This window comes from Camelus bactrianus, chromosome 9 (genome assembly GCF_048773025.1).
Source record: "Camelus bactrianus isolate YW-2024 breed Bactrian camel chromosome 9, ASM4877302v1, whole genome shotgun sequence".
NCBI lineage: Eukaryota > Metazoa > Chordata > Mammalia > Artiodactyla > Camelidae > Camelus > Camelus bactrianus.
The window spans coordinates 9321079-9762198 of NC_133547.1; the positions used below are offsets into that span (position 1 = coordinate 9321079).

The 441120-nt window shown below is 47.6% G+C and overlaps 17 protein-coding genes and 1 long non-coding RNA gene across 56 annotated transcripts; 5 read left to right on the plus strand and 13 right to left on the minus strand.

The window, feature by feature from the left end:
- Nucleotides 1–1673: 1673 nt before the first annotated feature.
- Nucleotides 1674–29151, minus strand: CLPTM1 (CLPTM1 regulator of GABA type A receptor forward trafficking). Its single transcript, XM_074369443.1, has 14 exons — nucleotides 29001–29151; nucleotides 23480–23592; nucleotides 16657–16780; nucleotides 15455–15613; nucleotides 13079–13196; nucleotides 8598–8683; nucleotides 7706–7826; nucleotides 6893–7137; nucleotides 6055–6148; nucleotides 3822–4012; nucleotides 3495–3590; nucleotides 3068–3203; nucleotides 2307–2474; nucleotides 1674–2098 (listed from the first exon to the last, which is right to left on the minus strand). The coding sequence occupies exons 1-14, from the start codon at nucleotides 29070–29072 to the stop codon at nucleotides 1815–1817; spliced, it is 2007 nt and encodes a 668-aa protein (XP_074225544.1). The 5' UTR covers nucleotides 29073–29151; the 3' UTR covers nucleotides 1674–1814.
- Nucleotides 29152–32963: 3812 nt separating this feature from the next.
- APOC2 (apolipoprotein C2) lies at nucleotides 32964–34891 on the minus strand. The gene is made up of 4 exons (XM_010946792.3): nucleotides 34820–34891; nucleotides 33845–33912; nucleotides 33516–33675; nucleotides 32964–33206 (listed from the first exon to the last, which is right to left on the minus strand). The coding sequence occupies exons 2-4, from the start codon at nucleotides 33897–33899 to the stop codon at nucleotides 33116–33118; spliced, it is 306 nt and encodes a 101-aa protein (XP_010945094.1). The 5' UTR covers nucleotides 33900–33912; nucleotides 34820–34891; the 3' UTR covers nucleotides 32964–33115.
- Nucleotides 34892–34992: 101 nt separating this feature from the next.
- On the minus strand, nucleotides 34993–37606 carry APOC4 (apolipoprotein C4). Its single transcript, XM_074369454.1, has 4 exons — nucleotides 37181–37606; nucleotides 35890–36031; nucleotides 35325–35605; nucleotides 34993–35128 (listed from the first exon to the last, which is right to left on the minus strand). The coding sequence occupies exons 1-3, from the start codon at nucleotides 37254–37256 to the stop codon at nucleotides 35440–35442; spliced, it is 384 nt and encodes a 127-aa protein (XP_074225555.1). The 5' UTR covers nucleotides 37257–37606; the 3' UTR covers nucleotides 34993–35128; nucleotides 35325–35439.
- A 7986-nt stretch (nucleotides 37607–45592) lies between these two features.
- On the minus strand, nucleotides 45593–48367 carry APOE (apolipoprotein E). Its single transcript, XM_074369455.1, has 4 exons — nucleotides 48275–48367; nucleotides 47423–47488; nucleotides 46747–46936; nucleotides 45593–46455 (listed from the first exon to the last, which is right to left on the minus strand). Exons 1-4 carry the CDS (start codon nucleotides 48339–48341, stop codon nucleotides 45735–45737), a joined length of 1044 nt encoding a protein of 347 aa, XP_074225556.1. The 5' UTR covers nucleotides 48342–48367; the 3' UTR covers nucleotides 45593–45734.
- A 1986-nt stretch (nucleotides 48368–50353) lies between these two features.
- TOMM40 (translocase of outer mitochondrial membrane 40) lies at nucleotides 50354–61543 on the minus strand. Its single transcript, XM_010946789.3, has 10 exons — nucleotides 61390–61543; nucleotides 61011–61293; nucleotides 60201–60268; nucleotides 59641–59733; nucleotides 58654–58755; nucleotides 57878–57983; nucleotides 52487–52609; nucleotides 52257–52333; nucleotides 52033–52135; nucleotides 50354–51015 (listed from the first exon to the last, which is right to left on the minus strand). The coding sequence occupies exons 2-10, from the start codon at nucleotides 61285–61287 to the stop codon at nucleotides 50876–50878; spliced, it is 1089 nt and encodes a 362-aa protein (XP_010945091.2). The 5' UTR covers nucleotides 61288–61293; nucleotides 61390–61543; the 3' UTR covers nucleotides 50354–50875.
- Nucleotides 61544–62902: 1359 nt separating this feature from the next.
- On the minus strand, nucleotides 62903–88657 carry NECTIN2 (nectin cell adhesion molecule 2). 3 transcript variants are annotated; one of them, XM_074369456.1, is made up of 9 exons: nucleotides 88354–88657; nucleotides 78708–79103; nucleotides 75270–75566; nucleotides 74018–74135; nucleotides 73636–73784; nucleotides 66857–67010; nucleotides 64894–64957; nucleotides 64645–64755; nucleotides 62903–64015 (listed from the first exon to the last, which is right to left on the minus strand). In XM_074369456.1, the coding sequence occupies exons 1-9, from the start codon at nucleotides 88442–88444 to the stop codon at nucleotides 63752–63754; spliced, it is 1644 nt and encodes a 547-aa protein (XP_074225557.1). In that variant the 5' UTR covers nucleotides 88445–88657; the 3' UTR covers nucleotides 62903–63751. The 3 variants fall into 3 exon arrangements, with proteins under 3 accessions (XP_074225557.1, XP_074225558.1, XP_074225559.1); XM_074369457.1 differs by having other exon boundaries at nucleotides 64669–64755; nucleotides 88354–88656; XM_074369458.1 differs by lacking the exons at nucleotides 62903–64015; nucleotides 64645–64755; nucleotides 64894–64957; nucleotides 66857–67010 and adding an exon at nucleotides 69234–69940 and having other exon boundaries at nucleotides 88354–88649.
- Nucleotides 88658–94390: 5733 nt separating this feature from the next.
- BCAM (basal cell adhesion molecule (Lutheran blood group)) lies at nucleotides 94391–104361 on the minus strand. Its single transcript, XM_074369459.1, has 15 exons — nucleotides 104195–104361; nucleotides 102238–102359; nucleotides 101461–101689; nucleotides 101302–101372; nucleotides 100938–101034; nucleotides 100639–100821; nucleotides 100059–100195; nucleotides 99641–99797; nucleotides 97561–97676; nucleotides 97319–97460; nucleotides 97020–97156; nucleotides 96693–96837; nucleotides 96458–96602; nucleotides 95647–95764; nucleotides 94391–95565 (listed from the first exon to the last, which is right to left on the minus strand). Exons 1-15 carry the CDS (start codon nucleotides 104274–104276, stop codon nucleotides 95560–95562), a joined length of 1887 nt encoding a protein of 628 aa, XP_074225560.1. The 5' UTR covers nucleotides 104277–104361; the 3' UTR covers nucleotides 94391–95559.
- A 4304-nt stretch (nucleotides 104362–108665) lies between these two features.
- CBLC (Cbl proto-oncogene C) lies at nucleotides 108666–121588 on the minus strand. 3 transcript variants are annotated; one of them, XM_074369460.1, is made up of 13 exons: nucleotides 121100–121588; nucleotides 118835–118981; nucleotides 118479–118635; nucleotides 118100–118221; nucleotides 117023–117160; nucleotides 114288–114375; nucleotides 113465–113596; nucleotides 112038–112199; nucleotides 111621–111701; nucleotides 110354–110399; nucleotides 109052–109167; nucleotides 108863–108927; nucleotides 108666–108748 (listed from the first exon to the last, which is right to left on the minus strand). In XM_074369460.1, the coding sequence occupies exons 1-11, from the start codon at nucleotides 121447–121449 to the stop codon at nucleotides 109055–109057; spliced, it is 1536 nt and encodes a 511-aa protein (XP_074225561.1). In that variant the 5' UTR covers nucleotides 121450–121588; the 3' UTR covers nucleotides 108666–108748; nucleotides 108863–108927; nucleotides 109052–109054. The 3 variants fall into 3 exon arrangements, with proteins under 3 accessions (XP_074225561.1, XP_074225562.1, XP_074225563.1); XM_074369461.1 differs by lacking the exon at nucleotides 110354–110399 and having other exon boundaries at nucleotides 121100–121576; XM_074369462.1 differs by lacking the exons at nucleotides 108863–108927; nucleotides 109052–109167; nucleotides 110354–110399 and having other exon boundaries at nucleotides 121100–121583.
- A 9695-nt stretch (nucleotides 121589–131283) lies between these two features.
- Nucleotides 131284–140869, minus strand: BCL3 (BCL3 transcription coactivator). Of its 2 annotated transcripts, XM_074369463.1 has the most exons (9): nucleotides 140367–140863; nucleotides 138548–138701; nucleotides 134230–134338; nucleotides 133795–133999; nucleotides 133599–133687; nucleotides 133310–133387; nucleotides 132485–132652; nucleotides 132013–132130; nucleotides 131284–131899 (listed from the first exon to the last, which is right to left on the minus strand). In XM_074369463.1, exons 1-9 carry the CDS (start codon nucleotides 140620–140622, stop codon nucleotides 131712–131714), a joined length of 1365 nt encoding a protein of 454 aa, XP_074225564.1. In that variant the 5' UTR covers nucleotides 140623–140863; the 3' UTR covers nucleotides 131284–131711. The 2 variants fall into 2 exon arrangements, with proteins under 2 accessions (XP_074225564.1, XP_074225565.1); XM_074369464.1 differs by lacking the exon at nucleotides 132485–132652 and having other exon boundaries at nucleotides 140367–140869.
- Nucleotides 140870–164320: 23451 nt separating this feature from the next.
- On the minus strand, nucleotides 164321–173946 carry CEACAM16 (CEA cell adhesion molecule 16, tectorial membrane component). Its single transcript, XM_074370850.1, has 9 exons — nucleotides 173939–173946; nucleotides 173646–173697; nucleotides 172661–172666; nucleotides 172063–172238; nucleotides 170466–170956; nucleotides 169879–170154; nucleotides 168646–168927; nucleotides 166201–166527; nucleotides 164321–164536 (listed from the first exon to the last, which is right to left on the minus strand). Exons 1-9 carry the CDS (start codon nucleotides 173944–173946, stop codon nucleotides 164526–164528), a joined length of 1629 nt encoding a protein of 542 aa, XP_074226951.1. The 3' UTR covers nucleotides 164321–164525.
- Nucleotides 173947–182035: 8089 nt separating this feature from the next.
- Nucleotides 182036–202920, minus strand: CEACAM19 (CEA cell adhesion molecule 19). 4 transcript variants are annotated; one of them, XM_074369495.1, is made up of 7 exons: nucleotides 201248–202920; nucleotides 200277–200645; nucleotides 189059–189209; nucleotides 188261–188304; nucleotides 187187–187275; nucleotides 186495–186548; nucleotides 182036–185777 (listed from the first exon to the last, which is right to left on the minus strand). In XM_074369495.1, exons 1-7 carry the CDS (start codon nucleotides 201300–201302, stop codon nucleotides 185709–185711), a joined length of 831 nt encoding a protein of 276 aa, XP_074225596.1. In that variant the 5' UTR covers nucleotides 201303–202920; the 3' UTR covers nucleotides 182036–185708. The 4 variants fall into 4 exon arrangements, with proteins under 4 accessions (XP_074225596.1, XP_074225595.1, XP_045366534.2 ...); XM_074369494.1 differs by lacking the exon at nucleotides 187187–187275 and having other exon boundaries at nucleotides 188258–188304; nucleotides 201248–202919; XM_045510578.2 differs by lacking the exons at nucleotides 182036–185777; nucleotides 186495–186548; nucleotides 187187–187275 and adding an exon at nucleotides 187348–187572 and having other exon boundaries at nucleotides 188258–188304.
- Nucleotides 193981–294118, plus strand: CEACAM20 (CEA cell adhesion molecule 20). 18 transcript variants are annotated; one of them, XM_074369472.1, is made up of 20 exons: nucleotides 193981–194242; nucleotides 247976–248165; nucleotides 248396–248515; nucleotides 249852–249951; nucleotides 262532–262614; nucleotides 262736–262953; nucleotides 264000–264187; nucleotides 264321–264493; nucleotides 275696–277123; nucleotides 279404–279481; nucleotides 280086–280364; nucleotides 280811–281104; nucleotides 282337–282615; nucleotides 283919–284197; nucleotides 286245–286359; nucleotides 286550–286635; nucleotides 287411–287466; nucleotides 287821–287856; nucleotides 288336–288458; nucleotides 291002–294118. In XM_074369472.1, the coding sequence occupies exons 9-20, from the start codon at nucleotides 277072–277074 to the stop codon at nucleotides 291053–291055; spliced, it is 1731 nt and encodes a 576-aa protein (XP_074225573.1). In that variant the 5' UTR covers nucleotides 193981–194242; nucleotides 247976–248165; nucleotides 248396–248515; nucleotides 249852–249951; nucleotides 262532–262614; nucleotides 262736–262953; nucleotides 264000–264187; nucleotides 264321–264493; nucleotides 275696–277071; the 3' UTR covers nucleotides 291056–294118. The 18 variants fall into 18 exon arrangements, with proteins under 18 accessions (XP_074225573.1, XP_074225575.1, XP_074225571.1 ...); XM_074369474.1 differs by lacking the exon at nucleotides 248396–248515 and having other exon boundaries at nucleotides 275696–276237; nucleotides 276371–277123; XM_074369470.1 differs by lacking the exon at nucleotides 248396–248515 and having other exon boundaries at nucleotides 264321–264497.
- PVR (PVR cell adhesion molecule) lies at nucleotides 207864–224206 on the minus strand. 7 transcript variants are annotated; one of them, XR_012508999.1, is made up of 9 exons: nucleotides 223899–224204; nucleotides 221075–221434; nucleotides 218933–219238; nucleotides 217517–217634; nucleotides 214713–214861; nucleotides 213530–213652; nucleotides 211735–211766; nucleotides 209704–209832; nucleotides 207864–209306 (listed from the first exon to the last, which is right to left on the minus strand). XR_012508999.1 is itself a non-coding variant. In XM_074369486.1 (8 exons), exons 1-8 carry the CDS (start codon nucleotides 223975–223977, stop codon nucleotides 209238–209240), a joined length of 1236 nt encoding a protein of 411 aa, XP_074225587.1. In that variant the 5' UTR covers nucleotides 223978–224204; the 3' UTR covers nucleotides 207864–209237. The 7 variants fall into 7 exon arrangements, 5 of the variants coding, with proteins under 5 accessions (XP_074225587.1, XP_074225588.1, XP_074225586.1 ...); XR_012508998.1 differs by having other exon boundaries at nucleotides 207864–209309; XM_074369486.1 differs by lacking the exon at nucleotides 209704–209832.
- On the minus strand, nucleotides 228071–249867 carry IGSF23 (immunoglobulin superfamily member 23). 5 transcript variants are annotated; one of them, XM_074369492.1, is made up of 5 exons: nucleotides 249487–249866; nucleotides 242835–243158; nucleotides 239939–240116; nucleotides 237464–237617; nucleotides 228071–228672 (listed from the first exon to the last, which is right to left on the minus strand). In XM_074369492.1, exons 1-5 carry the CDS (start codon nucleotides 249548–249550, stop codon nucleotides 228610–228612), a joined length of 783 nt encoding a protein of 260 aa, XP_074225593.1. In that variant the 5' UTR covers nucleotides 249551–249866; the 3' UTR covers nucleotides 228071–228609. The 5 variants fall into 5 exon arrangements, with proteins under 5 accessions (XP_074225593.1, XP_074225591.1, XP_074225594.1 ...); XM_074369490.1 differs by having other exon boundaries at nucleotides 228530–228672; nucleotides 239847–240116; nucleotides 249487–249864; XM_074369493.1 differs by lacking the exon at nucleotides 228071–228672 and adding an exon at nucleotides 234890–235008.
- Nucleotides 294119–294263: 145 nt separating the features above from the next.
- Nucleotides 294264–340056, plus strand: ZNF180 (zinc finger protein 180). 4 transcript variants are annotated; one of them, XM_074369468.1, is made up of 6 exons: nucleotides 294264–296185; nucleotides 298889–298978; nucleotides 311378–311434; nucleotides 315369–315495; nucleotides 316627–318293; nucleotides 338658–340056. In XM_074369468.1, the coding sequence occupies exons 2-6, from the start codon at nucleotides 298928–298930 to the stop codon at nucleotides 339987–339989; spliced, it is 3234 nt and encodes a 1077-aa protein (XP_074225569.1). In that variant the 5' UTR covers nucleotides 294264–296185; nucleotides 298889–298927; the 3' UTR covers nucleotides 339990–340056. The 4 variants fall into 4 exon arrangements, with proteins under 4 accessions (XP_074225569.1, XP_074225567.1, XP_074225566.1 ...); XM_074369465.1 differs by lacking the exon at nucleotides 338658–340056 and having other exon boundaries at nucleotides 294999–296185; nucleotides 315411–315495; nucleotides 316627–318802; XM_074369466.1 differs by lacking the exons at nucleotides 311378–311434; nucleotides 338658–340056 and having other exon boundaries at nucleotides 316627–318802.
- A 1673-nt stretch (nucleotides 340057–341729) lies between these two features.
- Nucleotides 341730–355163, plus strand: ZNF285 (zinc finger protein 285). The gene is made up of 3 exons (XM_074369469.1): nucleotides 341730–347927; nucleotides 350273–350398; nucleotides 352454–355163. The coding sequence occupies exons 2-3, from the start codon at nucleotides 350365–350367 to the stop codon at nucleotides 354151–354153; spliced, it is 1734 nt and encodes a 577-aa protein (XP_074225570.1). The 5' UTR covers nucleotides 341730–347927; nucleotides 350273–350364; the 3' UTR covers nucleotides 354154–355163.
- A 4339-nt stretch (nucleotides 355164–359502) lies between these two features.
- LOC105062707 (uncharacterized) lies at nucleotides 359503–426651 on the plus strand. The gene is given in 11 exon segments (XM_074370851.1): nucleotides 359503–359612; nucleotides 370961–371008; nucleotides 373638–373764; nucleotides 377558–377650; nucleotides 385882–388378; nucleotides 409516–409610; nucleotides 413095–413285; nucleotides 413719–413845; nucleotides 414444–414527; nucleotides 423763–425740; nucleotides 425742–426651. Coding segments are annotated over 10 exon segments (5301 nt in total). The 5' UTR covers nucleotides 359503–359612; nucleotides 370961–370993; the 3' UTR covers nucleotides 425836–426651.
- On the plus strand, nucleotides 397423–408021 carry LOC105062494 (uncharacterized). Its single transcript, XR_834698.3, has 3 exons — nucleotides 397423–399073; nucleotides 399379–399451; nucleotides 407364–408021. It is a non-coding gene; the product is annotated as an uncharacterized LOC105062494 (long non-coding RNA).
- Nucleotides 426652–441120: the final 14469 nt, after the last annotated feature.

Consider the following 441120-nt stretch of genomic DNA (forward strand, 5'->3'; position numbering starts at 1 on the left):
ATCCAAGTTGGGGAGACAGATGGAAAATTGATACATGTCTGTCTGGTGGTGATGGCAGTATTACAGAAGACTAAAGCAGAATATATGGCTTGAATTTGGAGGATACTATTTGGGTTAGGAAGTTCAGGGAGGGTTGAAGGTGACACATGAGCAGACAGCTGAAACAGTGAAGGATCCATGTGGACTTCTAGGAAAGAATGTTCAAGGCACAGGGAAGAGCACGTGCAAAGGCCCCAAGGTGGGAACACGCACAGCATGTTCAGGGAACAGCAAGGAGGCTGGAGTGGTGACTGATGGGAAGAAGTGGAGATAAGGCTAAAACGATGGTCTGTAGGGGGATGGTGCCACTAGGCAGTATTCAATTTAATGAAGCAAACCACATACGGCACTTAGACTACAGCTTGGCTCACAATAAGAAGTGTTGAATAGTGGCTCCTATGTATAGGACCAGGAGCCCAACTGATTCCCCTCTGCCCCTTGAAAGGTCAGGCTTCACAACTGTCTGTTGGGTGAATGACTGAAAGGACCTGTCAGAAACCCTCAGCGCTCAGGATTTCTGCAAGGCTCTGAGCCCCATGAGGGCAGGCCTGGGGCTATCTTGATCCCTGCTGTGGACACAGAGCCCCCCAGCTTGGAGTAATGTCCAAGGGAAAGGCTGAGGGAACATTTGTCGACTGTATGTCAGTCTCTCTGCCAGTGTCTTAACGCAGCCCCATCAAGGTGCATACTTCAGATGTGTGCACGTGTCTGTGTAAGTCAGGACCGTGCAAATGTCCACTCGGCAAACATTTCCAGAGCGACTCCTCTGCCCAGGACACTGCAAAGGCTGAGACAGCTCTGGCTCTGTCCTCACAGGGCTCAGTCCAGTGGAGAATGACCTGTCCCCAGACAGTAATGACCCACAGTGGGCAGTTCTGGAATGTGGGAGCCCAGGGAGCTGGGGGTGGGGGGGAGGTCCCAGAGGAGGTGGTCAGGAAGGGCTTCCTGGAGGAGGAGCCACAGAGCTACATCCTGGAGGACACAGATGGTGAAGTGAAGAGTTGTGTGCCTGGAGGCGTGTCTCAAGTGATGGAAGAGTGCCGGGAGGTAAGAGCGCATTGGCGGGCCAGATGCAGCCTTGTGGGTGAGCACAGGTACAGTGATGTCGTGGCAAGCAGTTTCCCCATCTGTGAAGTGGGGACAGTTAAGGAAGCCCCCTCAGAAGGCTCCTGGGAGGGGAAGAAGGGTGAGAAAGGCCTGGCCCAGAGGGTCACTGTCCCCACTTGCCCGTGTCCTGCATCCTGCAGGTCACCCTGCCAGACTCAAGAAAGCCACCCACACCTGCTCTCCAAGGGGACAGAGGAAGGCACGAGGTGGGGGATTGTTGACTTTAAGTTAAACACCCATATGAATTTATTAAATCCAGACTGTGTTAAAGGGCGGCGGTCTGGGAGGAGGGGGTGGTGGGGGATCGAGGGACAAGATAATGGATGGCCGTGGCTGTCCCGCAGGGGGGCCCTGGCCCCTCCCCCGCCTGGCCCACCCCCTCAACAGCTCCACGTCGGCTTCACCATGATTCCCAACGGTGCGGGGCTGGCGAGGCAAGATGGCTAGAAACACACAGGGACAGACAGACAGACAGTGCCTCCGCAAATGAGGTGCCCTGGCCTGCCCCAGCCCCCACAGCACACGCTGGGCCCTGGCTCGACGGGGGCCTCCCACAGCCCTGGCCCAATCTGTCCAGGGAAGGGCAACAGGGAGGGGAGGCGAGGGGGCCGGGGTGGCAGGGGCGGTGGTCACCAGGAGCTGGAGCTGACAAGGAGGACCAGGAGCGGCTAATCCCTTTTTTTGTCCTCTGCTGGCTTTGGAGGGGCTTCCTGGGGCTCGTTGGCAGAGCTGGCCCCCTGGGTGGGCTTGGCAGGCAGGGGCGTGGAGGCCTCATCGCTGGCGGCAGCAGTGGTGGTGGTGGGGGCAGGTGGGAGGGCCCCTGCTGCTGTCGGGACCTCGGCCACAGAGGCAGCTGCCGTCGAGGCCTCGCCACTCATGCCGAACTCATTCACCCGCGTGGGGTCGACGCGGTAGATCCACCGTTGGTAGAGGTAGATGAAGAAGACCACATCTGGGGGTGGGAGGGGCAGTGTGAGGGGGAGGGGCCCGCCTGGCTCACTGTCAGCAGGGGTGGGTGGAGTGGTCCTGTAAAGAGTGGGTTGAGCCCCCTGGGACTGAACCCCCAAGCCAGGGCCTCCCACTCAGACCAGGGCTCTGCCTGTGTCCAGCTCTGGTGCGAGCCTGCTGGCCAGCCCACCCACCTGCCCACCCGGCCTCACCGTCCCGCAGGCAGCCGATCCGGTACATAACAGGCATCTTGATGACAAAGGCAAACAGGTCATCGATGAAGGTGTTGAGGGCCTTGTAGGTGAGCATGCGCCAGGGCAGGTGGGCCACAGACTTGAGCTTGTAGTTAATGAAGAGCTGGGGTGTCATGGTGATGAAGCCTGTGGTAGTGGTGAAGAGACACTCGTGAGCAGAGGAAGGGGCATGCGTCCTGAACCTTGGCTTCTTTGACTGCATTTCTGGCCTCTCTCCCCTCATTCACTTGGCTCCAGTCTCACTGGCCTCCTTGCTGCTTTCCAACCATCCAGGCACATCCTACCTCAGGGCCTTGGCACTTGCTCTGCCCTCTGTCACCAGCTCTTTGCGCAGCCTTCTCCTTGGCATCTTTCAGGCCTCAGTTTATATATCATCTCCTCAGAGACATCTTCTGACCACCCTCTACACACCCCTCACAGCACTTGTTACATGCTGTAACTCATTCATCTGCTTGTTTACTCCGTGGGTTCGCCTGAGGATGAGGACTGAAATGTACAGTTTGGGGCTTCCCAGGAGCCCTCCCTGACCCCTAGGCTGGACCAGGCACCCCTGGGAGGCTCCCCACGTGCCATCCTGACCACTGGACCTTGAGCGCCAGGAGGGTGGGGGCCGGCTGACTTAATGACTGCTGAGGCCCCAGCACGGCCCACCATGGGGCTGAGGGCTGCTGGACAACTGCCCTAACTGGGGTAGCTGAGGGTGGTGAGAGCCTGCTCACCAAAGGTCAGCAGGAAGCCGTAGAGCATGCTGAGCACCCAGGAGTACCAGCCCTTGTGCTCCAGGTACAGGAGGCTGTAGACAGCGTAGCAGCCCAGGAGCGGGAAGAGGATCCAAGACAGGTACCGGAACGCCATCTGTGGGGCACAGGGCGGGGCTGGGACCGGCTCTTGGGCCTCGCCTGGCACCCCTGCTCCCCACCCTCACCCATGCACACCTGGTCTGGCAGGCCAGCCAGGGGATTTCCAGGTGGCCCTGGGAACTCTGGACTTGGCCAAGAAGTATATATGGCAGGCGGGGGACACTGGAGGGTAGGGCACAAGCCATGAAGCATGGGCTTGTCAGCACTCACGGCCCATCCCCTGGTCCCTCAGGAGTGTGCAGGTACTTGGAGACCCTCTCTGGGACCCACTGTTGGGGACACTCACATCATCATACACTTTGGTCGAGGACTCCACGTATGTGGACTTGTCTTTGAAGGTTGGGCGGGGGAAGAGTCCTGCCACCTTGTGCTCCCGGTCCAGCTGCAGATAGGGAGGGAGGCCGTGGTCAGCTGCTGCACTGGCTCCCACCCCCCACACCAGTTCCAGCCCCTGCCCTTCCCCACTGTTCCCAGTTCCCCTGCCCCACGTGTGACCCAAAAAATCCCCTGGTGCAAAAATCCCCTTGGTCTTGGGAATCCCCCAGGGGCCAGCTCCAGGGTCTGGTTCCCAACCCCTGGTGGCTCCCTAAGCAGCCCGGCAGCTTGGCCTTACCCGGACATCCATGACCTTGGTGATCTTCCAGAGGTCGATAAGGACCCCGATGAAGACGCTGACCTGGACCACGAAGTTGGTCTCATTGTCCAGGATATAGAGGAGGACCACGAAAGACTGGAAGACGCCAAAGAAGACGGAGCGCACAGACAGGCCCTCCAGGGACTGCCGACTGTTCCAGAACTGGATATCTGTGCGTGGGAGATGGGGGAAAGCCAGGAGTCTGAGAAGCCTCCGATTCCCTCCTGCAGCTCCCTCAAGCCCCATACCCTTCAGACCCCCGGGGCTGCACGGGGTCTGCCAAGGCGGAGGGTGCACACAACCTCCCTGCCCGTGAAGGGGTAGTCTCTGCTTTACGGGCGCCGTGCCGAGCACCAGGCAGGCAGGATATCTGCAGTCTTCACATCGGGACATCCCGGCCCCCAGGGCGCAGTCCCTAGGGTGGCAGTGATGGTGACAGTGACCTCTTACATGTTCTGGGTGCTCACCACTCGCTAAGTGCTAAGGGCTACTCAGAGAAGCCACACTCCTAAGGCCACACAGCCAGACCTAGAAGAATCTGCATAGAAGCCGGGTCTGCTTGACACTAGACCTGAGCTGTTCACCCTGATGCTATGGGGCCTGCCCTGGGTGAGAAGATCTGGGTCACAGGCTTCAGGAGCCCCTCTCCCAGCCCACAACCCTGAAACCATGAAAGAACTGGCCCACAGACATTCAGGGCACACACAGGTCTGTGTGTTCTGCTCTCCAACTGAAGCTCCTTCCAGTACTACTGTCCTGGGACACCATCCCCCACCCCCGACCCTCCAGGGCCCAGGTCAGCCCCTCTCTGAGCCCTGGTCTCCCCATCAGCCAAATGAGGGTCACAGCACTGTTTGACCCTGCCTAGGCGGAGCATCTGACACCTACTGCCACAGGACGCCAACCCAGTACATGCTTGTGTTACAGAGAAGCCAAGCCCGTGGTCACATGGGGCCATGTCCCGGGTGCTGGCCGCCCACCTGGCTCTGATTCTGATTCCAGTGCTCCAGCACACTCAGCAGACCCTCAGACCCTGAGGAGATCTGAAGGGGACACTCACAGGACTCCCCCCAATCCTAACTGGGAAGAAGGGTCTGAAGACATGGTTCTGGTGGGGGAGGGTGAATCCTAGTTCTGCCTCAGACCAGAGGCCACAAAGCTGGGCTCGCCTAGGGCCCACACCCCTGCTGCATGACGTTGAGCAAGGAACCACCTCTTCTGTGCCTTCATTTCTCATTAGGAAAAGATGGACCCCAGGGGACCCAGCTCACGGTCAGCAAGAGCGTCTGCAAGCCGGCGCATGCCCAGGCACAGCACGCACCACTGCTAACAGACTCCACCCTGACGGGCTGACACCACCTACTGTTCGATTTTTAATTTTCCAGAAGGTAACTCAGTCATGGCAATGTCCTCTTACTGGTGATGAGGAGGAGGACAGTAATAATAATAATACTAGTCATCACTACTGTCACTCCCAGAAGCTGCAGAGCAGCAGTCCTCCTTCAGACTGGGGTTCTCCAGGGAAGGAACGAGGGCCTGGAGCCAGAGCAGGCTGCCTAGATCTAAATCCACACTCTTGGGAGCTGTGTAACTGTAGGCTAAGTAACTAATCTCCCTGAGCCTCTGTGTCCTCACCATAAACACGGGGGTGACGATGCTGCCTCACGGAGCTGTGGCTGCAGGGACTCCATGAGCTCCCTGGTGAGGGTGCTTGGAACAGTGCCTTGCATGCGTCCAGTCCCCCTCAAATGCTGGCTATCACCGGTGTTGGCCTTTGGAATCTAGGGGCCTTCTGGGGACACGGCTGTCACCTTCCCATACAGGTGGGCCCCAAACACTCAACCCTGAGGGGTCTTCCCCAACAGGCAGCCTGCCAAGCAGGGTGGCAGGAGCAGCCCTGGGGCTTCCCTGCTCCCAGCCTTGGAGTTCCCCGGCCCGGCTTCCTGGCGGTGCCGTCCTGGCCTTTGCCAAAAGAGCAGGCTCAGCCCCTCCCCCAGCACCACACCCGGCGGATGGGAGTTTCTGGACTGGGAGTTTGCGGCCACTGCCCTCGACTGCTCACTAGGCCTCTAGAGAGGGGCTAATGGAGCCCAGGTAGGGGGAAGGCCTGAGAGGAAGAGGGAGGGGGCAGGCCCTATCCTCCCACCATGTACCCCCTTGTCCCCAGTCCCCCATGACCTCTCATAGAACCCAGGGTCCCACCCCTACCTACCGTTCTTGAAGGCCAGGAACTCAAAGACACTGTGGACGATGGACACGATGATGGTGAGCGCCAGCAGGTAGGGGTTGGTCTCTAGGAGGGCAACCTGGGGCGGGGGTGGGGGAGATGGCTGTGAGCACTGTGCTGGGGCCCGACCAATGCAGCACCTCCATTAGCCAGCCCGTCTCTTCCTTCTGGACCCGAAGAACCTGCTGACCTTCCCCACAGACCTAACCCCTGGGGCTTCCCAGAGGGGAGAGAGAGTGCTGGCTGGGAGGAGAGCAGGTCAGAGATGGGCAGATGGGCACAGAGAAGTGGGTGAGGGATGCAGAGAGGGTAGAGGAAAGATGGAGAGAGACAGAGAAGAGGTGGGGAGACAGCAATGGGGGGAGGCAGAGTAACAAAGAAGGGACAGTTGGAGTGAGGAACAGAAACCCAACACCAAAGACAATCCCAAGCAAGCACAGCCAAGTCTCAACATCACAGACGCAGGCAGAGAGAAGGATGATACTCCAAGACACTGTGAGAGGGGGCAGAGACATTGAGTCCAAGCCCAAAGTCGGGGAGGCAGCTTTGGATGGAAGCAGGCAGAGCAGGTCCAGACCCTTAGGGCCTGGCCAAGCAGACAGAAAAGCCATGACCAGCAGCACCATGGAAGCTGCAGAGACAGGACTCCCAGAGTCAGCCAGGCCCTGTTTCCTGCCCACTGCAGGGACGGGGCCTGGGAGGTTGTAAAACTGTGGGCAGGGGAGCATCGGCCAGAGGTCCCCAGGCCGCCAGCCTGACCCACTTCCCCTTCCCCTCCTGCAGCCCAGGAAGGTGCTGGGAAGCCCCCACGTCCCTGCCTCACCTTCACTGAGTCCTGCTCCTCATCTGACTGCTCGTACAGCTCATCACCGAGGAAGTTCCAGGGCGACTTGGTGCTCTGGGCGGCGTAGAGCTGCCAGCGCCAGAGAGAGAGCGGGCAGAAGGAGACGCGGAGCGGCAGGCTGGCCAGGCTCTCGTTGATGGGGTAGTAGTCCTTCTGCAGGTTCCAGTAGTCGTTGAAATAGATGATGGGGTAGTAGTCACCGCTCACGGCGTCGAACTTCACATCTGCAGGCGTGCGGAGCAGGGGCACCATCAGCCCAGGCCGGAGGCCACAGGTACCCATGGGGGCCAGGGCAGCGGCGATCACTCAGCCTCTGGGGACAAAGGTGCAGGGACCTGATGGGGCCCCTCTGACAGAGACTGGAGGACAGGGAACATTTCTTGGCCAAGGAGCTAAAGGGCTGCTTGACCTTAGCAGAGAGGACAGGGTAGGAAGGGCTGGGCAGGCCCCAGCTGGAGGGGACAGCTGCAGCTCAGCTCCAGACTACAGCTGCCCCCAGGGCCACCACGGATCAAGGTTTTATAAAAACAAAAAGTCAGAAATCTGGGTTTTAAAGTGATGCTTTGAATTTCCAAGGTTGGCAACTAAGGCACATTTTCTGAAAAAAGCTCACGGGCTGGATGAGGCTGGACATGGCACACGGTGGTCAGTGCTGGGCTCACCCGCGGTGTGGGAGGAAGGGGAGTGTCTAGAGGGGCAGAGCAGTGCGGGGAGCTTGGGAGTGGGGAGACCTAGGGATCTCAGGGGCAAGGGTTGGGTCAGGACCTGGGGGTGGGGGTGGCAGGGACTCACACTGGTCCAGGGGAGGAGGCACGCTGCCCTTCACCCACGGCGTGTGGTCGTCCACGATGTTGATGGTGATGTTGGGGTGCCAGTGGGAGATCACTTCCACGGGCCCATAGTCCTCGGCCCTCTGAGGGGTGAGGGGGTTGATAAGCCTCAGAGGTACCCACTCGCTTCCTCCCAAGGACTCCCGTGATAATCGCGAAAGCAAAAGAGCAACTGCCACTGCGACCGCTGGCCAAGGGCTCACCCTGGTAAGTCTGCACACAGCCTTTACAGAGCCCGCTGCCTTGGATCCCCTGGCCACCTGACAGCACAGAAAACCCAGACCCATGGATTTGGGTGGGATGTTCACCAGGAGGCAAAGTGCAGCCTCGAGACAGAACAGGTGAAGGACCCATGTGCAGTCTCCAACTCAGGGACCACCCACCTGCCCGGAACCACCTCGGGGAGACAGGGGATTCTTGGTGCCCACCACAGGTCAATACCCCAGTGCCCCAGCTGCCCCAGAGTATTCCTTCAAGAGTCACATTATCGGGTACCTACTCTGTGCCGGGCCAAGCCTGGGCCCTGGCTGCTTGGGTGCGAATCCCAGCCCTGCCACTTCCCACCATGACACCTTGGGGAAGTCTCCTGTGAGGGGATCCATGCAACAGGGCTGGCGAGAGGCTGCCGAGTGTGTGTACAGCGCGCAGAGCACCTGCTCTGTTAGTGCCTAGTGTCAGTGAGAAGCCTCCCCACTCCCTGAGAGGCAGCGCTGCCTCCTACCCCGTTCCAGGGAGGGAAACTGAGGCTCAGCTAAAAGCCCCCATGACGGCTCAGTGGTGGTCCCTGAGGTCAACCCAGATGGGCTGCTGCTGGGCTGGGAACAGGCCCTGGACTTGGCTCTGCTTGTGTTTACCTTGATCATTTCTGGGTCAGCTTCTGTCTCCCCTGTCAGCAGGTTCTTGGTTTTCTGAAACCGCCGGCGCTTGTATTTGTTGATCACTGTGGGAGGGGAGGCAGGGAAAGATGTGCACGTGAGACCGACTGGCACTTGCAGGCCCCCGGCCCCAGGCCCCAGACCTCTGACCACCAACAGCTGCTCCCTGGGTTCCTGGCTGCCACTCTTCCACCTGCCAGCCGACAGTAACAGTCACCAGAAAGCCTGAACTGCCTTCTCAAATCTCAGCCAGCCCCCAGTTCCCCGTCTTTACAGTGACACTAACAGCCATCAAATTGCCCCAGGCAGAAAACTGGAGTCTTCCTTTTCCAGAATTTGCTGCATCCATTCCATCAGCCCGTCCTGGGGGTGTCCCCTTTGGCACACACCTCAAATCTGACCACCCCTCCCACCTCTAGGGACCCAACCTGGGCCAGCCACAGTGTCCCCTCCTGGATGACCATCATCACCTCCTCACTGGTCTCCTGGAGGACACTCCTGCCCCACTAAGATCCCCTCTGCCCACGGCAGCCAGTGAGTCTTTTAAACCAAGTATCTGATCATCCCGCTGCCTCAGAACCCCAGGTGGCTCCCGCAGCCCCAAGCAGGGCGCCTGAGAGGCTCACCACAGCCATACTGAACTCTCAGCACTCGCCACCTCCCACCCCCCGCCCACCCCTTCTCCTTTCTCTTCAAATACGCCAAACTTGGGCCTTCGGATGTGCTGCTGTATCTCCCTGGCACAGACCCAGCATGGCTGGGATCTTCCTGTTTGGCTCCTCTCACTCTTCCAGCCCCTGGTTAAAGGCCCCTCCTTCCACAGGGCTTCCCTGCCCATTCCCCGGAAGGAGGATCCCCACGCCTGTTCCTCGCCATCCCTGTTTCCTTCACAACAGTCCACTACTGCAAATTCACCTGCCCATTGGTTTACTTGTTTGCTATCTGTCCCCTCAACCAGTCTGTGAATCCCAGGTGGGGCTGGGCCCATTTTGGACACTGGTGTAGCCCCGGCCCCGGGCTAAGCCCACAGGGACGAACAGTAGAAGAGACGAATAAAAACAGGAGGGCAGCAACAGTTCAAAAGCAGGCCTAGAGCCGCCGACATGAGAACACTTTGGGGCTGTGAATCCCTGGCCAGAGTGGACCTCACTTCCTCTTGCAGAGGCCAGGTCAGCCATGGGATCCCTGCCACCCTGCCCAGAACTTGCCAAGACACACCAGCAGGAGGGGCTGGTGCTTGTTTATGCTCGGTCTCCCCACCTCCACCCTGGGACAACATACGGCCTGCCCCTCCTATGACTTCTCCATCCTGCCCCCAGGGGCTAGGGAGAGACGGGGAAATGGGAGAGGGAGCTGGCCATGAGTGGGGACCCTGGGGTCACATCCTGGCTCTGTCTCCCAAGAGCTGAAGGACACTGGTGAGCTAGCCACTTCCCTGGGTCTCACTCCTCCACTGGAAAATGAGGATCAAAGTCCCACCTCTTCCTGGCAGGATCACTGGGAAGTGGCTCTCTGCTCTACAGAGCCCAGCCGGACAGAGCATCCCTGCCTATCACGTTTACACAAACCACAGGGCCCAGATCCCTCCCACACCCCCTCAGAACCAGGGGCTTCTAGATTCCAGGGATGAGCTCCCGTTCCCTACGTTCCATGCTTCTGGGAACTGACTGCGGGTTTCAGCCCGGGCCCTGCTGCTGTCACTGTGAGTATTGTCCCATCACTTCTATCATTAATGCACCTGAGACCTGGCCCCACGTCCGGGAAGAGCAGTAAACACCCAATGGTGGGCATCCTGAAGGATAAATTCCAGGGGGAAAGGCTCTGCTGTTTTCCACATCTGGGAAAGGCTGTCCAGGGAAGGGAGGAGCCATGCCTGGCTGGCCCCAGAGGGCCTGGAGTGGGAGGCGCAGGAGAGAAGCTCTGGCTCAGGTGGAGAACATTCTGCTACTTGGCAGCATACAGATGGAATTGTAATGTGAGATGGACCTGGCTTCCGTAGGGAGGAAAAAAGCTCCCTTTTCTTGAAGTTCAGAGTTTCTAGAACTGCACCAGCCAGGATTGTGGCCATGTGAGGCCACATGAGGTCACTAAGCACCAGCAATACAGCCAGTTGAAACTGAGATATGCTACAAGCGCAAAACACATGCTGGATTTTGAAACTTAGTGCAGGAAAAAAAAGAGTGTCAGATATTTCATTAATTTTTAATACTGATCATATCTGGAAATGACAACATGTTGACCTTCATAAAATTATAACTAACATAAATTTTATGGTCTTTTTTCTACTGTGGCCACTAGAAAACTTAAAATGACTTCTAAGGCAGGCACTATATCTCTATGGGACAGCTGCTCCAGAGTACTGATCACTGGCCCTTTGGGGAGGGAGGGATCTTTTCTGATCCCACAGTCACATTCTATGCCCTGGAGTTGGCCGGTGGCCAGCTCCACATCCCTCCAAGTCCCTGCTCCAAGCTGGCCCAGCTGTGAGGCAAACCTGGGTGACCCTGGTGGTCCATAAGGCTGCAGATTCTATTTTGCAGACCATGCCAGTATCTGTCACATCGACCATGAACACGACCTCAGCACAGTGACATGGATCTTGTTCACCAAAGACAAAACCACAGAAGATGCTGGCATCGATCCAGGTTGATCAGGGTAACTGGGATGCAGGTGAGCAGCCACCCACCTGGGTCGCATTCAAGGCAACCTCTGAGGAGTCAGGCACACCTAACCCAGACCCCTGATGAATTGCACTTGCAGGGACACTTCTGTGGGGACTGCAGGCCACACCCCCTCAGCTCACCTCTGCCCACATCTACACAGACTCGCTCCACCAGCCAGCCAGCCGGGCGGAACATCCCACAGAGCAGAGGCCCCAGACACACTCACTGAGAACAGCACTCAGCATACCTGGGTGACTTTTCCAAATCAGTTTTGGGGACTGACATGGGGTCACCAACTTTTTGTTTCATCGAGTGTAGATGATAACAAAAACATTCTCATCCTTTGGGATATTTTTACATGAAAAGAAGTAAGAAAAAATCTAACCACCGCAAATTAAAATACCTGTGTCACTGGGCCATACGAAACAGTCAGAGAGATCTTAACCAAGTCCACAGGCGCAGCAAAATCAGAGCGAGGTGGGGCACACAAAATTCACACAAAGGGAACGGGGTCTTTGGGGCGGGGGCGGGGGGAGGTCCTGTTCTCCAGATCTGCTGAAACTCAAGTATGGTGAGAGATTCTCATGACTGCCAATCAGGAGACAGTGGACTCAAGGACAAAAGACACAAAGCAAGCGAAAAAATGCTAACAATTATTAACCTCATGGAAAAGAAGCTGGACAGGAAATTAAAAATAAACTCTGTGCCCTGTGCGTCGTTCAGATGTGAATAAGAGTCACATACTCAAAAGCATTTGAATACTGAATATTAATCTAACCAAAATTCTGTTCCTGAATTGAGATTTCCCCTTCTAGAGTAGGAAGTCAAGAGATAATGTCTGAAACTGAAAAACCAAAAAATCAAAGTATCAACTTGCTATTGGAAGCCTTGGAGATTAGGTAGCAGAAACAGCTAAAGCAGTTGCCTGTGGGGAGTGGAAACTGGGGAGGGCGGGAGCGGGTGAGCAGGGGACTGATGAGTTTCACTGTCTGGTTGAATTACTTGAATTTTAAACCATATACTTGTAACAAGAGATTTAAAACAAAAAAAAAATTTTTTTAAGAAGACGGACCAGGCAGAAAGAATCTTAGTTTCAACAAGAGGGCGTGTCAGAGTTGCCGATGGCCAGCTCTGACTCGAGGCTTCTAGGGGTCACTGGCAGTCCTGGGGTTTGCTCATCGGATCGGGATTCTCAGGGGGGCCCCCAGAACCAGGTGGGTGGCCAGCGGGGACAAGAATGGGGCCTGTCCAGTGACATGGCCCTCACCAGCTTGCTTCATCAACAGAGGCTCTGCTCAGAGGTGTGTGTACGGGGACGGAGAGTCACACACAACATATTCAGCCTGTGCGTGGCAGCTGCACACTGCGCCTAGGGCCCCCCTAGGGCAGCACTGTGCACATGCATTCCAGGAGCGGCCGATGCACGTGCAGTCACGGAGATCACAAGTGGACGCAACATGTCACCAAGGTCCTCCCGGTTCCCTCTGCTCACTCCATACCCCCTCATTCACAGACTATTCTCGAGCGTCCGCTCTACCAGGCCAGGTACCGTGCACAAGCCGGCCCTGCCTTTCCCCTCCTGTGAACACTGTCTCCTCCCTCATAAGTCCCTTTCTCCACCTGCTCTTTCTAAGCCGACTCCTCTCCCACCTGCCCACAGAGGCACACAGCATATGCGCAGTTTGAACTCGGCCACCAACATCGGCCTCCCTGAGCACAAGGTCCGCGCCTACCCTCGTGGACTGGGAGTTGAGGCCCAAAGCACCAGCCGGGCCCCCAGGACAGGGAGGAACTTACTCCGAGACATGTGGACTGTGGCGAGCCGGCGGTACAGCGCCTTCTGCCGGGGGTCTGGGTGGAAGCCACTCTTGGTGAAGTAGACGTGGATGTAGATGGAGCCGTTCTGCTGGACGCTCTGCAAGGTGGGTGGACGGGAGAAGGAAACAGTGAAGGCCCTCAAGACGCCTGCCCCCCGTGGCTTCCCCACCCCATTCACTGAGTGCTCAGTGGGGCATCAGTGTAGCTGAGCGGTTAAGAGCAGGACACTAGAGTCAGATGGACTCTGATTCGAACCCGGCTCTAGCTCACAAGGGCTGTGCGGCCTCAGTGCCCACCTGCAGGGTGCAGGTAATCAGTGCTGTGGGCCAGCAGGGCTGCAGGATTATGTGAGATCGCTGAAAACAGGGAAAGCGCAATAAACATTAGCGACCTCAATTCATTCAACAGTAAAACCGTGAAGGCTAGATCCCGCTTCTGGCACCTCACATGGTAACTGCCCCATCCAGTGAGTTCACATCTGCATAACGCACATAAACCTTAAGCAGTGGGCCGTGTTATCCTGTGTTCCAGCTGCAGTGACGGGGCTCACGCGGAGAGGCTAAGTAGTGTGCAGTAAGGGGAGAGAGATGAGGAGACTGAAGCGGCGATGGCCAAGGCCAAACTGGAGCCTCTCTGTCTGACCTTCAAGGTGAGCTTGGATTCACTTGGCCGTGCTGTGTCCTCACTTCCCTGCCTTTTAAGTCCACCTCTGTGTTAATAAACCATGTTTGTTATACTTTATGCTGTTTCAACATGTGGCCAGGGAGAGACTGCCCCTCCCAGGGCTAGATGATTCCTAGAGATAACAAACTCACCTGCCTTCGAACACATCTTTCATATACAAAACAACCAACTCCAAGTCCACACTCCCAACCACTCCCTTTATCTGATTCACACACCAGGCTGCACTGGAGCTCCCAGGGCAGGTACCAGACAACTAGAGACCAACCCTCTAGCCCAGAGCCCACCACAACACCCGAGCTGGTCAGTCCAAAGCCGTTCCCCCACCTCCCTGGCCTTTCCTGTGGAAACCCCAAAAAAGGCTTTAGCTTAGGCCCTCCCTGCTCCTTCTGCTCCTGACCAAACCTGGTGCTTCCCTTATGGCCCTGCGTGGCATGGTGGGGGGCCCCCTCCTCCTGGGAAATGTAAGTATTAAATTCTTCTTTCAATGGCATTGGCCTCTCTGTGTCGCTGCTCACTCACCTCTGTAAATTAAGGTCAGGTACAGCTGAGACACCCTTGCACCGCCAATATGGGGAGGAAGGTTACATCCAAGTCCTTGGGAGCAGCTCTCCCTGCCTGGCTTCCTGCCACTCAGCCTTACTGGGATCTTGGGGAGGGGTCTGAGGGCTGGACATGAGGTCTCAGTGGGAGCCACCCCTCAGCATGGGTTATCCTATCTGCCTCAGAAAGACAGCATCACTGCCCTGAGTCCAGCTACCCAAATAGACCAAGACAGAGACAGACACAGCACACATGCCCCCTCCTCCCTAGGAGGCCAAGGAGAAGACTTGATGGGGAAAAATGAATGAGAGTGTAGCTCCAAAGAGATATCAACATTCACAGATTCATAAAATTCACTGATTATTCAACATTCTGTACCCAGCCCCCTGCTGGGCAGAGCTGGGGATACAGTGGTGACCAAGAAGGTCCTAGCCTTATCCTGACAGGGTTCACAGTCCCGTGGGGAAGACAGGCCCATATCCAGGTAGTGACAATCCCCCAGAGTTGGCAGAGCTTGGGTAGGGGAGCCCAGAGAGGGCACTGCCTGAGCCTGAGTGTCAGGGAGAGCTTCCTGGAGGAGGTAGGATTGGAACTTGGGGCTACCAGAGTCCAGAGCCAGACAGCCTGAGTTCAGATCTCTCACTAGTAGCATGACCTTGGGTGTGACCTCTCTGTATCTCAGTCTCCTCATCAGTCAAATGGAAATAATAGTTCCCACTTCATAGGATTGCTGGGTGCTTTCCACCAGTCAGCCTAGCCTGGTGCCCTGTACACAGTAAGTACTCAATCAACATTAACCATTATTTTCAAACCAGGCTACCTGACAAATTAGTGAAGACTCGACACTTTCACGGACGATTGCTCATCTTTCACTGGTTTAAACCACAGAGTTACATAACCCTGAAAGTAGCTGGGAGGATCCTAGGCCAATTCCAACTCCATCCACATGGAGATGTGGGGAGGACAAGGCCCAGGGGCCTCAGGGACTTGCCTCCAGTCACACAGCATGTGAACTGAGAGTAGAGCCAGGCTTGGAACCTGGACTCCCGAAAGGACTGGGAGTTGGCTCAAGGAAAGGCCCTGAGTGCTGGCCGAGCAGCCTTGAGGCCAGAAACCAGGCACTGTCCCCACCTGCGGAATGTCCAGCTCGGCGAAGTGCTCATAGCAGCCGTCTGAGTTCTCGCCGCTAGTCCAGTCGCCGTACACGAGGTCATGCTGCTCCCAGAAGAGTGCTGAAGTGGCATTGAAGTCTGTAAAGTGCTCGTGCTCTGAGATGTACACGTGCAGGTTCTGTTGGGAAGGGAAAGGGGGAGCTTAGGGCTGCTCATAAAAGCCTCGGAAGGTTAACAGTTGAAGAGCTGTGGCGGTGGTCAGCGCACTGATATGAACAACTCGGGGGCGGGGGCTAGTGGGGAGAAGAGTAGCAGCTGGCAGAATACATTTTTTCTTTCCTCGCACCCACCGCGTCTGTCCTGGTCTGAGTCTGTGACTGACGTCAAAGAGCAAAAAACAATTAAAGAATGGCCAAACTGCCAATTAGAATTTGGGGTCAGAAAGGATCCAGACTGCCCTGAATTATTTTCTCCCCTCTCAGCCTCTCGTGGGCTCCTTGGTCAGAGCTCTGCAGACCTATGGACAAAGCACAGTCAAGATGTGCAGGCATGGCGGCCGGCTACTGAGAACCTGGCGGTTGGGGGAGCTGGTCTCAGAGCTCCCTCCTCTCTCAAGTCCCTGAGGCTGTCTCTGTCCAGAGCCCTGGAAGCCCACTGATAACAACAGCTGAGCAGTGGTCACCCTGCTGGCCAGAATTCTGTGAAATCAGGAATCTCAGAGCTGCAAAGAACTGCAAGGTGGGAGAAGCCGAGATTACTGGGGTCTGAGCCTCGCTGCTGATGCTCCTGAAGCCCGGCCGCTGCCCACGTGCGGCAATAGTGCACTTCTCCCCGTGCCCACTCTGCCCTCCGGCCTCTTGCTCTCTCCCTCCAACCCCTTTCCTCCTCCTTGCACACCTCCCTTTGCAACATTTAAAGCCTGAACATACTTTTGAACTAAAATATGTAAGGACTCTGTTAAGACAGCTTTTATCTGAGTGACACCTCTACTGTCTCTCTTTCCCAGAGAGAGCACCACCACAAAACCAAAAAGATTTACTTGTTCTTTAGAAGTGTCCCTTGAGTGACACAGGTTTCAGGGGCTGAGGATGGACTCAGAGTTTCTCAACCCTGGACCCATTCACAGACCTGACAGTGACCAGGGCCCGAGTCTGTCCCGACTGCCCATGTCCCTCCCCCACACTCTCATCTCCCGTGTCTGGCCTCCCAGCCCACGGTTACCATTAAAGTGTCTTTGGGGAACAGGTTGCGGCTGGCGACGCGTGGGGCTCCTCCGGGGCCCGCCTGGTCCTGAGGGGCCGGCCCTCGGCGGAACCAGCTGCTGATGGCCCAGATGATGAAGATCCTGAGGAGGGAAGCAGGGCAGACAGTGAGTCTCCACACCTTTTCTAACATGGCTCGGCCTGACCTCCTTCTGACTTTGGCACATGCTGGGTCCTGACCCAGGGGTTGCTGGCCAAGTAGGGAGGGCCCCTGAGAAGGCAGTTGCAGGGCTGCTGAGAAGACAAGATGCCCCGAAAGGCCATGTCTGGGGAGAGACCCCAGATGTCCCTGTTCACCCGTGTGGGGGACCTGGCGCTGCCCTGGTCTCCACACAGACTCCTCCCCTGGGATCTGGTGGCCACAGGGGCTTGGACCCTCAAAACCTCAGAACTAGGAAACCTAATGCCCAACTCCCCTGGAATCCCAAAGTGTGAGAACCCTAGAGTCTGGAATCCCAGCATTTTAGAGGCTCAGACCTTAGAGCAACATTTTAGAACTTCAAGTCAACCAAAAACTGGAGAAGCAGACAGTAAGTAATGGATTAGTCCTTATTTTTGGTAACACTGGGCTAGGTAATTCAGACCAATACCCCTGTTGGAAACAATTTGGAAAAGCTTGGTAAAATTAATATGATTAAGAGCACACCAACACTAGTTTTATATGTATAATTATATATCTTGATAGAGCAATAATATATTCTATATGTTCTTCATATATTTTCTCATATATATTTTTTATCAAGTTTACATACAAAATGTATGTAAACACACATTCTTAAATGAACAGCACTGAAGAACAGACAAGACTGTACATTCAGCAGGCAAAAACTGAAGGGAAGGTGGGAACCAAAGAAGCAAAGGAGCGCTGGGAGCTTCTTTTTTTTTTAATATCTGAGGACATTAGCTAGGTGTTTTGATGAGTGACAGAAATGCTAGCCAAGGCCCACAGGAGGCAACCAGAGAACTACCTTAGAAGAAGCTAAGACCCCACAGGGCTCCATGCCCAGGATGACGGAAAGCAGGTGTGGCCCAGCCCTCCCTGGAGTCACACCAGGTGGACACAGACAGATCCTTGAACCTGGCGCAAGGAACCTCCCCCCGCCCCACATCCTCCACCACTGATAATGCAACAGGCTGCCACCAGAAGCAAAGCAAGTCCTCTCCGGAGGAAAGCATGTTTACCCTAGGCCTGAAATGATTCCTGTAAATAATTTTCCAAGTATGATGATCAACACACAGCCAAAGACAAGCCAAACACAAGGAGACAAGACATTATAAGTGAGAACTAGCAGAAACCAAACCAAAATTTGAGAAGCTCAGAGCCACTGAACTCTGAAACTCTCAAAATGTATAGTGAGAGAGAGCTTCAGAAGTATCCACACTCTGAATACCACCATAGGAAAAACTGAAAGAGAAACAAAATGACACTATCTTAGTTCAAACAAATATTTGAGGGGGGACGGTACAGCTCAGTGTTAAGAGTACCTGCTTAGCACGCACAAAGCCCTGGGTTCAATCCCCAGTACCTCCATTTAAAAATAAATAAACTTAATTACCTTCCTCCCCCCAAAAATATTTGAGTCATTTTCTGAATTCACAAAATTGAATAAACATAATATTTCAGTCTTAGAGTTGTAACTGACATAGAGGTATTTCCAGGATACACTGTTAAAAGACAAAGGCAAGATGAAGGAAAGTGTGTTGAGTGTCATTCCATTTTTGTTTAAAAAACAAACAAACAAACAAGCAAACAAACCTGGCCTGGAGGAAGGAGAAATGGGAACTAAGTGTTTAATCGGGTCAGTTTCCGTTGGGGAAGATGAAAAAGTGTTGGAGATGGATGGCAGTGATGGCTGCATAATAATGTGAATGTACTTAATGCCACAGAACTGTATACTCCAAAGTGGTTAAAATAGTACATTTTATGTTATGCATATTTTGCCACAATAAAAAGAAAAAAAACCCCAATGATCTGTAATGCACCTTTATACCGACATAAAAGCAGAGAAAGGTATAAATTGATACCCATCAGACTTTAAAATGGATTCCTTTGGTTTGGGGGGATAGGGAAGGCGTGAGGGTAAACAAAAACAAAACAAAATGCCTCAAAACACAATACTGCCTTAAAGAACTCTGCACAATAAAATCGGGATGTGTATGAATTAACATGTAAAAGGATCACTGCCAAAACAGTAATGATGAATGACGTATCTGTAGGTGATTTTTACTTTCTTGTTTAGGTTTTTCTTTTTGAGTGTTTTTTAATGAACAAAATAAAAGCCCCACAACAGAATTGTAGCAGACTGCTAGTTATTTCCCAATATTCATCTTCCCCTTCTTCAGAAAAAAAATTCCTAAATTTTAAGTGGACTCCTTGGCTACTCAGAATAAAGACTATAATTCCAGCTTTGCTTACAGCTAGGTATGGACACATGGTAAAGTCCTGGCCAGTAAAACATAAAAATAGTGTGTTATGTTGGACTTCTAGGAAGTGTCCTAAAGAGAAAGAGCAATCCTCCTTGATTTCTTCTTCCCTCCTGGAATGTGAATGTGATGGCTGGATCCTCAGTAGACATCTTAGGCCATGAGAAGGGGGCAAAACCTAGCAGTGGGGAACAAAAAGTAGAAGGGAATCTGGGTTGCAGAAGACCACATGATCCTGGTCTAAGTTCAGAATGGTACATGAGAGAGAGAGAGAGAAATAAACTCCTACTCTGTTAATTCAGGCCTCACAGATTCATGTAGCTCTGTAATTATTAAATTAGACACAAACTTATTGATTACAAGTATGAAAAGCAACACAGTTGACCCTGAACAACAAAGTTTTGAACTATGAGGGTCCAGTTATACACAAATTTTTTTCAATAGTCAATACCACAGTTCTACAAGATCTGTGGCTGGCTGAATCCAGGGATGCAGAACCGCAGACAGAAAGGAATCACCAGGCCAACATTAAGTTACGTGTGGGTACGGAGGGTCAGCACCCCTGATCCCCACGTTGTTCAAGGGTCAACCGTATAGCAGAGAGGTTAAGCACTCAGCCTCTGAGCTATAACATCTGGGTTTGAAGCCCAGCTCTGCTACTTCCTGACTGTGTGACCTCAGGCAAGACTTACCCTCTCTAGGCGTCCGTTTCCTTGACAGTTAAAATGGGGACAACAACACTACCTACCTTGCAGGGCTGTTTACAAGAATTAAATGGACACACACACACTCACGCTGTATACATCATCCAGAATGGAGCCTGCTACGTACTCAGTAAGTGCCTTAGATATGTTAGCTATTACTGCTATTTTCATCACAGGAAAAAGGCACATAAGAACGTTTGGAATGGAAAAACACTACAAGGGAATTCTAGTGTGTGGATGCCTCCCTGCTGAGCCCCAAACCACGTCAAAGGGCAGGATTAAGCACAGGGGCTTGCCTCTGCCTGCAGAAGCCATGGAGCCCTGGGGTCCAGGGTCTCAGGGGCCCTGGCCCAGCTGAGCCACCTACTGTTTCCCCAAGAATCCCCAACACACATGGCTGGGGAAGGTCTGGAACCATCTCTGGGGACCCCTCCACTTCCAAGGGAGGCTCCTATTTTAGTCATTGGAGTGAACATGCCAAGGGAGAGTGTGGGAGCAAGGACACCCACAGGCAGCTCTGCCCTGGCTCGGTGTGTGGCCTACATGAGTCCCACCCGCTCTGGGCTTCTGGGTCCCCATGTGTAAAACGAGGCAGGCTGAGTCAGACTTGTTTGGGATTCCAGATCCCCAGTCCCCCGAAGAATACCTGTGTGCAGCCGTATACTCACAGTTTCATGGACCCTCTCACAGTGCTCACGGGCGCTGCCCTCCATCCCCACATCCCAGACCAGGAAGCCCTTGCCGAGGACGCCAGGCCTCCAGGGGACTGGCCCTTACCTAATGCTTTTCAACTTACTGCAATAAGTAAATGAAAGAGACTTTAAATCCTCCCTCCTATCCCAAATAAGCATTCTACATTCACAGAAAAATTTTCCATTTTAGGGGGGTGGAGGGTGGGAAGGGATAGACTGGGATTTCAAAATTGTAGAATAGATAGACAAGATTACACTGTATAGCACAGGGAAATATACACAAAATGTTATGATAACTCACAGAGAAAAAAATGTGACAATGAGTGTGTGTATGTCCATGAATGACTGAAAAATTGTGCTGAACACTGGAATTTGACACAACATTGTAAAATGATTATAAATCAATAAAAAATGTTAAAAAAATAAAATAAAATAAAAAGACTTTATCAAAAAAAAAATTTTACATTTTTAAATGAAAAGACTTAACAATGAAAACTCCCTCCCAGCCCATCCATTTATCTACCTAGTTCCCAGCCCACCCCCTACTTGAGGTAACCACTGGTACAGTCTCAGGATGTGCTGAAAACTATGGACTCCACCCTCTACCCCCCTAAAAAGGCCATTCTCAAGCAATCTGCTTGACACTTCTGAGATTTCATAGGCCCCTGAAAACACACCCTGAACTCCCTTTAAGAACTCCAGATGAGATGGGTCTCTGGGAACCCACCCGGACTGATATTTGGTGCTGCCTGGTTCTAAGGAAGGAAATGAGCCTACGCTGTGGCTGTATGGAAAGCATCCATCTGAAGGAAGCTCCCTTACATACTGCTGTGGAAAGATTTCTAAGATATGTTGTTAATGAAAAAAATCAAAGTGCAGAACAGTGTAAAATAGGCTACCTCTTATGTAAAAATGAGGGGGAAAGATAAAAATAATCTTTATTCATAGCTGCCTGCATGAAAAAAAGAAACTGATATATAAGAAGATTCTAAGTCCTTACTGGACACGGGAGCGATGGGAGGGGAGAAGCTGGCAAAGAGAAGAGGAGGGACAGGGCTCCACGGATGAACAAACTTGGGGGTGCATGTCAGGAACAACACCCAAGTGTCCAGGCTCAATGGTGGTGACTTCCTCCATGTCCCATGTGCCACTCCCGGAGGACTCCAGGCAAGTGGGTCTATCCCCACCAGAACGTGATCGGTGACTGCAGCGGGGATGGTGGGCTATTTATCGGCTGTTTCTCTTTCAACTCTGAGCACATGCCAGCCCCTGTGTCCCCCAGTTGACATAGATTCTACTGGAATTCTTTGATGACCTGTGAGCTAACTGTCAGCACTCTGCTCTGGGGTGGAAACTTAGGCACGAGAGGGGTGATCACCTGACAGGGTCACACAACTCAGAGGTCGGGGAGCTGAGGTGTCAAGGCAGGCCTGTGCTTTTACACACTGGTATTGCAGACTCTGACACCTGCCATGCGACCCAAATCTTAGTAGCTGATCTCCTATGTTGGACAAGCAGGCTGTTTCCAGCTTTTCTCCATTTTGCACAACTTTGTCTGCGAGAACCCTTATTTAATCCCATGTAAGGGCAGTTACAGGTGTATGTTTACAGAATGGCCAATACGTTACACTTTTTTGTTACTTTCTTCTTTATACTCCTCTGTATTGTGTGAAGTGTTTTATTTTGTACAATAAGCCCCTATTATTTATAAATTGAGGGGAAAAAAACTAATAAAATAGGATGGAGGAGACACGAAGTTGCTTCCCCCAAATCACTCTCCCCTTCTCCCGTAGCAATAGACGCCCTGCTTCTCAGCAGGGTGCTCTGTTTTCCAGAATAAAGACAATCCCCAGGCCCCCTTGCATATGGCCATGGCCGTGTGGGAACGTCCTAGCCAAGGCGATCACTGTCTGAAACAACTCTGCTGTGTAATCCCCTATAGCTGACAAGGGGAGAAGTGACTGCCCAGTGCATGGCCTAGTCTCTTGACCATTTAGCTAAAACACCTCTCCAGAGAGAAAAAGAAATGTCCATTTTGTAGATGGGTAAACAAAGTCCCAGAGCAGGGAGGGGACCAGCACCAAGTCTAGGCAGGCAGAGACTGAACCCAGTCCCAAGTGTCCCCCCTGTCCCCACCCAACAGGTCCCCAGGGCCTCTCAGTCAGAGGCCAGGCTTCCAGAAGGCCAGCCCTGTGCTCCCACTGCCCAGGAATGGTCACATGAATCCACAGGTAAAGGGATCATCCCCAGTCAGTCTTAAAAGGACAGACTATATGACTCCACTTACACAAGGTACTGAGAGCAGCCAAGTTCAGAGAAACAGAGGTATAATGGTGGCTGCCAGGGCTGAGGGAGGGCGAAATGGGGAGTTAGTGTTGAACAGGGACAGAGTTTCAGTTTGGGGAAGATGAAAAAGTTCTGGTGACGGATGGTGTGACGTTGCACAATAATGTCAATATATTTAATGCCACCGAATAGTACACTTAAGAATAGTTAAAATGGTAAATTTTATGTAAAGTATGTATTATGGCTAGCTTGTTTCCCCCACCTCCCCCAAATTCATGTGAGGAAGCCCCAACCCTCAGTATCTCAGTGACTCTTTGCAGACAGGACAGGGCCTTTAAGGAGGTAATTAAGACTAAGTGAGGTCATTACTTAGGGTGGGCCCTCATCCAATATGACTGCTCATACAGGGAGAGATTAGAACACAGACACACACAGAGGAAAGACCACGTGAAGACTCAGGAAGACGGTTATCTACAAGCCAAGGAGAGAAGCCTCAGAGGAAACCAGACACGCTGACACCTCCAAATCAGACTTCTAGCCTCCAGAACTGTGAGAAGATAAAAAGGATTTGCATCAATATAGTAATGATGGTCATCCTTAGTGATTCTGTTTTCCTCTTTATGCTTTTCTTTTTGAACTTTTTTCAACGAACAAAACCAAAGCCGCATCTGCTTACCTGAACAGCACGCCTTTGATGACCTGCCAGGCGTTGGGTGCCGGCTGGGGTGGTGGGTTCTGGGGCTGGGTCTCCGCCGGCGTGTCCCTCCCGATGCTGCCATTGCTGGTCACCTGCAGGGACAGAGGTCAGGTGAGGAGGCAACCTGAGGTACCAGGGCCCCCACACGGGGCAGAGCACAGAGGGGATGCCTGGCCCTGCCTGGGGGTCAGGCAGGGATCCTGGAGGAGGAGAGCTGAGGCCTAAATCATAACAAGCTGGCCAGTGCAGAGAGACACAGCCTGACTCTGAGAACCGTCCAGTGCTCCTTGGGGCTGGAGCCCAGGATACAAGGAGGTGGCTACTGGGGTAATGCAGAAGCGGTCGCGTGGCGGGTGTTAGAGTCTTCAAGGCTTGGGTTTATCTGAAAGGTCCTTCCCCGGGCAAACAGTTGTTGAGGCCTCCTCTGTGGCCGGTTCTGTGTGGGGCCCATCCCTCCAGAGGCTCTGGATCCAGCAGGTGAGACAGACACAGAAAAACACAACCAGACAGTGAGCCACGCCACCGTGAGCCATGCCGGAGGAGAGAGACATGCACACGGCACACACCACCCGGTGAGGTCAGAACCATGCTCAGCTCCATTTGGCAGCCGGGCAAAGGGAGGCTCAGGGAGCCTCAGGCACTTGTCTGGGTCACTCAGGAAGGATGACAGCAGCTAGATAAGGGGTGAGCGGCCAGGGAGTCAGGCAGGGACTCCAAGGGAAAGAACCTTCAGTCAGAAACAGAAGCTCAGAGGCAGAGAATTTCATGAGGTCAGGCTGAAAGGGCCCAAGATGGGGCCCCTCTCTCTGCACCTGCTGGCTTGCCAGTCCTGTCCTGCCCTCTTCCCTCCTACCGGCTGGCCCATCACCCCTCAGCTTTTAAGAGGCAGGACCAGAACTGTCATGATCGCTGTTAGGTGGGAGCACTGCCCAGCACAGGGCTGGCAGAGGGTAGGGGCTCGATAAATCAACAAATGTTTCCTGAATGGCCTGCCCTGAACACCCAGGCCACCCAAATCTACCCACTCCTGGGCCTCCCAAGTCCCCCCAGTCCCACTCCAGGCCCACTCCTCTGCAGCATCTTCCTCTCAGCTTCGAATGCCCCCAAGAGCAGGGACAGAGGCACCCCTGGCCAGATGAGGCTGCCACAAAGCTGAGGCCAGCATTTGTTAAACGTCATTTGTCACTTCCTATCCCCTTCACTAGCAAGAGCTCTTTTGTCTCCCAAAGTGCAGGACAGCCCTGTGGTGCAAGGCAGGGGCTCTGGGGCTTGACAGACCTAGGCTGCGGGCTGGTCCCATAGGTTCTGGCTGTGAGGTCTCGGGCGTGTCCCTTCCCCTCACTGATCCTTCACCTCTTTGACCCAAGGGCCAGGCTGTGATAATATTGGTACGTTTAGGGCAGAAAAGATTTCCTTCCTTCGTGTGTCAAAAAAAAGTATTCCTGAGCACCCACTGTGGGCCAGGCCCAGTGCTGGGCAGTAAGATCGGTGGTGGCCACACAGCTCAGGGCCCTCTCCCATCAGAGCTCCGGGTCTAGAGGGAAACACACCGGCAGAACAGTGAACAGGACAGTGAATAATGGTAAACGGGAAAGCACTCCGGAGGAAACAGGTAGGAGTGGTGATGGCAAGGGACCCGCCTCGGGTCACGTGGTTACGGGGGCCTCCCGAGGAGCTGCCTCTGGCGTCCGGGTGAAGGGTGTCTGAGGGAGAGAAAAGGTGTAGGCAAGGGGTTGGCTCAGCGGGGGTGAGGTCAAATAGGCACCGGGTCCTCTAGCTCAGCTGACCTTGCTCCTGGGAGCACCGAGGGGCCAAGTGAGGGTTTCTAGCAAATCTGAGTTGATTCTGGGTCAAAAAAAAAGGAAGCTTGAGGCCAGGCCAGCATTTGAACCCATGTCTGGTTGGCTCCCAGGTCTGTTTTCTTACCCACAATGGTGGACAAGCTGGCTGGAAACCCTCCCAGGGAAATGCAAAGGAAAACCACAATGAGGTGCCACTTCACAGGGATGGCCATAATCAAAAAGAGGGACGGTCACAAGTGCCGCCGAGGAAGTGCAAAGTTAGCATGGCAGTACACTGCTGGTGGGAAAAAGGGAGCTGCTGCTTTGAAAAATATGGCAGCTGCGTAAAAAGCTAAATGCACCTGCCATTCAAACTAGCAACCGCACTCCTAGGTCTCTACCAGAGAGAAATGAGAACACGCGTCGACACAGAAGCTTATACGCAACTGTTCACAGCAGTGTTATTCCTAAACCCAGAAACAACGCAAAGGTCTTCTGATGAATGACCTGTGATGTATCTGTGCAATGGAATACCAGTTAGCAATAAAAAGGAACACTGCTGGGGGAAGAGTAACTGCAAAAGGGGACAAGGGAAAGTTTTAAGGGGATGGAAATGTTCTCAGACCAGACTGTGCTGCTGGTTCCACTGAACAACTGCACACATGTACTGAAAGCCACTGAACTAACTCTACACTGACCACAGGTGAATGTGACAGCATCTAAACTAGACCTCAATAAAATGGCAACTCTCCCGTGGTTCCCAGTTTCCTCAGAGTAATGGCAAAGTTGTCACCATGACCCCCAGGGCCTGGCACTTTCAAGCCCCTTCTGTGGCTGTTTGTTCTCACCCCTCTCCCTGCAGACACCAGCTCCAGCCGCACCAGCCTCCTCACTGTTTCCGCATCACACCAGGCACCTCCCACCTCAGGGCCTCTGCACTGGTTGTTCTCTTTTCCTGAAAGGCGTTCTCCCAATGTATCTGTGTGCTACCCTCCTCATCTCCTTCAGGTCTTTGTTCAAATGTCATCTCTTCAAAGAGCCCTTCCCAGACTACCCAATTTAAACTGCAACCCTACGACCCAGACCTCACTTCCTATGCTCCTCCCCAGCTTTAGTCCTGTCCAGGGCACTTATCACCACCTGACCCAGTATGTTTTCTTTATTTACTGTGTTCACTGTCCCTGTCCCAGGCACCCCTGCCCAACACCCAGCGCTCAACAAATACAGGAGATCCAAGAGGGCAGGGCCTCTGTCTGGGTCGCAGCTGCATCCCCAACATCTGCACAGGGCCTAGCATGGAGTGGGGACTTAACGTTAGCTGAAGGAACAATGAGTAGAGCTGCGGGCTCTGTGTTTGAGCCTCTGGCCAAGGGAGGGGCTGGCTGGCCGGAGCAGGAGACTGCTGAGAGTCCACTTGCTCTTGGCCAGGCCCCACGGGCCAGGGAAGGGTGGTGGTGGCTGTGGACACAGCAGTGACTAAGACATAGTACCTGCTCTTGGACCCGCATGCCCAGTCTCACACACAATCCCCAGGAACACCCACTAAGGGGCCCAGGAAACAGCTGAGATCATGAGGCTGGGCGGGAGCTGGGAGAAAGTCGGGGCATCCTCACTGCCTGCCTGGATCCACCACGGGCATCCACCTCAGTGCAGCCTCTGCCTCAAGAGCTGCTCATTCCACAAATGCTGAGCGTCTGTTCTGGGTCTGGTCCTGAGCTGGGCAGTGCTGGGGACAGAGTGGTGACCAAGCCAGTTCTGGCTCTGTCCTCCAGAGACTCACAGTCCACTGGAGGAGACAGAGTGAAAACCCAGGGGGGCAGGGCTGGCACAGGGGTGCCCAGGGACTGCTGGGGCTCTGACCGCATCTGAGAGGCTTCCCAGGGGAGAGAGCATCTGAGACGTACAGGATTGACCAGGTAAAGAGGGGAGAAACATGTGCAGAGGCTACGAGGAGAGAGACTGAGGGACACTCCTGGAAATAACAGCTTCACAGTGGCTGATGCTCCTCTTGTCTAGTGGTTCTCAAACAGGGACAATTTTGCCTTCCCCAGGGGGACCTCAGCAATGTCTGGAGCCATTTTTAGGTGTCACAACTGGGAAGGGGCTACTGCTATGCTATCTAGTGTGTAAAGGTCAAGAATGCTGCTAAACATCCCGCAACACACAGGTCAGCCCCCTGCAATGAAGCATTATCCAACCCCAAATGTCAACGGTGCTGAGGTTGAAAAATCCTAGTCAAGTCTGAAGAAAAAAGGCAGGTCATGCAAAGCCTTGATCTGCCGAAGAATTTGTACTTAATCCTGAAAGCAAAGGAGTAAGTCTTGAAAGGTTTTAAGCAGGAGTGGGACCAGAGGGGATCTAGAGGGGTGGGTCTCTGTAAACTCAGAGCAGTCAGGGCAGTGGGAGCCTTAGTCTCTCTAATCACCCCCTACCCAGTAGTCAAGAGAAATTCAGAGGGGGAAAGAACTTTCAGCAAGACTGGGAAGCCCCTGGAGACAGGGACTGGGTCTTCATTCTGGCCCTAACTCAACAAACATTTCCTCAGGTTGCCCCCGGGCCAGGCCCTGCTTGAAGATGCTGAAAAGATCAAGACCAGGAATGTTGGCTCTGTGACACAAATCTCATACTGGTGTCCTCCCCGGGTGCTATAATTCGCCTCTCCTCTGGTCTCCCCCAGTCCCTGACAGATTTTTTGTCACCACCATTGTCATCCAGGATTATAATTCTCTGTTTACACACCAGTCTTCTCTTCCACTCCACTGATGAAGGGACAGGGCTGGAGCCATCTCTGTGGTCCAACCTCTTCATTCACCACCGGAAAAATGAAGGCCCAAAGTGGGACAGGAACTTGCCCAAGGTCACAGAGAGAGTCAGTTTCGCTCTCCCCACAAACCTACACTTCTTTTCCCTGTGCTGCCTCCTACATGTCAGTGACATCCCAGTGGGTGGGTCGGCAAACCCTCGCTGTCTGTCACTCCATCGATTCCCTAAACGTCTGAAGGGTGGCTGCCTGAACTAATATGTTCTACAGCCTCAGTTTAGCTGAGGAGGCAATGGGTCAGAAGTCTTCAGAACCAGGATTAATTCCCCTGTGGAACTAATTTATGCTGAAAGCACACCCATCTCAGCTCCAGCCACCCTGCTTTAGCTATGTCTGGTAAGTTCTACAGGAACTGGATCCCAAACTTAACCTGGGTGACCTTCTACAAGCGCCTCAGTCTGTTCTTTGGACTCTTATCCGTAAAATGGGTCTGTCAGCCTCTACAGCGCGTGCCCTTACCCACAATGATTACCTGACTTCACAGAGTTAGGAAACTCCCCATTAATCAATCATTACCCATACGTTGGGCACTGAGAAAAAGACGCCGTGAACGCCAGTCCACTCTAGGAACAGTCTTGGAGCCTGGAATCGAGGAGTCGAGAACCCAGGGTGCCTAGGTACCAGTCTGCGCCCCTCCGCACCACTGTCTCCTCGGATCGAGCAACAAGCCTGGTGGCCGCCCGGCGCGAGCGTGCAGGGGACCCAGCGCGCAACAGGGCCCCGTTCCCCGAACTGTCCGGCTTCCCGGGCCGCCCGGCCCCGCCTGGGCCCGGTATTCAAGGTCCCTCTGGGCAAGGAGCCCCCAGTGCACTAGATTCCCTAAGAAAAAGCAGGACACGCCCCGTGGGAGGCCCCCCGGGTGGGGAAGAACCCCTCAGGCCCCTCTCGGCCTCCGTACCTGACCGGAGCCGCCTCCCCCGGCCGCCACTACGGCGCTGCCGGCCCCGTCCGCCTCCTGCGCCGCCGCCATCTTCCCGCTCCGGGTCCCCGCCCCCGCCGCCAACCCCGCCCCGTCCCCGACGGCACCAGCGCGATCGCGCGAGATTTCACAATAGGCCCGACCAGCCGGCTACCATATCCGGCAAGAACGCCTTAGCCACGCCTCTCGGGAGCCGCTTCCGGCCAAGAAAGGGCCAACCAGGCCACCGTACTCCTCCTCTCTTCGCAGGCGCTTGTTTTCACCTAGTAGACACGCTGCGTGCCCCGGACTCCCGGGGCTTTCTTGGCCAACGCGCTTCCCACAGTCTCTATTCTTTCTGCCCTCTCAATAAACCCGCTGCTTCCAGTTATATGAGCCTTCTGGGTCATCCTGTCCTCTTCGCCCCGCCGATTCTGAGTCCTTTCTGTTCCAAGTTGCTTGAGTCTTCCCGGTCACTGTAGCGCTTCAAGATGCTCCGCTGGAACCACGCCCCACCTGCGTTAAAGGAACCTTCCTGGCTTCCGTACGCAAGCTCGGAGAGCAGGGCCCTCGGTCAAGGGCCTCGTTTTCTGACCCCTCTTCTTACCTCAGCCGTTTCCTCCGACAGGTGTCCCTAGGTTATAATCCTGTGCGTTTAGTTACTCTTTCAGCGTCCTCACGCCACCACACTTCCAAATTGGACCCTGTCAGCCCCTCCCTAAGCCTTCAGGGCTCTTAGTTTAATGCGCATGCGCGTTGCCTTAGTGGTCTTTTGCTTTCTAGATAGCTTCGCAGCTGTGGGCTCAGCTTCAAGGGCTCTAGAAAGAAGCTCCAGTCTTTTTCATTAGCTGTTTTCCTACAGCTCCAGCCTGGACACGTGTTGAGGGATCCTTGGCCCGGGGAGGAAGTGAAAGAGGCCCAGAGAGAAGACTCAGCGGCTGTTAAACCTTCACCAATGAATTGAGTGAAAGTCTGACCTGGGTTTAAATCCTGGTTGTGCTACTCATCGGCGAAATGATCGCGGACAAAGGATCTTCATTTCTTTGGCCCTCATTTTCTTCCTCTTGTATAAACTAGACATTACAGTGGTACCCGCTGTCCTCCCTCTGCCCTGCCGTGTTCTTGAGAAGACCCAGTGAGATAGGAATGTAAAGCACCTGGCCCTGGGCCTCCTGCTTAGTAAGTGATCAACATCATGTGCTGTTTTCATGAGCTTTACATATTACCTGGAAAGGAGAGCAGGCTTTGCATTGGGATAGTCTCATTATTTATTTATCATTTGCTATCTACATCCTTTACTTTCCTCGAGGTCTCAGCTCAATAGTATTATCGCCTTTTCCAGGAAGCCCTCCCGGGTCTCCAGGCTGGGCGGGGCACCATATCTCAGTCCTTCTGGATCCTTGAACTTCCCCACCCCATCCCTGCCCACTTTGTGTCATTACTGACCCAGATGGGTGTGTCTTGGTTATGGGCAATGCTTTGTCTCAGGGCGTGATTGCTGAGTGAAAGGATGAAACTCTGAGTGCAGAAGATGAATGACTTTCCCCTGAGGACCAACACAAGGACAAGAAGGAACCTTAGAGAACTTCTTGCCAGATCCCCTTCACTTACAGATAACAATGATAGTAATAACAATTCTGTGAAGTTGTAGGCCCAGTCTTCAAGTCTAGAGATGAAATGAACATACTGATTAAATCTCCAAGAAGACGGGCAGATTGAGATTTTGTGGGCCTCTTTTTAAAAAGTACAAAATTACATGTACAGATTTAAATAGAGAACCACAGAAAGCCCAGGCAAGTGAGAGGCTTTGAAACTTAATCTCCAGTTTAACTGTTACCCCATCTCTGCTCTCAGCTCTAGGTACAAAATGCCCCAGTGTCCTCCCTCATATACTTCAGAGTCCTGATCTGTTGGAGCATGAGAGGCTCTTAGACTGTGACCTCAGACTAGGCCCTTATAAAGCCCTCCCCCAAGTCTGTTGAATGACCAAATAAATTCTTCCATTCCTATTGATTGTTAAGCGAATCACAGGCCAGACCCAGTTTGCGCTCCACTAGGGGACGCCCAATACTAACCAGAGGCTGCGATTTCAGGTTCTAAGGGAGTAGGAGGCTGGGGACCTGAACTTTCGGGTCCTGAGGAGAATGGGTTGGGGGTCCTGAGTTCTGGGATTGGAGGAGTCTGGGGGCCTGGACTCCTGGAGTCCTGAAGGGAGTGGGACTGGGGTGGGGGCCTGAGACGGGAAGGAGGAGTCAGGGAAGGACACCAGGATTGGTTGGAAGCAGAACTGGCCTGGGCAGTGGTTTGGTTTGGCTAGAGTCTGTGGGAAACAAGTGGACAGAGCAGGGATTGTTCCTCCAGGATCCCCCCCTCGCTGTCCCCCCACTGGGCTTGGCAGCCTCAGCTCTTCCCAGGCCCTGGGGACTTGGGGGCATTTCCCACAGCCCCTCCCCAAGGCCCCTGTTTTCTATTAGACTCACAGCTGCCCAGTCTCAGGACCTGGAAAAACTGCCCCAAGAGTGCTGACAGGCTGGCCGGAATTTAATGCCAAGCTGATTAGGAGAAATACAGGCCCTGCATCCTCAGAGGCCAATAGCCCCACCCATAAGACTTGGGGGCCCAGGACCACCCTCTACTCCCTTCAGATCTAGGAGTCCAGGTCCTCAGCCTCTCTACCCATGGGCCACAGCACTATCCTCTCTCAAACTGGAGATCCTCTGCTTACCTTTGTACATCCTATGCTTTTAGCCTGCTGTTTTCCGCTGCCCAGATAGCCTCTTCCAACCACTCAGACCAGGGAAGGGGGAGCCAAGTGAGTGCTCCCCACCCCTCCCCTTACTCTCCATCCACAACTGCATGGTGATGCATCCCCTGTGATCAGCCCAGCCCGGTCCCCTAGAGGGCCCTCCCTGTGCCTGAATCCACTACCTATCTGAGGTAGCCTCACCCAGGTCTTGAACGCCTCACTTCCTCTCCTTTTCTTCCCTGCCTGCCTTGTTGTCGAAAGTTATCTTCTCCAGGGGTCGTCTTGGTCATCCTCCACCTCCCTTCCACCACAGCCCCTCTGTTTGTGGCCTCAGGATGGACCAGAGCTCCTGGCCCTGAATAGGAGCTCAGGAAATGCTATTTTTATTGCTAATAAGAAGAGAACGCTATTGAGATTTGCAGATACTAACTACTACATTTAAAATAGATAAACAACAAGGTTCTACTGTATAGCACGGGGATTATTCAATATCTTGTAATAATCTATAATGATAAAGGATATGAAAAAGAATGTATCTGTACAACTGAATCACTATGCTGTACACCAGAAACTAACACAACATTGTAAGTCAACTATACTTTAATAGAAAATAAATTGTTTAAATATTAAAAAAAATAAGAGAACAGCTAAAAAAAAATGTCATAAAGCTGTAATCAATAAAACAGTATGTAATTGGGGTTAGGACCAAAATACTTTCTTTTTGAGGGGCCACCTGAAGGCAGGACTGTCTGTCTTTTCCCTGTAAATCCATGTGGGACAAATGTATGGGAATTGTCACAGAGCACACCTTTTATAGGTCTGTCCTCTTGGGTCCCAGCCAAACTGGGCACTGCATTCCTATCCTCAGCAATGACTCGTGGGCACCAGTCTCCCCTCAGCCACAGGACCATTGGAGACCTCTCTGCGATGGCATATTTAAAATGTCAGCCCAGGACCCAGACACTGCCAGAGGCCACTGCAGATTATCTGTGTCTATTTGTCATTTTACAAATGAGAAAGCTAGACCTTAGTGAAGCAAAGTCTCTAATTATTGTTGTTATGATTATTCATTATTTTTAGTCACCTCTTTATTCCCACTGACCATATACATATATATACACAGAATAGGGATTCAATAAATGTTGGCTGAATGGAATCAGTCCCTCCATCTTAGCCCCTGAGGTCTCAGAAAAGCAAGCACATGGAAAAGAATAAACTTAGCTTTTTTTTTTCTTTTTATTGATAAGAAGTCAAGCTAGAGTTGGGAGCAGGATGCTCAGAGCTGCTAGGAAGTATGGGGGTAGATCAGGGGAGCCCAGGGGTGGCAGGGGTCTGGATTTGCCCTGCCCCACTATTGGGGGCCCTGCTGTTACTGGTCTCCCTTCAGCAGAGAAAGGAGCTGGTCAGTAAAAATCCCTGCGTAGGTGGTCACAGCTGCCGTGCTTTTGTTGTATATGTCCCTGAGGAGAAAGGACAGAGATGCTGAGGGAGGAGGGGCTGGGGGTGTGGACTCCTAGGCCTGAGGGAGGAGGAGGGGCCTGGGAACCAGAATCATGTGTCCTGTGGGGGAAAGCAGCTGGAACCCAAATTCCTGTATCCCTAGGCTGGGATCTCAGAACCCCATGTTCTAATGGGGCCGGGGGCTAGGAGCTGAGATACCTGGGCCTTGAGAGAGTATAGATGTGAACCTGAACTTCTGAGTCTGAGGGAGAAGGGGCCGGGGGCTGGGACTCCGGGTTCCTGGGGTGAGAGTGGGAGGCAGGTGATACCTGATTTTCTCATCCATGGTGGGCAGGTATGTCTTCTGGTACAGGTCCTGGGCAGCTGCCTTGGCCGTATCCCAGTAACTGAAGAGTGATTCCTGCATCCGGGTGAGCAGGCCAGGGCTGTCAGCCTCATCTTCCTGGGCCATAGCGACCCCCTGGACCTCTGCAAGAGGAAAGTGTGTTAAGGGTGCTGACGGGTCTCCAGCAATGGGAGAACGAGGTGGAGAAGAAGAGGAATGGGCAGGCACAGGGCCAGACAAGACTGGGCTGGGAAGATGATTGGGGCTCATCCCCCTCCTCACATCCCCTCCTCCCCTGCTGACCATACTCACTGAATCCCAACACCAGGAGGATGAGAAACAGAGCTAGGAAGTATCGGGTACCCATGGCGTCAGGAGACCTGGAACATTAAGGCGGGCATGGGGCAGGGCCACTGGAACATGTATTCCGGGGAACATGCACTCAGGGATCCAGGCCTGGGACCCCCCTCTCCCCACCTGAATCAAGTTCCTTATGACTTAACTTGGGCCTCACTTCCTAACATTCTATGATGCTACTCCTGATTTTAACATCTTAATTCTAACACTCATTCATTCAAGAAGAATTTCTTCAGCACCTACTATGCGCCAAGCACAGTTCTGGGCCCAGCCATGAACATAGCATTGGCCCTCCCCTTAAGAAGCCGACATGAGAAGGGAAGGGTATAGCTCAGTGGTAGAGCGTGTGCTTAGCATGCCTGAAGTCCTGGGTTCAATCTACATCATCTACATTAGAAAAAAAAAAGAAGAAGACGCCGACATAAGAGAGAAATGCAATTAACAAATATTAAGTGAGTGAAGTAAAGAGCCTGTCACACCGCTCTGGAGGGAGGAGGGTGTGTTTTGTATCTTGAAAAAGCCTCAGCAGAGGGTGACAGTGATGCTAAGACCCAATCCAATCGGTACAGGGGCACATGCCACGGACTTGATTAAGAGCTGCCACTTGGATGACAGTATTTCCTCTGTGCTGGGCCCTGTTCTAATGCATTCGATCATTTTGTCGTGATCCCAACCGTATGAGGGAGGCGCTGTCAGTGACAACAGTGCTCAGGTCACCATATTACCATCCACATTTTGGAGATAAGGAGACTGTAGCAAGGAGGTTGAGATCTGACCCAGGAGGGGGATTGGCACAGGTAAACATTCTACGATTCTACATTCCATGATTCCAATACTGGAATCTAACATCTTGACTCTCATGGTTTCTGATTTAACAGTCTTGGCCCCCTCCCTGCTGCCCCCCGCCCCACATTTCCATCCCTCTCTTACCGGACTCTGGCAGGCTGTCCGCACCAGCTCCACACGGACAGAGAAAGCCTTTATAGCTCTTGAGCTCTTTATAGCTCTGTCCTCCAGAGTCATCCCCCCCCAACCTCGAGGCCTTGGCCAAAGTCCTGGCCAACAGAACGGCTGGGGGGGGGATGGCATGGGGGCAGAGGACAGTGACATTCCTGAGGTCAAGCCACAGGGAGCCCCCACTCGGAAAATTCACCGCTGAGGGAGACAGGCTGAGTAGGGAGCTGTGGCGAGATTGGGGTACTGGGTGCCCACCAGGAATGAGGTCTGGGGGTCTTCATCCTGTGGGAAATGAAGGCAGAGCTCTGAAGGAGGAGCTGCTGTGGGGAGCTGCCTGCTCTCCAGTTCTTCACCCTCCATCCCAAACTGAGAAGCCTGAAGTCCCTGCCCCCAAACAAGCCTGAGGGGTCATCCCCCGCAACCCCGACTCCTCCCACCAATCCCCCAACCCCTACTGTGGTTCCCTGCCACATATTACTTCCTCTATTCCTTAATCTTTGAGGGTGGATGGGGAGAAGTTATCTCTGGCCGAGTTGGGGAGGGTCTGGGACAGGGACACAGAGAATTTCTTTATTGCTGAGGCTGTGAACACTTTAATCTTGGTCGCCTTTCTCGCAGAGCAGCTGGGGACACAGGTTATGAGCCTTGCTCAGGAGGCTGTCCTTGGAGCTGTGGAGCCAGGCCTGGGTGCGGGAAACCAAGTCTTTCAGGTGGTCTTCAAAGTAAGTCTGCACAAAGCCCTGGAAGGCCCCGAGGCCCCTGTCAGGGAGGGGACATCACAGTTGAGACCTCCAGCCACCTCCCGAAGACTTCTGCCCCATTCACGTCTTCCTCCCTCTGATCCAGGAGTCCCTGCTCTCAGCCCTTATCCTCCAGCCCTCCCCAACCCCACCCCCTCCTGCTCCCTGGAGTTCGCCTGCTTCTCCTCCCTCAGACCCTGGAGCCCAGGCCCCCAGCCCCTCCTCCCTCAGACCCAGATCCCCGGCCCCTCCTCTGTCAGACCCAGGAGTCCAGCCCCCAAGCCTCCTTCTGCACACACTCACCAGAACCACGGCCACCTCTCTCTGGGTCTGGTCACCAGCGGCTCCATCCACTCCTTCACCTTGCCGGGAACCAGGCTCCAGGAACTACTCGAGGTCTCTGGTGGGGGGCTCGGGGATGCCCCGGTCGCTTCTTGCTGGCCTACTGGATGGGACAAGAGGGCAGTGTGGGACAGCTGGGCCCCAGCACCCTCCCACCTCCCTTTCCCTCTATGCTCACTGTCACTGACACTCCTGTGGTCCCTTGCCAGTCCTCTCACCGCTTTATATGTCCCTCTGACCACTAGCCCTGCTTCTGCCATCGGTCATCACCTTTCAGCCTCTGTGCCCGAGACCCTGGCCCCGTCCCCTCCTTGTCTGCCTGTGATGTTCTGAGTCTGTACCATCTCCTCTCTGCCCCCTCGCCCCCTCCTGATGCCTCCCTCACTGCCTGATCTTGCTGCCCGCTCAGCTCTCCTGTGACCCCCACACGGTCTGAGCTACCGCTGCAGGCAGTGAGGGAGAGCACAGGAGGACTTCCTGCCCGCAGGGATGGAGGTGAGCAAGGCCATGTGTCGGGCTGCTGGGCCAGGGGTTCTGCCAGGAATCGCACACACCTGTCTGTCCAGCACTCACGCACCCGGGCAAAGCCTCACCCACAGAGACCAGCCATCACAGGGGTGCATGTGTACACACATGTACAGAGGCATCTATGTGATCTCTGGTGTACCCTCAGCTAATGACTTAACCTCTTCAAGACTCAGTTTCCCCTTCTATAGGATGGGTTGATAGGACCTACCTCATAGAGTTATTGTGAGTGTTCAGAGTTACCAATTATAAGGCACTTGGGCTGGTTTCATGCATGTCGTAGGCACTATATAAGTGTTAACATTTTATTTTTATTTTATTTTTTTAAGTGGAGGTACTGGGGATTGAACCCAGGACCTCGTGCCTCCTAAGCATGTGCTCTACCCCTGAGCTGTACCCTACATTTTAAACGTATTTGCAGAACCCAGACATGCTCACATCCCAATACACACAGACACCCTTCCATGTGTCCAGACCCTAAAATCTTTTGCATAAATACCCCATAAAGACTCACATGTGTACACACGGATACACATGCATGTTCATGGACACACGTTTCCCACAACTGCATTCTCTTCCGCTCACACACACAAGTGCATGTTCATGACCCCCAGCATCTGAACTGACACTGCAAGTGTACCCTTTGCACACACTGTCTCCCATGACACCCATTCCCAGACGCATCTGTTGCTATGGGGTCCCCACAACCCGCCAACTGGCTCCTCACCCACAACACAGGCCAGGACCAGAATGCAGAAGCAGAGGGGGTGCTGGGCCCAGGACCTGTGTCCAGAGAACGACATTTCTGGGGGCTCTGTCCCTCTGTCCCTCTGTGCTCAGCACTCCAGGTTGGGGGAGGGGGCAGCTGCACTGAGCAGAGCCCTCCCCTGGCCACCTCCGCCCGCCCCTTGGCAGGGACATCAGAGAGAGGGGGGCCCAGGTGACAGTGACAGTCAGAGGCCATGCTCTCCCCTGCTGGTCTCCTTCCTTCCTCCTTCCTACTCTCCCAGCACCCTAACCTGACTGGGGAAGGCAGAAGGCTCTTTGGCCTTCTGGGCTGAGCTGGATTCAAATCCTGATCCCACTTCATGTGACAGCCTTGCTTTTAGGCCTCAGCTTCCTCCTCTGTAAAATGGGCCCACAATCCATATTTTTTTTTTTTTTTTAGGACGTTAATTGAATGATGTGATTACAAAAGAAGTTCTCAACATGGACCCTGGTAATTTAGGTGCTCAAAGATCGCAGCTTTTTGTTATTGTTTCTTCTGTCTCTACGATCCCTTGGCCACTGGGCTACAGGTCCAGACACGTCTTCACCACGTGACCTGGGCAAAAAGACTCTTTCATCTGGGCTCAATGTTTTCATTTGTAAAATGGGGCTGGTAACAAGCGTAACAGAGTTCAAGTGAAGGCTGGGTGACACCCTGTGAAGGAAAGCTCCAGGCCCACATAGTAGGAGGTTGCCAACATCAGGGTCAGGCCAACTACCAGACAGAATAAAAATGAGTCTTTTTCTCCTAGAGGACCCAGCCATAAGCCAGGGTGCATAGTTTAGCCAGGGGACCATGGGCCAGATTCCTTGGTCTCAGGTTACAAGATAAAACACACCCAATGACATTTGAATTTCTGATAAGTAATGAGTATTTTTTAGTATAAATATGTCCCATGCAATATTTAGGAATTACACTAAAAATTATTTCTTGTGTATCTGAAATCCCGCCAGGCATCCTGTCTTTTCAGGTGGTGAATCTGACAACCCCTCCTTGGCCACAACCTGGGCGACCGTACAGAATGGATCCAGCAGAATGCTGTCCATTCCAGTGGCCCCAGCGTGGGCTCTGGCATACAGTAGGTGCTCAATGAATGTTTCCTGGAGTTCCTCACCGACAATAATCAGCAAAATAAAACCTCCAGGAGTTTCTGTTTGGAATGATGAAAACGTTCCAGAAATGGGTAGTGATGATGGTTGCACGAGATTGTGAATGTACTTAATGCCAGTGAACCTTACACCTAAAAATGGTTAAAATGAGGGGGGAGGGTATAGCTCATTGGTAGAGTGCGTGCTTAGCATATACAGGGTCCTAGATTCCATCCCCAGTACCTCCTCCAAATTTAAATAAATAAATAAACCTAATTACCTCCCTCCCCACCAAAAAATAAATAAATAAATAAATAAAAATTTTTTAAAAATTAAAAAATGGTAAAATTTATGTTATGTATTTTACCATAATAAAAAAGGAAAAAGAAAAACCCCACCTTGCATGGTGTTATGAGAAGCAGCGTGGTGTTGGGTTCAGAGTCTGGATCTACCTCCTTCCTACTGTGTGACCTGGTATCCCTTGCTTAATGTCTCTGGGCCTGTTTCTCCATCCAGGAACCAGAGTCATGGACTAGGTACCTACCCAGGAGAGTAAAGCAGATCGTATGTAAAGCACGCAGTGAGCCACACCAGACACGGTGCGAAGTGCCTCTGTCAACCCCAGCTGCTGTTTATAAAGCCTGTGTTCCCTGAGCTCTCACCACGCATCAGGCGCCCCGGCAGGGCCTTAGTGCATTAACTCATTGAATTAACTTGCTCCAGCCCTATGAAGTGGGCATCTTTTTCATTCCCATTTTACAGATGAAGAAACTGAGGCTGTAGGCGGTGGGGCTTCCCAGCCAGCAAGTGGTGAATTTGAATCCAGCTTTTTCACACTACAGCCAAGCCAGGACAACCGCCCTCACCTCCCGACTGGATCCTACAGGGCAAGAGAGAGGCTGAAGCAGGGCCAGGGTTGGGGGAGGTGGGGGGAAGAGGAGGGAAGGTCACTGACCCTGCCCCAGCTCCAAGGTCAGCATGAGCTGTTTGCTGTTTGCAATGTTTGCTCATCTCTGTTATCCAGGGCAGGAACAGGCTGAAGGTCATTCAGGATGGACCTCAGAGGCAGCTCAAAAACAACTCCAGGTGGTGGGTGGGGGCAGAGAGGTCACAAGGAGGGGGTTGGGGGTGGGAGCAGTGGGGTCTGAGACCCCAGCGTGTGTGTCTGGAGCCAGAGAGCATCTCTGAGCCCACACCTCTGTGTCTGCAAGATCATCAGACTCCCAAATCAATCTTGCTTTTCACACCAGGGTCCCTGTCCCAGTCCAGACCCCATCCCCTCTCCCCTGAGTCCCTGTACCCACCTCCCTTCTGGCATCCCTCGACACTCCCCTCCCTTGCTGCTCTGGGTTGTCAGGGAAGTCTGGGGTGGAAGAGAGGTTGGAATGTCCCCTTCTTCATCTCTTCTTTCTGCCTTTGTCTGGAAGATTTCCATTCATTCATTTTTTTTTTTAAATTGAGATTTGCACATACCATAATAGTCACCCTTTTAAGATGCACAATTCAATGATTTTTGATCTATTTGCTAAGTTTTTAGCCATCACCACTATCTAATTCCAGAACATTTCATCATCCCAAAAGGAAACCCCACACCCCCTGGCACTTACTCCCAGCCCCTTCTCCACAGCAAGGCAACCACTAATCTGCTTTCTGTCTCCCAGTTCTGGACATTGCTTGTGAATAGAATCGTATAATATACGGTCTTTTGTGACTGGCTTCTTTCACTTCATTTTTATGGTTCATCTATGTTGTAGCATGTGTCCGTGCTCTGTTCCTTTTTATGGCTGAAAAATATTCCACTGTGTGTGTGTATATATATATATACACACACACACACACACAATGGTCACACATACACTATGGATTTATCTATCCATTCATCAATTGATGGGTATTTTGAGGGGGCTATCTTCTACTTTTTTTTTAGTTTTTTTGGTGGGGGTAATTAGGCTTATTTATTTATTTATTTAATGGAGGCACTGGGGATTGAACCCAGGACCTCATGCACGCTGAGCATGCACTCTACCGCTGAGCTATGTCCTCCCTCAAGTTTCTTAGGAGGATTCTTTTAAGATGATGAAGTTCAAAGTCCTCAACACAGAGCAAGTAGACAATACTCAATCCATTTGTGTCCTTGCTGCCCTTCCCCAAAGGCACAGCCCCCACCCTGTCAAATAGCCCTGGCCACGCAGCAAAGAAGCACTCAGAATTCTCTCTATAATTTTAATTGTTTGGTGGGCGGGGGTGATATGGCACTTCATGGAGTCATCCATCCAGAGTCCACGGTGTGCGAAACTTTAGAGAGCCCTCCCAGAGCACAGACCCAGAGGAGAGAGGTGGCCCTCCTGGTGCTCAGGAGGTTCTTTTTTTCTGAAATACCTGCTTGACTTGGAGGATGATTTTCGAAAACCAGTTTCTATAGAGAGAAGTGGAGCAGGGATGATGGTGTTTTGCCTCTTTGCGGGATGCCCAAATCCTCCCCCATACCTGACTGCCTGATTATCCCCTTCCCCCAAGAAAACCGCAGGGTGGACCCTGTCTGTGGGATTAGGAGGAGCCCTAGGCTGGGTGCCCCAACTTCTGTGCCTGTTTCCCAGATGAGCACCTTGAAGTCACAACTCCTCACCCTGGCCTGGCTTTCAAGGCTTGCCATCTCTTGCTACCAAGCCTGCTCTCACCCTAGCTGTCCCCTACTTCCTCAAGGGCAATTTCCAGTCTCCCAGTCCTTGATTGGGTTGTTTCCTTGCCTGGAATGCGTCCCTCTCCTTTAGGTACTTTATGTACTCCTGTCTCAGGGCCTTTGCACTCACCCTCCCAGGGCAACAAGCTGCCCTTGGCCTGGCTGGATTTTCCTAATCATTAAGATCTGAATTGAAAGTGTCATCTTTTCCAAGATCCAGTCACCAAGTCTGCAAAAGCCCCTAGTCCATCCTGCCTTGTTTACACCTGCCCTGTTTATTGTCCTCTCAGTATATGGATCTAGCTGGACTAATTTCTTGAAAATATACGGGTTTATAGTGTGTTCTCTCCTCCTTCCTCTCTCCCCTGCAGAATGTCAGCTCCCCATGAGCTGGGACTTTATCCTGTTCATTTCTGTCATTCCCCACCTTGGAACAGTTCCTGGCAGTTAGCGGATGCTCCATAATATTCAGTCATGAATGATCCTCTAACTCAACAGCTAACTTCCAGTTGAATGTATTGAGTATTTACCAGATGTCAGGCACTACGAAGTTCCTCTAGTTTATTTCCCCTCAGAGCACCTATTTTACAGATGAGAAAACTGAGGCACATGATCACACAGGTAGCCGTGGGTCTTTGCCAGCCTGAGGACACAGGTCTGCCTGTGGACCGTGACTCCCATGCTTGGGTTTTTCACCACCACCCAGGACCATCTCTACACTGTGTCTGAATGGGAGTCAGGGAACCTGTCCCCCATGTCTGAGCACCCTGAGATCTAAGGACCAGCCGTGTGACCACAGGGACTTTGTCAGCCTCTCCTGACTTTAGTTATCCCAATGTGTAAGTCCACACACCTCAGCCTTTCCTTACCCTGGAGAGGGTCCTTATGCAGCCTTCAGAGGAACTTTGCTGTTTTTGATGGTGCCAACGACACCCTAAGTCATCTCGTGGGGTTTTCCAAACTTTGCCAGCTTTCTGAGGATCGGGATGTGGTCCAAAAAGCTGATGAGGCCTGGGCAGGGGCTGGGCCTGCCCAGAAAAGGGACACGGGTACAAAACCTTCAGTATTGGGAGCCCTTGGGATGAGATTCTGGGGATGGGAAAGGAGACCTTTGAATGTGATTCTTTGGGGTCATGGTGTTAGAATGCAGGAGACGGTACTGGAGGCACCAGATAGGGCTTGAAAGATGCTGAGAATTAACTTACTCAGCACTGGACCAGTTCCCCAGCCCTTTCCAGGAGGTAAAAGCAAGACAGCCAATCCCAGAGGGCTAGAATGAACACGTCATCGGTTACTAGGGCTCCCCTGGGCAGACTGACACACACTGGACCTGGCTTTAGAGAACTCTGAGACATTACTGGGAGGGTGGAAGTGAGGGCGACTGGTGGACTATGTGGGAACCAGGGTACAGAAGGGACCCCAGAGTTCTCAAGGGTCCTCTAAGCCCGCATCCCAGGCCCAAGGTAGCCTCACCTTCCCAAATCTCAAACTCTCAGTCTCCCTTCCCATTTTCACCTTCCAAAACCATGCAGAGAGCCACCAGCAGGACCGGGAGTGACAGAATTAGCCTTAGGTTGGGGTGGGGCCAGAGCAGCACTCTCAAATTTCCTTCTGGGCTCTGAGGACAGCACAGGTGACAGGACCTAGCCTGGCCCGGGGCCTTTTTGATGGCGGGGGAGTCAGGTAAGGTCAGTCTTCCTCCCCTTAAGCCTCACCTGCCTCCCTGTACCCACCTACCTCCTCCTCCCCACCCCTCCCTGGTGGCGGTGGGGATCAGGTGGGACATAGGCCTGAACACTTAGGCCAAAAGCATCTTGCTGTACAGTACCTGCACCTCCAAAGTTCCCTGAATGTTGGGGACCTCAGGCTGCCATGGTGTCTTCCCCATTCAGGGGACAGCCTTCTCCCTCTCCCTGTGGCCATGATCCCTTAGAGAGCTCTCCTGCTTAAGACCCTTCTCCCAGCCTCAGGGGGTCTCTCAGTAAGTCTCTCAATAACTGAGTAACTAATTCACACTGTGTCCCCAGGCCACCTCTATCATCCCCTCCCCCTTCTTAACAGGCCCCTTCAGCTCAAATAACTTTTTTTTTAATGGAGCTACTGAGGATAAAACCCAGGACCTTGTGCATGCTAAGCATGTACTCTACCACTGAGCTATTACCTGCCTGCCTCAAATAACTCATACTCAGGACTCAGGGGTCATACAGTCTGCCTCCACACATTTACCTATCTCACGCCACCTCCAGTCACTTTCAGACTAGCCCTTCTATTCCCCCATCTTTCTGCATCTGGAAGACTCCTAGGCCTCCCTGGATACTCTCTGGGGTCTTAATTTCACAGCCCCCGATCTCCATTTTGGAGAGGGTCTCTTCAACTTGTCAAAAAGTGCATGGAGGGAGGGTAGAGCTCAGTGACAGAGCGCATGCTTAGCATGCATGAGGTCCTGGGTTCAATCCCCAGTACCTCCATTAAAATAATCAATCAATCAATCAATCTAATTACCACCCCCTCCCCCGCCCAAAAGTACAAAACCTCAGGTGCAAGGTTCACAAGTGCACCCTTCTGTCCATTCCACCAGCAGCCCCTTTCTCTCTGCTCCCCAACTCTCCAAGCCTCCAGTTTCCCTGGAAACACTCCATCTGCTTTTATTCACCCTCTGGGCCCCTCCTAACACCATGCACCCGCCCCTCTTCCCTTCCACCAGATCAAGCCCCCAGGGCTGCCATCCAATGCCTGCTCCCATCCTCTCAGCTGCCTTTGACTGCTAGTGATCCCTGGCAGCTGGGAGAGGGTGGCCCTGGCCCCAGACTCTATGTTGGCTGGCCTTGTGCCCCAACAACCACGTGTCCGTCTTGGGCTGAGGGGGGTGGTTGTGAGAAGGAAGCACAGACACTACCCTGGCAGGATTGCAACAGCCTTTCGGCCAGCTCAGTGCTTCCAGCCCGTCAGCCCCCAGCAGCCTTCCCAGACACCGGCTTCCTCCTCCGTGAGCCCAGTGCTTCCCACGCAACCCCTCAGATGTCTGCTTTCCCCCTCTCCACCCTCAGAACAGAATGACAACTTTGCTTTGCTGATCTGGTCCTCCACTCAGCTACAGGAGTTTCTGTTTACAGATGGGCCAACAGAGGTGCAGACCAGAACATTCGATGGCTCAGTGAGAGGTTAAGTGTCCTCTCCTTCCTTCTCCCTCATCTTCTCCCTCCCTTTGTTAGACTTTAGGCTGTCTCTCTGAGTCCCTTTGGAGTCAGCCTTCACCCCACAGCACCCTCTGCCAGCCTCTGTTCATATAGAATTCAAGATTCAGCTCTTCCAGTGGGAGAGATGGTGGACGTCTCTGCCCCCATGGACACCTGGGGAAGCAGGCTCAGAGGGCTCGGCCCTCGCTCCTGGGCACACAGTGAGTCAGCAGAAGCCCAGGTGGGACTAGGCCCCTGCCTCTGAGCCCACAGATACTTCCCCTCCTCACTCAGCCCCAAGGGTGACTCATCTGGTGGTGGAGCGGGGGGAGGGAGTCTGATTCCACAAGGGCAAGCAAAGCAGTGCCAGGGAAAGCTGGAAGGGCAGAGTGCTGGAACCAAAGCAGGCAGAGGCGGCCCTGCAGACACAAGTTCCGTCCGGCCTGTCCCTGGTGGAGGGAACCCCGCTCCCCTCCTCTGAGAACCAAGGGGGAGGGCATGGGAGGGGAGAGCACAGGTATCTCCAGGCTCCAGCCAGGCTTCTCTGAATGTCAACTCCCTACCAGATGGCCCCGCCCTGAACACCAACGGCCCAGCTGCAGACCCTCACAGGGCATGCCTCCCTCCCTGGCCTGCTCCCAGCACCCAGCAGGCTTGTCAGTGTCGACCAGAGGCCAATGACCCAGCTCGAGGAGCAGAGGAATGAGAATGAGGGTGGGGGACAAGAAAGCAGAGCTCAGAGTGAAGGGACTCACTAATCCAGAGGGAGGGAGACAGGCCCAGGGCCCACATGCCACAAGATGGTGGCTGAGGGCAAACCCAGACAAAGAAGGGAAAAAGAAACAAACAAAACCACCAAGCATGGCCAGGGGCAAGAGAAACCAGTGGAGGGAGAGATAAAAGACAGAGATGGAAGAAAAGAGGAAGCCAGAAAATGAAGCCTCTCCGGGAGAGCAGGACTGAGACTGAGGCCAGGAGAGGGAAGGAGGCCAAGAATCAGATAAGAGAGGGAGAAAGGGGGTGGGGAAGCGGCAATAAAAACAGTTTAATGATAATGGTGGTGGTCTCAGGTCTTCTGAGTCATAAGGCAATGAAACCGGTATGGTGAAGCTGGGCAAACCGAGGCTCACAGAGCTTGCTTTTTTGGCCCACAGTAGTCAGGGGCAACTGCGGGATTTAACCCACGGGTGGATTTCTTCCAGAGTCCTGTTTTGGAGGCAGAATGGCCAGAGAGGCCGGGAGGAGAACGAGTAGAGATGGAAAAAAAAAGGGAAAGACTCAGAAAGGGACAGAAGGAAGTCAAGAGTTAGAAAGAGACAAACAGACACACACAGGCCGAGGGAACAGGATAGCCGTGTGGCCAGAGTAGGGAAGGAAAGAGAAACAGGCGTGAGCTGTGAGAAATCACACAGGAACACCCAGCAGCTGCGGTGAAGCTTGATGAACTCTTTATTAAGCTAGGGCCCACCAGGAGGACAGCTGGGTCAGGGACAGGGCCTCCCACAGGCTGGAGGGAGGCAGGGGGCACCTGGGCAGGAGTGGGGCGCCCCAGGCGGATGCCCGGGCACTCATTGATTCTTGCTGGCTGCAGGTGTGGGGGTGGTGCCCACGGCCAACTGTTGCACCTTCTCCACCAGCCCGGCCCACTGGCGCTGCAGGTCTTCCACCAGGGGCTGGAACCAGCCCTTGAGGCGGGCCTGGAAGGTCTCGGCCTGCAGGCGCATCTGGCTGGCCTGCTCCTCCACCTTGGCGCGCACCTCCTCCAACTGCTCGCGCATCTTGTCCAGGCGGTCCTGGGCCCTGGCGCCCACCGCCTCCAGCCGCCCGCGCAGCTTCTGGCCCCAGGCCTCAGCGCGCTCCCGCAGTGGCTGGCTGCCCAGGGTGCTCGTGGTGGCGGTCCCCAGTCGGCCCTGCTCCACCAGGGGCCCGAGGCGCTCGCGGAGGGCACTCACGCTGCGCTCGGCGCCCTCGACGGCCCCGGCCCGATACACGGCCAGGCGTTTCTGCAGGTCCTCGGCGTCGCGGAGCAGCCGCTTCCGCAGCTTCCGCAGGTGGGAGGCCAGGCGGTTCCGCAGCTCGTCGGTGGTCTGGCCCAGCATGGCCTGCACCTCGTTGCGGTAATGCGCCAGGCGGCTGCGCAAGTCCTCCATGTCCGTGCCCAGCCGGGCCTGCGCCGCCTGCAGCTCCTTGGACAGGCGGGCCCGGGTTTCCTGGGCCACAGGGCTCAGCTGCTCCTCCAGCTCCGCCTTGTAGGCTTTCACCTCCTTCATGGTCTCCTCCATCAGCGCCCTGGGGGCCGAGAGGGTGGGAGCGTGGGCATGGAGAGAGAGAAATAGGGATCCTGAGCTAGGATGGAGGACCAGAAGGAGAGTAATATTCCAGAGGCAGGACGCGCCGAGAAACAGAATCAGAGAGAGGTGAAGCCAGGAGCTCAAAATGGAAAGAAAGCAAGAAATGAACAGAGACCCAGACCCCCAGGAATCGGCACCGGGGGACAAAAAGAAACCCAGACAGTAGAGGCTGAAGATCCAGAAGGCACTGCCTGCCAGGAGGATCAGGGGCCAGGACAGGGACACTCACGTCAGTTCCTGGGTGACCTGGGTGCTGAGCAGCTCCTCCTGCACCTGGTCAGACAGCGTCTGCACCCAGCGCAGGTAATCCCAGAGACGACCCAGAGCCAGCTCCCAGGGCTGGCTGCCCTGCCATTCGGGCTGCTCCTGCCCCAGCTGCACCTCTGGCTCTGGCTCTGGCTCCACCTCCGCCCGGCATCCTGCACGGGAGCAAGTTCACGGCTGTCAGGGTCCTCTGCCCACTGCAGGCACACAGTACCTGGTACAGAGTAGGTGCTCAACCAGTGCTGGTGGGCTTCTTTAGAGAGCTGGTGAGCAGAGACGGGGGTGGAGGGACATCCAGCACGTTTAATCACTTGACCAGCATTGATTGTCCTGTGCTCCATGCAGGGCCATGCTGGGGTGACGGAGCATAAAACTAATCACAGCTGACACTTATCTAGTGCTCACTACCTGACTGACAACGATGCATTAGAAACTGTTATAACTCCCATTTTAAGGATTGGGAAACTGTGGCTTAGAGTTAGTAAAACAGCTGCTCAGAGCCAGTGAATGTCAGAGAGGCCTCAGACCTGGGGAGATAGACCAGCAGAAGAAGGGACCCAGGGATGTTAGGAAGGCAAGGGGTGCAGCGGAGGATGGAAGGGGGCGGGGGCAGGGAACCAGAGCAAGTTCCGCCCTCATACCGGCCAGGAGCGTGACCACCAACGCAACCCACAGAGCTTTCATCTTCTGGCTTGAGATTGGCCAACCTAGGGGAGGGAGAAATTGTCACTCAACGGCAGTGGGGGCTCCTCCCACCTAGAGCCCCGCCCCATCCGGTCACGGCCTTCAAAGCCTTGGACCCCAGCATCTGCATCAGCCTAATCCTATCACAAATGTTTACCAAGCGGCGCCTTCATTGTCTATTTAATTCCCTAATTGTCTTCTCCTATCTCCCCATCCCCAGGTCTGCCGCCGCCAAAATTCCAGGCCCTCTCCCAAAGTTCAAATTCCACTCACCCCGCCCTCCCCTCCATCCCGGAGTTCCATGGGAGCTCCAACTGGGCGTTCCAACCTCGCATTCCTCGTTGTGCCTTCACATTCTAACCTCCAACCTCACATCTATACACTGCCTTACACATATTCGCTAATTTAACCCTCATTTAAAAGCCCTTCAACCGATGCTCTAGTAACCCGGCCACCATCCTGGTGGCCATCCTGTTACTCCCTATCCTCACCCCGTGCCTCCCATTAACAGAGATATTAGGACGATGGGGGCACCCAGGAGGTGCTCAATAAATGACAATGACAATTCGTGGGCTCTTGCAACGGCTCATTTAGTTTTTCCTATAGGTCCAGCTGCTCCCCCAACCACACCTTCCAGGCAATTCAGGATGCCCCTGCTGCCCACCCTTCTAGGTCCAGTCCCGTCTCTGGCCTCATCCTGCTTCTGTCCTGGCCCAGGCGTAGGACGTTGGACGGTCACCTCCTCCCCCGCAGCCCAACTCTCACAGAAGCCCTGAACTGGGCTCTGTGTCCCCAACTCTGCTTCTCACCAGCTCCCGGGGAACAGTGTCCTTCGCGCCTCCTGGGCTGAGCAGGACTCAGGGATCCCAGATTCATCCAATTATAAGGCTCCCCCTGCCCCGCCCAGTCCTCCAGAGCTAGAGTGAGCTGGACCAGCCCCCTTCAGGTCACGAGGTGGGCTGTCCTCCCCCTTCAAACAAGGCAGGGAGGAGGAGAGAGGTGGGGCTTGGAAGCCCTATCATCCCCCCCACTCCCAGCCCCATGAATGGAGGTGACCTCTCACCCACTAACTCAGGCGCCTTCCTCCATTCTGGTGGGTGGGTTGAGGGGGATGTTAGGGGGGCATGTGGAAGGGGAAGGCGTAGGCAGCTGCCCGGAACACCCATTCCCCGCCCCTCTCTTTTCCAGCAGTTGGTTGAATAGAATTTGGGGGAAGGGCTGGGGGAGTGATATCCTGGGTCATTGGAAGCAGGGGGCTGGGGTCTTGGATTTCTGGGTTGAGGGAGAAGGGAGATGGAGGCCCAGACAAAAATGGGATGGGAGGTCGAGGTGGGGGGTGTTTATAGCGCAAGTGGTAGAGCGCATGCGTAGCATGCACAGGGTCCTGGGTTCAATCCCCAGTACCGCCTCCAAAAAAAAAAAAAAAAAAAACAAAAAAAACCAGATAAGCCTAATTACCTCCTCCAAAAAAAAAAGAAAAAAGAGAAATGGGATGGGACGTGTGGGGACAGTGTAGCATCTGCTAAAAGCCTAGGCTTTGAGTGAAACCCGGTTTTTAACCCTCACTCTCTGTGACTTTGGGCACACGTAAGTACCTCTCTGAGCCCTTTTCCCCATTTGTGAAATGAAAATCCAGCATTTTAACAGAGGCTTTGTGGATTCCAGGAGCCACCTGCATATTGTGCCTTCCCCCAGGGCTTGGAGCAATCATGTTGACTCTGGAACCAAAATGTCCTGGCCTGAATCCAGGCTCTGCTGGTCGCCAGCTGTGTGACCATGAGCAAATGACAGCCTCTCTGAACGTCCAGTTTCTTGGTCCAGAAAACTAGGATAGTTGCCTTATTGTTTGGTGAATTGTTTGGTATATGTCAAGTACTGAGAACCGTCACTGCTGTGGTGGGCCACAGTGTCACTGTCCCCTCCCCAGCAGCCGTTACATGCACCCCAGCTGTTTCACATATGAGTAACCCCTGATTTGGAATTGAGGTGGATAGTGAAGCCAGTAAGAAATAGAAGAGCTTCAACTCTTTGAATAGAATGGAGGAGCTTGCTTCTGAGGGTGTGGGGACATTGGATACTGTGGCATCTGAGGCTGGTCTCAGGAAGGGAGCCCCCATGCCAGACAGGCCAGGGCCTGTTTGCTTTGGCCTCAGAAGGCCCTGGCAGGGAATGGGTTGGGTGGCTTCTCTGAGCCGTGAGGGGTCATCACTGGTCAGTGGCCTCCCTCCGCAGACAGTGTGTGCCAGGGTTTCAGTTCCTCTGTCTGGAGTGGGGTCAGGGGTGTCAGCTTGCCTCCCCTGCTTCCAGCCCTCCCTGTCCCCACCAGTGAATCAGACTCCAGCCCCCTCCCTCCCCACCAGGGGCCAGAAGCCCACGGCCTTTTCCCAAGGGTAGTAACTGATTCTGAAGCCCTTCCAGGTGCTTGAATACTTCGTGAAGCTTTTCAAAAGCTCTGATCTTCCTGTTAGTCTTCACACACCTTCATCCTCTGCCCTCTTTGGAACCTGGAAAAATCTTGGGAGTCCCAGCCCTCTGCCCCCACCCCTGCACCCAGAGACAGCCTCATCCCTGTTGCTTTAGTTCTTAGGGACAAAGTCCTCTGCAGCCACGCTGGCCAGGCCAAGCTGAGGTGAGTGACCACAGGACCACGCCCTCCTGGGGAGGGAAGCCTGTGATGTCCCCGGCGGCTGGGAAAGTCACAAGGAGGCTGTGTGACCCTGGGCCAGGCCCGTCCCCGTGCTGGGCTGGGCTCTGGCCAATGACCAGACTTGACTCCCTTGCGGTTTGTGCCCCCCTGCCGGCCACTGTGGGGAGGTCGGGTGGATGGAATAGGCCAAACGGGGCCACAGACACATCACACGTAGGAAAACAGAGGCCTCCCATTTCACTTGGGTTTTTTTCATGTATATTTTTTGTTGTTTTTTTTTTTTCTGTAAAATGTCCCAGTTCTTCCATAACTTATAAACATGATTTATATGCAGGGTGGGCGGGCAAGTGGGCAGGGCGGGCTGACTGGGGGTGGGAAGCTCCTCTGCTTACTGCCCCCTTGGGGCTGGGCCCAGGGCCCTTTGGGGGATGGGAACACCCCAACACCTCCCTGAGGTTGTCTGGCTGCCTCTGCCCCATGGTGCTCAGAATCCCGTGTGCCCCTCGATTCCAGAATCCCTTCCTGGACCTCCAGGCCTGCGGGGCACGCTGCCCCTGGTACTCTGAACCCTGAAGCGCCCGTGGTTCCAGAATCCCCCCTCAGCTGCTGGGGTGATGGGTCCCCTCCTTTCCGCTGTCCCCCTGACCCCCGAGGAGGGAGGGAAGGGAGGGGGAGGGGGACTCAGGTCTCCCCTCCATGGCAGGGGGAGGGGGAGGTGGGATCTGAAGGAGAAAGGGCGTGGAAGGCAGGGGCCAGGAGGGGCTCAGCCAATAGTGAGGCCGAAGCCGCACTGGAACTTGTTCTTTCGGTGATTCAGGAAGGCCCCGAGGGCCAATGTCAGGGGCAGGGGTGGGAGCTTCTTCTCCAGCGTGGCACCCACGATCCAGTTGCTGTCCACGGAGCCTGCCGGCAGATAGCTGTGTATGAGCCACGTGCTGGCTTCTTGCTCTGTCCCCAGGAGCTGCCCCAGACTGCTGTCCATGCGGTCCCCATCATCCCGAAGCCCCTCAACGCACCCCAAGAATTTCAGCTCTGAGCTTAGTGCACCCCACCTCCGGAGAGCCCCCCCAGCATCCACTCTGGTCCTGTTTGCAGCAGGTTGCTGCGGCTCTCTGGGGATGGGTCTGTCCCTCCCACTGTTAGCTCTTGGGGATGGGGACAGGGCCTGGTGACTGCTGTGTCCCCAGCCCCCTCGACACAAAGCTGGGCACAGAGCGGTGCTGAGTATCTGCTGAATGAAAGACTGAACTCTCCTCTAGGGCTTGTGTGCCAGAACCTGACAGGTGTGCAAGTACCTGGTGCCATTCCCGCACAGTGCGGAGGGAGGACTCACTGACCAGGAGTTGAGGAGAGCAGAGCCGTAACCCAAACCCAGCCTCTGACAGCAGGCTACTGCCCGCAGAGCGAGGGCTCGAGCAGCAAGCAGGGGAGGCAGGCTTCAGAGGCAAAAACAAAAAAACCCCAAACCCTTCACTGGGCCTCCTTGCTGCCTTGAGAAGCCCTGGCCCAGGCCGACTGAAGCTGCCTTACTGGGGCAATCTCCACACACCCCAAGCCTGAGAAGCACTGAGGTCCAAGAAAAAACTTGAGACTAGAGTCGGTGAGCCTGGGGGAAGGTTCTGGATCTGGCTGAGGCTGTGCAACGTCCCAAATGGGAGATATGGGGTGGGCTGGCTGTGCTCCAAGTTGCCTTCCACTCATGATAAAAAGAGAGAAGGGGCCAGGTGTGCAGACTGGGAGAGGGCCACTGGTGGGGTGAGGAGGGAGGGTGGTAGATACAAAGCTTGGGGCCCAGGCACCTACCCTCCCTGGGTAATTTGGGGGGCCGGCATGATGCCCTCTACCATCGCCCCTGGTCTAGACACCCCCTCAGAGCTGAGTCACCTGTCGTTTCCCAAGTAAGGAAATGGGGGCCTGTACCTTTGAAGAGGAGGTTGGCCTTGGGCAGGTCCAACTGGTACCCAAAGGAGACACTTGTGTCCTGCATCCTTGTGCTGGCCTCGAACTCCACACCCACCTGCAGCTGGAGGGGCCAGGACAACACAGGCGAGTCAGCCTCCTGGGTGCGAATCTCAGGCACAGCAGCCCCCAGCACCCCGTGCCCGGCAAGCATACCCTGACAGCCAGTCCCCGGACTAGCTCACCTGGTCGCTGGCTTTGTGGTAGTACGTGGCGTGCATGCCCGCCTGACCCAACGTTACTGTTGCCACCCAGTTGTTCACTGTAAGAGAGCAAGGCGGTGGGTGGGGCAGGTTACCAAGAGGGCTTGGGCATCTGGGAATCTAGGTTCTCCTCCACCTCCCTCAGACCCAGGAGTCCAGGCCCCTAGCCCCCTCCTCCTTCAGACCCAGGTGACCAGGGCCCCCAGGCTCACATGTATATTTCCCAGCTAGTGACATAACAGTGCCCTCCTCCCCGGGCCGCCGGTGATAGACCAGCTCTCCGCCCAGGGCCAGACACGGCGTGATGCTCTGGAGGTAGTGGGCCACGAGGATTCCTGCAGGGGAGACGGTAAGTTAACACTTGGTTTGTTGGTTAGTTTCCGCCTTGTCACAGTGCCAGGCTAGACTCCTGCTCCAGGCAGCCTTCTAGACTTGCCCCTGCGAGAGGCTCAGGGCTGCCTCAGGCCTCCCAAGCAGGCTCCTTGCTCAAGTGGTTCACAGGACCCTGAGGTCAGCCTCCCAGGCCCCGTGGGACCTCAGCTACTCTGCATTCATGTGCCTCCGTTTACGGAGGAGCCTACAGAGGCTGAAGGATTAAGTCACTCCACAAGGTCACAAAATGGGTCAGGGGCAGACTCCAGGCCTCTCCACCTCCCAAGCCCAGGCTCTGAACTGCTCTCCCGCCAGGAGAGGTAAGAGGGTACGGTTGGTAAGAGCACACCTCGGGGGGCCAGAAAGCCTGCGTTCAGATCCCAGCCCCACCACTTGCTGGTGGAGGAACCTCAGGCCTCTGGCATCACTCCTGGCAAGGACCACCTGGCAAGGTTGTGAGGAAGAGCTCAGGGCTGGAAGCAGGAGCAGTATCTACACAGCCAGCACCCAGCAATCACGAGGATGGGCCCTGCTGAGGTCTACTTCCTCTGTTCCTCGGCAGCAGGGATGGCTCTGAGGCTCCCTGAGTGTATGTTAACAAATGACTTCACCACTGCGCTGATTCCTTGAGCCCGAGGACAGAGACTCACTCGTGTCTGTCTCTGAAGCCCCAGAGACTAGACACCAGAGTGACCTCTGCAGAGGGGAAGAACCAGGGAGGAAGACAGAGGGGGTACGCGGAGGGAGAGAGAGAGAAGCGGAAAACAAAAGACAACTCTGTAGTGACAGGAAAATGATCAGAAAGGGAGAGGGATGGAGGAATGAAGATTCCTAACCTGACGAGATGGAGCAGTTGAGCTCAGTGAAGATAAGCTTGGAGATAAGCTTAGAGATAGACGCTCAGTGAGAAGAAGGAATACAGGACAGAAAGGAAGGTGGGGACAGGCAGGGACAGGACAGGCCCAGAGTTGGGGGTGGGTGGTACAAAGCCTAGGGGACAGGAGCACAAGGTGTCAAGCTAGAGACAGGAAGCAGGAGATGTAACTATGCTTCCCAGAGATTAGAGGCACCAGCCTGGGGACAGGCTGGAGGCAGCAGGACAGGGACGGGTGGACAGGATCTGGGGCCGCTCACATGTGCAGGCACACCTGGGAAGGGGCGGCCACCAGCGGAACTGAGGGAGGCTGAGGGTTCCTGGCCAGGGACCTGGTGGTGTCTTCTGGGGCAGCTGGGGTCAGGGTGGGCTGGAGCGGATCCCTAAGGGCTCGAGTGAGTGAGTTTGTCCATTTCTTCACCCCACAAGTAGATGATACAGATCTACCTCCTGACTCCTACCCCTGGAGCTGCCTGTTAAATCATCACCAGCACACCTCTGGCCCGGATTGCCCTCTCCTTCGATAAAAGGGAACCCGAGACCCAGAGAGAGAAAACTGACTATCTCGAGTTCACACAGGGACTTCAACTCAAGAGTCTCTGGTCACTACTGGGACTGAGAGACCCCCAAACTTCTCTCCCACTCCCCCTCCATCTCCTGGGACTGCCTCGTCCTCTGCTCCCTGGATCCCACTCTCACCCTCTCCAAACAACCCTGCACGCAGCAGACAGAGGGATCTTGCTCAAGCACAGACCTGACCCCGCTCTCCCCCTGCTCAGGCTCCCCAATGCCAAGGAGACCCTGGCTCCTCACGGAACAGGTGCAAGGCCCCATATGGCTGGTCCCCAGCTTTGAGAGAGCCATCGTCTCATCCCATAACACAGCTGGCCATGCTGCAGGAACACGTGGAGCTCTCTTCTGCCTTCAAGCCCATGCACACACCATCCCTTCGGCTGGGTGTACCAGTCCCTCTGCTTCGTCTGGGAAAGTAAATGTTTGCACTGAAGCCATTTCCTGGATTTGCCTGCTTTCTCTCCGTGGGATTGAAGCTGCCATCACCACAGGACCACTGCGGCCGCATAGCCCTGGCCTCCTGCAGTCGGCCCGAGCCTCTCCTGGTTGCCCCGTGCCCTATGGAGTCGCTCTCTCTGCGCCCCAAGCACGTTCCCTGGGCCTCTGGCTCGTGGTTGCCCTGCGCCGGGATGTTTTTCCTCCGAGGGCTTTACAGCTCATTGTCCAGCACTTAGCTCCTCACAGGCCTGAGCATTCCAGCCCTTCCTGCATCTCTGTCTCCTCAAGCTGCTCTGGTTTTCCCTCCTGCTTGCGTCCAGACCCAGCTCCCCCATGACCTGGGAGCTCCCCGAGGAAGGAGCTTTGTCAAGACCAGTGGTTCTCAACCGGGGCCATTCTGCGACGTCTGGAGCAGCGAGGGAGAAACCACGGAGCTCAAGACCCCACAAGAAGGACAGGAAGTGAGTCAGCGATCTGTGGGCAAAGAGGAGGCCGTGGGCAAGGGGCAGAGTGCAGCTGGCCTGGAAAAGGAGCCTGGTCTCCGGAAACCTACAGGGCAGGCAGGGGCTCTCTGGCTTTGGGTCCCAGCACCACCCGGCCCAGAACAGGCACAGGTGCGCGAGGTGCTCAGAATGAAGCAGAGGCTCCAGGGGAGGAACTGAGGCCATGGGAGGGAACTGAAGTGAAACGATGGGCTCCTCAGTGAGGCAGAGGCTGCAATTCAAATCTCAGCTCCTCTGCTTCCTAGCTGTGTCCGTTTCACCCCTGAGCCCTGCTCTCCTCATCTGTGGGAACACTGAGCCCCGACCCGTGGTGGGAGTGCACCCTAACTAGGCGTAGCTCGCCCCGTACTCAGGGCCGAAGCTGGGCTCTCCCACTGCTCCCTTAGGAAGATGTGCTCACTGCTACTGTGCCCCAGAGACAGACAAGGAAACTGAGGCTCAGAGGGGGCAGAGCCACCAACTATAGGTGGTCAGCACTGACCCGGGCCCAGTAGTTTTGATCAGTGTCTCGGGGGGAGGAAGGGACACCTGTAAGAACTGAGAGATGAGAGTGTCACCAGTGGCCTTGGGCTCCAGGGAAGAGGGAAGGAGAGGCCAGCGCTGGGTAGATGGAAGGACGACGCTGGTGAGTGTTTGCACAGCGCGGGCCAGTGCTAGAGGAGCCGGAACTCTGGAGGTGGACTCGCTGATGTCCTTGGGGAAGCACCTGTCCCTGTGTGCCTCGATGACTTGGGGGTGACAGCAGCACCGACCCCACAGGGCTGCTGAGGATTCTGTGAGCTTCTACAGGACCACTTGTTTCCTCAACGCTCTACCCCTAGTGCCTCGAATGAGGGACAAAGTGCGCACGATAAGCTTTGGGCCTGATAAAGGGCAGGAGGTGGAAACCAGCTTGCGCTGTAACCATCACTCAGCATTTTCTGAGCACCTACTCTGTTCCCAGCATGGTTCCAGGTGCTGCGCAGACAGTAGTGAGTAAGCAGATGACTCCCTGCCTGGAGAGAGCTGACGTCCTAGCATGGGAGGCAGGTGAGGAAGAGCGAGACCACTTCAGAGGGAAGGGCTACCACGGAGACGCGAACATCACTTTAGCCAAGGAAGGTCTCTCAGCGAGGGTGGTGTGTGTCCTGAGAGGCGTTCATTCAGCCATGTCAAGATCAGAAAGAATTCCAAGCAGTGGGGATGGCAGATGAAAGAGAGGGGACCGGGGAAGAAACAACACAGTGATTCCAGAAGAGCTCTTGTGGTCCAGCTGCAGTGAGCGTGTGAGCAGGTGGAAGAGGAGGGTGGAGGGGACAGGACCCCCGCTCTGGGGCCCCTGGATGCAGCCCACCTAGGAGGCCTCTCATGCCCAGCCTCCCATCTCCCAGCCCGTCCCTCTCTCCTCACCTTCACGGCTCCTCTCCTCCCCTTCTTCTGGAAGCTCAAAGGTGACACCTCTGCAAAGGCTCCTGAGCCTCCAGAAGGCAGAAGTGAGGGCTCTCCCTGGGGACTCCCAGATATCCTGGTTTCCCACCTCACACATGCATTCACTCAGCGCTCACTGCCCAAGAGCCTAGGGCCCAGCCACAAGGTGGGAACCAACGCCACCCTTCCAGTGGTCCAAGCCAAAAAGAAGGGGACTGATCTCTTATTTCTGACCTCTCTCTTATCCCCAACACCCAATCCATCAGCAATCCCCACTGCTCCAGCTTCAAAGTACATCACTTCTCCCCCCCTCCACTGTCCCCAGGCTGGAACCTCTTGTGGTCCAGTCTCCATGTGTTGGCACAAGGGGTCCCGTTAGAAGCTAAGTCAGAGCCTGCTCCTCTCAAAATCCTCTGGTGACCTCAGACTCACTCAGAGTAAAGACCAAAGTTTTACAAAGCCTTATATGATTTGGCTTCATTGCCCTCCTTCCTTTTTCATTACAGCCCGGATCTTCCTTGACGTTCCAGTAAAGGGTTCTACTTCAGAGCCTTTGCACTTGCTGTTCCTTCCAGCTGAAAAGCTCTTTTCCCATGTATTTGCTTGACACCTTCCCTCACACCCCTCAGTCTTCGTGCAAACATTAGTTATGTAATGAAGCCTTTTCTGCAGACTCCACCCACTGCTCCTGAGGCTGTAATCTTTTCACATCACTCCATCACTACGTCTTTTCTTTATATGCTGCTTTACTTGTGTCAGGAGAATGGAGGCTCCCAGAGGACGAACTTAATTTTCCTTTGTTCACCACCTTACCCTTGGGGTCTAGAATATACACAGTACGTGATCGCTAAACACTCACTAAATGAATGTAGAGAAATCAAAGGCAGACACCTAGAGATGAGAAAAAAAAAAGGGAACCAAAGCGGAGAAGTACAGACAGAAGAAGTCAGCCGGTCCCTGCCCCCAGCTAACCCCGTCAGCTTCCACCTCAGACTCACTTGCTTCCCCACAACTGCACGTAGACCCCGCCCGCCTTGGGATCTGCTCTCTGCCCCCAGGCAACCCCAGAGCCCCACAAGTAGTAACAAGAGCAGCTCATCTTGGGACCTGTCACATGCTTAACCCTATTTGAAGCTCTCCAGACATATGAACTTCCATGACCTACTCAACAAGCCTGTGAGGCAATCTGATTTTACAGATGAGGAAACAGGCCCACAGAACTGATGAAAGTGCATATAATCGCAGTTGAGACAGCGGCACAGCTGGGGCTTCAATCACTTTCTCACCCACAATGCTATGGGGCCCAATGTTCTCAAGACATTTCCTGCCCAGGACCAGTTCTTGGATAGTAGAAAAGGAGGGAGGGAGAAAGAAATGGATTTGCTGGTTGAGCTGGGGCGGGGGTTGAACCACCCTTCAAGCCCCGGGCCTCTTACCTGAACCCACCAGGACGTCTGGGTTCCCCAGGGTGACGGCTGCCGTGAAGTCGGAACCCCGGTATTCCCCGTCTACCTGCCAGTTCACAAACTTCGACTGCTGGGTCTGTGAGGGAGAAGGGGATGCGTGAGGGTCCCTTCCAGATACAAAAGCCTTTCCTTATCCCCTTATTTTCTTTTTTTCTTTTTTTTTCTAATTGAAGTATAGTTGATTTACAATGTTGTGTTAACTCCTGGTATACAGCAGTGATTCAGTTATACAAATATATGTCATGTCCAGTTTTCTTGTTTATAGGAGAGAGGCTTCAGCCTCCTAGACCCTCCCTAAGAGCAGGTTCAAATATTTACTAGTCAAGTAAGGGAGGGAAGGCAGAAGCAAAGGAAAAGCAGTCAAACAACAGAGCTGGCGATAAGGCAGGATCCTAGTTCCTCCTCAGGTGATCTACAGAACAATGCGTCTTTGAGTTAAGGCCCTACCCAGATGGATGTAACTTCAGGCTGGGCACCAGATTCCTGGCATAACACCCTGTGACCCCCCTCCAAACAACCAGAAGAAAGTCACACATCCTGCAGCCCTCCTCACCAAATCTGCCTTTAAAAACTCTTCCCTGAAAACTGTCTTTAAAGTCTGAGCCACCCGTACTCTGCTTCAAACTCAGATGTTTTGGTTTGTTTGGCCTCACTGTGCATTGGGCATATGAACTTAGGTTCCTGGGTTCGACAAGGGCTTGGTGCTCAAGGTGACTGGGGGAGCAGCTGACACAACTCCCACTCACCTGAATGGCCATCTTTGATCTGAGGCCAGGGCCCAGCTGGTGAATGACCTGAGCGTTGAGGCTGCCACTATTGTCCATGTCACCCACCAGCACGGGGAATGCCTGTGGGGCAGAGAGCAGGATTAGAGATCAGAGACAGAGCACTAATGGAAGTACAAGCATGATGGGCCTCGGTGAGAATCCTAGATTTAGAAAGCCCCAGACTGAGCTCATCTCCTCCAGGAAGGCCTCCAAGACCACCTAGGCTGAGTTAGGCTCCTCTCTGGGCCCCCACAGCCTTTGGTTCCCCCATTTCAGTCCTGCCCACCCTGCACTGTTACTATCTGGCGACAGGTCTGTTCCCTTTCTCTGCTAGGCTATGAGCCTCATGGCTGTTTCAGTCACTGCTAGGTCCCCAGCACCGCTCAGCACAGGGCTGGGCACAGAATGGGGTAAAAGGAAAGTTTGTTGAATAAACTAATGTATTGAATGGAAATAGTTAATATAAGCAGAGATCTAATTTAGCCCAACTCCTCCTTGTCCTGCCTCAGCCTCCTTACAAGCCCCCAGGTTTGCCTTCTTCACTCCCCTAACCTAACATTTCTCAGGCTGTCTGCTGAGGCTATTTCCAAAGCATTCATCCCACCATGTCTTTCCCTCTTCAGATCTTCCTATGGCTCTCTCGCGCCCCCTAGTGAAAGTTCAAATGTCTAACTTGGCCTTCAAAGCCCAGCATGATTTACAACCCAGCTCTGCCCCCTCTAGGTCATTACTGTCTGGTGACCCGGGTGTCCCCGGACTCGCCCAGCCCAAGGCTGGGCAGAGAGGTGGGGGTCAGGATGAAGAAATGACCCAGATTCCAATGCACCTTGGAGAGACACAGTCCCCACCTCCCAACACCCTCAGCAGCTCTGGCCTCCTACTGACAAAGTGTTCTTAGCTTGCCTGTTTGGCTACATTATTTGTTAGAAGAAAGATACAATGAATGAATGGCAAAAGGAACCTCACCTCTGTGGGACTCAGCTGCTTTGTCCCCACATACGTGACCCCGAAGTGGTAGTTGGACTCCCCGATTGTGCTGAGGGCTACTGTGTGGTTCACCTGGGAGAAAAGGGAGGGCTGTGGTGATGAGACTGTGCCCCCTCCCCCAGGAGCCCAGCTGAGCCCACTCCCAGGACAGCTCCCCTCCCACCTGGGATAGGGGATACTTGCCAATCTGGCTTCCCCATCAGGGCATCTCTGGGCTGGGCAGGGGATGAAGACTGGGAGGTGTGGACTGACTAGATTAGAGACTCAGAGAAGAGATGTGCCAGGGCTGGGACTGCATACCTGGTACTTCATTCCTGCCTGGATGCTGGTTGTAGGGGAAGGGAGGATCTCTGGCTTCTGGATCTCTAAACACTACCACTGGCCCCCATTGAGTAGTCAGCCTGGCACTGTGTCTCTGAGTCTTTTCAAGTACCAAGGAGCCCAGACCTTTAGGGAGGAGGAGTAAGGGGGCTGTATATGCAGATACAGGGGAATGGCTGGGATGACCTCTGGAGAATAATGGCCTCAGGAAGGCTCACCTGGAAATGATTACTCAACCCTTTGTTGACTGTGAGCTTGACACCTTCCATCTGAATAGGAAACAGCTCTAAAGAAGAGAGAAATGCTATCACACTCCAACACACACACACACACACACTATCTCTCATCCCTTCCTTCCCTATCATGCCGGCTCTCCCTTCTCCAGGGACGAACAAGCAGCACATTGCACAAAGTACCCCAACCAGCAAAGAGGCAGAATAGCCTAGTGGATGGGCCCAGGACCAAGGCCTTTGCCTGCATCCAAATCACAGAATTACCTTTGTGACCTTAGGCAAGTCACTTTATATCTCTGTCAAACGTTATCATCTGTAAGATGAAAATACTCACTACATGGAAATATTGCAAGAATTTAATGAGTTAACACATACTGAATTCCAGAACAGTGCTCAGTAAGTCTCCACCACTTTTGCTACCATAATTATTCCAAGCCAGGATCCTAAGCCTTGGGTTCCACCGCCACTAGCCCCTTGCTGACACTTTGCTGACACTGTGACCTTGGGCCTCAGTTTCCCTCTCAACCACATGAAGCTGGCTTGGCTGATTCCTGGGGATCCTGAGGTTCCTAAGGCTTTTCTCTAAGGCTTTGGCATTCCATCCCGAGGTTCCACCATTTGATCCCATCGCTCTAAGCCCCAAGTCCGACGTTCCACCACGCGATCCCAACGTCAACTCCTAATGCTCTGTTAAGTTATTCCAATGGTCTATGCCAATTCTTAAGGTCCTCAATGTGCTCCCGCTTCCCCCGAGATCCGGGCCATCGCACCCCTACCAGGCCCCTAGCCCCTCACCCTTGCACTTCCGGTGGCACTCCTCGAACGTGCCCGGATTGGGCAGGCAGCCGCAGGCCCCATCATCCGCGGTCCCTCCAGAGCTGGCGGCCGCAGTCCCGGGGGTCCGTTCGGAACCTCGACCTGCGCCAGCCCCAGTGCCCAGGCCGCCCCCGAGCGGCGGCAGCGTGAAGCCCGGAGGAGAGGGCGGAGGCGGCGGCAGTCCCACGAGGGGAGGCGCAGGCGGCGGCGGCGGCGGCCCTGCGGGCGGCGAGCTAGCGGCCAACACGTTCCCCATGGTCGCCTGTAAGGGGAAAGGTCAAAGGGCAGAGGTCAAGGCCCGCAGTCTCCAGGCCTAGTCCCCAGCCAACACCCCCCTGCTCGGAGCCTCGGTTCTCACCGCGGCAGCGCCTCCTCCGGGTCTGGGCTTCGCTCCCACCCCGTGCGCCACGCGCAACCGAACCCGCTGCCGCCGCCGCCGCCACCGTCGCCCCGCCCCGCCTAGCCCATTGGTTTAGCGTGCCTTGGGGTCCGCCCACCAGCTTCAGAGCCTGGCCTTACTATTGGAGTCATGGATGAGAGTCCCACCCATCTCTTTGGAACGTCCTTTTCTGTTGGTTTCCACTCTCAGACAGGTCAAAGCACACCTCCCCGCCCTTCCCATTGGCTCGTGGCACCCACCCCGATTGGCTCGCGATGCCGCGGGTTCCTGTGCTCACTCGCCATTGGTCTGTGCTGCGCACTTTGCAACGCCCAGTGACTTATCGCCTCTGCCCCATTCCAGAAGGCGTTCCCCTTTTGGACTCCGCCCCGCGGCGAAACTGCCATGATAATTGGTCGGCCTTGGCCCTTGCAGCATCCTAATTGGCTCCAACAGGTACAGGGGCCCGACCCTGGTGGCGTAATCAACCTCGTGTGTTCATTGGCTAATGTGCCAGGGTCAAGGGACACAGGTAAAGGTGGGTTGAGCGGCAGAGGCTGCTAGGCAGCAAGGTCAGGCCTCGCATCCCACCAGGCACCGCGGTAAAGGGGCGGCCCTGTAGTCCGCAGTCGCGGACCGAAATCGGAAGTACTAGCTTCTCCCACAGTGCCCCGGGAGAATTCTAACCCATTAGGTGAACCCTGTCCGGCTTCTTGTTACCCACAATGCCCCTTACCTACTTAACGGGACAGTTGCCGTAGACCCACCCCTTTCATTACCCATCATGCCCTCTGGGTCTCTCCCTCCGCCCCCACCCTAGTCATGGCGGCTTCTATCTTTGGCCCATTCATTCCTGTCCCATTACCCAGCATGCCTTCCGTCCCATTCATTTCAGTTTGGTTGCTTGTAACCCCGTTAGCTCATTTCTGTCAGTTCACTTCCATCGTTCTTCCAGCCCTTCCTTAACTAACCATCAAGTTTTGGGTCCACTACCCATTATACCTGGGACCCCTATTTCTCCATTATTCATCCCCCCGGCTCATTCATTCAGATCTATTACCCATCATACCCTGAGCCCCTATTACAACATTATACATAATTTTGCCTTTGGCCTATTCTCAATTGCCAGTTATTCATTAAACCTGGGCCCTTCATAATTAATTACTGTTATTTCTATCTCTGTTCTGTTTATTTCTGTCCATGACCCATTAGACTGCTGTTGCACGGATTCCCTTTCATTAACCACCATGCCCTGGACTCCTCCCCCTCTCCTTCCTTTACCCATCGCTGTTTTTGGCTTATGCATTTTTGCTCATTATCCCCTGAATTATTTTTTTTTCATATCTTTGGCCCTTTTCTTTTTGTCTGTAACCCATCTTGATTTCTAGTCCACTGATTCTCTTAAGCCCTGGACCCCCCCCCAATTCATTACACATCATATCTCACCCCTATCCCCTTGACAGCCCACATAAAACACGAGTTGAGACCTGACAAAAGTACAAACATATTTTTAAGGAAACGCTGTATTACAGAAACAATACCACATTCCCTACCCGCATCCCAGATGATCCACTTTCCCCCCACTCCCCAAGGGAGATGTTTGGGTCCAATCCCACTGGGGCAGGAGTAAAAGGACTCAGTAGTCTTCAAAGTAACAGCAGATTCTTCTCCCAAGACTGGGGTCAACAAGGCACACTCTGCATGAGGCTCACCCCATCTAGCCCTGAGCTGGGGCTTAATTCCCTGTAGACAGGAATTAGGGTAGTTGGGGCTCAGGGATGGGTCTGTACCCTGAGTCTCCTGCCGGCAGGAGGGAGGAAATGGGGAAGTTCCGTCTTGGGCTGGGGAATCCTCTCCCTCCCACTTTTGGGGGACAGGGTTGGGACTGGGCAAGTGAGGCTCTGCTGCCTGGAGGGCTCAGGTCTGGGCAGCAGTATGCCCCCAATGCCCACCCCACAGCAGAGCTATTGGGAGTTACTGCCTGAGGACAAATCAGAGGTCTGGGGTCTTCTTTGGGATTTGGGGGTAGTCTGGAGATGGTGGGGCATGAGAGGTATGATCTACGGTCAATCTGAGGAGTCCTTGGGTGAGAGGCTGTGCAGAAACATACCTCCCCTAGCCCCTCATGGGATAAGGTTATCAGGTTTCCATTGTCATGGCCCATTTCTCTGAATCAGAGATCAGGAATTAGAGGTCATAGTGGATCCACCAAGGTAGAAATCACAGATGAGATGCATGTGTGTTAACTGACTGGCCTGGCCAGAGGTCAGGGGGCCCTAGATCCCTGGCAGAAAGCTGAGGGATCAAAAAATGAGAAGTAAGAGGACAGAGTCTTGGCAGCTTACACATACATGGCCCGGGACATGACAAAGCCTTTGCCCTGGTAGGAGTCAGAGGGGCTGGAGTAGGACAGGGCGTCGTAGATGGGGTTGATATTGTCCAGATAGTCTTCTTCCTCCTCCTCCTCCTCTAGATCCAGGGAAACCCTCTCAACAGCAGGTGGCCCTGGAGGTACCAGGATGGGGGATCCCAGGCTTGTGGCCCCCAGGAGCAGGGGCCCTGACCGTTCTTCCAAGGTGGGCAGCTCATGGTATCGAGGCATTTCCTGGGGGTGAAGAAGGAATGAGCCCAAGGTCACCTCTTGAGTATAACACAGAATCTAAATCTGCTCCTTGACCCCCAAATCCTGACCACCCTCTCCCCATGCCAACCAGACCTGACCACACCCCATATCACCCCTTGTCACCTGGATAGATATTGCACTGGGACAATCATATAGCTCATCCCTGACTCAAAGCCCAGAGCATGGACTGTCAATCCTAAGCCTCTCCTTTTCTTTTGATCACTGACCCCAAGTCTTTCCCCATGAACCTTTGACTTTAATCTTGACCTAAGCTTAGCTCTAAATAGCCCCTTGAAACTTGACCTATCTCAAACTCAACATCTGACCTCTGACCTTCAGGAGACCGCTGAGGAAAGAGACTACTTGTGTTGTTCCAGTTCCAGGCACAATGTCCAGCAAATGGAGATACTCAACCAATTTTCTTTGATGGAGTGACTTCAAATGCTAACCTCATGTCCTTGAACTTTTACAGCTATGACCTCAAGAATGAATCCTAAATGCATCTCAGTGCTCTAAGCTCTAATCAGAGATACAGCCCTGAACTTGAGTTGGACATTTACTCCTTGACCTCTTATGTCAAGAGTCCCTTAAACCTAGACCCCGAATCTTACCCTTGTTGTCTCCCGGGCTCCTACCTGCTCGGTACATGATACGCCAGCATCAAAGTAGGGGGTCTTGAGTGGGCTGTGCTCCGAGGCCCCCAAGGTAAAGAGCTGGGAGGGCTGTGGTGGGAAAGATGGGGTAGGTCAGGACCCCACCCCCAGACAGCCTCTCCCCATCAGCCCCCCTCCCAGGTCTGGCCTCAGTGGGGAAAGGTAATGAGGGGGTGGGGGCAGCCTGAGCTCCAGGGAAGTGCTCACCATCTCTGGCTCCTCCAGCTTTGCCTTTGGAGTCGGTGGCTTGTATGAGGGAGGCCCCTCCAGGCTGTGGGGTAGAAGGTAAGTCAGGTAGAGGCTAAGCCCTGAGCAACCTACCCCAGGGCCACTACCCATGTTCCTCCTTCTGCCTGATCTCCCTTTCCACCACCCACCTCCCCTTGCCCAGCTAACTACTGCACATCCCATGGCTTGCTTTTCTTCCAGGAAGCCTTCCTGACTCTCTAAGAGAATCAGGAACTCCTCTTACATGATAATATCCATCTATACGTCCCTCATGGGGCACTAACTGAGTTTGTATTTGAAATGTTGTTTCTGATATCATTCAATGACTGTGAGCCATGTGAGGGGGGAAAAATGAGATCTGTGTTATCAACACGGTGTTCCCAGAATCCACTATGAGGAATTCAGGGAATATTTGTTAAAAGAGAGAATGGATAAATGAATGAAATGCTTTCCTGTCCCCTAAACCAGGTTAAATTCACTCATTCTACATACCCACAGACCAGAGCATCCTCTCTCTGTGTGTGTATGTGTGTGTGTATCTATCTATATATATATATATAGATAGATACACAAATGATGATGCTTAATATGTCTTCTATCCTCAGCTCAGATGTCCCTACGTCCAGGAAGCCCTCCCTGATCTTCCAGGCTGAGGCAGTTGCCCCTCCTGGCCTCCTACAGCTCCCTCAGCTTCCTGAGCCCATCCCTGGCCATGCTGTCACTGTCTGGGGACAAGTCAGTCTCCTCCAGACTGTGTGAACCCCAGCAGGGCAGGGCCAGGGCCATCTCAGGCACCACTGGGTCTCAGCACCGGGCTGGGCTTAGGAGGAGAGATCAATAGCAAGTTGTTGGTTTGCACTGATAAGATGATTAAGACAGTGGTTCACAAACTTTCCTGTGCATCTTAGGGAGCTTGTTATAAACACAGATGCTGAGCCCTTCTTTTAAAAGCTCTGATTCAGTAGGTTTGGTGTAAGCCCAGGATTATGCATTTTTAACAAGTGTTCCCCCTCACACACACTGGATAGTATTATTTCAGAACCATTTTGCCTGCCAAGTACTTTCTTGCTGGATGAATTTCAGCAAGTGATTTCAGCTCTCTGAACCTGTTAGCTCTTTGAGAAAATGGGTATCTTAGCTCCCTCTGAGAATTTAAGTTTCCATGACATGACACCTTTATGTGTGTGAACATACTTTAAATGTTTGTCTCATCATTATGTCCCTAACTTTCAGGACCTCATCCCAAGTAGGCATGTTGATACATGTCTGAATACATGTTGAATGAGTGAATGGATATGAGGCTTCACTGAGATCACACATGTAAAATGCATCTCGCCAAGCCTGGCACATAACAGATGTTCTACACAGAGAAGTGGGGCTAGTTTCCCTCAATATCCAGGCTCCTCTTTCCTCACAGTAATAGAGATTTTGGCTGGGCATATGGCCACCCAGAATAAAGACTACATTTCTCAGTTTCCTCTGCAGCTGGGGCATCCACGTAACTAGATTCTGGCCGGTGAGAAATGAGAAGTGATGGGTTTCCTTACAGGGCTACCGCCCACCCTCTACTTCCCTTTCCCTTTCCCATTGGTAAGGGTGGAGTCATAGAGGCCAGGATGGCTGTGTCTCGTTGTTACGTACGCGGACAACGATAAAAGAGAGGGGAGCCATCTTGGAATGTGAATGAAGGCCACACTTGGTGGAGCAACAAGCTAGCAGGAGCCTGGGCTCTGATGACCTCACAGAGCAGAACTGTCATATCCATGATTTCTAGAAGGCAGAAATAAACTCTCCTCTCCGGCCAATGCAAGTCATAGTTATTTTGGGTCCCTCTGTTTCATACAGCCCATTATGGATTATTTTCTCCCAGCCTAATTCCCCACCCTATGATCCTCAGTTATGGGACCCCTCCCCCATCTGCTTCTCAGGGCCCCTCACTCACTCCTCCTCCTCCTCTGCCCCCTGCAGCCTCTGCTCCTTCTTCTGCTGCCGGCAGATGAGGATGCCTGTGGCGGCCACAGCAGTAGCAATGATGGCAGCGATGATCCCCCCAATGATGCCACCTGTGGCCCCTGCGCCTGCTGTGTTGGGTGTCTCTGCAAGAAGAGGGACAGTGTAAGGGAGTCTCCAGGAGGAAGCCATAACTCTTTATTCCCAGCCCCCCCAAGTCTCCACCCACCTGCCTACCTCCTCTCCCAAGGGCAGGGAACATTCTTTTTATTCACCTAACCCTTCCTGAGCATTTGTTGCATGAGAGAGTGGTGAACAAAGCATACAAAATTCCCAGTCTCATGGGACTTATATTTTGTTGGGCAGGGAGGCCAACAGTGGAGAAGTATACACAATAGCTATCATCCAGGTGACAGTAAGTGATAGAGGATAACAATATATAGTGGAGGGGGGAGGGTGTAGCTCAGTGGTAGAGCACATGCTTAGCATACACGAGGTCCTGGGTTCAATCCCCAGTACCGCCACTAAAAAAATAAATAAATAAATAAATGAACCTAATTACCACCCACCCCCTGCCCCAGAAAAAAAACAATATATAGAAGGTGATAAGTGACAGAGCAGGGGCCCTCAAGGGTAGTCAGAGAGAGCCTTACTATGAGGTGACATTTGAGCAAAGACCTGAAGGAACTGTAGAGGGCAAGCCATGAGAATATGAGAGCATTCCAGGCAGAGCAAACAGCTAGTGCAAAGGCCCTGCGGAGGAAGCCTCAGGTTGTTTTTAAGGACAGCAAGGAGGCCACGTGGCCAGAGCAGTGATGACTGGGAGAGTGGGGAGCTAAGGGACCGGAGGTTATGGGGAAGGGGTGGAGCGAAAAGGCAGAAAATTGGAGGGGAGTGGGTGATTCTGAGATTGAGATCAGAACCCTGAATTCATTACACAGAATGGATTCATCCTGGGCAGAAGTCCATAGCTCCTCCAACCTAACAGGAAAAGGGGGTGAGAGAAGCCCATGACCCCGTGGACCTCTCCTTTTGTAACATTTCCTACTTCCTGAGTCTTATTGGAGCAGTTACCTGTTTACTTGCCAGTTTCCACACTGTGCGCTCCAAGGGGCAGTTGGCGCTTGCTAGCGGTGTAGGGAAGGGCCCAGCAGGGGCACTCAGGGACCTACTGTGAGCCAGATAGACCAAATTTCCCCCCCTGCCATCCTGTCACTACCTTCCCATTTGGGAGGAGGCGATGGTGGTGGTGGGGGCACTGGATGGAGCGGGACAGACAATAAACAACCAGAGGAAATAACACGTGCGCAAAGGCGTCCCCATTCCATCAACCCCACTACACAGACGAGGACAGAAAGCTGCCCCGGGGATGCCGGCTGCATCCCTGGACTCTCAGATTTGTGATTTCCAGAACTTCCTGTTCCACAGCCTGGCATCCTCCGGAGGGCTTCAGAGCGGGGGATGTGGGGATGTCAGAGTAATTGCTGCTCGGTCCATCCACATGCGGTCATCCTAAGATGGCTGCGATTCTCTTCGTTGCCCGGGAGGGCCAGGTGAGCTCGGCCGAGTCACCGCTGTGTCCCCGGCAGAGTAGGTGGGGGTCAATGCTGGTGGAAGGAACAAGCTGACCAAGCCCCTGCTGGGCGCTCAGCAACGCTCTGGGCCTTACTGAGTCCCAGGACACCCCTGGGAGCAGAGGTGATGGGTATTTAACGCTGCCCGCCCCCCCCGCCCCCACCGCAGCCCCCAGTTTGGTTTGAGAGATTTTCTAGGATACAAAGCTATAGCCCCTCCCTCTGAATCACTGAAAATCCCCTTGGGCCCAGCCTGGGGACAAGGGAACAGGAAGGAGGTAGGAAAGGCCACTGCGGTGTTCTCAAGAGGTGGGACTTTCCCAGTTCCTCAGCATCCCCACCTGCCCCGCCCCTCAGAGCCCTCAGAATGCAGGGGGGCAGCCCTCCCTTCCAATACCCTCAGCAACCTTGTAGAGGTCAGGTCTGAGCTGCCCCCAGAGGATCAGATCACAGCACCTCCCCACCTGCAAGTGCCCAGGAGTCCAGGATCCCAGCCCTGCTCTCCTGGAGATCTCAGGCCTCCCACCAGTCTGGCCTTTCCACCCAGGAAGGCAGCTTCCATCCTGGAACCCCCGAGTCCAAGCACCCCAGCCTCTAGGCCCAGTTTCCAGTCCCACTGGCCTCAGGGGTCTTGGGCATCCAATGTGTCCTTCAAGGACCCAAGTGACCAGAGCCCCACCCACCCCAGGCTCCCACTTTCCAGGGCCCAGTTGAGTTTTCCCCACCTCCTGGGACCTAGCAGTCCCTGTCCCACCCCCCAAGGAGGGGGTCTGATGTATTACAAGACACCCCCAATGTTTTCCTCCAAGGCATTTATTAACTCCTGAGTGTCATGGGGGCTGGGGCAGGCTGGAGCCCAAATCGAGTCCCTGGGGGGCCCTCTGTGGGTCCCCATTACCGAGCTCCCCCCGGGGGGGCCTCCCCATCCCCATGCAGCCCTGGAGACAGAAGTCCAGTGTGTGATAGTCCACCTCCCTGCAAACCCCAGGAAAGTAAGTGGGAGGTAGCATTTGAATTCCAGTGTCCGGACAAACGAGTTCAACCAGTCTTGGAACCCTTGGCCTTGGTGGCAGGCTGTGTCTCTGTCTCTGTCTGCCTGTCTTGGGATCACACATAAACTGCCCACCGGGAGATGAGGGAGCCGTCCAGCTGGGACTCCATGTCGTCCTCCAGTGCCGGGGGTGGAGGCAACATGAGGCCTTTCTCTGCCTTCTCCTCCTCGTCCTCCTCGTCCTCCTCGTCCTTGCCCTCTGGCCTCAGGGGACCAGGGGCCGTTGGTGTCCAGAAGACGGGGCCCCCATTCCCAAACACCTGAGTTTTCGGATCGTAGGATCCTCCTCTGCCGTCGTCGCCGCCTCCGCCAGGGCTCTTCCTCCTCCTCCTTAACCTCAGCAGGATGAATGCTAAGGACCCCCCAGCCAGAAGCAGCAGCACCAGCAGTGTCCCCCCCACAGCCCCCCACACCGCTGGACCCACGTCTCGGGGCGAGGCCCGGGGGGTGTCTGAGGAGAGAGAAGAAGGGGGTGAGAGGGAGAGAGAGAGAAGGAGACACAAGGTCAAGAGGATACATCTGGTGGGGGGGGGACACAGGGCACAGCAGGGCGTGACGGGAACTAGGGAGGGTGACTCTGGGCAGAAGAACAGAGGAGGTTGGGGTGGGGGGTGGGAGGATGTATTGTAGGGGAACAGAGCCAATATTTTGTAGTAACTGTAAATGGAGTGTAACCGTTAAAAATGGCATAAAAATAGAAAAGTTTGAAAACTTAAGTAAAAGAGAAAAAACAGGATGGAGGAGGAGGTGGAGGAGAGAAGGGGGACCCATTCGCTCTTCGCTACAGGCTGGGTGCTTTGTACGTGGAGGGGCGGCCAACAGGTGGCCCCCAGATGGGTTTCCTTACACTCACGCAGTGTTTTTCAAAAATTAAACATGCTAGCCAACATTTAAAGCACCAGGCCATTTCACCGCGATTTCCAGATTTCTTTTAGAGGGAAGAAATCAGAATTGGCAACACTAAACTCTCACCTCTGCCTGGTGATGGGCTGTGGCTGAGTGAGGTTGGTGACTTAGAAGGGAACAGAGTTCCCTACGTGCCCCTCACCTCATCATTCGCCAGGACCCCATAGGCATCCCATAGGCATCTGAGTTTGCAACCCTCTCCCAGAAGCTGAGGTCAGGGTCACGGAATCTTGGGGCCCCGATCTAGTCAGGAGAGGCAGAGCTGGATGTAAGCTTGAGGCTGTTTCCAAAGCTCTTTGCATCTGAAGCGGGTAAGGGGCTTCCTGATAATTTCTTCCTTGGGACCGGCTGAGGGCATGCATCCCCAGTGTGGAAAATGAGGCTCCCAGCGCCCACAGTCCTGGTTTCCTCTCCCTGCAGGGGCTGAGCTGGCGGGAGTGGAGGGCTCTGGGGAACGTTGGGGGAGGTGGAAAAAGAAGCCAGGGAACACTAAGGAGGGAGGAGTGAGAATTGGGGGGAGGTCTGGACCCCAAGGCAGGGACAGATGATGCACCCTGCACCTTTTATCTTTTATAACACCCCCGCCCCACCCCCCTGCACGCGGAGCCTGATTGGGAGAGGCCAGGGAGGATCTGCTTTGTGCCCTCCCACCCCTCCCCACGCCTCTGCACACAGCAGGGGCTAGGACCCGGGCTCCCTAGGGTATCTGTTTCCAGGGGTTTTCAAAAAGGGGGTCACGACCTAGGGGACTGTCCGATCAGTTGGGTGACTCACAAGCAGCAGTAAAACAAAGAACAGAGAAAGTTTACCTAAGGTATGAATGGTATGTACTATTTTGTGAAACTTTTAGGGGGGTAATATATTTCTATACTTGTCCCTGGGGCGGGAGGCGTGAAGGGCTTCTTTCTGTGAGTGCTCGTCAGGAACGTCTGGAGACCAGTCTTTGCGCATGTTGGAACGTGTGTCTGCGTTTCTGGAGGTGGTATTTTGGAGATGGTGGATGTCTGTGTTCCTGTCTGTGGGCAGAACTTCTCCGAAGCCTCCCTGAATCAATGTCCAGCCTGGTGTGCGCCCTGTGTACTTAGCCTGGGATGTGCACTGTGTCCACAGGTATGAACCCCAAACCGCGAGTGACTGCATGTGCGGGTCTGCGCGCGCGTGGGGACATGAGGTGTCTCCAAGACCCTCTGCGGGGACTCAGCCAAGAGCTGGGAGTGAGTGTCCTCTCTGGGCAAAGCCCTCTGTTGACCCATTCACCACCACCTGTGACTGCATTTCTAGGGTGTTCAGAGTGCGTCCCCATGTCTGTTGGTGTTCATCTGTAGGTGTGCGTCTTTGTGATGATATTTTTGACCATATGCGGGTCTGCAGTTACCTTTGGGGGAGTCGGGGGGGGTCTTTCCAGTGCGCTGAGTCTTTCTCTGGGGGTGTGATTCTGTGTGTGCAGCCCCCCACGCCCCAGACTCCTGACAGGACTCTTGAGAACGTGTGTTTCACTGGGTGAATGTTGCCGAAGGGCTAAACTCTGAAGCTGGTGTTTTCTCTTTGGGGGTTTCCAGCAGTGGACATCTCTGGGGTTTCTGGGTCTTTTGGGGGAGTGTCTGTGTTTCCGTGGTTGTATATTCCTCTGATGGCCCTTAAGTGTGACCGTGCATGTGCTCTGCAGGCTCCACCCCATGGAGGTGCCGACTGAACGAGTGTGGGCGGGAAGACCAGTTTCTTAGGTGCATATTTGGGGTCCAGGGGTGTATTTCCGGTTGGGCACCTTGTTGGGTCGATGGGGTGACCCTTCTCTGGATGTGCCTTTGAGGTGGGGACGGCAACTCCGTCAGCATTATATCCCCAACATCAAGGAGAATGCCTGGCAAAGAGGAAACCTCAACACATATTTGTCAGATGATGATTTGTTGAAAGAGTATCATTATAATGGGGTTTTTGGAGTTTCTGACGGTGGGCCCCTGACAATGTCTTTGAGTCGCTTTCTCAGCACCTGTGCGTGAGCGATGACGTTGTGGCATGTGGAACAGCTGCTCCGCGGTTCTTTTTGCTTCTGGCGTGTCTGTCTGTCTCCCTCCAGGTGTGCGTGTTTGCGCACCCGAGTGTCAAATGTGCTGAGGGTGTGCCACAGTCTCTCTGGGTGTGTGGTTTGTGGGTTTCTGGGTAGCTACGTTGTATCTCCCTGGCGAGAGTCTCAATTCCTGAAAAGGAATCGTTTTCCTTTGGGTCTTTCGAGGTGTGTGTGTGTGTCTGTGTGTGTGTGTGTGACGGTCATCTCAGTAAGGTGGTCTCCCTCCCTCTGTCTCTAGATGTGGGTGTGTCTGTCTTCACACCTATGCCTGTGAGTTTGCCTTTGATTGGGTTTCTTTTCTATTTTTTTGAGGGGGAAGGTTGGGAGGAAGACCATTTGGCTTATTTATTTACCTTGTCTTAAATGGAGGTACCAGGGGATTGAAACCTGCTGAGCTTACCCTCTGCCACTGAGCTATCCCTGCCCCCCGCCCCAGTCGGGTTTCTCAGGGTGGGCTCTCCTCCCACCCACTGAGGCCCCGTGACAGTCCCTGCGTCCCTCCGAGCTTCTGGGTCTACAGTGATGATTCCAGCCCCATTTCCATCAGCCTGAGCCTGGGCTTAGTTTGGCTTCATGCTTTTCCTCTCCAGCTACGTGTCTTGGATCCCATCTGTGTTTCTGAGTTCACAGCAGGGAGATTCTGAGAACTTCTGTCCCATGGACACATCAGCCACCATTTCCGAAATCCCACCTCCAGAAACACAAACATCCCAACACACACGCTCAAACTAGTCTCCAGGTGGTCCTGACCAGCACTGGCGGTAAGAAGCCCATTGTTTCTGAGTGTTTGTTTCTGTCTAGCTCCCCTCACGAGCCTCTGTGACGTTAGTTGTGTGATCTTTGGGTGTGTCTCACTGGCCACAGGCCAGGCCAATGTCCCTGGGTCTCTCTTCCTGAAGACCTTTCCCAGGCCTTGACTTTTAGGAAGCCCCCAGCCCAGGCCTCCACCTCCTACTTCCTCTGTCAACACCTACCCTGTCACCCCAATCCAGACCCCACCTGGGGGTAAGAAATGAAAGCCACTTTGCCCTCCTCTCCCATCAGCGAGGCGGGTCTGAATTCTCTCGAGGTCGGCGGTGCAGTCTCCCACAGTGCAGCCCCAGAACCCAGAAAGGAGGAACACTTGGGGAACAGACCCAGGCCCACACACACCACCCCCAAGACCTGCTTACCTCGAACGAGAACCACCTGCTCAGCATGGCCTGTGCCCACGGCGTTGGTGACCGTGCAGATGAACGTGGTATTGAACAGCCTGTCCACCGAGTGGACGATCAGCTTAGGGCCCTGGGCTACTGCTGAGGCTGGGAAGACGCCTGAAGTCCTGGAGGGTGTGGGGCTCATGTGAGAGGGGAGCACAGGTCTGGTCCCTGATGCCCTCAGAAACCAAGCTCTGCGGACCTGAAACTTACTCCTTGACACCCCAAACTGCCAGCTCCTTCCTTCTGGAGGACTCACAGTTTCCGGCCTCTGATGTTCCTCTTTCATGACACAGGAGTCCAGGTCCCCAGCCCCTCCTCCCTCAGACCCAAGAGTCTGGGTCCACACAGGACTCACGTGCTCCAGTCGTAGCCTGTGGGCTCCGGTTTGCTGCGGACGTCACAGTTCAGGGTGGCCTCACTGCGGCCGATGTACCAGTTGTCATCATAGCCGGAGATGGAGACTTCGGGGGGGTCTGGAAGAAATGCGGGGACTGGTTCAGAGACAGAGAGAATCCCAAGGGGGGTGACAGGTGAGCAGGTCGATGGGAATCCCAAAGAAATAGGGGTGGGGTTGGCAGGAGGCGGACCCAAGGAAAGTGCCTGGGGCACATCAATCTGGGCTGCCCAGATGTTGTTCTGGGGTCATTTTGGGGAAGTTGTTGTTCAGTGCAGGCAGCGCCCCAGGGAGCCACTATAGATAATGTGTGTCATTCCTGACATGCCCAGAGTAGATAAGGGAATTAGCTTCACTGAAGGCATTGTCTGGGGAGCTAGTATAGAAAATGCTGAGTTGGGGTATGGGGTGTGTTTGGACAGTGGCTGGAAAAGCTGCTAAAGTTACTGTTTGGCAGGGTTTGTGGGAAGAATGCCAGGGGAGCCTCTCTAATATTAGGGGGTGCTGGTGTAGGCAGTTTGGGGAAGAGCTAGCATGGAACTTATTGGAAGGGGTCAGTATGGACTAGGTCCAGAGGGGCTAATGTGATCATACTGGGGGGCAGAAGTTGGTGTAGAAACCTTAGGAGAGTCAGTATAGACAGTGCCCAGGCAGCCAATTTAGATAGTATGAGTTGGGGTGGAAACGGTGTGGGTGACAATATTGCGGTGGGCAGTGTAGTCGATATAGACAGTAAGGGAGCAATGTCACCTGGGGTTCACGGGAGCCAGAAAAGATATTGTTGGGGGCAGTTGTGTGTTGGTAAACTGGTCCTCTGAAAAGGAAAAAAAAAGGAAAGAATAGCCTTGATTTGCAATGTTTGCCAATTACCTTGGTATAAACACGCCCCGTGGTTGATGTGGTTGATTCAAAATATCAGTAAGACTTCTCTGGATGCAGAATTGGGATGAGAGGTATAAAACCAGCCCCTGCAAACCCATTCTGATTTACCATTGTGGCAGCAAGGCGAGAGCCTAGTGAAGCCGGTGTAGACAATGAGGGGACAGTGTGTAGATGTTGTCCAGGGGAGCCGGTATAGACAATGGGCAGGAAAGCAGTGCAGAATTTGACCCAGAGGACCAATGTAGACAACACTTAGCAATAGTGTAGACAGTGCCCTAGAGAAGCCAGTGTAGACAGTATTGGGGGTGTGGTCACATCCTAATGCACTCACAGCGCACAGAGAGGATCACAGGCTTCAGGTCTGGCTCCTCAAAGCTCTCGTGTTCCACTTTGCAAGTTATCTCGACCCCATCTGCTCGGCCCAAGGGTACCAAGATAAAGCGGCTGGTGACGGTGACTGTGCCAGGCAGGGGCCCTGATGTCTGGGTCTCTTTGGTCTCCCCATCCAAGGATGACAGCCAGGAGACTCGAGCGGGTGGCCGGCCACCCGAGGAGACACAGCGGGCCACAGGTACAGGCTCCAGGCTCAGTGTGACCTCCTGTGCTTTGGCATCATTCTGGGGCTTGGCTGGGGAGAGGAATAGAGGGTGAGTCACTGCTCACCTAGAGTAATTCAACAAACACCTCTGCAGTAGAGCTGAGCAGTTAAGCCCCAACTGCCTGGGTTCAAATCCCAGCTTTGCTGCTTTGCAGCTGGATGGCTTTGGGTAAGTCATTTCCCACCTCTGTACCAGTTTCCTCTTTTGTGAAGTGGAGATAATAAAAGTACCCACCACATAGAATTGTTGTGTCGATTGAATAAATTGATACATCAGACACTTTGGACAGTGCCTGACACGCACTGTGCTATCTAAATGTTAGCCATTATGTTATATTTTCTGTTCTGCTTTGCTAGAAAAGCAGAGACACTGTCCACAAGTCTGGAAGAGGCCAATATTTAAAAAGAAAAGCTGGGGTAGAGGACATAGCTCAGTGGTAGAACACATGGTTAGCATTCACAGGGTCCTGGGTTTAATCCCCAGACCTTCCATTATAAAAAATAAAATAAAAAACAAAAAGAAAAGCTAAAGTAGAATAATCTGGTTCAAAGGTCCAGCTGCAAAGGCCTCCTATTTCTTTTCCTGTAATCACCACTAGATTGTGGTGCCAGAAGTGGGATCAAGGCAATGGAGATTCCCAAAGCTGTACATTCTTTGCCCTTTCCACCCATCATCCTGGAAAATATGGAAGAAAATTAGGCGGGGTGAACCCCCATGAGGAATAATAATGGCAACCCACAGTTACTGCTGTGGGCTCAGACAGTTCCCTGAGTTCTAGTCACCTTCTGGATCTCACCACCTAGGTACCTCCTGGGTTTCTCAATTCAGTATGGCCCTCCTCTCCTTTCCCCCTTCTCTCCCAACCACCAGAGTCTCTGATGGACCTCCCCACATCCTTCCCGGTCACCCTCCTATCTGTCCTCTGACAGCTCCAAGCACGCCCACCCCACCCCTGCTCCTGCCCACTGCAGGGTCTTAGCGACTTGCACTGTCCCACTGCCGGAGTGCTCTGGCCTCCCTTCTCCTTGTCTTGTTCCTCCTTCTCCAGATCCAGCTTCACTTCGTCAAGGGAACTTCCCTCATGGCTGTCTCTCCAAGAAAGCAGAGGCTTCACTGTTCTGTTCTGTATTTTCGTAGGTGCCTGGTGCAGGGTAGGTGCTCTATGTATGTCTTTGAACAGAACAAATGATTGCAGAAGAAGAGAGACCTTGGCAAGGGGTGGATGGGAGAAGAGCTGTGCTTTATGCGAAACAGTTAGTTTCAGGGCTCCCAGGCAAGGGAAGTATGGACCCAGGGACAGTACAGGGGACACTTCTCAAACTTTCTGGAGGGAAAGAAAGTGTCCAGAGTGGTGTGGCTTCTGTGGAGTTGCCAAGGGGGAAGGCGGGATCCCAGGGGAATGCCAAGATTTGGCAAGAAATAGTGATCTTCAAAAAGATGCCTTCCTTCCTTCCTTAAGTCTTCCCCATTTTGCTAAATGGTTGTGTGGGTCACCTTTCTGCTGCTGCCAGGAGGCTGGGAGTCCTCCCTGATCCTCCTCCTCCCTTAATTCATGGACAAGTGCCTACCATCTCCTGAAAGTGTGATCATTCCACTTCACTCCCCTTCCCTCCCTCCTTCCCTGCTTCTTCCCTCTTCCAGCCAATGCCTTCTCTCACCTGGCCTCCCTGCTTCTGTCTACCTTTGTCTACCCCTCGCATGGCACCCCGCACAGCAGCCAGTCTTTTTTTTTTTTTTTTAAACAATTTCAACAGTCTGATAAGGGTGTTCTTAGGGTTTGAAACCCTCTGATGGCTCCGAATAGTATTTCAGTTGAAGTCCAGCCATTGGGCCTCCACCTCTGAGGCCCAAGCAGTCTGGCCCTGTTGGTTTTTCTGCCTCACTGAGGGTCACTCAAGCCCCTGCCACCAACCTCACCAGCCTTCTTTCTGTTCTGGGAACATGCCAAGCTCGCTCTCACGTCCCAGCTTTGCATAGGCTGTTCCCTCTGCTTGTGCATTCACTCCTCTGCTCCTGGACGTGTCCCCGAGTTGGCTCCTTCTTACACTCTGGGACTCGACTAAGAGGCTTTTGCTGACCGTTCTATCTGAATGAGTCCACTGGGTCTCTTAGTCTGAGTGGTACAACATCCTTGTGTTCCTTTCATCTGACAATTTGACTATTCTTTGGCTTCACCTCTAAAATATTTCCAAAATCCGACCTCTTCTCACCACCTCACTGCCTCTGCCTTGGTCTTTGCTATCACCTCCTGCCTGGACTTACGCAGTCACCTCCTTTGTGACTCTACCTTCACCCTTGACACAGATAGAAGGAGCCTGTGAAAACCCAAGCCAGATCACATCTTTCCCTTGCTCAGAACTTCCCGTAGCTCTTCTTCGCTCAGGGCAAAAGCCAAAATCTTCACATGGTCCATGAGGCTGTCTGTGATCTATGCTCCCCCATCACTCATTGGCCTTGTCTCCTCTTACTTTCCCTGACTTTACCCCCACTCACGTGTCTCCGGCCACACTGATTTCCTTGCTCTTCCTCAGACATTCCAGGTATGCCCTGCCTCAGGGCTTTTGCACTTGCCATTCCCTCTGGCTGGAACTCTCTTCTGTTAGATAGCCTGCAAGGCTCCCTTACCTCCGAGTTTTGGTTCAAATATCACCAGACCACCCTCGCTAAAACTGTAACCTGCTCCCCTCCAACTTCCGAAGCCCCTATAACCACCTGAGTCACACTTATTTTTTTTTAATTATTATTTTTAATGGAGGTACTGGGGATTGAACCCAGGACCTCCTGTCTGCTAAGCATGCACTCTACTAGTGAACCATACCCACCCCCCTTATTTTTCTTAGTTGTTATTCATTCTCTAGCACCCCTTAATCAGAGCATAAGCTGCAGGAGGACAGGGAGTTCTGTCTTCCTCGCTGCTTTACCCCTAGAATAGTGCCTGGCATCGAGTAGGTCCTCAATACATATTTGTTGAATGCCTTGCTGCCTGCTATATCTCCAACTTGCAGGACAGTGTGGAGCAAACAGCAGGTGCTTAATGAATATATGCCAGTTGACTGGAGACCACAGATAAAGTTAAGATCACAGCTAAGGCAGAGAGACAGACCGGAGCGGGGGCGCCCCGCGTCACGCCCCTCCCACTTTGCTGCGCCCCCGCCCCGCACCCTGCTCACCTATGACTCTGAGCCAGGTCACCCCCCCACTGGTACCCCGGGGGTAGGTGGCAAACTCGCAGGTGTAGTTGCCCTCGTCCTCCACTGTCAGCCCCCGGAGGGCCAGCGTGGCGTCGCGCAGCTCCATCTCCGTGCCCTGCCCGGCCCCGGTGCTCTGCCCGGCACTGACGAAGGACAGCCGCTCCTTGCCCGGCTGCGGGCTGGGGAAGCTGGGACCATACGTAGGGTGGAAGGCGGCCACGCTCTGGCTGCCCTCGGGCGCATCCGGGCGCAGCCACGTCACCTGGGACACTCGGACTTCAGGCGCTGGGGGCAGCAGGTGGCACGGTAGCTCTACGGTGTCCCCCAGGCGGCCCCGCACCTCGGCTGCCACGCGAACTCGCACATCCTGGGCTCCTGGGGGGGGGGGGGGGGAGAGGAGAGAGGTTGGGAGGGGGAAGGACCCAGATACCTCCGGGCCAGGCAGGGACATCCGTGAGGGAGCCCCACCGGGAAATGCAGCCTCCAAATGCGACGCAGGAACCTTCATGAGGTCCCAATCCCAAAAGGCCAGCCAGATAAAATGGTTTGGGGGAAAACTAGGGACATTTGTGGTCCGGGATAGATTTCATATTATTATGGGATGACTATAACCTTCACGTAACCTTAGGTGTGAAGATTAAATTGTGGATTTGCAGTATTCCTTTTTCTGAGAAGGTAAAGGGTGGAAATGCCATGTCTGCAACGTATTCTCAAATGGTTCATCCAAAAAAACAAAAAAAAAGATAGAGAAACTGATGAAACAAACGTAGCAAAACAGGACCTGCTGTGAAGTCTAGGGACAGAGGATGAGGGAGGCTGCTGGGACATTCTTCCAACTTACACGTGTATGGCTGAGATGTTTCATTCTAAAATGTTTGGAGGAAAAAAGAATCCTCCAAAAATAAACCCCAAATCTATCACAAAATCAATTTTAAAACATTTAAATGAGGCTAGTTTTCATTTTTTTCCCGCGTGGTAATACTACTTTCTCTCATCTTTCTAGAAATAGAACTACAGCCCTCTGAGCCTATTTTTTTAAAACAGTTTTCTTAAGATGTAATTCCCACTCACCCATTAAAAGTGTACAATTCAGGGGTGGGCATCGCTCAGTGGTGGAGCATATGCTTAGCCTGCATGAGGTCCTGGGTACAATCCCCAGTACCTCCATTAAACGACAAAAGGAAAATTCAAAAAAAAAAAAAAAAGAAAAAAAAAGGATTCCCTCAAATAAATAAATAAAAGTGTATAATTAAATGGCTTTTTGTATATTCATGAGAATGGTGCACCCATCACTATAATCAAGTTTAGGACATTTTTATAATCCCCCAAAGAAATCCCTGTACCCATTAAACAGTCACTCCCATTCCCCCTCCTCCCAGCCCCTAGGAATCACTAAACTATTTTCTGTCTCCATAGATTTGCCTCTTCTCTTTTCGGAGGCGAAGGGGTAAGGTAATTAGGTTTGTTTATTTATTTATTTATTTATTTATATTACTATTATTATTTTTAATGGAGGTACTAGGGATTGAATCTAGGATGTCATGCATGCTAAGCCCGTGCTCTACCACTGACCTATACTCTCCGCCCAGATTTGCCTCTTCTGCATACTTCACATAAATAGAATCCTACAATGTATGGTCTTTTGTGTCCAGCTTCTTTCACTCGGCATAATGTTTTCAAGGTGCATCCAAGTTATAACATAGATCAGTGCTTTGTTCCTTTTTACTGCTGAGTAGTATTTCATCATATGGAGAGACCACTTTTGTGTATCCAGTCATCAGATGATGGACACTTCTACCTTTCGGCATCTACGAATAAAGCTATTGTGAACACTTGAGTTACCAGTTTTTGTCAGAATGTGTGTTTTTCATTTCTTAGCTTACCTTTTGTTTTCTGACTTTTAAGAAACACTGGAATAAAGATGAATGTTTCTTTGTGGTGTGAGGCAGTACAGCATGGTGACTGAGGGCACAGACTGCCTGGGTTTGAATCCTGGCTCTGCCGCTTCCTGGCTGTGTGACGTTAGGCAAGCCATTTAACCTCTCTGTGCCTCAGTTGCCTCAGCTGTCAAATGAGGGTAATAATAGCACCCACTTCTTCGGGGCTGTTGTAAGGATGACAGAATATTTGTAGAGCACTTAGCATGGGGCCACAGGAAGCAGATGAGTGCTTGGTAAACAAGCACAGCCAGGTAAGTATAATCACAAGTAGCGCTTGACGCCCAGCCTCGAGGCAAGGCCCACGTCCTGCCACAAGGGGCACCTGCGGCCCAAGATGTCAGGTGAGGAGCGTGCGCAGACCCTGGCCTCGCACAGGAATCCGGGGAACATGAACAGAGGGTCCCTGGCAGAAGGCAGCCCCTCTGGCAGGACTCATCTCAGGTGCGCCTGGGAAGATGCCATCAGTGAAGGTCTTCATGTGACACTGACATCATCTCATGGAATCCCCACACGTCCTGCAACTTGAACCCAAGGGTGGCCCCCTGGGAGATGGGTTTCCTCCCCTGGCAGAGGACTGCACTGCAGAGTGTCATGTGAGGGACCCTGGAGCAGATGCTGGGGGCTTCTGGCTGGCTCTGTCCCTTTCCAGGTGGGTGACCCTGTTTTGAGACTCAATTCCTCCTTCTGTAAAATGGGGATGCTTAAGCAGCCTTCCAGGGTCCCTGGCTACAAGTCCCCTAAATGATGTTCTCCTGTAACGCTTCACAGGGCTGGACGGGGGAGCCACGCCGAGGCAGTCATCTGCCTGCTGCAGGCCAAATCCGGCTCTCCGTGCTCTCGGTCATGTTTACTTTTGGCCCACATAGCACTGTTTCAGATGTGAACTAGCAGTCCCGAAGAGCCTGGAGATTGAAGGTCAAAATCCAGACAAAAGTCAGGATGGGCTCTGGGGGCCAGAGGTGAGTGGAGCTGAGGAAGGGCTGCCCCCTTCCCTCAAGGCACTCCTTCAGGTGCCAGGACCCCTAACCGCAGGGCCCCCAAAGGCACTGAGTCTGGGGCAAGGGTCCCCAAAGGCTCTACTCCTTTCTAGCTGGATGAGGAAGGAATGGCATGCAGTCGGGGGAGGGTGAAAACATCCGGGCCAGTGTAAACTGCAGAGAGCGGGGGGGTGGGGATGGGGGGGCAGGGGGCTGGGGGGTGGGTCAAGGACTTGAGTTTTGTTCTTGAGGCAAGTGGGAGCCATTGAGGGTTCTTCAACTGGAGAAGAACTTGGCTAAAGCCAAGGAGATCTAGGTTGTGGGGAGGAGCTGGGCAGAAATGGATTATCAGACAGGCCTGAAAAGGCAACTTGATAAAAAGACCCAGAGTTTAAGATTGAGCCTGGGGGTGGGGAAGGAGATGGACTCCTCCAGGAGGCTTTAGAACTTCAAGGGATTTAGGTGGGGCAGAGGGAGGAGCCTGCGAGATGTGTCCACCAGCCAATCTTTCCCAGCCTATGCAAATCCATGCAAATAGACAGCGACTCAACACAGGCCCTGGGGGGTGGAGGGTCAGCCCCTGAGGACTGGGACTTGTCTAGTTTCCTGTTGTATCCTCAGAGCCTACACCAGGGCCTGGCACATAGTAGGTGCTCAAGAAACACTGTTAAAAAAACTGTTGAATGACTATCAAGCTCTGTTCTGGATGCTGGTGTCACAGATGAGTCAGGGCAAATCAGGGGCTTGTCCTCCAGGAATTGACGTTCTAGGGGAGAAAGCTATTACATAGATAGTCATCACCAAAAAGTGCCAGGAAGACTGAAGGGGTGGGGCTAGGGGTGGGGGAAGTAACTAGAGCAGGGGCCTGACCCATCTGAGGGGAAGGGCAAGAGGGCTTCCTGGAGGGGGAGACCTTTCCTTTCCTTTTCAAGGGAAGCCAAGCTCTGGGCCCACAGAGCCCCACACTTCTCTCTGGGTCACTGGGTCCCTTCTGGGACTCCACTTTCCTGCCCTAAGGAAGTCCTTGTGATTGCAAGATGCCTCTCTTCTGAAGGAGGCTGCCCACCTGGATTTAGAGTGGCGTCTCAGCCCTGGCAGCTCCAGAGAAGTAAAAAAAATCCACTTCTAGCTTCTTGTGGGGCAAGCTCCTCTGGAAGTTCTTCCATCACAAAACTCTGCCCCACCTCTCCCCTCACCGACTAGCTGGCCCCATCTCACACAGCAGATTTTCACGGCCCTTGTGAGCTCCCTGAGGGCAGGAATTCTTTGCCTTGTCTTGCTCACAGCTGTCCCCTCAGTATCTGCAACAGAGACTGGCTCCTAGGAGATGCTCAGTATTTGCTGAATGAACGAGTTCTAAAATTCCACAGCTCTAGGAGTTTCTAATTCTGAATGAATGAATTTAATGGTCCAGCCCCTGGGCGGGGGTGGGGGCGTTAGTGGCCCATTTTTAGGCATTTCCACCTCAGTGAAAAGTTCAAGATAGAAACTCTGGAGTCATCCCTGACTCCCTTTCCTCTCACCCACACGCAAGCCATCAGGAAATCCTATCAGCACCATCTTCAAAATGTATCGGCAAGCAGACCAGGTCTGACTCCTGCATGGCCTGTGTCCTGGTCTAACGCAGTAGCATCTCTCCCCTGGGTCATTCCCCCCATGGAGCATTGCCCTTGTCTCCCTGTACCTCCCAGTCTGTTCCCACACGCCACAGGGAAACTACGAATCAGGTCCCTTGTCTCTCTGCTTAGAGCCCTCCGGTGGTTCACTCCTCACCGAAACAAAAAGCTCAAGTCTTTACAGTGGTCCACAAACCCTTGTGTGATCCTATGCCTGTCCTTTTTCTCACCTCATCTCTCACCCTCTCCCCTTGGCAGACCCTGCTCCAGCCACAGTGCCCTCCTCACTGTTCCTCAGACATGCCAGGCAAGTCCTACCTCAGGGCATTTGCACTTGTCCTCCCATCCTGGAACTCTCTTCCCCAGCAGGTCCCCACAGCTCCCTCCCTTTGGGTTTTTGCTCAGCTAAAGTCCCTTACCTGCCTAAGGATGAGAGCAGAAACTCCCTTGACCCTGTTTCATTTTCTTCACAGCACCTGATGTATCTCTCCCGCTAGAACATCAGTGCAGTGGGCAGGGAGCTTTCTGTCTTGTTCACTGCTGTATCCCTAGAGCCTAGAACTGTGCCTGGCACACTGTAGGTGCTCCATAAATGTGTTGAATGAATGAATGAGGTAAGGATGGGGAATTCACAGTGCACTAGGTCACAAAGGTTGAGGCCGAGTTAGAGTTTGAGCTTTTTCTTGGGGGCACTGGGGAGCCATGGAGAGTTATAAGCAGAGAGAGGAACAGGGTTAGGTTTGTGCTTTAGAAAGAGCCCTCAGAATGGCATGGGGCAGGGCTTTGCAGGTCAGGGCTGTTGGGATGGAGGATGAACCAGACATTCAGAAGTTGGAATGGTTGGGACACAGAGGCCAACAGGCTGGGTAGAGGGGTGTTGTGGGGACAGGGTGTGGGCTGATGCCCAGATGCGTTTCAGGCAGAGGCAGGGGAAGTGACACCAGGGGGATGGCTGGCCTGGAGTTCAGGCCCTAGTGTCCGGCAGGCTTCTGGGCGGGGACTTGTGCCCTGACCTTGGCCAGGATAGGGCCAGCACCACAGCAGGGGAGAGGACGGTCGTGGGAACACTGGCCTCCCTCAGCTTCCCTTGGCAAGCCAAGCTGGTGACATCTTCACGAGGTGTCAGCTAGGTCCCCAAACATGCTTCCGCTCCCTGTGGCCTGGGATGTAGACTTCCTGTGGGGGCAGAGTGGGGGCTACCCAGGGTACTGTGTGAGCCCAGGGGAAAACTTTGGTGGGTGGTACAGAGACAGAGCCTGAGGTCCTGAGATCTGGACAGGGGAAATCAAGGCTGAGAGGAAGGGGCTGGGGGTGCCGACTCCTGGGTCCTTGCCTGGCTGGCTCCTCGCCTGGCTGGCTCCTCATGGTGGCTTGGTTCACCCACCTCCCAACTTGTAATACATCGTGACTCACCCTCTCACCGCAGGGTGTGGCGGACTCCAGCAGGCCCTTGAAGGCCAATGTGCTTGGAATGCTGGCCTCAGCTACCTTGTTAATTAATTAATGGCATTAATCACAGTGCCTACCCCCACCCAGCAGACATCTGGGAGCCTGTTTTGGGGGGTGAGCAGCAGCAGTGTCAGGATATGGGGCTGTCTGCCTGCATCTCTGCACCTGCCTCCTGCAGCACGCCTCTCTGATGGAGGTCATCCCTCAGCTCAGGGGATCCCCCTACCTTGGTCTGAGCTTTCCCTGCCTTTCTGCAGGGGCTCCACCATCCGGGAAGGCCTCCTCTGTGGGGTGTTATACTTCTGGGGGTCAATCTCTAGGACTGTTCTTCCTGGCTGAGCCCCTCAGACAGAATCCCACTCTACCATTCTAGCCAGTCCAGAGTTTATATCTGAACACTTCTGTCTCTGAGACTCCTCCTCCTCCTCCTGCTGGTCCTGTCTCTTTGATCTCCTGTGTCTCCCTCTGTTCTGGTTGTTAGGGTCCCAAGTCTGTCCCTCTGTGTCCCCAACTCCTAGGGTCTCTGGTCTCTGCCTCTGTCTCTCTCGGAGTCTCTGTTCTTCTTACCTGTGTCTCCCAAGAGTCCCCCGTCTCTGCTTTCTGTGTCTCTCTGTCTATCTCTCTAACAGCTTTACTGAGATATAATTCCTATACAATTCGCCTGAAGTGTCCAGTTCAATGGTTTTTAGTAAATTCATAGATTTGTGCATCCATCACCACAATCAATTTCAAATCATTTTCACCAGCCCCCAAAGATCCTAGCTGTTCTCATATTCTCCTTCTTCCGTACCTCTGCCATCTAAGGTCTGGGTCTTTCCAGGTCTGGGTTTCCCAGTCTCTGGAATCTGGTTCCTTGCATCAATTCCTGGAGTCTCTAATCTCTTAAGGTTTCTGGTCTGCAACTCTCACAGTCTCTGTTTCTCCATGTCTCTGACCCTGGACTCTCTCTGCCCCCTGGGTCTCCTCATCCCTGCCTGTCTCTCCACAATTCTGACACACTTTCTCTGTGCTGGGCCATCTCCCTGGGTCCCCTCTTCTCCTCCCCCTCCTGCTCCGTTTCTCAGCAGTGCTGGGGCATTAAAAATGTAACAGCGTCCCAGGCAGGGGCAGAGGAGCTGGCCAGCATGTCCAACTCCCTGTCCCTCCTACGTTCAGCACTCCCCATGGCCCCCACACACTGCTGGCCTTGAGGCTTGCCTGTGCCCTGATATCTCTGGGTCATGGCATCACCGTCATTGATGGCTGGGGTCTTTTGGCCTCCCTGCCTGTCACCAAACCTCTAAGTCTGTCTCTTTACCCTGTTTCTGCCTTTATCCAGATGTCTGTCCAGCTCCCACCCCCCTGCCTTTCTCTGTCCCATCCCAGTGTCTCTCTGCCCCACCCCTATAACTCCAGGCTGTATTTCATTCCTCCCATCTCTGGATTCCATCTCTGTGTGTGTCTCTGACCTCATCCCTAAATTTGTTTCTGATGTCCTCCCTCTATTCGCTTCTGTCCCCATCCCTGTATCTCTGGCCTCTCCATTGCATCCCCCCTTCCCTCCCCCCAGGATGTGAGCAGACCCACCCCCACCTCTCCTGTGTCCAGTCCTGCTTCCCTAATGAGAAGAGACAGCAGGCCAGCAGTCCCCTCTCCTCCCATCCCCCTCCGCTACTGTGGGGCTGCCTGGCTGACATGGATGAGCAGTGAAAGCTGGGGAGGACTGGGGAGGGGAGCTGGCCCAGCAGGAAACCCAGGTGGTGCACCCACATTCCGTGGAGACGGAGGGGGGGGGAAGGCAGAGGAGCTAGGGATAGGGAAACAGAGATAGATGGAAAGGAGGGAGAGATGGCAAGAAAGGAAGAGAGAAAGAGCTCGGAGAGAGATTAGCTAGCCAGAGAAGCAGAGAGGGAGAGGGTGAGCATGGAGAGAGGAAGAGGGGGAGAGAAAGTGAGGGAAGGAGGGGAGGGAGAGACCTAGAAAGAGAAAGGGAGCGGGGGAGGGAGGGAGAGAGGCAGAGAGGAGAGACAGCAGAGAGCAAAGGCAAAAGGATGGAGGATCAGGAAAGGGGAAGACCTCATCCCTACATGCGAAGAGCTTTACCCTGGGATCTATGGGACCTCTAAATCCTCCCAATGGCCCTGCAGGGAAAGAACTGTTAACTCAGTTTTACAAAGGAGGAAATGGAGGCTCAAAGGCACTTTCTGGAGCTCACCTGGTGGGGCAGAGCCAAGAAAAGCTCTGAAATCTGCAGTCTGGCTTCCCCAGGGACTGGCTGTGGACCCTGGAAAAGTGGCTTGCCCTTTCTAAGCTTCTGTTTCCTCGTTTGCAAAATGGCAACAGGAACTAAGCCTGTCTCCCAGAGTCCACCATAAGATCATGCACCAAGTCATCATTTGACACAAGGTAGGGTGGATTCTGAGCCCTCTCCCAGAGGTGGCAGGTTCTGACTTTATCTCCCTATCTCTGACAGAGGGAGAGGCAGGTGAGGCAAGAGTCAGTACCCAGCCCTGGGTCAAAGCTGGGAGACAATTCAGAGACACGCTGGGAGAAAAGACAGGGTGACCAGGGCTCCCCCCAGCTCCCTTCACTTTCTAGCAAACCTTGGGAAACTCCAATACCTTGACTTTCCAGCTGGGAATAAACAGCCGGGTCACCTGCAAGGGGCGGGACCAGAGCCTCCTTCACCTGTTTCCTCCCAGCACCTCCCTCTCCTGGGGCTGCGCCCCTCCCCTATGGGAGGTGGGGGGAACAGGAGTGGGTAGTGGGCAGAGCAGAGGGATTAGGGCGGCGTCTCCCCGCGTCCATCTCCCGCAGCGGCTCCGAGGACAAAGGCGCTACTAGAGGAAAGATAAGGTCCCGAAACCGGGAGTCCGGAACCGGGAGCCAGGAGAGCGCCCGACCTGCCCTGCCCTGCCCTGGCTCGGCCCGACGAAAAGTGAAACCGGGAAAACTTCCCCAGGGACGTCCCCGCTGACGGCTCTCAGGGAACGCGAAGGGTCCCAGCCGGCGGGACTTGGCTTTCTTAATCTACGTGGGACACAGCCGACCGAGCCTCCAGCGTCCAGAGCCTCCGGCCTTCCATTATATCTAGAACCCAAGAGACAGAGTTTCTGCCCACATTTATACCTGAATCTCAGGAGACATTCCAATGCCCACAATTAAATCTGGAGCCCAGGAGACAGGGCCTCTTGCCCTCCCCTCCCTCTAGTTCTACCTGGGACCCAGGAGACAGAGCCGCCTGCTCACGGTCTGGAACCCACAAATTAGAGCGTTTTCTGCCCCCAATTCTACCAGGACCCCGGTAGACATAGCCCCTAGCCTTCATTCTCCCTGGGACCTAAGAGATAGAGCCCCCAGCCCCTATTTTTTCTGAGGCTCAGGAGTCATAGCCTTCAGTACAGGGTTGGAACCCTCAGGCCCTTCCCCGTCGCCCGAATTGTCATTCTTGGGCCCTCCAAGGGAACCAAAGTCCGAGCTCCCCGCTCTTCTTGAAGACCTCGGCATCTGGCCCCCTGCCCTCAATGCTCCCCGGGCCTCAGACTCCCAACTCTGGGAGAAGGAAAGATGAGGGGGTGGTCTCGCTTCATCATCGCGACCCTCCTGCTGAGGTGGGGAGGGGGTTGGGTCCGCGCACGGCGGGGAGGTGCCTGAGGTCTCTCACCAGTTTCCCGGAGCAATAGCAGCAGCAATGGCAGTAGCGGTAGAGTCGGCGGCGACAATCTCGACGGCGGGAGGGCTGTGGCCCGGGCCATGGGGGGCCCGGGGAGGGACTGGGCCCGGGAAAGGGCCTGCGGGCCACTTTGCGTGCGCCGATCGGCTGGGCGGACAAGCAGGTTCCTGGGTAATTCCGGCCGCGCTCTGCTCTCCCGGCTCAGCTCTCGCGGCCCGACTCTCCCAGTTCGGCGCCCCCGGCCCCTAGCTTCTTCCTGGCTTAGGACTCACTGACGTCACAGGACCCACCCCTTTCCTCCCCCCAAGAGCGGAGCCGATCCGGCCACGCCCCCTCATGCCGTTCTGACTCCGCCCTCTCCGGGGATTCCACGCCCCTGGATTCTCCGCCAGCCCCGCCCCGCACCCCCCCCCCCGCATTCCTCTCCCTGCCTTTCCCAGGATTCTACACCTGCTGCCAGGATCCTATGTTCGCCACTCCCAGGATTCTTTGATCGCCGCCCCCATCCCCCAGAATTCTATCTTTGCCCTCTCCTGGTGTTCAAACCCCGCCCCTTTGTGTTATAGCCACGCCCTCTTACACTCGCGGTTGCCTTCGCGCCTCGCCCCCGTCTAATGAGGTGCTCTTATTGAGCCTTATTCACGACTTCCGGCCGTTTCCACCCCCGCCGTTCGAGATAGCCCCGCCCACCCGCTCTCCCCGTAGTCTGCCCCTCCCCTCCCAGGAGCCCGGTACGGCCTGGCCTCTGCCCGGCCTCTGCCCGGCCTCTGCCCGGCTCTACGATAGTCGAAGCCGCCTCGTCGCACCTGCGTGAGGCACGTGGGTTCTCATAGGCCCTCCCCTCTGGAGCCCCGCCCCCATGCTGAGACACCCTCCTCGCATCCCCTTCCCTGCCTAGCAACTTCCCCAGTTCTCGCCCCGCGCCCGCTTTGTCTCTCCGGTCTGTGCAAGATTTCAGCGTACCCTGGTTTCTTTCTAATTTCTGCCTCGGGACACTGGGAGTTGCCGCTTCGTTTCTTTTCAGATATATCTGTCCCTTTTAGTTTCTCTGTCTTTGTGTCTCATTATCTTTGCTTCTCCTCTGTCTCTGTGTTTCTCTAACTCTGGGTCTTTCAGCCTCCGCATTTCGGCGTCGCTTTGTTTCTGATCTCTCTGGTGTCTTTCTATTGCTGTTTCTGTGTCATTTGTCTCCATTCTTTGTCTCTGTCTCTGCGTCTCTCTCTGCCTCTGTATGTCTCTGTGTGTTTCTATCTGTGAGCCTCTCTCTTTGTGTGTCTGTGCCTGTCTCTCTGTTTGTTTCTGTGTCTCTTTCAGTGTCTCTTGTTTCTCTCTGCGTCTCTCTTGACCTCTCACCCTCCTTGCATCCCCCAGTCCTCTCCTGCATCTGGTCCGCATCGTCTCTTTACCGCGGCCGCCCGCCAGGGGGCAGCACAGACCGGACCCCGCGCTCCGCTGGCCCTGCGGGGCTGGGCTAGGGTCCGGCCTCCAGACTCGGCTGGTCCCTCCCCGTGTCCTTGTCCCAGTTCTATCTTCCCAGCCTCCTCGCGTCTTTGTGTCTCTCGCTCTGACTCGGCCCCTTTGTCCCTCCCGGGCGGCTCCCGCTCCTCCCTACCCCCACCTACCTCTTCACATTCCTTGGGCTGCCGTGGGGGAGCTGGTGAGGCCGCCCAGCGTGCAGGGTGAGGGCGGGAAGCAGGAGGCCGAGGGAGGGGATGCTCGAACGTCTGAAATCCCTCCGTTCCAGTTCCTCTGAACGCGAGCTAATCAGCTGGGGGCAGCTGCTTGTGCGCTTCTTCCCCTACCAAGAGGACGCCCGAGACTTGCCTTCCCTTTCCACCTGCCACACACCTGAGCTTTCCTTCCCAGAAGGGCAAGATCTTAAGTAGTGGAGACTCTTATTGGCATTACTCTTATTACTGGCATTCACGTCTTGGTAATAATACTATTAATAAATGTGTTTAGTACTTACTATGTGCCAGGAACTGATCCAGGTGCCCTATCTCGAGTAATCCCCGCAGCACCTATGTGATAAGGAGACTGAGGCACAGAGAGATAAAGTGACTTGACCCAAATGTCACAGTTTACAACTTGTCAGTTAATTCTGCAGGAGAATCCCGTGAAGGGGAGGCTATCGTGATCCCCATTTCACTGTAAAGTACACAGAACACAGTGGTTATTTATTTGCCCCACGCTACCCAGCAAGGAAGAAGCAGGCTGGGATCTCCCCATGTGTATCTTAGGCTAGGCACTGGCCTGGTTTGAGGCCAGCTGGACAAATATAGTAAATCTCCCCCTCCTCTTATCTGTGGTTTCAGTTACCCCGTGGTCAACCGCAGTCCAAAAATATTAAGTGGAAAATTCCAGAAATAAAAATTTATGGATTTTAAATTGTTCTGAGTAGCTTGATGAAATCTGGAGCCTGAGACGTAAATCATCCCCTAGTCCAGTGTATCCTTGCTTATACACTACCTGCCCGTTAGTCACTTAGTAGCAGCCTCCGTTATCAGATCAACTGTGGAGGTTATCACAGTGCTTATGTTCAACTAACCCTTATTTTACTTAATAATGGCCCCAAAGCACAAGAGTAGTGATGCTGGCAATTGAGATATTCTCTTACTATGCTTCATTTATAAGTGAAAGTTTGTCGTAAGTATGAATGCATAGGAAAAAACATTGTATATGTAGGGTTCAGTACTATCCAGGGTTCCAGGTATCCACTGGGGGTCTTGGAACATATACCCCACAGAAAAGGGAGGACTCCTGTAAGTGCATAATAAATTCTCTCTAGAACTCTGTCTTTCTCTCCTCAGTCTGGGGCCAGACTGGAGGCCAAGATCTCTGGGGTTAGTGCTAGTTTTGCTACTAACTTGCTTTGTAAAATTGAGCTCCCCTCCCCTCCCGTTTCTCCCTTGAACAAAATAACCAGCCCCCAGGGAGAATTCTTCCAGGAAGCACCTCCCCCAGCACCCACTCTTTTCCTGGTCTGTCAATGAGTGGGTTCAGCTGTCTCCTGACTGTTTTTTGTGTGCAGGGGTGAGCCCAGGAGGGAAGCCCCAGAAGGCAGCAGGCTGGAGTTTCATGCCCCCAGTCATGTGCATAAGGGGATGTGGATAAGGCTGAGCACTGCTGCATTTGTTGACAAAAGTCTGGGTGAGTCTCATTCCTGCTGAGTTGACTTCCAGTGTCAAGGAGTCTTAGAGGTGACACTTCACTGAAGAACCATAACCACCAGGAGGTTGGGGCACAAGGCCAAAGGCTTTCTGATGGAGCTGTGGACTTGATGACAAGTATTTCACCTGCCCAGTAACCTCTTCCACGCTAAGCCCTTATGGTTCAGAATAAGCCTGGCCCAGTCCTGGCCAATCAGAGCATTTGATCTCCTGGCCATAGGACTGGTTCAGGGATGGGAGTGGGACCCATTTTTGACCAATGAGAATTAGCCCTGAGACTTCTTGTTGAATAGGAAAGGGGCACCCTCTTTTGATGGCAGTTGCTAAACTGTTAGGATAGAAATCTGGCATTATGGGTGCCACTGGAGACAAAAAAAACCTGCCTGTGCATGGAGGACAGCGAAGCTGAGAAGTGGAAACTGACAGTTTTCTGATGAGACTATTTGAGTCCCTGGATCCAGCTATACCTGAAGATTAATCAGCCTTTGAGCTACCTGATTATATGAGTGAATAATTTTCCCTTTTCACTTATACAACTTTTTTGTCATTTGCAGTGAAACATACCTTTACTAATAAAATCTCTGATTCAGAGGAGTCACAAATTCCAGTAAAGTTCCAAGGACAGGGAACAGGGACTGAAAACTTATGAGTTCTTCAAGATGTCCAGACTGTGAAGGACAGACAAGCTTTGTTACAGTCGGGGAAATGAGAAAGGACATTCCAGGAAGGGGAAATAGTAAAGTCACAAAGGTAAAAGATAGGGGAACATGTGAGAGAGGGAGCAGTGGGTGTGTGTGAGGGGCAACATCTTAGCAGGCTCTGAATGCCAGGTGAAAGGTGGTTCATGTTCCTGAGAGTAATAGGGAGCCACAGAAGGTTGAGGAGCAAAGGGAGCCTACCCTAAACGTGCCTTTACTTCCTGGAACCACAGATCCTATGATTCCCTCCTCCCCCTCTCCCCTTCCCTTAGACCCTTGGCCAAGGTGAAAGGAGGGGTCAGACTGAGGAGGGTGCAGGCTACCATCTGTATGCAAATTGCCTGGGATGCCATGCAGATGAGGGATCTTATGCAAATGTATGCCCTTCTGGGAGGCAGGCCCAGCCCCTCCCCTCATTACATCAGGGACCTGGTGCTGGGCAGAGCACCCCTTAGTCCCTGGGGTCCCCTCTCTCTCCCCTCCTCCAAGCCATATGTTCGCTCTCCCTCCAGGTCCCCAAACCTCCCCTCACCAATATCTGCCCTTAGAGTGGTATCTCTCTCCACCTGGTCCCTTCCTGGCTTTTCTCCCTGTCCCTCCATTTTCCATGAATTATGATGATAATTATGACAACAACAATAATAATAACCACATACTGAACACGTGCCAGGCTTTGCACTAAACACTTTCCACAGTTAGCAAATTATCCCCGATACCCTAGGATCCTCTATATGTTGGCTGTTTTTTTGGGTTTTTTTAATGGAGGTACTGGGGATTGAACCCAGGACGTCATGCATATTAAGCCCGCACTCTACCACTGAACTCTACTCTCCTCAACTGCTTAATTTTTATTTTTAAAGAATATTCAGTTCTGCCAGACAGAAAGCAAGAAATCCACACAAATAAGGAGACAGATGAAACGAAGGATACAGATTAAGAAGCAACTCATGAGGCTTGTTAAACCTATTAAGAATGTGAGCTGGAAGTAGATGGGAAGGGTGGAAAGATCTAGAAGCTCCAGGTATCTGAGTCCTTGACATGCTTCCCATTGGTGACTCCCGCTCTGCTCCATGAGTCCTGTGCCCACGGCAGGCAGGTAGAAGCCACGGCTACCAAGTCTGTTTTCTGCCAGCTACAGTTGCAGCCGAACTTATTTGCCCCCTCATGACCCTGGTACCTTCTGGGTGCAGAATCTCCTGGCTCCCCCTCAACTCTGGGAGCGGGATGGTGAGAGACAGGACAAGAGAGCCACGTGTACCCCCGAGCTCAGGTGGTGGGAACTTTTATTGTTTTTTTTTAATTGAAGTACAGTTTACAATGTTATGTCAATTTCTGGTTTCTCACATTGGTTTTAATCCGATTCAATAAACCATGGGATTTGAGCACCTTAATTAGGCCCGTGAGCTCTTCTACTCAGGGGACTTCTGGGCATCCGCTCAGTTGCCTATGGAGAGGCTCTCATCACATCTCTCCAATTTCCCCCAGCCCCAGATCCCACTTTGTCCCTTTTGTGGCCGAGGAGACTGAGGACAGAGAGGTGATGCCGCTGGCAGAGACCTCCAATCATGCATTGAACAGGGATGGTCCCGCGCACTCCTCACAGTGCCAACCACGGTCCAAGTGTGATGGGCTGGTGGAGATGAAGTCACTTGCCCAAGGTCACACCTGTCCGCCCCTCCCATTGTTTCAGAGCTCCTTCTTTTCAACATATTTTCCTCTCCCTTTCTAACTGGAATTATTGCTCTGAATCCCAGTTCTTTGTGTTCCTGACCTTCTCTGAGTCTACCTCGCTTTACCCCGCTTTGCTTTATTGTGCTTCGCAGATACTGTGTTTTTCACAAATTGAAGGTTAGTGGCAACCCTGTGTCCAGCGATGATATCTGCACCAACTGCATTTGCTGACTTCCTGTCTCTGTGTCACATTTGGTAATTCTTGCAATGTTTCAAATTTTTTCATTGTTATACTTGTTAAGGTGCTCTGTGATCAGTGATCTTTGATGTGACTGTGACTCACTGAAGGCTTAGATGATGGTTAGCGTTTTTAACAATAAAATACTTTTTAGTTAAGGTATGTACATTGTTTTTTCAGACAGAATGCTATTGCACACTTAACAGACTGCAGTGGAGTGTAAACATCACTTATAGGCACTGGAAACCAAAAAAATTGTATGACTCGCTTTATTGTGATACTCGGTTTATTGCAGTGGTCTGGAACCAAACCTGAAATATGTCTATGGTATGCCTGGATTTGTCTGTCTTTGCCTCTCTCCCCCTAAATCCCTGTCTGTCTGACTCTACGGGTCTTTCTCATCTCTGAGCTGCTCCAGTCCATCTCTCCTGCCTCCCCCTAAACCTCAGCATCCTGCTGTCAAATCCTTCTTCCTTGGCCTCCATAAATCTCTCTAGCTGGCCTCACTGTTTCTGCCTCTCTTCTCTCTGCCCCAGGCACCTTCATTGGGGTTCCTCCAAGCCACCCCTCCTCCCCCAGGGAATCCTCAATTGCAAGCACCAGGCTGGCCCCAGAGGAGGCAGCTAAATTCCTAATTCCATCCACTCTACAGCTCAGAAAGAGCTTTTCCTCTGGAAGCTTCAATTACCTCTGGGTCTCTGGCAAGAGAGACTGGGAACTTTTACTTACAGGGATGGCACCCCACCCCCAAGCAGGCACTGGTCCTCAGGATCCAGGATCAGCTCCCTCTGGACCCCCAGCATCTCTCTCCTCCACCCTCATCCAGCTGAGTCACCCTGTGTTTTCTCCCTCTCTCTCATTTCTTGCTCCATGACATCAGATTTCTCCTGAGGTCCAGCAAGGAGGCGGGAGGGCCAGTGGGGAGGGACGCATCACCTGCATCCCTTTCCCCTCTCATCCCCCAGAGGAGGCTCTGGCCACAGGATGGGGTCCACGTGACAGACAGCATTTATTCCAGACTCCAGTGTCCACAGATGATGGGGCGGGGGCAGGGGCGGGGATCCAGTGTCAGACTATGCAGCAGGGCGTCAGGTGGGGGGACCAGCAATGGAGGCAGGAGGTAAAAATAGCCCCGGCCAGCCGACCCTCAGAGGCTCGTCCCAGGCCAGGCCCTGGGCTTGGGTCCAGGAGTTATTCTGGGGCCTGGGAGAGTCACACTCCCTAGAGGAAGGTTCCCTCCCTCCCAACAGCAGCAGGCTGCTGTGGTCCCTGCCCAGCTTACAGAGGAAGGAAGGGAGGGTCTGAGAGGGAAAAGGGAAGGCCGGGAAGGCAGGGCCAGGCGGAGGCGGGAGCAGGGCTGGTTTTCTGATCCCCTCAACCCCACATCAGGTTCATGGCTGCTTCTGGGCAGTCCTCAGGCTCAGCACTGGGGAGAAGATGGAGAGGTCAGCCTGGACCCATAGAGACCATTCCACCCTCTCACCAGGGTGCCCAGGCCCTCACCCACCTCATCTCCGAAGCCACCGCTCCCATGCCGGGCTCCTCCAGAGGCACCTCCCATGAGAAGGCCCGTCTGCTCTGGCCGCTCTGACCCTGAGTGGCTCAGCTCTGGTTCCCTGGGTGGCCTAGGGGTAGGAGGCAAGCATGTTGGAGGTGGTCATGGCCAAGGAAGGAACTGGGGCTGGGGTGTGTTGGATGGGGATGGACTTGGGCATGGGTGGGAATGGGCTGGGGATGGGGTCAGAGGTGGTAATGGCACTGGGGTTAGGGATGGGGTGGGGCTACAGTCAAAGATGCTGTTGGAATTGGAGCTGGTGATGTAGTTGGGGTGGGTTTTGAGGATGGGTTTGGGGGTGGCCATGGATTGGAGTTGAGGGTGGCCATGTGGTTGCAGATGGAGATGAGGTTAGATGGGGATGGGTGTGGGGTTAGGAATGGGACTGGGTTAGGAGGGGGCCTCGGGGATGGAGATGTGGTAGGAGTTGAGTTCGGGGCTGGTTATGGGCTGGGTTTGGGGTTGGGACTGAGTTGGGGTTGGAGAGGAGGTTGGGGATACAGATGTGGTTAAATTGAATTTGCAGTGGGTTTGCACATGGTTATGGGTTGGGGCTGGGAGTGGGGTGGGGTCAGGATCTGAGGCAGTGATGAGACTGGGGATGGGGTGGGGGAGGGGATGGTTATGGACCAGGTTAGAGGTTGGAGATGGGATGGCGTTTTATTTGGCGATGGAGCTGGGGTTGGGGATGTGGTTGGTTTGGGGTGGAGGCTAGGGACGAGGTCAGAGCCGGGTTAGAGAGGTCCATTCCAAGGTCACTCACGGAGACCCCTTCTCCCTGCGCCGGCAGCAGCCAGGGTGGCCCTTGCGTCTCATGCAGTAGAAGGCGGCAACGACGATGAGCAGGAGGCCCACGCTGACAGCCACAGCCATGACCGCCACTCCAGCCTGGGAGGTCTGGGGGGCCACTGCCGGGACAGGACGCAGGAGGAGGAGTCAGCCAGCAGCGCCCCGTCTGCCCCACACCCAGCTCCTGTCCCACCCCTGTGCTCACTCACCAGTGCCGAAGTGGAAGACGTGCTGGTCGTGCCCGTGGGGGTTGGAGGCCGCACAGGAGACGCCATCTCGGCTCAGGGCACTGGTCACCTTCAGGGTCAGGGAGCTGCTCACCCAGCCCTGCTCTCCGGGGGCCGGCTCTGCTGGCTGCGGAGGCGCGGGTCAGGCCCAGGCTCAGGACCAAGGGCTCGGGGTGAGGGCAGAGGTGAAGAGGAAATGGAGGGGAGCATAATGCTCGGACTGTCAAGGGGGCAGGGTCTTCTGAGGGGTTTGGGAGGGGGCGCTTCCTGGGTCCCAGAGGGTTCAGGGTGCAGGGAAGGGTCCCTTACGCTGCCGCCCAGTTGGCTCCAGCTGAGTTTGGGCTCTGGGTAGCCGCGGGCATAGCAGGTCAGCCTGACTTCGTCTCCTTCTGTCCAGCTGCCCTCTGCTTTAGGCTTTGTCTCCTCTGCCCTTAACTCTGGTGGCCCTGTGGGTGGTGGGGCAGGAAGGGAGTGAGTGGGAGGCACCCCGGGAAAGAAGAAGTAGGGGAGAAAGAGGAGAGAGAGAAGGACCAGGTGTGGACATGTCTCATTTGTCCTGGCCCCTGTGCCCCCCACTGTCCCCATCCAAGCCTGCCCCAACCCCGAACCTTGGACCAGCAGCTTGAAGCTCCGGGTGCGACTAAGAAGGGGGACAGTGGACATGAAGGCCTCGCATACGTAGGTGCCAGCGGAATCGAAGGTGATGGAGCGGAGGGAGAGCGTGGGGTCATTCCCCAGGGGTGCCGAGTCCTGGGTGGGGAGAAAGAGTAGGCGGGGCCAGCTGTGAGAGGAGGGGAGGGGCTGATGGAAGGCGGGGTTCTGTGCTGGGCGGGGAGCCTTTCCCTCTCACCTTGGTCCAGCGCAGGGTTGGGGTGGGCAGGCCTTGCACGGAGCAATTCACGGCTGTGCTGTTGCCCAGAGGCAGGGAAAGCTCTTCTCCAATGCTGAGCTCCAGCGGGTCCAGGTCTGGAGAGGGGTACAGACTGTCACCTTCCCCGGACCCTCACCCACTGGGTTAGGGGCTCTCCAGGGCTGCTAGGGGGTGCAGACATGAACGGACAAATGTTAGAAAAGAATGCCAAATTCTCCCTGGCATCACAAACTTTCCGCTGTCCCATCCAAGCCCTCGAGGCCAGACCTAGGAGTCTAGCTCCCGAACACATGCCCTCCTCGACCACTTGCCTCCAGAGCTGATGTCTGCGCCCAAGGTTAGTGGATAACCTCAGAGGTGTGAGGTGTTCTTTATCTGACTTACCACCCAAACCCTGGCCTTCTCCTCCACACTGCCCACTCTTCCATCAAGACTCCCTCTGCCCTGTCCTCCAGATGTATCCTTCTACTTCTCTCCATCTCTATTCCGGGGTCTGACTGCCTTGACTGCTGCAATCACCTCCTCACTGGTCTCCCTCCTGGGCAAGACTCTCATCTTCTCTGGTCCATCCTCTGCTGAGCAACCAGAGGGATCTTTCCAAAACACACCTGGGTCAGCCCTTGCCTCTGCTTAAAATCCTGCACTGGTTCCCCAGTACCCTTGGCATAAAGGCCAACTTCCCTGATGAAGCCTAAAGATCCTGTCTGGTTGACCCCTGCTCACTGCTTCGACCTCATCTCCCACCCTCCCCTCTTGTTTGTTGAGCTCTAGCTACCCTATACTTTCACTGTCATTCTCTAGTATGCCAAGTTGGGTCCTGCCTCAGGGCCTTTGCACTTGCTGCTTCCGCTGCCTGGAATGTACTTCTTTTGGTTCTTCATACTTCTGATTCCATTCTTTGGTTTCCTACTCAAATGTCCCTTTCTCAGAGAGGCCTCTCTGTCCCCCTGTTGTAGACACTCAGATTTCCCCTTCAGCACTGAAGGATTTGTTCCCCCAGCTGTTGAGAAGGATGTCAGCTGTCAGCCCTCAGCTGTCAGCCCTCTCTGGGAACTGCCCGGGCTGCACAGAGCCCCTCGCTCAAGGTCATGCCCCCTCCTTCACCACGCAGCGCACATCCAATGACTGGTTGATGTGGGAGTATAACAGCCTCACCCCCTCACCTCATCTGGGGACATCCCAGCTTCCGGGTGCCCTGTGAGGCCAACCAAAGCCTTCCTTAGACTGAAGCTCAACTTCTCCCTCTGCCCAATCCTGCTTCCTTGCCCTCCTCACCCCCCAACAGACGTGAATCCCAAGGCATTCCTTATAAATTTCCCACCTGTGGTCAGAATCTGCTTCTCAGGGACGCAGCCTATAACCAACCTCCTCTCCATCTAACATAATCCCCGCTCGCCTGGCCAACTCCTTATCCCATCACTCTGTGCTAGTCGCTGTAGCTGCAGGATTGCTACTCAAAGTGTCTTGTTCAGCATTTACCATCTGCCTCCCCGACTGGGCCCAGAGCTCTGTGAAGGTGGGGACTGGTCTGTCTTGTTCACAGAGGTGTCTCAAAGATCTGGCAGAGGGTCTCGCCCCAGGAAGAGAGGTACAAGGAAGGCCAAGAAGGGACAGAGCTTTTGCACAGGACTTGGGTGCAGGTGGACCGAGAAGGCTTCTTAGAAGACTGGGACCCAAGAGATTGGTTAGAAATAGGCAGTGGAGGGGATGGGGAGTTAGCATAGGAATGAGAGGGGCCTGGAGTGTGATGGGGAGAATGCCTTGGTGGGGACAAGGGTCTGCCAAAGGTGAAGCCTGCCAGGTGGGCCTTGAAGGCTGTGGTGAGGTGGGCGGGTTTTCTCCTGAGAGCACTGGGGAGCCATGGTAGGTTCCAAGCAGGGAAAGGTCAGGTTTGGGTTTTGGAAAGGCAGCAATCTGGAGGCTGGAGGGGGCTGGGGCATCTGGGTCAGGGCAGGGACCATGGAAGTAGAGAGAAAGGGGTGGCAGCAGGGCTGCGGGGTGTGGGGGTGAGGAGGCAGCGGGCGCCGGGCCCCCCTCCCCGCTCTCCCGGGGCTCTCACAGGCCACGTGCAGCTCCCGGGTTTTGGAGAGCTCCGCATCCTCAGCAGCGTCGTAGTCCTCCACCCTGCAGCCGTAGGTCCCACTCTGGCTCCGCTGTACCCCCTCCAGGGTCAAGTTCCCCTCCAGATTTGTTTTCAGCACAACCTCCTGCTTGTCCTGGGTGGCCAGGAATGAGGAACTCAGTTCACGAGATGCCCTGGACTGGCAGGGGCATTCTAGGCCAGGGGCCACCAAAGGCAGGCACCACGTTAAGTCAGAACTCTCTCAAATCGGAGGTCGGAGGTCCTGTTAGCTCCGGGGTCACCCGTCTGGTGCCTTGCTAGGCCAGGGGCCGCCCAAGGGAAAGGTTAGAAGTTGGTGCAGGTGAGTATGTCACAGAGGTCAGGGCAGTTCCAAGGGAATGATGGAGTGAGTTACCTGAAGGTGGAAAAACGTGTACTCTGGGCTGGGGCTGCCGTCCCCCTGGCAGAACAGCTGGACAGAGTCACCCTCACGTACCCAGCCCGCTGTTGTGGACGGGCTGCCCACCCAGAACTGCACGTGCTCCGTGGGATCTAAGGGAAAGGGCAGACTCACGATCAGGGTCAAGGATAAAAGGCAGGGCTGGATGAAGGGAGAGAGGTCAGCGCCTCAGCAAAGGAAAAGGCTATGGTTGGCTAAAGGTTAGAGGTCATAGCTTTCAAGGCTCAGGTTCAACTTATTCTGAGATCAGGGACTAGAGGTCAGAGGCTGAGACAAGCTGAGAGTATAGGTCAAGGGTCAGAGGTCAGCACAGGTGGCAGGTCAGTGTGATATTCGGGGGAACCAATTCAAAGATGTGAAAGGGTTGGGTACAGGTGAAGTCACAAAACTCCAGGGGGTTCAGGGTGCCATGGGGGTGGGGTCAGAAGTCAGGAAGGGGCTCGTGCTACTATCTGAGGTCAGAGGTCAGAGGCCAGGTCACATGAGGTAGGGGAGTGGAAGGCCAGAGGGGAGGGTCGGGCCGGCGTGGACTCACAGTGCAGGGTCAGGTGGAAGGCCGGGCTGTCCAGGCGGCCGTGCTGGCCCGTGGGCAGGCGGTAGTGCGCGGAGCAGTGGAAGCTGGCGTCCCGGTCGGCCTTGCGGAGGCGCAGGTAGAGGGTGCTGGTGAGGGACTGCAGGCCCGAGGCCTCCCGGACTGTGCGGCTGGTCATGTAGCCCTCTGGGAGAGGGGAAGGGAGAGAGAGAGGGAAAGAGAGAGAGAGAGAGGCCATCAGCCAGCCAGGCCGCTGCCCCACCCACCCCATTAGCTAGGCTCCTCCTGTGCACTTAGCTCACCGGAGTTCATCTCCATGGGCACTTCCAGGCGCTGCCCGTTCCGATACCACATGATCTGGGGGGCTGGGTTCCCGTTGCGACTGTTGCAGGTGGCAATCTGGGGCAGACACAGGGCCCCACAGTGGGCTTGGAGCCAGGATCCTGAAGTCTGGGTCCCCTCGCCCCCTTAGGGGCTTCTTACTCAGACCCAGGAGTCAAGCTCCCAGACCCCTACTCCCCTGGGACCTGGGCTGAGTTCCCAGGCCCCTGCTCCTTGGACTAGAGAGCCCAAGTTCCCAGCCCCTTCCGACCTCAGGATGCAGGAGTCCAGGACCCCAGCCCCCTCCTCCTTCAGAACCCTGGAATGAAGGTCCAGCCCAGGTACCTCTTGGGCAGTGTCCTCCATCACAGACAATATCCCTTTGTTGGGGGTAACCTCGGTGTCCTCTGGTTTTGCTGTGGGAGAGATGTTACTATCAGGAGCCCCTTCCCGTGGCTCTCCCTTGCCTGCCCCTTGGTTGGGGGGGGACCCTCGGATACTCACCAAACACAATGAGCCGCGCGGTGGCCTCGGCGGTGCCCGCTGCCCCCGCCCTCACCACGCACACGTAGTCCCGCTCGTCGCCCACCTGGGCCTCGGCCAGCACCAGGCGCCCCCGGGAGTCCAGCTGGTATGGAGGGCTGCGGCCCCGGGAATCATGCACCTTGTCCTGGAGCTTAGAGCCCTGCAGCTCGGCAGAGGCCAGGCGGTGGCGGATCCCAGAGCGGTCGGCCTGTGGGAGGGGGGGCCAGCGCCTCATCTTGAGGGGCTGCCTGGCTGGCCCACCCCTCCGCAGCGTCTCTGTCTTTGTCCTTTTCTTTCTGCTACTTGGTGGGTCTCTTTGCCTCTTGTTATCTTTCTCTCTGGTCCCTCTGCCCCTCTCTCCACCCCTCCCACCCGTGCACCCTATCTGTTGCCACATTTTCCTCTGTTTCTCTATCTCACTCTGTTCCCACCTCTCCATCTCCCTCACCTGCCCTGTTTCACCCTGGGGCTCTGGCTTTCTGGGTGTCTGCCTCTGAATGTTCTCTCTCAAGAGCCAGCGCTCTGAAGGGGAACTTCTTCATTCTAGTCTCAGCTGTGCTCAGACATCAGAGGACCCTGGAGAGTGCATTTCCCTTTTCTGGGCCTCCATTTTCCCATCTGTAAAATGGAAAGGCAGCTTGGTGGAGCTCCTAGGGTCCTTCGGGTTCTGATGAGGGATGAAGGTTTGCAGTCCGCTGTGCCCTGACTCCAAGGCCACACTCTGTCATCCCCTGGCCCCCAGCCCGCAGCACTCACCAGGAACCATTCCAGCATGAAATAGTCATGAGTCCCCGAGGGGGTGCAGTCCAGAGTGACAGGATCCCCCCTCATCACCTCCACCAGGGGGGGCACAGACAGGCGCACCTCAGCCTTGGCACCTGTTGTGGGGATTGGGCCACTGAGCTCTCTCCTACCGCCACCAATAGGCAGAGCCCTCCAAACACAGCCCCTCCTCTGCCAGTACCCAGGAGTCCAGGCCACCAGCCCCCTCCTCCCTCAGACCCAGGAGTCCAAGTCCTCAGTCCCTCCTCCCTCAGACCCAGTCCCTCCTCTTCTCCCTTAATCTCTCATCTCTGCATCTCTGAGCTTCAGATCTCATTAGCATTTCTTTCCATCTTTCTCCTCAATTGCAGAACTAAGGGCTCCTCCCTTGGGCCACACAGGGCCCCGGGGGCCTCCATTCAATCCTCTTGGGCTAAAAGCGTGTCTGTCCTGACTTTTCTCACCAGACCAAACACCCCTCGAGGGCAGGGCGAGGGCGGTCTTGTTCCTTTGCCTCCAGCACTTTGCTTTGCTACGGCCTGTCCCAGTGATGGAGATCACCGCCTCTCCATCTCTTAGTCACCACCTCTGCATGTGTGTCCCTCACCCTGGGTCTCCAGCTCTTAGTTCCATGGCCTCTGTGTCTCTCACCATCTCCATGTACCTCAGCCCTGCCTCTGGGTCTCTCCCTCAGGAGTGGGGGGCTGGGGCTGGGCCAGAGCTGAGGCGGGATGGCTGTGTGGGTGCGGTGAGGGGGACAGGGCTGGGCAGGTTTCAGGAATGTGGGAGGGACAGGCTGGCTCAGACCTGCCCGAGCCCCCTACCCGCCCCTTGGCCCCTCTAACTCTTTGATTGAGCAGTGCGTCACTTCAGAACAGAATAGGACTGAGGCCCTGGATGCTGCATCCCGAGGGAGAAGGGAGCTTGGGGCCCGGACTCCTATCCCCGGACCCTGGCAGACAGAGGTGCTCACATCAGGAAAGCAAGCTCTGTCACCCTCTGGGCTGGCATCCTGGCATTAGCTCTCAGTTCTAGACTCTCCCTTCCCTTCCCCGCCCAGCCTGGCCCAGCTCTGCCCCTGGGGATCCACTCTTGGCCATGCTTGTGCCAGGGGCCTGGATTCCCAGGCACCCACCTCTGGCCCAGGCCTGCCCCATGGGAGGGAGTGTGGGGCCAGGCTAGTGCCTGGGGCTCGGGCTGAGCAGCAGACAGCAAGGATAAATGGAGAGATCTCTTTCTTCCCCAGTTCTCTGGTGTCTCTGTCCCTCTGTGGCTAGCCCCTCAGAGCCTCATCCTCCACCCCCATCCCCCAACCACACAGGTGTGTGGATTTATCTGGGGCCCTGGGAAGGGGGCAGTGTCACTCGGAAACACTTGGTTCCCACTTGGCTCCGCTGTCACTGCCCAGGGCCATTGCTCCAGCTCTTTCTGATGGAGAGGGAGGGGGGTCCCTTAGAATCTGGGCTCTCGATCTAGACCCAGGGACCCTCAAATGCATGTGACTTCCTGGTTTCTAGCCACAGAGTCCCTGATCTTCTCAAAATTTGACAACTTTTGAGCGGGGAGCATTGTTTTGGTCTCTTCTGTCCTGGGGAAAGCTACCCCAGCCACTGGGGGCCTGGCCCTGTGTCTGAGGGAGTAGGGCCCAGGTGGGGGTAGGGGTGGGGGTAGTTCCCAAGGTCTGAGTGGGGAGGTAGCCGAGAGCCCCCCGCACTCCTGAGTCCCAACTTCTCAGGTCGTCTGGAAGCAACTCTTGTGTATCCTGAGCCCCTCTGCCTAGCTGTCCTTATGTCCCTATGCTCCCTTATCCCTCCTCCCTGGGGTCCCCAAGTTTGGCTTCCTGGGGTCGGTGAAAGCTCCTGCCCTCTTCCCTTCGTGGGGTCCCCAGGGGCTACCCACCCACCGTCCCCGCCCCCAGCCGGTGGCGCCCTGCTCTCAGACCGAGCCTTACCTGGCTGCGCCCCCAGCAGGAGCGTGAGCACCAGCAGCTGCGAGGCCCTACGCGCCCCTGCCCGGGCGTCCGGGGGCTCCATGTTCAAGGCGTTGTCAGCAGCGGCGGCGGCGGCGGCGGCTGCGGCAGGGACTGAGCCCGGGCTGGAGCTCGGCGGCCGCGGGGCTGGAGCAAAGAGGCCCCGCCCCGGGCAGCCCCGCCCCGCCCTCCCGGCCCCCCTTGTCCCCCCAAACCCGGGCGCCGGGCCAGGACCTCCCACTGCCCGGAGCCGACCTCCCAGCGCTCAGCCCGGAGCGGGGCTCCCTCTGCCCCCAGGCCCCAGGGTGTCAGGCTCAGGCTCGGGCTGGCCAGCGCCCGCGGCGGGTGGCCTGACTGACCAGTCCAGCCGGTGTCCTGAGCTGGACATCACTGGACAACCGCGGACCCTCTCCCCCTCATTCTGACCGGGGGTCTCGTTCCCACTATGGCCCATGGCCTGGGCTCACTTCATCCTTTAAACCAGCTGGCCCTGGTCCAACCAGTGGCCTGCACTAGCCTCTCCCAGTACAACCAGCAGTCGCCAGCCTGACCAGTGGCCTAGAACAGCTTCTCCCAGTATGCCCTGTGAGCCCTCCCCTGTGGCCAGCTGCTTTCCTGTCTGACCAGTGGCCTGGAACCCACCAGTTCAATCTCTTATATCTAATGGTCTTCAAACCCTGGTTCTGCCCAGGCCTCTTTGATGCTGGGGAGTGGGGGCTGCAGGGTGCTCTTTCCTCAGCTCTCCTCCTAGGGCCCTCCCTCTCTTCCCCCCATCCTGGGAATCCCAGGAATGCCACCCCCCTTCCTCCCTTTCTCTTCCCTTCACTCCCTCCCAACCTTAGGGGGAGGGGAAGGGAATCAGGCTGGCAGGAGCAGGTGAGTGGGGGAGGGGAGGAAGCCAGGGCACCTGAGGGAAGAGAGGAGGAGCCTGGCCATGGGTCAGAAGGAAGGGTCACAGGTCAGACTTGGGATCACAGATCAGACTGTCCAAGACTCCTCACAAGCCAGGCCTGACTGGGACCAAATCCCCAGATGCTGGTTGCGGGGATGGAGATGTCACTGGTTACCAGGGAGAAGCTAGCTGTGGACACTGTTCAGGATAGGGGATGCTGGTCATGCTGGGAGAGGTTCCCCAGGCCTTTGATCAGACCTGGGTGGGTGGAAGTGGCAGAGGGTCACTGGTCAAACACCAGGGAAGGCTTAGATTACAGGTCAGCCTTGAGTTATAGGTCAGATTGGTAAAGGCTACTTGTCCATACAGGAGAGCAATTGTTATAGTGGGACAGGTGATCTTTTAGTGTTAGCCAAACCACCCCCTCCTCCAGGAAGTCCTCCCTGATCTCTTAGGCTGGGTCAGGTACCCTCGCTGAGCTCCCCAACTCCAGCTCTGCCTACACTGGGTCATTGCTCTGGGGACTGGATCTGGGCTGTGAGCCAGTAAGGGCAGGGGCAGGGCCAGGGCTGTTTCGGTCACTGTTGTGTCCCCAGCACTGCCCAGCACAGGCCAGACACAGAGCAGGCACTCAGGGAAGGTGTGCAAGGCTCAAAGGCAGGAGCACACAGGCTCACCTGCAAATCCCACCCAGGCTGGCCACACATGCATACTTGCTCTTGGACCAAAGCACTTCCTGGGACCAGCTTACACACAGTGACCCCAGGCACCCGCTGCCCGGCTCTTCTGGCCCTGGCTCGCTAGTGCACCTATTGCTTGGGCTGATAGGCACCCTCTCATCAGCACCCCCTTTCCACCTTCCTCAAGAAGGTGAGGATCTAGGTGAGGGAGGACTATATGACATGTGTAGGAAGCAGGGAAGTCATAAATACCAGCACAGTTCCTCTGTCCTTGAGGACTTGCCGAAACTAGTACTGAAATGTCATCGCCTTTGTCTTCTACAATTCATCTCCACAAAACAGCCAGAGGGGTCCCATTAAAATGTGAGTCAGCCCCTGTCACTCTTCTGCTCAGAACCCTTGCATGGCCCCTCTCACTCCCAGTAAAAGCTGGAGTCCTTTCCATGGCGCACAAGGGCCTTGATTCGTTCCTCATGCCTCTCTGACCCCATCTCCCCCGCTCTTCCCCAACTAGCTAGCTCTGCTCCTGCTACCCAGGTTGCTTTGCTTTTTTGCTGTTCCTCCAATGCCAGGCATCTTCCAGCCTCAGGGCCTTTGCACTTACTCTTCCCTCTCTTGGGACATTCTTTCCCGCCATAGCTCCCTCCCTCACTTGCTTCAAATTTCTACTCCACCACTTCATCACAGGGCTTCCCTTGACTATCCTATCTAAACTAGCAACTCCTGCTATCCCCACCACTCTTTCCTTCCTTTGTCTTACTACATTTTCCCTCCATGGTACTTATCGGCACCACATATTTATTTTTTACTTTCTGGCACAGAACAGAAACTCCGAGAGAACAGGAACTTTGTTTGGGTCACCACTGACTGTATCTCCAGTGCCTAGAACAGCGCTTGGCATGAGGAGCCAGGTAAGTGTTTGTAGAATAAAGGAATTTTCCAGTTCCATCTTTGCCTCCTCAGGTGGACATACAGATACATTTTCATTAACACGTTCTATCTTTTCTCTGCCTCCATCCTGTTATCTTACATACTGTGTGAGACTTTTTGGGGGGGAGAGTTGGCTAGCATCTGTACCCACTTCCCACATTTAAAAAAATCCCTGCTCTCTGAAAGCCCATGGTCCTCTGTTGAAACCAAGGACAGATGTTTGCTTTCCTGCCTCCATTGCAGCTCAGGTGACCTAAGTCTGGCGAATCCTGCTTCGCTTGGAATCGGGTGCTCACGATGCCAAATAAACAGGGAAGGGCGGATCTCTTGTTGCTCTGGCAGCGGGAATGGATTCTACTTTCTAAAGATGGCTGTAACCATAGCTCTCATCCCGCATGCTCTAGGACAACCTGATCTTGGCACTCTTTCCACTGAGAGGTGGGATCTGTGTCCCCTCCTCTTAAATCCGTGCAGTTTTGTGACTCACAGGTCACCATTAGAATGTGGCAGAAGTGACATTCCATGACTCCCAAGATTAAGTTGAAAAAGCCACATCGCTTCTCCCTGGGTCACTGTAGTAGTCTCCAGGAAGCCTTCAGCCTTCATACAAGCAGTCTGACTCATTTGGGGCAGCCATGCTGTGGGGAAGCCCAGACTAGCCAATGTGGGGACCGCATGGAGAGGTCTGAGCCGGCAGGGGGCTGCCTGCCCAGCCCCCAGCTGCCCTGCTCCAAGCACCACTCAACTGCACCCTGAGCCACAACCACCCAAATGAGCCCCTCCCCAAATCCTGGCCCACAGCAACCACGAGAGATCATAACACGATTGTTGTCGTTCACCAATAAGTTTCGGCGTGCTTTGTTCGCTGAGCAGTTAGAAGACACAGCTTGTTTCTGGGGCAGCAGAGGCAGTGAGATGACTGGTGTCCGGTGGTCACTGAGGCACCAGCGTATCCTTATTAGACCAGTTTGGTGGTGTGATCGTGGCTGGGCTATGGTTGGAGGCCAGCTGCCAGTGTTCTTGATGGCTTTCCAATCCTGGTTCTCTAATCACTCCTGGGAATCTGTGAGTGATCCTAAGTCCTCTCAATCAATTCCTTTCCTACCCCAGAGGAGGCTTCTGTTGCTTGAAACTAAATTTGTGACGCAGGCTTCCATGCTCTGTTTACACTGAAATACCTTTTCCTTATCTTTTCAGACACAGCTTGTACATCCCCTCCTCTTGGAAGCCCTCCCTGATCTCGCAGGCTGGGTCAGCTATCAGCCCCAGGCTCCTGCAGCTCCCTGGGCTGCTGCCCCCATCCCGGCTCTGCCCACTCTGTGTCATCGTTTGGGGACAGGGCTGTGAGCCCCAGGAGGGCAGTGGTCCCTGCCATGTGCTCAGCATTGTCCAGCCTGGGGCTGGGCACAGGGTAGGGGCTCAGGGGTGCCAACTGGTTTACACTCAAGTGGAGGGAGGCTTGGGTCCCTCCGGGATTAGTGATGAGGTGGAGAGATACTTCCTCAGCTTGTCTTGGACAAGCTCTACTTGTCAGCTCTACTCTGGGAAAAGGACCCTACTGAGGAATGGAGCGAAGAGAGGGATGAGAACAGACTGTGGCAAGACCAGATGATAACTCTCAAGGAAATGTGGGGACTCAGAACTCAGATATCTGGGTTTGGGTCCAGGGATTTTTTTTTTTTTTCCCATGATGGGGGAAGGGAGTTGGATGCCCGATTCTCTGAGAATTGAGACTCTGGATGCCTAAGTCCTGAGGGTGGGACTCCTGGGTCTGAGGGAGGAGGGATCTTGGGGCCTAGACTCCTGGATCCAGAGGAGCAGAGTCCCCCACTCTTGGCTCTCTGAACAGGGACACGGCTCGATCAGGTGGGGATCAGGCCTCAGGGACCGCCCCTTCCCGACACCAGGCTGCCCCTTGGTGGCTGCTATACTCCGTCTCCACACACCAGAGGACAGACCAGGCTTGGCAGTTTATTTCCGCTTGAGAAACCCCTTCAGCCCCTGGGGCTCCCTTGAGCAGCACATCTTGGTGTCCTGTGAGGCGGAAAGAGACGTGGTTTAGATAATTTAGATAGTATCACATCCAGGTGGCGTAGGGCAGGAAGGACCAGGCTGAGGGAAGGACCCTGGGCTGGGTGGGGACCTCACCTGGCATCTAGGCCTTCGTGTGTCCCTCAGGGCAGCTGGAGAGGGGACTCTCCCTTTAGGAGTTTCTGCAATGGGGAGAGTTGGTGTGGGGGGGCTGTTGATTTCCTAGGACCAGTGTCTCCCTGCCGCCCTCACCCCCTCTTCCCTCAGACCTAGGAGTCCTGGACCCCAGCTGCCCTCTCCACTTACTCTCTAGCTCCCTCCCTGGCCTGGGGGCTGGAGGTGACTTCCCATGGGGCTGAGGCCACAGTCCAAATTCTTGGCAAGGTACGAGGGGCCCGAAGTCTGGGGAGGGCCAGAGTCGCCTGGAGGGGAGGAGATTAAGAAATTTCACAGCTGAGCTGCAGCTGAGCTCCATGTCACAGGCGCAGACTGGGGTAACACAGTGGTGGTGGCGGCGGGAGAGGGGAATGGCAGGGTCTTGTCCCCAGTCCATGCTGTTTTTTTCCCCAACACCTCTGGCTTGAGTAGAAAAAAGTTTTGTTTTTCCATCTATCCATTAGTCCATCCATCTGTCCACTCATCCATCAATCCATCCACCCATCCATCCATCCCCTTTTATCCCCCATCCATCTGTCTGTCCATCCATCTATTCATCCACACATCTACTACCTATCTCTTCATTCATTCATTCATCCCACAAATTTCCTGAGCAGCTACAGTGTGTCAGGCACTGTTCTAGGCTCTGAAGAGACAGCCATGAACTGTCTGAACTGACAGAAAAAAATCTCTGTCCTCATGGAGCTGATAGTCTGCTAAGCAAGGGGCTTACTGTGAGTAATCAGTGGGTAACAAGGAAATAGCCTGGAGAGTGTTAGGTGTCCTTCAGAGGATGGAAATAGTACAGGGGGAGAGAGGGGATGATCAGACGTGAGGGTGGCTGGGGAAGGCCTCTTGGAGGAAGGGAAAACTGAGCAGAAGCCTGAGTGCAAGAAGGATGTAGACAGAAGTGCCCGGAGGGTGGTGGGCTTGCTGGCTTGTTAGGAGAACAGCAAGGGGTCCATCGTTGCTGGAAAGGAGCTGAGGGGGTGGTAGGAGGTCAGAGAGGTGGGTAGGGCTCAGATCCCCAGGCATTGTGGGCTGGTAGAGAGGACTTTGGCTTTAATTCTTGAGCCCTGGGGTCTTGGGGGCTCCTGAGAGGTGAGGGAGGGGATCTGATTCAGGTTACAAATGCCCAATCTTGCTGACTTCCATCAAAACCCATGGAGCCCATGCCATGCTTGTCTGCATTTTCCACATGGAGACACCAAAGAGGGGAGAGGTCCCCAGAGGCCACAGCGAGGTGCCTGGGTCCCGCTGAACCACGGTGTCACTCCTAGTGGGGGGTTTCTCTGCTGGTGTGGGAGCAGGCCCAGCAGGGGATTCATCCAGTGCCCACAGCGGCCCCGCATGGCAGGGACTGACATCACGCCCATTTTACAGACACGGAAATCAAGGATGGACTCTGGAGTCTGGAGCCAGGGGCCTGGGTTCCAGTCCTGACACTCTCACCTTTGAGCTGGGAGACCTTCACATCCCGGAGCTTCAGTGGACCCCTCTGTATAATGGGGATCATAACAGCACCTACGTCATCAGGTTGTCATGACAACTAAGTGACTACATTAAACAAGCAGCACAGACATATAGTAACAGTGATAAACGCATTAGTTCTTCTCATTACGACAGTCACCTTTCTGGGAAGTAGCACACTCAGCGGCCATCTGGCCAGAGGGGCCCCATCAGCCTGTGACCCCCTCATTGTCCTCAGGGAGCCTTGAGTGCCTCTGAATGTTTCCATTTGTTTTTGGCTGCAGGTCGGGATCTGTTTTTAGCTTCCCTGGCTGGTGTCACCACGCCCCGCTCCCGCCCCCCTCCTTCCTGCTGGCTCTCCTGTTTGCTGTGGTCGAATAATGTTCCTGGACTTCCTGAGCTGTTTGTTTGAAGACTGCCCAGTATCGATTGGATCTGGTGTGTACTCAGCCTGAGATGCTAACAGAGAACTGCCCCTCCCCAGCCAGCCAGGGGCTTGGAAAACCCTAGGGTTTCACCTAGAGGGTGGGGGGCGACATAAAAACAAGGCTGGGGCTCACTTAGAAAGTAAGCAGATGATTTGGGGTTTTTAAGATTTCTCTTTCAGGCTGTGTGTTTGGGCAGGTGCAATCCCCTCCCTGAGCTTTTTTCATCTGGAAAATGAGGAGAGGAACATTCAGACTTCATAGGGCTGTTGGGAAGACTCATTTGATTGAGTCACTCAATGCCTGTTTATTAAGCACCTACTATGTGTCAGGCACGGTTCATATGACAGAGAATAAGGCAATGTCCTGACCTTCAGGAGGGTTACAACCTGCTGACAGTGACAGGAAACAATAGACTGTAACACTCTGTCAGCTGGTGGAAAGGACTAAGAGAAGGCAGCTGGCAGGGGCTTGGAGGGACAGGGGCCACTATTTTCAACAGGGTGGCCTGGGAAGGCCTCCCTGAGGAGGAGATGAGAAAGCGAGTCTGGGGAAAGGAGATCCAGGCAGAGGGAACAGCTTGTGCAAAGGCCCTGGGGTAGGGCATGCCTGGGATGCTGGAAGGAGAGCCAGAAAGCCAGTTAGGGGGAATAAGTAAGGGAGACGACAAGAGAAGAGGCTATAACAGTGTGGATGTACATGGCACAGCTCCTTGTAAGTGGGTGCAAAGAATAGGTGCCTGGCCTGCAGCCCGAGTGCCAGACCAGGGGTGCCAGGGATGACCGAGACCCGAGCCACCCACCTCAGACCAGTGCCTGACTCACCACCTTCAGCTGGCATTTGCTGCTGGGATTCCTGGGGAACAGATCCAGCCGAGGGGGCAGAGGAGGAGCTGAGGTGGCCCCCTAGGGGAGACAGAGGGTGGGGAGGGGGTTGTGAGCTGCCATTTTCTCTCGTCTCCATGTCCCCCTAGCCTTCAGGCACTCTTCTAGGCCTTGGAAATAGGATGGTGAATGAGACAGAGTCCTAAACCTCAGGAGGGTCACAACTGGAGAGAGCCACAGCCGCGACCCCAAGGGAAGCAAAGGTCTAGGCCCCTAAGACCCTGGAATCCTGTCACCAGCCCCCTCCTCTCCTAGGCCCCAGGATCCAGGCCCCCAGCCTCTCCTCCCTCAGGCCCCAGGCCCCTCTTCCCTCAGACCCAGGAATTCCAGTTCCAGCTCCTGCCTGGCCGTGCTTACCTGCTCCAGCTCCTCCTCCCCATCTTCCCCATCACTGCTGTCCCCTGAGTCCTCAGCAGCGGCACTGGTGTCCTCTGGCCTCCCTTGGGATTGATGGATACTCACAGCCTCTTGGCCCTTAATCTCGCAGCGGCAGAAGGGGCAGGTCTGGCTGTCTGATTGCTGGGGGAGATGGGCAGGGAAAGTGTCAGGGTCTCTCTGTTTCCCACCACGTGCCCTGGGACTACATCCCCAACAGAATGATGGGGGGAGAACAGCTAGAGGGAGGGAAATTGAAAGAGAGAGGAGGAGCTATGAAGAGAGGGCGATGGAGAGAGAGATGTAGGATGGGAAGGAGGAACTGGACCAGAGCCCGAGGTCAGGAGGAGCTGAGGGAGGCAGGGTGCATTGTGGTCTCAGCCCCTCAGTAGTGATGCTGTGGGCTAGGAATGTCTGAGGCCAGTGTCTGGCTGGACCAGCCCTTTGGTTCTTATTATGACTGCAGAGCTCCCCTCAGCATCAACCATTAGGGAACTTTAAAGAGCGAGATGAATTACTCACAGGTCCTGGAGGCTGCAGGAGGTCTCTACCTCAGAGAGTGGGTGGAGAGAGAGGGAGGGAGGGGGGCAGACCTGAGGCTCTGCCTTTATTAGGGGCTGAGCGGGGTGCCTAGGTTTTCTGAGGTTTACTCTTTATTGGCCAATTTAAAGCAGAAGAGCCAGAATCAGGATACGGGAGGTGAGAAACGGGGCCACTCAAATGGTCAGTTATCCAAAGTTTTCTAAAGGGACACTGCAGGGGAGAGGGTGTAGCTCAGGGATAGAGCACATGCTTAGCCTGCACGAGGTCCTGGGTTCAATCCCCGGTACTTCTATTAAAGGGAAACTTCAGGGGTGAGTGCGGCCTGGTCCCTTATCTAGTTGTTCTGCTAGTCGCTGTGTCATTGAGATGGGTATCTTTGATGTGGATGCTCCACAACCAACAACTTAATGTCAAACACTTACATTACAATTGAAAAGCTTAGTACCCGGCACCTGTACTCCACAGGGGCTCCCTTTACCCTGAGGCTTCTCCAGCCCAAGCCTTAGCTTTGTAGGCCTGGATCCTCCCTTGGGAGGTTACTCCCATCAGCTCATCTCCTGAGAAGGCAGCTAAGGCTCAGAGAGGTGAAGCCACTGGCCCCAGATCACCCAGCAAGGAAATGCAATTGACTAGGAATGCCTGAGGCTGTATTAATTGGAACCAGCCGCACAGACACCCCCTCCCACACCGGGGCCAACGTCATGGCATTTTCAACTAACAGTGTTAGTGCAGGAGAAGCTGAGGTGACAGATGCAGAGCGAGCCTCTGCTTTCCCTGGGCCTCAGTTTCCCCATGTAATGAGTGAGGCATCCGGGCGAGCGTCTGGGGGCTTTTACTGCAGGGCGCGGGGACCGGGTCAGACCTACCTGCCAGGCAGCCAGACAGCGGCCACAGAGCAGGTGCCCGCACGGCTCAATCTTCACGTCCTTGTTGCTCTCGGCACAGATCTTGCAGAGCTCAAACGTGGAGTCCATGGCCCAGTACAGCTGCAGCTGCTCCTGGCGGGTGAGACGGGGATGCCGGGAAGGAGTGCTGATGTCAACCACTGGGATACAAGTCGGGTCACAAAGTCCCAAACCTCTGCACCAGCCCTGGACGCTCTCCCAAGTTCAAGGCCAGGTGCCCAACTGCCTCCTACTTGGGCTCTTCTTATGGACTCGTTCTTGGGGGTGGTCTACACTCAGGGATGCCAGATTCAGCCAATAAACATACTGGATGCCCTGTTCCATTTGATTTTCAGATTAAATGATGAATACATTTTTAGTATAAGTGTATCCCAAATATTGCACGGGATATAATTGTACTAAAAAAAAAAACCCGTATTTGTCATTGCTCTCACTGCGGGATGGCTGGAAGGCCAGGAACTGGCCCAGGGGCTGCCCCCAGTGAATGCGCAAAGTGCATTAGCTGCTCCGGTGAGCTCAGCAGTATCATTTCCTGGTTTAATCCCCACAAAAACCCCTGGGTAGGAGGCAGGAGGAGCTGTGTTTTCCAGAGGAGGAACAGAGAGGCTCTGAGAGGCCAAGTGATATACTTCAGGTCACGTGGCCATCAAGCCAGCACAAAACTCCCAGCCTCCAGGAGTCCAGGGCTGAACTCCGATGGAGAGGATTCCTGAGCCACGGTGAGGTGAGGCGGCGGGTGGGGGGTGGCGTGGGCAGGGGTTAGGGGCCCAGGCCTGGGCCTCACCTCTGACACGTGGATGCGCTGATAGGTTTCCATCTGGTAGAGTTCAGTCAGGTCTGGGTTGTGGTTCTTCCCATCTGGGTAGAGGTAGCTGGGTGGGGGAGGCAAGAGAGGGTTGCCGAGGGGCCATCCCGCATTCACTGCCCGGCCACAGAGCATCTGCCCCAAACACACTGCTGGCCTGGGGCTATTTTCCCTCCCTTCTCCTCACAGTGGGACTTTCTAGGGCAAGCTGTGTCCCCTCAGACCCCAGGTCAAGCCACGTCCCCTCAGAACCCTCCAGGGTAGGCCACATCCTCTCAGATCCCCATAGAAAGGCACACTAAGCGACTCCAGCCTGGAAACTCAGACCAGGTGAATGAGAACCCAGAACCTCAGAACCTCAGGCCCAGCACTCCCCACCCTGGAACTTCACCAGTTCCAGAGTCTTCAGGCCCCAACGTAAAAAAGCATCTTAGTCACAGATTGCTGGAGTGACCAAGTCCTAGAGTCTGAGGCCCATAGGGCTGGAAGGACCTCCTAGTCCATCTACACTACTTCATGCTTTACAGAGGGTGACGGGGCTCAGTGTGCCAGAAAGGCGATGCCCAAGGCCACACAGAGAGGCCGGGAGGGGCACGGAACCAGGGCTGTGGGCCAGGTCTGAGCGCCAGGCTCCAAGCAGCCCAGAGAAAGGCTCTGCGCACTCAGGGCCTCCCATCCAGGTTGTAACTACACCCCGAGATCAACTCAGGGTCACAAGTCCCCCAAGGCCAGTGGCTCTACCTGGGCCCTGGTGCAGCTCTCCCACAAACACACTGTGTGACCAGGGCCGGGCAACTCTACCTCTCTGGCCTCAAGTTTCCTATTCTGTAAAATGGACATAATAGTGCCTTGGGCAAAGATGGGTGGTGAGGATTTAACAAGACAGCGCTCAGAAGACAAGCAGTACTCGTCCCCACACAGAAATACCCAGGAAGAGGGGAGCTGCTGTGATCAGCGTTAGACCCAGAAAGATGTCTTGCTGTGTGGTAGAAAGAACTTAGTGTCCCCTCCCCTCCTCTGGATTTTTCCACTGATAAAATATTGGGGGAGGTTGTAACACACAGGGCAGGGGGGCTAAACCAGTTTGTTGGTGTTTGCACTTATTTTAACTCTGGAATCCTCCGATGAAATCTGACCTGGAACTCAGCACATAATAATGCGTTAGAAGGGGGAAGGCATAGCTCAGTGGTAGAGGACGTGCTTAGCAATGCTCAAGGTCCTGGGTTCAATCTCCAGTACCTCCATGAAAAAAAAAAATGAAATTAAAATAAATAAATAAACCTAATTATCTTGCCCCCAAACAAACAAACAAAAAAATGCTTTAGAGCCTGAATTCTGGGCCTGGCTGCCTGGCTTCAAATCCCAGTTTATTAGCTAAGGAGCTGTGTGACCTGGACCCGTATCTCTGTCTCTCTGTGCCTCAATTTCCTTGTGTGTGTGTATGTATACGTATATATTTACATACACACACACAATAGATATTCATTACTCGTGGATTCCGTGGTTGCAAATGTGCCTACTTGCTAAAATGTATTTGTAACCTCCGAATCAATCCTTGGGCACCTTCCGCGATGTATTTGTAACCGCAGAATCAATTCTTGGGCACCTTCCGCACTCATTCACCACCAGGCATGCTCCCAGCTGAGGGTGAACAAGGCAACATTTGGCTTTCTCCTTTGAGCTCTCACACTGTAAACGTGTCCTTTTCACAGTCTATTCAGTGTCCCGTTTTCCACATTTTAATGCTTTTTCTTGGTGATTTCACTAATTTAAATGCCCCCCACCCCAAGCGAAGTGCTGAAGTTCAGTCTCATGTCCTAAGCTCAAGAAGGCTGGGATGTGACTGATGGAGAAAATTCGGGGGTGAGACAGACGAGCTTCATTCAGGCATGAGTTACAGTGCTGTTGGCCGTGAGTTCCATGTGAATGAATCAACGTTATGTGTTAAATTAGGTGTCTTTAAACAGAAACACACAGAAATCTTTTTTGGAACGACTGATTGACCAAAACGTGACCAGAATCTTGCAGGAAACTGCACCTGTATTTCCCCTAGGAGCCATGGCTTAGGATTTCCTAACTCGGTGTTTGTTGCACGTTTGTACAATAGAACTACCATGAATAATGAGAAATAATGAGAATCAACTGCTTATCTATCTCTGTCTATCTATCCAGCATCTGTTTCATAGCACATCATATAGATATGTCTGCTAGCTAAGAAGGCTCTGGTTAAAGGTCCAGTGTGAGATTCAGGAACCTCATCTGCCTTTTTTCCCCCTCCCCTCCTACCCAAGGCAGCTTCCGAAAGAGGGGCCCCGGGGCAGCCCAGATTACAGATTGAAAACCCCAGTCTAGCTTTTTGCCCAGTTCTTCTCCTGCTCTAACTGGTCTAGATTCTAGAACAGGATATGGCTATCTAGAAGCAAAGGCCCTTGAGTGCAAATCCAAGGAAGGTGGCCACTGGGGTTGTGCCCAACTTCCACACACAGCTCCGAGCTGCCGCTAGCCCAATATGGCAGCTTTGTGGGAACTAGGAAAGGTTCCCCTTCCTCTGGATCCTTGTCTGCCACCTGCTGGAACACTGGAGTATTGCAAATTTATGTTTGCTCTGTGAACCCTTTGCCCTCTGTCGTCGTGATCTAGGGCAGTGCTCAATAGGCATGAGCTTTTGCAGTGTGTTCTGCTGACACCCTCCCCCTGCTAGGATGATGACTCACAAGCCTTCCTTTTGTCCTTCCAGGAGTGCCTGGAACAGGGGTTTGTTGAGAGGGATGGTCTGCAGGATACTGCCATCTGAGCTCACATATCCGATGGCCCACTGTCCCAGGCGAGTGCAACTAGGCCGGAAGATATAGCTGGAGGAAGAGGTAGGAAGGGATGGGGTTAGGGAGTGGTCACTGCTGTCCCTTCTGGAACCTCCCGGCCCCTTACCCTAGTGCGGATCCAGGCGTTTAAGTCCTCAATCCCTTGTAACCCAGCTTCCTCCTTTTTAGGCTAGATCCCCATCCGCCACCATAGGGAACACCTGCTGTTTTTACCTGCTTGGCTCCTCCTCCACCTTCTCTGGGGTTTAGACAACACTGATTCTGTCTTGGCCAACCAGTGCATTTCAGGACCCTGATCATAGTGGTGGGAGTCAACTCTGGAAATTTTGCTGAAAGTATCAGGAGCAAGGCACCCACATTCTATAGGGGTTGCTAAACTGGCAGAGTGTAGGGCTGGGGCTTCTAGAAACCATTTACCACCATGAGGAAAGACTATATTTGAAAATGAGGCTAACACGGAGGAAGCCAGGGAAAAACAGGAACCAATTTCTGATAATAGCACTTGGGCACCTGGATCCAGCTGTGCCTGAAACTTGCACCTGGTCTTTTCAATTGTGGGGATTAATTAATTCCTCTTTCCCTTTACACCAGTTTGAAGTGCAACTTCCAGCAGGTGAAGTCCAGCAGGTCGGGAGGTCACATACAAAATATTTAACAGCTGGTACAGCATGGGCTCTGAGCTGTCAGAAACACATCTTGTCCTGGGGCAGGGTCTTCAGGGCCCCCCTACCAGACCAGGTATTGTCCCTTTAGCTGCTGGACTGTGGGAAGGTCTAGGTGGTCCTGGGAGAACCCAGACTGCAGAGGTAAGAGGCATTAGCATCTTACCTCTGAGCTCTCGACTCTTTGGGGTCCTATGTACTGTGGCCCTTACTTTCTGAAGGATGTCTGGGCTTCCATCGCCCCAGCCCAAGACCCAGACCCCTGCACCTCCTGCAGCCTCCTTCTCCTGAGGCCGGGTCCTTTTACCTGCCTGGCTTGTCTCTGCAGGCCTGTAGACGTGCTCGGACTTCGTCATATGTGAGGAAGGCCATGTAGCCCGGGTGGTTGACTGCCAGCAGCTGCCAGTTCTTGAGGAGTGTTGGCCATGGCTAGGGTGGGGCAGCACTTGGGTGAGGGAGGGGCTGAGGAAGCAGCCCTCACCCCTAGTGCCTCCCACTACCTCACTCACACCCATGATAGGCCTCAGGAATATCTCTGACACAGAAGATTCTAGACTCTTCCTTCTCCAGGACCCAGGAGTCCAGGTCCCTAGCCCCTCCTCCCTCGGATCTAGGAGTCTGGGCTCCCAGCCTCTCCTTCCCCCAGGACCCAAGAGTCTAAGCTTCCAGCTTTGGCCTCCCCTGACCTGAAAGAGTCTGGTGAAGACGTCAAACTCGAAGATGGACACATGACCGCTGCAGGTGAGGTCGATGGTGGAGCGCAAGGCCAGAGCGGTGGAGCCTGGCTCCACGGGGTGGCAGATACACAGGAGTGCCTCAAACTCAGCCCAGGGCAGCACACACCTAGATGGAGGGGGTGGGGGAACGAAGCTGAAGCTTCTGGGAGCCTAGGATGGGAGCACCTTCTAGGAAGGAAACAACTGGGAGCCTGGACTCCTGGGTCTGAGGGAAGAGGGGCTCAGGGCCTGGACTCCTGGGTCCCTGGGCAGGGGCAGGATGAGGCTCCAGCTGCTGAGGGGCCCTAGGGGTAGTGCTCACTCACCGGGCTCCGCAGTGCTTCCTCCAGAAAGTGTGGGCTGGGATCTTGGTGAGCTGGTACGTGTTTCCACAGTACTTTCCTCCGGGGAAGAGCGCGCTCAGCTCCTCATGCATATGGCTGAAGATGAGGGCCAGCTTGGCCAGCTGTCGCCTGTGGGGATGGGCTCTGAGGATCTGGGCTGGACCTTGGGGCTCCCACTGACTCCTGCACCCTCGGTGGGGAACACCCACAGGGACGAGGCCCCCAGAATCTCCCTAAGGCGTCAGTGCAGGGTAAAAGTCAATTCCCAAACTGCTTGTTGCAGTCCTAATGTCTCCCCTCTCGGAACCTTGGTTTCCCCATCTGTGAAGGAAAGGGAGGTACTGCCCTTCTTCCAATGCCTAAGGCATCCTCCAGCAGACAAATCCCAGTCTCTGCCTGAAGCCTGGGGTTGGGGCTGGAGGAGAAGCCTTGCCTAGTCAGACATGGGGACCACTAGGGCTGGGGCCATTTAGGGTGGTCTGAGTGTAGGTCACGCTTGGAGACTCCCTCTTGGTTTTAGCAGCTCTGGATGGTGGGCTCCTGAGCTTTTTCCTGCTGGCTGCCTCCCAGAGGGACTGCTCAGAATTTGGCGAGCAGCAGAGGGTAGCTCGGACACTGAGCTGTGTGGTTTTTGGCAAGTTCCTTTTTTTCCCCCCAAGCCTCAGTTTCCTCAACTATGAAATGGGCATACATACAGGGTAAGTACAGCCCCTGCGTCACTGGGGGAGTGATGAGGATTCTTACACATCTTCTAAGCACATAAAATGCCTAGCACAGTGTGGCATACAGGAGCACTCAGGGCATGTTAACTACTTTTTATTTTGTGTTAATAGTCTCCTTGGGCTAGGTCTGTAGGATTCCTGAGACCTTTTATAGGGCCACCCTTGACAGTTTCTAAGCACCCTCCCTTCCCAGAGTCTATAATGGAATCACTATTCACATGTGACTGGTCCAAACTGAGATGCGCTCTAAGTATGAAATAGACACCAGATTTCCAAAACAGAGCAAAAGGGAAAACAAAATGTGAACTATCTCGTTAATCATCGCCTTATATTGATTATATTGAGGTGATAATATTTTGGATATAGTGAGTTAAAGAAAATGTTACTAAAATTCATTTCACCTGTTTAAAAAAACTCTTTGTAATATGTCTACTGGAAAATGGAAAGCTACTTGTTTGGCTTGCATTAGATTTTAGTGGAGTTTTCTGGTCTAGAATTTCCTTCAAAGAGTTGCTAGCATCCTGAAACTCTGTAACCTCCACTAAGACACTCATTGAGCCCCTAAGCTTCCTAGTTTCTAGAACCCACTGAATCTAGAACAGTGATTCTCAGCAGAATTATACCACCCTCCTAAGGAGCTTCTGGAAATTTCCTTGACATAGCAGTTAGGGTGTGAAGGCTGGATTATAGGGACAATCCCCTCCAGCAAGATTTGCCCACATCTCACTCAATTTTCCAGTGTCCCACCAGACATTCGTGAAGGTGGAAAACCCATTTGTAATGATCTGAGCCTAGAACCCAATTCTGCTTTACACAAGTATTTTTTTGCACACTTAAAATTGATTCTGAATTTTACAGAAATCCAACTATCCTATGTATCAAGGGAAGTCAGTTTGTTTCAGCAACATAGTGATTTCTCTCTACAGGTCCAAGTGTCTGACTAGTCCGTTCTGCCTTCCAGAGCAATGGTAATTGTGCCTTGGCATTTTCATTCAAAATATAGATAAATTTATTATGAAGAACGTTCCTTTGATCACTCCCTTATAATACAGTTTGGGTCTTATAATTTTTTTAAGGAATTATGAGGAGGTAGGTTATTGACTCTGTGAATTTCATCTCAGGATGGATTTAAGGAAACCCTACAAAATATTTGCTGTAAAGAAGGGGTGTGGGGGCATGACACGGTTGACAGCTGCTGTTCCAGACAGGCCTTGGGAGGTTCCCGGCAGGGGCGCTGACTTTCTCCAGTGATTAGGATGCAGGAAGCACCCTGAGGTCCCCATGTTTCAGGATATGTGTCTAAATTCTCTGGGTGGGCCAGCCGGCTTCTTAGCCAAGAAGAGGGGGGATGGGGGGCTGAGAGCCTAGGTGCCCAAGGAAGGAAAAATTTGGTGGCCTAGTTTTCCAGGTTCCTTTAGGAAGAAGGGACTGGGACTGGGACTCCTGGGTCCGAGGGCGGAGGGAGCTGCGAGCAGGACCTGGGCCTCGCTGGCGATCTCACCTTTGTCCCGGGGCAAAGGCTCACCTGAGTCTGGAGCCCTCCCGGAAGAGCTCGTCGGCGGCAGTCTTTCGGCCCCGGGGTGGCAGCAGTGCCACCACCTGCCGGCTCTTGGCCTCCAGGTTAGCAAGATAGACCGCGAGAAAGTCCACCGCACCACCGGGGCCCTCGGGGCCGCCCCCGCCGGCCGCCCTCTGTGCCTGCGCCACCTCGCGCAGCAGCTCCGCGGTGCGGGGCAGCAGGTCCCGCAGCGACGGGGGGCTGGAGGAGAGCCGGAGGTCCCGGCATTGCTCTTCCAGGCGCTGCAGGAGCTTCACCGCCCGGCCGAACGCGCGGGATTCTCCCCTTTGCCATCCCCGAAGGGCCGCCACAGCCATGGGTCCCTCGGCTGCCCGGGGAGGAACGGGTGCGGCCGGGAAAGGCGCGGCGCCGCCCAGCCCGGGGTGAGGGCGGGACGGGGCCGGAGAGGTGAGGGCGGGCCCTGGAGAATCGGGGAGGGGACTGCAAGCTACCTGTGTCTCCCAAGGGGGGCGGGGGCTGGGGGCTCTGACAACTGGGTTCCCTAGAGATGAGGTTCTAAAGTCTGATCCCCAAAGGAGAGCCGGGTAGTGTGGCTTCGGTGGGTGGAGACAGGACTTCCTGAGTGGGTGGAAATTGCAGGTAGGATGCCTGGGCCCCTTTTGGGAAGGGCTGAGGGCTGGGTCCCAAGCTTGCAGTGGATGAGGGATTGGGGGAAACCTGGGATTTTTGTTGGGGGCGCGGGTGGGGCTGGGAGTTTAGCGATCCTGGGTCGCGGCTGAAGATTAAAGGTCAGAGAGCTGAAAGGTCAGAGAGCTGAATTTTCTAGGAGAAAATGTTAGGGGGATAGCGGGATCCCTTTGTCCCCGAGAAGGAACACAGCGTGCCCAGACCTCTGGGTCCCCTAAGAGCTGGAGTTGGGTGGAGAGTATCTGAGGGAGCAAGAATTTGGTGACGTAATTCCTGGGTCCTCAGGGCAGGGGCCTACGAGAAATCTGGCTGAAGCTGAGATAGATTTCCAAAGGGGACGGGGGTTTCTTGGTCCCCAGGGGATGAAGCGGGAAGATGGGGGTTCATGAATCCCAAGGCCCAAACACGGCTGGTCCTCGCAGGGCTGGAGGGGCGTGATTTTCTCCGCAGCTTGGGCTACTTGTAGCATCAACACAGCCCCGGCTGTGCGCTGCGCGGCCACTCGGGGGCGTTTGTGGACCGGAGCTTCCCTCCATCCCCAAGGCATCCAGGCCACGTCCCGGCCAGGAGACCTAGCCAAGTTCTGATTACAAATGTGCGCCTACTTAGAGAATGCTCTAATGTTCTAATCAGAGAATAATCGTAATAGCGAACATTTATTAAACACTCCCTGTGGGGCCCTGTGTGTCAAGCTTTACGTTTTCTCTCTGAATTCTGGGAAATAGGGTGAAAATTCATTGACCTGGCAGAAATTCAAAATTTTGACTATGTAAAGCGTTGATGAGGAGCTGATGCAAGCGTAAGTGGACAGATTTAGTTGGAGAGTAATTTAACAGCATCCATTAAAGCCTTGGCAGGGCGAGTCCACTGCCAGCTACATCCTTCAGAGCTGTGATTTGTACACACTTTTGCTCACATTGGGACATTATACACCTGAAATAATTTCACAGAGTAATCCTTACCCCGAGCATGTGCTCTAATATTTTCTGTTCCATTTAACGTCATTTCATTAAAGGGAAAATTGTGTTTGTAACCCACTAAATTGATTTCCCAACCCACTAATGGATCTTTTGGGGCAGGTTGAAAAATACTGCCCTAAGAACTCCAAGAGGCATGTTCAGGGATGTTAATTGCAACCTTGTCAGAAGTGGAGAAAACTGGAAACAAGGCAATCGTCCATCAGCAGGAGGAGGGATGAATAATACATTGTGGTCTACTCTCACAAAGGACTCCCACACAGCAGTTCCAATGAATGAACTGGACACACATACCAACAGCGTGAATCGTAAACACGTAATGATGAGTGTATTGTGTTGAATAGTGGCCCTCCCCCATTCATGTCCACTGGAACCTGTGAAGGTGGCCTTATTTAGAAATAGAGTTTTTGGAGTTAGCCAAGTTAAGGTGAGGTTGTACTGAATTAGGATGAGCCCTAAATCCAATATGACTGGAAATTTGGACACAGAAACAGGTATGCCCACAGGGAGAAAGCTATGTGATGATGGAAGCAGAGATGAGTGATGCATCTGTAAGCCAAGGAATGCCACAGATTGCTGGCAAACGCTGGAAGCTAGGAAGAGGCAAGGAAGGACCCTCCCCTAGAGCCTTCAAAGAGAGAAAGCCCTGCCAACATGTTGACTTGAGGCTCCCAGTCCCCAGAATTGTGAGAGAATAAATTTATTGGCTTAAGCCATTCAGTTTGTGGTCCTCTGTTAATGGCAGCAACAGGAAACTAATACAATGAGTTTTTTTTTTTTTGAAACGCTACTGCAGAAGGATTAGTACAACACAATGTTATTTATACAGAGTTAGAAAATCTGCAAAACAGGTGCTCTATATTATTTATTATATCACATTGTATGTCATAGTCATATGAAACCATGAGTGGTAATGCAGGAATGCAGCATTGAATGCAGTACATGAAGAAGGAGAAAGATGGACTTTGAGGATACAGTGGAACTACAACGATATTGTTAATGCTTTAATTTTAAAAATCTGGATCACACTGGAATTTGACACAACATTCTAAAATGACTATAACTCAATAAAAATGTTTTAAAAAATAAAAAACCTGGATCAAATATTGCAAACTGGTTAAGAATTCGTATAATTGCGTAGTGGATACAAAAGAAGTGGATGGTAAGAAAAGATACAGAAAAATCACTATCAGTTAGGGAAATGAAAATCAAAACCACAAGAAGATCTCACTTCATGCCTGCCAGGAAGGCTACAAAGAAAAAAAACAGACAATAATGAGTATTGGGGAGGCTGTGGAGAAGTTGGAACCCTCAGACACTGCTGTTGGGGGTGTAAAATGGTGCAGCTGCCTTGGAAAACAGTTTGGCACCTTCTCAAAATGTTGAAAATGTTAAACATAGAGTCACTGTATGACCCAGGAATTCCATGCCTATGTGTATATTTCACAGAGAATTCAAAACATATATCCCACACAAAGATTTGTGGAAACAATTTAAATGTCCCTCAAATGAAAATAGATAAATGGGTAAATTAAATGCAGTATGCCCATACAGTGGAATATTATTTGGCCATTAAAAGGAACACAGTACTAATACAGGTTACAGCGTGGATGAAACTCATAAACATTACGCTAAGTCAAATAAACCAATCACAAAGGACCACATATTATATGATTCAGTATCTATAAAACGTCCAGAATAGGCAAATCTATAGAGACAGAAAATATATTAGTTGTTGCCTAGGGCTGAAGGAAGGGGGAAATAGGAAGTGACTACTAATAGGTGTGGGGTTTCTTTTGTGGGGGGTGAAGAAATGTTTTTAAATTGATTATGGTAATACCTAAATAGACATTTCTCCAAAGAAGACATCCAGATGGCCAACAAGCACGTGAAAAGATCCTCAACATCACTAATTGTCAGAGAAATGCAAATCAAAGCTACCATGAGATATCACCTCACAGCAGTCAGAATGGCCATCATTAAAAAGTCCACAAGCCATAAATGCTGGAGAGGGTGTGGAGAAAAAGGAACCCTTCTACATTGTTGATGGGAATGTAAATTGGGGCAGCCACTATAGAAAACAGTATGGAGATTCCTCAGAAAGCTAAAAATAGACTTACCATACGATCCAGCAATCCTACTCCTGGGCATATATCTGGAGGAAAATATAATTTGAAAGGACACATGTACCTCAATGTTCATAGTAGCACTACTTACAATAGCCAAGACATGGAAGCAACCTAAATGTCCATTGACAGATGACTGGATAAAGAAGATGTGGTATATTTATACAATGGAATACTACTCAGCCATAAAAAAGAATAAAATAATGCCATTTGCAGCAACATGGATGGACCTGGAGATTGTCATTCCAAGTGAAGCAAGTCAGAAATCACAACATTGATTGTGGTGATGATTGCACAACTCTTTGAATTTACTGAAACCATTGATTTGTACTCTTCAGTTGAATTGTAGGCTATATATATTTCAATAAAACTGTTTAAAAAAGTGGAGGCCAGACCCCACAAGAGGGTGCTCTAAGCACAGACTTATCTCCTCCCTTAGGAACGGCTTCTCAGTCTCCGCCTGCCGACTCTGGCCACACCTCCGAGAATCTGGCCATGCCCCTAGGTTCTGACCACACCCCCAGGATATGGCTTGCCCCTCATCCAGGCCATGCCTCTGAAACTTTGGCCACACCCCCAACACTCTGGTCACACCCCTAGATCTTAACCACACCCTAAAACCCAGGTCACACCCCAAGGCAGAGTCTGAAGCCGCAAATTCACCCTCCTGATTCCCCAAACTCAGCACAGAGACACCCACAGACTTAGATACTCTTAGAAACACAGAGCCTGAAAACCATAGACCTTTAAACCATGACTTTTAATTTGCAAGCATTCTTTTCTTTCTTGAAATAATTTTAAACTTACGAAAAAGTTGCGAGAATAGGGCAAAGGCTTCTTGTATACCCTTCACTCAGGTTCCCCAATTGCTAACACTTTGTCAGTTTGCTTTACCATTTGCTCTCCTCCGTTCCCCGAACCATTTGGGAGTAAGTTTCAGACATTATACCTCTTCGGCCCTAAACACTCAGGTGTGTATTTCCACATTTAAGGACATTCTCTTACACAGTCACAGTAAGGTTATCGAAAACAGGACGTTTAACAGTTATACAATACAAGCATCTAACGGTGCAGTCTATATTCAAGTTGCCATTTGTCCCCAAACTATCTTTTTTAGCAAACCACGTTTCCCAGTCCAGGATCCAAGCCGAGATCACATGTTGCATTTAGTTTTGTTGTCTTTTTAGTCTCCTTCAGTCTGGGACAACTGCTCAGCCTTTTATGACATTGACATTTTTGAACACAGCAAGCCAGTTTTTAGTTCTTTTGTAAGATGTCTAGATTAGGGTTTGCCTAATGTTTCCTTGTTGTTCAGATTCTGGTGGCCGGAATATTATAAAAGTGATGCTGGATTCTTCTTGGTGCATTGTATCAGAAGGTACATGATGTTAGTCATCCCATTATTGGTGCCGAATTCCATCGCTTGGTTAAGGTGAATCATGGAATCCCGGACTCATTGACCCTTCAGTGTCAGTGTCTTCCCTTTCTGGCCCTCAGTTTCCCTTTTTGTAAAATGGAGGTGTCTCTTACATGAGGGTCTGCTAACAGCTAACCAGAAGATATATTCTGTTTAGTTCTTGTGCTCTTAAAATCATTTTAGGGGAGCAGCACCATTTAAGATTTGGCAGATTTCACACATACACTTGGAAGAGAGATTCTCTGACTGAGCTTCTGGGTTTACCCAGGGTGGTGATAACAAGTGAAACTTTGCAGCAGGGGCTGGGGCCCTGGAGAAATGCATGGAAAGTATGACCTCTGGCCCTAGAACACTAGGACTTTCACAGATGAGGAGAACAGTCTTGGTGGCAGTGGCTGAGAGAGGGCTGGGGGACTGGAGTCCCTATATATGGCCCTCCCCACCTCTCTCCTTGGAGTCTGCCTTTCTTCGGGGGGAGGGGGAGGGGTGTGGAAGGACACGTGCCCAGTCCCAAGGTCAGGAGGCTGAGAGGGGATTTCCATGTGTGGAGAAGCCAGATCCTTTGTTTTAGAGAAGTAACTTACCAAGGTCAGTGCCGGGTTCAGTTTTTGAACCCGAGGATAGTTTCTCACACACATGGAGGCACATCACCCACAGCCTGGACCCACAGGTATGAGGAAACTCCCAGGACACACTCCAGTGGGGCTGGCATCTCCACTCTCATCAAATCCCCATCAACCCACCAACCCTGAGAGCGGGCTATTATTCCCATTTTACAGATGAGGAAACGGAGGCTCAGGGCTGTGAAGTCTCATGATCAAGGTCACAGAGCTAGGACTTGAGCCCAGTTCTGAGTCCAGGGCCTGTGCCCTCAGTGACCCACCCACCTGTTCACCTACCCCCATTCCAGTAGCCCATACACATGCACACACACACACACACTTAAAATAAGAGACACAACCACACACAGCCTTCCTTTCAGGCAAGGGCCCAGCAAATATGAGCATGGATTTTGGAGGCAGCAGACCCGGTCTTGGATAGGCAGCTTGTTCTGTCTGAGTCTCAGTATTCTTGTCTGGAATATGGGCATCATCATGGTCAATACACGGCTGCTCAGATTTGTTTCTGTTCACACTCCACAAATCTGCACTGTGTGACAGGGGACCAGACAGCCACAAAGGATCACAGATGCCATAATGCAGCAGGGGGTGGGCAGGGCTCACCCATTCTACTGTCACTTCTCGGAGTCTGCTCTGTGCTGGCTGCTGTGAGTGCTTGGTACCCAGAGCTCACCATCTGCCCGCGACCTTACTGGTGTGGTGGTACTGTCACATGGGAAGTTTGCACACACAGCTGCTTACAGGGCCCAACAGTCACCTTCTGTAGTGGGCTGAGTGGTGGCCTCCCACGAAGATATGAAACCATTCCAACCCCCTAGGACCTGTGCATGTGATCTTATTTGGAAAAAGGGTCTTTGCAGATGCAGATAAGGTGAGGATCTCGAAGTGAGATGATTCTGGATTATCTGGGTGGGCCCTAAACCTTAAGACAATTGTCATTATAAGAGAGATGACAAGACACAGACACACAGAGATGGAGATGGAGGCAGAGATGGAAGGGATGCAGCCACAAGTCAAGGAGTGCCAGAGCCACCAGAAGCTGGAAGAGGCAAGGAAGGGTCTGCCCTGAGAGCCTTTGGAGAGAGTGCAGCCCTGCTGACACCTTGATTTTGGACTTCTGGCCTCCAGAGCTGTCAGAGAATAAATTTCTGTTTTAAGCCACCTAGTTCATGGTCATCTGTCACAGCCCTAAGAAACGAATACAGCTTCCAAATGAGGCAGCAGTAGGGCCACCGTAGCCCAGAGGCAGGGGCAGGAACACTGGCACATGGTCACAAAAACACACAAAGACACATGGCCACCTGGGTCAGGACGGTCAAATGATTATGGGCCACCCAGTCAGAGCTGACCCAGAAGTGCATGTGTGGATGTGTGTGCATGCATGTATGTGTCCACACATATACACACAGCTATTGCTGGAGCCCAACAGTGTCTCTCAGTGTAACTGAGCAGGACTCTATTGTCATCGGTGGCCATCTGATATCTGTAACAGTGTTTGTAACTGCCTAACTGTATAATGGTTTAAAGGGTTTTTCTCATCCTCTTGCTGACCAAGTTGGGCTGGAGAGGAGGGAGGTTTGGGTGATCCACCCCACTCCCTTGTGGTTCTGGGTACAGGGGTAATGCTCAGTGCTCTGCTTTTGCCCCCAGTGCCCTCCTCCTGACTCCAGTGCCCTCCTCTTGACCCCTTGTGGTTTCCTGGTATCCTGTTGTTTGAGCTGCAGGCTGAGGCCTGCAGCAGGAGATCCCAGGCCTCAGTCTGCTTAAAAGGAGAAAAGTACTTATCAACCTGACTTTAAACTGCACAAGTTTTTCTCTAGAGCTCTTTTCCACAGAGCCCCTTCCTACGCATCCTTTGTTCTAGGCATAAGAATATTAAGAAAGTCCCAAACCTGGACGTGAACTTCATACCCAGCAGAGGGAAGGGGACCACAGCATCTACAAAAATAAGAACAACTTTGCAACAGTTTATCACCTTGTATGCAATCTCTATGAAAGATAGTTCTGCCTCTCAATTTCTTGAACTTTTACTATAAACCCTCTGCCTTCTCTCCCCAGCAGGCTCACAGTCATAGAAGTGTGATCCCACTGTGACCTCCTTTGACTGGCAAAGAAATAGAGCTGCCTTTTCTACTTCATGCAAAGCTCTGTCCTCGAGTCTCAATTCGGTAAGTGGGGTATGGAGACCATGTTTTGGCAACACAATGAAGACGTTGAGACAGTTGGCCCCACAGATAGAACATGTTATGAAGTCGTGGCAGCAGAAATGTTCACAATAGCCAAGACATACAAAGACCCAGAGGCCCATGGAGGACCCCCTAGATTGAAAAAAACAGCAATTACCATCACTCAGAAACATACAAACACATGGTCACTCAAGACCAATAGATAGGAATGTAGTTTGGTGCAGCCGCTATGGAAAACAGTATGGAGATTCCTTAAGAAGGAAGAAAAAACTAAAAATAGAGTTACCCTATGATCCAGCAATTCCCTTCCTGGGAATCTATCCGGAGGAAATTCAAATTCGAAAAGATACATGCACGCCAATGTTCACAGCAGCACTATTTACAAGACATGGAAACAACCTAAATGTCCATCAACAGTTGACTGGATAAAGAAGTTGTGGTATATTTATATAACGGAATATTACTCAGCCATAAAAAGAATAAAATACTGCCATTTATAGCAACATGGATGGACCTGAAGATCGTAATACTAAGTGAAGTAAGTCAGAAAGAAAAGTACCATATGATATCACTTATATGGGGAATCTAAAAAAAAAAATGACGCAAATTAAATTATTTACAAAACAGAAACAAACTCACAGACATAGAAAACAAACTTATGGTTACCAGGGTGGAAAGGGAGTGGTGCAGAAGGTTAAAATGAGTTCGGGATTTGCAGATGCTAACTACTATATATAAAACAGATGAACAACAAGGTCCTACTATTTAGCACAGGGAACTCTTTTCAATACTTTCTAATAACCTATAATGAAAAAGAATATGAAAAGGAATATATATGTGTATAATGAATCACTATGCTGTACACCAGAAATTAACACAACATTGCAAACCAAAAATACTTCAATAGAAAGAAAAGACCAATAGAACGGGGCTAAGGTTGCCAGCTTCTCTGGAAGGACACCCTTTTCACCAAGGCTGGAGGCAGTGGGGGCTGACATCGGGTCCAGTCCTTCCTCAGGGGTCCCTGTTAGTCCTTGCTCCCCACCCCCACTGTACATCCATCTGCCCTTCTTGATGGGAAAATCCTTGTCACAAATCTCTCATCCACATACCTACCTCCTAGTAATGTTGCTTCTCTCATTGAAGTCCAGGGTCAGCTGCATTAAGGCTTCCAACAAATATCTACATCGTAATCTCTGGAATCTGTGAATGTGTGAAGTATCATATGGCAAAAGGGATTTGGCAGATAAGGATCCTGAGATGGGCAGATTATCCTGGATTATCTGGGTGGACCCAGGGGGATTATCACAAGGTCCTTCTAAGAGGGAGGCAGATCAGAATAGGAGATGTGCAGATGGAAGCAAGAAGTTGGAGAAATACCAGGAAGGGGCTACAAGCCAAGGAATGCAGGTAGCCTCTAGAAGCTGGATAAAGAAAGGGAACAGATTCTCCCCTGGAACTTCCAGAAGGAACCAGCTCTGCTGACACCTTAACTTTGGCCCAGTGAAGCTGATTTTGGAATTCTGACCTCCAGAACTATAAGAGGATGTATTTGTGTTGTTTTAAGCCACTCACTTTGTGGTGCTTTGTTACTGTGGCAACAAGAAATGAATGTAAACCCTGACTGATACATAAGAGACATGTCTAGAGAGTTAAAAATAAACCTGTATGTTGTGGGGGCCCTCGAGCCAGAGTAAAATGTTACACATCAAGTAAGGTAGTCACACAAAAACAATCACACTAGATGACCACAGGTCTCCCTCCGTGTTAGAAACACCCACGGATGCTACACACAAGGCAACCCAGAGACCCCGGAATCAACAGTTTACAGCAGGCACACAACAGTCAGCTGTGGTACCACAGGGACCCACAAACTGCTGCATCACTCAAAAGCACACCACTCACAGCCCACACCCAGAGCTCCCATGGAATCCAAGAGTCCCCAGAAAGATGTCACACATCACGTCATTCACAGAAAACAGTGGCACAGTGACACAGTGACAGACCACTTACAACCAAACACACCAGGAGCCCCAGAGGCACCCATACACGTCACTGTCAGTCTAAGACTCACAAGGTCATTCCTGGAGTCAGCTGGATACGGTGTCCAGGTGTGCACACACACAAACACGCTTCCTCCAGACCTCTGTATGAGAGAGGCCCAGCCAAGCCAGGGATATGGTACAAAAATAGTTTATTACAAAAGAAATTCAACCAAAATGCCTAATAATTTACATTGTTATCAGTGCCTGGCTACAGTCCATCTCTCCTCATCCAACTGGAGAGAGCACAAAGAAGAGTGGCTTTTCCTCGGTTCCACCATCTCTGGAAGAGGAGAAGGAAATGAACATTTGGGTGGAGTTCCAGACAGGAGACTGGTGCCTGAGAATAATGGGGGTCAGAGTCCTGGGCGCCAGAGATGAGTTGGGGGAATATCTGTGCTGAGAAGAGGGGGCTTATGGGTAAATACATGTGCCTTTGTGCAAATCCTGGTCCAGAAGATTGGGGGGGGGCAGAGTGAGATCTTCACAGTTTTCAGGAGGGCTGACCCCATTGGGCAGCAAGGTCCCTCCTCATGAGTCCGAGATCTGCCCCCCCATCCCTCTCAGCTGCCTCCTGGAGCTGGGGAAGGGGGCACCGGCTGGCCAGGGGCTCGGAGGACCCCAGAAAAGGGCAAGAAGGTAGGTGGAGATGAGGGAGGAAGGAAGAAACTGGGGGGAGCCATGGGGAATCCAGGGAGGTCTTTAGGGGGAGACTGGGAGGGCGAGGAGGGAGGTGATGCTGACAGAAGACCTGTGGGAAGAAAAGAGAGAGGAGGCGTGAGGGCAGTGAGACTGGATCCAGAGAGAAGGGGGCTGGGGGCCCCCACTCCTGGGTGCTGAGGGAGGAGGGGGCTGATTTCTCACCATTGGAGCTGACTCGGCTGCTGCTCTCCGGGGAGGTGGTGGTGCTCCGGTCAGAGGAAGGCTCAGGCTGGGATGCAGGAGCCGGCCGGGTGGCCTTCCCCCGCAGGATGTCGATGACCTGTAGGAGGATGGGGAGTCGTTACCAAGCCACCCTTGCCCACCCAGCACCGCCTTTCTCCACCTCCCCTAGCTCATGGGGTCTCCATGTTCAAATGGGCACTGCCTCTATCTCAGTATGTGAAGGCGGGCAGGTCCCTTCCCGTCTTTGTGCCTCAGTCTCTCCTCTGTCCAGAACTCACACCCACGCACTCAGGCTCACCCGCCCGCCTCCACGCCCTGCACGGACACGCACACGCAAACCGCCGCACCCCTGCATACAGTGCCCAGTCACATCCACGCTGACCGGCGCTCGGGCACAGACCCTTCCTCCGTGGCCCCCGCAACTCCCACCGCCACCAGCGCGCACGCTCACCCGGCGGCTGCGCGCCACCATCAGTGGCGTGTCGTTGTGGCAGTTCTTGAGGCCGCTGTCGGCGCCGCTGCGGACCAGCGTGCGCACGAGCGGGAGGAGCCCGCGGCCCGACGCCGAGTGCAGCGCCGAGCTGCCCGAGTACATCTGAGCGTTCACGTTGGCGCCGTGCTGCGGGCCGGGAGGGGCGGGTCAGGACCACCGCGGCAGCCTGACCGGGGCCAGGTCCGAGTGGAGGGGGCGGGGCCAGAGGGAGGGGCGGGGCCGGGTGGGATCAGAGCCTGGGGCGGGGCCACATCAGGGTGGGGCGAGAGAAGGCTGGAAGCTGGACAGAGCGGGATGGGGGGCGGCGCTGAATCAACCCGTGCTGGACTCGGCAGCCTGGCCAAGGTAGGGTGAAGTCAGAGAAGGGAAGACTCCAGAGTATGGGCCTGATGGTGGTCACAGTCGAGGCAGAAGGACAGCGTGGAGACAGGGCCAAAGCCGGAAGGCAGGGTCAGTAAGACTCTCGCTGGGTGGGGGAGCTTGAGCCATTTGGACGGCGGAGGAGTAATGGGAGAAGGGCCTGGATAAGTTCGTAGCCGGTGTGTGTGTGTGTGTGTGTGTGTGTGTGTGTGTGTGTGTGTGTGTGTGTATGTGTGTGAAAGAGAGAGAGAGAGATAAGTCATAGGGTTGACAAAGAGTCCTGGAAGGAAGGGTCGGGGCCGGAAGTATAGCAAGGGAGAAGACAGAATTGGAAGGGGTCAGTGAGTGGCAGGGATGGGGCGACAGCCTGTTGGTAACAGAGGAAAGAGTGGGCGAGAGGCCACGGGCATGGGCTGTACCCACCTGCAGCAGCAGCTGCACCATGCTAAGGCTGTTGTTTTCGACGGCGTGTATCAGTGGGGAGCGACCGCTTTTAATGTCCTGAGGCAGGGAAGGAAGGTTTTGAGCATCTCCTACTTGTGTCCAAACAGTGGGCGGGTTCGCATCGCAATCACTTAGTCTAGCATCTCAACCGGATGCATACTTCAAGCCCCACCCCACTCATCAGGGCGTTCTCCCACTGTAGCCCCTCCCCGTTGGCTCCGCCCCTCCCCGCTCCTATTGGCCCCACCCCCGACCCAAGCACGCTCACCACAGCGTCGATGTCCGCGCCATGCTCCAGCAGCAGCAGTACGGCTTCGTGGCACTCGGTATTCACGGCCACGTGCAAGGCAGTGAGCCCTGAAGGAGAGGGAGACTCAATTAAACCTGGGCGTGGGGCTCTGCGGCCTCAGAAGAACTCCACGGCTTGCCAGACAGCCCCACCTTGCACCCGGGTAGGTGCTCACCGTCGTAATTGCGGGCCTCCAGGTCCACGGTGCCTCCGGCCGCGCTGTCCAGCAGGGCCCGCAGGCAGGCCGGGCTGCGGTGCTCGCACGCCAGGTGGGCTGCCGTCTGGCCATGGCGGTCCAGTGCCATGGGACTGGCACCGGCCATCACCAGGAGCCGGACCACAGACGGCAGGGTGGTGATCACAGCCAGGTGTAGCGGTGTCTGGGGACGAGAGACTGTAAGGGACCCGTGCACTGCCCTGCCTCCCAGTCCTGCCTCACCCAGAATTTCCGAGTCCTGACACCTAGCTATAGTCTTATTCCAGAACCAGAAATCTGGAGCGCCTCCTCCCTCAGATTCAACAGTCAGGGCCCCCAGCTCTTCTTCCCCTAGGACCCAGGAGTCCAGGTCTCCAGCCCCCTGTTCCATCAGATCCAGGTCCCCAGGCTCACCTGCCGTAGGTTATTGTAGATATCCAGGTCCCGGCCGCCATGCTGGAAGAGGTTGACTAGCCGATGCACAGCTGGCAAATTGCCCTGCACTACGGCAATGTGGAGTGGCCTGGGGGTGGAGGATCACGGGCATGAGGGGCTGGTCACCTCTCACACCCACAATCTTAGCAGTGCTCATTCCATTATGTGCAGGCTACTCTAGAAAAATCTCCAGAATCCAGCCTCTGCTCCCCACCCCTACTCCCTCTGTCTTGGTTCAGCCACCATCATCTCCCTCCTAGACTGTCCCCTCCTCCCTGGCCTCCCTGCTTCCACCCTGCCCTATGGCCTGTCCCTCACATAGCAGCTAGAGAGACCCTTGTGGAATCTAAGTCAGGTCATGCCCCCTTTCTGCTCAGAACCCTCAGAGTAAAGGCCAAAGTCCTCGCTATGGCCCACAGGCCTTATGTGATCTTGTCTCTCATTCTTCAATTCCTTTATCTCTGTCCACTCTCCTCACTCAGCTGGGACCATTGACCTCCTTGCTGTTCCTCAAACATACCAAGCATGCTTGCCTCCCAGGGCTTTCACACTGGCTCTTCCCTTTGCCTGGAATAATCTTACCCCTCCCCCAGATCTGCAGGGTCAGCTCCCCTCATCTGGGCCTCAGTTAAAATGGTACAGTGACAGTGGCTTGCCCCTCTCCCTGTTTCATTTTCCCCCACATCATCACCTGACATTGTACACTTTACTTGTTTCCTGTCTAACTCTTCCCTGATAGAATGTCAACTCCACCAGGGTAGAGCATTTTGTCTGCTTCTGTCACTGCCCAGTGCTTAGGACAGTGGCTGGGGCTGAATAGGTGCTCCTCAAACACTCATGGAATAAATGAGTCCCTCTCAACGATCCTTGGCCATCCTTGAAGCTGGTGACCACATCCCCACCCCATTCCAGGCCATGAGTTTCTCATCTGTGACAGGAGTGGGGATGAACTCAAGGCCATCAAGGGCTCCCATCAGATGTGACTGCAGATCACGTTCAGCCTTCAACCCAAGAGTAGAGGAAGTTTTGCCCAGAAGGGAGGTGGGACAAATGGGGATGGGGGTCATTGTTTGGGAGGCTGGGCTGCACAACCTAGATACCCCCCCCCCCTTTTCCGGACTGAAGGACTCATTCCCTCACCTTCTGGGAAGGTTGTCAGCACTCTTTGTTAATTACTCTCTGCAGAAAAGAGCTGCTTGCCCAGGTCGTGGGGGGCAGGTGGGTGGGGGTAGATGTCATACAATGGCATCCAGTGACTGGTCAGTGTGGGCATAGAAGGTCTGGCCTTCTGGCCCCAACTCTGAAGGCCACTCCAGCTGCAAAACACTCCCTCTGGGATGGCTGAGGCCCTGGTGAAACTACACAGAAGCCTGACTGCTGCCCCTGCCAAGTCCAGCTTCCTCCACCCCTGCAGGCATTGATGTGGAGAACACTTTCCAATAAACTTCCTGCCACTTCCCAGGGCCCCCCACCTGGAAGAGTCATTTCAAAATGACGGCAATCTGGGATGACTGTACCGGGTCGGCAAGGGGATATTAGCACTAAGGGCACAAGGCTGAAGGTACATAGGCCCCACACCTTTCTTTAAAGTCCATTTACTGGAGCCACTACTTTCTCACCCACCACTGCTGGGGACCAACCAGAGCATGGCTCTGGCAGGTGAATAGCGGTTCTCCCATGCTGAGAAATCCTGCAGCCCAGGGGGCTCTGGGGAAACTAAGCAGGCCAGGGTTACCAACTGGGTGGCAAATCTCTCTAGCTGTGAGGCTAGGGCAAAGTCACATGGCCCTTCTGAGCCAGCCTCGGGTTTCTTCTCTGTAAAGCATAACCCATAATAACGCTTATCTCCCAGGAGGGGATTATGCAGATGAAACTCTGATTCTGGACCCAGATCCGTGAAAGACACATTTAAAAAGAAATCTTGGGGGAGGGGTCGCATCTGGGCGAGGGGCCCCTGGGATGGGCTCCCGCCCCTCCCAGCATCTCCCAGGACGCCCGGCCCGGGTCTCTCTCGGGGCGGGCGGGGTTAAGTGAGGGCAGAGGGAGAGAATGATTTCAGAGAAACCGTCCAGGCCTGAGTTCCCATAAACGCGCGGGCCGCAGGGGGTGGGGCGGGGCTGGAGGAAGTGGGGACGGGAGGGGCGGCCCAGCCCTCGGACTTCCAGTAACAGGTCTGCTGGGCGGGGCTCCGCTTCCTGCTCCCGGGGGAGGGAAGCCTGTCCTGCCGGGGATCTACCCCGGCCACCCTGGCACCCCAACTTCCATCCTCGAAAGGGGCGGAGAGGGAACCCAACTTAGAGACCTAGTTACCGTTGGGGGAAGGACTCCAAGTCCTCCAGCCAGGGGACGCCTCCTAGAATTCCACCCTTCGGGGCTTAGACTCCAGCTGGCTGCCTATCCCCCCAATCCGGGCATCCACTCCCAAGATCTCTTGGGACCCCAGGAATATAGTTCCCTAACTCTTTGCAGATACGAACTTCCCCATTCCCTCCGAGTAGATCCCTAATCTGCCCTGCACCCTCGTCCTACTCGGCTCAGAGGTCAAGGACTACACTACCCCCACCTCTATTCTCTGGGATTCAGAACACGTGCCCCCCTCTCTTGGAGACCCAGATGCCAGCTCCCCAGTGCCTGACCTCTTGGGGGTCCAAATGCCCTGATTCTTTCTCCCTTGAATCCCTGGAAGTCCAGCCTCCCAACTGTAGCTTTGCTGCTTTGGGGACCCAGACTTTGCGTGTCCCCCTCCCCCGCCCCCGCCAGGCCTGCGCCGGCTGCCCATTCCGGTAAAGTCTTGGGCCCCAGCGGAAGGGGTTAAGGTTAGAGGGAGAGCCGGGAGGGGGAGGCTGCCAGTGAGTGACGGGTGCTGACGTGGGGGAGGCAGAGCAGCTGGGCTGCGGTCAAGTTCTGCGGGAAGGGATTTCCCCCAACAGGCAGCTGAGGCAGAAGTGTTTGCTTTGGGGGAGAGGGGGGAGTAGGGGGTAGTGGGGGAGAGCGGCTGGGGTGTGGGGCTGCGGGCTGCTGTGCCAGGTCCCTCTCTGCACCCCTCTTTCACAGGCTGCAAACAAATCACCCCTGGGGACAGGTACAAATTAAATCTATTTCACAGATGACCCCAGAGGTACCCAGAGTGGGAGGGAACTAGCTTCGCTGAGTCCTTTATATATCTCACAGGCACTTTCTCCTGCTTTGGCTCACAAGGCTGGCTCACAACCACCCTGGGAGCTCTGTTCGAACAAAATCCCCTCCCACATACCGAGTACCTACTGTGTGCCCGGTACTGTTCTATGCACTACATGTATGTCCATCATTGCTCTCAAGCCCAATTGTGATGATGAGCCCTGATCTCCAGCTAGGAGATATGAGCCTCAGGGATGGGAAGTCACCCAGGGGCCAGTGGTGGAGCCCCCATTTTCATTGCAGAAAAAGGCCTGTCCATCCCAGTCCCACCAAAACCATCCCCAGATCATCACCTTCTAGAAGTGATTGCATTTCTGCCTCACAGAGACCCCCACATACTCATGGTTCCTATTTTTATAGGAGGAGACTGAGGCAGAGAGGGGTGAGAAGTGGCCAGCTGAGATTCAAACTGAGGTGGATAGAATCATAAGAATCATGGCAGTCAAGTGTATTGAGGGCTAACTAGGTGCTGGGCCCGGGGCTAAACCCTCCGATGTAGGATTTCCCAGCGGTCCCAAACTGCAGGGGATCAAACCATGAGACTGGTGAAATCAATTTAAGGGATTGTCAGCCTAATTTAGTGGGCTATGACCAGGAAATGAGACTAGAATAGAAAAAACCCAAAGTAGACCCCATGTTGTAAGGGTGAGTCCTGTTTTGTTCTGTGCAATTTTTTTTTCAAGTTTATATGTGCATGTATGTCCTGGGCTTAATATAAAGTCATCACAACAACAATAATCTTAATTAATACTTATTGAGCACTTCCAATCTCCCAGGCTCAGTGCGAGGAGCTTATTATCATGTATAATTCATGTAAGAAATCAGTCAGTGAAATGTCTTTCTCATTTTCGGATTTTGATAAAAAATTGGAAATCCACTGCTTCAAAAAAAGCCCTAGGAAGTAAGTGCTCACAGGGTGCCCATTTTCCAGAAAAGGAAACTGAGGCTCAGAGAGGGAAAGGGCCTTGCTCAAAGTCACAGAGACAGCGGTGGAGACCGGATTCTAACTTGGGTCGAGATAACTTGAAAGCCGATGCTGAGGGCACCTGTCCTTCGGTGGGTGAGGTGGGGGGAAGATTGGCCCTACTAATCCCTCCATTAATGGGGGACTGTCACTCACGTGTCTCCATCCTCATCCGCACGGGTGGCCATGGCGATGTCAGCCGACAGGGGGTGTTCCATGGAGCACATCATGGGGTACAGGGGTGTAGGCAGGTTCAGCAGAGGAAAGGGGGAACCCATGGTCGGAGTCGGGTACAGGGACAGTAAAGGTCCTGGGCAGAGAAAGGACATGTCTGAGGCCAAGCCCATAGATCTTCAAACCCACCTGCCACCTCCAGGCTTTTGCTCCTGCCAGGCACCTGCGCTTTTCCCAGGTCCCCTTTGCATCTCACACTGAGTCCTCAACACGCATGACAAACTCCTCTCCCACATCCCTCCCCTGGGCTCCCGAAGCTTCCCCCTCAGCCCTGGTCACTCTCAATATCACTTATTTTCACTTGTGTCTGACTCCCAGCTCCTCCTAGGCAAAGAGTCCCTTAAGGACTGAACCCCTATCATCACCCAGCAGGGGGACCCCAGGGTCTGTTTGCTGAGTGAATTTGTGGCTGAGGGACATAAGGATGGATGAAGCACTAGGTGTAGGGTGTGGGGTAGATGTGAACAGAGTTTGCAGAGTGGGGAGTGGTGCTGGGAGCCTGTTCAGATCAAACTGTTGGAAGGGACCGTGGTAGCAGGCAAATCCACATCCACCCATCACACAAATGGGGAAAACTGAGGCCCAGGTTCTCACTCAAGGAATGGGAAAGGAGGCAGTGACAGGCCTTGGGATGCACAGCTCAAAGCTGTGCTCTGAGGGGGTGGAAGGTGCAGGAACTGGGCAAAGGTCTGGAGGTACTAGGCATGGGGTCTCTGCAGCTCTGGAGGTTACTCTGGGATGCTGAGGTCAGCACAGCTGTGAGAGGGGATGCTTCTTCCTGGAGATCAGGGATGGAGACAGGATGGGGAAAATGGTGTTTGGCGTTCTCTGTCATCTCCTGATCCTTGGAGGCTCCCATTATTGAACTCTCAAGTTTCCTGGTTTTTGTATGTCCCATACCGGGCCTTGGTGCCCTGGGACCTTCTTCCCAGAGACTCCCTAAATCCTCTTTTTCTGGCCCTAAATCCTTGATTCCCAGAACTCCCCAGTCCTGCCCCCAATTCTTAGAATCCTCAGTCCCCAAGCCACCTGACCCCAGCAGAGACACTGATCACTTGCAAGCACACATAACTAGGTGCTCAAAACCCCAGATCTCTGTCCCACTGGCTCCTTAGGACTCCTAGTATCTGGATCTGTTTCTTTGGATCCTTGTGACCCCAGATATTGGGGTGCTCAGAACTCCAACTATGTTCTCCTAATTCCAATGTCTCCCAATATCTTGGTTCTTGAGATTTTTGACATCCTAGGATCCTTAATATCTGTCTCCTTAGAACCCCAGCCTGTTTCCTGACTCCCTTTGACCCCACATATCTGGATGCCAAGAACTCCAGTTTTTCGTGTCCAAGTGCTGATTTCTCATAACTCTAGATATCTGGGTTCTTAAGAGTTTATAATTCTGTGTTCCTGGGACTTGATTCCCTGAGACTGGGCACTGTCTCCTGGTTCTGGATACATGGCACTCGGACCCCGGGCTGTAACCCTCAGGGCCTCCTGACACCCAGCTTCTTAGAGCAAGGATATGTGTGTCCCAAGGTCTGCTCCCTGATGCTCTCGTATCTGTACTCCTGGGACCCCAGGTTCTGCCCCACTAAGGAACCCCGTATCTGTGTTCTTGGGACCTTGGCTTCCGTCCCCTCAGCTGCGTGAGACCCCTATATCACGTCGGAGCTCTGCCCCTGGATCTGGGGACCCTATGCCCTGCCTGCCCCCCAACCGGCCCGGACCCGCGGAAGCCACTCACCCTGGTAGTAAACTGCCTCTGGACGGGCCAGGCCGTGGGGGGGCGCGGGCACAGCGGGCGTGTCGGAGCCAGCGCGGAGGGGATCCGGGGGGACCACTGGGCCCGCGGCGCCGCGGGGGGCGGCGGGCTCCGGAGAGGGCGCGCGCAGGGGGCGCTTGCGGAGCGGCAGCGCGGCGCCGGGGGGTCCGGCGGCCTTGGGCCTGGTGCGCAGGTCCACGGGCCCCTCGTCCATGGTCCCCGCGGGGCATCGGGGCATGGGGCCGCCGGGGACGGCGGCCGAGCGGGCGGCCGGAGCGCGGCTCGGCTCGGCGGCACGGGAGGGTGGTTGCGCCGAGCGCCGGGACTTCCCCTGCCGCCGGCTGAACTGAAGGGACTTTTGTCGGCCCGGGCGGTGCCGGCCGCCCGCCTCCCCGCCCCCGGCCCCCCCGGGGCCACCCGTCCGCCCCAGGGGTTTCCTGGACCCGCCGCTGCTCCTGCCGTCCTGCGGCGCCGCCCGCCGAGCGCCCCGCCCGCGCCTCGCCCCGCGCCCGCCCCCTCCCGGCCCCGCAGCGCCCGGGGCGGCTGGGCCTCGGCGGGAGGAGGGGGTGGGGTGGGTAGGGGGCGGGGTTGGAGGTTGCGGGGTCCCCACCCCTGCGGCTGCAGGCCTCAGTTTCCGTCTCTGTTTTTGTCTTTCTGGCTATAGGTCTCTATCTCTGTATTTCCCAGTCTGCAACTGTCTCTGACTCTTGGGTTTGGAGAGATGTCTCTTTATCTCTGTGTTGCTCTCTGTTCTGTCTCTGTCTCTGTCTTTTCTTCGCGTCCCTCGCCATCTCTCTGTCTCATGAGTGTTGTCTGCTTCTCAGCCTCTCCCCCAGGGAGACAATTCCATGAGGCGCTGGGGTCTCAAGGACGCGGGTTCGATTCCCGATTCCCGATTCCCACTTCTCGCTGGGTGACCTTGACCGGGCACTTCTCTTCCCTGAGCCGTTTCCTCCTTTATGGGAACGAAAAGACGCACCTAGGGCAAGGACTACCCTCGGCAGGCGCCCAGGCACTGTCTCTCCGCCCCCCTGACACCATCTCTGCCTCCTCCATGTGCCTCCTTAGCGGTGGGTTTGAATTTCGCTGGGGGTGGGGTGCGGTGGGAAGTGCACAGAGAAACACTGAATGTGTCTCTCCCCGCGAGGTCCCTGCACCCAGCCGGAGCCGCCGGGCACTAGGTGGGTGCTCCGGGAATCCTCGATGCACAGAAAGAGACGTGGCAAAAGAGGCAGAGAGGTCGTGAGAGACCAAGGGAGAGACGGGCAGATAGCAAGAGACGCAGGGACACAAGACCAGTGTCACAGCGACCAAACCCGGGCCCAGGAGGCGAGGGCAGTCTGGCTCCCCTTCTGCACCACATCCCACTCCCATCCCGGGCGGAGTTGGTGGGTGGGGAACAGGCCAGGCCGGTTGGGGGCATGACTCAGAGGCCCGCTGGAGCTGGGGGGCGGGGGACGGCAAAGGCGGGCCTCTCCCGCGTCCCCTCCCCTGCAGCCCTTCTCCCCGCCCCGGGGAGGGGCCTGGGCCTCGCGGGGCTTTCCCGGATTTCCCTGGAGGCGGGACCGTTGCTGGGGTTGAGTCCCGGTCACCGAGTTACGGGAGGCGGAGCAGGAGGCTTTGGGACCTAGCGGGGGCAGAGGAAGGGGGGCTGCACTCCGGCTCTGTTCAGGCGGCACGCAAGAGTCTCCCTGGTTCTCTCCATGTGTCTCCCTATGTCTCTGCAATTCTGTCCCTCTGTCCCTGGCCTCCCTCTGTCTCCAGCCCCACCCTGTCTCTTTGTTTCCCAATCTCTGCGTCTCTGTCTCCTCGGCAGCGTCTCTCTGGGACCCTGAAATTGGGTGTGGGGCCCCGGTTCCCAGGAAGGGACTTTGCCCCAGACTGGGGCTCCACCCGGTGGATCGTTAAACGGGATGTGAGGAGCAGCTGTGGGCAGACTCAGGCCTCAGCCCTTCCCCCGTCTCTCTACCTCTCTGGCTCTCCCCCTGGGTCCCCTGTAATGGGTGAGCATCTGCGGGCAGGACCTGGTTTCAAGTCCCACTTCCACCCCTTGCTGACGGTGGACCTCAGACAAGTTGTCTCTCTTAAAACTCAGTTTGCTCTTCTGGAAAATAGGGCTGATGTCAAGCCCTGACCCTAGAGTTGTGTGGGCTACAAGGGAAGAGGTGAAGGAATTAGGTTGGAAAGTCTGGGTCCCACTGCCTCCCCCACCCAACCCTGGCCTCTGGTGACTCTCAAACACAGGGGGAGGGACAGGATGTAGAATACTACCCCTGCACAGAGGGAAAGTCAGCCTCAGGGGAGCAGGGCTTGCCCAGGTGATGACACTAGGAGATAGTGTTGGCAGGACACCCACCCACCCCGGGCTCCCTTGTGGCAGGTGGCGTGATGGCTCTCGGCCCAGGCAGGACTGGAAAGGGGGATGACTGTGCTTGGTCCAAAGAGGGGTTGGAGGGGCTGAGGGAGAGGGTGCTGGTTCTGAGTCTGAGGATGGATGAGGGATAAGAGTCTGAGGGAAGAGGATCTTCAGGAGGAAGACAGATCTGAGACAGAAGTAGGTGGTCTAGGGAAGGGGAGAGAGTCTGAGGGAGGAGGTGAGAGTCTGAGGGAGGAAATGAGGGTCTGAGGGAGGAAGTGAGGTCTGAGGGAAAGGGAGAAGGTCTGAGGAACTCTAAGAAAGACCAAGTGAGGGCAGTGGCTCTGAGGGAGGAGGAGAGAGTTGGGGGAAACGGAAGGGTCTGAGGGAAGGGGAGATTTGAAGAGCATCTAAGAGGGGAGGCAAATTCTGAGGGAGGAGGACATTGGAGGGAGCAGACCTGAGGGTCTGAGGGAGGAGGAGCAGTTGGAGGAGGGCCTCCGTGGGCCGGAGGGAAGAGCGGCATGCTTGGGGAACCTGCAGAGACTCAGGGGAAGGAAGAAAAGGGAGGCTGGAGTCAGCCCCGCCCCGCAGCTGTCTCTAATTTCCCAGAATCTTCTGCTGCTCAGGAAAGTCCCAGCTCCCACCGCCGCCTCCCTCCAGTGTCGGGAACGGAGGATGCGGAACCAGGATGGCTCCCCCTCCTTTTCCCTTTGCTCCCTGCACCCTAGGCGGGGAGGACTAGGGTCTCCCCTCCCTGGGCTTTGAAATCTGGAGGCCCCCCGCCGCCAGTAGGGGCAGTCCCTGGATGAGTCCCAGAAACTTCCCAGAGAAGGCCCGAAAGTCCTATTTGGTGTCTAACCACTTTCCCTCATGCAGGCGACCCTTTGTACCTGTTCAGTTCTCCTGCGTCCTACTGCTTCTTCTCCCCTTGTCCTTCCCCGAACCTCCCTGGGGAAGGAAGGATCACAATTGTACCTGCTAGAGGTCCGAAGAGAGAAATGAAGTCCTAGCTAGAAAGCTGCAGGTCTGGGGCAGCTTTCTTGCCTTGGGGGCCTCAGTTTCCCCTTCAAAGAAGAGAAGATTGGGCTGGTCGGGCCCTATGTTCCTATTGACTTAATTCCTGGGCTTGTCCTGTTGGCTTCTGACTGAGGCCAGGATACAAGTCCTGTCTCCTGCTTTCATTAGTTATGTGAGTTCCAGGCAGTTAGCTTTCTCATTTATAAGACAGACTAACTCAACAAAATACACTTCCATTCTACAGGTTCTGAACTACAGAAAGTGCCTAATATGATGTAGCTGCTATTATTATTCTTCCTGTTATAACCTGGCATAGGAATAATAATTATTATCAATTAACCCATAATTTCAACAGCAGGATCCATTTCTTTGAGGAAATTAACATCCAGCATACTGGGCTTAGAGACATGGGTTGGAGCCCTGGCTCTGCCATGTGTTGGCTGTGTGACCTTGGATAGGTGGCTGCCCCTCTCTGTGCCTTTCTATGACTTCATGGTTGAGGGTAGTAACAGCTTCTGCCTCCCAGGATTGCTGAGCAGATGAAGTGAGCCCAGGTGTGCAGAATGAACAGCTGAATGAATGAATGACTTCTATTCTTGTGTCCATGTTGCCTGCCTTCACCCAGCAGGCCGGACCTTTCTTGTCATCGTGTTCCACCCAGCGATCAGTCAAGATGGCCCAGTCCTCCTGGCTGAGCTCCCACTGGGAATTGGCCCATTTCATTCTCTTGACACCTTGTGAGGAAAAGTCAACGAAAATCGCTATTTTTACAGAGAAAGAAACAGGCACAGAGAAGTCACTTCTTAGGATCACACGGTGAGAGATTGGGGGAGTGAAGATTGTAAGCAGGTCTCTGTGACCCCAGCTTGGCTGCTGTACCCGCTGCCCTGCGTGGGGTGGTCATTAGTCCCAGAGGCCCAAGGCCTTCTGTCTCAGCTCTAATTCCAATTACTCCCTGGGAAGGAGTCGTTTAGATGGGGAAACTCAGGCACAGGAAGGCAAGGTCACGTGCCCAAGGGTCTACACTCTTTCCCCAGGGCTATTCTGCTGCCTCCTGGCACAGGGAAGTTTGAGCAGACAAGAGAGAAGTTCGCTTTGCAGCAGGAGGAAATAGAGTTAGATTTAAGAGTCTCGGGGAGAGCAAGTGAATTTTGCAGATAGAGGGAAACAGAGACAGTGACCCTAGATGGAAAAGGACTTGCCCGAGGTCACACAGACTGGCGTCTGGGCTCTGGGTTGAAAGTCCTCCCTGGGTCTGCACACAGCTCTGCCCTCTGAGGCTCCACCCCACCCCCAGGGGTGAATGCAGGCCAGCTTCCTGGAGCACAGCCTGCGCCTCCTGGTTCCTCCCCACCCTGGGGCCTTGGCAGCTGCTGGAACCCCTGGCACCAGGCAGGATCAGCGTATCTGGGGCCTAGGCCAAGACTTAATCTTCCTCTTTCTCCCTGTTGCTGCGTCTGCACGCTCGCCGCTGAGTCAGAGGATTACCACATCGTCTCCAGGCGGGCTTCGAGACTGGACACCCTCCCCCCTGCACTCCTCCCCCCAACTCACTGCCTTGATCAGACAGGGGAGATGGGAGGAGTTCGGGGATATCAGCATCTGCCCTGGGCGGCTGCAGGGGGTGGTGGCTCTGGGAAGGTCAGGTGGAGGGCAGAGGGGTCCCAGCGAGGTGATGATGGTAGACAGCCAGGCATTACAGTGCTAGGCCTTAGTGGAAATGGGGCTCATCTGTAAATGAGGCTCACTGTCTAACTGGGTTCAAGCTTGAGCTCAGCCACTTACCAGCTATGTGACCCTGGGCAAGTGACTTACCCTCTCTGAGCCTCAGTTTCCTCATTTATAAAATGGGGGCAGAACCAGTGCATGCCTCACAGGGTTGTGGCGAAGGTCAAATGAGTTCACACCTGTTGGCACAGGCCGACATGGAGTAAGTAATCAGTACGTGGAAGCTGTGATTTTCAAATTTGCTATTAATACTGAGTATGGGAGTGTTGCCACAGAGGCACACTGCTTGGATCCCCTTTGAAGAAAGGACTTGTGACCCAGCTGCCAGGCGTGTAGGTGGCTGACAGCCTCAACTGTTGGCTTCTTCAAGGGCTGCCTCAGTGTGTCAGTCGGGGGCAAAGCCCCCTGGGCAGCCTCCAGCCATTGACAGAGCCCAGCAGGATGGGGCGGGGGGGCGGTCTGGCTGTTTCCGGCTACTGTGGGATTCCTCTAATGCAATCTTTGCTTCAGGGGCTCCCTTTTGGGCTGGCATCGTGGCCTGATGGTTCTCTTGCCCAATCCTGCCCTCCCTTCCCTTTCTCACATAAACCTTTTGCCCTCCTACCTCTCAGTGTCTGCTTTCTGGAGGACCACATCCATGACAAGGCACTTGGGAGTCAGACAACTGAGTGGGAGTATCGGCTCTGCCTGAGTGGATTTGGAGTCGCATCTGATCTCTCTGGGCCTCAGTTTCCCCCTCTGAGTCATGAGGATGATAACATGACAGCTGAAAGGATCCGGTGAGTCAGCTACAGCGCCTTAGGAACTGTTGCCTACGTCTTCCTTATCCAGAAAGCTGAGACAAGTCGAATCTGGGTCTACCTTCCACTTTGCCAGTTCCCAGCCATGTGGCTGCTGCCAAGTGCTTTGCCCTCTGAACCTGGTCTGTAAAGAGGGGATGGGCCCCTCCCTTCCCGGGTAGGGCACTGGCGAGGTCAGGCATGGGGAGCCCCGCTGAGCCCAGCTCACTGGATGCTCAGTAGCCAGGTGGTGTCACCATTGTGAGTGCCATGACAGGGGAGGTGAGCAGGGGTCTGCATGGCGGGCATGTTTGACCCCCGTTGAGGTCCTGCTCCCAGGCTGACAAATAAAGGGAAGCCCCAGGGCTGGGAAAGTGTGGTGTCTCCTGGAGAAGTTCCCTGATTCTAGGATACACCGTGGAGGTGGGAAGGGGGAGGCCTCTGCCCTGCTCATTCTGTCAACCAGAGAAGGGGAAGGGTGTGCAAGAAAGAGGGCCGGGCGGGGAGGGCAGGTGCTGGTTGCGGGGACTGCCTCCCTCAGCAGACTAGAGCTCCCCAAGTGGGGGAGGAAGGCCACCACCACCAGACTGGGAGGTCCCTGAGGTGGGGACACATTCCGCATCAGTGCAGGAGTTCCTTTGCAGGTTTGCCTTGGGTCCTTCCTCCTCCATCAGATCAGACTCTCCCTGAGAATGAGTGTGACTTCGCGGATTAGATATCTCTACGTGCAGGCAATGCCTCCTCTCTCAGACTTGGAACTCCCTTGGGTGGTGGCTGGGCACGCCTCTTGTTAGACTAGGAGCTCCTGATTGAGGAGGCAGTGTGCTTCCATCATCTGTCTCGTACATGGTTCTCAATGGAGGGGGACAAGTTTGCCTCCCTCCCAGGGGACGTTTGGATGAGTATTAGACCAGAGCTTCCTGAAGAAGGTGGGCATGCCTCCACCATCATGCTAAAGCTCCCTGAGGGTGAGTCTGAGTCCTGAGCTTGAATCGGCCATCGTACTAAGAGTGCTTAGTGAGCTTAAGTCTTGTCCCCAGTATTAAAGTATAAGCTATGAATTACCCAGGAGGAAGTTGTGGCCTGCCTCTCCCATCAGCCTAGCCACTCCCTGAGATGGTGTGAGCCTCCCTCAATGAACTGGGGCCCCCCTTCCCAAGCCCACCTCCCCAGGGCAGAGCGCAGAGCCCATCCCAGAGGAAGGGACAGCACCTTCCCTGAAAATCTAGCCTTTTCCCTGGAAGTCGGTGCCTCCCCAGCCTGAGGCCACAACCTCCCCTGCAGCCACTAAGGCTTAAAAACACAGATGCAAAACCAGGTCATGCCAGGCCCTTCCTCATTTGAGCTGGGGCCACAGTGGACTCACCTTCCCTGTCCCAAACCACTGTCCTGGCCGGGGCTACCCCTGCCCTGCCAGACTTTCCCATGGCAGACATGTCACCACTGCCCCGCCTGGTGGAATCAGGTCGCCAGCTGGAAGCAAATCTCCACACGGCAGCGTCCCAGCTGCACAACCCCAGGCAGGCTCAGTTTCTCCATCTGAAAGTGTGGGGCTGGCGCCAGGCCTCTGTGAGTTTGCACTGGCTATGGGCCGGCTGGTGAGAGGGGGTGTCCAGAGGAGCTGTCACCATCAGGCTCTGTGGGAGGTGGGGGTGGGAGTTGGCTGTGGCATCTCCTTGGGGACATCACCCACCTCTCAACTTGTCACTTCGGCCTCCTGTGGTCACATAGCCGCGGAACATTGGCTCACTTCTGGGAAAAATCAAATCATTATCGTGAGTTTAAGATCCCAAATTCTCTTCTGTGGGTTCCCACCGCACCCTCCTGCCTCCGGGCTCAGGAATTTTGCCCCCCCTGGAGAACCAAGTCATCTGAGGAGCAATGAAGAGATGGTGGAATCATGGGATGTAAAATAATACATATTTCTAAATTAGGAAATATGATGTGGAGAAATGCATAAAATGCAATGTTCCACTTCACGAACGATTATAAAGGGAGCAGTTAGGTTCAGAAATGGTTCTGCTGAGTCCTCAGAAGCCCCTTCAGGCCTCTTCCAAATCACAACTCTCTCCCTCCCTCAAGGTAACCCATATTCTTTTATGTTTTTATTGCTTTCCTTTTACTCCCTATGAATACACACCTGACCACTACAGTTTTCTTTCTTTCTGGAGGGGGAAGTATGTATGTATGTATGTATGTATGTATTTTAACAGAGGTGCTGGGGGTCGAACCCAGGACCTCGTGCATGCTAAGCATGTGCTCTACCACTGAGCTATGCCCTTCCCCTCCTTCAATTTTTAATAAAGAGGATCTTTCAGTGCAACCTCTTGAATCCGGCTCCTTGCATTTTGCGTTTTATGTCTGTGAGGTTCATGCATGTTCTTACATCTGTTGGAGTGCCTTCATTTCCGTGACTTTGTGTCTATCATTCTCTGGCCTGGAAAACTATAATTTCTTCATCCGTTCTCCTGTTGGTGGGCATGTGAGCGGTCTCTCAATTCTGACTCTTTGGACGATGCTCTGTGCATCCCCTGGTGCCTCTAAGCCCACGCACTTTTCTGCGTTATCCAAGAGTGGTAGGGTTGGGTTGCAGCGGTCCAGCTGTGTAAAGATACAGCCACACGGCTTTGCTCTGATTTTCACTCCCATCTACTTTGCTGCTTTGAGTTCTACCTGCCCCACATCTTTGTTGGCACTGGATCTGGTCAGACTTTTGAAATACGAGTCATCCTGGTGTGTGTGTGTGTGTGTGTGTGTGTGTGTGTGTGTGTATCTTCTGGTGGTTATAATTTGCAATTCCTTGCTCAGGAATGAAGTTGAGCACCCTTTCCTGTATCCACTGTCCACTGGAATCCAAGCACAACATAATCTTCAAGACAAAAAGCTCTAGAAACTTAGAATCTTAGTGGCAAAGAATTTTAGAGTCCCAGACTTTAAGGAACTAGACATTCCAGAATCCTGTGCCTCAGTTTCCTTGTTTGTGTCACAGGGATTATTCAAGTCTCTGACTCAGAGGATTGGGGACAGGATTCAAGGAGTTACATGCACACTGAGAACTGAGCCCGGTGCATAGTGAGCGCACTGTAAATGTGATTTCCCCACAGGCAGGAATTTCATCCATCTTGTTCTTTTCTGTGTCCTTGAAACCTCCAACAGGATGGAAGCTCAATAAATATTTCCTGAATGGATCTTAGCCTCAAAGGATCAAAGAAACTTGCAATTGTGGAACCTCAGGAGCAAAGGCTAACAGAATTTAAGAGATGAAGACTTATCAGGCCAGAGAGTCTTAGATTTGCCAAGGATGCGTTTTTATCACGTGTAGTTCCTAAGACTGACTGTTCAAGTTTTAGAAATGAGGACATTCCATTGGTGGAGGCTTCCTAGCTCTTGGGAGTGTCTCATGTGGGACTGAAAAGACAAAACCTCTGTCTTCTCACCCTGCTTGTTACCCCTACTTCTCATATCCATCACCTCCCTCCTCACCCTCCCGGCCTCTTCCCGGCTCATCCTCCCTGCGCAAGTGAATGGATCTTAAGTAAGCTGTTCCCACCTAGGGTGCTAGGGTGTCAGCCAGAGAAAGTCCAGGCTCCTGCCATGCGGCCTTGAGCCAGGCACCACCTCCCTCTGCCTTATCTCCCCCTGCCCTGCCCCCACCCACACCCCTGCTTTTAGCCGAGGCCTCTCCCCCAACCCTCCTGCCCACACATGCCCCTTTAACTTCAGCCTCAAAAACCCGTCTCTTCCATTGAGATCCAGACCAGGACACACAGGAGGGGTTCAAACTACATATCATGTCTCAGCTTTGGCAGCCTGTCCTCCAGGAAGTCCTCCCTGATTTCTTTCCGTAGGCTGGGTCAGGTGCCCCTCTCTGGATTCCCCAACTCGAAGCCCCAACCATTCGGAGATGTCGCTGTCTGGAGGCAGCTCAATCTCCCCTACGTGTGAGCCTGTGAGGGCAGGCTGGGGCTGTGCTCATCCAAACACTCCCTGGAACAGCTGAGATATCAGGGAACAGGTCCATCAGCTCCACCTGACTATTGAAAGAGGCTGTCTTACAATGCTCTGAATTGTGCACCCAGGATGCCATTCCTCTGGGGCCCTGGGATGGCTGTCTTCGCTTTTCTAGGTCAACAGGTGTGCCCAGTGGTTCAAAGGGACTCAGGTAAGGTCCGATGGTGCTCAGCCTAGGACCTGCCCTCCTGAGACACAGTAGCCATTGTCAGCAGCTCAGCTCTCATGTCCCCAGTTCTACCCTAAAGTCTCATAAAGCCTTTCTGTTTTATTTGTAAATATTTCTTGCATGTACCCATGTACCTGTGTACCCACTGTGAGACCCCAGACTTCAGGACCCATCTCCCCAACTCCCCACTCCTTCCCCTGAGGCACAGAGAGGTTAGGGGCTTTGCCTAAGGTCACACAGCCATGGAAGGGCCGGGGGAAATAGGCTTTTTAAAATCAACTTTATTGAGACGTAATTTACATACAGCAGAATGCACTCAGTGTACGGGGTGCAAGGGATGAGTTCTGATAAAAGTTTACAGTCATATCATCACACTCGAGATATAGAACACTTCCATCACCCCCAAACTACCCCCGTGCCCCTCCAGTCAAACCCTCCCTCCATCCCCAATCCCTGGCAGCCACTGATCTGTTTTTTATCCCTGTTGTTTTTGCTTTTCCAGAATATCACATAAATGGTATCATACATTATGCAGCTTTTAAGAAAAATTCATTAAAAAATTTGAATACAGTCAAATTTACTCTTTTCGGTGTCCTGTTCTATAAGCTTTGTGCCATGCGTGCAGCAAGGTAGCCACCACCAGAATCAAAATGCAGATTTTTCCATTACCCCCAAAACCCCCTGCTGCTGGCCCTCTGTGGTCACACCCTCCCCAGTCCCGCCCCCACAACCACTGATCTGCTTTCTGTCCCTACTGAGTGGCCTTTTTCAGAAAGTCTTATAAATAGAATAACAGAGATTTGTGAGTCTAGCCTCTCACTTAGCTTAACTCATCTGAGATTCATCCACGTGGTCGTGTGCATCAGAAGCGTGCTGCATTTCATGACCATGTGTGGATGGACCACAGTTAGCTTATCCATCTACCAGCTGAAGAACACCTGGGTCATTTCCAGCTCTTGCCCATTCTGAAGAGAGTGGCTATAAACACACGTGTACAGGTTTACGTGTGACCCTAGGTTCGCTTTTCTCTTGGGTAAATACCCAAGGATTGAAATTGCCGGGTTGTGCCTGGGAAGTGTATATTTCACCTCTGGGGAGATTGGCAAACTGTTTTCCAAAGTGGCTGCTCTGCTCTGCAGGCTCACCAGCAGCTCAGGAGAGTTCTGATTGCAGAAATAGGATGTGAGTCTGGGTTTGTGAGACAGGGCTGAGCTCTTGGTCACCAAGCCACAGGGCTCCTGTAAATGATTGCAACAAAAGGTCTTTCCCCTTTGGTCACACCATGCAGTTGCTTAAAAAAAAAAAAAAAAAAGAGGAGGCAGTTCTGGGCTGATGTGGTGTGATCTCCTAGACAAATTGCTAGAAGGAAAGTCCAGAACAGGATGAATGTGTGCATTTGCGGAAAGAGGGGAGGGGAAAGAAATATGTGTACATATTTTCTGATCCATTCATAGACTATCTCTGGAATAAACACAAGAAGCTGGTAAGAGCGGAAACTGGGAGGTGGGAACAGGACTAGGGAGGGGTTGGAGCAGAGGTCAAGTAGATAGGCCACATCTCAATTCTATTTTGTGCTTTTTGGATTTTGAAACTTGTGAATGTCTTACTGGTTCAAAATAGACACATACATTCCATCCACTCCACCGACAGGTATTTCAGGCCTGGCTCTGGTGGTAAACAAATAAGATCTGATCACTGGGGAGTTGTGTCCTGAGACATTGTCAATAAGACAAGGAAAATGTAGACAATGTCAAGTATTCGCTATGGAGAAAAATAAAACTGGCAAGTGACTGGGGGTAGGGTGGGGTGGGAGAGTGGGGAGTGGTTTAAAGTGTTTTTAAAATCAGGAGGCCCTCATCAGGAGTGACATTTGGGCAAAGATGTGAAAGAGGGGAGAGAAGAAGCCATCTGGACATCAGTGGGAAGAGTGTTCCAGGCTGAGGGAACAGCAAGCGCAAAGGCCCTGAGGTGGATTATACTGGCTGTTTGAGGCTGGTTGCTGGAGTAGAGTGAGCAGTGGGGAAAGTGGAAGAGAGATTGGGAAGATGAGAGCCCAAGGACAAGGGAGGGTGGGACAGATTGTTTGGGTCTTGTGGGCCACTGCCAAGACTTTGGTTTTACTCAGAGGGAGATGGGGGCCATGGGAAGGTTCTGAGCAGGGGAGAGATGTGACCTGACTTAAGATTTAACAGAGTCTCTCTGGCTGCAAGGGTTTCCCTTTGCAGGCAGGGCAGGGACAGGGGCAGGGAGCCCAGTGAGGAGGAGACCACAGAGGTCTGGGCCATAGGTGATATGGTGGTGGCTGCGTCAGGTTGGGTGCAGCTGTGAAGAGGAGAAGTGGCTGGATTCAGAAGCTAGTTTGAAGGTGGATACCCTGATCTGTCTTACTTCTGCCTGTGTTGGGGGGCGGCCAAGAAGCCCAGGGAACCAGGACGGGGAGGAGTGAGAGGACCAGGCTTGGTTTGCGGAGATCAGAGAAAACATCCTTGGGGCCCTGATGTTTTAGCTGAGACCTAAAGCAGCTGAGGAAGTATTTGAAGGAGGCCAGTGCCAAGATCTTTTAGCAAAACAGACAGGAGGATGGACCCAGGCAGGGGTCAGGCCACATGGTGCCCAGTAGGCCTGGAGCCCTGGAACAGCCCTTGGGTTTTCTCCTGAGAGCACTGGGGAGCCACAGCAGGTTCTGAGCAGGGGTCAGGGTTGAGTTTTGGAAAGACCCCTTTGACTGTGCAGGGAGACCAGCTTTGCCTCGAGCCAGCAGGTGGCTTGGGTGGGGAGGGTAGGTGAGGGAGGGGTGACGAGCATCCATTCCAGAGATTTAGGAGTTAACTTCCTAGGAAAGGGAGATGGTGGGGTTTGTGCTGACTTCTGGGGTCAATGTCAGCTAGCATCCTAGGGGTTTCTCACACCTGAACTCAGTGAATCTTCACAACCACCCAGAGAAGTATCCCCTTTTCACAGCTGGGGAAACTGAGGCTTGGAGAGGCTGCAAAGTTCCCAGTCCAGGGTCACACAATTGGGAACTGGAGCATGGAGATTTGAACCCACAACCATTTCCCTAAGAAAGGCCAGGATGCAGCCCTGTCCATCTCCTACCCTCCCAGCTGCCCTCCAGCAGTGGCCTCAGGCAGGGTTAGGCCACCACCCTTCCCTCCCTCCCTGCCCAGAGCCCCAAGCCCAGTTCTGGACTTTATCCCCAGCCACCGCCCAGGTCAATAAAAGTCAGGCAAGCAGTGCAGAGGCCAGCAGGCAAAATTCCCCTACTCCCAGTGCCAGGGGAGTTACCCAGGGTGCGGAGGGCAGAAGGCAGGTGCGGAGAAAGGGGCCGAGGGGGAAGGGGAGCATCTGCAGTTCCGCGGTGCTGCCTCGTTGCCATGTGCCTCAGTTTCCCTCTCGGTAAAATGGTTGGGGCTCCTTCCAGGGACACAAGAAGGACCCTCAGGCATCTTCCCTTCTGGTCGGACTGGGAGACAAAGGTTTCCTCAGTCTGATGGGGGAGACAAGGAGCTCCACCCTGATGGAGACAATAAAGAGCTCTCACTAAGTCTGATGAGGGAGACAGGATTTCCCAAACAGGATAAAGATAAGTCCCAGCTCCCTGGATAGAGAGCAGGTGTCTAGTCTGCATTTCCAGTCTGCTGGGGGAGGTTAGGAGGGCCCATTCTGATGTGTGATATGGTTAGTTTCTAGTCTGAGGGAGGAGGCAGGTAGCCCTAGCCGCAGTCTGAAGGGGGAGGTAGAAATTCCTCCTTGACGCCCCCTCATCCTGCCCCACTCTCTGTGCTCCCCAGGGGGAAACAAGATGCTCCAGCCTGAGCTTCCAGTGTGATGAGAGAAAATGTTTGCTCCAGCTCAGCCTGCTCTTTCCTGAGCCTCCAGAGTCCAAGCAGCACCTGAATGCTTGAAATGCCACTGTTAGTCAGCTCCAGCTCTGGAGGGGGCCAAGACCAAGGGCCAGGGAGGCAAAGGATTTGGGGGATCCAAGGGCAATTCTGCGGGGCTCTGGGCCTGACGTCTTTTGTGAGCTCAGATCTGGATGGTGAGGTACTGGCGCCACCTAGTGGCATCTATGGACCAGGCCTCCCATCCAGAGCTGGAGGAAAGCTGAGGCCCCCGAGGACGTGAACCCCTAGGTGCAAGTCCCTCCCGCCCCCCGAAAAAAAGAAACCCATCTGTAATTCTGTGGCTTCACTGTGCTCATCCTCCAGGTGTTCTGGGGGGAGGGGTCTTTCTGACCTATAAGTCTGCTCCTGCCTCTCTGCTCACAACTTCTCCATGGCTCCCCAGTGCCTGAGAAGGAAGCCCGCACGTGGGCCCCGAGGCTGGCCTCTCTAGCCTCTCCCAGACATCCCTGTGCTTCAGCTGAACATGAGTAGATTTTTGAGCATGTCAGACTCAGAAACTACCTTCAGGCCTTTGCACAGGCTGTTCCTTTTGCCTGGAACACCCTTCCCTGCCTCTTCCCCAGCATCTCTTGTACTCCTCCTTCAGACCTTGGAGTAGATGCCTCCTCCTCCAGGAGCCCCTCCTTGACCTCCCCAAGTCAGGGTTACAGTCTTATGGGGAGTGCTATGTCCCTACAGGGCCTGACACTAGCTACATACTCCAGGGAATGTTTGTTTGAATAAATGAATGAATGCCAGGCTGGAGAGTTTGCCAGGGCAGCCAGAGGAGAGTTTAATCAGAGGAGGGACAAGGTCAGATTTAGAAGCTTCCAGGTTTCCTCTTAATCCTGAGCCTTTGTATATGCTGTTCCTTCTTCCTGGAACATTTGCACGTATTAACTCCCGCTCATCTTCTAGGTCTCAGTGGGCCGCCCCTTCCTCCAGGAAGCACTTCCTGACCCCCTGGGTCAGGCATTCCCCAACCTGGCCTCCTGGGCTCCCCCGATCTCATCCCTGACCAATGCTGGGTTGTCACTGTCTGTGACAAGTCTGTCTCCCCTATTGGGTCCTGGGAGGACGGGACTGGGTTCTGTTCATCCACTGTCTTCCTGCAGAGCTTATAATAGAGACATCCTTTTGTCAAGATCTGGGCTTCAATCTCGACTCCCCCATTTGCAGCGTGTCTTGGGTGAGCTCAGGGCCCTCCTGGAGCTCCAGTTTTCTCGTGAGAAATGTGAAAAGAATGGGTAGTTCTTCCTCCAGCCTCCCAGGGACATCGAGGAGACAAGACCCTGGGTCCTGAACTGACCGTGTGCCGGGTGACTGTGGGTGACCCACTTCCCCTTTTGGGGCCCATCTGGCTATATGAATGGGTGGCAGAGGCCCCATCCTGCCGGGACATTTCAGGAGGCCGGCGCGGGGCTTCCCAAGGCGGGAGGGTCAGGGACAGGCAGAGGGAAGAGGTGTCTGCTGGGTTAGGGGAAAACCAGCCTTCCCCATCATAAAACGGATGATGGGAGGGAAACAAACAAGGCCGGCTCCACCCGGGCATGAGGGGAAGTTGGGGGAGAGGATAAGGGGCCCCTGGAGGTGGGTAAAAACCACAGTCCACAGCTTGTGCCAGCTTCCCTCCCAGAGCCTGTATGCCATGGGGTCCAGGCTGTCTGCCCTGTCACTGGCCCCACCTCCAATCCTGCTCTGCCTGCAGCCTTCCAGCCTCACAAATGGCAGCTCCATCCTGCACATGCTCGGGGAAGAGCTTAGAGACCCCTCTACTTCTGTCTTCCCTCACACTGAATCCAGCCCATCAGCGAATGCTGTTGGCTCCACCTTCAAAGTCCATCCCCACCTCCACGGCCACCATCCCGGTCCAGCTGCTGCCACTGCTGTTGCCTCCTCACTGGGTTCCCTGCTCTTCTGTCTCCCTCCAATGGTCTCTTCCAGCAGGGGGCCAGAGGGATCCTGTTAAGACCTGAGTCGGGGCCTGTCCAGCCTCTGCTCAGACCCCTCCTGTGGCTCCCACCTCACTTGAGGTAATGGCCAAGTCCTTACTGCAGCCTACAAGGCCCTGCACGCCCCTGTTTGCCCTCTGCCTTCACCGTCTCCACTTCCCCCACACTTGCTCCACTCCCATCACCCTAGCTCGAATCCGCTTTCCTGCCTCCGGGCCTTTGTACATCCTGTGCCTTCTGTTTGCAGTGTCTCCTCCCCACCAACTGTCCACCCAGCTCCTCTGATCTTTCAGGTCTCACATTGTGAGAGGCCGACTAATGCTCCCCCAGAGATATCCATGTCGGAATCCCTGGGACCTGCGAATGTTACCTTATATAATGAAAAGGACTTCACAGAGGTGGTGAAATTCAGGATCTTGAGATGGAGAGATCATCCTGCGTGATCTGAGTGGGCCCTAAATGTTATCACAAGTATCCTTATAAGAAGGAAGCAGAGAAAGATTTGCTACAGAAGACACAGTGCTGTGACAATAGAAGCAGAGACGTGGGGTGCAACCACAGGCGAGGGACGCCGGCAACCACCAGAAGCTGGAAGAGGCAAGGAACGAATTTTTCCCTGGAGCCTCCAGAAGGAACCAGGCCCGTGGACACATCGGTTTTAGGCCTGTAAGATGCATAAGATGCACTTCTGCCTGCCAGAACTGTAAGAGAATGCACTTCTGCTGTTTTAAGCCACTGAGTTTGTAGCAATTTGTTTCGGCAGTCACAGGAAACACACACGCCTGAAATGTCACCCCTCCGGGAGGCTGCTTCGGAGCCTCCGCCTACATTACATACAAGAACCCACGCTTTTCCATCAGAGCATTATGACACTTTGTGATGACTTTGTCATGACCTGTTAACACCTGTCTTCCAGTCTGGGCTGTGAGCTCCGTGAGGCCAGGATCCCAGATGTCTCATTCAGTATGTGTTCCTGTGACCTTACGCAGGACCTGCTGAGGGTCTAGGCTCAACAGATATTTCCGTTCAAATTCATTCATCCATCCACTTATCAAGTATTTATCAAGTACCCAGTGTTTGCCTGGCACCGTTCTTGGAATTGGGGGATGCAGACAGTGACTCTGCCCTTGTGTCTCCCCTGGTTATGAACCGAATGCTTGTGTCTCCCTTAAATTCACATGTGGAAGCCCTAACCTCCCCCCGCCACTGTGCACCAGTACGTGGAGATGGGGCCTCTACGGAAGTGCTTAAAGGTGGGGCCCCAAGCTGAAAGGATTAGTGTCCTTCTAAGAAGAGACCCGACAGCTTGCCCCCCCTCTCTCCCCCCGAGCTCACAAAGAGCACTGGGCAAGACGGATGTGCCTGCAAGCCACAGGAGAGGCCTCGGACTGAAACCCGCCTGCTGGCACCTTGCTCTTGGACTTCCCAGCATTTTGAACTGTGAGAAATAAATTTCTGTTGTTCAATCCATCCCATCCGTGGTATTTTGTTACGGCAGCCCAAGCTGACTCAGATACCCTCTAGCATTTGCTATTTCTCGGTTGTTTTTCCCCTCATTCCACACTGCTTTACTTATCATGGCAGTGGTGGTTTAAAAATCTGTCCACAACTTCTTTGAGGATCCTCCCCTCAGAGGTGAAGCGAATCCCCCTCCCCTTGAATATGGCTGGATGTAGCGATTTGCTTCTAGTCTGTAGAATACAGCGGAAGTGAAGGTGTGTGATTTCTGAGACCACTGTGGCTTCCTTCTTGCCCTGCCATGGGATCACCAGCTGCCTTATCATGAACTTTCTACAGAGAGGCCTGGGTGGCAAGGGACAGAGGCCGCCAGCCAACAGCCACGTGAGTGAGCTAGGAAGTGGATCCTCCAACCCCCAGCCAAACCTTCAGATGACTGTGACCCAGCCAACCTCTTAACTGTACCCTCACAGGAGACCCTGAGCCAGAACAATCCAACCAAGTTACTCTTGGATTCTTGACTCACAGAAACTGTGAGATAATACAGCTGCTGTTGTTGGGGGAATTTGTTATGCAGCAGTAGATAACTGATACAATCACTCTATGGTGTGTTTTGTTATCTGGTAGGGCAAACTTCCTGATCATTACTATGGCTATTTATTGAGCACCTACTGAGCGCAAAGCACTGATTTAAGTAATAGACAAGAGATAAATGTCCTGCCTCATGGATCTCACAGTCTGGTGGAAAAGACAGATAATGAACAAGTGAAGAACAAAATACATAATATGAAGTGGAGTGTGTGTGTCATAAATGCTCTGAAGAACAAAGCTAGATAAAATTAGGTGTTCTGGGTGGGGGTATGTATCCCTCTGAGGTGGTGATATGTGAGCAGAGATCTGAATGGAATGATTCAGATATCCATGGTGAGAACATTCCTGGCAGAGGGAATGGCCAGTGCAAAGGCCCTGAGGCAGGAGTTGTGTGGCTTGGTCAAACAATAGCCAAGAGGCCAGTGTGGCCAGACTGGAGTGAGAGAAAAGGAGAGGAGGAGGGGTATAGACTGTGATCTGAAGAGGAGATAATTCCAGATATGTGACCTCACCTCTGGGGCCTCTATTTCTTCTTCTGAGGAATGGGTACCTGATACCTGCTTCTGAAGGTCACTGTGGGAACTCAGGGAGATTCTGCCTGTGGTTAGCAGCACTGGTGAGGCCCTTTGGCTGCCCTTGTCCTGTGCAACCTTGAGGGGCTGGGACAACCTCTCTGGACTCTTCACTGTGTGTCAGGACAGGCTGGAGTTCACCAGACTCCCTGCTGGGTTTTGGTTCCCAAGGTCTGGCCTTGGCATCCTGGTGCCAGGCACCCCCCTCTTCTCTCCTCCCCTCCCTGCTTCTCACCCACCTCCTTCTTCCCCTCTCATCCTCCTCCTCCCTCACCTCCTCCCTATTCCATCCTCATCCCTCCTTCCCCTCTCCCTCCTCTTTCTCCTTTCTCCTCCCTCTCTCTCACCCTCCTCCTTTCTATCCTGAATCAACATTCTGGCCCGGGGAGAAAAACAGGGCAGGCTTCCTTCCTCACCCTGGCAGGGCTCCAGAGACTGACTGGGCTATTGTGTGTTTTGGCCTCAAGGTCATTCCTGCCCCGAAACTGCCCTCCCCACTGCAGAAAGTTTACTTGGGAAAAGGCATTTTGGGTGAGGAGGGGATGAATGGGGATGGGGAGAGGGGCAGAGGCAGTGCTGGAGGTCTGGCCTGGCTCCCACCATGGCTAGAAGAATCTGAGGGCCCAAGAGGACCCCAAGCACCCTCCGGGCTTTGTGGGGGGACACGGGGAGCCGTTATCAACTCCTTGGGGCAGAAGAGGGCCCCAGTCTCAATCTTTGGTCTGCAAACCTGCCCTGTGATCCTGGGCCAATTCCTGGCCCCACCCCTTCCTGGCTGGCTGACTTTGGGCAAGTTGCCTCCTACTCTTTGTGCCTCACTTTCCTTTTTTTGTCAAACAGTCCCTGCATCTGTGTCCCCCAATGTCTCAGCTGACAAAAATCACCCAGGCTCTTTATTTTTAAATAATCCAGCTTCCAGCTTCCTTTCTCTGGAGACACAGTTTCCCTGGGCCCAGGCAGGAACCTGGGAGGTATATTTTTAATAAACAGCTAGGAGACTGTGGAGATGTGGCCCCATTTCAAAGGGAGGCCTGAGGAGCAGGCTAGGGAATCAGTGCTGAGCGCACGTGGCACGGGCACCTGTGATGATCAGTGTCGGGATCTGGAAAGCTCGTACACGTGGACTAGGTTTCTTATAGGCTGTTTTCAGGTGATGACAATTTTCAAGAACAGCCTGTATTACATAAAATGAGGGAAACCTGTGCCACAGGATTAAGTCCCCAAGGAAGAAGGCATTATGGAAAAACGGTGATTTGGGGCTTTTTCATCTGCCTGTTGCTCAAACCTAACATCTTCATGGTTAAAAAGTGCTTACGGCAGGGAGGGTAGAGCACGTGCTCAGCATATATGAGGTCCTGGGTTCAATCCCCAGTCCTGCTATTAAAATAAGTAAACCTCACTACTCCCCAAAACAACAAACAAAAAATACTTCTATATATAAATAATATACTTTAAATAGATTTATTTACAAAATATTTATAATATTATATATTATTAAAATATAATATTTTTATAATAAATAAACCTAATTACTTCCTCCCAAAAAACCCCAACAAAAACAAAGAAAGAACCAAAAAAAAAAGTGCTTATGTTAACTAGATTCTTTCCTTGTATGGACTCATTTAATCTCTTAGTCCTAATTCTTTTTATTGTATCAGAAGTCTTATTTTTTACCGGGTTCTTACGAGGTTTTTATCGCTCAAGCCTTCCTCCCATACCTGAATTAGGCAGGTGCTGGCCTCCAACAGGTATTCGTCCTCTAAATCCACTAGAAGTTCCACTTCTTAATACTTCCATCCTACTGGCTTCTGGAGTATCTATTACCTGGGCTCACCATAGCAGGAGGAGGCGGGCACTGTCATTATGCCTGTTTTGTGGGGGAGGAAGAGCCGGGCTGCCTGGAGTCCCACAGCGAAGGCGGCCAGCTCAGCTCTGTCGGGCTCCGAGGCTGCGCCCTTGCCCGGCAGCCCTGCTGAGGAGTGAAGGGGACTCGTCAGCTGGCGTGTCCACCCGGCAGCCGTGGGGACCGTGGGACCTGGAGCGAGGTTTTTGGCTCTCTGTGCCTCAGTTTCCTCACCTGTAAAATGGAAGAGCTGCCAGTAACCACTCAGAAGGGCTGTTGTAGGGATTCACTGAGATAGAGCACACAAAAGGACAACACTGATGCTCGGGATAGAGGAGCCATGATTATTGTATGATTGTGTTCCTCTTTTTTCCTTTTTCTTAAAAAAAATGTTCGTTTCTTGTTGTTACTCTTTCTTGGACTCTTAAAGAAGGGGACTGGACTGTCTGGAGGATTCAGTCCAGGAGCCCAAAGAGACCTAGGGGGATAGGAGACTTGGTCTTGGGGACATCTGAGCCTCCACATCCTGAGGACACGGGATCTGGCTTGACCTAGAAAACTGAGCTGCCCCCCCTCCTGTGGCCCCTCCCCCTGGCCTCATTCTGCATTGCACAAAGCAAACCCCAGGTGGACACAACCCCAGTCTTTCCCGAATCCTTGCTACTGTGGCTGGAGCTTTTTCTCTTTGGGCTTAGGTGAGAAAGGTCATTTTGTCCAGCTTAGTAGGTAGGAGATTCAAGGTCTGTCATGGCAAAGCCTGCCAGCTGCCCACCTGGGATCCATCCTTCCCGTCTTCTTTGAGAGCAGGACCCTGATGTTCTTTGGTGCAGCAATATACCCAGGGAAAAGACTACATGTCCCAGCTGCCCTTGCAGCTAGGCTGGTCACATGACTAAGAGCTGGCCAATCAGATGCAAGTGGAAATTGTAGTAGTTGGGATTTGGGGAAGGGTTCCTTAAGAAGGGCACAGTCCATAATCTGGCATGGGGCTATTTTTACCCTTTGTTTCCTTCTTTCTGCTTCCTGCCTGGAACATAAATGAGGCAGCTGCAGCTCCAGCAGCCATCTTGGACCATGAGGTGATCAGGAGAATGGAAGTCCCCAGCTAAGAATAACGGAGCAGAAAGATAGAAAGAGCTGTGTCCCTAATGGCACTGTGGAGCCACCATTTCAGCTCTGAACAATCTACTTATGGTCACTTTTTATGTGAGAGAGAAATACTCTTCTATCCATGTAAGCTACTTTTATATATATATTATATATATACACCAGTTTCTCTTTTATCTTATATATTAATGTCCTTTCTCTTTGCTGTTTGTGTTACATTATTTCCAGTCTTTCTTACCAGCTATTGATGAAAAATTCTAACTGATAGGTATGTCACTGACTCTTATGTGAACTTGGAGGTGTGGCAAGAACTTCGATGCTTTTTCTCATTTGGGGCTGGTTAGTGTTGTTGGGGTTAAGAGTATAGGTTCAAATCCATCCTCACTTTCTAGCTGTGCCATTGCCTGGAAACCTCATCTTGGAGATCACGGATTTAGCTAATAGCCTTCAAACTCCATGGAGCTCTCTTAGTGCTCAGTTTGGTAGGACAGAGTCAGTGGACAGAACTTTTAGCTCCCTCCTTCCTTCATTAGCCAGAACTGGTCACGTGGCCACCTGTTGCTGTAAAGCAGTCTGGGAAAGTGAGTACCTGACATTTTCAGCTGCTTTTATGGGAGGCAGTGCCTGCCATCATGAAAGAGGAGAGGGGAATGGTTGCTGGGGAGCTAACCACATTCTCTTCTCTCTCTCTCTCTGAGAGAGGAGAGAGAGAAAGAGAGAGAGGGAGAGAGCGAGCATCTACCCTGGGACAGACCCTTCACTTTAATCAAAACAGTTTCTCTTTAATTTTATATATTAGTCTCTGCTGTTTCTTGTTATATGTGCAAACAGTTTGTCCATTTCACTGATATTTTCAAAGAATCAGCTTTAGGTTTTATTGACTCACTCAATGTTTTATTTTCTATTTTATCCATTTCTGCTTTTATCTTTCTTAATTCCTTACCTTTTCCCCTTTGGTTTATTTTGGGGACTTTCCCCCTCATTTCTTGAGTAGAAACTTACTTTGCTCACTTTCAAGCTCTTTTTTTTTTTTAATAATCTCAATGCATTTAAGTATTTAAGGCTTTCATTCTGCCGCCAAGTGCGGCTTTGGCCGTATCCCACGGTTTCATTATATAATGTTTTTACTGTCATTTGATTCTGGTTAGTATTTTGCATTTTAAGTGTCCCTGTAATCCAAGTATTATTTAAATTCAAGGGTTTCCGGGGGCAGGGGTATAGCTTAGTGCTAGAGCAGGTGCTTAGCATGCACAAGGTCCTGAGTGCAATCCCCAGTACCTCCATTAAATAAATGAATAAACAAACCTAATTACCTCTCGCCCCAAATTAAGAAACAAACAAGAAAGAAATTTTTAAAAAGGATTTCCCCCACTAAATGTTTAGAAATTTGGGGTGGGGAACAGGCTCTAGCTTTTGAATTGTTATATACTTTTATTGCATTGCATTTTAAATAAGATATTGACCTACCATGTAAGCTTGCACTTGAAGAAACGGCTCTGAGGCTAACAAAATGGTTTGGAAAACTCTAGCCTATCCTAAGTCCACACCTTTTTTACTGATGGACAAATCGAGGGTCTAGTGAACCCACAGCAAATGTAGGATTCCAACCCAGATTTTATAACCCTCATTCTGGGTATCTTTCACCACTCACCATCTTAGCTCAACATAGCCATCCCCAGAAATGCTCTGGCCTGAAAGTTTTGGAGAAATCTCTCTACTAGTCCTTTCCATCCCTGCCCAAACCTCTCTTTCCACCCCAAGCCTGGAGTCTGCTATCTCCACTTCTAACACCAAGAGTCTCTCGCCAGTGGGTCATCTTGAGTGGGTGGGGGCCTGCGGCTCAGACTCCACTAGTGGGAGGAGTTAGAAGACACACTCTCTCTGCTTCCTGCTCCCCTGTTCTCCACCCCTCACCCCTACCCCTGCCCCATTTGCATTCATTTATTCATAGGGGATTTTTGTATTTAGAGGAGAAGGGAGATATTTTAGGGCCGTGCAGGTGATGTGTGAGAGATACGAGGGGTGGGGGGGAAATCCCAGGACAATGGAGGACACAAAAGGGCATCTTTGGTTAAATGGATGAAGGCCAGAAGGTGCTGGAACTCTTCCTGAGAAATGTGGTCATTCCCTGTCCTGTGCACAAGCAGCTTGGCATCAGGCCCTGGATTAAGGAGCAGGGTGCAGTGTAGGAGAGGGCATGTCCGGCCACTGTTTGGTGCCAGAGGAGGGACGTTCTTTGCCCCACTAGGAAGCAGGACCCTCAGATATAACCTGGGGAGATGTGGGAAGGCCTGAGGCCCTGATATCAAGCAGTGGGAGCTTGGAGCCCTCGGATTTGAGTATCCCTGTAGATATATGCATCCCGACTGAGAATAATCTTGGGTGGGAAAAGCAGCAAGTGTGGCCACCAGGAAATGGCAAGGTTGGCGGTGGCGGAAGGATAGGCTGACACATACGTGTGTTAACCAGGACGTTTATGAACTCTGTGGCTCTCTGACAGCTCAGTGAAGGAGTAGGGCCCTGGTGGCTCTAACTCTAGGGTGGAAACAGGAGAACAGTGGACCATGGTCCGGCATCCTTGCTGGAAGCAAGAGGTCCTCCGCTCAGGAGGAGGCGACGAGGAGGGTGGCACAAAGCGCCCGTCTCTCTGGAGGTCTCCAGGGCCACGACGCTACTCCAGGTCTGTGCGGAAGGATGGGCACAGGGGCGGAGGAGACTGTCAGGGAGGTAGGAGGCCAGGCCCCCGGCGCCCCCGTGCCTCCCGCTGCCCTGCCCGCCCCAGCCTCCCGGCGGCCCCGCCCACCCCCGCGCTCAGCCTGTGCCATGCTCAGGTTCAGGAAGGTGGCGCTGGTCCCGGTGCGAGGAAGGGAGGTTGACTGTGAGAAGAGAGACAGGGTGAAGAGGAATTCCGGGGCTCCATCGGGGGTGGCCTGCTGCCGCCGACAAGCATTCTCCCTCCAACACGGACCCAGAAAACCAGGGTTTGAGTGAGTGGATGAAGGAGGGTACCAGGGGTGCTTCGCAGTGATTGAGTCCCTGATCCTGGAAGCTTCAAGTCTGAGGCAGGAGGTCACTATCCTTGACTCAGGGACATGGCTTCTTGGACTGCCTGGGGGAAGCGAGACTGCAGACTGGGGAATGACCTAGCCCACAGTGTCTGATAGCTCCTGGTCAAATGGGTGAAACTTGACCCTGCCTCAGGGACATTGCCTCTCAGAGCTCTGGGAATGCTCAGTGTGATGGGAGAAATATGGTCCCTGACTCTGGGAGCTCCTGGCCTGATGGAGGAGACATGGTCCCTGGCTCTGGGAGCTCCCAGCCTGATGGAGGAGACATGGTCCCTGGCTCTGGGAGCTCCCAGCCTGTTGGAGGAGACATGGTCCCTGGCTCTGGGAGCTCCCAGCCTGATGGAGGAGACATGGTCCCTGGCTCTGGGAGCTCCCAGTCTGATGGAGACATGGTCCTTGGCTCTGGGAGCTCCCAGTCTGATAGAAGTGACATGGTCCCCAACTCTGGGAACCCCTAGTTTGGTGAGCAAGACATGGTCTTCAACATTTGTTAATTCCCAGTCTGATGGAGGAGACATTGTTCCTGACTCCTGGGAGCTCCCAGTCTGATGGGGAGACACGGTCCCTAACATCTGGGAGCTCCCAGTCTGATGGAGGAGACATTCTTCCTAACCATTGGGAATTTCCAGTCTGATAGAGGAGACATAATTCCTACGACCTAGAAACCTCCATCCTAATGGAAATCACCCTTATTTCAGTGTGAGAGATGTATTTTACCTTCTAGGGGTAGAAATTCTGTTCTCACTCTTACTATAATGCAAAGGACAAAACAGGACCCTCATTGTCCGGGATGACAGTCTGAAGAGGGAGGCATGGTCCACCCTCACTCTGCACCTCTAGTCTGATGGGAGAGGTAAGCCTCCATCATTAAACCATCCTCCCAGCATGGTGGTAGAGGCAATAGCTCCTGTGTTTTAGGGGCCACCAATCTGCAGGAAAAAGGATACCCTATCCTCAGGCTACGTCCCATGTTTTAAAACCTTTGGTCTGGTATGCCTCTGCCAGGAGCGAGAAGGCACAGAAGCCCTGCTTAGTGCCCCCAGTCTGATAGAGGGAGCCTCGCTACCCCTGGTCTAGGTTATCAGTTTGACAGAAGAGGCGAGAGCTCCACTGGGGAGTCCCAGGTCAGATGGAGGAGGCAAAGGCCCCTTCCTTCCGTCTGATGGTGAGGCATATCCATCCTTGACTTCTCTCCCCAGACTCACGGAGGAGGCAAAGGCCTCTTCTGGGAGCCCCTGTCTGAAAAGAGGTGCCCCCCGCCCCCTCCTGCACACTCACGGGCCACCTGCAGCTCCACTTCCAGAGTCTCAGTCTTGCCCTGCAGTGTGACGGTCTTGAGTGTGTAGCGGCCGGCGTCTGTGAGGTTCAGCTTCTGCACCAGCAGCGAGCAGTTGGGGAAGCCCACCTCCCGGCCTGTGTGCGCGGGGCCTGCAATCCAGTTCCCCGACGGCAGTTGGCTGAGCAGCCGGTTGGGCTCGGAGGCAGGCCCGCGGTACCAGGCGTAGACCAGCAGGTCCTTGGGGTAGCCCGGTACGGTCAGTGTCACGTCCTGGCCCTCCATCGGCCTGCTCGGCACGGGCACGATCATCGTGGCCACTACTGCCGCTGGGGAGAGAGCCGGAGGGGCTGGGTCAGCTGGGCCAGCACAGGGCACAGCATCCCCTGCCCACCCCCAGCCAGCTCACTTATGCCTCCCCCACTGGCTGGTGCTCCCCGTGTGGGGTGCTGGGAGGGAGACAGAGGAAGCAGGTGGCGTGTGGTAGTGGAGGCAGAGTTTGTGTCCCATCAATGCCCGCTGCCAGGGAGCTGTGTCTTCCCCCATCAGACTGGGAGGCCTCAGTGGGTGGGGGCCGTCTCTCCCCCACTAGACTAGGAATTTCCAGCCTTTGGGGGGATATCTCTCTATTAAACTGGAAGACCCTAGAGGGGTGGGTCATGTCTCCTCCATCAAACTGGAAACTCCCAAAGTATAGGGGCCATGTCTCCCCCATCAGATTGGAAATTCTCAGAATATGGGGGCCGTGTCTCCCCCATCAGATATTTGGGAGCTGTGTACTCCAGGTTGTGTCTCTTCTGTCAGACCGAGAGACCTCAGAATATGGGGGCTATAATTCCCCATCAGACGGAAAGATTCCAGAGGGTGGGAGGCCATGTCTCCTCCATCAGACTGGAAATTTCAGATTATTGGGCTGGGTCTTTCCAATCAGGCTGGGGACCTCAGAAGTTGAATGGGAACATGTCTATTCCATGAGACTGGAAATTCCTAGAAAGTGGGGGCCTCTACTCCCCCATCAGATTGGGAGTACCTCCAAAGTGGGAACTGTCTCCCCCATCAGACTAGGAATTCTCAAAAAAAAGGGCCATGTCTCCTCAAGACCATGTCCTCCCTATCAGAATACAAAATCGTCTCAAGTGTGGACTGTGTCTCCTCCATCTGACTGGAAGCTCACTGAGGGTGGCTGTCCTGTCTCCTTCATCACTGCTTGGATGGAGTATGAGGCGCTGACTCTTCTCTCTGACTGGTAGCTCCTTGATAGGGAGGCCCTGCTTCCCTGTTTCAAGACCATCTCTCCAAGGGCAGAGCCCATGTCTCCTCCATCAGATCAGAGTCTCTCCCAGTGGGGAAAGGGTGGTGTCGCCCTTTCCTCTGTCTCTCCCCTGGCACCTGCCACAGGGTTGCTGACAGTTCAGGAGGCTCTTGGGGATGCTGTACCCATTCCCTGCACATACCTGCACACCTCGGACACCCCCCATCTTGACCTGCACAGACAGGGCTCTGGGCAGCGCCTGAGGTCATCTGGTCCACCCCCCTGTGTCTTGCCAAGACCGGCTGCCAAGGCTCAGGTTGGGTGGGGCAGGAGGTACACTTACCTCTGGGGATGCCATTTCTGCTTTGGGTGAAAGAGTATCCACCCTTTGGATGAGACCCAGCCTGTTAGTAGGAGGGAGGGTGGAGGCGGGGGAGGACTGTTCCCACTGTCCCTCAGGGGACGGTGGCCACTTGGGAAGGAACCAAGGCGGAATGAATGAGGCCCTAATGTTCAAAGCCACCATCCCCAGGGGAGGAGAAAATGTCCCCTGAGGCTCCTGATGGCTCTGAGAACACCAGCTGTGTCTGCACTACCCCCACCACCAGGTTGTTTAAGGACAGAGGCCAGACAGTGCCTCCCTCGCTGTGTTTTTCCATTTGCCAACAATTGGCTGTGATTGTCCGGAAGCGGATGCACGTGTGCCCATGTGCGCATGCGCTCCTCGGCATCTGGGCCGGATAACGGGGTAATCTAGTTGGCTGCGCGGAGGTGCCGCTGTCTGGGTGGCAGCTAGTGGGCCAGGCCTGGAGCAGCTGTGGCGGACTGCATTGAGAACAGGGGCGCCCCTGTGACGGGATGGCCGAATGTTTTTCCATTCTGCCGCTGCACAGCGTGGGCTATGTGGCCCGTTTCTCCCTTTGCCAACCCCTCAAGGAAGACAGTCTGATTTGTCATTTGCGTTCTAAGTGGCAAAGCACGAAGGACTGCCTCCTTTTGTCACCTGCATGAAGAGGGTCCATCTGATGTGCCACTTTGTTACTTGGCCAGTGAATGGGTTGGAAATCTCTCGCTTTCCCATCCTCTCTTGGGGAAATGGCGGCCTCATGGTGGGCGGAGAAGCCAAACCTTCACAATCTAACTGGGCTTCCACCGCGGGGGTCGGGGCGGGTGGTCAGGCTGGGGGTTGACTCACCGGAGAGCTTGACCACCACTGAGGCGGATCCAGAAAGCAGGGTCTTGGGGTTCTTAGCAATACACGTGTATGTGCCCTCCTGGGCTGCCGTCATGCTGCTGATGTTGAGGTGGTCCTGACCGTCGTTCTTCAAGGCCCGCCCGTTGAAGGCCCACACGTACTCGGGCTCTGGGCAGGACCGGGACACGCACCACAGCGTGAGGGAGGTGTTGAAGTCGACTTTGATGGTGCAGCCCGTGCGGGTGGTGGAATCCTGGAGGATGGCCACGCGTTCTGGGCCGACTGTGAGGGCGGGAGGGAGAGACATGGGGCAGTAGAGGGGCAGGGCAGTCGAGGTGGGCACCCCTGGCTTTCTTTCCACCAGGCTGGGCCCCTGGGAATATCTGGGCCTAGCAGAGGGGAAAAAAAAAGTTACAGTCCTGCATGAATCTCTAACTTGCGCTAAGATCTTGAGAATCACTTTCTCAGGGATCTTGGTTTTTCTCTTCTGTAAAAAGAGGATGTTGGGCCAGACAGAATTTCAAGATAACGTTTGAAATCTATGGCTACATTAAAAAAAAAAAAAAAAAAAAAGAAGAAGAAGTCTAACTGATTGGTTTCTGATAAGCCATTCTAAGAGTCTAGAATTCTAGGGCTCCAAGAGCAGATGTTTCTAAGTTATTAGGCTTCTAAGATTCTAGAAATCTATGTTTCTGAGATTCTAGGATTGGGTGGCTCTACGGTTTTAGAATTAGATTCTCAGAGTCTAAGAATCTCTGCTTCTAGAGTTTGCAGGATTCTCAGAGTCTAGAATTCAGTGCTTCTTAAATCTAGGTTTCCCTGGTTGTAGGATTCTAAGTTCTAAGTTTTTCTACATCACTCATGTACCTCAGTGATTTCTTTTCTTTGGAGTCCACACTGCATATCTGCTGTCCCTGGGGATGACTCCACGCTTTGGTTATGTTTTTTAAAGTTTTGTTTCCACTCCCATCCCACCACTCACTTCCCGCCTCCCTTTCAAACCCAATCAGTTCGGTGTCCTTTCCTTGGAGTATTGATTATTTAATTTCAAAGGTGGTCTTTAGTCCTTAGGAGATGGAGCAAGTGCCTTGTAAGGGGGAACCCCTGGTTTCTAATCCTGCTGGCCTACTGACTCACTGTGTGCCCTTGGGTGCCCTTTCCAGGCCTCAGTTTCCCCATCTAGGCGGTTGGGACACTGGGTATCTCGGATGGGGCCGGGCCAGGAGGACTCACAGTACACAGTCAGGTTGATGGGCTCGCTGCGGCTGACACTGACTGGGTTCCAGACCTCACACTGGTAGGCTCCAGCCTCCTCCCTGCGGACGCCATGTCGGGTCAGCACCCGGCCATCGGGGGACAGGCCAAGACGGATGGTGATAGGCAAGGCCTCGCCATTGAAGAACCAGCGGACCTCAGCGGGGCTGGGGCTGCTGCACGTCAGGTACAGGGTGTCTCGGCGCTCCACCAATGCAGTGCTGTTGGCTGTAACCACGGGCGGGGCCAGGATCTCTGTGGAGCAAGAGACAGAGGGGGAGGGGGCCGGGCACCACCTGCTCTGGGGGCCTCCTTCTCCCCAGGCAAGGAGCATGATAGGATCCTGGCGGTGCCCTTGAACCTCCAGCCAGGACAGACAAGGAACAGGAAGGGAGGCAGATTTAATCCTGGAAGCCATCCTGAAGGATGTGAGCATTTTAATGTTATTTTAGGTCTTTTTGTTTGATGGTTTTAATATTTTTTAGAGTTTTTTTTTTTTAAAGCAGGATTGGGAAGGAGACGGGGAGGCCCAGCTGGGGTTGAGGGGGCTCCAGGGGGTGTCTCACCATAGACCTGCAAGTGTCCGTAGCCCACCTCCGTCTGAAACTGCCTGTTGAGAGTCTGCAGGATGTAGGTGCCCGAGTGTCTGGGCAGGACGCCCTGGATGTCCAGGCCGCCGTCGGGGCGCACAGCCTCCCGCCCCGTGTGGGCCGGGCCGGGGGTCTCATCACCCGTGCTTACGATGTAGCTGGCCACCAGGTAAGACAGGCTGAGCGTGGGCCCCGCGTACCAGTTGTAGGCAAGGAGGTCCCCCGAAAGCCCTTGGACAGCCAGTGTGATGTTGTCCCCCTCGGATGGCTTGGCAGGCTGGGGGGTGATGGTGATCTCAGCTCCCACGCTTAGGAACGCGGCTGAGGAAGATGAGCCAGAGGGGTCAGATGAGCCAGAGGGGTCAGATGAGGCAGGCTGGGACCGCTCCCCACATTTGATGGAGGAGGAGACATAGGCTCCTGCCGCATGTGTTGTTGCCACACGTGTTCCTGCTATGCAGTAAGTGCTGAATAAGTGTTAGCCAGGTGCAGGGGCTCAGTCCTGGGGAGATGGGTCTGTTCTGAGGACTGAACTGGATGGGCCATGCTAAGGATCTAGTATAAGGCTGGGCACACGGCAATCTCATAGCACACGCTCACAGCCTCCAGGAGCTTTTGGGTGCGTCCAGAGGGTTTTCCTTCTGTGAGAGTCATCATCAGGCCTACACTTATGAGATCAGGCTGCCTCACCCAGCCCCTGGGCCTGGACTCCCAGTCCAGTGCTCTTACTCTGCCTCCCCAGGCTCGGCCACAGCAGAAAGTTGGGACGTGATGAATACACCCCACCCTTTCTGTTCTCAACTCAACAGATAAGCCTCAAACCCATCTAGCTGGTTGAGTCTGCCTGGGTTGGAGTTGTATGTGGTTTCCTGGAGTGGGGAGCCGGGGCACCTCTTATGTAAGACGTATTTACATGCCCAGCCTGGTTTCCGGTACTTTCCATGCTGTTAGAGCATGGCTAGGAGTAAGGGCTCTGGGTCTGGCTCTTAGCCCTGCTGTTTTCTGGCTGTGTGACCTGTGACCAGTGACTTCACCTCTCTGAGCCTCAGGTTTCTGGTCTATGAAGTGGGGGTCACGAGTGGACCACCTTTGTAAGGTGGTTATGAATACATGGAAAGCATTTAGAACAGCTCCCAGTATCCAGTAAATGCTAGTAAACCCTGCTTGTAATGACCTTCAAGTGACCCTGGGAGTTAGGCCCATCTCCTAGATGAGGAAACTGAGGTTTAGAACTGTCCAAACCATATCCCCAGGCCCCAGGAGGAGCAGAGCTGCTGGTTCCAACTCACTCTAGTTCAGGCTTCCATAGCTCAAGTAAGAGTTTGCCCCAAGAATGCTCACACCCAAGCCTTAGAAATCTCCAAAATCCACCCCGAAAACCTCTCCGGGTGATGGTCCTTCCCGGCCTTCCCCTCGCTGGTGACCCTTGGAGGAGCAAACCACACCTGCATGATGCAGAGCAGTCCTCCCTACCCAGCATGCTGGATTTCCAGCTCACACCTTCCCTCCCCAGGCCGGGCATCCCCTCCTTTCCCCGTGGGGGCCGAATTCTGGGGGTGCCATCCTTGCTCACCACTGAGGAAGAGCCAGCTGTACCCGGTCAGCACCATCTTTCACCCCAGTCCGGCTCCTGGGGATAGTGGCGTTGGCGGCCCGGTGCTCCGAGGCCCTTCCTGATTGGGGTTTGGCTCCGTCTGGTGCCGGATCAGGGAGGGTTCGGTGATTTGGAGCTGGGGGGGGGGAGATCACCTGAATTTGGAAGGATCGAGTCACCGAGGATCTGGGGCCCCGTTTGGGTACCAGAGTGGGTGTGGCAGGCACGGGCCAGGGGTCACGACCTGGTCAGGCCTCCTGGGGCGCTGCCTAACCTTCTTTGTGCCGAGGGCCCAGATTTGGTACCAGGAGAAGAACCAGGTCGCCAGGGAGGAGGGAGGAGGGGCAAGGGAAGATTTTAGGGCAGTTCTTAACCATGACCCAGGCCTTGGCTTCCCTGGTGAGCTTAGGGGTCACTGAGCAATAAAACCCATCAGCAGTGATTGCCCGTTTCCCAGTCCCAACGCCAAGGGTGACCTTCATGTGTCATCTCTGTGGCTGCCCTGTGATGTGGGCACTGTCAGAACCCCCAGTGGCAGATGAGGAAACTGAGGCACCAGGAAAGGACTCTGACTTACCGATTCCTGCAAGGCGGGGGGAGAGGTCTGAATCCTGCCGTTTCCAAAGCTACACAGAAGGGAAGGAGGCTGGGTGCCTCCACACTTTCTTTGGGGCCCTGCTTCATTTTGACCTCCTGCACAGGGCTGAGAAATTCAGTTTGTCTTCGCCTCTTGAGGCCTCGTTTTTGCCTATCTGTCAAATGGGTGTATGTGGAGACATTGGGGCCAGAGAGAGCCCAGTGTTGACCTGGGATCTGCACTTACTAGAAGTGGGGCTAGGGGCAGCCCCTTCCTGAGTTTCCATTTACTGTGGAAAAACAGGGAGGATGTAGCCCTGACTCTGGTTGTTGAGAACAGTGAGATGCTACATGTCAGGAACTCTGCCAGCACCTGGCAGAGTCTGGGTCCCAAATACGAGGTGTGGTTGCTGTTACTGGACCTGGTTCCACTGTTCCTGGCCTCCATGACCCTGGGCAAGTTATGGAGCCTGCCAGGCCTTGGTTTCCTCATCTGTAAAATGGGAGTGATGCTTGTACCCATCTCATGGGGTTGTAAGGATCAAATGAGTGAACTTGTATGAAGTACTTACGATGATGGCAGACATGGAGCAAAAACGCAATAAATCACTCATTCATTTATGCTACAAATATTTAATGAGCAGAGACTGCCTGCCAGGCGCTGTTCTAGTGGCTGGTGGGTAAAATCCCTCTCTTCATCGTGCTGACAATTGTGGGATTAACACATAAACAGAAAATCTATTCCATGTTGATGGAGATAAGTGCTCAGGAGAAAAACAAAGCTGAGAAGGGGGCTTGTAATTTTGAAATTGGGGGCAGAGGAGGGGCTGAGGGAGGATGTCTCTGGGAAGGTGACCTTGGGCAGGAGCCACGGGGGATCTAGGAAGGGTGTTCCTAACAAATGTGTTATTATCAACATCTTGGTGGCTTCTGGGTCCTGGTCTCTCTGAGGCCCCAGCATCCAGCTTCTGGGCAGGGGGCCATACCTGCAGCTCACCTGTCCTGGTTTGCTCCTCCAGCACCGTGTCCTGAGCTGCCCTGGCAGGGGCAGGGCTCTGACATGGGGGGTGGTGCTAGGTGAGAGGGGTGGGGGTGGCCAGATGCGTTGTGGGTGACCTGGCTCCTTCTGCTCCCCCCATCCCTCCTGCAACCTCACCTTACCCTTCTCTGTCCTGGCCCAGCCCTCTCCCCTGAGCCCTGGGAACTTGTCCCAGTGTCATTCAGAATGCCTCCCCCGGATGTCCCTGGGAACCTCTCCCTCACCCCGTCCCAAACTGACCTCGGCATCTTCCCCCCGACCTGCTCCTCCTCCTCCTTGTCCTTTTATCAGGGATGGCGCCACTGTCCACCTGTCACTGGGACAGAGAGACTGGGTCTCGTCCTTGATGTCCAATTCCCCCCCCAACCCCTCACACCACACCCTCTCATGCCTGCCTCTTAAATATCTCTTCCTTGTGTGCCTTTGTCTCTGTCCCTGGGTCCATGTCCTCCCACCCCCCCACCCCCCTTTCCCCACAGCTCCTTGTCTGGCTTCCCCTCCTCAACTCCTCCCTGATCTCTGGCCTTGGTTTGGCCCCATCTTGGTACTCAGAACCTGCTATGACTCCTTGGCATCCTCAGGAGAAAACCCAACTCCTCATGGTGGCCCACCGGGCCGTGCATGGCCTGGCCCTGCCCATTTGACCAGCCTCATGGAACATCCCTTCCTTCTGGAAACTCTCTGTTCCAGTTATTCTGCCTCACTTGCCCTCTCTCCACCCAGCATATCCTTGTTTCCCTCTGCTCTATTTCATTGCCTATTCAACAACTCCTCCTCTTCCAGGAAGCCCTCCTGGACTCTCAGACAGGGTTAGATATGCCCTGGATCCCCAGTCCTCACCCTGACCACGCTGGGTCCTCACTCTCAGAGGGTGGGTCTGTTTCTTCAACAGGACTATGAGTTGTGGGAGGGCAGGACCACAGCTGCTTTGGTTGCCACTGTGTCCCCAGCACCACCCAGCACGGGATCGGGTGCAGAGCAGAGGATCAGAGAGTGTCTGTGGAACCGGACACCGGGTGTGGATGACACAGAGAGGAGTCTCCAGGGAGGCCTGGGTTTCTGATAACTTGCCGTCTGGCCGAGGAGTGAGAAGAGGCTGTGGCTCTGAGAGTCTTGAGGCAGGTCCTGGCTTTTGTCCTACTCCACCAGGGCTCCCTACCTCCCCCAGCATCACCCGACCCTTCCTGATCTGCTCCCAGCCCCTACCTCTCTGGCCCTGCCTCTGGTGCCTCCAGACATGAGCCCAGAATTTTGGTCCAATTGAGCACTGAAGTTTCTTGAGCACCTACTACGTGCCAGGCCCAGAACTGGGCAGGAAGTAGACCGGGCAGTCCTGGACAGGACCCTTTCTTTGCTTGTCTGGGAAGCAGGTGGTGGGTGATCATGACCCTGACCTCCCTGGAATTCCTCCAAGGGTGAGGGAGAGCAGGTGGGTGGAGAGTTCAGTGCTGGGCCTGTCCCAGAGTGGGAACTGGGTACATGGTTCCATTGTTCATTAACTTTTCAGCAACCGTTTATTGAGCATCTGTTACGTACCAGGCACTGTGCTAGGCTCCAGGTTACAGCCCCATACAGGAAAGACAAAAGCCCTTGCTCCAGAGAGCTGACTTTTTTTGTCTGGGGAGATAGTCAACTGACAAATACAAACAGGTACAATATTATATCAGGTGGAGATAATGCTGTGGAGAAAAAGAAAGCAGGGTTGGAGGTGTCTGGGGCACTGGCTTATAAAGCACAGAGAGAAGATGTTTTAGGAGGCTACATTGCCATACTGAATCTGGGGGGAAAGCATTCCAGGGAGGGGGAACCATAAGTGCAAAGGCCCTGAGGCAGGAGTGTTTTGGTGAGTGTGAGGTCATTGTAGCTGGAGCAGAGTCAGTGAGGGCAGAGAGGGAATAGGGTAAATTATTCAGGGCTTTGTGGGTCACAGGAGGACTTTGGCTTTTACTCTGAGATGGGAGCCCTGGGATGGATGTAAACAGAGGAGGGATGGGAGTTGACTTAGGTGTCAATAGGATCTTCTGGCTGCGTGTGGGGAACAGACTGTGCGGGGGGTGATGGCAGATGCTGAGAGGCAAGGAGGTGACTGTAATAGTCTGTGCTGTCCAATCTGGTAGCCACTACCACTAGCTTATCTGAATTGAGATGAGCTATGAGTAAAGAGTACACACCAAAGTGGTGATCATTTTGTAATATATACAAATATTGAATCACTATGTTGTGCACCTGGAGCTAACATACATTGTAGATCAATTACACTTCAACTAAGAAAAGGAAGGGCACATAATCACAGTATCCTAACAGGTTCTGCAGTGAACAATATTTACATTGTTGTAATGATGCAAACACTTACTTTGTTTTGAGTTTCCTTATATATACAATGGAATACTACTCAGCCATCAAAAGGAATGAAATAATGCCACTTCCAGCAACATGGCTGGACCTAGAGATTATCATATTAAGTGAAGTAAGTCAGAGAGAGAAAGACAAATATCATATGGTATCACTTATACATGGAATCTAAAAATTGATACAAATGAACTTATATACAAATACTCATTATTGATATAATTAAAATTATGATAAAATTTTGGGGAGAGGATGAGGAAGGAGAGGTGGAGGTATTAATTAAATTTTATCTCTTATAACATCTATACATTTTAAAATGTTTTTCTTTTCTTTTTATTGTATCTCTATGAGATAATAAATTTAACTAACCCTGTTGTGATAATCATTTCACAACAGATGTAAATCAAACCATTAGGCTGTACACCATAAACCTATACAGTGCTGTATGTCGGTGATTTGTTAATAAAACCGAGAAAAAACCCCCAGAATCTGAAGGTGAAAAGAAAAAAACCCACACACTAAATACTGAAGATTTATTGCAGACCGAAAAAAAACAAAAGAATGTAAAGTAGATCATTCACTTTTTATACTGAGTCCATGTTAAAATGATAACATTTTGCCTACGCTGGGTAAAATAAATTCATTTCACCTGTTTCTTTTTTTTTAACTGCAGGTACTGGGATGGAACCCAGGACCACGTGCGTGCTAAGCATGCGCTCTACCACTGAGCTATTACCTTCCCCCTTCATCTATTTCTTTTTACTTTTCTTCATGTGATACCGGAACATTTTAAGGTGTATATGTGGCTTGCATCATGTCTATTGGATGGCTCTGGATCAGGCAGAGGGTGGTTATGCCTGGACCAGGAAGGGGCGAAGCTGTCGGATTGTTGATATATTTTACTAATGATACACTATTCACTTGACGTTGTGGGCTTTTCCTGTTATCTCATCCGGGACCACCCTCCCTCCCTGAGAACCCATTTTGCAGATAAGGAAACTGAGACTTGGGGCCGCAGCCTTAGGAGGTTGGAATGGGTAGGTCTTGAACTCTGCATAGCCAGCTGGTGACAAGGTTCTCTGACCTTGTTTTGTCAACTCTCTCCCCCCACCCCGGCTCTCTTATCTCACCAGCCTCATTGTTTGTTCCCTAGGGAGCCAGAGGCCATTTGGGCCTCCTTCTGTCTCCCCGCTGAGACCCCGCCCATCACTGACGTCATCGATATTCGTGAGATGGAATGAGTGGTCGGTTCTCCCGTGGCAGGACCCTTGTCCTGTCCCCCTGGGCAGAGCCCTAGAAGCTGAGAGGTTGGCTAGAGCTGCTCATTTAACTTGGCTGAAGCAGGCTTCTGACCTCCCGGCCCCCCTTTTCTCCTCCCCTTATCTGTCCAGGGCGAGGCTGAGGTGCTGCAATATTTACTCATGGATCTGACTTCAGGGTGTGGCTTCCTGTGCCCGCCTGGCAACTCTGGGCTTGGTCCTGGTGGGGGCGGGGGCGGGGGCATTGGGGGGAGGCTGTTCTATCCCACGTCCCCCACTTGATTCCTCACCCTCAAAAGAACACCGGGGCTACCCTGCAGAAGGGGACAGTGGGTTGGAGGTCAAGCCTCAGACCTTTGAGTAGGCTGTTCCCTTTGCCTGGGTACCTGTCCCTCCCCAACCCCTTGCCCCCTCTCCCCTCCTTCACCCGGGGTTTTCCAAGTCTTTTAATCATTTAACAAATATTTGTTAAACACTGACTATCTGCCGGGCTGTGCTGGGGATACAGGCAACATCACTTCCCTTGTGGGACTAAATCCTATTGGAGGGAGATGTGCAATAATTAAAAGACTGATAGAGCGTATCTTGTCGGGTGGAGATAAGTGCTATAAAAATATTCAATAGGGGGAGAGGTTGGGGAGTGGCAGGGGCAGCTCTTTTGGTAGGGAGGGTGGAGAGGGCCTTTCTGACGAGGTGACGTTTGAGCAGAGACCTGAAGGAGGTGACCCGGGGGACTGTGACTATCTAGGGGAAGAGAGTTTTTGGCAGGTCTCAGCAAGTGCAAAGGCCCTGAGGCAGGAGGGTCCTGGATGAGTGTGAGGATAGGGAGGAGGTTGGTGTGGCTAGAGCTGTGTGAGGGAGGGGGATCATGGGAAGAGGTGGTTATACAAAGAGCAGGGGACCCAGAAAATGGACCTTTGTACACCAGACGGCAGGTTAAAGATGAGTCGGGTGATGGTAAGTCCCAGCTTGGGGTAAGAGAGCCAATGAGAGGCAGAAGGGAAGACTCTAAGTGTGGGGTGAGGGGCTGCAGGGGTCTGGTTTGGTATGTGTGAGGGGCTGGGCTTTTCTGGAAGGCAGTTCAAGGCAGGAAGTGAAAGGCAGAGTTAGGGAGGTGAAGGGGAGCAGAGAGGGTGCCAGGGTTCTTTGGGGACCCCATAAGGGCTATGAGGACCTGGGAAAAGGGAACCCAGCTAGGTGTCCTTCCTTTCTGGGCCTCATGTCTCCCATCTGTAATGTGGGAAGGAGTTGGACTTGTATTTAGACTTATGGTCAAAAACAATTTAAAAAGTATTTATTTTCTATTTTCTTTAATTAATTAATTATTTTTTTTGGGGGGGGTAATTAGTTTTTTAAAAGGATTTATTTATTTTTAATGGAGGCACTGGGGACTGAACCCAGGACCTCGTGCATGCTAGGCATGTGCTCTGCCACTGAGCTGTACCCTCCCCTTCTAAAAACTTTTTTATTCTGGAAAACTTCCAAGTTTTATAGACTCCTCAAAAACAGAGGAGAACAGAACAACATCCTTCCCCCTACAGCCATCTCCCACCTTGGGTCAATCTTGTCTCCTTTCCCCCACCCAAAACCCTTTCCCATTTTATTTGAAAGCAAATTCCAGTCATGGGATCATTTTATTCATAGATACTTCAGCCTGTATCTCTAAAAGATAAGGACTTGCTAAAAAGAAACAAACAAACAAACATACTCACAGTGTCATTATTTCATGTAAAAAGTTAAAATGAATAATGAAGACCTCTTTAGTATCTTCAAATACCCAGTCAGTGTCCAAATTTCCAATCATCTCCTAAATAGTAGACTCTTTTTACCAGCTTCACTGGGGGCATCATTTCCATCCCATAAAATTCACCTTGTGCAGCCATCCCCCAAATCTTGTTTTAGGACACTTTCATCACCCCCAAGAGTTTCCTTGTGTCGAGATACAAAAACGATTCCATATTTTGAAATGTTTGTTCCATCAGTGGAACAATTTCCTCAACTAAATTCTTCCACGGAACACCAGGGTGTCCAGCAGATAAAAATACCTTGGTCTTGACTCATCCCCCCACCCCCAGGTATGGGAACAAGTCTGCACCCCCATCAAAGGTATGGAGGGTGATACTTCTGAGACCAGGCTACCTATGCCACCTGACCCCGGCCGGACCCTTTCAGAGAGCAATGCCCTTTGGCACACAGAGCGGTTGAGTTTGGGAGAGAAGGGTTTTCCCCATGAATCATAATCCCTCTTGGTCACGGCCCAACATACTTCCTTCCCCCAAGCAGCCACTTCCTCATTTGTCAAACAAGGAGCCACAGCCCTGAGAATCAGAGGTGCCTGTGGACTCATGGGAAGTTGGTAGTGGTGGGCAGTGACCCCTGGTGGGCAGAGCTTGGGTGGGGAGAGCCAAGGAGCCTGGGGGTTCCCAGTTCCAGCCAAGGACGTTGGTCTCTTCCTAATTGGGCCGAACACTGAACCCAGTGCCTGAAATTCCACCATCTGAGAATGATACCTCCTTTGGATTGAGCAGTGCCCTCTCCTCAGACCCCTCTGCTTGGACAAACAGACCCCTGACATTTTAGTAGGTGGGGATTACATCTTAGTCCTTCATTTCAGACTGAAACATGCAGAGGATAAAGCTTGGGTGTTAGAAAGATTTGGGTTCCATTCCCAGTTTGTCTCTTAACAACCTGCGTGACCTGATCTTTCTCAGCCTCGGTATCTGCGTCTGTAAAATAGGGATAATCAAAGCTCTTGCCTCACAAAATCGTTCTGAGGATAAAATGAGCAATAAGTAAAGCACTCAGCACCGTGTATGGTGTTCAGTAAACGTTCAGTAAATGTGTATTATTAATTATTATTACATTTGCTTCCATATTGCCTCCCCTACTAGACTTTGAGTTCCCTGAGAGTAGAGGCTAGTCTGGTTTATTTTCATGTCTCTGGTGCCCAGTTCATTCAATAGAGCTTGGTGTACAGTAGTTGCTCAATTAACACTTGTCAATGAGGAATGGAGATGCTGGGTACAGAAAGGGAAGGATACAGACCATGAGAATCCACACCTGTTCATTTATTCCACACACATTCCTGGAGCCCCTGCCCTGTGCCTGCCCTGGGCTGGGTGGTGCTGGGACCCATCAAGTGGCTGAGGCCGCCCTGGCTGTGCCTACACCTGCAACCAGGGTCTCCAGCTGCCTTCTGCCAACATGCTGAACTGAACGCAAGACTGTGCCCTGAGCTCATAGTCCAGTGGGGGAGATGAACCCATCTCCAGCCAGTGATGACCCAGAGTTGGCAGGGTTGGGGTGGATATGAACTCAGAATGAGGACCTGACCCAGCTTGGGAGTGAGGGAGGACTTCCTGGAGGAAGAGGTGTCTAAGTTGAGACTGGAGGATGAATAGGAGTGGGGCAGCTAGAGTGGAGTGGTGTGGCTGCAGGCATACTCCAGGCATAGGGAAGAGAATGTGCAGGGTTCTGGAAGGAATTCAGTGTCTTGGACCATAGACCACAGGGTAGGGGTTAGGGGCAGGGGTCTTAGAGGTGAGGCTGAGAGACCCCCAGGAGCCAGACCTCACAGGCAGTTGAATGATTTGGCCAGGATGGGTCCCAGCAGGGAGGGACAGCTGTCGAGTCTGGGCTTTAGAAAGATTCCCCTGGGCTGTTTTCTGTTGGGAGGATGGGACGGGGTGGGAGGAGACCAGGTAGGAGGTTGGGGAGGCACAGGGAGAAACAGGATGGTCTGGCCCAGGGCTGCACTGTAGAGAGCAGGGAAATCCCAGCTCAGGAGACTAGGGGACTGGTTCAGGAGCCTGCCCCAGAGAAATTGAGGGAAGGAGGCGCCCATGTTTCAGCACCAGGGTAGCTGGGTGGACTCTGGGCGCCCAGAAGGTTAAAGTCAGGGCTGGAAACTGAGGGTGGGTGGACGCAGGGGCACCACGCGGCGGGGCGCTCGGCTGTGGGACTGTGCGGTCCTCTGCTGCCCCCTGCTGGCTCCGTGGTGACCCCTGTCCTGCATGCAAGTCTAACTAGAGTGGATCCAGTAATTCCATACCTAACCAGTGACAGATGACATTTCCTGGGCGATCGTGCTGCAGGGTGCACTCACGTTCACTGTCCCCAAGACTACACTCCCAACCTCGGTCCCCAGCTGCCTTCTGCCAACACGCTGAACTGAACACAAGACTGTCCTCCCAAATCTCTCTCTTCCTCCCAAACCCCTTCCTTCCTTCTTTCCTTCCTTCCTTCCTACCTTCCGTCCTTCCTTCCTTTCTAAAAACAGTGTTATTGAGATACAGTGCACATACCATACAATTCACTCCTTTAAAGTGCACAACTCAATGTTTTTCGTATGTTCATAGGGTTATGCAATCATCATCACAACAATCTTAGAACACTTCCACCACCTCCCAAAGAAACCCTGTCCCCATTAGGAGTCACTACCCATGCCCCCCTCCCTCCCAGCCCCTGGCAAACATTAATCTGCTTTCTGTCCCTATGGACTTGCCTATTCTGGACAGTTCACATGAGTGGAATCGTACAGTATGCAGTCTTTCGTGTTTGGCTTCTTTCACTCAGCATAACGTCCTCAAGGTTCCATGTTGTAACATGAATTAATATTTTATTCCTTTTTAATGCCCAAACAATATTTCATGGTATGGATAGGTTGTACTTTGTTTATCCATTCATCTGCTGAGGGACATTTGGGTTGTTTTCACTTTTTGACTATTTTGAATAGTCAAATGCTTCTCTAACATTTGTGTGCAAGTTTTTATTTTATTTTATATATTTTTTGCTATCATCAAACATGGAGGTGCTGGGAATTGAACCCAGGACCTCGTGTATGCTAAGCACATGCTCTACCACTGAGCTATACCCACTCCTGGGTACAAGCTTTTGTGTGAACGTATGTTGTCATTTCTTGCAAACCTGGCCCTCTTGCAGTGTGAACGTCACCACTACTCCTTAAACCTCGTAGGCAAAGCAGGCACCTGGGGGTTCCCCCACTCTGGTACCCCAGCTTCCTCAGCACCTGTTCGGTTCTCCCTCAGAGCATCATCCCCCCTGGACATTCGATGCTGTTTGTTGTCAGCTCTCCAAGGTCAGGGATCTCTGTGTGTTTTGTTCACGACTACCTCCTCAGAGCCTCAAACAGCTGCACACAACAGGTGATCAATAAATGTTTGTTGAATTGATGAATAAAAAAAATTTCCCCAGTCACCCCCACCACTGTGGTCCAGCACTTGTTGAATGAATGAATGAGTCATTGATTGAATAGATAGGGGAGGGCAGGCCTGCCTGGGAATTTCTCTCAGGAAACTATGTGGTTGAGAGTGTGGGCTCAGGTGTGAATCCTGAAGGTGCATTGACTGTACATATTTTGGTTCTCCCTATTCTGGGCACGTGGTAGGAATGCACCTGCCCAGTGCTCTTGACATTGGATTGTGCCGTGTGACTTGCTTTGGCCAATGAACTTAGAGTAGGAGTGTCACTTCCTGGTGGAAGCCCTTAAAAGCCAGTGCGTGTCTTGCTAGGTGCCCTCCCTTTCCCTGTACAGTGGCTGGCCCTGTCATCCTGGTTCCTGAATGGGGAGATGTGAAGCAGAGCTCTCCTGACCCTCGCCACACCTGCCTGCCTGACAGGAACACGTAGCATGAGCAAAAAAATGAACCTGTGGGTGTTCTGAGCCATGGAGATTGTAGGGTTGCTTGTTACTGCCGCATAATCTAGGTCATCCTGACTGCAACAGTGGCATAAAGTCACATTGGAGGTTAGGGCTTCAACATGAGTTTTGGGGGACACAAGTCATTGTATAACAAAGCTAGTTCCAAGTGAGCTAGAAGGCGTACAGTCAGGCTCAGAGAACTTACTCTGGAAAACATTGTCATCTTGGATGTATTAGGATTTAGAAGGAGCTGGATGTAACAGAACCCCTAAGTAACGGTGGCTTAAACAAAAGGGTAACTATCTAACCTGGCATGGTGGCTCCATCCATATCACTGTCCTTCAGGCTCCCTCTAACTTGGCTTTGGGCTGTCTTTGTCCATGTGACCCCAGATAGTTCCCATCACATCTTTTCTTGAGCCTAAGGGAAAGTGAACCGAGAAGAAAGGGTATCTTTCCCTTTAAGAAAATGACCCGAGGAGTGTGTATATCACTGCTGCTCATATCCCATTATTCTGGAATTAGTCACATGGCCACACCTAGCTGCAAGGGAAGCTGGGGAATGTAGTTTTTATGCTTGACAGCCATATACTTGGTTAAAAACCCTATTTCTGGGGAAAAGGAGATCACAGATATTGGCATTTGATAAGCAGTTGCTGGTATAGAGGAGAGGAAGGCAGGCATCTGGGTTCTTCTCATCTGGGGTTGGGATAAATTGAGTCCCTCACACCCTACACCCTAGCAGCCAGTGCCTGGCTGAGTTCTACCCGTGTGTTGACCTGGTTAACCTCAGCAAGCAGGTGGTCAGAGGCCCAGGCATTGGGTGTCCTGAGAAGTCTGAGGCTGGAGAAGTCCCTCACAGGGAGTATTTGCATATTGAGTCAGCGGGAGAGGCAACTTCCCTTCCTGTGAATTCTTCCTCCTCTTCTACATTAATTTCCCGTGGCTGCTGAAACAAAATGCCACCAATATTGTGGCTTCAAATGACACAAATTTATTATCTCATAGCTCTGGAGGTCACAAGTCCAAAGTGGGTCTCCCTGGGCCCAAATCAAGGTGTCAGCAGGGCAGAGTTGCTTTCTGGAGCTTCTAGGAGAGGATCTGTTTTCTTGCCTTTTCTGACTTCTAAAGGCTTCTGCTCATGGCCCCTTTCAATTTTCAAAGCCAGCAAGGACCACTGGAATTTTTCTCCCATCGGGTCACTCTGACTTTGGGCTGCCTTGGTTTTCAGCCCCTTCCTCCATCTTCCAAGTGTGTCACTCTTCCAATCTCTGCTTCCTTCCTCATCACAGCTCCTCCTCTGACAGTTGCTCCTCTGTGTGCCTCTTAGAAAGACCCTTCTTAAGACATTCAGTGCCCTCCAGGGTAATCCAGCATAATCTCCCCATCTCAGGATCCTTAACTTAATCACACCTGCAAAACTCTTTTTGCTATATAAAATCCTCTGTACCATTCACAGAGGATTTTGCTATATAAGGTAGACAACTTGGAGGGGCCATTATCCAGTTCTTAATTTTTTTTTTTTTTAGCTTCCAGAGCAAAAGCCACAGTCTTTGCAATGCCTTACATGCCCTGCATGCTCTGCACCTCCCCATCTCCCTGACCTCACCTCCCACCCTCTCCCCCTTCCTTACTCTGTGCCCATCCCAGGATGATTCCTACCTCAGGGCCTTTGCACTTGCTGTTCCTCCTGCCTGAAATGCTCTCCCTCCAGATCCCTCTGGCTCCCTGCTTCTCTTCCTTCAGGTCTTTGTTCACTGTTACCTTCTGGGCGAGGAGGCCTCCTTTGGCTCTTTATTTAAAACCTTAGTCCCTCAATTCTCCCAACCCCCTTCTGTCTTTATTTCCCCAGTGCACTTGTCAGCACCCAACACAGCATGTATGTTATTTATTTATATTTTCTGGCTCTCTCTCCGTTGCCAGAGTGTCCTTCTAGGAGACCAGGAAGGTTTGTTTATTTTGATCCTTGCTGGAGCAGCAGGGTCTAGAACAGGGCACAGCCCACAGCTTATTCATTGTGGAGTGAATGAATAAATTAGAGGGTGAGAGATCAAGCCCACATTTAGGACAGGATTGGGTTGAGGGTAGAACAGGGAGCAGCTGTCCCAAGGGACTTGGTGTCAGGGGAAGTGGCCAGAAGGTGGCCACAGGTTTTGAGAGACTGAATTTTGAGTGGGGCTGGATCTGCCTGAGCAGGGAAGGGATCTGGGGGCCACAGCAACTGGCCAGGACTGTCATCTGGGGACACAGGCCCGTGAGACCAGGCCTGGCTGCCACGTGCCTTGTCCTCTGGGGCATGTGTGGTGGTGGTGGGTGCTGCCTTGTGCCCAGGGGAAGGGGCTCCAAAGGCAACCAGCAGAGCTGGGGTGGAGTGTTGTGGGCTGATAGTAGGAAGCCCTCTTGTGAGGTCTGGCTGGAGGTCGGCCTGAGATGACCCTCTTCACCCCCAAATATCCAGATGGGGGACTTTGGGGTGAGGGATGCAAGAACCTACTTTCCCCAGGCCAGGTTGCTGGAGGGCCAGAGTTGAGGCCAGGCTGTACACGCAGAGGGTGAGCGGGATGCTGGGCCCTTCACTCCCCTGCCCCCTGCCCAGGACACCTGTTTGATGCTGTGCTGAGTCTTTGGCTGAGTCCACCTCACCAGCCTCACAGCCCTGATGGCCCGGTCCTTCTGGGTCTCTGATGTGGCTTTTCTGTGGGCCCAAGGCTCCTGAGGAGGGGTGAGGGAAAGCCACTGGCCTAGCCTGGGACCCCTTCAGGAGTTGGCACCAGCTGGCAGTACGGGGCAGGGTCAGGGTTCAGCAGGTCCTGGGGGGAGGGGAGAGGAGACAGAGGGAGGGGGTGTTGTTGGGGTGAAGAGCTGGGGGGAGACAGAGAGGAACCAGGTGGAGACTGAGAAACATGGGGAGAAACACACACATGGGGAATGCAGGACTGAGATGGAAAGACAGAGAGAGATACAGAGAGATGTGGAGGTACCCAAGAGCCAGGAAAAGGGGTAGACACGAAGCAACAGAGATCAAAAGACAGGAGGGACAGAGAAGAGGAGGGACAATGAAAGAGAGACAGAAACAAAGATATGGGAAAGAGTACAGAGCAAGAGAGAGACAGACAGACACACCCTGAGAAGGGTAGAGAGACACGCACAGGAAATGTGAGACGGGACAGTCAGGGGCACTGAGAAGAGGCAGAGATCTGGGGGCAGACAGGAAGGGATGAAGACGGGCTGAGACCCAGGCCCACGAATGGGCCCCCGTGCTGGAGTCCCTGCTCGAGCCCTGGCCAGGCAAGGCCCTTCCCCTCTCTGGGCTTCGTTTCCTCTGTGCAAATTCACTGCCTTGGAATCCTTTTCTGAAGGAGGAAACTGCCATCCCCAGAGGGGACAGGACTCATCCAGGGTCCCTCCTCAAGGCTGTGATGCGCTTTCCAGAGAGCGACAGCCCTCTCCCACCAAGCCCGGTTACCATGACCCCTCCCCACCCTCACGGGGTCCCCAACACCCACTCCTGCCTCCCAGCTCCACACCTGATAGTGGTGGCTCTCTGGCTCCAGCGGTGGGAGTTGGGGCAGCGGTGGCAGCTGTGAAGGAAGAACACGGTGAGCCAGGCCCCAGGCACCCCAACACCCCCACTTTTGCCCTTTGATGTAGGGACAGACCTGGATTCCAAGTCCCTGCCGCCCCTCCCTGACCGTGAGCCCTCTGGGTGAAGGGAATGAACCTTCTGCGCCTCAGTGTTCTCCTCTGAGAAACGGGCATCACGGGGGGCCGTCCAGGGGCCAGACCATCACCCATTAACGAGCCTTCCTGTTGACACCTGTGGTTGTAAGCTTTTAGTCTTAACTTTTATGTCCCTCTTCTTATTGAATTCTTCTTTTTGATCAACCTTTCCCACCTGATTGTAAAGGGAATATCTGCTCAGTGTGGAAAATAAGGACACTTACAGGGGGAAAATAAAATCCACCCACCAGCCTACGCGCCCAAAGACACATGCTGTTTATGTTGTGCTGTTTCCTTCCAGTCTCTTTTGCTTATGATTTTTAAAATGGGGAGCAGCCGAGAGAGAGAGACAGAAAGACAGACAGACAGACAGAGACACACACAGAGAGAGAGAAGCAGTTCCCAAAATGTGTGTGAAGCACCGCAGGGCACTGCAGCCAACTCGGAGGGGAGGCACCAGGTCAGAAGTAGGCTTTAGGGGACAGGGGTGGGGGCTCACCATGGTGGCATTTGTGGGCCTCGTGTCACTGAGAGGGGACACCAGGAGGACTGGAGTTGGCATCGCTTCATAGATGTTGTTGTCACCAGGAGCAGAAGACAAGGGGAGCAACGGCTGACAGGTGGCCCTCAGGTCCGCGCTAGCTGCTGCTGCCATTTATTTACTCATTCAACTACCATTTGTGTTAAGCCCTCTTCTTGCCTGGCCTTATGCTGGGGACACAGCAGTGACTGAGGCAGTGCTGGCCTTGTCCTCCGTCCAGTGGGGGAGACAGACCCATCCCCAGACAGGGATGATTCAGAATGGGCAGGGCTGGAGTGGGATGAGCCCACAGGACTCCTGGAGAGGAGACCAGGAGGGCTTCCTGGAGGTGGGGACATCTGAGACTGGAAAGAGAAGTGAGAGTTATTTAAAGGCAGGAGAGCGTGCGTACAGAGGCCTAGCAGTGAGAGAGCTGGCTGTATTTGAGGAACTATGTTCTGTCTGGATTTTGTATATATGTTTCTTTGTACCAGTTTGTTTTAAGGATGGAAACATTACATAGGACAGATGAAGCCAGGGAAGACAGTGCGACCAGTTTACAATGGGTCTGAAGAGCCATATTAAGGAGCCTGAACTTTGTCCTAAGGATACTGGGGAGCCATAGAGGGTGTCCCTCCACAGAGGAGGGACAGGGTCAGAGTTCTAAAAGGACCTTGCCCAGCAATAGGGTGGAGGTCAGCCTGGAGTTTGGGAGGAAAGCGAGGAGTTGAGCGTGGGGATCTGGGAGATGGAGCTTGGGTTGAGTTGTGACCTGTTGGTAGACAGGAGCCACTGGTGTGGCTGGGTGAGTGTGGCGGTGACTGGGGTTGGGAGTGCTGGGCACTGAGAAGAAGAGGAAAAGCAGGTTTGGGGTGAGCACTCATGCGCTCAGAATCTGTGGGCTGAGTCTAGGGGAGTCCCAGCAAGGGCTGGGTGGGGCAAATGATTGGAGGTCCCAGCGTGGGGACCACAAGGGGGTTTTTGGCTTGGAGGATGAAAGGGAGGGGCTGTGAGGAGAGCCGGGTAGCGAGACCAGGACCTCTGTCTTACCAGCGTGATGACTGGAACCCACTTCCGGTTTCTCTGTGGCCGTCATCCTGGGGACATATGGAGAGAATGACATTAGGATAGAAAGATGCGCAGGTGGGTGGGGAGAGACTCAGAGAAGCTGGAAAGCCCATCAGGCCCCAGAGAGAGAGATGGTCCTTGCTTCACAATGAGCCAGGGCAAGACCTGCCCCCACCCTAGCCTCTTCTCCCATAATCCCCAGCCACACAGCCCTTCCTCAAGTTTCCTTGGCTGCCACCTTCTGCCAACAAGCAACGCTTCCCTAATGTCCCCATTTACACAGACCACCTAAACATCCTGCTCCATCTACCTGTTTCATGATTTCCTTAGTATTCTTCTTAAGATTGGCTCGTTTGAATACCCTTACTTAAAAGGTATACTTGACCTCATTACTGCAAATTTGTTAATTTGCTACACACTGACCATGGGCTGGGCACTGTTGAAGGCCTTAGGGACACAGCTGGGAACAAAACTGACAAAGACCCCTGGCCTCTTGGGTCCCTTGAGAGGTGTATGAAGGAGGTTCTGGACAGAATTGAGCCCCTGAGCCAGCCATACCTGAAGCTCATGTTATATAGGACAAAACATTTTCTATTTTTTGATAAGCCAGTTTAAAGGTAGGGTCTCTGTCACTTGCAATCCAGAATTCCGTCTAATACAGGACAGGAAGATCCTGTTCCCCGTAGTGGTTCTGAGATTTGATGAGATTTGATGAGTTGGATGATGTGATTTGCGGGGGAGGGAGACAGAAGGGAAGGAGAGAGAGGCCTGGGGTTCCTGTACCTGTGGCTCTGGGCTCTCCAGCCTCTTGTCACCAGGAGATAGGCAATGCTGCCAACGCAGAGAGACCCGATGGCCAGAGAGCCAATGATGATGGCGGCCACGATCCCAGCACTCACTGGCAGGTTTGTAATGGGCAGCTCCTTAGGCTTTTCTGAGTGATATGAGCGAGAGAGAGAGAGGACTGTGTGATGTCTTGGGAAGGCCTCCCTGCCACCCTCCCTGCTGTATCACTGACTATTCACAGAGCACTGATGTGCAATCTCATCTTCCCAGCCCAGAGCTTTCTCCTGCTTTTCAGATCTGAGTTAGCCAACTGTCTGATTCCACCGCATGTGAAACTCAACATGTCCCGGCTGGAACACCTTGGCTTTCCTCACCTCAAAACCTCTGCTTCCCTAGGATTTTCTATCATCCTCAGCCCATCCAAAACCTATCTCCTGACACACTCCCTCACCCTCACCCTCACCCTACCAACCTGCTTTTTTTTGCCTCTGTTGATGAGATCTCTATCTCTCTAGGAAAAGGATGGGATTCTGGGCTGTGTTTTGTGGGGGACATAGGGGACTTAACTCATCGATGTGCCAGATTTGGGGTCAAGCCTACCTGACTTCTGGCCCCCACCACAAGGACCTCTAGCCTTTAATCTCAAGCTGGATGCTTGTTATATCCTAGTCCTTGGCAGCTAAGCTTGTAGACTCTGAGGTTGAAATGCTGGGGTTTAAGTCCCTGCTGCCTACAGGCTGTGTGAACTTGGGCAAATTACTCAACCTCTCTGTGCCTCTTCTCATCTGTGAAATTGGGATAATAAGAATACCTGACTTTCTCACAAGGTTGTTGTGACAACTGGATGAGTTTACAACACACACTCCCACGCACATACAAGCACACACAGAGTTCTCTCAATTATCCAAACAAAGTAGGTTTGGTGCCATTTTACATATGAGGAAACTGAGGCACAGAGCAATGAACTAACCTTCTCGAGGGCTCAGTAAGGGCAGTGCTGGGATCACACCCAGGCCATGTGAGCTCCTAATGAATGCTGTGTGTGCCTGTGTCCTGAGAGCCCTTGAAGGGTGGGAATGAGCTATTTCAGAGCAGAGAGTGCAGTAAAGACTGTTATCTCCAAATGGACTAGAGTCTGCATTTGATAGATAGATAGATAGATAGATAGATAGATAGATAGATAGATAGATAGATAGATAGATATATAGATAGGCAGGCAGACAGACAGATAGGCAGGCAGACAGATAGACAGATAGATAGATAGAGATAGAGATAGATATTTGTATAATCACAGTAATGAGTATTTTACCTATTTCATCCATCTCCCTAAACGTTTATATGTTCAAAGTATCCAAAACCCATTTTGAAATTTAATCTTGTCACTAGGAGGAAGGGCAGAGCTTATATCCAGACTTATCTGGCATGTGGGCATATTCAAAGTTGTCCCCACAGCCCAGGAGGTGGTTAAATTAGGCTCATTCTGCAGATGTGCAAACCAAGGCCCAGACGGGTTGCATTTGGGTGGAGAATGGAAGGTCGTCCCTCTTCCAGATACTATACTAGCAACTTCTGCACCTTCTACTTAATTGAATCCCCACAACAGCAAGTGGAAATTCAGTGGCTTCTGTGAGCAGCTTAGGAGGAGGGGCAGGGCTGTGTCAGCTAACTCAGGGAGCCTCCTAGTCTCTGTCCACTCCCTCTCCCTTGTTGCCCAGTCTTCTTGCAACATCTGGAGCCCCTTCTCCCCAAATCTGCATGTTCTGGCCCATGCTGCCCCGTATACCCACCCATCCTCATCACCCACGTCTCCCTCCCTCACTCGCGGGGCTGCCTGGCCTTTCCCCATGTTGTTCGCTCTGCCTAGCAGGCTTTTCTCCCCCACGCTATATATAGCTCCTGCTCGTTCTTCTGTGTCTAGTTCCTTCTGGAAGCCTTCTCTGACAACCTGGGCCAAGGAGACTCCTGATAGACTTCTCCTTTATGGATTACTTAATTATGCAATTAGTTGATTAGTGTTGCTAGAGTGGGCACGTGGGCGTCTCCCCAGTACCTACCTGCTCTGCGCGATTGAGCCCACCCCCAGTTCTGGGTGGGGCTCTTAGTAGCCTATTCCAATCTGTATAGCCCCACCCCTTGTCACAGTGATTGGATCAGAGATGGCGGCTATCCAGACCTAAGCCAATCAGAGCTCTGCATTCCTTTGGCCTTAGTGATTGGTTCAGATTGGTCCAATCAGAGTGAAGTGAAGGACTGTGGTTCAGAGTTACGGAAGAAGAGATCCCTTGTTCTGGAAGCAACCGAGAGGAGTTGTGAGGCCTGTGAACGTGAAGACTGGAGTCATTTTGCTACCACGAAGGCGCTATCCGTTTCCTTCCTTGGAAAGAAAACCCTGAGCTTTCGCTGGGCAGAAACCTGCCCCTAATTAAGAAGTTTTCCAGCCTCCTTTGCAGTGTCATGCAGTGCACAGCTCATTCACACATGCCTTAACACTGTATTGACCGAAGCACAATATTGCTGCCGTGTTCAAACCTGGTGACCTTATTTTAACTTGATTACCTCTATAAAAACGCTATTTCCAAATAAGGGCCCATTCTGAGGTACTGGGGGCTAGGACTCAACATGTCTTTTTGAGGGGACATAATTCAACATACAGCACCTCCTAAACCTGGCTCCCTGCCATCCTGGAGACTCTTTGAGCTGCTCAGATTCCTTTAATTTGTTCCCTTTCTGCTTTAATCAGCCAGAAGCAGTTTCTGTTGCTGGAGCAGAAACCTTTCCTGATTCACATGATTTTTGCAGTTTGTTATATTTCCTGCCTTTTATTACAGACCGTGAGCTTGTAGAGAGGGCATCTGTGAATCACTGTATTTTCCAACGTTGATTGCAATCGTATGCTCTTCTGTGATATGACTTCACCATCCTGCTATCCAGCAGAAGGTCTAACCTCCCTCTCTTGCATCTGGGCCAACCTTAGTGATTCACTTGTAATTGAAAGAATGCAGTGTCAGCGACAGTGTGTGACTTCCAAGGAAGAAGCTATAGAGTTTCTGCCTTGGTCTTTTGGAACATTTGCTCTCCACATGCTCTCCTCCATAAACCCTGAACCCAGCCACCACGTTGTGAGGAAGCCCAAGCAGTCACGTTGGTGAGAACATGTTACGATAATCTGGTTGACAGCCCCAGCTGAGGTCCCAGCTAACAGCCAGCACGAGCTGTCAGACATGTGAGTGAAGTCACATCTAGGTGATTCTAGTTTCCAGCATTTGAGCCAAGCTCAGCCTCTTGAAATGATTGTTGTTCTATACCATTGAGTTTGTTCCACAGCAAGAAGTAACTAGGACAGAGCTCTGAATTCTGTTTCTTCCTCTAAGACTGAGTTTTCTTTTGGCTTTTCTTTTCATCAGCCTCTGGGACCATGTGCACTCAAGTTCTATGAACAAAGAATCATCTGGGCCTTTTTCTTTGGAGCAAATTTATCCATGTTGGTCTTTGACTAGGTAAAATCACATCTAAAAAGTGTTTTGACACTGCTATATATAAAATAAACAACAAGGACTTACTGTATAGCGCAGGGAACTATATTCAGTATCTTTTAATAACCTATAATTGGAAAGAATCTGAAAAGAATATACATATGTATGAATGTATATACAACTGAATCACTTTGTTGTATACCTGAAACTAACACAATATTGTAAATCAACTCTACTTCAATAAAAATAAATAAGTGAATAAATAAAACACTTTGAAAGACCAGTATACAAATGGACAGTGGCCAGATCATCTCTAAAAACAGGATTCTGACTTACAAGTTGCAGCAAGCTGCCTACAAAAACAGCCCTCTTATAAACAGTCCAGGAAGCCAGCATGCTTTAAGTCAGACTCACAGGAAGCCAGATTGCTGTCTCTAGTGACAATGCAGGAATAACTGCATTACAATAACTTCTGTAATAATCAGCTCCAAATAGCCAGGACTTGATTAAAAACTAACAGCCTCTCTAATTTCTGTCCCTGCTTCTAACTTAGGACCAACCAGAGAAAGCTAAACACGCACCCTGATCACCTAGGATATCCTGCTTCTAATTAGCCTGCTTATAGCTTTTTCTCTGCCTCCAACAAGGACACACCTGAAGCCTTCCCTGTTTTCCATTCTAAAGCTTTCTCACCCTTCTGCCTGCCTTTGAGTCTCTGCAAGAGATAATGGCTGACTCCCCTGCTACAGCATGTTTTGAATTGATACACTTGGTTGTTCTTTGTTTATTTCTACAGCTTCAAAAGCAGCAGCTTCCCATGGACTTGTCAAGCCAGCCCTGGTAAGGATCCCATGGTGGGCGGTGTTGTGGTTCTGCCCTTCTTACAGACATGAAAATAGAGGTTCTGAGAGGTTTGGCCATTTGACTAGAAGTCTTATTGTCACCCACGCTCTGCAGCCCAGGTCCTAGGTGCAGAGGCTGTTTTTTTTAACCATCAGGCTAGTTGTGTTTTATCAACAGGGATGCCACAGAGGCCCTCAACAAAACCAGTCTGAACCGGCTAGGTTCACGGTGGCTGGCTTTCCTTGCCTTGATTTATCTCTGTGTTTCCCTACCAGCCCCTGAGAGCTGAAGGACACTGGCCCAGATTTATCCTGTGTTCGTTTCAAAGGCACTTAGTATTTGACACAGATGTTTTGCAGCTGTGCTTTAGGAGATAGACAGTGGTCAACGGCTCAGAATCGCCTGTATCTTGACCACAGGAACGTGCCTGTGTAGATGAGACCTGATGGTGTCCCAGAGTTACGTTGGCCTCATTACCACGCTAAGATCTCTGCCCGAGGTGGGGGGCGGGGCGGACTGCACCCTGCTAGGCGCAATTCGGGCCCTGGGCAAAGGAGCGTAGACTGCGCATGCCCGGCGGCTCCAGAAAGTCTCCTCCCCCTTCTAGAGCCCGGATGACCTGTCTGCCTCCTAACCCTTAAAACCCCGTTACTCGCCTCCTTTCGGAGAGAAGGGGTTTGTAGAACGTGAAATCCGCTTCTCCATTCTCTGGCCTTCCTCAACCCTGTCTTGCTTGCATCAAATTCAGTTTCATCCTTGGCAGCGCAGACCTGCGGGAAAGGACTCCCAGACCAAGCCAGGGGCGCTCCGAGTAAGCTTGGGCCCTCGGGGTGGGCCTTGCGTCTGATTTCTTAGCCGCAGTGCGGTGAGTACTTGACACCAGGATCAGGCTTGGTGGCGAGGCAGAATCAAGTCCTAGTTAAGAGTGTGGCCTCTGGTTAAACGCCTCCGTCTTTTTGCCTCCATTTGTGACCCCGGGCGCCTCTTGTTTCTGTCAGCCTCTTTGTGACGCTGCGGCTGAAAGGCTCTGAAGGTCCAAAGAGTTTCTGCAGTTTTATGACCACTGTTTCTCAGGCTGTGAGGGTTGTGGTAGGTTCTAGGCCACCAAGAAGGTAACAGCTTTTTCGCACCAATTCTGACTTTCAGGGGCCGACTCTCCAGGGAGCTTGGTGCTTCTTTCCTCTCACGTGTTTTAGTAGTGGCAGAGCTTTAAAACAGAGGCCTGGTGAGTGTTGCCAAAGGCAGACTGCCGTGGACCCCCTGGGCTGCCCGCACACGCCCGTGAGAGGTGACCCCAGGCAGAACACTGGTGGTGGCAGAGAATCTGATCTCAACAGATGCTGCTGAAATAAATGCTAGAGTCTAAGGATTGTTGCCTCGTGTCCCAGCCCAGACTGAGGCAGGGAGAGGCTGGTAGGAAAGGCCAATGAACTTGGTTTTTCTCTTTCTCTTCTTTCAGTAAAAGTATAGAAGATTTCATCAAGAAGAGGGAAAAAGCAAGCTGTAATGGTACAAAATGTTACTGCTTATAGAAGCTTCCAGCACATGAGGGTAAAAGGTCTCTTTTATGAAGTGTGGCAATAAATACTCTAGCGTCCCGACCAGAGAGCTAGGTAATGAGAGAAAAAAAAATGTGGGCTCTAGAGTCAAGCAGCCTGGGTTCAAGTCCAGCATCTGCTGCTCCGTAGATGAGTTACCTGGACGAGTTACTTAAACTATGTCTCAGTTTTCCCATCTGTCTAATGGGGATCATCACACCTTGGCAGGGAGGATGCAGAGGATAAATGTGTCTGCACTTGGTGAGTTGAGGGGAGTTGGGTAATTTAACCACTATGGGTGTCAGAGAGCCCAAAGGTTTTGAGGAGCCTGTGTAGGGTTGCTTGAAGGCCCCAAATCCTCATGACTAGATTTACAGGACAACAGACACCAGCTGTAAATGACTGTGATCCCTGCACTGTGCTTTCGAGCCCAGTAACTGCTGCTTACTGGTTGTGGGACCTTGGACAACTGACTTCCCCTCTCTGAGCCTCGGTGTCCTCATCTGTAAAATGGGGGCAGCCACAGTACCTACAAGTCCAGGGCCTTTTCTTGTGTCTCTGTGAATCATTGGCCTCTGGAGTCCTGCCAGAGACTCACTTTCTTCCGCTCCTTTTTAGTCACGCAGTATCATGTGACCCAGGCTCCCTGATCAGAGGCATTCCTGTGAGCCTTGGCTTCTGACTTGCAGAAGTCAGAGACGCAGACACCATGTGGGGCCTTTAATGGTGAGGACAGAGCCAGCCCACCCACCAGCATAGAAACTTTAAAAAGTCAGAGATCTTTGTACTTTCCATCTGTAAACTCAGTGCTTGGCACACAGCAGGTATTCAGTAGATGTTTGTTGGTTGAATGAATGAATGCAGTTTTTCAGGGCTACCCAGGCATGGTTTTTTGGCCCAAGGCTGATGTTGTGGGCAATGGTTTGTCTGGCAGGAGCAGTTCCGGTGATCATACCTTGTTCCTGGTTCCCAGCCTCGTGGAGGTCCTGTTCCTTTTTTTTTTTTTTTGTCATCTTTTTAAAAAATTTTTATTTCTATTTATTTATTTATTTGTTTATTTTGTTGTTGTTGTTTGGGGGGAGGTAATTAGGTTTTTATTTTTAGAGGAGGTACTGAAGATTGAACCCAGGACCTCATGCATGTTAAGCATTTGCTCTACCATTTGACCTATACCCTCCCCCTACTTATTTTTTTATTAATTTTTAATTTTAATAGGTTTAAAAATTTTGCAGTTGATTTACAACATTGTGTTATTGTTATTATGGGTTATTACAGGCATTGAATATAGTTCCCTGGGCTGTACAGTAAATCCTTGTTGTTTATTTTATATGTAGTGGTGTGTATCTGTTAAGCCCAAACCCCTAACTTATCTCTCCCCCTCCCCTTTCCCCTTCGGTAAGCATAAGTTTGTTTTATATGTCTATGAGTCTATTTTGTAAATAAGTTGATTTTTAATATTTTTTTAGACGTTTATTAAACATCTTTCTGCCCATGCTAGCCGGGGTTGGCTTCTGTTACAGCCAAATCCCCTGATGATTAAAAGAGATCAAGTATGTGAGTTACCTGGGACGCAGGAAGTGCTGTCAGTCATTTCCAGTCCCCACCTAGGTCGGGGGCTAAATTTGGGGCACAGCTGCCTTCAAATATAAATCCCCTGGCACAAGGAGACTAGCAGCCAACCCCATCCCCAATTCCGTCTTTTCCTCTGCTCTTCCTTTTCCACTGAGCTGAACCGCCTTGCTTCCCTGCCTGCTGTGCTCAGCTCTCTGGAAGCCAAGGTTGTTCCTAGCCCCTTTAGCTTGCTGATCTCCATGGGGACCTCTCAGTGCTTCCCTGGGAGTCCCCGTGGAAGAGGCAGGTGGCAAGGGGCCAGGGCCATGGACTCGGACCCAGCTGGAGCCTTGGCCCCTCCCTTTCCCAGCGGCATGCTGTTGAGCCCTCTCTGGGCTTCAGTTTATCCTCCTGTAAAATGGGGATCATCCCAAGGCTACCTTTTGTGGGGATGGAATCAGGTGAGGCTGGCAGAGCGCTTAGCTGGAAGTGCCTGATGTGTAGTAAGTGCTCCATAGATGGGAGATGGCATCGAAAGTATTTTTCAAGTGGCTTAATGTGTGCTAAGCCCTGCTCTAGGCACCGGGGGAGTAATGGCGAACAAAATGGTGATAAGTCTATATTGTGACTATTACCAGGGATGGCAGTTGGTGATTCCTTGCTCATCTTCCCAGCCCTTAACTCCAGCCCCAGCTCCCCATCTTGTTGGTGGTACTTGATCCTACCCCCCTCAGAAAAGGGGTAGACCCTTGACCCAAGAGGAAGCAAATCACAGGCCAGGCCAGGCCAACCAGCTTCTCTCTCCATCTCTCTCTCTCCAGCTCCCGTTCTTTCTGTCTCTGCATTTTGGAAGAGGAGATTTAGAATATGCAAAGAAACCTGGGCTGGCACCCTGTTTAGTGTCCTGGTGGGACTCCCCAGTCATGGAGAGGAGGGTAGAGCCCATGAACAGAGATGATACCAGAGATGGTGCCCCCTGGAGGAAGAGGGAGCACTTGCTTTCCCGACAAAGCTTCCTTTCCCACCAGGGACAGGGCTTCCCCACCATTCATTCATTCAACAGTGTGTCTGGCCCTGTTCTAAGCTCCAGAGAGACAGCTGGGAACCCAGGCCTCCTAGAACTGACATCTCAGGGGCCACTTCGGGTTCCACCAGGCACCCCAACTCTGAGCGAGGTAGAGAGAGCTTATGTCTTTACAACCTGAGCCTTGGTTCAAATCTGTCCTGCAGTGCTGGCCTCGTAGGATGCCCCCCTTCACTGTCCTGCCTCGGTCATGCTGGCCTCCTGCCAGCTCAGTTCATGAGCCCTACAGCTTCTTACCACAGGCTCTTTGCACAGGCTTAGCCCTCTGCCCAAATATCTCCCAAAGCTCCTTCCCCTTCTACTTAGAACTGTTGTCATCATTCAAGCTTTGTTGAAGGGTTACCTTTCCAGGCAACCTCCCTGATTGTGTTTGTGTGTGTGTGATTATGTAGCTAATATCTGTCTCCATCACTGGGCTATGAGTCCTGAGAGGGCAAGGCCAGGGCTGCCTTGGTCATCACTGTGTCTCTGGCACTGCCCGATACAGGCTGGACACAGAGGAGACCTTGAGGAGGCAGCACTTGGAGAGTGCTGAAGGATGAGTGAATAAGCAATTTAGATTCTGCTGAGGCAGCTGTGGGCCTGATTCATGAGGCCCTGCACTCGAATCCCAACTCTGCTGCTGATTTGATGATTAGCTGCCTGATGTTTGAGAGGTGCCTTAAATTGTCTGAACCTCAGGTTACTCCTGGATAAAACAGAGTTTCAGGCTACACTGTGCCTCGTGGACAGGTTAGGCTGTGAATCAGATCACTCCCCTGCTTAAACCCTCTGGTGGATTCTTGTCAATCTCTCCACGGCCTATGAGCCTGGCCCCGTCTCCCTCTTAGACCTCGCCTCCTAACACCCTACTTGCTCAGTGTCTTATAGCCCTGTGTCCTTCTGTCTATGCTTTGAATGTACCAAGCTGGCCTCGGGGCCTTTGCATTTGCTGTTCCCTCTGCCAGGAACTCTGTCCTCTGAAATCTACAGGGATCTTTTCCCTCCCTTTGCTCAAATGTCAATTCTTCAATGAGGCCCATCCCTGATCACATCTTCCTATTTAATTAAAAAAAATTTAACTGGACAAGTCATAACCTTTCTGGGCCTCAGTTTCCTTACCTGTAAATTGGGTCTTATAATAATGCCTACTTCACAGGGCTGCAATGATGATGAAATGACCCATTATATGTAAAACTGGCATGTAATGAGCCCTAAAGAGTGTTAGCTATCACTATTGTTGTTCAACTCTCTGCTTGAAATGTGATCTTTTTGTTTGTTTTTGGGGGGGGGGAGATAATTAGGTTCATGTATTTATTATTTTTTAATGGAGGTACTGGGGATTGAAGCCCGGACCTCATGCATGCTAAGCACGCACTCTGCCACTCCCCTGCTGAAATTTGATCTTAAATTATTATTTACATGTTCATTCTAAGCATCCCACATTGGAATGAAGGGAGGGGAATTTTTTCTCTTTCTCTGCTTTGAGAGGAAGTGGTTAAGCTCCCAGATGCTGGCCTTGGGACTTCATGGGATTAAATGCCAGCTCTACTGCTTTGTGTGCCTCAGTTTCCCCATCTGTAAAATGGACACAACAATGGTGCCCACCTCATGGAATTTTGTTTTGAAAGTTTTCATTCACTCATTTGTTTATTCAACAAACATTAACTGAGAACCCATTATGTCCCACCTACTGTGGTAGATGGATGACAAAAGGATGAGTATGTTCTATTTCTGTCACTTTGAATAATTACTATTCTAGTGAGACAAGTTTGTAGAGTGATAAATTAGAACATGTTGTGACAATCAAAAAGGTGAGAGGATGAGCAGAGTCCTGCAAGAGCACAGATGATGATTAAAAAAACTAATCCCTACCTTCATTCCAATGTACGATGCTGAGAGTGAACATGTAAATAATAAATTAAGATCATATTTTGGGGGGAGGGTATAGCTCAGCAGAGTGCATGCTTAGCATGCACAAGGTCCTGGGTTCAATCCCCAGTACCTCCATTAAAAATTATAAAGAAATAGATCTGCCAGGGAAGGTTAAGTTATCCCCCCCACCAGCTTATTGGGATATAATTGGCATATAACATTTCACGGAGTTTTCTATTTTTTAAGATACAAATAAGTTAATATAGGGCAGTAGTTCTCAACCAAGGGTAACATTTGACCTTGTCTAGAGACATTTGTGGTTGTCACGACTGAAAGGGTGCTACTGGCATCTAGGGGCTAGAGGCCGGGGAGGGTGCTCAGTATCCTACAGTGCACAGAACAGGTCCCTACTGCAAAGAACTAGCCCAGGGCAAGCATTTAGAACAGTGTTCCCATAACAAGTGTCCAAGAAATGTTAGCTGTTGCTACTGTCCACCACCATCTGGTACTTTGCCCAGAGTGGATTCATCAATAAATACTTTACTTATGAACATATATCCTTTAAGACCAGGCATACAGTGGGTGCTCAATAGATTTTTCATGAATTAATGCATGTAAGGAGTCAGTGAGATGGTGCATTCTCCACGCTCTGGCTCTGGGTCTGGCACAAAGTAAGCATTCAGTAGATACTTATTAGTTAATGCACAGGAGTATTAAATGATATCTCCAGGCCTGGCACACAGTCAAATGCTCAACCAATATGTATTGCATGGATGAATGAGAGGACCAAATGTTTGCCCAGAGCTTGGCATGTGGTAGCTGCTCAGGGTGCATCAGCCTCCCCACTTCCTCCTTCAGTGCCCAACACTCACCGGCCACCTGGACCTCAGTCTTGGCCCGCATAGTCCAGGCAGGGTTGATGGTGACAGCTACTTGGTAGGTGCCGCTATCTGTGGGTTGGGCATGACACAGCAGCATGGAGCCGTTGGGGAAGCCGATGATGTCTCGCTGCTTCATAGCACTGCCATCCCTCTGGGGCTTCAGTAGCCCTGGGATGTAGGTGAATAGCATCGTACCACCATAGGTCTCCTCCCCCAGGTACCAGTTGAAGTCCTGGAAGGTGTCTGGGATGCCCTGGACAGACAGGAGAAGGTCCTGGTTCGTTTGAGGCTGTTCTGGAATCTTCTGGATGCGGAGGGCTGCCCAGGAGCCTGGGGGGACCCAGAGGGCCAGGATTGAGACTGTGGGGTTACAGGGGAGGCCTGAAATCAGAAGTGTTGGGCAGGGACATCTCCTGCATTCTCTCCTCCCTATAGGTTCTCAACTCGGGGCTCTGTGTGCTATTCATTGGAAACAGTGCTGGGATTGACTAGTGATGTCTGCCCTCGGTGCAGGAGTGGGAACTCAGACATGAGTGCCACAGATTTGCCATCCCATTGGTCCAGAAGGTTTTCTGCTCTGAGATGCTGTGTGACCTGCCTTTAAACACATGGACTCTGAATTAACTTATTCATTTAACCAATACTTTTAAAAACCAATATATTATTTATGCTACAATACCAATTATATATGTCTAAAATTCCCTAGATTTCTAGGCACTGGGGACTCAGTAGGGAATCAAATATAGATAAATTCCAGCCCTCATGGTCCTGACATTCTAGAAAATTCCATAGAGAAAATGGGGATGAGATTATGATTCTGCTGCCCCTCCCTCCCATCTTACCCTAATAATTTCATCTTCCCTGACAATCTTTCCCTTGGAACAATCTTCCAAGAGGAAACCTCAGCCCCTGGGCTAAGTACCACTTCTCCCCTCAGCCCTAGAGGTATGTTTCCTCCTTACCTGAGAGAAGGAGGCTCTTTGAGAAGTCTTGCTGGGCTCCAGCAGGAATCTCCATCTTGGTGTCCTGTGGAGATGCCAAGGGGCCACCTACTGGATACTGAGGGGGCCAGAGGGCTGGGCCCAGGCTTTCAGAAGTGGGCCAGCTCAGTAGGGGTCCCGGGGGTGCCTGTGAGACCTGGCCGAGGCTGCCCCAGCCCAGCACCCCTTTCCTACAGGCTCTGGAGTCTTCACCTGTGCTCTCTGGGATGGACGTGGAGACACTGGTTGAACCAGTTTCCCAGGGTGACTGGGAAACTTTCTGGGGCTTCTCAGGACTCCTCCCTTGACCTCTTTTAATCTCTCTTTCCCACTGAGTGTGAGTAGCAGTAGGAACAGCAATAATTTTAACAACAGTCACAGCAGCCTCTGGTTGAGCAGCCCCCAGGCCAGGCAGGTAGGTAGGCGTCTCACCCAACTACCTCATCCCACATCCATGCATAACTCTTCCCATTTCGCTGATGAGGAAACGGAGGCTCAAGGAGAGAGGCATGTCTACCAGTAGGTGGAGACTTGGCCTGTGGCTGGCTCACCCTACAGCTCTTAGCATAGTTTTTCCAAAACATCCCTCCATTTGTTCATTCCAACATGCACTCCCTCCCTGTGCCTGGCCCTGTGCTGGGTGGTACTAAGGATACGGCGATGGTTGAGACAGCTTCTTCTCTGCCCTCAGTCCACAGTGCAGCTCACAATTCTGTGAGTGTAGGGGACAGACCCATCCCCAGACAACGATAACCCAGAATGATCAGCGCTGGGATGGAGGAGTCCAGGGGCCTGGGAGATGTGGCACTCAGCCTGAGGGAATGTGGCACTCAGCCTGAGGGGCAGGGAGGACTTCCTGGAGGAGGGACTCTGGTCACAGTTGAGACCTGGAGTAGGAGGAGGAATGAGGTGGGGTGGAGTAGGGTGAGGTGTACCAGGCAGTGTCAATAGCACAGGCAGGGGCGTGGAGGCTGAGACAGATATCAGGGTTCACTGAGGAGGCTGCAGAACCCTGGACGAATGGAAGGTCAGGTGGGAGGATGTGAGTGTGCGGGGTGAGGCTGGAGAAGGAGGGAACACTTGTAATTTTGAGCTCTATTGGGACAAGGGCCTGGGTGATGGCAGGTCCAGGATTGAGCTCATACCATAGCCACTAGCCACATATGGCTATTTAAATATAAATTTGAAGTAATTAAACTTAAGTGCCTTAAAAAAAAAAAACTCAGTTACTTAAACTAGCCACTTTCAACGGAGCAGCAGCCCTGTGTGACTAGTGGCTGTCACATTTGACAGCGCAGATCTAAAACATTTCCATCACCATCACAGAAAGTGGACAGCGCACAACTAGGGGTCTGAGGTGGGCAGCGCCAGGTGAGATTTCAGCCTGCAGGAGGAGAGAACACCAAGTCGGGGTGCCAAACATCAGTAGCAGTTTCTATGTGTGCGTGTGTATGTACTGGACACACATCAGATTGTCAGAAGTGCCAGCATCTTGCAGAGTCCCCAGGTTGGGATGAGAAGGAAATCTTGACTTTGAATCATCTTGACAACTGCAGACACCAGCGCAGGCCTGCTGTGAGTGGGTGAGCCCGGCTCTCAGCCCAGCTCTGTCATCATTTGGGATCTTGGGCAAATGAATTCACTTCTTGGGGCTTCGGCTTCCTCTGAAGGATGGGACAAGCATCCCCACCTCACCGGACTGTTGGGAGGAGCAAGATGCTGCATGAGGAGCCAACAAATGCCCGTTACTGACTTGTCTTTGGACTTGCCCTACCTCCCAGATTCATGACCCTGCTCAAGGGAAGTGCATTTCCCTCAAGGTGTTCCCAGTCCCCTGCCTCCCAGTCTCCAACACCTGGCAGGTTTCAAGGTGGTATTCCCGGTGGTGTTCATCAGGGTCAGAATCCATCCAGGATCTACCCTCAGTCCTTCCTGCTGCAGTTTTAAGATTGCCTCTGTCTGTCTGCCTCGCAGAAGTTGATGCAAACCCAGCCATTATTTCCAAGTGGAGCTGCCTAGGGGAGAGAGCCCCAATCCTGGGCTTCAGCCAGATTGTCCAAACCGGCCTCATTCTGGTAGGAGTTCAGTATGGAGCAGAAGTGGAGTTTAGAGGTGAAAGGGATTCTGATAAATGTTCACTGCTAATCCCCAGGAGCAAAGGCTCCATACGCAGAGAGGCAGTGCCTACAGCAAAACCAGTCATTTTGGATTTTCCAGTTCCTGAAACTCCTCTCTCTTTCATAATGACTTCAACTCCTTTTGATAGCCCCCTCCCCTGGAATAAAGTCTGCCTTATGCTTTAACTGGTGTCATTAAGTAATTTTTTTCTTTAACAGTTAGAATATTATTTTATTTTTTAACAGTTTACCCATCCTTGACTTCATGAATTTGATTGGTTCTGAAAAACTGCTAGTAAGAGCTGGGAGATGAAAATTTTTTTTCTATAAAAAATTTAAATGATTTTTTAATTGTAATAAAACCCACATAAAATTTACCGCTTTAAAGTGTACAATTCAGTGGCATTTAGTACATTCACAATGTTGGGCAACTGTCACTGCTATCTATTTCCAGAACTTTTTTTATTATGCCAAAATGAAACTTTGAACTCATTAAGCAGTCACTCCCCATTCCCCCTTCCCCCAGGCCCTGGCAACCATTAATGTCTTTCCTATCTCTATGGATTTGGCTGTGTTAGATATTTCATATAAATGGAACCATGCAAGGTATGACCTTTTGTGTCTGGCTACTTTCTCTTCAAATAATGTTTCAAAGGATTCATTCATGTTACAGCATCAATCAATGCTTCATTCCGTTTCGTGGCTGGATAATATTCCACGCTGTGGATAGACCACAATTTGTTTATCCATTCGTCCATTGATGGACATTTTCATTGTTTCTCCTTTTCGGCTATTGTGACTAGTGCTGCTATGAGCATTCGAGTATAAGTATTTGTTTGAGTACCTGTTTTCAGTTCTTTGGGGGACCTGCCTAGGAGTGGAATTCCTCAGTCACTTCATTGTTTTTTAATAAATGAGATTTCAATAGCACAGGCGTCCTCATCCTGAGTAATCTGCAGCCCAGAGGTTTCTGGAATTTTGTAGCAACTCGAAGCTGGATGATATTGACTTGAGCCCCCCTCCCCTTACTCTGTGTAGAAGTGCTGCCAGGGTTGGGAAGTGCTTGTTCTAGCCTCTCCATCAGACCTCTCCTTCCCATTCTCCAGTGTGGATAACGGTGGTTTTCTTATGTGGAGTTTACACTACACTTAAAACAGGATTCTGGGGCCACTGTCTACTCTTGGCTCTGTGGAATCCACACATCCTTCTCCCCAAACAGGCCATTGCATCCACCACTGGTGGGAACGAGACCAGCACAACTTCTCTGCGGGACTGTTCATCAGTGTCTCTCACAGTGACAGGGCACTGCTCTTTTTTTTTTTTAACGAATGGAATTTATTTTCTATATTGGAGAAGTTGGTTAAAGGGTGCTTTTTTTTTTTTGGTGGGGGTAGGTAATTAGGTCTATTTAATTAACTGTTTAATGGAGGTACTGGGAATTGAATCTGGGACCTCATGCATACTGAGCATGTGCTCTACCACTTGAGCTATACCCTCCCCGCCAGGGTGCACTTTTTTTTTAATTGAGGTATAGTTGATTTACACTATCATGTTAGTTTCAAGTGTACGGCAAAGGGTTCTGTTATATATGTATATATGTTATTTTTCAAATTTTTTTCCATATAGGTTATTACAAGATACTGAGTATAGTTCGCTGTGCTACACAGTAGGTCCTTGTTGTTTATCTATTTTATATATAATAGTGTGTATCTGTTAATCCCAAACTCCTAATTTATCCCTCCCCCACCTTTCCCCTTTGGTAATCACAAATTTGTTTTCTATGTCTGAGAGTCTGTTTCTGTTTTATAAACAAGTTCATTTGTATCATTTTTTTTTAGATTGCACATATACGTGGTATCATATGATATTTGTCTCTCTCTGTCTGACTTACTTCACTTGGTATGATCATCTCTGTGTCCACCCAAGGGGCACTACCTTTGATCCAGTAATTTCACCTCCAGAGTATGTCCCAATACCCATGCTTAGTGACCACATGCAAGGTCATTCATTTACTACATCACTTCCCTAATAGTGAAAGGGTGCAAACAATGCAAATATCCATCCATAGGGGCCTGGTTGACAAAGTCCTGAACAGCCCCTGGGGAGGAGGACAGTGTGGCTATAAAAAGACTAAAGAGGCTCTCTCTGAATCTCCAGAAAACTTAGGTAATAAAAGCAAGGGGCAGAACAGTGTGTATGAGACATAACCTGTTGCAGAGGAAAATACATGTGTGTATCATCTGTGCGTAAATGAACTTACCATAAAAAATAAATAAATAAAATAAACTTACCAGAAAGTAGTGCCATGGTTACCTGCGGTGGAGCAGGGGCCCAGGGTAGGAGAGGCAGATAGAATAATGGGTCCCCAAAGATACCCAGGTTCTAATCCCTGGAACCTGTGAATATGTTTCTTTACATGGCAAATGAACTTTGCAGATGTGATTAAGTTAGAGACCTTGAGATGGGGAGTTTATCCTGCATTGTCTAGGGGGAGCCCTAAATGTCATCACAAGGGTCCTCATAAGGGAAGGAGGAAGGCAGGAAGGTCAAAGAAGGAAGAAGGTGATGTAATAATGGAGTGGGGAGGGGAATGGTGATGCAGTGCAGGACTGTAAGCCAAGGAACGCAGGCAGCCTCTAGAAGCTGGAAAGGCAAGGAAAGGGCCTCTCCCCTGGAGCCTCCAGAAGGAACCAGCCCTCCCCACACCTTGATCTTAACCCTCCGAGACTCATTTCAGACTTCTGACCTCCAGGACTGTAAACGAATAATTTTGTGTTTTTCAAGCTACTAAGTTTGTGGTAACACAACTCCCCCTCCCCAAAAGGTACAAGTCAAAGGTTTTTGATGTATCATGTTATTAATTTTTTAAAATTGAGGTAACAGAGATGACAAAAGATTTGCCATTTTAACCACTTTTAAGTGTACCATTTATTTATTAAATGATTCTTTTTTTTTTTTTTTTGCAGGGGAGGTAATTAGGTCTATTTATTTTAATTTTGTTTTTTTTTAATGGAGGCACTGGGGATTGAACCCAGGACGTCGTGCTTGCTAAGCACACACTCTACCACTGAGCTATACCCTCCCTCTTTGAGTGTACAATTTTGTGGCGTTAATTCAAATGTGTAAAACTGGATATCCACATGCAAAAAAATGAAGTTGGACCCTTAACCTTATACCCTATATGCAAAATTAACTCAAAGTGGACCCCTGAGGTGCTTTTATAACTTTCAGTTTGGGGATTTTCTGTACAGGCAGAGCTCGTGTTATTGCTCTTTGTTTTATGGTGCTTTGCAGATATTGCATTTTTTACAAATTGAAGGTTTGTGGCAACCCCGGGTCGAACAGTTCTGTGCCATTTTTCCAACAGCATTTGTTCACTTCGTGTCTCTATGTCACACACTGGTAATTCTCGCAATATTTCAAGCTTTCTCTTTATTCTGTCTGGTATGGTGATCTGTGGCCAGTGATCTTTGATGTTGTGGGAAACAGTGGTGTCCAGTCAGAGATGTGGTGATGCGGGTTGGTAAAAGAATTTACAAAGATGAAGGAGGAGCTAGTAAGGGAGTTTATTAGGTTACACTGCTATAGGCAACAGTGGGCCACACAGACAAGAGGTGCCTGTGTGAGCACCGAGGGCTGGTTGTTGGGGTCTTTTATAAGGGTCATAAGGTGCCTGATGGGCTTGTGCACAAGTCTCTGATTGGTTGTAGGTGAGGTAAGAGGTTTAGGGTCCATGAAGGGCGGTGTGGTTTATGACTGATTGGGTGGGCTGAAACAAACCAGCCTGAGCATTACCTAGGGCTGTTAGTTTGTTAGTGGAAACATGCCCAGTAAAGAATGTACTTTGCCTGTTGAGGGATCACAGGCAGACATCTGAGAGCCCAGAAATGGGGGTTGTTGGACTTTGAAGGATGTCAGTTGGCCCCACAGATGTTATAACAGCTGTAAGTCTGCTGTTACTGTTGACTGTAAGTCATAAAAGATTATGACTCACTGAAGGCTCAGATGATGGTTAGCATTTTTTAGCAATAAAGCACTTTAAAGTTGATGTATGTACATTTTTTAGACATAATGCTGCTGTACACCTAATAGACTGCAGTATAGTGTAAACATCCCTTTTATATGCACTAGAAAATGAAAAAATGCATGACTTGCTTAATTGCGATATCCACTATGTTGCAACATCTTCTTTATTGTGATATTTGCTATATTGCAGTATTTGCTATATTGCTATAGTCTGGAACTGAACTGGCAATACCTGAGGTATGCCTGTATTTTCTAGTTAAATTAAAGAGAGAGAGAAAGAAAAATAAGGTGCGCACTCCCCTTGGTGTCTGAGAATTCTGGGGACTTATGTCCTTATGATCTTCTTGATTCAAGGTCTTGCCTTCGCACCTCTGGTTCCATCTCACCCAGTGACAGCCCACATGAAACTTGGTCTCTCCTCAGTTCCCACAAAAGACCCCCTTGCACACAGCCACTTGAGGTTAATAAATAAACTTTAATGAGGTGTTTGGGGGCTGGGGACGGTCAGGGGTTTATATCAGTCCAGAGAAAAGCTGAATCCTTCTCATCTCTCTTGCAGAGCAGCTCATGCCTTGCATTCTGGTTCAAGGTCTCTATCTCCCTAAGGTATCTTCTCCAACAGACAGTTCTCTCTGTAAGAGGAATTCTAGTGCCTGGCATCAAGACCATTTCAAAGTAAACAGGTCAGTTGTATCTGAGCAGCTCTGCGCCCTGGGTCCTGATCTGTGGGAAATGTTTCTTCTGTAGTTTCTGCTCCCTCGGTGTCTCTTCCTCCTTGTTTTGGAAACAACTTCTTGCTTTACCTTGATGGGTTGCCAGCATCTTGTCAATATTAGCACCCTGGCTACAGATGTTCTCCTGGGGCTGAGTCTTGGCAGAAGGTGCTTGGAGCAGACAGCCTCTAAGGTCATGACCACCAGTTGTGCTGGCTCCTTGGGCAGCCTCGGGCAGCTGGGCTCCAGCCTTTGGTTCTCTTCTGGTGATAACGGTCCGTCGCTATTTCTTGTAACTACAGACATTCCATATTATACAGAGATTTAGAAGTTCAAGACCAGAGGTCAGATTCTTATGAAAAAATCTTCAGTAGTTGGAGCATTCTGTGTGGTTCTACTATGCAGGAAAGGATTAAATTTGTTCAAAAAGATACCTAGCCCTTTGCCCTTGGCTCCTGGGAAGTAACCGCTAAGCTCTTGGAATGTGCTGGTTGATAGGAGTCTTTGTTGACCTGCGGCCGTGGGCCACACTGGATAGTCTATGCCAGCAGTGTACTTTGTGGTGGGGGCCTTGGGCCACAATATATTAGCCTGACCTATGTTGGTGCTAGAGACTAAAGTCAGCTATGTGGGTGGTCAGTTGTGTCTACATGATTGACCCCCAGTAAAAACCCTGGAAACCAAGGCTGAGATGAGCTATTCTGGTTGGCAATATTGTGTGTGTGTTGTCATACATCATCACTGGGAGAAGTAAGTGTTGTCCACATGACTCCACAGGGAGTGGACAACTGGAAGCTTGTGTCCGGTCTCTCCAAGACCCTTCCCTGCAAGCCTTTTCACATTGCTTACCTTAATCTCATACTTCCAGTGTAATAAACTGTAACTGAGTATCCATGAGTATAACAGCATTCCTGAGTTCTGTGAGTCCTTGTAGTGAATGATTCAACCTGAAGGTGGTCTTGGGGACCCCTGAACTTGCACGTAAGAAGGGACATTCTTGAGGTCTGGCTCGGGGAGGGTCTCTTTGGAGGGAGATTTCATCTATTGAGGCGGGGTCTGGCTGTGAGACCCACATCCTCACCAGCTGCAGTCTCTCTCCATTCGGTCCTGATGCTGTCACCTTGTGCTCTCTGTTGGCGGATCCTGGGGAGAGCTGTCTTTACTGTCCACAGTTGAATAGGAGACCTTCTAGAAGGAGGATATGCAAACTTTAGCCTCAGGTGCTTTTCAAACAAAAATCTTCTCCCTGAAGCCTAGCATGCAAAGAGCTGGAGGCATTAGTAACTGAAAACTTCCCCAACTTGGGAAAGGAAACAGTCACCCAAGTCCTGGAAGTGAGAGAGTTCCACACAGGATCAACCCAAAGAGGAACACACCAAAGCACACAATAATCAAATTGACAAAAATTAAGGATAAGGAGAAAATATGAAAATTAGCAAGAGAAAAGCAACAAATAACATAGACGAGAACTCTCATAAGGTTATCAGCTGATTTTTCAGCAGAAACTCTACAGGCCAGAAGGGAGTGGCAGGATGTATTTAAAGTGATGAAAAGAAAAAATTTACAACCAAGAATACTTTACCCAGCAAATTTCTCGTTCAGATTTGATGAAGAAATCAAAAACTTCACAGATAAACAAGAGCTAAAAGCATTCAGCACCACCAAACCAGCTTTACAACAAATGTTAAAGGAACTTCTCTAGTCATCAAAACTTAAGAAAAGAGAACAAAAAGAAGAAAGAGAAAAAAAAGACTTAACAAAAGATTGTTTTGGCAATTTGGGGTCTTTTATGGTTCCATATAAATTTTGGAATTGTTTGTTCTAGTTCTGTGGAAAATGTGAGTATGTTGACAGGGGTTGCATTGGATCTGTAGATTGCTTTGGGTATTGTGGCCATTTTGATAATGTTGATTCTTACAATCCAAGAGCACAAGATATCTTTCCATTTCTTTGTATCATCTTCAATTTCTTTCATCAGTGTTTTACGGTTTTCATTGTATAGGTAACCTCCTTGGTTAAGTTTATTTCTAGGTATTTAGTTGTTTTTGATGCAATGAAAATGTTTATACCTGTTATAAAATTCTGGTTTTTGAAGTGGAAATAAAAAGTGAATGAAGGGGTGCAAATGGCAAAATATCCTTTTTTATGGGTGAATTGTATTCCACTACATATGTATGCTGTGTCTTCTTTATCCATTCATCTATTATTGATGTGCACTTAGGATGCTTCCATATCTTGGCAATTATAAATAATGTTGCTGTTAAAAAAATAGTAGGGCTACTACAACTAATAAGTAGGTTTAGCTAGATCAAAGAATAAAGGTCAATATACAGATATCAATTTTATTTCTATATACCAGCAATGAATAATTAGTAATCGAAATTTTAAAATAGTACCATTTACAGTAGCATAAAGTTACTAAATCTTGGGGAAAATGTGTAAAATTTGTATGTAGAAAACTATAAAACATTGGTAAGAGAACTCAAAGAAGATCTAAATAAATATACCATGTTCATGGATTGCCAGATCCAAACATGTATGGGTTTAACACAATCCCAATCTTAACATGCATTTTTGTAGATATTGAGAAGCTTATTCCAATATCTATATGGAAAGACATAGAAACTAGAATTGCCTAAAAAACAACTTTTTAAAAGAAGAAGGAACAAAGTTGGAGAACAAACACTAGCTGATTCCAAGACTTACAGTAGGGCTACATTGATCAAGGCAAGATGGTGTTAGCAAAAGAACAGACCCAGCTATTCCACTCCTAGGCATCTACCCAAGAGAAGTGAAAACATATGTCCACAAAAAAAACCCTGCACATTAATTTTATAGCAATTCATAATAGCAAAAAACTTGAAACAAACTAAATGTCCATCAACTGAGCAGCGAGTAAACAAACTAGTATATCTGATGCTACTCAGAAAAATACAAACACCAACTACTGATGGAGGCAGCCCAACATGGGGGAACCTCAGATGCATTATATGTGCTTATAGGATGTTTTAGGAAAAGCAAAACTGGAGGGATGGACTCCTGATCAGTGTTGGTGGATGCTGAGAGGGGAGTGAGAGAATTGACTAAAACGGGGCAGGAGGAAATTTGGGGGTGGTGAGAATGTTCTGTATTATGACCGTGGTGCGGATGTGGTCTATATAAACTGTTACATGTGTATAAAAATTCATTAAAAGTGCACCTAAAGAGAAAAAAAAGAGCTGCAGGCCTGTTCCCTACCCTCTGGGAGCCAGGGCAGCACTTCTCCAGGTGGTGTCATGAGTGGGGAGGGAAGGGGTGCCTGTGAAAATGCAGATCTCCAGGCTTCAGTGCGGACCCACCAGACCAGACTCTCAGGCGGCAGGGCACAGGAACCTGCATTTTCTCAAACCTTACAGGGGCTATGGCAGGAAGGGTTGGGAACTGCTGCTCAAGGCATTTGGAGAAGAGATCAAGGACCTGACATGTGAGGCCATTCAGGCTTTTGGTTAAGTGCTGCAGGTGCCCAGATATGCCTGGCTTTGCCTTGGGAAAGCCCACAGTGATTAATCTGAGGTTCATGGAGACCCCACTTCCTACACACACACACCCGCCTCAGCCCCACCACCACACTTACGCCATTAGCAGAGGGGCTGCGCCGTTTGTGACCTGGGGAAGCAGGAGGAGAAGTGGTCAGGAATTAATGACAGTGCAGGAGAGCATGGGAAGAAGACGTGTGGGTGGCTGTGTCCCTTGAATTCTAAGTCCCAGCTCTGCTATTGATATGGGGGAGTCACTTCCCAAAATGGTTTCTATATTTCTAAAACACACCTGGGGTATACGCTTCATGTAGTTCTTCATTCAGTTATTAGGTATAAGTCAATATTTACAGAGCACAGGCTCTGGAACCAGATGGAAGGGTTCAGATTCCTGTTCTGTCCTTAAGGAGCTGGGTGACCATGGGCAATTGACTTAACCTCTCTGGGCTTCAGTTTCCTCAACCATCAAACAGGGATTTATTCAGTAAATAGTGAATGTCTGCTTTGTGCCAGGGGCATCCTAGGTGCTAGGGATATAGCTGTTGAACAGACAAAAATCCCTGCTCTCATGGTACTTACATATTAAGCATCATAGACACCGCAGGAGTGGCGGTAGTAATCACAGCTATGCGTACGCCCCGCGTGTGGCTTACAGAGTGCAACCACTGCACTGAGGGCTTTGCCTGTATCATCAGGTACAGTTACTCCATTTCACAGATGAGGAAACTCGAGTCAGAGAGAGTAAGTCATTTGCTCATGGTGACACCATAAAGCAGTAGAGTGTGGGCCCAGACATAGGCAGTCTGGCTCTGGACATGACGCATTCAGCAAACACTTCCTCAAATATCTCTTTCATGCCTGTCCTGGTGGGTGGTGCTGGGGACACAGCCATGATTGTGATGGTTCTAGCCCTGCCCTCCTGGGGCTCACAGTCCACTGGAGAGACACACGAGTCCCTGCACAGTGATATCCCTGAGTGGGCAAGGCTGGGGTGGGGGAGCCTAGAGCTGGTGCTTGGCTTATTTCAAGGAAGAATATGGAGGGCCTCCTGGAGGAGGGGGCCTCCCACTGGGATGTGGGGAGGTAATTTTATTTAGTGATTGAGGGAACAAAGCTTTCTAGCCAACAGAACTGCCATCTACTCCTGACATTCCACTTGTGTGTCACTTGGCAGGTAACTTCACCCTTCTGAGCAAACATTTCCTCATCTGTAAGTTGGGCTCACAGCGGGACTCTCTTTGCAAGGTGGTTGTGGATATTCAAGGGGGCTGTGCAGAGAAAGTCCTTGGCACAGAGAAAGTGCTCAGCAAAATATAGTTCTTTTGATTACAGAATTAGCTGCAGGACTTTGTCAGAGGGAGCCATGGGGAGGGTGCTCCAGGCAGGGGAACAGCCTTGCAAAGTCCTTGAGGTGAGAGCATGAGGTCCTTTTTGAGCCAGGGATCGAGGTGCCGGTTCCTGCCACCCCCTCTTTTTCCATGAGAGCAGCTAGGGGGTCACTCCTGAGCAAGGGAGATAGAGGAAAGCTGGGGGTGGGTGGGAGTGCAGTTAAGTGTTACTCCGCCCTCCATCCTTCTGGCAGGGGCTCCTGTGTCACTGAATTAAAAGTTAAAGTCCTTACTCTGGTCTTCGAGGCCCTACAGGATCTGCTCTCACTCCTGAAATATTTGTAAAATGAGTCAACAATCCAATGACTAAAACGCCCTGGTCTCAATGTCCTCGCCTGTCAAATGGGGGAACTTCATGGTACTGAGGTGAGGATTCAGTGAGAGGCTGCCACGTGGACGGCTTAGCGCAGAGCCTGGCACATAGTATGGGCTCAATTATGGCGGCTGTGGTGATGTTCATTTACAGCAGAGAGGCGGAGGGTGTGCCAGGAAGGAGGGGACTCACAGAGGCTTCTGCGTAGCCGGAGATAAACGAACAGGGACAAGGCCAGACCAACCAGGATTCCCAGAGTCAGGAGGATAATTTTCCAAGAGGATAAGCCCGAATGTGGTTGCTCCCTAGGAAGTCCTGCAGGAAAAGGAAGCAGAGATTTAAATTGAGAGACTTCTGGGGTTTTCACCTGACCCCAAAACATTACTCCTCATTTTTAAAGGAAGCTACCACTCTGCTTCCCTTAGTCTATATGGTTCAGGTGGATTTGACCCCATCCTCTGGTTCCTAGGATGGGACTTTGACCTGGGCCCGGCCTGTCAGAGCATTCCATTCTCCCCGGCTGCGGTGATTGGTTCATAGCGGGGTCTGTGACCCAAGTTGAGCCAGTGAGAGCCAGCCCTGAGACTGTGGCTAGAGCTATTGAAAGTGGTGTATTCTTTCCCTTGGGATTACTGAATTGGGCTGAGAGCTGAGGACCATCTCACCTTCCTGAGGGGAGAGCCTTCCAGAGAATGAAGTCAGCATAGATAAAAGCACAGACAAGAGAGGTAAAGAAAAGTTCCTGGGTTACACAGTTGGAGCACCTGGATCTAACCATACTTGGAGGCACATTTTCAATAAAGTCTCATTTTTTGTTCTGGAATTGGGTAGTCCTGATGGCTGTAAAACCTTGAAAATATACTAAGAAAAAAAGTGTACATGTTCAAAGGATGAATTTTATTATTTATATATTATATTAAAATATAATACTACTGAAGGGTAATAATACTCAAATATGGTGGTGAAGGAAATGATGGAGAAAAATTTTTTTTAAATCTCATTTTTGCTTGACTATTTTGAGTTGTGCTTCTAGCAATTCTAAGTGGTAGGGTTCTGCCTGGTACACTTGGAAAGCCTTCCTGAGTCCCAGTGAAAGGGGCATCACCCAACTACCCCAGCAAGGTTTGCAGAGCGGCTGAGTCCCGGTGGCGGTACAGTGGTTCCCATGGCACAGATGTTGAGTTAACAGAGAGTAAAGCTGGTCCCGTTGGACCTTCCATGAGGGAGCTTAGGGGAAGGATGGGAGTCAGAGAGCATTCTTGTGGCTGAGGGACTCCCTTACCAGGGACCACTTCTAAACTCTTCCCCCAGAGAGAATCCTCCCGTGATTTCCTTCTATGGTCCCTCTGCTCTCCCCACCCAGGAGGTGCCTCACCTCTGACCAGGACTGTCAGTTCTGCCTGGCCCGTCCCCAGGGCGTTGGTGACAAGGCAGATGAAAGTCGTGTTGATGGATTCATCCACAGTATGGATCAGGAGCTGGGTGTCCTGGGCCACAGCAGAGGGTGGCAGGGGTCCCGTGGACCTGGGAGAGACACATGGGTGAGGAAGTGGCCTCTGGTGGAGGCCTAGAGTGACAGGTGATTGAGCACTTACTGTATGCTGGGAACACAGAAACCCTCATGACATCTGTGATAGCCCCTGAGAGCAAGCCTGGAGTTCCCCTGACTCTTCTGCTCACACTCATGTCCAGCCTATCAGCAGATCCTGTCTGCCCCACCTTCAAAATCTATCCAGAATCCAACTGGATATACAGAATCCTGATCAGAGGCCTGAAGGAGGCAAGGGTAAGAGTGAGCAGTGTGGGAACTGGTGGGAAGAGCATTCCGGGCATAGGGAACAGCATATACGAAGACCCTGGGATGGGAACATAATTGAAGTGTTTGAGGATCCACAAGGAGGCCACTGTGGATCTAGAGGTGAGAGCAAAGGACCGCAGCCACCACCCAGGGCTGTGCCCCCTACTCCTGGTCCACTGCGGCCACCTTCTCATGGGGTTCCCTATTTCTACCCCCACCCCACCCCACTCTGTCCCCCATTTTGCAGCCTGAGAGATCTTATCAGAACTAAGTCAGCTCAAGTCCCTCCTCTATCCAAAGTCCTCCTGTATAATCTCACTCAGAATAAAGCAAAAGTCCTTACCATGGGTATAGGTCCCATACACGCTGGTCCCCTGATGCCACTGATCACACTGTCTGTTACTCTCCCCTTTGCTCTTAACTATCCACGGTGGCCAACTGTAGATCCTCAAACACTCCAGTTATGCTCCCATCCCAGGGTCTTCGCATGTTCTGTTCCCTGTGTCTGGAATGCTCTTCCCACCAGTACCACACTGTTCACCCTCACCTCCTTCAGGCCTCTGCTCAGATGTCACCTTTGTGACACCTTCCTGGGCCACTCTATTTCAACTGCAGTGACCCCCCTCCTCATCCCCCTCCCCCTGCTTTATCTTTCCCATGGGCTTTATCTACCTTTATCTACCGTCCTTGACAACATTATCTTGTTTATTGTTTCTCTCCTTCACCCAAATGGGAGCTCCAAGAGGGGAAGGAGTTTGCTCTATTTTATTTACCAAGATATGTGGGTCAACAGCGTCTGGCCCACAGCCGTCAGGAAACACTGGCGTAAGGGATGGAGGAGACAGAGGCACGGATTTGGGCATTTGGCAGAGCGGGCATGGAAACCCCGCCGTGTGGCTTGTAAGCCTGAACTTTGGTGCTTTGGGGCAGGAAAATAAAGGCTGGCTGTCAACACCAGTTGGAAACCTTTGGCCAGCAGTTCCTTTCACCATCAAGACCCTACTGTGGGTATCCGTGGAGGTGGACAGACACGGTTGGTCGCCAACATGACATCTGCATAGTTGAAAATGGGAAAGCGCCTCTATCCCCACTTGGGATTGGTTAAGTCATTGAAGGCATCACCTAGGATGGAATCCCAGCAGCATGAAGGAGGGGTTGTGGGTATTTTGAAACATGAAAGATAAAGACTGTTTGATGGATGGACAGAGGGATGAACCGATGGGCAGGAATGTGATAAAAACAACTAACAGGAAAATATTAATGGGAGAATCCACGTGTGGGTTTTTGAGTGTTCGCTGGACAATTCTTACAACTTTTCTGTATGTTTGAAAAATCTCCTGATAAAATGTTGGGGAAAATGGATCTACAGGCTTTGACATGGAAAGATGTTCACAAGACAGAGAAGTTTCAAAATTGTACATACAGCACAAATTTTGTGTAGAAACATTGAGGGAAAAAAAAAGACAGGAAGGACATATTACAAGGGGTCACAGAGGCTATTCCTGGAGGTGGCTGGGTACGCTTGACCTTTGGTGTTGTTTTCTTCTTTTTGCAATAACCATATTGTCTAAAGTTTCCACAATGCTTGCCAGTTATTTTTGTAGTGAGGAAAAAGGCCCAATAAAAATTATATAAAAACAATTTACCCCTTTGCCTGTATCTTCCCTCACTTAAAAAAAATGCTTTTTATTTTTTTAAACTTTTTTTAGGGAGGAAGTAATAAAGTTTATTTATTAACGGAGGTACTGGGGATTAAACCCAGGACCTCATGCGTGCTAAGCACACACTCTACCACTGAACTATACCCTCCCCCTCTTCCCTCACTCTTAATCCCAGCCTCCGCATGAATTTGAGGAAATCTTCTGATTGCTCCGCCTCTCAATTTCCTCATCCAGAGAATAGGGACAGAGAATTGTTTCGTCAGCAAGGACAGAGCAGGTTACACGAGGTAGCTGGGGAGGTGGCCCAGCCCAGGGGTTAAGAGGTTTGGGTTTGGATCCAGGCGCTGATTGGAGTCACCTCTGCACCTCCGTGGCTATGTGCCCCGGCCAATGACGGCAGCTGCTGGGGCCCAGCTGGTCTTTAACCCGACATGGCGATAGTGTGGATTGTGCCCAGAATATGGGGATTGTGCGGGCTGAGGCTAAGTACTTGGCACACAGCTGGTATGTCATCTCATCTGGACTAAACCACCTCGTAAACTCTGTGCATACGAGACAGAAATTTTCCTGGGGGCCCCAAGTTGACTTCTTGCTCTCCTTACTTTCCTGCCTACACCCCTCCTCCCTCAGACCTAGGAGTCCAGGTCCCCCACCCCCTCATTTCTCAGGATCCCGGGGATCTGGGTCCCCAGCCCCTCCCTCTTCCGACCCAGGACTCACGTGCTCCAGTTATAGCCCGTGGGCTCTGGTTTGCTGCGGACATCACAGTGCAGGGTGGCCCCATGGAGGCCAAGGTACCAGTTGTCATCATAGCCAGAGATGGAAACCTCAGGGGAATCTGGGGGAGACAGACACGTAGGCTCAGAGACAGGGAGCCTTCACATTATTCAGCCTAAAGATATTTGGAATTCATGTCACAACTGGAAAAGGCCTCATTGGGTTTCGGGAAGGGCCCAAGATGGAGAGGCCTGGAAGGGGTCTGGGGCAGTGGGTTCCCTCTGAGAATAGAAGCCTGGGGAGTCCTCAGGAGGGTGAGAGGTGGTGAGGCACAGGGAGGGCATCTCAGGACCTGCTTCTCTCTACTCCTTTTCCTGGGTAAAGCCAGGTCCTGGCGTGCCTTGGACCTCCTGGGCGCTCAGAATGCACAGGAGCATGTTCAAGGCTCTGACAAGTCCTGCAGGAAAGAATCCTGGATGACGTTGTTTCAGCCTGCTGCTTATCCAACCCAAAAGTGAGCGACAGAGAAGACTTCAAAATCCCCAGGAGGAAGGCCAGTGAGACAGAATGTGTGTGTTTGTGTGTGGGGGAGTCAGTAGAGATCCCCTCCTCTCTCAGACCCAGTGGCAATGTTGAGGGGGTCCGGTGTAGACAGTGCCTGAGGGAATCAGTGCAGCAACTGCCTGGGAGGGTCTATTCAGTACAGACAACGATGGGGGCACAGACCCTAGACCAGCCAGTATAGACCACATTGGGGCAGAGGGGAATGGAGACTACACTGGGGGGACAGTTCTCCAAGGGAGCCAGTGTAGACAGTGTTGCAGGTCAGTGTGAGAGACATCCTAGGAGAACCCGTGTAGAAAATGTGGGGTATCAGTGTAGCGTGGTCAGGGGAACCACTTTAGGCAACGGGGGGAACAGTGACAACTCCCCACAGCTGATGGCCTAACTGGTGTAGACAATGGAGGCAGTGCTTTCTGGGACCCAGGGAAGCCAGTGTAGACAAAGGTAAGGCAGTATAGAAAATGAACAAGGGAGTCGGTGTAGACCATGGGGAAGTGTGCAGCCATGTGGACACTGTCAGTGTGGACAGTTGCCCAGGGAGGCAGATGTAGGCACTGTGTGTAGATTGGGCTCAAGGAAACCAGTGTGGGGCGTTGGTGGAGATAGTGGCCAGGAGAGCCAGGTAGACAACCCGGGCAGGAGTGTGGACTGTGGCCTTAGATGTTGGTTTAGGCAATGAAGGACAGTGTTGTTTGTGGCCCAGGAGAGCCGGTGTAGATGGTGTAGGGGGTGTAGACGATAGTCAGGGGAAGCTAGTGTGGATGATGGGGTAATGTTGAAAGTGGCCCGGGGAGTCAGTGTAGACGGTGGCAGGAGGAGGGTGGGGGCGGGGTCCCTCCTCCAGGGCACACTCACAGGGCATGCTGAGGGTCACAGGCAGCAACACCGGCTCCTCCAGGCTCTCATGCTCCACTCTGCATGTGACGTTCTTGCCATCCATCTGGCTCGAAGGTGTTAAGGTTAAGAGGCTGATGACGGTGAAGGTGCCGGGCAGGGGCCCTGGCACCTGGCTCTTATTTGCCTTCCCGTCCAGGTGCGAGGACCAGGAGATGTGGGCAGGCGGGCGACCCCCTGTGGAGACACAGCTGGCCACAGGCACAGGCTCTGGGCCGAGTGGGCTGAGTGGGACCTCCTGGGTCTCGGCCTTGTTCTGGGGTTTGGCTGGGGATAGGAGTGAAAGAGATGGGTCACTCCTTGCCTGAAGTCACTTAAACATCTCAGCAGCAGAGGAGGGTGGACAATTGAGGGTACAGAATGGCCAGGTTCAAATCTCAGCTCTTGGGTTGGGGAGGGTGTAGCTCAGTGGTAGAGCGCATGCCTAGCACACATAAGGTCCTGGGTTCAATCCTCAGTACCTCCATTAAAAATAAATAAACAAAAACCTAATTACCCCCCCCCCAATAAATACAAATAAAAAATGTGAAACTATACATATATATATTAGGGTGGCCTTGGGCAAGTCAGTTTCCTTGTCTGTCCACTGGGGATGATGATAGAGTTATTGGTGATGAGAAAATGCAGGTAAAGCTCTTAAAACGGTCCTTGGCACATAATAAATGCCCAATATATATATATATATATTTATTATTGGTAATTGAATCCATTGGCTGGTTCTGTGATGGGCAGTGTTGAGGACCCAGCAATGACCGAGACAGCCTCATCCTTGCCTTCCTGGGGTGGGCGGTCCAAGGGGAAGAGAGACTTCCCCAGACAGTGATGACTCTGAGTGAGCAAGGCTGGGATGGGGGAGCCCAGAAGGGGTGCCTGAATCTGGGGGTGGTATGTAGGTGGTTGCAGAGGGCTTCTTGGAAGAGAGGAGGGCTGAGCTGTGCCCTGGAGTTTCAGAGGGAAAATGACTGGCCCAAAGTTACATGGCTGTAAGCGGCAGAGCTGGGCTTTTACACGAGGTCTATCTGACTCCAAAACTACCTTGACTGTTTCTTAATCATCATTTTGGTGATTCCCTGACCTGGGGCTTCACTTGGTTCCTTTCTCATCAGTACCTGAGTTATTGTTACTGAAGATTTCTCTTTAACTTGACTCACTGGTTCTGTTTTACCCTCATCCTAAACCATCAGTCCTAAAGTCCCAAGTTTTCTGAAATGATGAGATTTGCCTTTGTCTGGGTACTGTATGCCAGGCATTGTTCCAGGTACTTAACCTTTCATGAGTCATTCATACAAGGCTTGGAACAGTTCCTGGCATCTAAGTGAAAAGGTAATGTCAGCTCTTATTCATCGTCAGAGTGAGCTCCCTTTCACAGCTGAGGAAACTGAAGAACAATTGTACTCAATTGCCAAGAGGAAAGCCTGACTCCCTGGTGCTCAGGAAAATGACCGCAGGATTCCATGACAATGCCCAAGGGCAATTGGCCCCACGGGGAAAGCCCTCCACTACTGGGTATCAGAATCCCCGCCTCCCAGTCTATTTCAACTCTTCCTCCCGGAAGGGAGTAGTCACTAGCTCACATGGGCTTCTGTTCTAAGCAATTCACCTGATAAACTCCCAGGACCCTCAGGATAGCTTTCTGAAGGCAGCAGTATTTTTACTAAGCCTATTTTACAGATGAGGAAAGGAGGTTCTGAGAGGAAACCACTTGCCCAGGCTGGTAGTGGCTAGCTGGGGTCCAAACCCAGGTCCCTGGGCTTCCTAGACCCCTCCCTGTCCCCCCACCCCATACTCGCATCAGCCCCCACCTTCCCCCACACAGCATCCCCAGCCTCTCCATCCCCTCTGCTCTCAGTCTCCCAAGATCTTACTCCCCATGATCGCTACTCTCTTCTGGTCCTCCAGCCCCTCCCCTTTCTAACCTCCCCCTCTGCATCCCCCCCCCCCGCCCCCTATCATTGCCCTACATCCTTTTGTGCCCGCAGAATCGCTGCTCCGGAGGGAATCTCACTCCCTCCCGGCTCTCCCCACCCTGTGCTTACCTCTCTACGTACTGCACCCCACCCCACCCCACCCCCTTCCCTTTCGTCCCCAGTCATCCCGGCTCACCCAGCACCCGGAGCCAGGTTCGGGCGCTCCTGTCGCCTTGAGGGAACGTGGCGAACTGGCAGGTGTAGTTGGCCTCATCCTCTGCGCCCAACCCCCGCAAGGCCAGCGATGCGTCCCGTAGCTCCTCTCCTGGCTTGGCGGCCACAAACTCCAACCGCCCGGGCTCGGGGAAACTGGGGCCCTGGGTAGGGTGGAAGACCGCCACGCTGCGGATGGCCTCCGTCGGCTTCTGCCGGGTCCAAGTCACCTGAGTCACTGTCACTTTATCCTCCATGAGCTGTAATTTGCATGGCAGCTTCACGGTGTCGCCCAGGAAGCCGTGCACCTGGGCAGGGGCCAGTACACTGACCACCTCAGTCTCTGTGGGGAAACATGGGGCGGGTCACACCCGGGTGTCCCTGATCTGAATGGGGAGGGGCGACCAGGAGGTCGCTCGCCTGGGGCCTGGAGCCCCTTGGTTGGGAGCGTGTAGGGGGGTGCGGTGGGAATCATTCTGGATCTGGGCAGCAGCAAGGGTTAGCGGGGCTGGACTGGGTTTGCAACCAGGCCCACGCCCCTTCGAAGGGCTGTTATTACTGTATTTCCTCTATGTCAGCATCATCATTTAAAATATTGTGGTCAATATTGTGGTTAAAAAACTTAAAATTGCCATTTAAATAATTTAAAAGTGCCATCTTGCAGTGGCAGTAAGTACATTCATGATGTTGTGCAACCATCATCACTTTCTAGTTACAAAACTTTTTTCATCACCCTAGAGACATCGATTTTAAGAGGCACTGGGGATTCTGTTATTTACAGCACGACTCACTGTCAGTGGTTACAGCATCTCTGATTTAGAGGTCTGAAAATGGGAAGAAACTCTAGGTCTCAGAGTCCATGAAATATGGTATTATGATTACTCTCCGTGGCCTGGAGGTAGGAAAATATTTGTAGGGGATCTTGGCACAAGAAGGGAGGTGATGATAGCCCTAGGGTTTTGAATCCCTTCCGGATTTCTGCTGTGAGGCTTCAGGCAGATTACTTAACCTCTCTGATTCTTTTTTCCAGTTTGTAAAATGGGACTAGTAACAGTAAACATTCACAAGTTGCTTACATATATCAGGGACTGTTCTGAGTGCTTCTCATGTCTCCCAGCATTTAGTCCTTAAATAGCTCCTCGAGGCAAACACTATGGTCAGCCCAACTTTAGAGAGGGGGGAAACAAGTCTTTTAATGCAGGTCATATACAGTGGGCAAGTGGAAGAGGTGGGATTTGAACCTAGGGTACTCCTGACCTCTAATCCACCAGACTTCATATGAAAATCTTTCTTCCTAGGGCTCCAACATATAATAGGTCCTCAATACTCGTTGGCTTTTCTTGATATTGATAAACACAGTGCTATGCATTCTTATAAATAATAATAAGGATGAGGAGGAGGTGAGAAGGAATTAAGTTCTTTCAATCTTGGTCCTGCTACTCACTCACTAGCTGTGACCTTTGTGCCAGTGGTTTCACTCCTCTGAGCCTCAGTCTCCTCATCTGTAAAGTGGGAGTGGTTATAACTTGACAGGGTGTTGTGAGGACTAAAGGATGAAATTTCTGGAAGGCATATGCCCAGCACGCTATAAAGACCAGTATCGTAAGTATTGTTACGAAGAAGAGGAGGCTGGGAGGTAGTGGGCAGGGGTGCTAGGAGCTTGCTGTGTGGAAGAAGGGCATGGTCTGGACTCAAGGGGATTGTGGGGTGGTGAGCATGCCAGTCTGGGTTCGGATGCCAGCTCCACCATTGATGTGCTGTGCTGCTCAGAGCAAGTGAGTCTCCTCTGATGGCAAGGCCACTATGAGGATGAAATTGGGTGAAGTGACCTTTCTCTGGGCTTGTTCCCTGTGTAATAGCCAGGTCCAAGCTCCTAATGTGTGCCAGGCGCTGGGCTGCTCCCTTAAGCAAGGCTGTCTCCAACCCTCTTCACGGTCCATGGGGCACACACTAGTATTTTCATCCCCGTTGGATCGAGGGGCAAGTGAACTTTGGAAGGTCAAACTACTTGCCTAGGCTGACCAGCAAGCAAGGGGCAGAGCACGGGACCTTTGGGAAATGATGACACGAAGGAGTCTACACTCAATACTACTGTTGTTCACATGAATGGTCATTATCATCATTACTGTCTTCTGGAGTGCATTGACCTAGTTCAGCATCATCCCAAGACACAGTCTTACAAGGTAGGTAGGATTCCACCCCGACCCCGAGACCCCCAACACACACTTTGTGGAAACAGAGCGCTTAGGTCACTTTCCTGAGCTCACACAGGTATTAAATGTCAAAAGCTATTTTGAACCCGGGGCCGTCTGACATCAGAGCTGTATTCCCAATACTTGGAACGCTGCCCCACACATAGTAGGTACTTAATAAACGTGTGTGTGATGAATGCATGCACGAATGCACGGCCACGTCCTTAGAGCCACACATTTGGGGTCAAAGGGGAACGGGGTTCTGTGCCGCTGCCCCTCTTTCCCCCAACCAGCAATCTCTCTCACCGGCAGCGGGCTGTTGGCAGCCGAGGAGAAGGGTTTGCGAGTAGTGAGCAGGGTGAGCAGGTTCGCCAGGTGCCGTGCCAGGGCACAGCACACCCACTTTATTTTACCCTGAGGCTGACCGAAGTCTGGCTGCTTTTCCGGGAAGCTCGCTGAAGGGTCCGACTCCGGCCCGGCATCCGTCCATCCCTGGGGCGGAGCGGTTCGGGGAGGACGGCGCTCTCAGCCTCGGGGAACGCAGGGACCGAGTGCCCGGGCTGGTGAAGAGGGAGGAGGGGAGCAGGGGCAGCCCGGCCGCGCGGGGTCACTCACCGGCTACCGTGGGCGACCAGGACAGAGACAGCAGGGATACCAGCAGCCGTGGCCAAGCTAAGCGAACGGCTTGAGCCATGCTGGGCGCGCCGCCTTCTCCACTAACCCGGCGTCCGCTCGCTGTGGCCGCGCCGCCGCCGGCGGCCCTGATTCCGCCGCTCCTGCCCGGGAATCGCGGCCGCGCTCCGCCGCCGCGGCCTGGGGGCGGGGAGGGGAGGTTCGACTTCTTCCCTCCGCAGACTGGCTTAGAGGAAGACCTGGGCGCCCTGTCCCCGCCCAGCTCCTGGTGCGCCGGCTGAGTCCCTCCCTCCGCGCCTGCGCTGACACTTGTCATCGAATTCCGGTGACAGTCCTAGGAGGTGGATACTGATAGCACGAAGCTTCTGATTTGGAGATCCCACGTGACAGGCGAGGAAACTGAGGCAGGCAGAGAGGTTCCGCGAACTTTCTAAAGTTCGCGTTGGCGAGTGACAAAGCAGAGATTCAAGCCTATATTCGGGGCAGTTCCTGAGTTCCTAACCACCAGGACTAAACCCCCTGGATTCATATTAGGCAAATCGCTGCTCTTCTTGGGGCCTCAGTTTCTCACCTGAGAAATGGACAGGATAATAGAGCTCACCTCACAGGAAGGTTTGTAGGGTTTAAAGCAGCAACTGCTTAGTTCAGTTCCTGGTACATAATTTGTACTCAGTAAACAGCAGCTATCACAAAACAGCTGTTAGTGCTGCTTTACAGAAATCATCAAATAATAATGTTGATGAGAATGACGGCTCATTCATTTATTTTCACTCAACAGATATTTATTGAACCAGGCAGTATTCTAGGCACAGGAGATGCTGCAGAGAATAACATAGACAAAAATCCCTGCCTTCACGAAGCCCACCTTCTACTGGTGGGAAACAAACCATTAACACATCAATACACAGAGTACCATCATGTCTGGAGGTGATAATGGTTATGGATGGAGCAATGTATAGAAGGGAGAGAAATGAGAGAGGGACCAAGATAGAGACAGAAGATGAGAGACAGAGAAGGGACTGGGGGGACAGGACAGTCAGTGAGATGGGAGAGAACTGAGAGGTCAGAGAGAGACTCAGAGAGCCATCTACTCAGACATAGAGCTTGGGAGACTTCCTGGTCCCCACCTGGCCTGCTAGTGACTCTGACCCTTGTTCTGTGACATCCTTATATCCTTTGAGAAAATTCCCTCTGGGCTTTGGCCAGTTTGAGGGGTTCTGTTTCCTGCTGCCCTCTCTGTCTTGGCACAGCCGTGGGTGAGTGCGTGGCTCTGATGCTTGGTGTTTTTCACTCTGGATGTATGTGGGTGAGTTTCTGAATGGAACTGTTGAGGCTGGTCTCTGGGAAATCTCTGAATTTTCTCTCTGACACTCTTTTTCTGGGCCGCTGAGTTATTTCCGAATTGGGAATCTGTGGCAGTTTCTGTGTTCCTCCCCTGGAACATGATGTCACCTTCGGGAATTCCCCTCCTCCCAGGGCTCCTGGCTATGGCTACTGTGGTTTCAGCTGCCTCCTCCCCTCGCCAGTGTTTGGACTTGAGATTTAGGGCTCACTTCACCCCATATTCTGTCTCTTCCCCACCAGGCATCTGACTTCTTGGTGACAGGAATGGGGCCTCTGTCTGAAAACAAACAATGAGAGCCTTGGTCCTGAACAATTCTGTGCAATGGGAATGATATAGGTTCTGTTATTGAAGCTCAAAAGTGGGGTCAAGGCAGGGCTGACGGGTAGGGATAGGGCAAAAGTTAGGGATGAAGTCAAAGATGGGATCAAGAAAAGGGCAGGTCTCAGGGATAGGGCTTGGGTGTGGTGAGGGTCAGTAGGAGGGAGAGGGCCTTTGGTGGCTGGTATTCCCAGGGTAAAAAACCTTTGAGTCAGTAAATACTTGGGAAGGCCAAAAGGTCCAGGCTGTCAAAATTGCTGAATTAAATAAAATGTCTTATTGCAGGTCTGGATGAGGCTGGATGAGGATGTGCTGGAGGGAGATTAGTGCCAGTTGGAAAGGGTGGATTGAGTCAAGGAGCTGTCTGGTTCCCCTGACAGCCTCTCCCCTGGCCACTCCCCACCTCTGAGCCCTGAGGGGCGGTCTGGGGTTTCACTGAAGCCACCCACCTCTGGTTCCCACAGCTCCCGGGGTTCTCTCCCCATGGCCCTTTGCTCTTTGTATTCATTCAATCAGTGCATGTTTATTAAACACCCACTGTGTGCTTTGCCCTGTCCTATGCACTGAAGATACAGCAGTGAGCAAGAGATAAAATTCCTGCCCTCCTGGAGGTCCCATGCTGGATGGGACTTGGGTGGAGAAAGATAATTTTTTAAAAAATGTAGACAGGTACTATACATACCAGGGAATGGTAAAAGCTGTGAAGAAAAATAAGACACAGTAAGGAGACAAGGAAGAATTTCTTCAATATTCCTCCTTTGTGGCTGCCCAACACTTTTTTGGGGGGGGTAACTAGATTTATTTATTTATTTACTACTACGATTATTGTTTTTTAATGGAGATACTGGGGATTGAACCCAGGACCTTGTGAATGCTAAGCACGTGCTCTACCACTGAGCTATATCCTCCCCACCCACCGTGGCTGCCCAACACTTCTGACTCTCCCTTTTCTAGCTTCTTCTATGTATTCTTCCTTCCCAAGTCAGAAACAAAAGAACCTTCACAGCTTTGTGCTTCTTGAAGCAGGTGTGAGCCTGCGCACTAGGTGTCATCAGTTGACTTGCATTTGGAGGGGACCACGTGAGCCTGTTCTAAGCAGATGTTTTAAGGCTGTGGCCTGGCTCATCCATTGTTCTTCTTCTTTTTTTGGTGGGGGGGGTAACTAGGTTTGTTTATTTATTTATTTATAATGGAGGTACTGGGGATTGAACCCAGGACCTTGTGCATGCTAAGCATGTGCTCTACCACTTGACCTAAATCCTCCCCACTGTTGTTCTTCTTTGGTTCCCATAACTGCCTGTACCAGATGGGGCTGCTCCTTCAGCCATGATCGTAGGACAAAGAAGATGTGTGAAGGAGAGCCACAGCTGACCTGCTGTCAACGTGTAACATGAATGAGGAGTTGATGATTCAAAGCACCAGGATTTGGGGGTTGTTTGTTATTGCAGCAAAATCCAGTGAAAGCTGACTGATAGAAAAATCCTCTCTGAGATGGGGAGTTGAAACCTAAATGAAGTCAGCCCGGCAATTGCCTGGGGATAATTCAGGCCCAGGAAAAAAGCAAGTGCAAAAGCCCTGAGGCACAAACCTGCTTACTGACTTGACAAAGGGGAAGGTGTGGCTAGAGTGGGAAGAGTGATGGGGGTATAAGGAATAGTTTGGAGAGGTAGGAAGGGGTCGAATATTATTGGACCAAGTGGCCCATGGTAAGATGTTTACATTTTATGGAGATGGGAAGACTTTCGAGGGTTTTGAGCTGCTGTGATCAGACTTGTGTTTTAATGGGATCCCTCTGGCTGCCATGTTGGGGACAGGCTGTAAGGGGTTGAGTGTTGGAGCCAGTGGGGAAGTGACTGCAGTGGTCCAGGTGGGAGATGATGGAGGCTCACCGCTGGGTGATGGTGGGGTTGGAGAGAACAAGCGGTTGGATTCTAATGTATTTTGAAGGTAGAGACCCAGGGATTTGCCAGCAAATTGGATGCGGGGCATGAGGGAAACCTCTCTTTCTCACCGAGGACCCCAAGGTCCTGACCTGGCGGAAGGAGGAGGTGCCTTTGACTGAAATGGGGACGAGGTCAGAAGTTGTAGGTTTGGAAGGAAAAGCAAGTGTGGTTTTTGGACATAAATGCTTGCTTCTGTGCGTCTCCCTGTCAAGATTCTAAATTCCTTGAGGGTTGGGACCAGTTCTGGACATTTTTCTTTACACAAGTGCCGAAATATCTATTGAAAGAATAAATAAGTGAATGGATGTCTCCAACGGGCCTGTTACAATTCCTTGGGGCTCATCCCATGAATGCCTTGGTTTTCTAACTTCTGCATCCAGGAGAATCACCTGGAAGCTTGTATCATCAAGCAATGGGGGAAATATTTCCTTCTTCTTCTCTCTCACATTGAAAACAATAAATAGTAGCATCATTATGCCTTTTTCTGCTGTTTACTCAACCATGTATCTCAGTGATCTTTCGATAAAAGGACATAACAAGCTGTCTCATGCATTCGTTTGCTTATTCATAGCCATGGATCATTCCTTTGGATGAACACTGTGAAAATTTTGAACGTGTCTTCAGCGGATAGCCGTTTCAAATGTTTCCAACTGTTAGCATTGGCAATCTGTCCTTCTCTGAGTAACCACATCCACACCATTTCACACGTGTGTGACAGTATTAGTTCCATAGGTTCCTAGAAGTGAATTTGCTGGGTCAAAGGTCACGCGTATTTGTGGTCTTGGAGGATAGTGCCAAATTGTCATTCAGTGCTCTCTTGTCAGCAAAGTCGGAGATTGGTGGGGTTTCCTACCCAGGGTGGCTCATGGTAGTGAACTGAAGCTTTTACAATTTCAGATGTGAAGGTTTGTTGCAAAGGGTTTGATGTAGGAACCTGGAGGCTGGGCAGGAGGGTGGGGAGAGAAAGAGAGGGAGGGAGGGGGAGAGAGAGAAAGGAAGAAAGAAGAGGGGAGGGGGAGAGAGATGGAGGCTGAGAACGGTGAGGTGGGGGCTCCTGAGTGTGACTCCCTTGGTTCAAATTCCATCTTCACCAACTAACAGCTGGTGGTTCTATGCAACCTGTATGATTCTCTTGCCTCCTTTTTCTCACCTGTAAAATAGAGGATCATGAAAACATGAGGTGATGGTTAAATCGGTTATTTAGAAATGAGTTATATGGCTAAAAATGTTGTTTATTTTGCTGCTCAACAAACAGCAGATATTATTTCTGGTGTCCTGGGGCTTGTAGCACCTTGCTGTGCACCCTGACCAGGAGGCATGTGGGCAGCAGAGAGCCGTAGGGTTGTTTTTTCTAATTGAAGTATAATTGATTTACAGTGTTGTGTTGAGCCGCAGAGTTTTGTGCAGGGCAAAGACCTCATGGCAGCTAAATCTCATGTTCCTCACGTGGAAAACAGTGATGAAAACCCCTGTCCTGCCCTCTTTGTGGTGCGGTCGTGGACTGGACAGAGCATGGGGTGGTGGGGTTGGTGAGGGCAGAGCTTTTACCTTCTGTACTCTGAGGCTGGGTGGGAGAAAGCTGGCAGAGAAAGCCCCAAATAACAGCCACCTGCCTGTCCTTCCCCGAGAGCTACCAGAGGGGGCATGTCCTCTCTCTCACCTCCCACTAGCGCCCCCCTACAACCCTCATATCTTTTGGGGTGTAGTGGTGCCTCACAATGGTTGTTCCCCTCGGTTCTCCCCTTCCAGATCCTGCAGTCCTCTCACCGCCCAAGGAAGGAAATGAAACCCGCCCCCTCCCAGCCTACTTCTACCCACTGTGAGTCATCAGAGCCACACCCTTCAGCACATCCCTGTCATTTGCAGGAAAGAGTCCAGGTTCTGGAGTCCTGCGTGACCTGGCCCCTGATGAAAGTCTGCTGTCTCTTCCTCTCCCCCTTTACACGTCAGCCCTGCGGAAACCCTTGTAGTCCTAAAAAGATCATGTTTGCTCACCTTCAGGCTGGAACATTTTCCCTCTGTTCTTCACTGGCTACTCCCACTTTAGGTCATGGCTGAGCCATCCCCTTCTCCAGGAAGCCTGCCAGGAACCTCCCCGCCCCAGGCTGGGCAAATCCCTCCTCTGGTCTCCCAGAGCCCCCTGAGTCCCACTGTCCCAGCCCTGCCCACTCTGATGTGTCACTCTTTAGGGATAGATTTGTGTCACCCACTGGGCTTTAAGTTCCACAGAGGCAGATCCCAGGGCTGTGCAACTCACAGCTAGGCAGTGACAATTCAACTTCCTCATCTGTGAAATGGAGCTAATAATAGCATCCACTTTCCAGGGTTTGGGGAAATAAACGGAAAGGATGCATTAAAGCCCTTGAGCGCAGTGTCTGGTAAATATCACCTTCAGGAGATGTGGCTGCTCGTGTTCATCATCTCAGTGTGTTCTCCAGGACAGCTGGCCCCTCTGCAGGATGCCCTCCTGATCCCCCAGGCTGGATCAGGAGTCCCTTCTGGGCTCCCATGTCCCAGCCCTGACTACTCTGGGTTGTCACTATCTGGGGGTGCTTCTGTCTCTCCCACTGGACTGTGAGCCCTGGGAGGGCAGGGTGTGGCTCTCACAGCCACCTTTGGGTTCCCAGTACTGCCCAGCACAGGGCTCCACACAGCCCAGGTGCCAGAGAAAGGTGTGTTGAATGAGTGAATGTATGAATGAATGAATGGCTTTAGTGATTATTTGTTCTCTGTTATATGTCTTTTATTCCTCCTTCCCACTCTAGCATATACAATTATGTTTTCTAGAAATACTGGAATTTAGAGAAAAGTGTGTGTGTGTGTGTGTTTGTCTCTGTGTGTGTGAGAGAGAGAGAGAGAGTTTGAGAGATGGAAAAGGTTGGGTTGGGTGGAAAGAGGGGTGGGCTGAGGACTTGGGCAAAGAATGGGCTGGATTTTGGAGGTTGAATCTGTAAACTCTGTGAAAGCAGAGACCAAGTCTGTCTTGTTCATGGCAATATCTCCAGCATCTAGCATGGATCCCGACACAGAAGGTGCTCAATAAATATTTCTTGAGTGAATGAATGAGCCAGGCATTGTTAAAATAGCTATGGAACCTTGCTGTGCCTCTGTAATTGTGAATCACAGTGTATTCTGAGTAGGCGTTGAACTGGGAGTAAGTTCTTTGGGTCCCCCTTAGAGTAGAACACCTGGCTGAAGCGCAGGGGAAGCAATCACGGGGCTACTGACTCCACCATCTTCAGACATCAATAATTGATGCAGGCACTCCTTCCTGGCAAGCATGCCAGCAGGCATTAACAGTCGATGGGGAGGGTGGGAGGAGGATAATGGCTCAGTGATAGAGTGTGTGCTTAGCACTCATGAGGTCCTACGTTCAATCCCCAGTACTTCCATTAAAAAAAAAATGGATACAGGTATTCCTTCTTGGGGGCATGGGTGGTTTCCCAGAATTCTTAATATAGATCTTGGCCCACTGCCAGTCTATCAAAAATGGTAGTTGAGACATTCACCTCATGCTCCAATATGGCTGCTCGGTTCCAGCGATCACGTTCCCATTCCTGCCAGCAGGAAAGGATGCTCCCTCACCTTAAGGACACGTAACACTTCTCACATTTTATTGACAGTGTAATTTTTTTTTTTTCCCTTGGACATCATGTACCCAGCTAAAATTGAGGATTCTGTTACTATGGAGAGAGAAGAGAATGAATTCTGGGGCTCTGAGGGCAATCTCTACCACAGCTGCTGACGAGGTTGGGCTATTCTACTGAGGCCAGATGACTATTCACCCCACCCTGGGGTTAGGGTAGAGGCCTCAGGATGCCTGACCCAGTTTTTCTGAGACAGAGAAAAAGTGAAAGGAGTTTGAGTTAAGTTATTCCAGTTAAACTCCAGCTTGGAGAAAGGTTTGGAATTCAGTCAGTGCTTTCATTTCTGAGCCTTTGAGTTTTCCTAGTTGTGTGGTTTTGGTCTCTTATTCATTCAACAAACATTTCTTGAGCACATGCTGTACAACAGATACAAGTCTGGCATTCATGGAGCTGAGAGTCTAATAGATGAGATAAATGTTAAATAATCACACCAATAAATATTTAATGACACAATGTGGTAAGTGCTATAAAGCAGAACAGTACGATGAGAGAGTTCACCCCAGGGATTGAATTTATAACAGGAGTGGTCAGGAGATCTCTTTGAGGAAATGTGCACAGTTTATTTTTAGTGGAGGGAGGAACGTCACAGTACTCTCAGCTGTTCCAAAGCGCAAGAAGTATTGCTGCAGCCGTGGCCAGAGGACAGCTGGAGGCTGGCTGGTGGCCGAGCAGTGGCTGTAGTGTCACGTCTGAGAAGCAGATAGACTAGGAGCTGCAGGAACCAGCTCTCTCCATCACCACCCCGGCAGCAAACGACTAACTTCTCCTTTGACAATGGAGGGAAGTGGGAAGAAGAAGTGGTAGGGCAGGATACCTCAGGTGGGTGAGGAGCCAGTTAGACAGTAGGGACTTCTGAGCAAATCTGGACCCTTGGACAGGCCAGGTCTAGGATCCCAGAACTGCCATAGAGTCAGTGATCTACACATATGGATGTCAGGGGATTGATTTATTTATTTTAACATTGGGAGTAAGAGTTGCACTGTCTGATATAATAGCCTTTAGCCACAGGTGGCTAGATAAATTAAAATTAATTAAAAATAAAGAAAATTTAAAAATTCAGTTCCTCAGTTACACTATCTCCATTTCCAGGGCTCAGCAGCCACCTGTGTTGGACAATACTGTATTGGTCAGTGCAGATACAGACATTACCATCACCACAGAGAGTTCTATTGGACAGCGCTGGTCTAAGGCACAGGATTTGGAATTGAGTAGACTTGAGTTGGCATCTCATGTGGCTGTGTGACCTTGGACAAATCACTTGCCCTCTCTGAGCCTCACTTTTATCTTATGTACATGAGCACAGTGACATTTCCCCGACATAGGAGGTGGGAAGCCCATGAGAGGATGAGAAGGAGGCTCCAGCTCCAGGAAGGGAGCAACAGAGCAGTGGAGTGATTGGAAACAGGGATTTCAGAGCCAGGGAGCATGGCTTGGAGACCAGCCCCACCGTGTGCTGTGGTGATGACCCTGTCATACCCTGTCTGAGACTCACTTGCTTTGTCTGTAAAATGGGGGTGGTTCTCCTTTCCTCAATGGGTACAGTGAGGATGATGTAACACGTAAGAAATCTAGTGTAGAGGGTGGCACATGGACAGCCCTCAATAGACAAGATTTGAACTCAGGTCTGCTACTATTATTGCTAATTGTAGTAATATGGTAGGTGGCTTTGTGTTGACACGGTTGTGTGTCACAGAAGCACTGAATGTCCCTCAAATGTTAGCTATATCCACACAGGAGCACTATTCATACTCATTTTAAGCAGATGAGTCTCAGAGAGGGTAAGTGACTCGCCTAGGGTCACACCAGTACCCTTTGCCTACCATCTGTCAGGATTCTCCAGTGAAAGAAAGTGTTGGATCTTATTTACAAATGCATCATGGATTTCTGAGGGTTGAGACCCTTCACCCACTTCTCTGCATTTGGAAGGTGTTTTTTTTTTTTTTCTCTGAAAAGGAGCAAAAATAAGCTGCATGTGTAGAAGACATATTTTGGAGTATCTGCCCAGTTTATAAACCAAAACCTCTCCCCCCCTTTTTTTTCTGAGTACTGAGTCTCCATAGACAAGGAGCTGGAGCTCTGATTGTACAGAACATCTCTTACCCTTACCCCAGCTACAGTGATAGGGCCTGTATTGACACCTGTCCCAAGTGAGCCAATCAGATACCTTCTCCAGGGGGTTCAGAAATCAGGCAAAGGGATGCTGGCTAAGTTGGGCTGTTCCTCTGAACATGAGCATTGGGGATTTAGAAGCTATGGGATGGTGCCTTTCTCCATGTGGACCAAGAAGCATTGAGTGCCCATTTGCAGAGAGACACAGAGAACTGTGAATTCTATGTTCCTGGAGAAGAGGTTTACAAAGGCTGAGGGGTCGGGGACTGAGAGAGGCAGTGAGCAACTGCCCTGGTTCCAGCAGCTCTTCTGCTTTCTGAAAACACGCTCGAGGCTTTGGTGGCAGATTACAAGAATAGCCACAGATTTTTCTCTTCCCATCAAGGATGAGGTCATTTCCCTACCCCTCACCATGTGACTTGCTTTGGCCAGTAGAATGTGGCATAAGTGATATGTGCCTGTTCTTAACCTTGGCCCTAAGAGGCATTGCAGTTCTGCTCTCATTCTTGGAATCCTGCCTCTGTCTTGTGAGTATGCCTGGGTTTGCCTGCTAGGGAATGAGAGATGACATAGAAGAGTGGCTAGTTGACACAGCTGAGGCTATCCTAGTCCAGACAGCCCCTAGGCAACCTGCCAACTGACCAAAGATGCATAAGTGAGCCTGGCAGAGACCAGAAGAACTGCCCAGCTGACCCTGGCCCACACTGATAACCTGTAGAATTGTATGCTAAATAAATGGCTGTTGTTTCAAGCCACTAACTTTTGGGGATAGTTTGTTACACAGCACGTGCTAACTGATAAAGCCTTCAATTCCTGGAACTCTTCCTGGGTCCTTATATTAAATTCCTTAAATTTCTAAATTCCCTGTGTTTTTTCTTGAGCGACTTCAGTGAATTTCTTTTGCTTGTAGCCCAAGAGTTTCAAGAAATATAGACTGCTTGTTTATGTGGCTCCCAGGGACTTGGTGAGATGAGCAGATGGGGTATTGGTAGATGGCAAGAGGAGATGAGAGCAGTCCCTGGGGTTTTCAACAAGATGGGGACATCCCAGAGACAAATGATCCGGAAGCCAGGAGGAAGGAGCTCCCAGGAACTTCCTCTTGTCCCCAGCCCCGGGATTCTCCCCACCCCACTGCCTGTTCCTGGTATTACCTCTTGGGCTGATAGACAAGTGCCCACACTTCAGATGCACATTGTTTTTTTGTTTTGTTTTGTTTTGTTTTTTTGCTACCCAACATATCCTGTCATGTAATAGCAGAGAGTAGTTCTAGTAATGCTTGAATTATTAAAAATGGTACTATAACCTCTACCTTCTCTTGGAGCTGTGTTTATGAGACTTCATGCTTTTGTGATTTATCCATATTTGTTCCATTACTGTGTAGTATCTCTCTGTGGAACCCACTGTGAGAAAATACAATAAATTTGATTGAAAAACAATTTGGGAGCATCAATAAAAGCTGAAGATACACATATTCTATAACTGAAATTCCACTCTAATTATCCACTGAACAGAAATGTTCACAATGGGTTCCACAAAATGTATATTTTGAAACAGGATATTGTAAAACAGCTGTCAGTATTTTTGAGTACACACAAAAATTCATGGTTAAGATCTGCTTGCAATTATCTCCTTTTGTCTAGAGTCATTTATTTGTTTTTTAGTTTTAGTCAATTTATTTAAACTGAAAAAAAAAACCCAAAATGGTTCAACCATTTCTTCGTCTGCCACACCTACAAGGAAGAGAGAAAAATAACAACAATAGCAATAATAATAGTAATAATAATAAAATGTGGCCAACGTTCATTGAAGGCTCACCATGTGCCAAGCATTATTTACAATATTTTACTTTTACCATATTAGTTAATCCACATACCTACCCTTTGAGGTAGGTGTTACATTACCATTATCCCTGTTCTACAGATGGGGCACAGAGCCATTAAAGGATTCACCCGAAGTCCCACAAGGTAGCATATGGCAGAGCTGGGATAAGCCAAAGGAGCCAGGCCTTAACTGCAAACCACGGGGAGGGTCAAGACAGCCATGCTTGTCCTCGGGACCTCACCTCCAAGGTCACAGCTGATTGGACAAGGCTGGTTCCTTCTGGACGACGTCAGCATCGGTCTATCCTAACAGGTGTTGGCCAAGGTGGCGGGAGGACAGGAAGGGATCCCTCCTGCCACTCATAGAGGTAGGGACTCCAGGTAGTCTGGGTGAGGATTTTCACACCAGCCTGATTTCTCACCTTTCTCTTCTAAGAACCTAACTTTAGAGTTGTCTCTGGGTCTGATACAAGATCAGCTCTTTGTCAGCGTCATGTCCTTGATGAGTTGATGGATTTCTCTGAGATTTAGTTCTACTCATGTGGAAAATGAGCACAAGAACAGTCCCCATCCATGAGAGTTGTTGTGACTTGTCTGAGGGCATGGGAAATTGGAGCCACAGTGACAAAGGTGATGTGGGTGATTCAGGCAGCAGCCTGGCCCTCCCCTATTCCCCAACTCTAAAGGTTCCATACAACACTCACGGACTGGAGACCTGGCCCCAGGCCCTCCCAGCTGGTCCACGAGGCCTTTCCAAACCATTTCAACATGCAGATTTCTCTTCCTCAGTACATAAGCTACCAAGGCTTGTATTGTCAATGGTGGAGAAGAAGCACTGAGGGTTAGGGGCTAGAACCAAGAGTGAGGCAGGGTTCAGGGTTCGAACCCCTCTTAAACTGTGGGGTCTGGAGCCAGTCCCTTCTCTCTGAGTCTTAGTTTCCTCTTTGACACAAAATGAGATCTTCACTCCTACTCCACCCCACCTCCTGCCGAGCTCTTGTGGAGATTAAATAATGTTTAATAAGCACATACTAGGCGCTCAATCCACAGTAGGATAGTACAGTATTATCATCCTCTTGTGGAGATTAAATAATGTTTAGTAAGCACATACTAGGCACTTAATCCACAGTAGGATAGTACAGTATTATTGTAATAGTTAATTTAATCTAAGATTAAAATGAAAATCAGATGTAAGTGAGATTCCATCCCTCCTCTTTCCTAAATCCTCCATGGCTCCTGTCTCACTCAGAACAAAAGCCAGGTCCTTACATGGCTAACAAGACCTTATGCTGTCTGGTGCCCCACCACTCCTGCCCCCTCTCCACCCCTGTTTCCTTCTCTGATTCCATGTCCTATTTCTCTTCCCATTCCTCATGCCACATTGGCCTCTTGGCTGTTTCTTGAACATGCCAGTCAGATCCCACCTCAGGGCCTTTGCACTTGCTGTTCCCTCTGCTGGGTATGCCCTTCCCCCAGATCCACTGGCTTCTTCCTTCCTTTCCTTTGCTTAATGTCTTTGCTCCCATGTCACTTTCTCAGGGAGGACTTCACTAGCTTAGTTAAATTGTGTCCCAACCCCACACTCCCTGTGCTCCTTCCCAAACTTACCCCGCTCCTTAGCACTCACCATCAGCAACATACTATTGATGCTTTACTTGGTCATCACGTGTACCATTGGCATATCAACTAGACTGCAAGTTCAGGAGGGCAGGGACTTTCCTCTGTTTATTCCCATGGTATCCCCAGTGCCTGGCACATGGTAGGGACTCAACAGTTATGTGTAAAAGGGATGAATAGGGCTCTGACCATATCCCTGGCCCTGCTATAAAGGCTTTAGAAATATTACCTTGTTTAATCTAAACAACGGCTCTCTGAGGCAGGGGCCGTTATCATCACCCTGACTCTGCAGGTGGGCAAACTGAGGCACAGAGAGAGGAAGTGACTTGCCCATGGCTTCACTGTGGGTAAGTGACAGAGCTGTAATTTGAACCCAGGTCCAGGTGGGAAGGTATAGCTCAGTGGTATAATGCCTGCTTAGCATGCACGAGGTCCTGGGTTCAATCTCGTACCTCCATTAAAAAAATTAAAAAAAAAAAAAAGAAAACACCTAATACCCTGTCCCCTCCCCCAAAAGAGATGGCCCTAGCTCCAGAACCCTCTCCTGTCTCTTTGTTCCCCAGAGGCCACTTTGAGAATGGATGATGGCACATCAGGGGTCAGCGTCATCCTTTCTGTTTTTGTCATCCTTTCTGGATGAGCTAAAAGCTCCTTGGGATGAGGCTGTTGGTCTGGCTTCAGTCTCGCTGCAGGGCAAGTTCTGTGCCTTGTGGGGGCTGAGTGGATGGGAATGAGGGACGGAAAGTACCTTCACTTCTGGATTAAGGTGAAAACTATGCTTCCGATCAGTAACACGATCCCCACAAATGCAGCCACGATGAGGGCGATGGCAGATCCTCCTGACAGGGAGAGAGTGGGGTCCGGCCGGACAGGCGCGGGGTCTGTGGGATCCACATTGGCTTCTGGGGACCGAGAGAAGGAGAGACTAGGGAAGCCACCCTCCTTCCATACCCCATCCCAGCTCCTGCCATTCCACCTCTTCCCATCCTCTGGGTCTCCACCCCAGCTTCTCCCTGTTCTCCTGCCCCAGTCTCTCCCCACCCATCTCCCCACCACACAGAAGCCAGAGGAGTCTTTTTAAAGTTCAAACTTGATCCTGTTCCTTCCCTGCTCAGAACCTTGCTATGGCTCCCCAGGACTTCACCTTGGCCTTTGAGTCCTTGATGCCTGGCCAGCCTCAGCTATCTCCACCCTCCACCTTTATAACGAAGCCCCACTGGATCCTCCTCAATTTTCTTTCTTTTTTAAAGTTGAAGTAGAGCCGATTTACAGGGTTGTGTTAATTTCTGGTATATAGCATAGTGATTCAGTTATATATGCATATATATATATATTCCTTTTCATATTCTTTTTCTTTATAGGCTATTAGAAGGTATTGAATATAGTTCCCTGTGCTAGACAGTAGGTCCTTGTTGTTTATCTATTTACATATAGTAGTTGGTATCCACAAATCCCGAACTCCCAATTTATCCTTCCCCACCCCCTTGGATTCCACTCAATTGTCTGAGCTCAGCCCCTCTCTCTCCTACTTCCAGGCCTTTGTCTGGAATGCCCCTGGAGTGCCATTTATGCCATTTTCTCCCCCTTGGGCTGGATAATTCCTGTGTATTCTAGAATCAGCTCAGATGTCCCCTCTTCCAGGGAGCCCTTTCTGATTCACTTGCTGAGTTGGATACCCCCTTGGGTCCCACAGACTTTTGAGCTCCCCCAGCCCAGCCTTGCGCACTCTGGTCATTACCATTTGTGGACAGGTCTGTCCCCTACTGGACTGGGAGTTCTGTGAAGGCAGGGCCAGGGCTGTCTCTGTCACCAGATGTCCTCAGCACTGCCCAGCATGGACCAGTCATATAATAGGTGCTCAAAAAACATTTTCTGACCAGTTGATGAGTGAGGAAAGGGGTCTTAGAAGTATTGTCATTCTCAGTAAACATATCAGGGTCACCAGATACTCTGAGATTTAAATTTTTATCTCCCAGTAAATCACTGCAAAACCAAATCCTGAAGCTTCCACTGAACCCTAGCTGGGGAGAGGAGGCAACTTTTCGGAATGCAGCCAAGCCATGCCCCTTTCCATGCTCTGGGCCTTTGCTTATGCATTCCCTGCTCTCTAGATCCCTCCCCATCTTCTCTACTGGCCAGCAACTCTGCATCCTTCCAGCTTGCTCCATGCTGCTCATCCTCCATGGATAGAAACATCAAATATAATATGCATAACAGCTGCTATTTAAAGGTGTTATGCCAGCCTCACCCATATACTGTTTCAGTTTCTTGTAGCAATCTTGCAGAGGTCTACACAACCACCTCTGTTAGACACAGGAGGAAGCTGAGGCTCAGAGAAGGGACATCACTTGTTCTAGGTCACCCAGCCAACAAGGCATAGGGGCAGGAATTGAACCCCACTTTGGCTCCCAAACCACTTTTCTTATCCCAACAACTGGCTGTTCTTGTTACTGCCACCCGAGCCTCCAAACACACTACTGCACATGGTAAGAGGCACAAATGAATAATAATATAGATAATGCTAATCACAGCAGTGATGCTTGTCCATCCTTACTGAGCACTCACTAGTGTTCAGTAGTGCTAAGCGCTCTTATTTTAAGCTGTTCACCTGCTTATCTCATTGAATGCTCACAACTACACTTTGGAGTGGGCACAATTATCTTCCCAATTTTACATATGAGGAAACTGAGGCACAGAGATGTCAAGGTACTGGTCTAAAGTCACACAGCCAGGAAGTGGTAGAGCCAGAATTCAAATTCCAAAGCCCATGCTCGGAACCACTCGTTATATTATCACTTTCATTTTTCTCTCCCACATATGCTGAGACTCAGAGAGGTGACGGGGCTTCTCAGGTTCACAGAGCCAGCAAATGGTTGGATCCAGGACCCAGGCAGCAGCCTCCAGATCCTGCCCTGAGCTTTCATTAGAGTTCATGTCTTTGGGTCTCAGCCTCCCATCTGTAAAATGGGCTAATGATCCTCACTCTGCCAGGCAGATGAAAGAATGGGGTGCCTTCTTGGCTATAAAGGGCCTCAGAGGGGACTGCTCATAGAAGTGGCTCAACGGAATCAGGAAAGCTGGCCACTGACCAGCAAGGGTGCAGGGGTCTGGGGTGACGGTGGGAGACTCACGTGGCAGTGAGATAGTCACGGGCCTGGAGAAATACACTGCCTGGCTATTCTCAGCGAAGCATACGTAGGTGCCCAGATCCTCTAAGGACAACCTCTGAATAATTAGCTTCTCCCCGGTCCCACGAGGCTTCCCATTGAAGCTCCATCGTAGCACAGGCTCAGGGTTGACGGAAGCCACCCACTGCAGGATCACTGAGTAGTTGAGGTCACTGTAGATGACACCGTTTGTATTCCCTGGGAATGTCAGCAGCAACACCCCGTCCAAGTTGGCTGTGCAAACAAGGAGCAAGGTCATGTGGGTGGAGGCCACTCACAGAGACTGAGCACTTCTTCAGTTCACCACAGAGGCATTCATTCATTCATTCATTCATGAATGAATGTGCTTGGAGTGCCTGCTCTGTGCCCAGTGTTGCTCCAGACACTGGGGGTAGCAGAGCTGTTGGCGTCCTCACCCTCAGCACTTCCAACTGCCAACACTGCACCTGTTGCCCCACGGCTGCCATGGAGGCAGCGGATCAGAGAGCTGGGAAGTGGACACGCCCATGCCCTCTACACTGCTCTGCTCTCAGTTTCTCACGCTCACCAAGTCCTCTTACCCCTCCAGCCCTGTCCACACTGTTCTTGCTGTCTGGAACAACCTTTCTCATCATCTTTACTGGCTAACCTCCCTTCAGATAGCATTTGAAATGCCACTTCTGCAGAGAAGCTTTCTTTGGCTCTGCCCTTGAGATTATTCCTTTCACGTCTCTCTCCCCCGCCAACTGGGAATTCCATGGTGGGAGGAACCAACTCTGTGTCATTCACTGCTGAGTTCCTCCTTCTCCAAGAAGCCCTCCCAGGCAATCCAGAGGGAGCCAGGCGCCCTCTGGGCTCCCATAGCCAGCTGGCTCGTCCCAGCCCTGCCCACTCTGAGACATCCCTGTCTGGGGATGCATCATTTTCCCCACTGGATGCTGAGCCCAGGAGGGGAAGGCCAGACCAGGGCTGTCTCAGCCAGGTTGTGTCTCCACCACTGCCCACCACAGGGCCAGGTACAGGGTCAGGGTGGTGGTTTGTTGAATTAATAGATAGTAATGGGGTCATGCCCACCTCAAGCCTTCCCCTGAAGCCCCAGCTCCCTAACCCATATCACTGCTTCTAGGGACCAAACACCTTTTCTTCACACCCCATCATTCACCCACTGTGGAGCTGGGAGCCCACAGGCATGCTGGGACACAGAGACAAGTTGGGGAGTAGGCTGACCAGCAGGTGGCTTGCCTGACTGATCTAGAAGCCAAATGCACTGTGGTTGGAAGGAACCATTGGCTAAGCTTGATGTACACTTGGCTTAAACTTGGGATGGAGGGAGTGGGTGAGACCCCCAAGGGCATCCTCAGATAGAAACTTGTGGCAGAAACTTCTGGCTATCTCCCTCCATCTCTTCTCCCCTTCTTCCTTTAGTTTCAGAATCCCACCTTTCAGCTGGGTATATGATTGCCCAGGATAAAGACTACATTTTCAGCTTCTCTTAAAGCTAAGTATGACCATGTGACTAGTTCCCAGCCAATGAGATGTGAGCAACCTCTGTGTTGGGCCTTAAAAGGAAGGCATCTTCACTCCCCTTCCCCTCCCCTGTAGTATTGGTTGGAGTGCAGATGTGATGAGAACCATCTTGGGTCCCACAAGCAAGACAAAACCTGCTGATGATGGAATAACGAGAAGGAGCCTGGGTCCTGATACCATGAAGCCACCATGTCATCCCTAAATGGTTTATGCCAGACTGCTACGTGAAAGCTAAATCTCCTTCTTGTTTAAGACACTGTTACTTTGGGTCTTTGTTAGAGCATCAGTCTCTGAGTCTTATATGGTCTCCATTATGGGCTAAATTATGTCTTTCCCTTACCTTCTCCAAGATTCATATATTGAAGCACTAACCCCCAGAACCTCAGAAAGTGATAATATTTGACAATAGGGCATTTAAAGAGGTAATTAAGTTAAAATGAGGCCATGAGGGTGGGCCCAAATACAATCTGACTGATGTTCTTATAAGAAGAGATTGGGACTCACAGGGAGACACCAGGGGTGACAAACAGAGGAGAGACCATATGAGGACACAGGGAGAAGGCAGTAATCTGCAAGCCAAGGAGAGAGGCCTCAGAAGAAACCAAACCTGCCGACACCTTGATCTTGACTTCCAGCCTCCAGAACCATGAGAAATAACTTTCTGGTTTTTAAACCTCCTGGCAGGTGGTCTCTTGTTGTGGCAGCCCTAGTAGACTAATACATCTCTAAACCACCGTCTAGGGAGGATGAGTCTGGTTAGCCTCAGGACTTTGTTTTTCCGGTTTAGGTGTGAAAGTTCAAGTCCAGAGCTGAATAGCTCATAAAAACAGAGGTGAGTTTGAAGGCTGCCACCAGAGACCCCTATCCTTCCCCAAGTGATAGTGAACAAATATTTAATGAAGATCTATTGAAAAGTGTGATAGGTGACAAAAATGGCCAAGCACATTGCAGCTCCTCTCATCAGGAGGTGAAGCTTATTTCCCTCCCGTTGGAGCTGGGCCAGTCATGTGACTCATTTTGGCCAAAACAATGTGGTGGAATTGATGGCACGCTAGTTCTGAGTCTGGGCCTCAGGAGGCCTTGCAGCTTTCGCTCTTGTTTCTCTTCCGTTGCTGAGTGAACAAGCCCGGGCTAGCCTGCTGGTGGATGAGAGGCCTCGTGGCCCATTTACCCCCATTGTCCCAGCTGCCAGCCAGGCCACTGCCAGACATGGGAAGGAGGCCACCCTGGACCAGTGCCCAGGTACTCACTCCCTAGCTGACCAGAGATACATAAGTGGGCTCAGCTAAAACTAGCTGAGACCAGAAGAACTGTCCAGCAGAATCATGAGCTAAAGAAGTGGTTGCTATTTTAAGTTTTGGGTTGGTCTGCTAGGGAGCACAGAATGGATCCTGATGGGCCCTGCTGACCAAGAACTCACCCCTCCTGCCATAGGGCCCCACTCACCCTTGACCTGTATCTGCTCCGTCACACTCCTGCGTCCCTTGCTCGTTTCCAGCACCATGGTGTAGCTGCCCGCGTCCTGAGTTGTCACATTTCTAATGACCAGGCTGCCTTGGGTGTCCAGTGTCTCCCGGCCAGTGTGGCCAGGCCCTGGGAGACCCTCAGGGGAGAAGATCATGGCTTCCGTCCGGGCCTCGTGCCCTCGAAACCAAGAAGTGGAGAGAACACCATCGAGGCTTCCGCGGACAGGCAGGTGGGCATCAGCTCCTTCCGTCAAGGGCGCCAGAGATGCAGAGGAAGGCAGCTCCAAGAATGCAAGCAGGGTGCCTTGGAGTGGGGAGCAAGGAGAGGAGAGAGCAGGCCAGCAATTGGGACCAAAGGCAAGATGCTGCCCCAGCAAGTAATCCTTCCTGACCTGGTGAGATTGAGTACCACCCAGAGTTGATGATGACAATGGTGATAATAATAATAATAAAATAGTGTAGAAATAAAAGAAATATTCCTTGAGCACCTGCAAGCCAGACATTGCCTAAGTGTTGGACATGTATTATCTCCCTTATTCCTACATCAGCCCCACAAAGTACTTATTATGCTGGATGTCATGCAGGTTCATCCTCCACCTTTTTCTGCTCCCTCAACGGCTGACTTCTCTGAGCTGAATCACTAGGGATCCCTTGCCTTGGGTTTCTGGTTGCCTTCTGCCAATGGAGGCATTGGTGAAAGGCAGGAGGACAGGAGCAAGTGACCTTGAGGGAACTGGTCCCATAGCTCCCTCCCTGCTCCATCAACACTGATTGGCGAGGTCCCTCTACTAAAGCTCCCGTTGGGTGCCCCCCTCCATATACCACTCTTTTTAGGCTTTGGTGTCTGCTCTTCCTCTTATAGCTTCCAGCCCAGGGGAAGTAACAGCTTCCCGCTGTTGCTAGCCGTTAGGTGCTGCACAGTTCCCTGTCTTCCATGGGTTACCCATGCCCTGCCTACACCTCTGCCAATAGCCCCCCTATTAAACCCCCCTCATTACTCCTTTTGAGTAAACCATCTGCTTCTTGCCTCAACTCTGTCTGATACAACTATTATACTCCTATTAGAGATGAGGAAAGGGAGGCTCAGAGAATTTAAGACATTTGTCCAGGATGTCTTAGGTGATAAACAACAGAGCTGTGATCCATGCCCAGGCAGTTGAAATTCTCAGCCACTAAACTGTACCATCCAGTGTGCCCCCATCCCCGTTTCTCTCACTTCCTCTAATTAAATTTCCATATTGCTTAGAGAATGAAGTTGAACCCTTGGAGTCTGGCCTCCAGACCCTATGCACTTGCCCACTCTTCTTTCTCTCACTGGAATGATCACCAATGCAGTAAAAACATCAACTTCAGTCAAAAAAGACTGAAAAAATTGACATCATAATAAAAAGGAACTTCTGCAAAGTTTAATAAAAACCCCAAGCACCCACAAAGTCTAAAAGACCATGACCTCCCAGGAAAAATTATTTGCAACTCATATCACAGACGAAGAGCCCATTTCACTAATACAGAAAGAGCTCCTAGATATCAGTAAGAAAAATATCACCATCCTAACAGAAAAATGTACAAAGGAGATGAGAAGGAGGTTCACAGAAAAGAAAATTCAAATGTCTCTTGACATAGGGAAAAACGTTCAGTTGTACTCATAGTAAGAGAAATGCAAATGAAAACAAACCAGGATTACGCTTTTCACCTATCAGGTTGGCAATGATCCAAAAGTCTGACGCCATGTGTGGGTGAGGCTGAGGGCAACAGGAAGCTCGCACACGGGGCTGGTACAACCCCGGGTGGAGGACAGTCTGGCAAAGTCTTTCAAGATGAAAAATCCCCATATCCTTTGACTTTGTAATCAAACATCAGGGAGAGTGTCCCACAGATACACTTTCCCAGTCTGAAATGACTAAGGTGCAGGGTTATTTGCCACACTGTATCGATAATGGCAACTGCCCATCCATAAGGAACTGATTAAGTAAATGATGGTCCATTCACACAACGAAACAATACAGCTATGCCAAAGGATGAGGAAGAACTCAGGGAAAGGTCACTGAAGTAAGTAGTTAAGCTACAAATGCACACTGCTGAACAGTCTGTGTGGTATGCTACCTTTGCTGTAAAAATGGGAGAAAAGTAAATATGAATTTGCATTTTCTTGTAAACACATAAAGAATCTCTAGAAGGGTACATAAACATAGTGGTTATCTGTGTCTGGGGTGTGGGGAGGGAGGGGACGTGGAAAATGGGGTAGGTTGGTGGGGGGACAGACTTCACTAAAGGCCTTTTAATATATCCTTGAGACTCGAGCCATGGGGATGTATAGCCCATTCAAAAATTAAGTAAAATTTGAATAAATGAAATAAGAGAGTATAAACTAGGTTCTTAATTATCGAAGACACACAAATGCACACATCCCAGAATGCAGGCTCCAGAGCTGGACTGCCAGCATGCAAGTCCCAAAACTTATTAGCTCTGGTGACTTTGGGAAAGTTACTTAACCTCTCTGAGCCTCAGTTTCCTTATCTATAAAATGAGAATAATAATGTCTCTGGTGATTTTCGTCTGGGGACGATTTTGCCCCCCACCCGGGGGACATTAGCAACATCTGGAAACTTTCAGGTTGTCACTACTTGGGATGGGGGTGCTCCTGGCATCTGGTGGGCAGAGGCCACGGAGGCTGCTAAACATCCCACAGTGCACAGGACAGCCCCCCACAACAAGGGCTCATCGGGTCCAACTTGCCGGTCGTGCCGATGCTCAGAAGCCCTGGTCTAATGCTTGTAAAGTGCTTAGACTAGTGCGCTAACAAAGTGACTGTCGGATAAATGCTGGACATTATAGTTATCATCATTCTTATCATTCTTGCCTCCACACTCACAAGTACTGTAAATATGCCTTTTAAGATAAAAAAGCTATAGAATAAGTGGTTAAGTTTTAAGGGTCAGAAATAGCCACTGACAGAACAGATGTTAATACATCAGGTTTCTTCTGGGTAAATTAATAAGAAATAGTGGCGAGAGAGAATGCATCCCAGGGCAGGCGGCATCGTCAGCTACACATGCACTGAGCCCTGGGAGTGGGAGTGAGCGGTCTCAGAAGGCGGCTTCCAGCAATCAGCTGCTACTGTGTGCTGGCTGAGTGCCCGGGACTGCGCCAAACTCTCAACTGTTACCTCACAGATCCTCTCAGCAACTCTGAGGTTGGCACTAGTCTGTTTTACAGGCAGGGAAACTGAGGCACAGCCAGCACAAGTCTCAGAGCCACGGTCATAAGTGGATTGCTGGGAGTTGTCCCGCCGTAGGGCCTTCTGGGGGGCTCACTGCCTACCTCCCGCCTCCATTGATTTTTATCTCTGAGTCGGCAGCTAGTGTGACTTTTCTAACCCCCTGCTCGTAAACCTTCCATGGCTCCCTAGTGCCCTCAGTGCTCCTTTGCCTGGCATCCCCCTCCCTTTTTTTTTTTTTTTTTTTTTTTTTTTTGCCTGGCACCCTTGCTACATCTCCAAGACCCTCTCACCACTCTTTCCTCATTCTCTGCATCAGTCAGACTCCGTGCAGCTGCTCTGGCCTCTGGGCCCCTGCCTGTGCTGTTCTCCCCACCTAGAATGCTGTTCCTCCCCAACTCTATATCCAGCTGTGATTCAAGCCCAGGCCCCCACCTCCCCTTCTGAAATCTTCCCTGACCCTCAAGTGTGCTTGGTAATAGATACTACGATGTTTCAGCAGGGAACTTCAGTGACTTGATGGGGTGATGGAAGCTCTTGCCAAAGTGACAGGAATAAAGTATTATACCCAAGAACCTGCTCAAGATTTTGCTCTTCTGTCTTGATGGAAAAGTTTGCTGTCTTATGCTTATGAAGCAAGAGCACAGGGATGCAATTGGCATAGCTGGTGTCCTATCTTTCTGAGGTCCTGTTTCGATTTTGACAGGTTTGAAAGGTTCCCCATCCCCATCCCCATCCACCACCTCCCCAGCTCCAGACCTGAGTCCTCTCGTCTGGGTCTCCCTCCCCCTACCCACTCCTGCCCCAGCCAGCGATGCTTGGTCAGTGCGATCTGGGGATGGGTCTGTCTTCCTTCTGGACTGTGAGCCCCAGGAGGGCAGGGCTGGGACTGTCTTGGTCACTGTTGTGTCTCTAGCACCACCCAGCACAGGCTGGGCACAGAACAGGCACTGGCAGGGGTTTGTTGAATAAGTGACCAGAGGGGGAGATCCCAGGTCATACAGTTCACATTCTGGGATTGAGTTCTGACTCGGACACAGCTGCAGGTACCTGGTGATTCAGGAGTGTCCTTAGGCATCTTGAGAAGGAAACCTCATATGTGAGCAATCCTCACTCTAGCCGGTGTAGAATCATGGTTTCATTTGCAGACTTTGAGGCCACTGGACGTGGGTTCATAAACCTGACTCTGCCACTTTTATTTCTGAGCTCTGACCCTCAGTTTTCCCACTCGTCATGGAGGGTGGATAGTAGCCAGTTCATAGGAGTGCCTGAGATCCAATGAGATCATGAATTTTCAGGGCCGAGGACGGTCTAACTTAAGTATTATATACATATATATTTAGGTATTTTACATATATATATATAGGTATTTATATATATGTAAACATATATAGCTTGTATATAAGGTAAACACAATATAATAATACCTTACCTATATAAAAATACCTATAAAGTATATATATAAATATATAAAGTGTATATATATATATGGAATTTCAGAGCTGGAAACATATAGATGATTCCAGAACTCTTTTTTTTTTCCTCAGGGGGAGGTAATTAGGTTTACTTATTTATTTATTTTATTGATGGAGGCACTGGGGATTGAACACAGGACCTTGTGCATGCTGGGCATGTATTCTACCACTGAGCTCTACCCTCCCCCTAGAACTCTTACTTGACAGGAGCATGGCTGTTTTATTTTATCTCTAACCTTCAATCAAGTGGGAAAAAGTCTCTATTCAAATTTTTCCTATTCGAGCCCAGGACATTCCCTGAATCACTATATATATTGATTATATATGTAAGCCAGCATGTGTAATATATACATATATATATCAGGTTATACCAGATAGATATACCAGAATGTTAAACTTGACTCTCCCATTGTCTCAAAATTTCCCCAGAGGTTTCAGAGGCTGAGAACAAAACAGCAGATGACAAGAACCCTACATTCTCAATTGAGGTCTGGCTAATGGGTTGCCCATCCCCAGTTCCTCCAGCACCAGCCGCTCTGTGCTCACCAGGCTTTGGGACGGGAGACAAGAGCTCATGGAGAGGAGGAGGCGGCACAGAGTGAGGCTTTCTACAGGAGAGGTGAGGATGAACCGGGGGGTCCACCTGAGGGGTGGGGATAGGGGCTGAGGCTTTCCTCTGCACCCCCTGCCAAATGAAGATGGCTCCAAGGGAACCTCTTGGCCAGCTGGAGCTGTGCTCCCTGGAGTTTGTGGGAACTTAAACTGATAAGTCCCCAGGGGAGGGATGGAGAAGAGGCCCTTTGGGGTGGAGGAGAGAGAGGGCTGGGTTAACATGGCCCATACCTCCAGCTGTTGGTGGGACAACAAAGATGTTCACAAGTCTCCCATGAGCCAGTGTGGATGCCTCGGAAGGGAGCCAGCTGGAGGCCACCCTGGCAAAGACACCCCCGTTGGGAGAGGACTTGCTGGGTAGGTTCCCTCAACCATGCCTCAGCCACACAGGAGGCCATGTCTTCACCTTACAACTACAGCAGCCAAGTAGAAACTTTCCTGCCCCCTTCTAGCCCTCCTACCCTCTGCCCATGGCCTTGGGGGGCCGCAGACCTCAGCTCTGGGTGGGGAGAAAGGACACAGAGAGAGAAATAGGAATGAGGCCCACCACATCCCACCACGTCCTCACTGCAGTCTGAACCAGGCCTGAGCTGGGGAGGAGGCAAAGCCTTAAACTAGGTGGAGTTTGAGGTTTGGAAATGATACAGAACTGGCCTTTTCTAAGACCTGGAAATAGAGGCAATTTATTAACTATCTGAGAGGCAGATGTGTGTAATCTCTGGAAGGTGTGGTCTTGGAGGCCAGACCATCTGGGTTCCAATCTTCCTTCTGCTACTTCCAAGCTGTGTGGCCTGGGGAGGATATATAACCCCTCTGTGCCTCAGTTTCCCCCTCTATGAAATAGGGATCATACAGCCCTTGCCTCATGGGGTTGGGAATTAAATGTTACTACATGAAAGCACTTAGAACAGGCTGCCACATAGATGTATTCAGTCACAATGACCTCTCTATATTATGATTGTTATTATTATTACTGTTCTTATTATTAAAATTGTTATTAGATATGGATAGCTGGGGTGAGACGGGATGCTCTGGTAGAAAGTGGCTGAGGTGGGGTCCTGGATTCTGCTTCTGCCCTTGCCAGCTGCCTGCTCTTGGGCAGGTGACCCCGCCCCTATCTAAGCCTCATTTTCCTCCTTCTAAAAGGGGGGTCAATTGCACAGCCTCTTGGGAATTTCAAGAGATCTCGGGTGCCCATTCTGCATGGGTTTTAAACTGACCAGAGTCAGAGCTCCGAGTGGGAGCGTCTCTGATTTGGATAGAGACTCTCCCTGGGGATGTCCCTATCTTGTCCCCAGCCTGTAGGGTTACCCCTGTCTCTCACGCACCTGTTAGAAGCAGCCTCTTCCAGGCAGGGCTGTGGCCGGAGCCGGCGCCCAGAGGACACCTCATGCCGGGTCCTGTCCTGGTGGCGCGGAGGAGGTCGCCGGTCAGGAGTGGGGTCTCCCAGACCGCACAGTCAAGTACTCAGCCTTGGCCCCGCCCCCGCACGTGCCCCGAGCGTTTCCTGGCAACACCTGCGCTTCGTCCAGTCTCGGGTTCCAGCCTTGGGCTGGAAAGTCACCTCCAAGTGGTCACCCTTCTCTAGCACTGAGTTGATGGCTGTGGTGGGTGGGGAGCAGGCTAGGGTGGAGTCCCTGAAGAAGGGGCTCTGAGATTTCACTCCCCTCTCTCTCTCTGCTCCCACTCCCAGCCCCTCCAGACCTGGAGAATGATGAAGGTGGAGGGTGGGGCAGGCTTGTCCTGCCTCTGTAACCTCACGTCAGAGGAGAGGACCGACCAAAGGTCGTCAGGTAGGCGGTGCTGGCCTCTTGGCTTTGCTCCAGACTCTCTGACTATTGTTCTGAGCCTCAGTAAAATGGGGGTGTTAATAATAATGCCTGCCCTAGAGTCAGAGGGACCCATGGACATCAGGTTCCCAGCAAAGTGCCTGGCATATAGTAGGTACTCAATAAATGAACATAGCTATTAAAATAATGCAAATTATTATTGATAGCCGGGGTGTCTTGGGAGTCATATTCAGAAGCCTCTTGTTCATACTGTATCCTGAATTTGGGATTTTGGAAGGGTAAGGCACAAAAGTTCATTTCTCACATCCTTTTGATCCTCTAGACCCATTCTTTCCTTCTCTAATTAATAATTTTATTGCTTAAACTATAACTGATGTTCACTGAACACCTGCTGTGTGCCAGGCACAACACTAGCCTTTTATAGTTGCCTGATTGAATCCTCATAGGAGTCTTGAGGGGCTGGTATGATCATCCTTATTTTCCAGTGGTGCATGGAGGCTGAGTAATTCACCTGACATCTCTCAGCAATTCACCATGGCTTTTGTCAGGTCTTGGATCAAGCCACCTCAGGGCCTTAGCACTTGCTCTTCTTAGAGGTTTACCCCCGTCATCTCATGGCTGACTGCATCTCATTATTCCAGCCTCAAATCATATATCAGCTCCTTAAAAAGGCCTTCCCTAACACCTACTGTAAGTCAGGCCCCAGCTTCTTGCTAGCAAGACACACTGTTTAATTTTCTTTACAATATTTATTACTCTCTGAGATTATTTATTTCTTTGTTTGGTTGTTTATTTATCTGTCTCTACTCCCCTACACCCACCTCCTGAACTAGAATGTCAGATCCAGGAGGGAAGGGATTTTTGTCTGGCTCACCACTGTGTCTCCAGTGTCTAGAACCGTACCTGGCACATTATGGGTGAAAAAATTTCCTTTAGGGGATGCATGAAAGAATGAGTAAGTGGGTGAGCATAATATGAGTGTTGGAATTTGAACTCAGAAGTTCATGCTTTTCTCTCCCGGAGATGTCCAGGTTCTACCCCACCCTGGGGCAAAGTTTCCTCCATGAGTCTCTAAAGCAGTCATCATCAAGTGACTTGGTTATGTCTTTATTAGCATTAGCCATACTGCCTCTTTTATGATTTTTCTGAAGGCCTCTGTTAGGGGACATGGTAGGCCAGGGGATGACCAAAGGATGATAAGCAAATACTTGCAACATCATTAATAACCATCTGTGGATGAGGACTGTAGTTTCCGCTCCACCAGCATTCACTCTCTTTTATCTGGGTAACAGCATCTGGTGCCCTGGAGCTGAAGGGCCCAGGTCTTGCCAATCAGAGCACTTCATCCTCCAACCACAGTGATTGGGTAGAGACTGGACATGTGATCCAAGCCTGGCCAATGAGAGCATATCAATCCCATGCCGGGGTGATGTCTTGAGAGTTGGGCACATGACCTAAAGCAGGCCAAGGAGGAGCAAAATGAGGATTTTTATTGGAGCTCTGGAGAAAACAGCATTTCTTTCTGCTGTTCTTGCTAAAGCTGAAAGGATACAACTGTGGATACAATCATGAGTAGAGATGCTGCTTCAGAGTGAGGCCAACCTTAGGAAAGCATAGCTGGTAGATGGACAGAAATTTCTGACGCCATCATTTAAACACCTAGATCCAGCTGTGCCTAAAGTTGGTGTGGTGCTAATCCTTCATATTTTTAATATTTTTATTTAATTATTTTTAATGGCGGTACTGGGGATTGGACTGAGGACCTCAAGCATGCTAAGCATGTGCTCTACCACTGAGCTAACTATACACACCTCCCTCCTTCATATTTTGTTTTATGTGAGTCTATATATATTCTCATTGATTTCCCAGAACAGTTTGATTTGGAATTCAGTTACTTGCCTCCAAAAGAACTTTGAAAGGAAAAGTGAAAAATAGAGTTTTGAGAGCATATGACTTGGGATCTAGCAGAGACTGAGGATGGGGAGGGGAAGCCCCTTGCGGAGGCGATGGTTACACTGACCCTGGGGGAGAAGGAGAATTTAGCAGGTCAGTGGTTCACAAGCTTCTGTCTTTCTCATACCACATCATAAATCCTTCCATATCACACCCACATCCATTTTAATTTGTTTACTCAATAGTTTTCTTTAAAATGACTGAACTAAAATAAGCTCAAGTCAGTTTTAAAATATTAACGACCCCCAAATTATATACTAATATACTAATTACATTAATGCAGATGAAAATAAAACATTTCTTTCCACATGACTGAGGAAATTTTTGGTGTGTCACCAAAAGAACATGAGTCCCAGTCTGTTACATAATGATGTGAAGATACTTAACATTACTGAACTGCACCTTAAAAAGGGTTAAGATGGTAAATTTTATATTATGAGAGTTTGTAAAAACCACAATTAAGTTTTTTAAAATTTGTTTTTTAAAAAAATAGAAGAGGGCCAGGAGCAATCAGGTACATAGCTTGACTTTACAGTCCAACCAAGGTAGGATGCAATTTAAATAAACCCTTTCTTATATTCCAAGAAATAGCTAAATTACATAGAAATTGTAACTTCTACTTACATAGAAATCATGACAAACCATCATTGAGTCCATAGTTAACTTGGGGAAGGGATTGACTACTTAAATAGGAAGAAAGAAGGCAAATGGCAAATGTGACATCTTAATAAGTCACTTCTCTTTTATTAGGGTCAGATAGCTTAGTCCACCATCACTAGTGATGTCATGTGAGTATTATGTAGCTCATAATATGTTGTGATAAGAAGGGCACTTCACCTCTGTGGTATTTTCCTCCCCAAACTCATAGCCCCTGTCTGAGTATGTGTAATTTAAGTTATTGTCATTTTGAATCTGTTACACACAGACAAATTTTAAGCCATTCAGTTTGGAGGCAGCAGAAAGTAGGGGAAGGTGATGGCAAACCCAATGGACCACAGGACCTGGCCATGTTTCCTGCTATTGTTTATTGTTCAGATAATAAAGCCATCGTGGTACCCTCCCTTTTGCTTACTTCTGCATCTCTTTCTCTCTCTCAATTGTTTCTGCCTGCAGACCAGGATGAGGGGTGATATTCATTGAGATCTTAAGGCTCCACCCAGATGCTGGTAGAAAAGTAGGTGTAAAGAAACCAGAGGTTATCTGGATCTTCTAATGCAAAGCAGGCCCTCCCTACGCAGGGAAAGACCAGGTATGGGTTTCCCCCTGGATGTAGGAAGCTGAAGAGAAAATGTCCCAGGGATTTTAGATTGTGGATTCATTTGCTCACCATCCGAGCCTTCCTTCTTCTGGCATGCCTTCATATAGCTAAAACTACACTTCCTTATGTCCCTTGAAACCAGGGTTCTGCCAGTCTGACCCACTTGCATGAGATCTGGAAAGAGAAAGTGGAACAGAGATTCTGCTTACGATGCTTTTGCCACATATTTTGGAAAGCACAGTCATGAACAGGCTGGTGGTTTGTTTTTTTTTTTTTTTTTCCTGAGGCATTGCTAGTGACTGGCTTCATGCATTTTAAGAGGTTCTTCTCTTTCTGAATCCAGCAAGCATGATGTGGTTCTGGAGCACAGGCCTGTTAGTTTTTTTGTTTTGTTTTGTTTTGTTTTAACAAATTGAAGGTTTGTGGCAACCCTGTGTTGAACGAGTCTATCAGCGAGCACGATTTTTCCATTTGCTCACCTCGTCTCTGTGTCACATTTTGGTAATTCTTGCAGTATTTCAACCTTTATCATTATGATTATATTTGTTATGGTGATTTGTGATTAGTGATCTTTGATGTTGCTACTACAACTCACTGAAGGCTCAGATGATGGTTAGCATTTTTTAGTAATAAAGTATTTTCAAATTAAGGTATGTGCATTTTTTAGACATAATGCTATTGCACATTTAATAGACTACAACTTTTATACGCACTGGGAAGCCAAGAAATTCCTGTGACTTGCTTTATTATGATATTTGCTTTATTGCAATGGTCTAGAGCTGAACCAGTAATATCTTGAGGTATGCCTGTAGCTGCAGTTTTTTGATTCCCCACCTTTCAGTGATGGTAGAGGGAGCAGCTCCCCTAGTGGGTCAGTTCTGCAGCCTCAGTTCTTCAGCTTGTGGGGTCTGGTGGCAACAGCATTATTTACCTTTTCCATCAGAGGACACCCAGTTGTCTACCCCTGGCGTGGGTCTGTCCCTTTCAGTCTCTCACAATTTAATCAATCCAATCCTAAGTCAAATCAGATGCACAAGAATGTCACACACCAGACCCATCCTCCCAACATTTAGAAAACACAAGTGCAATAGCACCTCCCAAGTGAAAGCAGTTTTCTTGCCTTGCTGTTTTCAGCCATGGCCCATACAGCAAAAGGAGGTAAACAATTTAAACGACACAACACTGTTTGTTTAAATAAAAAGGATCGAGCAGAATCACAGGTGTTCTTTTTAGCTCCATGAGGATGGAAGAAGAGAGAAGTGACAATGAATACTGAAGTCTTTGCACTTTTCAGGAAAAGGGAGTATCATTGTAGATCTTATTACCTGGGGCAACAGATTATTATTAAGACAACCAGTCTAGATTTGGGAAGTATTATGAACTAAATTGTGTCCCCCTCAAATTCATACGTTGAGCCCCTAAACCCCAGTGTGACTGTATTGGAGACAGTCCTTTAAAGAGGTAATTAAGTTTAAATGAGGTCATAATGGTGGAGCCCTAATCCAATTGATTCAGTGACCTTATAGGAAGAGGAGGAGACACCAGAGATGCTCGTGCACACAGGGAAAGGTCAGCTGAGGACACAGCAAGACGTTACCCATCTGCAAGCCGGAGAGACCTCAGGAGAAACCAACTCTGCTAGCACCTTGACCTTGGACTTCCAGCTTCCAGAACTATGAGAAAAAACTTTGTTGTTTAAGCCACCTTGTCTGTGGTATTTTGTTAGGGCAGCCTTAGCAAACTAACACAGCAGGTTAGTGGGGGCTCTCAAAGGATGCAGCAACCTCAATTTTTGAAGTCTGGGTGTCTTATAAGACTCCTTTGTTTGTGACATTTGTAAAGAGAGTTTCACCTGGCAAAAAGAGTCTGCTTTTCAGAAGCTGCAGGAGAAGAGAGAACATTTTCTTTCTTGTTGCTCAGATTTTTGTTACCAGTTAGAACAGCCTAGAGTTCCAAGACCAAGTGTTGCAATCACATTTCTTTTCAGTGTTGAGAGGAGAACAAAGAAGCAGCTTCAACATGGTCAAAACTTTTATAATGTAGAAGGAAATGGGAATAATAGAATTATCAATAGAACATGAGGCATGCAACATTTTGCACCCATCAAAATGAAGAAGTGACATAGGAGAGAAAAGTAAAAATTTTAGTTCGAGCTGTTCCAGGATGGCTGTGAACACAGGCCAGTCTTTTGGACTCAATGACCTGTCACTTTAAGCTGTATCCTAACTCGAGGTTAGTGGTGGCATTCAGCTATCCCAGATCTCAGAAAAAATCTGCCTCTGCACAATCGCCTCACCTCTCAGGGAGCTGCATTTGAAAAACTCTTGTATTCTCACAAAGTTGAGAAGTCTACAATGGTTACAACTCCAGTCTTCAGGTCTTACTTGGGCGGGGGGGCGGGTGGCACTGTGCTCTTTCCCATAATGTTCATCTCGTATTTTAAAATGTTTTAATGGACATTCCTTCTTGCCCTCTGTCTCCCTGCTCCTTATCCCATCCTATACTTAACTGAGCCTGGACTATGATCAGGTGAGAAAACCAGCCTCCAAAATATCATGCTTTTGGCTGCAAAAAAAAAAAAAAAGATAACCCAACTTAAAATAGTTTAAAACTCTGACATATATGATCCTATGCAGCAGGGATTCCAATGATAGGGCAGTTCTGGGTTGGTTAACACAGTGGCTCAGAGATAACACTGAAGACCCAGGTTCTGCATCTCCGTTCCCGGCCCTTAGCAGGTTGAATTCCAGGGCCGAGTCCCTTCCCAGTCCAAAATGATCACCATATGGGACAACAACAGCTTCCGAAAGCAGAAGCCAGGACCAGCTAGTCCTAGTTCTCTTCAAGGTCCAATAAAATCTTTCCCATCAGCCCCCCACAGACTTCCTCTCACTTGGCATAGGCCAGAACCAGGTCAGATGCCTATTGCTGGGAATGGGAGCATCATGATTGGCTCAGCCTTTGGCCAATCAGGACTTGTCTTTTCTGGAGCACTCTAAGTAGAATTCCACAAAAAAATGCATTTCCCATTGTGAAAAAAAGTGGTTCCACGGTTAAAGAAATTTGGGGATTAAAAAAAGCAAAAAGAAATATGTAAAATTAATTTAAATAATATATTTTATTTAACCCAGTAATCCATAATGTTGTTATTTCAATATATATTCAATAGAAAATATTACTAATGAGATACTTTACATTCTTTTTTTTGGTACTAAATCCTCCAAATCCAGTGTGTATTTTACACTTGGAGCACATCTCAAAGCAGACCACCTGCATTTCAGGTGCTCACTAGCCACACATGGCTAGTGGCCACTGTAGTGGACAGTTGTGTGTTCTTAGGTGTGCAAGGTAAAGCAGAATCAGAGAGGTTGGGAGCCTGGCTCAAGGGCGCACAGCAAGGCCCAGCTCTGTGTTCTTTTCAGCCCCTAGTTTTCCCTGGGAGCAGGACCCAACCCACAGCACATTCTAAGCCAATTGCTCTCAAGTTCTAGAGAATTCTAGAGCATTCGAGAATCACCTGGGGAGCTCGTTAAAATGAGGATCCCAATCTCTCCCCAGCCCTACAGCATCAGAACCTCTGGGGTAGAAGCCAGGAATCTGCATTAACAAACTCCTGTGACTCTGATGCACATCTGCAGGGTGCACCTGGAAGACTGCTGCTGCCAGATGTTTTGGAATCACTTATCAAAATTCTAGTTCCCAGGCTCTACCTCAAACCAAGCAAATCATAATCTCCAAAGGCAGACCAGGATAGCAATATACTTTAAAAATTTACTTTATCATAGTATAATATACATCCATTAAAATGTACTTATTTTAAGTGGAAATTTTAACATATTTGACCCACGTAATCACCACTACAGTCAAGATACAGAACTGTTAAAGTATAGTTGATTTACAATGTTGTGTTAGTTTCTGGTGTACAGAATAGTGATTCAGTTATACATATACTCTTTTTCATATTCTTTATCATTATAGGTTATTACAAGATATTGAATATAGTTCCCTGTGCTAAAGTTGAGTAGGGCCTTGTTGTTTATCTATTTTGTATGTAGTAGTTAGTAAGATACAGAACATTTTCATGACCCTGAAAGATTCCTTTGTGCCTCTTTGCAGTTAATCTCCCACCCTAGGAAACTGCTGATTGGTCTTTTTTTTTTTTTTTTCCCAAAGATTAGATTTGTTTTTCTTAGCATTTCTTATCAGTAGAATCACACTGAATGCACTCTTTTAAGTACATTTTGAGCAGCCATTTCACTCAGGACAATGGTTTTGAAATTCAGCCCTTTTATTTCACCCCTTTTTATTGCCAATTAGAGTTGACCCTTGAACAGCTTGGGTTTGAACTGCATGGGTCTACTTCTACGTGGATTTTTTCAATAAACATACAAGAATATATGTGTAGAACGTCGCATGCCATTCTTATTTTGAAGTGCCTATCCTTACATAGGCATAAGGTGAATGATACTTAATATAAAATCAATGTGTTAGTTTTCTTACTGTTTTATGACTTTGCTTTCAAAGAATTGCATTACTGTGGAGTATGCCCTCCTCCCTCCCTCCCTTCCCGCCCCCCCAACCCATAATTGGAGAAACTGTGTCAGTCTATACTCACAGGTAAGTGATTTTTTTTTAAATGTGATGTTTCCAATACTGTATAGACTTGTATGCCATACACATTTATAGGCCAGGCTACCATGACACAATTATACTGGTTGCACTAGGCTACCTACCATAAAGCAGTCTTATTACTGCTGCTTCATTATCAGTGCATGGGTTGTTGTGGTTGTAAACAAGAAAGAATTTGTTTTGCACGTTATCTTTTCATTTTTGATGTTGAGTGTTGGTAATACGTATATAACATCTACAGTGTTTTGTATCACGTATTTGGGTAGGTACTTGCAGATGGTTCGTCTTGTAAATAGTGCAAACTTATGTACTGATAAATACAGGACAGTATTGTAAAAGGATTTTTTCTCTCTTCTGATTTTCTTACTAACACTTTCTTTAGCTTACTTTATTGTAAGAATACAGTATAATACATCTACTGTAGAGAATATGTGTTGGTCAAACTGTTTATGTTATCAGTGAGGCTTCCAGTCAACAGTAGGCTCTTAGTAGTTAAGTTTTGGGGGAGCCAGTTATATGTGGATTTTCGACTGCACAGGGGGTCTGTGCCTCTAGTCCCCACGTTGTTTGAGGGGCAGCTGTATTCCGCTATGCGGATGTACAGTGTACAGCTCACTTATCCCCTCATCAGTATTTGAAAGTCTCCCCAGGTTTTTCCAATGGATGAACAATATTAAGAAGCCTTGCTTTGAGCTTCAGGCTTTTAATATATAAGCCTACAATCCTGTAAACTCATGGTCTTCTAAATGTGATCCTGCCAACTTCACCTACTGAGTGTGAGAGAGACAGAGATGAGTGATGGGATCACGCCGTGCCTCCCACAGGGTGATTCTCCCAGCCATGTGCCTGCCTGGTGGTTTGGGGATCCCAATGAGGAGGCTACAGCCATGTCTTTGCCCCTGCTGTTCCCTTAGCCTGAAGCACCCTTCCCACTTTCTCCAAGTGTCTAAAGGATACGGACTGGTTGCTGCTCTCAGCGTCCAATTCCTCCCCCTGGATTGCTGGTCAGAACCCTAACAAGTATGGCCAAGGGACTAGTTAGTTCGGATAGTTCAGGATGTGCTGCCTGGGTCAGGGTGCCCTCTGCTCTTCTCTCAGCGGCTCAGAGCCCTCCTCCAGCTGGTCTCCCTATCCCTCCAGCTCCAGTCCATCCTCCACTTGCCACCAAATTCTTGTTGCTTGGCTGTGACCCTGTCACTTGGGCTGTAAGAGGAATTGTTATTATTCCACCCCCTCCTGCCCCACCCTGCCATTCTCTTCTCTTGAAGCTGATGCCAGTGGGGTGAGGATACACCCCCTCAATCTGGTTCTTATACCCCTTCTTCTTACCCCATGAGGATGTAGACCAAGATGCCACTGCCCTGCATAACTCTGTTGGATGTGCTCCAGGTGAATGATGCCTCCTGGTGGTGAAGGTGTGTATGTTGGGTGAGAACAATGGTATGATGGGTGTTTGTCCAGACAGGGGTAGGGGGGTTGGGTCTTCCATCTCTGGGGGTTACAGGAGTCCAGGGCCCCACTCCATTTACAGCTTCTGGGAACCACAGGAAAGCACTCACTGTGGCTGCCTATGGGAAATTTGAGTTACTGATTAGCATCGGCTCCCAGCTGGGCAGGCAGGGACCTTGCCCTGGGTGAGGCTGGGATGGTTTCCTCTCTTGATAAGAAGGGACAGAGCTGGGCTCTAGCAGGAGATCAACAGCTCCTTGGCCTTATGCCTGCTCCCCAGGCTACCACCTGCCCTAGGTGAGCTACATCCACTGGCCCACTGATGAGTTTCTTTTTGGTGCAACCAGTTCTCTGAATACCTGTCAGGAAACTTCTCAGTTTAGAGAGCCTCTAAACTGGCTGAGGGTTCGGGATGCCTTCCATCTCTGCAGAAGAATAAGATTTTGGAAGAGATTCCCCTGGTATCCATGCCCCTTTCTTCCTTGGTAATACAAACATTGATTTTTAAATGGACAGATTGGCCCACCAAAAATTGTATTGTCTATGTTCCCCTCACCTAAGTGTTGCCATGTGACTACATTTTGGCCAATAGATAAATAGATTTGTTATCTGGGACTTCCAGGGATTGGCCTTAAAGAGCATTTTTTTTAAAACCCCTTCTTTCTTTGCACTACTGACTGGAATGTGGATATGATGGCTGGAGCTCCAGCAGCCATCTTGGATCACAAGTTATACTAAAGATAACAGAGCAATAATATGAAAGGAGGCTAAGTCCATGATTATGAAGCTGCCACATTAGCCCTGGGTGCCCTACCTCCAGATTCTGTTTATGTAAAAGCAAATTAAACTTTCAACTTATTTGGGTCATTTGATTTTGGGGTTTTCTGTTCCTTGCACCGGAACCTAGTCTTGACAAAATGCTCTCTCATGGAGGAGAAATCCAGGGTGCATCCTGTCAAGGCAGGAGTATTTCTTGAAATTCTTCTGGGTTTTCATGGCAGGAACCCAACTTGAAGTAGTTTAAGGAAGAAGGGAAATGTGCTGTAAGGGAATTTCAAGACAGTTGTGGAGCTGTGTCTCTAGGACACCTAGAACCATAGGCTCAAACCCTCAAAGGGATTTCTTCCTCTCTCTTTCATATCTGCCTCCCTCTGTGCCCTGGGTTTGCTCCTATCTCTTCTTACAGCCTGGCTTTCTCCACAGAGGCCAGAACATAGCTACTCATAGTCCCCAAGCTCTCCTCTCACAGTTTTGGCCACTGAGAGGGAGACAGATTCCCTCAAGCTCCCCTGACTTAGAATCCACAGTGAGCACAGATGCAGTTCCTTGTTTCAGCAGGGCCAGTGGTGTGCTGGAGGGGTGCTGACCCGAAGGCTCTGACCACTGGGAGGGTCCGAGCTTTCCCGCCTCTCAGCCTCCCAAGCCACACCCACTGTGACTTCCAGGATTTATCTCCCCCAAACCCCATTCTGTTTTGCCCGTTTCCCTTGTCCTGATTGTCCCAACTGGAAAAATCACTCAGTCACTAAAATCATTTTGGGCTTGATAAATAAATTGAACAATGTGAGGAAATGTTGGTGACATAATATGGACTGAAATAAAAGGGTGATAAAACCTTTCTGAAATCACTGAGCTCAGATTCTCAGTAAGATTCCATGATCTGAATTGAAATAAGGGTGGAGGATGGAGCCTGACCTGTGGGTGGTATAGCCCAGAGGTTGAGGGTGGGTGCCAGTCCTGCCTTCACCACCAGCCAGCTGTGAGCTCTCGATCTTTCTACCCACAGTTTCCCTACGTGTAAAAAGGCGGTAATGATAGAATCTACCTCTAGGGTCGTTAGAAATTAACAGTCCTTGGGTGGTGCCCCGTGGGCGGTGAGTGCTCAGTTCAGGAAGCTTCTGGGGCACAGCAGTCAAAGTATCAACACTTCCGCAGCATCACACCTGTCTTCTGGGTTCGAATCCCAGGCTCTCCACTTGCTGGTTGGTGGCTATGGCTTTGAGCAAAGCACCTGTTTGCATCTCCATTTTCCCCTTTGAGAGAAGGAAAGCGCATTGTGAGGGTGTGTTGCCAGTTAGACAGTGTTAGTGCTTGCCGGATGTTAATTAGCAGGGTTCTTAGTGCCACTCCTGCCAGCTGGGTTGAGCTGTTGAATATTCGGGAATACCCGCTAGTTGTTAAGCTACTAGAAGCTTAAAATTGGCCATGGTGGGAGTATGTGCGTCACAGAAATTGACAAGCATGACAAATCAGGGCTTTTATTCCACCAGAGAACTAGTTTACCAGCACACCATTGTCCCCTGCTCCGTGTTTCCCGAACACCCTTCTCTTGTGCCCACCTCCCTGCCGAGACCCCGAACAATCCATTCAGTTGTCTCCTGCAAGTTGCCATGTACAGACCCACAGGCTCCTCAAGCCCCATGCGGGAACTTGACTTTGTTACCTACCTCCATTCTGCCCTGCCCCCAGCACCTCCATGGAGACCGCATCACTGCTATTCACCTCGTCACCCTCAGCCCTCCCACATTTTGGAGTCACCCCCAGCTCCCCTCTGTCTCTCACACCCCCGTCCAATAGGTCACCAAGTCCTATTAGCTCTTCCTCCAGAATATTTCTCGTATCTCTGTTACCGAGTCCAAGCTTGTTCTGCTCCATGCATGACAGGCCAATAAATCGGGAGATGAGGTGTTGGGGCAAGGAATAACGACTTTATTCAGAAAGTGGGCAGACCGAGAAGATGGCAGACTAACCATCTTGATATTGATGGACATTTAGGTTGCTTCCATGTCTTGGCTATTGTAAATAGAGCTGCCATGAACATTGGGGTGCGTGTATCTGTTTGAATTAGAGTTTCCTCTGGATATATACCCAGGAATGCATGCACAGTAATTACCTTGTGCTGGATGGCCAGGGTGCAAATCCCAGTGTCACCAGTTGGCTGTTTGATCTTGTAAAATTACTAATATCTTCATCCTAAGGTTGATGTGAGAATAAAGTGACTTAATCCATAAAGCTCTTAAGACTGTGCCAGGCACACAGGAAGCACTCAGTAACTGTTCACTTTCATTATCCAGGTTTAAGGCTGAGCTGGTCTGCAGACAACACCTCCACCCACCCAAGGGAGGCAGGCTTCTGGGTCCTGAACTTCTGCTTCTAAGTCCTGGGTGCCTTCTCCTCATGACCAGCTTACCTTAAATTCAGCCCCTCTGAAATGTGTTTGCATCTGTCAGAGTGCTGTAAAATTCCACATTACATTTAACGAACAGTGAAAACCAAATTTAATTTTTGTTCTAGAAAGAAAAGGTGCTTCAGCAAATTGCCTCAAGCGTCCATGAAGTCTTTGCCAAAGTGGGTAAAACAGAATGAGAGAGGCACAGGTGTGTAAATGAATCCTATCCTTCCAAAGAGGCTGCAGATTTAGGGGGGGAAAGGTTTATTGTTAACACAAAATTAAACCCAAGTGCCCTTCACATTGTTTTTTAAATGATAACTTTCCAGCGAGCCCTGCCAGCTGCACCTGCTTCTGCCCTTTCCTGGGAGTTCATTCCCAAGGGAGCTTCAGGGCTGGGGATCTCTTCAAACTGAGCGCCAGCGGTTGCGTTTATCCGCGTTTTCATCTAGAAGGGAGGCCCAGAGAGCTTTCTGCTGATTCTCCAAGGAATCTTTAAGCCTCCGCCGGAGACGAACAATCTCACTAAATTTGCCCCAACAATATGGTGTGAGATTCATGCTGGTAGTTGCCTTTGGGGAGGAGGGTGGGCGTGGTGACTGGGAGGGGCGCAGGGCCGACTCTGTCTCAGGCTCTAGCTCATGCCTACGTGGGTGCTGGCTTTGAGAATCTGAGCTGTCTGTTTAGGTCTGGCATACTTTCCCTCTAAATGCATGAGAAAGATTTTGGAGTATGTTAAAGTCAATGTGGCAGAATGTTAATAATTTGTGAAATCTAGGTAAAGGGATATAGAGGTTCATTTAACTGCTCTTACTTTGTAGGTAGGTTTGAAATTCTTCATAATTAAAATTGGGTAGGATTACAAAGAAGCAAACACACAGGCACTAAAACTAAAACCAAAAAGCTTTCCCGAAGAAACAGGCAGGAGTCAGACCACATTCTATATATACCCTTTTGTGTGTCTGTCTTGTTTCTGGCTCTCAGGCTCATTCACAAAACTTCCATCCTCCCCTTTCAGGAAATCATTAAATCTGTCCCCTTCCCCAATCATCACCACCTACATCCCCGCAAAGTCTTCCCAGCGCTGCCTGAGCCTGGGAGCTTCAGTTTCCTAGGGAGGAAAACCCAGTCATAGACTCCAGTCTCAGTCCAGTTCCCAGCTCTGCCACTTTCTAGGTCTGTGTGTTATCTGTTGCTGTGCAAACAAATTGCCCCCAAGTGTAATGGCTTAAATAAGATGCCTGAAGGAGAGGCATAGCTGGGTGTACCAGCCTGAGGGATCCTAAGCCAGAACCACCCCCACGGAGCCCTTCCTGCCTTCCTGACCCATAGATATTGAGAAAGAGAATAATGCAGTTGTTTCAAATTGCTCAAAGTTGGGGCAATTTGTTATGCAACAGTAGTAACTGGGGCACTAAACTGGGACACCTTGAAATAGGAAGGAGTATGTCCTGGGACACAGTGCATGTTGTGAGAGGGTTCAGCCAGGTCTCAGAAGAGAAAGGAAACAGGGAGACAGAGTCAGAATTTCATCGAAGCCCCACACGACCTTGTTTCTGTGTCTCTGCTTGCCTTTCTTCTCCTCTCCTACAGGTCGGCCTCACCTGTCTTTCGGCGCCCAGCATGGGGAAAGGAGGCTGTCTCCAGCTCCCGTTTTCATATCCTCTCTTTAAGAGGCTGAGCCAGAATCTCTTGGTTTCAGTCCCCAATTTCCTGGGAAAGAGAATCTTGTCAGCCAGTGCCAGTCTGGTGTCTAGACTGGGATTCTGAAGTTGCACAAGGTGTGTTTGCCGCTGCCCCAAGTGATGCTGGAATCCAGCCCCTCCTCTCCCTTCCAGGCTGGGCATCTGGTCCAAGGCTGGAGGTAGGGGCCCTGGGTGAGTTCGGGGTCCCCAGAAGCAACTCTTGTTTCAGATCCTCTTCAGTAATAAAAGGCCCTGAAGCCACCTTTTGTCCCAAGAGCTGTCTCAGATCAGTAATAAGAGAATGCTGCACCATTTTACCATGTGAAAACTCAGAATGGTACCAAGATTCTGGCTTCCTCCAGTGAAGATGGCTTCAGGCTGGGAAGCTGAGGACAGAACAAAGTAGGTGGGAAATTCTCTATTTTCTCTGCTTGGGTGTCTGAGTCCCTCCCTCCCTCCCTCCTCACCCCTCTCCCTCTGTAGGGCTGAGCCATGGAGGCACCTGGAAAGTTCTCAATGGGCAGGTCCAGGCGGGGCAGGTCCCGGCGCTGCTCTTCTCCCCTCAGTGGGGACTTTTGTGGGCTGCAGCTGTACCCAGGCATCCGGCACCAGATGTGGCAGGCATCCGTGTGCCTGCATCCATATTATAATCGCAAGGATAAACAGTGTGCCAGGCACTCTTCTGAGCACTTTACATGAGTGTCTCAGGCTGGGTTCTCTGGAAAGCAGACACCGAGACTGAGTTAACAGTGCAAGAGGCTTGGTTCGGAGACACACCTGTGACAGCAAAGGAGAGGGGGACATAGACTGCGTGTCAACCTGATGAAGTCCCAGCCATGCAGGGAGGATCTCCAGAGCCAAGATGGCCCTCCTGTCTGTATGTTCGTGCATTGTTCATCACAGCCCCAGCTGTAAATAATCCAAATGTCCATCACCAGGTCAATGGACAAATCATGGGCCCCCTACACAGTGGGAGACCACCCAGCCATGAAACAACGAACTCTTGATCCACGCAGCAACTTGGATGAATCTCAGATGCGTGAAGCTGAGCAGAAGAGTCTGGATACGAAAGACCACATGTCACCTGATTCCATTTCTATGAATTTTCTAGAAAAAGAGGCCTCAAAATGTCCAAGAATGGGTGGCACCAGCAGGCTTCAGGGAGAAGTGGTGTCTGGGGCTTAAAACCAGAGAGTCGGGCGCCCCCTGGTGGCTCATTTTCAGAGACATAAAGTCCAGGACCGGTAGCTACCATTTACTCCCCTTGGTGGAGAGAGCTTGGGGGTGAGAGGATAATTGTTATTCATAACAATAAACATTATATGTAACACGTATTATTATATGTTATATCCATACATAATATATATACATATGCACCAACAAACCCGAAGCCATGCTGTGGGCCAGGCAGAGTTCCCACAGGAAGCAAAGTTACCATTATCCCTCCAGGGCATGAGAACAAGACAAGGAAACGGAAGGTTGGAGGGGCCACACGACTGGAGGTCGCACAGCCTGTGAGTGGGATGTGAAGTGGGATTTGAACTTGGTCTGTCTGAGTTCAAGGAAATGGAACGATGCTGCTCTGAGGGTGTGGGGGTGCTGGCTGCTTGGGTCCACGAGACCGAGTCCCATCCTGTCTTTGATTTGGAGGCAGCCTTCGGTCTTCTGACAACGAACCCCTCTCCACTTGAATGACTTCACACCGGGCTTTCCGTTGAGGCCAGCAGGGCATTGGCAGTGCGTCCACGTCCTCGGGGGCCCCATGCCCTGACTTGCTTTGTGTGCCTGTGGCTGGGGGCGGTTTGCTTCATTTAATTTGGTGTCTGGTGGGAGTTTCCTGCTGAGACCCTCGGGAGTGGTTTGCCCCCCTTCTCATGTGGCCTCCTGGGGCCTCCTATGTTCACTGTCCTTTGATACCTAGTTCATGTCTCATGGCCAAGGGGGTGAGGTGAGTGTGACCCACAACACAAAAGCTCACGGCTGTCTTTGGGGATCCCTTCCCTCAGAAGGCTCAAGCAGCCTTGGCAGGCCCTAAGAGCTGGGGGGCTATGCCTTTGGCCACCCCAGCTGGATGTGACCACTCTCCTCCATGACTTCAGAATTCTTACTGAACCAAACTTGGGTCTGTTAACCTATGTGGTCTCCATCATTCCATCGGAGGAGTGACAAAGCATTTGCAGCCATTTTAATATCCTAACAACCTCATGCTGGACATAGTCATAATCTCCGCTTATCAGATGAGGAAATGGAGGCTCAGGGAGGTCTAGTCATTTGCCCAAGATCACTCAGCTAGAAAGCAGTGAGCCAGGATCCCAACCCAGAGCCCGTACGCTGAAGCATTGCCAGTTTGCTCTCTGAATCAGTGTGTTCAGAGCCTTCTGCTTCCACAAGCCAGGCTGTTGGCACCTCTTACCTTGTTTATTCCTTCCCTCCTAACTAGATGTGGCCACGTGCCGATCACACATGATTCTGGTGTCAGTTCAGACCGACCTCAATTCCATGTGTATTTTCGGAGAACTCACACTACAGAATAAAGATGTAAGGGCTAATGGCATATAATACAGAGATGAATCACCGATTCCAGACAGCAGAGTAACTGAAGCAGACAGAACAAGAAGTAAAAATAAGCTTGATATCCTCTTAGTAGAGAGAAAAGGAGTGTGGAAGTAGGAAGCCCCAGGAACACATTATAAAGATGACCTCACCTTTGGGGTGATCAAAACCACTCCTCCACCAGGCTCGTCCCCCCAAACTGGACCCCACTATTACATTTTTTATATATATATATATATTGAAGTATAGTCAGTTTACAATGTGTCAGTTTCTGGTGTACAGCACAATGCTTCAGTCATATATGAACATACATATATTTATTTTCATATTGCTTTTCAGAATAAGTTCCTTCATGATATTGAATATAGTTCCCTGTGCTATACAGTATGAACTTGTTGTTAACCTATTTTATATATATTAGTTAGTATCTGTAAATCTCGAACTCTCAGTTTATCCCTTCCCACCCTCTTCCTCCCCTGGTAACCATAGGTTTGTTTTCTGTGTCTGTAAGTCTGTTTCTGTTTTGTAAATAAGTTTGTTTATCTTTTTTTTTTCAGATTCCACATATAAGTGGTATCATGATATTTTTCTTTCTCTTTCTGTTTTACTTCACTTAGAATGACAATCTCCATGTCCATCCATGTTGCTGCAAATGGCATTATTTTATTAATTTTTTAAACATTTTTTATTCAGTTATAGTCATTTTACAATGTTGTGCCAAATTCCAGTGTAGAGCACAATTTTTTAGTTATACATGAACATACATATATTCATTGTCACTTTTTTTTTTCGCTGTGAGCTACCACAAGATCTTGTACATATTTCCCTATGCTATACAGTATAATCTTGTTTATCTAGTCTACATTTTGAAATCCCAGTCTGTCCCTTTCCACCCCCTACCTCCTTGGAAACCACAAGTTTGTATTCTATGTCTATGAGTCTGTTTCTGTTTTGTATTAATGGTCTTTTTTTTTTTTTTTTTTTTTTTTTTTAGATTCCACATATGAGGGATCTCTTATGGCATTTTTCTTTCTCTTTCTGGCTTACTTCACTTAGAATGACATTCTCCAGGAACATCCATGTTGCTGCAAATGGCATTATGTTGTCGATTTTTATGGCTGAATAGTATTCCATTGTATAAATATACCACAACTTCTTTATCCATTCATCTGTCGATGGACATCTAGGTTGTTTCCATGTCTTGGCTATTGTATATAGTGTTGCTAGGAACACTGGGGTGCATGTACATTCTTGAATTAAGGTTCCCTCTGGATGTATGCCCAGAAGCGGGACTGCTGAATCATATGGTAAGTCAACCTCTGGTCTTTTGAGGAATCTCCATATTGTTTTCCATAATGGCTGCACCAAACTACATTCCCACCAACAATGTAGGAGGGTTCCCTTTTCTCCACACCCTCTCCAGCATTTATCATTTGTGGACTTTTGAATGATGGCCATTCTGACTGGTGTGAGGTGATACCTCACTGCAGTTTTGATTTGCATTTTTCTGATAATTAGCAATATTGAGCGTTTTTCAGTTGCCTATTGGCCTTTTGTATGTCTTCATTGGAGAATTGCTTGTTTAGGTCTTCTGCCCATTTTTGGATTGAGTTGTTTGCTAAAGATATATTCAGGATGTTGTTCATATCCTGTTTCTGTCATGGATCAACCGTTTCTGGGGGGAGTCCTGGTTCCTTTCAGTAGGGAATGGTATTAGAAGCCAAGATCAGTGTGTACTCATTACTACTGGGATGTCTGTTTTTTAGGACCTTTCAGTGACCAGAGCTGGGGAATATATACACAGACACACACATACATCCACATATACACACCTATGCACGGACATTATATGAAAGTACATTTATGCATCATATACACATAATTATGCATATTTTCAAAATCATGAGTTTACACCAATGCTGCAAATTCCAGGTTCTCTCTTACTTTCCCCTGTTCCATTTTTGTATGTCTCTTCTTCCACAGTGAGGACACTGGCTCCCAACAACATTAACACATTCACTTATTTGCTTAATATATTTTTTTCATTATAATACATCTAAAATATTTCTGAATTGCTTCGCCTATACCACTACAAAAAATATCCTACTAAAAAGAGTTCAGAAATTATTTGCAGTTCCCCTGCATATAGTCAAATAATACGTTTGCAAATTACTTGGGTTGTCCCTTCCCTGCCCTCCCTCCCTCCCTTTCCCCTCAGTATGATTTTAATGCTAATTTTAAATACAGTTAGGTTTATTTGCTTTAGTCAGCTTTTCAGTTTTATTTCTTCCTTTTCCAATTCTTATTGATTTAATTGAAATTCTTGAATCTGTAGAAGAGTAACATGATTCCAGAAGTTAAAACTACACATAAAGATATATGCAGATAGAAATGTCCCTCCCAAAGCTCTTCCACCCTGTGGGTACCAACTTCAGTGCCTTCTGATTTATCCTCCCTATGTTTTCTTTTCTTTCTTTTTTTTTTTTTTTTTGGTAAAAATAAGTAGATATTTGTATGTTTTCTTATTGTCTCTTTTCCCGTTATTTTTTGTTGTCTCTTTTTTCTTAAACAACAGATAGCATACTGTAAACGCTCTTTGTATTTTGCAGAATGTCTGGAAAGTGATCACACATTAGTTCATAGAACTCTTCCTCATTCTTTTTTAATAGGTGCATAGTACTCCTTTGTGTAGAGGTACCATAATTTATTCAGTCCTAAATGGTTGGGCATTTAGGTAGTTTCCAATATTTCACAATAGCAGACAATGTTGTAACAAATAACCTTGTGCACATGTATTTTCACATTGTTGAAAGTGTTTCTTCAGGCTTACTTCCCTAGGAGTGGGATTGCTAGTTGGAAAAGTTAATGCAAAATAATGTGTTGATGAGGATGTGGAGAAAAGAGAACCCTGTGCACTGTTGGTGGGAATGTAAACTGATGCATCAACTATGGAAAATAATATGGAGGGTCCTAAAAAAATAAAAGTAGAACTACCATATGATCCAGTCATTCTATTTCTGGGTACTTATCTGAAGAAAATAAAAACACTAACTCAAAAAGATATATGCACCCCATGTTCATTGCAGCATTATTTATAGTAGCCAAGATATGGAAACAACCTAAGTGTCCATAGATGGTTGAATGAATAAAGAAAATGTGATATAAATGGAATATTACTCAGCTATAAAAAAGAAGGAAATCTTGCCATTTGTGACAACATGGATAGACCTTGGGAGCATTACACTAAGTGAAATAAATCAGACAGAGAAAGACAAGCACTGTATGATCTCATTTACATGTAGAATCTAAAAAAATTTTTTTAAATGAGCTCAAAGATATAGAGAACAGATTGGTGATTGCTAGAGGTGAGGGTTGGAGGAGGGCAAAATGGGTGAAGAGGGTCAAAAGGTACAAAATTCCAGTTCTAAAATAAATAAGTCAGAGGGAAGTAATGTACAGCATCATGACTCTAATTAATAATACTGCATTGCATATTTGAAAGTTGCTAAGAAAATCGATCTAAAAGTTCTCATCACAAGGAAAAAAATTTGCAACTACGTGTGGTGATGGATGTTAACTAGACCTACTGTGGTGATCACTTCACAATATTTGCAAATATCGATCATTAGGTTGTACACCTGAAACTAATATGATGTTACAAGTCAATTATACTTCAATTTTAAAAAAAGCAAATGCACACATAGATTGTCAGATATTGCCAAATTCCCCAGCATGGCGATTATACCATTTTGCATTCTTACCAGCAGTGTCAGAGAGTGTCTGTTTCCTACACTTTCTGTCACAAATAATTGTTGCTTGTCCCACTGCTTAGAGGTCCCCAGCCAGAAGAAGCTCTGTCCTCCTCACTTTCTTGCACCTTCAAGGTCATTCTCCCAGGAATGTCTTAGGAGATGCCAACCTCCCCATCACTGATGGGGGAACATGTAGCAGCTGGGAAAGCATCTCACAACCCTGGAAGATTTTTTTTAAATGATTATGACCAAAACAAACCCCACAGTAATAATGTTCCTTGTAGAAAATACTCGTATGCAAAAAAGAGAAAAATTGCATGTACTCTCACCCCAGGATAAACATTTATTAACATTTTGTTATATTTTCTTTAAGGTTTCATTTTTTTATTGAAGTGTAGTTGATTTACAATGTTGTGTTACTTTCTGGTGTACAGCACAGTGATTCAGTTATACATATAGATATTCTTTTTCATACTCTTTGTCCTTGTAGGTCATTACAAGATATTGACTATAGTTCCCTGTGCTATACAGTAGGACCTTGTTGTTTATCTGTTTTGTGAATAGTTGTGTGTATAAGTTAATCCCAAACTCTTAATTTATCCCTCTCTCCCTTTTTCCCTTTTGGTAACCATAGTTTGTTTTCTATGTCTGTGAGTTTATATTCTGTTTTGTAAATAAGTTCACTTGTATCTTTTTTTTAGATTCCATATATAAGTGATATCATATGATAATTTGTCTTTCTCTGACCTACTTCACTTAGTGTGATAATCTCCGGGTCTATCCATGTTGCTGCAAATGGCATTATTTCATTCTTTTTATGGGTGAGTAGTATTCCATTGTGTGTGTGTGTGTGTGTGTGTGTGTATGTGTGTGTATATATATATATATAATATATACACATACACACATATATGGACATTTAGGTTGCTTCCATGTGTCAGCTATTGTAAATAGTGCTGCTGTGAACACTGTATGTTTTCGAATTAGTTTTCTCCAGATAGATGCCCAGGAGTAGGATTAATGAACAGAGTTCATTTTTAAAATTTTCTTTTCTTTTTCTTTCTTATTTTGAAATAATTATGGATTAGCAGGAAGTTGCAAAGATACAGTATCATTGAAAAATCTCATGTATGCTTCATTCCACTTCCTCCAATGGGTACATCTTACATAACCATAGTGCAGAAGCAGGAATGTTGTCGGTATGATGTGTACGTAGAATTCTGTTCCAATTTATCACATGGTCATGTAAACACTACTGAAATCAAGATACAGAACTATTCTATCACCACAAAAATCTCCCTGGCGCTCTTTACATTCACACTCACCTCTCTCTTTCCTACCACCCCTAACCCCTGGCTACCACCAATTTGTTCTCCATCCCTATAATTTTGTCATGTGACCTTTTGAGAGGGGCTTCCCCCGCCACTCAACTACAATGCCCTTGAGATCCAATCTAAGTAGCTACATTTCAATAGTTTATTCCTTTTGATTACTGGTAGTATTCCACATTATGAACATACCATAGTTTATTTAATCATTCACTTATTGAAGAATGTTTGGTGGTTTCTAGTTTTTGGCTATTACAAATAAGGCTGCCACAAACATTCATTTACAGGTTTTTATGTGAACATAAGTTTTCATTTCTCTGGGATAAATGTCCAAGAGTGTAATTGCTGGGTCATATGGTCAGCGTCTGTTCAGTGTTCTAAAGAAACTGCCAGACTGTTTTCCGGAATGGCTCTTTCCACAGTGTATGAGAGAGCCATTTTCACTACATCCTTGTCAACGTTTGTGTTTTTTTTAAACACTTTGTGGTATAATTTATGTACAGTAAACTACATATATTTCAGATGTACAGTTTGATGAATTTTGATAGCTGTAAACACCTATGAAACCACCACCACAATCAAGATACCTAACATTTCCATCACTCCCCAAGAGGTACAAATTTCAAACTCCCAGTTTATCTCTTCCCACCCCTTCACCCCCTGGTAACCATAAATCTATCCTCTAAGTCTATGAGTCTGTTTCTGTTTTGTAAATAAGTTCAATTGTCAACATTTGATATTGTCACTATTACTATTGTTACAGTTGCTATGTCTTCTTGGTGGATTAACTCTTCTATTATTACATAATTTCCCTTTCTATGTAACTATTACAAAAAAATTTTTAGTTGTAATAAGTGTGTAGAAATATTTCATCATGATCTTAATTTGCATTTCCTTATAGCTAATGATGTTGAATATCTTTTCACGAGCTTATTTGCCATTTACATATCCTTTCCAGTGAAATATCTCTTCATATCTTTTGGCCATTTTCTAATTAGATTGTTTGTTTTTTACTGTTGAGTTGTGAGATATTCATATTCTAGATACAAGTTCCTTGTCAGATATGTGGTTTGTAGATATTTTCTCTCAGTCTTTAGCTTGTCTTTTTATATTCTTAACAGGGTCTTTTGCAGAGAAACATTTCAACATTTTGATAAATTATCACTTTTTCTGTTATGATTGTTCTTTTGGTGTCATGTCTAAGAAAAGAACTCCTCACCAAGCCCTAAGATCATAAAGATTTTCTCCTGTTTTCTTCTAAAAGTTCTATAGTTTTATGTTTTATACTTAAGTCTGTGATCTATTTTGAGTTAATTTTTATATAAGGTTTAGGTCAAGATTCACTTTTTGCTCATGGATATCTAACTGCTCAAGCACGATTTCTTGAAAAAGAGATCCTATTGAATTTTGTGAAATGTTCTTTGTGCATCAATTGACATGATCATGTGATTTTTTTTTCCTCATTAGCCTGTTAACATGGTGGATTACATTGATTGATTTTCAAATATTGAACCAGTCTTGGATCCTTGGAATAAACCCCACTTGATCATGGTGTATAATTCCTTTTATATATTGCTAAAGTCTGTTTGTTAATATTTTGTTAAGAATTTTTGTGTCTGAATTCATGTGGGGGTACTGGTCTATAGTCCTTCCTGCCTGCCTGCCTTTCTTCTTTCCTTCCTTCCTTCCTTCCTCTCCTCTTCCCTCTCCTCCTCCTCCTTCCCATCTTTGCTTGGTTTTGGTATCAGGGTAATATTGGCCTCATGAAATGAATTGGGAATTATTTCCTCCTCTTCCCTTTTCTGGAAGAGATTGTGTAAAATTGTTGCTGATTCTTTAAATAGCTGGTAGAATTCTCATGTAAAGCCTTCTGGGCCTGGAGGTTTCTCTTTTGGGAGTTTTAAAATTACAAAATCAATTTCCTTAATTGTCATAAGGCCATTCAAATGGTCTATTTCATATTGGGTTGATGGTGGTAGTTTGTGCTTTTTGAGGAATTGCTTCCTTTCATCTAAATTGTCAAATTTATGTGTGTAGAGTGGTCTGTCCTATTTCCTTATCCTTTTGTGGTCAGCAGGGCCTGTGATGATATTCACTGTTTCTTTCCTAACATTGGTAGTTGGTGATTTTCTGATAAATTAGTAATCAGTGGTTTCCCTCTTTTGTGCTTTGTCAGTAATAGCAGGGGTTCATCAATTTTATTGATAACTTGGAAGGTTTTTGTTTCATTGATTTTCTCTATTGGACAATGTCACTGATTTCTGCTCTTTATTACTTTCTTTCTTCTTCTTGATATGGGTTGTTTATTCTTTTACTAATTTCTTGAGGAGGGAGCTTAGACTCTCTGAGACTTCCCCTCTTGTCCTGTGAAGGGTTTAGCGCTTTAATTTCTCCCACAGCACTGTTCTAGCTGCTTCTCACAACCTTTGATGTGTTGTATTTTCATTCTCTTTCAGTTCCATGTGTTTTGGTCCCCTCTTCCTCGAGACTGCCTCTTTGATCCATGGCTTATTTAGAAGTGTGCTGTTTCGTTTCCATATGTTTGGAAAGTTTGCTATTATCTTAGATATTTCTTTGATTCCATGTGTGAGAGAACACACTCTATATGGTTTTCAATTTTTTTTTTGCATTTGTTGAAGTTTGTTTTTTGGCTCACGATATGGTATATCTTGGTAAATGTTCCATGAATGTTTGAAAAGAGTGTGTATTTTGCTCTTGTGGGATGGAGTGCTCTATAAATATCAACAAGATCTTGTTGGTTGATGATGGTATTGAGTTCTTCCATATTCTTGCTGATTTTCTGCCTGGGTGGTCTATCAGTTGTTGATGGTGTTGCTGAAGTACCAAATCATAATTGTGGACTTATCCATTTCTCATTTCAGTTCTGTCAACTTATCCTTCACATACTTTGCAGCTCTGTTGTTTAGTGTGTACACATTTACAGTTGCTATGTCTTCTTGGTGGATTAACTCTTTTATTATTACATAATGTCCTTTTCTGTCCCTGGTAATTTTGTTTACTCTGAAGTCCATTTTATTTGCTATTTATACAGCCATTCTTCCTTTCTTTTTTTCCTTGTGATAAGATTTGCTCTTAGAATTTACTCTCTTAGCAACTTTCATGCATAACATACAACAGTGTTAATTATATTTATTGTGTTGTACTTTACATCTCTGGTACTTATTGTACCACTGGAAGTTTGTTCCTTACTCCTGCTTTCTTTTGAATAAAATGTGCATGATTATTTTACTTTTTGGTGGTGGGGAGGTAATTAGGTTTATTTATTTATTTTTAGAGGGGGCACTGGGGATCGAACCCAGGACCTCCTGCATGTTAAGCATGCAATCTACCACTTGAGCTACACCCTCCCCAACATTTGCATGTTATATCCTCCATCTTTTGGGTTTTTTTAATTGAAGTGCAGTCAGTTACAATGTACAGGACAATGTCCCAGCATGCATAGACACCAGAATCCCTGGCCTGAGTTAGGCAAGTCATCACACCTGTATAACACCTTGGTGTTTTGTTTTTTTTTTAAGAAAAACATTTTTTAAAGTATTTACATTTCTTTTTTTATGATTTCTTTTTTTAAGAGGCAGAGGTGATTAGGTTTATTTATTTATTTAAAAAAATTTAAATGGAGTTACTGGGAATTGAACCCAGGACCTCGTGCACACTAAGCATACACTCTACCACAGAGCTGTACTCTCCCAACTAAACTCTGGTGTTCTTAACTATAAGATGGAATGATATGATCGCTTACCCTACTGTACTTTTCATTTTTCCATAGCATGTATCACCTTCTAATATCCCACATCATTTACCTATTTATTATGTTTATTGTTTATTGTCTCTTTCCTTACCAGAGCAGAGATTTCTGTCTGTTTTGTCCCTAGCTGACTCCATAGAGCAGGGGCAGTAGGAGCTCAGGAAATGTGTGTTGAATGACTGAGTGTATACCTTCCTCACAGGGGCTACTGTGTTACAACACATGACAGTCACGACACCTAGTGGAGATTCCCATGTATCGAGCACCGTCTCTGTGCCGGGCACTGTTCCCAGCACTCTCTCCCACCGTTAACTCATTTGATCCTCACGACCATCTTGCGAGGGGAGACTGTTGTTCATCCCCAGTCGGCTGGTGAGAACCTACACACACACACACGTGACCTACCTCTCCCCAAAAACCGCAGCTGGGGCGTGGAGAAGTTGGACAGCAGCCTCCAAAGAGGCAAAACTGGCACCATCTCCATCTCATAGCAGAGGAAAGTGACCATGAGAGAGGAGAACTGACGTGCCCAACGCCACACAGTGAGCAAGTGGAGGAGCCAGGATTTGAACCCCTCCCTGCAGTTTGGATCCAGAGCCAGTTTGCTCAGCCCATGCTTCATTGGAGCAGAAACTTGGTGACTGTCCATGGCTCGAATGAGACCCAAACAGTGGCAGCAATTCGAGGCAGCTGGGCGAGCTGAGATCTCTTTCCTTGGATGCCAAGCTGCCCCTCACACCCTAAGTAATCATTTTAGAGTTTTCTCAGCCTTCTCTTGAATTACATCCCACCTCCTCTGTTCCGGAGCCACTTGAATTTCCTTTGAAAAGGAGAGGAATTAACTCTCATATACTGAACCTTTTTTTATGTTCTCCAGGTTTCAGCGCAGATGTCCTCTCTTCCAGGAAGCCTTCCCTGCCCCTTCCTCCTAGCTTGAGTCAGGCACCCTCTGGGGGTTCTCGCAGCCCAGCTCACTCTGTGCCTCTATGACCAGGAATCTGTATCACAAGCATCATTTCAGCTTATTTAATATTTCCAGGCTGTTCACGGTGAACTCAGCACTGGGTCTGTCTTGTCATTTTTTTATTTTATTGTTATAGCTGTTAACTGTTACGATCACAGTTCCTGGTCCCTTTAACTCTAAACTTCTTGAATTGTCCCTCCCTGGCACCATGTCTCCCTGGCTGCTCCCTCATCCTGGCAGAATGGTGGGGAGGGAGGCTTGGGGTGAGAGGAGGCATAATTCCCAAGGGGATCCAGGGCCAAAGGGCAGGGCTTTCTTTCTCCTTTCTCACCTTGAAGGAAACCCCAGGGTTCCTGGGGCTGCTGTTCTCTGTGCAGAGGAGGGAGGAAAGTGAGCCCTGGGGTGAAGGACGGAGGTGCAGCCAAAGTTCCTCCCATGCCACCACCCCTGTCTGTTCCGGGAGCTGCTGTCTGCTGTTGTTGAAGTCCCTGTCAGTTTGCAGCAAGCCAGAGGGGAAGAGAAGGGAGCCCTCACAGCCGGAGTGAGGACAGTGCCTGCGTGTGCAAGCCGGGGACACTGTCAGCTTGGTGCTCTGAAGTCAGGCGTCAGGATCCATGGGGTCCACTGACCTACAGCAGCCCCACTGGGCAGGAATCCTGCTCTCAGGTGAGTGCTCTGCTCCCCTCAGATGGGGTGGGCGGTGCGGGGGGGCTGTGTGTGCGTGCACCTGTGCACAAAAGACACAGGTAGAGACAGAGAGAAATACAGACAGAGACAAAAATAAACACAAATACAAAAGAGACTGACAATGGGAGACAGAGGCAGAGACCAGAGAAAACAACATACATATGGAGAGAAAGAGGAGGGGGCGGATCAGAACTAGCGAACCAGAGAGACCCAGAGAGAGACAGAGACAGAGTGAAAATAGCAGTAGAAACTGCACCAGAGGGAGGGAGAGACAGAGAGGAGACAGGGAGACAGAGGATAAAGAGGCAGCAAGAAAACTGTTCAAAGACACACAGAAATAGAGACTACAAGGTCCTACGTACAGCACAGGGAGCTGTATTCAATAGCTTGTAATAACCTGTCGTGTGTACATAGATCTGTGCTGTACACCAGCAACCAACACAACGTTGTAAATCAACTATACTTCAATTAAAAAAAAAAGATTCAAGGGGAGTCAGGGTGGGGAGAGACAGAGACCCAGAGCTGGAGCAGAACAGAGAGGCGGGAGTGAGACAAGCAGAGGGAGGAGGCACCAGCCCTGAGTGGCCAGCTCACGCACCAGGACGGGGCATGGAGGTGAAATTTATGCTTAAAGGGCATCTGAGGCCAAATGGGAGAAACTAGAATATTTTGAAAAGAAAGGCATTTTGGAGGCAAAGACATGATCTTGCCATGTGTGGTGTGCAGCAGTGAGGCTCAGCCTGGCTTTGCTGTGTGGTCCTGAGACTGGTTCTTCCCTCTGGCCGGAGCTGCCTGGCTGAACCTGGCAGGCTACAGGGGCTCCTGGTCCTCCCCGGGGGGCTGACGTATCAGCCACAACGTGTGTGGGGGCTTCCTCCCGGGGGGGACGGGAGGCAGGAGGAAAAGGTCCAGGTGGAGGCTTCGCACAGAGAGAACTTTCCTGTCTTGGATGGACACAGTGGAGCCCAATGCTGATGCTTCCGCTCACCTTATTTCATTTATCCTACGACAGTAACGAGGCAGGCACTACTGTTATCCCCATTTTACAAATAAGGAAACTGAGACTCAGACAGAGGACATCACTGGCCCAAACAGAGAAGCTGGGATCCAAAACCCAGGGAGTCAGGCACACAGCCTGTGGGCTTCACCTCTAATAACATTGGAGATAGGGAAATACAAGCGCAGGAAATAATAACAAGAGTAATAGTAACAGTAACAATAATAAAAGTGACTGCCACTTACTGTGGAATGTCACATTTGTTGTCTCCTCAGTCCTCACTATAACCTAATGAAGTAAGTTCTGCTATTCTCCCCATTTTGCAGTTGAAGAAACTGAGGCTCACAAAGAGAAAGCCCCTTGCCCATGATAACAGGGAAAGTAAGAATCAGAGTCCATATTTGCTCCCAAATATCCTGAGTCCGAGCCCTTAACCACTGATTGAGCGGAGAATGAGGCAGTGCTTGGGCTAAAATCGGGTCATTGGTGGGGTGGAGTCCAACTTCTGTTAACTGGGCTGATGGGAGGGGCGGGGGGTGTCAAGGTCAGCTGCTGGGGTTGGGGTTCCCCCACCTACGCCCACCATCTCTTTGAGTCTCCATTAAACTGCGCACAGAACAGCCAAATGGAAACTCCTTCCGCCTGGTTCCCTTTTCTTGCCCCATGCAAGGGAGGTCTCTGCCCGAGAGCAAGTGTGAGGGAGTACCAAGGGTTAATTCCTCCCATCAAAGTTAATAGAAGTTCCCCTTTATCGGGGATTGGTTCTGTGCCCATCCCTGGACCAGAGGAATTGTAGGGTGTTGACAGCACAGTCTTCAGGAGCTGGCGGGCCAGATTCAGCTCTAACTTCTGACACTCACTGTATGGTCTTGGAAAGTGACTTCACCAATCTGAGCTGAGTTTACCTCTCTGTGGAATGGGGAGGCTGATCATGCATCTCCCACAGAGTGAGCATCATTGGAGAGAGCTCAGTGATCCTCAGGGGATCCAGTTAAAGCTTGCCAATATTCATTACCACCCACCACAATTCTAGGAGGCAGATGATATTGTTCCCATTTTACACCTGGGGAAATTGAGGCTCAGAGAAGATAAAAACAGGCCTCAAGCCACACAACCAGTAAGTAAGTAGTGGGTAGGAGTCAGGCTGCTAGGGGTGGAGTGTCATATCCATGACCTCAGACTTCCCTCCACTTATGAAGACCATAACTGGACACCCCCAACACACCTCTCCGTCCCTGAACGCCTCCTCTCTCCTCCTGCAGCCTCACTTTTGACCGTGTGGAGTCTGCCAGCCGCAGCCCAGCTCTCCCGTGGTGCCAGCCTGCTTAAGACCATCCAAAGTGAGAAGGATGTTGTTCCATCTGTGTTTGAGACTCCCCTGGTCACCTCACGCTCATGGCAGATTCAGAGATGTGGGCACAGAAAACAAGGCTGTCATTCTGATCTCTGTCTCCACACCTCAAGCACCCATCAGGGTTCTATGTCCAAAGTTCCAACTGGACAAACCTGATTGGCTCAGCCAGGGTCTGACAACAACTGGTCTGATCAGTGGTGTTGGGGGCAAGGGTAAAGGTGTGGATTGCAGCTGTCATGGCTGTGGGTGGGGAAGGTTCGCTAAGAAGTGGGTAGGAGGAACCTAACTGTCAACCCTGCTACAAGCTTGATTTCTTTGCAGCTGATGTTAATTGACCCATTGTCATGTCCCAGACCCTCTGTTTTATTTGTACAGTCCCACTTAAGGGGGCTTGGAGAAGGGAAGTGAGTTGCCCGAGATCACACCTAGAATGAGAAGTAGATCCAGCGTTTGAGCCCAGTCATTGAGCTCCAGGGTGTCTGCATACAGTTCCAACCCATCCCTGCTCCTCTGGGTCCCTCTGTGACTATGTCTTCCTGGGTCTTCCTTTATCGTTTCTCTGCCTCTGTCTCCCTCCCCCCTCCCCGAAGAACCACTGGCCAAGCCCACCATTTCAGTCAGCCAAGGCACTGCCATAGAGCAGAGGGAAATGGTGACCTTCTACTGTGACACCAAGGACGTCAACATTACCATCCACTGGGTCTCCAACAGTCTTCCCCTGGTGTTCCACGAGCGCACGTGGCTGTCCACAGATCGCAAGAACCTCACCATCCTCACTGTCCAGCGCGAGGACGCTGGGACTTACCAATGTGAAGTTTGGGGTGTCCTCCAAGCCCAGAGCAGTGACCCCACCTTCTTGGCCGTGAGCTGTAAGTCCTTCTCCATTCTCCCCAGCCCCTCACTGATAGCCACTTCCTTGGTGATCTCATTCGGTCTCACAGATTTCAATACCATCCCAACGTGGGCTTGTCCACCCCTGAACTCCAGGCGCATACCTGTGCGGCGTCTTCTCCTTGGATTCTACTGGAACAACCAACTTGACATCCCTAAAACTGAGCTCTTTAACTTTCAGATGTTTGATCCAAAATATTGTCTGGGTAGGGGTGAGGAAAGAGCATTTGCTGGAATGCTTAGCTGTGTCTTCCCACCTACCCAGGGAAGACATTTAATCACCACCAGGCTCTTGCGTCTTCTCTGTAATGGTCCCAGAGTTTGGGTGGGGAGAAAAGTTAGTATTTGTTGACTCCCCAGGTTCGCCCTAAGAGAGCTGTTACTGAAGCTGTTGTTCCTGCTACCACTGTTCTTGTCCCCTCAGATGGTCCTGACCCCGTCAAAATCAAGCTGAAGTCTGGTGTGGCCAACAGGGAGGCGGTTGAGGTGATAGAAGGCTCCAACGCGACCTTCTCAGTGGAGACTCAGTCTCACCCACGCCCCACCTATTTATGGTTTCTCCCCAATGACTCTCTGCCCATCGGGAGCTTGTTCCACACCACGAGCACACTCACCATCCATGCCATGTCAAGGGAACACGAGGGCACATACAGGTGCCTGGTGTCCAACAGTGCCACCAACCTGTCCCGCATGGGGGTTCTGAACGTCCGAGTCCTGGGTGAGTCTCTTTCCCCTGTTCCTCTCCTTTGTTTCTCCGAGAATCAGAGCTACACTGATATCCTACAGTTTGAGGAGGCCAGTGGAGTGGGGAGTTCCCGTGTGGTGGGTGGCAGATCATGGTTCTGAGCACAGGGGAGGACCTGGGTCCTGGTGTGGCACGTCTTCCACAAGGATTTGCTGGCTCTCAGTGGAGTGTCTATAATGTGATTCTCTGGAAGTGGAGGAGGTGAATCTCTATACATACAAACAGTAACACCACATTCAAACATCCCATCCTCACCTAGAGACACACACACAGGTGACAATCACACAGGAACAGCACACTCACGCATGTGCACCACAGACACACACACAACTCACACATAAGTGCACACAACACATGACAGTACAGAATACAACACAAACTCACACAAGACACATATCACATGCACACAACAGATATACACAATACGTGCAGCACACAGTACCTAACACAAACACACAACACATACACACACACCTACACCACGTACACACAATACACACACACATATGCATAGCACATAAACAGTACCCAGGACATACACACAAAACACAGACACACGTATCTCATGAATGCAACAAACAAGACCACAGACATGCAACATATCCTCCTATAAAAACATATACACACAAAACATAATATGTACAAAACAGACACACACAACACGGATACTCCACATCCTCACATACAACACAGAAAATGTGCTATGTATTCAACACCTCAACATGTGCACAATGACACAGAACACACACACAATGCATAAGCACACTACATGCCCAATACAGTGATATACACGCACAGTAAAACACATGCACATGACACACACACTACCACAGACACCAGCGTACTCAGCTACAGAGAATACATACACACACAATACGCACTTGCTCCCAAAGTCCCTGTGTTCACCACCCATACCTCACGGTCACAAAACATATACACACAACACACACAGATACAGCAGACACAAAACACACCCAAATACCACACGCTCTCCTTACACACAAAATTCATAACGCATTCACGTAATTGTCACACAAGACACACTCATACACAAAGGACTTAGATTTACCACCCTCACAGTACATTCAGATGCTAAGTGTGCACGCACGCACACACACATCCCTGGAAAATCCTGTAGGTTCCATATGTGCAGAAGACTGATGAAGGTCCCTGGGTCCCATCCTTGTGTCTCTGTGTGTTCCCAGAAAGACTGACCAAGCCTTGCATCACGCCCTCAAACCTGAGTCCTGTGGAGAACACCAGCCTGGTTGCCCTGACCTGTCAGACCACCCACAAGCAGGTTGGAGCCCAGTGGTTCCTGGGGGGTCAGCTCCTCCAGCCCAGTGAGCACCTGGTGCTGTCGGCTGACAACAGGACCCTGACCATCCACAGCCTCTGGCGAGACGACGCGGGGCCCTATGAGTGTGAGATCTGGAACTGGGGCTGCCGGGCGCGGAGCGACCCCCTCTGGCTGAACATCAGCTGTGAGTCACCAGCAGCCTGGACCTTCTCCCCTTCCCTTCCTCCTTCCCTTGCTTGAAGTTCTTCCTTCCATCCATTCACTCCATAATTATTGAATTCCTGCTCTGGGCCAGGCATGCTGGGCACCAGACAAGACAGCGCACCTGCCCTCATGGAGCTTACATTCTAGTGAGGCAGACAGACCATAAACAGTGAAGCAGGGGAGATACGTGGAGTGTCAGATGGGGCTGGAGGCAGCAAGGAAGACAGTCCAGGCTGGGAGGTTGGGAAGGTGTTGCAGTCCTGGCTGGGGTGGTCAGAGGTGGCCTCCTGGAGGAGGTGGTGTTTGTGCTGAAGGACCTGGGAGGGAGCCGTGCAGGTGGCCAAGGGAAGAGAGTTCCAGGGGAGGAAACAGCACATGAGGTGGGACTGTGCTTGGCATGTCAGAGGAATCCAAGGAGGCCAAGGTGACTGGAGAGGTGAATTATGGGGAGAGTAGAACAGAAGAGGTCGAGAGGGTGGGAGTGGACCACATAGGGTCCTGCGGGCCATGGTGAGGACACTGGGAGCCACAGAAGGCTCTGAGCAGAGGAAAGAGAGGATTAGACTTAGGTTTTCAGTGTCTCTCTGGCCTTTGTCTATGGAGTGGAAGCAGGGGAGAGAGAGGAATTTATAGAAAGAGTTTTATTTGTTTGGGTCCATGGAGAGGCAGGCCTCACAATGGGATTAAATGAGGTTATGCCTGCAAGGATTTTATTAAGGGAATACTCCTGTGCAGAAAAAGTAGGGAGAGAGCCTCGAAAGGCAGGGAGAGCCATCAGACTGAGATGCAAGTCTGACTTGGAGTGAGGGAGAAAGGGAGAGAGGGTTGGGCGGGCGTGTGTAGAACACCATGGAGTCTAAGGAACATCAAGACTGTCAGGGATCCCATGTCTCCCAGGAGGGGATCTCCCTTAGTTTCTCCAGCACACTCCGGTATTGGCAGGGTGTAGCCTGTGAGAAAGTTATGGATGCGTTTTCGGGTCCTGTAGCGCTGCCCTTGGTCAATTACACTCTTACCACTGGAGATCTTTGAGGCGCCCTCTGGTGGTGGTGATCACAATTACCCATCAAGAGATGATGGGGTTGAGCCAGGGTGGCAGCTGGGGGTGAAGAGATGGGGTCGGGTGATGAGATGGGGTCGGGCCGTAAATACATTTTAAATATCAGATTCACAGGATTTGCTTCTAATTGGCATGAAGCCAAAGAGAAATGGGAATGGAACAGGGTGGAATAGGACATCTTGCCAGTGGAGGATGGGTGCATAATGTTTGGCTCTGCATGCAGATGGCCCTGATCGAGTGGATATCACCAGGGGGTCAGCGTCCCAGGTGGTCAACATCATCAAGGCGGAGCTCAACTCCAGCCTGACCCTGCAGTGTCAGGCTGACTCCCAGCCGGATGCTGAGTTTCACTGGACCTCTGCACACTCCACCACTGTGTGTACGGGCGAGCAGCTGATAATCGAGGCCCTGACCTGGGAGCACCACGGGATCTACAACTGCATAGCTTTTAACTCTCTGACCCACCTGGCCCGCTCCACCTCTGTCCTGATCAGAGTGATAGGTGAGTCCTTCTGGTGCACCTTCTCCTTGGGGCCAAGTGACTTTTCCTAATGCTGGCCTCAGCCGTCTAGTCTTCCCTTACCATGGGCTGGGGTGTGGCAATGACAGTCCTGCATGGACAGGTTCCTAATCCGGAGCTGTTGAATCCCAACTGCTCACACTCAGGCGCTAGAATCTCTATTTCCTAACTGTGCGCCCTGGCACACTCCAGGCTGCTGTGAGCCTCAGTTTTCCTACCCATAAATGGGGTTTGTGATGCCTACCTTTCAGTTTAGAAGTACAATGAGTCAGGGAGATAACCAATGAGAGAAGGGGTGAGCTGATAAGGAAAGTCAGGAATCATATTATTCACAACCTGGATGTGACTGGCAGCGAACTACTATGTTTCTGTCTTGAGTCCTTGAGGGGGCAACACAGTGTTGCTGTTAGCCAGTCACTGTTCACGTTCTGGCTCCAGTGCTGTGTGACTTTGGGCATGCTACTTAACCTCTCTGGGCCTCAACTGCTTGTCTGTAAAACAAACATAACAATTGTGTTTATATTATAGGGTTGTTGGAGATTAACATTTGGAAAGTTATTATGTCAGTGCCTGGCATATTATGTTTGTTACATAAAATTATTCCTTATTGAGCCTGTGCTACACCCTAAAAGCAAGCCTTTCCACATATACTATCAACAGACATTTCGTGGATACTCTTGGCCAGCCAGCTCTGAGGCAGGCCTATTGGTGTCTCCATCATATGGGAGAGATTGAGATGCAGAGACTCAAGCCCCGTGACTAGGGTTTAAAACCAGGCTGGCCATCTCAAGAGCAGTGTTCTTAGTTGTCCACAAAGTAGAGGATCCCATTCAGCTTTCTAAATTACCTCACTGAATCTTCAGAATAACCCTCTGGTCTTGTTATGACCATTTGATGGAGAGAGAAACAGAGGCTCAGAGGAGGAAGTAGTGAGTTCGGGTGATGCTCACAGGATGTTGTAGGATTTAAATGAGATCACGTATAAAGGGCTCCTGGAGCTTAGAGATTGGTAGATGGCAGCTTCTATCATCATCATCGCCTTTTATAAAGCACCTACTAAGTGTCAGGCACCATGCTGGTTCTTTTACATGTGATCTCATTTAATCTTCTCAAAAGCCTGTAAGGTTATGGATTACTATGCTTATTTGACATATAAAGAAATAGATACTCCGAGAATAAGACCAAGAACTCCTAAGGCATCCAGGAAGCCCCTTTCTGCCCGTCCGTCCAAAGCAGAGCCCTTTCCTCCTACCCCTGACCCTCGTGTGGCTGCCTTCCTAATTCTTGTGGCTGGACTTCACCCCTTCAAGAAAGGTTTTGGCAGAAGTGGGATGGGTAAGCAGTCGGCCAGTGTTCATGACAACAGCTGCTGTTTATTGATCAATCACCTGCTGGGTGCCCGGCATTAACATTCATGGTCTCATGTCACCTTGGCAACATACCTGTGCAGTAGGTACCACTTACTGCACTTTGCAGATGAAGAAATGAGACTCAGATAGAGAAGTCACTGTCCATGTTCACAGGGCCTCAGGAGGTCTAGGGTGACTCACTTGGGGGAAAGTTAGGTTTCTGGTTGCCAAAGCCCTTTCCTCTGAAGGCCGCATTTGATCCGTTATCCTAATCAGTGTCATAATCACACCAATGCTGACTGATCACTTTCCATGGTTCTAAATACTTTACCTGCATTAAACATATTGAGCATTACATATATTGGATATGAATACATATATGTTTAATCTTTCCAGCAACCATATGAAGTAGGCTTCATATTATCTCTGTTTTTACAGAAGAGACAGCTGAAACACAGAGAGGTTATATTGCATGGCCAAGGTCACACACCTGAGATGTGAACTTAGGCCATTTGACTCCAGAAATCATGTTATTACTACCATGAACTTCTCTCTCCCAGTGACTGGAAGACAAGCACTCATCAAATGACAGTGGAAATAAAGCTACAAGCTTGGGAATGGGCTGGGGACAGGGATGAGAGTGTGTCAGACCCAGGCCCTGATTCTCTCTCCTTGCCCAGGTCCCCAGTCGTCCCTGTCTGCAGGGGCCATCGCTGGTATTGCCATCGGGATCCTGGCTGTCATTGCCCTGGTCACAGGGCTGGGCTGTTTCCTCTACATCAGAAATGCCACAGGGTAAAGCTGGGAATGGGATTGGGGTGCTGGCCCGCAGGGGACCTGCCTGGCAGGAGTGTTGCTGACCATGGTGCTGAGCTGTATCCATGGCAGGTGGGGAAGTCAGAGGGTTTGGGACATTGCCCAAAAATGGACATGGGATATGGGCAAGGACTAGAGGCATAGAAGAATGAGAGTCTTGGGGTTTCAGGTCCTCAAGGGAAGCAGCAGAGGACTCCATCCATGAGGCCGTGACAACTATCTCTGAAAAGGATCAGCCTGCAGAGCCCGGTTGCAGTAAGTGACTCCATAGCTGATGCCCAGAGCAGCAATGAGATGTAGAGAAGAGACTGGTGCTAGGGCCCAGGCCTCTGCTCCAGCTTTGCCCCCAGGTCCCTATGATATCATGGGAAAACCCTGTACTCTCAGAACCTCCATGTCCGCATCTGGAAAGTGGACGAGGTCGGGATCAAGAACTCTGAGGAGTTTGCCTGTTCTAACAACCGTAACACAAATAGGGCAACGTGCTGCCATTCTCTTCTTCCTCACTTTCAGAAAGCTTTGTTAATTGATTATTGTAGACAGAATCAATCACAACACTCCTCCCTGTAAGTTCAAAACCAGGCTCACAGTCTCAACAGAGTGCCTCAGGCACCCTCTACTGATGGAGGGGAGTTGATCAAAGGCAAAACGAAACATCTTTGCCATGTCTGGCCTAAGATTCTGGTATGATCAGCCTTATGAAATGGAAGTTCTCTAGAGACTTGCTCAATCCAGTTCAATTTTACAGAGAAAAAACCAGGACCAGGAAGGGTATGTGATAAACCCAGGCTACAGAGGACCCTGGCCTAACTGGGGCTAGAACTTAGACTTCTGTCCTCAGCTAACTCAGATCTTGATTTCCAGGACACTCCCAGGTCAAGATCACTGGAGATGTGATGGGGAGTCCTAGGGAGAAAGGAAGGAAGGTTTCTGCCACACCCTTCCTGGGGATAGATGTTACCTGGACAAATAGCCCCTTCGCCCCATCCCCTCCTAACTCCAGCCCTGGGCTGGTGTTCACTTTCTCTAGGCTGGCCAATATATGCCAATGTACCAGACAGTCAAGGACAGGTCCAACTCAAAAAGGTAGGTAATGCTCCAAAGGGACCATCTCTGCTCCCCTGACTGTCTGGCCCTTCTCCAGCCCAGCAGGGCTGTTTCAGTCCCATCTCTTGGGGTTGAGGGTTCAGGCATGTTCTCTTGAGAATGCCCAGTGGAAGCTTGGGTCTCTCTGCATCTCCTCCCCTGATTTCTCTGGGGATCTCAAGACCTTCTGTGGCTTTTTCATCTCTTCTCCTTGTCTTCTTGCTCTTCCCTGGACACCCCCAGGGAATCAGAAGGGATGTAACTGTTTCTGAGGCCTAAGCGTTTTCCAAGAATTTCTTGGGGTGGCCTTCATCCCAAGCCCCATGATCTCTTCACTACTTTCTTTTCCCCCAGATACTGCCACTAGACCCTCCTGAGCAGTTCTATGAGGTAGGTTGGCCCTGCTTGATTTTATTAAAGAAGCTTCAAGGGAATACATGTTATATTTGATGAGTCTGAGAAACTGTCTTGTCTAGATCTTTCATTGAGCATTGGAGGGTCAAGAATGGGGGAGAAAGTGGCCCAAGGTCTCACAGGGAGGATCAGATTCTAGGCTCCTGTACTGAGCCGCTTCCAGTTCCAGGGCTTGGAATTGTATTGCAAGTGATGTGGCGTTGGCCTAGAACATGCTGGGTTGCAAAAGATGTTTTAAAGTGGTGGTTGCAGAGGTTGCCAGGTGAAAAGGAAAAGTTCTGGGCCAGAGGGAGGGCCCTGGGTCCTAAATCTACTTCTGCTTCTGATACTTCGTAAGAACATGGTTAAACCTCTTCCTCTCTGGATCCCTGAAGAGTGTAAGTTGACTTTCTAGATGCTGTGATTCTAAGGCAGTCTCTGCCTGAGGGCTCTAACTCATCTTTGTTCACTTGCAGAAGGAATCACCTTCAGCAATGCCTGAGCGCTATTCTGATGGCCCCAGGAAGCCATCACCCAAGCTTGCGTTGCATCCATTGGTCCCAGCACTACCAAGAGAAAACACGGAGTCAAACTATGAGGTATTTTTATGCCATACTGAGTCTTTGGACAGATGCAGAGCTGTCACCAGTCTGCCTTTTCCTCCTTGCTGAAGAGTCTGTAGGATAAACTATCAAGAGATTTCCTTTCAAAAATCTTTTCGATTCCATTCCACCTGTTTCCATCCTATCACTTTCTGGTTCATTTCATTACATTCCCTCCAGTCCACTCCATTTTACTCCATTCCACAAGTCCATCACATTTATTTTCACTCCACCTATCTATTTCCTTTCTATTCATTTAATTTCATCTCCACTTTATCCCAACAATTTCTTCTCCATCCAGTTTAGTATTTTTTCCATTACATCCCACTCCATTTCTTTCCATAGAATTACTTTTATTTCCTTTCCATTCCTTTAATTCCTCTTATTTCTTCCTGTTCCATTCCTGGCCATCACTTCCCATCCACTCCACTCAATGCCATCCCTTTGCATTCAGTCCCACTCCACTCTGTTTCCTTGTGTTTCATTCATTTCTTTCTTCTTTCATTCATTTCCATACTTCCCAATTCTTCCTATTACATTTTGTTTATTTTTAATGTTTCCTTTTAATCCTACCCTATTCATTTCTTCCATAGTCCATTACCATCTATTTCATTCCTGTCTACTCCACTTCCATCCCATCAATTTATTTCATTTCCATTCTTTTCCTTCCGGTCCCATTTCATTCCTGTTCTTTCCATCCACATATTCAATCCATTCCATTCATTCTATTTCTTACCATTCCTCCCCTTCTAGTCAATGTCCCTATTCACATTCATGTCCATTTGATTAGCTTTCGTTTCATTCCACTGCATTCCATTTCTTCTCATTCTGTATATTTCTTTTACATTCACTTCATTTTCTTTCTGTTTCCTCCCTTCTTTTCTCTTCATTTCCTCTTCCTCATCCTTTCCCTTTCCATTCAATTCTGTTTCATTGTTTTCTATTCCTTTCATTCCATTCTCTTCCCTTCTGTTCCTCTTTAACCCACCCCACTCCATTGTATCCCATTCCATTCTACTCCATTATTCATTGGATGAACCATTCTCACAAGATGTGAATGTCTGTGTCTTAGGGATTTTTAAGAACTAAGACAAACACTTCAAAAGTAGTTCAGATAAAGTGGGGATTAATTGAGAGAACACTGGGGAATCTCAGATAACTCAGTTTTAGAAATTACTTTTGGGCCTCATGGGGACTAGAATGTTATCAGGAAGCTTCCTTCTCTTCTGTGGTTGCTCGTTTTTTCTGATCATGAATTCATTCCATTCTCCTCAGTTCACATGGAATTCCTATGTAAGTTCCCTGGTCACTACTCCTCTATAACTTCTGATTATATATGACAATGCCCTCTACTAATGTTTAAAAGTTTCTAGATTCACATTCTCCAGAGGAGAATCACACTTGCTCAGGCCATTGTATGGATTGTGCTGGTATCTATCAGCTCTCCAATTACCTATGAACTGGTACAAACATAGCTCCTAGGTCCCTCTCTTCATCAGGGTCAAAGGAAAGGAGTTACATCTGTTCCCTTTTATCAGTAGAGCAAAAGCTCTTCCTGGAAATCTCACCTAGTACACTTCGTCTTGTATCTCTTTGGGTCGGAGTGCAGTCACATGGTTTTTCTTGTTACAAGGAAGGCTGAGAAAGTGAGGTACTATCCTTCCCAGTCTCTTCAGTAGAAGCAGACAAGAGAGAAGATGTGAGGAAGAGTGTGAGGCCAGCCACCTGAGCATGTTATATCCTGAAGAGATGAGAAGGAGCAAACAATGCAAAGGGTCTGGAGTAGAACATTCTGAGTTGAGAGGCATCAAATGAAAAGGTCCTGAAGTGAATGTATTTGTTATCTGTTACTGCATAATGAAGTACCACAAACTTAGCAGCTTAATACAACACACATTCTTTATCTCAGTTTTTGGGGTCAGGAGTCCAGGCACTGCTCAGATGAGTCTTCTGCAAATAAAGGTGTTGGCCAAGTCTCAGGTCTCATCTGAGGCTCGTCTGGGGAAGGCTCCACTTCCAACCTCACATGGTTATTGGCAACATTCAGTTCCTTTCAGGCTGTCATAATGAGGGCCTCTGTTTCTTGCCATCAGTTGGAGTCTTCACTCAGTCTTTTGCCATGTAGCCCTCTCCCTAAGTGGCTCATGTATTTCATCTTGCTACTTCAAAGCCAAGCCAGATCTTATGCCCTGATCTTACGTAGCAGAATGACATACGTCTTGTCCCCTCTGCCATATTCTAATAGTTGGATGCAAGTCACAGATCTTACCCTCAAATGGAGGATTACATAAGGGCATGAATAGCAGGAGGTGAGGATTATAAGGGTCACCTTACCGTCTGCCCTCCGCAGTGGGGAAGTACATGGGCCATTCCAGGAACAGCGAGGTGCCAGTGTGGCTGAAGTACAGTGAGAAAGGAGGAAGACCTTTGGAATTTTCAAGGATGAGAAAGGAGAATGCCAGAGTGTTTGGGCCCCTTCAGCAAGTTGACCAGGAAGGCTCACCTAGAAATGGAACTCACTTTTTCTTTTTGTTTAATAGGTGCTTGTGAATCCAGAGCACAACATTTACTGCCAAATGAATTCCTCCACCTAACGGAAGCAGAGATCCTTTCTCCAGAAATCCTAGAGAAACCATGCTCAATCATATATTCAATGACATTTACTGTGTACATATTATGTCCTAGACATCGTCTTTGTAGACCATATGATGTTCTGTTTCAATGTGTTTTTCAGGCTCTGGACCCTAGCTCCCACCAAATCTTAGGCTTTTGACTCATGTTTCTTTTTTCCCCCATACTCACTGCTACACTATTTTATTTTAAAATGTGCCACAGTGAATGGATGTATCCATATTGGTTTTTAGAAATGTACTATATATATATATATATATATATATATATATATATATATATATATATATACACACACACACACAAAGTACATATGTCATTGGTTAAAGAACTGTCCAAAAGAAGAAATAATTACCAGAAAGTTAATGTAGTGGGGAGGAAGGATATAGCTCAATGGTAGATCATGTGTTTGGCATGCATGAAGTCCTGGGTTCAATCCCCAGTACCTCCACTAAAATAAAATTTTAAAAACAATTTAAAAAACTGAATTACCTCCCCACTCAAGAAAGAAAGAAAGTTAATGTAGGTGTTTATACTTCATTTGACAATTACAACTTATTTGAACCTAGGTTTCAGTTTCCTAGTAATGACTGATAATAACAGTGACTGGCAATTACAGTGACCGAATAGAGAACTGTAAATTTCATTATTGTGCCTTTGGTCAAAATTTTCAATGATGGAAAATTTTCACCAAAATTCTGTGCTTTAGTTAACCTAAAAAATGATTATCCTTTACTGAAGAAATTTAATGGAATCCTAAAGCACAAATTTACTAACAATTATTCCTATAATGGGGTATATATTCAGAAGGAATAAATATCTGTGAGTCTTACCAAAAAACTATTCTGAGAGCGCAAAAAGTATAATCATAATAATAAATAATGAATAATAAATCATTCACATACAAGGGTCTCTTGTTTAGATGCCACTGCAGATTGACTATGCTAAACAGAAAGGCAGCACCTCATTTCTTACTCTTGTAAAGGAGGAAAAGCCTTTAAAAAAAACCTCTTTGAAGAAGTTTCAGTAGCTATGTTCAGTTGACTAATGTTTCTTTAAAAGCAACAGAAACAGGGCAAAAGCGACCTAGAGTTAAGAGGGCCAAGTTCTGATACCCAGAAGCTGGGGATGCCATAGTGTTTGCTGCATCACAAGGATGGACAAACACTGCTGGACACAGCAGCCAGGGAGAACTGTGAGTCTGAGTTCTAGAGATGAGCGTGGGATGTATGCAGGGGTCAGACAAGCAGTGTCTTTTCAAATCATGGTAGAGGATAAGGAACAAGGAGCTGTTAAGAGATAACAGGAGAAATCATAAAATGAAACATGGGGATGAGGCACATGAGGAGAAGTGGGCATGAGATGCTTAGAGTCCTGAGGAACTCAAGGGTGGAGATGTGAGAATGAGATTTGCTAAAGGTAAAGAGGAGTCAAGAACGACTTTTAGGTTTCTGGCCAGAGCAACTGGATGACTAGCAGGCCACCTTCTGAGGCAAAAATGGGGGAGGAGCATTTTGGGGATAGAGAGGGAAATCAAGAATTTGGTTTAGACATGTCAAGGATCAGTTGGAGCATTAAGCAGTTCATAGAAGTCTAGGCAAAGGAGGGCTGGAGATACACATTTGGGATTTGAAGTTATGGGGGTAGATGAGATCTTGTGTCAGGGGTTCCCAGGACCACCCTCAGGATCGAAGATTTGCTAAAAGGATTCACAGGACCTAGAAGTTCTTATACTCATTTTTATGGCTTATCACAACAAAAGGATAGAGGGTAAAATCAGCAAAGGGAGAAGGTGCCAATGGCAATGTCTGGAGGAAACCATGAATAAGCTCCCAGTGTCCCTTGTCTGTGGAGTCACATGGGGATTCCCACAATGTGTGACAACACATGTGAAGTGTTGCCAACTGGGGAGGCTCACCCTGAAATTGAATGTCCAAGGTTTTTAAAAGGGGGTCAGTCACTGAAGCTCCAGACTCCCAGAAGGGTAGCAGATGTTCACTATAGATCACATTGTTTGTATAACTATCTGGACAAATGGGTAGAGACACGCAAAAACACTTTTATCACTTAGAACATTACAAAAGCTCAGTTGCTAGAAGCGGACCAAGAACTAGTCATGGAGATAGGCCTTTTGTGGGGAATATGCAGGGTTTGAGCAACTCAGGCCTGCTAAGTTAACCCTTTCCTCTACAGATCCCAAAGAGAGTGGATGAAGACAGAGAAGGGTAGAGACTGACAAACTAAGCACTGGTCCCTTAAACATTTATAGTTTGAGACAGAGGATCAAGCAAAGGACAAGGACTGTCTTTTTTCTTTTTTTTCTGCCAAGAACCTCCTCCTTGCTTCCCCTTACCACCGAATATCCTAGGAACAGGTCACACTCTTCCTCTCCCTTATCTTTTGTCTTTAAAGCAAATGGATTCTCAACCTCCTTGCTCTTCAGATATTAAGCCCTCACCCAACTCCTGGCCAGTAGAACCTCAATATGAAAATTGGGTCACAGCCAATCCCCAGACAACTGAGAGATAAATCTCTGGATTAATTGGGCATCTTTGTAGAAGGAGCTCCTGTTCCTTAGTAGTAGCTGTTCCAAAGTCCCTATAATTCAGGTTAGGTCAGGGATTCAAGTGCTCCTGGAAGTAAACTTTACCATCTAGTTCATTTTGAAGGGGAAAAAAATGACCAAACAAAAGACAAAGTCAGTTTTAAATTACATATCACTTATGCTTTAATGTCTAAATATCTTAAAAAAAAAAACAAAAACAACTGAACAGAAAAAAAGGAAGATGAGCTAACATTCAAAGCACCCATTGTGATTTTGTCATGTTTGTACTGAGTCTGTAAATCAATCTGCAAGATTTAACATTTTTACAACACAACAGTTATAAGGCAGCATTTGTATGTCCACACTATCTCAGTAGGGTTTTGAAGGTTTCCTCTAATGTCTCTACATATATTACTAAATTTATTTGTAGGACCTTTTTTTTTTGGCTTCTGTTATGAATACATACAAAACTTTTCTCTGTCTTGTTTGCAAACTTTGTATTGATTATGTGTAAGAAAGATACTGAATTGTAGGCAAGGGGGGAATAATGTGAAAATTAAGAGCATCTACTCCAGAGTCAGTCTGCTTGAACTCAGATACCAGCTGTGCCCTTACAATACAATCTAAGGTAAGATACATAATCTTTCTGGGTTTCAGTTTTATCTTCCATAAAAGGAAATACCTGGTTAAAAATACTGGTAAGGAAGGGATAAAATTATTATCAGTAGATGACTGTCTCAGTAGAGAAGCCAAGAAAATCAAATGGAATACTATAAGAATTCATAAGAGTTCAGTAGGTTAGCCAAAAATAAATACTTTTTAAAAAAGCATCAAGCACAATAACCAATTATAAGAAACTTTGGGGGTAGAGATTACATTTCCAACAGCAATAATTTTTGTTGTTGAAAGTCAGAATTTGTGTGAGGAACACTACAGGAGTGCGTTGGCAGCATTAAAAGAAAAAACTTTAAGATACTCTATATTCATACAGCAGGGCTCCAATTTTCAGCTTCCTCCCTGGTGGGGTAGGAATAACCATGACAATTTCCTCACAGGGCAATTGTGTTGGTTAATGGGACATTGGGAGGGAGAATATAGCTTAGTGGTAGAGCACGTGCTTAGCATGCGCAAGGTCCTGGGTTCAATCCCAAGTACCTCCATTAAAATAAAATAAAATAAATAAATAAACCTAATTAGTGCACTCCCCCAATGTGATGTTAGATGTTAAAGTGTTAATATAGTTTAACATGAAATAAAACAAGTATTTTATTTACTCAAAACAAATGTTTACTGAGCAGCTATTATGTGCCACGTAATAAGTGCTGTGGATAGATATAAAGTAGATATAAATCCTTTCCCTTAAGGAGCTGACAGTCTAGTGGTGAAGGCTGATAGTCAATAGACCAAATAAATATCTAAAATATATAGTATATTAGAGAAAAGTTCTCAAGAGAAAAAAATAAAGATGGGGGAGGCAGGGATTACATGGGAAGTGAAGAGTTCGTTTGCAAGTTTACAACGGTTGGTGGGGGAAATGCCTCATGAGGTGACCTTTGCCTAAAAACCAAATGGTGGGAGAATCCTCATAGAGAAAGCCTGCCAAGCAGCATGAAGAGCGCATGCAAAGGTCCTGAGGTGGGAGCCTGCTTGAGTTTTTGGAGAAGGTGTAAAGGCCAGCGTGACTGCAACTAAGCCAGGAAAATGGTCAGGAGATGAAGTCACAGAGCAAGGGGTTGGGGCAGGGAATAGATTCTTAAGTCCTTATAGGTAGAAGAAAGAAAGAAAAAAAGACAACAATTTAAAAAAAAGGATTCTTGCTATTTTACTATTATTAACTACAAACATGTATCAGATTCTTGAAGAGCTTGCTAGAAGCTCCCTGAACTGTATAACGGGTTTGTAGCAACTATCTTTGCCCATGAGGACCAAAGGAGACTGTGCACAACCGTCTCACAAGGCAGAGAGGGATCCTCGCCGTTTCCAACCGGATCCCGTTTTCAGTCTTTTCTGGGCGCCAAACTGAGCCCAGGCCCAGCCTTTCCCAGGTCAGCTACTCCCCAGGCATCGGTGCCTTGGCCTGCGATCTGGCTCCCCGTCTCGGCGCCCCGCAAAAATACGGATATGCCCACTCTCAACACCCAGCCGGGACTCCAACCCGAACATTAGGCTTTGTGCAGCACCACCACCCGGGCCCGCCTCCCCTGAGGAGCTGGGTCCTCGCCCAATCGTCGCCCGCGCAGCCGAGGCTTCTGGGAATTGTAGTTCCAGCTCGCGGAGTCCACACGCACTTCCGGGTTCGGCCAGAAGGGCAGCCATTGTCCCGCGCGCAGAGGCTTGTTGTTTTCGCGCACCTCGGCCCTTCGGAGGTTAACCCAAGCGGCCTTGTGGATGCCGACTAGGGAAGGGGACAGAACTAGCTTAACCCAAGTCTGTCGCATGCAGAATCGGGGCAGAGAGTTGCTTAACCGAGCTCGTCCTGACGCAGAGCCGTGCTAGGGACTGAGACTGGGACGGGCCCTGCCTGGCCCTCGAGCCTGTGGACGCCCAGGTTAGTGAGGGGCGGGGCAGCGCCGGCTCCTCCATGCGCGCATGCGCAGGGTCTAGGCCGGCCGCTGAGATCGGGACTGTGGGTGGGCGATTTGGAACCTGCGTGGGCGGTGCTTCACCCTCGGGTCACCAAAGTGGGTAGTGATACTAGAACAGCTGCAGATTCTGGGACTGTGCTCTGCGCGCGTGCGCGCGCGAGTGCCTGGTCAGGTGGTTCTCTTGGGATGCTTTGAGGATGCCCATGTTGGTGGAAGACAGGCTGTATGCTCGGATGTGGGAGCTATCCTGAGAGCCCCGCCTCCTCCTCATACTAGCCTGGGCCTGTTTAGTGGAGGACCTGAGGATGGCTGGAAAGTGCTCAGTTGCAGATTCTGATTCCTGACGGAGGGGGGCTCTGTCATTATTAGTATACTCTTGAGTAGTTGTTTGAGTAGAAAGCACGAGGTGGGAGGTTGGATTCTGGGCGGTTGGCTCTCGGATGCTGGAACAGACTGCTCTTTTTGCAGGCCTGGAGGCGCCCTGGGTAGTGGACAGACCAAGCTGGAGCTGCAGTTTCTTGTTTCAGGAGAGGGAGCACTGCTTTAGCGAGCCCTCCCTCCCCCGACGCCTATGGTGGGGATAGCTTACGGACTAGGTTGGCAGAGAGACCAGGGCCTAGAGGTAGGTTCGAGGCGGAGGGCTCTCTGCACAGGTTGAAATGGACCCTTGTAAGATAGTGCAGAGTTCTAGGACATTCAAGTTTGGTGTAGACGGTGGGTGATAGCTACAGAATTGGAGCCCGGGAATGACAGAGCTGCACCAGTTGCCATTAAATCGACAGCTGTTTGGGGAGGAAGCAGGATGCTGCCTATATGATTGTGAAGTAGTTTTTCCCAGGACCTTTGCTCCGGCCACTTAGCTTGCAGGCATGAGAATGCCCCAGTTGGTAGAGGGACAGAGTCTGGGCTGCAGATTTGGACCCGGAAGGGGCTGTACTCTCGGTGGCAGCCAGGGTTCATGTTTGGGTTGGCGGAAGCAAAAGGACCCTGTTGCCATGGGAGCTGCTCTGCCATGAGCCTGAGAACCCCCAGGCTGGTGAGTGCCCAAGTCCTAGGCCTGATTCTGAAGTTCTCTGCTTAGACTACTGTTCGGGTGTTCTGAAGCTCTGGTGGTAAGCAGGCAGTGGGGCTGGGGACCCTAGAGTCCTCCCAGAGGCTAGTGGATGCTTTATGTATCCAGGGGAAGTTGAGGCACAGAGTGGGAGATGCAGCCTCTCATCTCAAGAGCGAGGACTTATGCCCCAGGCTGGTGGAGGGCCCAGGTTCTGGATGTAGAGTCTGGGTATGAGCCTGCTTTGTGTGTTCGGGTATGCCAGCAGGAGAAGGGAACCTAACTGGGTGGCCCCTGTGTGGTGGCTGCTGCAGTAGAGGCTAGGTTGGGAGGGCTGAATTTGGAGCTTCCAGTTCTGGACTGGGGAGGGCCAAGTCTGTGCTCTGCACATGCACTGGCATTTGGGCAGAATGTGGAGGCGTGGGCAGTCCTGGGGCCCTGGTACAGCCTGAGGATGTCCTGGTGGGTGCAGTAGAGGGAGCAGCCGCAGATTCTGGGCTGCAGAAGGGTAGGGTTGTGCCAGGTTCCCTCTGTGCACACACACATGTGTTTGGGTGAGACAAGGGCCCTGGGATCTTTGTGCACCTGGCTCCCTAATCACAGCTTGAGGATGCCCAGGTTGGGGGAAAGACAGCATCTCCCTGAGCTGCGGGTGCCCAGGAAGATGTTTGGGCAAGAATCTGGGCGGGTGCGACTCAAGTTGGGGCCTGCGGAGGTGGGTGGAGGAAACAGTATGGGTGCAGGCTCAGGGTACAGTTGCACCGGGAACTAATGCTATTACTGTTTGAGTGAGGATCCAGTGGGGCTGACCGGTGAGAGGGAGAGATGAGGTGGGGATGGGATGCGTAGGGTGGGATTTGCCAGGGGCTGTTCTAGTCTCAGACCCGGAAACAGTTGGTACCAAGGCAACTAGGGTACACATTCTGGGCCTGGAGGGGTTGGAGGTGGGATTCTGAGCTGGTGCACTTCTTGTAGGGGCCCACTGACCCCAGAATGGTGGAGGGACCAGGTCCTGGGTGCAGCTCAGCTCTGTGCGCATACTTGGCTATTTGAGCAGGAAGTGAGAGGCAGTCCACCCATGACAGGCACTGGAGGGGCAGGGGAAGGATGGGGTCCTGGGAGTGGTGGGGCTGTCATGAGCTTCATGCAATTAGTCATGGAGTTTAACTCTGGGCCATCAGTCTGGGCCTGTTGTTCACCCTAGAAGAGGTGCTGGTTTGGGGCTGCAGGGGGAGGGTGCACACTAGAGGATCCTCAGTGTGCTGGGTGTTTGTGGGGGTCCCCAGATCCAGTGGAAAAGAGAGGGACTGATTTGTGCTGCGGATCTTGGCGGTGGGCAGAAGGCTGTCTTTGGGCATGATGTGAGTTTCTGGGTAGGTGGCCCAGAGGCCCCAGGTAACAGAAACCAGGCTGGAGCTGCAGTCTTGGCCTGGGAGAGGAACTGAGGGACTGTAGGTGTGTGCACAGCTCTTCAGGCAGGAATCTATCGGGCAGGAACCTCTGGAAGCACAGTTGCCATAGTGACTGCATCCTGGAAGCAGAGACTAATCCAGGGATGGGGGAGCCACAGTGGACTTGCACAGGAATGCTTTTCTCAGGGCTTCTCCCCTTGCAGCTCAGGACGTCAGGCCCCTGCGTGTGCCTGGAGGAGAGCATGGAAGAGCGGGATGAGAAGCCCCCAGGGCCCCTGAGGGCCTGTGCGCAGGTGAGTGGAGCATCCCTTCCCCAGGGAGACCCGGAACTTCCCACCCACGCCCCACAGCCTGACCCTCTGGGCTTGAGAGGCTGTGTTTTGGGGCCCTCTGGTCCCTCCCAATCAGCAGGCATCTAACACACTGTACATTTCACGAGGCTCCTGGCATTTCCTCACCCTTTTAACCGAAATAACTCTTTCTGGAAGGAATTTGGCACCCTGCATCAAAAGCCCTTAGGGTACTGATTCCCCCTTGACCAGCAGCTCACAGCTGTGCTTGAGAATGAGCAGTTGGAAAGAATGAGAATGTGCAGTGCAGGAGGAGAGTTACGGGTTATGGTAAGACCATGAAATGAAATTCACTGTAGCCATTGATAGAGTAACGCATACTTACCAACATAAGATATTTATGATCTATGTTAAGTAAATAGCATTTCAAACTGATAAAAAAAAAAGGGGGGTGAAGTTTGTGTATGCATAGAAAATCTGTCCCAAATTGATCAGTTAACAAAGATTATCTGTAAGTTATATTCCAAGTGACTTTATGCTTTCATTTACTTATCTATATTTTTGTGCTTTTGCATGGTGGATTTTAAGGTTAAGAAATGAACAATTTAAAGCATTTTCCTACAGCAGCTATTCTTTAAGAATGTTTAATTTTTTTTAGTGGGTGAGACAAGGGCCCTGGGATCTTTGTGCACCTGGCTCCCTAATCACAGCTTGAGGATGCCCAGGTTGGGGGAAAGACAGCATCTCCCTGAGCTGCGGGTGCCCAGGAAGATGTTTGGGCAAGAATCTGGGCGGGTGCGACTCAAGTTGGGGCCTGCGGAGGTGGGTGGAGGAAACAGTATGGGTGCAGGCTCAGGGTACAGCTGCACCGGGAACTAATGCTATTACTGTTTGAGTGAGGATCCAGTGGGGCTGACCGGTGAGAGGGAGAGCCCTTTTTTTAATGTTAAATTAAAATTTCACCTTTCTCCTCTTGAACAGTTCAGTCCTGAAGCTATTAGGTGGGGCAGAGCTAGGTCGGTGTCTGCAGTTGAGGGAGGGCTGCTTGCTGTGGAGTGTCACAGCCTGGGGGTGACAAGGGCTTCCATGTTGGGGGGCATCAGTGACCAAGTGGGGTGAAGACGATGGCACCAGGAGTCAGAGCCCAAGTGGAGTGAGCTATGTCTGTATGGGAGAGCGGGATCTGGTTTGGGGTGGCAGGGCCAGAACAGGGAAGAAGGGCAACCACAAAGGCGACACCCCAGAATTGGCAGTCAACATGTAGTCAGAGTCTCCACTCAGATGGTGGTCCAGCTTGGGGTGTCAGAGCCAGAGCAGGTGAGACGTGCACATGTTGGGGACAGGGGCACATCCCGGTGTGGCATGTCACAGCCTGAGCAGGCTGAGGGCATCTGCACACGAGGGTGGCCCCACGTGGAGTGTCAGCGCAAGCAAGAAGGCTAGGGCATCCACATGGAGTCCCCAGCCAAGTGGCACGAGAGGAAGTCCACGAGGAGAGGCCGTCTGGCCTGTGGAATCAGAGCCCAGGCAGGGTGATGAGGAGAGGGTGGCCTCCTGTGGAGTGGCAGAGCCCAGGTGGGCTGAGGAGGGACAGGGAGTGGCAGGGGAAACGGGAAATTAGCTACTTATGGGGTTTGGGGGGGCTTGATCAGATGAGTAAATATCATAAGGATGATGAGAAGCAGGGTTCTCACCATCAGCTGTGGAGAGAGAGAGAACACTGGAATGAACTTGGCGGTGATCAGTGGAACTGGAGCTGTTGGTGTGGCTCATGGTTTTCAGTGTATGTAGGTGTAGAAATATGTAGAGGTGTCTGTGTGCCTCGATGTGTGTGTGCGTGTGTGTGTGCAGATGTCCACACATACATTCCCTGTCTCTGTCCACTGTGAGGATCTGGGGGCAGTGACATTTCCATGCCCGTGTGCACCCCTAGTGCCCAGATTTCAGCTTCTAAATATGCCATGGGTTTTATGAGTTTGCCGTTAATGGAGATTTGGTGTTCGGTTCTTTGCTGTTATGGATGGCACTGCTGTAAATGATTTTGCATGTGATTCCCTGTACACATGCGCAAGAGTGTAAGAGAGCGTTATGAACGTGTACATTTACATACATGCACATCCACGTCTTTGTCAAAAGCACAGGTAAAACGAGTTTGGGTGTGGCCATTGGTATTGTACTTTAAGCGAGTGACTTCGTGTGTTTTCTGGGAATCATAATGGTCCTTTTGCTATTCTCCTCTGTGTCATACAATGGAATTAGCAATCTACTCGCTAACAGTTTTGCTTCCATCACACATTTGTCGATTGCCTAGTCGGTGCGAGGCCCTGTGAGAGGTGCCAGGGAGAAAGATGACTTCGTTCTCATGGGCAGAAATGCGCTTCTCACACATTCTGAGCTACCTAGATAAAAACACCTTCCTTCTTGTCTTAGTTCTCTGTGGTTGCACACCGCAAACTTAGCAGCTTAAAACAACCAACATTTATTGTCTCTCGCGGTTTTTGAGGGTCAGGAATTGGGAGCGGCTTATCTGGATGTTTCTGGCGCTCAGGGTCTCTGACGAGGTTGCAGTAAGTTGTGGGCAGGAGCTGCCTTGGGAAGGCTTGACTGGCAGGGCCATCGTGGAGTGACTGCCCACTCCATAGCGAGCCCGTGTGCAGGTCAGTCCTAGGGCTGTTTGCTGCTGGCTCTCCCGAAAACAAAGGTGACCAAACAGACCCTTCCTAACTCGGAGGCTTCTTCTGGCAATAAAACAAAGCTTCCAGCCAAATCACAGAATTATTACTGAATTCAATTTTCAAAGCTTTTGTATTTGGGGTGTCCTGGCTGGAAACTCCTATATCTATAAGGAGGTTCAGAATCTTAACTCTGATAGGTGTCACACCAGGAGAATTGTCCCTCTTTGCTGTGTTCATTTCTTTTACTGCCTGCAGGAGACATAAGGCAGAGTTCACATTTCAGCTCAAGGGATGTGATATGCAGGGCCCATGTGGAGGTCCCAAAGTCTCTCTGTCTCTCTCTCTTTTTTTAAGTAGACTTGAGATAGAGCCCAGGCAACTGTATTTTTTTTTTTAACATCTTCACAAGTAGTTCAAATGCATAGCCAGATTAAAAACCACTGCTACACGTAACTGTAATCACAAAATGACAACAATTATACCTAAAGTCTATATAACGTAACATCTTATGATTCATTTTCGCATATATTATTCACCAAAGTTTCTTAATTACTAATTCAAGAGAGAGTAAAAGTAACCCCCACCCAAACTAGAAAGCTGAAGTTTCCCCTGCTTGAATTTCCCAGAGACCCTCCTCACCAGAGGGTCTCACTACTTCTCAGGCACAAGAAAATTCTCTCTCCCATCCCATCCCATCCTCTGTGAATAATTCGCAACTTTCCTCAAATATACAGAGAACAGACCCTCCACCACAGGTCATCAACTCACCAATCACCTGCCTGGCTCTGAATGTTGAGACTTGACAGGGGACAGACTGTTACTGAAGGCAAGTTCATGTGCTAAGACAGCTAAGAAATACTAAGGGAAGAAGAGATGAGACTGTGCTATCCAGGAACACTTCATGGAGGAGGTGGCATTTGATGTGGAACTTGAATGGTCAGATGTGGAGTGGAGCGGCAGGGCAGTGCAAAGGGGAGGAGTTCAGATCAGACAGTCGGTGTTTGGATCGTCACTGGTGAACTCCATGGACTTAAATGAGTTCACTAAATTTTATTACCATTAACTTCTGTGTTGGTGAGATAGATGTGTCATTGCTTTCCTCAAAAGAGTTTGGATAATCGGATGAGATATTCCATGTTGAAGTACTCTGTGCGTTATCAAACACTAGGCAAATGGTGGATGACATTACCTGAAGGACACTGCAGGAGCTAAGGTGTAAGTAACAGGAGATCTTCCCAAAATGGTCAGTGACCCAGAGTGGGTGGAAGGGGTGGCTGGGTGTTGATGTGTGTGTGTTCACTTTTGTGACAACATGGTTTTTGAGCCTTTAGTTCAAGACAGTAAGTTGGGGTGGGTTCTGGAGGTTGATCCTTTGAATTTTCTGAAAAGAAAGGGCACCTGACAGGGGAGTCTCGAGCTCAGCAATGATATGGTGCCTTCGGGGGCCAAAGGACAACTGCCAAGTCTCAGGTACACATTCTAGGTGGTGGTTTTACTGTCTACACACATTTATGAAGTGCCTACTATGTGTCAGTACAGTCGGCTCTCTGTATCTGCAGATTCAACCAACCTCCAATTGAACATATTTTTTTTAAAAAGTTCTAGAAAGTTCCAAAAGCACAACTTGAATTTTCTGCATGCCTGGCAACTATTTATGTAGCATTTACCTGGTACTTACAAGTATTTACATAGCATTGACATTGTATTAGGTATGATAAGTCATCTAGAGATGATTTAAAGTATCCAGGAGGGTAGGTATAGGTTATATGCAAATACTATGCCATTTTATATAAGGGACTTACATCTAAGAATTTGGGTATCTGGGGGTCCTGGAACCAATCCTTGGCAGACTTGGAGTGATGACTGTACTGATTTTTTTTTTGTTCGGGGGAGGTAATTAAGTTTTATTTATTTATATGTTTATTTTAATGGAGATACTGGGGATTGAACCCAGGACCTCATGCATGCTAAGCACGCGCTGTACCTCTGAGCTATCCCCCCCCCCGCCCCCATGCTGATTTAAGCACAATGAAACCATGGTAAATAGGAGAGAGGTGAGCTAAGCTCTTAAAGAACCCATTCTAGTGGAAGCTGTATTTTAAAAAAAACAACAAAAAACCCAAGGTATAAATAGATGTGTGATGTGAAGAAACGAAAGCAGGATCAAGTGCAGAACTGTCTGCTGGGGTAGGGGCCGGGAAGGACGTTGGATGCAGGATTGACTGTGAGCAGAACTGAGCTCCCTTTTGTTTCCTTGTGAAAACTTTTAAACCAAAAGGTGTTGAAACCAGTTTTGATTAAAGAGAAGGTGCACCCGTACTCCCCAAGTAAAACGATCTCAGCAGTTGTGAGATCAAGGACGTGGTGGAGTTTTGTCTCTGTCCTGTACCTGCGGAGTTAGAAACATGAAGTGTTCCAGTTCTGGGCCTTATTTCTTAACTGGTCTTAAATGTTAAAAAAGCAAAAAAAAAAAAAAAATTGAAAGATTATGTAATAATTTAAAATACAGTCTAGTGTTTCTAAGTTTTCCTTCCTTGGGAAATGTCTCATTTCCCAGGTGCATTATTTATTTATCTATTTAACCCCTTTATTGTGGTGTGGTTCCTGTACAGTAAACTACACATACTTCAGATGTACACTTTGGTGAGTTTTGATAGATATATGCACCTGTGAGACCACCACCACCACAATCAAGATAGCTAACATTTCCATCACTCCCCAAGAGGTGCAATTTTTGAATTTCTAATTTATCCTTTTCTATCCACCCCCCAGGTACTTTTATTTATTTATTTATTTATTTTAACATTTTTTATTGATTTATAATCATTTTACAATGTTGTGTCAAATCCCAGTGTAGAGCACGATTTTTCAGTTATACATGAACATATATATATTCATTGTCACATTTTTTTCTCTGTGAGCTACCGTAAGATCCTGTGCTATACAGTATAATCTTGTTTATCTGTTCTACGATTTTGAAATCTCGTCTATCCCTTCCCACCCTCCACCCCCTTGGCAACCACAAGTTTGTATTCTGTGTCTATGAGTCTGTTTCTATTTTGTATTTATGCTTTGTTTGTTTGTTTTAGATTCCACATATGAGCGATCTCGTATGGCATTTTTCTCTCTCTTTCTGGCTTACTTCACTTAGAATGACATTCTCCAGGAGCATCCACGTTGCTGCAAATGGCATTATGTTGTCAGTTTTTATGGCTGAGTAGTATTCCATTGTGTACATATACCACTTCTTCTTTATCCAGTCATCCATTGATGGACATTTAGGCTTTTTCCATGTCTTGGCTATTGTAAATAGTGCTCCTATGAACATTGGGGTGCAGGTGTCATCCTGAAGTAGGGTTCCTTCTGGATATATGCCCAGGAGTGGGATTCCTGGGTCATACGGTTAAGACTATTCCTAGTCTTTTGAGGAATCTCCATGCTGTTTTCCACAGTGGCTGCACCAAACTGCATTCCCACCAGCATTGTATGAGGGTTCCCCTTTCTCCACAGCCTCTCCACCATTTGTCATTTGTGGATTTTTGAATGATGGTCATTCTGACTGGTGTGAGGTGATACCTCATTGTAGTTTTGATTTGCATTTCTCTGATAATTAGTGACATTGAGCATTTTTTCATGTGCCTATTGATCATTTGTATGTCTTCCTTGGAAAATTGCTTGTTTAGGTCTTTTGCCCATTTTTGGATTGGGTTGTTTGGTTGTTTCTTACTAAGTCGTATGAGCTGCTTGTATATTCTGGAGATCAAGCCTTTGTCGGTTTCATTTACAAAAATTTTCTCCCATTCCGTAGGTTGTCGTTTTGTTTTACTTATGGTTTCCTTTGCTGTGCAGAAGCTTGTAAGTTTCATTAGGTCCCATTTGTTTATTCTTGCTTTTATTTCTATTGCTTGGGTAGACTGCCCTAGGAGAACATTTTTGAGATGTATGTCAGATAATCTTTTGCCTGTATTTTCTTCTAGGACGTTTACTGTATCTTGTGTTATGTTTAAGTCTTTGATCCATTTTGAGTTTATTTTTGTGTATGGTGTAAGGGAGTGTTCTAGCTTCATTGTTTTACATGCTGCTGTCCAGTTTTCCCAACACCATTGGCTGAAGAGACTGTCTTTATTCCATTGTATATTCTTGCCTCCTTTGTCGAAGATTAGTTGACCAAAAGTTTGTGGGTTCATTTCTGGGCTCTCTGTTCTGTTCCATTGGTCTATATGTCTGTTTTTGTACCAGTACCATGCTGTCTTGATGACTGTAGCTTTATAGTATTGTCTGAAGTCTGGAGAGTTATTCCTCCAGCCTCTTTCTTTCTCTTCAGTAATGCTTTGGCAATTCTAGGTCTTCTGTGGTTCCATATAAATTTTATTATGATTTGTTCTAGTTCTGTGAAATATGTCCTGGGTAAGTTGATAGGGATTGCATTAAATCTGTAGATTGCCTTGGGCAGTGTGACCATTTTAACAATATTGATTCTTCCAACCCAAGAGCATGGGATATCTTTCCATTTTTTAAAGTCTTCTTTAATTTCCTTCATCAATGGTCTATAGTTTTCTGTGTATAATTCTTTCACCTCCTTGGTTAGATTTATTCCTAGGTATTTTATTACTTTGGGTGCTATTTTAAAGGGGATTTGTTTCTTTACTTTCTTTTTCTGTTGATTCATCGTTAGTGTAAAGAAATGCAACTGATTTTTGAACATTAATCTTGTAACCTGCTACCTTGCTGAATTCTTCAATCAGCTCTAGTAGTTTTTGTGTGGACCTTTTAGGGTTTTCTATATATAATAACATGTCATTGGCATGTAGTGACACTTTTACCTCTTCTTTTCCAATTTGGATCCCTTTTATTTCTCTCTCTTGCCTGATTGCTGTGGCTAGGACTTCCAAGACTGTGTTGAATAGGAGTGGTGATAGTGGGCATCCTTGTCTTGTCCCAGATTTTGGTGGGAAGCTTTTGAGTTTTTCCACCATTGAGTACTATGCTGGCTGTAGGTTTGTCATATATAGCTTTTATTATATTGAGATATGTTCCCTCTATACCCACTTTGGTGAGAGTTTTTATCATAAATGGGTGTTGAATTTTATCAAATGCTTTTTCTGCATCTATTGAGATGATCATGTGGTTTTTGTCCTTTCTCTTGTTGATGTGATGTATTACATTGATTGATTTGTGTATGTTGAACCACTCTTGTGTCCCTGGGATGAACCCACTTGGTCATGATGTATAATCTTTTTTATGTGTTGTTGGATTCTATTTGCTAATATTTTGATGAGGATTCTGGCATCTATGTTCATCAGTGATATTGGCCTATAATTCTCTTTTTTTGTAGTGTCTTTGCCTTTGGTATGGTGGCTTCATAGAATGAGTTTGGGAGTATTCCCTCCTTTTCAGTCTTCTGGAAGAGTTTGAGAAGGACTGGTATGAGTTCTTCTTTGTATATTTGGTAGAATTCCCCAATGAAGCTGTCCGGTCCTGGACTTTTATTTGTAGGGAGGTTTTTTATTACTATTTTGATTTCATTTCTAGTGATCGGTTTGTTCAAGTGGTCAGTTTCTTCTTAATTCAGTCTTGGTGGACTGTATGTTTCCAGAAACTTGTCCATCTCCTCTAGGTTATCCGGTTTGGTTCCGTATAATTTTTCACAATATTCTCGTATGATATTCTGTATTTCTATTTTATTTGTTGTAATTTCTCCATTTTCTTTTCTTATTTTGCTAATTTGTGCTCTCTCTTTTTTCTTCTTTGTGAATTTGGCCAGAGGTTTGTTGATTTTATTTACTTTTTCAAAAAACCAGCTTTTGGTTTGATTGATTTTTTTCTATGTTTTTTTAAATCTCTATTTTATTTATTTCCTCCCTGATCTTTATAACTTCCTTCCTTCTGCTGCCTTTTGGGGTTTTTTGTCCTTCTTTTTCTAGTTCTTTTAGTTGGTGGGTTAAATTCTTTTTTGAGGAAGGCCTGTATCACTATAAACTTCCCTCTTAGCACTGCCTTTGCTGTGTCCCATAAATTTTGTGTGGTTGTGCCCCAGGTACTTTTAAATTATAGGATGAATTAACTTCCGGCCCTTAAGTTATTAGAATTTAACAGCAACCGGTCTTGTAGCAAGGAAAGACACATTTGGTGTTGTCACACATTACGGTTGTGATTTCTCTTTGCAGCCCAGTTGCCACGATGTGGTTGAGTTCATTAGCAGTTTGGGGTCAAACCTTGTGGCTCTCCTGGACCATCTGTCGTTTAGTTGGTGTTACTTTGGCATTGTGAGCTAGGTTTGTTTTTGTTCCTTGGCTTTTGGAGCGATTTTGTAATGCCCACTTCTTCTTCTAGTTCTCTTGCTATTTTCACTCCATCTGCAGTTCCTTCCTCCAGTTCAAGAAGTCTTGAACTTCTCAAAGTCATTCATAAGGGTTAGAATCAGCTTCATCCAAATTCCTGTTAATGTTGGTATTTTGACCTCTTGTCACATGTTACAGATGTTCTTAATGGCATCTAGAATGGTGAGTCCTTTCTGGAAGGTCTTCCATTGACTTTGTCCAGATCCATCAGCAGCTATGTATGGCAACTATGGCCTGGCAAAATCTGTTTCTCAAATAATAAGACTTGAAAGGTGAAATAACTCCTCGCTCCATGGACTGCAGAGTGGATGTTGTGTTAGCAGGCATGAAAACAACATGAACCTCATTGTCCATCTCCATCGGAGTTCCCAGGTGAACAGTAGTATTTTGAAAAGAATCTTTTCTTCTGAGCAATAGGTGTCAACAGTGAGCTTAAAATACCCGGTAAACCATGTCATAAACAGATATGCTGTCATCCAGGCTGTGTTGTTCTGATTATAGAGCACAAGAAGAGTAGATTAGCATAATTCTTAAGGTATTTTCAGAAAGATTGTAAATGAGCATTGGCTTCAACTTAGTCACCAGCTGCATTAGCCCTAACAAGAGGGTCCTTTGAAGCTCTGAAGCTAGGCATTGACTTCTCCTCTCTAGCTATGAAAATCCTAGATTGCATCTTCTTCCAACATAAGGCTGTTTTGTCTACGTTGAAAAATCTCTTGATTAGTGTCGCCACCTTCGTTAATTACTTAGCTCCATCTCCTGGATAATGTGCTGCAGCTCCTACATCAGCACTGGCTGCTTCACCTTACACTTCTATGTCGTGGAGACGGCTTCTTTTCTTAAACCTTGTGAACCAACCTCTGCTGGCTTCAGACTTTTCTTCTACAGCTTCCTCACCTCTTTCAGCCTTCACAGCATTGAAGAGTTAGGCCCTTGCTCTGGATTAGGCTTTGGCTGAAGAGAATGTTGTGGCTGGTTTGATCTTCTGTCAAGACCACTCAGACTTTCTCCCTCTCAGCAGTAAAGCTGTTTTGCTTTCTTATCATCCATCTGTTCAGTGGAGTAGCACTTTTCATTTCCTTCAAGAACTTATGTTTTGAATTCATAACTTGGCCAACTGTTTGGCACAAGAGACCAAGCTTCTGGCCCATCTCAGCTTTCGACATGCCCTCCTCACTAAGCTTAATCCTTTCTAGCTTTTGATTTAAAGTGAGAGACGTGCAACTCTTCCTTTCACTTGAATACTCAGAGGCCACTGTAGGGTTATCAGTTGGCCTAATTCAATATTGTTGTGTCTCAGGGAACAGGGAGGCCTGAGGAGAGAGGGAGAAATGGAGGAAGGGCTGGTCAGTGGAGCAGTTAGAACATTCACAACATTTTTAGATTAAATTTGCCATCTTATGCGGACACAATTCACGATGCCCCAAAACAGTTACAATAGTAACATCAAAGGTCACTCATCACAGATCACCACGGCAAATATAGTAGTGATGACAAAGTTTGAAATACTGTGCAAATTACCAAAATGTGACACATAGACATGAAGTGAGCAAATGCTGTTGGGAAAATGGCACCAGTATACTTGTTTGATGCAGGGTTGCCACAAACATTCATTTTGTCAAGTGTAATAAAATGAAATATGCCTGTCCTCGAATGGACTATCATTTGACAGACTGACTGTACTCTGTAGGAGAAACTTCTGGAAGCCACAAAGAAATTATCTTATTTCAAAGAGATTTTGTCGGTTGTTTCCTAAATATTTAATTAAGGAAAATAAATGCCATTAAAAAATGAATACAGTGTTGAAATGTAGACTATGTACCTGCCCCTCAGTTCTACCTTTCCAAAAATAACTGCTTTCAATGCTTTTTTTTCTGTGCATGTTTATATTCTGAAAGGTTTATTCATAACCCACATATACTGTTCTTAATTTCATTCAACAATTATATTATAGACATCTTTCTGTTATTTATATGCATCAATCCATGCAAATTCATCTTTTCTTCTCTTGGCTGCTAAATAGTATTCAGTTATCTGGATAAAGCATAATTTATTTAACCAGGCACTTACTGATGGATACTTACTACCCCCCTCCCTTTTTTGCTATGATAATGTAACCCTTTAATGAGATTTCTTGTACCCGCATCTAAAGGTACTTTCTTTTATTTCCTAAGGACATGCTTTCAAGTAAACTTACTGAATATTACATTTTTTTTAATGTTGCCATTAAAAAAAAAGCAAATACTATATATAGAAATTGATGAAATCTGGATCAAGTCTGTACCTGCGTTAAAGATGTTGCACTGACACCAATTTCCTGGTTTTGACAATGCACTGTGGTTGCGTGTGATACTAGCATTGGGGGAAGGTGAGTGAAGGGTACACAGAAACTCTGTTGTATTTTTGCAATTTCTTGTGAGCTTCTTGAAATAGCATGAAGCTATTTCATAATAAAATATTATTTTAAAAAATATTGCTCATCCAGGAAGGTTGTATCTACTTAAATTTCCACAAAGAGTACATGAAGCTCTTGACTGGCAGGCCACCAGGGCAGGCGTCACTAGCAACAGTCCAAAGAAACACTCCATGTGGTTGGGATGTTGGTTACATACAGGGATTCGAGTAGTAAGTAAATATAAAGAGGATGAAGAAAGCCAGAGAAGAAGGGTACAAATACAGGAAGCCAGAAGGCTAGAATAAATGTGTTGTTGTGTTGTGATTGGAAGTATCAGTGTGAATTTATGGTCTCTAATGTACAGGGATAGTATAGAGAGAGAGATGTGATTCTGATTGAAAGAGGTAAGCATCTTTTTGTATATTCACTGACCATTTTCCTTCATAGTTGAGTTGCGTGTGCACTTTCCTTTATTCCTTTTTCTGTTGACACTACCTTTTCCTTACTGATTTAAGAAGAAATCATAACAATATAGATTCTTATTGATGGTGCCCTTATTGATGGCACTTTTTGCCAAAAATTTTATGAAGTTAATTTGTTGTTCTTTTTCTTGATCATTCTTTGGTCATGCTGTCTTCCATCTTACTTGCTTCCAATTCCATGATTGGGGAATTCAGGCAGGGCCCAGCTGGACAGTTCTTTTCTCCCATATAGTGTCTAGGGTTACTCAGCTCCATTCAGCTGGTAGCTGGGCTGGCCTGGAAGATGCCCAGAGACCTCATGCCATGTCTGGTGCTTCATTGCTCCTCCAGATGTCCCCTGTCTCTCCACATGGTTAGCTTTAGCTGACCAATGGGAGGGAGTTGGTAGGTGAGAGGTATTAAAGAAGGTGGTATGTCAAATCCTAGCCTACTCAAGGGGGAGTGTTGAGCGGTGATTTTCCTCCCTTTCCTCATCTGCTTTGCCTTCTCAAGACTCTCTCCTTCCCCAGGAGATTATCGTCAAGGTCGAGAGGGAAGATGCCGGTTCACTGGCCATCCCATCCCAGGTGAGTTGGACTTGATCTCTTTCTTTACATTGAGAAATGTGCATGGCTGCTGGGCAGCAGAAGCCAGACCGAAGTGAGCTGGGAAGTGAGTAGAGAGTGAGAAAATGAAGATCAGAGTGCACAGCTTTTTACAAAGATTTGGTTGTCATGTAAAAGATTGAACAGAGTGATATCTGCAGGGAAATTTGAGGTTGAGGGACTTTTCTTTCTTTCTTTCCTTCCCCTTAAATGATTGAAAAGATTTGGCTGTGTTTACGTGGTTACAGGAAGGAGAAAGTGGAGAAGTTACCGTTCAGGAAAGAGAGGAGATAAAACTGTAAAGCAGAGTCTCTGATTCGTGTCAGGGGAATTAATTCAGAGCGCATGTGAGCCCATTGGCTCTGTAGAGGAAGAAGGACTCATGTAAAAAGAATGAGATTGAGGGAATTTTTTGAAGGCTTGCATTTTTCTCTGTGAATAATCAGAGGAAGTTATCTGTGGAGCAAGAGGGAGGGAGTTGGAATGCAGAGATGTTTGCCAAGAGTGAAGAAGGTTTACAATAGTAATTTTGAATGATGAGAGCCACGCTGTTCCAGGAGGTAGAGTAGGGTTGCTGATCAGCCCAAAAGGTTCATTCTGAGATACTGACCATTCATAATACTCTATCCAGCTGCTCTTGTGGGTTTTCCTTCACAGTGGCACCCTGTAACCTCCTTTCCATAGATAGCAGATTGACATTCAGTTTTGTTTGGTCTTTGTAGCCAGGTACACACTTAGTGGAAGCCCCACAGGTCAAGGTAATATTTGCAAGAGGATTTTTGAGCATATCAAATAGAAAGATTAAAGTGAAGGATCCACAGACTCTCAACTGTGGAAAAGATGAAAAGATTAAGAGGATGCTAAACAAACAAACAAAAAGAATATAGGCCGGTAGGTAGGAATCATAGGTATTTCAATAAAGTAAAAGCCCCAAACCATCAAAGAATGAGATGAGTAAAGGACTGGTTAAGTAAAGGTGAGCAATCTGATATCGTAATCATAGTGAGTCATTCTGTATGTGTGACTTGAGCGGTAGCCTCCTTCATGGTGATTTCAAGATCTAGGGTCTCACCCTAAGAGTGAGGGGTTGGGCACTGGGCCGACCTTATGAACTGATGACTGAAAACACGGTCTTTGATGAGGCAAACTCGAGGTGGCATCCTAGTCACTAACCTTAGGCATATGTGTTAATTTCTCTAACCTTCTAGCTCTTCATCTGAAAAATGGTGTTGCTCATAGCATTTTCTCACAGGGACCTTGTGAAAATTAGATGAATGGTAATTTATGCCAATGCTTAGCACACTGCCTGATATCACACAGTAAGTGTTTATTAAAGTCAATTATTTTTATATTATTGTCAGAGAACTCTACGGGTGGATGCTATAGGCAGTGTAAGAGCAGGCAATACAGGTTCTTGAATTAGAGGATAAATCCTAGTATTATATCTCTTCAGTGGATGAGGGGGGTGGTGTTCAAGAGGTTGGTAGGACCAAGCTCCAAGACGTGAGGCAAGTGGCATGAGTTTCAGGGTAATTGGAAGGGCACACGCCCTCCTCCTTTGATGCCGAGACCCCCGGGATGGGAGAGCATGACCACCCTGAGCCTCTGAGGGCTGTGGAGGAGGGAGTCCTCGGGGAAGTGTAGGTTTCCATGTACACAGGGATATAGAGAGGATATTTAGTGACGATGTGAAGCTGTAAGATTTTGTTATTGTTGAAGAAGAGTTCCCAAGGGCACAGGTGAAGGGTTTGGGAAGGAATTTGGAGGAGTGGAGAGCAGGGGACAGGTGAGAGGAGGAGTAGAATAAGAGGGACTAAAAGTCCAGAAAAAGCAGTTTCCACCGGTTGGGGGGCTTTTTCAAATGGGTTTGTGATAGGCCTTGTGAGGTTCAGGGGAGGGAGGACTTAAATCAGAAATTGAACTAGGATTATTTTGGTATATTACCAAGTCCATTGGTACTGTTGATTCACTTACGGAAATTATTTACCAAATACATATTTTGTACGTACTATACACCAACACTGTACTAAGCACTGAAGTTAAATAAATACCTGTCCCTGCCCTCATGGATTTCAGCCTGGTGACAAAGATGACCATTCTGCAAATGATGAAAAAGCAGGGTGAGTCTTACAATAGAAACCCCTGGAACTTTGAGGACATATATTCTAGGGTGGAGTTGGGGGGCTCATCTAGTCTGCTATTATTTATTTGACATTTGAACAAGCTTGATATTAAAGGGACCGACAATAAACAGTGAAGGGGGGTGTTTATTAAGAACTGTAGATTGGAAGTTGAAAAACAGTACCTATAAATCCCATGTTCCTCACAAGTAACAGTTTGCAAATGATATTTCTGAATCCCATTTTGGGCTAATCAAGAAAACCTTTGAGATTTTAGTGAGATTTGTGGGCCACAACTTAGGAAAATGCAGGTACCAGCATGAAATTCAGGGACCTTGTGTCCTGTTCATGAACCACAGCTTAAGAACACCCGTTCTGCAGCAGGGGAAGGGGGTGGGAAGGGATAAACTGGGAGTTCGAGATTTGCAGATACTAACTACTGTATATAAAATAGATAAACAACAAGTTTCTACTGAATAGCACAGGAAACTATATTCAATATCTTGTAGTAACCTATAATGAAAAAGAATATGAAAAGGAATATATGTACATATATGTATGACTGAAACACGATGCTGTACACCAGAAATTGACACATGTAAACTGACTATGCTTCAATTAAAAAAAAAAAAAAAGGAATACCCCGTCTGTTTTTAAAGCCTTGGCAAGTGGCGTTCAACTTCTGTGGATTTTGCTGCCTTTGGGTAAGGACAGATCATCCCCAGCACTTTTTTGGATCAAAATTCCTGCCCAGTAGTCTTTCCTGCTTAGAGGAGCAGACCAAGAAACCCCCTTTACATGGCAGTAACGACAGGCCCTATGGTGCAGCTTGGCACGTGGGCAAAATAGAACTGTTCCTGAAGACTAAGAGTCCAGGATAAAGGTCGCATTGGCTGTCCCTTAATTTTTCAGGGTTCTCAAACCTAATAATCCTTATAATAATTGCCAGCCTTTTGTTGCTGTTGTTGTTCAGTAAACTCTAATTGCTTTCATATATCATTACAATCAATTCACTCAACAGCAGAATGAGTTGGGTGTGTGAAGCCTAATAAATAGAAATGGAATCAACTCACCATCAAAAGACAGATGGTCAGATCAGATGTATTTTTAAAAAATTTCAGACGCATGCTCTTAATAGATGAGAAAACTCAAGTCTCTTTTCCAAATCCAGTGCTCTTGACCTGTACATACAGCCTTTCATTGAGGCCTTCAGGCCATTTTCTGTCTGAAGCATCAGTCAAACCTGTGTGCCAAATCTGGCCCATCACCTGTTTTTATAAATAAAGCTTTATTGTAATACACCACACCCATTTGTTTATATATTTTCTGTGGCTGCTTTCTTCGCTATAGCAGCAGAACTAAGTAGTTGTAACAGAAACTGTGTATCTTGCAAAGCTTAAAATATTTACTATCTGACCTTTGATGGAAAAAGTTTGCTGACCCTGTGCTGTTTGGGAATTTGGAGGGAATTCCTAAGTAGGAATTCTGTATTCACCAATGCTAAAATCAGAATAAGCATTTTCTTTAAGGTGAACAAGAGCAAAAACAATTTATATGTCAGTTTTTATCTGGTGTTCCTCTTTGGGGTTATATAAACTGGTCCAGCATTCAAAACCCAAAGGGGCTCACCTAGAAGGTACTTGTACCTCTTGACTAGAATCCTTTGGACACTGACCATCTCAGGACAGTATCCAGGCCATCAGACTTTCCTTCTTCCATCTGTCAAACTTTTCTTTCTCGGTGAACACTGGAAGGAAATGATGCTCAGCTGAGCAGGAATGTGTGTCCTGTTTTAGGAAGGAGTAAACTTCAAAATAGTGACTGTGGACTTCACTCAGGAGGAAGAAGGCACATTGGATGCTGTTCAGAGGACCCCGGACAGAGATGTGATCCTGGAGGACCACAGGGACCTGGTCTCTTGGGGTAAGAATACAGTCCCCTTTAATGAAGTCCACATGTTGAAATGATTTCTCATTTCCATTGATCAAGACCTAGGGAGTTCAGAGGCCAGAATGATTTTGGCCACACATAGATTGTGTTTGTGCTTTTTACACTCCATTGAAGAGTTAATTTTAATTTGTAGGGTAGCAAAGGTACAGTTTCTTGTGTTTGAGCTTTTTCTGTCTTCTTGGTTCATAAAGGCCAAAGACTGGGACCAAATTCTGCATTGATTTTCTTTTGTCTCCAGGCCAAATACCCAAAGTTCTATATCTTTCCCTATCAGCCTTTCAAACCAGACACAATCTCCTGTTGGAACAAGGGGATAAGTATAAAAAGGATTTCCCAACACACATATCCAGGTGAGAAACAGACACTTAGGAGTCATTACAGGTATGGAGGATTTGTTTGGAAAATCCCCATAAGGCATGCCACATATTTCTCCATCTCACTCCTTTTTCCAGGGGTACTTTTTCTCTTGCTTGGCCTAGTAGACACCCAGGCATCTGCTTCTGAGCTAATCTCCATCCTCTGTCACTTGAAATCCAAGGGGCCATCTTAACTCCTAAGGCATTTAGGGACCCTCAGATAACAGTGCCCTAATTCTTTGCTCCTGGTTCACAAAGTAGTTTGCCCTTGTCTTACTAACACAGACTGTGCTAGCAAGTTTCATGCCTCCAGAAATTGTTAGAAATATAAACACTAATCTCTGTTTCAGTGAACATTTTTTCTAGCTCTAAGGGTAGAAAGGACCCTCTTTTTTGTGTGTGTGCCTATATATAAGGATTGCAAAATTGTTTTGTAATTTGAACATTCTGCATAGGTGATCTTATTTTGGAATGTGGAGATATTTGACATCTAAAGTCTTTTTATTCAACAACACTAAGATGGGAGTCATTTCATTTTAATGCCTTGTTATGCTATTGGACTGTGATAGTTCTCTGCTTACTGTTTCATCCCATTCTTTTGCTTTCTCAATTCAGGTTATAGATCCACTGTCTGCATAGCTTAAAACAAATCCACATAAATTTTGCATACTTTTCTTGTCAGCTTTTCCCCGCACTATTCCAGCTTTAACATTTTGGCACTAGGATGTTTTCTTTTGCTTTCTTTCAGACTCAGCAACTGCACTTGGAAGTAGAGAATCAACATCAAAGCAGAGCATTTTTCATGATGAACCATCCCTCGAAGTGAAGATAGAAAGGTTGACAAGAGATGACCCTTGGTTATCTTCATGTGAAGAAGTTCGGGATTGTAAGGACCAGTTGGAGAAGCAACAAGGAAAACAAGCGAGACTTTTGAAGGAAGTGACATTTACTCACAGAAAAGCTATGACTCATGAGAGAGTCTGCAAAAGTGATGACCTTGAGAAGGGTGATATGAATTCCAGTCTTCTTTCACCCCAGTTAATACCTGTAAGAAACCATTTTCATAAACATGCCTCACATGTTAAAAAATTGCATTGTAATTCTACAGTAAATACTCATCAGATGATTAATGACAGTGGGAAACACTGTGAAAATAATGAATGTGGAAACCTCCCCCAGAGCATTCATTTTATTCAGTTCACAAGAACTCAAACAGAAGATAAATCCTATGGATTTACTGACAGTATTCAATCATTTAGCCATGGTACACCCCTAAATATACATGAGAAAATACACACACAAGGAAAATACTTTGATTTTAAGGAACATGGGCAAGTTTTGAACCATAGCATATCCCATAATAAAAAACAGAGATTCCCTGTTGAAGGGAGTCAGTATAAGTGTAATAAAACCTCCCAGAGTTCATCATTTGCTCAAAACATGAGAAATCATTCTGAAGAGAAACCCTTCGAATGTAGTCAGTGTGGGAAATCCTTCAGCTGGAGCTCTCATCTTGTTGCACATCAGAGAACTCATACAGGGGAGAAACCTTATGAATGTAATGAATGTGGGAAATCGTTCAGCCGCAGCTCCCACCTTGTTTCCCATCAGAGAACTCATACAGGAGAGAAACCTTATAGATGTAATCAGTGTGGGAAATCCTTTAGCCAGAGCTATGTCCTTGTTGTGCATCAGAGAACTCATACTGGAGAGAAGCCTTATGAATGCAGTCAGTGTGGAAAGTCATTCAGGCAGAGCTACAAACTCATTGCACATCAAAGAACTCATACCGGAGAGAAGCCCTATGAATGTAATCAGTGTGGGAAATCATTTATCCAGAGCTATAAACTTATTGCACACCAAAGAATTCATACTGGAGAAAAGCCCTATGAATGCAGTCAGTGTGGAAAGTCCTTTAGTCAGAGTTACAAACTTGTTGCCCATCAGAGAACTCACACAGGAGAGAAACCCTTTGAATGTAATCAGTGTGGAAAATCCTTCAGCTGGAGCTCTCAACTTGTTGCACACCAAAGAACTCATACTGGAGAGAAACCCTATGAATGTAATGAGTGTGGGAAGTCTTTCAACCGCAGTTCTCACCTTGTCATGCATCAGAGAACTCATACTGGAGAAAAACCCTACGAATGTAATCAGTGTGGGAAGTCCTTCAGCCAGAGTTATGTTCTTGTTGTGCATCAGAGAACTCATACTGGAGAGAAGCCCTATGAGTGCAGTCAGTGTGGGAAATCCTTCAGGCAGAGTTCATGCCTTACTCAACATCAGAGAACTCATACTGGAGAGAAACCCTATGAATGTAATCAGTGTGGAAAAACATTCAGCTTGAGTGCTCGACTTATTGTACATCAGAGGACCCATACTGGAGAGAAACCCTTTACATGCAATCAGTGTGGGAAAGCTTTCATTAATAGCTCTAAACTTATTAGGCATCAGGCAACTCATAGTGAAGAGAAACCCTATGAATGTAACTAGTTTGGAAATCTTTTAGAGTATATGTATCTTCCTTCCTTCCTTCCTTCCTTCCTCCCTCCCTCCCTCCCTCCTTTGCTTCCACCCTTTCCCCCTCCTTCCATTCATCCAGGATTACATGTATTGGAGAGAACTAGCATGAAAACGATATGTGTGGAAAAGCTTTCAGTTAGCCTTCTGTTATTGTGTATTTGAAAATTTGTTCTAGAGAGGAAAGAGAGAAAGACTCTGAATCACATTTTACTTAATTCCACATAAGAAAATCAAACTTGGCCCTTATGAAACATTCCCATGAAAGTAATAAATACTGGCACTTTTCCTTGTAGAAAGCACTTCAACCTGAATCCAAGAGAATTACCATTAAATGGGCACTATTATGAGAAGTGACTGTCAGTGAAGTAGACCTCTTTTCCAATAAAGAATAAGTGAGAATGCTAGCACTGGTGGGCTTGTTGCCGAGAAGGTTGAAAACTTGCTGTGGTTGTTAGACTGGAAAGTGGCATTTCAGTGGATCCTTTTACAACATCATTTCCCCAGCAGCTACTTGGTAATAATCTCTTCCATATAGCACTTTTTTTTTTATGTGAAGATTTTGTAAAAATAGGAAAATGGCTCTGATATGAACTGAAAACTGCAGGACAAGAGTATAGAACACTCATGTGTAGAACCATCATGGTAAGATATTTGTGTATGATCAGAATGGAAAGGGATTCTAGGTGTATCTGTTTTAACTTTGGGTTGATGTCTGGTTTTCTTTCTTTGGGACATATGCTTTTTTATCATACTAATAAATAACATAATGGATAATAATTACCCATCCAAAAATGTCCATCTCCTTTGACCATTTAGGAAAGACGGGACAACCAGGTAGCAGAGATCCCTCAGGGTTCTGAGAGTCCCATTTGGATTAGCATGAGCAGGTCACTCCTTAGGACTTAGATTCCCAGGAATAGTTCTCATTGAAATAAAATATTTCCCTAGGAATGTGGAACTGGAAATTTAGGCCAGAGGGACTGAAAAATGCATGGGCAGTATGGAGGCAAATGGACTTTTTTTAAAACCCATATATCTAGAAGTGTGTTTTAATCAAGCAGTACTCTATTGTCATTGGTGACCATCTGGTATTTGTAATGGTATTTGCGTAAATGTATAATAGTTTAAAGGCTTTTTTTCATGCTATTGGGCTGGAGAGGATGTTACTGAGTTCAGACTCATTCTGCTCGCTGCACAACAGGCCAATAAATTGGGAGATGAGGTGTTGGGGCAAGGAATAGTGACTTTATTCAGAAAGCCGGCAGACAGAGGAGATGATAGACTCATCTCCTGGAGATATATCTTCCCCAAGTCAGAATTCAGGCTCCTTTTATACTAAAAATGGGAGAGGGTGTGGTTGGTTTTTGCAAACTTCTTGGTGCAGGAGTTCTTTGTTCTTGCAGGTGTCCACATGGGTCCCTATAAGCCTCCAACAAAACAAATGTTATTTTCTATTCTGCACTTGTTATCTTTATATGAATGCATAGGTGTTAATACCCTTAAAGGTCAGAGCCTTGAGAATAGGGTCCCCTGTGTATTTCAGGCTGTAGGCAACATTCTTTTACAAAAGGTACAGAGTTAGCAAGACTAAGTCTAGAAAACAGGGTGTAGGGCTAAAGCCAAAATAGCAGATATAATATGGAGTCAGGTTTGTTCTTTCCTATTACAATTCACTTCTGTCAATGTCCATTCCACAGTCTTGTGGGAAGAGGGGTGATGGCCGCTCTGGCTACTTCCTGCTGAACAGGGGCAATGAAGGGGTGATTATGGAATAGAATTGATCAGCCTCGTACAGGGAACATTTCTTAGAATCTTTAGTAAATAGTATAATTCTCTTTTTTTCTTTATTTACAGCCACTTGAACCATAGTACTTTGTTGAACTTGGAGTTTTGGTTCCAGTTCCCAGTACATATCTTTTAATGTTAACTTTCTTACTGTGCCATAATTACACTAGATTCCTGTGCTGTTCATTTAGGCAAGATTAAACAAATAGGTTGACCTTTTTTCAGCTACAGTGAAATTATAATCTCAATAGTTATCTTTTTTTAAAGAGTAACCTGAAGTCTTCTAAGGGTTCACAAAACCACTGTTCCCCAGGCCTCTCAGGAGTCGGGTTGTTTTCTGATTCCGACAATGGTGGTGCTGCTTTAATCTACGTGTGATGAATCCATGGCTTTACCCCAGCTAACTTGACAGACGAGTGCGAGGTAAGTAATATCACACGTGGTCCTGTCCGCTTTACAGTCAGCTGACTCTCAGGCCCTTGTTCCCTCCAGATTTTAAACAAGATTCAGTCTCTAAGTCGGAAAGGATGTAAGGCTACTTCAGTTGGATAAGCAGACCTGTTGGAGGCAAACTCATGAACAGAGGTTAGTAGAGTGCCCAAAGTTTTAACATAATTGACAACTGCTAGGACTTTAAGAGCATTTGTAGATTCTCCTGCCTGGGGGGATGCCTGGAATGGCCCACCATGTGATATTTTAAAGGGGCTTAATTTAAGCCTTCTTCTAGGAGCCACTCTGATCTGTAGCAGGGCAACTGGCAAGGCCTTTATCCCAAGTTAAATTAGTCTCAACATGTTTTAGCAATACTCCTTTTTAACGTATGATTTATTTTCTTGGTTTTTCCTGTTAATTGTGGTCTCTGGGATGAATGTCATTTCCAGTTAATTTGCAACATTTTAGACACTTGTTGGGTTATGCTAGAGACAAAAGCAGGCCTGTTATCACTTTGAAGAGTATTAGGCAGTCCAAATCAGGGGACAATTTCCTCAAGGAGGGCTTTAACCACTTCAGACTGTGTCCAGTATTTCTATAGCACATGTAACCTGCATAAGTGCTCATGAAACTCAACAAAAAAATCCTTTTTTATTAATAAAGTAAATCATTATTATAATTTCTTGAAAAAAGTTTAAAAATGTTCAGCCTTCATGTTAATGTAGGTTAGGCCACCCAAAAGACAAAGCAAAGAGTTAACATGAAGTTATGGTCCAGGGTTCCACTAAGGAGAAACAAATACAAGACTTACGGGACTTGATAAGCAAAGACCACCAAGTAAACTATTTCAAGTTTGTTTATATAAAAAACATATTAAAGATCGCTTTAAAATAGTGTCCACCTTTTAAAAAAAGTGGCATGGACTCGTGTGCAATGATGTACAAATATAATAAACTCAACTAATAGTTTTCTTAAGCTTTTAAAACAAATACAATTCCTGTTTTACGCAACCCAACAAAATAATATAAAGTGAAGCTGTTAGAAAAATAGACTTTTCTGAATCAATACTGCATTTTTATTTTAAGTTGGAGAAGACTGTTCAGATCATATGAAACATGAATTTCAAGTTTGCAGATTAACTGTATCCTACAAAATATTAGCTATGGTCCTTATTTTGGCTGAAATGCAAAAATATGATTAATTTCTCAATAACAGATTAGTTAAAAATACTTTCCCTTGACAGCAGTGCCAGTCTTGGAATAAAATATAAGCGAAAGGTTATTTGTAAGTCCTTTGTCTTTTCAGTGCCCCACGTATGCAGATCCTAACACTAATCCCTTAATATGCATCTGCAAGAGGCCCAAAAGGAAAGCTCACATGTCTGAGAAACTATAATTTAAACAATTCTGTAAATAGTCAAAATTTGCTTTCAAAACTCAAGTAAACTTCGCATATTTGATTTAAACTAAACTTACAGTTTAATTAACTTATGACGCATTATAGTTACTAAATATGTAAAAGGATTTTTAAAAACCATCCATATGCAAACGTGAAACTAAACTGAGCGGTGCATGCGGAGTAACCACTCGCTGCAGCTGCTCCTGAGTTTGGCACAGTGACAGAGGTCAGACGCCTCGGGTGCAGAATATTCAACTACACACCCAGGTAAAGCCAAGTCTCCTGTCTACTTTGTTTTTGATGGCAATGGCAAGACCTGAAATTTAACTTTATTTTCCTTAAATAGCATCACAATTATTCAAGTGTTTCAAGGACCAGAGACAGTACTAATAAATTTGATAAGGCTTTATTTTGGCTATTTTTTCCCAAAGAGTTAATAGCACTACTCAATACCAGTTGAAATACCAAAGAGGCAGCCTTTTTTGGATTCTCATACCATTGGCCCGCCCACTGTCAAAGGTACCCGGGGCTCCTGTGGGGAAACTGGAATTGGGGGCCTCAAGTCCAAGGGAGCCCTTGAGCCTCTTCATTCATCAGTGTTCCTCTCTTTTTACCATGTAAGAGGCTCCCACCTTTTTAATTATTTTCCTGGATCAGACTCATAATTATGCAAAATGCACATGTTGATGGTAGAACTATGTATCCCAGAAAAATAGAAGGCACTGCATAGGCAAAGGATTGGTACAAGAAGCCACCAAAAGGAAGCCCTAGCATTAGTCCCAGTCCAGAAAAAGTGTCAAGACTTCCCAATACTGTCGCCACATCATTTGGACACGTCTTTGTAAGGATAGAAGATGCAGTCGTTGCTGCAGCAAAAAACTTATTGCTCCAGCTTTTCTCATTAGAAAACGCATAGCAATAAACACTGGTCCTTTTAAGCCTTGTTCCCATACACCAAAGAGAACTGTAATTCCTCCTGAGACAAACTTTCTTATTACGAACAAATTGTGCTCCAATATGTACATGATTTTTTCCAAAAACCAAAGGTGCCCCCAAATCCGACAAAGCATAACATCCAGCGATCATACCAATAACTGTACTGCTGGTTCCTTTCTTTTCAGGCTCCTTGGGAAAAAGGGCCCAAGGCTAGAATAGCACATCATGGAACCTAACTTAATGGAAGCTGCTGATATCAATACAAAAATCTGTTCTCTTGAAAGCCGCCTGGGTGTCTCACCTTCTGGAGGGCCATCACCTCTTAATGTGCAAGACTGGGACAGGCTCTAAGAACATGCAGCACCCTGCTGTGACTGAGTTTCCAAAACTCAGAAACCATTTCTTGAGATGTGGCATTTTATCACTGATAAAATGGCCCAGTGGTGGTGAAGAACTGGCATAGGACACTGCCAAACATGAGTCAGTCCCACATATCCAGCTGGTGAACTTCTCTAAAACAAAGAGGGACAGTGTAGGATCAAGGAAGCCAAAACATGAGCTGAGTGAGGTGGTGATGGATATAAGGACAATCTTGGGTAAAGTGATGAGTTTCTAGAATGAGTGTTTCCCTGTTATGTTAAAAGCAACACCTACCAATTGTGAAGGGTTTATTCCAAATACATCATCTAATTTTTGCAGTTTTCTCATATTTAGCATTCTAGCATTTTCAGGGACCTTGGGATCTGCTATAAACCTGATAAATCCTTTCCAAAAGTTCAAAGGGGTCTTTATTTATTTTTTGTTGGATTTCTTTAATTTTGTCAAACCCATACTACTGGCTATTTGCACTTAGGTCCCCTATGGGATAATGGTGTAGAAGAAATTGTCCTGTTCCCAGAGTGGCTCCTGGCCCAAACCAGGTGCCCTGTCAGGTCTTAGATGGCAATACCAGACCAGGTCCCTGTGCCCCAGGAACTAACATAGCACCTCTCAAATTACGTGCTTTTCTTAAAATGTGACTTTAACTTTCCTTCCATTGAGAGGTTGGGGGAAGGGGATTGATCTTCTTCGTCCTTGAGCATGAGCAGGCTTGTGACAATGACAGTGACACTATATGTGACTTTTGATGCTAAGTCATAGAAAGTGATGCAGCTTTCCCTTGTTCTCCTGCGGCGCTCGCACTTGGAACACAGCCACCCTGCTGTGAAGCAGCCCAGGAAACCACATGGAAAGGCCATGTGTAGGTACTGGAGTTGACAGCCCCAGCTGAGGTCCCAGCCGACCATTGCCATCAACTTCCAGTCTTGTGATTCCACTCCCCAGCTGTCAAGTTGCCACCAGCCTGTGGGTCTTCCCAGCTGAGGCTCCAGACATCACAGAACAGAGAAAAGCCATCCCTGCTGTGCCTTTTCTAAATTCCTGACCCAGAGAACCCCTGAGCATAATGAAGTAGTTGTTTTAAGCCACTAAGTTTGTGGTCTTTTGTTAGGCTACCTTCCACAGAAATCGCTAATGATGTCTCAGGTTCTTTTACCAGGCAATCAAGTATATACAGGAGGGCGAGAAGTCCTCTGTGAGGGATTTCAGCAAGGAGTTCAGACGTTTATTTTTAGTCACTCAGGATTTTTAAAAGGTGACCATATGAACTTATTTACAAAACAGGAACAGATTCACAGGCTTAGAAAGCAAACTTATGGTTACCACAGGGGACAGGGGAGGGATAAATTAGGAGTTTGGGATTAGCAGATATAAATGACTATATATAAAACAGATAAACAACAAAGTCCTACTGTATAGAAGAGGAAATTATGTTCAGTATCTTGTAATAACCTATAATGAAAAAGAATATTAAAAAAAATTGTGTGTATAACTGAATCAGTATGCTGTACATCAGAAACTAACACAACATTGTAAATCAACTACACATCAATAAGTAAATGAAAGGTGACCGTGTTTACTTAGAGCAAATACAAAGACAGGGAAAGACAAATGTTGCATGACCTCACTTGCATGTGAAGTCTAAAAAATGGAACTCATAGAGACAGAATAGATTGGCGGTTGTGAGGGGTTAGGGGATGAGGGAAACGGGAAGATACTGTCCAAAGAGTACAAACTTTCAGTTACAAGATAAATAAGTTCTGGGGCTCTAATGTATATAGCAGGTTGACTAAAGTTAACAATATTGTAGTGTATACTTGAAATATGCTAAGACAGTAAGTCTTACATATTCTCATCACAAAAAGCAGGGTAACTATATGAGATGATAGATGTGTTCGCTAACCTTGTGTATCACAGTATATACATATACCAAATCATCATGTTTTATACCTTAAATTTACACAATGTTGTCAATTATATCTCAATAAAGCTGGTTCAATCAATCAATCAGTCAATCAATAGGCAGCCCCAACCAAAAAAATTTCAAGTCAAGAGCACTAAATAGGAAAAGGAAATCAATGTGTACTTTAAAAAATTACCAACCATCATGCTTATATAAATATGATAAAAAGTCATGGATGGCTAGTGATACAGAGGGAATGGGGGAACCGCACCTCTTGCATTCAGTAGAAAAATTAAATACACATAGGAACTGACCCACATATTGAGTTGTCTTCATACAATAACATAATGGATAAAATGATAGAGCTTCAGCATGTGATACCTTATATTGAAATACATATGGCTCATTTACAGTTTGGGCTTATGTAGACCAGAGCTTCCCAAAACAGCTAATTTCAAATTTTCCTGGACTGTCTAAAATGATGCTATTTCCTGAGCCCTAGCTTAGATTCATGATTTAGTAGGTTAAGAGTAGAATGTTGGGCTGGAAATACATGTTTGATTTCTCTGGAAATTCAAATAAGCAGATTGGAGTGTGACCTACTATCTGTGACCAAAAAAAGAAATGAGAAAACAAAATCTTAAATTGCAACATACACATACATATATATGTATATATACATACAACAACACAGAAATCATTCAGATAAAATTTTTACATGTCAAGAAGCTAAAACAGAAAATAATTACAACCATCACTTGTGAGAATAAAATCTCCTACTCTTTAATCATGGTTTATAAGGGAATTTAAACTCACAATTAAAAGCTGTTCAGTTAGGGTAGAGGAAAGCAGTGATCTAAACATGAAATATTAAAATTTTATAGTTTGCAGAAATCTTTGGGAGTTTGCATAACCTTAAACTCTTGTTATCACAATAGCAAAATATAACCGACACATGAATCATAGAACTCAAACCGGGAAATGGAATGAAAAATAATTGAGTATTAAGAAATCAGTAGAAATGTAGTTAATATGAAAGTGGGATAAACCTATGGGGAAAACAAAACAGAAAAAAAGAAACAACTTGAAACTTCCAAACAGCTGGAATAACCCCTAGAAGAAAACAGAGCCTGCAGAACGCACATTTGAGCATGAACTATATAATTAGCATTTGACATGGTAACATTTCAAATCAGTTATGAAGACTGGGCAAAGGATATAAATAAGCAATTCACTCACCACTTATATATCATTACCTATTGAACATCTCCGTAAAGAGACAGTATGTTTTGCTTATCAAATTGGGAAAAATTCAAGAAAGTTATTATCTCTAGTTTTGATACACTTAAGATTGGAACCATTAACTTCATTGGCGGACAAGGTTGTGGCATCGATAACTAAAAAATCCTGAGCAACCACATAAATGATTTCATTATTTAGTAACATGGAAAAAGCTACCCATGAGACATAAAGTGGGAGAAAAAAAAATAGTTCCAAAATATTATGATGGCAGTTTTCTGGGGAGAAAAAAATTTAAATATTATTTGAAATTCTTCTCACACAGAAGATCAGGAAGTAAACAGGCTAAGATATTGATCATTGTTTCTAAGTGCTAGGATTACAGAGGACTTCAATTTCGTCCTTTTTTTCTTACATGTTCTCCCCTTTTTTCTTGCTTAACATTCTTTTTCTTCTTTTGCTTACTTTGCTTAATATTGGCCATGGATTACTTTTGGAATAAATAATATATATAATATATTTGTGTATATACATATATTATATATATTTGTATTTGTATTTTATATATATTTGTGTGTATATATATACAAATCCACTATATATAATGTATACAATATATACACACAATGCATACAAATCCACTATATATGTAGTTTATATATTATATATAGCTTATATATTTATATATAAATTGTAAATTTTATAAATTTATAATGTATATAAAATGTAAATTTACATATATAAAATTTACACCAAGACATCAATAATGCCTTATATCTTCTGTGAGGCATTGTGTTTGTTTTTATTGTTTGTTTTGGAGGAGGTAATTAGGCTTATGTATTTAATGGAGGTACTGGGGATTGAACCCAGGACCTTATTGTATGCTAAGTACACGTTCTACCACTGAGCTCTCCCCTCCCCCCTGTGAGGGATTGTGGATTTGAGAACATTGTCAGACTTTCTACAACATGAACATATTAGTACTAAGGAATCTTTTTTTTTTTTTTTAAGGAAAGGAGAGTATAGCGGTGCCTGAAAGCTGAGTGCCAGAACATCCCGTGCCCTTTCGGGATACCCGCATTGTGCTCCCCCACCCTCCGCCAGATTTCTGCCAGGGCTCCAGCTTGGCGCTTACTTCCATCACTACCTGGATCCAAAATAAGGCCTCGCGCCGCAGAGGATTCTGGGAACTGTAGTCCGGACACGTCAGAGTCACCCGCTTCCGCTTCCGGCCAGGGCACAATTGCCGTAGCCTCTTTTGCGACGGTCCAAAAAGCCCCGAGTCTTTTTGGAGGGCTTCGTTCCGGCCGCAGGCTTGGGGGCCAGATCTCTGGGACCTGAGGATGAAAGAGCAGCGTATGACGGAGGGTCGGAACCGGGGGATTTCAACGAGCTCGGTTTGGCGGAGGACGGGTTTGAGGAGGCGGATCCCCGCGCATCCTGGGTTGGGATGTGGGGTGGGCCCGGGCGGGCAACCCTTGGCACCCCCAGGCTCTGAAGGAGCTCTCGAAGGCCCGCAGCTCCGGCTTTACGACGGGCATCTCGTGTTTGAGAGACCCCAGTCCAGGCAGTCGTGAATTGATTTTTTGGATTCTATCACAGTAACTGCCCGCCCACTTCTGTACTAACTTCAGTTTCCTGTCTGTGAAGGCATCTCTGTAAAAAGCTGTAGAAGTTGGGAGCTTCCTGTTCTGTATGTTTTCCTCTGAGAATTTTTAAGCACCGTACGAGCTGTCAGCGAGGTTTTGCTGAGGTGTTGTTGCTGGCTCTGCTTTTGGTAGCGTCTGAGGCACACACTGGTTGAATGCCACGCTCAATGTCAGGTAGCAGGTGCAAATCATGGCTCTGAATTCCCATCTTGGGACTGTCCTGATTCTCCTCATCTCCTGGGAGCTGCAGTGAGCGTAGCTCACTGTAGTCAGCACCCAAAGCAACTGGTGCGGGTCCTTCATTCTGAGTCCTGTAGGGAGAGAGGTCTCCTTCCAGGATTCCTGAAGGAACTAGTAGGGCAGGAAGGATAAATTAAAGGAAGGGGTACAATACTTCCAGCTGGTGCTGACAGGTATCTCCCTGTGGTGTCGGGAATTGCGATAAAATCATGTTATCTCACGGATCATTTTTCTTCCACAGCACTGGCTTCTTGGGACTGCTCCTTGCTGAAAGGAACTGCATAGAAAAGGAAGGTCTCGACGTTAGAGCTGCAGGTGAGTAGAACTTTGGCTTCTTGTTGTGGTTTTATGGCAGTGCCAGCTCTCTTCCCAGAGGTTTGCTTCCCTGACCTCATTCTTCATCCCGTGGTTTTGACAAATGTCTATTCAGGCTGCTCAGCCACAGCTGCCTCTGCCTAGAAATGGGTTTCTTCTAAGGCTGAGGAAATCCCTGGTGTCTATTTAGTGTCTTCTCTCCCTGGCTTCTAGTAGTGGTCAGTAAATCACTCTGGCTTATATTGTTTCAGTCCTGTGCAAAATACAGGAAAGAGATCATGATGGTAGCTATAATGATATGCATTAATTAACTGCTTATTATATGCCAGTTTCTATGTTGAGAGCTTTCACTGCTGTATCCCTGGTGCCTGAAATAGTGCCTGGCATCTGTAACCTGTCAATAAATATTAGAATGAGTAAATATATTTAATTTGCTCAGCAACTTTGCACATCAGATAATATGAGTCCCCTGTTACAGGCAAGAATAACCAAGGTTCAGAAAGGTTAAGAAGCTTAAGGAATGTCATTTGGCCAGGAGATTTTTTTTTTCTTTTTTGAGGGAGGGAGGGGAGCGAGAGGTAATTAGGTTTATTTTCACTTACTTATTTATTTTAATGGAGGCACTGGGAATTGAACCCAGGACCTTGTGCATGCTAAGGATGCATCCTATCACTGAGGTATCCCCTCCCCACCAGCCAGGAGATGTTTTAACCAGAAGTCAGGGCCTTTGCACAGGCACTTGCCTCTGTGCTCGCCTCATCCTGGGTCTTTGCACAGCTGATTTATGTTCATGCTGGTCTCAGCCACTGTCCGTGACAACCTGATTGATTGTTGCCCTCCCACACTTGCCATCATGTTTTATCTGAAAGAAGTTCCAGGCTAGTTGGTGAGCAAGAATCTATCATGCTTGTTTTCTCTTCTTCCTTGCCGTTTTTGTAATCAGAGGTCACCTTCGTTGTAGACTTGTTTACCCATGAGAATGGAAGCGCCGTAAGAACAAGTACCTTGCCCGTCCTGTTTCCTGCTGCATCCCCAGTGTTTGTTATAGCATCCAAGATGTAGTTAGACACCAAGGTACATTTGTTAAATGGACGGGTGCCTGTACTTTTGGGTCAGTGCTGGGGATGAATGGATAACGGCAATGATAATAGTTTATTGAGGATTTTCTCTGTGCCACGTATTGAACTGGGAGCTTTATTCAAGTATGTATGCATGTGAACGTGTGTAAGAGAGAAAGAATTCTTTCCAGGTTAGTCGTTCATCTAGAGTCAATAGAGCTACAAAGTGACTGAGCCAGACTTTGGACCCAAACCAGTTCACAGCTCTGATGCTCAGAGACCAGCACTGCAGCTTCCAAAACTTTACTCCCCCTTTTGTCTGGATGAAAATGTCATCATTCACTCACTTTCCTCAAACTTCAGTCCCTGACTCATGTTTGACTTCTCCTCCTTTTCATCCCCACACATACTTACTCATCTAGTCCTGGTATTTCTACCTTTGCAGTTTCTATTCCTGTTACCCCTTTTTTTCTTTCCTATTCTTTCTTTTTTTTTTTTTTTTTCTTAAATTGAAGTTTAGTTGATTTCCAATGTCGTGTTAGTTTTTGGTGTACAGCATAGTGGTTCAGATATATATATGTTCTTTTTCATTATAGGTTATTACAAGATATTGAATATAGTCCCCCAGGCTCATCAGTAGGGCCTTGTATCCATCCGAATCTCCTGGTCAGAGATTAGAGAGACTCAAGAATGAAGAACCGCTGGCTTTTCTGCTTCTCCAGTTTGGGACGATCAGAGGATAAATTCAATTGCTGCTGCTCCCGAAACCTAGGAGAGGAGACCATGGAGAGTCGGACCTCAAGGCATGAGGAAGGAGGTGAGAGTTAGCAAAGGGTGGGGACGGGAGAAGCCGAGCGGGCCTGGAGAGAGAGGAAGGGAGGTGGATGAGGACTTGCGTCTGGTGAAGAGAAGCCAGTCTGGAAGGCAGCAGCTCTTCCTGGGGCCCAGGAAGGAGTGGCCGAGGCCAGGCAGGCCCTACCCTTCTCCAGGGGTCTTTTTCCTCCTACAGGGTCGCGTCCTCCAGCCTCAGCCCTTTCCCAGGACGGGGAGGATGAGACCAAGTTTCAGGTGGGTTGCTTTCTTTTCTCTCCAGAAACACCACTTCAGGCATCAGAGGGTAAACATACCTCCCTCCCTTGGTAAAGGACAAAGAGGGGGAATAAACCAGCATGTTAGGTGAATACATTACATTACTCAGTGCATTTATCCCCAAACTAGCTGGGTAAGAGAGGTGGTACGACCCTATTTCAGAGGCGAAGAAACAAGTGGTGAATCCCGGATTTGAACCCAGGATAGTAGGACCCGTGTAATTTGCCTTTTTGCTCCACGTGTCACGTGTCAGTAAGAGTTTCATCTAAGGGACTGAGCCCGTATTATGTGGAGAGATGCCCCTCCAAATAAGGAATCCTCCTCCACTGCCCACGTTTGCCTCCTCGTGGGGCATTTCTCTTATTCGTTTCTTGATGTTGTATTTTCCAATTAATACACCCGACCAAAAAACTATACCATGAACAGTGTTCAGAGTCAGCGTATTGGGTGAAAAAAGGTTCATGGACCACAAACTTTTAATAACCTTATGTTAAAAAGAGGGATTGGGAATAAAAACCTAAGCATTCGTGTTTAGGGAGGGAGAAAAGAAGAAAAACAAATGACCAGTAATCGTATGAAAAGATGATCAGCCTCTAGTCAGAGTGATGCAGATTGAAAGAAGTTACGGTTCTTTTTCTCGACCAGAGATTTGAAAGATCACTGTTAGTCAACACATGGAGAAATCCACACAATTGCAGGGGCCTTTCAGCCTTTCTGGAAGTTCTGCAAACCTCTGCACCAGTATGTCCCATTCCAAGAATTTATTCTGAATCAGAGCAGGTGTTCAAAGAATGATCATTGCAGTGTTGTTCATAACAGAAAAAAAAAAAAATGGTGGCGTGGACTCCGTGACCATCCATTGAATTGATGTTGCACTGCTGGATTATTATGGTTTCATTTGTCCTCGTATCTAGGTCCTATGCTGCTATCAAGTAAGATAAAGTGGGTGAAAGTATTAGGGCATGAAAATATATTCTCTCTCTCTCAGTACATACATGTATATGTGTTAATGTGTCTTTAAATTGGGGAAAAGCAGTTGCAGAATTTTAAGGACTTTTTTCAAGACATGATATTTTATAAAGCTTTCTCTTATGAAAAGAGATTACGGGAAAAAAATTTGAAAGTTTGATTCACTTGCTTTAATTTTAAATCTTATCGGTGAGCTCCCTGAAATGAGAGCTGAAGATAGATTTTTTACTTCCCACCACCTCCTGATGTTGTATTATCATTACTGTCGTTGTTCCCTTCTGATGTGCCTCCCCTGATTCCCGCTGTTGGCGTGTCTCAGTTCTAGGTGTGTAAGTCATTGCTCACCACTTGTCCTTTACTACTGTTCCTTCAGGCCTGACTCTGTGGTGATTTATCTTTGGGTTGGCTTAATTTCATCCACAGCTTGATTTTTTTCCAAAGAAGATTCATGGCATGGATGCTGTATCCTCTGAGTTTTTCCTTGCTTAAGAATGTTGGCTGTGTGGGGAGGGTATTGCTCAGTGGTAGAGCGCGTGCTTAGTATGCACAAGGTCCTGGGATAAATCCCAAGTACCGCCATTAAAAATAATTACCCCGCTGCCCCCACAATAAAAGAACAGAAGGTGCAGTGCATGTTAAAAAAAAAAAAAAGTCTTTGTTGCCTTTATGCTCCAATGGCAAACTGTCTGGGCTTAAAATTCTTACATTCACTTGCGGAACTTTGCGTAAGTTGCTTCATTTTCTCTAGGCATGAAATGCCGTGCTGGTCTTTGCATCCTGCCTTCTCCATTCATCTTCCAGTGAGCCACGTGTATTCTGGTCATTTTTCCCAGAAAGGTCTGTCAAGCTTATACTTGACAAAGGCTTGGCTGAGTGTCACTTTCAAGGATCTTTGAAAATCCGTGACCCTTGTTCTTTATTGTGCTTGTTCTGTGGTCTTCTGGCGCTGATTAGTGCATTTTCTGCCTGGATGTCTGTTGTTACTGGTATTTTATTCATTTGGCCCTCCTGGAACTCCTGTGGTAAGTGGTTTAACTTCTGGGCCCATCTTCCCTATTCTTTAACTTTTATTCTCTTCTTCGCTGTTCCCTACCATGTTCCAGGGCCTGATCGGTTTTCCAGTTCACTGGCTTATTCTTCACTGGAGTTCATTCTGCTGTTTAGCTCATCTCTTGAGGTTTTGGGTTTTTTTTGTTTTATTTTCCAATCATAGTGATTTTTTTTTTTACAATTCAAGAATTCTGTTTTTTTGTTTTTTCCTAGCGAGGTTTTCCCCTTCACAAAAAAAAGAAAACATCTAGTGAATGTACTTTTTGAGTTCGAGTGTTAAGACTATATTTTTAACTTCTCCCAAAACCATTGTGACTTACAGTTATGAGACTTTCCTCCTGGTGACCCCAGCTTTTATCCACATAAAAGGGATACCGTGGACTACCATGGAGATATTTTTGGATTGTCCATCTTACTAACTCATAGTATTAAGCCTGTGCAGCTTGGCCATGTGAATAATTCCAGTGTACATATATTTTATTATAATCTTCAAAGTAAAATTTCATACAAGTCAGATAATACCAAGATCTGTAAGAAAAAAACTTAAGCTCCCCCTTCCAGTTCTGCCCTCCCTGAGATGCCCAACATTAACAAAAGGATGTGTACCCATCAGCATATTTCTCGGGTGAAAAAATATTTATGAGGAAAAAATGAATAATGTTAAAATTAAAGTTTGGCTAAAACTTAATTGTAATGTTTTCCAAACCAGGTGCTCTTTTTCATGGTAGATCTCAAACGACTTTTTCCAGTTATTTGTGTGGTTATTGGTCTGTTCATGTTTCCTTTCATTTATTCATTCAGCAAATATTTATTGAACACCTACTGTGGATGTTCTTCTGAGCACTGGTGGGATATCAAAGAACAAATCAGACAACATCCTGGCCTTCATGGGGCTAACAAGACAATGGCTTTCAAGTACTTTAAGGGACGGGCTGAGCTGAGGAAAAGTATCTGCATCATTAAGCAAAGGATAACGATGAGTCAGACTAGAGAGATGGAAGCAGAGATGGGGCAAACTGGGTAGGTTTGAAGGGTATTTGGGGATCATAATTGGCAGACTTTTTTTATGAATAGTGTGAGAAATGAGGAAAAGGGAAGAATTCAGGATAACTTTAAGGTAGATGGTACTGTTTACTCCCATGGGGTAAGGAGAGATCAGTTTGGGAGGAAAGAATCAATTCTTTTTTTTTTTTTTTTTTTTTTAATGGAGGTACTGGGGATTGAACCTGGGGTTTCGTGCATGCTGAGCATGCTATCTACCACTGAGCTATGCCCTCCCCTCTCAAAGACTTAATTCTAATGAGGCTTTTTTTGGCTCGATACACCTTTTAGACACCCAAGTGGTGGCTGGATTTGGCAGGAATCTGCTCTGGAAGGCCGGGCTGCTATAAAGATTCGGAAGTTAGTGGCTGGTCCACATCTGCTGAATGAATTGCTAACCTGACTGCCTCCGCCCCAAGCTTCCTCCCCCTCACGCTGGCTCTAGTCTTGAAACTGATCTCAGATTCTGCTGGGAAGTGTGCTCTGCTGGTGACACTCCTTCTCCAAACCGGAAACGTGGGCTCCTCTGCTCTGTGCTCCTCTGATCTCCCTAGGGCAGTGGGGCAGCAGGGTGGTTACAGGGTGGTTACCGCGTGGTTAGTCAGGCTGCCCAGGTTCAGTCCTGACTCTATGCTTAACAGGTGTGTGTTCATGGACAAACAGTGCTCGCCTTTCTGAGACCCCACTTTGCTCATCTGTGAATAGCGACTGCCTTGTGAGTAGTTACTGACCCAACCAAGACAATAGAGCATTGCCAGCATTCCAGAAAGTTCTCACCTGCTGTGAGTTCTGTGAGCATAAAATGAAATAAGGTGTATAAAAGTACTTAGCCTTGGAGGGGCGGGGAGGGTATAATAGCTCAGGGGTAGAGCATGTGCTTAGCATGCACAGGGTCCTGGGTTCAATCCCCAGTACCTCCATTAAAATAAGTAAATAAATAAACTAACGTAATTATCTCCCCCCACCAAATAAATAGAAATAAAGTTTGTTAAAAAAAAAAGTACGTAGGCTCGTACCTACCTTACAGTGGGTGTGCTGTAAATATAAGGTGTTGGTGTTATCTGCTTTCTGCTCTCATTTTTTTCAGCTTTTATTGAGTCATAGTTAATGTATAATGTTATATGAGTTTCAGGTGTGAGTCTAGTAACTGAGTGTTTTTTATACATCATGAAGTGGTCACCTGAGTGAGACCATTACCCCCTGTCACCAGAGTTGTTCCGGTACTGTTGACTGGATCCCCGGCGTGCTCACCATGACCCCCGCACCCCTGGGATGTGTTCACCTCATAGCCAGAAGTTTCTTTTCATTGTCTTATCCCCTGGGAACACACATCTTGGCTTTTATAGGAAAGTTGTTAAAATACAGTGGCTCTGAAAAAAAGGAAAGGAAAAGAAAGGAGGAAGAAGAAGCCTAGTGGTCTAGAACAAGGCTGCACGCAGGCCCTGGCCCCGTCGCTGCTGTGTGGCCCAGGCCAGGACTGTCACTATGTTTCAAAATATATCACTACTGGGTTTTTTTCCCTCACTGGACTGAAGCAATTCACTTAAAAAACAGGCCGTAGTTCATAGCTGTGGATGACATGGTATGATTTAAATTCCCCAGTTTGAACCGCTGCTCTGGAGGTCTCACCCGGCTGGGAGGTTGTTGCTGTCACACACGTCGGCTGCCCGTCAAATGCCGACAAAGAAGCTTCTAGAAGCTGTGTGGAGTGGGCAGGGGCTGTTTGCCTCACTGCTGACAGAGGGGTGAGGGGCTGGCAGTCAGAAAACAGCCATTCTGGGGGGCTGGTCATTTTGGGGGTGTGTGCAGACATGGCTACTCTGAAATTAGGCACCATTGGAATTGTCCATTTTCATGGTATTTTTGGAGGAAGAGTTGGTCATCTACAAGTTAGAGTCAAATTATAAAACGTGCAGACCCTGTGCTTCAGCCACTCCAGTCCCAGGAAAGGCCCTCAGAAGTGCTCGCATTGAGCAAAGGATGCTCCTTGCTCTGCTCTTTGGATAACCGTGGAAGATCAATTGGTTAGAATTGAAATTATTGGCACCAAACATTAATAAAACTTGATTTAACTTGCCATGCCAAACAACTTTCTGTTTTCCTGTCTGCTTTTGTTAGTGATGCCAAGTTGACTTTTCATCTAGTGGGTGTTGGTGTTAATGGCGCATCACATTTTAGGAGCCGTTGACCTTCAAGGATGTGGCCGTGGTCTTCACCAAGGAGGAGATGGGGCTGCTGGACTCCGTCCAGAGGGAGCTGTACTGAGATGTGATGCTGGAGAACTTCCGGAACCTAGTCTCTGTGGGTGAGGGGAACTTCTGGGTAATTGAAACTTAACTCATCGGAGTGTTCTTGTTCCCTGAAGAGAGGATATTTTTGGTCTTGGTATGCAGGTTAAATCCTTTTTTTCTAGAACTGTTGAAAAATAGTTTCATTTAACCAGTCGTGAATCTTTTCCTTATCTGTCTTTCAAACGCCTGAAAGTCATGGGATTAGGGCTGCATTTTCAGATTCTTTTTTTATACCTCAAAAGCAAGTCTTAGCTTTGCATTTTCTTGCAATTTCAGGGCAACAACCTTTCAAACCTGATAAAATATGCTGTTTGGAACGAGACAGAGAGACCTGGGTGAAAGAGAGAGAAACTCCAAGAGATGCACATCCAGGTGAGGACCACGGAGTCTAGAATCCAGGCCAGGTAGTGCGCGGGTGAGCTGGCCACACAGCTGGCCTTCCCCACCCTCGGCCTTGCCCGTGGACACGGCGGGTCCCAAAGTAGGTGATTGTTGTGCAGCCTCATTTCTGTTCCTCAGTCCCTGCCTTCTCATGGTTCCTTCATGCTTCCCAGAGAATGACAGACCCAGAGGGAGTGTGGGATCTCTGGACTTTCATCCCTCTGATAGAACAGGCAGTGTAAGACCAGCAAGCCAGTGGCAGAGAGACTGTTCCAGAAGACTGAGACCTCTGATGGATTTCTCACTTCTGTATCCTACAAGTCCCTGGTTATAAACAGGTTCCTGTTACCTCAGCCTTAAAAGATAAAAATGGCCAATAAAGAACATCAGAAAGTGTGGGCACATTTTTAAAAGCATGTGGAACTCTGTGGCAAACATGACAGTGTGGTGGCCCGCCGTCAGTAGTGGAGAGGTTTTATGTCTCCACACCTTGTCTGTATCACCTGGCTCCCTGTGATATGCCACAGAAGACGCAGACACGGCTGGTGCACTTTGGCAGGTTGGTTGCTTTGTTCCTTGCCCATGTTTGGCTCACACACACCCAGAGCCAGAGTCCTCTGGGAGGCAGTGTGGTGAGAGTGTCCACTCAGTGTGGGCTCTGAAGCCAGACTTGTATGTGGGAATCCCAGTTCAGCCCTCCCTCACAGCACGGTGCAGTGACCTGACTAGGTTCCTCTCTCTGTGCCTTGGTTTTCCTCATCTGTAAGATGAAAATAATAGTCCCTACCTCCATGTATCCTGAGCATTAAATAAATTAATATATGTATATCTTTGGCACATAGGAACTGTTTTAATAGTGTTAGATACTATTAATATTATTATTATTAGAAACAACAGCATTATTAAGTGAAGAAATAAAATTTGGGGGGTAAAACCCTGTTCAGAATTTATTTTTTGCTTGGCAGCTCTATGATGAGACTAGTTTGTTACTAACAGGATTATATTAACATTGAGCTTCCAAGTTTATCAATAGAAGCCTCTTCCTTTTTTCAAACATAAAAAGAAGCACCATGACAGTTGTGATACATAAACCTGAAGTTTCCTCTAGGGCATTATTGGTCCCGGTCTGAGAGCCTGATGTCCCTGAGCCAGTCTTGCACTTCTTCTCACAAGTCACCTTTACCCCTTTAGGAGACAAGTATGAGGAGGATATGGAGGATACTCCAGAAAAAGAATTCAGATTTCTTTCACACAGAGAGCTCCCCTGCTGGAAAATCTGGGAGCAGGTGGCTGGTGAATTAACTGCGAGTCAAGACCACAGAGCAACTCTTCCAGGGGCAGATTTCTGGTCCTCAGAAGATGCTTCTCTCTGTCAAGGCGGGAAATTAGTATCTGCTGAGGATTCTCAGATTGGAAATTTGGTAGACAGTCTTCAACGGGATGGGTCCATCAATTTGGAAAATCACGAGTTTCCAGCCTGGCCTGTGAGACCAGTCTCCTTTCAGGAATCTTGGATAAAAGCCTCTGTGAATGAGACAAGGAATGTTCAAGAAAGATGGAAAAAACTCAACATGGAAGATATAATATATAAATGTGGCTGGGATGATGACGGCTTCAGCTGGCTATCACATTATCGTGATGACCACGGGAAACCTGGAAGAGAGAAACCACGTAATTGTGATAAAGGCAGAAAAGACTGCATTAAAAAGTCAATACTTCAATGCCCTAACCCCGGAGAGAATGGCTTTAAAAGAAATGAAAGTGAAAATGGCTGCCAGGATAATTCAGACCTGCCCACTCATCCAAGAGTGCCCTTGAAAGAGAAACCCTATCAATATCATAAGTTTGTTAAGGGCTTGGGGCAGAGTGCCTGTCTGGAGAGACATCTAAGAACTCCCCCAGGAGAGAAATCCTTTCAAAGTAACGAGCATAGTTGGGGCTCCGGGCAGAACACACGCATTCATGGCCGTGCCAGGGTCCCGGCAGGAGACGCGTCCTACACATGCAAGGTATGCGGGAAGGGGTTCAGGTACAAATCAGTTCTTCTCATCCATCAGGGCGTGCACACAGGAAAGAAACCTTATAAGTGCGAGGAGTGCGGGAAGGCCTTTGGGCAGAGCTCCAACCTGCTGGTCCATCAGAGGGTCCACACCGGAGAGAAGCCATACAAATGCAGCGAGTGTGGGAAGGGCTTCAGCTACAGCTCGGTGCTTGAGGTCCATCAGCGGCTGCACATGGGGGAGAAGCCCTACACGTGCAGCGAGTGCGGCAAAGGGTTCTGCGCCAGGTCCGCGTTACATAAGCATCAGCACGTCCACCCCGGGGAGAAACCCTACAGCTGTGCGGAACGCTGCAGGGGATTCAGCTGTAGCTCCCACCTCAGCAGTCATCAGACAACGCCCGCTGGAGAGAAACCCGACCAGTGCGACCAGTGCAACAAGGGTTTCAGTCACAGCTTGTACCTGCAGGCTCACCTGAGGGCTCACACGGGGCAGTGCCTCTGTGACTGTGGCGTGTGCAGGAAGAGCTTCAGTTACAGCTCAGGGCTCCTCGCACATCAGAGACTGCACACAGGAGAGAAGCCCTACAAGTGTGAGTGTGGGAAGGGCTTTGGCCGAAGCTCAGACCTCCACGTCCACCAGAGGGTCCACACGGGAGAGAAGCCCTACAGATGCGCCGAGTGTGGGAAAGGCTTCTGGCAGAATTCCGACCTTCACAGCCACCGGCGGGTCCACACGGGAGAGAGGCCCTACATCTGCGCCACGTGTGGGAAGGGCTTCGTTTACAGCTCCGACCTCCTCATCCACCAGAGGGCCCACACAGGGGAGAAGCCGTATAAATGCGCGGAGTGTGGGAAAGGCTTCAGTCACAGCTCCGGACTCCTTATCCACTGGAGGGTCCACACGGGCAAGAAACTTCACAGGTGTGAAGAGTGTGGAAAGGGCTTTCGGTGCACCTCAAGTCTTCACAAACATCAGCGAGTCCACATGGGGAGGAAGCCCTGCAGGTGTGATCGGTGCAGCAGGGGGTGCAGCTATGGCTCAAATCTTCGCACCCACCAGAGACTGCACACCAGCGAGAAACCCTACATTTGTTACGAATGTGGAAAGGGCTTCCGGTACGGCTCAGGTCTCCTCAGTCATAAGAGAGTGCACATGGGGGAGAAACCGTACAGATGTGACGTGTGTGGGAAGGGCTACAGTCAGAGCTCACACCTTCAAGGTCATCAGCGGGTCCACACTGGCGAGAAACCCTACAAATGTGAGGAATGCGGGAAGGGCTTTGGTCGAAGCTCCTGTCTTCACGTTCATCAGAGGGTCCACACTGGAGAGAAGCCCTACAAGTGCACGGAGTGTGGGAAAGGCTTCAGCTATAGCTCAGGTCTGCGGAATCATCAGCAAGTGCACTTAAGCGAGAAACCTTGTAAGCAGGTGTGAGTGGAGATCTCCGGGTAGACCTCAGAACTTTCTGTTCATCCAGAGCCAACACAGGAGAAAATTGATACAGACATGATGTGTTGGAAGGGCTGCAGTAGAGGCTGGTCTGCACAGGAAGGAAGATCTGGAAGTTTGGTAAACAGGGAAAGCACTCAGGCACAAACTTCACAAACTCCAGTCTTCCAGAGTCTCTTGCATAGCGGAATAGTCCCTAAGGAAATGATGTGGCAGTGGTTTCAGGGAAAAAGAGAAACATCACATTCATCACAGGTGGCCCAGAAGGGAGTTTTTACAAATGCTAGGACTAGTAAGAATATATCGAAGGGGCAGATTATGGACACAGATTCCGTGTCGGGAGAAATACCTACAAACGGGACAAGTGTAGGAAAAAACTGTCCCCTTACTCAAAGCAATATTGTACATACCTTTTAGAAAGCAGTTTTATAAAAATTAAAAGATGATACTAACATTCATTGAGGCAAGTCACTTTTAGGCCATGGATGGTTTCAGGGATAGATGCTCTCTTGGCAGGTCTGGGTAACGTGTCTCCAACACACTATCATCGTGTTTCTGTGATTGTATTTTATCTCCTAGAGAGAAACTGCTGTCAGAGAGAGGTTATGTAAACTGCAGGAGTATTTTATCATTTTAAACAAAATCTGGGCTCTTAATTGGCATTGCATTGAATTTATAGGTTAATTTGGGAAGAACTTGCATCATTGAAATTCTGATTTTTTTTCCATTTGAAGATGCTGTTTGTTTCTACTTACTAAAGTATTTTAAATGAGCCTTCAGAAATATTATTTTAGAGATTTGAAAATTAGCTTCTGAATATTCTTAAGTATATTTCTAGGATTTTGTTTTATTGCTATCATGAATACAGTATTTTTACCATTTCATTTCATACTGGGGTTTTTTTTTTAACCTATAAGACAAATATTATAACATTTAAAAAAATCAGAAATACCATTTCTAACTCGTCAATATAGCAGTGGTAAACAGATTCACCAAAGCCACATCAGTGCGAATCTGTGGAAACATGAGCTCTTATGCACTTATTGGTGAGACTGAAAATAGGTTGTCTTTTTTGAAAATTTGTCAGTGTGTCAAGTTCAATTTGTATAACCTCTACTTCGAAGTAGCAGTCAGTGTGTAGTAATTTATACTTGGGAGATAGTTGTACATGTGGGAGAAGATGTATGTAGATGGCCAGGTTTAATAGCATCGTCTTACTCCAGCAAAAACCCACAAATCTTGATGCTCCAGTTTTAATCAGTTAAAGCACATGTAAACAAGGAGAAACCACTAAAAATATTTAGGTATACCTGTAATGACATTGAAGGTTGCTCACAAACTAGTGAACCAGGAATTTGTAAAACAGTAATTATACTACAACCCCATTTCGTTAATGTGTGTGTGTGTTTATAAAGAGAGAGAAAGGAAAAGATGTGTGAAAGGTCAGTATTATAACTGCTTATTTCTAGCAGATGGAATACTGTGTTTGCAGTGCATTCATGTACTTTTACATATTTTTATTATAAAGAGCATATATCAATTTTATAACAATAGTAAAGCTACCTATTTTTTAAAAATTAGTCTGCTGGGACGATCTTTTTTTGGTCAAAGATCTATGTTATAACCTCTATGTATTTTTTGCTTTTTCTACCATTCACTTAGCCCCTAGTACCAAAATACAAGGTATACACGAACTATGAAATTTGTGATTTAGATACTTTCAGAGGCTGCATCATTTTTGCTGGCTGGTAGGAGATGAGGTGGTCTGGATAATTGGGAGGACCAATTTGGCACTCCTGTGCTACACTCTGGCCCCTGGGACCAGTGAGCCCACAAGCCTAGCTTTGTGGAGGACAGTGGACCATGATTGCAGTCTGACTGCTGCACGTGGGTGACTCGTGACCCAAGGCACGGCCTGGGCTGAGTTCCCTTCTGCTGCCTAGGGCTGCCAGAAAAAGAGTCTAAGTTATAAGCAGACCTTGGAAATACTGCAGGTTTAATTCCAAATCAGTGCAATAAAGCAAATATAATAAAGCAAGTCACTCAATTTTTTTTTTGGTTTCCCAGTGTGTATAAAAGTGATGTTTATATTGCAGTCTATTAAGTGCAGTAGTAGTATGTCTAAAAGACAATGTACACACCTTAATTTCACAATACTTCATTGCTACAAAAAAAATGCTAACCATCATCTGAGCCTTCAGCGAGTTGTAATCTTTTTGCAATAGTTACATCAAGGATCACTGGTCACAGATCACCATGACAAGTAGAGTAATAATGAAAAAGTTTGAAATATTGCTAGAATTACCAACATGTGACAGAGAGACACGAAGTGAGCAAATGCCGTTGGAAAAATGGCATCAATAGACTTAATGCAGGGTTGCCACAAACCTCCAATTTGTAAAAAACAACACAAACAAAAAACCCTGCAACATCTGTGAAGGGCAATAAAAAAATAAATAAAACGAGGTATGCCTGTATTTTAGAAGGTGATATGTACCAAGAAGCGAAAGGGAAGGTGGAGTAAGGCAGGTGGAGAATTACTAGGGGCCTTTGCACTTTTAAATGGGAGTGCCATAGACCTCACTGAGAGTGACATTTGAGCAAAGAATAAAGACAGTTAAGTTACCTTTGGGGCCTTTGGGGAAAAGAACATACCAGCAGGGGGAACAGCGATCAGGTTTGACAGCACAAAGCCCAGTGTGGTTGGACCAGAATGGGCAAGGGAGAAAGTAATAGAAGATGAGATCAGAGAAGAGGGGCTCAAAGAGAATAAATTGACTCCAAGGTAGAGGATCTAGGTATTTATTACAGATGTTACCGAGGCACATTAAAACATCCTCCTCCCTATCCCATAAAATAAACTGTTAGGATCTGCCAAAATCAAGGATGACTCTCATCTCTGTGGCAGAGTTTACTAGATTTTTTTTTTAAATCACGGTGAAATTGAAATGTCGAGGCATCAAAAGACAAGAGACAGGCCAAAAGCATTTTACTGTTCCCTCTTTATGCCCCAAGTTGCAATGTCAAACTATAGTTAGATATTATTACTCCAGCTCCTGCCAACCGTTTGCAGATGAGGGTCTTTAATTATCTGTCTAGCCTAGGTCTAGAGTTGCCAGAGATTGTTCTCATCCATTTTGTTTGTTTGTTTGTTTTTGGTGCTTTCCTTATAGGCTAGAATTATAGGGCTCTAGTGTAATCTTTATTCGGTTTTAGGGCCCAATTCAATTTGAATCCCCATTTAAATCTAGGGCATCAAAAAGATGTTTTCTGTAATAGGAATCTTAAACTGCGAAAAAAGCATAAGTCCCAAGAGAGACTTCTCAAAGAGAATCTGAAAACTTCCCAATTTTTCGAAATTTGTTGAAACATGCCTCTTTAAAGAGAACGCCAGGCTCGTAGTATTCCCTTATAATAAAGCAGCTACTTGCTAGTTGTTACTTCTTTCTGCTTCTCCAAAGGGGAAAAAATCCTGTTTACAGGGTTATGTCAGTTCTCAAGTCCCCTGCAATGGAAACAAACCGCGAAAAAAAAATAAGTAAGTAAATTTTCATTGACAATTTGCATGCTTATATAACTAAAGGACGCGTCTACAGAAGAATCTGCAAAGATTTCCACCAATATGGTAACGAGTTCATTTCCAAGTAGTAAGATACTGACTGTGCTCTTTCCTTTTTCATTACGGGTAGAGAGTGATTTTTTAAAAATTTGTTATTAACATTTCACTATTGTTTTATCGCTATTGTCATTGTTATTATTATTTTAGAAAGGCAGAGTCCGGGTGGCCCCAGCGGCACCGTGCACCCCTGGGCAACCTGGCGTGGCCGCCGCTGCCGCGCAGGGGCTTCTGGGGATTGTAGTCACACGTTTCCTTGCGCATGCGCAATGGTCCCGGACGCGTGCAGTGGGCGGCATTGTTTCTGGCGCTGAGGTAAGTTTAGCGTGGACCGCGCCCCTTCCGAGGTGTCGCGGGGGATGGAGGTGAAGGGTGTGCAGCTATATCCCGGCCCTGTGGACTGGAGTACGAGGAGTTGGAAGCGGGGACTGGTGACTGATGAAAGGGCTCCTTGGCGGGGTGGGGCGGTGAGGGGTCCCGCCCGGCCTCCGTGGGATGGGGTGTGGAGCGCTTGCACTAGGTTTGCAAGGACTGATTCAGGTGGTGCCTCTGCAGGTTTCGGGGTAATGGCATGGACAATGTGTGCAGCCGCGGGTCGGGACTGGTGTCGGTCTTGGCACGCGCATCTCGGGACCCAGGCCGGGGTAGGGGGGGCTTTGACTCAGATTTTGGAGATACTGGTTTGAGCCTTGCTTCCCTGAATGGAGAGAGGAATTAGTTCATCTCCAATCTGGGGGACGGCTCGGACTGCTCGTTCCTCTCCCTAGTAATAAATCTGGAGTATGTCTCTGAATACAATTCGAAAAGAACTGCTCTAAATTACTAACCCGTATTCACCTCGCGTGCTGTGAGCCAGGAAGTGTAATCTTTGAGGATTATAAAACACATAGCAAATTGTAAATTGTTAAATTGCAGTTAACAAATTTGAACATTGACTCTGCCTTGGATAAAATTAAAGGATTAATGTTAGTTATTTTAGGTGTGATATTAGCATTTTTTAAACTGTTTCCTTCTCTTGGAGCTACTTAATGAAATATTTATGGACGAAATAATATGACGTCAGGGATTTGCTTCAAAATAGTATGTGAGTATGTGGGGAACAGGGAGAGGGATAGTTGAAACAAGAGTGACCACGTGTTAATTGTTTAAGCCCTGTGATTGGTGCATGGGGGTTCATTAAACTATTCTGTCTACCTCTGTGCGGTAGAAATTTCCATAATAAAATATTTGTGAAACAATTTTCCAGTTAACTATCTAGGAAGTGCCTGAAGCATAGAAAGATTGGGTGTTACTCTTAGTTGCGCATAGTATGCGGGGCCAGACCTTGGGAATTCTCCCTCAGACTAGACCTCTATGCCTGGGGAGACACTATGAGCTCCAAAGTGCAGTCAGGGCTTAAGGCCTTTCAATAAAATTCTGTAATTTTCTTCCTTAATGAAATTGTTTCGTAGGTAATTTATGTCTTTTATGTCTTTTGTGTCTTTTGACTGGGATAATTTTTTTCTTCTTTCTCTATAAATATAGGTGTATTTTTCAACATCTCAAACCTGATATTTCTAAAACTGAGCTCTTGAACCTCCCCTCCAAAACCTGCCCCTCCTCTGGTCTTCCCCCACCTCTGTAAATGGCAACTCCATCCTTCCAGTCACTGAGGCAAAGCTTCCTTTCTTGGCTGTCTTTCCCAGCCCACATGTAACAGTCAGCAGATCCTGTTAGCTGTATCACCAGTATAAATGCAGAACCCAACAACTCACTACTTCTGTTTCTAGTGCCCTGCTCCAGGGCACCAGCATCCCTGGCTGGGCTTCTGTGATAATCTCTGAACTGCTCTTCCTGCTCCCTCTCTTGCCACTGTTTGTCCATTCTTCTTTTCTTTTCTTTTTTTCCTTTTCTTTCTTTCTTTTTTTTTTTATAATTGAAATATAGCCAGTTTACAATGTGTCAAATTACAATGTGTACAGCATAATGTTTTAATCATATATATATATATATATATATATATATATATATATATACACATTTGTTTTTTATTATAGGTTACCACAAGATATTGAATATAGCTCCCTGTGCTTGCTATACAGTAGAAACTTGTTTATCTATTTTATATGTAATAGTATCTGCAAATCTCAAACTCTCAATTTATCCCTTCCTACTCCCTTTCCCCCTGGTAACCATATGTTTGTTTTCTATGTGAGTCTGTTTCTGTTCTGTAAATAAGTTCATTTTTGTCATTTTTTAAGATTCCACACATAAGTGATAGCATATGATAGTTGTCTTTCTCTGTCTGACTTAGTATGATAATCTCTAGGTTCAACCATGTTGCTGCAAATGGCATTATTTCATTTTTTATGGCTGAGTAGTATCCCATCATGTGTGTATATATATATATATATATATATATATATATATATATACACACACACACACCACAATTTCTTTATGCAGTCATTTGTCGGTGGACATTTAGATTGTCTCCATGTCTTGGCTATTGTAAATAGTGCTGCTATGAACAATTGGGTGCACATATCTTTTCGAATTAGAGTTTCCTCTGGATATTTGCCCAGGAATGGAACTGCTGGATCATATAGTGATTCTATTTTTAATTTTTCAAGGACTCTCCATACTGTTTTCAAGAGTGGGTGCACTAAATTACAGTCCCACCCACAGTGTCGGAGGTTCTGAAAAGCAAGGGTCTGGAGGCATCATGTGCTGCGTATCTTTGGCTTCCCACCTCCAGATCCACTCTCCACTTTCCACCTGCTACCTGAGAGGCCGCCATTGCCCTCTGGCCTTGCTTGTCTTTGGCCAATGGGCAGTCACAACAGGAGAACTTGGAGAGAGGGAGACAAGTGACCTGGGGTGTCCTGTCCCCCAGTTCTCTCTCAGCTGGGTTGCCCCAGGTTGGCTGCGCTTCTCAACAAAAAGTTACAGCTCCTCAGGTAGCCTTGTCCACGCAGCCCTCTGTTCCAGTCTCCCCTTGCCCCTTCAGACCCAGGTGCAGTCGTAGCATCTTCCTGTCACTTCCAGGGCAGTGCCTTATCCCCTGTGATTTCCTGACACCCAGCCCACAGCAATGTAAGTCATCTGTTAAACTCCTCTCTAATCTGGACATGCCATCTTGTTCCTACCAGGACTCTGACTTTAAGGCAGGGAGGGCCCGAATCCAGAAGTCCAGGAAACCAAACCCCCTCCCACATAGGTGTATGTGGGTGCATGTGTGTATATGTGGGCGTGTCAATCAACCTGCCCCACTGCTGGCTCTCAGGAGAGAGCAGATTCTGGAAGAGGGGAGCCTGGCGTGTTTGCGCACGTACCTAGTGTATGAGAGCGATTCCTTTTATGCATTTTTTAATGTCAAGAAACGTTGGTGCCTGTTTGAGAAATAGTGGGATCTTCACCAGTTAAAGCAGCTAAAAGACTAAGCCTTGGTTATTCCTTCAGGACTTAGGGTCTCTTGACAGGGTTAGGGAGAAATAATTCTTGGTAGATTTTAACTATTATAAAACAATGTGACTCGCACTGACCTGAGGAGTTGAAGAGATCTTTGTTGAAGCCCAGAGTAAGGGTGATTCATGCTGTCTCTTAAAGGCAGGAAAGGAGGGGAAAGAGTCCAAGGACTGGCCAAGGATTGGGATATTTCATATCCCATTAACCTGAATCTGTCACCCTGGGCGGTACTCGAGGCTTCAAAGGGTGGCCAGCAAACCGGTGCCAGTCAGAGAATTAACTGTTAGCAGTCTGTGACCAGATTATTTCAGAACTTCAGTGTAAACCTTTAAAAATCTATGTAGCAATTCCAGTCACTGTATGATTGATTAAACCAGTAATTTAAAAATTGGACTTCTAATTTGTATGCCTTTTTGCTTCCTTTTTCTAAAAATTTCTTTTTCACTCTATTTTACCAAAAGATTAGTCCATGACAGGCTGGAAATAAAAATGAAAATAACATGAAACAGGTTCTTTACCCCAGGAGGTTGAAGAAGTACCAACTGAGAGGACAGAGACATAGTTTTTGGTTTTGAATCTCTTAATCTTGGGAGTTTCCACAGCGCCCAAAGCAGCAACTGTATACAGTAAGTTTCCCCTCAAAGGCCAGAGGTCACTGGGTTTACAGGGTTTATCAGACAGGAGATAAACAGCCCAGTCAAATGGGGTAACCTGAGTGAGAAAAATGTCCAGATCAGAAGGAACCAATATTCATCCACAACTTGGGAAACCCTTGGTCTCATGGGTTCTTTCCCCTTTGCAGTTCTGCTGCCTTCTCTGGCCCCTGCCCTTTCTAAGAAGACAGTATGATTAAGTTCCAGGTGAGTTTAAGTTTCCTTCCTTTCTCTTAAATGCCACATCCATTCTGAGGAGCTGGATTATCTCTGTTTTCATAATGGAAGTCAGAAATTTTTGAGCGACTACTACGTGGTAGGCACTTTACCTTCCTTATAACAAGCTGTGAGAGGCAGTGTTTGGAGAAACGAAGAAACAGGCTCAAGGATGTCAGGATGTCTGGTTCAGTGCTGCTCCAAGTGCAGTTTGCATTCCAGTGCCAGTCAGTGAGCTGCTTGTCACTGGTCCACGAGAGGCAAGTACAGAAATCAAGAGTGAGCGGTCAGAAACTCTTAGAGCGATTTGGTATTGCCCCAGCATCAGAGGGCATGGTCAGTGTACTTGAGCACGCTCTGCGTAGTCAGGTGTGAGTGGGTTTGTATCAGTCGGGGTTCAACCAGTGAATCAGAATCAGTAGGAGATCAAGATTAAGAGATTTGTTATAAGGAATTGGCTGATGCAATTGTGGGGGCTGGGAAAGTCAGAAATGCTGTCTGGCAGCCCCTTAGGAAGGGCACGTGGGAACTCTTGACCCAATGAAACTGCTGTGGGCAAGTGGAATTTCTTCTTCTCTGAGGGAAGCCCCAGTTCCGCTCTCAAGGACTTTCAGCTGATTGAAGCAGGCCCACCCCAATTATCTAGAATAACCTCCCTTAAAATCAACTGATTATGGACTTTAATCACATCCACGAAATATCTGCACAGCAACGCCTTGATTAATGTTTGATTCAATAACTGGGGGCTGTAGTCTAGCCAAGTTGGATACATCAAAAAGACCATCACAGAGTGGAGCAAGGATTTTTTTTTTAATCATGAACAATGTTTTAATTATGAAAATACACAAAAAGAGGAAATAGTCCTATGACCCTCTGTATCTAACACCTGTCGTGCAGTTTCAACAGTTAACGTGTTGCCACATTTGCTTAATTTGTCTCTTTCTCCCTTTTCTTGATGCTTTCCCAAAGCATCTTGAGAGATTTTAAAGAATAATGCAAGGAACATGTTATTTAATAGTGTGCTTTTTTTTTTCTTTTCTGAATGTATCACTTTCTTAAAAGTACCTGATTATATGCAGCTAAAATAAATGAGCTCACACTTTCACTCTCTGCCTGGAAACTGTCTTTCTCAAGCTAACAAATTCATTGGGGGCACCCTCCATCTTCTGTGTCACTGCCAGAAACAGTTTTATAAAATGTCTCATGGCTGCATCACCCAGGTAACCATTTTCCCAGCCTCTTCTATAGTTTCCTCAGCTCTTGCAGCCTGACCCCAAAGCCAATGCCATAGGTATTTGGTGGCACTCCACTCGTGGTAAGGCTTTGTCCTGGTTAATCTCGGATGTGTTGGACGTTGGCAGAGAGGCAAGAGAGCAAGCAGAAACATACAAGACCCCTTAAGTTCTCCACTGAGAATTAGAACAAGTCATGTGGCCAAATCCAAAGTCAAGGGGGCAAGGAAGTAGTCAGGTCCTTTAGTGGAACTGGGAGCATGAGAGAGAATATTTCAAAATAGCAGTCTCATTTACCACACACTCCTATATATTCCAGTATGTATTTCTACAAACAGAAATGGACCAGTGAGATTACCAGTAATTCTTTGGTATCATCTAAAACCCAGACAATAATAGAATTTCCCCCCGATGATCCCCAAAACGCTTCTTTTTGGTGTCCTTCAATGTGTTCCTCTTTCCACAGTATTTCCCGTAAGTGGAGGCACTCGATGCTTGAGTAGATTCAGGTTCAAGCTCTTACAAGGGCACTTCATTGATGGTGCTGTGTGCTAAGGAAAGAATTTGAAGATTTTTCTTTCATATTTATTGGTCTGTAAATTGCTTTTGTTACTATTTTTGAACTGTCCTTGTACCTGAACCCTATGGCAGTCTCTGCATAGGATCCTGGCAAGGGATCCACCAACCTGCAAGGGTGGTAGGGAACTGGGTGTTTTATTTTCCCCAGACTCTGTAGTTGCGGCCAAGAAGGGGAAAGGGGGATCGCTGGGACAAGTTTCCACTCCTCCTTGCTACAGCGTCTGTGCCATCCAGGCTGTAGGGCATCCGTGTGTATTTCCTGGCTCGCTAGCTCCAGCTCCATGTCCTCCCCTAGCTTTGCAGAATCCCTCCAGCACTCTGCAGTGTCTGGGCCTAACATCTAGCTAGTTGTCAAATTTGAAGCGTGATTCGCAGTCCCAGCTCTCACATTACAAGATGTGGTTTAAAAGTGAAGGATTGGAACAGAAAGACAGCAACTTCACGACTGGCACAGTTTCCAACTTTGCTCGCCTTCCAGGGGTCATCTGCGTGGATGATGAGTGTGGCATGTGCTTGATGTTTTAGAAACCGTGACCTTCAAAGACGTGGCTGTGGTCTTTACCGAGGAAGAGCTGGCACTCTTGGACAAGGCCCAGATAAACCTGTACCAAGATGTGATGCTGGAGAACTTCCAGAACCTTGTCTCAGTGGGTGAGGACAACGACCCCCTGTAACTAAGCCTCAGACCCCTGGTCCTGTTTGCTCAAGCGATCAGCTTCCAACCAGATAGAATATATTCCAGTTGGAACACAAAGGGAAACTCTGGCCACCAAAGAGAAAACTCCTAAGAGGTGCAGGGTCTCATGTGCAGATGACACCCTGCAGTTAATGAGTTTTAGCAGATAAACGTGAGCAGGTGGCCCCTTGCGAAGTGTTGGTGAGGGAGCTCTCCTTGACTCTGCAGGCCCTGGTCCATGGGCATCTGATGCAGGCGGCGAGCCTAATCTGACCTCCTCACACGTTTAAGCTCTCATTCTTTCCTCTTGTTACTCTGAATGAGATTGAGAAAGTTCACACGTTCCCAAGGCCATGTCCCTTGGTTGCTTTTGGAAAGAAACCAAAGTTCTGAACAAACTCGTGTTAAAGGAACCAAATTAGGATCTGGTCTGTAGTGAGTGCAATATACATGCCAGCTCAGGTGCTGACTTGCTATTATTGCCTCCCTTTTACAAAGGAAGCAGTTGAGGCACAGAGTAGACAGGTGACTGGCCTAGGAGCATGTAAGAAGAACTAGAATTTAAACCTTCCCAGTCTGGCTCTAGACCCTGGGCTTTCTTTCAATAACCATGTGACGCTAAGTACCGCTATGACTAGAGATTACAGACACAGCACTCCTTGGTCTAAATCTGCAGGATGCAACCCCATTGGTGAGTCCTGAAATCCAGTTACTGTGTCTTAACTAGCAGTTTTTAAAAAGCAAAATAGATTAACGGACTAGGGGGTAAGGTGAAGCTCAAGTTGGTAGAGTGCATGGTTAGCATGCACGAGGTCCAGGGTCCAATACCCAGTACCTCCATTAAATAAATAATTACATAAACCTAATTACTGCCTCCCCCCCTAAAAAATAGAGAGTTGACAGAATAGATCAATGGACTAGAACACGAAAGAATTTGTCAGAATATGTGGCACCCAGTAAGGTAAGTATCAGTTGATAAACCTGTTTCAGTTTCTGGCCTGTGTCGATGTGTACGTACTGGGTGACAGTATAAATGCTTTTCTTAACTGTGGGCACCATCAGAATAGTTGAAAAACTCCCATTTTAAGCCTGTTCCCTTCTTCTCTGACACCACTTTATGAACTCACGTCACTCAATAAAATGACTCACAAGCTACTTTGAACCAGAGGCGGTGTCCAAATGGTCTTGACCGTAGTATTTGTGACATTTTGAAGCCTATTTTGGGTGCCCAGGGTGTGACCATCCTCTTCTGCCTCGACCCCCTGTTTGTTATGACCCCTTTAGTACAATCTCACTTCCCTGGGTACCAGGCCATTGACAGTTCCACACAGCCCATTCTCGTAGCCATGGCTGTTTGAGACTCTGCAGTAACCTTGAAGAGGAGAAGTTAAAGGAATTGGAGTGCAGGATCTTGGTGGACTCTAGCTCTTCCTGAAGCTAGAGAACCTCAGGGAAGATAAACAAGAAGTCTCATATTTCACTGTATTATCCCCATTTCAACCTCCACTGCTGCTTTTGGCCCACCACGTACAGTTGTGCAGGTTGTACACAAACCTACAGATAGTTCTAACCCTATCGAACAGTGATGTAAAGGAAGGGACATTGTCAGGGGACAGGAGTTGTTGCTTGTTTCCACAACCTTCTACGGTATCCTGGAAGGTCCTCGTGATTCTCTGTCTCTCACCACGTCCAGGACTCCATTATTACATACATTACATGAATCATATGGGAGCCTTCCCCCTCCCTTTTGTAGCAAAACGATTAAAGGCTTTTTACCGACTACTTTTATAGCAGAGAGGTGAATTTCTTCCTTCATAAATTGTATCCAAGATTTCTTTGAATTCCAGGATTTCCCTGCAAAACCTGGTTTTTAACTAGCAGCTCACAAATCAGAATTACTGGGTTTCTAATTGTTTCATATATGACTAGAAGCCAGTGGCAACTTCTCACGCCATCCCACGTCACTTCCTCACAGCCTTTGTATAGATGGTTTACTCGTTCGCTTAGCCAAATTCTCTTTCTTCTCACAGGAGACAGGATTAAAAACAACATTTCGAATCTTCAGGAAAAAGGGTTGAGTTACCTCTCACAAGAAGTGCTGTACTTTTGGCAGATTTGGAAACAAAGGATCAGTGAATTCACTGTGAGTCAGGATTACGTCTTGAATCTTCAAGGAGGTCATCCCCAGTATTTAGAAAGAGATATTTCCCTCCGTGAAGAGTGGGCAGGAGTGTCTTTTCAGGTTTCTGAACGTGACAACTATGTAATAAATGCCATTAGTTTAGAAAATCAAGACATTACAGCTTGGAAAGGCCTGACACAGGCCCTTACCCCAGATTCTTGGAAGAAAGCCAACATGATGACTGAACCCCAGAACTCTCAGGGGAAATATAAGAGAATTCCTACAGAAGAGGAATTGTGTGGATGTGCTCGGTGTGATGAAGGCTTCATTCAGACCTCAGATAATTGTGATGATTCCCGAGAATGTAAAGAAGAGGGAGCTTATAGATACATCTCTGACTGTGGGGAGAACTTGGTCATTAAGTCAGCAATCAAACACAGTAACGTGGTCCACGCGATGCAGCTTTTCAGCTGTAATAACTGTACAGTGGGCTTTGTAGATGAAGCAGATGCTCGTGTTCATCACAGCGCCCACAGAGGAGAAACATCTAAATGTGACCAGCATGGAAAGGACTTTAGTCCTAGCTCAGATCTTATTGTTCATCATAAACCCCATTCAGGTGAGAGACCTGGTGAATGGCAGGCATGCGCTAAGAGCTGCAGACAGAGCTCAGACATTCCCGGGAGTCAGAAAGGCTCCTCGGGAGACAAACCCTATAAATGCATCGAATGCGGCAAAGGCTTTCGGCGCAACTCCTCTCTTCACAACCATCACCGAGTCCTCACGGGGGACATGCCCTACCCATGTGACGTGTGCGGGAAGGGATTTGGGTTCAGGTCCCTCCTGCGTATCCATCAGGGAGTCCACACAGGGAAGAAGCCCTATAAATGCCAAGAGTGTGGGAAGGGCTTCGATCAGAGCTCCAACCTCCTTGTCCACCAGAGAGTCCACACTGGAGAGAAACCCTACAAGTGCAGCGAGTGCGGGAAGTGCTTCAGTTCAAGCTCCGTCCTCCAGGTCCACTGGAGACTGCACACGGGGGAGAAGCCCTACAGGTGCGGTGAGTGCGGGAAGGGCTTCAGCCAAAGCACACACCTGCACATTCACCAGCGGGTCCACACCGGGGAGAAACCCTACCAATGCAGCGTGTGCGGGAAGGCGTTTGCCTACAGTTCGGTGCTGCACACCCATCAGAGAGTTCACACGGGAGAAAAGCCTTACACCTGCCAAGTGTGCGGGAAGGGCTTCAGTTACAGCTCCTATTTTCACTTGCATCAGAGAGATCACAGCAGGGAGAAACCACACAAATGCAAGGCATGTGGGAAGGGCTTCAGTCGGAACTCAGACCTTCACGTTCATCTCAGAGTCCACACCGGAGAGAGGCCCTACCAGTGTAAAGAATGCGGCAAGGGCTTCAGTCGGAACTTTTACCTTCTTGCCCATCAGAGAGCGCACAGGGAGGAGATGGGACATAACGTGTCACGAGCTTGGCCAGGCTCAGGAAATACATTGCTCGGACCATCTCACTCATCCAAGGCTACACAAGAGGACAGAAACATTATAAATGTAGAGAGTCCAGGTTCCATCAGGAAAACAGGAGCCACTTGATGTTTTCCAGATGATGGAGGCTTACTCGGCCAGTAAGAGGGCAGGGGAGGAGCAACGAATGGGGACACTGCCACTCGTGATGTCAGCTGGCAGCACTGAAGGAGGTGGTCCTTAAGAGCATTCCAGCAGGGGGAGGGTATGGCTCAGTGGTAGAGCACGTGCTTAGCATCCACAAGGTCCTGGGTTCAATCCCCGGTACCTCCATTAAACAAACAAACAAACCTATCTAACCCCTCTGAAAAAAAAGATCATTTGTTTAAAAAAAAAAAAAAAAAAGAGCATTCCCGGAAACTCCTGTGGATCTCAGCGAGTGCCCAGAAGCTCCCATCAACGGTCATGTGCCGTGGTGGCAAAGACAGTTATTCTTGATAGAGGGACAATTTGTGGCAGTGGCAATAGTTAGAGGTCAAATGTCTATGAATAGGTGAGCCCGGGCAGGAAATTCTAATTGGGGTGAGGATAGCAAGAGCTTCAGTCCAGCCATGATCTTTAGGTGTTTTAGTTTTTGTTTGCTTTTAAAGAGTCCCCACTAGAAAAATACTCTCTGTGAAGAATATTCAAAAAGCGTGCTCAGAAACGAAACCTAGTCTACCAGCGTGGTAAGAATTAGTCCATACTCATGTTTTCAAAACCGTAAGATTCTCCACACAGGAGAGAAGCTCTACAGACGTGATATTTTAAGGATGTGGCAGAGACAGAGATAAGTATTCATCGGACTTGCTCTGTTTCCTGGGCCCAAAGGGAGACCCCGTTTCCTAGGAATCCTGGCAAGGGATTATGCAAGGGCCCACGTGATTTGAGTTCCAACCAATGGAGTGTAAGCAAAAGTGATAAAAGATGCTTCCAGGCCTGCCCCGTACAGACATCTTGTGAGGTCCCCCAGGCTTCTCTTCCCTGTCACATTGTAGGCTGTTTGTCCCAGTCTGGAATGATGGAATCTGACCTGTGTAGGACTTTTTTTTTTTTTCAAGTGAGAAATAAACATTTCTTGTGTTAACACTACTCAGACTTTGGCAGTTTATTTGTTACTAACATTGCCTAGGCCATGCTGACTAATACAGAGGGATTTAATAGCAACGTATTTCACGTTCCCTGGAATCCACATAAGAAAGCAACCTTATAATTCAGAGTTCAGAATTTTTCGATATTTAAGGCTCTCTGTGGCAGTGCAGGCATTTAAATGGTGTAGATAGAACTTCTTCAGGGAGAATCTTCATTCATTGGTGTGTACATAAAAAGGAAGTATTCCAGACAATATGCATTTAGTACAGCTTTATCAAAAATGCAGTCTATCAACATAAGAAATCCCGTGCAGCTGAAAAACTCTACAATGTATAGTGAAAAAGTTTGTCAGCGCACATGTTAAATGCAACTAACAAATGGTGTCCTACAAATCGTCTTAATAAAATTAAGTAAAAATAACATTTACTGAAGTGAGTAACAACTTACAGAAGGCCAAGGTGGGGGGTGGGGCTTAAAAAAAAAGGCAAAAGTGTTCACTGGCAGACTCGGACACCACTGTTTGTCAACAGTGTTGTTTAATAATGTTTTTAGAAGTTTTTAGAAGGTGCTCATTTTGTCAAGTTTCCACCAAAATTGTGATTTAGTTTGGGATTATAGTTGGATTTGGGAGGAGATACCTTTACAGTATCTTTATTCATCTTCAATAATAATGTCTCTTTTTTTTTGTATCTTAGTTTATTTGTAAATTTCTTCATTTGGATCATGTTTTATTCCTAGTTTTTCGTACATTACATTTTCATACTAGTTATGGTTTGTAAACGGAACAACCATTCAGATGCAAATAAAACCGTCCCTGAAGTGTTACCTTCTTACTGACCCAGGTGGGCAGTAGTGAACAATGAACAAAACTCAGTGTCAGTAAGGGAGTAGTAAAAATTCAGCTTTCTTACATAAGTTGATGGGGGAGAAAAAAACAGGTATAACATTTCTGGAGAGAACTTTGTCTATATGTATCAAAGCGTATAATTAGCATTGCCTTTGAATCACTAATCCTGCTTCAAATTTATCTTTAACACATAATTGCACAAGTTGGAAAAGATGGTTTAAATAGGGAACATCTAAGAATATTTGCAATAATAAAAATTACGATCAACTAAAGGTTCAGGAATAAGAGATTGAGCAAATTATGGTATCCCCATATAATGGAATAACATACACCATTAAAAATGACCTAGACCTATAAAAATTTTCACATATTGTTTGGAGAAAAAAAATCAAGTTTTAAAATATAAAAGTATGACCCATGATTGATACACAAGATTTTTAGAATGCAGAGCAGCACTGGGAAGCACCTCCCTCCCCCACTCTACACTTCACTTTTCAGTGTTGTTTGAAGAGTTGTTCAGAGGATTGAACCCATATGGGGAGACGCCTAACATGGGAAATGCTGTCCCGGGGCTATTTTCCCTTCACATGCTTGAGGTAACAATTTTGTTATTAGACACTCAGCAACTCTTATACAGTGTTTTGTTTTGTTTAGTTTTTTCCCCATGATAGATTGCCAGTAGAACTCAGGCTGGAGAGGGTGAGTTGTTTGGGGAAAGCAACTCAAGTAATGGAGGATTTGCTTTAGAGAGAGGCTGCTGGAGATGGAAGGCAATGGGCTTGATCCATCACTGGATGGTGGCTGTAGTTAGCTCCTTGCATGGGTAATTACTACAGATGGGCCAATAGGAGAGCCAGCTGTCCTCTCACTAGATGGCCTTCCTTGTGTCTGTCTGCTCATCATGCTATGTTTCAGGCCAGTCCTTGGCTTGCTGAACCTTATCCTTGACGCCTATATAACCTAAAGTTTCCTGAGCTACTGACCTCAGCTGGGACTTCAGGAGTGGCAGTGGTTGCAGTTAAGTCCAGGGGCAGTATCCCAGTTACTAATTCATTGTCTTTCAGCTCCAAATTCACCCTTCAGTACATACTCTGTGATAATGAAAGAAATTGCTCTGAGCATTTCTCCTTTGCAGTAAATGATGTTAAGCTTTCAGTAGAGGGTGTCAGAAGAAAGCCGCGGGAGGAAGAGGTCTCCTGCTGTTTGTAGCAGCTGCTCAGTGGGTCGGTACAGTGGGTGCGAGGACATCTTCCCCTGGACCTCTGGACTTGGGCCTTGCACACTCCAGGCTTTCTACCCACACATGCACAACCATTCCCTCTACACATCCACGTACGTAGTCACTGGCTGTGGTTCCTCTGTTCCCCAAATGGATGATGCTGTTGGCACCACCCCTCCTCCTGCACACCTGTGCATCCCACCACTAGTTGCAGCTTGCCTACGAACCACCTACATCCTGGAATATTGCTTCCTCCTTGACCCACAACTAGGGACCAACTCTGACTTGGGCAAAACAGAAAACTTCTCTGCCATCCAGTAGGCTGCAGCTATATCTTCATAAAGTCTGAACTCCAGCCTTTGGGAGAGGGTGTCCCTTCCAAGCTAAGTGCTCCCTCTGATACTCTCTCTCAGCATCAGGGTACTATATAGAGTTTTAAAATATTGTATAGTTTCTCTTCAAAATTTAATAATTCCTTCTATTAGACTTCTTTTTAAATCATTGTGTGGTTTCTGTCTCCTTATTGGACACAGACTGATCCGGTGACAACTGTAATAGCCATTTCAGTGGGAGTGTGGGGTCAAAGAGGACAGTGAGTTTCATGTCATTCAATAGTATGAGGGAGAAAGTTCTAGAAATATATTCTTTGACAGTCAGCCTTTTGCAGGATAGTTGTAGTTGTAGATAGTTGTAGACATTAAGGGCTTGGAAGAGTGGCCTCAACACCCAGAGGCAAACTGGAAGATGTGATCAGAAACCTGGTGTGGGAGATCTTGGTAAACAGGTTTCTTACACCTGATGTGGACAGATTGCTATTCTAGGGGATAAATTTTCAGCTGGATGAGATTACCTACTATCAATAAGGCAATATAAATATAGTAAAAGAGTACGTGAGAGGTGAAATTCAGAGTAATCATGGTTTAATATTTACAGGGAAAAAATATATATACACCTTTTCATTATAGGCCATTACAAGGTATTGAATATAGTTCCCAGTGCTATACAGTAAGACCTTGTTGTTTATCCATGTTATATACAGTAGTTCATATCTGCAAATTCCGAACTCCCAATTTATCACTTACCACCCCCTTTCCCCCTAGTAACCATAAGTTTGTTTTCTATGTCTGTAAGTCTGTTTCTATTTGGTAAGTAGGTTCATTTGCGTCTTTTTTTTTTTTTAAGATTCCACATATAAGTGATATCATATGGCATTTTTCTTTCTCTTTCTGGCTACTTAGTGTGACGATCTCCAGGTCCATCCATGTTGCTGCAAATGGCATTTTTTTTCTTTTATGGCTGAGTAGTATTCCATTGTATAAATATACCACATTTTTTTTTAGCTTTTAAAATATTGACTTTTATTATTGTTTTTATTTATATTCAACTGTTCCACACCTGCTTTTGAACACCTTAACTGAAGTTTGCTTTTATACCACATTTTCTTTATCTTGTCATCTGTCAGTGGACATTTAGGTTGCTTCCATGTCTTGGCTATTGTAAATAGTGCTGCTGTGAACACTGGGGTGCATATATCTCTTTGAATTAGAGTTTACTCCAGATATGTGCCCAGGAGTGGGATTGCTGGATCTTAAAGTAAGTCTGTCTTCAGTTTTTAAAAGAATCTCCATACTGTTCTCCATAATGGCTGCAGCAATATTACACTCCTACCAACAGCATAGGAAGTTTCCTTTTTTCCCACACTCTCCTCTTCTTTTTTCATATTTCAAGCCTCTCTAGTCTCTATTTATGGGGTAGTTTCTTGGAATGGGTAGGTGGGTAGGTAAACAGAATTTGCTTTGGTTGAGTTTGCTTTGTTTATATCACGTTTGAAAGAAAAAAAAGAAAGAAAAAAGGGAGAGGGCCAAGCTCGACTAACAGTATAGAGTTGATTTATACTGACTATCCTAAAGACAATACTGCTTATCCAAATACTTACTACCGAAAAGGGAAAGGGCTGCCCCGCAGGAGATTCAGGAATTGTAGTTCAGAAGATTCAAAGCATCAGACAGTTGCGCTCCAAAAAGACACCTTTAATGCATGTTCTGCTGGAGAAAACACATAAGTATATGGTAGAGCGCTCTATGTTTGGAAGCATTTCGGCTCCAGTAAGGCTGGGTTTCGGAATTCATTCCGCACCAGGAGGCTGTGAAATACAGTCAAGACTGAGTACAGCAGCCAGCCCTTCCGCCCTAGGAAGGCGACGAACTGCCTGGGAATTCTGGGAAGTGTAGTCCGGGAACACCGTAGTTGGGTAACTTCCGCTACAGGCGGCCGAGGCTGTGTCCCTGCTCCCTACTGGTATTCTGGGAAGCGTAGTCCAGGAGGTCTCTGTAGCCAGAGTCACTTCCGGCCCAGGTACGCGAGGCCGCGGCCTTCGTTCCTCTCTGAAAGGTGAGCCCTCCCTTCGCCGGGCCTTTTCCCCCGACGTCCACACTGACCTTTCTTCGCTTTGTTGTGGGCCCATAGCTACCCAGCCCTCAAGCTTGGGGAAGGAATCCGCCTAAGGCAAAGGGCGGGTTGATGCTCCCTTTGAATGAGCCTGTTGGAGCGTGGGGCGGTTGGAGCATCCCGGGTTTAGGGCCCGGGCCGGGGCCGTACGTCGCTGGGGTTGAGGGGCTCCTGGGTTCTGTACTTTCCCGACTCTTAACCCGACCACCAGCCCGCGCTGCTGCTTCCTAACAGTGCAGTATTCGGCGAGTATCTAAATGTCTCTGCCTCTGTTTACTCTTCTTTAAAGTTGGCGTTAAATGTGTCTGCCTAATAAGGCTATTTTGTGAGTTAAATGATAAGATACAGGAAAAGACTTAGAACAGGGGCTTGCTTGTGGTTAAGAAATACGCCTCTTGTTACTAGTATTTTTTAATTTCCCAAGAAGCGCTCAATTCCCTGAAAGCTTCTGGAAACTTGGGATGGGGTCAGACCTCCTGCCGCAGTGTGCCTGGCGCATCTCAGATTCCCTGAAGGAAGCGGGGCTGTACCCTAATACCTAATGATTTTTTTTTTATTTAAATTTTAAGTTTTGGAGGAGGTGACTCCTAGCTGTTGTCTGGGGCGTCCACAGTAATTTATGCGGGAATGCTGATGAAGTTCTGATTTCTCCCAGCCTCCTTTCCTTTCCCAGCCTTGACTTCTTGAAAAAGGCTGCAGCGAGAAGGGGAATGACCCTTTGGCTCCAGGCAGCAGAGCCTCACCTGAGTAGGACTTAGCATCCTTCTTCCTCTTATGTCACCTCTTCTCAGGGGAGAAGATACTCCTTCACTCCTGGGCAAATGCTTCTGCTACAAAGTTGCCCTGTTATTTATTGGATAAATGCAGGAAGGGATGGGGGAGTACTTGGGCATAAGTAATAATGATAATATTTAAACATTTAGTGGAAACATTATTCTAGGAGTTTTGTATGACTGAAACATATTTAGTCCTCACAAGAGCCCTGTGGGAGCTGGGGATACTGTTATTCCCATGTTGAAGATGAGGAAACTGAGTCAAAGACAGCATAAGTTGTTTATCCTGGGTCACACAGCTGGTAACAGGCTTAGCTGGGATTTAAATTTAGGTAGTTTCAATCTGCTGCTTTAGTTCTTAATGTGTTTAATGTCAGGTTGAGAATGCATGTTTGGATTTTTGTAGAGGCTTTGAAAACTGAGTTTTTGTTGACTTTTTTTTTTAGCCATTTGCAATTTAATTGTATTCCACCATCTCTCAGATTACTGAAATGCTTATGAACAATTATTTTCATGATCTAAGACAAAGTTCCTAAGAAACACATTGATGGGAATGATAATAATTAACATTTATTGTTACTTGTGTTTTACAACTAGGCAGTGTTTCCAGTGATTTACAGTTATTAATCTATTTCTCATTAGCAAACCTATCACTACCCTCATTTTATAAATGAGAAGCAGTTTTTTTTTAAACCAATTATCATTCAGTAAAATTGACTGATTTTTTCCTTTTGTGGGTACAGTTCTATTAATTTTACCACAGGTAAGGATTTGTATGATCACCACTGTTGTCAGGTACAGAACAGTTCCATCACCCCCAAAATTCCCCTTCTATTTTCCTTTTATAATCATCCCTCACTGCAACCACTATAACCCTGTAGGTTTGTCTTTTCGAAAATGTCATGTAAGTGGACTTGTACCGTCTGTTATCTTCTAAGACTGGGTTCTTTCACTCAGCATAATGCCTTTGACATTCTTCCAAGTTGTTGTGTGTATCAGTACTTCATTTGTTTTATTTTTGTTTGGGGAGGTAATTAGATTTGTATATTTATTTGTTTGTTAATTTTTTAATGGAGGTACTGAGGATTGAACTCAAGACGTCATATATGCTAAGCATGTGCTCTAACAACTGAACCACCCTCCCCCCGTACTTCATTTGTTTTTATTACTGGTTAATATTACATTATGGATATACCATAGTTTATCCATTCACCTGTTGAAGAATATTTCACGTTTCTAGTTTTTAGCAGTTATGAATAAGCTGCTGTAAACATTTGTGTATAAGATTTTGTATTTATTTCTCTGGTTAATTCGTAACTAGGAATGGGATTGCTGAGTCATATGGAAAATACCTGTTTCACTTTGTAAGAAGCAGCCAAACTGTTCTCTAGGGGATCTACCCTTTTGCATTCCCATTAATGGTACATGAGACTTGCACTTGCTCCATATCCTTGTCAGCATGTAGTATTGCCTTTTTAAAAAATTTTAGCCATTATAGTAGGCATGTGTTGGTATCTCATTGTGACTTTAATTTAAAAGATGTTCAAGAGATGTATCTTTTCTTCAGCTTAATTGACTTTGCTAAGTTGTTTGTTTATATGTTTGGCCCAGTTTTAAATTGGGTAATTGGGTTGTGTTTTCCTTATTGTTGATTTTTGAGAGTTGTTCATATATTCTGGATATTAGTCCTTTATCAGATACGTGATTTGTAGATATTTCTTCTCAGCTTATAGCTTGTCTTTTCATTCTCTTAACAGTGTCTTTTGCAGAGCAAAAGATTGTAATTTCAATGAAGTTTTATTTGTCAGTGTTTTCTTTTATGAATTCTGCTTTTCATATCTAGGAACTCTGCCTAACTCCAAATCAGGAAGATTTTCTCTTATATTTCCTACTGGAAGTAGTGATATCTACTCTTTCATTCCTAATATTGGTAACTTTTGTTATCTCTCTTTTGTCCTTTGCCATTCTTGCTAGAGTTTTTGTTATTGTAAAAAAAATTAAAAACTTCAATTTCATTGATTTCTACTTTTACCATTATTATTTCCTTTCTTTTGTTTGACTTGGGTTTATTTCGCTTCTGTCTTCTAGTATCTTAAGTGTACATTAGAAGTTTCTTCTAATAAGTTGAACAAATCCAAAACAGGATAAACTCAAAGCAATCCAAGCCCAGGCACATCATAATCAAACCACTGAAAACTAAAGACAAAGAAAGAAACTAGAAAGCAGTCAGAGAAAAAGAATGCATTACCTTTGTGCTCTAGTTGTTATATTTTTCATGTTTACACTTTGAAAACCCTATTGGTGTTTTAATTTTTGCTTCCAACAGCAAAATATATTGCAAAGAACTCAAGAGAAATGTCATATTTTCCTGAACATTTACTGTTCTGTTGCTCCTCCTTCCTGATAATGCAAATATCTTTCTCTCATTTCCTTTGAAAATTTTCCTTTACTAGTCCTTTTAGAGCAAGTCTGCTCCCTATGAATTCTTAGTTCATCTGAGAATATCATTATTTCACGTTCATTCCTGAATATTTTTCTAAACTATGTCCTTAGTATACAATTCTGCTTTGACAATTCTTTTCTTTCACTACTTTAAAAGTATAATGCTGTTTTCTTCTTGTCTCCCTGGTTTCTAATGAGAAATATGGATTCATTCAAGTCATTGTACCCCTGTAGGTAATGCATTGTTTTTCTCTGGCTACTTTCAAGCCGCATCAGCAATTGGGAGCTGTATATAAAGGCAGATCCTTGGATCTAGTCCCAAACCAAATTATTTAGAATTTTGAGGGGGTGGGATCAAGGATCTTCCTTTTAATGGAAACCAGGTGATCATTATGCACTTTAAGTTTGGACAAGTGCTCGTTAAACAGCCTCACTTAATTTTTCAACATTTGTTGTTTAACCTGTATGCAGAAGTATTTTTAGTGTAAAATGCTGTGAGTTTTGGCAGTTGTGTCATCACACTACAAATTCGTATGGGACCAGAAATCTTCCTTGTTTTAACTTTTGACCTCAGTGGAAATTTATAAAGTAGTTTAGCATTACTTGTGATTCAAACAAAATCAGCTGTTATTGAAATGACTTTACTACAGTATAAGTGCTCTTTTTGCCTTCTACTTGTAGGTTGAATTCATTAAGAAAGGTCGTGAAGCTGGGAGCTAAAGCTAATTTCCAAAGCCATTCAGTATCTGATAATAGTGGTGGAGGCAGCTTTCTCATTCAGAGACCCTGAGATTTAAAACATCACAATAAAACTTTACTGCCACTCAGCCACTGAACTGCTGCGTGGTAAGGCAAGTCAGGATATTCAGCTTCTGTTTCTGACACAGATTCATGAAACTGATGATGATGAAGTCCATGAGAGAAGGTGAAGTTCACTGATGATGCTGCTACTTCACTAGTACGTGATATATTAAAATATTTTCTGCAGAGTATCTGCTGATGAGTAATACAGTGAATAACCATAGGCTTTAAACACTTACATTGTTACAAGCTTTATAAATTTGTAATCAGTTTTAACACATTCCAGAAGATTACACTTCAGGTTGTACTGAATTAGTATCTTTTCAACTTCTTTGAAAATATTTTCACTTGTAGTTGTTCCAGCTCAGACTATTCCTAGAGGCTTTTTAATTAGTCACTTCAAATTGGCATTGAATCCTTAAATAAACAGTTACTGAGCAACACTTGTGACATATGTTGAATTATCAAGAGCCCCCCCCCAATTTATCAGAATTATTTCCCTTGTATTTTAATTGACTATAATGTTGTTCCCATTGTATTCAACTCTTTGAGCAACCATTGTTGCCCAAAGTCTAATAATCTTAAAAGAGTTTATTGTCTCTGGACATATTTCTTTGGCTGCTACAGTCAAGCATGATTTAATTAACTAGTAAATTGCTTTATTTGCTGGGGTCAGAAATAGAAGCTGAATATTTGAATACCCAATACTTACATTGGTTGCAGCTTCATTTTTTTTTATTTTTTTGAAGAATTTCTGTTCTAATGAGACATTTCATTATAAATTTTCTAATTTTTCTGCCCAGTGCTTTCCTGTGAATTGAGCATATTTGTGATGAATGTTTAGTCTGATAATGTTGACACATACTGTATTCTTTTAGCAGAGCTGTGTTGTTATTGAATAACAAGCAAAAGGCTTTGCCATCTAATTCAGTAACAAAATATTTTGCTTCCAATGTGCCTTGAAAGTGCAACATTTGAAGTCTGTTTTTCTCTTCTCATTTTGACATGATGAGTATGTGCTAGTAATAAAAAAAATCAAAATGTTGTGGTATATCAATACATGTGATACTTGTCAATATATGTGGTACTTGAAGCACCCTTGAGCTGCAGCTGGGTCACTGTGATTTGTATTCTGCTTAGCCACAGTACAGAGAAATGAGAGGGGCACACACTGTCTCTGTTGCAACTACACAACTCTGCTGCTGTAGTGTGAAAGCAACTAGAGGCAGTACATAAACAAATGAGCATGGCAGTGTTCCAGTAAAACTTTATGAACACTGACATTTGAATTTCATGTAATTTTCTTGTGTCATAAAATAATATTCTTAAGACTTTTTTTTTCCCCAACCATTAAAAAAAATCAGTGTTACTTCATCTCAAAGAATGGTAAAAATCATTATTAGTTCACAGCCTATACAGAAATAACCAGCGGACGTGTATAGTGGCCATATTTTGCCAATCCTGATTTTGTCTGTTGTTTTTGTATTTTCAATTACATTGTTTTATGTTTCATGTCTATTTTGGATTTATTGATTTCTGTCATGTTTATTATTTCCTTTTTTTCTGTTTGTTTTAGGTTTACTTTATTTGCCCTTTCTTTCCTAGTTCTTAGCTTAGATGATGGACTTAAGACCCTTCTTCTTTTTTAACATATAAGTCATTGGATGTATTTTTTCTAAAATATCTGTTTGGGCTGCATCTCATACATTTTGATATGTTGCCTCTTCATTTTGAGTCCATTCAACATATGCTCTAGAGTGACTTGGTCCACTGGTTCCTAGAAGTATGCTGTTTAATTTCTAAAAGTTTGGAGATTGTCCATGTAGCTTTTGGTAGTCATTTCTCGTTTAATTCTATTATAGTTGAGAAAAATACTTAAAATTCTTATAAATTAATGTTTGTTTAATGAAAAATGCAATGCCTGAGATAAAAAGTTAATTTGGTGGGCTCAATAGCAGACTGGAGATGACGAACGAAAGAATCAATGAACTTGAAGATAAATGATTATAAATAGTGCAATCTGAACAACAGAGAGAAAAAAACATTGAAAAAAGTGGGTGGAGCCTTAAGGATTTGTGAGATAATATTAAAAGTCTAATATGCATGTTATTGGAGTCTCAGGAGGAGAGGAGAGGAATATTTATGTGGAAGTCATGCTAAAAACTCCCCAAATTTGGTGAGAGATGTACATTTACAGATTCAGGAAGCTCAGTGAATACCAAATATAGCCAATTCAAACAAAATTATTTCTGGATACGTCATAATCAAGCTTCTGAAAATTAAAGGTAAAGATTCTTGAGCATACCTAGAGTACACAGTGGTCTCTTTTAGTCTAGTCATTTGGTTTCATTTCAGCCACTGAGCACTTTGGGCTGCTACTTCTAAGTAGATGAAGAGATTGACTTGCAGATGTTACAACCTTTCCACCCCTGGAAATGACACATTATATATGGTAGAACAGTGATTCATATGTCTGCAGATTTCTCATTGGAAACTATGAAGATCAGGAAACACTGGAACAACATCTTTGGTGTTCTTAAAGGAATTGTCAACTCAAAGTATGTATCCACTGAAAATTTCCTTCAGGAATGAAGGGGTAAAAATGTCCTACCTATGCAAAACTGGAGTGCCAAAGGAAATTCTTTAGGCTTGGTGCCAAATGGAAACTAGGAACTTCAGAAATGAAGAAGGAACAACAGAAATAATAAGGTTTTTGGTACGTGCAAAATAATGTTTTTCTCCTTTTAAAAATGCAATTGTTTAAAGTAAAAATTATAACTTCCTGGCTAGAGTATTGTATATAGAGTAATACATACAATAAGTAATACATAAAGGGGGAATTGGTAACGTAATAACAGTAAGTACACTGTGAAAGATTAGATATGTATATTGCAACCCTAGAGGAAAAAAAAACCAACTCGGGTGATAATAGCCAAAAACTAATAGATAAATTAAAATGAATTGAATACTTAAAAAAAAACCTAAAAGAAGGCAGGAAAAAGTAATAGAAGAAGAAAATTAGGAAGGAAAAAGAGGGAAAAAAATAATAAAATGGTAGACTTAAATCCAGCCATATTAAAAATTACGTGACAGCTGGGTGGTTTTCCCACCTCTGTGTATGAAGATAAAAATTACATGAAATGCTAGTGACCTGCATAGATTAATTAAAAGATTATATGATCAGATAAAGAACAAAAACCGAGTATATGCTGTCTAAAGGAACCCCACTTTGGATATGCTTACATCAGGGATATAGATAGGTGGAAAGTTAAAAAGATTTTTTTTAAAAAAAAGGTACCAGGCAACCACCAATCAGAAGAAAGCTGGAGTGACTATGTGAGTATCAGGTAAAGTAGACTTCAGAACAAGGACTATCACCATGGGTAAATAGGGACACTACACCAAGGGTCAACTCACCAAGTATACACGACAGTCCTAAATATGCATCCTGAAAACAACAGAACTTCAAACTACGTGAAGAAGACCTGACGACTGAAAGAATAGAGAAATCCGCAGTTACATATGGAGATTGCAACTCTCTTCCAGTCCGTGGAGCAAGCAGACCGAAACTCAGTGAGAATACAAAACTGATCATTCTTACCTGAACAATACTGTTAACCAACTCGACCTCATCAACATTTCTAGAACATGCCATCAAAAGCCAATGAAATGCACATGATTTTCATGAGCTTCAATTTTAGCAATTTCTGTTGACCTGTCTTTGAGTTCACTGGAATTTCTGCTCCCTCTTTCTGGTCTGTCTCCTACTCAGTTGCAGGTTTCTGGTAGTAGGGACTAGGTCAAGTTCTCATTGTGCTTATTGCAAGTATAGGGATTAGCAGGAAGGATCTGTGTGCTGCTGGTGTAGCTTTCCAACACGCATCGGGAAGTAGGAACCTTCCGCAATGTGAGATTATATTCAAATTTTCTGAAAATGGATGTAGGAGACTAAATACTACAGATATTCCCTGTCCTTTATCTCAGTCAGTTTTGGTGGGATGCTGAAGCGACCAGCTTTTTCAGAATATTCAAAAGGTGATAAACACCTATTGATAATTACTACCCAAAATAAGTATACTTAGAAAGAAACCAGGGCTAATATGTGGCTTCTGTATATTTCATGGTGACAATGAGGATGATCCTAGTAATAGCTAATATTTATTGGGTGTTTCTTACGAATCACACTGGCTTTCGAATGCTTTGATGCATTAACTTATCTATTCTTCATAATAACTCTTTGTATTTCCATTTTACAGATGAAGAAATAGAGGCATCAAGAGGTTAATTAACTTGCAAAAGTTTACTCTGCCAGTAAGTGGCAGAATCAAGATTGAAGCTTGGTGGTCCGATTCTATAGCCTGGGCTCTTGGCCAAAACATTGCTTTCTGGCAAAAATGGACTGGCAAAGTGGGTTTTAGTAACTGATAAGGCTGCAGCCAAACCTGTTAAAAGGTATCCTGGAGCAGCTGAGTGTTAAAATCTAAGAGACTGGAGGATGCAGGTGGGCAAACTACTCCCCATGGCCATGGTTTTTGTAAATCTCTTACTCCCCTGCTGAGAATGGCTTTTACGTTTAAAAGGCTGTAAAAGAATAAGAACAGTATTGGAGAGAAACAGAATATGGCCACAAAGCCTAAAAGATACACTATCTGTCCCGTTACATACATTAAAAAAAAAAAAAGTTTACCAACCTCTGATCTAGGTAAAAAGGGAAGAAGGTCAGAGGAATAGCACATGCAAAGGCCTGGGGGGTTTCCTGAGATCAAGCAGTTTACAGGCTGGAGATTACAGGGGAAGAGAGGGTTTGGAGAAAAAAATGAGCAAATGGATGTGGAAGATTCCTCTCTGTGTGTCTTGCATGGAATCCAGACTTTATCTAAGGGTATTGGCTACCATGCACATGTTTTATAACCAAGAAAGGAACATAATCAGACTTTGACTCTAGCAAACATATAAAGAAACAAGAACATTCTGTAGGATGACCACTGTTTGTTTAAATGCCTACTTAATATGAATTGCCTTATATTCTGAATTTTCAAGGTCCTGAGGATGAATAGTGACCCGCCTATTGCTTGAGAAAGCTGTTCAGGCGGGTTTAAACTGGAAGCCTGTCTTCATGCTAAGTCTTCCTGCAAAGACATCCACAACTCAGAGTGGAGACGGCTTCAGGAACTTTTGGGGACCAGGGAATCAGAAGGCCTGGGTCCCAGGCCCTGCTCTGCTCCTGGCTTGTATATTCTCCAGTGATGTCCTGTACTCACTGAGAGGCTGAATGACCTAGTGTTAATTGCATGGGCTTAGCTTCCAGACTGCCTCTTACTCATCTCACAGTCTGTGGTTTGCATCCCTCTCTGCAAACTGTAGTCATCCATGGAAACTCTTCCTACAGATGCTGATTTATAGATTCTAGACTGGCTTGGCTGAGCATTGGTTTTGTTGGCTTTTTTTTTTTTTTTTTTTTTTACCCCCCAGTGATACCAGTGAGTAAGTTGGCAGATTGAGATCCACTGACCTAGTAATTAAGAACACAGACTCTGGGCTAATAACTCTGGCTGCTCTGCTGACTAAATAGATAATCACAAGCAAAATCTTAAAGTCTCAGTGTTTTGATATTCTCAACTGCAAAAATTGTCCCAACCTCTCTGGTCGTTGTGAGGATTAAATGAGGCAATTTTTCTAAAGCACATGATCAGGCTCTTGACTTCTCACAACCTTTTCTGCCTCCTCATTTGTCCCAGTTGCCCTCTGACCCTCATTCCGTGTCAGTACTCGGATTAGCTGGAAGTGGCTAATACAGCTCTGTCATCCTCCAGGGCTGATATCAGGCCTCATTTTTTCTGTTGAGCCCTTCCGGCCCTCCCCCTTATCCACCCTGAGTTTGGGGTCCTTTCCATTCTCTCCCAGAGGACCTTGTCTAAACTCTGCTCTGGCATCTTATTGTTGTAGAGTATAGTTGCTGATTTCTTAATTGGTCCCCTACACTAGGCTCCTTGCAAATAGAGATCTGGGAACTAAATCTGTCCCTTTTAGAAGGTGATCCATCAGTGTTAAATCAGTGAAAGAAAACTCAGCTCTTCCACTTCTAGTCATGCAGCCAAGTTATTCCTTGTTCCTGGGAGTTGTGCATACATTCTGTGGCTTCTCCAGCAGTGGCCTCGGTGGGCAGGGACTTGGGAGGGGCTGGGTACTCTACCAGAGCCACAGAAAACCTTGCTAGCATGGTGCTAAAAGGCTCTGTCTTATTCGTAGCCCGTGATTAGCACCCCCCCCCTTCTTTTTTGAGTTCTTTTTCTTCCACAGATGACCTTGAAGTTGCTTGGGAATAATAAATAAGGGAAGTAACAATAAATAAGTGTTGAGAACAGTAAATAACGTTGAGAAAGAGTCCATGAAATTAAACTCCTGGTCTCCAAATCCCCCCAGGGGTCAAGCACTGAGTGCTTTACACAGATAAAGTAGCATCACGGGCTTCTGTAATCTTTATTATATCCACATGGGAAGAGGAATGGACCATTTGAGCTTCCTCCAGCTTCAGAAGAATGTTTGCCAGCTGTTAAACTTTCATAAGGGTGGTCTCAATGTCTCAACAAATATCATTATCAGGGCAACAAGTTATTAAGTAAAAAGCCATAATCTCTGCCACCCAGATTTCTTACAACCCATTTGCAAGGATAGTTTAATGATGGAGAATAGCATCTGCTTCTCTGCAGCTACAAGATAATAGAAAGCATTGATGTGGTTGCAACAGTTTTCCACTACTCACTGTATAATCCTAAGCAAACTCATAATGTTGGTACTATTACAATTCTAATGTTGCAGATTGCAGAAATGAACCATATAAAGATAATTCATTTAACTGTGGTTAGAAATATATATAGCAAATATACAGCAGTGCCAATACAGAGCAAATGTACAGCAAATATATAGCAATGCCATATTTTGGAAATGAATTGTCCCCAGAGTCCACCTTTAACCAGTACCTCTCCTCTCCCACATAACTGTCTCTCATTTCTCACCTTCCCCAGAATCAGAATGAATATCTGGGGAGCCTCAAAGTGTGTGAGGACTGCTGGAAATAGTGGTGCAGGCTGTCCCATGCACATGGGCATCTTGCCAGGATAGTCTAGTGGCAGCTGGACCCCAGCCCACACTCTGCCCATGAAGGTGTATGTGGCTGTGTCTGGGAGAAGGGGATGCCTTTTTTTTTGATTTGCACAGACATGCATTTCCCTTTCCCTCATGGCTTCTTTCTTGTTACCTTTTGTACCTTTTCAGGTCTCTGCCTTTTCCCAGGAAAAAGAGGAGAAAATGATCAAGTTTCAAGTGAGTTGGATTTTTATTTCTGTCACTTAACAGGTTATTGCTCAGTAAGTAGACCCTTTTTTTCTCTTCCTTGCCAAGAATAAAGAATGGCAGCAGACATTTAATTCCATTTATGTGCCACACTTTTGTTTTGTTCTTTAAAAATTTCCTTTCAGTTCTTTCTATTTTTCTATTTTATGTATGCATTTTATTTTTTAACTTTATTTTCTAAATTTTTTATTTTTATACAGTTTTTAAAGGTTACTTTCCATTTACAGTTATTACAAAATATTGGCTATGTTCCCTGTGTTGTGTGATACATCCTTGAGCCTGTCTTACACCCAATAGTTTGTACCTCCCATTCTGCCATCCTCATATTGCTCCTTTTGGTTTTTATTATCATTTTATTTCACAAATAATAGTGTAAAAGAGAATAGAAATTTTTTAAATGGGAAAACCTACACATCATTACCCTGCTTACAAATTGCGTTTTTTCTATGCTTTTTTCTCATGTGCATTCATAACTATGCTTGCAATAATAGATACAATTTTGAATTTTTTTTTTACTTAAATTTATAGCACTTAATTTTTCTCATCTAATATTCAGTGAACTGTTGTACACCCTCCCCCATTTTTTAACTATTCTTCATTCACAAGCTTTTAAATTCATGAAGATTTTCGCAGTTTTACACAACAGTATCAGTTTCTCTTCATATGATCTTTACTTGAAAAGCAATTTTGAGGGAATTCTCATATTATTTGTCCTTACGTTCTATGGACTCAAAACTTAAAAAAATGTTTTTTTTCCTAAGTGGTACCTCACATACTTTGTAAAAAGAGTATCTAAAAGATAATTTTGTTTAACAGGATCATACTGAAGCTGGACTCAGAAAAAATAGTGTTAGCTGTTTTCATACAAAAGGAGCTACATTCTTTCTTTCCAGGACATGAAAGCTTTCTTTGTGTGTCTGTGTATATTTGTGTGTCTTTGTGTGTTATACTGTTCATGAGTTAATTTATTTTACAGAGCATTAGAGGTACTTAATTTAAAATTTGTAGTCATACTATAAGGCACACAGGTCCTTCCCATCTGTCACTCTAGTCACTGCTCTGAGAGGGACTTGGAATCATCTTCATTGTCAACATGGAGATAAGAGGTTTGTGTAATTTGAAGTCCTGTTCAATTTCTACAGTAAGCAAGTGTCAAGACTTGATCTTCTAAATCAAAAGTATCAGGCATACCATCTGGGTGAAAAGGGAGGCAAAAAATCAAAACAAAACACACACACACAAGCAAACAAAATAAAACCAAAATTCTTATTCAGAGACCACAACCTACGATTGAGAAGTTTGGAGCCCCAGCAAGAACAAATGTAGTTTTGAACAGGTCTTTATATAGAAATTTTAAATTTCCCTATAGCAAAAAGTTAAAAGACAAATAGCATGGTAGAATGAAAAATATTTACAACAAGGCCTTAATGTCCCCAAGATGAAAATTATTACAAAACAAGAAATAGAGATGACCGCCAAACATACAAAAAGAGAATGATTTTCATTACTAATCAACTTTGTGAAAATATTTTGAAATAATTGGTTTTTACATCCCAAACTGACCCCTGAGATTATCAGTTTTTTTGTCAAGTCTTCATGTCCATTTTTGGCCAGGGTAAAGAGGTTTAGGGATCTGTACTTTCTTGGAAGAAGAATAAGTTAGAAAAACCTTTTTAGAGGAAACACACGCCATTATGGTTTCATTAACTTTAAAGTTTGTCATTCTTCAGCATTACCATTTCTACTTTTTTAAATTGATTTTAAGGAGATAATCAACAGAGTTCTGGGGACTAAGGTCTACGTGGAAAGATTTTTCTTTTGCAACATTGTTTATAATGGATAATCTAAAACTGAGTAAGCATGCATTATTTGGATCAGTTCATTATATTCCCAATCATCAATTCCTTGAATTACCACACAGCCATGAAATGGGATTCCAGAGATGACGATGATGATAGTAATAATCATAAGAATAGTTGACATTTATTGGGTACTTGCTGTGTACCAGACACTCTTCCTAAGTGATTTACCTATAGTCACTCATTTTATCACCAGTACCCTAAGGTACAGATATCCACATGCAAATGAAGAGAGGGTGAGGAACGGGTCCAGCGTCACAAAGCAGAGCATTCTGCCGTGAACACAGGCAGTCAGGCTCCAGAGCTGTGCCCGCAGCATGACGCCATAAATGCTGCACAGTCTACGTGGGGCGCGGAGGATGAGCTACATACTCGGACAGGAAGGGTGACTGGTGCCCTGTAAGTCAGGCAAATTGAGTAAGTAGTGGAAGCGTGTACAAGAGGGAAGGCAGACTCCATCACATGCTGTTGGAACTAAAGCTTTTCTAGTAGCCCAGGATGCTGCAGAGGCCTGGGACTTACCTATAGGAATGCTAACAAAAGGCAGCAATTTAAAGTACAAGGATGTCTTTTCCTGCAGCCCTTTTGGTGGATGGAGTTGGCAGTGTGAAAGGCAATCAGAAGGCAGCTACTTAAATTTGACTCGATCCCTCAGAATCCTGAACAGCTTCCCATCCTGGACACTTTCTCAGTACTGCCCCTCTTCCATAAACACAGTCTGTGTGTGTTTGGTGTTGTAGGAGCCAGTGTTGTTCAAGGACGTGGCCGTGGTTTTTACTGAGGAGGAGCTGGGGCTGCTGGACCCTGCCCAGAGGGAGCTGTACCGAGACGTGATGCTGGAGAACTTCCGGAACCTGCTGTCAGTGGGTGAGGACGGGTGCCCTCTGTGACTCAGTGTCAGCCTCCCGGGGTGTCTTCATGCGCTTAGTTGTTTGAAGCTCTGGGGTTCCTGAAATCATTTTCTGACCTTGGGTACCTACGAATCCCGATAATCTCTGTGCAACAGAGACAAGATGTTTCTGATGTTTCTGTCCAGGAAAAAAAATCTGTCCTATGAACTAAACGGGCAGCTGTGATCCTACTCCACTGGTTTGTCATGAAATCAGTTTAGTGAGTTGCTCCAGCTTTTTTGTGTTTCAGGATGCGAGTAACTGTAGCTGTTTATTAACTTGATTTTTAGGAGGTATTTTGTTTTTTGCTTTAACAGTGTATTTGTAAATAACATCCAACTTACAGAAAATTTGCAAAAGTATAGAACAAGAACACCCATATAGCTTTTACCTACATTTACCTATAGTAACATTTTACCTTATTTATTTATTTATTTATTTATTTATTTATTTATTTATTTATTTATTTATTTATTTACACTGAGATATAGTCAGCTTACAATGTAGTGTCAATTTTACCCCATTTATTTTATCATTTATGTACATGTTCTTTCTCTATAAATGTTTATATATATATATATGAAAACATATGTGTATTCATAATTTTCTGAACCATTTGAGAGTAATTTCCATACACTATGGACCTTTATCTCTAAATGCTTCAGTGTATATGCAGAGTCCGGGAGTCCCCAGGACTGTCCTCACTCTGACACCAGTTGCAAGTTCAAGGGTCTCCCAGATAACCCTGAGCCTCAGTAATTTGCTAGGAGGACCCTCAGAGCTCACTGAAAGCTGTTATACTCATGGTTATGCTTTATTACATGTTAAGGATACAGAATAAAATCAGCCAAGGGAGGAGACAACTGGGGCAGAGTCCAGGGGTGTTTCCAGCACGAACTTCCGATTGCTCCCTCCCAGTGGAGTCGTGGGCAGCACTCACTCTTCCCATCAGTGATGGCTGACAGTACACGTGGCGCATTACCAACCAGGGAGGCTCACACAAACCTTGCCGCCAGAGCTTTAATTGCGGCTGGATCATGTAGACTTGCTCGGACACCTGTGTGGCTGACTTTAGTTTCCAGCCCATCTGGAGATCAAGCTGATAAACATAGCTCAAAGGCCCCACCGTAAATCACATTGCTAAACTCTCTGGTGTGGCCCAAGGCCTCCAGGTAAAAAAAGACTCTCTTATCAGGTAGTACATTGCGAGTACATAGAGATCACCTCCCAAGAGCTGAGGGCAAAAGCCAGACCTCTCTTTGGGCCAAGTTAATTCTTCACTGAACAGTGTATTTCCTGGAAGTAGGATTATTCTCTTACATATCCCCAGTGCAGATACAATCCTTTTATCCATCTATCATTTGTGCTCTGATTTTATCAGTAGAGCCAGTTATTTTTAAAGCATATTTGTCTCTCCCCAGAGCAAGATTTAGCCTAGAGTCTAGTCTAGCTGTCAGTGTCTTTCTTAGCCTCCTTTAATTTTGGAACATTTTCACAGCATTTCTGTGTCTTTTGTAACAGTGACATTTTAAAAGAATACCACCACTCCCTCCCCTTATTTTCAATAGAACATTCCTAGTATTTCCTCATAATTCAATTCAGATGGTCCATTCTGGATGGAACTCTACAGTTAGTATTGGGGTGTCCTTTTGAGGGTATCACATCTAGAGACACACCAACTGTCCCTCATTGAAAATGTCTAGTTTTCATCACCTAGTCAAGATGTCCAATTTCTCCACTATAAAATCACTGCTTTGCTTCCTCTGCAATCATAGGGCAACACTTTCTAAGACAACACAAATATTTCCCTATAAACAGCATCAAATGATAATTTTCTGACTCAGTACTTCCTTCACATTTAGCATTCAGCGCTTGGCGTTCTGGAGTAAGCAAGAGCCCCTCTCTCTTAACCATTTATAAATTTATTATTTGTAGGGAGTTGTGAATTATTTTTTAAAAATGGTTTATAATTTATTACTGTAGTAGTTTTCTTGCTAAAATTGTCCCAAATTTGGACCCTTTAAGCTGACTCCTGTGCCCTTATAATATGCCCCCACCCTTTTTTTTGAGCACTTCCTTATTTTGTGGCTTAGCATGCTATCTTTGGCTCATCTTTTATTTTGCCCCAGCTCTGGAATCCTCCATTTCATTTATTGGGGAATGGTATTTAACACCAAGGTCTGGATGCCAGAGATTATCATTGCCACCATGGTGTCTTTGTTTCCTGGCCTCAGGGCTTAGAGCTAGGAGGTGTGTCTGTGTGTGGACACAAATTCATATACACACATGCACATTATATAAATATGTATACATATGAATAGTTATTCAGTTTCATTCAAAATAAGAGAGATTAATTCAAATTATACTGAAACACCATTTCTCACCCATGAGATAAGCAAAAATTCAAAAACTTGACACTGTATTTTTTGGGGCAGTAACTTTAGAATAAAACATTTTCATGCCTTGAAAGTAGGAATGCAGAGGGGAGATTATAGCTCAGTGGTAGAGTGTGTGCCTAGCATGTTCGAGGTCCTGGGTTCAATCCCCAGTATACCTCCATTAATAAATAAACAAACAAACAAACAAACCTAATGCCCCCCCCAAAAAAAGCAGAAAAAGAAAGAAAGTAGGAATGCAACATGATACCACCCCTAAGGAGAGAAATTTGATGATATTTGACAAAACTATAGATTTACCCTTTCCCAGCTATTCACTTGTAGGAATCTTCCCTAAAGATGACAAAGTACAAAAGAGCATTAATAGTACACTACAATTTGAATAAGGAAGAAAGGAAAATAAGTAAATATATGTATATCTGCTGATCTTTATAGAAGAATCACAAGAAGGATTAATCAGGAAATCATGACGTTAGTTTCTTGTAAGTGAGTGGGAGGTGATAGTATGGAAGGAATGTTCGAGAGAGTCATACTTATCTGAGTATACTTTTTTGTCTAGTTTGGACTTTTGAAAATATGTCATTTCAACACATTCTAAAACTTAAATGAGAATGCAAGGGATAGGAGGAGGGTATAGCTCAGTGGTAGAATGCTTGCCTAGCATGCATGAGATCCTGGGTTCAATCCTCAGTACTTCCATTAAAATAAATAAATAAACCTAATTACCTCCCCACCAAAAAAAAAAAAAAAAAAAAAATTAAAGAGAAAAAGAATACAAGGGATGATAATCTGAAACTAAAATAAAAATGAAAAAAACAAATGAACTCAACTATACTCAAATACTTTAACCACATCAAAGAGAAAAGAAAAAGAATTCACAGAAGCAGCTAAGGAACACAGCATATAACTATATACCAACACAGTATATAACTGCATACCCTTAGTTTTAGGTACAGTGGGAGGGGGATGGGACAAAGAACTGCAATCCTGAACACTTTTTAGTGGATTTGTTTATTGTAGTGATACGGAATAAGCAATTCTGAAATTATTTTAGGTGTACTGCAGGTGCCAAGGCAATTTGATGGAGAAAGTATGGTCTTTTCAACAGGTGGTGTGGAAACATTTAGACTTCTGTATGCATATATTTACATGCCTCACACCTATTAAAAAATTAACTCAGAATGGATTGGAGACGTTATGTAAAATGTAGAAGTATGAAACTTCTAGAAAGAGACACAGGAGAAGATCTTCATGACCTTGAGTTAGGCAAACAGTTCTTAGATACAGTACCAAAAACATGATTCAGAAAAGAAAAATAAAATAAGTTGGACTCAGTCAAAATTTAAGACATGTGCTCTCCTTGCCTTTTTACAGGGAAGCAGCTCTTCAAACCAGAGCTTATATTCCATTTGGAGAGAGAAGAGCTTTTGATGATGGAGACAGAAACCCAGAGAGATGGGTGTTCAGGTGAGAACCATCCAGCAGTGACCCAGCAGCCAGAGAGCCCCTCATAAAACACAAGTCGGCACCTGTCAGGCCTTAAGGTGTCTGTCACCTCATCCCCTCTAGCTTATTCGTTCTGTTCCAGCTGCACTGCCCCATCAGACCTGTCATAATTATGCTTCTGCTTCAGGTTACTTGGCTTGCTTTTCTCTTTGCCTTGAATGAGTGAATTGGTTAATACGTGCATGGTCTTCACTGTCTCCAGTCCTTGAGACAAAAGGTATAGGAGTCTAATAGGTATAGAATAAATCAGTATAACGGAAGGATACTCCAGAATGTTGTCTGTCATCAGTGACTGCCTGTCCTAATTCTAACTGTTCAAGGTGTCCTTGAGTATTCATAGATAGGTAGCCATTATTCCAAAGATTAAAAATGGCCAGTCAACTAAAGTAATGATCAAGAATGATCAAAGCCAACACTATAATTGACCCTTCTCAGGCAGCAATTTCAAGTGATACATTCTTACATTAACTTCCTCATTCAAATCCCCATTCTGTCCTCTCTTCTTACCCTCCCATCCTCTGACTCCCGAACAGTTTCTTGATCTGCTTTCACTTGTTGGCATTTTTTAAAAATTTTTATTCAGTTTACTTAAACTGAAAAAAAAAAAAAAATTCACCTATTTCTCCCATCCCCCAAATTCTGTTTCATGTAACCACCTATCTGTTCACTATATTTATGACCTTGGTTGTTTTGTGTGTGTGTGTGTGTGTGTGTGTGTGTGTGTGTGTGTGTGTGTGTGTGTGTGTGTTAGATTCCACACATAAAAGAGATCAGAGGATATTTGTCTTTCTCTGTCTGACTTATGCCCTCAAAGTCTATCCATGTTGTTACAAATGGCAAGATTTCATTCTTGTTTATGGCTGAATAGTATTCCACTGTATATGTATATGCCATATTTTCTTTATCCATTCCTTATCTTGACTATAGTAAATAGTGCTGCAGTGAACATGGGGGTACATATATTTCTTCAAATAAATACCCAGAAGTGGAATTGCTGAATCATATGTTCTGTTTTTAATTTTTTGAGGAAACCCTAGACTGATATCCATGGTGGCTGCACCAACTTACATTCCCACCAGTGGTGCACAAGGGTTCCCTTTTCTCCACATCCTCACCAACATTTGTTGTCTCTTGTCTTTCTTTTTTATAATAGCCATTCTAACAGATGGGAGGTGATATCTCATTGTGGTTTTGATTTGCATTTCCCTGATGATTAATGTTCTTGACCATCTTTTTATGTACCTGTTGGCCATCTGTATGTCTTTGAGAAAATTTCTATTCAGTTCTTCTGCGCATTTTTAAAGTCAGATTGTTTGGTTTTTGCTGTTGAGTTGTATGAGTTCTTTATATATTTTAGATATTAGCCCCTTATCAAATATATGATTTGTAGTTATTTTCTCCCATTCAGTAGTTTACCTGTTTGATTTGTTGATCATTTCCTTTGCTCTGCTGAAGCTTTTTAGTTTGATGCAGTCCTCCTTGTTTCTTTTTGCTTTTGGTGTCAGATTCAAAAAAATCATCACCAAAACCTATGTCAAAGAGCTCTACCCCATTTTCTTCTAGCAGTTTTATGGTTTCGGGTCTTACATTCAAGTCTTTAATCAGTTTTGAGTTAACTTTTGTGTATGGTGTAAGATAGTGGTCCTGTTTCATTCTTTTGCATGTGACTGTCCAATTTTCCCAATACCATTTATTGAAGACCCTTCCCCATTGTATTCCTGGCTCCTCTGCCATAAATTAGTTGACTGTATGTTTATGGGTTTCTCTTTTCTGTTCCATTGATCTATGTGTCTTTTTTTTAATGCCTGTACCATAATGTTTTAATCACTATAGCTTTTAATGTAGTTTGAAAACAAGGAACATGGTTCCTCCAGCTTTGTTCTTCTTTTTCAAGATTGCTTTGGCTATTTTGAGTCTTTTGTGGTTCCATACAAATTTTAGGATTCTTTGTTCTATTTCTGTGAAAAATACAATTGGAATTTTTATAGGGATTGCTTTGAGTCTGTATATTGCTTTGGGTATAATGGACATTTTAACAAAATTAAGTCTTCCAATCCATGAGCATCCATTTATTTGTGTATTCAATTTTTTTCATTAATGTCTTGTAGTTTTCAATATACAGGTCTTTCACGTCCTTGGTTAAAGTTATTCCTAAGTATTTTTTTTTATGCAATTGTAAATGGGACCATTTTCTTAATTTCTGTTTCTGATAGTTTGTTATTAGTGTAAAGAAATACAACAGATTTTTTTTTCTGTGTTTTGATTTTGTATCCTACAGCTTTAGTGAATTTGTTTATTACTTCTAGTAATTTTTTGATGGCATCTTTAAGGTTTTCTATATATAACATTATGTCATCTGAAAATAGTGACAGTTTTATTTCTTCTTTTCCAATTTGGATGCTTTTTATTTCTTTTTCTTGTATAATTTCTCTGGTTAGGACTTTCATTCTTTGTTGAATAAAAGTGACAAGAATAGGCATCCTTGTTCCTGATCTCAGAAGAAAGATTTCCAGCTTTTCATAGTTGAGTATGATGCTAGCTGTGGGCTTGTCAAAAATGGCCTTTATTACATTGAGATATATTCCCTGTATACCCAATTTGTCGAGAGTTTTTATCATAAATGGATGTTGCATTTGATGAAATATTTTTTCTGCATCTATTGAGATGATTACATGACTTTTAGCCTTCATTTTGTTAATGTGGTGTATCACACTGACTGATTTGCAGACATTGAGCCATCCATGCATCCCTAGAATAATAAATCCCACTTGATCATGGTATGTGATCCTTTTTGATGTACTGTTGAATTCAGTTTGCTAATATTTTGTTGAGGATTTTTGCATCTATGTTCCTGACAGATATTGGCCTGTAATTTTCTTTTAGAAATACAGTTTCCAAATTGTACTTTCATGTGAGTGCAAGCATTTTAGTAATATTTCTTGAGTCCTCATCTGATGTCAAAGGCATTGTCACAACTGGATACCTAAGGATGCTCCTGGGTAGGAAAAAGTTAGTCAATTAAAAATTTCAAAACAAATTACTTCACTTCTATAATTTTTTGTTGCCATCTCCGTTAAGATTCAGGGTCATCTAGGCAATACACTCTTTAGAGCAGGTGTCAGAAAACTTTTTCTGTAAGGTCCAGATGTGAATATTTTAGGCTTTGCTGGCCACACATGGTCTCTATCACATATTCTTCTTTGTTTTTTCTTACACGATTTTTAAAACTGTAAAAACTATTCTTGCTCCTAGGCTATACAAAACAGCTATTTCCTCTGATAATTTGAATTCCATTATGGCTTAATTAGATTATCAGACATCACTGTTAAGAGCTGCCAAAATTGTAACTTAACTTTGTATGTTAACTTTAAGCAAACCTTAAGTTTTAATGCAACCTCTCATAAATATCTTGTGACATCTTACACATGCCAGTCATGCTGATCTAGCATTACAATTGCTTGCCAGAATTTCCTTTTTAATAGAAAAACTTACTACATTTGCTTTAACTAACTGCAGGCATAAAGTGGACTATGGATAAAATGGCATGTTGCTAATATGACACATATGTTTTTAAAATTACACATATATTTAATTAATTTTTTCTTATAATTTTTAGATTACTTTTTCAATCATTAACAGTGGTCACATCTGATCACGGGCTGTGATAGGCTGGCCATTTTTGTGCTATAATACAAAAAGTAGTCTTTGTTTTCTGCATTTCACTCCTTCTGCCCTCACTCCACATAACCCTCTTCTTGTTTTCATACATTACACAAGCATACCTTGGAGATACTGCAGGTTCAGTTCCAGACCACCACAATAAAGCAAATGTCACAATAAAGTGAGTCACGCATTTTTTGTTTTTCCTAGTGCATATGTAAGTTATGGCTATCCCATAGTGTGGTCTATTAAGTTTGCAATAACATTATGCCAAAAAACAATGTACATACCCTAATTTAACAATGCATTATTGCTAAAAAATGCAAACTATCATCTGAGCCTTCAGTGAGCCTCAATAGTAACATCAAAGATTACAGAAAACCATGACAAACATAATAATAATGAAAAACCTTGAAATATTATGAGAATTACCAAAGTGTGACACAGAAACACAAAATGAGCAAATTCTATTAGAAATAGTGTCAATAGACTTGCTCGACACAGAGTTGCCTTCAATTTATGAAAAACTCAGTATCTATAAAGCACAGTAAAGCAAAGCACAATAAAACAAGGTATGGAATATGTTTTTCCTGTGGACAGAGTTAAAACTGATTCTAAAATGGTAGCTTTGTGGCATGGAATTGGTTGTTGGAACCATTGTTAATGTAGATGATTAGAAAGAAAGAACTTTTCGTCTCAAGCTCACATGGAATGTTCACCAAGACAGACCATATTCTTGGCCATAAAACACACTTTAACAAGTTTAAAAGCATGCAATGTCTGTTCTTATAGCACTGTGGAATTGAATTAGAAGTCAATAAATTAAATAACTGGAAAATCACAAATGGAGATTAAACAACACACTTCCAGATAATATGTGGGTCAAAGAAGAAATCTCAAGTTTTCAAATATTTTAAACTACATGAAAATGAAAATACAACTTATCAAAATTTTTAGGAAGCAGCAAAAGCAGTGCTTAGAGGAAAATTTATAGTATTGAATACATGTATTAGGAAAGAAGATCCAAAATCAATCAGCTAAACTTCGACCTTAGGAAACTAGAAAAAGAAGAGCAAGTTAAATCCAAAGTAAGTAGAAGAAAAAAATAAGAATTGGAAGTAGAAAATTAGTAGAGAAAGTCAGTGAAACCAAAAGCTGATTCTTTGAAAAGATGCATAAAATTTATAAGCTTCTTAGCTAGGCTAACTGAGAAAAAAAGAGAGCATATAAATTACTAATATCAGAAATGAAAGAAGGGACATGACTACAGAACCTGTGGGCATGAAAGGGATAATAAAGGAATACAGTGAACAAACTGCCCACAAATTTGATAACCTAAATGAAATGGACCAATTCCTTGAAAGACACAATTTGCCAAAACTTACACAAGAAGAAATACACAATTTGAATAGACCTATATCTGGTAAAGAAATTGAATAAATAATTATCTTCCAAACAGGAAGCCAGAATTCATTCAGTTGTGAGGAAAAGAAGTAGAGATGGACAGGAAGTCCTCTAAAGGTTAAGTATACTCTGGGAGGATGAAACAGGTGAAGAGGATTAAGAGGTACAAGCCTCCAGTTATAAAATAAAGAAGTCATAGGGGTGTAATATACAGCATAAGGAATATGGGCAATAATATTATAATAACCGTGTATGGGGACAGGTGGTTACTAGACTTAATATGGTGATCATTTTATAATGTATGCAAATGTCAAATCACTATGTAAACTAACAATATTTTACATCAACTGTATTTCAATTTTTTTTTAAAAAAGATCAATACTTTGTTAGAGAGAGGTAAGCCTCAGGTATGGTCAAGAGATTAGCCAGCACAGCAGGTTAAGTATGAGTCTATAATCAAGACATTATTGTTACTGTATCTGATACTGTCCAGAAAATGCCTTGGTTTCTCTTACTATCTATAAATGTAGTAAGAATAAGAATGCAGGGTGACATCAGCCTGGGTTGCCTGAGTTGATATTTCTTGAGTAGCTTCTATTGAAGAAGAGAAAAAGAAAATATAAAGAGATTTTTTTTCTGTTAATGCATTATGGATAAGCATTAAATTTAAAAGAATTATTTGGTATTTATGATAAATATAACATCTTTGTTGTTGAATTAATTGATACAGGATGTTGGAATGATTAAACTTTCCCAAACTCTAAAGCAGAATTACTAAGGAGATTAAGTAAATTCTTATCCTTGTTACTCCGAGTGAGGTCGGTCAGTGCTCTCTGCAGTGCATATTTTCTCCATCTTATGATGTTCTTTTATAAACTTAATACAGTTTATCATCAACACGCTACCACTGATATTAAAATAGAACTTAACTGCTGATATATGGAGAGAAAATGACAAATAAGTTGTTTCAGTATGTACCACTAAGGGTATAATAAAAATTAACGTTGTTAAATGTATGATCTCTTCCATAAGACGCTGAAACTAAGTTTCACCTTAGTGAAACTTTTATTTTCCTTTCTCTGTCCCTTTAACATTAAAACCACTGGTCAGAAAGAAATTTTAATCTTTATGTATTTGAGAGATTCTTATGTTATAAATTACGTGTGTACAAATTTGTATTGAAACAGGTGCTTCGTAAGAAATTGGGCTTTGACTAGCAAGCTTCTTTCATGTTCTCAAGCCACCACATCAGTCCCAAAAGACATGACATATTAAACTGTATCTTCTTGAATGTATATTGAGTGTTTTTGACGATACCAAGACTAAACTATAAGCATTATTATTAACTCTAGCTGGAAGCCCAAACTGCTCACATATAAGTTATTTATTTAACATTCCTTCTGTAGTATGTCCCTTCATTTCATTTTTAGGTGATAAAATATTAATATAGTGGCTGAAAGCTTTGCATTTGAGAAGCCAGAGACATTGCTGAACATTTTTTTAAAGTACTAAGATGAGTACTTACGGGCATGCTGTAAAGTGTCACCCTGCAGTCAATGCCCTGCCCCAGAGCCTCATGCCACACAATCATCAGTGGAACCTTTTATTTTTTTCCTTTTTTTTTTTAAGCTGTAAGATTTTGTGGAGAAAAACCTACATTTCAAAGGTAATTTTGAAAATTAAAAAAGACAGAACCCACAAGATTCTTTTAACCTTTGCTTTTCTCAACAGCAGGTGATACCCCTGAGTGTAGCCCTACTTCTCATACAGCCTCTCAGCTTTGCAGTAAAACTGCCATCACCAGTCCTTTCCCATGAAAAATAACTTTCACATACGCGCCCTTTTAGTTCTGTGAGTGAGAGTGACTCAAACTGTGATCTATTCATTATATGCTTTTTGAACAACTGCTGTTCGCTAGAAGTGTTGTAGGCAGTGAGGGTAATGCAGTGCACACAACAGAGTGCTTGTCCTTGTGGGTAAATATTCCATTGTGGAGATAGAAAAACACAAATAGATAAGGAAGAATTATGTTTGAGGATAATATTCATGTTATGAAAAAGTCCTCTTTTACTAGGTCTTTGTTTTGTTTTGTTTTTTTGGATGCTGAAAGAGGATGTACTGCCAGGCGTTAGGGGAGTACATGTTATTGCTTCAACCCTGTTGGACCAGTTGCCCTCAGGGGGGATACTTCTCACCAGGATATGAAGATTTGCTGCCTGCTGAGAATCTGAGCTTTAATAACTAACAGATAAACCATTTCCACCCAAACATGCCCATCTTCAACTCTTCTTGTGCCTCAAATTTCCTAAACATTGAAGTAATCATCCCACAAAATGATGCAAGCCAAAGTCAGCGTTTCGTTGAGTTTTGTTTGCTTAATGAGTTGCCTCAGAGGACACCTAACAGGTGACATGAAACTTCCCTGTGCTTCCTTCTGTCAGCCTCCATTTTTTTCTAATGTCTTTGGAGTTGAATTCTGTCACAGTGTTTCACATTCTGACCTGCACCATGGTCCTTGATAATTGCAAAATATCTTTTGGAAGGAGTAAAACTGATAATGGCTTACAGTGACTTAGAAGAGCTTATTATTCTCATGAAGATAATAACTCATTAAAGATAAGCCTTCTGATGCCTCAAGCACAGATTAAAGGTCTTTGTTTACCTTCATCTGCACAGCATTTAACACACGATCTTCTTAAAAACAAACAATAATATGCTCATGTGCCAGAGAAAAAAGAAAAGGCAAAAGCATTTGTCCACTTGAAAGTATATTCTTTCCAATTTGAGACTACCCTCTGCTGTTTTCTCCTTGGGAACTCCAGGCAACCCATCATAAACCCATGCTCATATGTGTTTGGTTTAACTAGGCCTTTTGAACAGAGCCACTATCCTTAATGTCCAGATTGTGTTGCAGATCCCTGACTTTGAATTGAAATACCCTGAATTCTGTGGCTCCTACTTATGTTATTGGTGTAGCCAAAGATGAGCCATTTTCTAAGTACTGTCAGAGGTAATAACATGAATTTTCCTCTACTTTATTGAAGTGTCATGATCTAAGTGCAAAATCTTGAAATCTCTGAATAAAAGCATCCACCAAGCACATGTTTAAATTCTCTTTATTCTTATAGGAACCAAGAGTCAACATAATATGGAAAGTATTCAAGAAGCGGGATTAAGCTGCCTTTCCCCCAAAGAGCTTTCCACCTGGCAGACCTGGCAACAAAGTGGAGGAGGGTCAACCAGGTGTCAAGATTCCATGAAAGATTTTCAAGGGAACATTTCTCAGTTGCAAAAACAAGGTGATTCCCCCTGTCAGGTTTGGGCAGGAATACCAATTCAGGTTTCTGAAGATGAGAACTATCTATTGACTCATTTAGGAGATGGTTCCAGTTACATAAAAAATGAAGAATTTCCCTCTGGGAGAGCCCAGTATTCTTGGAGGAAAATGTATCTGATGGAGTCACGAAATTATCAGTGTAGATGTCAGCAAGTTTCCATGAAAAATGATTTCTGTAAGTCTGACAGCATCAATTGGATTTCACATCACAATGATAATCGGGGTGTACACAGAGCAGAGAAAAACTATAGCTGCCATGACTGTGGAGAAGATGTCACGAAGGTTTCATCGCTTAATCAAGGCTTAATTCAAACAGGGCAGAAGCCCCACCCTGGCAATGAGTACAGGAAAGCCGTCAGTGATGACTCTAGCTCTGAAGTTCACCAGCAGTTACAGTTAGAAGGGAAGCTCCGTTCATACAGTCCATGTGGAAGGGGCTGTAGTTACAGTTCAGTTCTTCATATTCATCAAAGCGTTCATAGAGGAGATGACTGTGTTTTTGAGGATTCACCTCTGCAATCCCATCGGAAAGTACACGCAGAGGAGAAGCCATGTAAATGTGAATATGGTGAGAACTTCAACCAGTGTTCCTCTCATAACAGTTATGAAATTACTCACACCGGAGAGATGCCCTATAGATGCACCATTTATGAGAAAGGTTTCAGTCATACCTTAGAACTTAATGGTATTTGCAGGGTCCATACTGAGGGGAAATCCCATGAATATGAGGAGAATGGGAATGTCTTTACTCGAAGTTCTTGTCTTCAAGCCCATCAGAAAATCCACACTGAAGAGAAACTATACACAGATGTGGATTGTGAGAAGGGTTTCATTTGTAACTCAGATCTTAACATTCAGCACAGAGTTCATGTAGAACAGATTCCCTATAATTCTGAGGAGTGTGGTAATGGCTTCAGTCTGGCCTCACATTTTCAGGACCTTCAGATAGTCCACACTAGGGAGCAACCATATAAACATTATGCATGTCATAACAGCTTCGCCCAAAATTCGTATCTTCAAGGCCATCATAAAATTCACATTGGAGAGAAACCTTATAAAGAGTGTGGAAATGGCTTCAATTGGAATTCAAAATTTAAAGATCATCAGAGAGTCCACACTGGAGAGAAGCCATACAAATGCAGTGCATGTGGTAAAGGATTCAGTCATAGATCAGTTCTTAATGTTCACCAGAGAGTCCACACAGGAGAGAAACCTTATAAATGTGAGGAGTGTGATAAGGGCTTCAGTCGGAGTTCATACCTTCAAGCCCATCAGAGAGTCCACAGTGGAGAAAAACCATACAAATGTGAGGAGTGTGGAAAGGGCTTTAGTCGCAATTCGTACCTTCAAGGCCATCAGAGAGTTCACACTGGAGAGAAACCGTACAAGTGTGAGGAGTGTGGGAAGGGATTCAGTCGGAGTTCACACCTTCAAGGCCATCAGAGAGTCCACACTGGAGAAAAACCATTCAAATGTGAAGAGTGTGGGAAGGGATTCAGTTGGAGCTTTAATCTTCAAATTCATCAGAGGGTTCACACAGGAGAGAAACCTTATAAATGTGGAGAGTGTGATAAGGGCTTCAGTAAGGCCTCAACTCTTCTGGCCCATCAAAGAGTCCACACGGGAGAAAAACCATACCAGTGTGATGAGTGTGGTAAGAGCTTCGGTCAGAGGTCATACCTTCAAAGCCACCAGAGTGTCCACACTGGAGAGAGACCGTATATCTGTGAGGTATGTGGGAAGGGCTTCAGTCAGAGAGCATATCTTCAAGGTCATCAGAGAGTCCACACTAGAGTGAAGCCATATAAATGTGAGATGTGTGCGAAGGGCTTTAGTCAGAGTTCACGCCTTGAAGCACATCGGAGGGTCCACACAGGAGGGAAACCATACAAATGTGAGGTGTGCACGAAGGGTTTTAGTGAGAGTTCACGTCTTCAAGCACATCAGAGAGTCCACGCAGAAGGGAGGCCCTATAAATGTGAACAATGTGGTAAGGGTTTCAGTGGGTTTTCAAGTCTTCAAGCCCATCACAGAGTCCATACTGGAGAGAAACCATACAAATGTGAGGTATGTGGAAAGGGCTTCAGTCAGAGATCAAACCTTCAGGCTCATCAGAGAGTCCACACAGGAGAGAAACCATACAAATGTGATGCGTGTGGTAAGGGTTTCCGTTGGAGCTCAGGTCTTCTAATTCATCAAAGAGTCCACAGTGGTGATAAATTCTATAAAAGTGAAGAGTATGGTAAAGCTTATCCTTCATCAGAGAATCCATACAGAAATGAGATTCTGTAAAATGGTGTCCTCTTTTGAAGTCCTCAAATGGGAGTGGAAATTTTCCATTCACTATAGAGTTCATAAAGTAGAAAAAGAATTTTTCATGAAATGTAATATTTCTGCCCAACATCAACATTCACAGTAGTCAGGAGACCACACAGCAGAGACATCTAACAAGAGGGGTTCCATGTGGGATTTTGTGAGAACTTAAACATCAGTCATTGCATGTGACTTTAACCAGTTGTTTCAGTAGGGCTTATAAAAGATAAGAGTATGGTCAGGGCTTTAAGAAAAGTACAAGGATGAGCGTACCTAAATCCACGTCCACTGGACTGAAAGCTTAGTGAGAGAAGGGGCTTCACTCATTGCTAAGTCTGTGAAACCATGACATTGCACAACTCAGTGTAGGTGCTCAGGACTTTTTGCTAAATGACTAAAAGTGTGTAAAGGTATCATGTTTGAAAATTTTAATTTCCCCCCAAAAAATCATTTAAAAGTGTATTTGGAGGAGGACCCCTGCAGGTAACCTTAATATAAGCACTTCAAGCAAATAAATATTATTTGAAATGTAGAACATCAGCGAAATTGCAACCTGAAATTACATGAATTTGGTTGTAACCCAACTAGGACTGGTTTGCATCCTTTGTCCCTCATAAGCAGGGATGAGCTGAGTGTCTTACCATTTGGTCTGTTACAATATGGTATACAACCATTTAAGTTTAGCTGCGTGTGTGTGTATGTATGTACACCTATGTGCACTTTAAATGATGCATAAGCTGATAAACAATGTTTCTGGTTAACACTGCAAAAATGGAACACTGCATTTTACATAATTGAATTTTTACTCCTGCCCTGTGTGTTAAGGCAGAGTTTTACTGTAATATTTGGAAAGTGTCAGAAATTATTACTGATGAAAAATACTTTCTTAATAAATGTCAAAATTACAATACTTGGTTTTTTAATTTCCATGTTTCCATCAAGGTCCTTTTGATCTGACTGATTTTTAAGACCTGATTTTTAATCCAAACCTCCTCGGGCAGGATCTGTGGCAAGTTTGGAGGACTTTAATTTTGTTAAGTTTTCCATCTCCATACTCCTTCCACTCACACAACGAAAGGAAAACTTTTGACTTTTTCTAAACATTTTGCTGATTATTAGGATTTTCTCTAAACCAATCTCTGTTGTCAAGAACAAAGCATTTTGTTGGAGGGAATGAAAAGTACAAGTCGGTTAGAGAAGAGTCATGACAATATACGTCAAAATTTAAAGTGTACATACTCATCTGGAAATCATAGAATAATAATTTAGGATAAAGCGGTTTTAAAGAAATGATGTATACATAAGGGTAATTTTTAAACAGGAAATTAATATGAGTTTGGTTAAATTTCTCTACATTCCTGTAATACAGAGCTATGGAAAGTATGAGATCAATCTAAAATGACAGGAAAGAATCATGCATATTGTTTAGTAAAAATGTGGATTGTACCTTCATAATATCCAGTTACCTTAAGTCTATATACATGTCTGTTCAAATACATGTTTAATAGATTATCTGTGAAAGATTTCTCACTGTCGTGTATACCGTGGTTTTATGTGACAAGCAAAATTTTGGTTTACTCTTTTTTGTACTTTATTTTTTTAATTCACAATTAACATTTACTAATTTTACCAAAACAATAAACTACTGAGACATTGTCCCTTATAGTTAAGAATTCATAACATGATTGCTCTATTTCCTTAGATGGCATTATGGCCAAAATTAAAGAATAAAACGCCTGAAGTTAATTTTCAAAAGTCTCCAGAGGATACAGATAAATTAGGTGTTGGCAACCTTACCTTTCTGTAAATTTCTTTAGGTCTCAAAGCCCATGCAGCCTACGATGTCCTAGTACAATTCAGTAGTACTATAAATTAGCAAACTATTTTCTGTCAGATTTCTCCCTGTTGGATGAAAAGGGTGACCAAGGCACTGGCTTAACCAGGCTTCCAAGGTGCTAACTCAGGTTTCACAGTATGATTAGAAATCCAGGGCTTTTAATGCATTTCTTTACTACCCTCACTTCCAAGGGAAGGTCATATGAGCTAATGGTGGTTTTATCAGTTAGGATGCTCTTAGTTGTAGGTAACAAAATCTAACTCGAGTTGCTTGAACCAAATATATTTCTCAGTTCATATAAGTGAAAAGATACAAGGAGGATAGGATCTGGGTCCAGGTCAGTCAAGCTTTTCTTTAATTCTCTTAACTTCTGTCATTTTATGTCTTGTCTTCAGTTTGCTCACAGTCACCTGCTTTTTTTGTTCACAGCTTGAGAGGGGAGAGAGCTTGTCTTGTTTTTTGAGTTTATCAGGTCCTAGCTCCCCAAAATGCATAAGGTCTCTGACCCCTTCAATCCCTATTCAAGACTGTGACTAAGCCCAGACAATAAAGAATGTCCCTGGTCCCCATAAATAGGCTGGCTTACTCCTAGTGACATGTCATAGCAGGCTGCCTTGGGAAAAGGGCAAGAACATGGACAGAGAATCCTTCTGTGGCACAAGTGCACAGGGATAGCCAAAAGCTGAAGGTGGAGCAGGAGCATTGAGAAAAATCCATCAGCACTCCAACCCCTACCCTAAGCACAAGGTAACATTAGAAACATTTGAAGCAGTGTACTGAAGACAACTGTTGCAATAACAGAATCCAGTTTCAACTTAATACCTGACCAGACTGATTCAACGCCCCACGCTAACGTCCTAGCAGAACAAGTGCCCAGTTCCAGGCAAAAGTACTGTTTACTTCAGTGTCTACTGTTTGATACATGGGATCTGGCATTCAATCAAAAATTACAAGATTAAAAAAAAGAACAGACAACACCCTGTCAGGAGACAGCAGAACAATCAATAGAACCACACTTAGAGACGACCGCATTTCTGAAATACCAGACAGAATTTTATGTGACTGGCTGGTGTGTTAAATGCTTTCATGGAAAAGGCAGACAATATACATGAACAGTTGGGGCGATTTTTGGTGGAAATTAGTGAAGAATCAAATGGGAAATACTAGAAAAGAATTTATGACCAAGGATGATTTTGAAGGACTCATAAGTAAGTTATACACAGCTGAGAAACATGTCAGAGAACTTGAATAAAGGCCAATTGAAGTCACCCAAACTGAAACACAAAAAATGTGAAGAAAACTGAAAAATTGTGCTCTACACTGGAATTTGACACAACATTGTAAAATGACTATAACTCAATAAAAAAAAAAAGTTTTTAAAAAAGTGTGAAGAAAACAGAATAGAGAACCCAAGAACTGTGGGGAAATTTTTGTGGTCTAATTTATGTATAATTGGAAACCCAGGGGGGAAGGAGAGACAAAATGAGAAGAAAAGTATTTGAAGAGAGAATAGCTGAGAATGTTTTTAAATAGTAAAAGACTTCACCCAAACCAAGAACTTCAGAATACACAAGCAGGATTTTAAAAAACAACAACAACAAACAAAAACAAAAAGCAAGGCACATTATTGCCAGAAAGCTGAAAATGAACAATGCAAAGGAAACACTGACAGAAAAAGGCCGCATTACATATAAAGAACAGAGGTGAGAAAAAGAGGAAACTTCTCATCAAAAACCATGCATGCCAGAAGACAATGGAGTAGCATCTTTAATTCTAAAACAAAGTACTGTGAATCAGAAATTCCAACCCAATGAAAAAAATCTTCCAAAAAAGTATGCAAAATAAATATACTTTCATATGAACAAAAGCTAATAGAATATACTGCCAGCACTACAAGAAATACTAAAGGAATCTTCTACAGGCTGGAAGAATATCATACCAGAAATAGACTTGGATCTCCCAAAAGAAACAATGAATTTTGAAAATGGTTAAAATGGAAGTAAATATAAAATAAGTTTTCTTATTTTTAATCACTAGAAAATATAATTCACTAGAGCAAAAATAGGAGAAAGGTTTTGTGAGTTTATAGCATATATAAAAGTAAAATGTGTTGTAACAAACAATACCATAAAACAGGGCAGAAAACAATTGGAAGTAGCTGTTGTGCACTATGTGAATTGGTGTAATATTATTAGAAGGTAGACTGAAAAATTATAGATGTACATTATAAGCCCGAGAGCACCCACTGAAAAAGTTTTAAGTGGCACATAACTAATAAACCAGTAGTAGATGTAAAATGGAATTCTAAAAAATAACCCAAAGCAGACAGTAAAATTGAGTAACACATGGTACATATAGGAAACAGTTAGCATGATGCTAGGTTAAAACCAGTGATATCAATAATTACATTAAATTAAACGTAAGTTAAATGTAAAATAAACTCATCACTTAAAACAGAGATTGTCCCATTGGATAAAAAAGCAAGACCCAACTATATGCTATATGTTTCCTAAAAGAAACTCTTAAATATAAATAAATTAGATTAAAAGACTAAGATGGGAAAAGGTATGTCATGCTAAAACTAGTCAAAAGAAAGCTGGGCTAGCTATATTAATATCAGCGAAGAATTGGTACAAGGAATATTGTCAGGGATACACCAGGACGATGTGCAGTGCTAAATATGTATGCATCCAAAAACAGCTTCAAGATTCATGAAGCAAAACCTGATAGAAAACCAGAAATATTTTGAAACCTTAGTAGTTCTCTTAGTAATTGATAAAAACAAGGTGACAGGACAGCAGTAAGGATATAGAAGACTTCAACAATACTGCTGTCCAATTTGACTTATTTGCCACTCAGAGAACACTTCATCCAACAGTGGTCGAATACGCCTTCCTTTCAAGTGCTTTTGGAACATTCACCAAGATAAATCCATACTCTAGTTCATAAAACAAACCATGCAACTTTAAAAGAAGTAAAATCACGCAATGTTCTCTGATCCAAATGGAATTAGACTATATTGAGCAAGTGATGCCTGTTGCCTCCCACCAGGAGCAGCAGCCCCAGAGTGTCCACACACTGCATGGTTTGTAGGTGATGAGGTCCCCATGAATGTTAGGAACACCTTTATGCCTATAAACTTGACAATTTAAGCAAAAGGTACAAGATCTTTGAAAGACACAAATTACCCATGCATATACAAGAAGTAGACAATCTGAATACTCCTATATCTCCCCAAAAAGCTGAATTTACAGATTAAAAACTTCTAACAAAGAAAATCTAGGGGCAGATGGTGTTACTGAAAAATTTAGTGAAACATACAAGGAAAAAAACGATTCTAATTTTACAAAAAAATTTTCTTACAGAAATAGAAGAAAAAACTTTCTAAGTCATTTTATGAAGCTAGCATTATCCTGATTACAAAATCCAACAGTGACATTATAAGAACAGAAAACTTGACCAATATCCATGAACATATACACAAAATCCTCAAGATATTATCATAGCATATTCAGCAATTTATAAAAAGCATAATGCATTATAACAAAGTGGTATAGATTCTGGAAATGCAAATTGTTTCAATATACAAAAGTCAAACTGCCTAATTCACTGTATCCACAGGGGAAAAAAAAAGAGGAAACAAATGCAGGAAAAGCATTTGACAAAATTGAACATCCATTCATGACAATATGGTACTAATAAAAGGCTAACTACGTACAACAGTAGAACATAATAGAGTCCAGAAATAGACTCACAAATGTGGTCAGTTGATTTTCGAAAAACATGCCAAGGCAATTCAATGAGAGACACAGTCTTTCATTAAAGTGTGCAGGAATAATTAAACATCCATGTGCAAAAGAATAAATCTCAACCTATACATCACACCAAATAAAAATTAACTCAAAATGGATTTTAGACCTAAATGTAAATCCTAAACAATAGAAGTCTTTGAGGAAAAGATGGGACAATTTTCTTTGTCATCTTGAGTAGGCAAGGACTTTTTAGTATAATACATATAAGGAAGTTTGATAAGTTGGGTTTTATCAAAGTTTAAAACCTCTGCTTTTCAAAATGCACTTAGGAAAATAGAAAGAGAAACTACTGGCTGGAAGAAAATGTTTCTGAAACATACATTAAAAGGAATTTGTGTTCCAAATATATAAAGAACCCTCAAAACTCAGTACTAAGAAAACAGCCCACTTTTTTTTAACATACAAGTAAAAGTTTTCAACAGGCACTTCACCAAAGAACATATATAGTTGTGAAATAAGGACATGATATTAGGGTCAACATCACTAGTCATTAGAGAAATTCAAGTTAAAACCACAATGAGATAGAATTAGACACCTATTAGAATGAATTTGTTCTTCAAACAAAAAAAAAAAAGACAATACCAAGTGCAGAAAATGATGAAGAGCAACTGGAGCTCTCAGACATTGCTATAGAAATACAAAACACTACAGCCACTTTGAAATACAGTGTGGCAATTTCTTGTAAAGAACATTCACGTGGCATACATCACAGCAATACCATGAAAACAAGTTCGTGCAAATACCTGAATGCAAAAGTTTATAGCAGCATTACTATAACTGAAAAACCTCAAAACAACCCAAATATCCTTTACCTGGAGAATGGGAAAAATAAACTATGTTATATCCATACAATGGAGTGCTGCTCGACAGTAAAAATAAACTACTAATACAACAACATGGATGAATCTCACATGCAATATGGTTTGGAGTGATGAACATGTTCCATATCTTGATTTTGGTGTATATGTTGTTCAAAATTCATAGAACTATATTCTAAAAGGAGTAAATATTATAATATATAAATGAGACCTCAGTAGACTGATTTGAAATCAATTCCTGAACATTGCAAATAAAATTCTACAGAAAAACTCAATGTGTAAGTGAAATTATTTGAAAATTCAAACTCACCACTCAGTTACATACTGTAAATACTTTGGTCTACTATGCCTCATGTGACGTAGGCAAACACCTCTGTATAATATTTTTTCAAAACTGGGATTATACCATGCAACTATTTTCTAACTTTTTTACTTATCAGTATGTTAAAAAAAATTTACCCTATCAACAAATTCATTTGCCACATCCTCTTATGGTCTGCACAGTACTCTACTATGTTTATGTATTAATTATTACTCAACTTATTTCCTGCTGAAGAATGTTTGCCACTCTTCTAAAGATGTTTGTGAAAAATTGAGAACTACAAAATTCATATTCTTTCAATTTTCCTATTAACTCCTGTGCTAAAACAAAGTAATCAATTGTCATGGCAGAATCACATGAATTATATAGTTATTCCACAGCAGATACTATTAATGATTCAAAGGATATAAGCAAAAATCACACAGATACAGCTTTCCTTTCAGGTGGGGATAGACTGACTGCTGTAAACCAACCCCCACATCTCAGGGGCTTAACACGATAGAACTTTACTTCAGGCTTATGAGTTCCCTGGGGAGCACCTGATTAATGGGCAGCTTCCACCATCAGTCAGGGACCCAGGCTCTGTCTGTCCTGCTGCAGTAATTTGAGCTTTACTTCCAAGCTAGACAACGTGCCTTTAATGCAATATGTTTGTAGTCAGTGTTTCCAGAGCAAAGGGACAACCTGAGAATTGAATTTTTAGTGGAGACTGTTGAAAGCCAAGATTTAAGATTTCAGCTAATTTAAAGCTTCTCCTCAGGCCGTGGGACTGCTAGAATAATAGTAGAGTTCTAGAATATGAAAGCAGGAAATGACACCACTCCTTGTTAATGAGAATTTTCCCTGAGATATCTCCAAAAAAGCAATTCTGTAGCCTCCTGTTCAAGTTGTTTAGGACCTAATGTCATTGCATTCAGGAAATTAAGAAAAGGGAAAGAAAGAACATGGCCCAAAAGCCTCAGTAGCAAGTGAGAGTCATGTGAGAGTCCAAGACATGGGAAGGTGAGAGAAGAGGAAAGAACAACTTGGGAAGAAGGATGTGTGAAGAAATCATACAGGTAAGAGGGACCCAACAGTACCAGCTAGTTAAATCCTACCTGTGTAGGCGCCACCTAACTGCCCTGGGTGAGGCAGGAAACAGTGATGTCATGGGTTTTTCCTTCTCCCTCAACTATGCCTTGTTAGTACGCTGATTTTCTTCAAAAATAGGATATGTTATCAAGTTTCAGGTAATTGGGGATTTGGGTTATTTCTCCTAAATACAGTATTCCTATTCTCATGTAGCAGATACATCCTGACTGCAGAAATGAAAAATAAATTCAAAAACAGGCTGAGGGAGGTTAATATGGCTGCTTTATTTCACAAAAACAGCAGAATTTAAACTAATTGGACTATGATTACTTTTGGAGGCTTTGCTATAAAATTGACCAATACTCAAAAAGAGTAGTAAAGTGGACTCCCCTGTTCCCATCAGATTCCACAATAAATATTTTCCCACACTTGCTTAATTTATCCCTTTCTTTCTTCCTTTTTTCCTTTCTTTTCCTTTTATTTTTTGAGGCACTTTAAGTCCCTTTTTCCAGCTCCATCATCTCTCAAATCCTCCTCCCACTTTCTAGTTGGGATGGGGTAGGGTGCTGACTTTCATTCAGTGCACGTGTGGGATGTGAGGGGTAGTCCACAGGGCTCCGCCTCACAGTCTCCAAAATTCCTAGTTGGAAGAGGGCCGTAGCCTCTCATTAGTGCAGGGCTGGAATGGACGACAAGGCTCTGCCCACAGTCTGCAGGACGTGGGACTGAATGAAAAGGGGAAGGAGCTCAGCTCTTTGTGGTATTACCTGAAGGAGAATGGACTCAGTCAAAAAGGTTCTGTCCTGTAAAGGGTGTGTGCAAACACACACACGCACACACACCAGGGAACTCACCTTCAGGTTACTCCTCAAGTCCTGATGTCCCTAGCCAGTCTGCCATCTTGTTTCAACCTGTCAGAATTTTATTAGTTTCCCTATGTTTTTTGTGTAGGGGTTTTACTTGTAAATAGCAGGAGGAATGGGGTAGAATATGCTTAGTCCATCTTGTTCAGAATTGGAGGTCCACTGCTATCCTTATAATTATTATTATTACTATTACTATTATTATTATTATTATTATTATTATTATTATTATTATTATTATTATTATTATTATTATTATTATTATTATTATTTTAATGGTGGTACTGGAGATTGAATCCAGTGCTAAGCACACGCTCTACTACTGAGCTATACCCCACCCCCATCCTTTTTAATCTTCATGAGATTGATGTGTCTCTTACTGATTTTCAGCATTTATTTCCTAGTATATGTATTTAATAATTTATATTTCCCTTAAAGTGTGGTTTTGGTTGCATCTAATAAACGTTGATACGTATTTTTATTGCACCCAGCTACAAATATATTACAGATTCCCCTGAGCCCATCCATTGAGCTTTCGTGCATCCATGGTTAAGATTCTTAATTTACAGATAAGCTACAATTGTCTAGTAAGGATTTATTACTGATTTCTAGCTTTATTGTACCTCACTGAGAATATATATTATTGAAATGTTTTGAAATTTGCTGTTTATGCTTTATGGTCCAGCATGTGGTCAAATTTTGTAAACGTTCTATGTGTACCTGAACAGATGTGTGTGCCACGTATAATTAGATCAAATTTCCTAGTAGTGTCAAATCTTCCATATGCTTACTGTTTGTGTGTGTGTGTGAGTGTGTGTGTGTGTGTGTGTGTGTGTATTCTATTATGTAATCAGAGAGTATGTCTCCTTTTAGTTCTGCCAGTTAGAAATATTTATTTGAGGATATTTGTTACATGCATGTAAATATACATTTGTGTTATGTTCTTGGATAATTTAATCTTTATCACTACAATGTAGTAGTTTTTTGGTGTTAAAATTTACTTTGCCTATTGTTTATGTTGTAGTTTTTAATGTAGTGATAATTTGTAGCCAAGGATGATAATGTCTTTCCTCCACAGAAAATGTTATTTGTTCCCTATACAAGGTATTTCCTTGACAACTGCTTATTAGCATAGTTACATGAGAAGAGGGATAGGGGAGTGAGAAAAAAGAACAGGGAAGACTGGGCTCGACCAGCGGCACAGAATTCATCCAAACGGAACCCAGTTGTTCATAACACCAAAGGACAGCCTGGCGGAAAGTACTACCATGCAGCCACTCTGGAAATTAGTCTAGAAGATCCAGAAGACATAGAAGAAGAAGCTTCTTCTGGCCAGGCAAACGGGTCAGTGGAGCTTAGTTCGCCAGAGCTCTGGTTTTTGGAGATATTTGGGCTCCAGAACTACATGTCTCTGTAATGTTTTCCCCTCCAGGATTCTAGGAAATTTAATCCAGGTACTCAGTGTAGTAATCCATATTTTCTCCCAGGAAGACGACGTGGCTGTAGTCATTGTTTTCCTAGGGCACTGTGAGAAGTAATGTACAGGCCCTCCCCGTGGCCGCAAGCACTTTTGCTCCTGCCAGGCAGGACCGTGGACAGCGCTCTCCTTCAGCTCAGGGGCTCCAAGTACTCACAGGTACTTCCTCCCCGAAGGGCGGGGCTGTGGATGTTGTCCTCCTTGGACATTCTGGGAAGTGTAGTCCAAGAACACCGTGTAGTCTCAGGCACTTCCGTTCCCAAAGGGCTGTACTGGGGAGTTCTGGGAAATGTTGATCTAGAGCTCCTGGTAGTTGCAGGCACTTCCGGCCCAGGTGGGCGGGGTTACGACCTTGTTTTCTCGTAGTGATTGTGGGTTTCTCATCTCGGAACACTTCTGAACTTCCTCGACCTGCTCTTGAAGCAACAACAACCCAGTTGTGGGCTTGAGGGGGAAAGCAGATGTTTGAGGTGTGAGGACGGCAGTTTTAGATCACATTGAGGGAATCGTCTCACGTTTAGGGAGATTCTCGGGTCTCCGGGTTGGGCGCGGTGGGGGGTTGCAGGCTCTCGCGCCCTCGGCTCCCCTAACTCTCCTCCCCCACCTGTCAGCCCCTTTTCCTGGAAATACAACATTGGTCAGTTTCCTTAATCTCTCTGTGCCTCTGCTCATCTGTAAAATTGGTTGATAATAGTACCTTTCTAATACCATTGGAATGTCCTCTGTGGTTTATTTGGGCAATGGTGATGTTTCACAGCCTCCTTTCCTTCCCCAGCCCTGACTTCACAAGAACTGCACCAAGGTGGACGGAGTGAGGGACCCCTTGGCTCCTGGCAGCAGGGCCCCACGTAAGTAGGATTTGGCATTTTTTTCCTGTATAGTCACATAAATTGGAGAATATGTAGGATGTGTATTTGGTCTTGAGCAATGCCACTAATTAAGCCTTAGTTATCAAGTTCCAGTCTAAGGGCTTTATACAAGTTACAGTTGGGATGGTGCTATGAAAAACGTATTTATTATCTAGGAATTAATACTTTAAAATTGTTTATTAATCTACTTTTAAAATAAACCTGTAACAGAACTAACTTTTATGAGAAAACTGTATTTCCAAAAACAAATTTAATGAGAAGAGTAGCAATGTTTTAAATTTTGGGCAAATCTCTTTAATTCCTGAATTTTTATAAGAAAAATAGCTGGATTTTCACATCTTTTTCTGCATTACCTGTTGTGATATATTGTTTTGGTTGAAATAAAGAAAACAGCTTCCCACAGTTATAGTTACAAAAGAGTTACTTTAATAGACTCTACAGATAATATTCTTCTTTGACACTGCACCCAAATCCCACAAGTGATAGTTTATTAAAATTATTGCAATGTAGAATCAAAACTGTATCAGAGTATTTTTCGTATGTCTTGTATCCATTCATGGTTTTGTGAAATTATGCATCACTCATTTGGAAAATACTAAATGGCTGAGTTTTGGAGGTCTTTCACACATTGATACATTTTATTTTATAGTATTTTTAAAGATCACTTTTGTCAATACCACCAGCCACCTCATCAGAAAAGTTCTGTCTCTGGAGACCTTAAGTCTTTAAGCATGAGGAACCTGTCAAGCTCCAGTCAGGCCATTGTGGTCCATCAGAGAGACAACAGTGAAGAGAAAACATTCAGATGGGAAAAGTGTGGGTGGAGGTTCTGCCAGAGGCTACAACTTCAAGCCTCCCAAAGAACCCATGCTGGTTGTAGGGCATTGGATTAGTTGGAGAGTCCACATGGAAGAGAAACAATATAAATACAGGGAGTGTTCTAAGTGCTTCAGTTACACCTCAAGACTTCAGCTTCATCATAGTATCCACTACGGAGAGAAGGCATACAAATACAAAAGTGTATACAATATGGTTTTCAGATGGTCTTTGCAACTTCAGTGTCATCAGACTGTTCACACAGGAGAAGAACCTTCCAATTATGAGATAATATGGTAAGAGCTTCAGTTTGAGGTCGACTTTTGTGAATCATCTAATTTATCCAAGATAAATTTTTGAAGAAGTGATGAGAGTGGTGGGAATTTTATCAGAGGATCCACATAGGAAAACAGTTGTATGAAATGGTGTCTTTAAAAGATTGAAATGAGATCTAAATTCATCAAGTCATGTGGTCAAGTCAAGAGAGAGAAAATATTTTCATCAAAGTCAGTGTTTTGGCCATAGCTGGACATGTCCTAGTGGTTAAGAGCCTACATGGCAGAGAACTGTTGTAAGTGGTACACTAAGGACACCGGTCAGAACTTTGACATTTATCAGACATTACTCAGGAGAGAGATATTAAAAAGAATGACTATGATCACGTGCTTAAAAGTGTGATGACAAAAACTGGTTTCCTATGAGATGTTCAGAGGACAGAGCCTTGTTCATTGCTGAAGCTGCATAGACTTACCATTGCTTTGTGCTTTGTACATATGCTGATCTTGTTTGTTATATGAGTAAAAAGGAGAAAATTATATTAAGTTCATCTCAAAATTTTCATATAAAGTTTATTCTGAAGAACCCTGCAAAAACTAAGTAAACAGGCAAAATGCAGAAGACCAATGGCATTGCATGATCTGGTTGGGTCTTACACTATTGTGATTGGCCCCAGTTCTCTCCCCAGCCTGTATTCGTACAGTGAGTTAAAAGATCTCAGGGCTGATGAAGGGAGAAGATATGACCCAGAAGTGGCAGTAGCACACAGTGCGGTTCATTTAGGTGGTGCTTGACAGGATTGCATCTGTGAGGGGAAGTCTCACAGCACAAGACCTCGCAAAGACTACAGTGTGTGGCTACCACCACCGAGAAGAGCAAGAGGGCAGGGGAACTCCCAGGGGAAGTGGGACTTACAGGTCCAAGTTATGTTGCTCGGTGGCAGTCCAAGGTAGAATCTTGGGGTCAGGGAACTCCTAAAGGCAGCGGCTTTTGAAGGTCTGTTATAACTCCAGGGTTTGTCTTTATGGCTAGCAGATGTTGGATGCAGTTTTGCAGAGTATACAAAATAAGCAGGCTCTAAATGACTAACAATATGCTTATTTGGGCTGTTAAAATAATTGGCAATGAAAGGATTTTAGTTTGGCACCAGCAGGTTTTCTTGCTAATGGTCCCAACCTGCTATGAAGAAGTAAACACTCTAGGGCTGATATGCAGGGTCTGTCTCTGGCTAATTTATAAAACAGTTCTCAAGTTGAGTTATTATTTGGCGCTCTGTTTCATATTCCATCACTTGTAAACAATTTGAGTTCAGCTATCCTTTATGACTTTTGTGATGGTATAACCTGACTAAAAATTATTTTTGTTTATATTTCAGTAACATAAACAAAAATAATTTGTTTATTTCAGTAAGAGGACACTCCATAACACTTGAATCTTTTGACCCACTAGAGTGTTCAAGTAGAATTTTATTATAACACTTAGAAAGTGTCAAAAGTAGTTACTAATGACAAAAGTTGTCATAGTAAAACTTTGATAGTTGGCTTGTTTTATTCTTCATATTTTCAGGAAGCTTTGATGTAATTGTATTCAAACTGCCATAGCATTCCTTCCATTAACACTTCTTAGGTACAGCTATGCTGGATTTGAATATTAATTTTGTCAAGTTCCCTATCCAGTATTCTCCCTCCCAGACCCCAAGGGGAAAAAATTCTTTTTAATTGTTGGCATTTGGTCATTTTATTTTCAAATGTTTACATTAATGGAGTAGGCTTGACATTTTTACATAGTTGTCTCTATAAGTAGCTGTAAAAAATGAATACATTTTGGAGAGGAGTTAGTATATTTCAAAATGTTTAACGTGTGTCTCTGCGGTCTGCAAGTCCAGTGATTTGTTTATACATATGCTGCCTGTGGATGCAACCGGTGTTCCAGGTTCTTGTCCTGTCCCAAAAAGAATTCAGAGACAAGACGTAGAGGTTAAAAAAAGTAAAGTGAGAGTTTATTAAAGGATGGATAGTACACTCTCAAGGAGAGAGTGGGCAGGCTCAGGTGAGCGGCTGCCCTGAGTTTCTTTGGCAAGTTAGGTACGTAGGGTGTAAAAATGAATGAGTGGAACATTCACTGAGGAGGAAAGGGCTTGGGGGTCGTATTTCCTGATATCATCCCAACTCCACCTTCCCACAGGGAGGAGGGATTTTTGTCCTTATTTAGTCTGGATCAGAAGTGTCATGGCGTCAGTGCATGATGGGTACTTCTGATCTGCAAGGCTAATTTTATTGAAATGAGGGCATAATGAGCAAAAGGTTACATTCAGACGCTGGAAATTCCTGTCTTTTCTCACCTTTCTTTGTTGGTCTTCAGGCCAAAAGGTGTGGCCCCTTATCAGCCCCAAAGTTCCTGCTTTTCTTTCTCTGCCCAGCGACCCCTGGTGCTTACATAATGTATATTTTCCTGTATTTGGCTTGTGCCCCTCCTTTCTGCCCAATTCCTGCCATTTGGTCTGTGTCCCCCTTTCTCTGCTCATATCTAGCTATCTGCCTGCTCTAACACATGCAGACACACATGTATATTCCTTGTCATATCCTTTGTCAATATAGGCCATTAGAAGGTATTCAGTATAGTTCTCTTCTATTTTTTAGATTTTGCAATGAACTTCAGCTTACTAAAGCAATAAATGTATGTAAAATGGGATCTCTGACATTATGAAGTTTAACTCACCCACACTCTCAAATAAGGTCATTCCCCTTAGGGAGAGCCACAGGGCTGTGGTCCTTATGGCCTGCCTCTCCTCAGGGGTGGAGTCTCACCACTGCTCTGGATCTGGGGGCCAGGACAGTGACCCTGCTTCTCATGGGGTGCAGCCTCTGCTGCATGAGCAGGATGTTGGACTGGTCTTCTTTGCCAGTATCTCCTGGTTTATAAGATGATAGTCTGGAGCTGCTGCTTCCTGATGATATGGGAGTAGCTGGAACAAGCATAGAACCAGAGGGCATCTTGGCTCCATCTAGGTCGTGAGGCTGGTACTTCTCCTCAGGCTTATAGTTCTCGGGAGCCACAGCTGCAGGCAGCACTTGGTGGTTAGCAATTCTGTGTGTTTTCCTCCTGTGGGGATGTACTCTCTGGGTTCAGGCCGATCCTTCCTTTTGCCCCGACAAGTAAATGGCACGTAGCTTCAGTAGAGCACTGTTGGCTTGCTGTTCTGTTCTCTTTAGCATGTGGGAGAGCTCCTCCCTTCTTCTGTGTTCCTGTTTTGTAGAGGAAGAGTTCAGTATCAATGGATTCTTTTGCTTTTATGAGTAACTTGTTCTTTCTGCCTGAGGGTTTCTAAGATTTTCATTTTAAATCTTAGAATTCCAGAATTCTGCCCAGATATGCCCAGGTGGGAGTTTTTTTTCGTCATCAATCCAGGCATGACCCTTGGTAGGTAGCCTTATCAGTCTGCAGTGTTGCTTCTTTCTTCAGGTCAAGACAGTGTCCTTCCATTATCTAGTTAATTATTTTCTCTTCTCTGTGGTTTCCTTCTTCAATTTTTGGAATTCCTTTTACTCGCATGATAGGTTTCTAGGATGTATCTTTCAAATCTCCTCTCTTCCCAACTTGATTTCCAACTGGTTGTATTTCTGCTCTGTGTTTGAGAAATTTCTGTCACTTACTCTTAGAGATTACTGTCTTTGCTCTCATCATTGGCAGTCCTCCCCTTAAATTCATCTACTGAGATTTTCATTGTTAAATTGGAGATGGGGCTTAGACCAGTTTGTGTGTGTGTGTGCGTGTGCATGCACACCCACGCGCTTAGGCACATATACATGCTGAACTTCAGTCTTCTTAAATAATCCTGTTATCATTTTTTAAAATTCAAGTAACCTCATCAAACATTCCAGTTAGTATATTTATTTTCCCAACTGTCTTAGAAATGGGGTTTTAAAAATATATTTGTTCAATATTAAAGTGAGGTCTCATAATGGTGTCTTTTGATGAATAGATGTGTCCTTAATTTTGATAGGGTCTAATATATCAGTCTTTCCTTTTATGATTAGTGGATTTTATATGTACTTATTAAGAAAACTTTTCCTACCCTGAGATCACAGAGGTATTCCCCCATATTATTAGGGGATGCAATGACTTCTAATGCCAACCACCCAAACTTAGATCAGACTTTACAGGTTAAGGACATAGACCCCACAAGACTTCCAGTCAAGCTTCCAGTTCAGGGGTTCCAATTCCACCCTCACTTCTGATCACTAATCCCTCGGGTTTGATAATTCACTAGAACAACTCACAGAACTCAGGAAAGCACTATGTTCACAAATTACAGTTTTATTATAGCAAAAGGGTATAAGTCAGATCCAGCCAAAGGGAGAGACACGGGTCATGGTCTGGGAGGGTTCCAAATGCAAGGCTTCCATTGTCCTCCCTCCGTGGCGTCCGGACACGTTACCATCCCAGCACACAGGTGTGTAGCCCTGTGCAGAGGACAGCCAACTGGGGAGGCTCACACAAGCTCCAGTGTCTGTAGAGTTTATCGGGGCTTTATTATGTAGCATGATTGACTGAATCATTGACCATGTGACTCAATCTCCAGCCTCCTTTCTCTCCATAGACTAGTATCACCTGGCTCAAAAACCTCAAATCACACGGTTGGTCTTTCTGGGGTGATCAGCATCCTGAGTCATGTCTTTAGCGTAGTCATGTCCAGGGACCCACCGTAATCCATCTCTCTAGCACATACCTATCAGGTGTAATGCCAGGAATAACAAAGACTTACTCCACTACCTCCCAGGAGCTGGGACAAAGGCCAGCCAAATTATTTATTATACAAATTTACAATATGCAAATATACAAGGTGCATACAAATTTAGAATTGTTTTATGTTCTTGATGAATTTGACGTCTTATCAATATGAAGAGTATTTCTAGCCTTGCTTTCTTTCAAAACATCTTAAATGGACACATTGTAATTGACTGTACTTCAATAAAAATAAAGAAAAAAGCATCTTTATTGACATCTGATTCACATACTATAAAATTCACCCTTTTAAAATGTACAATTCAGTGGGTTTAGTATATTCAGAGTTGTGCAACCATCACCATCTAATTCCAGAACATTTTCATCACCCCTAAATGAAACCCTACACCCAATCACAGTCACTCCCCATTCTACCTCCCCCCTAGCCTCTGGCAACCCCTAATCTGCTTCCTGTCTCTATGGATTTGCCTAATTCGGACATTTCATATAAGTGGAATCGTACACTGTGTGGCCTTTTGGGCTGGCTTCACTTAGCATAATGTTTTCACAGTTCATCTTTGTATCAGTACTTCATTCCTTTTTTATGGCCAAATTATGTTCCATCCTATGGGTGTACATTTTGTTTACCCATTCATCGGGTGATGGAGATTTGAGTAGTTTCCACTTTTTGTCTGTTATAAATAATTACGAACACCCATGTGCAACTTGCATGGTCTAGCAATGCTTTTTGCTTTAAAATACATTTTGTCTGATATTAATATTGTATTTGAAATTTTGTCAAAGTAATTTCAGGCTTAGGGTCATATCTTTTCTTCCAAAAAGGATTTTTATTTGATACTATTAGGTGCCTGAGAGCATTAGCGATTAAAGATTACTTCTATCCAGTTTCAAGGATACCAGCTGATTTGGGGCTATGCTTCAGACCCCGCCAGAGCAGATCTATACCCCTTCATTCTCCCCACTAGGGTACAGTGGGCTTTGGTGTCCAACACAAAACATAGGAGTTTTACTAGTTTCCTGCTGATGGGAGGTACTGGACTCCAACAGTTACCCATCCCCAACTGGTTGTTGACCCCTCAATGGGTCCTTTGTCTGAAGTTGCAAATGCCAATTAAATGAAACCAGGTTCAGTATAGCAGAGCAGAAACTTTATTCATTGATCAGGGAATGGAGAAGGGGAACTCCTGATATAAAAACACCTTTTCCCCAAAGGGAGGGGAATAAGGCGATTTTAAGGGTTAGAAGCAGACACGTCATCAGGGCTCTAGGAAAGGGGGTGGGGTGCGGGCAGCTGGGGCATGCGCAGTCTTCCCGGCTTCTCGGCACCCGGCTGGAATTGTGCCTAGCAGAATACAAGCCCCTTCCTCGGGCAGAGATCTTAGCATGTTAATGAAGCGAAGGTAACGCTGGGACACTGTCAGGTCTCATCTGCACAGGCACGTCCCTGTGGTGAAGTCAGAGCTGGTTCAGGACGGTTGATCACTGCATCTCATATAGCGCAGCTGCGAAGCAGCTCTGGTGCTCTGGTATGGGTGACACAACTTTTATAACCGTAGCTCCCATCATTGTGTCAAGACAAGTGCCTTGTTTCTTGGCCTTACAGTTTCCTGAGTTGACCAGTGCCCCTCAGGGCAAAACTGGCTCCTGTAACTGGCTCTCTTCTCTTGATTTCCCTATTCTCCTGAATTTTGGGCTGCTAATTCATTCTCCACACGTTCTTTTCTTACAGATAGGCCTTGTGTGTGTGTGTGTGTGTGTGTGTGTGTGTGTGTGTGTGTGTGTTTGTGTGTCTAGTTAATGGGAAATAACTATTTTAACACTAGTCAAAGTAGAAGCCTCCATTATATTTTTTAATTTGGCAGTAATCTTTATCTGAAAATTATCTTTCCTATTATTAAGTTAATCCTGTTTCATATGTGAAACTACAAAACAATTATTACCAAATGTTTCTACTTTTCGGCAAAATCCTTTCATCTGATTCCTTAAAATGGTTCTTTAAAACCACTATTTTTCACATATTTACTGGTTGTTTTTTTTTTTTTTTCCTGCTTAGAAGTGCTTTGCCAAGGATTTGATGTGGCTTCAACTGGTCTTTGCTCAGATGTTTCCAGTACCATCTATGACGTGTTCTATCAAAAGAGATGAACTTTAAACAGGTCTTTAGATTTAAATTTTACTTTATAGGAAACAGAATAGAAGAAGAAATTATCTAATGATATGAAAAATAAACAGTAGGAGAAATTCAGAATGTAGATCATCATGACAATCAACCTGATTCCTCAACAGGTCAAAGGTCTGTAAGAAGAAGTGAATGGATAGTATTCAAGAATAAACACACCTGAACAAATAAAATGAATGGACTCTGGACATTGATTTGAACAAACCACTGATGAGGGGGTTTGGGGGAAAATCTGAAAACAGATTGGATATTAGGAAATATTAAAGAATTAATAATTATTTTATTTAGCATGATAATAGTATTGTGGTTTTGAAAGAATATTTTTATTTTTTAAATATTTAACAAGGTGTGAAAAGACATGATGTCAGGGATTTGTTTCAAAATTCTACTATAACTAAAAAGTAATAGTGATAGATGAATTAAATGTTTAAAATTAAGTTGAATTTGGGATATGAGTATATGGGGTGCATTTTACTGTTCTCTCTACTTTTGTCTATTTTTGAAAACTTTCATAATAAAAAGCTACAAAATACATTTCCTGCCTATGAGAAAAATCATCACGTCCTTGTTCACTCGGCTTATTCAGTCACAGGACACTTTATTTGTCAGGAGCAGAACTTAGAAGTATGTAATCAAACATCTGAAGCCAAACTTGCGTTAGAAAACAACTGTGGATTTTATATATGCACACGTCACAATATTTTCTTAAATTCCTTGCAATGGAGCTGCTTTCGTTTGCCATAACAATCACTATATTTGAAAAAAAAAATGAAGTTAAAGATATTCCTGTTTGTACTTTAATCAACGTGTGTATAGCCTTTTTACAAATTCTTAGCGTATTGTAATGAACAGCTCAAGCCACAAAACACTGTCAAGAACCCTTAAGTGCTTTGCTAATAAAGGAAGCAAAGGAGTCAAAACACTTCATTTCAACCCCTCCCCCCTCTCCCCAAGACGCACAGCTTGGACAATGAAGACAGATTTCCTACCTTTCCTCCCACCGTTTACTGGGTACATGAACATAACTTCAGTTTTATTAGCATACCTTTACTATTCCAGGAAATTCCTGCCCAAGCAAATTGCTGGATTATTCATTACAGGAACATCCACGAACACCCATCAACTCTACCATCTCTTCAAAAGAAAGCATCGACAGTTTGCACCTATAGACTCCTTGTCTACAAAAATCCTTCCTGGTACCGTCAATGTTGGATTGTAGCATCATGACCTTCACGCAGTCCCAATCAAGTCTCTTGCATTGAAAGACCCACCTTAAACCAAACTTCCAATTCTCAGTAAATCCAACCCTGCCTTCCTGGCTCCCCCGACACTGTCAAGGTGCCAAAGCTCTGTCGAGGTGGCGTTTCTCCCTTACGGCGGTCAGCACTACACTACGTTCTTGTCTCGTTAACAGGTTTTATTGCTGATATTTGGGGAGCCAGCATTCGAAACAAGTTTGAAATCCAGTGTTCCTTAAGTTCAGCTCAGCCTAGATCACTTTTATGTTTCCCATTTTTTAGTCTACCCTTTGTCTCCCCTAAAGTTTTTGGCTTTTAACTTACTTTGGTAGCGCAAGCCGCGCTTTTCTCTCTTATACGGCCGCATTTTTAAAAATTCCGAATTATTGAGTTGTTACCCAAACAACTGTCTTCTTACATTATTTTCTCATGAGCTTCAAGAAATGAATAAAACGAAAAGGAATCTGACAATTAATAGCACTGGAGAAGTGACTCTCAATCCAAACCAGCTCTACAGTCAAAACCAAAGCCAAGGCTCCTGCGAACTGCATCCTGGGAAATGTAGTCCACGAGGTATGTTAACGCGGAGGCGCACCCTCTTGTGTATTCTGGGAAATGTAGTCCGGGAACGGTGTGTAGCCAGAGGCGCTTCCGCTCCAGGAAGGCGAGGTCACTACTGCGATTGCTTCCAGTGAGGTGAGTTAACCCCGCGCGTCCCTCCAATCTCTCCGAGCCTTTTCGGCCTCCGCGTAGGGCCAGCGGAGCCCCGGGTCTCACCCCTGGGAAAGGGAAGCCGCGGAGGGCGGGGAGAGAGCCGCGGCGGCGGCGTGCATCCCCCCTGCGGACCTCCGGCGTCGGGGCGGGCTGGCGTCGTGCATCGAGTGTGCGGATCTCCCGCGCTCTCCGCTCCCCGCGCCCTCCTCCAGGACCAGCCAGCTCTGCGTCCTTCTTGCAGTGAAATATTGGGCGACTTACTTAATCTCTCCCTGCCTCAGTTTCCTCCAGTCAGTTCCTCTCCAGTGGTGTTCTTTTGAGAATTAAGTGAGACTATATTTGAAAGGCTTAAAAATAATGCCTCGTGCATAGTAAAATGTGGGCTGTTATCATAGGTTCTAGTATAATACTCTGGCGTCCTGTAGGGAAGCGCCTGCGAGCTCGGGATGGGGTTGGAGTCCCAGCTACAGCCCCACTGTCCCCTGGTCACTGATGTGGGGCTATTCCTGGATTCCTGGACTCTTTCTAGACCTTTGTTTAGGAAGGAGAGTTACCTTCAACTGGATCGTGGAAAAAGTCCTCTGTGGTTTATTCCAGACTGAGAAATCATCGTGATCACGGCTTTACAAGAGTGCCTGCAGTGTAGTGAGGCCTTAATAAAGAATGTTCAGTATCTATAATAACGTTTAATAACAACCTCGTGTTGTTAATTTAAGTGCTACGCGATTTCCTAGTCTTAGGTTTTTACTGGTCATTGTTTACCTTCATGCAAGTGGGAGAAGAAATCTTGAGCTCTTCCAGCTTAATAACATGTGCAAGCAGTAACTACACCTTTTAAGGGGGGAAAAAAATCCACGGCAATTTAACGTTCATTAAGAGCAACACAAATTATCTGTGAGACAATCGGTCAGAATTAGACGTTTCTGAGAGTAAGGGTGACTCAAGGGACAGAGCAGTCATCTCTGAATTCAGTGTTTCTTAAGATTCATTTTCTTGAAGCATATTCACAAAGGCAGTTCTGGGACTCATAAGAGGACAGGCATTGTCTGAAGCTGCAGGGAATGGGGAACACCGGCATTACTACACCCGTTTACAAGTGACTGGATTGATTCACCTGAAGGTTAATAACGAGCTACTAGTAAGGAGAAAGTAATTAAGGAGAAATGCCGGAATTTGAACCCAGGTGTTTGGGCCCCGTTAAGTTGTCCTGTCTCTCGTTTCCTTGATAACCAGCCTCAGGAATACCCTGGGAGCTCCAAGAAGCACTTGGGTTAGGGCTGTTAATAGATTGTTCATGAGCTAAGGAAGCTGAATTCAGCCCCTGTTCTCACTAGGTTATGTTGGCTCTGCGTTGCCTAGAGAAAGGGGCCCTTCTTCCTGCTCATCTGATGTACCGTGTGGGCTAGCACATCTCCAGCATCTCTCTCATCTCAGCTTTCCCTTCCCCAGTTTTGTCTTCCCGGAGCCCTGCCTTTCACCAGAAGGACGAGGAAAAAAAATGACCAAGTTCCAGGTAAGTTGGGTTGGCCTTTATTTCTTACAATGACATCTCATTTCACAGCTGGACACATTTTCCTCCTGCTTAGGGAGGGTAAGAGGGAACCCAAAGCCCTCTCTTTTTGTTTCTTTCCAAATAATAGCCAGAAACTTAATAGATTTTTTTTTAAGTAAAAACAGTCCCCATATTATAAACATGTTTGCAGATCAGCACTTTTCATTTTTCCACATTCCTTTTCATTCCTTTGTGTTTGCACGTGTAGATTTGTTACCAGTGTTTCAGTGCCATCTTGCATGTTTAAAACTGAATTTTATATCATCTACAACTTAAATGGCCTCGTCGTTTTCCATGATTTACCAATATTTTCCCCTGTTGTCCGTATTTATGTGGTTTATGAATTTTACCATTTTAATATGTTTACAAGGACAGTTTCCCTACATATATAAACCTTTCTTCCCAAACAGGAAATTTGAGAGTTCTACTATTTTCTTCTTAAAATTTTAGGAACTCGATTGTTTCCTCATATGTGGAGTCTCACGTTTTGTGGCTAGAATGTCTAAAGTATGGTTTGGTGCAACAATCCAACTGATACTGAACTCAGAGAAAATAATTTTCATTGTTTTCACACAAGAACAACTAGATTCTTTAATTTTAAGTTAAACCATATATGTATTATGGTTAAGTATCTGTTTTATTCATTGACATGTTAGTATAAAGAAGTACACATTTAGTTTTAAGAGTCTAATAGCAATAGGGACATCTGTGTGAGGACATAGATGGTCTCGTGTGCGTTTTAACATGAACAGATTTGTGAGCATTCAGATACCTGCTAAAATCCACTCAGTGGCCAGCTTACACTACAGTTCCCACTGCCTGGGCCAGGAGTTTCAGGTGTCCAGTGAGGGTAAACGGGGAGACCCAGCGGAAGAGACTACTCCATGCGGGGACCTGAGGCCACGTTGTGTGCGTGTCTGGCATGGCTGGTGGACAGAGGACTCTGAGAATAGCACTGCCCCTCACCTGGTTCCTCTTGTGAGTGCCTGTCTCTTTTTGGCCAGATGTGTTAACTAGCTGTTTAATATATAGAAGCTCAAGACTCCAGCCAAAGCAAATCAGAGAGGAGCAAGGTCTTCGGATAAATCATTTTAATTTTCGTAAAGGAAAACACTGTATACAAAGTCATGAGACCCGCAGGAGACAGGAGTGCGGGGCGAGGGTGGGGTTTATACACGCTAGAAAAGGCTTAGTATTCCTCATAGGACTCTTACTGACGCATGAGATAACCTCAATAGGATTACAAGCAAGGGAAATGAACACGCGGTATGTGTGTGAGGGGGTAAATATCAAAAGATGATGTTTTGAGAAAGTGAAATAAGTGGGATTTGGGGGGGGGAATTTTTAGAAAGAGCTGTTTTTTAAAAAGTTTGTTGTTTTGTTTTGTTTTTTGGTGTATTAATGGAGGTCCTGGGGATTGAAGCCAGGACCTCATGCATGCTAAGCATGCACTCTGCCACTGAGCTATACCCCTCACCCCCCAAAGAGCTGTTTTTCTCACTTACCAAATTACCCAAGATTTAAGAAGTAAGATAATACCCTGTTTGGGCCAGAGTATGGAGAATCAGGGACACTTCTAATCTGTTACAGGGAGAGTTGATTGGGGAAATTGCCATTTTACTAGCAAAGGTAAATATTTGTTGACAATGCAGTTGCCACTTCTTGGAACTTATCCCAAAGGAAATAAGCAGACAAGCTGGCCAAATCTGTGTGAAAAAAGTTTTTTTGCAGCATTATTAATAGTTTAAAAATCTTAAGGTATTACATTGTTATTTAATTTTATGGCACGGTTAAATATGTATTTTTTCACTTTCATGAAATAACCACACAGCCATGAATAATGAAATAATAGTTATAGTGATGACTGGCATTTGTTGAGTATTAACATTCTTTTTTTTTTTTTTTGGTTGGGGGAGGTAATTAGGGTTATTTATTTATTTATTTATTTAATGGAGGCACTGGGGAGTGAACCCAGGTCCCCCTGCAGGCTTAGCACTCGCTCTACCAGTGAGCTCTACCCTCCCCGCTGAGTAGCCTCATTGAATCCCTTCAGGTACCCTGGGATGTTGCGCTCTAGGGCAGATGGGCAGGTGCTGAGAAGCTGGGTGGCTTGTCCAAGGTCAGAGATCTAGTCCTGTGAACGGAGGCAGTTCGTCTCCAGAGCCTGTGCCCGTCACCTTGACACTGAAGGCTGCCACCGACACAGACGGCGAGTTCCCGAGGCAACGAACTAGGGACCTGCCTGTGGAGGCGCCAAGGCCGGTCAGATCCGGCAGCACCGACAGAACAGCGGTACCGCCCGGCGGGGGAGGAGCTGGGCGCGGAGGAGTGCCCGTCTGTGGGGCTAAACTAACTCAGCATTTCCCACAAAATCTGGCACTTTCAGCCCAACTGTAAAATGCACGTCCGCCGTGATTTAACAGTGGCAGTGACAGTTCTGAGATGCAGCTCTATACAGGGCACTATTTTACATGTACCGCAGGGTTTAAAAAAAATTGGGGGAGGGGGTTCCTTCCTCCGTGCCCCACCTCCCCACACACACGCCCCACCCAGCAGTTTTCGTGTGACTGTGGGAGGGGAAAAGGAGACAGTCTCCTAAAACGAGTCGTTCAGGTTGCTCAGAATCTGGAAGAGCTTCCCACATCTCCTCCCCCTTGTCAGTGCTGGCCTTCTCCCAGGGGAGGTTGGTTGTTAAGATTGAGGCTACACATGTTTCATGTTGTAGGAGGCAGTGACGTTCAAGGACGTGGCCGTGACCTTCACGGAGGAGGAGCTGGGGCTGCTGGACCCCGCCCAGAGGAAGCTGCACCGAGATGTGATGCTGGAGAACTTCCGGAACGTGGTCTCTGTAGGTGAGGATGGGCGCCCTTGGGCAGGGTTTCTCAGCCTCGGCACTACTGACATTTGGGGCCAGATGATTTCTTTGTTGTGGGGACTGTCCCATGCGCTTTAGGATCCCTGGCCTCAGCCCGTGACTTCAAGGCTTTAGGGCTCCTTGTAGGTCAGAGTTTTCCAGTCCCTTTGGAGCACAGAGACAAGATATTTCTAGTCTTTGTTCCAAGGGAAACATTTGCCTTTCATAAATGAACTATAAACAGTTGAGCTTAAACTTGTGGGTCATGAAATCAGTAAGCTGCATCAGCATTCCTGTAGTAAAAATGTAGAATACAGTAGCGATGAATGGTGCAGGTCGTAGTGACCGCTGCAGCTGTTACCCTGAGGAGCGTGAGACCGCAAAGGCCGTGATGAAAACAGGCTGTCTGGAAGCAGGTCATTTAATCTTTTACTTCAGTCATTTCCATGCAGTAGTCATGCATTTCTAACAACGTATATTCCTTATGCTGGGTCTGATCAGAAATGCTTGGTGAACTTTGGGGGAGGCGCGAAGCCTCACACCATGGGACTGGGACCAAAACTGTTCAGTGCTTTCTACCTTTAATGTTTTCACAGGGCACCAGTCCTCCAAACCAGAGATGATATCCCAGCTGGAGAGAGAGGAAAAGCTTTGGATGACAGAGATCCAGACTCAGGGAGGTAGGCATTCAGGTCTCTGGCTGGAACGCCGCTCTCCCACGCACCTCCCACCCCTCTTATTCATTCCTGTCTCTGCTCAGAAGTCCTTTCACCCGAGGCTGTTTCCGACCAGTCCTTTTAAAATACTACCCACCCTTCACTCTCCATTTACCTGAATTTGTGTCTTAAGTACTATCCCTCCAGACTTATTAGTATATATGTTTCTAATTGTGGCAAAATATACGTAAAATGTATCATTTTAACTGCAAGTTCAGTAGCATGAACTACATTCACATTGTTGTGCAACCTTCAGCACTGTTTCCCTCCAGAACTTTTTCACTATCCCAAACTGAAACTCTGTCCCCATTCAACAACTCCCCTTCCTCGCCTTACCCTCAGTCCCCAGTAACCACTGTCCCACCTTCTGTCTCTGAATTTTGACTATTCCATGTACCTCCCATAAAAGGAACCATACAGTATTTGTCCCTCTATGTCTGGCTTACTTCACTTAGCATGATGTCCTCAGGGTTCATCCATGTTGGAGCACGTGTCAGAATTTCCTTCTTTTTTAAGGCTGAATAATGACCGCATTGTATGTATACACCACATTTGCTTCATTCATCCACTGGTGACATCTGGGTCGTTTGCGTCTTTTGGTTATTGTGACTCATGCTGCTGTGAGCATCTGTGCTGTGTACAGATACCTATTTAAGTCCCTGCTTTCTGTTCTTTTGTGTATATACCTGGAGTAGAAACACTGGAACATGTGGTAATTCTGTTATTCAGTATTTAGGGAACCGCTATACTGGTTTCCATACCAGCTGCGCCATCTTCCACTCCCACCAGCGGTGCGGAAGGGTTCCGATTTGCAGCATGCTCACCGATACTGGTTATTTTGTTTGTTTTTATAATACCTATTTTAATGAGAGTGAAGTGGTACACATTGTTTTTGACCTGTATTTCTCTGATGATTAATGATGTTTTGCATCTTTTATTGGCCACTGGGTATATCTTCTTCGGAGAAATGTGTATGTAAGTCTTTTGCTCATTTTTGAATCAGAGTGTTTGAGTTCTTTGTGTATTTTGAGTATTAATCACGTATCAGTTACATGATTTGCAAGGGTTTTCTCTCATTCCATGTGTAGCCTTTTTACTTTGTTGAGTGGGTCTTTTTGATGCACAAGTTTTTAATTTTCATGAAGTCAAATTTGTTTTTTGGTTTTTTTTTTTTTCTGGTTGCCTGTGCCTTTCGTGTCCTATCTAAGAAATCATTGCCAAATCCAATGTCATGCAGCTTTTACTGTTTTCTTGTAGGAGTTTTATAGTTTTAGCTCTTACATTTAGGTCTTTGATGCATTTTGAGTTGACTTTTGTACATGGTGCGAGGAAGCGTCCAGCTTCATTCTTTTACAATGTGAATATCCAGTGTTCCCAGAACCATTTATTGAAAAGACAGTCCTTTCCCCATTGAGTGGTCTTGGCACCCTTGTCAGAAATCGTTTGACTGTATACTCAGTAGTTTATTTCTGGGCTGTTTGGTTTATTCCCTTGGTCTGTATGTATGTCTGTCTTTATCCCAGTACTGCACTGTTTTGATTACTATAGCTTTATAGTAAGTTTTATAATTAGGGTGTGAGTCCACCAACTTTTTTCAAATTTTTCAAGATTGTTTTGGCTATTTGAGTCCCCTCAAGTTTCCATGTGAATTTTAGGATGGCTTTTCCTTTCTCTGTGTTGGGATTTTGATAGAGATTACAGTGAATCTGTAGATCCCTTTGGGTAGTGTTGGCAAAACAATATGAAATCTCTCAACATTACATCTCTCAGTCCATGAATGTGAAATGTCATTCCATTTTTCAGTGTCTTTGATTTCTTTTATCAGTGTTTTACAGTTTTTGGTGTACACATCTTTCACCTCCTTGGTTAATTCCTAAGTAGTTTATTTTTGATGCTGTTGTAAATGGAATTGTTTTCTTAATTTCATTTGCAAATTGGTTCATTGTGTATGTGGAAGTGCAACTATGGAAATGCAACTATTTTTTAATGTCTATGTTGTGTCCTACAACTTTGCTGGATTCATTTATTGGCTTTAACAGTTTTTTTGTGTGTGGAATCTATATTCCTAGCCAGACCATCACCTTCTCACCCATTCATTCTATCCTCTCTGCCCTCTCCTCTAATACTTAAGCAATCCCTATGTGGAGTTTTCTAGTAGAAATTTCAAATATGACATTTATGGAAGTCACAGATCCAGTTGTGTAGATAAGCTGAATCTGTATAGGAAAAGAGAAGAAGTTACCAAAATGAACCTTTTGCAACTTCGAGTACATTCAAGTGTAATTTGCTTAATTTGGTAACACTCTTAACTCGTTTATCATAAGAATTACTTTATATGCGTTTAACCCTTGCAATAGTCCTGACCACCCCGGTAACGTAATCACATCATTTATGAGATGAAACTTATACGTTAGAAAAATGTCACGTAGCTTGTTAAGTGGGTGAGTCGAAATTTTAAATCTTGATTTTAAAGCCTGTTTGCTCTTAGTAAAGCCACTGATTTAAACCTGTTATCATGTTCATGGAAATGCCATTTTGCTGTTTTCCTGCAAGTGCAGCCGCTGCTACAGAAGTGGAAGAATTTCAAAAAAAACATGTACAACATAGAAAATCAGTTAATTTTTGCGTACATGCTGCATGCAGATAACCGTGTAACAAAGCACCACACTGGGGGCATCCACGATAAAAATGATTTAACGGGCCCCTCAACTGTAACCCAACAGTTGAGCTTGATGTTAACACATCATCGTATCTTTTTCCTTTTCTTGAAAATGGAACCGACCATTTAAAAAGTTAATCCTCTGCTTCTCCATCCTACACACACACACACACACACACACACACACACACACACACACACACACACACACACACACACACACACACACACACACACACACACACACACACACACACACACACACACACACACACACTTTCTCCTTTCCATGGCTTTAAAGGGTTTTATTTTGGAAACATTAAAATACACAAGTCATGAAAATCGTACAGTGTAGTCAATACACATTGGTTCCATCTCAACCGTCCTCACCTCCCTGCCATTCCTGTGTTGTCAGCCCTCTCACTTTTGTTCTTGCTGGAGTTTGCCATGTCACCCACAGGTACTTCAGTATGTGCCCCCGAGAACTCACCTAATGCCTATTCTGTGATCAGTGTAGACTCACGTATATTTATCTTTACTTTGGGTTCAGTCTAACATGGCCTTGTTTATTTTGCTGTCAAAGTCTTCCTGCTTTGACGGTTGGGAGCCCTTAACAATTAGCTCCTCTCTCCCATTGCCCCACCCCCACCCTTAAGTTTTGGGAGCATTTCCTTCCCTTCTGACTCTACCAGATGCTCCGCTTCATCTGGTTATTTTTCTTGCCCAGCCTTAGACTTAGCCATTTGTCCAAGGATTCTTGTTCCTTTTAGCAGAGAATGGTATTAGAAACCAAGATTTGTGCACTAGTCACAAATGCTTTTCAGTCTGCCTTATTGAGAAACAATTTACATATAGTAAAATTCACCCTTTTTGAAAATAAACTTACAATTTCAGAATTAGAGGAATGTTACATACATAGTGTAGAGAGTTCCCTTACACTCTTCACTTGGTTTCCCCCAGGACCCATTTTTAACACCTTACATGACCATGGTAAATTTGTCACAACTATAGAATTCATGTTGGTATCTTACTTTTATATATATATAAAAGTTATTACATATATATATAAAATTGGCCTTATCAAGCGATTCTTGAATAGAGCAGCATTCCCCCGAGCAATTGGAAGGGCACCCCAAGGAGGTGTACAAAAGGGAAGGTTTCTACAGGCAGAAGGAGGATGGGGCAAGGAAGGTGTTAGTAAAAGAAAAAATTCTTTCAGGTCAGGTCATCTTTTTAGGGAGTCTTCAGATGCAGAGTACCTCACTAATACTGGCCAGGAAGTTTCACATTGTCTGCTTCAAGGCCACATTCTTGGGAGAGGTTGAAACCGCAGTTCCATCTTGGTTTGCCATCATGGGGGTAAATGACCCCATTGGGGGCTGGTTATTTCTTAACGTTTCCCCCCTTTTAATCAGACTCTCAAAACGTAAGGCATTGGCGCTGCCCTCAGCTGCGGCTCTGTGACTCCCGTGGCTTCGCTGGTTCTTGGCAAAGGGACCTGTAGGTCGTGCTTTTATTTCCTCCCTGTGAGGCTCACGGGTCATAGTCCCAGGTTTGCAGTCCTTCAGTTGGTCATTCTCCTTGTTCCTTTTCTGATGCTGTTCTAGTCTAGGGAAATCATTTGCTTGGCTGTTTGTTAGCAATGTGAACGTGCATTTAAAGCTTTTGAGAGAATTCCACAAGCCAGAGGGATTTTTATAACTAAAAGCAGGACCCAAACCAATCAAAACCAAGTGAATCCAAGAAAGACCCCCATTGAAGGAGTCATCTTAAGCCAAGTGGCCTCCTCAGTGATCTTATGTAACTGAGTTTCAACTTGGCCAGAAGTGTTAACCCAGGTCCAGCGGGTGGTGCTGGCCACGCACAGACACCTCCTCCAGAAGATAGTCAAGGGCCATCCTATTAGCAAGAACAACTTTGCCCAGAGGGTCCAGATGTTCCTGCTGGGCAGCTGATGTCTTAGCAAGGGAACCTACAGTTTCTTCAAGAGTTAAGGAGAAGGCGGGGAGGGTAGAGCTCAGTGGTAGAGTGAGTGCCTAGCATGCACGAGGCCCTGGGTTCAATCCCCAGTGCCTCCATTAAAAATAAATAAACAAACCTAATTATACGCCTCCCACCCCCACTAAAAAAAAAACAAACTAAAAATAAGAAGAGGTTTCCTTTTTTTTTTTTAAACAACACAAGTTTATTGTCTTACAGTTCTGAAGCCCAGAAGTATGAAATGAGTCTCACTAAGCTATACTCAAAGTGTTATGAGGACTGGATGCTTTCTGAAGGACCTGGGGGAGAATCCACATTAAGGAGAGGTTTCTGATCATGGTCTCAGTTACATCTGTTCGTCATCAGGACAGTAGGGCCCGACCAAAGGACGTGAACCCTGAATCGTGAAAAACCTCCTACGGCAGGTCCTTTCTAGAAGTTAGGGGCACGGTTAGATAACCCAAGAGGCAGTGCCCAGTTGTGCACCAGCCATCATTCAGAGGCCCAGGGAGAATGAGCACCACCACAGACAAAGATGAATCCTGTCAGAGCACCAACTACTTCCACGAAGATGGCACTGTGATGGATTCGTCTGTAAGAATTGTTGCATGTGCCTCTTCAAGCCAAGGGTCAGTTAGATTTTCCCCCAGCCTGAAATGAAAGTTACTCTAAATTCCAGGCATTACCCACCTTAGCAGTGGCCTGGGGGATGCAGATGAGGGTGTAACCTCTCCAGGCCAGGGCCAGAGAGAAGGAAAGAAAGGGAAGGAAAAAGGGTTTCATGTGTGAAGTATAAAGTTTTGGTCTGGCATCTTGGACGAAAGCCGTCTACCTTGATGTCAGCTCCTTCTCTCCCCCGTCAACTCGATGGGCAGGCCTCGGCGTCTGCGCAGGACCTGGTGGCAGGTGGGGTGTCACTTTAGCTGTGGGATGTACACACAGGGTCCAGTCCCTTCTGGTTGTACAGCGGTGTGGGTGGGCGGGAGCACTGGGTGAGGTCCCTTCCAACAGGGCTCGGGGGCTGCCTACATTCTCAGTGATTCCAAATCGGAGGGGAGGAGAGCCAGGTACTTGAGGACACTGGAAAAATTCAGGATCCAGTCCAGTTTACAGGTATGCAACAAAACCTCCAAGGCAGTTAACAGGCCTAGAACTTAATCTCTAAAAAGGGGCAAACATAATTTTTTTTCTCTACAATTAACTCCCCCCTTTTTTTTAACCAGAGATCATTGCAGTAAAACTCATTTGTTTGTATTAAACTTGACCTGATTATTTATAATAACAGCCAGAACAGTGACTGATCATATAAATTCTTTTTTAAGACTGCTTCGCCGGAACCCTGTAAGCAAAGTACCAGGTCGATTTTTTCCAAGCAGTTCCTTGAAGCTGCCTGGTCACAGCTGAGTCTACGCACATCTCTCTCAAATAGGACACTGAAAGTATGCAAACAAATATATTATCATGAAAGTAAGAATACTCACAGAGGCTTTCTGCATTCTGGAAGGATCAGGTAGGGAGAAAAAGTAAGTGTTTTGTCTTAGCTCACAAAAGGTACATTTTACCAAATTGCTGTAAGTCATAGCTAACGTAAGAGAAGAGATCTCCTTAAACCTGGAAAATGAAAACATGAGAGCATCCTCCTCAGTTCAGGTCGGCCCGTGAGTTCTCTCGGCCTTGCCTGATGGTGGAGGCTGAGAGGGCAGGGATCACTCCAGAAGTTTGCAATGTTTTCATTAAGGCTCGTGTGATTTGCCTAGTGAGGTGGGTGCCTCGATCCCTGGAGATTGTGGAAGGAGTACCCAAGCGGGAAACACATGCTTTTACGGTTTCCTGGCCACTGTGAGGGCACTGGTCTTACAGCAGGGCAAGGCCCTGACGCGTCTGGAAAACACACGTGCATGCTGACAGCCCGCCGGGAGTCCAGGCAGCTGAATGAAGTCCAGCTGCAGGTGCTCAGAGGGTTCAGAAAGAGGAGGTCTGAGGCCTCTGGGGCAAAAAGTTTTTCCTAAATGTACGCTGGTGGGTGAAAGAATGCAGAAACCAGAAAATGGGGTTTGCCAGCGAAAGAACCAGGTGGCCATCTTGGGTTTCTTAGAGTCCCAACTGAGAAGTTTACAGCTGTTCACCCATTTGTTTCTCTGATTCAGGAGCAGGCTGTTGTCAGGTTACAAGGACATCACGGTGGCAAAAGTCTGGCATTGAGGGGTCATTCTTTGCAACAGCAGAATGGACTCCATCTGCACGGGCCACCATCTTTATAAACTCTGTGCGGCTGCCTCTGCATGGAAGTCAGCGAGGGTGTTTCCCTGACACTCAGGTTCAGTCCTTTTAGTGTGAGCCTCAGTTTTGATGACAGACAACGTTTTATGCCAGGACGTATCATGCAGTTTCTGGAACACTTGTCCCACATACCAGCGGCCCTCAGAAATGGTGAGAAAGACACTGAACTCAGAATGGTTCTCCAGGCGCCAGGCCCGTGTTTCTCCTTGTCCCCAGCTGCCCTCGAAGTTCTGATTTGGGATCTCCTCGTGCGGTCTGTTAAAGAATAAAATTCAACAGAGTAAATCTGAAGATCTAACAAAGATCTAATTCAGAAGATCTAATAAAGACAGGGTTTATTTGTTGATGCATGAATCAATCAGCGTCCCAGGCTTATCGTGAAGAACAAAATGCCCATTTCACCGTTAGGGCTCTGATGCCGTTTCAGGAACTGAGGACAAATGACCAAACTGTGTAACAGAAGATGCTTCCATTGCTCTCCTCCTTCAGGAAACTGCGAGGGCATGGGGAGCTGAGCCAGGAACCACGGAGGAAGCCCAAACGTGTATTCTAAGTCTCAGTGTCACGCTTTGTCGTGTGTAGTTTGTAGGAATTACATGTCTTCAATTTTCAGAAGTGTTTTACTGTTTGATGCTATATAAGTGGAATTGTTTTTTATTTTTCAATTTTTTGCTTCTACTATATAGGAATACAGTCGATTTTTATACATCCATCTTGTAGCCTGCATTCCTATATTCACCTCTTCTAAAAGCATTTTTGTACATATCTAAAGATTTTCTCTGCCCATCTTTCATGCCTTGTGGTAATATTTGTCTTTCCTGTTTTTTCCTGATTAGTCTAGCAGTTTATCATTTTTATTAATTCTTTTTCAAAGACTCAGCTTCTGGTTTCCTTGATTTTTTTTTAAACCTTGTTTGTTTCTCTTTATTTGCTTTTCAGTTTATTTCCTTCCTTTTTAATTTCCTCTTATGGCTTGAGATGGAACTTCAGGTCGTTGATTTTTAAACCTTTCTTGTTTTCTAATATTTAAAGCTTTAAGTAATCTGAGTGTGGCTTAACTGCATGCCAGAAATTGTGATGTTATTTTCCTTTATTAATTCAAAACACTTTCTAATCTCCTGTGGGGTTTATTTGACGTGTGGGTGTGTCTGATGTCCATATAGTTAGGGCTTTTTCAGATATTGGTTTTGAATTTAATTCTGCTGTGGGCTTTACTATTCCAGCCTTTTGAAGTCTTTTGAAACTTGTCTTCTAGCTCTGGGTCTGGTCTGGTTTATCTCGAAGGATGTTGCATGTGTGTTTGGAAAAAGAAAATGTGAGTGCTGCAGTTGGGTGCAGTGATCAATCTGTAAGTTTCATTTTGGTTCAAGTGATTAATGGTTTGGATCTTGTAAAGTAAAAATCTTTACTGATTTTTTTTTAATGGTCTAATTATTCTTTCAAAGAACAGAGACATGTTTTAAGATGTCTGACCCTAGATTTGTCCACTTCTCAGTTCCCTCTGTTTTTGTTACGTATATTTTGGAGCTTTTATGAGACGCAGACACCTATGTAATTGTTACATCTGTTCACTCCATTGACCCTTCTGTCATGTGATGCCCTTGTAGCTAATCAGGCTCTATTCTGTGAAGTCTTTTTGTCTGATAATTTAGTTTGGCCATTCAAGCTTTCTTAGGCTTTGCATGATGTCTTTTTCTGTCCTTTTTCTTTTAATTTATTTAAAACACACCCCTTGTTGACAGCACGCAGTTGGATCTTGCTTTTTACATCCTCTGCCAATCTCTGCCTTTTGATTTTAGGGGCGTCCACACCCACATAACACAGTTACTGAAACAGGTGTACTTGCATTTACTTTTGTTGGGGGGGTTCTCATCGATTTTGTTCATATTTTCGTCCCTTTCTGCACTATTCGAGGTAAATCACATGTTTTACTATTACGCTTTCATGTACCTACTGGCTTCCAGCTGATGCTTTCTGGCCCAGGCCCTTGGGCTTTCCTGCAGCTGCTCTCCTAAGAGATCTGCCAACGATATGAGCAGACTCATTCTGGGCTGATCCCAAATCTCACACCTTTTTAAGTTTGGCTTTTCTTGATTTGATGCTGTCTTGGTTGCCGTAGACCTGGGGCTGTTTCTCAGAACTCTAATGAAGTGATCTGCACTGATGTCTGTTTGTCGTTTTTTTAATGTTTCCACAGGGAAGCAAGGGCTTGGAGCTCCTCATCTACCATCTTGCTGAGGTCACTCTGTCCTTAATTTCTTATTCTTGTTCTCCTTTCAGGAGTCAGGAATCACAGTGAGATGGAACCTCTTCATGAAACAGGAGTAAGGTGCCTCTCTCTAGGAGAGCTTTCATGCTGGCAAATCAAGAGACATGTCATGAACAAATTAACCCAAAGTCAAGACTCCGGGCTAAATATCCGAGGAGAGAGTTCTGAGTCCCCCAAACCATGTAACCCTTCTGCGGGAGTCTCCCTTCAGGCTCATGTGGAAGACAGCTGTGTCATCAGTCTTATAGAGGATCATTCCAATGTTACTGAAAATCAAGGCTTTCCATCTGGGAGAGTTCAGAATTCCTGGAATAAACTCTACCTGAACGAGGCACAGAATTATCAGCGGCGCTGTCAGCAGACTCTGATGAAACACAAATTATTTATGTTTGCTCCGTGCAGTGACATTGACATTTTCAGTTGTATTTCCCACCACCACGAGGATGATACAGTGCACAAAAGAGAGCAAGGTCACGGCAACAGAGAGCGTGGTGAAGACATCTTGAAGGCATCACCTCTTGCCCGGCTCAGTGTGACTCAGACCACACAGAAAACCTCCCAGTGTAATAATAAACATGAAAACGAATTCAGTGACGGCTTCCATCTTGAACTCCATCAGCAGGTCCACTCAGGCAAGGAGTCCCCTACATGTGGAACCCGTGAGAAGGACGCCAGGTATGGCTCCGCTGTTCCCATTCAACCAGGGACAAAACGGTACTGGTGTCACGAGTGTGGGAAGGGTTTCAGCCAGAGCTCCAACCTGCAGACTCATCAGCGGGTACACACGGGGGAGAAGCCTTACTCGTGCCACGAGTGCGGGAAGAGCTTCAACCAGACGTCACACCTGTACGCCCACCTGCCTGTCCACACAGGGGAGAAGCCCTACAGGTGTGAGAGCTGTGGGAAGGGCTTCAGTCGAAGCACTGATCTGAACATTCACTGCAGAGTCCACACCGGGGAGAAGCCGTACAAATGCGAGGTCTGCGGGAAGGGCTTCACCCAGAGATCCCACCTGCAGGCCCATGAGAGAATCCACACGGGAGAGAAGCCATACAGGTGTGCAGACTGCGGCAAACGCTTCAGCTGCAGCTCCAATCTCCACACCCACCAGAGAGTCCACACGGAAGAGAAGCCGTACAGATGCGAGGAGTGTGGCAAGTGTTTCAGTCTGAGCTTTAATCTTCACAGCCATCAACGTGTCCACACGGGGGAGAAGCCCTATAAATGTGAGGAGTGTGGGAAGGGCTTTAGTTCAGCCTCAAGTTTCCAGAGCCATCAGAGGGTTCACACGGGAGAGAAGCCATTTCGATGCAACGTGTGTGGGAAAGGCTTCAGTCAGAGTTCCTATTTCCAAGCCCACCAGAGGGTCCACACTGGGGAGAAACCATACAAGTGTGAGGTGTGTGGGAAGCGCTTCAACTGGAGCTTGAATCTTCACAACCACCACAGGGTCCACACGGGGGAGAAGCCCTACAAATGTGAGGAGTGTGGGAAGGGCTTCAGCCAGGCCTCCAACCTTCAAGCCCATCAGAGCGTCCACACCGGGGAGAAACCGTTCAAATGTGAGGCATGTCAGAAGCGGTTCAGTCAGGCCTCCCATCTTCAAGCCCATCAGAGGGTCCACACCGGAGAGAAACCATATAAGTGTGCTACATGCGGTAAGGCCTTCAGCCAGAGGTCAAATCTTCAAGTCCATCAGATCCTTCACACAGGAGAGAAACCATTCAAATGTGAGGAGTGCGGGAAGGAATTTAGCTGGAGCGCGGGGCTCAGTGCTCACCAGAGGGTCCACACTGGAGAGAAACCCTATACATGTCAGCAGTGCGGCAAGGGCTTCAGCCAGGCCTCGCATTTCCACACGCATCAGAGGGTCCACACTGGAGAGAGACCGTACATCTGTGGTATATGTTGTAAGGGCTTCAGCCAGAGATCACATCTTGTATACCATCAGAGGGTCCACACTGGAGGCAATCTATAGAAATGTGAGGCAGGGAAGAGCCTTCAGTGAGAGTTCCCTTCTGCATCTCCACTGGGACATCGACGCTGGTAATTGTGGGAAATTCCTTCAGAACTCAGACACTTAAGGGAATCTTCATGGGAAATAAATTCTATTATGAAACAAACACTGTGTTTTAAGGATTCAGTTGGGAGGTGGATTCTTGGCAGACATCAGCTTTCACAGATGAGAGAAAACCTATAAATATGGTCAGTGGTTAAGAGTTCTGAATGTCCCAGTTCTCAAGATGCCACACAAGAGAAGACTCACTGGGGTCTACCTAGGAGAAGAAGGCGTATAAGTGAAGGTCACGGGCAGGACTGTAACAGAAGTGTAACAATGGACAAGCCAAACTGACGTCAGCTGCAGTGTAACCTCTGTGGGGGGAGGAGTGTGTTCCACCCTGTATCTCTACCGTGTACAACTGTGTTTGGCTCCTAACAGGCGCCCGGCAATTACTGAACCAAGTGGAGAAAGTCCTTCTAATTAGCACAGATATTTTTAAGTTCTCATCAACTCCGTGCCCCAGATTCATAATAGACAAGGAATCCTTCAAGTCGCCTTAATAAGATTAATTTCAGGAAACGTGAACTGAAGTACAGAGAATCATGTAATAAATACGCCAACCACAACAGAGCAGATGTGGACAAGACTCGGGACTGGCTCCCATCCTCCATCCAGCTTCAGTTATAGGTCCAGTATCATCCACTGTGTGTGGTGTAATAGTAGTGTTAGTTTGTATTTTATAGACTGAAAAATACAAGTTTTTAAAAATTAATCTGGTAACAGCACACTGCAGTTTATATGATTGGAAATTTCAAACCTTAAGTCATTAATTAGGGTTGACTGTAACTCTGAGTTACTAATGACAGAAATTTTCTTAGTAAACTTGAATTGTTAGTCATTGGTTTCCTCCCACTATTTCCATTCAGGCTACGTCACAGGCCTTCTCTACCCTAGCCCTTCATCGAGACATACTCAGTCGGGGGCTTTAGCAGAAATCAAGCATATTAATTTTGTCACATTCCACCTCCATTGTGTCCCCCCCACAAAAAAATGGAATAGAGTAGACAAGAAACCTGTTGAATTTTGATTGAGATTTCATTAACATTAGCAATTTAGATTAACTGCCACATACATACACAGCACTCTGGGTTCACCCTCCCTTAGTAGGAGTGAACCCCATTAGCTGGTCAAGATGTATCAGAATACTCTGACCTGGCAAATCCTAGCATTAGTGGTTTTGTTTAGAAGAGTATAGCAAAAGAAAGAAAGATCGTACACAAAAATGTTTATATAAATTAAAAAAAAAAAAGCACCAGCAAAATATTTAAATATATTCCAATAATATACAGACGTGAGAAATATAATAAAGCTGTATAATGACAGGAAAAGTACTGTCATGAGAAAACTAGGTTAACGCCTTCCTGGTCTGCTCCCAGTAATAAAGGTGTGTGTCCCCAGAGACGTGGCTATGTGCACAGAGGCACATGGAAGGATGCTGATGAATAAGCTGCCTGGTTTACGCCGGCAGAGGGTTGGGATGATTTTTCTTTACTTTTTTGGGGGATGGGGTGATTAGGTTTACTTATTTATTTTTTAGATGAGGTACTGTGGATTGAACCCAGGACCTCATGGATGCTAAGCATGTGCTCTACCACTAAGCTATACCCTCCCCTTTTACTTTTCTGAAAAATTACTTAACAGTGACCATTATCAATTTCACCAAAGCAATAAAACAAGCAAAATTACTAACTAAATGAAAATCCCTTACAGCTAAATTTTACTGCTTTATCTCATGGCATGTAAACGTGTTGTGGATATACGTAAAAGGATGTTCATCACTGCATTATTGGTCTTAGCACACTTTGCATTAACCAGTTGGATCTGACAGAACAAGTAATGGCTTTATCCATTCAGTGGAATACTATGCAGAATCAAATGATAAAAGGTAAGTTCAAAGTTACTGATGTTGGTAGATACCCAGAACGTGCTTGGGAAAGTGGGTAGAGCCACAAATTCCTTCTCTACATCTGTGAGTCTGTTTCTCTTCTGTTATATTCACTAGTTTGCTGTAATTTTTTTTAGATTCCACATCTTACAGTATTTGTCTTTACTCTGACTTATTTTACTTAGCATAATGCCCTCCAAATCCATCCATGCTGTACACTAGAAACAAATACAAAATTTTAAATCAACTGTACTTCAATTAAAAAGCAAGCAAGCAAACAACTCATTTAAAATATGGGCAGAAGAACTGAACAAACATTTTTCCAAAAGAGGAAATACAGATGGCCAACAGGAACGTGAAAAGCTGCTCAACATTACCAATATCAGGGAAATGCAAATCTAAATCACAATAAGACACCACATCACACTTGTCAGAATGGCCATCATATGGTCCTTTTCAGAAAAAGTTTTCCAGTATTGGTCTCAGAAAGAAAAAACACTTTATCATATTGGCTGACACAGAAAAAGCACTTGACAAAATAAAGCATCCAGTAATGATTTAAAAAAAAAAAACTAGAAAAGTAGTAAAAGAAGAGAACTTCCTCAACTTGATAAAAGGCACCTACCAAAACCATCAGGTCACATCATCCTCATTAGTAAAGACTGAATTATTTCCCCTTATGACTGGGAACAAAAGCAAGGATATCCATTCCCACCACTTCTGTTCAAAACTGTACTGGAAGTGCTTGCCAGTGCACCAAGGCAAGAAAAAGAAATAAAAGGTATATAGACTGGAAAGGAAGAAATAATTACATACCCAGAAAATTCTAAAGATTCTACAGAGACCTAGAATTTATAAGTAGTTTATCAAGGTCAACACACACACACACACACAAAATCATATTTCTGTATCCTAGCAATTTTTAATTTTTCTATGCCCTAGCAATGAACAAAATTTAAAACACAATGCCAATCTCTCCAAAGAATGAGATGCTTAGGTATAAATCTAACAACACATGTAGAATTTGTCTGCCACACAGTACAAAGTACTGAAAGAAATCAAACACCTAAATAATTGACAAGATATACAGTGTTCATGAATTAGAATACTCAAAACAAAGTACGTCAATTATCCTCGAACTGATTTACAGATTTAATGTAATATTAATATTAATCAAAGTTCTAGCAGCATTTCTGTAGGTATAGACCAGCTCATTCTAAAATTTAGAAAAAGCAAAAGAACTTAAATAGACCAAAATTTTATTTTAAAAGAATAAATTAGTAGAATCATACTACTTGATGTTGAGAGATACTCTAAAGCTACAGTAATCAAGAATGTGGCTATAATGAAGGCCCAGACACATAGATTGATGGAACATAATAGAAAATTCAGAAGTGTATGCATATAAATATGGCAGATTGACTTTGACAAAGAACGCAAAAACAATTCAGTGGATGAAGAACATGCTTTCAACAAATGGTTGAACAACTGACCTTCTATCTGCAAAATAAAATAAGCCTTAACCAAACATACCTTATACTAAAATTAGCAATTATTTATGGATCTGACTATAAAGTGTAAAACTATAAATTTTTAAAATAAAAAATAAAATCTCTGGGACCTGAGGTTAAGCAGAGTTCTTAGATTTGACACCAAAAGCACAACCCGTATAAAAACACATTAATAAATTGGACCTTATCAATAAATTTTAAAATATGTAAATGACAATTTCAAGGGAATGAAAAAGATGAGCTATAGGCCATAGGAAAATATTTGCAAATCACATATTCAGAAAAATCTCTCTGTAATATATAAAAAAACTTTCAAAACAACAATAAGAACTATAAAATTCAACAGTAATGAACAACCCAACTGGAAGTTGGCAAAAGACATCAACATACACTTCACCAAAACAGCTATAATGATGCCAAATAAGCACATAGAAATATATACAACATCATTAGCAATTAAGAAAATTAAAAGTTAAACCACAACTAGACTCCACTACACACCTACTAGAATGTCTCTTCCACATTCTTTTCTCTGTAAACGACAGAACAAGTAGAAAGACAATTTGTAAGAACACAGAAGACATGAACAATATTACTGATCAACCTGATGTAATTGGCATTTGTAGATCAATTAGCCCACCAGCAGCAGAATAGAAATTCCTTTCAGATACACTGCAACTTTCAAGAGAGTTGAAATCATACGAGATGGGACAAAAAAGAAATCACAAGGGTAAATTAAAGCACACTACACCAAAAGTAATTTATGCAACTACATTGGTGCTTAGGAAGAATTCATAGCAATAGATGTTTACATTGGAATAGAAGATAGATGTTAATGACCTAAGCTTTCATGTCCAAAGACTAAACCCAAAGTAAGCAAAAGGAAGGAAATAACAAAGCAGGAATCAGTGAAACAAAAATTCACTTCTTTGACAAGATCAATAAAATCAAATCTCTAGTCAGTCTAATTATGAATAAAAAGACAAGAAAAAAATTACTAATATCAGGAAAGAGAGTGGACATCACTACAGATATTAAAGCCATTAACAGAATATTATGCGTACCTTTGTACCAATAAAGCCAAATGGAAAAATTCCTTGGAATATACAGACTACCCATAGCAAACTCAAGAAGAAACAGAATAATGGAATAGCTCTGTATTTAAAAAAAATTGAATCTATAGTTAAATTCCTTCCCACTTAAAATTAAAAACTAATCAACAAAAACTCAAGTCTCAGATTGCTTCATTGGTAAATTCAAAGGGTTAAATTAGTACTAATGTTGTACAAAATCTTCTGGAGAATTGAAGAGGAAGAAATTCTCTCCGACTGATTTTATGAAGCCAGCATTTCTCTGATACCCAAGCCAGGCAAAGATACGACAAGAAAAGCAAACTATAGACGGATATACCTCATGGATATACATGGAAATTCATATGAAAACATCAGGAAATCACATCCAGCAATATTTACAAAGAGTAAATTCATGACCAAATGGTGATCATTTAGGGAATACAATGTCAGTTTGCCATTTGAACTATATCAATATAATTCATGTTAATAAGAGACTAAAAAGAATCATCATATGACCATTCCAATAGCTACAGAAAAAGTGACAAAATTTAATACGCATTCATGATTAACACTCTAAAGTATAAACAGAAGGAAACTCTCTCACACTGATAAAAGGTAGCTATAAAAACTCCACTGCTAACACCATCCATAATACTGAAAGAATGAATGCTTTCCTGTTAAAACTGAGAACAAGGCAATGACGTCCAATTTCACTACTTATATTCAATATTGGACTGGAGGTCCAAGTTAGTGTAAAAACTAGCGGGTGTACAAATTGGAAAGAAGAAATAAAACTAGAGGACACAATCACCTGGTTTTAAATACAGTGTATTCATAGAAAAGTTGAAGCAGAGTAAGGCCAACAGATCAGGAGAAGTTTGCCATTGAAAAAATACAATGACATCTTGGTGTTATTTTTCAGGTCAAGGTGGCAGGTCTGGCAATTATGTTCTTGCAGGATATGTGCTGAGAGTTTGGGGAAGTATATGTAAGGATCAGTGGTGTAACCAGGGGAAGGAGTTCAGCTGCAAATGGGTTTTAGGTCACATGGCCTGATTTGGGTGTATGTTGTTAACAGGGTGTCAGACTGTTTGCCAGTGGAAATATCCAGCTTGAGCCTGTAGGGAGGCCATTTAATTTGACTCATTACTGTGGTCCCCTTACCTCTAGAGTAAAGGACTGGTTGGTGATAGGCAAGCTGGCAAAGTCTTTGGATCACAGGGCTTGTATTAGCCAAACCTGATGGCATGCAAGCGTCAGCATTCGCCAACTCTGGTTGAATCAGTGGCTTCCTTGGAGGGTTTGGGCATCCAGGTTACAAACCAGCGACAGCAGCCGGACCCGTGATAACGAGACCAACAGTCACCAGGACGGTGCACAGCTGCATTTGGTAGGCTCAGTCACATGGTATTGAGCTTCCTTGGCACCCGTTGTCACCAAGGAGGGGTTGTCTGGCTTCATCATTATGGGGTAAGTAGTTGTTATGGGCCAAACTGTGTCCACCTTCCCCCCAATTTCATATGTTAAAGTCCTAACATCTGGTACCTCAGAACATGACCGTATTTGGAGACGAGGTCTTTAAAGAGGTGATTGAGTGAAAACGAAGTCTTTGGGGCGGGCCTTAATCCAATCTGACTGGCATTCTTGTAAGAGGAGATTTGGGCAAAGGACACCAGGTGGGAACACGCACAAAGACAAGGCAAGGAGAGGTCTCAGCAGAAAACAGACCTGCCAACACCTTGATCTTGGACTTCTAGCCTCCAGACCCGGGAGGGGATACACTTCTGTTGTTTAAGCCACCCAGCTTGTGCTATTTTGTTCAGGACAGCAACAGTAAACTAATACAGTGATGGACTTATGATGTCCTAATGTGACTTTTTTTAATGTACTAAGAAGAGTTTTCTGTCTCCTTTTCTGCATGTCCATGCTGTCTGTGAGGATGGTCCTGGGTGGTCCTGAAGAGGATCAGAGGGAGAGTGCAGATTAATTATCCATCCCTTATAATCCAAATATTCAGGGAAGTTTTCTGGGTGGTGGAAGTTTAGGCTCCAGTGGGTTCCAGGAGAGTAGTCACCTTCAGTCTGGTTTCCAGCCCTTATGGGATGGGGGCAAGATAAAAAAATGTCTAATGGTAGGGGGGAAAGATTATTGAGGGGCCTCATACATAATGAGTCTTTATCTACATGGAGGTCATACATAACCCACTTTAAATACAGGAAAGGATAATGGAAGGGTGAAATGGTGTGAGTCAGCCAAAGAGCCCTGAATCAGGATAAAGTCAAGTCTGGGGCAAGACAGAGACCCATTTAGGAGTCATTTGCTTGACTGAAATTTGGAAAGGAGTTGTTGAGGTGACCATTCTCTCTCTTTAATAAAACAAGATATCTGGGGCCAATCACAACATGAAAATTCTACTGAATGCCTCTTCTAAGAACTAGCAATGTGTATTTTGGAAAGTGAAATGTGTGCCTTGGATGCTATCAGTAATTTCTGTAATTCTGAAGAGGCTAAGGAGTGTCCCGGCAAGGTCTTGTGTTGTGGATTTAGTTTGTGGAGAGACACATGTGACTTGATTTATACTTTGTGTGTCTGTGAGGCAAGAGACCCCACAGTCCTTTATCCTAGATGATAGTTTTTAGGTAATGGCCCTGTGGTTTATAATCAATGTGAAGATGGAACCATTTGTTGGCCAGGGCATCATCCAGTGATGAGAAGACTGCCTGAAATGTGACCAGCTGTGTGGATGCTTGGGTCCTCTTCTTTATCAGGGACTTCCTGGCTACAGGGTGGAAAGCAGTGGCATTCCACTGAGCTCCATCACGTGGGTGGTGGCAGCATCCCTCACCCAGTCCATCCTCTCCACTGTTGTTCACTCAGTTAATCCCAAGGGGGTCCCCAGGCAGCCAAGGGGCCTGGGGGAGGGGTGACCTCCTCCAGCACCATAGCATCCGTCAGGGGATGAGAGGTCACCTCCTCTTGCAGGTAGACTATGACAGAAGAATATGATTTGTACACTATAATCTATCATTCAGACAGAACTTACAGGAGGCTAGACCTATGTATATCGAGAGAGATCATTTTTCTTGGGTAAGACAGATTATTGTTAAAATGTCAATTCTCCCCAGCTTGATCGACAGATTTAACACAGTCATCATCTAAATCCCATCAGGCTTTCCTGTAGATATTGATAAGTTGATTCTAAAATGTATATGGAAAAGTCATAGGATATAGGACACCTCTAACAATGTTGAAGAACAAAATTGGAAGGTTCATGCTACCTAATTTCATGACTTACTCTAAAGCTACAGCAGTCAAGACAGGTTGGTATCAGCATGGAAACAGACACATAGCTCAATGGAACAGAGCAGACAATCCAGAACTACTCCACACATATCTTGTCAGTTAAGTTTTGACAAAAGTTCCAAGGCAATTCAACAGAGAAACAGTAGTTTTTCAACAAATGTTACTGGAGTAACTGAACAACCATACGTTAAAATATATGAACCTTAATCCTTTGCACCATAATTACACGTTTACCCAGAAGGTATCATAGACCTACATGTAAAACTGGAGCTATAAAACTTCTAACACAGAAGAAAAGCTTTATGAACATGGGTTAGTCAAAGATTTCTGAAATTGGACACAGAAAGGATGAACCTAAAGAAAAACTCCATAAGCTTGATAAATTCCATCTCATTAAATTAAAAACTTCTGAAGACACTATTACAAAGTTTTTTATTGTTGTTGTTAATGGAGGCACGGGGGACTGAACCCAGGACCTCATGCATGTGCTCTACCACTGAGCTACCACCCTCCCTCCTACAAAGTTTAAAAGTTAAGCTACATAGGGAGAGAAAATATCTAAGACAAATGTGATGAAGGACTTGCATCAATCATAGATAAGGAGCTCTGACAATCTAATGAAAAGACAACACATAACCCAAGTTTTTAGGTGGAAAAAGATATTTGAACTGACACTTTCAAAAGAAGACCCAGGAATGGCCAATAAGCATTGGATGTGTTTAACATCATTGGTCAATAGGGAAAGGCAAATTAAAACCACAGTTTAAGATGCTAGTATACACCTATTACTATGAATTAAAATAAATAAATAAATAAAAATATCAAGTTCATTTGTGTGGAACTCACACAAAATGTAACCGCACTTTGGAAAATTGACAGTTTATTATCAACTTGACTAAAACTTATCCCAAGGCCCAGCAACCTCACTCCTATGTAGTCACCCACAAGAAATGACAACACACACCCCCAAACTGTATGCAATGTTTATAGCAGCTTTACTCATAAGTTCTTACAGCTGGAAATGAACTGAAAGCTGCATTAGCTGGTCAGCAGATAAACAAATTGTGATAAATCCATACCATGGATGTATATCCACACTATACTAAGAAATGGAAATCTAAATGGAATGAACTGATGAATGGAACACTACTGATGAATCTCAATTTTATGTTAAGTCCATGAAAATACTAACACAGGAACATTGAGCAAAAATGGTAGAGTAAGGACCTCTGAAACTTCACCTTACATACAAGGAATGAAAAACTAGTAGATATAGAATTGACTTTTTTTTCCCCAGAACTCTGGAAACTAACCACAGGCATGCAGCAACCTAGGGACTGTTCAGACAAGAAAAACAGCTGAACCTCAGTAAGAACAGCTAGATTTATGGTTTTACCTTAGCTTAGTCCCATCTCCCACTCCCCTGCTCAGCAACAGTCTCGGAAACCAACAGTCTGCATTTCCATACTCCAGGAAGCAGAGTAGGACTGGAGCTCTTTCTAAGCCTCCTTTGAAAAAAGAATTACTATCGGACCAATCAGTTGATTCCCTGGAAGGCCCGCCCCATGCAATGTTTTAACATCACGACGGCCTGAAGCAGTTCAGCTGGGGGAAGACAATGAACTCCTCACAAAGCTTAAAAGGAAAAGCTGAGTTCTGAGCTGTCCCTCAGGAGCTTCTGTCAACCAAAAAATAACAGGAGTCTGCAAGTAAGTCAAGAGTCTATCAATTTGGGAGACACAGATGCAGGTAACCATGAGAGTGCTCCAAGGAAGAGAAAGAGTCATGGGCTGATAAAAGACAAAAAGGTACAAAGGTTGTTAAAAGTTGCTGGGTAAGAACTGTGATGGACTCTGATGTGAGGCAGAAAATATTTGTCCTTGGGAACCATGAGTTGTGTGTGTGTGGTGTTGTTTTGGTTTGGTTTTTAGGGCAAGGGTCCGGTAAGTGGACAGGCATGGATTTCTGGCAGATGCCCTAGATAACTTCATCAGAGCAAAAAGGTCAGAGGCTGAGACGTGCATGACCCAACTTCCTTAATGGCCTCCCAGCTCTATTTCAGACAGCTCTCTTAGCAACATTAACTCCATTTTGATTTTCCTCTCACACTCCAAAGACACAACTAGGCTGAAAGTGAACAGGTGGGAAAAGACAGCATGCAAACAACAACCAGAAGAAAGGTGGAGTGTTCATACTAATATCAGAAAACAGACTTTAAGACAAAAATTGTTACCAGACACAGACAATGACATTGTATAATGATAAAAGGGTCAATCCAACAGATTTTTCAATGTTACTGTTTGAAAATTGTGGCAAAATGTTGGAAAAAAAAGACCCAAGAAACATAGAAAATGACAACAACAACAAAACCATAGAGACACATCACATCCAACTACAGCAAAAAACCAGAACAGGCAAATCTACTGTGTGATGAGTCACACATCAGAATGGTGGTGTGTCTATGCTCCACTGGTTTTCAACAAGGGTGCCAAGACCATGCAATGGGGTATCATTTTTTTCAACAAATAGTGTTGGACCACTGTACAGCCACATGTAAAAGAATGAAACTGGACACGTCTTACTTTATACAAAATTAGCTCAAAATTGACCCAAGAGCTAAAAGTGAGAGTCAAAGCTAGAAATATTTCCAAAGGAAACAGGGGTGAATATGTATGACCTCAGATTTAGGAGCAGATTCTTAGAACATGAGAAACGACAAAAATTTTGTTTTTTCTTTTTTAATTTTGAAATTTTCATCAAAATTAAACATTTTGTACCAAGGACACTATTAAGAAGGTGAAAAGACAACCTACGTAATGGGAGAAAACATCTGCAAACCATGTGTCTCATGAGGCACTAGTATCCAGAACATCTGAAGCACTCTGGCAACTCAATGCTATCAAGTCTAAAAACCCAGTTTTAAAGTGAACAGATTTGTCATTAAGAAAAATGCAGATTAAAACCACAAATACCACTTCACACCCAGTAGGCTGGCTAGAATGGAAAAAAAATCAGTAACAAGTGTTGGCAAAAATGTGGAGAGGAACCCTAATATACTGCTGGCAGGAATGTAAAATGGTGCAGCCACTTTGGAAAAGTCTGGCAGGCCCTCAAACATTTAAACAGAGTTACCAGATGACCCAGCAATTCCATCTCTACCCAAGAGAAATATCCAAGAGAAATTACAACATTCACACAAAAACTTGTATACAGATGTTTACAGTAGCATTATACATAACAGCTAGAAGGGGTAAATATTCCAAGATGATGAATAGATAATTAAAATGTGCTATATTCATAAATGGAATATTATCCAGTCATAAAAAGGAAAATGAAGTAGAGATACATGCCACAACATGGATAAACCTTGAAACCATTACACCAAATCAAAGAGGCGAGTCATGAAAAGACTACATATTATACAATTCTATTTTTATGAGGGGTGGAGGGGCTGTGGTAGCTAATAGGTACAGGGTTGCTTTTTGAGGTAATGAAAATGTTCTAAAAATAACTGTGGTATCTGTGAATATATTAGAAACCACTGGTTCACAGCAGTACTATTTACAATAGCCAAGACATGGAAGTAACCTAAACGTCCACTGACAGATGCCTGGATAAAGAAGCTGTGGTGTATTACATAATGGACTACCTCTCAGCCATTAAAAAAGAATGAAATAATGCCATTTGCAGCAACACGGATGGACCTAGAAATTGTCAAACTAAGTGAAGTCAGTCAGACAGAGAAAGACTAATATCATATGATATACGTGGAGTCTAAAAAAAATGACACAAATGAACTTATTTACGAAACAGAAACAGTCACAGACATAGAAAACAAACAAACGGGGGTAAGAGGGGAGGATAAATTAGGAGTCCGGGACTAATAGATACATACTACTATATATAAAATAGATCAACAACAAGGTCCTACTGTATAGCACAGGGAACTATATTCAATAGCCTGTAATAACACATAATGAAAAAGAATATATATACGTATATATAACTGAATCACTTTGCTGTACACCAGAAAGTAACGTGACATTGTAAATCAACTATACTTCAAATTTGAAAAAAAACCCATTGAATTCTACACTTTAAATGGGTGAATTGTACAATATGTGAATTATACTTCAATGAGGCTGTTATAAAAAGTAGGTGAAGAAAGCACAATTCAAAATCATACTTTTCCTATTATTGCAAATACAGTTATCAGTGACTATTTTAAACAGTATCAAAAACTATGGTTTGGAAGGCGAGTAGTAAAGTAGAAAATTTTCATTTGCTTTTACACTATTACTTGGGAAATAAAACGGAGGACAGACAGAAACCATAAATAAAATTGCCTACTAAAAAACAAATGCCTGGTACATGACAGATACCAAATATCTGATATTATCTTTCATCCTCTGAGAAATCAGAAAAGACACAGCCACTCACTGCCAAACAAGAGATGAAAACACAACTCACCTGGAACTCAGTCGTCCTCTCCTCCTTTTTCTGGGGAAGGGCAGAGTCACGAGAAGACAGAACTGGAGGAAGGAAAAGAAGTCATGAGAAAAAGGCAGGGACTCCCTAGCCTGTTTGGCATCTTTGTGGAAATCAGAGAAAGGTGCCCCTTTCACCAAGCAGACACAGCCCCCCGCGCTTAGTGAGCAGAGTGTGGGCTGGAGTCCAGCTGTCACGGGTCCGCCTTGGACAAGCACCAGCTGCACAGCTGTGTTAACAACGCCAGCAGCTGTTCCACAGAGCAGCCAGGCCAGCCACTCTGCCCTGGGAAACAGGGGCAGGGGAGGCGGTGGCACATATTCTCATGCTGGGGCCAAATTGCCCAAGTGAAAAATCATCGTGATGCCACTCACTGGTCAATTAACTTTGCTTTAAGTTAATTGTCATCTGCAATTTGAAGATTCCAGTAGTTCCCACCTCACAGGACAGTTGAGAGGATTAAACGTGTGGGCAGGTGACAAGCTGTTGAAACTCTACTCAGGGGAAAGTCCCACTTCTTGGCAGCTACACAGAAGCAGATGCTACTCGGCCTCATAAAGCCATCTTTGCCAACGTGCTTGCCAGACACCCCATCGTCATACTGTTATCTCTGTAAAGTGTGAAATGCTGGCTGGCAGCTTTACTTCTTTGTTGCCTAGTAATTTTTTGACGTTCGTGTGTGTTTTATAAAAAGGAATCATTGCTGCTGAATTTTCGTCCTAAAGCCAGAAACGGCTCAACAGCACATCCTGCTTCCAGGTTCATGGACTTGTGAATCTTTGATGTTTCTTAATTAGTCCTGTTAAAAAAACATGGTGAGTCTGTATCATTTAACAATGCTTCAGCATTGGTGACAGAACCCAAGCTGTAGAGTGGTTTTGGAGATTTTGTGAGCTTATTTATCTAAGGCTGTGGTTCAGAGCCTGGCGTATTAGATAAGTTCTCAATAAACAGTGATGGTCAGGAGGACTGATGCTCCCATTTGACAGACAGGAAGGCTGAGGTTCAATGAGATTACATTCCCCATGTCCCAGAGCTGGCAAGGGGCAGAGGCTGGACCTGAACCCAGCTCTGACTCAAGAGCCTGTGCTCTTCACCTCGGCACGGAACTGCTCTAAGGACAAGTACAGAGGAGCCAGGGGCAGAGGGAGAGCAGGGCAGATTCTCAAGGAATCAAGAAAGGACAGTAGAAGAGTAGATTAGTTTCTTATGGTGGCTATAGGAGATTAGCGCAAACTTAGCTTAAAACAACACAATGAATTCTTTAGGCATAAGAGCTCTTCCCTGGGAAGGGAGAAAACAGAATGCAACCTGTGGTTTGGGGTTAGAATTGGTGGTACCGGTGTCAATATATGCATTTCAATACGTACAGTTGGCCCTTGAACAACCTGGGGGTTAGGGGCACCAACCCTCCACTCAGTTAAAAATCTGAGTGTAACTTATAGTTGGCCCTCCATACCCAAGGTTCCTCCACATCTGATGCTCTGCATCTGTGGATGCCACCAATTGTGGATTGTGTATTAACTATTTACTATTGAAAAAAATCCACATATAAATGGACTCATGCAGTCCAAACCTGTGTTGTTCAAGGGTCAATTGTATAAAAAATATAGAAAATATAAATGTGTGTGTATAAACACAAATGTCCCCTCCAGTTCTGGGACATAAGAGAGTGTGGGAGCTGTGAATATCTAAAGTAATGAGCAACTTAGTACCCGTATTTTGGCTTCTAAATACCATTCTCCACTACAGGGAAGAAGGCCTCCTTGTAAAAAGGAGGGGCTATGCTGGGGGAGGTCATTGAAAGGATGTGACCACTGGTTAACCCATGAGCTGGACTTGGACAGTTAAGAGGCTCCTCATCCCCAACCTGTCCTTGGAATGTGTTCCTCTTGCCCTTCCCCCACTGGAAGCTGCCTCCAGGACACAACCTTCCCAGTATCAAGAATAAAATGGGAGATATAATTACAGATGTTGTGGGGTAAGGTATAGCTCAGTGGTAAAGTGTGTGCTTAGCATGCACAAGGTCCTGGGTTCAATCCCCAGTACCTCCATCATAAACAAACAAACCTAATTACCTCCCCACCAAAATTTTTTAAAAAATAAAACAATTATAGATGTTGCAGCCAATAAAAACTTAATAAAGGATTTCTATGAACAACTCTATCCAGGTAAATTCAACAACTTAAATTAAGCAGACCAATTCTTTGAAAACCAGACCACCCAAATTCACACAATATGCAATAATCTGAATAGCCCTGTAACTACTGAAAAAATTTAATCCATAATTTACAAGCTTCCAAAAAAGAAACCTCTGAGGCCAGATGGTTTCAATGGAGAATTTTACTAAACATTTAAAGAATCAGTACCAATTATGCACAATCTCTTCCAGAAAACAGAAGCCAATATTATTCTGATACCAAAATTGGGACAATACCCCCCCCCAAAAAAAGGAAAGAAAGAAAATAAAAAGAAAATTATACTTACAGACTAAATAAACTGTTAAGTGAAAACTTGAAGAAATCATAGAAATGTGATTGTTAATCACAGAAATGTAACTGTTAAATGTGTGTGTTAGGTCTGATAATGGCTTTCTGGTTTTGTAACAAATAGTCCATATTTAAGAGATGCTTATTGAAATAGCTAAGTGTAAAATGACAGATCAGGGATTTGCTTTAAACTATTTCAGCATATAAGATAAAGCAGAAAAAGGAAGCCACAGATTTCTAGTGTGTAGCACAGGGAACTATGTTCAGTATCTTGTAGTAACCTATAATGAAACAGAATATGAAAAGGAACATATCTATGAATATGCCAGAAATTGACCCAACATTGTAAACTGACTACACTTCAATAATAAATAAAATAAATCATTCAATAAAAAAAACCCAAAAAATTTTAAAAGAGGAAAAGGAGATAGATCAAGCAAATGTGGCAAAATCTTGATCACTGTTAAATTTGGGTGATGAACATTTGGGGGTCCACTGTGTTTTCTCTTTTTGACTATTTTGGAAATCTTTCATAATAAAGAATTAAAATCTGGAATT

Coding starts and splice junctions, on each gene's coding strand:
- CLPTM1 (XM_074369443.1), bottom strand. CDS start 29,072: ATGGCGGCGGCGCAGGAGGCGGACGGGGCCGGCAGCGCCGTAGTGGCG. Junction 16,781..23,479: donor ATCAAAGGCGTGCTGTTCAG/GTAAGCAGATGC, acceptor TTCCCTCCTCAG/GATCTTCATCATCTGGGCCA. Junction 2,475..3,067: donor CGGCTTCCTGCTGACCTTTG/GTGAGCAGGCTC, acceptor CCACTACCACAG/GCTTCATCACCATGACACCC.
- APOC2 (XM_010946792.3), bottom strand. CDS start 33,899: ATGGGTACCCGATACTTCCTAGCTCTGTTTCTCATCCTCCTGGTGTTG. Junction 33,676..33,844: donor CCTCCTGGTGTTGGGATTCA/GTGAGTATGGTC, acceptor TTCCTCTTGCAG/AGGTCCAGGGGGTCGCTATG. Junction 33,207..33,515: donor ACCATGGATGAGAAAATCAG/GTATCACCTGCC, acceptor CTTTCTCCTCAG/GGACATATACAACAAAAGCA.
- APOC4 (XM_074369454.1), bottom strand. CDS start 37,256: ATGTCGTTCTCTGGACACAGGTCCTGGGCCCAGCACCCCCTCTGCTTC. Junction 36,032..37,180: donor GGTCCTGGCCTGTGTTGTGG/GTGAGGAGCCAG, acceptor TGTCCCATCCAG/TAGGCCAGCAAGAAGCGACC. Junction 35,606..35,889: donor GAGAGGTGGCCGTGGTTCTG/GTGAGTGTGTGC, acceptor CCTCCCTGACAG/GGGCCTCGGGGCCTTCCAGG.
- APOE (XM_074369455.1), bottom strand. CDS start 48,341: ATGAATCTGGGATCCCTGAGTCCTGCTCAGCCCAGGAGGCGCGAAGGA. Junction 46,937..47,422: donor GGTGGTCACGCTCCTGGCCG/GTATGAGGGCGG, acceptor GCTCCCGTGCAG/GATGCCGGGCGGAGGTGGAG. Junction 46,456..46,746: donor CAGGTCACCCAGGAACTGAC/GTGAGTGTCCCT, acceptor CTCGGCCCCCAG/GGCGCTGATGGAGGAGACCA.
- TOMM40 (XM_010946789.3), bottom strand. CDS start 61,287: ATGGGGAACGTGTTGGCCGCTAGCTCGCCGCCCGCAGGGCCGCCGCCG. Junction 52,334..52,486: donor ACTAGCTGGGAAATATACAT/GTGAGCCTGGGG, acceptor GCTCTCTTACAG/TGAACAACTGGGTGGCAACA. Junction 52,136..52,256: donor ACCACAAAGCCAGCGACCAG/GTGAGCTAGTCC, acceptor TGGCCCCTCCAG/CTGCAGGTGGGTGTGGAGTT.
- NECTIN2 (XM_074369456.1), bottom strand. CDS start 88,444: ATGGCCCGGGCCACAGCCCTCCCGCCGTCGAGATTGTCGCCGCCGACT. Junction 75,567..78,707: donor GACCTGGCTCAGAGTCATAG/GTGAGCAGGGTG, acceptor TCCTCTCCCCAG/CCAAGCCCCAGAATGATGCC. Junction 74,136..75,269: donor TGTGATCCTCTCTGTGCGCT/GTGAGTGCATTA, acceptor CATTTCTTCCAG/ACCCCCCCGAAGTCTCCATC.
- BCAM (XM_074369459.1), bottom strand. CDS start 104,276: ATGGAGCCCCCGGACGCCCGGGCAGGGGCGCGTAGGGCCTCGCAGCTG. Junction 97,157..97,318: donor CTTCAAGCTGCTGGTCCAAG/GTTCGGGGTTGG, acceptor CACCACCCACAG/GGCCACCAGAGTTAAGGGCA. Junction 95,765..96,457: donor CGCAGGGAGAAGGGGTCTCC/GTGAGTGACCTT, acceptor TCCTACCCCTAG/GCCACCCAGGGAACCAGAGC.
- CBLC (XM_074369460.1), bottom strand. CDS start 121,449: ATGGCTGTGGCGGCCCTTCGGGGATGGCAAAGGGGAGAATCCCGCGCG. Junction 114,376..117,022: donor GAAGGACAAAAGGAAGGCTT/GTGAGTCATCAT, acceptor TCCCCCACCCAG/CTACCTCTACCCAGATGGGA. Junction 111,702..112,037: donor GGGAGGAGGAGCTGGAGCAG/GTAAGCACGGCC, acceptor TGTCTCCCCTAG/GGGGCCACCTCAGCTCCTCC.
- BCL3 (XM_074369463.1), bottom strand. CDS start 140,622: ATGCCCCGATGCCCCGCGGGGACCATGGACGAGGGGCCCGTGGACCTG. Junction 138,702..140,366: donor AGAGGCAGTTTACTACCAGG/GTGAGTGGCTTC, acceptor TTCTCTGCCCAG/GACCTTTACTGTCCCTGTAC. Junction 132,653..133,309: donor TGGTGCAGCTGCTGCTGCAG/GTGGGTACAGCC, acceptor CCCGGCCCGCAG/CACGGCGCCAACGTGAACGC.
- CEACAM16 (XM_074370850.1), bottom strand. Junction 170,957..172,062: donor CAGCTGGCTCTTCCTCAGTG/GTGAGCAAGGAT, acceptor ACACTTATTCAG/CACTTACTGCATAGCAGGAA. Junction 168,928..169,878: donor CATCAACCTGACTGTGTACT/GTGAGTCCTCCT, acceptor CCGCCCTCACAG/TCGGCCCAGAACGCGTGGCC.
- CEACAM19 (XM_074369495.1), bottom strand. CDS start 201,302: ATGGAGATTCCTGCTGGAGCCCAGCAAGACTTCTCAAAGAGCCTCCTT. Junction 188,305..189,058: donor TGGAGAGCCCAGAGCCACAG/GTACAGGAACCC, acceptor ATATGTCCCCAG/GATGACGGCCACAGAGAAAC. Junction 187,276..188,260: donor AGTGGGTTCCAGTCATCACG/CTGGTAAGACAG, acceptor TGTCTTCTGCTC/CTGGTGACAACAACATCTAT.
- PVR (XM_074369484.1), bottom strand. CDS start 223,977: ATGGCTCAAGCCGTTCGCTTAGCTTGGCCACGGCTGCTGGTATCCCTG. Junction 221,435..223,898: donor CTGGTCGCCCACGGTAGCCG/GTGAGTGACCCC, acceptor GTTTCCCCACAG/AGACTGAGGTGGTCAGTGTA. Junction 214,862..217,516: donor ACGGGCTATAACTGGAGCAC/GTGAGTCCTGGG, acceptor TGTCTCTCCCAG/GTCCACGGGACCCCTGCCAC.
- IGSF23 (XM_074369489.1), bottom strand. CDS start 249,550: ATGAGGTGTCCTCTGGGCGCCGGCTCCGGCCACAGCCCTGCCTGGAAG. Junction 240,117..242,834: donor GGAGCAGATACAGGTCAAGG/GTGAGTGGGGCC, acceptor TTGTTTGCACAG/CCAACTTGGACGGGGTGTTG. Junction 237,618..239,938: donor GAGAAGCTAATTATTCAGAG/GTTGTCCTTAGA, acceptor CTCGGTCCCCAG/AAGCCAATGTGGATCCCACA.
- CEACAM20 (XM_074369472.1), top strand. CDS start 277,072: ATGGGGTCCACTGACCTACAGCAGCCCCACTGGGCAGGAATCCTGCTC. Junction 279,482..280,085: donor CCTGCTTAAGACCATCCAAA/GTGAGAAGGATG, acceptor CCCTCCCCGAAG/AACCACTGGCCAAGCCCACC. Junction 287,467..287,820: donor GACAGGTCCAACTCAAAAAG/GTAGGTAATGCT, acceptor CTTTTCCCCCAG/ATACTGCCACTAGACCCTCC.
- ZNF180 (XM_074369468.1), top strand. CDS start 298,928: ATGGAAGAGCGGGATGAGAAGCCCCCAGGGCCCCTGAGGGCCTGTGCG. Junction 311,435..315,368: donor CACTGGCCATCCCATCCCAG/GTGAGTTGGACT, acceptor GTCCTGTTTTAG/GAAGGAGTAAACTTCAAAAT. Junction 315,496..316,626: donor CAGGGACCTGGTCTCTTGGG/GTAAGAATACAG, acceptor GCTTTCTTTCAG/ACTCAGCAACTGCACTTGGA.
- ZNF285 (XM_074369469.1), top strand. CDS start 350,365: ATGCTGGAGAACTTCCAGAACCTTGTCTCAGTGG. Junction 350,399..352,453: donor CCAGAACCTTGTCTCAGTGG/GTGAGGACAACG, acceptor TTCTTCTCACAG/GAGACAGGATTAAAAACAAC.